The 436509-nt window shown below is 44.7% G+C and overlaps 9 protein-coding genes and 2 non-coding genes across 39 annotated transcripts; 7 read left to right on the top strand and 4 right to left on the bottom strand.

Moving 5' to 3' along the window:
- The first annotated feature begins 25685 nt into the window (after positions 1-25685).
- SCUBE2 (signal peptide, CUB domain and EGF like domain containing 2) lies at positions 25686-93895 on the top strand. 4 transcript variants are annotated; one of them, XM_073808598.1, is made up of 23 exons: positions 25686-25951; positions 27143-27265; positions 33626-33751; positions 38005-38139; positions 43221-43346; positions 45720-45836; positions 46568-46657; positions 51409-51525; positions 52480-52602; positions 55054-55170; positions 56524-56646; positions 57074-57190; positions 57450-57536; positions 59219-59353; positions 61736-61891; positions 62285-62491; positions 76875-77045; positions 79272-79439; positions 80154-80315; positions 83388-83585; positions 85001-85153; positions 89027-89106; positions 89775-93895. In XM_073808598.1, the coding sequence occupies exons 1-23, from the start codon at positions 25831-25833 to the stop codon at positions 89925-89927; spliced, it is 3105 nt and encodes a 1034-aa protein (XP_073664699.1). In that variant the 5' UTR covers positions 25686-25830; the 3' UTR covers positions 89928-93895. The 4 variants fall into 4 exon arrangements, with proteins under 4 accessions (XP_073664699.1, XP_033718401.1, XP_073664700.1 ...); XM_033862510.2 differs by having other exon boundaries at positions 59249-59353; positions 89775-93894; XM_073808599.1 differs by lacking the exon at positions 43221-43346.
- A 15699-nt stretch (positions 93896-109594) lies between these two features.
- NRIP3 (nuclear receptor interacting protein 3) lies at positions 109595-131504 on the top strand. Its single transcript, XM_004320654.2, has 7 exons — positions 109595-109860; positions 124509-124670; positions 125209-125291; positions 127150-127289; positions 127931-127983; positions 128099-128193; positions 128491-131504. Exons 1-7 carry the CDS (start codon positions 109687-109689, stop codon positions 128504-128506), a joined length of 723 nt encoding a protein of 240 aa, XP_004320702.1. The 5' UTR covers positions 109595-109686; the 3' UTR covers positions 128507-131504.
- Positions 131505-141444: 9940 nt separating this feature from the next.
- TMEM9B (TMEM9 domain family member B) lies at positions 141445-159943 on the top strand. 4 transcript variants are annotated; one of them, XM_019948161.3, is made up of 6 exons: positions 141445-142268; positions 144581-144672; positions 147989-148097; positions 150391-150525; positions 154447-154620; positions 155093-155428. In XM_019948161.3, the coding sequence occupies exons 1-5, from the start codon at positions 141903-141905 to the stop codon at positions 154600-154602; spliced, it is 858 nt and encodes a 285-aa protein (XP_019803720.1). In that variant the 5' UTR covers positions 141445-141902; the 3' UTR covers positions 154603-154620; positions 155093-155428. The 4 variants fall into 4 exon arrangements, with proteins under 4 accessions (XP_019803720.1, XP_019803719.1, XP_019803721.1 ...); XM_019948160.3 differs by lacking the exon at positions 155093-155428 and adding an exon at positions 159890-159943 and having other exon boundaries at positions 141450-142268; XM_019948162.3 differs by lacking the exons at positions 144581-144672; positions 155093-155428 and adding an exon at positions 159890-159943 and having other exon boundaries at positions 142122-142268.
- ASCL3 (achaete-scute family bHLH transcription factor 3) lies at positions 159905-160842 on the top strand. Its single transcript, XM_004332411.4, has one exon. The coding sequence runs from the start codon at positions 159905-159907 to the stop codon at positions 160424-160426; it is 522 nt and encodes a 173-aa protein (XP_004332459.2). The 3' UTR covers positions 160427-160842.
- A 2654-nt stretch (positions 160843-163496) lies between these two features.
- C8H11orf16 (chromosome 8 C11orf16 homolog) lies at positions 163497-172912 on the top strand. The gene is made up of 7 exons (XM_073808596.1): positions 163497-163552; positions 164044-164228; positions 165459-165615; positions 167428-167662; positions 168300-168956; positions 171700-171920; positions 172668-172912. Exons 2-6 carry the CDS (start codon positions 164062-164064, stop codon positions 171918-171920), a joined length of 1437 nt encoding a protein of 478 aa, XP_073664697.1. The 5' UTR covers positions 163497-163552; positions 164044-164061; the 3' UTR covers positions 172668-172912.
- Positions 172913-173053: 141 nt separating this feature from the next.
- Positions 173054-181291, bottom strand: AKIP1 (A-kinase interacting protein 1). The gene is made up of 6 exons (XM_004320656.4): positions 181186-181291; positions 180744-180971; positions 180182-180262; positions 177733-177837; positions 176323-176394; positions 173054-173494 (listed from the first exon to the last, which is right to left on the bottom strand). Exons 2-6 carry the CDS (start codon positions 180963-180965, stop codon positions 173351-173353), a joined length of 624 nt encoding a protein of 207 aa, XP_004320704.1. The 5' UTR covers positions 180966-180971; positions 181186-181291; the 3' UTR covers positions 173054-173350.
- A 127-nt stretch (positions 181292-181418) lies between these two features.
- On the top strand, positions 181419-357436 carry DENND2B (DENN domain containing 2B). Of its 19 annotated transcripts, none has more exons than XM_073808581.1 (27): positions 181419-182017; positions 183834-183905; positions 200379-200468; positions 202519-202652; positions 231866-231959; positions 232259-232362; positions 246934-247022; positions 275918-276040; positions 304071-304175; positions 319689-320951; positions 324699-324835; positions 332613-332764; positions 334655-334870; positions 335862-335958; positions 336570-336614; positions 337622-337806; positions 338893-339002; positions 339194-339263; positions 342059-342136; positions 342677-342817; positions 346538-346686; positions 350859-351036; positions 351327-351368; positions 352351-352462; positions 353220-353459; positions 354352-354438; positions 354969-357436. In XM_073808581.1, exons 9-27 carry the CDS (start codon positions 304096-304098, stop codon positions 355001-355003), a joined length of 3417 nt encoding a protein of 1138 aa, XP_073664682.1. In that variant the 5' UTR covers positions 181419-182017; positions 183834-183905; positions 200379-200468; positions 202519-202652; positions 231866-231959; positions 232259-232362; positions 246934-247022; positions 275918-276040; positions 304071-304095; the 3' UTR covers positions 355004-357436. The 19 variants fall into 19 exon arrangements, 18 of the variants coding, with proteins under 18 accessions (XP_073664682.1, XP_073664677.1, XP_033718394.1 ...); XM_073808576.1 differs by lacking the exon at positions 275918-276040 and adding an exon at positions 241407-241571; XM_033862503.2 differs by lacking the exon at positions 275918-276040.
- Positions 357437-362319: 4883 nt separating this feature from the next.
- On the bottom strand, positions 362320-365259 carry RPL27A (ribosomal protein L27a). Its single transcript, XM_019947954.2, has 5 exons — positions 365240-365259; positions 364774-364837; positions 364263-364338; positions 363411-363585; positions 362320-362492 (listed from the first exon to the last, which is right to left on the bottom strand). The coding sequence occupies exons 1-5, from the start codon at positions 365240-365242 to the stop codon at positions 362364-362366; spliced, it is 447 nt and encodes a 148-aa protein (XP_019803513.1). The 5' UTR covers positions 365243-365259; the 3' UTR covers positions 362320-362363.
- Positions 362598-362726, bottom strand: LOC117313435 (small nucleolar RNA SNORA3/SNORA45 family). The gene has a single exon (XR_004527944.1). It is a non-coding gene; the product is annotated as a small nucleolar RNA SNORA3/SNORA45 family (small nucleolar RNA).
- On the bottom strand, positions 363966-364095 carry LOC117313436 (small nucleolar RNA SNORA3/SNORA45 family). The gene has a single exon (XR_004527945.1). It is a non-coding gene; the product is annotated as a small nucleolar RNA SNORA3/SNORA45 family (small nucleolar RNA).
- Positions 365260-365291: 32 nt separating the features above from the next.
- Positions 365292-426436, top strand: TRIM66 (tripartite motif containing 66). Of its 5 annotated transcripts, XM_073808572.1 has the most exons (22): positions 365292-365560; positions 367915-368053; positions 390156-390188; positions 391681-391828; positions 392737-392869; positions 393187-393303; positions 394895-395009; positions 395564-395710; positions 397901-398018; positions 399401-400275; positions 401628-401789; positions 414753-415274; positions 415435-415627; positions 417062-417122; positions 417574-417748; positions 418063-418352; positions 418768-418894; positions 419178-419252; positions 419645-419797; positions 420211-420429; positions 421167-421220; positions 423631-426436. In XM_073808572.1, the coding sequence occupies exons 2-22, from the start codon at positions 368048-368050 to the stop codon at positions 423640-423642; spliced, it is 3735 nt and encodes a 1244-aa protein (XP_073664673.1). In that variant the 5' UTR covers positions 365292-365560; positions 367915-368047; the 3' UTR covers positions 423643-426436. The 5 variants fall into 5 exon arrangements, with proteins under 5 accessions (XP_073664673.1, XP_073664674.1, XP_019803510.2 ...); XM_073808573.1 differs by lacking the exons at positions 365292-365560; positions 367915-368053 and having other exon boundaries at positions 390142-390188; positions 418147-418352; positions 421167-426436; XM_019947951.3 differs by lacking the exons at positions 365292-365560; positions 367915-368053 and having other exon boundaries at positions 390142-390188; positions 421167-426436.
- The last annotated feature ends 10073 nt before the right edge of the window (positions 426437-436509 follow it).

Raw genomic sequence — 436509 nt, 5'->3', positions numbered from 1 at the left:
TTTTATGCTTCCCTGACTTTGCATGTTCTGTTCTCTGCGTGGAATGCCTCCCCTCTTGTCCACTTATGTTCATTGTTCAGGGTTTCCTTTACCACCCCCCACCCCCCACCCCGGGCACGGTTAATCATTCCCTCATTGTGCTCCTGTAGTTTCTTAGATGCTGGGACTTCCTCTCTGGGTTGTTATTACCTGCTTTCATTTTGGGCCCACTCCCTAGACTGAGCTCCTAGAGGGCGGGGAGGGTCTCTTGTTCATCTCCTTCCCTGATGACTGACAGTGCTCAGGTGAGGCTTTTTAAAGAGGTGAGGAAAGCAACTGGAGGCTTCCGGGACAGCTGCAGTGCGCCGTCCTGCCGGCAGAGGGTGTGAGCGGGTGGTGGGAGTCTTCAGGTTCTTTTGGAAGTGGGGCAGGTAGGCAGTGCCTCTGGAGCATGTGTATGTTGTGGGCCGAGATCAGAGATGACCTTAAGCCAGGTGCTTTACGCATACCTCTCCCTTTTACTCACAACTCTGCAAGGCAAGTTTAGATTATTCCCAGTTTATAGGTGAGGAAATCGAAGTTCGGAGAAGGTTAGTCACTTGCCCAAGGCCACACATCATGTAAGTAGTTTGCAGTTACCAGACTGTTTCACTCCAAGCTTGTGGCTTTTCCACTGACAACTACTCCCTTATTGGATTCGGGTCTCTGCTCAGATGTCCTTAGAGAGACCTATTCTGACCACTCTAAAATACCAACGGTCACTTTTTTCCCCTATTCTGCTTTATTTTTCTTCCTAACATCGGCAACCATTATACTAATTATTTGGTAATTCTAAATGTAAGTTTTATGAGGGAGGAACCCAATCCACTTTGTTCATGAAGTAGTAGCTGGCACAGGTTATGTACCTAGTAGGTGTCTGTGGAATACATGAATTCATTGGCACTGGTTAGCATCACAGACTATACTATGGGCCAAAGTCCTTTGGTTGAATTCTTGCTCTGCTACTGGGACTTAGAGCAAGCTATGTAACTTTTCCGAACTTCAGTTTACTTACCATCGATGAAATGGGAATGGTAATAGTGGCTGCCTCATAGGTTTGTTGTGAGGACTAAATGACTCTGCATATATGCCTGGAATAGGTCAGCTGTGTGTAAATGTTGGTCATTGTTATTACCCCATTGTATCAAGCTCTGTCCTGGTTCCTGACTGAGACCCAGACTGTCTGTCCTTGAGGAGCTCAGAGGCAAGTGCTGCAGGAGAATATGACATCAGGGAAGATACTGACCATAGTGAGTTGTGCTTACGGTGGAGGATTGTCCCAAGAGTGGACATTGCATGTAGACTGAACAGCATGTGCAAAGGCATGGCGATGTGAAGGTGCCTGCCGTACTGTGAAGCTTGGGGAAGTCTAGTTCTAGAGTCAAGTCTGAGACAGGGAGGAGAGCGTATGTGTGGGCTCTGCATCCGCAAAGCGGGAGACAAGGAAAAGGCTGACAGGTATCCCAGGGCTTCGAACATTGCTGGTGCTCAGTAGACGTGGACTGAATGAAAGAATGAACCCATGCTGCAGGCACAAAAACCAAAGCCATACCACCAGTATGTGGCATTCCTTGTGCACATTTACACCTGTGAAGAATGTTATTGATGCTCTGGCCCCTCCTTCTCTGACATGAGAAATGGAAACCTGTGGTCAGAGCATAACTGCTGGGCTGAGACATGACAACTGTGTGGCCTGAACAGGTCACTGGCAACATAGGCTCATAACCAACGTGTATGGTCTACTGCCTGGCAGATTCACCCATGACCGGACCACGTCTCAGAGGAGCAAGAGGAGGATACTGTTTAGGTAACCTGGGAGTATTTCTCCTCTGCCTTCAGCCACCGGTCGAGCCGGTTAGAGTTAAGTGACCTTCCTGGATGTGGTTATGGGTCTAACTTGTAAAGTGGTCCAGTGGGTCCTGGCTCTGTGTGATGTGTGCACAGCATCCAGCACTTGATTATGTGCTTTGACGGAGGATGCTGGTGGCCTCAGTCAGCCAAAAGCAGTAGAGAAGCAACACCCTTTCCAGCAGACGCTGCTGAGAAGGTAAGTGTGAATCATGTTTTATAAATCAGGGCTCTCCTGGAACCATCTGTGTTCTGCTCCTTCTAACAGCCGATTGTGCTATGAATATGAATGTCTCACTTTCTACTGCGTTTTGTTTTATAATCTGCAGCAAACCCTTTTCGGAATGATGTGTGATATAAGAGAACAGACATGTTCAGTAGCTCAATGTTTCAAGGACACTCGAGTCAACTGCCTCTCAAGCAGCTCCGGGTAGTTCAAGTGCAGTCAGTGTGCTCAGTAAGCAGCGCTTCCTGCCTCGACTTCTGCACCCGCTCTCACTCAGTGCTTCTCAGACTCTGAGATTTCAGGGACTGGTCAATAAACAAGCAGATGAACTCAGTGAATTGTTACGAAGTGAGCACCCTTGTAACCACTACCCTGGCCAGGAATAGAGCTTTACCAGTCTCCCCAGCGTCCTCCAAGCTCCCCATTCCTGTCCCAGCCGCCTCCCTCCTTCCAACTTCTTGACCTTTACAGTAATGACTTCCTTGAGTTTCTTTTATTGTTTTATCACCCAAGTGTGCATCCCTACACACTATAGTTTAGTTTTACTGTTTTGTTTCTTTTTTAGACTTGATACATCTCTCTTAATCTAATGAGTTTCCTCTACCCCTTTCTTTTCTTTCTTTACAGTTTATCTGTTGAGGAACCTGGGCAGTTTGACCTGTAGTTTTTCCACAGCCTGGATTTTGCTACTTTCACCCTGGGGGTGCAGTTCAATGTGCTCCTTTACTCTCTGCACTTCCTGCAAATCAGCAGCTAGATCCAGAGACCTGATTTGCCTCAGGTTGGATCCCTCTGATGAAGAGACTCTAGGCAGTGTGTGCTTATTTACCAGGAGGCACCTCATGACTGGTGTTCACTTTTATTGGTGTTGGCAGTCACTGATGCTCAACACCTACATCCGGTAAGTAATTCACTGGGGGTTGCAACATGGGGATATTCTAATCTATCATTTTGTTTTCATTTATTAGATGGAATAATTTTATAAGGAGATGCTGCCCCCTCATCTATTTGATTTCTCAGTAGAGTTTGTATAGGAAAGGCAGGATAAGTGCTTAATTCTTTCCTTTTATTTACTCAACTTTTAAGACAATTAATTGGACTGGTTCCCTGCTATCCTCAGAAGGTGGCTATTTAAAAAAATTACTGTGAACTTATGAATAAACATATCTGATGGCTTTCATTTCATTGCAATTATTGTCTTTATTGTCCCGTCTTGGCTGTTGGGAGCCTCTTCAAGTTGGTTGGCTCCTGAGTTGTTTGACAAGACCCTGGTGGTTGCTTTCTGGCATTTCAAGATGTCCCAAGCTCCTCTTGTACATTTTCTGTCCTAAACTTGGAATCAGCTATTTCTCTAAGAAGCCCTGGGTTTCACGTGTGTTTTACCCATCCCCTATGTATAAAGGCAGCCCTACCACCTCCTGCTCTTCAGGCTCAATTATCTCTGCCAAGATGGTGACTCCTTTCTTGTCTGCTGGTCCTCAGACACATGGAATGCAAAGTGCCCTGGTGGCAGCTGGAGCCTATAGTTCAATGCACCGGGACCTAAAGAATGTAGTTCTGTGTCCCCTGGAAAGAGTGTGCTCCCTTTGGAGATCAGTGCTTCCAACCCCACAGAACCCAGAGCTGCAGAAACAGGAAGCACAGTGTCCCACAGTGGGCCCTTGGAAGTGATGGTAAGTGTGGCCACTCCTTCTTCTGCCCCTTGGTTCCTGGAACCATGTATTCTTCCTTAGGGGCGCAGCAGCACATGAAAGTCTCTGATTTAATGAATATACTGGATCCTGAAGGATGGCACCCCACCCTTGACGATTATTGCCTCAGGTTATTGAAGCTAGTGCTTCAGTTGTGCCTTTAGTAGGCCATGTCAGGGCTCTTTGAGGTTGGTAGCGTCTGGATGGTGCAATTAAAAAAAATCTATCTATCTATCTATCTGTCTGTCTCAATCACCAGTGGATCCTAACGTCACGGGCCCACCCCTAACTTGCCTCACTGTGAAGTGGTGCGCTGGTTGAATGCTATGCTGGATGTAATTCCATACCTGAGGATCAGGTACTCTCTAAGCTTCTGGATATTGGTGCTAGCTGAGGTTCTGTGGGCAGGAAAGGCAAACATTTTCAGAATAGATCTCTATCCTTGTGAGGATGAACTGCAGGCTCTCCCAGGATGGAAGGGGCCTGACATAGCTGATTTGCCACCAAGTGGCTGGTTGGTCTCCTCAAGGAATAATGCCATATCTGGGGCTCAGCTTTGGTCTCTTTCGCTGGCAGATTGGACACTCAGGGTCAGCAGTAACTAGATTAGCTTTGGTACATGGGCGTCCATGCTGGTGGGCCTATGCATAGCCTCCATATCTATCTTGTGACCAACTCCATTCATGTGCTTATTGTGCCAGTTCCAGGGTGGCCAGTGACAAAGTGGCTGAGTCATTTAATCTACTTAGTTTACTTCTCTTCTGTGGTGGATGCTGTCTGGTGGGTGGTGATGTGTGACATACTGGCTGTCTACTTCTAAGAGTCCAACCACACCCCTCTACCCCAAACCTTCTTGTCGCTAGTCTTCCAGACCCTTTCCTTCCAGTCCCCTGACTAGCCAGCTAGGCCACGGGCCACTGCCAGGAATGTGTGTCCAGCCTCTTGTATACAGCTCTCCTTCCATAACCAGGGTCACAGTCTGCAGCTCACTGGGAAAATTTTCCCTTGCTTCCCACTGTCTTTCAAGGCAACTCCTGAATGTGACTGTCATGCAGCCACTGTCCTTTTTGGCTTCCACCCACATACCAAGCTGACCTGCCAGCAAACCAAGGTTACCATTTCCATCTTACAATGATCTACTGCTGGCTGCACCTGACTTTATGACTTGGCCAGCTTGACAGGACCCAGTTCATAACCGGAAGTTCTTGATGTCTTTTCACTTGAGCTCATGGATAAGCATTTCATCTAAACCAGGGCCCAGGGCCAGGAGCTGCTTCTCAAAAGGTGTGTAATTCTCTGCTGTAGATGGCATGACTTTGATCCAGAATCCCAGGGGCCTACTTTGTGATTCTTTCCCTGGGGCTTGCAGTGAGCTCTAGATTGCATCTTTACCCATCATTGACACTTCCAACACTATAGAGTCTGCTGGATCGTATGACCCAAATGACAGGCTATTTGCTTAGCAGCTTGGACCTCTTGTAGAGCCCTCTTCTGCTCCAGGCCCCACTCAAAGCTGGCTCTTCCTGTGTCACCAGAGAAGAATTCCTAGTTGTGGAATGTGGGACCTCCAGAGACCAAAGAGGCCTTCCAGGTGCTGAGCTTCCTTCTTTGTGGTAGAGGATGAAAGAGGCATCAATCGGTCTTTTAATTTGAAGGAGATATTCTGGCACACCCACGACCACTGGACACCTAAAAACTTCAGTGAGGTAGCAGGTCCCTGAGTCTTCATAGGGTTTATTACCCACCTACTGGAGCACGTGTCTTAAAGTCTCCAATAAACTAGCCACCTCTTGTTTTTCCCACTCAGTCACTATTTATTTATTCTTTAATAAATTCCTTAGGGACGACTCATAGGAATATTATTTCCAGAGTTCTTACATGTTTTACTTGAAGGTCAGTTTTGCTAGATATTAAATCTTGGCTCACATTTTCTCTCCTTGGATATCTGAAATACATTATTCTGTCTCTGGCATGAGTTATTACTGTCAAAAAGTCCAGTGATAGTGATCACTTTATTTCTTTTTAAAATCACGTGTTTTTTTTTTTTTTTTGGCTAAATACTCAAAATGCTTTTTCTTTAAAGTTACGTAATTTTACTAAAATATAACTTGGTGTTGGTTGTCCTAGGTCAATAATCTCAGGTACATGGTGTGCTCTTCCAAATGTGAGGGGCCTTGGGTGATTTTCCTTTCACTGTGAACAGAACACCCATCTTGGAGGAAGTAAGTGCTCTGACCCAGGTCATGCTTTTTGTGATTTGACTCCAACTTAAAGTTTTAGATACCATCTTGGCATCTTCTCTGCTGATGAGATACTCCCTTAGCTCCATCTGGGCCTGCTGCCACTCTGCACACTGAGAGAATGACCTTGTTCACAGGTGGTCCAGTAGGTCAGTCTTCTGGCCTGACCCTTAAAACACCGAGAGTATTTTCATTCACTTTTTCATTCATTTATCCAACAAATTTATGAGTCCCAGTTATGTGCCAGCCACTGTTCTAGGCACTTAAGCAATTGTGAGCAAATACTAACTATTAGAACTAATAAACGAAAGATTGGCAAGGTTTCAGAATACAAGATCAATATACAAAAATAAATTGTATTTCTCTATAGGAGCAATAAACAAGCTGAAGTTAAATTAATAAAACAATTTATAATAGTATCAAAAAAATAAAATACTTAGGAACCTATAACAAAAGGGTAACACCTATGTATACTCTGAAAACTACCAAACATCACTGAAGGAAATTAAAGGAGATGTAAATAAACAGATATGCATGTTCATGGATCAGAAGACTTAATACTGGTGAGACGGCAATACTCCCTAAATTGATCTATAGTTGAATGCAATTCCTACCAAAATTCCATGTGACTTCACAGAAATTGATAAATTAATCCTAAAATTCATGTGGAAGTTCAAGGGACCCAAAATAGCCAAAGCAAGCTTGAAAAATAAGAACAAAGTTGGAGGATTCACATTTCCTGATTTCAAAGCTTACTGCAAAGCTATAGTAATCAAGACAGTGTTGTACTGGCATAAGGATAGACATATAGATCACTGGAATAGAATTTAATTCAGAAATAAATTCTCACATTTACACTTAACTGGTTTTTTAAAAAAATATTTATTTATTTATTTGGCTGTGCCAGGTTAGTTGCGGCACGCGGGATCTTCTTGTTGCAGCATGTGGGCTCTTAGTTGCGGCATGCATGTGGGATCTAGTTCCTTGACCAGGGATCGAATCTGGGCCCCCTGCACTAGGAGTGTGGAGTCTTAATCACTGGACCACCAGGGAAGTCCCCAGGCAATTGATTTTTGACAGGGTGCCAAAATAAGTCAGTGGGGAAAGAATAGTCTTTTTCAACAGATGTGCTGGGATGACTAGATATCCACATGCAAAAGAATAAAGTTGGACTCCTACCTAGCACCACATACAAAAATGAACTCAAAACGGGTTTCAGGGCAGGTAATGCTCATGTGTGGTTTCTTAGCTGGGCTGTTTCTTCTCTCCAAAGTTTTAATCAAGTAGGCATTGAGCATGAGTTCCATGTTGGTACCTTTGCTGGCTGTGATGAGAACAGAGATAAATCATACCGGGCTCTCCCCCAGGCAGCCTTCCACACATGTCCATGTGCTGTCTTTGTCAAGGGCAAAGTCCATGGACACGGTGACAAGAATAGCGATGACCATGATGGTGATGATCGCTAACGTTATGGAGTACTAACTCTGAGCCAAGCACCATTCCGACCACTTTACAAGTATTTCTCATTTGATTCCTTTTTTTTTTTTAAGTTAATTAATTAATTAATTCTATTTTTGGCTGCGTTGGGTCTTTGTTGTTGCGCGTGGGCTTTCTCTGGCTGCCGCGAACGGGGGCTACTCTTCGTTGTGGTGCGTGGGATTCTCATTGCGATGGTTTCTCTTGTTGCGGAGCACAGGCTCTAGGCTCGCGGGCTTCAGTAGTTGCAGCACACAGGCTCAGTAGTTGTGGCTTGTGGGCTCTAGAGCGCAGCCTCAGTAGTTGTGGCGCCCGGGCTTAGTTGCTCCGCGGCATGTGGGATCTTCCCGGGCCAGTGCTCGAACCTGCGTCCCCTGCATTGGTAGGCAGATTCTTCACCACTGAACCACCAGGGAAGTCCCTCTCATTTGATTCTTACAAATATTATTATCCCTGTTTCACAGGTGAGGAAACTGAGGCACAAGGGAGGTGGACTAACTTGCCACACAGCTGATAAGTAGCAGAGCTTCTGAGAGAGGGGCTCTCAGGGAAGGCTTCCAGGGGAAGGGACTGCACCTGTGCCAGGCCTGGGCTGATGACATTGATAGAGAGGAAAGGGGCAGGCGTCATGGTCAGCTGGGGCAAGGTCCTCACCTTGACTGCACTGGCCACATGTCTCCTTGGAGTCCTGTTGCTGACCTGACCACACTGGGCTCAGCAGCCCCGTGGAACTCTGGGCGTGCCGTGGCCTCCACAACCCACACTGCCCTAATGAGCATCTCCTCAGCCTGGCACAGAGCAGGAGCTTGCGGGTAGTTGCTGGGGTCCTAAGACTTGACATTTACACTTGCTCATGGCCTGAACTCCTAACTTCCATGGCACTGCTCTTACTGAAAATAATTTAATTACGAAAGCAATACAGTCATTATAGAAAATGCACAGCCATTACACATGTAATGGAAAGACAAAATGGAAGAACTGACTCTGGCTACTAATTCAAGCTGGAGGAGGTGACTATTTAAAGGGTTCTTGGTGGTCTTTTGGATATGAAAGGTCAAGATATTCCTGCTGGAAAAAGCATGTTCCACAAGGGAGACCTCACACTCTGCATAAGAAAATGAAGGACTTGAAGGATTTGGTGGTTCGCTGGAAGGTAAGGACCCAGAGTGGGGTCCTGGGCCAGAAGTGAGGGTATCCTGAAGGGACCCAGCCGCTCTGTGAGAGGCAGGGGTCAGAGAAGAAGAATGTCTGGTGAGAATCCCCCAGAAGCAGGGTCAGCCAGGACACACTGGAACAGAGATGCTCCCGCTGATTTTAAGTTGTCTACCACGCCATGCAGAGCTGTAGTCCTTCAGCAGTGCCTCATGTAAGACATCCTTTGGAGAAATCAAGGAAAAAGGACAATGTTCCATGTTTGTGTTAACTAAGGATAGAGAGAAGGAAACAGCTGTAGAAAATGGGATGCCAGGGAAACCGAGGGCGGCAGGAAGAGGAAATCAGAGTAAACACGAGAACTAGGCATCTGGAAATTTGCACCAGTGTTGGGGGAGAGCATTGGAATTTGCATATATATATATATATATACTTGCTTACGTACATTTGCTATATACTTTCCTTAGTATATAAGATGAAGGTTTCAGCCATTTTAATTTAAATGTTAAAAGAAAGGGTGATCCTGCGAGGCTGGAAGACTGGGGGATACAGAGATGGCTTGGGCTACAAGATAAACAAATGGAGGAAAATAAAAATCCCACCACTCCCCACCATGTAAAGAGAGTAACTCTTTGTAAAGAGAGTAACTCCAAATATTTTGGTGTATATACCTTTAGACTTTTTTCTACACACTTATATCGTTCTGTATCTAATTTTAAAAGCTGATTTAATGTGCACATCATTTTGAACTCTGCTTTTTTCCACTTAACATGGTATTAAGAGCATCCTTCCTTTTCAATAGATATTCATCTTGGCATCATTTCTAGGGGCTGTGTAATATCTTGTATGGGGATACCATAATTGACCCACCTGATCGCACTACCAAGGCTTAATGTTTTGATTTTAGCTGTGTTTTTATGAAAGTTAGACATGCTCATAGTTTGAAGAATCAAATAATTCTATAAATCTTGCTATGAAAAATAGCAATCCCTTACACATTCTCCCTCTGCTCAGGAGAAGAAGCAATCACTTTCACGTCCTATTAAGCTAATTACTTTCGTATTTACTCCTGTGCCTCTAAACAACTGCCTCGAATTGCTACTTGTTGATTTTTTATCTTAGGTATTATTTCTTCATTTCTTGCTATGGAAACTGAGGACTCATCTCACTTTCTTCCTATATTCCCGGGACACATCTCCCCATTCTCATGTCCTCCCGATAAAATGATATGGTAGTTTTGGCTAGATCAACATGTAAAGTTTACATTATTATGGTTATGTAAACACTGTTGACTGCTGCATGATGTAGTAAAATATGATGACTTGTCCTTTCCTCCACAAATTTTCTTTTCTCTGGAGTTGTCTTGTGTTGCAGGTTGGTGTTTCCAGAAAGCAAACTCTGAGATGGATCTTAGTGTGTAGGATGTTTCAGACAGCACTGAGGATTTGGGAGAGAAGTCAGACTGCCATGCAGGCCAAGCACAGCCCTGACCGATGCCCTGGGAGCTCTGGAGCCAGAGTGGAACTTTGGAATGGTCCCTTCAGTGCTTGTTTCCTTCCATTAATCACTAATTTAACCCCAGATCCTTGGCCAGTTGTCAGAAGCTCCTCTCAATGCATTAGTTTGTACCAGATAGTCAGTGCATTCCTGTCTTCTTAAAGAAGTCTCTCCTGGACCCTTGGACCTGCTCCAGGCTGGACTGGTGGCTCCTGGGGCTGCTGTCATTCTGGGCTCTCATTTCACCATCACCCTGGGCTTCAGGGCATCACATTGTATAAAGGTTCTGGTCACTGTACTCCCCTGTATTGGATATTCTGTTTTCCTGTGTTCCATGCTGTCTTCCTTCTTAGTTTATTCTCTTGTTTTCGTGGAGCATATCTTCCAGTAACATCCATAGAAAGTAGAATAATGGGCCATACATTTTTTTGAGATCTTACATATATGAAAATGTTGTTATTCTACCCTTACATATTCCTAGTTTGGAAAAAGATAGACTTCTAGCTTGGAAATACTTTTTCTCCATTTTAAATGCATTGCCTCATGCCTCCTAGCTTCCAGCATTGCTACTGAGAAGTCCAAAACCACTCTGATGTCTGACCTTTTGTATGAGACTTTTTTTTACCTTATGGAAGCTTGTGGGATCTTTTCTGTCTCTGATGATAAATTTTGCCTACGTGTGTGCATGTATGTGTTTTCTTTTATCCATTGTAGGCACCTGAGGGGCCCTTTCAATTCATTTGGAAATTCATGGGCTTCATTCCCAGGAAATTTTCGTAAATTATTCCTTGGCTGTTTTCCTCTCCTTTTTCTGTTTTCTTTTTCTGGAATGTCTATTATTGAGGCACTGTATGTTCTATACTTCATCTTACCACTCACTCATTTTTCCATCTTTTTGTTTTTATTTTTGGAAGATTTCCTCAGTTTTATTATCTATCACTTTTCTAGTAAGTTTTTAAAATGAAACCTGACATGTAAACAGCAAAGTGCACAACTCACAAGTATGCATTTAGCTCAGTGACTCATCAGAAACTGGAAACACTTGCATGACTCCAACCCAGGCCAAAAAATAGATGATTATTATTACCTATTATTACCTCTCATGCCCCATTCATCACCACTCCCTTCCTCCCCCCAAATCATCAGGATCCTAACTTCTAACACCATAAATCAATTTTGTTGTTTTCAAGCTTTAGCGTGCATCAGAATCACCTGGAAGATTTGTTAAAACAGATTTCTGGCAATCACTTTCTGAGTTTCTGATTCAGTAGTTCTATGTTGGAGCCTAAGAATTTTCATTTTTAACAAGTTACCAGGTGCTGCCGATGCTGCTGAGAACTACTGGCCCATTCTTTAACTGAAAACAAATGGAATCATACTGTGTGTCCTCTTTGGTGTATGGTTTCTTTTGTTCAAAATTAACTTTGTGAGATTTATCCCTTTTTTTAAAAAAATATAGCTGAAGTTCATTCATTTTAACTACTGAATAGTATGACTGTACCGTATAGTATGAAGTTATTTATCCATTTTGCTGTTGATGGTCATTTGGGCTACTACCGGTGTTGGGTTATTGTGAATAATGGTGCTAAGAACATTCCTTTAGAGTATTTCGGTGAAAATGTGCATACATTTCTGCTGGGTATATACATGTAGGAGAGGAATTGCTGGTAGGCAGCATGTGTCAAGTTCTTTTCCAAAACAGCTGTAGCAATTTTTACTCCCAACAGCAGGTTGTGAGTGCTCTCCTTGCTCTGCATCCTACACAATACTTGATATCGTCAATCTTTTTATTTTTAGCCATTCTGGTAGGAGTGCAGTGTTCTCTCATTGTGGTTTTAATTTGCATTTCCATGATGACTGATGATATTGATTACTTTTCCATAAGCATATTGGCTATTTGGCTATTCTTTTGGATGAAGTACCCATTCAAGTTTATTCCTCATGTTTCCATTGATTTATCTATCTTTTTCTTATTGACTTGTGATGGTTCTTTATATATTCTGGATATGACTATTGGTAATACATATTGCAATAATTTCTTCCATTCTGTGGTTTACCTTTACTCTGTTAATGGTGAATTTTGATAAATATAAATCTTTGAGTTTTGTGTGTGTGTGGTGAGAGCACCTGAAATCTATTTTAAAGTAAATTTCCAGTATATAATACAATATTATTAACGATAATCATCACACTGTACATTAGATCTCTGGGCTTATTCATCCTACATAACTGTAACTTTGTACTCTTTGACTAACATCTCCCCATCTCTCCCACTTCCCTGCCCTTGGTAACCACCATTCTACTCTCTGCTTCTATGTATTCAACCTTTTTAGATTCCACATGTAAGTGAGATCATGCAGTATTTTTCTTTCATTCCTGGTTTATTTCATTTAGTGTAATATCCTCCAGGTTCACCAGTGTTAATCACAAATAGCAGGATCTCCTTGTTTCTTAAGACTGAATAAAATTATATTCATATATTGGGGCTTCCCTGGTGGCACAGTGGTTAAGAATCCGCCTGCCAATGCAGGGGACACGGGTTCGGGTTCGAGCCCTGGTCTGGGAAGATCCAACATGCCACGGAGCAACTAAGCCCGTGCGCCACAACTACGGAGCCTGTGCTGTAGAGGCCGCAAGCCACAACTACTGAGGCCGCATGCCTAGAGCCCGTGCTCTGCAACAAGAGAAACCACAGCAATGAGAAGCCTGCGCACCACAAGGAAGAGCAGCCCCTGCTCACTGCAACTAGAGAAAGCCTGCACACAGCAATGAAGACCCAATGCAGTCAAAAATAAAATAAATTTATTTAAAAAATTATATTCATATATATATATATATATGCGCACACACACACACACACACACACACACAAAGAAGACACAGAGCAAGCCGACAAAGAAACGGATATAGGAATGGATGAAGAACAAGCAATAGCAAAGAAACCTACAGCTGAAAAAGATAAATTGTAAATTATACTCTCACTATTTGGATCCTGTGTGGAGAGGGAATGTGAAATTTAAGTTACTTCTTTTGGGAGAGACTTGCCTTTGTACCAATGACAATGGCCAAGAGGATGGAATGTGCTAATTTATCTAAAACAATGAGGGCTCACTCCTGGAGATGGAATTGGGGTTGGTTTTCCAAAGCACACAGGTAGCTTAGGGGAGAGGTGGTTACTGAATGAAATGAATGAATGAAAATCTATGCATTGTTAGCAGGAGATAGTGGGTGACGGACGCTTGAGAGGCAACAAAACATGTCTACTACATTCTCCAATGAGCACAATGAGTTTAAGCCTTGACTACTCTTGGAGTCTCTGCAGCACAAATAGGTGTTGGCAGGGAAATTAATTCCCAATTTCACGGGAACTAAATAACTCTCTGTGATGGATTTGTTTGTTTGGTAGTCAGTGCTGACTTCCAAGTCCTTCTAGAATGCCTTTCTGCACTGCATAAGCTAACAAGCTAAAAAACTCCAGCATAAACAGCATTTCCAGGCTCTCTTGCAGCTAGGATCCTGGATGTGACTTACATCCTGCCAGTGAAATGTATTCATGTGAGATTTGAAAAGTAGGAACGAGGCAGAAGCTATCTTCCAACTGCTTCTGGTTTTGTTTGTTTGGTTCATGAACAAGGCTTTGGAGATAAGCCTAACAAACAATTTCCAGGTATTGAGAAGCAGTTGCTGTGATGGCAGCCTCCTCCACTTGATTCTTAAGAGTTTAAGTAACTTGTTCAAGGTTACGTAGATAATTAAACAACAGAGTTCAAGCTCAGGTGTCTGAATTCACAGCTATTTGGAGAGTTCTCGAGGTTTGCCCCAGTTGAGCAGAAGTAGTGACAGGTTAGGTCTGGGAATTGTTCCTGAAGGCCCAGCTTAGGGTGCACCCCTTCACTGCTTCAAAACATTTTGTTAAGTGCTTAGTTCTTTCTGTTATATACTTTCAGAGCCATTTCAGTTTCCTGCACTGAAAACTTCTCACTAACGTAATAGTAGGGAAACACCCTTCTGGGATCTGGACAGAGCTAGCTTATCTCCCCAAATCCCAGGTTTCCTAATTATAATCACACCATGGGTATGGATTAATTAATAATTAATTAAATTAAAGTTTCTCCCAACAAGCAAGGGCAAGTACCTGTGCTTTGGCACAGCTGTAGAAGAGCCTGAACAGAGGAAGTCAGGAAATAGGGCACCAGCCGGGCTTGGCTTCCGTGGGTCCTGCCTCCACCGGGTGTGTGGGGAATGAGAATCTCTTTTACTATGTGCCCATTTTTACTATGTGCCAGATCCTGTGCTCTGTACTTCACAAACATCATCACATCCACGACTCAACCCTGCAAAGCAGGTATGATTACCCTCAGTTTACATATGGGGAAACTGAGACTCCGAGAGATTAACGTGACCTGACCAAGATGCTCAGAGTTAACATTCAAGTCTGCCTACACACTCAGCATATACACATTTACATTTTAAAAATTCTTCTCCTTATTATAAAAGTAATATATGTTCATTGTAGAAGCTTTGTCATCATCCCTTTAGTGTCATGGTAGCAGGATGGAAGCAAGGGCTACTTTTTCTACAAATGAATTTACATAATTGTAAAGTCTCTGCTTCTTCTATTACATATGCTGCCCAGTTTTTGATATAGGATATATGAACTCTATTTTCTTTCTTTTTCTCTTTCTTTTCTTTTTAATTGAACACTGGCATGAACAATATTTCAGAAATAAATAATTGACACACTGACTTGTGTTGACACATTAATAAATGAAAGGGCATAGCTAGTTACCTGCAGTAAAATTGCAAAATGGATAATTGAAAGGAATCACAGGTCACATCTTAACTTATAATCTTATTAATAGGCTATATGAGCTAATTTAAAAGGATTACAGCATCTCTGTATCAGTAATCTTATATGATCATTTTAACGACTTACCAAAGTGTGTGTATTTGCATGTGTGTGTGTTTTGGTTGCCCATTCTCTTCCCACAGGCTTTAGGCAATACTTAAAAATGTGGCTACAAGAATTTAGAAGATGTTATCTGTTGCCTGTTTAGCCTAAATTGGTCCAGGATGATAACTCACTGTAATCAGGTCTCAACATTTTGTAGGCAGCAGGAGAAATTCACTTACACTCTGTGGCTGAAAATGAACTATGAACAAACCTCATATTGAAAATTTCCATGATTTTCTTTTTTTTTTTTTTTTTTGCAGTACGCGGGCCTCTCACTGTTGTGGCCTCTCCCGTTGCGGAGCACAGGCTCCGGACGCGCAGGCTCAGCGGCCATGGCTCATGGGCCCAGCCGCTCTGCGGCATGTGGGATCTTCCCGGACCGAGGCACGAACCTGTGTCTCCTGCATCGGCAGGCGGACTCTCAACCACTGCGCCACCAGGGAAGCCCCCATGATATTCACAAATGTTTGGGATCTAGACTTCATTCAATTTTAAGGTACTTTGGTGGTCATGACAATAAAAACCACCTCTACTCCAGTCCTCCTCGTCTTCCTCCGCCTCCTCCTCGTTCTATGGCAATATAGTCAAATGGTTCAACCACTAAAAAGTATAAAGACACAATCACTGAAACCTCCCTCCCATCCTTGACCTCCATCTACCTAGCCATCTTCCTAATTTCTTATATATCTTTCTAGAAATTCTTTATGTATATACAAGAAAATACAAATTCTTGTGTTTTTCTTTTTTACACAAAATGTAGCAGAACATACACATTGTTCTGTACTTTTTTTTTAATTTAAAAGTATATCTTGGAGAGCTTTTCATATTAGAACATATAGAGCTTCCTCCTTCCTTTTTATAGCTATGTAATATTCTATTTTATGGATGTCATATAATTTATATTTCTGCCTGGGGTTTTTCACCATTTTAGTTGCTTCTAATCTTTTGCTGCTACAAACAATGCTGTGATGAATACCTTTGTGCATATGTCATTTTGCACATGGTGAGAGTCAACATATATTAAATATGTTTATTTATTTAATTTAAATAGATGTTTTAAGACTGCTTTTTGTAGAACTTATGTCAATATACACTCCCACCACTAATGTTTGAAATGCCTGTTTCCCTAGACTTGCCATGAAAATGTTATTAAACTTTGGATTTTTTGTTTCATATGTTTAAGATTAATTTATATTTCTTTTAATTCGTGTCCTTTCCCCATTTTCTATTGGGTAACTGGTCTTTACTTATTTATATCTAGAGGCCCTTTACATATGAAAGAGATTACTCCTTTGTAATCTAATATGAAAACATTTCTCCCAATTTATTATTTATTTATTCTTTGACTTTACTTATAATGTTTCTTAAACACTAAAGTATTCTCTTTTGTATGGTTGAACTTATTAATCTTTTATGGCTTCTGGATTTGGGGTGACAGAAAGACTTTCCTTACTACAAGATGAAAGGTATTTTCTCATTTTTCTTTTAGAACTCTTGAGGGTTTTTAAAAAGTTAAAAAAATTTTTTTTGGTCATGCAGCTTGCTGGAGGGATCTCGGTTCCCCAACCAGGGACTGAACCCAGGCCATGGCAGTGAAAGCCTGGAATTCTAACCACTAGGCTGCCAGGGAACTCCCTGAAAGTTAAATTTTTTATTCATTTGAAGTTAACTTAGTGAGGCATGAGGAATGGATTCAACTTCATTGTTGTCTAAGTGGCTACCCATTTGTTCCAATACCGTTTATTTAGTGGTCCATATTTTTTCCAATGACTTGAGATGTCAGCTTTATTATATTGTATCTATGTATGATTTTGTGACTACTTCTGGATATTATATTCAACTCCATTAGCCTATCTGTCTGCATTACACTGTTCTGATTACTGAGGCTTCATAATATCTTTTAATATATGTAGTGCTGATCTACCTCCCCTGCCATTGCTCTTCTTTTTCACACTTTGTATCACTATTGCTCCTTTCTTTGTCTATGTAAATTTAGAATCAATTTATCTAATTAAAAAAAGGTGTATTGGGGGATTTCCCTGGTGGTTGAGTGGCTAAGATTCCATGCTCCCACTGCAGGGGGCCCGGGTTCGATCCCTGGTCAGGGAACTAGATCCCACATGCCACAACTAGGAGTTCGCATGCCTAACTAAAAATCCCACACGCGACAACGAAGATCCTGTGTGCCACAACTAAGACCTGGCGCAGCCAAATAAATAAATAAATATTTTTTAAAAACCTATTGGATCACATTAAAATTTTGAATTAAGTTATGGAGAACTGACATTTTTATGATGTTACATATTTCTGTCCAAGAGCATGTTATATTTCTACTTGTTCAAGTTTTCTCTTGGATAGTGTTTTCCTGTGAAATTATCTGGTCCTGCTGCTTTTTTAAAGAGGTAGGGTAGGGCTTCCCTGGTGGCGCAGTGGTTGAGAGTCCGCCTACCGATGCAGGGGATACGGGTTCGTGCCCCGGTCCGGGAAGATCCCACATGCCGCGGAGCGGCTGGGCCTGTGAGCCATGGCCACTGAGCCTGCGTGTCCGGAGCCTGTGCTCCGCAACGGGAGAGGCCACAACAGTGAGAGGCCACAACAGTGAGAGGCCCGCGTACCGCAAAAAAAAAGAAAAAAAAAATAAAGAGGTAGGGTAGCTCTTTGACAACCTTCTCTATTTTTTCCATACAAATTGTTCTCCATCATTTCTCTCTCTTCTGAAGCCGGTTTTGTGTGCAAGGTTCTTCTGCTATTTAGAAATCTTGGATTTTCTTCTTGTAAGTTACCTTTATAATTAAAACCTTCTATGACGTCCTTCATCCTCCATTTCTTTAGATAGTATCTATGGCTTCCCTACTATGAAAATAGTAAAACTAGCTCATATCCTAATACAGGGCCCAGACTGGCAGCTGAGGCAGCGGCAGCAGCAAGAAGAGAGGAGGGTCTCTGCATGGGGGCACAACTGAGACCCGTGGTGGCCCCTCCATCCACAGAGCATGTTCCTGTGGTGTCTGCACAACTGCTTTGGCCTGAGCACTGGGACAGAAATTGCCAACACTCAGGCAGTAAACTTTGTCGGTAAATTATTACAAAGGCAAGCAAACACATGCACGTGGCAATCAAGCATAGTAGGGAGTTATTAGAATTCTTTGAGGAGTTTAGAGTCTGGTTTTTAAAACTGCTGCAACATTGTGAGGCAAATGTCCACAGGCTTAGAAATAGAAACCAAATATAAAAATCATTCCATTAGATGAAAAAGAACACTATTTACATATGAAGCTTCAGCTTAACCAATTATTAATAAGGGAGACAATTTTAAAATTAATTTTTCCTTTTAATTGAAGATACAGCAGTGAACACTTGAATACATAAACAAGTGTTTTGAATTATACACAAATCATGAAGCCACTTTCGGTTTCTTATATGACGTTCACAAATTACAGGAAATGTCAGGGAAAACATTGAAATGCCATTGTATAAATTTATATTTAAAATTAAATTCAGACTTACCCCAAACTGATTTGTATGAAGAGTTAAATCTTCTAAGAAGAAAATTTCTGCAAGAATCATCAGCTCTAGATGTACTAAAATTTATGTTTCAAAGTAATTTATCAAAAAATTTTCCCCGTGTGTTACAGCCTATAAAATACTTTTAACAGATCCAGTAATAGTTTCACCAGCAGAAAGATCCTTCTCATAACTAAAAATTATCAAAAATTATTTGTGACCTTTCATTTGCCAAGGATGACTGATGTCCCTTCAATTATATTGATTGAAAATGAAGATCCCAAAAGTATAAATTCAATGACCTAATAAATGAGTTTTCAGAAAAGTGACCCAGAAAAAAATCTGATGATCAATCAAGATATCACATTAATAAAGTATTATTGTTTATTGCATTCTATAAAATTATACTAAAATGTTATTTTTGTACTTTGTAAGTTTGTTGTTACTCATATATCACTATTACCCCTATAAAATAGTGTTAAAGGAAAAAACTATTTTTGGTACCTTTAATGAAACTTTTCCCTCGCTTTTTTTTTTTTTTTTTGCAGTATGCTGGCCTCTCACTGTTGTGGCCTCTCCCGTTGCAGAGCACAGGCTCCGGACACGCAGGCCCAGCGGCCATGACTCACGGGCCCAGCCGCTTTGTGGCATGTGGGATCTTCCAGGACTGGGGCACAAACCCGTATCCCCTGCATCGGTAGGTGGACTCTCAACCACTGCGCCACCAGGGAAGCCCCTTCCCTTGCTTTTTGAATAAGGAGCCTTGCATTTTAATTTTGCACTGGGCTCTGCAAATTAAGAGCTGGTCCTGCCCATGAGGTTGGCCTATGTTACAGATAATGCAGGCCAGGGAGCACCAAAGGTTTTTAAACAAGAATTATCATATTTATATTTTGAGGGAGGTACTGAGGATGAATACTAATTAAGTCTCTTTTCTGCTGGACTGTAAGCTCTTTGAGGCAGGGTTTGCCTCTCATTCATCTTTGTATCTCCCATAGTGCCTAGCACAATACCTGGCATACATATGGGCCACAAGGAGCAGTGGTTAAGAAGGAGGATCTGATGCCAGACATCTCGGCACTAAGTCCTGGTCTGTCCCCTCCTAGCAAGTTACTTAACCTCTCTTCACTTCAGTTTCTATATCTGTAAAATATGGATAATGATGATATCTACTTCATAGAGTTTCTATGAGGATTAAATGAGCTAATGCATATGAAGTACTTACAATAATGCCTGACATTTAGTATTCATTCAAATATTAACTATTATCATTTTAAGGAAAAATTTATTGGAAGCATTTTTAATCCTCTGTAAGCAAAAAGGAGTGTTGGTGCAGTTTTCAGAACCATTGAAGAAACAGAGTCCTGGCATTTACACCAAGATAGCATCAACTCTGTGAATAAACAGTTATTTGTTACTTAGGCTCCTGAGAGGATTCAACCCCATCCAACTCTCTTTTTCCCACCTCACTCAGAGGATCACCTGCTACCCAGCTAAAGTTTCCTAATGGAGGCTTATCTGGAGCTGAATAGGAATATTTTTTTGGCTGTAAATAACAGAAAACTTAATGCAGAAAACCACAATGAGCCACCACTTAACATCCATTAAGATGGCTATTGTTTAAAACAAAACAAAACAGTAAGTTTTGGTGAGGATGTGGAGAAACTGGAATCCTTGTGCATTGCTGGTGGGAATGTAAAATGGTGTAGCTGCTGTGGTCATTAGTACTGCAGTTCCTCAAAAAATTAAAAATAGAAATACCATATGATCCAGCAATTCCACTTCTGGATATACACTAAAAAGAATTGAAAGCAGAGACACAGATAGATGTTTGTACACCCACACTCACAGCTGTATTATTCAAAATGTCCGAAAAGCAGAAGCAACCCAAGTGTCCATTGACAGACGAATGGATAAGCAAAGTGTGGTATACACATACAGTGGCATATATTCAGCCTTAAATGAGGAAGGAAATTCCAACACATACTGCAATATGGATGAACCCTGAAGAATTTATGGTACATGAAGTAAGGCAGTCATAAATAGTGTATGATTCTATTCATATAAGGTACTTAGAGTAGTCAAATTCATAGAAACAAAAAGAATGGTGGTTGCCAGGGGCTGGGGCGGGGTGAGAGAATGAACAATTATTGTGTCAGTTTTGCAAGATGAAAAAAGATCTGGGTATAGATGGCAGTGTTGATTGCACAACAACGTAAATGTACTCAATGCCATTAAAGCGTATACTTTAAAATGGTTCAAATGGTAAATTTTATGTTATATATATATATTACTACAATTTTAAAAATAAAAATAAAAATATTTTTACAAAACCAATTCAAATGTTAAGGAAGTGTACTGGCACATATACCTGGAGGTCCCGAGGTGGGGCGTGGCTCAGGTGGGACTTCAATATTCCTCTTGGTTTACCCTTTTTGGGTTGGTATCAAGATGGCTGCCACAGCGTCTCATTCATCACACCCATATCGCAACAGGAAAAGAGAACTCTTCCATTCCAGCCTTTCAAGCAAAGGGACTGCAATTCCTTCTGATTAGAACACGTGAACCAGTGTTAACACGTGAACCAGTGTTTACCCCTGAACCAGTGACTGTTGCAGGGGGAATGGAATGAAAGATATTGATTGTCTTAATCCAACTCCAGAGCCTGAAGTCGAGGGTGGGGCAACTTCCCTCCTAGGAATGTGGGCTGTCTGGGGAAGGGGTGAATATCTGGTAGGAAGGAGGAAGGAGCAGATGGAGATGGGTTAAGCAACTAGAAAAATTTACTACTTCACATCCAGCTCAGATGTGCTGAAAAAGCTTTCCAGGAGATGTGAATGCCATCCATAGAGGAGAAATCAATGTGTGTGCACGAGCAGATGGGCTTTCCTTTCTGCATTAGTTCTCAGAACCTGCTAACTTGCAGACTCTAGTACTTTCATTGCTGTCTGCGGGACATCACAGCACACATCTTTTTCCTTGGGGTATAGTAATATATATTTTTTTTTTCTGGAGGTGATTTTAATAGAAAGCTAGTCTCATTCATTTCTGGTTGATTCTTAATGGTATGTATTTAATTTAATTATTTTTAAACAACTCTGTTGAGTTATAATTGACATTTAGTTAAGTCATACATATTTAAGGTGTACAATTTGATAGTTTTTATATGTACAGTTGGCCCTCTGTTAGTAATACTTATTAATCAAGATGTTGCACTTCATTTACTCAAATATTTATTGAGACCCACTTCATATCTTTTAGGCAAAGGGAAGAGCGTGAGCAAAAGAAAAGATATATCTGGGGGTAAGTGACAAATTCCTGGTACAAGTAGTTCGATGTTGCTGAGTGTAGCTTGTGGGTAAGGGTGTAGTAGGAGAGAAGCTGGAAATGTAGAAGGGAGTCAGATCACAAACGTCTTTGGCTAAGCAGTTCTTGTTTTAACTTACTTTTTGAGGTAAAAAGATACAATAAAGTGCATAAAGTGTTTTAAGTGTAAGCCAACATCTCAATGAATTTTTATATACGTATACATCCATATAATCCCCACCCAGATCAAGATCTAAAACATTTCCAGCATTCCAGAAGGTTCCTTCATGCTTCTTCCCAGTCAATACCTATCCCCAGAGGGAACTACTATTCTGGCCTCTATCACTATTAATTAGTTCTGTCTCTTCCTAACCTTCATAGGAGTGGAAGTACACAATATGTACCCTTTTGTATCTGCCTTGTTTCACTCAATATAATAATCATGAGATGCCTCTGTGTTGTTGAGCGTATTAGAGTTTGTTCATTTTATTGTTCATTTTATTTTTTCATTTATAGTATTCTATTGAATGAATATCCCACAATTTGTTTATGTATCCTCTAGTTGATGGATATTTGGGTTATTTCTAGTTTCGTGTTAGTGTGATAAAGCCATTATGAACATTCTTGTTATGTGTCTTTTGGTGAACATATGCACTCATTTCTCTTGGGTATATACCTAAAAGTGGGTAGTCATGTTTTGCTTGAGTGGTTATATCAAGGGAGTTTGGACTTTAGCCTGAGGAGGACTGAGATCGTTGTGATGAAATTTACATTTTACTCTGGCAGCCACTGTGGAAGATGCACTGAAGCGGGGTGAGATTCTAGACCGGGAAATCGATAAGGAACCACCGACTAGGAGCAACAGACCAGGTGAGGGATGATGAGGCCTGAGTTTTGGAAGCTTGCATGGAGGAAGAGGATGTTTTTGAGAGATGGTAAGAAGGTCGAGTTGACATGAGGGTTTGGCTGTGGTGGGAAGAGAGAAAATGGAGTCTAGGATGACTGCCAGGTCTCTGACCTGGTGTTGGCAGAATGGTGGTGCCCTTCTCTCTAAGAGAGGAAGTACTTGAGAAGGAGCAGGTTTGAGGAAGAAGATGAACTCCGTTTTGAACATCTTGAATCTGAGGGACCTGTGGGAGATCAAGGTGGAGGTATCCAGTAGACAATTGGAGACAATACACAGAACTGAAGCTAAAGGGAGATTTCTATTATGGAAACAAAGGAATGAGTGAACCATCAGGGAGAGGATGTTGAAAGAGGAGGATCCCAAGAAGATGACCGAGAAGGCATTTCCTGAGAGGCTGGAAAATCAGGAGCTTGCCTGTTGCCATGAAAACCCAAGGGAGGGAGAGTTTCTAAAAGGAATTTCCAAAGGCTGCTGAAGAGTCAAAAAAGATGGGCACTGAAAGGTGTCCAGTGAATGCAGAGTCTACCTTAGCCATATGCAGTTCAGGAGCACCCGCAGCTTCCGCTTCCACAGTCTTCTTAGTGCCAGCAGCCCACACCAGTGGCTGGGGCTGGCTGGGCTGTCTCTACCCTCCGGTCTGGTTCATGGCCTCTCAGCCTGAGGGAGGGGAGAGGGAGTTTCAGCCTTAGTCCAGGGACAGTGTGGGGACCTCAGTGGGACAATAGAGGGCAGACGGCAGCTAGTTCAGGGCCCATGAAGTCCCTCCTGACATTGGAACACTGAAAACATTGACATTTGAGCACAAATTTCCCCTGAAGCCTTTCCCCTATGGAAATTCCTGGTTGTAAACCATATTGACTTTAATCTGAAGTGTCAGAAAGGTTGCCGAGGAATCTGGGAGCCGACCAGCTGAAAGCACAGTTGTATGGAAGTTAGGGCAAACAAAATAGGATTCAGAACATTTTTGGAGATCTGTGCCAGTGGTAAACTTTTCCGGGAAACACGGGGAAAACTTACACTCTTAGACAAAAAAGCATTGGGTCTCATAATTAATTTGTATTCTTACTGAAATATAAACTTGGGGAAACAGTTGAGGGGAAGAACAGTGCATCTTATTTCTTACCAGGCACAAGGGGCTGGAGGAGGCTCCTGTAGAGTTTAATGGGCAGCTTTATGTATTTATATGCTTTGACTGGAGCTAACGAGGTCTGTGCCACACAATGGGCAGTTTCCAGTTGGATTTTAAAAGAAAATAACTTTGATCATTTCAAAAGCAATGAAGCCTGATGCAGTGGAGAGAAAAGAAGGCAGTAATTTATGGCTACTATTAAGAACACAAAGGCAAAGGCGGAGAGAACGTTTCACTAAGTGAAGATTTACAAATGTGTAAAAATAACTCTTATTACTAGAAATAGCTGAGTGTCTCTCTCCACACCAAACAAAAGGGAGTGGGAGGGAGGGGTGAAAGACAGAAAAAGGGATGCAACCTGCTTGCCTTTGCTGGGGATGAAAAGGTCAGAAGAAAAACAACCACAGAAAAGTTATTTTCTCAGATTCTCCATTAGACAGCAACACTAGGAATGAAGACCCAAAGAGGCAGTCTCAGCCTGGGTGCCGTGGGGACGGGAGGGGCAGGGGCAGCCGAGGAGTGGTGCAGAGTGGGGAGCTCTGAGAGGGTGCTGGACCCTAGGAAGACATGTTTTTGTGCATGAGCTCGGTGTGGATTTTTTGTGATGTTTATTTTTTTCTGATTATCAAAGGAATGAATATATATACACATACATACATACATATATGTGTGCATATATTCACAGGAGAAAATTTAATAAATACAGAGAAGCTCAAACAATGAACATTAAAATCCCTGAGTATGGTGTTTTGTTGCATCTGAGAACTGCTACTACCTTCGTTCCTGGAGTGATGCTGATGCTGCGTGTGGTTGGCTCCAGTCACCTGTGCCTAGGGTGGTGTGGGAAGGCCCTGTGCAGGTGTGTTCCCTTATAAGGATGTCTTGCTTGGAGGGCCAGGTGACAAGCACTGCCTGTATCTGCAGCTGGCCCTACCTGATGTTTATGAGTTCAGGTGGTCGTAGATACCACCTGTGCCCATGTTGGGCTGTCTTGTCCCTGGTGGCTCACCCTTGACATTCTGGCCCCCTTTTCCTTCACCTTTAAGCTGCTCTGAAGATACATTTAACCGGTTTTCAGTGAAATGAACACTTTGTGCTGTGCTTATGGGCCCAGCACTGTGCCACAGAGGGACAGTCTCAGCGGTGCCCCAGTGGGGGACAAGTGGGCCACTCTCCTCCCAGGACTTGGGGGCAGGGGATCAGAGAAGGCCCGGGTTGGGCAGAACGGAGAAGGGTGTAGACAGTGTGTGCTGAGGTGAGCAGAGAAGCTGGGCTCACCCTCTCCGTTGAGTTCTCCTGAGGATCCGAAGTCTGTGGAATCACTTTCATTCCATCCACATTCCCCCTCCTAAGTGGAGAGACGGGTAAGCCCCATAGGTGGTTTTGGGGTTTGGGGACTATAGGACTCTGAGCTACACAGGACACTTTCTGGGTGCCCCGTGTCCGAGTATTTCAGGCTAGAAGTGCTGTTTGTCTTCACAAGAGGGACCGGGTCAAGTTGGAGGACGCCGCGAACGGGCGGAGCACGAGGCTCTCCGCGGGCCGCAGCGCCGCGGCTGTGCGGGAGCAGCGGGTTTGCGGCGGGGGCCTGCGCGGCGGGGGCCTCGCGGCCCGCCGGGCCCGACCCCGCCAGGCTGACAGCCGTCCTCCGGCCACTGCGGCCGCGCCCCCTCCGCCCCGGCCGGGAGGGGGAAGGGAGGGGGCCGGGAGGGGCGGCCCGGGGAGGACTGTGTGAAAATGAGGCCGGGGCTCGGGGGCCGGGCGGGGCCGGGCCGGGGGTGTCAGAGCGCTGCGGGCAGGGCGCCCGCACACACCTCCCGGAGCCGCCGCCGCGCTCGCCGCCCGCGCTCCGCAGTCTCTGCCCGCAGTCGCCGCGCCTTCCATGGGGGTCGCGGGCCTTGGCTGCCCCTGGGCGGCCCGGGCGCTGCTGCCGCTGCTGCTACCGCTGCTGCTGACGGCGGCTGTCCCGCCCGGTTGGGGCCGCGCCACGGGGCCGCCAGAGGGTGAGTGTCCGGCCGCGGGGGCGCACCTGGCACGGCGGGCAGGGAGGGCGACGAGAAGGGGTCCCGTGACCCTCGCGGGGCGCCCGGGGCAAGTGGGGCCGGGGCTCGGCTGCGGAGCTCCGCGTGGCCCCCCTTCCCCTGGGGCCGCACCCGCAGGCCAGGCAGAGGCGCTGCCACCGCGCGGGCCAGAGGCCCAGGGCCTGAGTGCGCGGCCCGGCCTCGGACCCGGGGCTGATGACAGTTCCCGCCCTGATCCTCGGGGAGCGCCTGCTGGGAAGACTCGCGCGGGCTGAGCGGGGAGCAGGGCTTTGGAGTCTCCTTGCGGAGATGGGGAAACTGAGGGCTCCGGCCGCGTGAGGTTATGGCAGCCGTGCTCCTTTCTTCTGGGGCCGGGAAGCTGTCCTGGGGGCTTCAGGGTCGGCTCCAGGGATTTTTCTGTCTGTGGAACAGCTGCTGCTTGAGAATCTGGGAATACCCGTTGTGCACTAACTGGACTTGGAATACTTTCAAAACTCTTTTGTTTTTAATTAACATCCTGGAAGGAGTATCAGCCAAGGAAAGGCTTCTGCCAAGGCCGGTTTCCAGGTTGAGAGGGTGGGCAGCGGTGAAGGGGTGGAGGGGGGCACCATTACCTCTCTGCATGGTCTGAGGGTTCAGGATGGTGTTCTCAGAGCCCAGGGTGAGCTTTCCCCCCATACCCCAAACCCTGAGAAAGCTGACAGACTCTGCTCGGTTTTCAGAGCATTTTTGCCAACTTGCTCTTTCCTTCAGCAGGCCTTTACCATCACCTACTCATGTGCCAGGTACTGTGCTTTGCCTCCGGGCCACAGGTCCAGTCTGTAATCAAGATACCATCTAGATGGGGAGGCAGGAAAACAGTGACAATGTGATATGTGAGCATATCCTGGGGGACAGCTCACCTACACTCTGGGGTCCTGGCAGGCTTCCTAGAGGAGGTGGGTTTGAGCTGAGTCGTGAAGGCCAGTGGAGAGGGTATCCCAGTCAGAGGGAACAGGCTGTGCCTGGAAACAGGGGCCTGGACATGGTCCACTTCATCCCAGGGGCTCCCAAGCAGTTTAGCTGGCGAGGCGTGAGTGGGATGGGCTGGTGGGAGATGATGCTAGAGAGGGGCCAAGGCCAGGTCACCGGGGCTCGGGGCACCATATCAGGAGCTGCTGTGCTCTTTTGCAGATGTGGACGAGTGTGCCCAGGGGCTAGACGACTGCCACACCAATGCCCTGTGTCAGAACACACCCACCTCCTACAAGTGCTCCTGCAGGCCTGGCTACCAAGGGGAGGGCAGGCAGTGTGAGGGTAAGTGACTTGGGGACCAGCAGTGGGTGGGCCAGCAGGGGAAGCTCCCTACCTCCTCAGCTCTTGTCGTGGCCACTTGTGTTGGTAAAAGTGCTTCAGCAGCCCTCCCACCGCCACCCCGGGTCACATCACCTACTCTCTGAATTGCATGTCAGATCCTTAAAAAACAGGGAACATCAGGTCTTTCCGAGAGCTGATCATACAGTTTTATCTGGCTCTGAAATGTCCTTTTGTCTAGCTTCTGCAAAGGAAAAGCGCTGCTTTAGTATCTTTTGGTCCCACTCAGTTTGGGGGCAGAAAGTCAGCAGCCATGTTGATCAGGAGAGCCATGCTTGCCAGAACAGGGCTGATCTGTGCTGATCCTGTACCTCCCTGGGGCAGCATCCTTGCTCTGAAGTCTGAGTGCCAGAGTCCTGCCCTCCCCTGAGGTTCTGGTGGCTCTATCTTGTCCTTGACTTCGGGTGGTTTGGCATTGTGACCTGCCAAGCTTTAGAGCTGCACCAGGAGCCTGCCTCATTTGGAGCTGCAAGTTGGCCCTGGAAAGATGTGTGGAGGGATATTTTAAGCCCTTAGAGCTCCAGATCTGGGAGGCTGAAGTCTAGACTTTGCCATTTTGTGTTCTGGGCCACGGAGGATCAGCTCAGTGTCAGAAACTCTGCCATTGAGAACTAGCTGCAGACTGGACTCTCATAGGAAGAGGCTGCTTGGGGCATGGAAACTGTGGCATGTTGGAGCTGGCAGGGCTCTTCAGGGAGCTCTGAGCCAATCCTCTCCCTCGTGTTACTGATGGGGACACTGAGGCTCAGGGGAATCGGGAAAGGGGTCGTGGGCATGATCACACAATTAGCCGGCAGGTGAAAAAAAGTCAGATCCCCACTCTAGCTCTGTCCCTGACCCCACGTCTCTGCTGTTCACGCAGCCTCCTAGTGTCCCTCTTTGGTTGGGTGAGAAATCCTAATAAATTTATGGTCTCCTTTGTGCAGGAGGAGCAAAACTCCTGCCTCTCCCATCAAAGGAGACGTGCTCCTGGTCAGGTTCGCAGCAAGTGGAATTGGTGGTCCATCCATAAAGCCCTTCTATTTCTTCAGGCTCATATTTTCCCAGAGACAGACAGCCATCTCTCTCTCTATCTGCCCTGCATCATGGGAGGCCAAAAGAGTACTGTCTCTGAAACATCTCTCTGCCAGTTCCTCCATACCACATCCTCACCATATTAAATATTCTATTAACAGTACTGGAATTCACACATGTTGGTACCCTGTTTGGGGAAAAAAATGTTCACTTTTTCACTGTGACCTTCAGTCACTGTATGCTCTCTGGGGGTAGAAACCATGCCAAGTTTTCTTTTGGATAAAGTACTTATTTAGTAAATAATGTTAAATGACAAGTGGCAAAAGTTTGTTTATTCTTAGCTGTTGGGTTTGGCTTGTCACAAATAAGAAATTGAATTGCTAACAGTTTAGAGTGAAAAGCCTACTATTTAGTTTAAAATAATTAATGATTGACTGGCATCGCTGCTTTTCTACCTTTAAATTGGTTTTAAAATAATATGTGATTATTGTTATAGAAAGTCAATACAAAAAATACAAAAATGTGTAAAATAGAAAAGTAAAGACCTTCCTATTTATCCCCAGGTAATCACTATTAACAGAGAGCATATATTCTCCCTGTTAAGAAGGATTTGATTTTTTGAATACTTGTAGTGTTTATAAACCTAGTGAATAAGGATGACCCTGTTTAGTTTGGATTTCTGGTACAGGGATCCAGAAATGGAAACTTTCTTCCAGGAAGGAAAAGGAAAGAAAATGGGGATTGCAAAGATTCAAAAATACAGATATTCAAAGATGTAACTTTTATGTGTATTTCCTGGCTTAATAGTTTTTAAGCCTCTTGGGTCCAATCTGTGGTATCATTTGTGTTGTGATTATCACTGAAGTCACTTGCCCCTATTTAAGTTCAAGGATGGGAACTGGTTTGCTCAGAGTGAACAGAATTTTATCCTCCACAAATTTCTTCTGCCAAAATGTTGGAAAAATGAAAGTATGGGCCCTGAATAAGTATTTTTAAAATAATGTGCTTCAGAAGTGTCTTTAGGTACATGATGTTTTATGCTAAATGATCTTTGCTTATACCCCAGACTTTGGGGAGGGGATGTTTCAGTGGTCAGTATTAATTATATGGTCCTTATTTCTCAGTTTAAGGAACTGAATCAGGTTTAACAGGGATGAATCTAGACTTGGCCTTTGTATTTTTTTTTTTTTACTTTTTATTTTGAAATAATTTTAGACTTCAGAAAATTTGCAAAACTAGTGCAGAATTCTTCACATATGTCTGTCACTTATCTTACCCTAATGTTAACAATTTATATAACCATAGTACAGTATCAAAACCAGGAAATTAACACTGGCACAATATTATTAACTAAACTATAGACTTACTCAAATGTCACCAGTTTTTCCCTAACAGTTTTTCTATTTTTTTTCTTCCAGAATCCAACTCAAAGTCCCACATTACATTTAACTGTTGTCTCCTTTGTCTCTTCCATTCTGTGACAGTTCCTCAGTCTTTCCTGGTCTTTCATGGCAGTGACACATTGATGAGTACTGTTCAGTTCTTTTGTTGGCCTTATGTTTTCACATGATAAGAAGTAGTATGGTAGGAACTGACGCGACAAGAGAATGTCTTATGTCTTCTCTCGATAAAATTGAGGTTACACATTTGTAGTAATACAAAAGTGAAGCTTTCGGCAAAGCTGCTACAGAAGCGCTATTGTGTGCTTTTCAGTGCATCACATCTGGGGCACATGATGGCAACATTCCCACTACAGGTGATGTTAATCTTGATCATCTGGTTAAAATGGTGTATCCTGGGTTTCTCCACTACAAAGTTACTATTTTTTCCCCTTTCAGTGTGTATGTATATATATATATATATATATATATATATATATATATATATATATATATCGGGGCAGATGCTTTTAGCCTATGCTGATTTTAGCATCCAACTGTGGATCTTGCCTGCAACAATTATTACTGTGATATGTGACTCTCGGTAATTTTGTATTTCTCTAGTTCCTTACACGTCTATTAATTGGGATTCTTCTGTAAGGAAGATCTGTCCCTCCTCCCCCATTTATTTATGTATTGATTTATGTGTTTATGTATTTATGCCAGTATGGACTCAACGGGTGTTTATTTAATTATATGGTTATTTATTTTTGGCTCAAGTTGTTCCAGCTTTAGCCATTGGGAGCTCCTTCACATGGTCTCCTGTGTCCTGTTGACATGCCTCCATCCTTTTTTGAGAAATTCCTAATTTTCTGGTACCACAAAACGCTCCAGCCTCAACCTGTATTTTCCCCTCCCCAGCCCTGGAATCAATTACTTCTCCGGGAGCACTGGTTTTCCTTTTATTGGAAAATGATGTATAGAAACCAAGATCTGGATGCTTGGTGTTTTCATTGTTACTGGGATGTCATTCCTCCTAGGCCCTCTCAGTGGACAGAGCTAGGAAATATATGTATGTATACTAACCCACACATACACACTTATCTATATTTATTCCTTGTATCTATCCATTTCTATATATATATTATAAACAGTGAGTTACACTGATACTTCAGATTCCAAAACAGTATCACAGGATTCATTCTAACCTCCCTCTTGGCTTATTCATAACTTCTTTCTCCAACAGTGAGAAACCTGGCTCTCATTATCTGCACCTATTTGTTCAATCCCAGTATACACATAAAGTATTTACAGAATTATTACTCTATAATTCTGGGAGTAAAACGGATTTAATAATTAGGGTACAGTATTTGTATACAACTATTTTTGAATTTGGCCTTATAACATCCAGTCAAGCTACTATTTTTCAGACATACTTAGGCTAGTACTTTTCTTCCCCATCCCCTCAGTGTGGTGTGTTACTCATTTACAGTACAGTTAGGTTCATTTGTTTCTCTCTGTGTTCCTTTTTTTTTTTTTTTTTTTTTTTTTTTTTGCGGTAAGCGGGCCTCTCACTGTTGTGGCCTCTCCCGTTGCGGAGCACAGGCTCCGGACGCGCAGGCTCAGCGGCCATGGCTCACGGGCCCAGCCGCTCCGCGGCATGTGGGATCTTCCCGGACTGGGGCACGAACCCGTGTCCCCTGCATCGGCAGGCGGACTCTCAACCACTGCGCCGCCAGGGAAGCCCTGTGTTCCATTTTTTAATCCCTCTTGTCACCCTCACTCTTGTTTCCTGGTTGATGTGTGTGTATGTAAAACATCACCATGGTTCTGAGAGTCACAGCTGTTCAAAAACTCAGAGAAGTGTGACTCCTTCCTCCTATTCCTTTCCTGTTCCCGTTCCTCCTTATTTCCACCCCTTCTCCCACACACCATGGGTCACCAATCTCTGTGCTTTCTGGTTTATTCTTCCTGTATTTCTTTTGCACAAATAAGCAGCTAAATATGTATTTTCTTTTTAACTGTTTTATTGAGTTATAATTTACATACCATAAAATTCACCAATTCTAAGTCAGTGTACAAATCAATGATTTTGGGTAAATTAGTTGAGTTGTGCAGTCATCACATAATACAGTTTTCAAGCATTTTCCTCATCACAGTAAGATCCCTGTTCGTAGCCCCAGTTCCAGGCAACCACTAATCTATTTCCTGTCTCTGTAGATTTGCCTTTTCTGGACATTTCATATAAATGAAATCATACATTATGGTCTTTTGTGTTTGGCTTCTTTCACTTAGCATAATGTTTTTGAGGTTCATCCATGTTGCATCCTGTACTGGTATTTCATTCCTTTTTATTGTTAACTAGTATTTCATGGGCATTTGGGTTGTTTCTACTTTTGGGCTATTATAAATAAAAATGCTGCCAAGAATATTCACCTGCAAGTCTTTGTGTAGACATGATTTTGCACATCTCTTGATACATACCTAGGAGTAGAATTTCTGGGTCATACGGTAAGTTTGTGTTTAACCTTTTAAGGAACTGCCAAGGAACTTTCCAAAGTGATTATGTCATCTTATATTACCATCAGCAGTGTATGAAGTTTCCCATTTCTCTACATCCTTGTCAACATTTGTCATTGTCTGTCTTTTTTATTATAACTGTTCTAGGGAGTGTGAAATGGTATCTCATTGTGATTATAATTATAATTTCTCAAAAAATTAATGATGTACATTTTTTTCATGTGCTTATTAGCCATTAGCATACTGTCTCTGGTAAAATGTTGATTCAAATCTCTTGCCCATTCTAAAGTTGGGTTTTTTGTCTTCTTATTGAATTGTAAGAGTTCTTTATAAGCCCTTTATAAGGTATGTGATTTGCAGATATTTTCTACCAATTTGTGACTTCTCTTCATTTTCTTAATGCCTTTTGAAGTACAAAAGTTTTAAATTTTCACAAAGTCTAATTTATTAATTTTTAGATTTATGGATTGTGTGTTTGGTGTTGTATCTGGTGTTGTATCTAAAAAATCTTTACCTAACCCAAGGTCTCAAAGATTTTCTCATGAAAGTTTTATATTTTCTCTTAAAAGCTTTCTAGTTTTAGCTCTTACATTTAGGTCTCTGATGCATTTTGTGATTTTTGTGTATGGTCTGAGTTAAGGGCCTAAATCAACCTTTTTTGCATATGGATATCCAACTGTCTCAGCACCATTTGTTAAAAAGACTATCATTTCTTCCAATAAATTGCCTTAGCACTTTTGTCTAAAATCAAGTGACCATAAATATAAGGGTTTATTTCTGGACTCTGATTCTGTTCCAGTGATCTGTTTGTCTGCCTCTATGCCTGTTACCACACACTGTCTTGATAACTGTAGCTTTATAGTAAGTGAAAATCCTCCAAATCTGTTCTCCTTTTTTCAAAATTGTTTTCCCTCTTCTGAGTCTTTTGCATTTCCATATAAATTGTAAGATAAGCTTGTCAAGTTCTGCAAAAAGAGCGTGCTGGAATTTCGTGTGTGTGTGTGTGTGCGTGTACCTCCTTATTTTTTACATGAAGATAACATACTACAGATACTCTTTTGCATTTTGATTTTTTTTTTACTTACTAGTATATTCTAGAAATCACTCCAAATCAGTTCATAGAGATCTAGCTCATTGTTTCTTTTTAACAGCTGCATAGTATTCCACCAAGTAAATGTACCTTAATTCTTCAGCTGCTTGCTGTGCATGGGCATTTAGGTCATTTCCAATATTTTGTAATTACAAATGCTGCAGCAAATAACCTTATGCATATTTATTTTTCTGTTGTTGGAGATTGCTAGATGTGGGATGGCTGATTAAAAGGTAAATGCATATTTCTCCACACTAAAGAAATAGTGCTTGTGTGGTTTACTTCTCTTTTACTCCTCAGATATTGATGAATGTGAAAATGAACTCAATGGAGGCTGTGTCCATGACTGTTTGAACATTCCCGGCAATTATCGCTGCACTTGTTTTGATGGCTTCATGTTGGCTCATGACGGTCATAATTGTCTTGGTAAGGAAAACAGTTGGCAATGGTAATTCTCCTTTACCTACCCTCCGGCACCTCCACCCCTTTCTTTTCTTTGACAAAAACATACTCATTAAAAGAGAAATGGGATCAGAGACCTTTGTTTTCTGGCTCCCTAGAAATCACACTCGCTGATAGAAAACCAGGTTAAGTATTTTAGTTTTTATGTGATCATTCATAATATAAATCCTCCATTAGTCCAAGGAGGTGGGTGGACATTGACATTACTACTTATTGATTTTCTGGCATTGACTTGTTACCTTTAAGATCTTTGGTCTTGTGTTAAAAGGGTCTTGACTCATAACCATTTCTTCAATGGTAAGTGTCTCTCTTCCAGAATCATGTAAAACTACTTGTCCTGAAGATTCCACATGTGTGCTTGGATCTCAGCCAGGTAGACCCTCCTGTTTTTTCTTAAAAGAGAGAGAAATTCAAGTAGAAACCTTCCATTAACATCCTCCTAGTATTCCACAAACCAGAAACATCTGTTGGAGTTTCAGTGAGTTAGGGACTGCAAAGAGTATTGTTTACATTGGTTCCTTATGCCAGGAATAAAACAGAATTTAAAATTAGCAAGCAGTTGGATAGGGTTGAATGTTGGATGGTCTTAGAAGATGCAGCACACCTGGAAGGCAAGTGTTTGTGGTCTGTTTGCACTTTAAGACTGGTGTTAGCAGTGGTACAGGAGGACATGGGACCCAGATGCCATCAGATTCCTTTGACACTGATGATCCTTCATGTGGTTGACCCACTTATATCCACTTGGCTAACCAAGGAGCAGCTTGAGCCAGGCCCTGGCTCTGTGGGGACAGCTATTCAGATGCTCCCTTGCTGTGCAGTGGGAATGGCCACTTGATCAAATGCTTTGAGATCAGCATAAAAGTCACTAAGTGAGTGCAGGCAGAATTTGTATTTTTCGTGTTGGGGAAGGAGAGTATTTGGGACTAAGCCCTGATATGACCTGTATCATGTCACCTGGAGCCCCATCCTGATGTAGACTCTGTCCCTTCCTGTCTGAGCCCTGTGTGAGAGGTCAAGCACTGGTCAGACCGCTTGGCCTTCTAAGCCTGCAGCTATCAGGAAGAATTGATTGAGGGCTGGGGAGTCACTAACCCCTCTGCAGACTTTCTAGGCCATTAGCACCACAAAAAGACACATTAGAGAGACAATCCTGAGAGCATCAATAAATTGAGATTAATTAAAAACTTTAGAAAAAAAATCACTTTTAGTGTGTAATTTGTTGAGAAGCATACAGTGTGGTTTTTTTTTTTAACCATTTTCTAGGGGAAATCACTCATTTCCCTTTGATTAGCCAATGGCATTTTGAGGATTTGTATTTGATGGAAGACCCAGTCATCACAGTTGTGCCCAAACCCACAGCTTGGAGGAAGTATGAGCTTCCTAAGAACAAAAAGTGGACACTTCCAAGAGTTAAGGACCTGGGCCAGCTTGGGTGGGGGTGGTTTGGAGTAAAGGCCTGAGGCCCCAAGTCCTTCCTGGCCTGGCTGCTAACACAGGTATTTCAGCAGAGTATCTCCGTTTCCCCTCTTTGGGGTCTCTTTGTGGGTTTGGTAGCAAGGGTCTGCCTTGGAGAAAAACCCTGAGTATATCCACCGAGTATATCTGAAGGGGCTGAGGATTCTATGAAAAGGAAGGCATGAGAAAATACAGTGGTACATTGAGAACAGCAGGACCAGCACACATAGAGACGTAGCTGCCATTTGGACTTGAAAGAGCAGAAGCATTTTGTGACAGGAAAGGAGCTCAGGGCCTAAATTTTTTAGGAGGGACAGTTTCCTGTGTTCTTTGGGATGACCCTTACCTCTCCCCCGCCCCCTGACCGCACAATTAGCCGCCGATATATTAGCCAGGATACGCAGAGTACAAACACCACTTAGCTCTGGCACTCGACCCAGAGTGCTCGGAGATCCTGGGTGCCTGTGAGCCTGAAACACAAAATGCAGCTCTTCCACACAGCTCAGCCCACCTGAATTCAGCTTCTATTTATTGAATGTCTGGGAGCACAACATAGCTACTAGGTCCTGTAGCACACTGGCATCACTTGAGAAGTTTAAAATGACACCACTGTCCAGGTCTCATCCAAGGCTAGTTAGATCAGTGTCTTAGGAGGTGGGGTCCGGACATCAGGGTTCTAACATGCAGACAGGGTTGTAAAACACTGTTTTACATTCTGCAGAAACTCACCAGCCTAGTGATACACATTTGTGCACGTGAACTTTTGTATTAATTCAGTCAGAGTGCGTCACCCAACTTGATTCATTTCTAATTGCTTTGGCGAAAGGGAATAGTGGGTTAAACACGGGATGGGGCGGTGCAGCTCAGAGGGGAGCACACCTTTACTTAGAACCAGGCCAGGATTTGGTGTTCAGGGAAACATCTCTCCTGCTCACCCCAGGCCTCGCTGTGGAACAGCGGGGCCAGGTGTGATCCAGCACATCTCACCCTCTGGAATGTGCTCCCTTCACCCTTTGGCACAGAGAAGGGCAAGTCTGTTAGGCTTCAGGGGATGGCTTAAGTCCCATCAGTTTAGCAAGGCATCTGCTGGGTAGTGTGGGCGGACGGATGACTGTAAAATCTGAAGCTCGAAACCAGATAACAGATATCTAAGTGTGAATGTGCTTGTTACGGATGCCCCCAGGAGCCAGTGACAGGCACGTGGGACATCAGGGCTAGAGAAAATAAATTGCTTTTACATCAGCCTTCTCCTTGAGCTTCTGTCATGTCTGAGATTTTTCTAGAAGTTTCCTCTTCTTTAACTCTGGTGATGCTGTGCTCTCCTGCTTGTTTGTTCATGCATTGAAGAGTTAATATGTGCCTGCAGGTTCCAGGGCTATGCTAAATTAAAAAAAAATCTGTCCTCAAGGAGTTTGCAGTCTAGTAGAGATGCATAAGTAAAAGATGTTGAGGAGTCAAAAGGTACAATTTAAAAAAAAAAGATTTTGAAAATGCACGGTGGTAAGTGTATTGATGGAGCCGCGCACAAGGTAGTATGTGACACAGTGGAAGGAAGGTCCCCTAACCTCGCCCTGGGGGCATAGCACTGGGGCAAGGCTCCCTCCCTCCCTGCTGGACACCACAAGTAAGTGGTTTTCAAAGCTGTCTTTACACCAGGCTCAGGCTTCCCACAGCCTGTTGGAGCTAGCCCTGAATGTCAGCATCTCACACTTACTACCTCCCTGCCCTGCTGGGGACCAACCACATCTCCACACCCAATTCTGTACCCAGCACTGGTCTTCCCCATGTTTCTCAGCCACCTCACCCCATGTCCACATGGCAGCTTGTCCACAGTCCCCTTCTATTTCTTCCATCCTAGGCATCCGCACTGCCAGGCCCCAGGTCCGGTCCCCTACTAGCGCCAGCCATGGCTATTTCAGGCAAACGTGTGAAGCTGGACTTCCAGGCTTTCAATTCTTCCCCTTCCCTGTGTCCTTCCCTCAGCTGCTGCCTTATCCTTCCCAACACGAGGGGCTGACCATGTCACCCTGCTCCAGGGGTTCCCAGTTGCCTCTCAAATGAAGCAGGAACTTCTTTGCTATTCAAGGTCCTCTGCAGTGTGACCCAGTCTATCTTCCCAGCTCTGTCTCCTGTAACTTCCCTGCATGTACTGTGCTTCAGCCCAATTGAATAACACTGTGTTATCTGAACATGCTCTGTGTCTCCCAGCCTTCGTACTATGCTCACACCCTTTCTTTTGCCTAGAATCCCTTCTCCTGATTTAAAATTGAAGAAACACTGCAGAGCTCATACCTTCATCAGCTTTTCCATAAAACCCATCCCGATACCCACAACCAGAGGTGACTTCTTTCCTTTGTACCACCATTTACCTTATCTCACAATTACTTGTACAGTTGTCTCTTTCCCTCTGCTGAAGGAGATGCTCCAGGGCAAAGGAATTTGATCTTACGCATCTGTGTTTTATTGTCTCCTCTAGCACTGTGCTTAGGAAAGAGAAGGTGTTCAATAAATACTTACTGAACTGATTATCCAGGTGTCCAGGTGGAAGGCCTGTTTAAGGGAGCTCTAGACCCATGAGGGCTGGGTTAATTACCTGCGGCCCCACTGACTTCAGTTCTGAGAGCTTCTGTGATGCAAGGACCTGACGAGAGACCTCGTCTCTGCTTAGCAAGAGCCCCTGGGCTGCCGGGGCAGGGTGGTGGTGGGTGGGGCGGTGTGTGAAGCAGTCACAAAAGCAAAGGCTAAGCCTTCTCCCCCTCCAGATGTGGACGAGTGCCTGGAGAACAATGGCGGCTGCCAGCACACCTGTGTCAACGTCATGGGAAGCTACGAGTGCCGCTGCAAGGAGGGCTTTTTCCTGAGTGACAATCAGCACACGTGCATTCACCGCTCAGAAGGTAGCTCTGCTCGGCTGGGGGCAGGGGGCAGGGTCACATCTGAGAATCCCCCACCCCCATCCTCAAAGGCTCTAGAGGGAAGCACGGAGTTTAGAAAGCCTGGAGGCCTGAGGACAAGTGGGCAGGTTATTTTAGCTGCACCTTTCTCACCCTGCTAAAAAAGTGGGTTGGACTGGGTGAGCTCTGAGGTCTCTTCAAACTCTCACATTCTCTGATTCTAATCTCTAAATGGAGTACATTTCAAACATGACTAGAAATGCAATGGATGATCTGCCCAGTTTTTCAGAAAGGTGCTGGAAACCACAGCACGTTTTTTGGGGAAGGAGGGGCTGGAGCCTTCCTTGGGAGACTCAGTGAATTGCCCTGTTTTCAGCAAGACCCGGCATTCCCTGTGTTTTGCGTTTTTGAACTCTGAGCTTCTGGGATTCCAGGGGGCAGGTGAACCCCCTCCCCAGACTAGGGGTCTCTATACTATGGTTTTCTTCACCCATGTTGTCATTTACCATTCCTCCATAAATTTGCAGAAAATTCTTCTCCTCCGATGGCTCGTTCTCTCTGCGTTGAGTTTATACCTACTTTATTCTTCTATTAGTTCAGTGGATTCTCAGGAAGGAGAGGAATTAAGTACCTGTGGCCCATCAGCCACTTTGAACTCAGTGATGTGCTTTTAATTCTCTGCTCTTTCTTAAGCCAAAGAACCACATTTTTTTAAAAAATTCTATTTATTTATTTATTTTCGGCTGCATTGGGTCTTTGTTGCTGCGCACAGGCTTTCTCTAGTTGTGGTGAGCAGGGGCTACTCTTTGTTGCGGTGTGCGGGCTTCTCATTGCGGTGGCTTCTCTTGTTGCGGAACATGGGCTCTAGGTGCACAGGCTTCAGTAGTTGTGGCTCGTGGGCTCAGTAGTTGTGGCTCACGGGCTCAGTAGTTGTGGCTCGTGGGCTCTAGAGCACAGGCTCAGTAGCTGTGGCGCACGGGCTTAGTTGCTCCGCAGCATGTGGGATCTTCCCAGACCAGGGCTCGAACCTGTGTCCCCTGCATTGGCAGGTGGATTCTTAACCACTGTGCCACCAGGGAAGTCCCCAGAGAACCACATTTTCTTGGCTTTATGTCTCCCAAGGTTGCCGGTGCCTGTTTTTAAGGGAAGTGCCCCAAATCCTAGACTATTAACTCCTTTTGGCATGTGCTGCGTATTCATCCTCATAACTTAAGAATGTGGTGATTTTCAGTTCTTCTACTATTTGTAGATTTGTAGATTTATTGTTTTAATCGTGGTGGTTTTAGTGATTTTTCAAGGGTTTCTTTGTGGAAGATGATTTTTGCCTCATTTTCCAAGAACGATGGCCCCTTTCTTATCCCTAACCAGAAGGCCTGTCTGGGTACTAAGAAGAAGGGTCAGAGAAATGGGGAGTCGGATGCTTTTATTACCCAAGCCTGCTCATTGTCAGTGTGGAAGCTGGGTGGTCATAGACTCCAACCCTAATCAGGTGGATCTCTTATCCCATGCAGATGTGTGGCCCTTGATTAAGTAGCAGTTAGGTTTCATTTTCACTTTCCTGCCGGGGGTTCTCTGGACTCTTGGGTGAGCTCTGCCTCTGGTCAGAGGCTGAACTAAGATGCCAGCAGCACGAATGATCTGGATCTCAGGGCCTCTCCCTTTTGGTTGCTCAAAGCTGCTTCCTGGAAAGTCACTCTGGCTTTCTCTTCAGGCGGTGGGGAGGGGGGTGGCGCCCTGTAGGTCAAGCCAGGGCTTGAACACCCCCCGTACGGGTCCCACCACTCACGAAGCCACTCTCGGTGATTAAGACCACCTCTTACCCTCGCTCTTCCAGAGCAGTGGCTCAGCCCCTTTCTCCTGTCCCAGACTGGACAAGGCTCCAAGCCCCCCAGACTGATTACAGACACGGGCTCCTCACACCAGGAGTAAATACAAGAGCAGCTCCTTTCCGCAATTTGTGTTTTCTAAATTTTCTACAATTCAGACATTCTTAGAACCCCTGAAGAGTATTTAAAATGAGCATATTTGTCTGGAGCTATAAACCAAAATACAAGAATTTGAGTTGTGGTCTGGAAGCACTCTGTGATTTTCTGTTGTGTTTCAACCCGATTGCTGGGCAAATTCACGGCAGCGTGAGCCAGCAGATTGGAGCGGTCTGCAGCTGCCCCCTTCCATCCTAGGGTTTTAACTCTTCAAATAGAGCCATCTGTAAACAGTGTTCCTGTAGGGTTTCCTCCTTGATGTGCACATTAAACCCTTAGAAACTGTATTAAAATAGATGTTAAAACCCATAGCTGATTCTCTGAAGATGGTTGAAAGAAGGTAAACACTAGAAGGTAAAGCTAGTATTTTCTAGTGTAGCTGTTGTTGTTTTTAATAATTATTTACTAAATGTTCTTTAATATAGGGGATCTTAATAGCTGATTCTGAGAGAAACTCAAGCTATTGTGTTTTTTTCATCCTTAGAGACCCCAAAGCTCTGATAAAGAGACTGTGTGTTTTCACCCATGTAATGAGGGTAGGCTAGAGGGAGACACACCACCCCAGCCTGCCTTTGTGCCTATTCATGGGAGCTCAGGCTCTCAAAATGAGCATTCCTTTTTTGTTTTGTCCGCTCCGAGAGTATTTTTAGATGTTTGCACTGCTGCCTTTTTAGAGTAGTAAGGAAGGTGTCAGGTTAGTGAGGAAGAGGCTGTGCTCTCAGCAGAGGCTGTTTCCCCCTTTTCTTGCCCTATTTGCAAGGCATACTTTTATTTGGTTTCCAGAAATATTCTTCAGTGAGACCCTGAGCCTGGGGACCACCAGAATGGGATATTTCTCACATTTCTGAGCTGTTTCCTTCCTGGTGAACTAACGACCCGAAACAGGACTGCCAGGGCAGTTTCTGGGGGAGCCAGAACCATAGCTGGGCCTCCCAGTTTGGACCAGATCCATCTGCCACCCCTAGCAGTGACCTTGTTTTGAGCCAGGGGACTGTGAAAAGCTTTGGGGTCAACTCTTAAAAAGCCCTTAGCATTTCCAGAGCCATTTAAACCTCCGATGTCTCCTGGTAACTTTAGGTCTTGCTTGATAGGATATGACATCAGGGGGCAACTTCTTTGTATCCCCATGGTATCTGGCACACAGTCAGTTCTTACAAAATATCTCTTGTGTAAATGGATTGCTCTGAGGCAGTAAAGGTCACTTTGCAAATGTCTGAACAGACCTGTAAACAGAAAGAAAAAGAAAAAGAAGAAGAGGAAGAAGCAGCTGACCTGTTTAGGAGTGTACCTCACAGGTGTTACTGCTGCCTTTTCTTGGGCACTGTTACGTTTACCCTTAGGTGCTCCTGGGCCCTATTACTTCAAATGTTCTGCTGATCCAAGAACAAAGGTAATGCTTGCTGGGCCTTCCTAGGGGAACAGGACACTGCTTCTGGAGGCAGCTCTTACCTTCTGTGCCATCTTATTACTGGGAGCAAATAACGCCTTCAGAAGTCACCAGCCAGAGCAAAGAGAGCTTTCCACTGACCCCGTGCAAGCTTCTTTCTGTGTTAATTGACAGCAGCCCTTGGCACGGGTGAATGAATCCCAGCAACTTCCAGCAGATTGAGTGGTGGAGTTCAAACAGCTTGTAACTGTCAGATAAAAAACAAGATAGTTTTAAGAGAATATGGGATGTATTAACTGTTGTTCTGTCTTTTGGAATAGGAATGACATCTGTTTGTATTAAAACAATCATTCCAGTTAAGCACAGATCAACGGCCCCATGGTGAGAACTGGAGAGAAATGACTTTTGACTTCATTAGAACCAATTGGCTAAGGTTTTAGGAGCACAATACGGAACAGTATTGGATCCTAGCGAAGCTGAATGAAAGCTTTTTGTACTCAGTTAAAATAGTGCCACTTCCAGTATTAGAAAATGTCTTGTTAGTGGAGAATCAATAACAAAATCCCTACTCTTAAAGATGTTTTAGAGTTAACATTGCACAAATGCAAAGAAGCATCCCATGAAGACGCACTTATTAATGTTGTACAAACCAAGGAGAGGTTTTGAGATTACTCTTGGGTTTGATAACAGTTCCTTCAGAGTGCTGGGAGGCGGCAGAGCCCCCTAAAGGATTGGTACTGAGAAGAGGCCTGATGGTGGCAAACCACACAGATGTCTACTTTTCTATGACCCCGTCATTTAGATGCATGTTAAACCATCCAGGAAAATAACCCTGTTTCCTACCACAGTTACCACAAGATCGGGCCTAATGAAAATTACAGTATACCTGAGAAGGATTTTACAGCAGCTAAAGGAAACCACATATATGAGGTCTCTCTCTGTTCTCTCTGGTGTTGTGTTCCAAGCCCACTGAGGGAGGGCCCAGGGACTAACTGAAGGTGGTCACATAAGAGAGGTCCCTGGGCAGGTGTCCATGGGGTGATGCTGAGATACAGTAGTCTCAGTCACCTTCAAAGTGTGGATTTGGTGGGGGTAGAGTGGAGGGTTGAAATTTTCTGAAAGTCATCTTCAAGAGTATGTGAAAAGGTTGGGAATCTTCATCAGTCTATCTTCAGATTTTTGTAGAGAGATTCTCCTTTTCTGTTTGTATTCTTGATCAGCATGGGTAACAACATGGCAGAGATAAGAGTCTGAGGACATGTTCCTGGGGTCCACAGGTTCTGATTCCACACCTAACAGAGAGCTCCTGGTGGGTACTTTCTTTCTTTATTTTTTTAAATTTTTTTTTGGCCATGCCATGCGGGATCTTAGTTTCCCGACCAGGGACTCAACCCGGGCCCTCGGCAGTGAAAGCTCAGAGTCCTACCCACTGGACCACCAGGGAATTCCCTCCTGGTGGGTACTTTCTTTTCAGTGTATTGGGAGAGCTCCTACCTCTTTTGGGGAATTGAAACATCCTATCTCTTGGGTGACATAAGAAAGTTTTCATATCTCTGTTGACTTGGCTTGATTTGAGTGATGTATTCTTTTAAAACATGGGACTGATGGACACCCAGGCAGGCAGGTCTGTGGCCCACCCCCCAGACCCTTGCCTCACTCCCGGGGTCAGGATTCTGTTGCAACCTGGTCACTGGCTGCGTGCTGCTGTTTTGCAGAGGGTCTGAGCTGCATGAATAAGAATCACGGCTGTAGTCACATCTGCAAGGAGGCCCCGAGGGGCAGCGTTGCCTGCGAGTGCAGGCCTGGTTTTGAGCTGGCCAAGAACCAGAGAGACTGCACCTGTAAGTACAGACTGGCACACAGCTGTGCTGGGAACCATCCTACCCCAGAGGTTGTCTTGTGCAGCCCAGCATCAGAAACATCAGGGAAGGCAGTCACGTGAGATATTGAGGGTAATCTCCTGTAGGGAAGGGAAATGATGTTTTCTAAAAGAACCAGTCGGAAGGAAATAGCACTCAGGAGTAAGGAGTGTGAATGTTGGGGGCCAGGTCTCTCTGTTCCCATAGAATAGAGTCAAATTTCCTCATCTGGCAGCTCTTTGGTACCTGGTGCCTGCTTCTTATACAAGCCTCGTCAGCCTCCTTTCTCTAGACACCAGACTCCTGGCTTTTGGAGAAAGCCCCCATTCTTTCATGCCTCCAAGGCTTTTCTAAGCCTTCCTTCCTTCCTAGCTTGGTGAATTCTCACTCAATTTTTCATATCCTGCCTAACTTCTAATCATGATAAAGATAATAGCTACTTTGGGGGAGCATTTATTATGTGCAAAGCCTTGTCTAAAGAGGTGCCACGTTGCATTTAATTCTTACAGTCACCGCCTGATGAGCTAAGTGGAGAAAATCGTGGAGAAGGTAAAGCTACAGGGTCACACAGGAAGTAAGTGGCAAATGTAGGATTCACACGTAGGCCTGCCTAACTGTAAGGCTTGTGCTCCTGGTCACCATGATACATAACGTCGGAAGCCTTCCCCGATGGCCTCGGACAAGGCAGCCAGTTTGTATTTTGGCTCCCATAGCGCTGTTTATTCCTTGATGATAGCACGTGGCACTCTGGGGTTGAATCGTGTGTTTGATTCAACCACACGATTGGGTTGAATCTGGAGTTGAATTTATGTGTCTGTCTCCCCACCTACGAGCCCCACCAAGTCAGGGATCTTGTCTTATTTTTGCCTCTCAGTCTTCCCCTGGATGTGCTCAATCCACATTTGTTTAATGGATGAGTCAATGAATGGTGTACACAGTCCAGACGCAGCTGCCACACAATGAGGAAACACAATAATAGCTCCAATGGATAATAGGAAACAACCAGCCATTAAAGGTGCTTCTAAACCACTATTTACGCCAGAGGAGACACGGAGGGTTTCCCTGTAGGAACTCTTCCCAAAGTCATGGACCCTCTAGAAGACGCCTGCAGTTTGCTGGGGATGGTTGTTTACAGTGAGCAGACCTCAGTGGTTAAGAGAAGGAGAGGCAGTTTCGTCGGTGAGAGACTCCTCTCTGTTGTCTCCATCGCCAACCAGAGTGCAACCTCAAAGCCTGACAAACCAGGGCTGATGCCACCGTCACCAACAACAGGTTCTGACAGCCTCACAGGGCCCCTAAAAGTGGGGCTGGCTCCAGCTGTCTTCAAAAGGAGGACCCAGGTCTCCACAGGAGAGCCACCTGTGGAGTGAGACTCAGCATTTTACAGCTTTTTGGGAGCCAGTAGAATACCTGAAAACTTACTTTTAAAAACTTAAAACGTTTTGAAGGTATCACTGCTCAAATAATATTATAAGATTATATTCAGATATTATAAAACTTGAGGATATAATAAAGAAAGAATCCAGAATTCCACCACACAATCAGTTGTTTTGCTTTTTCCTATTCCTATTTTGTTGTTGATATGCGTACACAATTTTTACACAGCTATAGTCACAGAACAGTTTTTTCTCACAGTGCAAATATGTTTTTAGTTCTTTTAAATTAGAAAATTAAAAATGGTTGTGTAAGAATTCAAACAGTCCAAAGAAACATATAACATTTCCCCCTTTTCCTTTGCCATTTCCTTTGCCAGAGGTAACCACTGTTGAGTTTGATGAATAGATAGTTTTGTAGTTGTTTTTTTTTTCCCCCTTGGCTTGCCATCAATGTGTTCATACATAAGCTTTGTAATTATTGGTTAATGTTGCATTAACTGTGTGCAAAGAGTCATCATTTCCTCTGATTACCCTCCCTTTTAACTAATCCACATGGAATCTGATGAGAGAAAGCCTAACATATACATACAAATTAAATATTATCTGTTCCAGATATTAAGTGTTATAGCATTTCCAAATGCCCTAGTACTTCTCGTGATAGAGCAAAGCACTAGTTTGGAATCTTTTGGTATAATTTCCTTTAAATAGTGAAAAATCTCCCCTGACCTTCCCATGTCTATCTTTCTGTATAACGTTGCTCTAAATCTGTCATTAATCATTTCTACAAGTCATATCGTGACTACCTGTTGATATAGACAGGGACGTGGTCTGAGTCAAGGTTCTCTCTTTTATGCACAATTCCTAGCACATGCTAGGTGCTCGAATACTTCCTGAATGAAAATCAGAGTTCTTCGGGAGCAAGCACAGTCCCAGTTGTGGAAACCTCCGTGCTTTATGGTTTGATTCTTTTTCCTCTCAGTGACCTGTAACCATGGAAACGGCGGATGCCATCACTCCTGTGAGGACACTGCTGCAGGCCCAGAGTGTAGCTGCCATCCCCAGTACAAGATGCACACGGATGGAAGGAGCTGCCTTGGTGAATGGTGACCCCAACACTGGGTTAGGGTCTTCCCCAGCCTGCTCGCCCCACCCCAGCCCTAACCCTAACGATTAATATTGTTTAGTACTAGAGGCAGGGTGTTTCCAGTGCACATGCCCTCAAGCATGTCCCATGCTGCCTCACATGTGGCCGTGGAAGTAGTCTAGGCCTGGACCGGGGGCCCCTTTCTCCCTGTGAGACCTTGGAAAGCCCTTTTTCCTCTCCTGGATTAGGCTGCTCCTGAAGCTGGTATTCTGAAGATCGGAACAGCACATCCCAAAAGGCCAGGGCAACGCAAAGTTAAAGCTAGCTGTTCATGATGACAGGTGGCCTTTGCCATCAGCAGGAGCCAGGGTTGCATATTTCTGGTGGGATGCCTGCCTGTCCTGCCCTTCATGGCGTGTCCTTTGCTAGCTCCATTTCAGATGTTCCCCAATCCAAGATTCTCTTTGTCCTGGACTGAGGGTTCTGGAGTGAATCTGAAACTTGCGTTCCCCAAGGTCTCTGGTTAGTACAGTAGAATTAAAAAGTCTTTTCCATATTTAATGTCTATTAAGGCTCTGAGGCCATTTAACACAGAGCCTCATTACAACATATTTTTATTGAATGAACAGAGTCACATTTCTCACATTGTTCTCATGTCTGGGATTTCCACTGAAGTGGTTGTGCAGGGGATGAACAATCTGACTCATTTAGTCTGAGAACTGTGCTGTTTGCATCTCTTGCAGAGCGAGAGGACGCTGCCCTGGAGGTGATGGAGAGCAATGCCACATCCATGGCAGATGGGGATAAACGGGTGAAACGGCGGCTACTCATGGGTAGGCGCCTCATCCACCCTCCCCCGCCAGTGACGTTGTCCCTTTCCCTCCCCAACTTACTGCATCAGGCCTGAGCCTGGGGCCCATGTGCCCTCAGACCAGCTGAATTAGAGTCAGCAGCTCCTGTCCAGCCAGGGTGTGTCTGCTCTCCACTCACTGCTATTGCTTAGTCACCATCCAGGACCCCTGGTATTGTGGGAAGAGCGCCGGCCCAGCCATCAGAATAACTGGGTTAGCGTCATAACGCTGCTGAGACTTGCGCTGAGACTTGGGCAAACTGTCCCGAGCCGCTGTGTCCTGGTCTTCCTCTAAAATGGATGTAATACAGTTGACCTCTTAGGGTTATCAGGAAGCTCAGTTAAGACAATAATATGCAAAAGTGCCCAGAGTCCGCTGTCTGGGACTTAGTGGGTGGTCAGTGCATGTCAGACCACCCACCCTCTGAGTAACTGTGACGAGAGAGGCATTTTGGGCAGCCCCTATTTGGCATATGGCAATTTGGCTGGGTTTTTGTCCACTGAGTCTTCTATTTTGGACTCAGCCCATGTTAATGGCAGAAGAGATGAATGGAGAAGAGTGGCACTTGGCTGGGGGACACAGGAAGGTCTGGCAGCCGGTCTGCTGGAGCTGGAGGTGACTGCAGACGTTCAGCGGTGGCTGTGAGGGTGGGCATCAGATCATTTGACGTTATTATTCTGGAGAAAGCTCAGCCTGGCCTCAACAAAACTGATCTTTCGATAGCTTCTGGATTTAATAGTCAGGTAAGATATTAAGCAGCCATTGGTTACCAGGCAGGTGACATTTCTGAGCTCTTTTCTGCCCTATTAAAATTATTATTTTTAATTGCCTTAAAATAGTGCATATGAATAATATAAAAACCTTAAAAACTTAATTAGCACTATTAAGCTTGTAAAGCAATATATCATTTCCCTGTCTCCTAACTAGCCATTTGCCAGGGGCCACAATTTTCAATTCTAGTTGTTTCTTCTTCTCCTGACTCCCCCTCCCACATGTTTCTGAAAAGGGAAGTGTATACAGTTATTTCTTTTTTTATAAATTTATTTATTTATTTTTGGCTGCGTTGGGTCTTCGTTGCTGTGTGCGGATTTTTCTCTAGTTGCAGCGAGTGGGGGCTGCTCTTCGTTGCGGTGTGCAGGCTTCTCGTTGCGGTGGCTTCTCTTGTTGCAGAGCACAGGCTCTAGGCACACGGGCTTCTGTAGTTGTGGCACACGGGCTCAGTAGTTGTGGCTCACAGGCTCTAGAGTGCAGACTCAGTAGTTGTGGCACACGGGCTTAGTTGCTCTGCGGCATGTGGGATCTTCCCAGACCAGGGCTCGAACCTGTGTCCCCTGCATTGGCAGGCAGATGCTTAACCACTGCACCACCAGGGAAGTCCTACAGTTATTTCTTGATGTGTCAGGTTTTATTTGTTTTGTTTTGTTTTTGTTTTTCTTGGCCGAACCGCACGGCTTGTTGGATCTTAGTTCCCCGACCAGGGATTGAACCTGTGCCCTCGACAATGAGAGTGCGGAGTCTTAATCACCGGACCGCCGGGGAATTCCCTTGATGTGTCAGTTTTAGATATTAGCTTTTGACTTCCTACCACAGAAGAATAAGTTATATCTCCCTTCTGTCCCCTTCCCCCATATCCTTAATATAGTTTCACAATTTACATATTATGAATATCTAAATATGATTCACCCCTGAGTCATGTAATGTGCTATGATTATGTTTTCTTTGTTTGCTTAGTTTTCTTAGTACCTCTTACCAATTTTTTTTGCAAATTTCTGGTGGAGCTCTAAAACCTTTACAATATGTTCAGATACAGCAGATAACTTATCAATTCTATTTTCTTCTTAAAAAGTCCCTTCTGAGGCTTCCACCCTGCTCTAGCAGGGCCTGAATCCTGGGCCAGCTGCACCTCTGTCATCCTGGCCTATCCCTGAGCCACAGCCTGGGAATTCCCTTCCCCATGCTCCTGTTTTGGTGGATCCCATGTCTTCTCTTTTGTTAGTTTACATGGGTAGATATAGATTTTTTAAAAACTTTGCATACCTGAAAATGCCTTTATAGTCTCCCTTCACCCTTTCTTGAGAATTTGCCTCAGGATAGAATTCAAAGTTGGGAAAAATATTCCATCAGAGTTTTAAATAGCGCTCTATCGTTTTGAGCATTCAGTGTTCTTTCAAGAAGTCTAAGTCACTTTTAGTCTTGATTCTTTGTATGGAACCTACGAGAGCTTCTCTCTGGATGTTCTCAGGGTCTCCTTTTTGTCCCTGGTGATCTGAAATTTCACAACGATGTCCACACTGTGGGATTTGTCCCACTTGTTATTCTGAGCACTGAGTAGGCCTTTTCAAGAGGGACATTCGCATCCCCTGGTTCCGAGAAATTTTTCTTTTGATAACTTTCTTCACTTTTCTCTTTCTCTCCGGGACTCCTATTAGCTGGCTGTTGTAATTCCTGGATTGCTCCTCAAATTTTCTTCTTTTTTCTCTTCTTGATATTTTTGTTCTACTTTCTAGGAGATCTTTCGTTTTTTTCTTCTAATCCTTCTATAGGGTTCTTTTTAAATTTCAGCTTTCATATTTTAATTTTTTAAGAATTTTACTTTGGTCTTTTGTTGTAGGAACCTGTTCTTATTTCATGGATGCTTTTCTTACCTCCCTGAGGAAATTAATGATAAGATTTTCTAACTTCTCTGTTGTTCCCTGTATTATCTTTGCTTCCCTCAGGTTCCTTTTCCCTTGTTTGTTTGATTTGGTGTATTTATTTCATACTAGAGGCTTTCCTGAAATGTCTGGTGATCCTTGGCTGACTTTTCTTATTTAATAGTGGAATATTGAAAAGCCAGTTGGATATTCTATCAGCTGGTGGGCTTTATGCTTGGTTGACTAGGCAGTGGCTTAGTCATTTCATTTGGAGATCTTCAAATGCCAGAATCTATAGGTCTTTTCCCTTGGGCCGGTCAGTTTGGCTGGAGAGGAATCCTTCAGTCTCCTGCTGAGGGGATTTAGACTTGGCTGCCAGTGTCCTGGGAACTGGAGTGCAGAGGGGGTGAAAGTTTGAGATCTCTCTTTTCACAGTATAGACTTTCACCTGACAGCACCTCCTCTGCTGTTACTGGTGCCCTTTTCCAGAGAAGAAATTTATCTGCTTTAGTCCAAATAGGGATGTGCTGTGGGCTGTGGAATTAAGATGGGGATCTGGGAGCCTATCTGTTATACAGACTCTCAATCAATCTTCCTATTTTTAACTCCGTCCTCACCTCTGCCTCTAGACTAACTTTAGTACCTCCAGTTCCTGAGCCTCTCTGGGATTCTGTGGCTCAGATGAGCTTACCACTTGGCATCACTCTGCAGACTGCTAGGTTTTTTTTAAAAAATAAATTTAATTATTTTATTTTTATTTATTTTTGGCTATGTTGGGTCTTTGTTGCTGCGTGCAGGCTCTCTCTAGTTGTGGCAAGCAGGAGCTACTCTTTGTTGTGGTGCTCAGGCTACTTGTTGCAGTGGCTTCTCTTGCTGTGGAGCATGGGCTCTAGAGTGCGTGGGCTTCAGCAGTTGTGGCACATGGGCTCAGTAGTTGTGGCTCGCGGGCTCTAGATCTCAGGCTCGGTAGTTGTGGCACACGGGCATAGTTGCTCCGCGGCATGTGGGATCTTCCCAGACCAGGGCTCAAATCCGTGTCCCCAGCATTGGCAGGCAGATTCTTAACCACTGCACCACCAGGGAAGCCCCACTGCTAGGGTTTAACTTTCTGCTATGCCAGTTACTGTTCCTCCATTGACATGCCACTTCCAGAAGATTTGACATCTTTCATCTATTGTCTTTTATTTTTCCTTAAGGATTTATACTTTAAAAAATTTATTTACTCTCATTTTAATGAGTTTTGGTGAGGAAACAGAGATAAACATACATGTTCTATCTGTCATATTTAATCAGAATTAAGTTTACTGCCCCCCCCCCCCCTGCCCCCAAGGCTTTACAGAGGTAGCTATGGATGTAAAATCAGTTTCTGGATGCCTAAGTGCTAACCGTTGAATGAATGTTGAATAGCATTTGTGTATTACTTGGAATTCATGCATAATATACAGAAATAGAAGGCCATTAGCTTGTTATTCTTCATCTCTATAGATATGATTTAACAACTGCGGCTGCTTTTTCATGTAACTATGACAGGTCTTTCTCCTTTCAAGGAAAGGTAAACTTCTAATCTGAGTTACTTGGCAGTTGCCAGGAGGAAGTCATTGGTCTGCGGCAAGGGAATGGGTGGCGTGGGCAACGTTTACCCTCTCTTGCTTTGCCCATTACACATGGTGAATAGAGAAGGTTCAGGATAAAGGAAGGAACATCCCCCTTTGCTGTGTTCTGCATTCACATCTAGGCTGCTAGATGTGGTCATACTTGCAGGTCACTGGCTGTTGATCAACAGGAACTTTTAGTGGCTTCAAATCTGCCACTGAAAAGGCTCAGCAGGTTGGCAGAGGCATCTTTCCCCCTCTCTCACCCTGTCAGGCTTCCTCGGGAGATGTCACTTATTTAGATGGGTGCAGGGAGGAGCTGCCCGTGTTATCCCTCTAACTCACCTGCGGGTGGCAGCGGCTTGGGATATGACCATGAGGACCCCACACGCTTCCTGACTTTCATGAATTTTTGTCAAGTATTAACACTGCACCAATACCCCTTTCTTCCCAGCTGTGTGAGCACTTCTTTAGGAAGCTAACTGCCTTTTTCTTACCTCCTTGGCAGAAACATGTGCTGTCAACAACGGAGGCTGTGATCGCACCTGTAAGGATACTTCGACAGGTGTTCATTGCAGTTGTCCCGTCGGATTCAGTCTCCAGTTGGATGGGAAGACCTGTAAAGGTAGCCTGTGCCTCTCCATGCGGCTAATGTGTGGGAGTAAAGCTCTTCCCCTCCACACCTCCTGAGTGGCTCCAGATTTGCTTATGATTCATATTGATCAAAAGGAAGCTTTTCTTCCCTGGGCTAGTAGAAGGTTGTAACTGAGTAAGCTTAATTAGAACCAGCTTAATTTCACTAACTGTTGAGAAGGTCAGCTTCTACAAACATCAAATGATCCATTTCAGGCAGTGGCCTTATTAGAAGAAAGCAGTTGTTCAAGGGAACGTTCTTTTGCAGGAGATAATATCATCATATCATAAATAACAGTCTAGAGATTATTATATAAATAACAGCCAAGATTGTTATCCAGAGAACAATGAATAACTGTATGATTAACTTGTACTGATGAATAGAGACCCCGATGACCTAGTATTTCATGGGCCCGAGTACAAAGGCTTAGTTCTTTAACGTGATAAAAAAGTAGATAACCAGTTACCAGTTGAAACTGAGAAAAGATAAAATTAATTGAGTGTCAGAAATCACTTAAAAGCATTGAGGCTATTTGATCGTGGTGTAATTTGCCAAAACAAATATTCTAGTTCCTTATAACTTTAATCATTAAACTGGAATGGGAAGTATAGGAAAGGAAGCCATCTTATCTTGAGAGACTTGTGCAAGGATGAGAATATAATAGGACATCACCGTTCTTTCCCATAGCTTGTTTCCTTAATGCTAGTCAAGGGAGGGGCAGTGTAAGTCAGAGTTCTCCAGGGGACCAGGCACTTGTCTTTCAAAATGGGTTAAGCCAGACAAGAGAACATGTGTAAGTTTAAAAACATCAGCAAACATCCTTAAATGCTTTTATGGGTCTGTTTTGTTTCAGAGAATAATGAAGCACACACAATAGCACTTCAGGGATTTGTGGATAACGAGGCAAGTATCGCTGTCTGATTTGCCGATGCTTGACTGTTACAGATATTGATGAGTGCCAGACGCGCAATGGAGGTTGCGATCATTTCTGCAAAAACACCGTGGGCAGTTTTGACTGCAGCTGCAAAAAGGGATTTAAATTATTAACAGATGAGAAGTCTTGCCAAGGTATGTCCTGAAACATAGCTAGCTGTGCTGTGTAATGCCCACTGGTTGGATCGGAGAAGACGAAACCCTGCTCGGGCAGAGACTGGCTCGCTGGGCTTCTCTACGGAGTCATTAATCCAACCTCCACCCTGTGCTTCACTTATTTCATCTGTTAAGTAAAATAGAAACACTGAGGTAGCTCACAGGTATATTTTGGAAATTAAGCTGTTAATGATTAGAGAACACCTCAGTGAACCCATGTGGTGTGATTACAGCGGAGCTCGCTGCTAGAAATGGAATGGATCACAGAATGCAAGCAGGGTTGCATTAGGGTGTTGAAATTATGAATAATTTTCCCTTTCTAAAATTCCCTTTAATGTTATGGATTTTCTAACAAAATTTGGTGACAAAAAGTTGTTGATTTAGTTAACATACCTTTTCTCAGCAAAAAGTTGGGGTCAACCAGTTGGTCCCTTCCTTATAGGCCTTGTTTGAATGACCAGCCTTTGGTGTTTGGGGAAAGGGTAGGGGTGAGGGAGGGAGGGGATTAAGTTGAGGAAAGGCTGGGCAGTTCTTGGGCAGGATTTCAGACCCCTTCTCAGACACATCCTTCCCATATAAGGGGCGCAGCAAGGGAACTTCTCTGGGTAGCAGTTGTTGATATTAATAAGTGTTTTGCACAGTGATAAGCTGTTTTGGGTTGGGGGCATCATTTATATTTTCAGCTGAGCACATTTTATGCCCCACTGATATATAGAAAGAAACTCTCAGGAAAGATGTGCTGTCATTTATTTCTGATCCATTGCTGAGAATAAGAACAGCCTAACTTATTTTGTTAGAAATCCCAGAATTAAATCAAAATCAGAAAATAATATCTGATTTCACTTCATATAATAAAGATGCAACATTACCTTTCTATTATCTTATGGTGTGAATTAGGTTTCTCTCTTGTTTTTTTCTTCTTGGTATGTAATTTGTCAGACACTTCACACCCCTTTAAATTCAGCGAGTTCACTCTAGATGACTACTGCACAGTTTTCTTCTGTTTGACTTGGAAGGAAAATTTGCCGTTCCACATAATGTTTCATAATGTATAGAGCAAGAAATACTATTTAAGCTGTGTCAACACATTAAAAAGGAATTAGAAAGTGATCTGCTTATTTTTGACAAAGCAAAAGCCTGTTGTGAGCAGCCAAAGTCAGCTACTGAATGAGCCCACTTTCTCGGTAACTGGCTGATATTAATAAAAGAATTCATAGAATGATATCAATTACTACAGAAGAAGTGGACTTTTTCTCATTTTTCACTGATCAGTCTTGGTAGAACAAATATTTACACAGAACAAACTTACTAAAGAAATTGTCAGGACTTCTGGGAAAAGTTACGGATGAAGAGGTTTTGTAAGATTTTGCCCTCTTTTATTTCATGTTTTTCATTCCTCCAGTCCCTTCCAAATGTTTGTTTTTTGTTAACATAGTTTCTTGTGGCACGTTTGGTGTTGAAAAGGGATCTAGCAATGGTCTAGTTGGCTTCCACTGAGTCCTGGTTTATCCATTTGGAGATACAAGTCATAACTCTGTTAAAATCTTCCAAAGAGTTGAGGAAGTGAAGCACTGAGATTCTAGTGTACAGGAAAGATGTAAGAACCAGACCAGGGAAGAAGAGATGATTAGACTGACAAATGCAGCCTCCTGAGGCTAGTTTCCATGACCTCAACTGCAGCCAAGGATGCCTTCATGCTGAACCGGGAAGGGAGGGAACCATGGGGGAGGAACTGGAACGGAACCATTGGGGAGGAACTGGGACTGAACCATGGGGGAGGAACAAAGCCAAGGGATTGGCCAAGAGGATCCTGTTTGGTGCTTAAGCACCACATTTCAGTGTCTGCAATAGAAAATTACTGAGGATGTTAATGTTAATGCATTCTTTTAGTGCAGAGGGCATTAAAACCCTGGATCAACTGGCCTCCTGGGGCCAGAAGATGAATTCTGGCAAGACCCAAAAGAGATAGGAGCTAGATTTCTCTCCGGCTCAAGTGTTTTCTCCTTTTAATTGGCCATAGCTTATAAAATTACTATTGCTCCTTTACCAATTAGTAATAGAACAGTAATAATGCACAGGCAGCACCCTAATAGTTTACAAACCCCTTTTGGTTATGTTATCTCATTTGACTTCATTTAAATATTTTAAATTATTCAGCCCTGCAGATAAGCATGGGTGAGAGAGACCAACCGAGCTTTTAGGCAAGTGCAGTGTGCAACAGAATTTGGAAATAAGGGTCCTGGCTGTGAGTATACTTATTGTGGGCTGCTCAACACTTTGTTTAACACAAGTGAGCCGGGAGAACTGATAGATAATTTTCACTTTGTTGTTTTTGTTATTGGTCAGCAACTGGTGTTCTTATAAGTGTATTCTTCTCTCCACTGTCCCTCAGAGTTGGTTTCAGCTCCCCTCTCCCTTTGACAATTACAGATGTGGATGAATGCTCTTTGGATAGGACCTGTGACCACAGCTGCATCAACCACCCTGGCACGTTTGCATGTGCTTGCAACAAAGGGTACACCCTCTATGGCTTTACCCACTGTGGAGGTGAGTGGAATCCCTCTAGAGTCGGATGAGGCTGGGACTTATTCCTAAGGTTTCCCCAGATCAGGGCCAGTTTTTCTACCTTGGGGGCTGAACCGGACATACCAGGCCCTATACAGTAGTAGGGAGTCCATCGACTCGCGGGAAGCAGCTGCTATGGGAAATCGTCCCACATTGATCCCTTTAACTCGTCACGTGTGAAATGGAGTAGAGAGAAGAGCTGAGCTCTTGCAGTTGTGAATTCTTTATGGACTTTATTGATACAGTTGTACTCAGACAGTGGGTGGGTCTCTCAGGAGCTGGTGCCCTGTCCGCTGGAACTTCCCAAGATAGTAAAGTCATGGCCCTCGGAGAGGCTTGGCAGTGCGCCAACTGATTCCACAGCTCTGCTCTGCATAGGAACTGGCTGCGGAGCTTGGTTTGAGCTCTTTGAGCTGGTCTTTGTGCAGGTCTCTGAGCTGGAAGTGGGACCATGGACTCTGTCTCCCTGCTCTGAGCCCTTGCAGCAACATGTTCTGATGTCTCATGACCTTACAGCTTAGTAAACTATGGCTTAAGTCAGATTTGGCATCACTCTGCTGTCTCTAATCATCAGATTCATTCAGCAATCTTTGAGAATACAGATTCTTATTCTAAAAGTCTAGGGCTTCAAGGTGATTTTGGGGATCTGAGGATGTGGGAACCACTGGCTTTAGTACTTCCTGCCCAATCCTTGTTTCCTGTGTCCTTAAGAAGAATGGATAGTAGTGATTTGCTGTAGATAGTGTTGTGTTTCTTCTCCTTTTCAACACATCCCTGGCATGGCTGAACACATGCCCTTCCAGTCCATCAAGAAACCCCGAGGAAATATTCCCTGAATATGGACGTGTATTTGGGTTTTAGTTGGAGTCACCTTCTGACCGGGACTCAGTCTCAAGTTGATGGGGATTAGTGCAAGTCATTTTTCTTATCTATATCCCAACTATATGAACCGCCAAGTGGGGAGTCCTAATTCTCTCTGTCTCTCTTGGGATGTAGCCCAGGAGGATGGTGGAGTTTTAAACTGGAAGCCTGTGCAGTGTCTGAATTTGACACCTGAAAATAGAGTGTGACCCCCTTCTGAGTGTCCTTACTGGCGGAAATGTTTGGTCAAGAATGGAACTTGAGTCCATGCTGGTGAGGCTTGTGCCAGGAAGGCCACTGAGTGGGGAGTGGGTCAGCTCGTGCCAAGTGCACATTCTGAAGGCCGTCAGCACCTTCCCTTAGTTCAGTGAGCTTCAGCCGTGCGACTCACCTCCTGCTCCTTCCTTGATGGAGGGATCGTGTCAGCCAGGTCAGCAAATGGCTGCTGTGACAGGAGAGCGTTTTGCTCCACAGACACGAATGAGTGCAGCGTCAACAACGGAGGCTGTCAGCAGGTCTGCGTGAACACCGTGGGCAGCTACGAATGCCGGTGCCACTCTGCGCACAAGCTCCACTGGAATAAAAAAGACTGTGTGGGTAAGAGGCGCCGAGGCTCGGGCTCAGTGCGCGGGCTCACCGCTGGCCCAGCAGCACTCTCCCATGTCCCCCTGGTCCCACTGGACCTGGAGTGCGGCTGACCAGTCCTCCACTGCATTCTCCTCCCCCGAGCTGCAGCAGCCGTTCTTTAAATCCTTCAAAAACAGGAGATACTTTGCAGGCCCTTGGGGGTTTCCTTCTGTGCTTCTGCGTAGGTTGGAACTCACTTCTGTTTTCCTGGTTGCTTTTCTGCATGAAAAGAATAGAGTACAAGGCGCTCCTTTACCCTGGGGGAAATAAACATGGTGTCCGTGTTATGTGCTGGGTGTCGGCACTACCTTCCCTTCTTGGGGCCTTTGAGCATGGGACTCAGCCGTCCTTGTCACACCTTCTCTCTCTGTAAGTGTCTGTATTTTGTCCTGTCTAGAAGTGGAGGGGGTCCTGCCCACTAGCGTATCACCCCACGTGTCCCTGCAGTGTGGTAAGAGTGGTGGAGGAGACAGGTGCTTCCTCAGATGTCTCTCTGGCATTCACCTCTCTTCAGGTGAGTGGGTCCCAGGCCCTGGGGCAGGTCCTCATGCCAGGGCCAGGCCTTCCTGGCCTTCAGGTGTTAGATGGCTTCAAAGGGCTTCCAGATCTTTGACCAGCTGCCCCCTGACCACTGGAGGCCCATGCTCTGAGACCCTGTATTCTGGGGGCTTTTCTAGTGGTTCACGTGGAGTGGGGTTGCGGGTGACTTGAGCTGCCACCGGGAGAGACTGTAACCTTGCTTACCTGCTGACGATCCACATTCTGTCTGTCAGGACTGCAAGAGGCCTATTCTGTCACCTGCGGCTCTTCCTCTCCTCTCAGGAGCAAACAGCAAAAATCAAATGACTCTGCTTTTGGGGGTAATTACCAAACCTGCGTGTTGTCTCTGGGGCTCACGGTGTTCAATGGGCTTCATTTGTGGGATACTGTTCTTGGGCGTTGGCTTTGTTTTCTTTTCTCCTAATCTCTTTGATGCCGCAAGCACGTTACAGGATGTTCTTACCTGTAGCCGTGGTGCCTGCGATCTGACTCGCCACATAACAGACACTTACTGAGTGTCCATTGTGTGCTGGAAGGCTCCATGCAGCCCTGGTGGGTCATCATATTGGGCAGAGGCCCACGTAGCTCTAGGACCAGGAGACGCAGGTCTTCCCAGCTCCCTGTACCATAGAGCACCTCAGAGGCTTGGCAGGAAATGTGGGCTTGGGGCACATGGCATCAGTGGAGACAGGGACATGACAAGGGGAGCAAGGATTCTGACCAGGGACAGGGGCCCAAACCCTTTATCAAAAGACAAAGAAGGACATTTAAAGCTTTTAAGAGGCCTTGTCCTCCCAGATTTAGACAAGCATCTGTGATGATGTCATGTGAACATCTGAATAAGGAAATGGTTCTTGATGTCCATATTATGTATATAAGCAAAGATAGAGATGCAAAGCATGATAATAACAGCTCGTGTGAATTGATGGAGCAGTTAAAACATGCCAGCCACTGTGTTACATGTATTAGCTGATTTAATCCACACTACAGCCCTCTGGGGCAATTTTACTGTTATCCTCATTAACCAGATGAAGAAACTGAGGTTCAGAGAGGTGAAAGAACATATCCAGAGTGACTCAGATAGGAAATAGTGGAGCCAGGATATTGACCAGGCAGTTTGGGTCCAGAGTCTTAAGCATTATCCTTCACTGCCCGTCTTGTCTGATGTTTGGACCCAGCCAGAGGGGACTTCACAGTCTGTTTCACCAAAACTCATAGTGATGATCACTTGGAGATTAAGGCCACCCTAAGGTGAGCAAGCAAATAGTTAACAGTTATTCAGTTCTTACTATGTACCAGACAGTAGGCTAAACACTTTTTGTTTTGCATTATCTCATTAATCCTCACAGCAGCCCGGTAACGTAAGGACTGTAATTATGTCTATTTTACAGATGAGAAGACTGAGGCTTAGGGAGACTAAGTACCTTGCTCAAGTTCTCATCACAAGTCGAAGGGCTGGAATTTGAATCCTGGTCATTGGCTCCAGAGCCTAACATGATTAAGACTGACCATGGAAGGAGAACAGAATTTTCCATATGAGACCCTCAAAGTAGGGCTTGCTCCCTCACAGACCCTGAAAATCCTAGCCACGTTTAGTGAGTGCCATCCTTGTCTGGAATGGTGGCTCCCTCAGCCCTGTCCTCCCAGGACAGGCTTATTTAGGAGAATCTACCCTTCCATTTCCCTCAGCTGTCTTGCTCAAATTTGAACTGGGGGATTCTGGCCTTCCTTCTTGGAAAGGCACAGAAATGACCTCATTTTTCATCTCACCGTTGAGGCTGTTTTGGGCCCTTCCTTTGTTATGTTTGAGCCCTGGATTCATCTCAGATGGAGCGATAAGTGTAACTCTTAGGAGGCTCCTGGTGCCCCCAGTCCAAGGGAACGGGCGCTCCCCAATCCCAAACTTTCTTGGTCTCAGCATAAGAGAGGGGCTCAGGGTGTACTTCCAGCAATGGACAGCTCTCCATTACCCACTGGTGTTTCCATTCCTTTGCCTCTGAAGGTAACATCTCTCACTTGTTTCTTTCTGAAGATGTCGCCACCGTCAGGACAAGTGTAACCTTTAAGCTAAATGAAGGCAAGTGTAGTTTGAAAAAGGCTGATCTGTTTCCCGAGGGTCTGCGACCAGTACTACCAGGTATGGAATCAGATGGCTGGTGCAGGGAGCTTGCCTGCATTGTGGGAAAGGGGCCTGTAATGAGCCGAGCCATTCAGATGGGATCGAACAGTTCAGAATCTCTGTGGACTCTCTTCACGAGATGAAGAAGAGCCTCACTTGGCACCTCCGTATGCTTCTGGAGTTATTCTTCAGGGTTTCCTTTGCAGGGTACAAAGAGTGAAGCTCTGGGGAAAGCTGTGAGTTAATAGGAATCAATGAGGGCTTAAGATGCATTAGTACCTTGTGATCATACTGGGTTAAATTTTCTAGACCTTAGAGTTTCCTTAAAATAATCCAAAATCCGAATCCAAAGAAATGAAAAAAAGGTTTGGCTCAGAAAGGGTAACCTTTGATGAACAAAGATGTAATATCCAGCTTTCCTGCTGGATTTAGTTTTTGGAGGCAGTGATGCCATTTGGCTTCAGCAGAACAAATACTCTCCAAGTAGACCTGGCCTTATGAAAAGAGCAGAATCCAACATTCCTCTTTCTTCCCCAGCTCACATTTCCAGTATTATTTCATAGAATAATTTTAGAAAAAAAAATCAGGAGTCATGTATTAGGGAGGGTTCTTTCCCCAATCTACCCTCAAATAAACTGTACAAACAAATACATGCAAAATCACTCTAGTCACATATGAGTGCCTATTTTAAGTAACTAACCAAGATTAATTTGGGCACCTCCATTTGATGGAACATTATGCAGCTATTAATTATGGGTTTTCAAAGAATGTTTAATGACATTAGAAAATGTTCTTGTTATAATGCTAAGATGGAAAAAGAGAGAGTAACATTGTGTATATCTAATATGACCTAAATTGTATAAGAAAAAGCGTGAATAGAAGAAAAACAAAGAAAACTCACCATGTCCTTATTAGTGGGTTATATGTGGGTGGAAGGATGATGAGTGATTTTAATTTTTGTCGTGCATTTTCCAAATTCCCCACAGTGAGCATTTATACTTTTAATCAGAGGGGAAAGCATTATTTAAAAATAGATTTGGGGGCTTCCCTGGTGGCACAGTGGTAGAGAGTCTGCCTGCTGATGCAGGGGACACAGGTTCGTGCCCCGGTCCGGGAGGATCCCACATGCCGCGGAGCAGCTGGGCCCGTGAGCCATGGCTGCCGAGCCTGTGTGTCCGGAGCCTGTGCTCCACAAAGGGAGAGGCCACAACAGTGAGAGGTCCGCGTACTGCAAAAAAAAAAAAAAAAAAAGATTTGGTCTTTAGTTCACTTAATGGTATTGTACTAATGTTAATTTCTTAGTTTTGATAAAGATACGTGTAAATGTAGGATGTTAACATTAGGGGACACTGGGTGCAGAGTATATGGGAACTCTGAGTACTCTCTTAGCAACTTTTCTATAACGTCTAAGCTTATTTCAAAATAAAAAGTTTAAAAAATAGATATGGAAAAATGGAAAGGAAAACAGGTTCAGAATGAGCATCTGTTCAGTTTGAGATGTGAAGTTAACCTTTTGAAAAGGTAAGATAGATCTTTAGGGAAAAATTAATTTGCCTTCTCCTTCCTTTGGTCCTGATGACCTGCTGATTTGAACATCCTTATAATGTTAGAGAACACGATACAGATAATTCTTCAGTTCAATAAAGTAAGATTAGTTAATTGTGTGGATGGTATGTGGACCTGCTCTTTGGTTCTGGTTAACAATCATTAGTTAAAAGATTCACTGGAAGCCACGGAGGGAGGAGTGATGGCCAAAGTCAGGAATGAGGATGCACAAAGCCCTGCCTTACATAACACTTTCACTCCCCTCCTACGTGCCTTCATGATATTGTTTGGTTCTGTTGATTCTTTGTGCCATTTATTGCTCCTGGTTATTTCAAACTGAGCCATCATTGTTGACGTGCTTTCCAGCTTTCCCTTCGGGTTGGAATTACTCCAAGGTCAGTTTGCCTGAAAGCAGGAGTTAATTTCCTTGCTACTCCTGTGCTCGTTCCTTACTTGAAGCCCCTCAGCCCCTGCTTGAGACATCATAGTCCAGCTTTAAAGAAACCAACTGTGAGAACATGAACGCACCTTAACAAATTACCAGTCAGGAATGCAAGACGATCTTTGGTCCCCATCTTCCGCAGATGTGGCTGGTCAGTCGGAAACATCCAGCATTTATTCATGAAAATAAGTTTCAAGAGCTAAATTGTAAAGTTATATAGGTGGCAATACTGGTTCTTCAGGATTAAAGTGTCATCGTGCTGCAAGCTGAGGGCTTGCAGCGTCTTGGCATATGGAGTTAATCATCTAGTCCCTTGAGAGTTGTTCTAATGAAATGTTTACAGAGTTGTAGCGAATGTTCAGCTGAGTGCTTTGCCAGGATTTGGCTTCCGATAATTTTGTTTCTTCATACAGAGAAGCACAGCTCAGTAAAAGAGAGCTTCCGCTACGCAAACCTTACATGCAGCTCTGGCAAGCAAGTCCCGGGAGCCCCCGGACGACCGAGCACCCCTAAGGAAATGTTTATCACTGTTGAGTTTGAGCTTGAAACTAACCAAAAGGAGGTGACAGGTTGGTTTGAAAACAGTCTGTGGTGCCAGACTTCTTACGGCTTGCTCCTTATTTCTTTGCCTTTCACTTTTCATCATTCTTGCCGGGGGTGGGGGGGTGGCCGGAAATAGTGCAACCACTGAAGTATCTCCTGTTTTTTTTCACCCCCAAACTAAACTGAATTGTTTTGGAACCTGATGATTTTATCTGCTTCATCAAAACCCAAAGCTACCATTTTGGTCAACAAATTTCTGTTTGAATTGAATGCTGCCCAGCCTGCTAGGTGCCCAGCTCCAAGCCTCTCCCCATGCTGTGCACAGGGAGCTGTGGGTGTTTGTGGGTCCTGCAGTTGGTCTGGACATGCTCACATGCTGCAGCCTGACCCCTCCACTGCTGTCCCTCTCGTTTCTTCAGCCTCTTGTGATCCGAGCTGCATCATAAAGCGAACAGAGAAGCGGCTCCGGAAGGCCATCCGCACGCTCCGGAAGGCTGCCCACAGGGAGCAGTTTCACCTCCAGCTCTCAGGCGTGGACCTCGAAGTGGCTAAAAAGTCTCCCCAAACATCTGAACACTGGGCGGAGTCCTGTGGAGTGGGTCAGGGCCATGTAGGAAACCAATGTGGTGAGTGGCCTGCTGGCCGGGACATTCTTGCTAACAGAACTATCTTGAGCTCCAAAAACACTAAGGGTAACCAAAAGCAAGTCTGTCCCATCCTTTCTCCCCAGGCTTCTTCCAGAGAACACCTGGGACACCCACGCTCATTTAAGAACTACATGTGGGTGTTGGCCTTGCCTACAGGATCAGGAGCCCCCCAGCACCTGGCATAGTGCCTGGCACTTAATAACTCTCTGTTGGGTTGAGGGACAGAATGGAAGAGGCAGGGTTGATGAGAAGAGGGAGTGTTGCCCCTTAAGGATCTGAGGGACCGTGGTCTTCAAAGCACTGTAGTCCCCCAGCTGGGGCAGGACTGCAAGTATAAGGCCTCCATGAGCCTTCTCGACACTCCACTATCACAGTTCCCCTATCATCCCTCTGGTGTGACACATGGTGGCAATGAACAAACTCCTGTCCATAGTTTTATGCAGAGGCAAGGCTGGGGGTCGCTCAGCTGCCTTATGAGATCCCTGAGCTATGGCCCAAGCTTTCTAGTAGTGTCAGTTCCAGTGTATGGTGGTGGTGGTGGTGGTGGTGGTGGTGGTGATGGTGTGTGTATGTATGCGTGTGTGTGCATGTATCAGAATTAAACTTGAGCAATATCAATTCTATTCCTCTGATGAAGTTCCAGGCAAGAGGAATCTGGGCAAGACGTTCCAAGGTGGTCAGTCTTGAGCTTTGTTTGTTGTGAGAGACTGTTCTGGGCAATTATGAGAGATTCTACCTAAAAAGTCTTAGATGGGGGGAAATTAGGGTCTCTCTTTACAGTAATACTGTAACCATTTGTTGAATCCTCATCTGTCACAAGCATAACCCTAAGCATTATATCTGCATGACCTCATTCAGTCCTTCCAGTAATCTTACCAGGTAGGTATTATTATCTCCATTTTACAGATGAGCAAACTGGAGCTCAGGGGGATAAGTGCTCTTGCTCAAGGTCCCATGGATGGTCCCACTCCAAAGCCTGTGCTCTGGTCCCAAGAAAGGTGAATTTCGATAACCAGACCCCTCCAGAGTAAATTGGTGTCCTTTCTGAAGTGTCATTGGAATCATGAGGCCTGAGAAATGGTGCTTGAGCTAAGGAGTGATAAACCAGTGTTTCTGAAGAAGCAAAGCTGAGCCCAGAGGCACTTGTTCAGAAGAATTGTCAGCAATAGGTCCACAGCCCAACTCTGTTGCTTTGCCAAAACATAGTGAAAATCATGTGTAAAATCAGTGTAACTGTCCACCAGGGGCTGGTTCTCAGATAGTCTTGACTTTTATTCCAGCTGACTCTACTAAAAAAAAAAAAAAAAAGGTAAGAACAACCCAGCTGGTTGGTTGGTTCTCACTGAAAATTCTAAGAGTTCCAGTTTCCATACCAAAATGGTGATGAGAGTTGGCTGTTGCCGCCCTGCTTTCCAGGGTGAGTTGCAGAAACTGTCAGGATAGGCGGGCCAGCCTCCTTCTGGCCTCTCAGAGCTGAATTGCACCCCTTCCCCCAGCTTCTGTCCTGTGGGAAGAGGCCCTGCAGTCTCACCAGGGAGGTTTATGGGTCAGTTAAGAGTTCAGGAAAAGCTAGTGTCAAGGGCCCTGTGGAACAACTCCCAGTGAGAGTATTATTAGTACTACCATGGGGATGCTTCTGGGGAATAGAGGCCTCAGGGGGAGGATTAGGAGTTACTTAACAGAGGCCTCATGACCATGACAGCTGGTGAAAGACACTCAGTACAAGGTTTGTGTAGCTGTTGTGTGTGTGAACGTGTCCCTGAGATGCTTATCACGCTGAGTTAAGTTGGATTTGCTTCTAAGGGAGGCCATGTATCCTGTCTCAAGAGCTCCCTCTAGCACTGGATGAATTTTGTAGTCCACAACATCAGGTTCACCCTGCCTGACAGCAGTGTTAAAGATTTTACCATGTCAAAGAAACAGCACAAGGAACTACCAGTGAAACTCCTTTCTCCTGCTGGAGGGAGGAAGTGGGTGTAAAGAGGAGTCAGGTGTGTTAGTTAGAAAGGGTTTTTACCCAGCAGACTCCTGGCATGGGCAAACCATGGTGTCTGTGTGTGTGTGTGTGTGTGTGTGTGTGTGTGTGTGTGTGTGTGTGTGTGTGTGTGTGTGTGTGTGTGTGTGTGTGTGTGTGTATCTTATATTCCTGATCTATTTAATGGTGTTAGAACATCATAAAAAGCAGGCTTACTGGTATTTTCTGAGCTCTGATGGTACATGCAGTGGAGACAAACCTAGGGTAGTTCTTTTTAGAAATTGTTTTGTGTTTCTAGAAAAGAGCCCAAAGACTGCTTTGAGTCACTTGGAAGGAGAGATGGAACCATTATGTTTTTCCTTTAAAATATTTTTTATTCAGTTTTTAATTACCTAAGTGGTGCATATTCCAAATGATACAGAAATGTACACAGTTAGGATGGAAACTTTCCCATCAGCTCCCAATCCCACTCCCCAGAAATAATCACTGTCAATAGTTTGCTGTGTATCTTTCCACATCTGTTTTTATGCATGTATAAAAATGAAATTTTATTGACTCATTCAATAAATATTTATTGAGCACCTACTGTGTGCCAGATACTATTCTAGGTGCTGGGAATCCAATAATGAGACAAAAGAGCAAAAATCTCAGCCCTCATTGAGTTTACATTTCTGGAGGAGGGAGACAGACCACAAACCAATAAAGAAGGAAATATATCCTGTAGCAAATGGTGGTAAGGGGGTGACGAACAGGTAAGCAGAGAAGTAGAATAGAAGATTCTATTTTGGCAAGGGGAGGGGTGAGGAGCAGTGTACTCCCCCAAAACATGGACTGTGTTCAGGGACAGTGGTCATTGGAAAGTGTCATTTGGGCAGAGATGTGAAGGATGGGAGGAACCAGCTATGGGGAGATCTGGGGGAAAGAGTCCCAGCCAAAGGCAACAGCAAGTACAAAACCCCTGAGGGCTGGAGAGAAGGCCAAGATGATGAGAGCTGAGGGAGGGAGGGCAGAGGAAGAAAGTAAGAGCAGTAGCAGAGGGCCAGATCATGTGGGGAGTGGAAATCCTGGTGAGGTCGCTGAATCTGAGTGAGAGAAAAGCCAATGAAGGGATTTGAGTGAAGAGGTAACAAGGTTCTGACTTAACGTTTCAAAAGGATAACTTTGGCTGCTGTATTGAAAATAGGCTGTAGGTTTATGTGTGAAAAAAACCAAAAAATATATCAATGCAGTTTTAATAGTGCTGTGTATTGTTTTTAACTACAGGGTAGATCATGGACATCTTTCCATGCTACCAGAGGAGCTACCATACTTCTTTTAAAGCTTCCTAATCTATATTTGTTTTAAGACACCAGTGTTTATTAGCCATACTCCTATTGGTGGACATTTAATCAAGTTATTCCTGATTTTTCTGTTACAAATAACGCTGCAGTGAATTTTCTTTTTGTGCACATGTCCAGTATTTCTGAAGGATAGACGTGCAGATGTCTAATTGCAGATCAAAGGACATGCATATTTAAAACTGAATAGATGCTGCTAAATTACCCTCCAAAAAACATACTAATATATACTCCCTCCAACATTGTATATGAGTGTTTTTTGCCCTGCCTCATTGCTAACATGGATTATATATTACTGATCTTTTTCTTTTTTAAATTTAATTTAATTTATTTTTGGCTGCGTTGGGTCTTCGTTGCTGTGCACGGGCTTTCTGTCAGTCGCAGCGAGCGGGGGTTGCTCTTCGTTGCAGTGTGCATGTTTCTCATTGCTGTGCCTTCTCTTGTGGTGGAGCACGGGCTCTAGGCGGGCAGGCTTCAGTAGTTGTGGCATGTGGGCTCAGTAGTTGTGGCTCGCGGGCTCTAGAGCACAGGCTCAGTAGTTGTGGCGCATGGGCCCAGTTGCTCTGCGGCATGTGGGATCTTCCCAAACCAGGGCTCAAACTCGTGTCCCCTGCATTGGCAGGCAGATTCTTAACCACTGCACCACCAGGGAAGCCCTACTGATCTTTTAAATTTTTGCAAATCTGATAAGTAAAAATAATAGTCATTTTAACTTGTTTTTCTTTGATTATTAGTAAGACTGAGCATGCCTTCATATGTCTGTGGCGATTTAGATTTCTTCTTCTGAGAATATCCTTATGCTTTGCCTATTTTTCCATTGAATTTTTTGGTTTTCCAATATGATTTTTAAAAAATAAAATTTAAAGTCCCAAGTTATATCAAAGAACATAGTCACTTCTGACCAAACATTTTCTTTCTTATAGTCATTTTTATACAGTAAAGTCTCATTAATTTGACATTTAAGGACTTTGGGGACAGCCTGCTCTGCAGGTGACCTTTGTACCATCTGTGATCAATTTTAGCAAGATGGCAAAAAAGAAAAATAGCTATTATATTCTCCAAGGAACAAATTCCTTAAGCTCACAGTAATTCATAAAGTCCTTCATATATAGAAGAAGAAAGAAAAGAAAAAATTAATGATGAAATGGATTTCTATTTTTCTTTCATAGCTGTTTATCCTTTCATAAAGGATACATTATTTAAGGAGTATACTTGCTAAAGTATAAATTTTTTTTTTTTTTGCGGTACGCGGCCTCTCCTGCTGTGGAGCACAGGCTCCAGACGCACAGGCTCAGCGGCCATGGCTCACGGGCCCAGCCGCTCCGCGACATGTGGGATCCTCCTGGACCAGGGCACGAACCTGTGTCCCCTGCATCGGCAGGTGGACTCTCAACCACTGCGTCACCAGGGAAGCCCTAAAGTATAAATTTTTGTATTTGATTATTTTGAAAACTTGTTGAAATTTTAAAAAGACACAATCCAGGCAACTGGCAAACTGGGAAGTATCCTAGTGCCTGGGTTCTTGAGAGACTAGAAAAGTTTAATTCAACTTTTAATAGTAGTAGTGTTCCTCTGCAGTAGTTGAAAAAACTTAATTAAAACAGAATTTATTGAGATCCCACTCTGTGCCACTCTATGAACTTAGGTTGAAGCAGTGAGAACATAATGGGTGAGAAGCCTGCTTTTATGAAGTTCACATTCTAATGGAAGGAGATGGACAATAAAAAAGTAAAGAGAAAGATAATTTCAGAAATTATAATTGTTATTGAAGATAATAAAACAGAATGGGTCAGAGGGGAGGAGAGATTACTAGTCCCTACAGGGTGTTCAAGGGAGACCGTCAGAGCAGGTGACGTTTGAGCTAAGACCTAATTGAGAAGGAGGAGCTGGCCATGCAAAACTCTGATAGAGGCAAGGGGTGCTCTGATGGAGGGGATAGCAGCAAGTGCAAAGGGCCTGAGGCAGGAAGGAGCCAGGCATTTTCTTCTTAAGTTTTCAAAATTGAGAAATTATTTGGAACTGAACAGGCAGCAAATTTCTTTTCTGTTTTAAATCAAGGAAAATATAAAGTGTATATTAGCAATATAGACCAATATTAGACCAATATTTAGCACATGGACTTGGTAGGAAACGCTTTTAATTTAAAAAACATAATTTAATAAAATGTTGACATGTATTGAGCCCTTAATGTGTTCAGCCCTGTGCTAAGTACTTTACATGTCTCATCTCATTTAGTCTCATCACAAGTCATTCTGCATCATGCCCTTTTTACAGATAAGGAAACTAAGGCATAAGAAGGTAAGCAGTTTTCCCAATGTCACGCAGCAAGTCAGTGGCAGAGCCAGGATTCTCATTCAGATCTGACTCAAGAGCCTATGTTCCTAACCATCTCAAATTGAATGCTCTCACGTCTCCCACATATAGCCTGTGCCCTGTGATTATCTTACTCATGCCGCACTCGTATGGAGTGCCCTGCATGGGCCAGCTCTGTGGTGGGTGCTGAGGAGGTCTGAATAAATATGACAGCATCCCTCAAGTCGTAACCCTCCCAGGGAAGAGTCAGAGAAGCCTTCCCCAAAGAGAGAAAGCCTAAGTGAGTTTTGAAGGGTGCACAGATGAAGCATAAATGGGGAGGAGCATTCAGGCAGAGGAACAGCCTTAGGTAGTGAGGTTGAGCAAGATGTGCACAGGGCATTATTGGCATTTCAGTATTACTAACCCTGGAGTGGAAGGTAGGATGCAGTGAGCAGCTAGGCTAGTGGGCAAAACATGGCCAAGTCATGAGAGACCTTGAATATGTTGCTAAGGAGCCTTGACTTTATCTCTAGGTGACAGGTGTCATTAGAGGCTTTAATCAGGGAGCATAAGGTCATATTTACATTCTAGAAAGATCTCTCTAACTGAATTGGGGGTCAGGACTGGAGGCAGAAAAACCGATCTGGGAGCTTCTGAATGCTTTGCATAAGAGATATTGAGAACATGAAGGCACTAGATGGAGTAGAATAGAAGCAGTGGATTAGAGAAATATTTAGGAGGAAACGTGAGCAGCATTTGATGATAAATTGGGTTGGGGACTGAGACGAGGAAAGAGTTGGGGTGAGCTCAGAGGTTTCTGACTTGGCCTCTGATCCTGCACTTGCTTCCCATATGTCCCTCATCTCACCCAGCCCTGTTTCATATGCAGGAGGCACTGAGAAAAAGCCTGTGGGTTGGTTGAATGGCTAGATGAATGTGATCACTGGGGAAGAAATAATCAGAAAAGATTTATAGGAAAAGCAGAAAAAAATGGGCTCTTGAGAGGGCATGAGAAAGAATGAAAACTCAGATACAGAAAAGGGGACTAAAGCCTGAGTTTGAGAACTGTAGGGAGGCAAGTCAAGGAGGTTTTTGAGCCAGGGAGTGAAGCAGTCAGAGAAGCACTTTAGGAAGGTGAATCTTTTTTTTTTTTTAATTTAAAAAAATTTTTTTTTGCTGCGTTGGGTCTTCATTGCTTTGTGCGGGCTTTCTCTAGCTGCGGCGAGAGGGGGCTCCTCTTTGTTGCGGTGCGCGGGCTTCTCATTGCAGTGGCTTCTCTTGTTGCGGAGCACGGCCTCTAGGCGCATGGGCTTCAGTAGTTGTGGCAGGCAGGCTCTAGAGCGCAGGCTCAGTAGTTGTGGCGCACGGGCTTAGTTGCTCCACGGCATGTGGGATCCTCCCTGGCCAGGGCTTGAACCCATGTCCCCTGCATTGGCAGGCAGATTCGTAACCACTGCGCCACCAGAAGCCCCTAGGAAGGTGAATCTGATGGCAGCATGTAATAACAGAGCTGAGGCCGAGAGGAACACAGGCAAGAGAAATCATTGGAAGGTTATTGGAGTAATCTAGATACGAGATGGTGAGGAGCAAAGGACACTAGTGCCATGGGGATGAAGCATAGGGGATGGACAAAAGGGACACAACTGTAGGATGCTGCAGCAGGGAGGAGAGACGTCTGGGATAACTGTGGTTTGGAGCGTTGGTGACTGGGAATATAGAGGTGCTGTTTAGAAAGAGAGTAAAGCCAGAGGGGTAGGAAGGCTTGGGAAGGGAAGAGAGAAGCATTCCCCTTGGGAAAGTTGAATTTGAGTTGCAACAAGACTCCCAGGCAGAAATGTCCATGGGCAGGTGGGAGTCTAGGAAAACGACTGCACCTCTCCATGTGCGGACTGACCCTTCTATCCTGCGTCTGTCCATACATGCTCTGACTCGCCTGCTGCTGAAATGGATGAACAGCCCACGCTCCTTCCTAAGGGTAACTCCTGCACTGGGGCTCTGGAGCCCATTCCCTCTCATCATCTCAAAAACGATACTCCTGCTGTTGTCCCCACCGACCCCCATCTCAGAATTCTCCTTCTCTACTGGATCATTTCAAACAGCACGCAAACCTACCTCCCGTCTTAAAACCCACACAAATCCTCCTTTGACTTCCTGCTTCTCTCCAGATCCTGCCTTCTTTCTTTGACCCCCTTGTAAAGCAAAACTCCTTGAAGGACTTGTCCAAATTTGCTGTCTTTACTACCTCACCGACCATTTTCTCCTCCACTCTAGCCAATCTGGTTTTCATTCCCAACCTCTCCACTGAAACTGCTTTTCCCAAGATTTCTAGCAACTTCCACATTACCAAATCCAGTTTCCAGCTGTCCCTCAGACTCTGCTGATCACTCCTTCCTCCTGGAAACTCTTGTCATGGGTTTCACACACCACACACCTCCGGTTCTTCTTCTGCTTCACCAGCTGCTCCCTTTTCATTTTCCATACTGGTTCTCCCCTAATTTCTTATCTCTAAACATCAGGGATCCCAGGGCTCAGTCCTCCATGCCCCTCGCCTATCTTCACACTCTCCTCGGTGACCTCATCCAGCGCCATAGCTTTAAATACCACCACATGCTAGTGACTCCCAAACTGCCCTCTCCAGCTCTAACCTCTGTCTGAATCATGGACTTCTCTGTTCTAGAGGTGCTGAACATTTTTGATCACACATATACACACACACAGTGAAATACTTTTGAATTTGTGAATGTTTACTTATTTTAAAATTATATACTCTTACTATTGGCTAATATATTGTGTACAACATAACAAGTAGAAGAATGAGATACAGTTTACATAAACAAAATTTCAAATAGCTGGCTAGTCTCTGAGGGACCATATTGACAACTTGGTAAGGTTCATTGTGAACAGTAGTGGTTGTAAATCATTTTTCAAATAGTCTTTTTGTTCATTACTAGTGTTTTGGCTTAACTCTTGTCAGATCTGATTAAATTGTCACTGTTTCTATCCCGTGATGTGGTTTGACAAGAGCTAGTACCAGGAGAACAAGCTGTATCAGCCCTGCACTTCCCTGTGGTTCACCTGCACTTGCATCACTGGTTCTGCATCATGGGCCCAGGATTTCTACAGGAATTGTTTAAAGCTGCTTTCTACTTTGTGATGGTTCAGTTGGTTGAAACTAGATCATTTTAATCAGGAAATCTATTCAATGAGGCACAACTGAAATTCTTCTCGAGACACTGAAAAGAAGTGAGTCAGTCAGTACCTCCCCACCCACAGGTCTCTTTCTCGGGGACCTTGTGTCTTCACACGTGTCTCTGACTTGTGGAGATGTGGACTGACTAAGGGACTAATTTTTTTTTTGGCTGCATCGGGTCTTAGTTGAGGCACACGGGATCTTTTGTTGCTGTGCGCAGGCTCTTCATTGCGGCGCGTGGGTTTCTCTCTGGTGTGGCGTGTGGGCTCAGTAGCACCGCAGCATGTGGAATCTTAGTTCCCCCACCAGGGATTGAACCCTCATCCCCTGCATTGGAAAGCGGATTCTCAACCACTGGACCACCAGAGTAGTCCCTAATCTTTTTTTCTTTTAAACAAAAGAACTTTAAAAAAATGATTTTTCTTTCAGTTTTATTGAGATATAATGGACAGACAGTACTGTATAAGTTTAAGATGTACAACATAATGATTTGACTTACATGTATCATGAGATGATGACCACAGTAAGTTTAGTGAACCTCCATCATCTCGTATAGATACAACATTGAAGAAATAGAAAAAAAAATGTTTCTCCTTGTGATGAGAACTCTTAGGATTTACTCTTTTAACAATTTTCATATGTAACATACAGCAGTGTCAATTATATTTATCATGTTATACATTGCATCCCTAGTACTTATTTATCTTATACCTGGACGTTTGTATTTTTTGACCGCCTTTATCCAATCTCCCTTTCTCCCACCCCCAAGCCCTGTGCAGCTCTGGTAACCACAAATCTGATCTCTTTTTCTGTGAGTTTGTTTGTTTGTTTGTTTTTGAAATATAATTGATATACAACACTACATTAGTTCCTGGTATGTGACACAGTGATTTGATATTTCTGTACATTTCAAAATGATCACCATGGTAAATCTGGTTTAATTGCTAAACCAGTGAACCTTTCTTTACGTCTTATTTTTTAGATAAAAATTAATACACATAGATGTGAAAATGCTTTGCTCACACTCTGGATCATTTTGTAAATGTAAATGATACCCCTGAGGTGTAGCATTCTACCTTGGAGACCACAGGTATAACCAGTGCCTTCTCAACACCAACACTTGCATGGCCAAAAAATATCTTAAACTTGACATGTCTAAACAAAACATTTTATTCTCCTCTCTCCCTCCAAAATAAAACCCACTTCTCCCTCATCTCCTTCATCCCTCATCTCCGTAACTGGCATCCCTGTTTGCCCAGTTGCTCAAGTTGAAAGCCTCAGTCTTTTTGGCCTCTCTTGCTCTGTCACGCTCCTTACTGAATCCATTAGCAAATCCTGTCAGATCTGCCTTTACATTATATCCTGAGCCTAACTAGTTTTCTCTTCCTCTGTTATTACCACTCTGTTCCAAACCACCACCATCTCCTGCCAGTCTATTGCTATGGGCTCTGAATTGTTCTCCTTAGCCTTGCCTGTCTTCAGGCTGTTCTCCACACGGTAGCTAGAAGATCTTCTAGAAACATAAGTCAGATCATTTCACTGCCCCATTGGAAACCTCCAACACACTTTGAGTAAGGTCTAATTTCCTTACCATGACCTTCAAGAACCTCCGTAAGCTGGCCCTTGCTTGCTTTTAGAGTCCATATCCTATCACCCAGTCCCTTTCACTATGTTCCTGCTACATTGGCTCTTTTGCTGTTAGGCAATACCATCACAAGGCTGTTTCTCTCATTTCACTCTGCCGTCTGCTCAGAGAGGCCTTTCCTGGCTACTCTTCGAAAATAGCATTCATGCAAACTCCATCCCCACCACTCTTTGCCTTACCCTCTCTGCCCGTTTTACTTTTCTTCATTGCACTTACCTCTAGTTAGCATTCTACTATGTATTTATTTGTTTGCTCATTTATTGTTCATATTCTCCACTAGAATGAGAACCCCGTTAGGGCAAGGCCCTGTCTGTCTCCTCTGCTGTATCTCCAGCCCCCAGAACAGTACTCTGCACATAATCAGTGCTAAGTATTTAACTGAATAAATGAGTAGATGAATCTTCACAGGAACAACAGATGAAATCCCAAGGATAGTTGCCGCCAACACTAAGAGAAAAGAGGGCCAAGGGCAAATCTTTGGGGAAATATTTAAATTGAGGGCAAAAGAGGCACTCTAGAGGAAGTGAAATCTCAGTCCCATTAACTAGGCATGAAGAAAACAGCACGCACTGGGGAAACTCAGCAAGGAAGGCGTCAAGTCCGGCTCATCTCTCTGCCTCAACTCTAAGAATGTTTTCAAATAGCAAACTGAGCACACACCAAAAACCTGGACAGACGTGACAAATCAACCTCTCAGCCCAAGGGAGTGCTCTCTCCTGTTATCCTGAAACACTCATTTAAAAGGAGTTCAAACCAGGATCCTGAGGCCACAGCACCGCCTCGAGCGCCATTGCCTCTGAGCCGTGACAAAGCAGCAGCTCCAGGAGACCCTGGGAATCCACGTGGGCTGCCTGTGGCTCTCCTTCAGAAGGCAAGGCGTGATTCTTAAGAAAACAGTCAGATGCTGGAGAGTGACCCCTTTTATTAGGTTCACCATCTTAGCCACAGAGAAACCATAGTGTTTGTCCATAGCCTGAAATACTCAAAGGCCATGGTATTGAAAAGAGGGCCAGCCTTCAGGTCTCTTTGTCACCATTAATCCTGGTCCCCACTGGTCTCTCCCTTTTGCATCAGAAAGGCTTTCTTTTTTTGAAGGGGAGAGAAAACAGCTGTGCGGGATTTGAGAATGGGATTTTAATGGTCACTGAAGACACACAAAAGCTTTGCTGTGATCGCAAAGTGTTCTGGGGGCAATTGACTCCTTTGTCTGGGGCAGCAAAACAAGCTGGCTGCTCAAGGAGAAAAGAGAAGCAACTGGAACTGGCATTGAGGTCTCTTTAGGTCAGATCTTTAGCAGATTTGCAAAGAGCTGTTTTCAGGAGTCTCTTCATGACATTTCAGAATAGCTTTTTAGTGTTTAGCCCATTTTTACCTTGTGAAAGGAACAAATTAATCTGGAAGGTGCTTGCCATGGATTATTTCTGTACGTCTTTCTTTCTGGAAGGAAGATGGAAACTGTGAGTGACAAGATGAGCTTGTTTATGTGGAGCAGGCCTTTCACTGTGAGAAAAAAGAACTGGTGCCCTCTTTTCTGCAGGGCAGCCCAAGGGGCATTTCTCAGTCCTTTGCTCACTTGAGAAATTGCAACAGATGTGGGATATCTTGAGGCTTCACAAAACGTAACCTTGAAAAGGCTTTGCGGGGTTTCAATAGTTCTAAGAAGGAGTGGACAACCAGAGCAGCGGGAGTCCGTCCAGTTACTCTTCGCAGAGAGAACCAGGTCCATTCTTGTCCACCTATATGAAGGGGATCGTTTTCTGCCAGAGGAACAGTGATAAAACAGACCAGACTGATCCGACTCTAAGTTATGATTCATGGGGCTGTTGGAATCTTTGCCATCATATGGGCACTGTCCCTTTAGGTGAATGAGTGTTATGAAAACAGCTGTTCCCAAAATGGACATGGCTTGGGAGAGGAGCTCCTAACAGCCCTGGTTTTATTTTCTTGCTGCCAGTCTTCATGACAGCTGGCTTGTTAGAGCCATGAAGGGGTTAGGCTCTCATTTACTGGCCTGCTATAGGCGCTGGGATAGTCAGGTGGAACACAGGATAAAAAGCCATGAATTCCTACTACATAATTCAGCCCAGCTTTTCATAGGAGGTGAGCTGAAACCAGAGTAATTATGGAAACCATTATCCTGTAGGGCTGCATTTAGAGACTAAGTCTGGAATTATAGGCTCTGTCTGCCAGAGCTCTGTGCATCATACCCACGATAATGTCGTTTGCCAAGAGTTTGGTTCACTTTTAATTTTTTAAAAAATGTCATTAAATGAATTAAAAATGATATGTGAATATTGTAAAAGAAAATCCAAACAATATAAAAAAGTATTAAGATTTAGATTTTAGAGTAGACTTTGACCGATATCATTTAATTGTAAAAATAATATTTGAAATGTGGCATGTTTCATCTTACTATGATTTTTTTAAAAAGCCTCAGTTTTCTTTAAATTATGGGGTAAATAATGAAAAGACATTTTTATTACTGGTAATAGAGAACTTTGCCATGTTTAACCCTAAAAGTACATATGCAAATTGCATTTGTAGGGTAGGATGAAAACCAGTATTCCCCCTTACACACATTCAAGAGCTATAATAGCTAATTTTATCATGTGATATTTTGTTTTCTATTTCTTAGCAGCTTAGGTATAAAAGAAAATGTGTTTTATTCCAGTCAGACTCCCCTAATGCCCCATAGAGAATCCTTGGCAAAGTCTGGAATTGTGATTCAGTCGGCACTTTTATTCAATGACCTTTTTCCTCTTTAAACTCAAAGCTCTTGATCTCATTGTAGGTGTATTTCACAGATTAGCTGTGGGACCTTGGCCAAATTATTTAATGTCCCTAAGTCTCTGTTTCTGTGAAATGGAGCTAATCATAGCGCCCAGCTCCTTTGGGTGTTTCCAGAACTAAATGAGATAAAGTGTGTAAAGCTCGTGGCACAGTATCTAGTAGATGGTACGTACTCAACAAACGTCAGCCATCAGAAAGCCTGCTTTGGTGGTTATGATGATGTTCTTTAAATATTATACTAGGGAACCCACTTCAGTATATTTATATTCATATCCTAAAATAAGATATGAGCCCATGTTTAACTAAGAACACCAAAATATAATCAAAAGCATAGTTTATTAATTTCCTTGTAGTTTATTCTTTCAGGAGACATTTACTAGGCTTTGCTCTTTGTCATGTATCAATTTTATTACAAATATGAAGCATGCTGTTTTGCAGAGGTCATCTGTAAGACCCTTGAGATCACCCTCCCCACAGCCAACAGAGAGTGGGCTTTTTAAAACACAGCTTCTGGTCGTATTCTTCTCCTTTCAATGGTTCCTTTACCTGCAGGATAAAATCCGAAGGCCTGGCATTCAAGGACTTTTTCAGTCTATCCCCAACCTTCCTTTTTTCCCTTTCCTCCCATGTCAGGCGTGAATCTTTACAACCTGCCGCTCGTCCTATCTGGGGAGCTCCTACTCATCCTTCAAGGCCTGACACAAATGTGGCCTCCTCTAGGAAGCCTTCCAGGATGCCACCAGCCAGAATTAATAGCCCCCTCCTCTCTATTCTTCTAGCACCAGTCCTGTGTTCAGTGAATGATTTTCACTTTTATACTCCTCCTGTGAAGTAGGGAATGTCATCAGTGCTTGTGTTCAAAAATAATTAGGACCACTGTGATCCCTGCCCCCGAGGAGCTCATGGTCTAGGGAGAGAGGACCTGTAAATGCCTCTAACAGTGGGTGACAGAGACCATGGCAGAGAGGTGTACACAGGGAACCCAGAGGTGGCACACCTTCTGTATTCAGGGGGTTTGTATGGGGGAGTGTGGGGTCAGTGCCATCTGTTTACCTCCATCTCTAGCACTCACGTCATCCTTCCTTGGCCTCTGTGCCCTCACTGACAAGATCATTTCCCCCTTTGGCTAGTCAGTTGCAGGGCTGGAACATACTACGATGGAGTACAAGAACGCTGCATTTTATGTCCAAATGGAACCTTCCAAAATGAGGAAGGGCAAATCACATGCGAACCATGCCCAAGACCAGAAAATCCTGGGGCCCTGGAGACTCCAGAAGCTTGGAATGCATCTGAATGTGGAGGTGAGAATGCCCTCTGTCCCTTCTTACTCTTCCAATCTCCTGTATTGTTTAGCAGAAGGCATAAGTGCATTTCAGTGCAGACAATGCGTACTGCGCCATGGAATTCCTACCATCAGGGACCGTATTGGGCTCATCATTGGCTCTCCAGTACCTAGCTCAATGCCTGACACATGCTGAACAAATGAATGAAGATCTGATAGAATACACTGACAGGAAAAAAATGTGTAAATGTTGCAATTGCATGTTTAATCACTGTAAATAAATATCCCCTGAGACCTGAGTGATCTCCCAGTGTGTAGGGACTACCTGAAAGTGTCCAAAAATGGAGGAAGTAGCACTGATTCTTTTTCTAGCTTTGGTCTCAAAGTCAGAGCTTATTAATTTTTTTAAAAAAAGTATCCATCTGGTTATTTTGTTAAAACTCTGTGAAGAGTTTGTGCGTGTGTGTTGCATTTTTAGTTTTTATTTGTTTTCTAATTGAAGTATAGTTGATTTATAATGTTGTGTTAATTATTGCTGTACAGCTCAGTTATACATGTATATACATTCTTTTTTAAAATATTCTTTTCCGTTTGGTTTATCACAGGATATTGAATATAGTTCCCTGTGCTGTACAGTAGGACCTTGTTGTTTATCCATTCCATATATACTAGCCTACATCTGCTAACCCTGCACTCCTGCTCCACCCCTCCCCCGACCCCCTTCCCCCTTGGCAACCACCAGTCTGTTCTCTATGTCCGTGATTCTTCTGAAGAGTTTTTAATTGTCTCTTATAAAATGTTAACCCTGGAGCCATGCTTACTTAGGTTCTGTGGGCTTCTTTCCTATTTACTTTGCTAGTAAATGTCTTTATTAAACAGGAGAAGGGCCAGCTGTACTGACACTCTGTGGGCTCAAAGGGAAGGTGTGATTTGATGTGGCGATTTGTAGGTGATGTCCACGGCAGAGTGCGCCGGAGCTCTGGCAGCCCTGCCTCTCCTTCTAGTGATTCCCAGAGCCAGATTTAGTTCCCACCTAAATGACTTCAAACTCAAGTGCAGGACCTTTTCTGGTTTAAAAATCAGATCCTCAGACTGACGGTGTGACTCCTAGCATACTTCGGCCTGTTATGAAATCCTGGGACTAACGGCAAGGTTGATAAGGAGGTACTTCGGGGCATCTGTTCACACTTGTGTGTGACCTTAATAAGATATATTTATAGTACATCAGAATATTAGTAATAATAATAATAATTGCTAACGCTTATTGTATACTTGCCTATACCAGGCATCATGCAGGCATTCATGAATAATTCCATGAGTTGTTCATATGGTTATTGTATCACTACAAAAACTTTATGAGGTTAAAGAGACTCATTCAAGGTCACACAGCCAAAGAGTGGAGGATTTGGAATCAGCAGCCAGGTCTGACAGACGCCAGACTCCTCCCTCAGGTGTGTTTGTTAAACGCCATTATATCTGTACCTTATGGGTAGAAAGAAAACCATGAAAATTAATAGAGGAGAGATGATTAGGAATATAAGAGACGGCAGATTTTTATAGCATCTTGCCGATGCCAGGCCAGTTCCTAAGGAATGTGTGCTTTTAGCAATCCTTTTGTTTATGGCTGTGATACTTGTCATAAACTTAAAAAATATAATAAAGTACGGTGTTTAAAGTAAATAAACGCCTCTGGGTCCCTCTGTCAATGTGGATTGGATCGGTTGCATTTAGTACACTAATTGAGGGAGGCCAGGACACACCTTAGCATAAGGAGATGTAACTTAGTAAATATAATTGGTAAAAAGGGGAGACTCTTCCGTGACCAGAAGAGTCTTTATATCACTAGGATGTAATCAGCTGGGTGAGGGTGTACTTCTGGGTCGAATTATCACATGGACTGCAGGCAGAGAACCCTCTCTCTAGGGGCTCCTGCACTGCAGCAGCTGCCTGGGCCCTGGGTAGTCCTAAGCCTGCAGCCTAGCCATGCCTGCTCCGTAATCCAGAAGGGTCCACACTTGTCTCCATCTTTGCGCTGTGCTGTGTAGCCCTGTGTGTAAACATCAGCACCCACATGCTACCTCGTCAGTGTCCGCAGCAGGGCTGGACAAAGTTTCTCTCGCTGAGGTGGGAGCTGAGGTCCGCATGGGGTGACAGGCCTGACCACATCTCTCTGATCTCATCTGCAGAGAGATGGGAAAGGCTCTGCCCAGGGGCCTTGCTCACCTAAGGTCATTGATCCCCCCAGGTCTGTGCCAACCTGGTGAATATTCCGCGGATGGCTTTGCACCCTGCCAGCTCTGTGCCCTGGGCACATTCCAGCCTGAAGCTGGCCGTACTTCCTGCTTTCCCTGTGGAGGAGGCCTCCTCACCAAACACCTGGGAGCCACTTCCTTCCAGGACTGTGAAACCAGAGGTGAGGACTTGGCAGCTTGCCTCTTCCCGGAATTGAATTTCCCCTTTTGAGAACCGTGGTAAAGCCCCAGTCAAGCTCGGCCGAGGTGCCCTGTGTGGGCCCCAGTGGCAGGGAGGACAGGTCCCCACGGCCATTCGTCCCTGCTGGATGTGCAGGGAGCACAGGAACTCCCTAGATATGGTCCTCCCCTTCGAATGGGGCTGACTGCAAGACAGCCGGGGAGATGGGCAGGTTTAGTCCTCAGGCTCCCTCTGCTCCTTGCTTCCAGGCCTCCTCTAGCTCCTCACCCTTCCCTAGAGTTCCCCACTCCAGAACAGGCCCTACGCCTTCTCCAGAGCCTCACCCCGCTGCCTTCTGCAGGAGCCCAGCCCCAAGCCCAGGGTCAGCTCTGCGCCCCTCCAGGCTCCCAGGCCCGCTGTGCATGAAGACAGAGCTGTGAGCATTCACGCCCGACGACATCACGGACAATGAACTCAGAAGATACACCCATACCTCGTTCCCTTTGTGTTTTTCTCAGTGTCATGAGTCACAAGTCGCACCCAAGCTGGCTATTTAGGGAATTAAATGTTGATTAGCCCCAGAGTAGTAGGAAAGCAGTACTTATTTGGGCATAGACATTTCTGTCCCAAACTGCAAAAGCTTTCGTGTTACATCTGATGAAAATAAGTCTTTTTTTTTTCTTTTCGTTCTCTCCACCTTCCCCCACCCCTACAGTTCAATGTTCACCTGGACATTTCTACAACACCACCACTCACCGATGTATTCGCTGCCCAGCAGGAACATACCAGCCAGAATTTGGAAAGAATAATTGTGTTTCCTGCCCAGGAAATACCACGACTGACTTTGATGGCTCCACAAACATAACCCAGTGTAAAAGTAGGTCTCTCTCTAAGGCTTTTCACAGTCCTTGATTAAGAGGGCAAGCACCTGGGTCCACCTAGGGGGTGCGGGTTGGCAGGGGTCCCTGGTTCATTCAGGACCGCGGAGCCGTTGTTAGCCCTCCTCAGGGCTCTGCAGCTCAGCGCTGGACCTGCAGGCACTCACCTGTATTGGTGCAGGCTACTTCTCCAGGCACATTCACAGGCTGTACTTGCTGATATTTGCTCCCAAGGGTAAAGTGTCAGTTCAGCCCTGTTCAACAAGCACTGTTTGAGGACCTGTTATGTGCCAGGCAATGCAAGCAGAATCAGTACCTGGCCCTGCAGCAGCACAGGCTGCGGGACTGCAGAGGAAAGAGCTACTTCCTCTGTCTGGAGAGACGAGGAAAGGTTTTGATGGGGAGAGTTGGGGGAGAGTGGGAGAAAGAACTTCACGCCCAAGAGAGCAGCTGGGAGGAAGCACAGACTCAGAAAGGTGAAAGGCTTTATGGGAAGAGACCCCTGGACCTGATCATGGAATGTGCTGCAGGGAGTCTGAAGCAGACCAAGAAAGGAAGCCTTGTTGACTGAAAAAAAAAAAAGCACAACCTAAAAGTTGAGAGTTATGTTTTATTCGGCTCACAAAACTGAGAACTTAAGACCGGGACACAGCCTCTCTGATAGCTCTGAGGGACTGCTCCAAAGAGGAAGGGGAGGAACCAGGATATATATGAGTTTTTGCAACAAAGACCAGGTAGTCGGAACATCAAGATTACTGTTAATTAAACAAGACCCAATATCTCAAGGTAAGGAAGTTAGCGCTTTTCTGTGTAAGGGAAGATACAAGAGTCTGGGCTCACTGAAATCGTTCCTTTGATCTGCACCTCAGCTATCTGGGGCCAGCATCCTGTGCTTTCTCATCCTGAGTCTCCTCAGGGTGCATCATTTGGGGTGGCTGCGGTGTGATGGCTTGATGGTCGCAACATCCTTTGTTTACTGACATGGCAGGCAACGTTTTTTCTTTTTTTAAATTTTACTTATTTTTATTTATTTATTATTTTTGGCTGTGTTACGTCTTCGTTGCTGTGCGCGGGCTTTCTCTAGTTGAGGTGAGTGGGGGCTACTCTTCGTTGCAGTGTGTGGGCTTCTCATTGTGGTGGCTTCTCTTGTTGCGGAGCACGGGCTCTAGAGCACGGGGGCTTCAGTAGATGCAGCGCATGGGCTCAGTAGTTGTGGCTTGTGGGCTCTAGAGCGCAGGCTCAGTAGTTGTGGCGCACGGGCTTAGTTGCTCTGCGGCATGTGGGATCTTCCTGGACCAGGGCTCGAACCCGTGTCCCCTGCATTGGCAGGTGGATTCTTAACCACTGCGCCACCAGGGAAGCCCAGCGTTTTTTCATTGACAGTCCTGACTGCCAGACTAGGGAGCTTAGTTTGTATTCTGTAGGAATGGGGAGGTAAATCATTCAAGGACTTGCTATTTGGACTTGGTTTGTTTGCTTCTTTGTTTTTAACTGTTGTGTAAAATTCTCTAGTAAAGGCCAGCTGACAACCTCAGCTGGTTCAGCAATGTAGGGGAGCAAGAGGCCTCCCCAAACTGGAAGAGTAGGGGATTGAAGGGGGCAGTGAATCACTTGAATTTATGACTGGAAGCTTATCTGGTTTTCTCTCTATCCCAACGAAGCCCTTTTAACAACATCCTCACAAGTAGCTGTCTAGTCTCTTTTTTGTTAAATTAAAAAAATTTTTTAACATCTTTATTGGAGTATAATTGCCTTGCAATGGTGTGTTAGTGTCTGCTTTATAACAAAGTGAGTCAGCTATACATATACATATATCCCCATATCTCCTCCCTCTTGCGTCTCCCTCCCACCCTCCCTATCCCACCCCTCTAGGTGGTCACAAAGCACCGAGCTCATCTCCCTGTGTTATGAGGCTGCTTCCCACCAGCTATCTATTTTACATTTGGTAGTATATATAAGTCCATGCGACGCTCTCACTTCGTCCCAGCTTACCCTTCCCCCTCCCCGTGCCTTAACAAGAAGCTTACTGCTGCTCATAATATCCTAGTCTGTTGGTAGATTACACTTGGGAAGTTCACAGTGTAAGAAGATTCTTTTCCCCGTCAAGATGAAATGTTTCCTTGCCTTCCCACCCCTGGTCCTTGGAGCTGCATGGCACAGTTCCTCAGGTAGCCGGTCAGGCTCGGAGACAGTTTTCTTGACTCCATGACTCTCTCCTCTCCCTCTTCTCTTCCAGGAACAAAAAGCTCTTTTTTTGTTTTTTTGTGTGTTTTTTTCCTACTGGGAATAATAAATCCCAGTTACAACTAGAGAGGCCAAAGGTAATCCTTCAACATCTTCTCTTGAACAGGTTCACCTGACAGTTTTAAACATTAAGCTCCTTTAGGGCAAGAATATTTGTTGGATGAATGGAGATTCAGTGAGTGAAGTGTGGCTGAGGTGGTGTGTGTGTGTGTGTGTGTGTGTGTACGCACAAGTGTGTATGCTCCTTGCCTTTGGTGCCAGAGGTGAGTATCCAGCATGCCCTATACTGACTGATAGCTGAATGGCATTCTCTTCCCCACTTAAAAATAAAACATGGTCTTGACCAGAGAGAAAAGTGAAAGAGTATGGCTGTCATGTCTTCATCAAAGATCTGTAGGAAAGGGTCAAATATCCTTTGCTGAGCAGTAAGCTCTATTCTCCCTATTTTGACAGACCTACAAGTTCTGTGCCATGCATTCTCCTGGCACTTGGACTTTGTAAACAAAACAGTAAAAACTAAAGTTATCCTTTTGTTTCACAAACACCTGTCCCTGACCTTGAATGCCTTCAAGTTAATGAGAAAATGATGCCCTGGGAACCCAGAGGGGTGGGCTCTGTGTGGGAAGTTAATGTAGTCGGGCTCCCAGTGGGGGCTGTGGGCACTACAGGGCAGACTCATTCCTGCGATGATGTCATTTCCGGGGGCAATAGGGTTCTCCTCAGCCAAGCGGGGGCTGGCCATGACATCATTGTTATTATTATTTTTTGACCATGACATTATGACAGCTGTGCTGTGCCTTGGTAACTCACGGCATTTCCTCTTCCAGACAGAAGATGTGGAGGGGAGCTAGGTGATTTCACTGGATACATCGAATCCCCAAACTACCCAGGCAATTACCCTGCCAACACAGAATGTACCTGGACCATCAACCCACCCCCCAAGCGCCGCATCTTGATTGTGGTCCCTGAGATCTTCCTGCCCATAGAGGATGACTGTGGAGACTACCTGGTGATGCGGAAAACTGGTGCGTCTCACCTGTCTGCTCCTCTCCCCTTCTGAGGCCAGCTGGAAAGCCTGATGGCACGCTGCCTGGCTTTATTATTTAAAACATTTTTTATGGAAGTATAGTTCATTTACAATATCATGTAAGTTTCAGGTGTACAGCACAGCGATTCAGTCATATATATGTGTGTGTGTATATATATATATATGTATATATATTCTTTTTCAGATTTTTTTCTCTTATAGGTTATTACATAGTATTGAGTATAGTTCCCTGTGCTAAACAGTAGGTCCTTGTTGGTTATGCCTGGCTTTAAATGGGAGAAACAGGCCTAGAATGCCACCTCTTATTAGAACAGAGATGGGACATGAGTTTCTAGAGTTTGCCAAGAAAACAAAATTTAGACAAAAACCACAGGTTGAGGCCTCCTGTTGAACCCTAGAGGAAGCGATCCTGCGGGTCAGTCTTCCCTCTGTGCTCATTGGGAACCCTCTTCCACAAGGACACAGAGTGTCAGTGAAGCTCATGCAGGGCTGGCTTCAGGACCCCAGACACTTGCCTCACCCTGGGAAGCAACTCATGGCTTAGGGACTGACCAAGACAAAGGGCGTGGTCCAGCCAGGAGGGACCCGCCTCCCATCCTGATGCATGACCCAGTGTCCATAAAAGGATACTGTCACCAACGCAGCTTAGAGGCAGTGTCATGAGGGGGCTCTGCCTGGATCTGAATCCCAGCTCCACCTCTTACTAGTTCTATGATCTTGGGAATACGTTCGGGAACTTTCTGTGCCTCAGAGTGCTCATCTGTTAAAATGGGGATAATAATAGTTGCTACCTCATAGGGTTATCATGAGGAATAAATGCATTTTTATTTGTAAAGCACTTAGAATAATAATGACGCATACTACTTAAGTATTCGCCATTCTTATTAGTGGTTACAATGTCTGGAGTCAGGTGTGGGTTTGAATCCTGATCTTTCCACATACTGGCTGTGTGATCCTGGGCAAGTAATTAATTTCTCCGTAAATGAGATAACCACTGCACCAACTTCCTCTGGGTTTGGGGGGTGGGGGCTAAGTGAGATAAAAGTCTATAAAGTGCAGAGCACACTGCCTGGTCTAAGGAACCATGCAGTGAATGGCGGAGATTATTACCAGGTTGCAGCAGGTTGGCCCTGCAATGTGAGAGCCCTGACCTCAGCTCCTGCAGTGAGTGCTGCACCCTGGGCTGCTGCCGTTTGCCAGCCATGGGCCTTGCAGTTAGCCTTCCCTGGGGCCCACAGTCACGACTGTGGCCCTTACGAGGACTCAGCTGGTCCTGAAGAGCCCTTGTACATAACTTGTTTTGTGGTGTGAGGATTTGAAAAGATGAGTGTTTATTATCTGCAGGCTCAGTGATGAGTCTTGAACCCCGTCCCCTCCAACTTCCCTTGGCAGCTTCGTCCAATTCTGTGACAACGTATGAAACCTGCCAGACCTACGAACGCCCCATCGCCTTCACCTCTAGATCCAAGAAGCTGTGGATTCAGTTTAAGTCCAATGAAGGGAACAGCGCCAGAGGGTTCCAGGTCCCGTATGTGACGTACGATGGTAAGCACTGTGAAGCCCAGGCTGCAGCACGTGTAAGAGGGTTCTCTGCTCTGAACAGAATCAACTCCTGGGCCAGCTGGTAGACTGCTGACAAGCACGCATGCTCAGAAAGGCAGGCAGGATACGGAGAAAGGACATCGCTGACTCACAGGTGCCAAGGTTTAAACAGGCATTTGGGGATACTGACTACAAGGATGAACAGATGTTTTAGAAAGTAAATGAACGCGAGCATAGTTTTGTGGGTCAGAACATGGGCGATGGCGTCAGCCAGGTTGGGTTTAATCTCTTCTGCAACGTTGTGGATGTTACTTACCATCTCTAGGCTTCATTTTCTCAGTGTGTAAATAAGGATAATCGTTAGACTTAATGTGAGAGTTCAGTAGGATAATCCATAAAGGACTGGGTGCCATGTGTGGCACATAGTAAATACTCAATAAATATTAACCTACTACAATTGCAGCTTTTTTAATATAGAATCCCAGGGAATGAGGAAAAAGACCTGAGTTCTGGTCTTGTCTCTGCCACTAACTTGCTGTGTAACTTTGGGCAAGTTAGATGACTTCCCTGGTTTCATTTTCTTCTTGTTAAACGAAGGGGTGGCCTGTGTGAGCCCTGGGGCCCTACCAAGCTCTGAGACTTCGGTGACAAACATTGACTAGGAACACAAAATGAACTGGACCTTGTCCTGGAAGACCTCATAACCTAGCAGGGAAGAGTTATCTGTTCATCGTGAACTTATTCATTCATCCATGCCACAAATATTTAATGAGCATCTAGTATGCCAGGTATTGGGTGAGGTGCTGGAGACAACACGGTTAGTGACAGAGATACAAAAAAGAATATGGTGTCATAGATGCTACAACGGGGCATGTACAAGGCTCTGTGTGAGACAGAAAAAGGGGCAGCCATTCATTTTGCATGGGTTTTTGGAAAGAATAGAGCAAAGTCTCAAGAGATTTGGGTCTTGAAAGAATATGTAAGTTTTCTTATAAATGGGAGGAAGAACACTCAGGAAAAGGGAATGACATAGGTCAAAGGATGGAGTACCTGGCATGTTGGGGACTAATGATTTTGCCAGTTGGTAGGGTGCATGGGGCTCAGCAGTGAGAGATGAGATTAGAAGCAGGTGGGGTTAGGCTATGAAGAGTCTCGAGTGCCAAGCTCAGAAGGGTGGACCTAATCTTAAAGGGAGCCACTGAAGGTTTTTAGGCAGACAGGTGTGAAAAGTAGGTGTTTTGGAAAGACGATATTCTATGGAGTTCCTAAAAACACCTCACATAGTTTATTTCTAACATGTGACAAACTCTAGAATCATCATCCTGGTGCCTGAAACCATGTCAAACACTAAGACAAGGGCCCTTAGTCTCAGACTCCTAGGTGGACACACATGGCTCCCAGGTGGCTCTGCTGGGATTCAGAGCATCTTATCTCCCCAAAGGCAGCCAGCCAACAACCTCCTCCATCTAGGATCAGGAAGGAGCCAAAAAGCCACAGAGACTCCAGAACAAATGTCACCAAAGTTCACACATTTCAGTCAGGCTGTTCTCAACTCTGTGACACATGATAACGTCTTGATTTTTTTCTTTAATTCAAACAAAGGGTTGTAGCTTGAACCAGGGGAAATGACATATAACCCTGGTTAGGCCCACAAGAGTGTGTCTGAAATGTATGGACACCAAGGGGAGAAGAGAGGGTGCAGGTGGGATGAACTGGGAGATTGGAATTGACATATATACACTAATATGTATAACATAGATAACTAATGAGAACATGCTGTATAGCACAGGGGACTCCACTTCGCTGTACAGTAGAAACTAACACAACATTGTTAAACAACAATACCCCAATTTAAAAAAAAATTTGTCTGTCACAGCAGAAAATAGTTGAAAACTGCTGTTTTGGCCGTGCAGAAGCCTTTTAGCTCTTCACCAGAGCCTATTTAATTTTTTCTTTCAACCTATATTTCAGACAGTTTTGATATCTGGTTCCAAGCCCAGAAGAATAGCAGTCACATTGAGAAGGGGCAGCTGAGGCTGCTACAGACTAGCCCACTGGCCTGGAGAGCAGGGAGCACCGTAGCTGTGGCTAACATGTGCTGAACTTATGAGGACCAGGCATATGCCAAGTGCCCTTGACACGGCACGTTCCTCACAGCCACCCATGCAGTGGACACGACTCTCCTGATGTTACAGATGCGGCCACTCTGGCTTAGAGATTTAAGTAACTGCCTGAGAGCACAGCAGGACAAAGTTGCAGGGGTCTTTGGGACTCCTGAGTTCTTACCTACAACACTGGAGCGCTTTTCTCATGACAGTTGGAGCAAGTGAGGAGACACAGTAGTTCTTTTTTTTTTAATAAATTTAGTTAGTTAGTTTTGGCTACACTGGGTCTTCGTTGCTGCATGCGGGCTTTTCTCTAGTTGCGGTGAGCCGGGGCTACTCTTCGTTGTGGTGAGCAGGCTTCTCATTGCGGTGGCTTCTCTTGTTGCGGAGCACGGGCTCTAGGCGCACGGGCTTCAGTAGCTGTGGCATGCGGGCTCAGTAGTTGTGGCTCGCGGGCTCTAGAGTGCTGGCTCAGCAGTTGTGGCACACAGGCTTAGTTGCTCCACAGCATGTGGGATCGTCCCGGACCAGGGCTGGAACTCATGTCTCCTGCATTGGCAGGCGGATTCTTAACCACTGTGCCTGACACTGGGAAGCCCAACACTGTAGTTCTTAAAAGCAGAGGAAAGATTTCTTTAAAAGATGGTGGTTTGGAAGCATTTGGGATAGTGGCAAACAGCTCTCTAGAACAGTGACAAGCGTTCCTAATGGTGAACTCCTCATCAAAAGGAGCTAATTCTCTGAGGTAGAGACTCTGCAGTAGAGGAATTCAAGATTAAAAAAAAAGAAAACGTACCCTCATTCATATTTTATAGATTTTGTATTCACGAAAATGAAAGGATAAGAAGAAAGAGACCACAGGAAGAGAGGACCAGCGATATTGTACATGTATTAAATTAGTAATTATGAGTATTATCCTATGAATTTCCATTTCCCATCACTTGAGCAGGAGACACTTTTTCTCCCACACAGTTCCAGTGATGTTCTTATGATTTGTTTGGATTTGTTGCACATAATATGCATACAAAGAGGCATTCTTCTCTGCCTGGAATTTAAAAAAGATTGTGTTTTGCATATGCTTGATTTGAATTATGACTGTAGGAAATAGGCTAGACTTTGAATGCATCAAGGAAGGTGAGGACTAAGAGTTGAGCAGCATGAGGGTCACTGGTGACCCCAACAAGCAGTTTTGGAGGAGTGCTGGGGGCCAGAGTCGACTGGAATGGGTGTGAGAGAGAAAGAAAGGAATCGAATTGGAGATAGTGAGTGCTGACAATTCTTTCAAGGAGTTTTGCTACAAAGGGGAGCGGAGACGTGGGATGGAAGCTGGAGGGAGAAATGAGGTCTAGAGAGGGTTTTTTTAAAAAACATTGGAGACACAACAGCATGTTTGCATGCTGGTGTGAAAGACCAGCAGAGAGAAAATTTCATCACGTAGGAAAGGAAGGGCAGAATTAGTGGAACAACGTCCTTGATTTGGTGAGAGAACATGGAGCTGGTAAGCAAAGTGGAGGGATGGGTCTTGGCTGGATATACAGAGGTTCATCTGAGGGAGGAACAGGAGAGATGGATGCAGATGCTGGTGGGTGAGAGGAGGTAGCGGGTGAGTCTGTGGAAGTTCTCTCTGATTGCCTTCTTAGTATCAGAGAGGTCATTGTTCTGATGGCAGCTACAGAAGGGGCATTTCTCAGAACCTTATTTGAAAAATGAAAGAGTCAGCCTGGAAAGAACTAAAGCATACAAATGCAAAATATGTCCTTTATTCAAACAGAGGACTACCAGGAACTCATTGAAGACATAGTTCGAGATGGCAGGCTCTACGCATCAGAGAACCATCAGGAAATACTGAAGGTGAGTATGCACCCGAGGTGGCCACGGCAGTCACCCCCAGGGCTCGCCAGGCGCCACCGAGGAAGGGTTTCCTCTTGCTACCTTTCAGACACTGAGCCTACTCTGGGCTGAGGTCAGTTTTATATCTTCACCAGACTTAGGTTTTTTTTAAAAAAAACTCAAGGGGCCATTTTTAGTGTTGTCAAATAAAGTAGTATTTTTTAGTTTGGAAATGTGTGGAGGAGCAGAGGGAAACTTGTTTATCAGAAATCCAAGCCAGCGGCAACTCATGTTTCCATGTTCATTCTCCAAATAGTTGAGGATTCTTGGCTCCTTGCTCATCCTTCCAGCCTGAAGTCCACCAAATTTTAGATACTTATAAGTATAAATAAACACTGGCCATATCACTAACGCTACAAATATTCCCCAAATTCCAAAGTTACCACGTGGTTTAGAAAAACAATTTTTTACACATTAAATTTTTAAAATAAAAGTAATATGTGCTCTTTATAGATACTTAGGAAACAAAAATTGGGACTAAAAAAGATAAAAATCAGAGGAGACAATTTTCACAAAGCGTTTTTCAGCTGATCAACCTACCGCCTAACAGTGGGACATTATAGTTCCATTGGCAAAATGTCATAATGTTAAAATATTTTGGCCCAGTAACAAAATTCTGTTCTTTTCAGGATAAGAAACTGATCAAGGCTCTGTTTGACGTTCTGGCCCACCCCCAGAACTATTTCAAGTACACAGCCCAGGAGTCCCGGGAAATGTTTCCAAGATCCTTCATCCGATTGCTCCGTTCCAAAGTGTCCAGGTTTCTGAGACCTTACAAATGAGCCTGCCCACGTGCCACTCAGCACAGCATTGGGCTGTGGGCTGGTGGAACACAGCGATCTGCTTCTGCAGCCAGCATAGCCGGATAACGCTGCCTCTAGTAGCAGTGCCTGGTTAGAGTTCAATTTTTATAGATAATACAGATATTTTGGTAAATTGAACTTGGTTTTTCTTTCCCAGCATTGTGGATGTGGACTGAGAACGGCTTTGAGTCTTACTCGCTTCTCATTGCTGTGGGCACATGTCTTGGATATGTCAAGGGCTGGCTGAGCGGGACTTCAGTCAGCTCAGGTGAGATGCACGTGTCCTTCTTGGTCCTCACTCCTCCTTGAGGGGGCTGCCTTGTCTGAGACTTCAGCTTCTTCCAGCATAGTCCTCCCTAAGGGAGCCCTCTGCATTCAGGTGTCGGCTCCGACCAGGCAGAGCAGGAAAGGGGGGGAGGGAGGGAGGGAGAGTCCTCCAGGCATCATCTACCCACCCGGGACCTGGGAGGACTCGGTGACTCCACAGCCTTCTCCAGCCTGTGTGACCTAAGTTTGATCCCAGAAGCTTGAGTCCTAAGCAGTGATCACTAGAAATTACTTACAGCAGAAAGAATTAGAAATAAAAAGGTAGAAACTAAGCACTTCCACAGACATCGTAATGTAGACCTATCGATGGCCTTCCCTGTTGCCAGTTTCCACCTCAGAGCAAATGCACAGTGCTTGTCTTACACCTTCAGCTGTGCCCTCAGGGCAGCACTCTTCTGGGTGCTGCAGTAGAGCCTGGAGAGTTCAGATAGGATGTGATCTCCTCGATGGATGAGAATCCATCCATCATGAAAAGGAGATTTCACACATCCCGAGTCAATACCGCCAAGGGTTCTCCTTCCTCCGTGGGCTTCCCAGCACAGGGCGTGCGAGGTCCAGGTGCGACGTGGTACAGACCAGCCTGTCATGTTTGCCTTCCTTCCCCTCGCCAAGTTCAGAGCCTGACTGGGGTCCAGGGGCACGGGCTGCACGGCTCAGGGTGGTCTCAGGCCCTTAATGGTCACCCACTGCCGGAAGCACAAAAATCCCGGCCTCTTAGTACCGCAGAATCATCTCATTTTCTCTCGGCACAGTGGGACCTCACAGTCACTTTCTCCCACAGGAATTTGATTTTTCAATATTATTGAATTTTTAAAAATTGAAATCTATAGGCAAAAATCTCATTACAGTGAATAAAAAAGACTTCTATCAAACAAGCTGCCATTTCCCTAATGAATGGGCTGACTACACACAACCATAGTGTTTTATTTCAGTAGCAAACTAACTCTGCACACAATCAATTCTCTACACCAAAGTACCAAAAGAAAAAAAAAGATTAACAAACATTTTTGAAGAAAACAAAGATTATTTCATTTATTGTTGAATTCTCTTTTGACCTCAATGTTTTGTTTTTTAACCTATTAATAACATTGAGTTTTTAAAAGCCCAATCAAACTTCAAAAAATTTATTTGGATGGTCCTAAATACCCATTTCTAAGTCTCTCTTCAAAAATTTGAGCATCTTCGTTTTAAAAAATAATCATTAATACAAGTACTTGGAATTGGTGATGCCGGAACTTGGCTTACATTTCTGAGTCTGACCCTAAGATGAAAATTCAAATGTAATACAATGTGAGTTAATGACCTGACCGATGGCAGCAGAACTGCGCCACCCCGTCCAAGCATGTTAGTAACTTTGTCCTTAGGACTGTCTGATTCTGTATTGCTGGTTTCACAAGAAGGCTAGGGATGGCAGTACACTGGGGGTTGGAAGGAGGCTGCATAAACCTGGTCTCTGTGAAGCATCCTTCAGGAGCTGGGCCATGCATGAGCCACTGAAGCCCTCCTGAAGCTTCCTCTCTATACCCATCAACCACTCTGAGAGACTCTGTGGTCCTGTTGGAAGACTGGATGGCAGGGGCTACTGTTGCTACCTGTTAAATCAGTAAATAGTTATCAAACATCTGCTCTTTGCCAGGCACTGTTCTAGGTCCTAGGGATGCACAGTGACAGGACAGACAAGGTCTTGTCATTTTAGAGTTTACATTTTAGAGGGAGGAGACAATGAACAAATCAACACGGAAAGTATCAACTAGTAGTAAGTGCTATGTTGAAAATTAAAATAGGTTAATATAACAGATGATGGTGTGGCTTCTTTAGGTTTGAGAATTGCGGAGGTTTCTCTAGGTAAACGGTATTTCAACTGAAAAATAAATGGCAAGAAGGAACCAGCCTTGGACAAATCGGGGGAAGAACATTCCAGATAGAGGAAAGCCAGGTGCAAAGGCTATCAGGCAGCAACAAGCGTGTGTGTGGATCATAGACTAGTGAGAAGGCAAGTGGTATGAGATGAGGCCAGGGAACTGGACAGGGGCCAGAGCACACTGGGCTTTGGAATTCAGAATGAGGGTTGTGGGTTTAATTCTAAATATGTCGTGCAGCTTTTGGAGGGGGTTTAAACAGAAGAGTGAGGTGACCTGATTTCTGTTTTTAAAAGATAGCTGTGGTTACTGTATGAAGAATAGGTTTTAGAAAGCAGGCACGGAGGCAGAGAACAGTTAACAAACTACTGCAACCAACCAAGCAGCCATCCAGTGAGAGATGAGGTTGTCTGGGTAAGGCGGGAGTAGTGGAGAGGAGAGAACAGAAGGATTCTGGACATGTTTTGGGAGAGAGTCACCAGAACTTGCTGGTGATTGGGTGGAAGGGGAAGGGAAGGACAGCAACTGAAGGTGACCCCTAGTTGTCTGAATAACTGGTAGATGGAGAAGACTGCAGGAGGAGCAGGTTTGGGACATGTGACAATCTAAAAACCTGTCTACAAATTCTTTGATGCTCCTTCCATGCAAAGTTGGGGGCCTTTTGCCCCTCCCCTTGAACCTGGGATCTGTGACTGATTAACCAATCTTATATGGCAGAAGTAACATTTTACTAGTTCCTGGGCCCAGGACTTAAGATACTGGCAATTTCCACTTCGTCTCCTTGGGAAACTCACTGGGACTTCAGTCACCATGCCTTGAGGAAGCCATAGCAGCTCGTGAAGAGAAACCAAGCCCTCCCCACCTCCCCACCTCCCCACAACCCAGCTGACTCCCAGGTGACAGCTAGTAAAACTTGCCAGCTAACCTTAGAAATGGATTCTCCAGCTGATGCTTCACTGAGCAGTCCCCGTTGAGCCGTACCAAAATGACAGACTTGTGAGCAAAATCAATGATTATTGTTGTTTTAGTCATTAGGCTTTGGGTGCTTTCTTATGCAATGATAAGACACTGGAAAAGAAGAGAAGATCAAGAGTTTAATTTTGGCCATTCTAAGTATGACATGACTATTAGTATCCAAATAAAGATTTCAAATAGGCAACTGGTTCTATGAAGTCCCAGGAGCGCTCAGGGCTGGAATATTAATTTTAATGTCACAGAATAAAGAATGAGACGGCTTGAGGTCACCTGGGAAAAGTAGGTAGATAAAAGAAGACCAGTCAACTCTGAACTCTGGGGGAGCTGTTGATAAAGTAAACAGGAAGAGGTCAGAGCTGAGCTTTGCCTTCCTTCCGCGAGAACAAGTTTTGTGGTAGAACTCTGAGTGGGAGAGGAATCTGTACATGTCCTTCCCTCCAGCTGTGGATATTGTTCTTGAGCCATTTACTGAAGTGCTGCTTTTATGGCTTCAGCCACGTTTCCCTTGAGCTTCCAATGCTAATAAAAGAGTGCTTGCCTTTTCACACTAACGGATGATTATCTTCACTTTGGAAGATTGCTTCCTCTGAATCATTCTCTGAGCTGTTGAGTGTGTCATCTGTAGGCACTCACTGGATTTAGGTTTGCAGGTGATTTTATAATTGTCATGTGGAAACTTGGGAAAGGCAGCAGCTGCACCGCACAGAGCAAGGAATTGTGGATCTTTGCAGGAAGAGGCACCAGGGCTGCTGCATGCTGCCCACCACTGCAGACCACTGCAGCCAGTGGGCCTGTGCACCGGGAAACCCTGGGCTCCCTCCTGCACACCTCGATCTCCTCCTTAACTCAGAAGACATGCCTCTTACTGGGGCTGTCAGTATATCTGCTTCTTTTCACGCGGGAGGATGGATCCCAGGAGCCTTACCCAAGTCTACATTACTCTTAGTCAGTATTTGGGAGGCACGTGGATTAGGTGAGGCTGGAGTAAAGCAGTTCCTCACCAAGTCAAGGGAGCCTTGTTACCTGTGGCCTTCTTGCTAGGCAAGCCATCAGCTGCCTCCAAATCCAGGTCCTGGGTGTTGCCACTAGGAGCCCAACCACAGGAAATTAGAAGCCTCGGAGAGGCTTCCTCCCTGTGTCATCTACTCCAGGGGCTTGTGAACCCAGCTCAGGGGTGTCCTGGATATTTGTGGTAACATGCTTCCTTCTCCGTTCAGGCAGTCCTGATCCGCCTACAGGAGACCAACATCTGGGGCTTGATGGCCCAGCGAGGCTGCTCCTGTGATTGACAGCTATAAAGACATACCTACTCAGCAGGGATCACTTTCCAGGGAACACAGGATTGAAACAGATTTAGAAAGTGAAACCACTCATTCACAGGCAGGTTGCTCTAGCTGAATAAAAGGGATACAAATTAAACCCACCTACTATAAACAATGATCATAACTCAGCATTGCTTGGTTTTCAGAGTATCTCATTAGGGGAATGGACTACAGACCTTAGTTACTAATAATTCTTTGTTAACGTGTTTGCTCATTCATTCATTTATACAACATGTTTACTGAGGGCTTACCAAGTGCTAGGTATTGAGGAACCGGTGATCCTGTAATGAGCAAAATGCTCTTGTGGAGTTTAGATTCTAGTGGAGGGAGACAGAAAATAAACGAACATATAGTAAAGTCAAGTGTGATAACTGCTATAAAGAAAGTTAAAAAGGGTGAAAAGATAAGAGTATGAGGAGGTGGTGGGAGGGAGCGGCTACTCTAGATAGGGTGAGCTCATCATTGGAATCATGAATCCAGCCCCCTCCCAGGGCACTGGCTCCTTAAACCAAGCCTGGCAGCACTGGCCCTGGCAAGTTCCTCTGCCCACCCAGCAGGAACTTGACAGTTTGGCTCAGGCCAGCATGAGGAAAGCTCCAGCTTGTGAACAAGCCATTTTGCAATTCCTAGAACAGATGCCACCTAGTGGTTGTAAATGGAATCCACCTGTGTTTCAGTCATCCCACAGCCTTGGAGCTTAAGTAACCTTGGAGCTTAAATGCTCATAATTCAAGACAAAATGTTACCAATGGGATGTTGGGGACTAGGGCTGTGGTTTGACAACTGATTGCATGTTGCTTCAAACAGCCCTCGGAATGTATCTGTTTAGGTCTTTTCCTTCCCTCTGCCTGGCCTAATGACTAATGACCAGGTGAGAAGTCATTGATCTTCAGGTCCTTTCAAACTATCAACAATTCTCTGAATCACATCCATGTCCAAAGACACACACACACACACCACATTCATTTATTCATTGTTATGGTCTCGGCACCATGCTAGGCTGGATACATATTCCTGAGACAGGAGGAAAAAGGACTTGAAAGAATGAGGGGGGGCAGGGGGGGCTTCCCTGGTGGTGCAGTGGTTAAGAATCTGCCTGCCAATGCAGGGGACACAGGTTCGAGCCCTGGTCCAGGAAGATCCCACATGCCGCGGAGCAACTAAGCCTGTGTGCCACAACTACTGAGCCTGCGCTCTAGAGCCTGCCAGCCACAGCTACTGAAGCCTGCGCACCTAGAGCCCGTGCTCCACAACAAGAGAAGCCACCGCAATGAGAAGCCCATGCACCGCAACAAAAGAGTAGATCCCGCTCGTGGCAACTATAGAAAGCCCACACACAGCAACGAAGACCCAAGACAGCCAAAAATAAATTTAAAAAAAAAGAATGCAGGGGAACAATCAGTCCCAAATTGTAATCTTGTGTGATTTTCACCACGTGTCGTTTAAAGAGCTTACACACCCCACTGACTTGGACTGTCTTATGATCTTATATTTTATCCTACCTAGGATTGAAGGATAACTTTGAGGCATAGTTTGGAGTTTTCTGTCTTTTCCTTGTGCAGCGCAAAAAGCAGAAATACAAACCTACCTCAAATCTGAGCTTTGGTGCTATCTTTGCCTTATTATACACTTTGTGGTTGAAAAATAATTAATAGTTTCTGAGCAGACAATGGAACCAATGCCCCAGGGAGGATAGACCCAGCAATGTGTGACTGACACAGTCATGGCCAGCAGAAGAGTGTGGTGGTAAAGAGTGTGAGCTTGTGGTGAACCCTGGCCGGGCCTGCTGGGCTCAGCCCTCTGCAGCCTTGTGTGTAACTCACTGTGCATGACCACAAACTGGTCATCGTTACACAGTGCCAGTGCAGCTGCAGTAAATGATGCCTGTCCATTGCATAAAACTGTGGACAATATAGCCAGATGGTAATGGTGGCAAAGGAAAAATATGTGCTCAGAATCCCAATGTTAGGTCCAGGTGACTTGGCTTGAGGAAGGCAGCTTTTAGCAGCCACATCAGGCACCAAAGCTGAAGTTTTGAGTGATGTGGGTGCAACTATAAGAGGCTTGGTAAACCCTCACTTGGGATTTCCAACGAGGAACTAAGGGGACTCAAGCAGCATGACTCACCCAATATTCCCCCTCTCAGTATTCCTAATGTACTTTTCTGAGAATGCATTCTTTCTGTTTATCTTAGTGAAAGATTTCTCAAAGATTTATGTTTCATAATGTTCATTTTCTCCAAGACTCCCATTATGTCCTCTGCAGTACCTGGATTTGTATCCCAGCTCTGCCACTTAATAGCTGTGTGACCTTGCACAAGTTACTTGACCTCTCTGTGCCTCAGTTTCCTCATATAGTAAATAAAGAAAAAGATAGTACTTACTGGATAGGGTTGTTGTGAGAATAAATGCATTCACAAATGGAAAACTCTTAGAAAACTACCTGGAATGTAGTATGGGCTCAATAAATGTTAACTATCATCATCATTATCATCTTCCACCACTTCAGACTAGAGAAGTTAAATCCAAGATACACTTAAAAAATGGGTTCGTACTCTGCTAGTTTCTCCCATTTCACTGAAATAGAGAATCCTTTAGTTTCAGGCTTTCTAGTAGGATGTGTTTGTTCTAGAACCAGAAGAATTGGAGCTTGAAGTAGGAATGAAAGGCCATAATGCCTGACTAGGGTTCTTCCACAGGACCTTCTGAAAACCCTTATTCTCCTGAGCTGGAAAGGAGAAATGTGTTCTTCCAATCTCCTAAGACTATCTCTCTCAGATCAGAAACAGCACCCATATACAGAGACCTGTCAATCCATCATCTTTCCTTATTTTCAGTCCTCAGCCTCTGATGTATGAAGATGGCAGTACATCTCCTTGCTGAGCTCAGAATCACACATTCTTCAGAGCTGCTCATCTCAGGTTTGATGTTTCCAGCATGACGAAGTCCAACCTTTGACCCCAGAGAAGCAGTGCCCAGGGCCGTAGGCAAGTAAGGCCGATGAACACACTCACTTTGTCAGGGTGTGAATTCAGGTTCCAAAAATGAGTAATTTGCATGAGGCTTGTGGTCAGTGGGACAAAGTCCCTAATGAGAGAGGAGGACATAGGCCTGGCCAAGGTGGGTCTGACCATCATGTGCCTCAGAGAGCACAGAACTCAAAGTGAAATGTGCTAGTGGAGTGTAGACAGTCTGAAAAGAGAGAATTTCATCCTTTTTTTTTTTTTTTTAACTTAAGACAAAATTTTATTCTGTTATGGTTTTCCTTAGTTTGAAGCGATCTTTATGGTATGTGAAATACCTGCTTGAGAGTCTATCCTGAGTTTATTTTTTTTTTTTTGACATTCCTCATGGATCGCTTATATCACTGACATTTATTTTTTCATATATTTCAACATTTTGATATTCAATAGAAGATGTATGTTTTTTCACAAGTATTCCACATCGATCCTGCCATGCTATTGCACTTTCATGGAGTTTGAAACTGAATGCATTCAGGGACTTCCCTGGTGGTCCAGTGGTTAAGACTCTGTGCTTCCACTGCAGGGGGCATGGGTTTGATCCCTGGTCGGGGAACTAAGATCCAGCATGCTGCACAACCAAAAAAAAAAAAAAAAAAAATTGAATGTGTCTATGGGACTCATTTTGGGCAATGAAATGTGTGTCACTCTTGGTCACCCAAGAGAGACTTGGGTCCCTTCTAGACTGACATTTTGAGAAAACAGCATGTGCTTCACCACACTCTCTTTTCCATATTGAAGATGGAGTAGAGTGGTGCCTCCTGCCCACCTTCAAACAACATGTGGCAGAACCAAAAAGCACGTCTTCATTGCGTCACTGCAGCGTAACTGATAAACTTGAAAATTCTTTTCTTTTCTTCTTTTTTTCTCAGTTATACATATACATGTATGTATTCTTTTCAGATTCTTTTCCCATTTAGGTTATTACAGAGTATTGAGCAGAGTTCCCTGTGCTATACTGTAGGTCCTTATTGGTTATCTATTTTAAATATAGTAATGTATACATGCCAATCCCAAACTTCCAATCCCAGTTATTTTTTTATTTCTCTAAAACTTATTCAAAGTTATTCACCTCACTGTTAATAAGATGTACAGTTAATGCTCTGTGCCAGTATTATTAGGCCTGCTCATTGCCGGCAATGGACTTTGACAAAACCCATTTCCTGACACCCCAAAATTAAATTACTCTTTTCAAAACATACCAAACTTGCAATACTTGCAAAAGTATTACATGCATTTAAACTCTAAAGTAGTTCTGTGTAGAGAATATCACTATAGTTTTGAGTGTATATGTGGGTGCTGGTAATTTTGTATTTTCTTTGGGAGTGGAAAAGGAAAACAATTCAAGCTGAAAAAACTATTCTTAAATATTCATTTTTATAAGTTTTATTAAAGAATTTTGTTACACCATTGGGAAAAGAACTCCCAGTGCTTTTTTAAAGAATATGAATGGGAGAGGAAAAAAACAAAGCCAGTAATTGTACAGTAAAGAAATCAAGCAATACCTTGATGAGATGATCAAAATTAGCATCTTCAATAGAAGACAGATGGACAACATGTGGCTCCAGATGTGATACCCTGAGAGGAACATAACATCACCTACACAGTACTCAGACCAAGATGAATAACCTCAATCCCAATACAAGAAAACTGGATAAACACAAAATGAGAAATACTCCATTTTTTAAAAGGGAAGAGAAATAACTTTCACACCAACGAAATTAAAAACTTTTGTGTTTCGAAGGACACCATCAAGAAAGTGAAAAGGCAGCCCATAGAATGGGGAAAAAATTTGCAAATCATATATCTGATGAGAGACTTATAGCTAGAATATATTAAAACTCTTACAACCCAATAATAGATAACTCAGTTTAGAAGTGAGAAAATGATCTGAATAGATATTTTTCTAAAGAAGATAAACAAATGGCCAATAAGCACATGAAAAAGATGCTCAACATCTTTAGTCATCAGGGAAATGCAAATCAAAACCACAATGAGACATCATTTTACACCCACCCATTATAGGATGGCTATAATCAAAGGGACAAGTGTAGGTGACAATGCGCAGACGTTGGAAGCCTCATACATTGCTGGTAGGGATGTAAAATGGTGCAGCCACTCTGGAAAACAGTTTGTTAGTTCTTCAACAGTTTAAACATAGAATTACCATGTAACCCAGCAATTCCACTCCAAGAGAAATGAAAACGTAAGTCCATACAAAAACACATACACAAAAGTGCACAGCAGCATCAGTCATGATAGCCAAAAGGTGGAAACAACTTAAATGTCCATCATTTGTTGAAAGGATAAACGAAATGTGAGAAATCCATAAAATGGAGTAATATTTGACATAAAAAAATGAAATACTGATGCATGCTATAACATAGATGAACCTTGAAAACATGCTAAGTGAAAGCAGCCAGTCACAAAAGAAAATATATTGTACAATTCTAGTTATATGAAATGTAACAAATCCATACAGACAGAACCTGTAGATGACAGCTTGCCTAGGGCTGGAGAGTTTAGGAGGAAATGGGGAATGACTGCCCAAAAGAAATGGGTACATAGTTTCTTTTGGGATGATCAATATGTTCTAAAATTGATTGTAGTGATGGTTGCCCAGCTCTGTGAATATATTAAAAAACATTGAATTCTACACTTTAAGCGGTAAATTGTATGGTATATGAATTATGTCTCAGTGAAACAGTTATTTAAAAATTAGAAATGGAAAAGAAGAAGTTACGACAGACACCACAGAAATAAAAGCATCCTAAGAGACTACTGCAAGCAACTCTATGCCAATAAAATGGACAACCTGGAAGAAATGGACAAATTCTTAGAAAGTTAAAACCTTCCAAGACTGAACCAGGAAGAAATACAAAATATGAACAGACCAATCACAAGTAACGAAGTTGAAACTGTGATTAAAGATCTTCCAACAAACAAAAGCCCAGGACCAGATGGCTTCGCAGGTGAATTCTATCAAACATTTAGAGAAGAGCTAACACCCATTGTTCTCAAACTCTTCCAAAAATTGCAGAGGAAGGAACACTCCCAAACTTATTCTATGAGGCCATCATCACCCTGATACCAAAACCAGACAAAGATACTACAAAAAAAGAAAATTACAGAGCAATATCACTGATGAATATAGATGCAAAAATCCTCAACAGGATACTAGCAAACAGCATCCAGCAACACATTAAAAGGATCATACACCATGATCAAGTGGGATTTATCCCAGGGATGCAAGGATTCTTCAATATATGCCAATCAATCAATGTGATAAACCATATTGAGAAATTGAAGAATAAAAACCATATGATCAAAAAAAAAACCATATGATCATCTCAATAGATGCAGAAAATTCTTTTGACAAAATCCAACACCCATTTATGATAAAAACTCTCCAGAAAGTAGGCATAGAGGGAACCTACCTCAACATAATAAAGGCCATATACGACAAACCCACAGCAAACATCATTCTCAGTGGTGAAAAACTGAAAGCATTTCCTCTAAGATCAGGAGCAAGACAAGGATGTCCACTCTTGCCACTATTATTCGACATAGTTTTGGAAGTCCTAGCTACGGCAATCAGAGAAGAAAAAGAAATAAAAGGAATACAAATTGGAAAAGAAGAAGTAAAACTGTCACTGTTTGCAGATGACATGATACTATACATAGAGAATCCTAAATGTGCCACCAGAAAACTACTAGAGCTAATCAATGAATTTGGTAAAGTAGCAGGATACAAAATTAATGCACAGAATTCTCTTGCATTCCTATACACTAATGATGAAAAATTTGAGAGAGAAATTAAGGAAACATGCCCATTTACCATTGCAACAAAGAGAATAAAATACCTAGGAATAAATCTACCTAGGGAGACAAAAGACCTGTATGTAAAAAACTATAAGACACTGATGAAAGAAATTAAAGATGATACAAACAGACGGAGAGATATACCATGTTCTTGGATTGGAAGAATCAATATTGTGTAAATGACTATACTACCAAAAGCAATCTACAGATTCAATGCAATCCCTATCAAATTACCAATGGCATTTTCTACAGAACTAGAACAAAAAATCTTAAAATTTGTATGGAGACACAAAAGACCCTGAATAGCCAAAGCAGTCTTGAGAAAGAAAAACAGAGTTGGAGGAATCAGACTCCCTGACTTCAGACCACACTACAAAGCTACAGTAATCAAGACAATATGGTACCGGCACAAAAACAGAAATATAGATCAATGGAACAGGATAGAAAGCCCAGCGATAAACCCACGTACCTATGGTCAACTAATCTATGACAAAGGAGGCAAGGATATACAATGGAGAAAAGACAGCCTCTTCAATAAGTGGTGCTGGGAAAACTGGACAGCTGCATGTAAAAGAATGAAATTAGAACACTTCCTAACACCATACACAAAAATAAACTCAAAATGGATTAGAGACCTAAATGTAAGACTGGACACTATAAAACTCTTAGAGGAAAACATAGGAAGAACACTATTTGACATAAATCACAGCAAGATTTTTTTTTCTTAGTGTAGAACATTTATTTATTTATTCCATGAAACACTTAAAGTTTTGGTCAGTGGGAAATAAAGCAAGATCTTTTTTTTTTTTGCGGTACGCGGGCCTCTCACTGTTGTGGCCTCTCCCGTTGCAGAGCACAGGCTCCAGACACGCAGGCCCAGCGGCCATGGCTCACGGGCCTAGCTGCTCTGCGGCATGTGGGATCTTCCCAGACTGGGGCACGAACCCGTGTTCCCTGCATCGGCAGGCAGACTCTCAACCACTGCACTACCAGGGAAGCCCACAAGATCCTTTTTGATCCACCTCCTAGAGTAATGGAAAGAAAAACAAAAATAAACAAATGGGACCTAATGAAACTTAAAAGCCTTTGCAAAGCAAAGGAAACTACAAACAAGATGAAAAGACAACCCTCAGAATGGGAGAAAATATTTGCAAACGAATCAACGGACAAAGAATTAATCTCCAAAATACATAAACAACTCATGCAGCGCAATATTAAAAAAACAAACAACCCAATCAAAAAATGGGCAGAAGACCTAAATAGATATTTCTCCAAAGAGGACATACAGATGGCCAAGAAGCACTTGAAAAGCTGCTCAACATCACTAGTTATTAGAGAAATGCAAATCAAAACTACAATGAGGTATCACCTCACACCACTCAGAATGGGCATCATCAGAAAATCTACAAACAGTAAATGCTGGAGAGGGTGTGGAGCAAAGGGAACCCTCTTTCACTGTTGGTGGGAATGTAAACTGATAAAGCCACTATGGAGAACAGTATGGAGCTTCCTTAAAAATCTAAAAATAGAATTACCATATGATCCAGCAATCCCACTACTGGGCGTATACCCAGAGAAAACCACAATTCAAAAAGACGCATGCACCCCAATGTTCATTGTAGCACTATTTACAATAGCCAGGACATGGAAGCAACCTAAATGCCCATTGACAGGCGAATGGATAAAGAAGATGTGGTACATATATACAATGGAATATTACTCAGCCATAAAAAGGAGTGAAATTGGGTAATTTGTAGAGATGTGGATGGATCTAGAGACTGTCATACAGTGTGAGGTAAGAGAAAAACAAATATCGTACATTAACACATATATGTGGAACCTAGAAAAATGGTACAGATGAACCAGTTTGCAGGGCAGAAATAGAGACACAGATGTAGAGAACAAACATATGGACACCAAGGGGGGAAAGTGGCGGGGTGAGGGTGTGTGTGTGATGAATTAGGTGATTGGGACTGACATATATACACTAATATGTATAAAATGGCTAACTAATAAGAACCTGCTGTATAAAAAAATAAATAAAATAAAATTAAAAAAAAAAAGATTCAAAAAAGATGGCTGACTATAAAAATAAATAAATAAATAAATAAATAAAGAATAGCATCTCTTTTTTGAAGCGACCCTAAGTAATAGAATTATTGGTACCCAGAATGTCATCCCCCCATATCCTAAAAGATGGAATTCTAGAATAAAATTGCTCATATTTATTAAAAAAAACAGTTATTTAATAAAAAGATGGAGTGCTGTATTCTTCAAAAATGTCAGTGTCATAAAAGACAAAGCAAACTGTGGACATGTTCCAGATTAAACGAGGCTAAAGAGACATGACAGGGGACTTCCCTGGTGGCACAGTGGTTAAGAATCCACCCGTCAATGCAGGGGACACGGGTTTGATCCCTGGTCCAGGAAGATCCCACATGCCGTGGAGCAACTAAGCCTGTGCACCACAGCTACTGAGCCTGCGCTCTAGAGCCCGCGAACCTCAGCTATTGAGCCCACGCACACAACTACTGAAGCCCGAGCGCCTAGAGCCCGTGCTCCGCAACAAGAGAAGCCACGGCAATGAGAAGCCGACTCACGGCCATGAAGAGTAGCCCCCGCTTGCCGCAACTAGAGAAAGCCTGCGCGCAGCAACAAAGACCCAACACAGCCAAAAATAAATAATTAAAACAATCTATAAAAAAAAAGAAAAAGAAAGACACATGACAAATACAACCCCTGACCCTAGCCTGGATCCTGTACTAGAGGAATATGTCATGAAGAACATTATTAGGTCAATTGACAAAACTGAAACACGAACAATAATAAATAAAAGTATTGTATCAATGAAAATTTATGAGGTTTATATCTGCAGTGTTATATACGAGAAAAATTCCTATTCCCAGGAAATATATAATGAAATCTTAGTGGTAAAGGGTCATAATGTATGTAGCTTATCCTCAAATAGTTTAGAAAAAGTGTTTTGCTTGGGTGTGTTTGTTGTGTGTTTGTGTTGAGGGAAAGCAAATGATATAGCCAACGCAGTAAAATGTTAATGATCTGGTTAAAGAATATACAGGTGTTCTTTTATTGCTTTTATTTTTGCAAACTTTGGTAAGTTTGAAATTGTTTCCAAATAAAACCTTTAAAAATAATCACAAGGACTTATCTCCCCAGGCAGTACAGAGCTGTGTGAAAATAGGTCAGTGAATGCTGTGTGAGTGTGAGTGTGTGTGGTGTGTAGATGTCTGCACGCCCAAGCACAGAGCCCTTGGCCTCTCTGCTGCCATTGCCCACAAGCCAGAGCTTGCCCAGTGAGGGCCACTGACCTGTCACTGTCACACACAAGCCACATGCTTAGTTCTTTTGGGGGAAGGCAGTGGAGGCCTCCGTGCTCCTGAGGTAGACAGAGGTAACCAGGTGCGCTGAGCTGCCCTGCAAGCCCTCTTACCTCTGGCTGGGTGTGACAGAAAGGGATTTGGAGCCAGCCTGCCAAGCCAAGGCTGTGCCGCATTCTCAGAAGCTTGCCATCTTCACAGGTCTGTTTCCAGACGGTAGAGCTCTCCCCTGGCCTCTGTTCTCGCCCTTTCTCCAGGTTCTCTACCTATGTTGGACAGAGGAAGGAAAGAGGAACAGGGCTCTTATTTATCGAGGGCTCACTTTGTGCCAGGCCCTTTGCTTTACATGTTATCCTATTTAAACCACACAGAGCCTGGCCAGATGGATAAACTGAGGCTCAGAGATCTGCAGAAACTTGGCCATGGTCCCACAGCAAGCAAGGAGCAGAGCCGGGATTCAGTGCCAAGCCTCTTTCCACCAGACATTCTCGCTTTTGAGATACTGAGATTTCCCCCCCACTTTTCTGTCCTCTTTTGCTATCTTATTTGAGATTACATCCTGTTCTCATGCCAGGAAATGAAACAAAATCACTGCTGACAGGAATGGATCCAAAAGACCCAGCCAACTTTGGAAAACACCAGCGGGGCTGCCATCAGTCTTGTTTTATGAGGCTATGGTGACACTGGCAATTACCCTGAAGGAAGAAGACAGAAGTAACGCTTGTCTTTGCGTTAACCTGCCAAAGTCGACAGTCTTCAGGGCTGGGTGTCAACTTGGGGGCAACGTGTAGCCAGAGATCCTGGTAGACATACAACACCTGCAGGGGACAGCTGTTTGAAGAATCTTCCTGCCAGAGGGATTTGGAGTGGTACTAAGGGCACCAGAGGAAGAAGGGGACTCTGCAACTACAAGGATGGAGATGGTGAGTGAAGGGTGAGCCGGGCAGTGGCCATTACTTCCAGTGTGTGCCCAAGGGCAAAGTCAGAGCAAAATATGCATGGGTAGCAAGGTCAGGGGGATGAAAGTTCCTTGACTATTTCCTCTTTCTCCTCTGATCTTCTCATCTACTTTTCTGGACTCTCACCCCCAGCACTCATCCTGTAGACCATTCTCAAAGGTCTCCCTGTTACCTGAAGACCCAAAAGAGAGTTTCTAGGTGAACAGATTATAAGCCTGGAGCTGCTGACAGCCATCACACTAGAAGAGCCGGCCTACAGTGGCATCAGCTCAGAGTTGAAAGACAGTGTTAATGTTGTTTGAGCCCCTGGATTCAGCCATGCCTGAAACCCCTGCACTTTTAAATTAAGGGGACAGTTTTCCTTTTCTTAAAAAAAATTGAGGTATAGTTGATTTACAATATTGTGTTAGTTTCAGGAGGAAAAAGTTTTCATTTTTGCTTAGGAAATTTTCAACTGGGTTTCCTGTGACTTATAATAAGAACAACATGAATAAAATCCTAACTGAAGCAGCATCAGCTTATCTAGCATAATTTTCCAGGACATACCCTCTATAACAGCCAAGGCAGGATGTTAGGATTTTAGAACAGAATTTAAAACAGAATTTAAAGCAGAATTTACTTCACATGGTAAATTCAGAATCCAGAGACACCACAGAGAGGAAGAGAGGAGGCCAGCTGCTACCCCAGGAGGCCTTGGTTCCAAGGAGGGGGTGAGATGCTCAGGTCTGTAGGGAGGCTTGGAGGAAGCATAGGCCAGGGCCCATTCTGAGGCTCAGCAATCCTGAGACTGTCCCAGGTAATTACGGTAGCTACCTTCTGCTGAGCCCTTACTACATGCCACAATGTGCTATGTGTATTATTATTTCATTTAATCTTCACAGCAGCCCTGAGAGGTAGATACATTACTAGCATCATTTTCTAGATGAGGAGCTAAAACTCAGAGTGGCAAAGTAACTTAGTAGCTTACTAGTTGCATAGCTAGTAAGTAGAAGAGCAGGGATTCAAACCTAGTGTATCAAACTCCAAAACCTGTGCTTTTCACAACTATATTATAGTTTTTTCTAGATGGGTCAGTGGGGCAGGGGAGGTTGGCTATATGGAGAATTAATAATGACCTTTCCTTGGTACAGCCTTCCAGAGTTTACAAAGCCCAATTTTATAAGCAATCTTGCTGCATCCATTTTACAGATGTGGAAACTGAGGCTTAGAGGTAGGAAGTGACTTGCTCAAAGTCATTTGGTCAAACGGGATAAACTGCCCAGAGGTCTGCAGTCTGCAGAAACTCATAGGGTGTTTACAGGGAGTGGGGTTGGCCTCATACCTTGCCCCATGCTTAAGAGCAGTGATGGTATCAGTCTGGCTGAGGAAGATCTCTGAGAGATGAGGGGACCAGTAGGTGTTGGGGCCATAGATCCAATTGCAGAACACAAATCCCACTATAACAAAGAGCTCTGCATTCACAAAAAGACTCTCAGCTCCAGCCAAGGCTCTATTTATTTTCCCATAACACTTGATATGGACAAATTCCAGTTCAATCAGAGACATTCAGCTCCTGGTTTTCTGGGTAGGGGTGTCGGGGGAATCTCACTATGAAAGAAGCCCCTTTCTTCTGTCGGGCCATCCCCAACAAAAAGGCTGCAAGACTGAGCTGAGCTGCCTGCGGATGGGGAGTTGGAATCTGCCTGCCTGGCTTCCTCTCAGAGGAAAGTAGCTGTCCTGGCCGGAGCCCCAGGGGCCCTCACTTTTGGACCTGTCCTGATGTTTTGCTGAGCTCAGAGGCACCTATCCTAGAGAGACAAGGCAAGGCTGTCTTTTACCATTCCCTGGGCGACTCAGGCCTGGAGGAGTGACTAGGCAGGGATCCAGGCGACAGGACAGAAGGGCCCAGGGCAGCCACTGTTGTTCACTGCTGGAAGTGTGCCAGGGAACTGGAAGGTGAGCTGCAATCCCACCCCCACCCCCCTTTGCCCCCCTCCAGGTGGCTGCGCGCTCAATGTGTGCTGGGGGACAAGGAATCCCTGGGGCTTCCTTGAAGCCAGGTGAGCAGCCTTCTGACCTTCTGGATTTATCTCCCCACAGGAATATGTGAGCTCTGAATCTAGGACAAGTGCTGAAGGCAGGAACTGAGGGAAAGAAGCAAGGTCAAACCCAGCCCTTCTAGGTCTGGGAAGTCCAGCACAGGTTCTGGGGGCAGACAGTCTGAGGTTAAAATCCCAGCTCTACCTCTTGCTTTCCTCAGATAAGACCTTAACTTCTTGCTGTACTTATACTAGTATTTACTGAGTGCCTTCTGTGAGCTAGGGATTCAATGGTAAGCAAAAAATGGACTCAGTTGCCTTCTTGGAGCTTACAGTTAATTAAGGAAATAAATATTAACCAAACAACCAATAACGCCCCCACCACTACCACCAAAAAAAGTGGAACATCCAGGAGAGATGCGTAGTTTATAATTAGGAAGAACTCACTCCCTCTGGGAGGTTAGAGAAGGCTTTCCTAAAGACATGACAGTGGAATTGAGGTCTGTTTACTACACAGGTTTGGAGGGGACATTCCACACAGAGGGAACAGGATATTCAAAGGTCAGCCATTTGGAGGGAGAATGGCTTCTCCAAGGAACTGGAGGAAAGAAAGCTCATGAGGCTGAAGTACAGAGTGGAGATGCAGGTGTGGGGCAGACCATGCAAGAATATGGGTCTTTTGAGAGCAATAGGAAGACTTTTGTGGTGCTCTAAGCAGGGAGGTGAGATGATCACATTTGTAGTTTGAAAAGATTATTCTGGCAGCAGGGAACAATGGATTGGAAGGGAACCAAGGCACATTCAGGAGACCAGTTAGGAGGTCTCAGGCATTCGCCTGTAAAATGGGAATAATGATACTATCTCATAAGTTATTGCCATGATTCAATGAAAGACTGCATTTTAAGTATTTATTCTGGTGCCTGGTGCATGGTAAAGGCTCAGTAAATGTCGTTATTCTTACTTTTGTTGGTTCTCTTCAGGGAGCAGATCTTTCTATTTCATGCCTGCTCCTGTGAAATGGGGTGGGAGAGTGCAGTGGTGTTAGTTTCTAGAGTGGAAAACGTGGTTTGTACTAAGTCACAACGTCGAGGCCAGGACCCAGGATGCCTGAAGGCCCGATTGGAATGGCTTGAGAGTATGACAGATTCACAAAGAAAACCGGGTTCCAGTTGCTCCCGGAGTCATGCTGGAGAGAGCCCGAGTGTTGGCTGAGAAAAACGTGCTTTTCTGCCGGGTGTTCCGAAGAGCAGGTGTAGGGCTCGCACTCGTGTGCAGTCGTGCGGAGGCGGGGACCCTTGCCACTCCTCAGCCCCAGGGTGACCCGCAGGCATCCACCAAGCTCTGCTTCCCTGGCTCGGATGTGCGGGTCCTGGGCCCGCGGGCAGAGGGAGCAGGGAGGAGGGAGGGTCCCCGGAAGGCAGATTCCGGCCGGCCCGCAGGGGCTGCCCCCTCCCCAATCACGTGGGCCTGGTGGGTGGGGACCGATCTGAAGTTGGAGAAATCCCTAGCAATCCAACTTCGGAGTGCGCCGCCGGTCCTCGGGAGCCGGGGCTTTGGGCGCTAGGGCTCCAGGAGGGGCGCGAAAGTGGGAACTGGTGAAGCCGAGCAGCGGCGCAGGAGGCAGGACTCGGGGCATGGCCCGGCTGTCGGTGATCCCGGGGTCGGCCACGGCGTGGACAGGTGAGCGGGGACCAGGAGGTGGCGGCGGCTGCCGTGGGAGAGGCCGCTCCTGCGTTGGCCTCCCCACACTTCATCTCGGTCCAGGGGATGCGGGGCACTCACAACGCGAGGGACCGGTTGGGTAAAGCTGCCGCGGTAGACCTTGGCGCTCGGAGTCAGTCTCGCCAGCGCCACTCCTCCTCTCCCGCCCCGTGCCCCAGTGGGGTGGTGCGGGTGTGGGCAGCGGCCCGGGACTCTGGGAAGCAGCGCGCGGGCTGGGGCGGCCCCGCCCCCCGCGTGTACACTGGCTGCTCCCAGTGACGTCACGCTCGGCTATAAAAAGGGCGGCGCGCGGTTCTCGCGGCGCTGGAGAAGCTCGAGGCTGAGGGCTGCCGGGGCTCCGGGAGCGACCGGGACGCTGGGCCGCGGGCGCCTCAGCGATGTTTTACTCAGGACTCCTCACCGAGGGCGGCCGCAAGGAGACGGACAGGCGGGAGGGGGCGTCGCTGCGGCAGCAGCGCCGGATGAAGCAGGCCGTGCAGTTCATCCACAAGGACTCGGCCGACCTGCTGCCCTTGGACGGCCTCAAGAAGCTGGGCTCGTCCAAGGACACGGTGAGCCCCCGCGGCCGCGCCCGCCTCGGGGTCCCCGCGCGCGGCGGCCAGTCACCATCGCGCTGTGAGGTCTCCCGGGGCCCGCCCTTTGCAGCTTTCACTGAGTCAGCGGCCGGGCCCCCGCCGGCCGCCGGCCGCTGTCGGCTGTCTCGCTATTGCTCTGTTTCGGATTCCTCTCCATCCAGCATTCCCCTGCTTTAGTTTCTCTCGGGATTCCGTCGTAGCTTTTCCAGCTCGCCCTCCCTTCAGCGCAGCTTCCTCCCTTCGTGTCTCTCCTCTGGAGCAGAAGAGACCCAGCCCTGCCTTCTTGCCCTCAGGTCCCCTTTCCCTCCCATTTTTCGCAGTACCAAGTTTGATTGCTTGGGGCTTGAGCCTCGCAGCCAGGGTAGCTCCCGCTGCCTCCCAGGCTGCTTGGCCGGGCCCGTGACCCAGACAGAGGTGACTCCTAAGTGGTGTGAGAAGGAGAGAACGAAGTGGGAAGGGGGCTTTCTGGGCAGTCACCACATCCAGATACACTTGACTTTTGTTGAATCCATTTCCCCTCTATGCAAAATCTACTTCTCCGTTTGATTTTGGTCTCACCTACCTTTGACCTTCCAACAGGAGGGCGGGGGGCGGGGAGAGAAACAGTGTGGACCTTGAAGGTTTCCTGAGCCCCAAACCTCTCTTCATCATCTTCCTCTCCTGCTACTCCACCCCCAAAGAGTGGATAGAGGGAGGAGGCCAGGCTGCCCCAGCTGCTCCACCGGCTGATGTGTGGAGCTGGAGCTGGGGCTGGCGCAGTCTTTTTTTCTAGCAGGGTTGTTCTTGGCATTAAGAAGGAGAAACTTCAGGACTGGAGGTCTGAGTTCAAAGACCGTACTGTTCTCTATCTATAGGAGGGATCCTATGGGGGCCTAAGGGTTACTAGTTTAAAGAACTGTATCTGACTCTTATATTTAAGTCACTGGACCAAATTGATGTTTAGCTTTGTAGTTTTATCTGGAATTTTCTTGTAGTTTAACTTGTTTTCTTGAATTTCACAATCACTTTATTCATCTAGGCAATAATTTATGAAGCATTACTTAAATGTCTTAAATGAAGTAGATGCTCTGTTTAATTTTTCCAGTATTTTTTGAGCTTTTGGAATGTTTAATTTGTCAGGGAAGCGGGGTGTCAGCCTGGGCCACTGAAATTGCCATTTCCCACCACAAGATGGGTATGGAGGGCAGAGCTGCTGAATCTACTTCTTCTTCTTCTTGTTTTAATCAACTCTAATGGCACATAGATCCCAAGATCAGATTTGCCCTCCCCCATTGTGATAGAGAATTATTTTTAGTTATTTATTGTACAGGGGATGTCTACTCAATTATCTTGCTCTGTTTTTTAAAAGGTATTTTACCTGCACAAGCCACAGGATAGTTAATCTGATTCATGCTAACTCAGAGTGGTGAGTGACTGAAATGTATTCCTAGAAAAGCGATAACTGTCTTTCTTCCGTCCTTTCACTTTACTACAGTCTAGATTCATTTAGCAAATCAGGTTCAAGTCTTCTTACCTTCAGACCACAATAATCCTAGTTCCTGTCACAATAATCCTAGTTCCTGGAAGCCTCAGCCAATAAACAGTAATAGGAAAATAAGTACAATGTGGCATTTTTTTCCCCTTCATGCTGGATTTAAGATATGATTGACATTTGGTTGTCCTGGGATGTCAAGGAGTTTCCTAGCCCTGAGGAACTGCCTCTCCATTCTTCTGCCTAGCATTCTTTATACTGCTTCATCCTGTGTAGGAAGAACTCCATCTGCTTTTCTGACTCCAGTCTGTCTTAGTTGAGCCACACAGGAGCTGATAGCATAGAACATAGGCACTAGGCTGGAAGGAAGAAGCTTCCTCAAGAAGCAGGTTATTGCTGTGGATGTGACACACAGCAGTTTATTGTGAGACCCTGAACCACGGTTCACAATTTCTCTCCCCTGCCTCCCCCCACTGCCATGAGTTGATGTCCCTCTCTCACTGTTCTCACACCTGTAATGTGCAAGTGATTGCACAGAAGAGCTAGAACAGGTCACAGATGCCAAGGCAGACTGAGGTAGGGCTAGGAGAGCTCTGAGTACTGGGGTGACGTGGCATGCTTAAGCTTTCTTGGAACTTATGCTGCTGGATCAGGATAATCTTAGAAATAACCTTAGAAGTACTATATCACTTCATATATATGGATATATATATGGATAGATCTGGTAGTATAGACCAGTGCTGACTCAGTGTTCTCTCACCAAAGTGAAATTTTTGAGGATACAAAAATTGACTGTATAAATCTATAGTACAAACTCAATAAAAGAGGGACAAGAAAAGGGAAGGGATGGCATCAGAGGGAGATAGCGGGGAAAGGACAAATTAGTTTTCATTGATTCTGGGGTTTGTGCCAGTGAGAAGATTGTGGGTTGTTTTCCTCATACTAGTGACCTATATTAGAATCATACTGCTGAGTTTTCTGAATCATCTACCTTTTACCATGCTGTTTCTATAACATTCACTATTTGAATCCAGCCTGCCAACTTTTTTTGGATTGGCAAAGAGCATCCATGGGCAGTGAAATGTGTTCTTGTTCTCTTGACCCTAGGGAGGTGCCTTTGCCCTTTTCCTGTTTGTGAGTAGTTGGCTGCTACAAAGTCTACTGTGGAAATTAATTTTATTTCTTATGTCTGGCTGTCTTATTTTGTTTGTCCTTTTATCTTGTGCTCTTTTTTGTGTATTAGATTAAGAATCAAAATCAGAGATATGAGTAATATTTTATTTCATTTATTATTATTTTTTAAGTTGATGAGGGTAGAGAAAAAAATCACTCTTGGAGTTTTGCGTATTCTAATTTCTTTTGTTTTAGCTACCAGGTTCATAAATGTTCTTCTCATTGAGGTAAGGACTTTTTAATTTTTAAAAACAGTCATATCATGGGATATTATGCTGTCTTTCCTATATGATAATATTACTGACCATCAGGCTATATCCTTACTTATTCAGCAATAGAAAGACAGTTTTGCTTTCCTATTTATGATTGATTCTGCTTCTAGCCAAATGCTTTAGCAAAACTCACTAGAATTAGGAGAAGGCTGGGGGAAGGATGGTGTAACACAGCAAAGCCAACTGACCATGAAATGACTAGCCCTGTACTCCTAGTATCTGATCTACCTGATCAGAATTTCTGTCAATGAGGGCAGCCCTGGGTGGTATCCTGTAGATAAGTTATTCATAATGCCACAAGACATCCATAATGCTATAGATTTTGGACCAGAGAACTTGGGAGTCTTAGAAGAGGAGCATGAAATACCAGTATAACATCAGGATCTAGTGCAAACTGAAAATTTCCAGAGCCATGATCGAATCCTAATTACAGCAAACATTCTTTGAACACTTGCTATGTTCAGGACACAATGCTAGGTGCTAGGATCACAAAGAAGAAGACAGCAAAGTTTACCTGTACAATGAGTTTATAGATTAGGGGGAAGGATAGGACTGATTAATTAATTTATTCCCCAAATATTTATTGAACACTTATTACATGTCAGGCATGATCTAGGTATTGAAGATATAGTAGTGAACCAAAACGGAGTTCCTGCCCGCATAAAACTTACGTTCTTGTGGTGGGGGGGAGAAGGCAGAAAATAAATCAAGTAAATATATAATATATCAGGGTGTAATCAGTGCTATGGAGAAAATAAACCAGGATAAGGGAATAGGGAGTATAATGGCCAGGGTAGGATGGAGTAGAGCCCTGTTATTTTATCTAGGGTGGTCAGGGAAGGCCTGTCTGATAACATTACATTATACGAGATATTGAAGGAAATGAGAGAGCAAAATATCTTGGAGAAGAATGTTCTAGGCAGAAGGAACAGCAAGTGCAAAGGCCTGAATTGTCAGTGTGCTTGATGTGATTAAAAAACTGTAAGAAGGCCATTGTGGCCAGAGCAAAGTAAGCAACAGGAGGGCGATAGGAGATAACATCAGAGAGATAGTGGGAGGCCAAACTACTTAGGGCCTTATAGATCATTGTACAGATATTTGACTTTTAATCTGATATGGGAAACTGGTGGAAAATTTTATGCAGAGGGGTGACACGACATGACTTATTTCACAAAGTAGACTACTGTGTGGATTTCACTATAGAGGGCAAAAGTAGAAGCAGGGAGACTGGTTAGGAGCTGTTAGATAGTAATCCAGGTGAAAGATGATGGTGGCTCAGAGCAGTGTGCTAGCAGTTAAGGGGACAAGAAAAGATCAGACTCTCAGGTTATTTTGAAGACAGAGCTGACAAGTTTAGTTGAGAGATTGGATTAAAGATCTGAAAGAAAGAGTAGTCAAGAATGACCTCAAGGTTTTTGATCTAGCAATTGGAAGAATAAAGTTTCTCATTTACTGAGATGGCTAAGAATACAAGAGGAGTGGGTTAGGGATAGGGAATAAGAATCAGGGGGCCTCCCTGGTGGCACAGTGGTTGAGAGTCTGCCTGCCGATGCAGGGGACATGGGTTCGTGCCCCGGTCCGGGAAGATCCCCCATGCCGCGGAGCGGCTGGGCCTGTGAGCCATGGCCACGGAGCCTGCGCGTCCGGAGCCTGTGCTTCGCAACAGGAGAGGCCACAACAGTGAGAGGCCCACGTACCGCAAAAAAAAAAAAAAAAAAAAAAATCAGGAATTTGATTCTTGAAGAAGTTAAGTTTGGGATGTCTATTAGCTATTCAATTGTAGATGTTGAATAGATAGTTCCATGAAAATGTAAATAATACCACCAGGAAGCCTATGGTAGTTGTCAAGATATTATAGTCAATAAGCGCTAGAGGAGTTCAGTGGAAGCAGTGATTACTCTGGTCTGGTGTGACAATAGTGATGGTGACCAACATCTGACTAGAGTTTCATCATTCCCTGGTGAGTCAACTGACTATGAGATTATATGGAGAGGGGGCTGCTTCGAGTGTGCCCTATAGAACCTCAGAGTAAGAAGAACTTTACAGGTTATCTGGTTGAAGTCCCTGCAGTTGTGTGAGTCCTTTGTAACAAAAATGCAGTCTGCCATGGGCGGTTGAGAAGCCACCATCTCACACCAGCAGGTAACAATCAGGAATAAGGCTGTTCTCTTTGAAATAACATGTCTATTGGGTCATAAGGTAAAGGCAGAGAGAACACAGAAGTCCTGGGGCAGTGTGACAAGACTGCCTTAGGTAGATTCCATGTGCTTTTGAGCAGCAGTAAACCTAAGGACAATCTGTCTATGATCCTATGGTGATGAAAGGGTCACGTGTTGTATATTCAGCTAGTAAATAAAGAAGAGAAGGCACAGATCTTAGTGCCCTTTTAGACTTCCAAGACCAGACAGAGACATGTATATTGGGCTTGAAGTGAGAGTCAGTCAGGAGCCCATGTCTGTCTACAAACTGTACATGAGGACAAAAGTGGAGTAAGATGATTTCATGCCCTTTTAAGAAAAAAAAAGTGAATGGTAATCAGCTTCAATTTTAAGCCGAGCATGAGAATTTAAAATACATATGTACACATACATATAATTATTAAAATTTAAGTGCTTACTTTATACCTGACATGGTATTAAATGCTTCGTACAAACCATCTCATTTCATCCTCAAAAGCTCTGCAAGGTGGTTACTAACTTGAACTGAGCTCTGTCTGACCCCAAAGCATATATAGTTTAAACAATACTCTAAGTCAAGGGTTGGCAAACTTTTTCTGTAACGGATCAGATAGTTAATTGTTTTTGGCTTTGCAGGCCAGTCTCTGTCTCAACTACTCAATTGTGCTGTTGTAATGCAAAACAGCCATAGGCAATACAAATGGGGCTCATTGTGTTCTTATGAAACTTTATTTACAGAAATGGGCAGCAGGCTGGGTTTGGACTGTGGGCCATATTTGCTGACCCCTATTTCTAAGTGGTTCTAGTTGTAGTTCTATTGGAAGCTAGAAACCTTGGGTTTCTCCTCTGAGAGTAAATGCTACAAAGAAAGCAGACTTCTATAATTTCTCCTATTTTCCAGTCTGACCCATTCTGTGGACCACAGAAATCCATTAGTTTGATTCTGTCTGGATTCAGTACAGCGTAGGTAAAGGGATTGAAAAGGTGGCCTTAGAAGTTCTTGCTCAAATCATGATTCTGTGGTATCCTGCAGTATAGCCTGTTTCCTCTCACCTCACTTTTCTTCCCACTTTATAGCCTGGTTAGAAGAGATATTTAATCAGACTGGCTCCTAGATTGAGGAACCTCAGCTCTGTCTACCTGGAATACAGCATTGCCCACTGTGCCCATTTCTTTCAGAAGCTCCCGATGGTGACAAAGGCAGCACATTTGAGTTTGCCTGCTTAGGATTTAGATGCCTAAATGCTGGTTAGGGTTTAGCAGCCACACTGCAGGAACAGTAGAGAACCTGTGACTGCTTAGTGTTGCCTTGTTGAGCTAAAGCATAAAGCAGGATCCATGTCAGGAAGATGACATAGCTATGTCCAAAAGGCCACCAGAGTACCTGCAGCACCTATCTAACTAATACTGTGTATCTTGAAGTACACCTGGAAAGTAGAAGATAGCCCTTGGAAAGGCAATATTTCAATAAACAAAAACAAACCACTTAAGCATATTTACAAAGCAACAGTCAAGGAATGGGAATGCAAGTAGTACAAACTATGTAATTTATGAGTACTGAAGGGATTCTGAAGGAAAGAACTGGATGATATTAATCAAGAGAGGCTTTTTGAAGAAGTAAAGGGTAGAGATTTATTCATTTGGTATTATGCTAAGAGCTGGGATATAGCTGTGATCAAGACAATGAAGGTCCTTGCCCTTGTGAAATTAACACTCTAGTGGGGGAGTGAAATAATAAACAACTAGAAAAGCAAAATAATTCTGGACTTATAATTACTCTGAAAGGAATAGTGGGATATGTTAGTAACTAAAGAAGTGGAGTGCCTACTTTAAATAGTATGGTCAGAGAAGATGTTTTGGAGGAAGTGATGTTTGAGCTGAGAATTGAAAGATGAGATCAAGCTACCTATTTGAAATATTAGAGGAAAACATTTCAGGCAGAGGGAATGGCAGGTGCAAGGGCATTAGAATGGGAAAGAGTTTTTGAGCAAGGAGGTGTGGATGAATAAAGGGTAGAGTGGTGTGTATATGGTATGTATGTGGAGGTTGGAAAGATAGACAGGGACCAGATGGCACAGAGCCCTAGACCGTGGTAGGAAGTTTGAATTTTGTCTGAAGAACAATGAGAAGCCATTGAAGGGCTTTTTTTTTTTTTTTTTTTTTTTTGTGGTACGTGGGCCTCTCACTGTTGTGGCCTTTCCCGTTGCAGAGCACAGGCGGACTGCATCGGCAGGCGGACTCTGAACCACAGTGCCACCAGGGAAGCCCCACTGAAGGGCTTTTGAGTAAGGGAATGTATTATCTCACTTACATTTTTAAAAGCTTACTCTGGCTGCTGTGTAGAGAATGATTTGGAGAAGGGTGAAGGAAGAGGTGGAAGACAAGTTAGGAGGCTGTTGTAGCACAGATAAGAGATGATGGTGGCTTGTATTAGATTGGAAGTAGTAAAGATGAGGAGAAGTAGATCGATACCAGAAAAGTTTTGGAGGAAGTAGCAACAGTACAGATCTTCCTCGACCTATGACGGAGTTACATCCTGATAAACACACTGTAAGGTGAAAATATTGTTAAGTTGAAAATGCATTTAATATACCTAACCTACTGAACATCGTATTTCAGCCTAGCCTACCTTAAAAGTGCTCAGAACACTTAACATTACCCTGCAGTTGAGCAAAATCATCTGACACAAAGCCTATTTTATAATAAAGTGTTGAATATCTCATCTAATTTATTGAATACCATATAGAAAGTGAAAAAACAGAATGGTTGTATGAGTACAGAATAGTTGTAAGTGTATCAGTCGTTTGCCCTCATGATCATGAGGCTAACTGGGAGCTGCAGCTTGCTGCCTCTGCCAGCATCATGAGAGAGTGTTGTGCTGCGTATCACCAGCCTGGGAAAGGATCAGAATTCGAAGTACAGTTTTTACTGAATGTGTATTACTTTAGCACCGTCACAAAGTCGAAAAATCATAAGTTGAACCATTGTACATTGGGGACTATCTATACTTGGGATGGAAGTTTAGGAAAAGAAAAGAATCAAGAATGGATGGGCGTGTAGTGATGCCATTTTACCAGATTGGTGTAAAGGGAATAATCCAGAATGTTAAAATAGAACAGGACTTTGGAGCTCAAACCTCTTTTATTACTGATGAAGAAGGTGAGACTGAGAGAAAAGTAATGCTTAGAGAGATTAGTGATTTGCCCAAGGTAGTATGTGATAAGTGGTCCTTTTGCTAAAGTAGAACGCCTTCATGGAGGATTAAAGATAAGACTGGCAAGGAGGATGAATTAGTGGAAGATCTTAAATGCTAAATTGAGTATTTTGTGTTTGATACAGCTGGCAAGGGAGCCACTGTAGGGGAAGGAGACCATGAACATAATGTTTTAGGAGATTATTTGAACTTAGCAATAACAGCAGAAATGGAGAGGAAACTACAAGGTGTTAAAGAGGCAGAATTTCACTCACCAAGACGGAGAATACTGGAGAAAGTACAAGTTTTGTGGGAAAGATCAGTGGGACAAGTTAAGTTTGAAAGTGCCTGTGGGGTGTCTAAGTGGAGAAGTTCAAAGAGGCAGTTGGTTCTATGGGTCTGAAACTCAGAAGTGAGGGCTGGGCATGAGATGGAGTCATCATCATAAGGGTACTAATTTATACAATGAAAGCAGATAAGATTGCCCTAAAAGGTTTTGTAGAGTGAGAAAGGGACCTAAGATAGAGCAACAAGGAACACTAACATTTAGGAAATGAGCAGAGGCAAAGGAGCCAATAAATGAGACAGATGCAGAATAGACAGAAAAGTGGTTTTAGAAGCCAGTGGAGGAGAGTTTCAAAAAAATGGAATGTTGAGTTTATTGAAACATTGTTTCTAATGGCAAACATGTAGAAATAATCTACATGTCCATTAGTAGTTAAATAAACTGAGGTATGTTTGTACCACAGACTCATAGGTCTATAGATGATGTGCTATTTTAAAATGCAGAAAGCGGGGCTTCCCCGGTGGCGCAGTGGTTGAGAGGCCGCCTGCCGTTGCAGGGGACACGGGTTCGTGCCCCGGTGCGGGAAGATCCCACATGCCGCGGAGTGGCTGGGCCCGTGAGCCATGGCTGCTGAACCTGCGCGTCCGGAGCCTGCGCTCCGCAATGGGAGAGGCCACAACAGTGAGAGGCCCGCGTACCGCAAAAAAAAAAAAAAAAATGCAGAAAGTAGGGCAGATGTAAAAAAAATAGGTGCTAAGGTGGTTGGTTATAGGGTAACCTGACATTACATCTGCCTAAGTTACATTGTTGGTGTGTGCGTGTATGTGTGTGTGCACACATGTACACACACTTCAGTTTTTGCATGATTTGGCAAACACTGTTAGTTGGCTAAATCATCACCCATTTTCAGCCCTTTTCTATCTACCTGACTCCTCTACGCAGAAGCTAAATACACCCAGACCCCCTTGCAGTTAGAAGTGGCTGTGGGAATTCTGACCAAGAAGATATAGGCAGAAGACTGCTGAGGGAACTTCTGGGAAAGCTTTTGCTTTCCTGATAAAAAGGATAGATGGCACAGAGCTCCTTCCTCCTTCCTTAGATGTGGATGTAATGCCTGGAGCTGGGGCACCCATCATATGACCATGAGGGAATATCCAAGAGAATTACAGAAACAGTAGCCCTGAAATTGTTAAGCTGCTGAATTAATGCCAGCAGCTGCCTACCTCCAGTCTTCTTGTTATGTGAGAAAAAAATACACCTCCATTTAAGCCATCATAAGTTGGCTTTTCTTGTGGCTGTATGCTTTCTTAATGTATAGGGTATATTTTTAAAATTTACTTTTTATCAAAAAGCACATGTATATAATTTAAAACTTAAAAAAAATTTAAACTGTTCCTTAATTCTCTTATACCTTCCCATCATGTCCCCTCTCCTACTATATTAATATTGTAATATATTAGTAACAATTAAATAGCTATCTTGGGTCAAATCAGCATTTACTGCTTACATTATTATGACTATATTCATATTATTCACAGCTGAGTCAAATACTATACCATAATTATGTTTCTTTCTCATACAAATATTTATTTTTATCAAAATTAATAATTGCCTAGTTTTTTCCGTTTGTTTAATTTTCTATCTAAAATTTAAATCTCCTCCAAGTACCTTAAAACTGCAGATGATCTAGCAGGTGTTTTTTTTTTTTTTCTTGGAGACATCCTTCCTGGAGTGCTCTATCCTCGCATTTCATTTTGGACTGGTTGCTCTCACGGCCCACTACACAACCAATATCCTGGACTTTTTCTTCAACACCGTTTTCAGAATTTCTCTTGTTTCTCTTCTCTATTGTATACTCTATTTCTTGGATCCTATGCTTTTTTCTTTGTTTGTTGGTTTCCCTCGCTTTGGTGGAGTATATCCTTCAGAAGCTGCTTAAGGATTCTTGGGAAATAACTTTCCTGAGTCTTAATTGATAGCTTGGCTAGGTTTAGAAATTATGTGCTGTCAGATTTGTTAAAAGTATTATTCCATTGTCTTTTAGCTTCCATTATTACCACTGAATAGTCCTATGTAATTCTGGTTCCTAATCCTTTGTATTTGAAATCATCTTTTTCTCTTTGGAAACTTTTGGAATCTTTGTCATCCATGATATTCCAAAGATTCTTAATGATGTGAAATCTTGGTTTGGGTCTTGTATCTTTCATTATGCAAGGCTCCATGTGAGCCCTTCAACTCATATTCTTCAGTTCTGGTATAGTATGGCACTCCACTCTCATTCTTAGCTGTTGAAGGAATCTGTCCTAAGCCTAGCCAAACTGTCAACCAGCCAGAGTCTTTTGATTTACTCTTACAAAAAGAATAAAGTTTTGGCATTCTTCCCAGTTGTCTGGATCAACTGGGAAGGAGTCTTATGCATAGGAGTCTTATGCAGGCTTTATACTAATCTCTTTCCAACCCTAATCATACCCTCCAATTGTAGAGGTTCTAATACCTCTAATTCCTCAGCTTTTCCAGGGTTTTAGTTTAAGTAGGAAAACTGCTTTTACAGCTAGACCCCCAAGTATAAACTAGTTCAAATATAATAGTTTATTTTTTCTTAGGTAAGAGTTCTAGTGGGAAGGTCAACAAGACAGCCCTCTTCCATGTAGTCATTTAGTGACCCAGGCTGACAGTGAGTGGCTCTTCTGTCTTCAACACGTTACCTCCAGGTAGGTTACCCTAAGGGTCATCTCCATTCCAGCCCGTCAGAAGAGGAAAAGAATATGGAGGAGTGTACACAGGAGAGGTTTACAGGCCAGGCCTAGAAGTGGTATGTGTCACTTCTACTCACATTCTGTTTGCCAAACTCAGTCATATGGCCTTGCCTAACTACAAGGAAGGCTGGGAAACATAATCTAGGTATCTTTCCAGAAAGAAGAGGAGATCATGGATTTTAATTAGTAACTGGCAGTCTCTGCCACTCCAGTGTTCCATGAAGTAAAATGGTGTGAAGCACTTAGCTTTCTCTAGTCTAGGTCAGTTACCAGTTTTTCGTCTGCTATTTAGATTCCAAAATTTTGTCAAAATCTCTTCTTTTGTTATTGTTGTTGCTTACTTTACTATTCTCTTTGTTCTTATAGTTTTAGGCCTTTCTTGTTCCTTGACTATGATTTTAGTGAAATTTTCGTTGGGAGCAAAGGTAAATGTGCAGTTACATTGTCATTTAAAACATGAGGGCAGGGACTTCCCTGGTGGTCCAGTGGTTAAGACTCCACACTTCCGGTGCAGAGGGTGCAGGTTTGATCCTTGGTCAGGGAACTAAGAGCCCATATGCCATGTGGTGCGGCCAAAAAAAAAAAATTTAAACAAACAAACAAACATAAGGGCATAATTAAATGGCTACAGAAGAGCATCTCTGAGGTTCATATGAGTTAATTGGCTGTGAATTTTCAACTCCTGAACTATACTATGAAGACTTGTAGTTATAAAAGTGAATGAAAAGAATTGTATGTACTGATATAGAAAAATGCCTTTCATATATTAAACAAAAATTAAAAATTTAGAAGAGTGTTATAGTATGATCCTGTTTTTATTTATGTTTGTAGATGTATTAAAATTTTTGGAAGGATGTACTTCTAAATTTAATGGTTGTTCTTTGTAGGGAGTAGAACTGAGAAGGTTTGAAGGGTTGCAGAGGCTTTCCCTTTTTTTTTTTTTGCGGTACGCGGGCCTCTCACTGTTGTGGCCTCTCCCGTTGCGGAGCACAGGCTCCGGATGTGCAGGCTCAGCGGCCATGGCTCACGGGCCCAGCTGCTCCGCGGTGTGTGGGATCTTCCCGTACTGGGGCACGAACCCGTGTCCCCTGCATCGGCAGGTGGACTCTCAACCACTGCGCCACCAGGGAAGCCCGAGGCTTTCCCTTTTTAATTGTATATACTTCAGTGACATTTGAATATTTTATATTGAAGATGTATTACGTTTGAACCTTTTTTGGGTTACTAAATAAAGGAATAGTCAGCAGGGCCAAACACCCTAGAGAAGTCAAGTAAAATGAAGGCTGAAATATGTCTGTCAGATTTGGAAATTAGGAGATCGTTATTGGTGTTGTGGGATCAGAAGTGATTTCAGTGAAGAAAATATAGGATATCAGGAAATTGACTAGTGATTTCGACCTTTTTTTAAGACCGTTTAAGGCAGGGTTGTGGTTAGGACGTGGCACTGAGGAGGCAGGGTCTGAGGGTTTGTGGAGGTGTTTTCTTCCCAGTGTGTGAGAACTTTGAGTATGTGTATAGCCTGTGGAGAAAGGGTAGAGTAGGAAAATTCAAAGAGAGATGACTTCAAGGAAAACGATTTCAGAACCTTCCTCGTTTGCCTGATCTGTCCAGTGATGATTAGACTCCTCTCAAGATTCAGAATAACCAGGTAAAGTGGTGTTGGGCAAGACCACTGTAGAAGGAAAGCCTCGAACTTTAGGTTATGAGGGCTTTGTTTAGATGGACTTTGAAGTCCCTTCCAGTCTTCAGTTCTACAAATCCAGCTTATCTGAGTTGGTCATGCTAAGCATGGACCTGACAGAAACAAACACCTGCTTTAGTATGAATCTAGACTTATTAGTGAGAGAGATAAGAATGAAGAATTTCTGTTTCTTTTGAGGAGCAAAGCATTCTCCCAGGGTCCAATCAGGAAATCAGAGTTAGCACTTCCTCCAGCTCCTTGTCAAATTAAGAAGCTCTCATTTTCTTTTAAATGCCCCTCTCACTCCTTTTACCAAGAATACTAATTTAAAATATGCCTTGCCAAGAGTCAGTGTATTTTGGGAATCCATTTCTTCGCCTCACCAGGGTTACAGCGAGTCATGGCTCTGACTCCATTCTTCCTCAGAAATCTGTAATATGGTGGGAATGAAGACCTCCTGCACTTCTACCCACTTCCTGGGGAAGGTTCTAGGCTCTGGGCTTCTAGGAGTAACTCTCTTCCCCCCCTAGAATTGGAATGCCATCTAGTATGTGTCACATAGAAACTTGGGGTTAGACTCCATCCTTTGAGGGATTTTCAATATTATTGTAAACTAGGAATAATATGCTTTTGTATAGAAATTTCTCAGGTCAAATGACTTTAAGAGGTGGCTTACACCTTCTGGAGGCCACTTTGAGTAGAAACAGTAGAGCACAGATATATCTGCCCTAGTAACTCTCCTAAGCTCTATTAAAGAGCAGACTTGATTTCATATTCCTCATTCTTCTTCCTAACCTTAGGTATCCTGGCACAGATATAAGGTCTAATTAAGTCCCCTGCTTCTTGGTCAGTTTCTGTCCCTTTTACACTCCACTTTTGGCCCATTGAAGAGAGCGGGAATGGATGACAAGCACATGGCAGGAGGAGCCTTATGCTCCTTGAGGTCCAGAGAATAACAGTAAGGATGATTCCTCTGGGTTCTGCCAGGTTCTAAAGTGTGTCTTCTAAGAGGGTTATTCAGCAGGTATGAATCCCTGTCTTCCTACCTCATCCACCCATGGATAACTCAGCCCACAGGAGAGCCACGTCATCAAGGCACATGTATTTGGGTCCAAAGGATAATACTGTGAGGGAGTGAGACTTGAAACAGAAGTACACAGAACTCCTGAAAACCAGCGCTAAGAAGGTTTCTTTGGCCTGTGAGAATTAGCTGCCCTTTCTATAAGTCCCCTGGAAAGATACATTTATTCCGCATAGACTATGGCCACTTTCCTCCTGAAATGGCCTTGTAAGGTAAGGGAAAGCAGCAAGCCCACGTAGTACAAATCACAAGGGTCCCTTAGTTCTCTTTAGCCATGGACTATTAGCCCTGTCCACGCTTCCCAGGGTCCCACATTGCTCTTTCATTCACTCAGGGTTGCCTACTGCAAATTGGTTTATAGTTCCTGCTCTGATAATACCCATGAAGTCCCTACTTGAAGGAAGGATAAATAAGAAGCAAAGGTAGAGCTCAGTTATGGGCAGCTCCTTCATTATTTCTGCAGCACCTGGGGGACAATGAGAGAAGGGGGGAAATGACCTGTCATTAAGAAGCCTCTGCTTTCTGTTCCTCAAGCAACCTCATAACATTCTGCAGAGGCGCCTCATGGAAACCAACCTGTCAAAGCTCCGAAGCAGTCGTGTCCCTTGGGCCTCCAAGACCAACAAACTCAATCATGCCAAGTCTGAGGGGCTAAAGAAGTCTGAGGTTGATGACATGATTTTGGTTTCTTGCCAGGTAATGTTCTGAGAATAGCTTTTCCACGTTTTCTGGAGAACAGGATTTGGGCCCATTATCCCAATAATGGGGACCTCTCCTCCAAATTGTATAGAATGTGGGTCTTATCATGGAATTCATAAATGAGTTTTAAGGGGGGCACTCAATGCAACACTGGAAATATATGCAGTAATTTGTATGCATGTGCATCGTTATGGGGAAAAGGACTAAATGTTTCGTCAGATTTGCAAAGGAGTATGTGATACACACACACACACACACACACACACACACACACACACACACAATTAAGAGCCACTTGGTGTATAGAATGAAATACCCAAAGTCCTTTGGGATCCTCTGTAAGCTCTAGCTTCCGCAGGAAAAAGAACCCCTCAAAGGAGACTCAGCAATGGATAAAGATGGGACACTACCAACCCATAATTGTGAGGATGCTCCCCAACCCTGCCTTTCATATGACACCTGCTGCTTGCTCTTTGGATCTCCCTTCCCTTTTGCTTCTCTGGCTCCTATTGAACAGTATGTTTCCTCTCTACAGTGTGCTGGAAAGGATGTGAAAGCCTTGGTTGACACAGGCTGTCAATATAATCTCATCTCTTCAGCCTGTGTGGACAGACTGGGGTAAGTAGTCACTTGTGCTGGAAGTCAGATGCTAATACACTCTTTGCTTGAATTTATTTTGAAGTCCAGGCTTTCCATTAACTCCCACCAATTAAGTTTTGAGCAAAGACTTTTGGGCTCCGGAATGAGAAAGTATGAAATCCTTGGCTCATTGCGTGCCATGCCCTGATCCTGATTTGTGCCCTGCCCAGACAACAAGTTAGAAGGATCTGCCCTGGTGGTGTACCCGAGAGAAGTAAAATCAGGGATGTGGTTGGCCTTAGCTTACTTGGGGTCCTTCTGGAGGCCACACTGCCTGTCCCAAGAAGTATCAGTCAGACCGTGGAATAGAGCTGCTATTGCTGTTGGGCCTGAACCATCACAGGGGTGATGAGTACCTTTCCTCTCTGCAAATAACAGGTAAAATCAGCTCTTACTGCTGCCCCTGCTGGGGCCTGGGTGTGAGGCAGACACCTCATATATTGAATATCTTCAGTTCTCTAACAGCTGGAATTGGGTTCTCCTTCTTTTTTAGTCAGAGAAAGCCATTTTGTATCTTTCCTCCTTTTCACTCAATCTGTACTTTTATTTCCTTTCTTCTTCCTTCTCTTTCCTCCAAAGTACCAGATGGGCCCTGAGGTCTAGCCCAGGATTGGGAGGATCAACCCAATATCCTTTTCCACTTCTCTAGCCCTAAGTACAACAGAGCATTCCCCAGCCTAAATCTCTGTATTGAAACAATCACTAGGGTAGATGTAATGGCCCATTTTAAGCTACTTTCAAAATATCCCTATTAGGCAGGGCTTGCACAAGTCTTGATTTGTATAATCAGTGACCTCTGCCACATGTTCTGTTCCTTCTCATTTCTACCTTCTCCTCACCCCTCACCACAACTGTGACTCTTTGAAGCTGGCTCTATGGGTTTTGTGCATTGCTGTTTAGGGCGGTGGACGGGGTGGGGTAGGGGTGGAGTCCAAGGACACAAGTGCTCCTATGAGAAGAATCCTGAGCATTTTTATGGGGTGAAGAGATGAGCTGTAGTGCAACATGATGTTTCCAGAAAGACTAATAATGTCCTGGTGCATAATTAGGCAGAAGACTGCCATGATTCCAGAGGAATTAATAACCATCTGTAAAATTGCAATTATTTTTCTTTTGGATGGGCTATAACACCAAAAGAGAGGAAATGGAGTAAAGCAGAAGTTTTGGCACAGAAAGTCCGTAATTAAGTATTTATCCACCAACTCATAATAGCTCGGTGCTAGCTGTTCCAATCAGCTTACATAACTGTGTGAAACCTTGGTGCTGTTCTTTCCTTCCTCCCCTAGAGAGACAAGTTAAATTAATTAGGACTTTCTCCGCAATATGCCTTGCTGATGCCACTATCAATGCACTTAACAAATAAGTACCTGCCTCCACCATCCTTATGGCCTCAGACTAAATGATGAGGATAGACTGAAATAGACAAAGAGAAAATTAGACACTGAACAAAGCATCTTCTAAAATTAGGATTTACCTGCCCTCTCTGAGATCTGTTACCCACAGATGGATAAAAGGATATGTTAACTAAATTGCCTTGCACATAGGTGGGGATGTTGAGATGCAGAAAAGGATTCTCTGAGTGTGTCAACTCTCATATTCCACCAGTGCAGATAGTGACATAGCTTTTTGAGAATAGGAGCTGAATCTTTAGTTTTTTATATCTCCTGGCATGTTTAGGATAAAGTGCTGAAACAAGAATTGTAGACTAGCATTTTTTTTTGGTAAATTAACCCAGGAAATCTCTGGAAAATTCCAGCTGTGTGTCAGAAGGTAGGCATTGCCAGATTCCACCAGAAACTTCTGCCAAGGGGATTCTGTTATTTCCTCTCTGGTGCAGACTCAAGGAGCATGTCAGATCTCACAAGCATGAAGGAGAGAAGCTTTCTCTACCCCGACATCTGAAAGTAGTGGGCCAGATTGAGCACCTAGTGATCACTCTGGGCTCCCTCCATCTGGACTGCCCAGCAGCCGTGGTTGGTGAGTAGAATGGGGGACTGGACCTATGGACCCCTAAGTTAAACCCTCTCCCTCCTTCCACCAAACCCTCATGGGATTTTATGCCTGTAAATATTGACTTCTTCAAAATCCCAGGTTTCCACTTTTTTGTACTATAAATCTTGTCCCAGTTTTTGCCTTCTGAAGTACCAGATGGGCCTTGAGCTACATTCAAGACATATTGAGAATCACTCAGAGAATAAAAAAATTCAAGGGGTAAGAAAACAAACATTTCTGTGTGCCCCTGAGAGCTTTCTGTGGGCTAGTTGGAGGTAGAGGGCAAGATCCTCTTACTCCTTTGCCATAAATCCCTTCATAATTTCCCACCAACTCCTATACTTTCCCTCATGTACTCTATTCTAGAGAGTACTCTAAGTTCCTGATTTTTGTCCAAAGGCCTTTGTCCTTTCGAGTTAAAAAGACTTCAGTTTGAATCTTGACTCTATCACTTTTTAACTATAATGATTTGGGAAAATTACTTAATATAATAAATGCTCAACAGATGTTTATTGGATGGATGGAAGGAAGGAAGGAAGGGAGGTCAGGTTGCATAGAACCTAATGGTGATAAGGCTGACTTCTAAACCAACATGAAAATGGTTAAATCTTAATTTTTTTTATTAGAGGACAATGAGAAAAACTTGTCCCTTGGTCTCCAGACTCTCCGATCCCTGAAGGTAGGATTGATTCTATATTCCCATTGGTACTTCTTCTCTGAGGCAAGGGTCCTCTTACATGGAGACCCCATAGTGGGATCATTGAGGGTAACCAGTGATTCTTCTTTGTTTTCAGTGCATCATAAACTTGGATAAGCACCGGCTGATCATGGGGAAGACAGACAAGCAAGAAATCCCTTTTGAGGAGACAGTTTCCTTGAATGAAGACAAGTGAGTGCCCAAATGGGTGTGGTCAAGTAAAATCCATTGGTCATTAACTGGAGGGGTTCTCACACAGGATATTGGGTTGTATCCTGCTTTTGACCGTCAATCATTCCACAAGTATACCCCTCCTCACCCCCAGAGTTCACAATCCCACAAAACTATAGCCCACATTTCAGAATGAGCAGTGATGATACTGCATAGAGTGGTGGGGAAGATGAGTAGCTTTTAAACTAAAATTGTACTTGCGTTCAGTCTAACTTCTTTGAATTTGGTATCATTTCTTTTATTTCTTTCTCATTTCAGCACTTCAGAAGCATAACTACAGCCTGCAGCATGTCTGCACGTGTGCACACATACCAGGTTGACAGATTAAGAAAACTGGGTTTGAACCAAATGCAGTAGCAACTTGCTTTGGACCAAGTCCTCCCCTCTAATAGAAGCTCCAGGGGGTCCTTCCCACCCAGACCTCTCTAGACTTTAGTCTGTGCTTAGAGATCTTGTCTGGTTATAGCCGTTGTTTTTTACTCCTTTGATCACTTAATTTATAGACCTTTTTGACACTGCCAGGTCCCACTTGTGGCCTATTTCTCTGCTTCTTCAAGGAAATTGCTTTTATTAGTCAAGTATAGGGGCTGCTAGGTTCTATTTCTCCATAGATACATTTGCTTCTTTTCCTGTAGTTAAAGTGTATAATAAACAGGAATCTGACCTTTACCTCCTTTCAGCTATTTCAAAGAGATACAGGGTACCTATGGCTCAGAATTCGAATTTCTTCTAATTCTTTCATTGATTTCTCAAGTATGAATTAATCTGAAAGAGCCCAGAGAAATCATCTAGTCCAACCCTTTCATTTAAAGGTCTGGAGAGTCAATTGAATTGTCTAAGCTCATATACTGAGTTGGTGGCAGAGGGGACCTAGAATTCAGAGCTGACAAGCCAAGGCCAAGGCCATGTTCATTCTCATTTGTTGCGTCAAGCCTCGAGAGGAGGATGAAGAGGTGAGGATTTGTAAAAAGGCAGGGTAGGGGAAGGCTATGCTTTGGGGATGGATGCCAGAGGATCTGGGAAGCCCTCCCTCCTGTGTGCTAAGCCCACTAGAAGTCCCCTGACCCAGACTGTCACATTTAGGTGCTTATCTTGGTGCCTAAAAGCCATGGGTATAAAGATGAATGAGGTGGCTTCTCACCTTGAACGTCTTGGAGGGTAGGAGGAGGAAGGACTCACAGACAGAAAAACATTAACCACTCTCTGAGATGGAATTGAAGGCTTCAGTAAATAATCTGGGCATCATTGTCAGGTGTTGATAACCCCAAGATCCAGTCAGTGTTTCTGTCTAGCCTGTTATTTGTCTGCATCAGACTCAAGTAGCTGGGAACAGGAGTGGGGAAAGGAGATGAAAAAACCCAGAGCAGGTCCAAAATAGAAGGATAGAATCAGTTGGTGGGAAAGCCTACCTAGGGAAACATTTCTGGGATGGGGGCGAGGAATGAAACTTCCTGGCAGGGAATTGATGGTTGGGAAGCTCTTCAGTTCTGTCCTGGAATAAGGAAAGAGGCAGGGCAGGAGCCTGCCCAAGAGTTCACAACAATTTTTTCTGACTCCTCAGTATTTCCTGACCCCTCTCAAAAAGGTCCTGGGGTTTCTTGAAGCCTTTCTGTTGGGGTGTCAGTTGGGCACATAGATACCTGTAATGGAATCTCCCCTTCAGTTTGGTCAGAGATGTGCTCAGAGAAGTCAGAAAAATAGCCAGCTGTGGGTGTCCCTTTAAGAGATTCCCAAGTCTACCCTTGGTTCATAGCAGCAGTTCCTCGAGTATTTAATGATCCTACTTCAAACTTTGCCAGATCCCACCAACAATCTTGTCTAGCGTTAAGCTACTGTCTTTATCAAACAGTTTTTTGGAACTCTGTTTTCAGCTTTTCAGAAGCTCCCTAAAGACTAGGAACTTGGTGACGTGACCCCCATTTGAACAGCTAGGCAGCCATACTGTAGCCAGTTGTCACTGCGTCGCCCCCAGGCCCTTCTTATCAGCCTCTACAGAGAAAGCAAGATGGAAAACTAAGCACAGCCACAGTAGGAGAGGCCACATCTGAAGCTCAGCAGAGGTGATCCCATGTTACCAGCCTTCAGTGCCCCCTCAAACTACCCCCATTTTCTTACATGGGGGCACCTGCACCTTTCCATTGAGGCCTCTCCACTCTGCTCCCTTACCTATCATGGAACCACTTTGGCCTGCTTCTCATCCTAGGACTGAGTTGAAATACTTCACCTTTTCCCTAGTTGAAAGTTCCACTCTGAGCCTTGATTCTTGGCCACAAGTGAGGCATGTTAGAAGTTCCTTGGCCTGGTTTATCCTTATTTAGATTCCCTGTGGACCAAGTGAGGCCAGGAATTCTCAGGTGCTAGAAAGATGCCACTGATTTTGACCCTTGGAGTTCAGGATTATATAGCATCAGGGGGTTGATCAGGTGGCCTTTAGTGATCTTTCTGGCCTCTGAAAATCAGTCAGTGACGTCCCAGTTTTGGAATAGAGACAGTTGGGGTGATCTGAGCTTATGGTATCATAATCTCACTCCATGCAGTCAGACCATTTGAATTCACTAACCGAATAATTGTGCTTTAAACCTCAGGCTTGATAGAGGTACCTAAAGTTGTCTAAAGATAATTATAGGAAGTCTTGAGCTTCATTAATTTTCTTTAAATGCTTCCAGGTTGATTACTCTGATAGCCCATATCTCCTTGATATTCATGAGGAAGCACTGGTCCACTTTTCTGAGGCTGGCTAGCTAAGCAGGAAAGGTCATTTCTTCCCAGAATCCTAGAAAATTCTCTCTGGTACCTCTGATTGAGGGTGTGGGAAGAGAGTGTCTACTCAGGTCACCGTTCTGAAGACAGGTGGTAGTAAGAAGTAACCCTGTAGAACTGTATCCCTCTCATTCCTTATTAGATGTCCAAATAAAATACAGGGAGTTTGAAAAATATTGTCTTTGTCGTTTGGTATTTCTGTGCCTGACTTATTTGAGGAAAAAATGTTTTCTGACTTTTCTATTTCCTTGCCCTGCACAGACCCCACCTGTTAAGATTTTCTATTCCTTAGCTCAAAGTGTCTATAGATGGGTTGCTTGGTATGTCAGCTGCCCTTACTCTTGTATAATAGAAATATCTTTCCAGGCTGGGCACATGGAGGAGACGAACTGGATTCCTCCCTCCTTCTGTTGCCAGGCCTCTGCATTGGCACTTTATCTGCTCAGTGTTCGTGACTGTGTTGAGTTTATTTGTGAGATTAATGTAACAATAAAGTGAAATCTTCCCCTCTGTGTGCTTGTCTGACAAAATCTTTGTGTCAGGTCCCCTGGAAGATGGCGGAGCACAGGCATAGCCCAGCTGCATCTGTGTTTCTCTTAAAGGATCTGAACACAAGGCTTTGTGGTCCTCATTTCCTCCATTGCTACTAGCCCTTTTGCTCCCTCTTACTGGCTGTATGTCCTTGGGCAAATTAGTGAACCTCTGTGAGCTTGGCTTTGTAATCTACAAAACAGAAGTGATAATAGTACTTACTTCACAGTATCAAATGAGATAACCTGTGTAAAGTGGTTGGCTTATGGTAGTCCCTCAAAGATTTAACTGTTTGTGAGAACAATCTTTTATGGTGGATCCCCAGTGTGTGAGAGAACATTTACTTCTAGAAATTTTGTTTACGAATTTACTTTTTATAAATATATTTATTTATTTAGAAAGGAAATACTTATTTCGTTCAAACAAATAAGAGGTTTGGGAAGGGGAAGGGTTGAATGAACCTTAATATATAGTTAAAGTTAAGGTCTAAATGATGTTGCAAATAACTGCATTTTACAGATGATAGAAACTTACCTTTTAAGTGTTAATATTTTTAGTATTTAAACAGTGTGGTTATTAGTCAACAAGAAACATTCTATACCTATGACAGTGGTTATCACAATCTAGAATTATGTTTCTACCACTACTCAGATGATATTATCATTCCACCTCAAAAGGTTTTCTGTCTTACTTTTGTCCATTTATTCTAAATATAATAAATGTAAAAAGACTTAACCAATCTGACTCTTAAACAATGAGCAACAGAGCTTCCCTGATGGCGTAGTGGTTGAGAGTCCGCCTGCCGATGCGGGGGATGCGGGTTCGTGCCCCAGTCTGGGAAGATCCCACATGCCGCGGAGCGGCTGGGCCCGTGAGCCATGGCCGCTGAGCCTGTGCGTCTGGAGCCTGTGCCCCGCAACGGGAGAGGCCACAACGGTGAGAGGCCCGCGTACAGAAAAAAAAACAAAAACAAACAAGCAATGAGCAACAGAATCAAGATTCATAATCACCTTAATAGAATGAAGCCAACGAAATTGTTTTAACAGAGTTTAAAAAATATATTCTGACTTCCATTTTTAAAAAATCTATTGCACTTGCATAGTGGGGGAGAACTTGGATTAACAGAAATTCCTGTGAAGATGATATTGGTGTTTAGTTGATTGCGCATTCTCTATGTAGAAGTATCAAGGACTCTGTGTGTAGGAGATGTCATTTGTAAGACAGGGATGTGTATATAATCTGTGGAGCATCCAGAAAAGGGCAATGGTAACCTCATTATGGTCTTCAGAGTTGTCATGTGGAAAGTGTTCTTTCTGGCACCAGAAAGCAAGCATTTCCAATAGGTGGAGGTTGCAGAGAGGCATATCCTGACTCAGTTGGAGGGAAGCATCTACTTTAATCCAGGGACTATACTAATTAATACAAAGAAGGTAGTAGTGTTCACAATTTTGCAGAAGGAAAAGCTAAGGCTCAGAGTAGTATCAAGACACAGTTGCTTAGCACAATTAAATGGACTGTCTCTAAATTCTCTTTCACTGGGAGTGAAAGGTGGGAGATCATTTCCTAGCAGTATTGGAGAGAGATTTCTGCATTGGGTGGAAGGTTAGATAAGGAGACTTCCAAAGTCATTTCTAATGCCAAAATTCTTTGATTCTAGGACATATTTATTAAATGGGATTGTGAATCAAATGTAGTTTATTTTTGACTCATTGCCATCACTACAAACATAGACTCATTAATTTGGACTGAAATTATGAGCTTTTTATGCAGCTTTGAAGAGTTGCAGGCTACTGTTCTCAAGAAATCAGAAAGCAGAGACGTACTAGTCTGTGTGTTATAGCTTGGACTCCTCTGTTAGCCGCTACTTCTTCCTTCCATTATCAGTGCATCCTAAACTATGCTACTATCTTATTTTATGCTTGCTTGTCTGGTCAGTGACCTACTGGCAGCTGTTTCTCACATGGTGTCAAGCATGTGGGCATTGTGACATCTATTTTCTCAGAGACCTTTTTATTCAAGGGTTGTGGTATGTTTCAGAAGACGGGCTGCCAGATGCCTGACCAGAATGGAGAAAAAGCTGGGTCTTTACCTGCTTTTAGGTAGTGACTTGTCCCAAGGTTCTAGCAGCCTGATGACTACAAGCCCTGTTCTTTCTTTTCAGCACCTTTATCACACTCTTTCCTGGACCTATGCCCCTAACGAGCAAACCCCAGCCACCAAAATCAGAGAGGGGAATTCAATCCTGGCATTGTTTTTACTGGAGGCAGAGTAGCCTTCCAGCGTGTAACTAATACAGAAAACCTAACTCTTCAGGGGACCCACATACTCCAGTGCTGACGTACTCAAACCCTTGAACAGGAGAAATAAGCTGGGGAGATGGGGTGTGGCTGATCTAGTAGAGATACTTGTGTTTGCCAGAGGAGAGACTTGGAGGACAAAGGGAGTGGAGACATATTAATCTCCTGTGCTGTGAGCCTGGATAACGGGAATTTAACTTTGCTTTCATCATTTGGCAAACTAATATGGGATATCTTGGGATTCTGTTGTGAAATTCTGAACTCCTTGGATATACTGGATGCCCTTGTACTTGGGGGGCTGCTATAGTGGTTCTCATCTTACTTATTTTGAAAATGGGTAAGGACATGAGAATTTCATTGTTTCTGGGCTGCCCATATGAAGAGTCAACTACTCTGTTTTGAAGGTTCTACAGAAACTATCCCCCACGTGTCTGAGTTCATAACAGTTTCTCTGTGGTAGATAGGAACCGGTTGGAGAATAGAAAGTACATTAAAGTGAATAGATTTCATAAAGATCAGTTCAGTCACAGGGCTGTATGAAGGGGGTCTGTCCTAAGGTCTGAGGAAGGGTAGCCAGAGAGGAGAATCCAACTGGTATGCCCCATGGAGAGTAGAATTTCAGATATAAAGGCTCAGTATCAGCAGGTAAGGGCTAGGAGGAAGGCCAGGACTTGAAAAGAGTGACAATTAAAGGGAAGGGGAAATGGGTGGGAAGCTCAGCATCAGCCTACGTTGATAATCAAATAAGGGGCACGAGTACTGAAGTAGACCTAAATTAACAAACCTTACTGTATAACTCATATTTGACTTATACATCTCATAATAATTTTAATTTGCTCTGTTTCATGGTGGTAAAATACACATCACCAAAGACTCCATTAGCCACTAAAAACAAGATGATTACTCGAAAGACTATAAAGTAAATTAGACCTGAGATCCTCACCCCTTAGTCATTCATTTGTTAATTTGTTTATCCCCTGGAGAAACTGAACTAGTTGGGGCCACCAGGAACAACTGGCAGCTGAGAGGAGGCATCCTACTGAAAATGGGGACTTAAGGTTCAGCATTCTGAAGCGTCAGATACCTCTTAAGCTGAGGATCCCAGAACCCTGAAATGTGGCTGTTCTCTTAGGACAGTGCTTTCACTGCAGCTCTCTCAAGGTGGTTTTTTCTCCCACAGTTCTATTACTGGTCCTAGAGATGGGGTAGATGGTCTCCTTGCTTCTTATTACTTCTTGCAGACATTTCTCCCTCTGCTTTCCCTTAAAACCCCCCAGCTTTGAGCCTCATGCCATCAAATTATATCAATTCTGTCCCTTCATTGTTGCTATCATCTACAAAATCTACAAGCCCCTGGGTCATTCCGCCTCAGTTTTCAATAAGTTTAGCTCTTGGCTCATTTCACTCCCCACAACACTACTCCAGATTTAATTCTTCGTAATTTAATTACATAAATGGATGATCCTTTCAACTCCCTGACATATTGGTTCCTTGAATAAACAGTCTTCCACTGATTTTATCCTTTACCTTTCCCTGCCATTTACTCCAATGGTCATACCTTAGATCTTGTTATTACCAAAACCTATAACCGTTTCATGATCTCAGGCTCATGTATCTGACTGTCTGACCACCAGCTCTGTCTTCCAGATATCTGCTAGCAACTTGATTGCAACACTCCCTTGATTATCACCTTTCATTGTCCCTAACCTGAGTTTCTCTCCTCTCTTCATAAGCAACTTAAATCCCTGGGTCAATGGATATAATGATTCACTTGCATATACTTTTAACTCAGTTTACCTTCTCTTTTTGTCACACTCACTTTGCAAAACCACAATTCCAGTCAGAGCCAGCTCTTTGCCTACCCCTATGCAGCAACCATGCTGACTGGTCTCATTTTAAACTCATGTCCATAACTCCCAGGCCCTTAACACTGCCCAACAATCATATCTCCCTAGTCATTCACCTTTTTATTCTAGATCAGGGGTCTGCAACCTTTTTCTGCAAAGGGCCGGATAGTAAGTATTTTAGGCTTTTCAGGTCATACAGTCTCTTTCACGACTACTATACTCTGCCATTGTAACAAAAAAGTAGCCAAAGGCAATATATAAGCATTGCCTTACATATTGCCATACAACTCATAAAATTTGAATTTTATGTAATTTTTATGTGTCGCAATTTAGTATTCATCTTTAGGTTTTTTTCCCCAACCATTTAAAAGTATAAAAATTATCGTTACCTAGCAGACTGTACAAAAACAGGATTTGGCCACAGGCTCTAGTTTGCTGGGCTGTGTTCCTAAGTTATTTCACACCTTCTCTTTTCTTCTCAAGTCTCTAATACTGCCTTCTAATACTGCCAGATGATGGCCTTGCTTTCTACTTCATTCATGAAATAATCAGAACATTCACCACTCCTACCACATCTAACCTCTTACCAGCATCTCTATGCATGAATTCAGCTTTCCCTTCTGTTGCTGTGTTACCATAGCACAAAACCAAAATATTGTATAACTTACTGTGTTTATTGTCTCCCCGACTAGAATGTTAGTTTCAGGAGGGCAGAAAGTTTTATCTGTTTTACACCCTGCTGTATACCAAGTACCTAGAAGAGTGTTTAGCATGTAGTAAGTGCTCAACAAATGCTTGATTGAACATTGGCTACCAGACCAGCAGGTAGGAGTCTAGAGAATTTTTCTCTAGAGAAACTTACCTCTCCTTCCAAGAGAAAGAAACTATGCATCTTGGCAGTTGATCTTGAGTGCCCTAAGTGGTATTTTTTTCAAACTTCTTCGAGAAAACACCCACAATAAGAAATCCCCATTTTATGGACTTGACCCAGTACATAATATGTACATATGATGTATATGTGTGTATGTGTGTGTATATGAAACCAAAGTTTCACAAAACAATTTCCTTTTTATGTGTGATATATTCTGACATAGTATTTTCTATTCTGTCTTTTGGGAAAAAAAGTTTGTAGCAAGTGATTAAATTGATTTCACAAACCACTAATGGGTTTGCAACCAGAAGTTTGAAAAATACCGCAGTGTGTTCTACTAATCACAAGCCCTGTCTATGTACACAGAGCTTCCAGTCAGTTTTCTAATGCCTAACTCTTACATGTGAATAGATAGCCAAGGATCTCCAGACATTTAAGGAAAGCTTCTGAGAATTCCCTGGCTGTCCAGTGGTTAGGAGTCTGTGTTTTCACTGCCGTGGCCTGGGTTCAATCCCTGGTCGGGGAACTAAGATCCTGCAAGCTTCATGGTGTGGCCATAAAAAAAGCTTCTAACAGAAAAAAACAAAACAAAACACAGCCACGGAACAAAGACTGAAAAACTCATAACATTAGAAATATCATCAGAGAAATAAGATGCTGTATTCCCAGATGGAACAGATTGCTATTTAAAAGGGGGCAGGGCAGTCAAGAAAGTAGTAAATTTAAAACAGGATAACAGAAATGTGAAAATTCAAAAGAAGAGTTGGAAGATAGAAGCCTTTCAGAAAAACAAAAAGAGGTAGAAATGGGGAAGAAATGATAAAATTATTCAATTATTCTAGGGCAAAACCTGTGTAGTGGGCTCAAAGAATAACTAGTCCAGAATGAAGGAGGATGATGAAGCCCTGGAGGGTTGTCTTCAATTTAAAAAAAAAATAACTAAACTGATAGGCTACCTGATGTGTTTGAAAGTATTGAGAGTTTGGGATAAATTAATTATAGATACTTGAATGCTAAGAAACATGGAAAAAGAGGCAATGGCTAACTTCGGTCAAAAAAAGGAAATGAAATCATATTATGCTAATTTATTCAACCGTGAATAAATACGTACACAGTTATAATAATGTAAGGAATAGTGATTTACCTAAGTAAGATGATATAGATATATTGAGGGATGGAGGATGGAGAAATAATACATGTGTTTATGAGAGGACATTGGAGTGTAAGTACATAGCTTATTTCCTATAGCAAGAAGTAAGATAATAGCCCAGACTGAAAAATCAAGAACTAGAGTATAAGCATGCTATTAAGAAATAGGGAGAAAATCCCAGAAGAGATTTATCTTAAAAGATAAGAAAGAAGTTGTCTCTGGGGAGCAGAAATTCAGAATGTAGAGTGCTGGGGTAGGGTCAACTGTGAAGTACCATTTGATATCTTTAAATGCACTATACTGGGGACTTCCCTGGTGGTTCAGTGGTTAAGACTCCGTGCTTCCACTGCAGGGCACACAGGTCTGATCCCTGGTCGGGGAAGTTCCGTGTGATGCGGCCAAAAAAAAAAAAAATACTATATTGGTAAAAATAAAGATGAATACAAGTAGTATAGTTTTTCATTTATTTGAAAATCTTAGCAGTCAGAATGGAGGAACTGTTTCCCTTAGGTATTGTAAGATATAAGACACTGGGAAACCAAGAATACTGATTTAGCACCCTTCTGAAAGAAACTTTAAAAATTCTCCCTGCTTTGGTACTAAACCTTGTGTTGCTTTGTTATTTTACAGTCTCCAGTAACTTGTCAGCTATTGCTGATACCAGCATCTCTAAGAACAGAAAGATGTAATTCTGGCCTCATACATTGTTGTTACCATGGTGGGAGCCAGCAAGTATACTTATGTGGCTTTACAAGTAGCAGGGGGCAGAAAATCTTACTAAAGGGGGCTTGAGTAGGAGTAGGAGGGAGCACCCTGGCAATGCACATGGTAAAGGAGAGGGCTCACATGAGACATTCCCAGGGTATGCTCAGAAGAACTTCTGTGTGTCCTGCTGTAACCACTGGAGACATGATCCAAGGAAACCATCATATTGATGCTGTGCATGACTCCATTTGTTCTCCTGGACTGCTGTGGCCTGGGAAAGTGCTGAGTAGATCAGAAAGGATGAGGTGGAGAAAGAAGACTGGGGCATCCAGAGAACTATTTGAGCTCTGGAGGGAAAAGGGGTGAGGGGACTGCAGACAGAGCTAGCAAAACCTCAGTCCCAGATACATAAATTGTCACTTCTGCTTCCTAACCTTCTGACTTCCACACTTAAATTTAGAGAAGAGTCTTCTTACTCTTCTGACCATCCCCCACCAGGGAATTTTTTAGGCCTTACAAAGAAGTGAGAGGGCGCATACCTGGTAGGAAGGTGCACCTGGACTTATCACTCCTTAAGTGGAATAGAGTAAGGAAACATAGTCACAGGGAAGCAGGGAAAAGAGTGGGTACTAAGGCGAGTCTTGTCTGTAAACAGAACAACTCTGATGTGACCTGAAGGTCTAGGAAGACCCTAGGACAGAAAATCTCCCCTCTCCTGCTTACTGTGGTGCCCAGATCCCATCTGTACTTCTTTGGGCATCTCAGCATTGCCCTCTCATAATAATAAAGGAATAAAGTAGGGATTCAAGTAGGTACCTGATATTTGGAGACTGACCAGAGGAGCCTCTCCCATTCCTTTTCCCTTTTCCAGGTCCCCACAAACATTTATTGGTTTTTACTCTGTCCCAGTCTCCAGGTACAAAGATAATGAACAAGGCCACTGCCCTCAAAGAGTTTGCAAAATTTTGATGGAGGTTGGGAGTATAGAGGCAGATATGAAAACATAATTTTATCCTAATGGGTTAAGTTTGGAAACAGATCTGCACAAATACAGATGGAAGTGCACCTAAGTCAGGGAAGGCTTTCTAGTTGAAGAGACTCCTGACCTAAGGGGAAAGTAAGAGTTATCTAGGCATGAGCAGGGCAGAACAAGAACTGACTCCTCCACTTCCACTGTGTCACCTGGAATTACATTCCTTGTTTAGTGACATATACCCCCCCAACCTCAAACCTTTGGCTCTAGCTGTGCCAGTTCAACTCTGTCACCCCTCTCCTTACCCAGGCCTGAGTCTTCATTCAGACTCTAGCCAGGCAACTAACCATCTTATTACAGTCACTCTACTCAAGGCAGCAACATCCTATATTCTAGAACAGCTATATCTAATATAAATATTAAATTTTCTAGTAGCTACATTTAAGAAGTAAAAAGAAACAAGTGAAATTATTTTAATAACATTTAACCTAATGCATCCAAAATATTTCAACCTTAATATAAAAACATTATTGAGATATTTTGTTTTTCATATTGTCTTTGAAATTCAGTATATATATATATATATATATATATATTTTTTTTTTTTTTGGCTGCACTGGGTCTTCGTTGCTGTGCGTAGGCTTTTCTCTAGCTGCAGCGGGCTACTCTTCGGTGCGCAGGCTTCTCATCACGGTAGCTTCTCTTGTTGCAGAGCATGGGCTCTAGGCGCATGGGCTTCAGTAGTTGTAGCACACGGGCTCAGTAGTTGTGGCTCGCGGGCTCTAGAGTGCAGGCTCAGTAGTTGTGGCACACGGGCTTAGTTGCTCCGTGCATGTGGGATCCTCCCGGACCAGGGCTCGAACCCGTGTCCCCTGCATTGGCAGGCAGATTCTTAACCACTGCGCCACCAGGGAAGCCCAAGATTCAGTATATTTTACACTTACAGCATATCTCAATTCAGTCACACTTCAAGTGCTCAATTGCCACATGTGGTTAGTGACTACAATATCTGACAGTGTAACTCTAAACTTCTGCCCAGACTGAGTGTACTTGGTGAGGCACTATTATATATTTCCTCTAGGTCTCTGTACCCCGAGTCAAGGCCCTGAGAACAATTTTGAAGAACGGGAAGGCCTGTGAGGTTTCAGCCAAAGAGTAATCACTCCCTTCAGATGCTAGACCTAGACAACTAACCCAAAACTGATCTCAAACTTGCTGATAAGACAGCTTTTAGCAATCACAAATCCACAAGTGCATCACAGTCAGACACATTTGACCCCTGGTGTCTCCAGATTGTCCTCTGGCCAGCAGGACACCCGCTAAGAAAACCTGATAATTAACTAACGTAACAGCATCTTCAGAAGGCAGCCTGGAGGGGCCTTGGTGAAAAGTCATCTAGTCCTGCCATTCTGGTTCTGGTTGGGACCGGGAACCACTTGCCATGTGGGACTGAAAGGGGCTAAAAATATTTGGCGTAGCATCAGACACCTTGTGTTAGAGTCTAGCATCAACAAGAATCACATGGGAGAAAAATATTGAGAAAATTCTATCCGTTAATTAAACATTTCCACAAACTAGGAAAAGACCACCTTTTGAGTTTTGCTTAGAGAAAGGAAACACGGGGTATTCCATGAAAGCAGAATTTGAAATCCATAGGTAAGAGTTCAGTCACCTCATACTGAGACCAGAAAAGGGAAGTGTTTGGACCAAGGTCATTCAAAAAATCCGTAGAAGTTATGATGAGCCCCTGCATCCTTTCCACTACAACCCCACTGTCTCTACTAACTGAAAAATATTTTAATTGGAGACACTATGCCATCTCCAAGGTTATCCTAAATTACCCTTCAGGATGACCCGCTCTGGGAAGGATGGGTCAGTGCTCCCCGGCTTCTGACTTAGGGGACCAGCCACCTTGAATAGGATTGTAGCGCCGCGATCCCCCACCTTCTGGAATCGTGGACGGAGGAGGCTACTAGGGCGGTTCTCTCGCCAACTCCACACCTTCCGGAGGCAGGCCTGGCCCAGCCCAGCCCCTCCGCTGTTTCCCAGTTCCTGGCGGCAGGCTGGGCTTAGGCGGTCAGACCCCCAGTGGGAGGCAAGCGGGGAGCCCCAAACGGAGGCCACACCCAAGAAGGCAGCTCACAGACTGTTAGCAACTTCGCGAGGAGTGGGGTCCGGGATGCGAGTGGGCCGCAGGTCAGTACCCAAAGTGCCAGAGAGGACCTCTCGACCCTCTGACTGGGGGTGGGCATCCCGGGAAGCGATGGCTCGGCCAGTCCCATACCTGTCCCCACGCCTCACACCCGCCCCGCCGGCGCCGGCCGGGACGGGCCGCCTCTCAGCAATTCCTGGGGCTTATTAGGCTCACTCTGGGTCCGGCAACGAACTGCTCCGGCCTCGCAGGGGTCGCTCTGGCCCCGCCCCCCCGCTGACAGCCCGGGCTTGCTGGGGGGTGGGGGTGGGGGTCCTCCCTGGGCTGGAGGACCTGCTAGTGCACTGGCGGCCCACAGCCCCGCAGCCTCGGTGCCGGGGAAAGATGGCCTATCACCTCAAAGCTCCGCCGGACCCACGCTGCGCCCCCGAGAGGCCGCCTTTGCTCCTGGGGCACCGCGCAGCCTCCCGGCCTTCGCACCGGGAACCGTTTCCGGGGCGAATGCTTTTCGTAGCTGACCCGGCGCGGCCCGTGACGCGAGGGCCCAGACGGAAGTGCGGGCGGAAGAGCCGGAGCCCGAGCCGGAGCCCGACCGAGAGCAGGTCTCGGGGGCTCCGGCTGTGGGGACTGCTGGGGCTGGCAGCGATGGCGACCCTGTGGGCCGGCCTCCTTCGTCTCGGCTCCATGCTCAGCCTGTCCTGCCTGGCGCTCTCGGTGCTGCTGCTAGTGCAGCTGTCGGACGCCGCCAAGGTGAGTCCCGCCCCGCGCTCGCCCCAGACCGGAGCTCTTCCCCTGCCTCCGGCCTTGTCCACCTGCGTCCCACCCAAGTCCTCTCCCATCCCTGACAGCCCGACCCCTAGCTTCACAGCCCTGACTACCACCCGGAACCCTCCCGACGGCCAGGGAGCAGTCCAGCCTTCCCTGCTCCAGCTGTCTGACGGTCCCCGCCCGCACCCCTCCCACCCGCGGAGCTGACACCCCGCCCCAGCCCCACCCGGCCCTGACGGCGCCCAGAGTCGGGACAGCATCTCCGCCTCCTTGAATTTCCCTTCCCAGCCCCGACAGCACCCCCGCTCCCGCAAACTTGACAGCCTTTCCAACTCTAAGAGCCTTTAACTTAATACACTTGAGCTCTGACAGTCCACCGCCGCCCTCCACCGGCTTCACAGACCACTGCCCCAATTCCCCAGGCCAAAATGATAGGAAGCCCGCATCTCACAGCTGTCTTCCCTCTTAGGAACTAACTCCTCTCAACTCACCCCTGAACTCATCCCTTCCCACTGTGGGAACTTACTTCTCCTGGCAGCCTTCCTTCTCAATACGACCTACAGGAGTCTCTCTCACTGGCCTCATATCCTCACCTGACTCCCTCCAGGACCTCCTGGCCCCTTTCTTGCCTTCTCTCTTCTTGATAATTTAGAGGGTAAGGGAGGATCCAAACTACAGGAGAGGTGAGGTTGTGGCCTTCTCCCCTGCTCCATTTCTTGGCCCTTCTGGTCCCCCTCATGCTGCTATCTAGTCCCCTTCGTGCCCATACCCTCCAGACCTGTCCTTGATGAGCTAGCTCATTACTAGGGAAAACAGATGGCCTGCACATTAATGTGATGGGAAAACAGAATGACATTTTTCTTTTTTAAGTTGGAGCTTTACTCTATAATACCTTTAAATATAGGGGCTGGGAAAGATGGGTGACAAGTATACAGATCGGGGGGTTTTGGTCAGGGGTTCTTTTTTTATTGAAGTATGTAGTTAATTTACAGTGCTATGTTAGTTTCAAGTGTACAGCAAAGTAATTCAGATTCTTTTCCATTATAGGTTATTACAAGATATTGAGTTTAGTTCCCTGTGCTATACAATAGATCCTTGTTGTTTAGGTCAAGGGTTCTTTTTGAAATCTTCCCTATGTCCCTCCAGAAACAGGGGCAGCGGCAAGTCTCCTGACTTTCAAAACACTGCTGGCACCCTCTGCATATCTTCTGTCATCACTCTAAGTGGTATATTGTAACCATGTACTTGTCAGTCTCCTTTACTTGGGCATGTCCTAATTCTGGGCAGGAACCATGTCTCACACTTATCTGAATCCACCTCATTGTACACAAGTTCTGGCACAGGACAGATGCTCACTAAGTAGTTGCTCAATGAGTAAATGAATTAGCAACTCTGCCAGATATACCACCATATATAGGAGTTTTGGACCTGGTCCTCTGGAGACTAATGAGCTGCTGCCTTCTCAGATTAGATTCCCCTTTGTTGGGGAAGCATCTCCTACTCCCTCTATTCATAAATTTAGTCACCCCTTCCTCCACTTCTTGAAACTTGCTTTATCAGTAGTTGTCCTCTCTGTCTCCCAGGGATTAGAAGCAAAGTTTCCTGGGAAGGGTAGACCAAACTGATCTCAGCTACACTCACACTACTTCCCTTATGTATTGGGTTGGCCAAAAAGTTCGTTCGGTTAGTGGACATGTTCAATAAAGTTCTCTGTGAAAATGAAGAAGATGTGTTTTATTTTTACTTTAAACCGAACGAACTTTTTGGCCAACCCAGTACTTCCTTTCTAATTGTAGCTAAGTGCCTCCAAAACTTCATCCGTTCTATAGGACTCTGGCCCAACCCATTTTATCCATAGCAATACCTTTCTACCAAAGGGTGGAAGGATGGTGAGTAGAAGAATTGTGATTTGTTTTGTGAGTAATTTTTAGTTTGATATTTCCCCATCCTTCTGTAATCAGCATTCTTATCTGCAGGCGCAGCTGTCTGTCTACCTCGTCTTTCTACTAGCAGGTAGATGGTGATAACATTAGCACAGTTTGATTGTCATGTGACACAAAAATGTGATTAACAAGTCACAGATACTAGATGTTATTTCAAAATAATTTTATGTAGTATATAATCATTCATTAGCATTACCAATGGCTTTTAAAAACTTGTATATCCCACAGTTATTTAAAATTTTAAATGAATGGTTTTAGAATACTTGGCGGGGATGCTTAGCACAATGTGTAAGTTGCAGTTTTTAAAAATATTGATGATAAACTGTCAACAAGTTTCTATTTTGGTTATAGAATTCTGAGGATGTCCGATGTAAATGTATCTGTCCTCCCTATAAAGATAATTCTGGGCGTATTTATAATAAGAACATATCCCAAAAAGACTGGTAAGTATTCTGGATTACTGAATTACCTGTCAAATTTCTTTCTTTGGTTGCCACTGTTAGCCCTGGATATTCATCCAATGTATTGTTTTCTCTTTAAGCAAAAGTGTTGAATTCCATTTCTATTTGAAAAAGTGAGAGTAAGGCCCTGAGTGCATGATGTAGGCCTAAAAGAATGTAGCCAAAATCCCCAGGCAGGGAGGCTTTTACATTGGGATGGGGCTGAGTTTGTGGCACCCAAACTACCCATAGCTACCCTTCTGTGTCCCCTTAAATTTTGGTCCTCCCTCTTGCTTCTCAGTGGAAGGTAAGCAAGCCTCATTTATCTGGGTCAGAGCTTTTACAATTTGTAGGTTTTGATGATATCTTGTCAGATATAGGAGACTATGTTTAAAAGTGTCAGCAGGCTCAGGAAGGAATGGGAATGAGCCATGAATATCAGAGTTTACCAATTGGTGTGCTATTAATAGGTTATAGGTGTGCCAAGTCATTGATCCCTTCAGCCCTTGGCATATAATCAAGTAGGCCTGTGATGACTGGGATCCTGACTAGCTAGCCACCAGCAGCCTTCTCTGTTTATCCCAGTGGACCTTACAAATAATAGCTTTTTCTACATGTGCCGTAAAATGATTGGGAAGCAGTTATTTTGTAGCAGGATAGGTGGGCTCCTTACTCTGGACTGGGACGTTTTATGGTTTGTAATGGAAGGTTGCCAGGATAGGCCTAGAAGAAAAATAGCTCCAAATGTACTGTACTTTCACATGTGCCCGATTTCACAGCTAAATAGCCCCGAAAGTTTGAAAGCAGAATTAAATTCATTCTGTTACAATATTCCAGGCTGACTTTGAGTAAAAAAAGGCAGGCTTTGAGCATGTTTAGCTTTTCTGATGTCATTGTCTGTTCTTCCCATGATGTGCATTTAGGTTCAATCCGACATTTGGTGAGTATATTCTTGAGAACTTCTTGTGAGCTTTTGTGTTCTACTTTAAATTGTCTCATACTACAGTGATTTAGCTATTCTTCTAGGTTTTATATCAGCAAGTTACTTTATATGAAAAGAAAACTCAAATAAGTTATTCCTATAAATTTTCCAAATATATTGAGCACTTACAATCAGTTTATTGTCAGTAATAGAATATGATGCCTGTTACTTGAGTGGCAAATGAACTCACTATTCAAGTGTTTAGCACTAACCTTTTCACTGACTTTTTGTTTTTCCAGGTTCACAGAGAACCGTATATCATTTATCCCTGGTTATTGGTGAAAATAGGGAGCTTTGAAAGTAAACAGTTGAAAACTAGGCTTGCTTTGGAATTTTTCTTCCCTCTCTCCCTTGCTTCCTTCCTGCAGCTTAGCCTTTTACTAGGGATAGGTTCACAGATGTCACTGAAAGTTTTTTAACTGGCTTTAGAAGGGTAGGCAAGTTATGACTAATCAAGATGTTATGGCTTTGCGAGGCTTCCAATATCTTATCTGACCCTGTATATATTTTTACCTCCTGGCCTCTCCATTTTGTCCAGTTGTTAGCTTTAATTCTTCATTGACCTATACTGTCTAACTTAAGAAAAATTTTGAGTTCTCTGGTTTGTGTTTGAGGCGTGATTTGAAGCTGATAATGTCCTCCTTTTGGCACTAGGGGGAGGTGTCGCCTAGTTCCTGAAGTGGTTGTGTTCTGTATCTGGGTTCTGTGTTTACAATGAGTGGCCAGCCAGAACCAACCTTCCTGCTTCGTCTCCCATCCTGCACAGCACTCAAAATCTCCTTGTTATTAAACTGTATTTGTACTTCCAAAGAAATACTCAACACTTAAATTCCCCAAGTAATTCTTAAGTATTGTTACTAAGGCTTCTGAAGCTGAAATAGAAAACTAAGTAGGAGATAAGTCTCATTTTCCTGAGGTTCAGAGAGATACAGGGGGGCTGTCCTAGGAGGCAGGAGCCCGGGATTCTGGTCCTTTTACCTATTACTTTACTCTGACCTGTACAGGTGACCTCTCCGAGAGTGCTGGGCTGGATGACTTCTATGATTCTGAGCTAGATACCCCTGCAGTGGGATTTAGCTTCCTCTGCCTATTTTATGCCTGCATCCAGCTGGATACGTTCCTGGTCTTCTGTACATTTGGAACAAATATCACACACTTGTATGGTGTGAATTGTGGGACCTTACTCTTATTTGAAAGTCTGCCAGTTGAGACTTATTCTTTCATTACTACCTTTGTTAAAATTAAATTACCTGTTAAGGAAAACTGACTGAACTTTTATCATTTATGCCATTTTGGGTTTTCTTTCTTATGCCACAGCTCAGAGGGAACAGAACACAAAAAAAGTACGTTCTGATAGGGCAAAGGGAAAGAATCAGCCTGGAGCATTGGATGCCCTCAAGAAGGTGGGTGGAGTGAGACAGGATGCTGTGGTAGAGTTCGTGAGGCAGCTAGACATGCCTAAGGGAGAGAGCACAAGAGGGAGGGAAACTGCCCAGCAGCCAGCAGGAGGACAGCAAAGCTTTGCCTGCCTTTGCTGAAGGTGATCAGGGTAGTGGGCTCTTAATAGCTGGGGAGAGTAAGAATTTAATTATTTCCTAGAATTGACAGATTTCTGGGAAAAAGATTTTTTGGTTAGGCTTGCTTATCATAAGCTGTAAATAAGTGACCTGGAAAATGGGGAGAAGATAAACGTCCAACCACAAAAACATTCAGCCTGTTATTATTTTTAGGTACTGTTGCCAGGTAGTGTTTTCATTTTAAAATATTTTTGTTGTCCTAATCCTACTTCTCCATGCTTTTTAAATAGACTTTTGCTCATTAAGAAAAGTAATTGTTTCTTACTCTGGTGTTCAGCTTTTAGAGTTTCATAATTTACCAACTGTTATGTGTGATTAGCCATTCATATACCACACTGTGGCAGTTTAGATGATATTAGTTAATTCATAAAAGAGGTAATCTCATATTTGAATAATGCTTCAGGTCACTTTAAATCATTTAAGGCAGTTTTACTTGCTAAATGAACAAGTCTAAATATGACTTGATCTGCTAAGTAGTTTTCAGTCCCATTTGGGATTTTTCCCATTTTTAACTATAAATAGCACTTTTGAAAATAGCTGCTACATATGTGTCTTTATGGTTTCTTAGACTGTTAAAGCTTACCAAATTGCTAATGTTTAGAGAGGAAATGATTTCCCTTCCTTTACTGATTATTCGTTCCTTATATTCATTCTTTCATTGGGAAAGTTCAGTGATTATTCCGGATTTCAGGAAAGGTTTGATCAGTGCAAGTAGAAAATCCAGCTAGGTTTAGGCAGTATTTTATCTTTGTTTTTCCAGCGATTGCCTTCATGTTGTGGACCCCATGCCTGTGCGGGGGCCTGATGTAGAAGCATACTGTCTACGCTGTGAATGCAAATATGAGGAGAGAAGTTCTGTTACGATCAAGGTAAAAAAACAATAATCCATCTTTTCTGCTTCTGGAACAGTTTTTGTTGGTATCTAGACAAGAAAGAAAATTTTGGACATTTGAAATCTATTTAGTTACCTAAACTATTGCTCTTCCATCCTGTTCCCCAGCACCCTCTTACCCCCTCCTTTCTCATCCCCAGCCCGCACCCTAAAAGGAGCAATGGGCCTGCTCTCCGCCTGCCTCGTTGAGATGCCTTGTGCATTAATTAGGATACCTTAGATAGATGTGATATGTGAAATGGCACAAAAAAAGTCCTAAGTATAATTAGCATTTCCCAGAAAGACATTCCAGCTTCTCTGCGGGCCATGTACGCCAAAGATTAGTGAGAAAGCAGGATGATTAGACCTTCTTCTTCCTGCCCTCTCAACCCTTAGAAAAAATTATATATAGAGTGACTGCTCTATCCTAGAAAACATCACTTCTGGATTTTAAGATTTCCTTTCTTTATCTTTTATAGGAAATGGAATGTAGATCACTCATCACAATTTGGACCTCTAATGAGTTCAGTTACTTTATTATGGTGGCTAATAGTTCTTCTCCCCAATTTTTTTATATGGAGGTCCCCATTCCTGTTGCAAAAAAAAAAAAAAGCCTCAGGGGAATCTGGGGTGCTCAGCTATGCCAGTTACAAAGACTCCTGTTGTGATTGACCCTGTGGAGAGCTCCTGCTCCAGCAGGGTACTGTCCCATAGAGAAACCATCATTGTACTTTTCTATTTTTAAACAAAATTTTTATGTATAATTTCCATACCCCAAATGTCACTCATTATAAGTGTACAATTTTATAAATTTTAGCAAATTTAAAACCAATTTTTAAAATCCAGTTTTAGGGACTTCCCTTGTGGTCCAGTGGTTAAGACTCTGCACTTCCAATGCAGGGGGCACGGGTTCAATCCCTGGTTGGGGAACTAAGATCCCACATGCCCCGCAGCCAAAAAATAAAAATAAATAAATACTTTGGGTATTGGCCCTGATAACTTTCTAAAAAAAAATTATAAAATTAAAATCCAGTCTTGGAACATGCCCATCACCCCAAAAAGATCCCTCATAACCATTTATAGTTAATCCCATTCCTACCCCCAGCCCTAGACAATCACTATTCTGCTTTGTGTGTCTACAGATCTGGACATTTCATATAAATGGAATCATAAAATATGTGGTCTTCTGTGACTGGTTTCTTTCACACAGACCTCAAAAACATGTCTCTTCATGTTGTAGCATGTATCAGTACTTAATTCCTTCTTATTACTGAATAGCATTCTATTACATGAACATACCACATTTTGTTTATCCAGTCATCAGTTGATGGACATTTATTTCCAGATTTTTACTCTTATGAATAATGCTGTCATCAATATCTGCATACATGTCTTTGTGTGGATGTATGTTTTCCTTTCTCTCTGGTAGATTCCTAAGAGAGGTAAGTTGTTTTTTTTTTTTGCGGAACGCGGGCCTCTCACTGTTGTGGCCTCTCCCGTTGCGGAGCACAGGCTCCGGACGTGCAGGCTCAGCGGCCGTGGCTCACGGGCCCAGCCACTCCGCGGCATGTGGGATCTTCCCAGACCGGGGCACGAACCCGTGTCCCCTGAATCAGCAGGTGGACTCTCAACCACTGCGCCACCAGGGAAGCCCTATATTTAATTTTTTAAGAGACTGCCAGGTTGTATTCTAAAGTAGTTGTACCATTTTACATTCTCACCAGTAACATATGAGGGTTAAGTTTCTGTACATCCTCGCTAACATTTGGTATTGACTGTCTTTAACTGTAGCCATTCTAGTGGGAGGTGTCACACTGTACTGCTTGACACCACACGAATTAAGATCTCAAGAAAATCATGTGCCTAAAATGTATTTTTGTATATCTAAATTGATCTAAAGCAGTATGCTCTTGAAATTCATCTGAATTACATTTTCTGTTAGGGATCCTAACAGAAAGTGGTCTTGACTGCAGTGCTGTTGAATCTAGGACACTGTATTCAGGTGAAAAAAGAGAACTGCTGTGCTAGCAGTGGTGCAAATGATTAGCAGTAGGTGAAGATGGAATTTGAAGACTCGTGAAAAGATCCCAAAGGCAAAATGCTTTCTTTCCTTTTTTTCTATAAATAATACTTTGGTGAAGAGTTGAGTTTATTTCTTATGTTGGAATCTGGTTTGTATAGAAATCCTATATGCTTAACAGATCAGTCTTCACTATGGCTTCAGCATTATTATACAAAATTCAGATTTCTTGGCTTGAACAGAGATACAACTTATTTTCAATTTCCTTTAGGTTACCATTATAATTTATCTCTCCATTTTGGGCCTTCTGCTTCTGTACATGGTATATCTTACTCTGGTTGAGCCCATACTGAAGAGACGCCTATTTGGACATTCACAATTGATACAGAGCGATGATGATGTTGGGGTAAGTTCTTAGCATGCCCTAGGTGTTCAAGGCCAGTCTCTGTCATCATCTGATATAAAGTGCATGTAAAGAGTAGTTACATAATAGATGTCCCTATCTGGAGCAGATCCTGCACCAGAGAACCTAAAGACAATTCTAATATTAGTGTATGTCTCTTTATGAGGAAATTGCTCTGTAAAGCCATAAATGTGGTGGTTTGACCGATGATCCTTGGTGAGTGTGCTGTACAAGGCTTTGCCTTTCACTACCAAGGGCACAATTTTCATTGCCTTTTCCTGTTTACATTGAGAAAAGCATCGGAGATAGTCTTCTTCCTAGGCTCCTGCCTGAACACCTTTCCTGTCAACATCACCAAATATTTTAAAAGGCAAAGAGGCTTTAGTGAAGGGAAGCATGAAAACCATAATGTTCTTTACTTAATGAAGTACAGCTTGATAACCTGCTGATGTTTTATATTTCCTATTTTCCTCCTTCTTTAAAAAAATCTGTGATCTTTAACTCTAGAGAAAAATAAAACCATCACTCCTGATTCTCTTCCTATCTTTAAAACACATTCATATTTGTATATATAATAATATTACTTCACTCAAAACCTTTGAGAAATTGACATAGTCCGCAAATTTGTTATTCAGTATGGCTTAGAGAATTATATTGTTTGTTTTGTCATTATCCTGTTTGGGTTTGTTTCCAAATTTTCCACTATTTCATTATTACATATATAATATTCTTTAGAAATTACTTTTTATTTTGGATTACTTTATTGAACTATGTTTCTTAAAGTGAATAAAATTTAGTAGAGTGTCAAGAATCAATTCCAAAAGCCAAAGCCAGGATAAAGCCTCGCCAATCACAGTCAAAAGTCCTTTTACTCTGGAATGGCTTGTGGACCCATTGGTAAAAGATGAGAAAGGGGATCCCGAATGAATGGCTTAAGTTATAATTACAGAGCCTGCTTGTCTCATGAATATCGATATTGAATACTCAACTTAATTTGAGCAAGATTTCATTTTTGTTTTGTGAAGAACTTTCATAGAAATACCTCTCTTTGCCTCTTTCCCTTTGCTTCCTTTAGTAATTCAACCAACACATAACAAGTAACTTTTCCATATCAGGAAGAATTAGAGTCTCAAATACTGTTCCCATGTTAATTTTCATTCACATACAACATTTCCCATTGATATTTTGGGTCAGATGATTGTTTGTTGTAGGGAGCTGTCCTGTTCACTGCATGATATCTAATAGCATCCCTGACCTCTGCCCACTGGAAGCCTCATCCCAATCATGACAATCAAAAATGCCCACAGACATTGCCAAATGTTCCTGGGGGTCAAAATCACCCCCAGTGAGAACTACTAACATATGAAGACGTTATGTATCAAAGGCCACCTAAACCGTTTCATTATAGGCACAGAGACAGAAACTGTGACTTAAACTACATCCCTTATAGCATTAAATATCTGGTTCCTGATTTTAGGGATAGACAATATTAATGTAATACACAGAGCATAAAAGAAATGGATGTACAAATGTATAGATAAAAACATGTAGGAAAGGCATTTGATGGGACCATGTGCTTAGTAACCATTTTGTTCACCAGAGATTGATTCTGTGAGCATGTCGATCATGTGAGAACATTGTCTTGAGAGGCCTGGCTGACTTTTGCATATCAGTTAAATTGATTCTGGGCAGAGAGAGGTTTTCTAAACACAGGTACGAATTTATGGTAACAACTCCGTTCAAAAAGAAGTTCAATTTAAATTCCTACAATTGTTGCTAATCCAAGATGATAGTTCTTCACTCTTTATGTGCCTTTATACATGCTTTTGTTAAATTCTCAGTTAAATTCTGTTTTAATTTTTTCCATTTTTGTTGGGTGTAAAGTACTTTGAATCAAGTGAGAGTTAGCACAAATAGTTAAGAAGCTCACTGCAAGTAGTCACAATAGTTACTGTGTTATATATCCACGACACATCATTGCTATTATCAAAGCATTACATTAAAACATGTTTTGTACTTATTGTAATTTTATCAGGTATAAAAAGTGCAAACATATATAAAGAGTAAATCTCTATTTGCATTCTCCTGGCATCCATGACTATGAGCAGCTAGTTCAGTCTTGTTCTGATGGATGGAGAATAGGCCAGAAGGATTAACTGTGTGTTTAGTCCTTTAAATTTGTTCCTTAAGAAGATGTTTCTCTCCCTACCTTGAAGAGTAGATAACAGGACTATGAAATTGAGAAGCACTCTGCTGGTAAAGTACATCCTTCTTCCCAGTCTTGTTTATGTCAAAACAAACCAATGGTAATAATGTTTTATATACAAGTTCACTGAAGCACCATATTCGGATAGTGTCATTTTAATCTACCTGAACAAAATCAGTGTGGTAAGATATGACACCAAGTCACGTTTAGGGAAGCTAAGACTTGTGCTTGTGCTCATTTGTTAGATGACCTTGGATCGGTTTATTTCCTCATGGGAAATAAAGTAATCTAACAACATTAGCTGCCTTCCTCTTTCCTAATGTTCTTTCTTACATCTTTGAAACATTTGAACTTTGTGGAATTGTTTTTATTATTTTCATTTGTAAGGTTAAAAAAAGAATGGGGTTTGTACAAGATATTACCTAAATTAAGTGAAAAGTTGAAGCAATTTTGGTAAAGAAGGCAGGGATAGATTCTTTACAGAAAACTCTTTGATGTCTTTGAAATGTTGACATTATATAAATATCTTGCTCTAAAAAGAAGACCAGGTGTTAAAACACTGTTTAGTTATAGTTTTATATATATAGTTATGCAGTTATGTATAGCTTTCCATAGACACGCTGACTGCTGCCCTGGGTATATAATAGAGCTTTTGCAAACATGCAAAACAATATTGTTTCTTTCTGAGAGGCGAAGTTTAAGAGGTCTGACTTGTGACTTTTATCCTATGTTGGAACATTTAGGAGCTTTGCTAACCCAGGTTCAGGAAAAAGAGATCAAGGAAAAGGCAAACAAAAGCAATAAATTAGTACTGAATGCCTTTTGTCATTTAGGCAGCTGTGTTTATATCTCATGCATAGATAGATAAGCATGGTGGTTTCCTGTGTAATGACTACAAACATCAGTGGCTTTGGTTTACTTTGACCAGGACAGGTTCGTTTTCTACAGATACCTGGGTGACCCTTCAATGGCCTCTTTCCTAATGCGGCAGCTAACATGGAAGCTACTGTGTGCTTAGCAATGAAAGATTCAAGTCTTTACCAAATAGAAATGCTGAAGTAATAATTCCTTACTGTCCTTAGCACTAGAGGGTAATTGTAGCACTTGAGCTATGTCTCTGTTCATTACAGATTGGGGAAGGGGGGAAATGTAGGTGTTGAGGGCATAAGAAGAGATGGAAACCAACCAAGATAGGATCCAGTCAACTCATCTCCCAGGATGAATGTGGCCCCAAGCTGGCAAGTAAAAATTCTAATATAATGGGAGTCAGGAAATTAAAAGATAGGAGTTTCCTCAGCCACAGATTAGCTATATAGTATTGAATAAAACAAGGAAAAGCCCCACTTTCTGTATCTGTAACATATAGATATTAACATGCAAAATAGATTTTCTTTCCACCACTCATCAAGACGGGCTTCTCTTTAACGTAAATGACCACTGTCTTTGTCTTGATCCCAACTTCTTAAGGGAATGTCTTTGGAAATGGTGACTCATGGGAACTTTGCACAAATACCTCCTCATCGCTTATTTTACTTGAACCAACTATTTCTGTAGTTGAGTTCATCCTGCTTCTGGTAGTTGAGTGCCTAAGAGTGCTTGGCCAAATTAGATGGTCTGTTTGAAAAGGCCAGCTGCTCCTATCTCCGTGGCTGGATAACTGTGTGTGTGTGTTTTACATGGACCATACTGTCTGATGTTCTCCATTCCTGGACTTTCAGGATCACCAGCCTTTTGCAAATGCCCACGATGTGCTGGCCCGCTCCCGCAGTCGAGCCAATGTGCTGAATAAAGTAGAGTATGCCCAGCAGCGTTGGAAGCTTCAAGTTCAAGAGCAGCGAAAATCCGTCTTTGACCGTCATGTTGTCCTCAGCTAATTGGGAATCGAATTCAAGGTGACTAGAAAGAAATAAGGCAGACAATGGGAAAAAATTGACTGAGTTTTCCTGGGTTTTGTGTTAATGCCCTGTTGATTTCACTAACTCTTGCTGGAAAATTCGAAACTGGAAACAAAAACATGCTTGGTATTTTCTTTTCTTGTTAATGTATTAGTGGAGGCATTTTTTAAAGCACATGCCTCAAACAACGTTAGCCTTTTCCTATTTGTGACTTTTACTAATAAAAATATGTCTGCCTGTAAATTATCTTGAAGTCCTTTACCTGGAAAAAGCACTCTCTTTTTTACCACACAGTTTTAATTTGGTTTTCAAGATAATTTTCAGGGGTGGTTTTTGTGTGGTGTTTTTTGTTTTTGTTTTTGTTTTTGGCAGAGTAGGGGAGGGATACGTGGGAAGTGCTTAACATAACTTTTCTCAAGTCACTTTACTAAACAATCGTTGTAAATAGACTTTGCCTTTTATTTTCAAGTTTCATTTATATTTTGAAGTCTGCCAGCCTCATCAAAGCCCTGACTTACCTATTTGAATTTTGCACTGACTATATTATCTGGACATCTGGTTGGCCTGTGGCTGCACTTCATGGTAAATTGGATCTGAAATGCCTGGTGGCTCTTCATAAGATGCAGATTTTCTTCATGTACTGTGATGTCTGATGCAATGCATCCTAGAACAAAGTGGCCATTCACTAGTTTACTCTAATGAATAAACATAGTCTTGGTGTGTGGTCTTTCTCATCTTCTTCTAGTATCTTTAAGGATGAATCCTAAGGACTTGGACACTTGCAATAAAGAAATTTTCTTTTAAACCCAAGCCTCCCTGGATTGATGACGTACACATATTTGTCAGCATCTCCAGTCAGGTTGAGAGGCAGCTGTTTGAGCTGTAGTGTGTACAGCTTTGAACTAGCACTGGAGTTCCAGTTGCCTCCCTCTGAAAGGTATAGCAGTTATTGGATAACTGGCTTTTTTCTTCCTATGTCCTCTTTGAAATGTAACAATAAAAATAATTTTTGAAAAACTTTTTTTCATATTCTTTTCTATTATGGTTTATCACAGGATATTGAATATAGTCCCTTGTGCTATACAGTAGGACTTTGTTGTTTATCCATTCTATATTATAATAGTTTGCATCTGCTAATCCCAAACTCCCAATCCATCCCTCCCTCACTCCCCTCCCCCTTGGCAACAACAAATTTGTTCTCTATGTCTGTGTGTCTGTTTGTTTCATAGATAAGTTCCTTTGTGTCATATTTTAGATTCCACATGTAAGTGATATCATATGGTATTCAGACAATGGAATATTATTCAGTGCTAAAAAGAAATGAGCTATCAAGCCACAAAAATATGTGGAGGAACCTTAAATAAATATTACTAAGTGAAAGAAGCCAATCTGAAAAGGCTATTTACTATACGATTCCAACTATATGACATCCTGAAAAAGGCAAAACTATGGAGTAAAAAAAAAATCAGTATATAATATGTCATTATACATTTGTCAAATTCCATAGAATTGCACAACACCAAGAGTGAACCGTAATGTAAACCATGGGCTTTGAGTGATAATGATGTGTCAGTATTGGTTTATCACTTGTAACAAATATATCATTCTGGGGCTGGCTTATTGGTAGTAGAGGAGAATGTGCATATATGTAAGAGTAGGAGGTAAATGGGAACTATGTACTTTCTGCCCAGTTTGCTGTGCATCTGCAACTGCTCTGAAAAATAGTTTATTTAGAAGGAAAAAAATTTTAATAGATATATAATAAAATGGAGGTTCATACTGAGCTTCCTGGTTATGGCCTTAATCTCTGTTTTAAAAATATTGGCGAATATTTGCACATTATGAGATTATTACTTAAAGATATTTTCCATAAATAATTTTGATATAAGATTATATAACTCAGATAAATGGGGGGGCATTCTTTTTATAAAAGAATTTGTTACAAGAGTCCAATTTTGCAAGCAAAGCTTTCTATTTAGTTTTGTTGTATGTTGTCATATCTACATATTAGGTAGAGAAAACAGATAAACCAGACTGAGCAGTTCTGTTTAACTGTAAGCTATTTTGCATGTTGTTACTAAATGATCACCTATAAATCAGTTTAAGTCTGACTCAGCCCAAAGTACAGCCTCTCGGCAACAAAATTCAGGTAAGAGACTCTTCTCCAGAGTGGCCCATGGGGGAGAATAAAAACATGGTTTTTAAGAAAATCCCTAGGCACGGTTGATAAATGATGAATTTTTTCAGCTATCTGATTATTCCATTATCTTAAACTATCAAATATGCTTATATGTTGAAAGAGTCAGTTTTGCTGATGATTCAGTCATCTGGAGGAGCGGAAAGTGTTTTTGGGTTTGGAAGTCAGGAGATTTAGGTTCTGACCTCTGCTCTGCTACTAGCTCTGCAACAATTATGAGAGATTGGATAAGAGGATTTCTAAGGTTTCTCTAGGCCTAACGTTCAGTAATTCAATTATATGTGCAGTTGTAGCTTTTTGTTTTTTCCATGCTAGATATTTGTAATGTCTCAGAAAGTTGAAGCTTTTATGCTCAGCAGAGCATCCAGAATCTCTTAGGATTTTATCATTAAGACCTCATCATTTATTTCCCAGAAGAGTTCTAAGACAGACACCTGAGATTTTCCCTAAAAGGCAGGTGCATTTGTTAGCTATGCGTGTATCTGGCTTTGGAGCCACAGCACTTAACAGCCTGTGTGGCTCTCTTTTAAAACCTTTACTCAGTGTCTACAAACATGTCCAGCTGCCACTAGACTTCCTATCTTGATCCTCTTCGCTACTGCCTTTTTCATTCTATCACTGTTGTTAAATTTTCTTCTTTGAAAAAAGGATCATTTAAATGCTGCTACATTGATTGGTGAACTTTTTGGAAATGCTCAATAGAAAAGGCTTTCTCATCAGTGTGTCTCCAAAGACACCAGGCTCTTTTTCCAAGAATTATGCAACGTCTTGTTAAAACCTAGAAACTATTAATTACCTGTTGTGTATACAAATTACTCAGATTTCATCTGGGTCAAGGCTTAAGATATTGTTAAAATTATCAGTCAGGATGAACTATACCGAAAGAATTCTGTGTGTAATTAGCTTTGATGACATCTGCTTTACTTTTTGGAACCCTGTTGTATCAGTTCTGGCTCGTTAGCTATAGGCAGAAATAAGGTGCTGATGTTCTCAGAAATGTAGTAATAGGGGCTCCATACCCATTGTGCCATCATCTCCCAACTTCTGCTATACACATCCTTTATCTCTTACCCTCTAGAATTCTTGGCTCGAGAATTTCCCAACTCTTTTTCTCAGCAACTTTTTCTTTTTGACAGAATCTTGGCTAGTTTGTAATCCAGAGATTTTCATTTTATGTTAGTTATTTTAGGCCATTGGATCAGTAATTTGGAATCTTTCATTTCCTCTGTTTTGATTTTTAATTGGACCTATGGCACTTATCTCATTCCCTCACCACCACACTTCTATTAGGAAGAGCTTTTCCTGGCATTTATTCCTTTTTCAGCCTTTTTCACCATGACATTATAACCCTCCCCACCACTCACATTTCCCACCCCTCATCCGCTATCCCCCATCCCCTACCGCTCTTTCTGGTTCCAGAGTCATTTGTCTTTTCTGTAACCATACTTGATAGGTTAGGTTTTTTCACAAGAATTGTAATACACTTTATTGCACTTGACTTCTGGTGCTTAGAGACTGCTCCTGTCATTACATAGTGCAGCCTGCAGAGTTTTGTTTTTCTCAGGTAGAGAAACAAGTGCCAGTGTTTACCTAATCTTGCCCTTAAACATTAGGGCTGGGTTTTTTGTGGAAAAAGAAAGCCACCTTTCCTTCTTTTCTGAAAGCCCAAAATTAGATTTCATGTGGCTTTTCCTTTTCCATTTTGGGTATGTTCTTCATCTCAACAGATGTGCTTTGGATAGATCAATGTTTGATTTTCCAGTGTTAGGGAAAATATAGGCCAGGTTTTCTATAAGGTGCAGGTGAGAAAGGGATGCTGCACAAGTATTCATCTGTTAAGAAACGAAACAGGAAAAGAACTAATACCTAGTGCATTATGTATTTTTTTTTTCATTTAATCCTCACAGCCACCCTGCAGAATAGTTGATATCTCAGTTGGACATAGGAATAAGCCAGAGCTCAGAAAGGTTAAGAAATTTGCCTAAGGACACACAGCTAAGAAGAGGCAAAGCCAAGATTGAAACTTGAGAATGTTAATGACTGAAAGAAAAACGCTCTTTTCCTACAGCACTTCCTTGACTTCCAGTTAACTAGTTACACTGTAATGTTCCTGTGAAATCCGTTGTGACATTATTACAGTCAAAGGCAAAAAGTAATGGTAGTGTAATAAATAAGCTGGATGCAGGCCTATTCAGAAGAAGGGAATGTGTTGATATGAGACATCTTAGAGTATTATACTTTAAGTTCCATGGAAAAAAAACCCTAAATACAGATGCACTTAATATATTTAAAGTTCTAAGTAAAAATATGTTAATTGACCATGTTTTAAATGTGTTAGGGGAGTTTCTCATTAAGGGAATCTTACAGTGAATTTTTAAGAGCAAATGATTCCTTTTTTATTTTTATTTTCAGTTTTGCCCCCGGCATATCAGGTATCGTTTAAGAAGGCTATGCCTGTGAGGTTGCATGATCACTAACTAGTTTGTAATTTCTCCAACACGTATTTGAATATCGTGGTGTTTCAGTGTTTCCCAAACATCAGTATTTGCATACACCTTCACAATCTTCATTATATTAGTGTTCCACCTGTACTGCTATTTACTTACTATTTTTCTGTAAATCAATTTACATTTTTTACTCAAGTAGCTTTATTTTTAAAAGAGACTTTGTATCACTACTGTAAATGTGAAATCAGTATAATTCACAATAAATAGAAATTAATAGTAAAATATTATTAGATTCTACTAGATACTATTCCTGTTGAAGGCTTCCATCTGAGGAGGATTAGAAAGCATTCTAGTAGTATGGAAAACACACTCTCATCAGACTAAAGATATATCCTTGTAATCATAAGGACTGAAAGGAAATAACTTTCTCACAAGGCAAGTCAATGTTATTTCATGCTGTTTCTGTGTACCATCAAAAATCCTACCCAAAGAATGTTGTAACCCCATCAAGTTTTCAGAATGAGCTCAGAAACTATTCATCAAAGCAGAAAAGTCTCTAATCTCTGTCGATATCTGCTCTCTTTTGATCTGGCCAAATTAATAAACTTGGTTCTGTTTCCAGGCTAAAGAGGAAACGATGGACAATAGAAGCTACTCCAATCTACCAGACAAACTGCCTGTCTCCTCTGATTCCACCCACTTGCCACTGACCAGGTCCTTCTATCTGGACCCCATGATCATGTTCCACCTGTACCCTGAGGGCCCAGTGCCATCTCCTTACTCTGAAGACCCGCCATTGCTGCCTTTTTCCAGTGACTCTCTGATCATGGAAGATTATGGGGAACCCTGCGCCTTCTCCTTCCCAATGCCTTATCCAAATTACAGAAGGTGTGAAGACTCCTACAGGCCAGCCTTTATCCAGAAAAGGAATGAGCGGGAAAGGCAGCGTGTGAAATGTGTCAATGAAGGCTATGCCCAGCTCCGACATCATCTGCCAGAGGAGTACTTGGAGACACGACTCAGCAAAGTGGAAACCCTCAGAGCCGCAATCAAGTACATTAATTACCTGCAGTCCCTTCTGTACCTTGATGAGGCTGAGGCCAAGAATAACCCCAGGAAAAGATTCCTCCATAATGGCAGCCACCAGCCGCCACACTGACCCCATTTTCAGAATCATTTGATTTCCTGTTTCTAAATAGAAACAAATAATTTCACAAAATGTGGTCCCTTACATCATGTGATAGTTTTCCTAATGGAATCTCTGGGTGGGCAGATAATAGTTCAAATGCTAAGTTGTGTTGGATATTTCTTACCTGGGTTTCAGATGTACTAAACTATCTTATTGAGAAAACGCTTCTTAACCTTTGGTAATTTCTTTCAAGAACTTTAGGGAAGCAGGAGTCCCTAGAATTCTCTATATCTTTCACCTTGCCCTTCTCGCACACTTTGCCAGAGTCTCAGCTGTGAGAAACTCAACAAAAGTATTGTAAGACTAATGACTATTCAATTCCTGTACTGCACTTTGCAGACGCTTCATGCTAAGCAATCACAATGAACCTCCCTGGATTTGTCAAAGTTTGGTGGGTTTTATTATTTGGAGTTGGCAAGAAATCTATACCTCACTCATAATGTGATGCGGAAGTATCTTGGGGCTAAAGCAAAAGTAGTTAACAAAACCTTGTTGTCATTTGAAATTACTTCAGAGTCATCTTTTTCCTGCATGCAGCAGACATCCTCAGGTAGCTTAGTTTGCGCTTAAGAGTGCAGGCTCCACAGTCACACTGCCTCCGTTTGCATTCTGACTCTGCTGCATCCCCACTGTGTTTTCTCAGTTCTTCATCCACAGAATGAGAATTATAGGAAAAGCAGCTACCCCTTATGTTTATCATCAGTATTAACAGTGCTTGTGAAACATAATGAAAACATTATGTGAAAACATAATGTGAAACATTATGAAAACACATAATGTTTTCATAGCCATTATTTTTAAACTTTACTATCCTCTTTTTTTCCTTTTTTGCCCATGACATCAACATTCTTCAGGTTCTCCAGGCCAGAAAATGTGGGAAGGACAGTGATGTCCCCTATCTTGGAGTCTGCCTTCAAAATGTTTCTATTTCTGTTCCTATGATGAGCTTCAGCTCTTCCTTCTTCCTTAACTCCCACGTCCCCTCTGTCACCAAGCCCAGGCAGGACTTCCAACACGCTGTCACATTCATCTCCATTGTCACCTCTCTGTGAAGTCTTTCCACCACAGCTATTACTTGTTCCTTTATTTTGAACACATATTTCCTTGCCGTTCTTATCCTGCTATCTTTACTCCTGCTATCTTTGCACACCTATCTCTGTCTTCAGTAGAATGTAAGCTCCTTGAAGATAGGGGTCAGTCTTATTCATCCTATATTCCTAGCACCCAGCAAAGTTATTCAAGTCAGGTAGGCATCAGGAAATATTTGGTGGTGTTATTTTCCTATTCCCATCCTGTCACATTGTGTCTGGATAACTCCGAGGCCTCCTGGGCTCTGTTCTCAACTGGCTCTATCATCACTCTGATATTCTTTCTTAAAGTGTTTCATGTCATTTCATTGCTCAAGCCCCATGACAACTTCCTTTCGACTATGACATTGTTGACATTTATCTGCTTAGTTTTCAAAGCTCCCATCAATTTGGCCCCTTCCCAAATATCCACACTTGATTTTCCCATGACACCCCATTCCCTCCACCCCAAAAAGAAAATCACAGTCTTGCAAATGCATCCTTCTGTCTTAGCTCTTGCTTCCTACCAAGACGGAATGGAATATTCTCCTTCTTCCTTTCACCATTGAAATCCCACCTATCTTATTCAGGAAGCCGCCTCTCATAGCCAGAGACTAAATCCCTCAGCCTTTAGGGTAACAGTCGTTCTCCTGGCTGCAAAATTAAGCTCTGTGAGGGTAGACATCAGTTAGGATGCTTTTGGTGGCAACCGATACAAAAATCTGATAAAAATTTGTGTAACCAATAAAGGGAATTTATTGGTTTACATACCTTAACTTCTAGCGGTAGGGCCGCCTTCAGGCAGGGCTCAACACTGTTCCAAGAACCTGTTTTCTTTAGGTCTGTCCTCTCTGGGAATAGCTTCAGTGTCCCAGAAAGATTGTCAGAAGCTCCCAGAACCTCAAGCTTTCTTATTTATGTATAGGAGGAAAAAGAAAGTCTATAACCCAGGATTTCCAACAAAAGTTTTGAGATTCATTCTGATTCCAGAGGCACGGGAACATGCCCATGCCCTAGTGGCCAGGGGATGGAATGTGCTGATGGACACTTATGAATCGGGGGGTACAGTTAGCCTCTCCTAACCACACAGAGCCACAACAGAAACAGGAACTGGTGGAAGGCAGGGATGGATGGGGTAGAGACAACCACAAACGTCCCTACATACTTTTTTGGTCTTCTGCACTGAACACAGTGCTGGGCACACAGCCAGTGCACAATGACTGTCAGATGCCTCAAATACCAGCCTCCTCCTCTGGATGTTCAAATGAGAGCTGAATCTAGACTTCTGTTCCTTTGGTCCCCATTGTCCACTCCCACCACCCCAAGATCATTACACCTCTGCTCCTCAGCAGTCCTGTCTGTTACAGACAAACATGCCCACACTTTTGGTTATTTTTTTTTTTTAAACTAAAGACAAATTCTAGCTTAGAGTCCTTAGGCCACCCAGTGGTTCCCTCCACTCCAGCCTCCTGCCCGCACCGGGTGAAGGCAGGTCAATAGCCTTGAGTCTCTGGGGGACCAGCTCCCCCCATCACGAGACTCTCCTGGGATCCGTGAGGGCTGCACACCGTGACGGACTCTTCCGGCAGAGGGGAAGCCCGAGCTTTTGGGGAATTGAGGTCGCACTGGCCTTTCCCGCCAACACCCCTTCCCCAGAAAGGCGGAGAACTACCCCCTACCCTCTCGCCCCGCGCACGCGGCCTAAGGCCCCAGCCCCCCTCTGCACATGCTCAGTACACGCCCTCGGCCAGCTGGCTCGCATCCATGGCAACCTGCTAGGCAACCAGGAGTCAGTTGGTCTGAGGCCGTGAACTCCAACTGTTGGAAGGGGCTGAGGCTGAGGTGGAGTTTGAGGCTGTGATAAGTCCCTTTGGGGTCAGAGCTGTGGACTTGGGCAGGAGCAGACTCAACAGGGCCGTGGTGGGCTGGGCCAGCGGAGTGGTATCTCGGGCCCTGGGTGGCCCTGTCGCCTCTGAGCACGTCTACGGAGGCCACAGCCTTGGGCTCTCAGCTCGGTCTAGTCCCGCAGGTGACTGGGTTAGGAGGGAAGTCTGTGGCTTGGGTTAGGGGTCAGTTTGTCACCAGGACTACGATTTGCGAAGGGGCGTGTGGTCTTACCCCCGAAGCCCCTACAACTGGGGTGGAGATGGGGGAAAAAAACTAACGTATGTTGAGCTACTTAAATATGCCAGGTGCTTTCCATATCTCATCTCCTGGGCGGTAACTGAAGCACCGAGGTGAAGTGAGCACGCAGCCAGCAGGCTGTGAAGGATTTACTACAGCTAAATCCTTCTCTGAAATCCCAGCTCTTGCTCTTTCAACCCCTCCCCTATTTCCTGAGCTGAGCCTCCCCGGGCAGGTGATTCTGGGGATACCCTGCGCGTCGGTGGGACCGGGTGCGCCCGCAGAGAGGCCGCAAACCGCAGAGCTGAGCCCAGCCCCGGCCAGGCGCCCTCTCCTGGGCTGTGGGCTGCGACTCAGATAAACAGCAACTCAGATAATAGTGCCGCTTGTTCTCAGGTGTTTTCTCCCAAGGAAATGGACTCCTCCCCCGGGCCTGGGATGCCTTTGCCCAAATACTGCAGCGTGGCCACAACCCTGAAGGCCCCTGCCTGGGCCGGCACTGCTCCTCCCTGGGAACTCTCCTTCGCCTGCCCTCTCACCTCCCAAGCACCCTGGCTCACCCGGCAGAGGCCTCTCACCAGGTATCGATCTCGGCTTCCTTTTTCCTCTCTGTTCTTGGTTCTAGATGGTGGGAGAGATGGCCCAGGAGGGAAAGAGCTTGCTTCCTGGGAAGGCTGAAAGGGTTCTTTACCGTGTGGGCTCTGAGTTGCTTGGGGTTTAATATTCCCCTAGTCTAAACTGCACTCCCAGTGACATCAAGGGTTGACCTGGCTTTCATCCCACCTTTTAGCGGAGTGGCAGATGTCAGAGTTGGCATGTGTGAGGGAAGGCAGTCAGGCATCATCAGTTATAAACTTCTAGCTCATTTTACCATCAGCCCTGAGACTGGCCATGGGACTACATGAGCAATTAGGGTTTCTGCTACCAACCGCTAAGGTGAGGTCTCCAGGTCCCTCCTCAAGTTCCCTCAGTTATCCTGGCTTTTTGTGAATGGTATCTTTAGTTGGCTGTCTACAGTGTGAATACAAGAGGGGAAAGGAACCTCAGCCTGTAAGCACATACAGGTTGTGCAAGTCCCAGGGATTCATGTCCAAGCTATTCAAGTCAGTCTGCCCAGGTTAGAGACATGCCAGCTTGAACACTTTAGCCCCTTTCTTGATTCACTTGTGTGGACCATCTCATTCAAAGCCTGTATCCGGGCTTGCCCACAAAGTAAACAGGTTTTTTCGGAAACCCAACCCTGACTCAACAATTCCCTACAGCTTGGTCCTGTCCACAAAATTTCCCAGAACTAGCTTCTCCTTTTTTCTGTCTCACGGCCTCCTAGTCAGCTCCTCTGTGCTTCCTGTGCTCAAACACCTCCTCCTCTCTTATTACCCCACAGTGCTCAGCCTTCTTGCAATTTTGCTCCTTTGGCATCACCATCCACGCCTCCATGCCTCATCGTGGAATCCCACACACCGCCTCAAAATTTCCCTTCCTGGAAGTCTTTCCTGGCCTGCTGTCTAGTCTCAGACCAGCACTCATAACCAGAATACATAAAAGCTAATCCCACCCTGATTACCTTGAAACAATTCCCAATCCTCAAACGACGGTCCCCTTCACTCTCCTCTCCTTCTGCCCCTTCCAGTAGTTTACCTTATCTTACTGGAAGTCACAGATTGCCACTCTTTACATGGATTTCTGTTCCATATTGCCTTATCTGTCATGCACACACCATGGCGCTGCTCAGATCTAACTCTGAAACGTGTTTCTTGATGGTTTTAGGGCTTGGTTTTCTCTACTCCCTAATTCCGTTTGCTTTTTCCCAGATATGCATCTCATGACCCGTGTCTCCACATTGCTGACCCAGCATGGCAGGGGCCTGGCTGGCTGAGAAGAGGTGGAGATGCTGCGGACGCATGGGTCCTGGCAAGAAGGGAAGCAGATGGCTTTTATTACAGGGCTCAGATAAAGGCTGCTCCCGAGGCAAGTCCCTAAGTCCCAGCATCTCCCCATATGCTCCTCTGGATGGCCCTGTCATACCTGATATGCCTCAGCTGTGTGTGCCCAGCAGTTCAGTTTCTTGGATAAGCACAGATCTTCCATGGTCAGGATGCAGAAGTGAAAATGTAATGTCAGTGAGTGCATTAATTTGCTAGGGCTGGGTAACAAAGTGGCACAAGCTGAGTGGCTTAAACAACAGAAATTGTCTCTCGGTTCTGGGGACTGGAAGTCCAGGTGTTGTTAGGGTTGGTGATTCTGAGGGCTGTGAGGGAGGATCTGTTCCATGCGCCTTTCCTAACTTCTGGTGGTTTGCTGGCAATCTTCGGTGTTCCTTGGCTTGTAGAAGCATCCCCTGATCTTGGCCTTCATATTCACATGCTGTTCTCCCTGGGTGCATGTCCGTGTTCAAATTTCCCCTTTTTGTAAGGACACCAGTCATTGGATTAGGGGCCCACCCTACTCAGTTGTACTCAGTGTGACTTTGTCTTAAGTCGTTACATCTGCGATGACCCTATTCCCAAATAAGGTCACGTTCTGAGGTACTAGGGACTAGGACATCAACATATGAATTTGGTGGGGTAAATATTCAATCCATAACAGTGAAGAAAATATACGGTAAAAGCACTTTGTTCAGGAAAATTCAGTGTGTCAAATGATGGGCGCCAGCCTAAGGGAAAGAGGAGCAAGATGTGTGTTCCTCGTGTAAGCCTGTGTCCCTCCACACAGGAGCACGGTGCCTGCGTGCTGGGGCCAGGCCTGGGCTTTACTTTGGTGGTTACTTGCTTCTTTGGGATTTTTCTCTTCCCAAAAAGAGTCAGACTTTGTGAATGTGGATCCATAGAGGGAAAACAAGTGTGATTTCTAAAAATATATATAAATGATAGAATTTCTAATCAAAAGTCATTTTCAAGTAACTAATATGTAATTTCAAATGAAATATTAACAGGGTTTTGCTCAAATATAGATCCTGTCTAGTGGTTTGATAAAAGTCAATTTGTAAGCTTGTTCTTTTAATTAGCTTAGTATTTCTCCTGCCCTCTCTGCCAGGCTGCTCATTTGCTTCCTTTGCCCAGCCTCCCCTCATGGACGTAATGGCAGTGCAGAGGGCTGCTCCAACAGCCCCAGCCTGTCCTCGCCCGAGAGGGCCTGTGGATGATACCCCACCCCTGGCTGGCCGCGGACACAGGGACAACACTTCCTGGGAGTGCTGGGAGGACGGGGTGTGCTTGGGGAAAGATCCAGAGGACCCAGGTTACTCCTGTGAATTGCAGGCCAAATATAAAGATAGGAGAAAAACAAAACAAAACAAAACAGGAGGGCTTCCCTGGTGGCACAGTGGTTGAGAGTCCACCTGCTGATGCAGGGGACACGGGTTCATGCCCCAGTCCGGGAAGATCCCACATGCTGCGAAGCGGCTGGGCCTGTAAGCCATGGCCGCTGAGCCTGTGCTTCCAGAGCCTGTGCTCCACAACGGGAGAGGCCACAACAGTGGGAGGCCCGCGTACCACCAAAAAAACAAAACAGGAAAAGGAAGAGCACGGGACAGGAAAGACAAGAAGTGATAAACAAGAGTTGCCACGGCAAGAAGCAGAAGGAAGAGCGTCCGCCTCACAGCCGGCCTGTCTCTGCCATAGTGGGCTCCCGAGCAGCGCCTGGCCCTGCCCTTTCCCTAACTGGGCCTTGCCGCATGCGAGGGGGACCCTGGGTCTGGCCCTAGGCGTTGTAGGGAACCATGGTGCTCCCTGTAGTACTTCCTAATGCCAGGTCTTATTCTGAGTGTTTTCTTTCCCACAGCTGGAGAGGCAGGGGTTCCTGCTGGTGGAATTTGAGGCTCCCCTTGTCACATGCCCAGGGCTGCCAGCCCAGCGGCAGAGCGTGGTCTTGGAGGAAGATGTCATTCAGTTCTCGCCATCCGTGGAATACTCACTGCGCCTTGGGGACAAGGTGCTGGCACTCTGGGGACCAGACCAACAGTGCTATGGCCCCGGCACCATTCCTTTGGGCTTGGAGGCAAGAGACCCCCAGAGAGGTAAGGGAGCGCTCTGGCCTCCCAGTCCCCAGGAGCCAGGCTGGTGATCAGGCTGAGGAGAGAGCAAAGGGTGTCTCTCCAGCTTAGGGGTCTTAGAGGCTTAAAAAATCCTTACCCTTTCACTTGCAGCTTCGTCCTGAGGGTGGCCACAGAGAGACAAATCATATTTTTCAGATTATAAAATATTCTTTATCAGGGCAAAATAGCCCAAGGCTACTATGTCTATGTTGGTTACTTAACCTATGGTGTGGTGAGGTTATCCTGGGGTCACACCAGTACTCATGACTGGTCCCCCACCAAGTCGTCCAGGGACTGGGACAGTCCCCTTGTGCGAGGCCAGCCAGTCAGCATCGTTGTGTTCAGAGAAGCGACAGAAGGAGGTTTCTCCTTCCCTTCCCCCACCTGCGGATGCATCTTGGTTTTGACGTGAAAACCAAGACATGGCGGCACAGGAAGGGGTAGTAAACATGGGGCAGGTGAGGAATGTCCCTGGCAGGCTCTCCAGGGAGAGGTGCACACAGGCGGAAGCAGAGCAGAGGGGCTGTGATGAGGCTTTGCTTCTGGGGAGAGGAGAACCCTTATCCCATGATATGAAAGAGGCGGCTGTAACAAAATGGTGACCTTTTCTGTTATGTAGCATCCAAAGAAGAAGAAATTACTGTTCACTTCTGGAATGGCAGGACAGCTCCTGTGCCTCTTGGAGGGGTCAGGTGGGTGCCCCCAGCTGTCTGGAAGAAGGCTGTGGACAGGCTGCACAAGCCTTTCACCACGGAGCACCCCAGGCCCCTCCTCTGGGCCCCTTGCTGCTCTCTGGTGGGGCCGGTCGCTGGATGTGTCACCGGCAGGCTTCCTCTGACCGCTCCATTCCTGTGCCCTCCCTGCCACCCGCATGCTTGCTGCCAGCTGCTGGGCCAGGGCTGCCTCTGCTGCCGCCCCTTGGCTGGACCCACCTGGTGGCCTCTAACCAGAACTTCAGGGGTCACAGCCAGAGAGCATCCAGAGACGGAGCTGAAGCCCACGGCACAGCTTTTGCCCCTTGAGGGTCCTAAGGAGGAAGAAGTAGCAGTGCAGGCTCCCATGGCTGTTTCTTCCTCCTCTACCTCCTCTTCTTCTGAAGAGGAGGATCTGGAGAATGAGCTGAAGATGGGCCTTCCCCAGAGGCTGCTGGTGGACAGCACAGGCAACACGGCCCCCGTCCTTCTTGAGGAGTCTCCAAGGAGGCAGGGTGGCCTCTGCCAGCCGGAATGGAGGTACTGGAGGAGAAACGGGTCCGAGCCGCATCCCAGGAAGCCAGGTAGACCTTTTCCTAAGGCAGGGCTGAGGCCCCTGCTCCCTTCCCTCCCATGTGTCTCTCAGGAATCTGATGCACATGTCCGCTGTGCTGGGATTGGAAGTAACACTTCGTCATGTCAAAGGAGGGGCTGTGATAAGAGGGAAACGTGGGTTTTATTGATTAAATGGAAACCTAACAAGAAAGGATGGGCAGATCTTTGTGCTAAGGTTTGCATCCCTATTTGACAACTGTCTTTTCTTTGTTCACTAGTCTCTACCGGCAGGACTCTGCCACTGTCCATTTCTACCCTCCCCTCCCTCATTTTCCTTGGAGGCATTGATTTTTCTCTAGATGTACAGTCAGAATGCCTCCAGGTGTTGACTGGAGTCTTTCAGCACCCTGAGAAGCACAGAAACGGGTCTTTAAACACTGGCCATCAGACCCTACTCTCCAGATGGGCCCCTTAGGAAGTCAGAGCGGGAGGAACCAGGCACAGCCTTATGCGTCTCACTCTACCACTGAGAGGGGAGGCAGTGTCATTGTCATCGGCAACCTGCAGCCATCCCCAAACTTCTCTACCCAAGCAACATGCCCGTGTAGGTTTAGAGCAGTGTATCATTGATATGCCTCATGCCGTGCGGTCTAAATTCCCAGTGGGGCACAGAAAGAGCAGATGCCTAAGGCAGCTGGCAGAGCTTTGTGAAGGAGGTGACTTGGATAAGCCAGCCCTAGACTAGATTCTTGGGGCCCTGTGCTGACTAATTCAACCTCAGTGAACTAAATGAACATCCACTCTGGGGCAGGGATACTGAGGGCTAAAGAATACCACCGCTAAGGGCATAAGGATCTGTAGGCACTGCCCACACTGGGACTCATTGTGGGTCCCCATGGGAAGCCATTGCCCTATTTTCAGGACAGCTGCTCAACCAGAAGGACCTCTTAGCCCACGAGGATTTTAACCTTACACCAGGAGTAAGGCCTTTATTAGTCTTCAGTTCCAGGAGGCTGAGAAATTGTTGCTACACTGAGAAACCTTCTTGGGGGACTCCTCTGGACCCCTGGGCTTCGGAGTGGGCAGGGATGGATGTGTTGGCTGCTGTTGTATTTTAGATGAGTTTCCTCCCTTGGCTTTCGAGGTGTGTGATCTTTCCCCCACCTCTGAGAGGGAAATAAGTAGAGGGACGAGAAGCTATAGCTATGACTAGCTGGGCTCTTCCTCCCCTCCCTGAGAGGACACTTTGTATTGAAAATATAAAGGTAGGAGCAGGGATAGGTGTTCCTGGGCCTCCTTCCTTGCAGTGAAAGGCCTTGGTAGAAGCTGCTTGGAAGCAGCTGTTTCTACAGGGTATGCCCTCCAACAAGTGATAATATAAAGAAAATGGTGCCAAAGTCTAGAGTTTTCAAGCTAAATTCTCCATAGTTTCCACTGCCCTCCTGCTTCAGCACAGACTGGAGAAAGAAAAGCTGTATCTCGGGCTTCCCTGGTGGTGCAGTGGTTGAGAGTCCGCCTGCCGATGCAGGGGACGCGGGTTCGTGTCCCGGTCTGGGAGGATCCCACATGCCGTGGAGCGGCTGGGCCCGTGAGCCATGGCCGCTGAGCCTGCGCGTCCGGAGCCTGTGCTCCGCAACGGGAGAGGCCACAACAGTGAGAGGCCCGCATACCGCAAAAAAAAAAAAAAAAAAAAGAAAGAAAAGAAAAAAAAAGAAAAGCTGTATCTCTCCAACAGGGAGGAGTCTCTGGGGCAGCAACTGAGGTGGCATGAGACCAGTCTCAGGGAGAGGAATGCCAGTGGGGTAACCAGAAGCCATGGCGGTCAGACCTGCCCCAGACTCCAGGCCTGCATTCCCATGGCTGTGGCCTGCTCCATGGCGTTCTATCCAGACTGGTTCTAAACCTGACTGAGGCCAAACAAATCTTCCCTGGCCCCAAGCATACACCGCTCTTATCGCCACTACCCACGCACCCACACCTACATTCAGCCTCTCTCCCCGCATCACCATATTTAAACAGATCCACTCTAAAGTTCCCCCGCACCCAAATACATTCTAATAATTGGCTATAAGGAGAAATATAGTATCTTCAGGTACTTGGCCTGGCTTTCCTCTAGGTACTGGATCATTTGTTATGCTCTGGGCAAAGGTTAATTCTTGGAGCTGAACCATGAGAATCAGTGAGCCTGCCTTCTGCCAGGTCCTATCTCTGCACCCAAAGCTATGGAGAGTATGCCTGCATGGGGCGTGGAGAAAGGGCCAGCTCCAGCCCCCATCCCAGATGGAGTGCTGCACACCACACTAACTAGCGAGGTGAACTGGGGAGGTGAAGCTTGTAAAACGACGTGTGTGCCTGGGCTAGAAACAATGGCAAATACCAGAGCTTTGCTTCTCTCCCCTCCAGATCTTGTATCCTTTTAAGGAAATGTGCTGCTTTGCTTCTCCTAACTGCGCTTGATTACCATCAAGCACTGATGCTTCACAGTCTGGTCTGAGGCTCTACCTCTTAAGGATCCTCTTGTATGGGTCCTCCGCCCTCCACACTTTTGGATCCTTTTAGTTGCAGGCAGTGAGGTTACTGTCTGAGACTAACCTAACAGTCCTAGAGGGCCAGGATTCATGCCAGCAGTCATGCTGCTCTCCACCCTCGTTTATGACTGAAACAGGGTTCAGACAGTTAAGGGATTCTGTGATCCTTGATACACTTCTACATAAGTCAAGTCTAATCCCATCAAAATGGTGGCATATTCAACTAACTGAATTTTGGGTTTAGGAACAAGACTTTGCAACATCGGGAAAGAAGAGAAGGGCAACAAACAACAGAAAGTGAAAACTGCAGCAGCGGGGAGTCCCAGGGAGCTGGTCCTGGAAGCCACTGGCATGAAGCCACTACAGATCTTGCCAGAGGAAGCTGAACACAAAAAACTGAGTCGGGGTACTGCGGCACATCAGGAGACCAGAATTCCCCCTAAACGAAAAGCCCCAAGGATCTAGGTAAAGCAGATGGCTGGGAAGGGGCTTCTGAAGGACTCTTTCCATGGTTGTTTGACCTTCTGGGGTCATACCACTTTTGAGAATGATAAAACCGATGGCCCCTCTTCCCAGAAAACTGCACACACCCACAGTTTTGCATATGATTTCAGAAGGCTTACAGAACCCACGAATTTCATCACTAGGGGTGCAAGGATCCCCAGTTAACTGACCCCTCTACCCTATGGTGGTGGGCATGGGCCTGCTTTACTAGGCCCTCGGTCCGTGAGAGTCTCTTCTTTGCTAGGAATGCGAATACAGCTCTACTTAAACCTTTGTATTCTTTTTTTTAGATATATATATTTTTTGATGTGTACCATTTTTAAAGTCTTTTATTGAATTTTTTGCAATATTGCTTCTGTTTTATGTTTTTTTGGTGCTTTGGCTGTGAGGCATGTGGGATCTTAGCTCCCCGACCAGGGATAGAACCCGCACCCCCTGCATTGGAAGGTGAAGTCTTAACCACTGGACTGCCAGGGAGGTCCCCAAACCTTTGTTTTCATCATATAAAATACTGGCCTTTTTCCTGAGGAAAGACATGTTCAAAATGAGGTGACTCCCTAGGCAACTAAACTGAGAGATGCAACAGTACTGTTGGTGTGGTAGCTTAAAGATGTTTAGGACACATCAATGACTTTGTAATTTTAAGGATAGAAAGTCACTGATTTTAAAGTCAAAATAAGACTCTCAGGATTTTTTTTTCTCTTGTAGGAAGCTAAAGAGTAGATACCTGAGGAGGAGTTAGTTACAAAGTGGCTGACACAAGGCCTTCTTCTACGGAAATGGTACAGTGCAGGCCACAGGTGATAGTCCAATAAGCAGCAGCATCTTCACCCCAGGAAGACATCCCTGCAGATAAGTGGCAGGAAGGCACCTGTCCTAAGGGGCACAGGAGTGTGGCGGCCCTGGCGAGGGCTCCCTTCCAGGGGCCTGGTGCGATCTGCTTGAGGATGCCTCTTCCACAGAAGCTACAGAACATGGTTGGCCTGCTTTGGGCAAATGTGTCCACAGCCTCTCTGCCATCTTTTCATGAAGCCTCAGTCGTACATGAGCAACATTTTGTTTTGACTTCTTAATGCCAATAAAAAGGAATTCTCTTCATTTCCAAATTTCTCACTTTATTATCATAATTAACCTTTACTTGGAAAGCAAGCAGTAAAAACTATTCAGACAGCATCATTACATTATTACTTCAGGCAGAAGAGGGTGAAGGGACTTTCAAGTTAAAATAGGCACTGAAAGAGACAAACTCCAGTTCCTAGGAAGGCTGACCCTCTACAGTCAGCATTAAAAGCAGGATTAATGTGTAAACTTTAAGAGGATATATGGTAGCTTTATTCTTCTTGATACTTAAAAAACAAACAAGAAAAAGGCGATGTCTGTGATGGTCAACATCATATGGGGAAGACCAAGTCCACACTTTGTCCTGAATCAACTGCTACCATGTAAGTCTTCTTGGTCAAGTCATTTACACCCACAGTGATGGAATAGGTCCCTGGATATACTTCTATGTAGAGGTCCTTAGAGATGTTCTCAGCCTGGAAGGAAAAGTGGATATTAGCAGTTTAGAGATTTTATGTACCAGTGCCGTCAGGTCACCTCCACCCGGCTCCCTCTGTGTGTGATGGAGTGAGGTACTAACGTGGGAGAAGGAGGTCCTGCTTTCAAGGCTTGGCTTGGCAACGTAATAGGACTGCCATTTAGGCCAGTCTCAGCCTCTCCTTATGCTTGTTTCCTTATTTCTAAAATTAGCTCACAAATAAGCATGTATGTGAAAACATTAAATTGTTATAGGAACATGAAGGATCATAAAAGGAACACTCTGGTTGGAGCAGAAAGGTTAAGAATCAGGTAGAGGGAAAGGCTAATGACGATTGCTTTGGGGCTCAAAAGTAGGCAGTGGCACTTGTTATCACAGATCAGCAGTAATGGCAAGGCGCTGTGGGATAATGAGAAGTATTCTTTTTAACTGTGCTTTGCTAAGTTCATTATTAGGAGGATGGAACATTTCTTTTCACCTAAAGCTGAGAACACTATGAGTAGATTCCACTTTGTCATGCAGAAAGTCAGCTGGCTGGCTAAAGCCCTCCCTTGGGAGACCGGTTCTCCTATGCAGATGGTCCCCGACTTATAATGGTCAGACTTACGGTTTTTTGATTTTACGATAGTGTGAAAGTGATACGCATTCAGTAGAAACCGTACTTCCAATTTTGAATTCTGATCTTTTCCCGGGCTGGTGATGTGCAGCACGATACTCTCTCGTGATGCTGGGCAGCGGCAGTGAGCGATCTCCCAGTCAGCCACGAGGATCACGAAGGTAAACAACTGATACACTTATAACCATCCTGCACCCATACAACCAGTCTGTTTTTCACTTTCACTACAGCATTCAATAAATTATCAATACATGAACTATTCAAAACTTTATTATAAAGTAGGTTTTGTGTCAGATGATTTTGCCCAACTGCAGGGTATGTAAGTGTTCTGAGCACGTTTAAGGTAGGCTAGGCTAAGCTATGACGTTCAGTAGGTTAGGTGTATTAAATGCACTTTTGGACTTCCCTGGTGGTGCAATGGTTAAGAATCCGGTTAAGAATCAGGGGACACGGGTTTGAGCCCTGGTCCAGGAAGATCCCACATGCCACAGAGCAACTAAGCCTGTGCACCACAACTACTGAGCCTGTGCTCTAGAGCCCCCGAGCCACAACTACTGAGCCTGCATGCCACAACTACTGAGCCTGTGTGCCTAGAGCCCATGCTCTGCAACAAAAGAAGCCACCGCAATAAGAAGCCCATGCACCGCAACAAAGAGTAGCCCCTGCTCACTGCAACTAGAGAAAGCCCGCGTGCAGCAACGAAGACCCAACGCAGCCAAAAATAAATAAATAAAAATTTAAAAAAAATGCACTTTTAATTTATGATATTTTCAACTTACAATGGGTTTATCAGGACGTAAGTCAAAGAAGATCGATACTACAAAACACTGGAAGCTGGAGTTAGTGGAAAGATTTATGTTTAGAGCTGAGCTGAGCACAAGCCATTCTCCAAGGACAGACTTCATGCCCGGCTGGTAAGTGGTCATGGCAGATATGCAGGCAGAGGAAGGGTCTCAGCTCAAATGGCCAAAGAGCAGAGTCACAAACCAGAAAAGAGCCTGTAATTAAGAGCCAAAGCGCCTATCCCACAACTGGGAGACCACTACCAATGCTTACTCAATGCTCAGAAGGAGCCACAGGCAGAAGCTGTCATTTCTACACCACCCCTGGGGGTGGGGGGCAGGTGGACCAAACTACTGCCAGTAAATTCTGCTAGGAGGAATAAATGATAATATTTATACTTTTATGAAACTTCCTCTCTTTCCATCTTGCAAATAGATTTGAAGCCAAGGTTTTCCGAAGCTGCTTTATGCTATATCCTTTCATGCCCAGTTACTGCAAAATTGGAGGCTTATCATCATTTAACTGACGTGAATGTGTATGACAATGCCACAACTATTTATTAGTCATCAACTATGAAAATAAACAAAAGGTTTCAGAAAATACAGCTGTATCAGAATTGCAGAAAGCCAAGGATGCTTCATTTGTCTGCATAAAAGGTGCAAGATTGGCCTCTGTGATTCCTACACTGTGAACATCAGGAAGATTAGCATTACCAAAATACAGTAAGTATTAGAGGCATGTAAGCCTAACAACTTGTACTAAAAGCAGAATAGTCTTAGTTGCTACTAACTCTAGTATATTCTGAATCCTGGCTAGTAGCACACTGTATGCAAACAAAAATTAAGCAAACTATTGCAGCAACACGCCAGAGTTCCATTCCTCAGAATTCCAGCTCTTCCAAGTTCCAAAAGATTCCGTGGGTTCATGAACTAATGAATATTTTATCCTAAAAACATCACTGTATGTTTTCACAGAGAAACATTTGCGGAAAATAGGAACAAATCCCTTCAAATGTTTTGGAACCTGATCTAACCAAATGTATACGTTTCAGAATTTCAGCAATGGTTTTCACTTTGTAAGCAGGAGGGTCAGGCCCCTCCTGCTGCTTGAACAGATGGTGGAATTCCAACAGGACCCAGTGCCAGCCCAGCTGAGCTGTAGGAATGGAGATATGAATACTTTGCATTCTTTCCAACCGCAACTATGAGTTCAGGCACAAAGAGTATCCCTGAAATTTCAAGTGAAGGAAGGATACCAAGAAAACATAATTTTACACTGAACTAAAATGTTGTACACTGTCCCCAAGGGTAAAAATATCCCAACTTAAAAATACTATAGATCCAGTACAAAGAACCCTATAGTAACCAGATCAGTTCATGGAATTGCAGTGGTGGTGGAGCCCAGTACCCTAGAAGTTCTGTACTCACAGGCTGGGATGCCTCTAGCGCACACTCTGACGTCTGACGGATGCCTCCGACACCAAGGGGGGTGTCTTTTCTCTGAACAGTGAGGTAGAAACATTGATTAGGGCCCAAACTTTGACTTCTGGATGGTAGAAAATTTTTCCTACTTAATTAGGAACTAACAGTTGTTCTGTCAGTGTTTTCCAAGTTGTCACCTAAGTTCTTAAGGCTTTTAGTGAATTCTGCAAAGTATTTTTAGTCAGATGTTTACCATGATTACCTTTTATCCTTACATGGGCTTTGGACTCAGATAGACCTGAGTTTGAATCCTATCTCTGTCATTTACTGAGACGGACAGATTAATTTCTCTATGCCTTGGTTTCCTAGTCTATAGCTTCGGCATACTACGCTGTAAGGAAGATCTAAAGTGCAAAAGTGATTGACATTTAACAGGCTCTCAGAAAATAGAATTCTCTTCCAAGGTTCTCCCAGCAGTGGGAGTACTAGAGGGGAAGAGGCTGAACTGAGAAAGTCAATTTCCCTTAGAGGCACCAATTTACGTCTTATAGGAAGGGATGGGAGGGATACGAATGACTCTTGCCCACATGTAACTCCCTTAGGGTCAAGCACTCTTAAGAGGGCCTAGGCCAGGGCAGAAGAGGAAGCCCAGGATCCAGGCTCTGGTGCTACCCCTTGTACCCCAGGCCAGGGAAACAGGATGGCTCACATCCCTGCAGCCACTCTCCCGTCCCTTCCCTAAACCCACAGGCCAGAGAAGTCAGGAATCCAACCTGTGGATTAGACTCTGAACTTAAGTTTGCTATCTTTGAGTACAACCAGGGGAGTTTAAAAAGAAAAACAAAAGCAAAAAAAGCCTACTCTCCCCAGAAACAACAACAAAGGACTCCTGTTGAATCAGTTCAACAAGTAGAGTCTTTGGCTTCCCAGAGTGACATGTGGTAAAATACAGGTAATTTGCAGTGAGAGGCTTGTAATTGTTATCTTTAGGAAAAGCATTTTGTTAAAAGAAACCCCCACCTTGCATTTCCTTTTTTAAAATTACCAAAGACATGATACTTATCACTACCTTAGAGTGAAATATGTGATTATTAAAAATCTCTTTCATATCCCTAGATGCAGAAGAGGATATTTGAAAGGCCTTTTGTTAAGCCTGTCCAAGAATCCCTTGGCCCAGGACTGCAGGTTCAACTGAAGATACGACAGTGGCATTAATATCTTATTTTGGACAAAAACTCCTATTTCATGTTCATTGCTGTAAGTTCTCTAAGGCTGGGAGGTGATAGATTTCTGTGGAGCGCTGTAATGCTGAGTCACCCAGGCATCCAATAATACAATCCAGCAGGAGCTCCAAGATGTAAGGCCTCCTATCTTGGGAAGCTGAGGGCACAGCACAGCACAGCTGAGGATACATACCTGACCATTCCCAGTGTCCGAGCACAAGTGCAGCTTCGACTTCCCTCTGTGATAACGATAGACATGGGTTGCCCCTCCTTCCTCTGGCACAGATGAATAATATTTCTAGAGAAGTAATGTGAAAGATGCTGGGTAACCAAATAGACTGGTCAAATTTTCAAAAAACTCCTTGTTACTTGGGCAAATGTGGTTAAGGAGGGAGGCAAGAGAGCAAAGGTAAATTACCTGCCCTCTTGAGAGGCCTTTGAAGTCATATAACAAATCTTAGCCCATGTAAAGTGGCTGCAGAGAAGGAAACTGCACTTCGCCTTACTTTGCTGCCATCTGCTGCCTCTGTAGGGCAAGAACTCTGGCAACTCAAGCTGGGTAGGACCATGCTCTCTGCCAGGTTAAATAATTTTCACAACATCCTCACCCCGAGGTCAAATACACAAGCCCTTTCATCTCCTCTCATGACAAGTTCTGACAAACAGGTCTGGGTTTACTAAGTCTCAGACAAGGACAAGAGAAGAGAGAGGTGCATCTCCTTGAGATTTAGAAATGCAACAGGAAATATAACATAAACCCAACAGCTATGCAGCCGTTCTCCCCATGCGGAGGAGGGGAGGGAGAAGACTCCGATTTAAGCAAAAATAATCCAAAGGATCAGAATGCAGTTTTTTTCTTGTCTACTTCCTTCCTCCCCCTCAAAGTTAACCTTAGACTTGCCCCTGATTGTGACTAATGATGAGGACAACATAAGCCTGCTTGCTTTGAACAGAGGGTAGGGACAATGTTTAAGGCAAGAGACCAAAAGAATGAGAAGCTGGGGAAAGCATGTCAGGACATGACTCTAATGATGTAATTTAGGGGATGCTCCAAAATTCTGAAAGCAAACTCAAACACTGTTCTTAATTCTATTTCTAGAAAGCTGAGAGGTTCTGAGCCTCCATTCCTTAATGGAGATTTGAAATAAAGCATGAACTGAAAACCAAAACGAAGAACATCAATTTGCTAAACCTCAAACCAAAGACAAATATTATTCCTTTTACTGAACCATGAACCAAAGTGTTTAACTTGATCACTTTATAGTAGAGCCAAAGTTATGGATTTTTCTAAAACCATTTAACAAAATAATAACATAAAAATACTCTCTGAACTGTATCTCACTGGTTGGAATCCTATTTTTGGAGTCACAAGGATTTTATAAAAGATGTAGAAATATTAGAGATTTTTTGAAACTTAATATTCATTATGAAATTGAAAAGCAGGACAGAAACAAGGTATTCTCTTCCTTCTGCCGTACAGACCAAGCACCCTTACAAACACATAAGAATCATAAAATGTTAAGGCTGGAAGAGACCACAGAGTCTGTTTTAATTCCTAGAAGACAGAGAGTACCTTCCATACAGGTGATTTTCTTGAATGTTGGCTGCCTGCCTTCAACATTCCCTGAAAGTACTTAAAGATGACCTTAGTGTATGGTTTTGAGAAGAGGGCCTTTAAAACCTTTGTTCACCCACTTCAATGAATGGGACCAAAAATCTCACATAAGTACCCTGTGCTACAGTTTATGACAATTTTCTGGTGTTCATCTCTCAGTGGAAACCAAAGAAACAGACTATAAGGGCTGGAAAGGACTTGAAACATCATCATTGTACCATGTGGGAAGGTAAGGCTGAGAGAGACTAACTAGCCTAAGGCATTATAGCCAGAAAGTGGCAGAACACAGGTCTGATTCCTGGGAGGCTGCTCCTGCCATTAAGCCACACTACCTCTGATGAGGGCACTGCATCTGTGCCACATAACCACCTCTGTGGCCAACAAGTGATATGGACCCAAAGGGGCATACTTAAAAACTACATTACCAGGGGGACTTCCCTGGTGGTCAGTGGTTAAGACTCCGTGCTTCCAATGCAGGGGGTGCAAGTTGGTTGGGGAACTAGGATCCCACATGCTGTGTGGCCACACACACACACACACACACACACACACACACACAAAAGCACTCTACCTTACCAGGGACTTGGAACAGAGATTAAGATCTAATGGAGGGATTCTGTTTCAGTTTTTGCTTTGAAAACAGAGAGGCTCGGTTCCAGTTTAGAACGATCGTACTGATTAAAAAAAAATTTTCAGTTCAAAGTTTTAAATACCGCTAATATTCGGACTTGTTTTGGAATTCAGCAAATAAGCCCCGCCCCCCGAAACAATAGTGAGGGCAGATCTTTTCTGGCTTGTGCATTGCTTTATCCTCATAACAGTTAAAGTTAGGCATCCAATATTTGTTGAATGAATTCTAACCTGGATTTATCACCTGGTTTAAACCCTTGGCTGATTACAACCTGCCCACGAAGGCAGGGCAGGGTGAACAGGCAGTCTCCAGATTCTCCCTAAATTCCACAAAAATCCACTTTGTGATCCATCAGCAGGCAGATCAGGGGCATGACTTTGGCTTACACCAACTTACCCCACACTGACTTGAGGTATAGTCCATGAATTCAGCCATTGTTCTGAAGGAAGCACTGAGGGTTGGGTGTCTTTCTTCTCTCTATGTGAATAAACGGCAAGTCACAGGTGAGATCTGTATTCCCTACTGGAGAAGGAAGTCATTTTGGGAATACCTTCCTTTTTACTTTTTGAAAGGCCACGGCTCGTTTAAGTCAGTAAAAGGCTCTTACTGAGAAAGAATTCCAACTCTAAAAGGAATACACAGACATGCAATTTTTCCAGGACAAAGACAGGTTTGTTGGCTTTCCTCTAATATCAAACGGTAGCCTGTAAGAATTGTTGTAAAAAGTAACCAACCAGGGCCGAGCACTAGCGGTCTCCAGCGGTATCCTAAAGCTAGCCGATAGGAATCTGTCAAACGTCAAGAGTTTTCAAAAGGCTTTCCGGTTCACTGTCCTGATACTTAACAGCTTCCGCCAAGGACAGGATCCCTCGGGTGCTGCTGTGTGGCGTGCCCTGGTTCTCAGCAAGCCGCTGCTGAGCGAATGAATGGGCTGGTCCCGCAGCACTGGGGCCCTCACCTCTCCTGGGAGAAGGCGATGGGGGCCGGCTGCCAGCCCTCTTTCTCTGTAGGGCCGCTCCCGGGAAATGACCCCCACGCTGCCTTTGGGAAGCTCCACCGAATGCCAGTCCACCGCCCTCCTTTTAGCCCGCTCCAGCACTTCTTGACCCAGCCTAGCCGAGCGTTGCAGGGAACGTCGGTCTACCCCGTTCAGCGCCGCGGCCGCCAAACAGTTCTCCATGTCTCCCTGCGAGGGCACATAGACACAAACACCGGCGGGTTAGCGGGCCTCCGGCACCCCGCTCCAGCTCGGGGTCGGACCCAGGGCCTTGATCTCCCCGGCGACCGCCGCCCCCGGCTCCGCCCAACGCGCTCGCTAGCGGGCTTGATGTCAGGGGCGAAGGCATGCGCGCGGAGACCCTCCATTTCCGTCTCCCCCTCCCTCGCTAAGAATCCCTCACCCAACCGGCCTCTCAAGGCGCATGCGCTCAGCGCACGGTCGTCGAGGGAGGGCTGGGCCTGGAGCATGCTGCGCCGGCGCAGCAGGCCATTGGCGGTGCGGGGTCGAGGGGCGTGGCGGGGGCGGTGAAGCGTGCGGCCCTCACAGGACAAGCCTACTGTGTCCCGGCCGCTGCTCCTGTGAGCGGGTTGCCCGCCTAACTGCCAGAGCGTAGGGGGCGGGGCGGGGCCTGCCAGCTGGCGGGTCGCGGGAACCGGAGTCGACCCAGTGGCGGAGGCTGTCTGTCCACGCTGTCGCAGGAGACCCTGGGTCAGGATCTGGCCCTTAGAGGTCGTCTCCGCCGCCCAACGCGGAGAACCTGGTGTAAAGTCAGGTGGTCTGTTGGGCTAAGAAATCGTGGGGAGTAAGACGCGTGCCTCCAGGTGCCTATTAATGCCTGGGCTGTGGGATGTCCGCCCACAGGGCCAGGGGTGCCTGCGTTGTTTGTTGGGTCTCTCGTAATCCCCTCGTGGTTGCTTCCTCACTCCTCCGGTGAGAAGTATAGACACACCTTTTTTGGAGGCCGCTTCTCTCGGGGGCGGGGGTTCACCTTTCGAGAATAGTTGCCCCACGTTTAAATAAGGAGCCGTGCGTCTTTACCTTCCATTCCACGCCACCGGTTATCTGGTAGGAGATACAGGGTCTCATTGAGAATTAGTGACTTCGCTACACCATCCTGGCGCGCAGCGAGGCCTTGTTGCTCAGGAGGGACCACTTTAAGGGACACGAGGAAATCCTCAGTGCTGAGCAGGTCTCCTCAGCAGATGGCTTGATTAGCAGTTCTGAGCTATCAGGTGTGTATGAGGATACTACTACAACCTCCATCTGCGCTGTTGCTCATTTCCTGCTTTCCTCTCAGAGCGAAATTGAATGGAAGTCTTCATTATCCTCGGGATAGTTTTCATTGTAGGAGTTTTCTAAAACTTTTCCTTCAATAAGTGTTTCTTAGGTGCCTCCTTTAGACCATAGTGGTTTTATGCACAGGGTTCCAAATATCCAGTCTGGAGAGCTGAGTTTGAATTCAGACTCTGCCACTTTTTTGCTGTGTGATTCTGGGCAAACAAATTAATTTCTTTGAGTCTCACTTTTCCTCATCTCTATTCTAGAGGATACCAATAGTACTTCTTCATAGACTGTGAGCTTCTTGAGGACATGGACCATATCTGCCTTGTTTACTGAGTTTAAGAGTCATCTAGTATTTTATTTGCCACAGAAGGGACTGAAAATAGCGATTGAATGCTTGAATAGGGTTGCTGTAAGGATTTTGTGAGAGAGTTCCTGTAAAATACTCAGCACAATGCCTTGCCAAGAATAAGTGCTCCATAGATATAGCTACCATTAAGTGCCAGGCACTGCCCTAGGAGGGGTGGAGAATACAAAGTGTAAAGGAGAACTTAAAAGAGGGAATGATGCACATAAAATCCGTAATGCTAGGAATGAAATATTAAGATTTTGTTCATATGCTGTTTGCTGTAAGATTGATCCAGGTAAGTGCTACAAAGCTTAGAGGAGAAATATATATTGTTCAGCTGGGGGATCAAGAAAGGTTTTGTAGGAAGGAAACATTGGAGCTGGGCCTTGAAGGATGGCTTAGGAATTAATGGGAGAAGGGGTAGTTAAGATACCTGTTAATTGCTCTTATAATGAATGTAGTTAGGGGTGAGATAGAATTTGTTCTTCTTTTATTATTTATGGATTTCAAGATCCTGGCTCCATAACTGTTATCTGTGTCTGTGTAACCATGAGCAGACTACTTAACTGTTCTATACCTCAGTTTTGCCATCTATAAAATGGGAATAATAACAGTACGTTCCTCATAGGGTAGTTGTGAGGATCAAATAAGTTAATATATGTAAAGTGCTTTAAATAGTACTTGGCACATAGTAAATGCTCAATAAATATTAGCTAGTATTATTATCTTCATCAGACTTCAGCCTTCTCTCCCAATATGCCCTCACTCATCTGAGACTACATCTACACTGCACCCCACTTGACTCTCTTCCCCAGGATTCTGTTACTACTCTCCACTCCCAATTCCATTCCAGCTGAAGCATTATCTTTTTGTCAAGGGAAGTTTTTGAAATCTTGCATGATTCCCAAGTACAACCTGTGTTTTCATGGCTTTTTTTTTTTTAATATTGTGGTACTTATCCCAATCTGATTTAAATTATATGTAGTTCTGATTAGTTCTCTCCTATCAGCTTATAAACTTCTTGAAGGTGGAAACTGTTCCTTATTTGTCCCTAAGTATCCAGGGACTGTTGAGCAGTAGGTGTTCAATAGATATTTGTTGAATTTACTGATTGAATTTTTAGTTTAAATAGATTCCTTTTAGGCCAGATAAGAATTGGCTTCTTAAAAAAATCCACATACATACACTTTAATGAATTCAATGAATATTCAGTTGTAACTAATTTTTCCAGAATTTAACATTTAGAAATATATGGGAAAGAAGTTGCTTGGAATGAAACTGAAGCCTGAAGACTGACATGAAATTAAATCTTTGTGTTTGTCTTTATGTTTATAAATATATATATATATATTTAAAAATAATTTCAACGTTCGTACTGTAAGCCACAGATTGAGCGAATCCTTTTTCTCTTTTTTAAGATTGGATGGAAAAAAGTGATGGAACATGACCTGCCATCAGGACCCTTGTGAATCAAACACAGCCCAAGCCAGGTACTCCTGAAAGCCACTGGTAGAGACTTAGAAATAGACCGAAAAATAGAGGGAGGGCATATAATCAGGAATGTATCTGATCATTGATGGAGAAAGAAACCATTGGTATAAGTCTTCCATGATTTCTTTCTTCATAAGGGTAAATTCATTACAGAGAACACATAGAAGTTATTTGTCTATGTTTGGGGGAATAGATGACTGGAGGAAGTGTTTATTCCTGAGATCTGAGGAAAGAGATTGATGCCGTATTTGGGACTTTTTGAGGACAAAAAACAAATCTAGTGAAGAGCAGTGTAAATTCTGTTTCTCTATGTGGAGGGGGCAAAAAGGGTTAAAAACGTAGGATGCAAAAGTGGGTGTCATGCCAGTTAGACAATGATTTATACTGCACATACTGAAGAATGTATAAATCATTTTATCTGACAGGTGGTATTTTTATTTCTTCAGGAGACTTAGAGAGCTTTAGAATCATTATAGCTTTGTAAAGTAGTATTACAGTCGTTATATCATGACTGAGTGAGTCATTAGATCATTCATTTTGCCTGATTACATCAACTCATTGGGTTATTGGGGAATGAAAGAAACTCATCAAAATTGTCATCTCAATTATATAGATTAAAGAAAATGAATCCAACTTCTGAGAATTAGCTTTCACAAAATGTTAAAAATTGACTGGAAGTTAAAAAATTGATTGCAGAGCAGGAATGATTAGTGAAAAGTTTTGTCATTTTAAAAACATCAGAGATTAAAGGAATAGTAATTTTGGAAGATATAAATAGTTGGAATCCATGTAGAGTTTTTTAAAAACTACTTTGAGGCATAATTTATATATAAAATTCACCTGATCGAAGTATACAATTCAGTTAATTTATTTTAATTTTAGTTAATTTATGCAATCATCACCACAATCAAGTCTTGGAACATTTTCATGACCTAAAAAAGAACCCTAGTGTCCACCATGTGCAGTCAGTCTTAGCTCCCACCCCTAGACCCAGACGAACACTATTTTGCTTGCCATTTCTATAAATTTGCCTTTTCTGTCCAGTTCCTATAAATGCATCATATAATATGTGACCTTTTTGTCTGGCTTCTTTCACTTAGCATGATGTTTTTGAGGTTCATCCATATTGTAGCATGTATCAGTACTTCATTCCTTTTTATGGCTGAATAATATTGCATCACTATATTAATATACTACATTTTGTTTATCCATTTACCAGTTGTTCCAGCTTGGGGCTGTTATGAATAAGGCTGCTATAAAAGATTGGGTATAAGACTTTGTGTGGATACAGGTTTTCATTTCTCTTGGGGAGATACTTAGGAGTTAAATTGCTGGGTGCTACAGTAAATTTATGTTTAACATTTTAAGAGACTGCCAAACTGTTTTCCAGAGTGGCTGTACCATTTTACATTTCCACAAGCAATGTATGAAGGTTCCAATTTTTCTACATCCTCCTCAGTGCTTGTTTTTGTCTTTTTTTTTTTAATTTGGCTGCGTCGGGTCTTAGTTGTGGCATGCGGGATCTCTCGTTGCAGTATGTGGTTCAGTAGTTGCGGCTCACAGGCTCTCTACTTGTGGCATGCAGCCTCAGTAGTTGCAGCACGTGGGCTCTCTAGTTGTGACGCATGGGCTCCAGAGTGCACAGGCTCAGTAGTTGCAGTGCATGGGCTCAGTAGTTGTGGAGCGTTAGCTTAGTTGCCCAACGGCATGTGGGATCTTAGTTCCCCAACCAGGGATTGAACCTGTGTTCCTTGCATTGGAAGGCAGATTCTTAACCACTGGACCACCAGGGAAGTCCCTGTTATTGTCTTTATGATTATAGTCATTCTAATGGGTGTGAAGTAGTATCTCATTGTGATTTTAATTTTCATTTCCTTAATGGCTAATGATGTTGAACATGTTTTCTTGCGGTTATTAGCTATTCCTATTTCTTCTTTCATGAAATGTCTATTCAAATCTTCTCCATTTTTAAATTTTTTTTTTTAATTGAGTTATAAGAGTTCTTATTTTTTTTTATTTTTCAGTACGTGGGCCTCTTACTGTTGTGGCCTCTCCCGTTGCGGAGCACAGGCTCCGGACGTGCAGGCTCAGCGGCCATGGCTCACGGGCCCAGCTGCTCCGCGGCATGTGGGATCTTCCCAGACCCAGGCACGAACCCGTGTCCCCTGCATCGGCAGGCGGACTCTCAACCACTGCGCCACCAGGGAAGCCCAAGAGTTCTTATTTTTAACAAGAATTCTTTATCAGTCATATGATTTATAAGTATTTTCTCCCAGTCTGTGTCATGGCTTTCATTTTCACAATAGTGTCTTTTGAAGCACAAACATCTTAAATTTTGATGGAAGTCCAACTTATTAATTTTTTTTTTATGGATTGTACAATATTTTTGGTGTCATATCTAAATATATCTTTCCCTAACCCAAGGTCTTGAAAATTTTTTCCCTATGTTTTCTTCTAAAAGCTTTATATTTTAGTTTTTACATTTAGGTTTATGCCATTTTGCATTCATTTGTATGTGTTATGAGGTAAGGGTCTTTATTCTTCTCTTCACATGCAGATATCCAATTATCTTAGTACCATTTTTTGAAAAGACTATCCTTTTCTCATTAAATTGCTTTGGCACTTTTGTTAAATATCAATTATTTAACAAATTAAATATAAGGATCAGCTTTTGGATTTTTAATTCTGTTCCATTGATCTGTGTTTGTCCTTATGTCAGTATCACACTGTCTTGATTATTATAGCTTTCTAGTAAGTTTGGAAATTGGCAGCTATGAATCCATCAACTATGTTCTTAATTTTCAAAATTGTTTTGGTATTCTAGGTCATTTGTATTTCCATAAAATTTAAATTCAGCTTATCAGCTTATGCATAATTATTAGGATTTTGATAGAGATTGTACTGAATCTATACATCAATTTAGGAAGAATTGTAATCTTAACATTAGGTTTTTGAATTCATGAAAACGGAACATCTGTGTATTTCAGGTTTTTTTTTTTAGGTTTTTCTCAGCAATGTTGTATAGCTATTACTGTACTCTTGCACTTCTTTTAACAAATGTATTAAATACTTATTTTTTTATGTCATTGGGAATAGAATTGTTTTCCTGATTTTATTTGCAGATTATGTACTAGTATATAGAAATATAGTTGATTTTTACATATTGATATTGTGTCCTGTGACCTTGCTGAATTCATTTGCTGGTACTAGTAGGTTTTTTGTGGATTCTTGTGTTCATTGCACTTGGAGTTCATTACACTTCTTGAATGGGTAGATTGTTTTTCCTCATATTTGGGAAGTTTTGGGCCTTTTTTTCCTGCCCTTCTCTCTCTCTCTCCTCCTTCTGGGGCTCCCCTTACACATATGTTAGTATGTGTTTATTTTTCTTCATCGTTTTTCCCTTCTTTTCTTTAGATTGGATAATCTCTATTGATATATCTTCAAGGTCACTAATTCTTTTTTTCTGCAATCTCAAATCTGCTGTTGAATCCCTTGGTGAATTTTCATTTCATATCTTTTCAACTCTGGCATTTGTTTTGTTTTATAATCTCTATCTTTTGATTGATATTCTCTATTGAGTTGTTGTCATACTTTAATTAAAAAACTTGTCTATTTTTTCAGTTCTTTGAACATATTTATAACAGCTGCCTTGAAATCTTTGTTAAGTCTAACATTTAGGCCCCCTCAGAGCCAGTTTCTATTAAGTGTGTCCTCTTTCTGTATATAGGCCTCCCTTTCCTATTTATTTGTATGTCTCATAATTTTTTGTTGAAAACTGAACATCTTAGATCAGGGACCAACAAATGTTTTCTATAAAGGACCATACAGTAAATATTTTAGGCTTTGCAAGCTATGTGGTCTCTGTTGTAACTAACTAACTCTGCTGTTGTAGTGGGAAAGCAGACATAGGCAATATGTAAATGAATGAGCATAGATGTCTTCCAAAAAAACCTTTATATAAAAAAAACAGGCAATGGGCCATAATTGGGCTGTGGACTATAGTTTTCTGACCTCTGTTTTAGATAATATAGCAACTCTCGATTCTGATCTTCCCCCTCACCAGGGGTTGTTGCTGCTACTGTTGTTTGTTGGCTGTTTGGTAACTTGCCTGGACTAAGTATGTAGAGTCTGTTTCCCCTGCAATGTGTGGCCACTGATGTGTCTCCTCAGTTTTTTTTTTTTCTTTTAATTCTTGTTTTTATTTTTAAGCCTGACTTCCTAGGGATTGTCAGCATAGTTTAGTGGTCAGCTAATGATTGGTAACAGGTTGTACTTAAATATCTTGAGCCTAGTTTGGCTTTACCCTTTGCTGAGTATCTGTGTATGACTTGAGCAACACATGTAAAGTTCAGTCAAGTCTGCTGTGACTTTTATTTTCTGTATATACAAGGCCTCACATTCAGCCAGTGCATAACCTTGGACATGGGCACACCTTCCAGACCACCACGGATATGTGAGAGCTTATCAAGGTCTACTACGACTGTTCCCTGGGTCTCACTTAAATTTCTGGCTGCTCTATTGCTTGCCCCAACCAGTGCTGCAGTCTCAGCCAGCTGTAATATTAATTTTTTTTTTTTTTTTGTAATATTAATTTTTGGTGATCATTTACCACTTATTTTCTAAGATCATTTGTTTCCAACAATACTCTGGACACCAAATTAAGCCATCACTCTCCAAGCAGCAGAGCTGCTGGTTTTCATGGCTTGTCCTGTCCTGATAGAATCATCATGTTGGAGTTGGGGGTAGGGAATAGGGAATGAGAACAGCCTCTGATGCCCCAGATCCCTACTTTTCTTAACAGAGGTTCGGTTGTTGTTGTTCTTTTAAATAATGCTTTTCAATTTGTTGTGTACCTCTGGTTAATTTCCCCCCCAAAATCTTGAAATGATTGTTTTGATAATTTTGTATTATTTTAATGTGACTTTTTGAATAGATGATTTGTCAATCTCCTCAGTCCATCATTCTGGAAGTGTTCCCAATGTGGAGGTTTTTTTTTTTTTTTTAATGTTCTAGTCTTTTATTGGATGAATGTTGATAACAGTAATTTAAAGAATTGTAAGCCCTTTCTAAATACATTGAATAGACATTTACAGTTTGCTGTGAGGAGAAGAAGAAATGAGTAAGAAAGTCATTGTTTTTGAGAAGTTTATAATCTAAGAGTGGAGGTACGTACTATGTAAACATGAGGACTGAGTAACGGTGATGTACAGTGGAACTTGATAAGTAGCATAGAACAATGTCTGGGGAGTTGAGAGTGGCAGAGGTTACTTCCAGTTTGGCGACCTTGAGAGGTACCTGTACCAGGCTGGAAATCTAGGTATGATTCCAGAAAAAAAGTGCATCATGGAAAAAATCCCATGAAAGGGAAAAATTCTTTGCATTTGGGGCAAATGAAAAATACATGCCAATGTGGAGTTTTAATGTCCTAAAAACTGACACAGTATATATTCACAGACCCAACTGCTTTTTAAAAATTAATATATTGATCTTCCTGTTCCCTTCCAATTTTATAACCCTCCTAACCTTTTAAAAGATAACTCTTTTAACTCTCTCTCTTTTTTAAATTGAAGTATAGTTGATTTACAAGGTTGTGTTAGTTTCAGATATACAGAAAAGTGATTCAGTTATACATACCTATATATCTATTTTTTTGAGATTCTTTTCCCTTATAGATTATTAAAAAATATTAAGTGTAGTTCCCTGTGCTATATAGTAGGTCCTTGTTGGTTATCTATTTTTTTTGTTTGTTTGTTTGGTTTTTGCAGTACACGGGCCTCTCACTGTTGTGGCCTGTCCCGTTGCGGAGCACAGGCTCTGGACGCACAGGCTCAGCAGCCATGGCGCACGGGCCCAGCCGCTCCGCGGCATGTGGGATCTTCCCGGACCGGGGCACAAACCCGTGTCCCCTGCATCGGCAGGCGGACTCTCAACCACTGCACCACCAGGGAAGCCCGGTTATCTATTTTTAAAAAATACAGTTATTTATTTATTTGGTTGCACCAGCTCCTAGTTGTGGCAGGTGGGCTCCTTAGTCACGTCATGGGGGCTCCTTAGTTGTGGCATGAGAACTCTGAGTTGCGGCATGCATGTGGGATGTGGTTCCCTGACCAGGGATCAAACCCGGGCCCCCTGCATTGGAAGTGTAGAGTCTTATCCACTGTGCCACCAGGCAAGTCCCAGTTATCTATTTTATATGTAGTAGTGTGTTTATGTTAATCCCAAACTCCTAATAACTCTTAACTCTCTTAAGATTTACTTTTACATATTCTTTAGGATGAAATTTATGTTTATTCTTTCCATCAATATTTCTTTATTTGTTCAGTGGTCATTTATTAAGCCTCTGTTCTGTATTGATGTTTGGATGTATTTCCATTCCCGGAAGCTCTAACAAGTGGAGTAGGAAACCAAATTTCTAGGGTTAGTTTTATACCAGTCCTAGAGAAAACTTTACTTATATTTCCTGGTCTGTACTAAGTTTACCTAATTATAATTATAGGTATACTCTATTTTAAGAAATAATAGAAATAAATTAAGATTTTAAAGAAATAATAGGGTGACTATATCATTTAAAATGTACTATTTACACTCAAATATTTGTATCTTTCAGTTTTGTGACTCTTTCGTCCAGTCACATACCATCCCCTTCACATTTTGTGGAGAGTGCCTAAAATGGTTTACACACAAAGTTTTGTTTTGTCTTGTTTTTTCCCATGAGGCCCAATAGTAACTAAGGTAAAGATGTTCTGTTTGGGAGGGAAGGAGCAGATTGGGTGGATATTGGAAGTCATGGCTGGTGGCTGTGGAATATGGAGAAGGACCTCATAGTTGCAGTGGCTTAAATTGTTATCTGAGGCGCCCTGACTACAGGATAAGGCAGGCAGGTGGAGAGGTATGCCACATTTCATATTACTTTGTTACTTGGGCCAGGGAAATTTTGCTCTAGGTTGTGGACTGGGTAAGATTTGGCATAAGATGAGTGGGGCATAGGATGCTTTCAGTGTGAGAAAAGGGGAAGAGAATATGGGTGATGGGATTGTAGCAGAACTGAACAGGTAGGCTGGTGGAGAGAGGAGGTACAAAAAAGCTGACTAGGCTGTATACAAGGCAGGAGGTTTCTCTAGCTGATAGTAGGTGTTCTGAGTCAACACCTAGATCCTCATCATGCTTTTTGCAGTTTAAGAAAGTGAGGTGAGGTCAAAGGTTTATTTTAGTAGATATGACAGTAGGATTTTTGGATCCATTATCTGGTACATAGTGGGGACAGAAGGAAATGTACTAGAAAATATTTCAGACAAATAGGTTAGGTCTGGTCCTCTAACTTAATCTTTGATTTAATTTTTGTACTGACATCTCACGAGATGTTAGTTAGATGCTAGCTTAGCATCAATGCTAGCACTTGTAAAATAAAATGTTAGAACAAAAATTAAGATAATGGATGCAAAATATTTTGAAAAATTAATTGCTATATAAATGCAAGAAAATCTTATCATTGTATAATGCTAAAGTATTTAGAGCTGCTGCTAAATGAAAATTTCTTGTAAGATAAAGCTTCACCAAAATCATGATGAAAATTAATAGAAAGATAAGATTTAATTTACCAGCAAATTTCAACAACCATGTACTGAGTATATGCTTGTTGAGCAGTGAGGTCCATGTATGTTAAAAGTGAAGGACAGATCACTTGTTAGAGATTCTAAAGATACCATCATTTAAAAATCCTCTGTGCCCTTTTCTGCTTATTGTGTTCATGATGCTAGTTAGACTCAGTACATTTGCTTTGTAAGAAGTCAAAGAAGAAGATTTTTCCAAAAAAAGATGATAGTCTGTTTATCTAGGCCCTCCAAAAGCATTTCCTGCCAGGCAGTTGACATGTAGCCTTGGCACAATTTCAGGAAACTATTTGCTTCTGTTTACCCTTTCCAGATACAGCATCTCCTAGGAATTGAGATGAGGAATCTCCTTTAACTCTTTTAAATTTTAGAAGCATACTTTATATAACACTTTAGAATCTACTCTTTATACTAGCACAATGAGAATTCTTGTGCCTTTAAAAGAAAAATGCGTCTGTTTTAGTAATTCCCTGCTAGGAAAATCAAAGCCTTTAACTGAGTTAACCCAATAAAATGTACTTAGAATATTCCTTTCCCCTAAGATTGTTAAGATAAATCTCTTTCAGAAAACTCAATGCAATTATATCTGAATATGTAAAACTTATTAAATTATGGGACAACTGATAACATTTCCAAAATCTTTCCTCACTAAGAAAAAGAACCCACCATTGAATTTCTTCTGAATAATATGTTCTACTTAATTCATTTATAATATTTTTCTTTTTATGTAACATTTCAGAAATATTTTGTTAAGTGGGCTGTACTATATTTAAAATAAATTACTCAAAATTTTTATTCCTTTTAGGGAGCCAATTTGTTTCTAAATGTTCTTAATACTCATTTTACAGTTAGGAATGCAAGAGCATACTATATATAGCTTTATTATAACCTCAGAAGACATGTTATTTTAATTAAGTATAAATATATCTTTGAGGGAATGTGATGGCAAATGTATTAATTTAAAGAGAGAAATTTGAGATACAGAAAGGTATAATTACGTGATGTACATACTACAGTTAAATGTGAGCAAATTTAGGTCTTCTCTGTACACTGTTGTTAAATAAACTAATTATTACTTACCTCCTTTGTCCTGCCAGAATGAGCTAGAAAGGATTCTAAAATTCTAGGCAGCCCCAAACTATAGGCAACAATGTATGCGGAAGGAGGACAAGAAACTGTGGTGAGACTGAAATAAGTGGCATGAGCATAGGTGGCAAGAGAATAAAGTTTGTGATCAGGCCTGGGCTAGGGATCCAGAGCCAGATAAGTGTTTGAGATTGGGCATATCCATGATCCAAGATCAGAACAAGGCCATGGATCAGAATCAGATAGCCTCTGAATGGCAAGGCTCAGGGCAAGCAACAGATCAAAGACAGAGTATAAGAGATTGACATACAAACACCAGTGGCATGGGTAGATGGGGAATAATGAGCACATGTCCAGGGTCTGGAGTCTCAAACTTAAGGTCTACCATTAGAATCTGACCCCTTATACATCTGGACGACATAGGTCTCTCACTTCCCACCCTCCTTTCTCTCTGTCATTTACAAGATTTCAGACTTAGTTGGAAGTCATGACCCTGCTTTCGCACACTGATACTGAAGGCTTAGGTGCTGAGATGAATGGCTCCCTGCTTTAAGGGAATCAGAAATCTACATAGCTTGCTGAGGTCCACAGAGTTCTGCCTTAGAGGCTGGAGTTGTAAGGGCAAAAGATTAAGCAAACCTAGGGTCATCACTGGTACCACAAACAAAGAGTTATCTTGGCCTTGTGAATTGGTGGCTTTGGTCCCTTCCGTGACTTCTTAATCTGTGTCTTGAAACCATATTGACTTCCGGACTGTGTGGCCCTATAACCATCTGATCACCGAGTGACTGCCTTAACCCGATACTCAGAATTTATACTACCTTGATTTTTAGGACTTCCAGCTACATATTCCAGAGGAAGTAAAGAATAGGAAATCCAGAATCAGGATGAAACAAGCAAAATGACTGAGACATCCATTCTATTAGTCAGGAAACTAGCATCACTGTTCTTTGTGGACTGAACTCATCCCCACCCTCACTGCATTGCTTGTCCTGGATTAAGCCCTTAATAAATATTGGTTGAGTATTGAATTATGGGGTCTGCAAGTGATGGAAGTAACTGAATGGGAGAAGGAGTGAGGGCATAACTCCTGACATAGGCACAGAGCCTGAATACAGCTTTCAGATGTGAGAAAGATGGAACTGTATTGCTATATAGAAATGTCCTAGAAAAGAACTAAGGCACAAAGAAATTATTGACCTATCCAAGGTTATAGAACCATTCAGGGAAATTAACTGGAAATTAACAGTGTCTTTGTTCCTAGATTTTTGCTGTGCACACTAAACAAATGGGTTATAAATATTCAAAACAGTGCTTAGGCCAGCAAAAAAAGTTTTTTTAATTAATGTAAAATTTGAGTAAGTGAAATTTTGAAGATGGTGGAATCTAACTGATAACTTCCTTACTCTTTAACCTGTAAATAATCTCCCTTTTCAAAGTGCTCATTATGTATAGTAGTGATTATGCAGAGAAAAAGCCTGTGATGAAAATGTGGTATAAAATTGTGTTCTTTGTTCAGCAAGTTAAAACAAGCTGGTCTGTAAGCAATTATTATCTTCATCAAAATTCCTAGCTCTAATGTTTTGGCTTCTTTGGCCCAGCACGTATGCCTTCTCAAACAATTGGATGGATTTAAAACACTTAGGAGATGTTTGTGCCTATATCTTAATGTAGCATCAGTTCAACAGGAAAAAGAAAAAAATGTAAGATTTGGCATTGTGGCATGGTTTTAAAAAGAAAAATCAAACCAAAACTAAACTAAACAAAAAGCCCCGAAAGCTTAAATCCCTGCATACCAAATGAACGTTCTTTATTCAGCTCTTAGTAGCAATATACAAATGTTAATGTGAGTAACCTTTCAATAACTTAGTATTTTAACAGAAACTCCCTAAACATTTATCATTCCATTTGTCAAGAAAATAATTATTTTGTTATACTGTTTATTTGAAATCACTAAACGTGTAAACTTGGTCATTTTAGGATTAGACATCTCCTCCTTGACTCTAACCTGTAGTCTAGAATTTCCCATAGAGTTTTTTTCAGTTATAGGTGCCTAGACCCTACCTCTAGCGATTCTGGTTCAGAATATCTAGAGACACCCTGGACCAGAGCATTGCATTTTGAAAGCCTCCTCGGATGATTTTTTTCCCCAGAGGACAAATATTTTATTCTTTACAGAAATATAAAGAAATTAGAAGATGACTATAGTTCTCCTCAGGTGATTTCTGATGTGCACCAGAGGTTGAGGATTGCTTTTGTTCATACTTTACTCAGCACATTGCATCCAGAATTATTTTCCTCAAGTACACATCATGTCACTTTTCTCCTCAAAAATATTGTTTCTCTACGCCCTTCAGAATAAGATTAAAATTTCTTAATATTGTTCTCATGGTCTTCCTGGATCTGACCCTCTATTAGTCAGAGTAGGATTAGTTTACACTGCAGTAACAACCCCTAAAATTTCAGTGATTTAAGATAGCAAAAGCATATTTCTTACTCATACGACAAGTCCAGCGTGGGCCAATAGGGAGGCCCTCATTTATTCAGGGACACAGTCTTCTCCATTGTCTCACAGGGCTTTGCAGGGGAGACAGGCATGGCCTCTCTTCTCTTACCCATTCTTCAGTACTTTGGCCAGGAAGTGACATGTGTTGCTTCTGCTCACAGCCTGTTTGCTAAAACAGCCCCATGGCCCTGCGTAACTGTAGGGTGACTGGATGATATAAACTTCTGGGGATTGGGAAGAATATTAGTAAGCACTAGTAGTTTGTACCACCGACCTTTAATCTACCATTTAAAAAAAAATTGAGGTGGAATTCATACAACATAAAAGTTAATCATTTTAAAATGTGCAATTCAGTGGCATTAATTACATTCACAGTGTTGTGCAACCATCACTTCTAGTTTTCTTTCTGTCTCTATACATTTACCTGTTTTGGATAGTTCAGAGAAATCATACAATATAGTGACCTTTGTGTCTGGCTTCTTTCACTTATATGGTGTTTTAAATGTTCATCCACATTGTAGCATGTATTAATACCTCATTCCTTTCTGTGGCCAAATAATATTCCATTATATGAATATACTACATTTTGTTTGTCCATTCATTTGTTGATGGACAGTTGGGTTATTTCTACCTTTTGGTTATTATGAATAGTGCTGCTGTGAACATTCGTGTACAAGTATTAATTTGAACATCTGTTTTTAATCTTTGGGGTATATACCTAGGAGTGGAATTGCTGGGTCATATGGTAATTCTGTGTTTAACTTTCTGAGGAACTGCCAAACTGTTTTCCACTGAATCTACATTTTTAGTCTGTGTTACCGTAGTCAAATGAGGACCGGTCATTGTTCCTAAAGCTACTATTTCACAGCTCAGGCAATTCCTTTGGTTTTGAATTATCTTCCCTTCTTTTCTATTTATTGAAATGGAAATTCTAACAATCATTTAAGGTTCAGTTCCAGCCCTCTCTCCCTCAGTTCTCAGTAAGAATCTCTACTACTTATGCAAATTTCTATATTTCCTCCTCATTGTCTCTTTTATACCACTTATTTTATTCTGACTAGTTGTTTATATATAGATTATAAACTTGCTTGTACAATTTATTTCTCTTTTATTCCCCATGATCAAAATCAGTTTATTGCAGGTGTTTAATAAACACTTGTTGAGTGAATAAATAGCTATATTTATATAATCATTTTTTCTTATTTATTATAGGTTCTTTTTTTGCAAGTAATATGGACTAGAAGATATTACATTCTTATAATTCTTATTTCGGGGATGCTTGTTGGGCAAAATTCAGTGAACTTAGTGACAAGGGCAAGTCATTCTTTAATGTAGAGATATTTCTTCGATATAAGGCTGACTAAGCCAGCCTTTCTGAGCTTGTTCTTGTCTCTAATCCATCTAATGAGCACCTGGCATCTCATCTTATTCTCTGTCAGGTTCAGCCCACCCAGCATCATCAGTCAAGCTATCCTAATACTTTCTTTAAATAAATACTAAATAGCCTAGTATTTGGAATAAAACCCCAAACAACATTATAGAACAAGAAAAGAAATGAACTTAGGTCTGACCGAACCTTTTTGTAAACTGATTATAGAAAAAAAACCTTGCTCTTAGGTACTATATCTTTCATGTACTTTGGAAGGAGAGAGTGAAAGGCACTATTTAGGCAAGGAAAATAGATTCTACTATGAAAAAGGAGATAAGTGAAGTAGTTCAGTTCCATTATCCCTTAAATACTTTAACAAACTAATAACTTATTTGTAATTTTATGTTAAAATCCCAGTTAAAACACTTAAGAAAGTAATAATCACTGAAATCCAAAGGAGATTTACTATCTTGACAAAATTAATTTGTATCTTAAAGGATAGGTTCTTAAGATCTTTATTAATAACCCCAAACATATGTTAATTATATCTACCAGCAATACTGTTAATTTTCCCCTTTAAATTCTGTGTAGATATAAATAAAATCTTTATTTTATCCCAATAGAAAAATTTCAGGTTGTGAGAGAAAAATAGCTACTGTCTTTGTGTATGTATATGCCAGAAATTTCTTACAGATTTTCATTGTCAGTCAGTCAACAGGAGGAACTATTTATTGGAGGGATTGTTTGAGAAAAACATAAAATTAGGAGGTTATTTACAAACAGATGTGGTATTTTTGAACATATCTGTACGTTAACCAACATTGCTTGCTGAAGCTATTTTGTAGTCTGGAATTGTGCATAGTAATATTCACAAGCAAACTGAAAGTTGAATCCTGCTAATCCTACCAATACACTGGGGTAGAACTTGAACCCTTAGCCTTGCTGGTGATTTTTACCTTTTTTGAGATTATGAACCTCTTTGAAAATCTGTTACAGTATATGGACCTCTCCTCTCAAAAATGTATTATGCACACATAAATAATTTTGCATTCCCTTTGAAAATTTCTGAAAAAATATACAAGAAACTCCAGTGATTGCCTGAAGAGAGAGGAACTGGAGGACAAGAGTGGGAAGGAAGACTTTTTTATATTTTCTTTTATACTGTTTTTGAAGTTTTTAAACCAGGTATATATCTTACATATATATATATATATATATATATATATATATATATATATATATATATAATTTTTTTTTTTTTGCGGTATGCGGGCCTCTCACTGTTGTGGCCTCTCCCGTTGTGGAGCACAGGCTCCAGACGTGCAGGCTCAGCAGCCATGGCTCACAGGCCCAGCTGCTCCACGGCATGTGGGATCTTCCCGGACCAGGGCACGAACCTGTGTCCCCTGCATCGGCAGGCGGACTCTCAACCACTGTGCCACCAGGGAAGCCCTATATATATATTTTAATGTGTTTTCTTAAGTCACAATGTTAAAAATTTTTGTACACAATTTTGGGTTCTGTAATTCTTCCCCCTACAATCAATTCCTCAATTTTAAAATCTTAAACTTTTGTAAACAATGTGTAGTAGGAATAATTTTTTAAAGCATTCAGTTTAAGGATTTTTTTTTTTTTTTCAAAGTTAGGCTGTAAAGGTAACTGTGCTCCAGTATGTTGCTTACTGTGAAGGAAAGAACTATATTCTATTTCAATTCATATGATATCTTGCTTGATTCCTTTAGGAAAGCCTCTATGAATGTATGGTGATAGAGGGGCTTTCTTCTAAGGGAAAATTGCCATACATACAACTGACAAAGATCTTAGAATTAGTTTAGTCTAGTGTTTTTTAAATTTGGAGATTCTAATTCTGTAGATCTGGGACTGGAGCCAGAATCTGTATTTCTGACAAGCTTCTTATGTGATTCTGAAGGGTTAGGAGATGTAGGAATTAGTAATCTAGTACACACTATTACGCTTTACTGACTGCAAAAACTAGTTGCTAGGATTCATACTACTGACTTAGTTAACATCTGTGTGAATATAAGTAAGCCCCATTCGCCTTTTGAGGGGCTTGGAAAAGAGGAAAGTAAAAAGCCAAAGGGAGTGACAAGGTCATCCCTTTGCACTCTTGATAGCTATTTCTGAGGTGTGCTGGGCCCTGGAGATTACAGATCAGAGGTTGTTTTATGTCAAAACTGGCCCAAAGTCTTAAAGCTTATGGAAAAACTCCAAGGGTAAATAATGGGGTGCTTTAGAAATGAGGCTCTACTTACATTTAGGGAGAATGGAAAGCAGGATTGGATTAAATAGTACTTGTTGAGGTTATGGATTAGTGATTAGTAATTATTTTCTTTAAAAAATGTTTTAGGATGATTTCAGTCTTTAGCATTTAAGTGTAGCTGTTTCAACAAAACATACTATTTTTATTAAAAACAAAAATTTTTGAAAAAAGGAAGTGATATGTGGAAGAGCATGACCTAGAAAACTTAAAGGTCATCTGGGCCGACCATCTTTTCCAGTTGCCCGCCTTAGAGAAACCTGGTTATTTGGATCATGTGGCATAAGTAAGCCACCATTGCCCTTTTAATGACCACATATAATATTATGGGCAGAGTACCTAGGAGGAAATAACTGCTTCATGAGTACTAGACCTGTACACCTGAAAGACTTCCTTGAAAATCTTAAGCCCTTTGTTCCTCAAAGGAAAAAAAAATGCCAAAGCAAAATCCATGAACCAGAAAACCCAAACTACTCACCATGCTCAAGCACAGAGTTTAAAATAGCAAAAGGAAGTAAAGCCCATCTCTGTGACATCAAGTGCTATTTTGGTATACGGCAAAATAGTTGAATTATAAGTCCTTCAAAGTTAAAATATTAAACAGACCCTTAGCTATAAGATGTGTTGCCAGGCATCTGTATGGAATATAACCATGTAATCAGAGTGTATTGTACTTCTCCACACAAAGAGAACCAAAGCTACTGCTTCTAAAGATTAGGAAACTTTCATTAGACTGACAGAAGACAGTACAGAGGAAATGGCTTGGGGGTGGAGGAGATGTATGAGAGAGGATGAAAGGAACAGCATTCATACTATCCAAATTAGAGCCAGGATGTTTATGCTCAAATCTTGTCTTGGCTCTGTGTTGAGGGGACTGAATAATGGGGACATGGGAAAGTGTATCTCTGAGATCCCTAAATTAGGCACGAAATACACCAAATTCTTCTTATAAACGCTTCTTATTTGCAGCAGTCTCTGCACATTTCTGAATATATATTGTGATTAAAATCCAAACCCAGCTAATGCTAATGATTCCTTCCTCTCTTTCTGTTGCTGGTATCCTTTCTAAAGATGTTATTTCATTCTGTTGTTTACAAGTCACATGCCTCTACTGAATTGTAACCTTATGAGGAGTGTTTATATTTATCTTTCATTTATTCAAATAGCATATATTTATTGTGCACCTCTTTCATGCTGGGCACTGTGTTAGGCACATAGGCTACAGTTTTTAGCAAGATAGGCCTAGTCCGTGTCCTCATAGAGCTTATACCTCCCTTAGCACCTTATACATAGTTGGCTTTTTTTGTCAAGTGATGTGGACATTAGGTTAATGCAAATCACTAAATTAATACCATTTAAAATAGCTTTAAAAACATTTCAGATGTCAGTGTCTCTAATAAATCTTTGGCTAGTATTAAGATGAACTAACACTGACATCAGTGGAGTTTAGACTCAAGACTATATTTAGAAAAGCTAAGGGATGTTACTTTTATTTCTGAAAGAGAATATCTAATTAAGGTTTTTCTTAGGAATTAAAAAAGTTTGACGCATAGTTTGCAAAGCATTGGCAAACAAAAAGAACAACTATTTGTATGTCATTATTGCTCTTTTACTTTTCTTTAGCACATGTAAGAGACAGCAGCAGCAGTAGCTGCCAGAGATGAAAACCGTTACTATCCTGGGTCTGAAGAGAGAACATCTTGATGCTTTCCAGTGAGTTGGCTTTCTTTACAGGTGTCACGCACAAGAAGAACAAGACTTTAATAGAAGTTTTAATAGTTTTGGAAGTGGGAAACTTAAGTACCTCTGTACAGAGCTTGGGAGCTGCAGGTGGAATTTGCCTGGAGCATTGTTAAGTTTTGTGGCTTGTGTTCCCTGAGGATTCTTCTACATGACTTCTCTTGTTGCTTGTGGAGGGTAGAACCACCCTAATTTGAGATTGGAGAAGACTGGAGAAGGCTCAGTCCATCCAGATAGCCCAAGTCTCCTGAAGGGTTCAAGCATGTCAGTGAACTTTTTGAGTTTGGAGTAAAGTTTGTTTTGATTTCCCTAGTTTCAGGTTTTCTCCTGTGTTTACCAGTAGAGAAATGAAAATCTTGGGTTTTCCTTATGTAGAACCAATTCACTTTACCAAAGACTGACATATTTTTCACACATAGACAACTATGTAAGGCCTTCTGCTAGAAAGGCCAAACATATGCTCTGGCACCAATTTTATTGAGATAAAGCATTAATACTAGTAATTCATGTTAATATCCTTTTTTGGCAAAGGAACAATAGACTATCAGTTTGGTTCTTGCCACTTTTTCTGTTGGATCAAGAACAAGTTAAATTATCTTCAAGATGTATCAATATCTTAAACTCCCCATTTTTTTCCCCCCATTATTTTTGACGCTTGCCCTGCAACTGAGTAAGTACTTCTTTAGGGTATGTGACAGTTGAATTGGCTTGGGCTTTGGAAACATGTCTTGGCCTTAGAATCTGTTTATGGTCATTCTTTTTTTAAAAAAAACAAATTTTATTTATTTATTTAGTATATTTATTTATTTATTTATTTTTGGCAGTGTGGGCTTTCTCTAGCTGTGGCAAGTGGGGGTTACTCTTCGTTGTGGTGCGCAGACTTCTCATTGCAGTGGCTTCTCTTGTTGAGGAGCACAGGGTCTAGGGTGGGCAGGCTTCAGTAGTTGTAGCACACAGGTTCCGTAGTTGTGGCTCGCGGGCTCTAGAGCGCAGGCTCAGTAGTTGTGGTGCACGGGCTTAGTTGCTCTGAGGCATGTGGGATCTTCCCGAATCAGGTATGGTCATTCATATACGTTTGCTCCTACAAAATGTAACTAGGTTTGTGAAAGTCAATTTTGTGCATTTCAACATTAAGTTCTATTTATAGTGACTTATGGGATGAGAAATTGGGCTACATGGCTTCCTAACATCCCACCAAGTATGTATGGGTTTCGATTTTAAGTGATTTGCATTATTCTTTTACAAGTGGATAGTCATACTGAGTTAACAATTTCTTTAAGAATTCCGCTAATAAATCACAGATTCTCACTGCTAGTATTACATTGCTTTTTCTTTAATGACACCCTTTTCCAGTTTTTGGTCTTGCAAGCTAATGGAGTATTTAAAACAAATTCTCAGAATGCCCTTAGAACTTTCGGTTCAGACCAGACGCCTTGGAACCCTAGTGCTTTCAGAGTTCTTCCGCTACTCCTGCAATACCAAATGTAGCTTCTTTTAGCGTCTTTTTGGGTTTTGCAGGGCTCCCCTAGCCTAGGGCTGGGAGAGCGGAAAGAGCTCATCGGTTAGTTTGAAGGCAGGCGGGCTGTACAGGCAGCTTTTCCCAGACTCTCCCAGCTCCGGCTTTTCATGCATACCAGCAGAGCCGCTTTTTTCCTCCAGTGATTGAAACCATCTGGACTGCAGGGGGGTCACGTGTGTATGAGAAAATGACATAAAGTTTCAGACCCCCTTGTGCTTTGCTCCAGACCCAGACAATTCTTGGTCGGATGGTCCGAGGTGAGGGCCGGTCCAGTTTGAGGACCAACTCCTCACCCTGCCCCCGCGCCCTGTCTTCCCATCCCCAGCGCCCTCCCTTCCCCCTTTGCGCACTCTCAGCGCGGTTTTCTTGTTCCCTCCAGAGCCTCCGAGCACAACCCCTCCGCCAGGCTCCAGCAGCCCACCCTTTCTGTCTCGGGTGGAGGCACACCTCCTCCACGCCCCGCTCCGCTCAAATCTGTGCTCCCTCCCTTCCCTCTCCCTCCAGCCCGGCCGCAGCCCTGGGCGCGGATGCCCGCCCGACGACCGCCCTCTCTCCCGGAGCGGCTCCTCCTCCGGGCTGCGCGGCTGCAGTCAAGCCCCCATCCGTGCGAGCGCCCAGCCTGGCTGGGAAGCGCAGAGGTAAGTGCGTCCGGGCCGCCGCCCCGGCTTTCCCTGCCCGTCTTCTCGCCGGGAGGTTGCTTGCTTGTCCCAGTGCCCTTGCTCCAGGCCGGGTGGCGGGCAGGAGGGCCGCCGGTTCCGGCTCTGCGTCTGCCGCGCCCTGCCCTGCCGCTGCAGTCCTAGCCCTTTTCCCGCTATTCACCACTCCTCGCCCCGGAGGTGTTCCAGCTCTGGGAGTGTTTGCGTTCGGGGGCCTCTGAAGGCGCAGACGAGTTGGGCTGGTGGGGGCTGCCCTCCGGACGGTCGTGGCTAGCCCTACTTCCCGGCTCCGCTGGGGCGCGCAGTTAGGGGTGGGGAACATGGAGCCGAGGGTCTGGGGAAGTGCAGAGCTGCGGTGTGCGACGAGGAGCCCGAAGTCCGAGCGGTCCTGGGAGTAGGCTCTGTGCGAGCCCCTGGACGCGCCCGGGCTGCTCTACAGCTCTTACCTGGAGCTGTGGTAGTTTCTGTGCAGGCTCCTTCAAGAACACACACACACAACTCAAACAAAGGAAAATGAACTTCGCACTCTATTACTTTGATTACCTTTCCTTTCTCGCCCTTGTTCTGAAGTGCACTAAGTATTAAAAGTGTAGTGTTAAGTGACCCAAGACTAAAGGACCACACTTCAGCCAACATTTTATGCCACCTTATTAAAGAATTCAGTAGTTTGTAGAGTTCAAGAGACTGAACGTTTTCAAGTGTTTCTAAAGAGAGATTATTGCATTTTCCTGTGGTCTTTATGAGACTGTGGTTTATAATTACTTGAACCTGAGTAAAACAACTAAGTGAGAGAATTGGCCTTAATGCTGCCTTAGTCCAGCTCTTATCCCCATGCAGGTGTTTCTGCTGTTTGGACCACAGGGTCTTGGGAATGGTGAAGGGGTCATTATCCCATCTCCAGGGCTGCTTTGAGCTATCCCTTATGTGCACATACGTCAATTGGCCATCTTAGGACGGGCCACAAGGTTAAAACCCAAGTGACTGTATTACTGTTTGTTTGTTTTTTTCTCCAAGTAATATTTTCAGAAAGTGAATCCCTTCACTGATGAGATTTTTCAGAAATAGGGGTTTCTAATGGATCAGAAATAGTCTAGGTTCCAGAAAGCTAATCAAAGGTAGAGACCAGATTGCTCTTAATCTGTCTCCCATGGTGAATTAAGGGCAGCACAAAGCAAGGGCTCAAAAAGAACCTGTTGAATGCATGGAGTGAATTAAAGCTTCTTGGACTCTGCCAGCTTGGCTGAGAGTCCCCCTGTGACTACATAGATGAAGGCTTCATTTTCATTTACCCCATAAGTATTACCCTTGGAAAAACTCTCCAAGATACGGGCGAGATTTGGTCAAGTGTATGTGGGAAGTGGTATTATCCCCTAATTGGGCCAGAAGGGCAACCATTATTGGTAGACAACCCCAAGGCAACTGAATCTTCAAAGTATTTTTCATTGAACACTTACATTGTTATTGGCTTGACAATTGATAAAAACTTTGCTCTTGTGTTGGTGGACTCATCGGGGAAAGAGGAGTGACACATAAGAGAACAATAAAAATTTTAGATCCATTGGCTTAGACTATAAGAACTATAGAAGCTCAGAGGAGAAAATGATTATGAGCCAGGGTAGTTTCATAGAAGAGAAAAGATTTCAATTAGGCGTTGAAACAAAGCATGGTTCTGAAATTAGTGGAAAGTTGATGGGGAGAATTTTCAAGAGAAGAGAGAGTCGACCTTTTGGATTGGAGCTAGGGAAAGAAGTGATGCTTACTGAGCATCTACTCTGTGCCATATGCCATGTTCTCTCTTCCATCTTCTAGTGCTATGAAGTAGGTATTGCTGTTCTTGTTTTAAAGAGAAATGATCAAAAAGATAAGCAACCTGTTCAAGATCACACAAATAGTAAGAGGTAAAGCTGGAATTGCAGCTCCCTGAGGTCTGATTCTAAAGCTTGTGCTTCCCCAGCTGCCTTCCACAATGGCAGTGGCAGGTTCAGTGGAAGCAGACTGGTCAGCTTGAATTCTGGCTCAGGAGCTGGAACTTTATCCTGTAACGTTGTCTAGCTTCTAAAGATTTTTGAGAAAAGAAGTGATGGGCAATGTTTTTAGATTAATGTGACGTCTGTGTACAGGAAGGTGACACACTCATCTTAGGTAAAGTGCAAGATGTAGTTCTTAATTAGCAGGTTAAAGAAAGTGAGTGTAGTCAGGATATCTGGGTGTGTAAATTCCTGCCCCGTTTCCCGTATCCTTCGATGGCTTTGTTCACTAGGTAAGAATGGGTTGCACAGACCACAGGGCTGCCAGGGATCAGAGAAGAGCTGGGTCCGAGCAGGTGAGCGTTGACATGGAACGTGTATGTGAAGCAGCACGACTGCCGGTTTGTCATTTATGTTCCCCATGTGTTTTTCAATGCTTTGGTTAAAAATTGTTTTCTTTCCTGACTACCCTGGGATGTAGATCAATGTTGTAATTGGTTTAAAAGCCTTTCCTAAGTGGCAAAGTTGAGCTCCCAAACTAGGGCCTCTGCCCTAAAGATGTTTAAGTTGAGATGCCCTTTTCCCCCCAACATTCTGTTGCTTCTTATAAATGCTGAATTTTTTTTTTTTTTTTTTTTTTTCGGTACGCGGGCCTCTCACTGTTGTGGCTTCTCCCGTTGCGGAGCACAGGCTCCGGACACGCAGGCTCAGCGGCCATGGCTCACGGGCCCAGCCGCTCCGCGGCATGTGGGATCTTCCCGGACCGGGGCACGAACCCGTGTCCCCTGCATCGGCAGGCGGACTCTCAACCACTGCGCCACCAGGGAAGCCCATAAATGCTGAATTTTAAAACTTGGCACTAGCAAGGGAAAAATGAATTGAGATTACCTTTCTTATTAATAAGACCAATTAAGAGAAAATGTACATTTATTTCACTTTTTGTTATGGAGGAGCAATAGAATGCCTTGGGGTAGTTACTGTGTGGGAATTTAGAAGGGATAGGAAAGCCAGGATTTAGAGATGTGCAAAGCTCTTTCTACCTGGCCACATTTCTTACCAGTTAATTGTGTTATTCATGTGTACAGCTAGGGAGCTTACAGGGCCATAGACTATCCAAGTTTATAGGCAGGCCCTTTGATTCTCTGCAGATAATGGGCTCAGGAAGGGCAGCAGTGGGTGGAGCCATTTTGTTGGAATTGTCTCCCACTTTGAATGAATACAATCTAGATTTCTTGCTCTTCCTTGTGCAACCTCTAGGCCTTTTCCTCCTCTGAATGTGTCAGTGCTCTGAAGACTTGGTTCTTAGGCCAAGGAATATCAGGTAACAGGAGGCTGCACAAAAAAGGGCAGCTGACGGAAAAATCAAGTTTGTCAACTAGAGAAGTTTTAACTAATGTTAGAGTCAACCATTTTTTTTGTAAAATAAAAAAATGCAAAACCAAAATTTGATCTCAGTTCTCCAAATCCATTTTTACCTTTAGGAGCCTCTAACTGGAGAGCTTGCCCTATTGAATGAGGCTTTGGCGTGTAAAATTCTCACCAGCTCCTCTAAATGTGTCAGGACATGACTCAGTTTGGGTTTTGGACCTCTGAGGAATGTGACCTCTTGGTGTAGGGGATTTAGAGTCCAAAGATATGGGTTAAGGTTCCAGCTTTGCTATTTATTTAGAAGTGTCTGGAATTCGATGTTGGAGGGATTTCTTAGCTCAGTTTATCTATTTCTTCTAGATCAGGGTAATCTCCCAGGATGAACTGTAGTTCATGCCCTGATAAATCCCTTGGTTCCTTCTCCCATTTTGTATCTTGTATCACCTGAAAGCCATTTTGTTTTATCTGTAGCCTGTGGTTATAGATGAGAAAGGAAAACCATCTAGGATTCTCTCCAGAGAATGGCAGATCTCATTGTCAGTTTACTGGTGATCTTTTGGTATGGATTTCTGTGAGAATGCCCTTGAGGTTAGTTTTGAGAGTTGGGGTCTCAGAAAGAGACTTTGGCAGTGCTCTTGTTTAAATGTCAGAGATGTTTGGTTGCATTTTTGGCTCATTGCTTACACAGTTGTTAATGTTTTTATATTTCGTAAGCATCTGTCATTTTTATAATTTATTAAAGGAGTGATTTAGATTTTCTAAGATAGCTAAAAGCTTAGAAAAATAAGACTAGAATATCCTTTTGATACTCAGATGTAATCTCCTAGTATAGTAGAACCACTTGACTATTTTAACCCACTCCATCTCCAAATATCCTTAAATCTCCACCTCCAAATATCCTTAAATTTTTCTCAAGAGATTTGCTCTCTCTCAAGAGACTTCGCAGCCTCTCCAGGAAATGTTTTCTGATCTTTCCAGACTGATGATCACAGATTATCTCCTTGTCGTTAGCCTGAGTTTTCTTTTAGTGTTTCTTACTTTTACTGTTTTCCCATCCCTCTTCAATGCATAGTTGTTCACAGAGTGGACAAATGGTCTTTCCTGGACCCTAACGTCAGCTACCAAAAGTGCAGATTGTTCCTTCTGTACCCATCCTTCCCTTCCCTTTCTCTGGCTAAACAAGCTGAGCTTTCTCCGTTTAAGTCTTGCTTTTTAGACCGATGATTATACTTGTTGTTTTGTGTGTTGTTTTATGCAGGAAGTCAATATCAGATATGTTGGCAATTAGAGCTTTCAGATTGAAGGGAGCCTTTTGGAAATAAAATGTGCTTTTTTTCTCCCCTATCAGCATGAGTAATTGTGGAACATATGTAAACTCTGGAGATGATCTTTTTAAAAAAAATTATCAACAAAAGAATTTTGCCCAAGTCCTTTAAGGACTTAAAAAGAATCCAGCCTTTGCAAGATTGCACTAGAAGTACCAGAGTAACCCAATTAAGGCCTTTTTAGAAGTGTGGGAATCATTTGTTCAAACCGGAATTTAGGACCCCCAAGCAAATATGATAGAAATAATCTGCTTAACCCTTTATTAATAGCATAAGAAAGAAAACCCTTTTTAATGGACCTCTTGTGATAAAGGGCCATAGTGATTAGAACATGCTGAGAGTCCTGATTGTCAGTGTTCTGGAAACTGCTTTGAGTGGACAAGTGTCAATGTTGGTGGCTTTTTGTCTTCCTTTGACATGTAGTTGGGATCTTGGTGTTAATTTAGCTAAGGACAAGTTTGAATATAGATATTTGTAGGGTTTTTTTTCCCCTTCTCCCTACTCTTCCCTTTCTCGAAGGCTAGATTGGAGTAGATATAGCCTCTAGTGAAGGAGTCAGTGTCTTGGGACATTTTGTCAGACACTGGTCTTCAAGGAAGCACTCTGTATTGCTACCATTTGTACACTCTGGTGTTCAACTGATGTTATTTGAATATCTGCTATGGACAAAGCACTGGCTAGTGCTTTCAAGCATCTGTTTGTTCTCTTATTGCTTTTCTTCAGTGAACATGCTTAATATTAGGTGTTTGATGAATTGATTCGTGGGTAGAGTTAAGAAGTTAGATGGGAAGTAATTTTTGGATACCCCCGATTGGATTACTGCTATGGGTAAGTGGCTGTTTGTACATCACTCTGGCTTCTGCTCTAGATGCTGAGATGACCCCTGATAAAGAGGCTTAGCATGTGGGCATGTATTTTCTAGTGAGTGAACGGGGTGCTGTCAGTTATTTTTGCTATTAGTCACGTTAGGTTACGTATACTGTTGCTGGGAACTCCACTTAGTGTAATATCTCCTGCATTAGAAAGTGCCCAGTGCGTTAGTAGTAAGGATTGCCTGGAGAAGTTTTTCCTGAAAGTCTGGCCTTGCCTCTTGAGCCAGGGATGGATTCTAGGTGCTTAGACCCGAAGGGCTTCTACACAAACCAGAGTGATCCTAACACTGGGATCCAAAGGGAATGGAAGTTCTCCTGAAATTTTGTACAGCTATGGGAGAGGAATCAAAGCTTTTGCTTCTCAGTGGACATTAGATTCTATACACAGAGACCTAGGGATGAAGAAAACCAGCTTACAAATGAATATTTAGTGCTGTATAGGGTTAGGAAGAGCATGGAAAAATGGGATTTAAGGTCAGCGTGTTCATTTGAGTCCTTAATGTACAATTAATCAGGGATAACAGCAGTGACGTTTTGTTTTGCTGTTTTTTTCCCTCCACATCTGTGTTTTGACAGGTCATTGCCTTGAATTAGAATAGAATTTAGTACCAAAGTGTTTATAAGGAAAGTGATAGCAGAGTCATGGGAGATGGGCAGAGGACACTTTGTATCTTATTTCAGATGGACCATTTTTACAACCCCCATAAGTAGCTCAGTGGTCCAAATTAGTTAGAAATAGCTTTGCTGAAATGTATTGGTAAAATAACATTTAGCAGCCTTTTGTCTGTTCCAGGTTTAGATATGAGTGAGAAAGCCAATTTGGAAGCAGTTTCATGTGCTCAGCTCTGCCCACATTCAAATCGCCGACATAGTTCCCATATCCTTGTCACTGTTACTGGTCCCTGGGGGCCCAGGGGCAGATCTCAGGATCTGAGGCGCAGATGTGGTTGAAGCCACATCAAGAGTTGGTCCTGGTGGGTCAGCATTATTTTCTGTGATTATCACCAGCGCTGGGGGCGTGGGGAGGAAGGTGGGTGGGACAATGAAGAAAAATGGAAGGGCAGGGCTTCCCTGGTGGCGCAGTGGTTGAGAGTCCGCCTGCCGATGCAGGGGACGTGGGTTCGTGCCCCAGTCCGGGAGGATGGGCCCGTGAGCCATGGCCGCTGAGCCTGCGCGTCGGGAGCCTGTGCTCCACAACGGGAGAGGCCACAACAGTGAGAGGCCCGCGTACAGCAAAAAAACAAACAAACAAACAAAAAACCAAAAAAAAACCCGAGAAGGGCATATAGTTCTGTGGAAATTGAGTAAAGAAATAAACTCTTAGAACTTCTTTTCCCCCCTCATTGACTTTTACCGTTGTTCTGTTGGAAACTCGTATCACTTGAGGTCATTTTATAAATACTCAGAGTCACTAGCCAGAGGCATTGTGACACCTGTGCATTGGTGGAAGGAGCCCTCCTAGATGATTCTCTGGATGTGTATTTGGCTTCTGCCCATTTTCTTTCCCTCTTTTCACCTAAGTTTTGATGCTGTTGTTTTCTTAAGGAATAATTTGGCTTCAGTGTCCAGAATTCTTTAGGGCTATAGGGACTGGGGACCAGGGGCCTGAGTGTGACATGTTGCCAGATAGGAGAGACTTTTACACCTAGACAAATCTCCAGGAAAGAGGAGACAGAAAAGTTTATACACAAAGCATAAGGATTGGGAGTCAGAAGGGAAAATGGCGTGGCAGGTGCTTTGGCCATTGTGACTATCTCTAGCAAGATGGGCCTGATGGTTGGATGATGGTGTGATACTAAAGATATCTTATAATCCACATCATTCCTTGAAGAAGATGAAGAAGTTTTTTTGCTTAAGAGAAAAATATAATAATATATTGACTTTAAAATTTTTAACTTATGTGATGTGTCCACAAGTGTCTGACTCTGTGCCAAGCATGGTAGTGGGTATACAAGTATGTGAAAAAAACAAAAAAAAACAACCCTGAACTTAGAACATATAATTGTTGCCTAAAGAACTCTATAAAGTATTAAGTTATCAAGTTTTAAATTGTGAGTTACATACAGGGCCTTTGGGGCCCCAGACAAGGCTTAGGACATTGCAGGTTTATGGAAAAGCCTTGGGTTGAATGGAGGCCTTTGGAGATGTTGGAGTGCCCCAGGGCTCAGGCTCCAGCCCCCTTTTCTTCTCTATCCGCACTTTTCTTAGGTGATCCCATGGCTTTAAAGTACTAGCGTTCATGGAATGTTTACTTTGTGCCAGACTCTGTTCTAGGGGCTTTACATGCATTAGTTTAATCTTCAGACAACTTGGTGATGTAGGTACTATTACCCTCACTTAAAGATGTGGAAACTGAGGTCAGAGAAATGAACTTTTTTGAGATCACACAGTTCATAAACTGGAGAGTCAAGATGTGAACTTAGTTGGAGACTGGATGCCAAGCCCTTAACTGGTTCTGTTTAGCCTTCTAGCTGGTCCTGAACTCCTCTACCCCTGTCCCTTCTTCCCATAGCAACCTAAGTATTATGTTCGTCCCCTTCTTTAGCCCTTATAAGGAATCCTGCCCATCACACTCAGAAATAGAATTCACATTTACTACCAAGTCCTTATGTGCTCTAACTCGTAGCCCTCCCACCGGCTCTTCACCTTCCCCCATCTCTTCTGTCTCAGAGCCTTGGCCCTGCACCTGGGATGCGCTTCTTGAATATTGCTCATCTGCACCCTCACTTCATTCAAGTGTCGGCTCAAATGCACCTCCTCGGGGAGGCTTTCCCTGACCATCCGATGTAAACTACTCTTAGTCAATCTTTAATGCTTGCTTTGTTTTTCTTCCTAAAATTACATTACATATTTGTGTGTTTTTCCTGTCTGCTTTTACAAAAATAAACAAACGCCATGAGGTTAGGGAGTTGGTCCATCTGTTTCCTGGTATCTTTACTTTTTAGAACAGGACATGGAAAGTTTTCCTTAAATATTTGTTAAATGAATAAATGGTGTCATATGCATTTTATGTTCATGTTTAACATTACTTGGATAAAAAATAGTGGAGAGGAAAGGGATATACAGGTGATACATACAGGTCTGGGTCTTACTTGGCTTTATGTTTATTACCAAGGCTTTGCCATAATATCTGGCCAAGAAAATGCTCAGAAAATCTTAGTTGAATGAATACATTGTTTGATTTATTTTGAATTCCAGACATAGGAGTTCAGAGAAGAGAGAGTATTGTGGACTGGAGTGCTTAGAGAAAATTCACAGAGGACTTGCAGACTTTGAAGGAGAGATGGATTTAGTTAGTCATATAGGAATCATAGAGTAGTTTTTAAAAATTAATTAATTAATTAATTAATTTCTGGCTTTGTTGGGTCTTCATTGTTGCATGTGGTCTTCCTCTAGTTGCGGCGAATGGGGGCTACTCTTCGTTGCGGTGTGCGGGCCTCTCATTGCAGTGACTTCTCTTTGTTGTGGAGCACGGGCTCTAGGTGCGTGGGCTTCAGTAGTTGTGGCACGTGGGCTTCAGTAGTTGTAGCTCGTGGGCTCTAGAGCACAGGCTCAGTAGTTGTGGCGCATGGGCTTAGTTGCTCTGGGGCATGTGGGATCTTCCTGGACCAGGGCTTGAACCCATGTCCCCTGCGTTGGCAGGCAGATTCTTAACCACTGTGCCACCAGGGAAGTACCATAGTGTAATTTTTTTAACCTGGGAGGATTATTAAGATGATCTGGCTCAATCTTTCTATTTATAGACAGGGAAACTGAGCCCAGAGACGCAAAGGACTTATCCAAAGGTACACAACTAGTGTATGTCAGAAATGTCTCTGGAATCCAGGTATTAAATTTCCTAGGTCAACTCTCTTTCCTCTATACAGTGATGTTGGCTTGTGTGGGATAGAAATTGGCATGGAAATTAGGCCATCCTAACTGAATCAGAAGGTTTATACAAGAGATACATGGGAGATATCGGAAGCTGAATAAAGTAAAGACGAGATCCTGGAGGATCTTGAATGTTATTGTGAAGACTTTAAATTCAGAATGACAGGGAGGCATGTGAAAATGCTTTAAGTCTTGCCCTGTCTTTTTTCTCCAATGAAGGTGACATAATTGGTAGTATAGAAAATGGATTGGAATTAAGAAAGAAAAGTGGAGCCTTGAGGAGTTAGGAGGCCCTTGTAACGATCCAGGTATTAGTGTAGTTAGGGGCCTACTAGCATTTCAGTTTTTTTTCTTGTTTTTGGAAATTCGTGGTTTTTGAAGATGACATGTAATCCTTTGGTAAGATGTGTGTACCTAGGTTTTTAAGAGAGTTTGGGAGTAAAACCCTGGAGAACTGGTATTTTACTTTAATTCTGTACATGGTTGTAAATGACATTTTAGTATCTAAATGATAATTCCTCTTAAAGAAGCCAAGCCAGGTTAGCAAAGTAGGGATAGAAGATAACACTATACCAGTGTGAAAACAGTGATGGAGGGGATGGGGAAGGGCAGGAGGAACAGACGGACAATGAATGGGAGCAGCTTCTAAGAGAGGGCCTGGACCTCTCTGTCAGAGGAGCTGTGCTGTGTCTGGGGAGTCAGGCCTCCAGGGACCCCAACTTTGCACTGTTTTTTTAGAACTCAGGAGGCCGATGGAAGTAAGACCTGCCTCCTGGGCCCACAAATGCTTTGGGTGGATGGGTTGCAATAAAGCCCAGGCCCATACATGTAGTCCACATAAATTTTCCACCAGAGCTGATGAGAACAGATTGATACAGTCCTTACCAGGCCAGTGAATTGGCACAGGGTATGATATTTTATTTATTTATTTATTTATGGCATCAAAAAATCTGAGAGGTTTTTTTTATTTTAATTTTTTATGTTGTAACAAGATTTTGGACCAGAAAGGAACATTCCTTTTTAGACATTTTCAAAGAAAAGAGTTAATACAAATTCTTCTAAGGGAGGTATTATAAAATTAACTGTAGTTTCAGTGAGCATTTATTATTAGTTGAGGAATGACAGACTCTTCCAGCAAGTCAGGTTTATTCACATATGAATCACAGATGTTTGTATTTCAAAGTGTCAGTGGGTAAATTATTTTCTGAGCATTATAAAAAGCAATTCATTAACATTAGATGAAGATACGAGGTTATTACTGATTGTAACAGTGTTGAGCCAGGCTGAAAAGCTTGCTCAGGTTTTGCATGCCTCTATCCATCCTACCGAGCATCTGAGCACTGATTTCATATTAGGCACCGTGTTAAGTGCTTTGGGGAATTCAGAGATGAAGGAGATTACAATCCCTTTATATTTCAGAGCCAATCTTTCTAGCTGTATCTCCTGCCACTTCTGATAATGTCTACACCTGAACCACAGCACACTCACTGCACACTGTTTTCCAATCATAGCTACAAGTTTTGGCTCAGGTATTCTTTCTTTGAGAATGCCTTTCCTTTCCTTTTTTGCCTAGCAAAAAGCTTTCAGGGTGTGATACTTTAAAAGTTTTTTCCATCCTCAGGAATCTTTTTCCATCTCTAAGGAAAAACTTTAAAAGTCAGCAAGAAGTGAGAACACAGACCTTCAAATAATATCTCATACTGGATCTGAGAGTTTGGGTTGCAGAAAAAATCCTAGGGTATTCAGCATTCAACAGATACTTATTGAGCAGGGCCTATTAAACACCAGATACTGTGCTGAGCATTGGAGCTTTAATCTTTTGATCATATTGCATCAAATGTTATTAATATAGAATATTAACATTTGGTTCTATTTTTCATTAACGTCTTTAAGCCCCCAAGGTTATATGGCTCGGTCCATAAGATCTCAGTTAGTTCAGACTGTTCACTTATGCTTGCATTCACTTGTTGGATGTGTACTGTGTAACAGCCAATATGCTGAATGCTGAGACAGTTTTGAAGAAAAGTAAGAACTGGTGAGGGTCCTCAACTGGTTGACTGGAATTTGCCAGGTAGATCTGGTAGCTTCCAGTTTGCTGGGATTCCTGGCCAAGAGGGGAGTGTTGTCAGCAGTACTGTACCTCCTTCATTTGTTCTACCCACACTGGGCACACCCCTCTCTCCCTTACCTCTGTCCCTGGCCCTGTCTTTAAATTTAAGAGAAATGAAAATTAGCTTCTTTGCATTAAGTTTGGGAAATTCCATTAAGGGCAGCACTTCCTGATGAAACCTGTAAGTTTGCAGTCTTTCCAGAAGAATTTCTTTTGCCCATGTGATCCCTAAGAAGAGCCTTTTCCATGGGAACTTTTTTCCTTCCTCTGAAAGTTGCTTTGCCTGTGTTGTAGACACTGGGCACGCAGAGTTTGGTATTTCTCTGACCCTTCACTTCTGCCTGCTTCATTGGCTCTTTGGGGTTGCTGAGAGGGGCATGGTGTCTTGTTTTCGTAGAATGAATGACACAAATGAGAGGGAGGCAATCATGCTAAATTTTCCCATCGTTTGGAAAAAGCAGCTGCTCAGAACAAAAGAAGACAGTTGCAAAAGAGGAGTGTTTTATTGAATCTTTGGATTGCCATCTGGAGTGAGGTTGTTTTCTCTTCCTTTGCTTGGCATCTGGAGCTAGCTTGTGTACAGTCTGAGGTTTGCTCTGCTTTCTTCGTGTCTGTGGGCTTCTTTAATAGAGAACTACAAAATATAAAATTATCTTTATCTTCAACTTTAAATTGGTTCTTTTAAAAATATAATATGTGGGACTTCCCTGGTGGTCCAGTGGATAAGACTCAGTGCTCCCAACGCAGGGGGCCCAGGTTTGATCTCTGGTAAGGGAACTAGATCCCACGTGCCACAACTAAGAGCCTGCATGCTGCAAGTGAAAGATTACGCATGCCGCAACTAAAGATCCCGCATGCCGCACTGAAGATCCTGCACGCCACAAGTAAAACCCAGAGCAGCCAAATAAATAAATGAATAAATAAATATTAAAAAAAAGTATATATATACACATATATATAAATATGTGTATTGTAGTAAATTATAAAAAAAATTAAAACCTTCACTTTCCCAACACCCAGAGATCACCACTGTTAACATCTTTGTGCACCCTCTTCTAGACCTTTCTCTAAGCATATCTATGTACATATTTGTATTCTTTGTTTTTCACCAAAGCAAGATCACGCTATACATACTGTATTTCATTCTATCTTATTTTTTAATTATCTCCACTTTTCCTGTTCAGTGAATTTATATTTTAACTAATTCCCAGGCCATGTTTCAGATTTCCCCATTGATCCTCAAGCATCCTGTCATTTTTTCTGTACCAACGTTGAACCTATAACCACATGCTATATCTGGTTGTTATGTCCCTTAAACTTCTTTTATTCTAACCCAGTCAGTCCCTTTTGTATGATATTATCTTGTTGAAGAATTATCCTTGGGCTTCCCTGGTGGCGCAGCGGTTGAGAGTCCGCCTGCCGATGCAGGGGACGTGGGTTCGTGCCCTGGTCCGGGAAGATCCCACATGCCGCGGAGCGGCTGGACCCGTGAGCCATGGCTGCTGAGTCTGCATGTTCGCAGCCTGTGCTCCGCAACGGGAGAGGCCACAACAGTGAGAGGCCCGTGTACTGCAGAAAAAAAAAAAAAAAAAAAAAAGAATTATCCTTAATAGACTCCTTTGACTGAGTGCTGACTCTGTGACCTGTGTATCACTAAGAGTTTTACAAATGTCATCTCATATAACCCTTGTGACAACACTAAGAAGCATGTTATTCTGTATTTTTGCATACTCTCTTCCTGTGAGATCTCAGCTATCCCCAGGGATTCAACTCTTTCCTTTATGTGAGAGACTATATCACCTATATCTCAGTGGTCACCTTAAGAGCCTGAACTCTTGAGCCAGATGGCCTAGGTTCAAATCCTTTTTCCACCACTTATATCTGGTCCTGGACAAGTCATTTAACCTCTCTGTGCCTCAGTTTCCTCATCCGTAAAATGGAGTAATAATAGTGGGTACCTCATAAGGTTTTTGTGAGGTTAAATGAATTAATATAATATAAGTAAAGTACTCAGAACTACCTGGCATGTAGTTAGTGTATATAATTATTGCTATTGGACAGCTGGATGATCCACAAGCACCTCAGACTGCCCGATTCAATACTTATCTGTGGAAAGCTGCTCTTTTTTCTCCTGTATTCACCAGCTCCTTTACAGACTCATCTCTGATTTTTCCTTCTCTCTCAGTAATCACACTCATAAAGTCTTGTCACGCCATTTCTCAAAAGTCCTCCTTGCTCTCTTGCTGCCTCTAACCCATTTAAAGTCTTAACCATCTTCTTCCTGGAATGCAGCTTTAATGTCTCAGAATGCCTGCCCCTGGATTTTCTTAAGTCAATCTCCCAGGCTGCTCCCAGAGTGAGCTTTCTAAAATACAAGTCACTTACCATACTTCCTTGCTAAAAACTTTCCTTTTTATGAGAAATAACATACAGTAAAGTGCACAAATATTAAGCATATAGCTTAATGGGCTTTAACATTTGTGTTTGCCCATATAACTACCACTCAGATCAAGGACATTTTCAGTGCCCCAGAAGGTTGCTTTCTGTCTCTTCCCAGCGAGTATATGCATCCTTATCCCTAACCACTCTTCTGTTACCATTTGTTTTGCCTTTTCTTGATCTTCATGTAAGTGAATCACAAAAGCTCTTTATTGAATCTTCTTTGACAGGATAATTCCAAACTCATTTAACATGACATTAAAAAATCTTTGTCATCTGGCTTTTACTTCAAGTCCTTCACACATGGCCTCCCCTTCCTGCCATGCTGAAATGGCCTGTGGTTTGCCAACACAGGCTCTTATTCCCTTTCATTTTTTGTGCTTGATATTCTCTTGGCCTTCTGACTTCATTCCCTGGCAAATTCATCCTTTAAAACTCAGCTCCAGACAGAATCCAGTGCAGAAAGCACTCTGGAGGCATGATTATTATAGGTAGTTACTTATTTACACGTCTTTCTCTCTATTCATCATTTAAGAGCCCATGGATGGGGCATTCCCCCCCTAATTAGTTTTATACAAGTAATTCATATTCTTTCTTGAAAAATTAGAAAACAGAGACAAAAAAATCACCTACAGTTCTACTATACAGAGATGACCATTGCTTACATATATACCAAAATCTGTACCAACACTTTAAAACAAATAAATAAATATGCACTCATAAAATACTACTTATCCACTTTAACCTATTATTTAAATTTAATTTTTTCCCTATTTTTTCTATTATAAAAACACTGTGATGAACATCCTGATGCCTGTATTTTAGTGCAGTTCCCTGATTGTTTTTGGAGGATTCATTCAGAGGTAAAATGGATAGATGAAAGAGATGAACATTTTCAAGGGCTTTTGATGCATTTAGCCAAATCACCCTCCAGAAAGTCTTTAAGGTGTGTACACTTCTGCTAGGGTGAGTGAGTGTCTGTTTATAGCCATCCTTGCCAAGAATGAAAGAATGAAAGTATGAAAAGAATGAAAGTAATATTTGCAAATCTGATATGATAAAAATGGTATTGCATTGTTGTTTAATTTGCATTGCTACTGAGGTTGAATATTTTCTCATATGTTTAATGCCATTTAATTGTATTTCTTTTGTGATTTACATGTTCATGATTTTTATATTTTATTTTTACTGATTTTACCAACCCTTAATATTAGGGATATTGACTCAACACACACACACATATATATATATATATATATATATATGTATTTATATATATATATTTATATATTTATATTTCCCCCAGTTTAACTTTTGACTTTATTGCTTTCCACATATAAACAATTAAAGTAACTTAATGTAGTGAAATATATTAATCTTTTAACAAAAATTTTTTACCTGTAGTGTCATTCTTAGAAAGATCTTCCCTCAGAAAGATTAAGTAAATATCCATTATATATTCTTCTACCTCTTTTATGGTATCATTTTTTTAATTTTAATATTTACTCAATCTGGAATTTATTCTGTTATAATAGTAATAGCTAATATTTTTGAGTGCATATTATACACCAGGTACTAATGCCAGGCACATGCTTTACATGTAATGACTCATTTAATACATTCAACAAACCTGTGATGTCGGCACTGTTATTTTCTCTGTTGGTATCACTGTGAAATTGACCTGTTGACTGTTGCCTGGCTAGTAAATGGCAAAGACAGAATTCAGGTTCAAGTATTTGAACCACAGAGCCCATGCTTTAACTACTCTGCTAACTTTATTTTTGCCAAAGAATTGTCCTAATGTTATTTGTTAAAGAATCCATTCTTTCCCCACTGTTTTGAAAATGCCAATTTTAATCATATGGTAAATTCATATATATAACAAAAGTCTAGAAACACACCTAAGTGTGTTTCTAGACTTTTGTTCCATTGGGCTGTCAGTCTGTTATGGTGATAATGCAAAACTGTTTTAATTTGTGTAGCTTAAAGACTATATTCTCCTCACCTTTGCACCCCCAGTGCCTAGTAGTGACTGTCACCTTGTAGATGTTTAATGAATATTTGCAGAATGTTGTAATCCTTGGAGGTTCATGGATAGAATTCAGAGGGTCTGCAACTTGGGTAGAAAAATTACATCATCATTTTCACTGACCCCTTACTGAGATTTAGTATTTCTTTTAATTATGAGTATAGGCGATAGAGCACAGTAGTAATAGTACTACCTGTGACTTTGTCACTGATAGAAATGATAGATATTTGCCTAGGTGAACCCTAGGTTAAGAACACTTACTTTACTGTGTTTCTTTCTTGAGGCCGTTTTATCACTGTGTCTAATACCAAGGCAGAGCATGATACTTAGTACATGCCCAATAAATATGTTAATTAAAAAAACTTTAAATTTTCCCATATATCCTTATCCAGCATCAAATATTATCAACATTTTGCCAACTTTGTTTTATTTATTTAACTCTCTCATCATTTCTGGAATTTTGAGTTATTTTACCCAATAATATTTCAGAAAGCATATCTAACTGATAAGGACTTTAAAAATATATAACCACCAGAAGTATTGTTTGATATCGCTTATATGTGGAATCTAAAAAAAAAATGATACAAATGAACTTATTTACAAAACGGAAACAGACTCACAGACTTAGAGCTAATGAATTTATGGTTACCACGGGGGAAGGGTTAGGGGGGAGGGATAGTTAGGGAGGTTGGGATTGACATGGACGCACTGCTATATTTAAAATGGATAACCAGCAAGGACCTGCTGTACAGCACAGGGAACTCTGCCCAATATTCTGTAACAACCTAATTGGGAAAAGAATTTGAAAAAGAAAAAAAAAATTTTGTGCAAGTTAAAAAAAAAAAAAAATATATATATATATATATAACCACTGTCATCACATTTAACAAAATTAGCAACAATTCCTTAATATCATCTATTACCCAGGCCACATTCAAATGTCCTCAGTTGTCTCAAAGATGTCTTTTACTTGAATTGGATGTTTGCATGGGGATCTACACAATGCCCACACTTTGCATTTGGTTGGTATGCCTCTTCTGTAAATGTCACTGACATTGTATAAATTACTTGTTAATTTATCTTCATGTTCTGATACTGCTTCTCCTCTTGTCTGTTGCTTCTTACTTTTTGTATATTTTTACTAATGACTTATTCTTGACAATTGTTATTTCCCTATTTAGCATTTTATTTATCTTTTTAATAAGAAATTGTTGATTGTGGCTATTTGATCTTATTTTTTAAACTTAAAACATTTAAGTCTCACTTAAAGTTGTTCTTTGATCTGTATTTTGGACTTGAGGTATGTGATGGGTATATTTCTTAATTTGTTTTCATTTTCTCAAGGCATCTTCTCATCTTGTTAAAAAATTTGAGGTGAAATACTTTCTCAGAGCTTTTCATACATATCTGGGCGTTAATTATATCCTCTGCAAAACTGGAAGAAAGTCAAATTTGGGTCTTCTCCATACATAGAGTTTTTTCTTCTCTTCATACTTAAAAGGTATGAGAATGTCATACATAGTGTTAGTTCCTCATTGTTGATTTTGTTTAGGATTCTGTAATCTTATTTTCGGACCAAACTCTTTAATCACTTCTGGACAGTTTGCTTCTGTTAAAATTCTGATTACAGATTTGAGGTCATTTGTTCAAAGATTTCTGTTATTTGCAGGTGGTTCTCTGAGCTGCATCCCTTCTCATGATTGTGATTTTTTGCATTCTTTGAATCTATTTCTTTCATTAAAATTTTTTTCTGTATATTATATCTTTTTCTGATTAGCTTTTTCTGTAGCATCATTTCTATTTTTATTACATTCATCTATTCATTGATTTAGTATGGACCTCATGTTTTTACTATTTCTTTTGCAGCCTGTACTATTTATATAGTCAGTATGATAGTCTGTTTTATACCTCGAGAATCAATATCAGCCATTCTGTAAATCTGATTGATTGTTTACTGTGAGGAAGGCATCCAGTTAAAGGGATTGGCTTTGTTCTTCTTTTCTACCGTAAGGCTTTTTTTTTTTTCTTTGACTCATATCTTTTTCCTATTTATTCATTTTTGTAAGTTTACTTGTTGATCCTCCTTTCATAGCTTCAGACTATTTTGTTTGTACTGTATTTACTGAGATTTGTGAGAAGTCCTTTTCAATATATCGAGATTTCATTTCAGGCTCATTATAAAGGTTAAGGAATTGGGCCATTTAAAATTTTGTGATGTTGAATTTAATTAATGGTCACTTAATTACAAACCCCTCATTTTGGAAAATGACTTTGTATAAGAGAAATGGAATTCTGAATTCCCATTTCATCTTTGTTAGGATTAACTTGAAGGAAGAGCCCTCCAGTGATAAGAGAAAGCTTTTGATGGACGTGGTTTGTACCTGAGAGACACACCGTTTGGTCCTGTTTCTGGAGCGCTGGCTGCTTGGTTCTACAGCCTCCAGGTCTGTGAATACAGTTGTACTCAAGATGTCCCCTTTCTCAGTCACTCTTCTCTCACTTTACAAAAAGAAGACATAGCATTTCTCATCCTGAATCTTGCTGTTTGTGTGCTGACTGTGTGAAAACTTCCCAGTTGGCTAGCAAAGGAGCAATTAAAAATACTTTTAGAGAAAGTGAGTGACTCTGAGTAACAAATCCTTTTCTAAATCAGATGGTTTTTAGTTTTTGCTTTCAACAAAATTGAAAGAATTGTCAGTTGGTAGATCATTAAAAATTTTTGATGATAGACCACTGTCTAATTTTGGCATTTAGCTCAGGAGTGCAAAGGTTGACTGATATTACTGTAAAAAAAACTTCCTTCATTCCTGTCTAGTTATTTATGTAAACAGTTTCTTGGCACTTGCAACTATAAAAATGGAAAATTAATGTATTTGCAATACAATTTTACTTTTTATATTTAATAATACAAATTTGTAATATGTTTTGATCAATTGTATATTAATAACAAAGGTAATGAAAGCCCAATCCAGAAGAAAAAAATTTTTTTTAACGTTTAGAGCTTACTGTTATAGGAGAATTAAAAAATTTATATATATCAATTTATATATAATACTTATAATGCAGAGAACTATCATAGGCTTACCAGTAAAATATTTTCAAGCGTAAAATATTAGGGTAAAATTCTGAGGAGGAAGTAAAAATGATAAGTGTATATGGAAAAAAAAGAATGGCATAAAATTTCATGTTTTTTTTTAAATGAATGATGGTAGATTTCAAATCACTGTGGTATTTAGATTTCATTGGATTCATTTAAGAGAGTAACGTAGTAATTTTATTTTAAAATGTCAATGTTTATTACGTGCCAGAAGGTATATCTCTTAAATGTTGATTTAAATATATGGAAGGAGTACTTGTTTTGCAAAATTCACTTAGGGCATCTTTGAAAAATGAACATTTACAATAGAGTATGATAGCGAGGAAAGGGAAGAATAATAAGGAAAAATGCAAAGGAAGCCCCAGGGTCAGAGAAAGCAGCTAGAAGCGGTGCTGTGGGGACTGAATCTTGAGGGACTCTTGGAGCTGGCTAGCATAATAGAGGTGGGAAGACATTCCAGGAAGAGGGAACAGTTTATGCAAAAGGCTCAGAGGTATAAAAGAACATGAAAACTTTGTGGGAGATGGCAGGAGTGGCATGAACCAGATGGTGCCTTAAAGCCAGCCCAGAAGTACACTTTGATGGCCCAAAAGGGAGATGCAGTGGGGTTGGAGGTATGGGGAGGGAGCTCTCGGCCAGGCATGAGGTAGTGAGGGCAAGAGCGATCCATTAATGGTGCTTCCTTCCCAGTGACTGTTTTCCTTATTGGTAATCTTCTGTTCCTTGTTTACATTTTGCTAGGGGAGTAAAATGAGGCCCACCCAGGGTTATTCCTCTTACAGGTTTTGTTACCTTAGTAGCAATGGGCAGACTGAGACTAGTGCTAGAGTCCAAGGGCTCTTACCCGCTTTGGCCACCTGCTTGGTTGAGGTCATCTGCTTGTCATTTAAAAGGGTGACTCTAATTTTGGAATTGAAATTTGAGATCTTTGGACCAATAAATACTTTTTTTTCCGATTTTTGAATTTGTTTACATGAAAAACTTTTACAAATTTCTGCAAATTAAATCAAGCTTAACATTTCCATTTACTAAATAACGCTTGTTATAAAGAATTCAACTGTGTAAAATTCTATGGTCCTGGAAAAGGTAGTATGTGAGGTCACTCTTCTGGCCCATCTCGTACTGGGAATTCTTTTGCTTTCCTGATGGAGAGGCTGCCATTAATAGGGATCAAAATAGGAGTACTATAACATGAGGCTGTATGTAGTCTTGAAAAAATTGATTATGGTTTTTTTGTTGCCTGTTTGGAACATTTGTTCAGCAAAGTACAAGAGACCTGATTCAGTATTTGCTCAGAGCAGATTGAAGGAACTCCAGAAGGGTTGATTCGATACTACACAGAAACATGAGGTGGTGAGCTGAGTGGTTTTTCCACATTTTAATAGTTTCCAGGATGACACTGAAAGCCCTGCCCTTAGAGAACCCTGAGCCACCTAATTATTTATTCTTCTAGGCTCTTAAGAAGGAGAAGAGGGAGATTTATACCATAAAATAGGTGCCCCGGCCTTTCCAAAAGAGGCTGGAAAGGAATTGTGGACAGCTATGGAATGTAACTAGCAAGGCAAGGTAAGGAAAGCCGCATGACTTTGAGTTCTTGTGGGAAAAGGTTGTACTTGGCTTCATTATTTCCAGATCTCTGTTTTCAAAGAACTCTCTGAAGAGCCTGGCTCTTGGGGGACAGTAGGAGGGAATGCTGACAAGCAAGAACTGAGTCAGTGCAGGAGACCTACTCTGTGCTAGTCACTGCTTGATACGCTCCTAAATTCCACTGATTGTCTTGAAGAGGAGGAAATCATGACTCAGCGAAATCAAGTAACTTTCCCAAGATCCCACATTTGAACCCAGGTTCATTTGATTCCAAAGCCCTTTCCACTACATTGTGATGATGCTTTGTGCTGAAATCATGGAAAATGAGCGATCTTCTGGATTGAATTAGGGAACTCATGGTATCCAGCTAACTTTTCTGAAAAACTCTGAGTACGCTTTATTTGGAGGCTTTTGGGGAGAGGAGTAATGCTGGTGAGGAGAGAGGTCTTGAGGAGGAAGATACTAGGAATTCTTCAGACTGTCTCTGTTTCATGTGAAGGGATTTTGTGCTGTGGCATCTAGTCCTTGGTGGTTTGAAAGAAATGGCTCCTCAATTCATTTGCCACCAGCTGTCTCTGTGGAGGAAGATGGGAAAAGACTAGCATACTATAGGATATTGAATTTCATAAAACACAGTTGTTTGTTTGTTTATTTTTTGAGGCCAATATAGAATTCCTAGATTTTAAGATATTTTTCCCAGGAAAAGAGGCCAAAAATAAACAAAAACCCCAAACCTGTCATCATCACATCATATAAGAAAGGACATTTGAAAACCAGAATAATAAATTAAAAACAATAACTAAAATAGGATAATAGGGCAGCTCTTTGCAAGAAAGCACCTAATTCTCCTCTTTTACAAAATTAGGTTAGATTTAAACTATTTTGAATCAAGAAAAATTACAACATAAAATTTATTGATGTGTTTGTCAGTTTGGGGAATTTTTATTTGTTAGTACCTCAGGAGAAGCTTGACTCTCCAGCTTGTTTCACACTTTGTTTTATCACAGTTACTGTTGATAGTGCATTTCAACAGGTATGTTGATGAAAACAGCATCAACCGTCAGAGTAATTCACACAACATGGAATATTCTGGTGAATGGAGAGAAGTGGGTAAGTTGTTCGGCTTTTAATTCTGTGGCCAGGCCAAGGAGAAAGCAGAAGTCATAGCTCTGGTGTCTGACTGGTGAGGGCTCCAGGAAGAGTGCTGCCAGAACCTGTCTGGGACTAGTTCATGTACCAGGCCAGGGCTGCACAGGACCCTTACTGCCCACTGTGGATCAGGTAGGAATTTGAGAGGGATGCTGTACATGATAAAAACTTTAATCATGGCCTGGGCCAGTATTTAAGAGAACCACTCCTCTAAAGGAATTATCCTGTTTGGTTCTCCAAGATAATCTAAAGGCAGAGGCACAGACAAAGGCCCATTGTTTTCTCCAGGGCAGCTGTTTATTGCATCGGAGCTAAGGAGGACTGTGGGAAGCCCGCAGGCCTGTGGCCTAGGTGCTCAGATTTGGAGGTTGTCCTGCTGTTCCTCCTGGTTATTTTCTTCTGATTCTCTCTTGTGGGAACTTTGGGCAAACTGCATTTTCCTCCAAGCAGTAAAGTCTTAGCTTTACCTTCTACTTGGTCTCTGTGCCCGGGAGTTTTTGTGAACTCTCTGAGTGCCTGGGAACTCGGAGGAAAAAAATGCCCAAGAGCAGCCTGGGAATTCCCCAACTCCCCCAGGCTGCCTGCCTCATCTAAGGGAACACCTAACTTCTGCATTTCCAGGGCCATGCTGGGGAAGTGTGTGTTTTGGCCTCTCTGGAGAAGGGCACATTAGCTTCCCTTGGCCTGTTTACATTAGTTTGGTCCTTTCTGCCTTTGATTACACATGAAGCTTTGGGGTGGGGGGTTTCCCTGTTTCCATGGAGTTCACTCCTTCCTTTTGTCTGCCTTCTCAATTTTTCCACCTGGGGAAGAGCTGCCCTCTCCATTCCCCCTATCCTTTTAAAATACTTTCCTTGGCTTAGCTCCTTGTCTCATAGACTTTGCCTAGTGAGTGAATCAGTTCACAATCAGGAAGCAATTCCTCTGTCTCCTAAAATTCCCTTTTGCTATGTTCTGTGACTATTAGACCATTTCTCATTTGCTCATCACTGTCTTAGTTGCCAGTACTCTCCTTTTTTTTTTAAAGGTTTTTTTTTTTTTTAATTTATTTATTTATAATTTTGGCTGCCTTAGGTCTTTGTTGCTGCACGCGGGCTTTTCTCTAGTTGGGGTGAGTGGGGGCTACTTTTTGTTGTGGTGCACGGGTTTCTCATTGTGGTGGCTTCTTTTGTGGCAGAGCACGGGCTCTAGGCATGTGGGCTTCAGTAGTTGTGGCTCGCAGGCTCATAGGTGTGGCTCGCGGGCTCTAGAGCACAGGTTCAGTAGTTGTGGCGCACGGGCTTAGTTGCTCCACAGCATGTGGGATCTTCCCGGACCAGGGCTCGAACCCATGTCCCCTGCATTGGCAGGCAGATTCTTAACCACTGCACCACCAGGGAAGCCCGGTACTCTTCTTTAAGAAAGGGAATAGTCTTCCAAGCCCAGAGGCTGGATGGCTTATGGGAGCTTGTTGAGCTAAAGTGTTGATGCAGGATTTCTTAGTTCTTTGGGGGTTTTTTGTTTGTTTTTTTGTGTGTGTGGTAGTGGGCCACTCCGGACGCGCAGGCTCAGCGGCCATGACTCACGGTCCCAGCCGCTCCGCGGCATGTGGGATTTTCCCGAACCGGGGCACGAACCGCATCCCCTGCGTCGGCAGGCAGACTCTCAACCACTGCGCCACCAGGGAAGCCCTCTTAGTTCTTTGGGATGTGTGTCTTGGCTGCTCAAATAGAACGTAAACCTGTTGAGGGTAAGAGCTCCAGGTTCTTTCTTTCTCTTTCCTCCAGCCCGAGGGTGACCACCAGTGGCCACGTTTGCTGGTGAGGTTACCTCATGCTTGCTCCCAATCAGCCTGCCTACGAGAATGCAGGCACAGCAAACAGCCTCTCTGAGGCTGACCTCACTGTGTGCTCTCTAAGATAACTGGTCACAGGAGTGCTAGAGAAAACCCTTTTGCCCCCAGGGGCAGTGGTAGAAGGCCTGCCTCAGATCTCTTTGTTCTGTTGTGGAAGCCTCCCTTTTCTTTTTGTTCATTTAACACAATTGAGGAGTCCTATGCCCTTTGAAGCCTTTTCTTTTTTAAAGGTGCCGGGAAAGCTCAAGTGGCATTTCCTTGGTGGTAAGAACTTTCCCATTCCACAGCTTTCGAACTCTTTGGAGAGTTTCTCTCTTGCATCATCAGGTAGATTTCTTTTTTCTTTCTTTTTTTTTTTTTTAAACCAGGGGACCTAGTTTTGTACAGTGACGACTTCTGTTCCCCCAGCCTTCTTTCAGCTGAATGATCTTGGTGCTTTTTCTCCTTTTGGAAGAACCTTGTCTAGGTCCCTTGAGTTCCCTTCCAGTTCTACTAGTGATGCCCCGCGGTAGTGCTTCTCTGCCTCTAGCCTTGAGTTCCTAGGCACCCCCATCTCACTCCCATAGATTCCTGTCTTTATGACTTGATATTGTGATACATTTTCTTCTGGCTTCTCTTTAGTCAGTTCTTAGATGACAGTCTGTTTACATTCACGTTTAGGTCTGGAATCCTAATTTTAAATCTCAACATTAAAGAAAAAATCTGATTCCTGTGCCCCTAGCTTGTCCTCAGTTTAAGATTGCATTTTCCCTCTTTTGTCGCCCATCTGCTGGCTTTGCAGTGGTTTTCTCTTCAGTTTCCCTGTGTCCTGTGCCTACCTCACTCCCACAGTCTTCCCCTCCGGCGTAGATCACAGAGGAAATATTTAGTTAGTCTCTGCCAAACATTCTGGCTGTGTTGTTTTGCTTAAGAAGACATGCAGATAAACTGTTTTGATTCTTGGTCTTGGTGCTCCAGAGCAGATGTTTCTCCTATAACAGAGGTATTGTGGTCAGTTGGAAAGAGTGCTGGACTAGAGTTCAGAGAATTGGATTCTAATCCCTGCTGTGCTACTAATTTGTAGTGTGATCTTGTGCAAGTCACATTTCTATGTCTCAATTTCATTTTGTCAAAAGGGGCCTTATGATAAAGAAGACAGGAATCTATGGAGTTAGGAACCCAGAGAGTAAGCCTGGGGGATCAAGGAGAGTAGATGGGCTAGAGGCAGAGAACCGTGACCATGACTATCATTAGTGGAGCCAGAAGGAAACTCACATCCAAATATAGATAAAATGAATATGTCTAGTCACTTTGAAAAAGTATAAACTGTGATAACAAAGTGGTGGAAATTCTCTGACAAGGATGACTTCAAGAGATAACTGCCTTGTCCACCACTGGGGCTGCTCTAGGTCCACACCTGTTTGCTGTCACCCTTGAGGTGTGGGAGGCTTGGCCTTTTGTGGGTTCAGTTCCAGAATTCTGCCTCCCACCTTCCACCTCCTTCATAAACCCAGAAATATTTGAAACTCAGCCCAGATCTTCACCTGGCTTTGATTTCCTCATCATGTGGAGAATGGTCCTTGGAAGTAGTAGTTTCCAGAAACCTTAAATGTTTGCTAACATGTCCAACTTCTGCATTTGTTGATCACTCCTTCTGTGCATGGCTGCGTTCCAGTTCTTGTGCCCTGAAGGTGGTATGGTTTGGTTCCAGCAAGGAAGGGGGTGATATTTGGGGGATCCTATCACCAGGAACTAGGAACTAAAAGTAGACAAAAGAACTGAGAGATGCCCCGTTGGTGTTCATGAGAGGCAAGTCTTTGAAGAAGAACAAAGTAGTTTAACGTCTGCCTATGTAAACCATAGCTCTCACACACATACTCAGATAGGCAGAGGTACATTTCTTCCTGATCTCTCCCTGTCCCCTTCTGAAATGATTCTGGGATTTAATCAGGTCTTGCCTAGTTTATACTTTTTCTTTCCAGTTAAAGATTTGTGTTGGTTTCCTCCAGTGCAGATTTGGAAGACATCTCCACAGTCTTTTGCTGCCCTGTGATCCTGTGTCAGGCATAATCAGCAGAAACTTTGGTAAATGAGTTCAGAGGGATATTTGTCCCTGCAGGGTTAGTGATAAGGACCTGCACTCACTCTTGCTACACCCAACCTCAGGAGGCTCTCAGGCTGCTGCACCTTGCTAGGGAAAGTCATGGAACTGAGTAGAGTAGTTCTGGGGAGAAGAGTTACATAATTGACTCTGTATGTGTTCAACTGGGCCTTCTTTGCTATTCTGCAATCCTTTAATTTATCTTAAGTCCCTGTGACATACACCACAGTGCTCCTTTCTCTCTCTTTCTTCCTTTCTTCCTTCCTCCTTCCCTCCCTTCCTTTCTTCCTTCCTCTCTCTCTTTCTTTCTCTCTCTTTTGTTTTTGTTTTTGTTTTTGTTTTTTTAACATCTTTATTGGGGTATAATTGCTTGTTTTTGTTTTTTTAACGTACTCCATATGCTCTGACTCCATCCTGACCCTACATCACCAGTGAGGATGCCTTCTACTTTACTGGGACTGTTAGAGCTAGATGACGTGGAGCTCTGGGATAGTTCCTTTCCTTTAGATAGCTAGGTACTCCAACTCATCCAGCTCTAAGAGAACAGGCATAAACATTTCCTATAGGCTCTATAGATGTGTTTGTTGTGAATGCCAGCATCGTCTGGGCGAAATAATGGTTTGATTTGGGGCTTGATAAGAGTTGTGAGCCCATGTCTGGCTATTTGGTACTTTCCCCCGTCTCACTTGTTCTTAAACCAACTTGTCCTAGGAAGATGGCCCAACTGATAGCTGTCACGTAATGCCCGATGTGTTCTCCCTGCCACTCCAGCCCTGGATACTCACAAACCCTCTGCCTTCTGTGTTTCTCAGGAGTCATAGCTCATAGTTCCCCTTCAGGTGGTGTTTTTCAAATCCTACTCACATCTTCTTTAACCTTCTTCCTCCACTCTCTTTCTCTTCTACCTATTTTGCGTAGTTACCTCAAGAAATACTCTCCTTGTCCCCTTCCCTCTTTGATTGTGGAGTGAAAGCTAGCCCCAGTCATAGCTGATAAGCATGATACCAAGAATACTTTGGAAAGGAAAGTCACACATTTGGGAGTGAAATGAGATGATGTGAAGAATGAGTGCTGTCAGTCTTGTCCTTGTGAATACCTTTTGGAATCCTTAAAAATACCTATCTTTCAATTAATCTGTCCTTCTTCCAGGACCACAATTTTGGGATATGTAAAAATTATTTACTTTTATTTCTCTTATGTTTTGTTTTGTTGCAAGTATTTATTTACACAGGTAATTTTTCTTGTATCTTTATATAAACAGTATTTTAGCCATGTTCAGTAATGAGCCTATTTGGGCATGCAGCTACCATATCTAATATTGTTTCTTTGGGAAAATTTCTTCAACTTGTAAAGATGACTGACTGACAAAGGAGTGTTCAGTGCAAAACCAGTCTTCATCCTCTGGCCCCTAAGGGTGATATTGCTGTGGAAGGGGCCAACTCCATTCCTGTCATATGGAGAGGAAGAAAAGTGCTTCCAAAGGAGGCCTGGTGCTCCATCAGGAAAGCTGGGTCCTTCCTTTGGTCTGAGTCTCTGCGTGGCAGCTGGAGGTACTAGAGTGTGCCATGCCTGACTAAGCTCTTCTCTCTCCCTCTCCCTCTTTATTTTTATTTATTTATTTTTTTGCTATGTGTAACTTCAGGAAATACTTTAGCTTAAAGCCTGAAGACGTCCCCCTACTTTGAATATCATGATCCAATTATGACAGGACCACATTCTTGAAACAAATTGTTTAGTGGAGTTAATTGAATTATCTGCTCCTATTCTTGAGTAGGAAATAATACATTCTTGTTGTGTTGCTGTGTCAGGTCTTAAATGGAAAGCTTCTAGTTTGAAGCTGTGTCTATTTCCAGTGGGATACATCTGCTGCCAATTTATGAAAACTGATGATGTCCCTGTGCTCTGTGTGTAAACTGTAGCATCTCTTTGTGGAATGAAGAATTCAGGAAAATGGAACAATTTTTTGAATAAAATTCCAAGCTCTACTAGGTTCCAAGTGACTGAGAATTTCCTGTTAGAGTGGGAAAGTTTATCCATATGTTTTTGCCTGGGGATAGTATATGTCATGTAGTTCTAAAGAAGTAGGTCCGTAACTGATTACCTCTTCCTTTGTCTTTCTTTCTGTGGTGCCCAGAGATGGTTTGAGCTCATCTTTGGTCTCATCTCTGCAAAAAGCAGCATGCATTTTGATCAAGGGACGGGAGTAAAACCTATGGCCACAGGGCAGGGTGAAACTAATGATTTGTATAAGGAGCAAACCTTTCACCTTTGTCTCACTGGTACCAGGCTGTAAGTAACTGAACTAACTAGCTCCAGACACTTATTTTGCAATCTTGAGGTGAGGATGGGCAAAATCCCAGAGGCTGGGAGGCAGACATGTGGCTACCAGAGAGATGACGTCAGCTGGTTTACTGGTGCTGTGGAGGAAGGGGGGATTCCAGGTGCTCAGCCTCCTTCCTGCACTTGGGGGTGTCTAAAGCCACCCCCAATCCTATTGGGAGACAAGGCCTTTGCTTGGGAAAAGCCTTCGTCTAATTCTTGCCTCCTGCTGTCCCCACAGGGACCTGAAGTTGGAAAGGGTCTTGTAACCTTGGCTGTGGGAACAAGGCTTTGAGGAGTGAACAGACGTGTGTGTCTCTGTGTGTCTGTGTGTATTTTGTTTTAATGCTGACAACTGATGAGGGTTTCCAAACTGGGGTTAGATATGAGAGGAGAAGGAGAAACGTTGTCTGGGTTTTTGGGAATCTGTATTAGGAATTGCCCTTTTCTTGGAAGGGAAAGCAGTTTATGATTTAACTCATTTTTCAATTAAAATTATTTGATTATTTTTGTTTGGTATGTTTAATGTGGCTGCTTAGTATACAACAGGAGGTGTTCCGAATCACCTCCTTTCTACGTTCTGCCCCTTCCCCTATGCTTATCCTAGAACAGAGCCTCACAAAGCCATAATATGTGACAAATTGGAGAAAGCACGTCTGCAAGGAAGATCTTCCTCTTTGCTCAGCCTTGCCTCTGTATGGGTTTCTGGGAACTGTGGTGGGGCTCCTTGGGAAGCCTACAACTCACAGTAGGAATGGAAGAAGCTTTGTGTCCTCTGGAGCATGACAAAGAGAACAGAGCTGGGAGGCACTGGAGCCTATGAAGCCCATCTGCTGAGTAGCTTTGTGTTCCTGTCAGATGTTGGGTACCTGCTCTCGTTCCATCCTCCTCCCCCAAGATGTGGAAAAAAATGAAGCCCCTGCATGGAAAGCAGGTGGTAAAGCCACCAGCAAAAGCTTATACTAGGTGGTTCAGACATCCCCATCCCAGGCCTGCCTTGGGTTCCTTTGGGGCCATCAATAGCTTCGGGTTTCTGTAAGACTCTTGCTCACGTTCAGCATAGCCACTGCTTACTGAAAGCCATCTGGGGCCAGCCCAGGCTTGTTCTGTCCAGGCGTATTCCCACCACGGTACTTTTCTCGTCTTTAGGGCTTTCAGATATGAGGACCTTCAAGGTCTCTGAGCTGCTGAAGTCTTTCTTCTGAGAGCCTAGTTCCTCCCCTTCTGGGCCCAGGAAGCTGTGGTAAGCTCTTCGTTTTCTTCTCTGCTGGGCACTTCTGGGAAGCCGTCTGCATTCCTTTCTGCCTAACTCTCTGCCTCTGGGGCTCTGTGGGGTGCGGTTGCTTCGTGCCTCTGTGATGCAGAATGCGAGGGCAGTTCCATGGAGATCAGCCCCTGGAGATAACCAGGAGTTTGAATGTGGAGTTGCCCTTTCTTGCAGTCCTGGGACCAGGAGCTAGCTTTTCATGGGGTGCCGTGTGGTATTGATTCTCCTTAAAACTTTCTCTGACTTGCTTCCCTGTCTCCTTGCCACTCTGGAAGGAAGGGTCCGAGGAGGAAGATTAGTGCTCGGTTTCCTGTGATCTTTGGCTCTGGAGATGGGTGCAGCAGATGCCTTTTGTGAGGAAGGAGCTTAGAGGCGGCAGGTAAGAGCATGTGTCTTCTGGGTGTCTTTCCAGTCTGGTTACGTTGACGCTCTGGGTGGTGACAGCACATGTTAGCATCCCTTGGCAGGGATGGCCAGTCAGAGTCCCCACCTCCAGTTTGTTGGCTCCCTAAGGATGAGAAGCATTTTTGCAGTCCTCAGTGGCATGGCCTGTAGAGGTGTCTATGTGCTGACAGGTTACAGAGCCTTCCCATGGATGTCCTGCCTCTTTGGCGCTTGAGAACAGATGGGGCTTAATTTGAAGCAGACCTCCCTCAAGGGCCCAAATCTGAAATGTATACTACAAAATCCCTGCTAGTTTTTGGCTCTTCCTCCTTCTGCATTTCTCTCTTGCCTTTACCTTCCCATCACTGTCAGGGGTTGTAAGCAGCTGCTGCTATCATGCGGACTGATCAAGACTGATCAGGATTAAGAATGGAGCTAAATATAACTGCCTAAATATAACTAAATATTACAGAGCATACTGCTCTGATGTGCTGAGACTCATCCTTAGGGAAGAAGTTGATTTGAACCTGTGATAGAGGGTTCAAACAGCATAGGTGAAAGTTGGGAGGAAATGGTGGGAAGGTACTTCAGGAGTTGGGGGAGTATTGATTCCACCCCTTCCCTTCCCCACTCCCCGCACCCCCAACGTTTCCTGCGAAAGGTCAAGGGCAAAAGATCTTGCTTTTCAGCCATCAAACAGTCAATAATACTAGCTGAATTTTTCAGCTTAACCAACATTGTGATTCAAATATTATACAAAGCTTTTTTAATCACCGAGGGAATTTATCGTCTATTGGGAGAGACAAAATTTGTTAAACAAATAGAGAATATAGAGATCTTAACTGTGTTTGGTTACTAACTGGGAATGTGTTTATAGTTCAGAAATACGAAGGTTCTTAAAACTATAGGAAAACTTTCTTGGCGGAGGCAGGATCTTTTCTGATCTTTGAAGTTTGGATCGACTTTATATAATCAAAGGAGAGGTGTTCTGGTTGTGGAGAACAGCAGGGACATAGAAAGGGTGTGGCTTTCCAGGGTCCCTGCAACGACGATCTGCCTTGGTGCTCAGGGGATGAGAAGGGATGCAGCGAAAGTGGAATTTCGTGGGAAGCAGTCTTGTGGAAGAGAGTAGGCTAATTTTGGAGAGGACAGAGATTGGCAGTAAGGAGACCCACCAAAGAGTATGGGTCGTCCGCAACCGGAATAGAGAGGAAGGGGGTGAATCCTAGAGAATATTCAAAAGTAGAATAAGTAGGACCTGGATATGGGATATTAAGGGTAAAATTGAGGGGAAAGACGTAGGATGCCAACATTTCTGCCCTGTGAGAGTTGACCATTACGATATCTTATGTTTATGAAGTGCTTTTCAAAGCACTTTTTCATTCAGTACGTATCTCAGAGTTGTCTGGGCTCTTAGAGTTCATCTAATCTGGCTTCATTGTCCAGATGGGGAGATTAGAGCCAAGAAAGGAGAGGGTACTATTCCCAACTCGCACAACTATTTAGTGGTATAGTGGGACCTCCAATCTTGGCCTTCTATCTCCTAGGGGAAATTTAAGACGAGAAGCATGGAGGAAGGAGTCTGGGGTCAGAGAAAAGTCCTGTCTAGTTAGGTGACATTAGGTGATTACCAGTCTCTCTGAGCAAAATGAAGCTTATTCAAGAAGCTTCAGACTAAATCAGTGGTTCTGCTACTAGGAACTCTTTTTGAGAACCACTATATAAGGAGGACGGACTCCTCGGGTCCTTCTAGTTCTGAGATTCTTAAGAGTGCATGAAAATAATGTATATGAAAAGTATTGAATTGGGTTTCCTCAGAGGCTGTGGCTGGTTTCCAGGGTGGTGCCTTTTGAAGGGAATTTCAAGAGTAATTTGTTTCCACATGATTTTCATGTTATATGCTGACCCCAGAACCTAACTACCGAAGAGGACACACTCTGCTGTTAGTAGGCTGTGGCCGATATTTGAACTCAGTATTTGCAGAGTTATGGCTGTTTGTGTTATCCCTGTCCTCTCCCCACCTCCTCTTAAAATACACACACACACACACACACACACACACACACACACACACACACGCATGCATGCACTTCTCTCCATTCCCCTTTTCCTCTTTCCTTCCTTTCCTTTTTTATTTTTTCTCCTTAACTGTTTTTCTAGTCTGATTCCTCTTCCTCCATCTCTGTTCTCTCCACTCTTGTCTGTCTTGTCTAGATAACTTCCTGTGTTGGAGCAACTTCCTCTCTTGGTTAAACTCAGACATGACTACAGCATAGCACCCTGGAATATTCTGTTTTGTCTCTATTCCCTGCTGTGGTGGCTGGTGCTCAGCGATCAAGCCGGAACCTGGGAGTCATTCTGGACCCTCCTTCACCTCCACAGTCAATTACCCTTCAAGTTCTTGCTTTCTATTCAAAGAGCTCTTGATCTCCCTCCTTGTGTTCATTCTCACCGCCCCATACAGCAGGAGACAGAGCAGAGAGAGATCACGGTTGAAGAAAGAAAAATAGAGTTGGGGTCACCCTCACTGTCCTCAAAATCATTTTGCAAACCTCCACAGCCCAATTTAGTCTCCTCTTCGCCTCTCACAGCTCTCACAGCTGTCTCTGGGTCTCTGACCCTTCGTGATTGGCTGGTGGCTATGTTTCTGCGGGCTGTGTTTGGAGAAATCCTGAGTCTGAAGAGGAACACTAATTTAATAAGCAGTGGTTACTCTCTTGGAAGCACATAGACACAGTCATGCCTCATTTTCTTGGTGGATTTTTCCTGAGTAAACTTCCCCTCCTCAGCTCCTGTGGGCCTTTTCCTTGGAAGAGGAGTGTCCCCGCATCACTGACTGCAGATGTTATCTGTGTCGATGATGAGTGGCTGCAGTCTTTCATCACCTTGAGGTCTCTTAACGTGGTTGACTTCCTTTGCTTGCTTGGGTATGAGGAGAGCCAGTGTCTCCCAGTTATAGCTTCTGGAGTCCCACAGCTTGTGAGAAAGAAGTCTTCTGCTGGCAACTGCTGTGCTGGGGACAGTAGTCCTTGACCTTTTGTGTGTTTTTTTGTTTGTTTGTTTTACTCTGCCCTCTTCCTAATAATGCTGTCATTAGCAGCGTCAGCTAACCCGTTACATGGGCTATAGACAATCATGTTCACCCAGGTAAGGAATATAGGCTTTCTGAATTTTTTTCTTTCCTTCAAAGGCTAAGTGCTACTCAGATATGTTCTTTGACATCCCAGGGAGTAATGCTCAGGAATTCCCCCAGATATGCTATTCTCAGACTTCCAAACAAGCTTCCTCCTGTTTCTGTCCTTCAGGATCTTGAATTGCACTCTTCTCTCCCTCCACGTTCCTCTGTTTTTCCTCTCATCATCTCACCTGTTCTCTGAGTTGATCTCTAAGTAAATGAATGTTTATAAGCACCTCTTTTTATACAAAAGGCAGACTAGCTCTATTTTACATAAAAATGGGATACACCTAGTGTATGTATTGTTAAGGAAGGAGCTAATCATTGCATAAATTAGAAACTTCTAGGTTCCTATCCTTGGGGGAAAAGAGAGAAGGGTTTAAAAAATGGCATCTTCTACCATAGGACATTGAAGTTTATTTAGTAGGACACTCATCTGTAGACCAGGGCCACCATCCATGTCCCTAGGATAAGCACCGAATTTTGAGGGGCCACTGCTCTTCTCTCCTCCTGATTCTTCTTAAGTCCTTAGAAGCACTGTAGTTTCTCATTACGGGAGATACACTGGTATGTATACGTCCCAGCAATGCCTGATGGAGCTGAACTGCTGCATTCCTACTGTCTAATGTTTCAGTTACAACAGTCAAAGCCGAGTCCTTGCTCACAAGAGCTATCAGATGACAGCTTAGTATAGAAGGTTAAAGATCCACAAGAATTCACTCTGATGGTTAAAAACATCACTTTGTAATTCTGATCATGATGAACCATGGTTTGGGGAGATGACGGGTAAGAATTGTTTGCATTCCTGAGCTTCTCAGCATCCTCACTAGAACTTGGATGGTCAGAGCCCCAAATGAGAGGCTCTCATGTAAGTAGTGGAAGGCACAAAGGGCAGATCAGGCAGGGCTCAGCTGTCTCTTCTTTCTGTGAGCTTTCTTTATCGCATCTAGCCACTAGTTCCCAGAGATGACTCCATGGGGAGTAAGTCATGGGGTAGTTTTTTATCTTCCTGTTCTGTAGGGGGTCTTAAGAGCTTCATGAACCAGAGATGTTATCTTATTTCTCAATTTAAGGGACTCCACAGACTTGATTTTCTTTTTCTCTTCAGCATACTTGCCTGGGATATTATTAGGGCTTCTGTTACCCTTGGGTCTGCAAATATAGTGTGTGTCCCCTGGATACACTATTGTTCTAACCAGAATGGAGCAAAGTAAGACATGGACCTCATTTGATCTGGACTCTGTATGTCGGTCAGTAAACTCAAAATCACAGGGACTCATCAGTTGACTCATATTGAACCATTCCTCAAGTATCTTTCACTTATACCATTCTTTTTTTTTTATTCAAACAGAAAGTCACAAAAATTTACTTCTACCATTTTCGTCCTGTTGTCATGCAGTTTTTTTTAATAAACTTAAGTGTAAAATGATATCTTTTGTCCTTTTAAAATTTAATCTTGTTATACTTAACCTATGGTTCTAAGTTTTTGGAGGCCCTTTTTTTGGAATTATCTCTAATATGTTAATTTTCCCTCCCAATTAATTTGTTATGTGCATTTTTGATAAGCGTGCCTTACCCGAGTCATTGATAAAAAAGGGTGACCAGGCTAGGATTAGAACAGATGGGAATGTCCAGACTTCTAGGAGTTCCAGAGTACTCCTTCGTAGTTGATACTGATCCATTTTGCGCTTCCATTTGGACCCAGCTGTCCTGAGTTACCAGATGGTGCTACTGCCAGTGCCTTCCTGTTTTATCCATAAGATCAAGAGAGATTTTTCTGAAGTGCAGATAAATTGTGTCCTGGAATTCTTTGATATATGTGTGTGCATATGTTTATTTATGTGACACATAATATATATCATATGTAAATATATATTATGTAAATATGTGTGCATATTATTTTTAAACCCCCAGACTATTATTTATAGACCACTTACTATCTATTGCTGAGTGTGTTACATATATTATCTCCTTTATTCTCTACTATAATTCCATGTTAACTGTATTAAATAAAAGTAATGAGTTTTTTAGCATGACTTTATTTAATCTCCAGTGATCAGTGCTTCCTTCTTTATGTCCTTGCTACTTTTTGTGTTTCATATACTCTGTTCTGGAGTTTTGCCTATGATATCGCCTATTTAATAAATACTTATTGAGCATTTGCTGTGTGTAAAGAAAACACTGCATTATAGCCTGTTGGAAGTTCAAAGATGAATAAGAAATGGTCCTTTTGCTCAGAAGAGCTTATATGTGATTTAAAGTATGAAGGCATAAACAATGGCTTAGTGGGAGAGGGGGGAAAGGGAAATCAAGGAAACACACTAAAAGAGAGTCCTGAGTGTGAATGGAACGCTGAAACTAGCCCACCTACAAAGTTCTAAATGGAAATCTTTAGGAGACAGGTTCTAACATGTTACAACCTGTTTACAAAAATGGAAGGTATCCATTTGACTGATGGTTTTAAATCCTATCCCACACTTTGTTGGAGTGTCTGCTTGAGTTTGAGGGTGAGGAGAGGCAGACCTGAAAAAATGGTCCACTTTTGCAATCTTTCATTTTAAAAATATTATTAAAATATAGAGTATATGTTTTTTATATGTACAGTTTAAATGTGAGTATTCATGTATCTACCACCCAGCTTAATACAGAAAACATTACCATTAGCTTTGAAATCTCCTATGTACCCTTGCCAATAATTGCATTAATTTTAGAAAATAAATACATGTTAAATTGTAGAAGTAAAACAGTAACCGTGTGGCATATGTAGAACTTAGTAAGAAGGGAAAAATTGCTAATGTGGTTATTGTTTTGGTATAATTTCCTTTTTCGCTTGTATGTGTTTTCTACATTTTAATGTAGTTATAACTTTGTTATGCAAAATTAGCATTGTCTGATACTGTTAAAGTCTTCACAGTCACTTTTTAAATAAATAATACATGTATGTATTGCAAATTCAAAAGGTACAAAAAGATGTACGGTGAAAAGCAAATCTTCCTCCTACGTTCTTTCTCTTTTTTTTCCCTAGAGCCAATCACTGTTACCAGTTTGTGGATTGTAGTCATTTCTTTTAATGGCTGCACAATTGTCCATCTAGTGCAGTGTTTCTCAGACTGCAGGTCATCATTAGTGGGATGGGGAATCAATCTAGTGGGGCTCTACAAGCTTTGTTTGCTTCCTTAATGAAATAGATTAGGGTAGAAAATGGCAGAGAGCATCACACATAGGAAAGATAAGTATTGTTTGCAGAAACTTTTTGGTTCAGTTTTGTATACATACACACGTGCACACACGCTCTCTCATACATGCACATTCTGTATTACTATATAAAATTTATTTTTTAGTATGGGTAGTGGTCAAAAAACACTTGACATTTACCAATTTAGTAATGACTCACATGGAGTTTGTTTCTAATTTTCATTATTATAAATAATGCTGGGAACATGCATTTTTTTCCCTCATACTTGGGCATTTTATTCTTAGGACAGCTTCCCAGAAATGAGGCCACTGAGTCACAGGATATGAGCATTTTAATTGATCTAGCCAAGATGCTTTCCAAAAGCTATATCCCATTTACTATTTAATAAATGCCATCTGTACTTGGTTCAGGATAGGTTATCTTTATTTCAATACAGACATTTTTTCTATGCATTATATATGTGGCATATATATATATATATTTAACAAAATGGGATAATTACTTTTTCTCCAAGTAATATAAACTGAACACTGCCCATTTTACTAAATATTCTTCTACAGCTGTTCTTCTTATTCTGGGGAAGCTTTCCTTGGAGGTAGGGTTTGAAGGGTGGCCACTCTTGCTTCTCAAACTTGAGTCATTCTCACCCATGTTTATGATATGTACCATATATACTTTTATTTATTTATCTTTAAATTAGCTTTTACAAGACTTTTTATTTTTAAATAATTTTAGACTTGCAGAAAGTCTGCAAAGACAGTACAAAGTCCCCTAATCTAACATAACTATGGTATACTTATCAACTAAGAAATTAACGTTGGTATAATGTGAACTATAGCCTTAATTGTATTTCATTAGTCTTTCCCATTAAGGTCCTTTTTCTGTTCCAGGGTGGAATCCAGGATCCCACATTACATTTAGGTGTTGTGTCTTAGTCTCCTCCAGTCTATGGCAATTATTCCGTCTGTCCTTACCTTTTATGACCTTGAGACTTTTGAGGAGTACTGGGAAGGTATTTTATACAATGTCCCTCAAGTTGGTTTGTTTGATGTTTTCTCATAATTAGATTAAGGTTATGGATTTTTGGGAAGAACACCACAGAAGTGCAGTGCCCTTCTCATTGCTTCATGTCAGGGGTACATGATGTCAGTGTATCTTATTACTAATAATGTTAACTTTGATCACTTGGTGAAGGTAATGTCTGCCAAGTTTCTCCACTGACAAGTTTCCTGTTTCTTCCTTTGTAATTAATATATATTCTGAGAGAGATACTTTGAGGTTATGTAAGTATCCCATTTCTCTTTAAATGTTTACCCACTAATTTTAGCAAAACAAAACTAAACGCAAACAAAAAACATATATACCTTCTTTAGCATTGGTCTACTCAATGACTTCAGTGGAAATGGAGTTAATAGCTGGTTATCTTTTTAAAAAAATACACATTAAGATAAATACAAGAGCATTAAAATTTTTTTAAATGTTCTTATACCACTTGTAATCATCTTGTATATAGGTACCACACCTTGAAAACCTTGGACCACCCTGAGGTGCTAAGCACCAAATGGTTTAGGTTCTGTGGTGATATTGTTGATCCCTTATTTGTTAGATCGATTAGTTGGTTGGTTTCTTTAGTTCATATGTTAAAAATTTATTAATTGTACTCGGTACAGAACCCTAAACTAGGCTTCAGAGTTAAGACATAGGCTAGTAGGAGAAATGAGCTGGGTAAGCCTTGGTGCACTAAAATATGAAAATATGAGCTAAATATCACTAAAATATGAACACGGCAGATGCAGGAGTAGTAGACTGTCCCAGGGAGTACAGGGGGTGGAGGTAGAGAATCCAGTCCAACCTGGGAAAATAAGGGGAGACAGTATGGAGGAGGTGATATGGCTGGACCCACATTTCCCACAGCTTTGCCCAGATCTTATTCTAAGGGATACTCCTTTCTGAGGCTCAAGGTGTTTTCATGGAAGCTGTTTGCGTGCACATTCCTCTTATTCCTCCATCTCCTTTTCCTTCACTTTGTACCCTACCTGAAGCTTTAGTCATGACGGGTAAGATCTTGGTTGAGCTTGGAGTTCTGAGCCAAGTAAACATGAGAAGCCCATTCTGGAAGGGTAAATGGGGCCTCTAGAGGGCGTCTGGGATACTGCCTCCTTGGTCCAGTTGTTCCTGGCCCCAAGACTGTGTTTATGTGGCCCAGTGTTAAAATGCTTGGACTTAACAAGGGGCAGTGGTCAGGGGCCTGTGGATTTGAGAGAGTCCAGAAATTAGCCCATATATACACTCTGTGACGGATACTCTGAGGGACTGGATCAAGGCACTGAGTACCTTGTGTCCTGGGGTTCTGAACTTTGAGCCTCATATTGAGGGTTGTGAGCCGAGTGGAGGTGGACTGGGGCCGGAAGGCTGGCGCACAGAAGGAGAGTGTGCTCAACCCAGCATGAAGATGTCCAGTAGCCGCTTCACCACAGGGCAGTGGGATCTAGGATAATTATAGGCTGAGCCCACACTTTCTGAGTTCAGAGCCTCAGGGTCGGAGGGGAGTAGGTGGGAAAAGGGTCGGAGGCAGGCGGGATTAGGTCAGGAATAAGGACCTGGAAGAATTTCCTACCATAAAATGCCAGGACTTGAGCAAAGAATCGGTATTTCTCTGTTTTCCCAGGAAGGCTGTGAAGCAAAGTATGTGTAGCAGTGGCCAGCGCACTGGAGGTCCTGCCAGCTGTGGCTCCCAGGCAGAGGAGGGCTGGAATTGCCATCTGGAGGAACGCGTTTGTTTTGTTGATGCAAAGGCCCTGGTAGAGCCCATGAAGAGACTGCTTGATTGGCAGTAAGCAGATTGTCTTCCAAGAGAACTTCGTTAGATATTGCCAGTGCTTCTGCTTTGTAAAGGCTGCTTTGTCTCAGACTGATGGCTAGGAGTGAGTCCCTGGCAGAGCTGCAGTCTTCTTCCAGGCACTTCCCAGGCCATTTCCTAATTTCCCCACCCTGTGTTTGGTGCCTTTCTTCTCTTAGGCCAGCTGCTTTTAGGCAGGGAGTCTGAATCTCCCATCTTTTCCTCTAGGAAAGGTTGCCTTATGTGGTGATGGTCTTCTTCTATCTGATCCCGAGCAGATGACTCCAGAGCCCCATGGGGTTCTGCTGAAAGGATTAGATGGAGGCTCTGTAGCTCCTGAAACAAGATGCCTTTCTGCTGCTTTGGATTCATTCAGAAAGCAAGGGGACTAGGTGACTAGGTTAGAACCACAGATCTGGGTGACTGCCAAAGAACAATGCAGTAGAACATTGAAGCTAGAAGGGACCATTGGAGAACAGCTAGTTCCAGCAGCCCAATACCCCTCTCATTATATGCAGGAAAAAGCGGAGGCCCTGTGGGGGACAGGGACTTGCTCAGGATCTCACCGCCCTGTAACCAGGACCTGGACTCCAGTCTGATGACTCTTTTCTCTACTCCTGAATTTTTAGTTTTTCCCTTCTTAACCACATTGCCACTCAGAGGTAGAAAAGGAAAATTGTAAAGTCCTAAAGAGCTCTTGTGTAAACCTGCCTACTCACATGGCAACCAGAGCCCAGTGTAGGAAAATGGGCAGGACACATGGGTAGAACTGGGTGTCTTCAGTGGACATGCTGCTGGACCCCAGCCTGGTGGGCACTGGGAGCTAGGCTCTCTAGAGGCATCTGAAGTTATACTGCATCTCTTAGGCATTCCAGGATCCAGCCAGTAATATTGAGATAACAGCTTTCTTTTCTTGAATTCCAATGATCCCAAAGTAAGGAGTGACTTTAAAAGATTTATTCTGCTCCTGTGTTTTCAGATTTGGCATTTCAGTTTTTAAAGAAAAGTTTTTTAAAGAAAAGACTATAATTTCTTCTAGTGATCAAATCTAGAACCTAATGATCATATACACACATATATATTAAAATATATATATATATATATATAATTTTTTTTCTTCTCTTGAATCTGAGTGGATAGACTATGTAAGGCTATCCACTCAAATTCCCTCATCTAATGGAGGGGGCAGCTGTTTCTGTGGGGTTTTTTTTTAAAGAGTCTTTTTAAGTGTTTCATTTATTGAACACATTAATTGGTTGCCCACTCTGAATGAAATATGAAAGTAGATAGACTTCAAGGGGCTCACAACTGTGGGGGAGAGGGAGTGCAAGTAGCAGTGATAAAATGATATAAATACCATGATAAAGGCATCCTAAACTGCTGTGGGCTTGCAGAGTAGACAAACAGATCCTGCCAGGAGATCAAGAAATATTTCACAGAGGAGGTGATGACTGAGTTGGGCCTTGAAGGCCATTTGGTTTTGCTAGTTAGGGAAGGGGAGGCACTCAGAAAAAGGTAACAGTGTGGGCAGCTGGGGAGGGAGAGGAGAAATGCAGTTTTCAGAGCACCAGCTGGTGTGTGATGGTTGTGCCTGTAATGGAGTGGTGGTCGTGGGGGAGTGTGGCAGGAGAGGAAGCCGGAAGGGATTTCAGATTTTGGTGGCCATGTCTGTCACGGGAGGGGTTTGGGCTTAGGCGCACTGCTGTTGCTATTATTTAGGCCTTCATTATTTTTCCCCCAGACAGTAGTTTTCAGTTTCTTTTCAGTAATGGAAAAACATTTTTTCAAACAATATTTACACCCATCTCCTAATTATAAAACATAAGATGACTTTTTAAAGTAAAAGTGTATTTTCTGTAAGCACAGTGACCTGCACAGTGGAGGTGAGAGAAAACATTTTTGTCCTTGAATGGAGCTGACCCGGGAGAGCCTTCCCATCTGTGGGCGTTGAGCCATTCCTGCATCCCACTTGGTTTGGCAGTGATACTTGTGCTGGAGTGCCTGTGAGTAGGCACTCTGGGACTGGGAAAGGCTGTAAAACCCTGGAGCGCGTCCCCGGAAGAGTGACCTTACGAGGAAAGTTCTGGGAAACAAACCACAGGGAGACTTTACAGGAATTTTTGGTTGAGCCCACAGGCAAGGCACATGAGGAAAAGACATGTAATTATAGTTTGTAAGTCTATGAAAAGATACAATGAGTGACGTGAAATGGCTGTTCTAAGTTTCTTCTTCCTGTTGGACAGGAAGAAAGGGGGTTTTATGCATTCATTCAGCAGATTTTTATTGTGTGCCAGCTATGAGCTGGGCCCTATCCTAAATGCAGAGAATATGGTGGTTAGCAAAACTTTCAAGGTTCCTGCTCCTAAGGAACTCAGGGGGGAAGCAAGTAATCACACAAATGAGCAATTGCAGGTTATGGTAAGTGCCATGGAGGGTGAGTCCTCATTTACACTGGAGGATCGTGAAAGACTTCTCTGCAGAGGTGAGAGGCAAGTTGAGGCTAGGCGAGTAAGATTCAGCTGGGTGAAGACTAGGGTGTGGGGGAGTGTCCCAGGCAAGGGGAGCAGCCTGGAGAAGATCTGACACTTTGGGAAACTAAAAGGTGGCCTGTGTAGCTGGCACCCAGAGTGGGAGGGTAGGAAATGTGCTGAGAGGAGAGGAGGTTGGAGAAAGATCATGCTGGGCCTTATAGGTCCTGGTAAGAATTCAGATTTTATCCTAAATGCAGTGGGAAGCCATTGAAGTGTGCTAAGCAGGAAATGACATGATTTGGTGTAAAAGGGTGATTCAGACAGCTCTGTGGAGAACGGAGGTGTGAGGGCAAGAGTGAAAGCTGGGGCGATTAGGAGGTTGGTGCAGTGGTTAAGGGGAAAGACTGGGGTGGCAATGGAGGTGCAGAAAAACGGACAGATAAAAGATAAATCTTGGAAGTAGAATTATTTGGAGTCGGTAAGTGGATTGGCTGCGGGGAGTGTGAGGTAGGGATGTGCAAGGATATCTCCTGGGTTTCTGGCTGAAGTCTGCATGTGGGCCTCCCAGCAGGTACTAGACCACATACGGCTGTAAAAGCCCTATCCTTCCGGAAAGGTCAGGTAGGATTGATCTGAATCCAGCATTGCAGAGGCAGCAGAAGGATTCAGCTGTCCTTTCGCTCTGCCCAGTTCAAGGAGCTTATACACAATAGCAGCACCCAAGCAGCGATTTCAGTTCTCCCACTAATGCGGCCCTTACTATGTCCCTACCTGGTCCCCCCAGGGGAGGGCCCTAAGGAACCGCTGTAACCCCGGTGTGCCACTAGGGGGAGCATGGCCTGCATTCTGTGTCTGGTCTGGAGGGCTTTTTGAAGTTTGCATTACTTTAAAGACTGACTTGTATCAGCTTTAGTACTCAACCTTGTCCCTTCATGCTGCTTAGAAGAATGCCTGACATATGGTAGGTGCTCAATAAACATTAGTTGGTATTAATATTATAACTGTGACTATTGTCTTATTGTAAAAATGAATGGGCATCACCTCTGCTTTCTCATCATGGAGACTGGGCAAGTGGAATGTGCATTTTGGGCATCAGGAGCAGAGCAGAGGGCTGCCTGTTGGGAATGGGATGGGGGAGAAGTTTAGTGATTTGATGGTATTGCCCTTGCCGTTTCATCTTGTCTTCCTTTGCAGATGGGGGTGGGGGACACTAGGGCCTATGAGGAATTCCTGAGTTGGTACTCGGGTCAGGGTATTGGGTTGGGTATTTCTAGTAGGTGGTTGAGGATACCCTCTTTGAAGCTCTGATTGCTTCACTGAAGCAAAAGTGCCCCCCACTTAGGGTTTGTGCCATTCTGTTATTTCCTGTTGTATTTTGTGACACACCTCCTACCTTATCTCCTGACATATATTTACCTTTTAAACTTGACTGAATTAAAATCTTGTTTTAAGAAATTTGTGGTATATTGGACATTAGTGAAAAACACAGAAATTCTGCAAGGGATCTCAGCCTTAAAGATTCCATCAGAATCTCTCTAGCACGGTTTTAGGAAGCAACGTTGAAAAAAGTCTTCCTTGAGCCTCAGGGGCCTCTTCTTGGGGGCAAACCAACTGCCCCAGGTTTTGTTTGTTTGTGGTGAAGAGCAGCTGAGATGAAGTTCTTAGCTCAGTGCCTGGTTGAAGGAGAATGCTTTCACACACATCTTTTCATGCTCATCCCAGCCCTGTCACTTGCCCAGGGGACAGGTTTTATATGGAAACTGGGAGGCTAGGTGATCTGCCCGGAGGCACATGGCTGCTGTGGAGCCGGCGCTACCTGATCTTCTGACCCCTGCTCTGTCTGGTGCTCTTGGAACTACTCTGCTTAATATACGGAAGAGGGTTGAAAGGCTTGGCTACTATTTCTAGATCTGTTATCTTCTGGTTCTGTGACCTGGGCCAAGTTATTTGGCCTCTCTTTTAGATTTTTGAAAAAATCTGTTAAATTAGTATGATAGTACCATCCTAACTGTGGGTCTCTTGGGTTGAACAGATGAGCCAAGATTTGTAAGAGTACTTTGGAGAAGTGTAAGGTAATTTATAGCTATAGGGCAGGACTTTTTTTCTCTCATCTGTGCACCTGTATGTTTCACATCTCATAGAGGCTATCGTAGAGCCTTCAGGCTAATAGATGATAGTAGGGCCTATTTGATCACGACTCAGAAGGAGTCTCTATCTTCCCCAGGGAACCCAGCCTTGTATCTCATAACTGGCTGTCAAAAAAACTGTTAGTTTGTAAGATCAGATGGCAGTGTACCTTAGAGGAAAGTACCAGACTAGGGGGCAGCGGACTGGTCTCTACTGTTAGTTCTTCGACTGCCAAACTGGCTTTGTAACTGTGGACTAGATATTTGATCCCTCTGAGCCTTAGTTTTCCCATCTATAAAATGGTGATAATGATATCTATCCAGTATACTTCAAAAGGTTTTGGGGATCGAACAAAATAGTGCATGTAAAAGAATATTACAAAGCAGAGGACTTCCCTGGTGGTCCAGTGGATAAGACTCCGTGCTCCCAATTTAGGGGGCCCGGGTTTGATCCCTGGTCAGGGAACTAGATCCCACATGCCACAACTAAGACCCGGCACAGCCAAATAAATAAATATTTTAAAAAATATATTACAAAGCAGAAATATGCATCGGGGGATTACGCTTAGAGGGCCTGCTGTGTCCCAGGCACTGTGCTAGCTCTTTAACAGCACTGGTATTACTTCTGGCCATGACGACAGCTCACAGAAAGCCTGGGCTTTAGGCTGTATTTGTATCACATTTGTTGCTTGGGCTGTGACTCTGACTTGCCCAGGACACTTACTGGACCTGACCTGGTGTCTTTCCTCTCCATTGCAGGAAGATGAGAGACTGCTTTGGCACCAGCACTAGTACCATGAGTCCCTGCACTGGTTAAAGCCATCACCACGGCCTGGGCAGGCAGCAAGGTAAGAAGAGAGGCCAGTCCAGGCGAGCTCCAGGGAGGTGAATGCATTTCCGCCTCAGCTGCTGCCGGGGAAAATCCCAAGCGCACAAACAAGTCGAGGCAGTGCATCTGGGTCCTCCTACCCTCCCCTCACTCCAGGACCCAGAGGAAGGGCTTGCTTCCCCTCCAAGTGTTCCAGCTAGCTCCCTCCCCCCCTGACCAGGACTCTTCCAAGTTATAAAAAAAATGAGACACTGGTGGGGAGCAGAACAAGTCCACTCACTGTCTTCTCCCTTCTCCCCTCTGAGCTGTTGAAGCGAGTTCTCAGGAGCAGCCCAGAGCCCTTGTCTGACTGGGAGGGAGGTAGGAGGAGTGGAATGCGTGCAGAGACCGAGCTGATCAAAAGACAGTGCTGTTTCGTGAAAGCCTCCCAGAACTGAGGGAGAGAGAGGGAGACAGCGAGGGAGGGGTCGGGGGAGAGAAAGGGAGGGAGAGAGAGAAAGGGAGGGAGGGAGGGAGAGATCGGGAGCGAGCGCTGGCGAGAACAGGGTCTCCATGACGACTGGCCTGGCCGGCCAGCAGTGCTCCGCTCATTTGGCTGGAAGGAGCGCCACGAAAGGTCAGAGGAAGGAGCCGTGGGAAGCTCGCAGCAGGTATCCGAGCCGGAGCGAGTGGATTTGGGGGCCCTGGGCTCCCTAACAGACTGTGGTGTGAGCCAAACTGCTGAGAATGGAGTGGGCAGGAAAGCACCGGGACTTTCAGGTAAGGTCAGCTCCAGGCTTGGATTGTTTTTCCTCCTTTCCTGGCCAGTCTTGGGCTGTTTTCTGGGAGGCAGGCAAGTGTCTGTACTCTGTGCTCGGGGTTTGGGGCTCAGGAATGATGTCATGCTCCAACAGTTGGATTCTATTAGCTTAAGGAGGAGGGAAACAGCCAATTTTCTTGACTTTGCAGATCTAGCTGATCTCACTCTTACTGAACCTGAGGTGTTTAGACTTCACTATAGGAATCATCATCTTACTTTTATTTAGCACAAAGTCTCAGGATATTTTACAGGAAGGGTCTTTTATGTAGAAAAATGAGTTATCATCACTCCAGCATTGTGTTTGTAGTTCTTACGTGGAAACTCCAGTGTCTTTTGAGTGGCTTGGTTTGTTCTAGTGAACACTGTCTGTTTTGTCTCTTGGTGCTGCTATGTCTGACCTAATGAAAAAAAAAAAAAAAGCTAATTAACTCAGCTGGGAGCCTGTGGTGAGCTCCAAGTCTCTCCGGAGTAGTTATTAGGACAGAGGGACTGTCCTAGGGATATCTGAACCGGGGTTGGTCTCTCTCTCTGGCCCCCAGGTAGCTTGGTAAGAAGCAAGCTGTCCTCCTTCATTAATAAAGTCCATCACAGGCTTTCCTTAGAAAATACATGGGGTGGAGGCAGGTGGTGTCTGGGGGCTGGGGGACCTGCAAAGAGGTTTTTCTTATCCAGATATCTCAGAGTGAGCTGCTGCTAAGAGCTAGGTTACCTGAGGAGACATGAAGTGCTGTGGTTGTGCTGAATGGATTCCTTGGTTAATATTTTAACCAACTCTCAGGGCATGCAGTGTCCATGCCGCACGCCCCTTCTACACTGTCCTATGTTTCGGTAAAACTTGTTCTGACCTAGAGGACTAGTGTGTGGTGAACTCATTGTGGCCTAGGAGAGGAGACTGTTCCAGAAAGGCACTTTCATAGGTGATGAGGTAGCTACGGTTGTCAGTGATCTTATCAGGAGGGTTAACGCAGTGGACACTCCCTGCAGTGGAGACCCATTGGGATGTGCTTCCGCTTCAGCCATGTTATATCTTAAACTTACTGCTGGGCCTCAGGAAACTTGGTGGGTGCCTTTGGTTTCTCTGTGGGATGAGGGAACAGCTGCCATCCTGGCTCTTTGGTTTTTCTTCTTGAACTTTCTGAACAGAATGTCTTTTGTACTCTGGCAAACAATGAGGGGGGCCTTCTGATTAACTTCGGGTCAGCTTGCCAATGAAAGCACTGGCCATGTCCCCAAGCGGGCTCCCTGAATGTGGACATGTGTACATCATTGTTGTGGCCTGAGGCTCCATAAGGGTGAACTCCATGGCCCTGGACCTCAGACGGGCCGCTTCTAAAGTGATGCCTCCTTTCACTGCACTCCAGGGCTCCTCTGCTTGGTTGACACCTCGGTTAACTGGGGGGATGTGGCATGGCGCTGTTGGCTGGGACTCAGTTTGGGGGATGTGAAGAGGAGGCCTCTCTGAGTCAGTGGCCCCTTCGGTGGACAACGCAAATCCAGGATCTCAGTTCTCCTCTACTCGTGTGGATGTGTTTGGGCAGCTCCTCCAATTTTATGGTCCCCACACGTGTGAAGAGGGCTAGCAGATGATCTTTCTTTTGGTGTAGCAGAATGAATAATGGATTTGGGTTTAGGAGACGTGAACCGTGGCCAGGTTCTGCTACTTACCATAAAGGTAGCCATGGGCAAGACCCTCAACCTCTACGACCTTCAGATTTATTGGCTGTGAAATGGGGATAATGATAATAGCTCCTTCATAGGACTGTTGCGGGGAGCAAATGAAATAATTTCCATGAACGTAGTTTTAAACAAGTCAAGTCCTATATGATGTAAGATGTTATAAATTGACACTTGATGGATGGTCCCTCTTTCTTCTGGAAAGTCACTTTGTTCTGGTTTTCCCATTTATAAAGTCCCTTCTTCTCTTTTGCATTTATAAATAAAAATGAGAAAATCCTTTTAAAACTTCTTCAAGATGTGAAAAGAAACAAATAGTGCTTTCTTTGGGTTGGGAAGTTTAGTGATGTTCACTGTAGACTTTGAGCCATAAATGATCCTTCAGAGATGAAGCTTTCCTTGGGTCACCTGACTCACATGTTTTAGTATGGAGGAGAGGGATTCCAAGAGACCCTTTGCTTTTCCCACAGCTGCCTGGCGCTTACGGAGTCATAGATTTTAGAAGCTGGAAGAGAGGCTACTGGTTGCCAGGGCTGGTTCCCTCATCCTGTTAGGTTCTGCTGGGGAAACTGTTGCGAGTGAGCAGGGAGGCCTTTCTCCTCCGTTTTGGGTTTGAAAGGCAGGGTTCTAACTGGCAGGAAGTGTTATTGCTCTGAAAGGTCCTTGGGGGCTAGGCAGCTCTTTTAGGAACCTGTGGCTACAGCTTAGAGGGAAATAAGAAAGAAACAAGGAATTGGGAATTCCAAGGGCAGAGATACTCGATATGCCGTGGGACTGTGCAAGGAACAGAATAGCAGGGGAGTGGAGCCTCTGGGCAAGGGCGTCCCAGCTCTGTCCTCAGAGACTCAGGGAGGCTCCTGGCATACTAGGTGGGAACACGGGAAAGGGCCGGCACCCCACCTGCAGCCGCAGCTTTTGTTGTAGGGCAAGGGCACACCTGCCAGCCAGGCCCTGGAGTAGTGCCTTGGAAGAAGCCCTTGAACAGACAGATTTTTTTTTTTTTTTTTTTTTTTTTTAAATAACGGAGCCTTTTTTCCAGGTGAATCTTGTCACAGCAGCCTCTCCAGCCTGAGGGGAAGCTGTCCACAGCTTAGCTTGGGGCTGCAGCTGTTCCCCACTCCTTGTCAGTCCAGTTTCCCAGAGCTGAGTCACAAATCGGATCCCTCCCTGTTCCTTAAGGATGAAAAAGTAACATTCCTGTTCTTACTCCCTCTCTCCCCCTTCCTTTACGCCTCTTCCTGCACTCTCTGCCCCTGGGCTCCTTCTCTCTGTAAAATTAGAATAATCAGTTACCCAGGGAAGTTGCAATTCTGAAATACTTTGGAGGACAGGCCAAGGCCGTCCTCAGTTCTGCTGGCTCTGCCCCTGTCCCTGGAATGCAGGGCTTGGGTGTACCATTTGGACGGGCACCACAACTCCAGATATCACAGCCACACTGCTGGCCCGGGACTAAGAGAGGCTGCGTCCCGTCCCCGCCTCACCTGATTCTAATGACTACTTCCGGGAGGTAGGAACCTGAGACAGGTAGAGGGTCTGAGTCCTGGGCTGTCCAAAGCACCTTCCTGCAGGCTGGCAGGACTGAGAGGCTGAGAGCATGTCATCCTGTTGCTTCTCTTAGCTGTTACCTGTCACTGCCCTGGAGACTCCTGATTTCTCATGTTGGGCCCAAGAGAGTTTGCTGAGGCAGCCAAGCAAAGGGAACGTGTGTGGAGCCTGGGGGAGGCCGGGCAGCAGCCCTGCACGGCTTTGGCTTGTCTTCCTTCTGTCCCTCCACCTTAGCTTGGGAGAGCAGGCTGTAGGGAGGGGGCCTCGCAGGAACCATGCGAAAGTGGAAAAGGGGCCAGGAGGGCATGAAAGAAAAAAAAAAGACCACCTGGCATGGTCTGCAGAGAGTTCTCTTTCTGTGGGAAAACTTGCACTAGTGAGTGACTTCTTCTGGGGGTGGGGAGGGAGACTGTGCATCTCTTTTATGCTGGGGAGAAGCTGCTCTGTGCACCTGTCCCAATAGGTGGGTGGGGTGAAATGCGGGTGTATCCATCTGAGGGGAACATGCCACGTGATATATCGTCTGATAGAAAAAATCCAGGGTCTCTGTTTCTAGCCATGGGCCCTAGAAAACTGGCCTGCACGTGTGTATGTGTGTATGTGTGTTTTGAGGGGCGAGGAAGATGCTGAATGAGTCTAGACTACCTTATTGAAGGATTTCTCCAAAGATCCCTTCTCATTTTTTTTTGGCTCAGGTATACTGCTGTTGAGGGGCTGTTGAAATGATCACAAGACTCTTCTCTGAAAACTGCCTGAATCTTAGATTGCACTGTCTCTATAAAGGGTGAATTATATGCAATCAGGATATGAAGCCTTCTTAACCAAAGCTGACCTGTTCCTAAGAGTTTGTCATGAAACCACCTGTTTCTCAAAGATCCAGACTCTTTTTCTGTGTGACTTGTCACTGAAGGGATTTGTATGTGAGCTGGAGATTGGCCAATAGGAAGCGTCACAGTGGATGAAGGACTATTTGAACCTGGGAAAAAGGAGATAAACATAGGGTTATGGGAGATAAGATCTGAAGCAGTAGGAAGATTACTAGAAGGAACAGGAGAGAAGCCCTGGGAGGGGGATTGAGGAGAGGGTAGTTGTCAGGGACAGGAAGGGTGATAGAGGGTGTACCTGGGCTGACCTAGGAGGCCTTCGTGATACAGCAGAATGCTGGCCCGCCCCCAGGGGCTCAAAGAAACAGTGTTGTGTAGATCCTAACAAGCACTGGGAGGGCAGGAGTGGGTGGGAGCGGCTGGCACTGCGGTCAACACCCCTGTTCATTTGCTCTTTGGGCCCAGAGACATCTCTGGTGCCCATATGTTCTCTTGGTCTGTTTACCCATTTAGTCAGTGAATACAGAGGGTCTGGGCCAAGAGCTGGGGAGGATCTAAAAAAGTATCAAGTGTGGGATTTATCCCATATATATATTGTATTACTTGTTGTAGTATAGTTATTTCCTCCCCAGTGTGAGCCTCTGTCCGTGTGACTGAGAAGAAACACAGACCTACTGAAGTTTTAGGTTTTGGTGGTAGGGTTAATGGCTATCTCATGCATTAGCCTGGGAAAAAGGAAGAGGGTCCAACTCTTAGACTCTGATTTGAAGCACTGTTTGAGTAATGGGAGAGAGCCCACTAAAGGACTGGAAATAGGAGGAGGGTGTTTGAGGCTTCTCTGACAGTGTCTGACCCTGGTGCGTGTGTGCAGGGGGTGGGGAACGGGAAAAGGGAAATGGGAAAATTGGAAAGAAAACTATAAAGTCAGCTAGTTTCTAGAACTCTTTAGATTTGTTTGAGGAACTGATTTTGGTATGTTCATTCATGTCTTGGAACACAGGCTCCCTTATGGAGTTCTGACAACTGAGTTTTATAGATTGCTTTTAAGTGAGTCAACCTGTAATGTGTTTGTTCAACTCTCAGTGACTATTAGATATTCAGTGAGTGTATGGTGCTGCCTTAGAGCAGCTCTGATGGAATTATTTGCACATAATGAGAGTATCTTACATGCAGTGTAGTGAAGTGATTAAGGGCTGGAACTCAGGGGTCATATAAACACAGGTTTAGAATCTGACATTACTCTTTACTAGCTGTGTGACCTTGGGTAATTTATCTAATCTCTCTGAGTCCCAGTTTTCTGTAAGGCATCTGTAAAATGGATATAATAATAACTCTTAGCTTGTTACAGTTGTGGTGAGGATTGAATGAAATGATACATGTAAAGCTCTCAGCCCAGTGCCTGGCACACAGTAAATGTTCAGTGCTTTCCATTATTATTATCAACTTGGAGCAGCTCTTTGAAGAGAGTAAGGCTGGAATCTCTTAATCAGGTTGGGGTTACTAGGCTAGGAAAGTCAAATCATATTCTTCTTTTAGAAGGAGTGTATACTTTGTACTTTATTCATCTCTCTGTCAAGACCCCAGGAGAGTTTCTGACGTGGTCCTTCTCAACCCAGCTTCATAGGCTCAGCTGTACCCTCTTGTAGGATGCTTACCCTTCATAGTCATGGGAGTCTAGAACTGCTTCTTGCTTGCCCCTTTCCTACAGGCTGGCCCAGGTAGGACCTTGAGGTCCCCCTTAACGCAGCATTGGAGGCCCTTCCCAAGCTGCTCTCAGTGCTCTGGACACTGGCTACCCTAGCACTCCTCAGCTCTGCTTCCATGAATTCTATCCTGTATCCTTCAAGACCCAGCTTAGAACATAGGCTTTGCAGCCAGCTCTGGAGGTTCATAGTCTGGCACTTCGTCTTACTATCTGTGGACCTCTGGAGTTAACCTTTGTAAACCTTAGTGTCTTTATCTGTAAATTGGGAGTAATATTACCCATCTTAAAGATCTGTTGCAGGGGTTAAATGAGATAATTTACATAAAGCACTTATCTTAGTTTCTGGCACACATATGCTCTCAAAAAATGCTAGCTGCTGGGGCTTCCCTGGTGGCGCAGTGGTTGGGAGTCCGCCTGCCGATGCAGGGGACACGGGTTCGTGCCCCGGTCCAGGAAGATCCCACATGCCGTGGAGCGGCTGGGCCCGTGAGCCATGGCCGCTGAGCCTGCGTGTCCGGGGCCTGTGCTCCGCAACGGGAGAGACCACAACAGTGAGAGACCCGTGTACCGCAAAAAAAAAAAAAAAATGGTAGCTGCTTCTGCTGTTAGAGATCTCTCCCTCCTAAGAACTTCTCTGCCCGCACACAGGAGTAGAAAGAGCCCTGGCCAGGTAGTAAGCAGATCTGAGCTTTAGTCCTGGCTCTAGCTACGACTTGCTGGGTGACCTTGGGGAAGTAACTTGGCTTCTCTAGGCTTCAGTTTCCTCTTCCAGGAAGTGGGAGGTTTGGATTGAGTGTTTTCATTGACATTCTGACTTGACTCTTGATATGCATTATCTTATCTTTCCAACTAGATTTCCCTAAAGTCCAATGAAGCTAAGTAAAATATTTGATACATTTTATTTCCTCAGACTGACCAACATACTTAATTTATGCTTAAAAACATATTTGGGTAACTTTTTTTTTTAACCCCATCAGCTGGAGTCTAAGAAGCATTTTGCCTTGGTTCGTATAACTTGGAGACTGGGAACTTGTTCTCAGCTGCATAGGGCTCGGTTGCAACAACTTGCAGAGAGGCTCTAGCCCTTAGTAAGTTAGAAGGTCTCCCAGGTCATTAAGAAAGGAGGTGGTGGTTTCACTTAGTGCCTCTGGAAAAATTTTGGTCAACACATGTTTGGAGTACTCATTTGTTCTGCTGTAAAGACTTAGACCAGCTCTGTGAATAAATGCGGCCAACATTGTTTCCTTCTCTCAGTGGAGAAAACTGGCAGTGTTTTTTGACAGACCCTCTCTCCTTTAGAGTCTGGAGTGAGCCAGTTGTGCTCAGAGACAAACCTGTGTGTTAAGGGAAGAGCCATCCAATGAAAGAGTGATGTTTAGAGCCTGGTCGGGCTGTCGGGGTTCACATTCTGGCTCTGCCACGTCCAGCTCTGTTGCCTTGGGGAAGGTACTTAGCCTCCCATGCCCCAGTCCCTCTTCTATAGAATGGAGGTGGTAATAGTACTATTTCATAGGGTCGTGGTGAGGCCTAAATGTCAAGTGCTGAGAATAGCACCTCGTATCTAGCACTTCATGCAATGTGAGCCACTATAGTTATATTTATTATTCCCTTGTAAGCCAAGCACGCTTTATTTCTGAGTGGCTAGTCTGTCTGTCCAGTGTGTTCTGCTGAGAAATGTGAGGCGCTATCCCCTTCCTCCATGTCTTGGACAGATATCTAGTATCGGCAGGGCAGTAGTAAGTGTCCCCTGTCAGTTCAGAGGTCATAGCTCTTGTACCTTGCTTTTGTAAAGAATTATGTAAACCAGAGGGGGAATCTGGCGGAACAAAGGAGCATCTAGGTTGAAAGGACCCTCTCTGATGAGTAATGCATGTTCTGTGGCAGAGCCCTGGGCAAAAGAAGAAGAAGGGAAGTGGGCTGAGGGAGAGTGTAAATTCAGGGGCAGAGAGAGCTAGGGAACGAAGAGTGGTGACTATCCCCAGGCAAATGGTTGTGGCTAAGACAGTGAGCTGTATAAGAAGCTCCTGGCACTTTATCTTCCAGGAGACACGTTGTCTCCACAGCCCCAGGTGAGACTTGCCCCCGACAGTGAACACTGAGACGAGTCTCGGAGGAGCGGTGGATTGGGACGGGGAGGTTCTAACCTGTTCCTCACAAGAAGGAGTAGTACCAAGTAGCTTGGTGCATCTTATCTACAAGTGTAATTATAAAGAGATTTCCTTGTTCAACTGCAAGAAACAGGAACTTTTGCTGCCGTATTTAGCAGCATGTTTTAAGTCCCTCAAATCTCCTTTGAGTGCTACCAAAGCTCTCAGCTTTGTTGTTATCTCTTGTTGAGCTAGAGTCTGGGAAGGTCATATCAACAGTGCCAATTTATGGGCCTGCTGAACCCAGGCTGGCCTAGGGCAGAATGGGGAGTTCCTGGGAGTAGGTGCTTCACAGATTTTCCCTTTGAATGAGGCTGTTTATAATTTAAGGTTCCTTTTGCTTTAGAAGACCAAACTCTGTGGATTAGGGTCAAACATTTTATTTCTTCCGCAGTTTTGCTTCTGTAGGCTCCCAGAGGCAGGAGCTCAGTCTCTACAGTAGCTCCCTGTACAGTCAGGAGACGCTCAGCCTTGATGGTACTTTCAGCTACCAACACTATGCCTCACACTCCTTACTGGAGGTAAGTTTTCTTGGCACAGAGTTATGTCAGACTCCCCTACCTCATTTAGTTTATTAGCAATTTTTGACCTATTGTGTGTTCTGAAGGAGTGATTAAAAGAAGTGAAGGGCTTCCCTAGTGGCGCAGTGGTTAGGAATCCGCCTGCCAATGCAGGGGACACGAGTTCAAGCCCTGGGCCGGGAAGATCCCACATGCCGCGGAGCAACTGAGCCCGTGCGCCACAACTACTGAGGTCCTCGTGCCTAGAGCCCGTGCTCCACAACGAGAGAAGCCACCGCAATGAGAAGCCCGCGCACCACAATGAAGACCCAATACAGCCAAAAAAAAAAAAAAAAAAAAGAAGTGAAGACCACAGTGTGTAGAAACCACACGTGGGGACTTGTACTCATTTGTAGGGATCTAAGAATAAGAAGGTCAGACCCATGTGTACCTATACTTTGTCACTTGGCAAATGGATGCAAATAGGGAAAGGAAACTAAAGAACCTGACTGACCCTGACACCTATAAAGAAGTGTGGTATTTGAATGCAAAAGGAAAGTACCTGGGGTAGCTGAGTTGAACTTGGCAATGTCAGTCTGCGGTCTGTGACTTCACTAACTCAGAGAACTGAGGCTTTGGAATCTAGAAAGAGAGCACTGAAGTTTATTTTCTTTGCCCCCCTCTAACCCCCAGATTTACTCACCCCTTAGGGTTCCAACATAAGTGGAAATGCCAGATAAATTGCTGTTTTTGAAATGGAGTGGGCAGCACTGTCCTCTGTGGGACCCGGTCTCTCTGGGCTGTGAGTCATCACTGCTGCTCAGGATTGGGTTACCGCTCAACTGTGCTGGGAGAGCCAGCTGTGAGGATACTGGTGGTAAGAAGGGCGGTGGGTTTTCTTAACGCTGAGTAAGTGCCCAAAGGGAAGTGGCAGGGGTCAAATTAAAAAGAAAACAATGAGGAACAACTGGAAAATTTTGTTGTATTTAAATCTCATTAAATGGAAGTAGAAAAGCTTCTTTTTTTTTTTTTTTTTTTTTTTAAATCTCAAAACCCACATCTGTTTGGTAAACCCAGGTGGATTTCAAAAGCAATGCTATCCAGACTCCTTTTCATCTGAAAAATACCCAAGGTCACATGTCTCCATAGCTTTGCTGGAAGAATTTGAGCCCTGGGAAGCTGTAGAAACTAAAGGAGAAAACCATGGAGTTACGTGTATTTTACCACAATAAGAAAAGTTAGTGGGGAGAAAAAGAAAGCTGTGGAGATTGCAACACTTATGACATCGTCCTGGCCCCGATAGCAGTTATTGTCAGTGGGGGAGTTGGGATGATTTATCCATTTGTGTTCCCTAAGGGTTTATTTCTCCCTAGCCCTTTCTCTTAATTTACATTCTTTCCTTGAGATCCCACTGAGGGGGCAGGGAGGGTGTCCAACTCTGCCTCTCTTGTTTAGAAACTTTTTATTTATTCATTCATTCAGTACATCTTTATTGAATAGCCATCCTGTTCTAGGCACAGTTCTCTATGCTGGGGGTGTAGAGGTAACTAACACAGCAAAGTCCTTGTGTCATGGCGGGGCAGTAAGTAAAAAATCACACAAATCAATAAATGAGATAAAGATAGTGATATGAGCCATGAAGGAAATAATGGTGATATAAAGGAGACAGAAACAGGAACTTAAAAAAAAAATTATTTATTTATTTATTTATTTTGTGTGTGTATTTTTGGCTGCGTTGGGTGTTTGTTGCTGCACCCAGGCTTTCTCTAGTTGCAGCGAGTGGGGGCTGCTGTTCGTTGTGGTGTGCTGGCTTCTCCTTGCAGTGGCTTCTCTTGTTGCGGAGCACGTGCTCCAGTAGCTGTGGCATGCGGGTTCAGTAGTTGTGACTCGTAGGCTCTAGAGCGCAGGCTCAATAGTTGTGGTGCACGGGCTTAGTTGCTCTGCGGCATGTGGGATCTTCCTAGACCAGGGTTTGAACCTGTGTCCCCTGTGTTGGTAGGTGGATTCTTAACCACTGTGGCACCAGGGAAGCCCGAGAAACAGAAACTTGATAGCTATTTTCAAAAGAGAAGTTAGAGGAGACCTCTCTGAGAAGATGACATTTGAGCTGCAAGTTCAAGGATGAGAAGAAGCTGTGAATGTGAAGATTTGGGGAAAGTACATTCCTGGAAGAGGGAACAGCAAGGCAAAGCCCCTGAGGTAGGAAAGAGCTTGGCATGTTGAGAGAACAGAAAGTCATCATTGTTAGAATATAGGGGGCAGGTGGATGTAGGGGGGTATAAGATGGTAGAGGCTAGTTCAGGTAGAGCCTTTTGGCCATGGTAAGGAGTTTGGAAAACCAGTATGAGGGGTCTGTATTCTAGGTATGGCACAACTAGGGATAAAGTGTCAAAATATGGGGAAATAGAAGGGAGCTGGAGTGGGGATAGACACATAAATGATTAGCTAAAGGAAGTTGAATAAATATAATTCAATTCTGTATAATTCTTGGGATCAATATGTGTTTTAAAAATTTCTGTAGATTTTAGATTTGTGGTATATCATTAGTAGAATGAATGCTTACTCTATTCTAGACATTGTGTTTTACTAGGCGTTTTCACTTGCATCATTTTAGCAAATTCTCACAACAATCCATGAACGAATTTGTTGATATTCTGCTGTCTACAGCTGAGGAACTCAGACTGGCTAACTTGGTTAAAATCCAAATCTAAGTCTGTATGATTCCAAAGCATGTGCTCTTTCTATATCCCCACTCTGATGCCACCTCCTCTTAGTTATACAAAATAGTTAATGAGCATTTTTTTCCTGAATTGTTAAGTGTTGTTTACTGTCATGTTCTCCTTTCTGTCCATTGGAAGCTAGGATAGATTTTGGATGTTTGTGGGGTTGAGTGAGGTTTTTTTTTTTGTTTTTTTTTTCCATCTTTTTCTGAAAGGAGTACCAGGTTAAATATTGAGACTACCAGTGCATATCAAAACCTGGAGAGGGTGGGGTGTGTGACAAGACTTGGAAACAGCCTGAATCACCTCTCTTTACCTGGGTAGGAAGAGTGATCTTTCTGATCAGTACTCCACAAGTAGCTTATTAGATGTCCTATTATGATCCCCCCTATTTTGTAGTAAGAAGATGGAATTTGGTTTTGGAAAATTTAAGTAATTTGTCAGTAAACTAGCATTTGTAAGTAAACTCTGATTTTCTAGTTCACAGGTCTCTTTTTTTTTTTTTTGCGGTACGCGGGCCTCTCACTGCCGTGGCCTCTCCCGTCGCGGAGCACAGGCCCCAGACGCACAGGCCCAGCGGCCACGGCTCACGGGCCCAGCCGCTCCGTGGCACGCGGGATCCTCCTGGACCGGGGCACGAACCCGCGTCCCCTGCATCGGCCGCATCGGACCCTCAACCACTGCGCCGCCAGGGAAGCCCCACAGGTCTCTTTTAGAGTCTTCCAGTTTGCTGGCAATGTTTGAGGAAAGAAATTTGTTAGGCCATAACTTTCACTTGCTGGGAATTGAACATTGACTAGTTTCTGTTGGTAGACACTTCTATTTCAAGGGACTGATCCTGTTTTGGATTCTATAAATCAAGAGTGAGGATTCTGAAATGAAAATGTATAGGGTGTTTATAAACTTTCAGTCCTTGGTGTTCATGAGATCTGTGTTCAGCCTGGTTCACCGGCTAGATGGAATAGTTTGTGAAGGGCAGAGCAGGGTGAGATTGAATTTCAGATTTAACATGGATTCCTGACACACAGAGGAATTTCTTTTTTAAGTAATGGGATTCTGCTTTCCTGTTTCCCCTATCCCTGTCTGTTTTAGTAACTACTTTGCTTCTGAAGGAAAAGCTCTGTGGTTAGGAAAGACTCCTTGAGAGAATGCTTTTATCTCCAGCACTTCTTCACTGAGCCCGCACCTACCATGAGCAGCGACACACAGATGAGCTAGCGGGAGGCCGAAAAGATTGGTGGAGGTCAGAACTTGAAGTGTTTGAACCCTCCAGGAATTGGGGAATCGTTGTTCTTCTGAAAGCAGGAAAGGAACACAACTGGGTTTAGTTGGTAGAAAAGAAACCTATGAGACCATGTGGAAGATAGAATTGGAGTGGGAAGAAACTTGTCTGTCTTATTGGGTGTAACTAGAGAGGTAATATTCCAGTTCCCCAAAATTCATTTAAAGCAGACTGTAAGGGAAGGCTGGATGGTGGGGAGGGAGGGTCTGTGCTCCAGATGACAGAGCTCTCTAGGGCCTTAGAGCAGTGGTGTTCAGACGTGAGTTGCCCCCAGCTCACCTGGAAATCTTGTTTCTAGTTCAGTAGGTCTGAAGTGGGGCCTGAGAATTTGCATTTTCAACAGGTTTCTAAGTTGCTGCTGCTGCTGCTGGAGGTTAGGAACCACTGCTTAACAGGCTCAGCAGCTGAGATTCAAGTGAGGGTGAGAGTGCCAGATGTTAACTGGTGTGCCTTCTTCATTCACTTAGAATTTCATGTCTACACTTTAGAATCTCTTGGGTCACTAACCCCATAACATCAACAAAGCCTGGTCAAGGTTCGTGCCCTCTGTCCCTAGGACTCTTCTCACAATATTCCTGTCACCTCTGCATGAGGTTTTCAGCTGTGTGCTTGTCTCTAAACAGCTGTTGACTGATTTTTGGAAAATGCCTGTCCTGGGCACGTGATTCTTTTCGGATAGGTGACCTTAATGGCAGGATAAGCTCTCCCCTGCCCTTCACAACTACCTGGTTGGCAGGACTGTTTCGGGGACTGCAGGCAGGCTCAGCGTTGAGTGTGTTCTGTTGATTAGCCAGGTTTACACAGGACATGCCTGGGAGATTATCTCTCTAGCCCGGGAGTTGAATTTCAAGGGCAAAGTCCACAGTTGCCAGCTGATAGGCTGAGAACACCTGGACAGGGGGTTTCACTTGGCTTTCACTTAGCCAGGCCTCAGTGCCTCTTCCCACAGAGGTCAGGTTTTTTGCTTGTCTGCTGCCCAAGCAGGTAACTTCGGGATGCTTCTCCCAGAGCAGCATGGCTCCAGGCACTGCCCCTGGCTATCTCCTCAAGGACCTGTGACTTCAGGTGAGACATTAGACTTATTAGACACAAGCTGCCTTCTCTTCCGTGGAGTTCTCATTTCTTGATTCCCTGTGCTTGCTTCTCCCCTTGAGGGAGGATCTTCATCTCTCCTTTGTGGTCAGTGACGCTTAGATTTGTCCCAGGGCTCTTCTTTTCTTAGTTACCGTCGTTAGTCCAGAATTCTGCTTCAGTGTGGGAAGGGATATTAAAGGTTACCTGATTTACCTCTGCCCAACCTTTTTCATATCCCTGCACCCACAGAAAATGATGATTTTTGTAAGGTGCACTGGGATAAAAGGAGGAGGCTGCTGGTAACCCTGAGCTCTGGTGCTACCCCAGGGGTTGATGGAGTCTGCACAGCTGTAACCCATCCTTGGCATACTGATTGGGAACTCTGATCCGGTCCTAGGTGCATTAGAGCATAGCGGTGAGAAAACTGAGTGCCCAGGGTGGCAGAGCTAAGACTGGACTCAGATCTTTTCACTGCTGCCGATTCAGGACATTGCTGTATACACAACACAAGAACTGTGAGGTGTTACAGTTTCAGACTAGCAAGCACGCATGAAACTGTCTCAGGCTAATTTTTGTTTAAGAGTGTTTTCCTTTTTTTTTGTAACAAAAGCAATACATTTGTCCTAAAAACTTTTACAAAATAGAAAAATAAATAAGTCTGAATAGGAACCTATCCTGTAAACCCATGCCCCAGAAATATAATCATTGTTAACAGCTGTGTAACAATGGATTTTTTTCTTACAATACATTTGTATATACATTGACTTTATTTTTACAAAAAATGATTATACTCTAATAAAAGAAAAGAAAAGGAAAAAAAAGCATTGGCGACAGTGTGGAGGAATTTAGAACCCTTATACATTGCTGGTGGGAATGTAAGTGGTGCAGTTGTTGAGGGACTGAATTCTTTTGGTTTCTCAAAAAGCTAAAACTTGCCATATGACCCAGCAATTCCACTCCCAGGTGTAAACCCAACAGAAGTGAAAACAGGAACTCAGGTACTTTATGCCAGTGTTCATAGCAGCATTATTCACTGTCCCATTATTCACAGTGTTCATAGCAGCATTATTCACTGTCCCATTATTCACTGTTCCACAGGTGGAAACAACCCAAGTGTTCATCCATGAATGAATGAACGAAAATGTGGTGTATACGTACAGTGGAATATTAGCCGTAAAAGGGATGAAATTCTGATACATGCTACAACAGGGATGAACCTTTAAAACATTGTGCTAAGTGAAATAAATCAGATATGATAGGACAAATATTGTATGATTCTGCTTACATGAAATGTCTATAATAGGCAAATTGATAGAGACAGAAAGTAGAGTAGAGGTTATCAGGAGCCTGGGGAGAGGGGAGAATTGGGAGCTCTTGCTTAGTGGTTACAGTGTTTCTGTTTGGGAGAGTGAAAGAGGTTTGGAAATAGTGGTGATGGTCACACAACATTGTGAATGTAATTAATGCCACTGAATTTTAAACTTAAAAATGCTTAAAATGTCAACTTTTATATATATTTTAACACAGTAAAAAAAATGGTTGAAATTTCTTCTCTTGATAATTTACCTAGGCTGTTTTTCCATGTCAGTACATTAGTTTTAACAGCAGCACTCTGTTTCTTCAGGTGGATGTATCATAATTTATTTAACCAAACCTCTATTGATGGACATTTGAGTTATTTCCAGTTTTTCCTATTATAAACAGTGCTGCAATAAACAGCGGTATATAGCTGTCTTTGCCCAAGCGTTTGAGTACTTGTATTACCTTAGGCAAAATTCCTAGAAGGGAAGATCTGCTGATTAAAGCTTATGCTCCTTTAAAATGTTAGTAAATATTGTCAAACTTCTTTCCAAAGAAGTAGCATCAATTTAGTTCTCATCAAAAGTATATTATGGAAGGGCTTCCCTGGTGGCGCAGTGGTTAAGAATCCGCCTGCCAATGCAGGGGACACGGGTTCGAGCCCTGGCCTGGGAAGATCCCACATGTCGTGGGGCAACTAAGCCTGTGCGCCACAACTACTGAGCCTGTGCTCTAGAGCCCGCAAGCCACAACTGCTGAGCCCATGTGCTACAACTACTGAAACCTGCGGGCCTAGAGCTTGTGCTCCACAACAAGAGAAGCCACTGCAAGCCCGCATGCAACAAACACCCAAAAATAAATTAAAAAAAAAAAAAAGTATATTATGATGCCTGTTTCCACCACACCTTTGCCAACATGAGTGTTACAGAGTGTTTCAATCTTTGCCAATCTGATAGGTGAAAAAGGCTTTCTTATTGTTGCTTTATTTAGGATTTCTTTAATTATTAGTGAAATTGAATACCTTTTATGCTCGCTGGCAATTGTGCTTATTCTTATGTGAATTTTCTGTTCAAATACTTTGTTCAGTTTTGTATTTGGTCATTATTTTTTCTTGTAGATTTGTAAGAGCTTTTACATACGTATTACATTAGAACTCTTTGCCATATGTATTGCTGGTATTTTTCCCCTCAGTTTGTTTTATTTTAATTTTTGACTTTGTGCTAATTATTTGCCTTTCACATGTTTTAAATTTTTATGTAGGTCAATGTATGATATTTTCCTTCATGGCTTTTTTTCCCCCCTTCATGGCTTTTGAGTTGAATTTTGTGTCATGCTTTGAAAAATTTTCTTCACTCATTAGAATTATAAAAATCATTCATTAATTTTTTCTAGTGTTTTTATGGTTCCAGTTTTTACATTTAGACTGTAATTAAGTTTGTCGTAGGGTGAAGTAGGAATTAACTTTTATTGATAAAAAACCAAAAATAACCTTTTTTCCTATTTGTAAATTTCTGTTCACTTTAGTGTTTTTAGTGACTGAGGCTACCTATATTCAAATTCTTATATTTCTTATTTATTATGTTCCATAACCATTGAAAACATTTTCTGCAACTTTTATAGAGGAACATTTCTGATTCAGTTTACAAAAAAAAAAAAAAAAAAAAGCCTTTAATGAGAGATTCAGATCAAGAAATTGTACCCAGGTCTTCTGATTCCCAATCCTGTTTTTTTGTTTGTTTGTTTTCTATTATTCTTACGCAACACAGCCAGATTCCTTTTCATAATGTTTTGGAATAATTGCATCACTCTCCTTCTGAAAATTTGACAGTGAATCCTATATGCGATTGAATTTGACACACTAGACCTAGATGGTGACATAAAAGCCTCTCTCTTAAATTATACCTGGTGTGATGAGCTCAGCCTAGCTGAGGTGGGAGCAGGGTGGCAATTGCCTGTTAAATAAGTGCAGTTTGGTGCTGAGGAGATTCAGGGGCCAAGTCTGAAGGGATTTTAAGACCCAGGGAGGGTGTGACTGTGGGAGGGGAGCTGCTGGAAAAAGTATGAAGAAACTTGGCTGCTAGAAGACAGATTAAGGAAGATTTTTGAAGTGAGAGAAGGAAGAGGAATAATGTTTATTGAGGACCCACTTATGTCCCAGGTACTCAACTAATAGGTCCCCCCAATTGTATTTTAAAAGTCAGCTTTTAGCAGCCTAGGCTTGCTGCTTCTAAGGGTCGTGAACCCAGAAAAGAAAGCCTTATTCAAGGTCAGAGTAAGTAAAATCCTGGAACCGGAAGTCAGTGTGTGAGAGACCAAGGAGAGAACAGCATTGACCTGGGGTCATCTCTGCTCTTGTCAGCCAGAAGCTTAGATGGAAGTGTTTTTAGTGGAAGTAGACAAATACGGAAGCAGAAGGAGAGACTACTTCAGATCAGCAAAACACTCATTAGACCCTGGAGGACCAGCTGTATACAGACGTACAATCCCTACCCCTAAGGAACTAAATAACTGTTTACTGGACAAGACATATACAAGGTCAGTACACTACTGTGAGAATTATGCCACTATCCCAGTGGCACGGGGAGGAAAGGATTAATTCAATCACTGGTGGGAAGACAGTGAGAAAGATAAGGGCAAAGTTGCACAGAGGGAATAGTGCTGGTTCAGATTTTGAAGTATGAATGGATTTTTTTTTTTTTTAGTTTGTACCTTTTGGCCACTATGAATCGTTGTTTTTGAAATGGACAAGGCAAGGAGGGGCATTCCAGGTAGAGGGATTAGCATATGCAGAGACAGAGAAGAGTGAAGCAGTGTGTGCAAAGTTATGTGCACATAACTACTAATTGGTCATTTTTTCTGTGCATAGTAGGACAGAGAGAGCAGCATTAAGATGAGACTGTAGAGATGGGTGTCGGAATAGCTCTTGTAAGGCAGGATCTACCATTGTTCTGCGTACCAAGTCACCCCAAAACATTGTGCATGTTTAAGCAATAATTTTATTATCATCTCTCATGGTTTTGGGGGTCTTGCTTGGGCTCTTCTCACGTACTTTTTTTCAGAAGGTGGCTGGGCTGGACTCATCAGAAGAATCAGTCACTCCCATGTGTGGTGCCTGAGCAGGGGAAACTCAAGCAGCTGGGGCCCCTCAGCTCTCTGGCTCCTACTACCCCCCTTCCCATCATTGCTCCCTGTGGCCCCTCCAGCATGGTGGCTCAGGACTGGGAAGCCGGCGCCTCTAGAGACTGGCAGAGGTTGCTGGCCCCATCTAACCTAGCCTGGGAAGGTAAGCACCTTCATATAGGCCACATTCTGTTCCTTGAGGTACTTACAGAGGCCCTTCCAGTTCAAGGAGAGAAATATCAAACAATCTGTAAGCTTGTTTTGAAATCACCACAATCACACAGATTAATTTAAATTTTAAAACTGTAGGGCAGTTTTCCGCAGACTAAATTTTCATTGCCTACCATCTTCACAATATCATCATGGCCTCTCTGAACTATTATTTACATATTTAAGTCAGCTAACTTTCAAACTTAAATTTATTTTAAAAGGAAACATTGTCTCACTTTCTTAAAGTGGAAAATCAATATAACTTGCTATACACAGAAGATAAGTTTTAAAGTAAATACAAGGAAAGCAAAAAATGTTGAAAAAATTTTGCCAGATACTGCTGCCTATGAATGTCTCCTCTCCCTCCCTCCCCTTCTCCCTCTCCCTTCCCCCTCCCCTTTCCCCTCCCTCTCCCTCAGCAAGTGGAGACTTTCTTCTTAATCTAGTGAGAAGGTTTGAAAGACTTACAAAGTGAATGGCTCCATCACCTTGTGATTTCATGCCATTTAATTTTGTGTAATATGATGTTGAGTTCCTGCCATTCAATTCCTTACCACATTTTGAGAAGCACTACTGTGGGCGGTGGAGCCGCTAAAAGAATTTGAGCACTGGAGCACTATGGTTAAATCTGCTGGCAAGATCACTTTGGCTGAATTGCAGAGAGTAGATTTGAAGAAAGTAAAACTGGGAATAAGGAGATGGTTTTTAGGAGATTATTGCGGTAAGTCCAGCAATCAGTAATAAAGTCTGGGTCAGAGTGGCAGGGGAATGGAGGAGGTGCATATATGACATTAAGAAGGTAGCATTTGCAGCTTGGTGACAGATTGGACGAGAGTAGGAAGGAGAATGAAAAGTCAGGGATGACTTGGAGAAACGTGGGTAACATTGTGGAAAAAGCACAGGAGGGAATGTGTTTTATTAGAGGTGGAGTGGGAAATGATGAGTTCAGTTTTAGTCATTCCTTTTTCTTAAGTTTTTTAACATCTTCTTGCCACTTTATGGATTTGTCTGATTGTTTCTTTGGGGTGTTATTTAGGTTCTTCCTCTTTCCCCTGTATTTTCTGTAAACTGCAGATTAGATATAGAGGCTTGATTGATTTAGGTTAAGCATTTTTGGGGAAAAAACTATAAATGGTGCAGCAGATCAGAGGCATGTAATGTCTGGTTTCCTCACTATTATTGATGCTAAATTTGGTCACTACTTGAGGTAGGGGAAGCCAAATTTCTTCATTGTGAAATTATAGCTTTTATTTTATAACTAACAGATAATCTGTGGGTGACCTTTGGCACTACTCCCCATCAATCTTCAACTTAAGTGGTTATTTATTTTTTGAACTTTTTATTATGGAAAATGTCAAACATACACAAAAGTAGAGAAAATAGAAGATGAATCCCCATATATCCATCATCCAGCTTCAGCTGTCATCAACACTTGGACTAGCTTCTTTTTTCTCTGTCCTTGTCCACTACCCCTCCTTTTTCTCCTGTGGATTTTTGCAAGTGAATTCCAGGCATCATACCATTTCATCCATAAACACTTCAGAATGTACCTGTAAAAGGCCTTTCAAACATGTTGAGACATATTGATTTTTTTTTAATTTATTTTTTTATTATTTATTTTTGGCTGTGTTGGGTCTTTGTTGCTGCATGCGGGCTCTCTCTAGCTGCGGCGAACGAGGGCTACTCTTTGTTGCGGTGCATGGGCTTTTCATTGTGGTGCCTTCTCTTGTTGAGGAGCACGGGCTCTAAGTGAGTGGGCTTCAGTAGTTGTGGCACACGGGCTCAGTAGTTGTGGCTCGTGGGCTCTAGAGTGCAGGCTCAGTAGTTGTGGCGCACGGGCTTAGCTGCCCCGCAGCATGTGGGGCCTTCCCAGACCAGGGCTCGAAGCCGTGTCCCCTGCATTGGCAGGCGGATTCTTAACCACTGCGCCACCAGGGAAGTCCCAACATACTGATTCCTAACGAGCAATTTTTAGTGGCCCTCAAGAAAGAACAGAGATTACTGATGATTGAATTGATCCAGAGTTAGGCTTTCATTTGGTCCTTTGTATCCATGGGTTCTGCCTCCACGGATTCAACCAACCACAGATGGAAAATATTAGGGAAAAAACTTCCAGAAAGTTTCAAAAAGCAAAACTTGAATTTGCCACAGACATTTGCTATGTAAACAGACAACTGTTTACATAACATTCACATTGTATTTACAACTATTTACATATCACTTACATAGTATTAGGTATAAGTAATCTAGAGATGATTTAAAGTACATGAGAGGGTATGCATAGGTTATATGCAAGTACTACGCCATGTAAGAGACTTGAGCATCCGTGGATTTTGGTATCTGTGGTGGGTCCCTCTCGTCCCAAGGGACAACTGTACAGTGAAAGGAGACCGGGGCCAGGGATTTGAGGGTGTGATGGATCATGGATTCTTGCCTGGAAGGACAGAAAGGTGGGCTGATATAAGCTAGGAAAAAGAAGGAGGGCTCAAGGGATGAGTGACTTGACGAAGGTCAAAGAGCAGCTGTTGGATAGTAAAAAGACCAAGAGATAGGCAGGAAGGGAAATTGTGGTCAGGGTGTAGGATTTTGGAGGACAAGATTGAGATGTGTTGTCTCAGGCAATGACAAGGTCCAAGATTTGTCCATAGGCATGGGTGACAAAAGTAAACTTGAAGTCAGGGAGTCAGTTGTGAGACAGGGGTTTTGAGTGGGTCCATTCACATAGGTATTGAAGTTGCCAGGGTGAAGAAAGGGCTGTCAGGGAGAGCTGGTGTGTGTTAGGGTAGGAGATGGTGCGTACATCTGTGAAGAGTTGGAAGATGGGGAGTAGTTGCTTTATGGCAGAGCAGCAGCACTATGAAATAGATTGGAAGCACAGTCAGTGGTGGCAGAAGGCAAGGTGGGAAAAAAAGCACAACATTTTTTTTTTCCAATTGTGGTAAATTTTATTAATTTTTATTGGAGTATAGTTGCTTTACAATGTGATGTTAGTTTCTACTGTACAGCAAAGTGAATCAGTTATATGTATACATACATCCACTCTTTCTTAGACTGCCTTCCCATTTAGGTCACCACAGATCACTGAGTAGAGTTCCCTGTGCTATACAGCAGGTTCTCATTAGTTACCTATTTTATACATAGTACTGTATATATGTCAATCCCAATCTCCCAATTCATCCCACCCCCCACTTTCCCCCCTCGGTAACCATAAGTTTGTTCTCTACATCTGTGTCTCTATTTCTGCTTTGCAAATAAGTTCATCTGTACCATTTTCCTAGATTCCACATATAAGCGATATTATATGATATTGCAAAGTATCATTTTAAGAAGGTTTTAAGCCTGTGTACTCTAGTAGAGATTGCTGTCCACTGGTTGAGGTGGGGGAAAACTAATGGGGTAGGGGATTAAAAATGAACAGGGAAAGGGCTTCCCTGGTGGCGCAGTGGTTGAGAGTCCGCCTGCCGATGCAGGGGACACGGGTTTGTGCCCCGGTCCGGGAAGATCCCACATGCCACGGAGCGGCTGGGCCCGTGAGCCATGGCCGCTGAGCCTGCGCGTCCGGAGCCTGTGCTCCGCAACGGGAGAGGCCATAACAGTGAGAGGCCCCTGAACCACCAAAAAAAAAAAGAACAGGGACAGAGTTGTGATATGTGGGTGGGGGTTGAAGCAGGACGCCTCCAGAGAAGACATACTTGATCACCTAAGTAGCGCTGGTATTAGGGAGATGGCCTAGTGAGTCCCTGCTCGCTGTTTTATCCCTAAGGGATCCCTTTGTGAAGTAGCCCCTGGTGCCATTTGATTGAGTGTTATTTTGTTAGCCAGTCTCTGTGAAGATTTGTGTTGCATTCTTTACATTTTGTTTATAGACTTTGGGTGGGGGCAGGTAGAGTGGGTGCCTGTCCCTGGATGAAGCACTGGTCCAGAGAACTCCTGGCATTTTCTTGCTGCTGGTGACCACTAGCCTCTTAAACTTCTAAAAAGCCATTCATGCCTGAGGACTAGAGGTGGAGTGTCCCCTTTTCTGACTTTGGCTATTCTGATCCTTGTCTCTGAAATACCAGGGAAGGCATATATATATCTCCCCTGGGGTGTGGCCATCAAACTTATAGGAAAGAAGCCTATCGTGAGTTTCAGAGTTTTGAAGAACTTTGAGCTAAAGTTGTGGACTTGTGGGTGAGTCAGAAATGAAAACTCGAAACAATGATTCCTCCTCCTAAAGATAGTACCTCTTGAAATAGTGCTTTTAGGAAGGTCATCATGGAAGGAGAGGAGATTAAGGGGAATTGGGAGAAAAGAGGGCCTAGCTGACTTAATACCAGCATCTTCTTGATTCTGAAGCAAGTGGAGTCTGTGCCCAGGGGAGGCTACAACTGGGATGATTTCTCACTATCTTGCCAAACACCTATGTTTAAGGGAGTGTCTGGACCACACGCATTTATGGTTTAATGAGTTTTAATGTTGAGAGAAATGTTTTCCTGTTGGGCTGTACTTGGAGCTCATTTCCTGCCGACTGCTGGTGTGCACGCGTGTGTGCGTGTAAGCAGAGACGTCAGCCCAGCTTTCTGCATCTTCTCCTGGAGGATGATGATAGTTATTTACATTTGAATAATAACTTACAGTATATAAAATATTTTCACATACTCTCTTTCATTGGTTTTATATTCTTTCACAAAAGGAATTGAGGTGGCTGGCTACAGAAGGCATAATAAAAACAGCACCTGACTGTACTTTCCATGGGATAGTGGAAGGAACAGGAACTTTAGTCAGACCTCGTCTGAATTCTGGCTTTTCCTTTTACCAGCTATATGACCTTGGGCTTTAGTTTTCTTAGAATTGATAAAATAGAATTGATAACATTTACCTCCTAGGATTGTTTTGGAGTGTTAAATTAATTAACACAGTTAACACATGGGGACAGTGCTTGGCACACAGCGGGTGATTGATAAAGGGAGATTTCTATAACATGGAAACAGATCATCAACATCAAAGAAGAGCATACAAGTGTCCTAGTCTTGTTAATTAAGATTGTTGCTATGAATGGCCTTTGACTTTGAGTCCTTTGGCAGTCTGCGAAACTGACCTTCTGACACCTTACCATTAAGAAAGAGGAAACATACCATTTTCTCAAGGTGGACAAAGTCTTATATATTAGTGGAGTTTTTTATATGGCTATCTTTGTTGGAGATATTGAATGATACAATAGATAGTAATCCTTACTATTTTTTAAATCGAGAGTTATGTTTTCATTTTTTTCTTGTTATTACAACCACAGGATATTTCTTTACCATTTTTACAACAAATGCTTATGTGATTTCAATTTCCAGTAGTTCTCATATAGTGATTGCTGGTAAAATACAAATGTGTTACATGAAATTGCAACTCAGTGAAAACCACCCTATAAGGAGCTGAGCTAATGGTGTATCTATGTAGCTTTCCAGTGATCTGATAGAAAAATGGAGCTTAAAATACTCAGGATATTCATCATGCCCCATTAGATGGTCTTTAAATATCACTTTTTAAAGTTGGGATTTTCTAAGAGTTGGACAGCAATCAATTCAAGGCCCTGAGTTCTATATTCTTTGCTTATTTCCAAATAAAAGCAGATCCATGGACTTTGGAAAACAGATGGAAGGGTTGACTTCCTACATGACAGAGCCACGCAACTTGTACTCTTGCCTGCATTAAAACATTATTTTGTTTAATCTTTACAATAGCCCTGGGGTAGAAGGGGACTGACCAAACGTTTAATTCCCTCTGAAATACCAGGTATCGGGCTTTTCCTCCAATTACAAATGGGAGGCTGACTCAGTGTTGAGAGATCAGGTGAACAAGCCCATTGCCTTCCTCCCTTCTCTTCTCCATCTCTTGGGTCATAAATGCTTGGCAGGGATTGTCCTTTGCTTTATCTCTGTGACTGTTTCTGATCTGGAAATGACTGTCATCACTTCTAGATAACACCAGTCCTGGGCAATTGCTGAATGAAGCTCACATCACAACAAATCATGGAATTATAGTGACAAGGGAGAGATTCTAGGTGGGAGTGGGTGACTTTTCCAGATGAAAAACAACAACAGGGCAGACAGGTGACTGCCTTCAACATCAGGAAGTACCCCTAGCTCTGTGTCATCCTTGTTGGTCAGAGGTAGAAAGAGGAGAAATTGAGCCACAGAAGAATTTGCCTGTGTGTTCTTTTTTTTTTTTTTAATTTATTTATTTTTGGCTGCATTGATGTTCGTTGCTGCGTGTGGGCTTTCTCTAGTTGTGGTGCACAGGCTTCTCATTGCAATGGCTTCTCTTGCTACAGAGCACAGGCTCTAAGGCTCTAGGGCTCCCGGGCTTCAATAGTTGTGGCATGTGGGCTCAGTAGTTGTGGCGCATGGGCTTACTTGCTCCATGGCATGTGGGTCTTCCTGGACCAGGGTTTGAACCCAAGTCCCCTGCATTGGCAGGCGGGTTCTTAACCACTGCGCCACCAGGGAAGTCCCATGCCTGTGTGTTCTTTTATACTCTTGTACCTTTTCCTCTTTGCAGCAGTGATCCTGGAAAACAGGAAAAACTGCTATGATTACAGTCTATTTTTTAATTTTTAATTTTTATTTATTTATTTATTTATGGTACGTGGGCCTCTCACTATTGTGGCCTCTCCCGTTGCGGAGCACAGGCTCCGGATGCGCAGGCTCAGCGGCCATGGCTCATGGGCCCAGCCGCTCCGCGGCATGTGGAATCTTCCCAGACCGGGGCACGAACCCGTCTCCCCTGCATCGGCAGGCGGACTCTCAACCACTGTGCCACCAGGGAAGCCCCAATTTTTTATTTTATTAATTTTTTTATTGAAGTATAGTTGATTTACAATGTTGTGTTAGTTTCTGGTGTACAGCAGAGTGATTCAGTTATATGTATATTATATAGTCTTTTTCATATTCTTTTCCATTATGATTTATTATAGGATATTGAATACAGTTCTCTGTACTATACAGTAGAACTTTGTTGTTTAGCCATCCTATGTATAATAGTTTGTCTCTGCTAATCCCAAACTCCCAATCCTTCCCTCCCCACCTCCCATCCCCCTTGGCAACCACAAGCCTGTTCTCTGTATCTGTGAGTCTGTTTCTGTTTTGTAGATATATTGATTTGTGTCATATTTTAGATTCTACATAAAAGTGATATCACACAGTATTTGTCTTTCTCTGACTGACTTCACTTAGCATGATAATCTCTAGATCCATCCATGTTGCTGCAAATGGCATCATTTCATTCTTTTTTATGGCTGAATAATATTCCATTGTATATATACCACATCTTCTTTATCCATTCATCTGTCGATGGACATTTAGGTTGCTTCTGTGTCTTGTCTATTGTAAATACTGCTGTTGTGAACATTGGGGTGCATGTATCTTTTTGAATTATAGTTTTCTCTCGCCATATGCCCAGGAGTAGGATTGTGGGATCATATGGCAACTCTATTTTTAGTTTTCTAAGGAACCCCCATACTGTTCTCCACAGTGGCTGCACTAACTTACATTTCCACCAACAGTGTAGGAGGATTTCCTTTTCTCCGCACCCTTTCCAGCATTTGTAATTTGTAGACTTTTAAGTGATGGCCATTCTGACCGGTGTGAGGTGGTAGCTCATTGTAGTTTTACACAGTCAGTTTTTAATGTAAAGAAAAGCTGATGATGGGTTTTCACTGGCATAGCGCAAATTAAGGATTTGGGGCCTGGGAGTAAAGCTTGGCTGCTATGGAAATGCAGGCAGCTGGCTCCTTGTATGAAACCCACAGTTAGTGAAAGCACAGAGTGGCTTCATTTCAGTGGATACTCTTGGAGCCTCAGATGTTGTACCTTCCTGTGCTTTCTTAACAACTACTTGACCCTCTGGGGGCTTATGTGATAGGGGGTACTGTACCCAGAAAGAAGATATACTTGCCAAGAGAACATCTATGTCGGTTCGTAGATGCTGTACAGCCTTGATTGGTTTTAGGTTTTAGATGTTTCACGTTTGCCTAAATGCAAGACTGGCTTGTGATTACCACCTTGCTCACTAGCCCACTTTTCTCATTCCGTTCCTTGAGTCTCCTTTGCCTTTCTCACTAATTCTAGAGAAACAGAATTGCTGGTTGTGCAGACTAGACCAAGGTCACTGTGAGGCCATTGCTTCTGTTGCCTCAGTCACCTTCCTCATCACAGATAATTCAGTCATGACTGGCATTTCCTTAAAGCTTCTGAGGGTGCATGAGGGGTGTGGGTGCGGGGTGAGTTGAATAAAGGAAAGATAGTTTGGGCTGAAAAGTCCACTCTTCTGGAGTCTGTTCTTATGACAGACGTTATACCCAGAAAGCTTAGCCAAGAGTCTTCTTTCCATCACTCAAGCTACACCAAAAGAAGCTGGTCTCCACGGCAGATTCAGAATCTGTGAAATGGAGGATAAATTATTATTAACATTTTGTGTGGAATTTGGGAACTGTGTAGTTCTCTCTGACCCACACTCTCTGCCCTTCAGTTACAAAGAGTTATCCCCAGCTGACCTCCTCCCTCTTGCTTTCTTCCTCTTGTTACTGAAGATTCTTACCCTGGGTGAAAACGTCTGAGCCCTGCTCTCCCAACCCTTTCATTTTTGTAGAGCCTTTGTTACACTTCTGTCTGCAACATCTCCCTCTTTTTCTGCTAACCTCTTGAATTATTCCAGGTAAAACCCCCCCCTCCTGTTGGCAGACCAGCTCCTCCTATTTCCTTTTCCTTTTTCTATTCCTTTGTTGATTTTTTAAAATAATAAAAGAAATGCATGCTCATTGCAGAATATTTGTACATAACAAAAAATATTAAGAAGAAAGTAAAAATCATGTGTCATCACTTTACCAGAGATAGCATAATTACTGTTAATTTTTTGGTATATATCCTTTTGGATCTTTTTTTCTTACATGTTCTAGATATGCTCTTTTTTTTTTCTTTCTTTCTTTTTTGGCTGTGTTGGGTCTTAGTTGCGGCATGCAGGATCTTTTACTGTGGTGCGCGGGCTTCTCTCTAGTTGTGGCATGCAGGTTTTCTCTCTAGTTGTGGTGTGTGGATTTTCTCTCTAGTTGTGGCGCATGGGCTCTGTAGTTTGTGGCTCAGTAGTTGTGTTCAGGCTCAGTAATTGTGGTGTGTGGACTTAGTTGCCCCGCATGGCATGTGGGAGCTTAGTCCCCGACCAGGGATCAAACCCGCATCCCCTGCATTGGAAGGCGGATTCTTTACCACTGGACCACCAGGGAAGTCCCCTAGATATGCTTTTTTTAAATACAAACATAGCATTGTTTTGTAACTTCCTTCTTTGACTAATATTCTTACATGGGTATCTTCCAGGGACATATATAGAGCTACTTTGTAATGTTTAATGCTGCATAGAGAATTCCATTGTATGGATGAATCAATACTTACTTAATTAATCTCCTGACAGTGGACTTTGGGTTATTTCCATTATTTTGCTATTAAAAGCTATGTGGTAGTAAATATCTATCCCTAATTTTATGAGTATAACTTCAGGATAAATTTCTAGAAATGGAATTGCTGTATCAAATGGTATATAATATACACAAATTATTTAATAATATCTTTTAAATTTTAAGCAAAAGAAAAAATAGATATAATAAAAACCTGTGTACCCATCACCCAGATTTAATAAATATTAACATTTACCATATTTGCTTCAGATCTCTTATTTAAAAAAAAAATTAATATGACAGGTATGACTAAGCTTTCCCTGTCCTTTCCTTTCAGAAATTGATATGCATATCATCCCATGCATATCTTATCCTCTCTATATATGTGTCCATAAGTAATGTATTGTTGTGTGTTTTAAAATTTTATACACATGACACCATTCCTGCATGCAGCCTTTTGCAGCTTGGTTTGTTTCACTCAGTGTCATTTTTGAAAAGTCTGCATGTATAAAATCATTCAGTTTAATTGGTATATGATGTACCATTGTATGATAGTGAGAGATGATTAAAGTCTTTCCACTTTTTGTGTGTTACAAGCAATGCTGTGGTGAGCATCCTTATACGAGGAACGCACAAGAGTTTGTGTACACCAGCCGCCTGGAGTGGGTATGGGATTCTTCAGCTTTGTTAGGTCATACCAGATTGCTGTTGAGAGTGATTGTAAGTATTTTGAGCAATGTATACAAGTTTTCATTTCCCTAAATTTTTGCTAACACTTGAAGACTCTACACTTCTCAGTATTTCCCCATCTGATGAATATGAAATAGCATCTCATTGCTTTAATTTGTGTTTTCCTGATTTCAGAGAGATTGAGCATTGTTTCATATTTTATTGATTATTTGAGTTTCCTTTTCTTTGAATTGTCTCTTCATATCTTTTACCTATTTTTCAACTGGGTTGTCTTTTTCCTATTGATTTTCTAAGTTCTTAACATGTTCTTATATTTAATCATTTGTCAGTTGTGTGCTTTGCAGTATTTTCTTCCTGGCTGTGGCTTGTCTTTTAACTTTGTATAGGGTATCATTGTGAGCGTGTATTTTTCAGAGCTTACGTATTCCTAAATTGTCCTCTAGAAAAGTTGTGCTGGTTTCCAGTACCTCCACCAGTGTCTGAGAGTGCTCCATTCACCACACCCTGCCTCACTCTGGGATTAGTTTTATCATTTGATTGCCTAATCTGATAGACAAAAAGTGGTATTGCCTCTTGTTTGCTACCTTCTCCTTGAGCATTCCTACCTGAAACCTGGCTTTTCCCTGAAGATCTCACTTCCCTTGGGACCCTCTCTAATGAAGCAACTTCCTCTCCTCCCCTGACTTTCACTCTCTACTCCCTGACCTTGCTTCCCGCCCTGCCTGGCAACCTGTCCTATTTGAAGTCAGTCTCTCCCTTCACATATATCTCCTTTCCTCATTCTTGATGCTGACTCCCCCTTGCCTTCCATGTTAGTTGCTTACAGCCTTCTTCGTAGGTCTCCTGTCTGGCCCAGTAGGACTTGGGACTTCATGCCGAGAATCCTTCAGCGCTCTGGCCTCAAGGTCCCTCAATCTTTTCAACTCTAAAGACTTTATCCTCATTCCAGTTAAGGTACTCATAGCTTTGGCCTCATCACTTGGAGCTATTCCACTTTCAGGATGCTAAACTCTGAAATTCTGCTCCCTCCCCAAGCCCCTGAATGATTACACCCCCTGACTCTTTCATGGCTCCCTCTGGACGGCTGGTTCTCCAGCCTTGCCCTGCCCTCAGGACTGCCCACTTATTGTCCCATCCGCCTGAACCTCAAAGACAAGAATTCCAGGCATATACTTGATTACTTGAGTTCCCTCCCTCTCTTATCCTAACTATAATCTTCAGTCCTGGTAGACCACAAAAACAGACTTTTCTGCTGTAGCCCCTAGATTTCTGAGTATGGCTTCATCTTGCAGAAGCACAGTTCCTGACCCATTATTCCTTTCTCAGAAAATTTCCTTGATTTCCCAGAGAAAAGACAGATCCTTAATTTGTTTCTCAAAGGCCTCTAAGATCTGACATTTCTCTGTCTTTCCAGCTCTCCTTCTCCCTGGTCTACTTCCAGTTAAACTTCCATCAGACTGAACATCTTACTGTCCTTCATATGTTTTCTACTTTCCTGCCTCTAAGACTCTGCTTATATAGTTCCATCTGCCCAGGATTTCCCCTCTATTCTTTTGCCATTTGATCTTCCAGGACCAGTGCAAGGGCCGTCCTCTCTATGAACCCTTCCTGCTTCTTCAGTTGGAAATAATTCCCCTCTAACCAAATCCACAGCCTTTTATCTCCCTAATGGCACCTAAAATAGTCTTCCTGGCATTTGTTATATTTATGTGTCTTTTGTATCCACCTTACTGGAATGTAAGCTCTTTGAGGATGGACCCATGTCTTTGGTATTTCGGTGTCCCAACCAGCACTAAGCACATTAGTTTACACGTGGTTGGTGTTCAATATATATTAGTTGAATATACATATGATGGTAAGTGTGAATGGAAGGAGGAGAGCCTGTTGCCCTGGCTAACTGGAGACTGTATTTAAATTTCATACCCCTTCTCCTGCTGTGGTGAGTGAAAAATCGGACTTAGCTTGACCTGACCCAGCAGAAGAATAGACCCAACTCCTGACCCGCTTTGCAGCTGTGGGAGCATGCAGGAGCCTAGAGTACCAGGAGTTCCCTCGGGGTGTTCTCAGGGCTAGGGAGCTGGGCCAGCTGCGCTCTGTGTACTCTATGGGAGAGGATTTCACAGTCGTGCAGCAAAAGGAGGCACTGAGCATGCTCTTGGCAGAGGCAGGAGCAGAGGGACTACAGAGCATGGTGACCCTGAGGGGAGGGTTTTATTTTTGTCATCAGGCCACTCTCTTTCCTTCTTACCTCCCAGGGCTGCCATTCTTCCTGCCTTGGGACCTTGAGTCTAACTCTAAATCTTACAACAGCCTTTTGTGTCATTCTGTCCAACTACTGTTTGTCCTTTAAAACTTGTCTCATGTTTCCTCTCCCACAGAAATCCTGTCGTGAGCCCCTCCACTCCCACCCACTGTACTTTAGAGCACTTTTAGTCTGTGTCTCACGTTTGGATTATTTCCTATTGTGTCTTGTTTCCCTGAGTTAGCCTGTGAGCTCCTTGAGCGCAGTGCTAAAAACAAAGCAGTGATCAGTAGTTACTGTTGATTTTATTGAGGAGCCTGATACTAGAACTTGCAAGATTATCAGTAGCAGAAAAACTGAAGATGGGAAAGGACATGAAGGTAAAACTTAGCCTTGGGCTGCTTCTCTATAGAGTCTGGGTCTGGGGAGGCAATGCCTGTTCATCTTTACGGTCTCCTAGTGTACAAGGGAGGAGAGTGGGTTTCCTGAATTCTGGCGTTTGAAGCTCTGCCTTCCAGCAGTAGTCAGCATCTAGGCAGGTGAGAGAACGAGGTGTTCAGAGTGTGGCCTCCAGGGAAGAAGGGGGAGGGCCAGTGGTTGGGGCCCCAAACAGCTGTGTTTGACTTGGGGTGACCTGGCTCCATGCCAGCTCCCCTAGTACATGGGAGCTGTCAGCCCACATGGTCACTTGGAGCCCAAAGGATCCCTTACAGCCTCTTCCCTGAGCTGGAAGCAGGACAGGGAGCAGCAGGCCAGTTGGCCGCTTGCCTTTTCTGCCTTAAAGTACTTTGTTTCTGTTGCTAACAACAGACATGGGTAGTGTAAATAAAACGCAGACACACATATGTGGAGACTGAAAATTTGAGTTGGCAGGGGCAGGGGGAGGGGCTGAGATGGAAGGAGACTGAATGTGTAGCTACGTCTCTGAAGATGCTTAGTGGGCCCTGGGCCCTCCCTCCAGCCTTTGGCGACGGGCCGCCCTCAGGGTAGCTGAGTGGGGGCAGCCTGCACGGTCGAGTACGAGGTGATACTGTCTGGACGCCACGGGTTTCAGAGACTGGGTGCTTGTTACGGTTGGGTGCATAGCTTCGCTCAGGCACACACTCCTCTGAGCTAGGTGCTAGTGATCTGAGGGCTGACGGCAGCTTCTTCCTTCCGTGCTGCCTTTTCTGTAAGGCTTTCCTCACTGATCCCTTGTATTGCTCACATGTGGTGTACATTGATCAGCAGCAGCTGTGGCCTTTCTGGCAGCCCTGACCTATCAGAGCCCCTTGAGGTCTGCACACCTAAACACACGACTGGCGTTTTGGGCGAGCTCCTGAACGCTGTGAGCTTCCATTCCTTAGAATGGTTCCTGAGACCAATTCAGCCTTGCTAGGAAGGGTGATCTTTACTAGCAGGAGGCTGAATCGTTAACTGTAATAAGAAGTAATGGTTGAGTCTCACGTGGCATGAGCTTATTCAGAGACTTGAGGTTCAGATAGGTTGTGATGAGGAAGACTGTGAGCCTCCACTGCTGGAAATATAAATTGGGATGGGTTAGGTGTTCTCTCCTCCTTCCTCCCTGAGTCTAAAAGGTATCTAAGATTACTTCTGGAGGGCCTCTTCTGTTTCTGATTCAGGGGGAAAGAGCAACTGCGTTGATATGATATGACATGTAGAGTTATTACATCTGTTACTACAGGAGTTAAAGGACCGAGGTACATGTGAATAGGTTATCTATTTTTACAATTTAGAAGGTATGCAGGATTATTCCTGTAATAATAGCAATCTGACTCCTATCCCAGTAACCCTTCTTGAATAGGAGAGAGAGAAGTGAAGTTATTATTAGGGTCTGAGAATTGTCTACCACCCTGGAGAGGCCTAAGGGAGTTGCCTCCCATGTGGCCTCCAATAGCTATGCAGTCACGGTGACACAAAGTCTGGGAACTCCTGAGGAAAGGGTTGGTTGTTTTCTTTCTTTTCCCGGGCTTAGGGTGGGGATGTGAAGCTGTGTATCTGGTCCTTAGGAGGGGTATTGGCTAGGGTTATTATTGAATGGAATTGGACCCAGCCGACCTCTGAAGCTGATAAACTCCAAAGCAGGGCAGGAGACAAGGTGGTCAGAGAGAACGATGATTCTTGTAATAGAATACATTCTAAACCACCAAGCCTAGGGGGCTTCGTAGAAAGGCTGAAGGAGAGGCAAGAAGACCTCACCCAACTGGGGCTTCATCTCCCGCCTCCACCTTTGCCCCTACAAGTGTCACAACAAGCTGCCTCTGAGGTCTGGTTGTTGACTCTCTTACTTGCACAGTTCAGGTGAGCAGGGAGGTTCTTTTTTGAAAAAAAATAAATTTATTTATTTATTTATTTTTGGCTGCGTTGGGTCTTTGTTGCTGTGTACGGGCTTTCTCTAGTTGCGGCGAGCGGGGGCTACTCTTCGTTGCAGCGCACAAGCTTCTCATTGCAGTGGCTTCTCTTGTTGCGGAGCATGGGCTCTAGGCGCACGGGCTTCAGTAGTTGTGGCACGAGGGCCCAGTAGTTGTGGCTCGCGGGCTCTAGCACGCAGGTTCAGTAGTTGTGGCACACGGGCTTAGTTGCTCCGCGGCATGTGGGATCTTCCCGGACCAGGGCTCGAACCCGTGTCCCCTGCATTGGCAGGCGGATTCTTAACCGCTGTGTCACCAAGGAGGCCCCCAGGGAGGTTCTTGTTGAAGCCGCTCCCACCAGTTAGGAGCATGGAGGACTGTGTTGTTTTCCTTACTGTGTCCTTAGTGAGTGGCGTAGTGCCTGGCACAGGGGAAGTGCTCGGTCATTGTTTGTGGATCTGATGGTTTCCCAACTTCAGTTTAAGAGGGCCCTTAGACTGGGCCATGGAGCATGGATAGGATTTGGATAGCAGGGAGGAAAGGGAGTACTCCAGGCTGGAAATGGTTTGCACATAAAAAGATGGGCGCAGAAATGGATATGTATGGAGCAGGGAGGCATCCTGCCTGGAGAGAGAAGTTCAGTGCATTTGTGTGTGTGTGTGTGTGTGTGTGTGTGTCTATGCAAGTCTGTGTGGCTTTGTGTGAAGGGGAATGGAGGATGGTAGGGGAATGGTGGTGGTAAGGTGAGGGATGGTGGAACGAGGAGGAAGGAAGAAGAGGGAAGCCAGATTGGTTGGTAGCATTTGACAAGGTTCTGGAGGAACCGGAAGAATCTGGACTTGGCAGTTAAGGAGCCCAGAGGAATGACATGATGATATTGAGATTCGAGGATACTTAGTCTGTCATTTACGAGAAGGAGGACTAGAGATGGAAGAAGAAAGGAGAACTAGTAATGATAATAGTAACACTTCACATTTATTTACTGCCTCCATGGGCTGGCACTCGATAAAGAGCTCTATGTAATCAGAGACCATCGTAGTAAGCTTGATAAGAGGTGATTAGCTGGAGAAAAATTGCACAGAAGATGACATAGTTAGCTTCTTCATATTTGGCTGTATTTGGCTCTTATTTGGTTAAATAAGAAATAGCTCCAAGGACATCTTCTTCCTGAACTCTGCTTCCCAAAACGTGTCCTTGAAGCCGCTGGAGCTGGGGCTGTTATCTGGCTCGGCTGGGCTGCTGAGCTTTTGCATACTCCTTGCCAGGAACTAATGTCCTTGGGCCTCAGCTGGGGTGTGTCCCCAGTACAGCCATCTGGAAGGTCAGAGAAATTAGCCACTAGAATGTACCCATTAGTGCTTCGAGGGGTTACAACCTGTCAGTGGAATCTCAAGCCTGGGAACTGCTTCTCTCACAGGGCTTTTCAAAGTTGGAGCAAGCTAACAGTTCTAGCACTGACTGCTCCCTTATTTGGACACTAAAATTTCAGGGTGAGATTAGCCTTCTCCTTTGTTTTAGGAGACTTTTTAAGGACCTGATATCCTTGTGAGTGATTTTTAAAGAGATAATGTGACATCAGAGCCATACCTTTCTTCACCTGATTCTTTCCTTGGCCTCCAGCCCATCCACTTATGAGACCAGGATGGGGCCTCTGTCCACTCACCGCAGTCTTGCTGGGGGAAAGTGGACAGCACATCATGGAGCCAAGAGTCAGGGTGGCTGAGGCTTGAGAACCTGGCTCCAGGGCTTGGGCGCAACTTCACGCCTGACCTGGGGGCTTATCTCTTGGCTTTGGGGAACTTGCTGTGCCCATTAACTTGGCGGATTTGTAGTTTATCAACCCAGCTTCATGTGGAGCCTAGTGGGGAGCACGGGGCAGGGAGGGTGTGGGAGCTGTTGGGGGTAGTGGTGCTGCTGAGGGGTGCAGAGTCTTTTGTGGCAACTTGGAGAGCATACTTCTTCCCCTGCCCACCCTCTGCCAAGGATGGCTGATTGAACTGGGAGCCCAGCTCTGTCACCATCTGCCTTTCCTTCTGGTTGACCCCTGTGAACCGCAGGAAAGTAGTTCAGCTCCTGGCAGTGACATTGGATCCTACTGGAGGAAGGGAAAGCAGGAAGGAGAACATGTTTCTGTCAACAAAGGGGAGCTTTCACTAGTTGGAACTCGCTGTAAGGTGGCTTTCAGCCCTTTGGGTGATTACTGTGGGCTTAAAGTGTGATGCCATGTGTGGAAGAGGCTGTAAATCATAAAGACCACAGGGCCGTGGAGTGGAGGTAGGGCCTCCTACTGCAGTCGCCGAGAACCCACGGTGAAGGCTGACTGAACTGAGGAACTGCTACTGCCCAGGAAGAAAGCATTTTGGGCAGTGGTAAGGCCTTTGCAGGCCTTATTGAACCTGCACGAGAACGCTGTCATCTCCACCTCATCCTTAAGGAAACTGAGGCCTAGAACGCTCATCCACAGCTTCGTAGCTGGTGGAGGTAGAGTTGGAATTTATACCCGGCGCTTCTCTTCTCCCATTGTTCCTTACAGAGGAAAGCATGACAAACCATTAATTTTAATCAACTTTCTATATTAGAAGAGTTATAGATTTACAGAAAAGTTGCAAAAATAGTACATAGAGTTCCTGTAGACCCTGCAAGCCATTCATTTTTTTCCTCTTCTTCTGGTCCATTTTATGAGGATTCATTGGGGGTGAGGTACAGATTTGGAGTAAGGACATTTTTTCCAAAGACTCCAACTTAGTGATTTTTCAGCTAGAGTTTTTGAAAGTCCGTCAGAGTATATTATTTCTTCCCCAGTTCTACCCTGTCTCAGCCTGCCGGACTGGGCTAGACCTGGCTTTGCCATCTGGTTCCAGAGTCAAATGCCCTACTTTCTTGACTGTCTCCATAGAGTTGGATAGCAGCTGAGTTTCAGAGAGGTAGGGAAGACAGATAGCTGTGGAGAGGATCCTTACCAGCTTGGCTTCTGGGCCTTCTTCTGCCTGGCATGGATGTGATGGGGAGTGGGGGTCTTAATAGTTTTAGCTGGTGTCTCCTGGCCTGGAGCCAGAGCCCTCCCAAGGGGGCATGGGGAACGTCTGTGCAGTAAGGCCCGTTTGCTTGGATGCTCTCCTGGGTCTGTCCTTGTACGGTGCAGAATGGTTTGTGGTGGTCACTGCTGTGGGCCCAGGCCTTGGTCTGCCAGCAGGCAGGCTGGCTGTGGGCAGAATAATATCCGTGGGCAGCTGGTGTGCTTTGCTTGGGCCCCAGGCACATTGTCCATTTAAGGGAAAGGGGTCTGCAATCTCCTTGGCTCTGGGTGTGAATGGGCTGGCCTGAAGTTTGCTCATGGCCTTTGCTGGGTGTGCTTTTTCAATGAGATCATTCCAGAATTACATTCCTATGAAATTATATTTCACTCAGGATGTGAAGCTGGATTTGTGTAAAAGCACTGGCACTAAAAGTCAGGCTCAGAGCGGGGCAGAAATGAGAATTGGGATAAACAGATCTTTAGAAGGAGGGAAGACAGAAGGAAAGAGAAAACAGTTGTTAGAGGATTTTGCATTTAAGACTGGTGCACTGTAAGCATACCAGGGAGTTGAGATTGCCACTCAGACTATGGAAAGGCAGACGTGACGCTTGTTGTCCCGGCTGCCTGCCACCCCCAGGCAGTATGGGTTCACCCACCTACATCTAATTTTTCTCTCTTCGCTTTTTCTGTCTCTCTCTGTCTCTGTTTCTGTCTCTTTTTCTGTTTCCCTCTCTCTGTCTTCCTCTCTCTCTCTCTCTCTCTCTTTCTCACACACACACACACACACACACACACACACACACACACACACACACACAGGAGGGCACACACATACAGCCCCTGCATGGTGGCAGTGTGAGATTATCATATTCTGTATGATTCTGCCTTGTAACCCTGTGTAAATGCTGTTCTCTTAGCTCTGAATGTCCTTCTCTCCCTTTGCCCAGAAAACTCTAGTCACTCTCTAAAACGCATTTCAAGCATTGCTGTTCTGAAATCTATTGTGCTGCCCTCAGAGTTATTTTCTGGCACCTCTGTGCTGTCACTCCCCTTGTGCACCCCACTCTTCCCGCACTTTTCATTTGGTGTGTTTGGAGGGCAAGGTATATTCCCCTCAGTGCTTGGTAGAGAGTCGGGTTCTCGTTATTGATTATTGAAGGGAGGAACCAAGTGAATGAAAAGTTGGGTACTGCAGGCAGGGTGAGCCACAGAATGGTGGCTAACATAGCATACGTGACATCGGAGGCCAGGAGACTAGAGAGTCAGATTTGCAGAAAGGTGGTATATGTGTGTATGCGTATGCACCCAAAAGCATGGAGAAGTTTGTGGAGTGGTAAGATAGAGGGCCCGGTGAGTTCCAGATTCCATAGGCAAATTGCAGGGACTGGGTCTGGACTCACTCAAGGTTAGATGAAACTGCCTCCTGAGTAATCCTTGCAAAGTTGCAGAAGGAGGGAGAGGAAAGAGCTTTAGGTTTTGAACTGGGGGTTCTGGGTGGTGGTGGTAATAGTACTCTTAAAAATAACAACAACAGCAACAGTAATAACGTAGTCCTCACGGTGGACCAGACACCATTCCAAGCACCTTTCGTATTTGAGCCCTTTCATTCTTACAGTAAGCCCTATGAGTTTGCCGCTATTAATTGTTGACATATGAAGAACTGAGGTCGCACAGCTACAAAGTAGTTCTAGACCTGGTTCTGCACTTACTAGCTGAGTGACCTTGGGGCAAGACAGCCTCCCTGAGCCTGTCTTCTTTGTAAAAAGGAGAGAAAATACCTATTGCATTTAACTTCTGGGGTTTGTTTGGCAGACTCAAATGAGGTGGCATGTGAAAGTATTTTTGAAAAGTATAAAGCACGCTGAAGGACTTGGAGCCAGCGCTGTGGAAGAAGGGTAACTTGCATAGGAATTGTGGTTGAGCTATTGGGCTCATACTTAACGTGCATGCCGCTCTGAGCGTGGGCCATAGTCGTACTTCACAGCGCACTGGGCTGGCTAGTGGCAGTATCTTTGGTTATATTTAGAATCGGGATTTGAGCTTCCATTAAAGAATCAAGAAACCAGTTCTTAATGGAGCTAAATATATATCTGAAATATCACTAGAGACAGATCTTGAGGGCTAACCAGGCCTTCCCTTCTAGCCAGGGAAGCAGTGGGGAAGCATGGTGGTAGGCGTTTGCAAGGGGGAGAATTATTCTGTTGGGCTCTTGGGAGCAGTGAGGCCACTGCAACGGGTGGCAGAGAGTTTGGCTCAGAGAGGTGGCCCATGTCAGCTGCCACAGCCCAGCTGCACAGCAGTGGACGGCAGGATTCTGTGGCCTGGTGGGTGTGACCCGTTTTTCCTCAGGTGAGAGATTTGTAGGGAGTTTGAGAAATTGCTTTAAATTGCTATTGCCTTGGTAATGGAGATTGTGTCTGGCAAAGCGGTACATTTTTGTGGCACAATTTTGTGCCATTCCTTGGGCTTGGGGTTGAGCTGTGCTGAGCCAGGCAGTGGATGAGGAAGACTGGTGTAGGGGACAGAGAGGACAGTGTATCTGTGTATAGCCAAGGAAGAGCAATGTGGCCCCCTGAGGCCCGTCACTAACCAGTGTTCTCTGGGCCTCCTTAGAGCTGAGCAGCCTCTTCCGTGAGGTCTGAGCTCAGAGTGCCTTCCTTCAGCCTGATAGTTGCCTGGATTGGCCGTGATGCCTGTGTGAATAATTACAGGTCACTGAACAGAACTGTAGTTAGCTACATCCCTCAAAAATGCCTAATTGTAGGCTACAAATCTGAAAATATACAAGAGCTTTAGATACATGTCATACCTCATTACAGAGAGCAATGGCATGAGCCAGATGTGACTTGGGTGGCTTTTAGTGTGTCGGGAGCTGCTTGGTAGGCATGCTGGCCGGCCCAGAAGAAGGCAGGAGGCATATTCCCTGTGCTTCACAGGGAGACTGGGGACTTAGGGAAGGGGAGAAAATCTGTGCTGTGACCATAGCTTGCTCTTCATATGTGCACTTACACGGCTAAACACCTGTGGTTACCATAGGTAGATTTGATTCCTCTTTGGGAATTGTCTTCAGCACCAGTTTACAAACCACGTTAGAAAATGTCACATTTGAGTCTCAGGATCTTTGGCATTTGTAAGTCTGATATTTTTGGATTTAACTATTTCTAACACTCCTGAAGGCCTGTGATGTGTAGTAGTTTGTAAATTGCTGACATCCAGGTTTGAAAAAATGATGCAAGGACTCATGGAAGCAGGGTGCCTTTTTGCCACTCTCTCAGTGCCCAGTGTTGGCATACCTGCTGAGCTCTGTAGGCCTCCATTCAGAATTACCTGTGCACTTATGGGGCAGGTAAAATTGGTTAGGACAAGGATTCTTTTTTTTTTTTTTTTTTTTTTGTGGTACGCGGGCCTCTCACTGTTGTGGCCTCTCCCATTGCGGAGCACAGGCTCTGGACGCACAGGCTCAGTGGCCATGGCTCACGGGCCCGGCCGCTCCGTGGCATGTGGGATCCTCCCAGACCAGGGCACAAACCCGTGTCCCTTGCATCGGCAGGTGGACTCGCAACCACTTGCGCCACCAGGGAAGCCCAGGACAAGGATTCTTACAGTGAGTCTATGGAGGAACTTTGGGAGCTTGTGAACATCCTAAAAGGGTAGACAGAAGTTCATGTTCTTAGAAGTTTTCTATGGATGTTCTTGGGGTTTATTAGATACTCAGAGAGCCCTGTGAACTCATACAGCTGTACTCTAAAAAGTGGAGATTTGGGACAGTGTCGGTATGCATCCCCTTTGAGATCAGTATACAGTATGCTCCACAGTATACTTGACAGATACTGCTTATTCTGACCCAAGATGCTTTTCTCTCGTTTGCACCCTTTTTGCCACATGGCTCTGAATGAGTTAGCACCCTTGAAGGATGCAGATTTTCCTTCAGAGAAAATTCAGATAATGTTCCAAAGTCTCTGAGGGCAATTTCCAAACAGGAATTTCAGGAATGTTTTGAGAATGTATTGGAATAAACATTCAGGCCTCTAAGGACTACCCTGAAGAGGATAATGTCTGTGTGTATTGTGTCTCTGGTATATTGTATATCGTTATTGTCAAATCATCTGTTTCATTACCTTTAGTTGTACTCTTATGCCCTCAGAAGTTGGAACCAAGCCTGTATCCCTAGCACAGCCTAGAAGATCTTGGAATTATCTCCTTGAAAATTGTTCTGTAGTGACTATGTTGTCATTCAGATGGCCCCTAGAAGGATAATTGCCCTGAGGCTGTTGGGGAAACTTTAAGTTCCTTAGAGAAGTGAGGGTATCTGAAATACCTCATATTACCTAACTGGACTATACGTACTTATTGCTGGGCTGAGGGAGCCCAGGTTCACATGAGAGCCTACTGTGTCTTGTCTAGGGTGCTTGGGAGGCTTTGATAAAACGCCCAGTCTGGTTGGTCTGGTCTGGCCCAGCACAGGGCTGTCTCAACATCAGGCCCCTCCCCAGTCGAGAAGGCAACCTTAGCTTGGTCTAGATTTCCAGGCTTGTGAATAACAGCAGCGGTGGTAGGTAGGGTTTATCTATGGCCTTTGGGGTCCTCTTTGCTCTCAGTTTAAAATATTTTAGTCATCTCTAAAAATCAAGGAGTCTCAATATTGGAAGGGACCTTACATGCCATCTGTGCTAATCTACAAAGCAGGGGGAGAGGGAAGACTAACCTTATCCGCTTCTTTCACCCTTGTATCCCCAGCATCTTAACTGAGTGAGTGGCATGTGGTAGGGATTCAAAACTACTTATTGAATGAGTAAGCACCAACTTCAGCAGACCATTGTCCTTGCTTCGTTTGTTCATTTATTTCACAAATATTAATAAGCTCTTACTATGTGCCACTTATTCTAAATTCTGGGGTATACACTAAAGTGACCAAGACAGTCTTGTCCTCAAGAGCCTCGCCTGTAAGTAAGAAGTTAAGAATTTAAAAAAACTTATAGTCTCTAACTGGAATTTAAGAATAAAAAGTTCTCTCTCATATTGGCCATTCTGGATCTTCTCATTGTCTGAGGTCTCTTTGGGGGACCATAAATAGCATATGTAGTCCCTTCTTCACATGGGAGCCTTTCAGAATTCTCAAGGCAATTATCCGCCTCCCCCATCCGCAGCCTTCTCTTCTCCAGGGTAAACACTCTCAGTTCCTGTAGTCATTTCTCCTGTGACATGCCTCTGAGTGCCCTCTCCATTCTGGTCACTGTCCTCAGGATGCAGTCCAAACAGAGCCTATCCCTTGGACAGTGTAGAGTCCAGAACCCAATGCAGTATCCCAAACATTAATTTCCAGGGAACATTCCAGCCTGGAGCCTTTCCTGCAGTTCAGCTTTTCTCTGCTTACCCTGGGCTCAGATGATGGATAATGGAAAGAGAAAGTCCTGAACTTGGCCAGACTGAGAACATCTTCATATTTGGCTAATCCTGGAATTGAAAACTTTTGTCTCCTTTCTGCCCTAGCCCCCCTAACGCCATCCCTCTCCCCTTGGTGTAGATGAATCTACACACAGCCTTGCTGCCAGTGGCTTGCTTGCCTTTCATTTTCTGAGTCACTGCCCTTCGCTACCAGGGAAATTAGCATGAAAAAGCAAATTCCAATTCTATAACCTTATTCAATTCCAGCCCTTTGTCACATTCTCTAACCCCACTCCCCACTGAAAATGACAAAAGTTGAGTCTTGTGACATCATAACAGTTGGCTATTGTATCAACAGCTGTGATGTCACCAACAGAGGATTATGACTTCAGGGAAGAATGGAGGGAGGGAGTATATAGGGCCAGAAACCCCTGGGGAACAAAGGCGTTATTTTCATGTAAATCTTCACCCAAAAAACCCAGTTGGCCTTTTAGTGGATGGGCTGTCAGTGGAAGCCGTCTCCCAGATTCCCATCCCTCCCTCCCTCAGTGGATTAATGGTTTGGTTTGTGGACTTTGCCCAAGTCTGAGTGTGTGTGGAAGTCCCCTGCTGGCTTCTGGGCTGGCTTGGGTTTTATTCATGAGGTCCATACTGAATAGAGCTTTTCAGGGAGGGAGTTCAGAGGGGAGCCCGGGAGCCTGGGGTACAGCTGAGGCAGATGTGCACAGCCTCTGGGCTGAGAGGGAGCTACTGTGCAGCCTCATCTCTTCAGGCAGAGGGGCAGCTCTTCTGTCAGCTGCAGTGAAAGCCTGGGTGTGCCGTCCATAGGCCTGAGTGCTAGCTGCCCGCCGGCTTCTGGGGCAGGGTTGGGCCTGCCCTGGGAGCTCCTCCTTGACTCCTTGACACAGAGACTTAAAAAAACACCTGCTACCAGAGGTTCCCAAACTTTCTCAGTTCGTGGGCCTTTAGTGTTTTAGTAATTTTTCACAGTGCCCAGAGGCCAAAAGAGATACCTTATTTTTATTAAGTGTTTAGGTGTAAACAATTTAGTAAGTGCTTATATCCTGATAACTGAGTAGCCATTTGAAAAATATATGTATATAAATTGAAAGGAAAAATATTTTTAGAGGAGGGTTGGGGGAATGGGTGAAATAGGTGAAGGGGATTAAGAGGTATAGACCTCTAGTTATATATTAAATAAGTCACGAGGATGTAATATTCAGCATAAGGAATATGGTCAATAATATTGTAATAACTTTGTATGGGGACGGGTGGTTACTAGACTTATCATGGTGATCATTTCATAATATATGCAAATATCAAATCACTATGTAGTACACCTGAAACTAACATAATATTGTGCATCAATTTCAATTACAAACATTTTTTATTTCATTCTTAAAATAACCACAGTTACTAACTTATGGGATGTACTGGGCACTGCACAACATCTCACATCTTGGAATCAGATTGAATACTGCCATCCCATTTCCTGTTCCACATTGCTTTTCACACGGTTATTGCTTTTTAATCACAGCAGCTGCTGAAAACCCAGCTTCACAAAGAAATGACATCATCGAAAAGAATGTAGTGCAATCTAATGTTAAAACTGAACTCGCGGGGTGTCCAAACAAATGTTGGATATTGGTCTTGTTTCCCTCAAAAATTTAAAATATCGTCTAACACAACTTGTAAAACAACTATACCCCAATAAAAAAAGAAATTAATTTAAAAAATATATATCTTGCGGCACCCCTGTGAGTTCACTGCGGTGCTCTAGGGCACCTCAGCACACAGTTTGAGAACCACAGAAGCCAAGTAACACTTGCTTTATTTAAAGAAGGAAAAAGGCAAATTCTGTCCCCATCATAACCCTTAAAGAAGTTGGATAGATGGACAGACAGATGCCCCTTACCTTCAGTCTCAGCTCCAGCTGGACTGCATTGTTAGGGGAAGGCCTTTCTTTGACCAGGGTCCCCTAGGTGGGGAAGAATGATAAGGAGAAAAGACTTGAAGAACAGCAAGAGAGGAGCATCTCTTACGTTTATTTTTAATTGATTCAGGGCCCTCTGAACTAGATGGCTTAAAGAAAAATGGGATTTTAACACCAAGCATTTGGGGGCCGGGCATGAGACTACTGCCAATATCCGTTTCTAACTCTTTACAGACAGAGCTGGGCTGCAGGGGCACGCTTGGGTTGGAGGATGGCTTCCTGTCACAAGATATGACAGAGACCGGAGGACTTATGTGCTCTGGTGTCAATTAGAGGGCTCAGTGCCAACCTCTCTAGACTCTGAGGTCTGCCACTTACTGTGAAACCCTGAGCAAATTACTTAGCCTAAGCCTCAGTTTCCTTCTTTTTTAAAAATTAATTAATTTTTGGCCGCACTGGGTCTTCGTTGTTGCGTGCGGGCTTTTCTCTAGTTGCGGTGAGCGGGGGCTACTCTTTGTTGCGGTGAGCGGGCTTTTCATTGCGGTGGCTTCTCTTGTTGCGGAGCACGGGCTTTAGGTGCGTGGGCTTCAGTAGTTGTGGTGCACGGGCTCAGTAGTTGTGGCTCTGGGATCTTCCCAGACCAGGGCTTGAACCTGTGTCCCCTGCATTGGCAGGTGGATTCTTAACCATTGCGCCACCAGGGAAGTCCGAGCCTCAGTTTCTTCATCCGTAAAATAGAGATAATGACAGCTAGATTAAATGAGATAAATGCATACTTAGAACTAGCAGAGCCTGGCTGTGTATGTGCACTTTCTTCTACTCCCTTCCAAAACTGAGACTTTTATCCAAAGGGAAATTCAGCCCTAATGATCTGGCCAAGATCTGCAGTTTGAGAGTTACTCTACTTCTTGATAAGTTTCCTCTGTGTATCTAATGTTCCTAATCTGCTGAGTTCTGTAACCTGTGTACCCACTCCAAAGGTTCTTTTTTCACTCTCTAAGTGGCATTTTTTAATGAACAGAGTTCTTATTTAGTGTAGTCTGATTTATCAATGTTTTCCACTATGGTTATTGCCTTTTGTGTCCTGTTCTTGCTCTAAGATCTCCTTGGCTTTTGTTCATGGTTTTTCTTCTGCTTGCAGCAGTGTTCTTCTGCCTTCTTTATCTTCCACAAGTCCTGCAAGACTCAGCCCAGTGTTACTTCTTGTCTCCTCCAGAAGCCCTCCCCTACATCCGTCCTGTCCATCTGATTAGGTGTTTTTTCTCCTTGCTCTCAGAATTCTGTGTTCATACATCTATCACAGCTCTTGTTACAATGTGCCAGAATCTTTTCTTTACTTGTCTGTCTCAGGCAGGATGGGGAGCTGCTCAAGGGCAAGGACCAGAGTATAGCACAGTAGCATGGGGGCCTGGCTGGGAAGATGCCCTCAGAGGCTTCAAGTACGTAAACAAATAAAAGTCTTAGGTGCCACACCTGTCTCTCTCTACTTCTCTGACAATATTCCCCCAACCTTTCTTAACCTGTGCCCTCTTTTGATGAGCGTGAGGATCCTCCAGGCAGATGGTAAAATGCTACCCCCAGAGACCGTACTCCAGATTGAGAGTTAACTACATTACAGTGCTTCAGAGAGGGCTGATCAGTAGTGTCCCAAACAGTAGACACGAGGAAAGGAAGGTCCTCTGATTCATTAAGCCCCAGAGAAAGGATCTTTGCATTTTATAATAGGAAAATCATTGCAATCTTTGCAGAGAGCAACTTCAGTTGTTCTGGGGCTGCAGCCACCCCTGCCCTGAATCTTTTGGGTGTTCATAGGATGTGGCCCACTTTTCAATTTTCTGAGTGGGTGTGCTTGCTGAGGGTAGGTCAGACTCTGAACTGGGAAGGCTGGTGGGCTTGGAAGATGGGCCTGGACAGTGAAGCCCCCAGCCTGCTCACTCTGTCCGGGTAGAGCCACTCTGAAATGGTGGCAAATGTTTTTTCATTAAAAATTTTTTCTTTTAAAAAAAAGATTTATTTATTATTTATTTAATTTATTTTTGGCTGCGGCACACGGGGTCCTCGTTGAGGCATGCAGGCTCTTTTGTTGTGGTGTGCAGGCTTCTCTCTAGTTGTGGTGTGTGGGTTTTCTCTCTCTAGTTGTGGCACGCAGGTTCCAGAGTGCGTGGGCTCTGTAGTTTTGCGGCACGCGGTCTCTCTAGTTGAGGAGCACAAGCTCAGTAGTTGTGGCGCATGGGCTTAGCTGCCCCGCGGCATGTGGGATCTTAGTTCCCTGACCAGGGATCGAACCTGCGTCCCCCGCATTGGAAGACGGATTCTTAACCACTGAGCCACCAGGGAAGTCCCTAGTAGTAATTTCTTAACACTAAATTTTAGTGTGATCTAGGGAAGGCCTCACTAAGATGATGATGTCTGACCAAAGACCTGGGAGATGAGGGAGCAGGCTCTCTTGGGGGAGTATGTTCAAGTTACAGGGGACAGCAGGTTTGGAGGCCCGGAGTTGGAATGTGCCTGGTGTATTTGAAGAAATGATAAGGAGATAGTGTGGCTGGTGGGGAAAACGTAAAGGGAAAGAGTAGTTGAAATGAGGTCAGAGATCTCATAGAGACCTAGATGATGAAGACCTTGTAGGTCATGGTGAAGATTTTGGCTCTTACTTTTAGTGATTGGGATCCATGTTAGGGTTTTGAGCAGAAGCAGTGACAAGATCTGCCCTGTTGCTGGTGGTGGGTAAATGTGATGGTGGTAGTTTATTGAGGGTCTGTTCTGACTGTTTCTATTTTCTCAGTGAAATAGGAAACAGAGTAAGAGCTAAGAGAGTGAGGACAAGAAAAGAAGTCCTGAGGCTGAGAGTTGGGGGAAAGCCAGAGACTTCAAGTATGTTCCCTCTTGGTTCTGAGTATCCTCTGTTTTTTATACATGGCTTCTCATTGGTCTTCAAGTTCTCATTATAGAGGTAGAGTATTCTTCCTATACTACAGGTAGGAAAACGGAGGCATTCAGACTTGCCCAGTCCCTTTAGCCCTTACTATTTCCTAGTCCTCTTCTGAGAAAGTTGGCTTGTGGGTGGTGTGTTTTTCTGGAGCAGGGCAGGCATCTTGCCATCAGTCAGGTTGAGTTCAGCTAGGCTGGAGAGCATGGGAAGGGTGAGAATGAGGTCAAGACGTAGGATTGGGAAAGGCTTCAGAAAGAAGTCAACATTTGAACTGGATATTTAAGAAAGAATGGTGGTGGAGGACTTGATGATGGAAGGAATTGGTTGAATAAAAGCTTGGAGGCATGAACACTCCTGGCATGTGTAGGAAATGGCAGTTAGTCTGCTGTGACTGGCAGAGGGAAGGCACTGGTGTGAGATAGGTCTGTGGCCTTGGAATCATCACCATGTGTACAGGACCCACCAGGTTCTTCTTGCCAAGGGTGAAAGAGGGCAGGGCTCTTTGTGGGGCAGGCCTCCGTTCTATGGACAGAGCGGGCTCCATCGTCCTGGCAGAGCTGGGTTAAGCCGCTCGCTGAGAGGCTGAGTTTCCAGACTGGCAGAAACAGCCATGTCTAGGTTTTTAAACTTGGAAGCAACCAGGATTCCTTTGGCCTCGAATTGCCTAACAAGCCCTCACCCCATTTTAGGCTTTCAGGAAACATTTAAACCCAACTTCAAACCTCCACAGAATCTGTACTGAACTGGAGAAGGACCATCTGGCAGGAAAAGGGATTGAAAATGGTTGAGGTTGAAAACCCAAACTTAAAGACCTCTTTGGGGAGGAGAGTTGGGAAAGAGGATGTGGGAGTGATAAGTGGACAGTCAGGAGATGGAAAGAGAGCTTAATTTTTTTCTGGTTGTTATTCAACAACAACAACAAAAATCATCTTTTTTGTGACTGGTTGAGACAGATTTCAGCCTCACAGGGACCTGTAAAAACCCCCAGCAATTCTTCTGATCTCCCAGCAAAACAAATCTTGGTTCCTCTCCACTTGACCAGGCTCATAATCCCCTCAACATTTTTGCTCAAAGGGCTTTCTGGACCTAGAGCCCCAGAGCTTGGGGCTGGAATGGAAAAGATCCAAGGTACCAGGTATGTAGAAGTGCCGACGGAGAAAAGGGGTCTGGAACTTTGGAGGGAATTAGGGGACAGACTTGAGAAAAACCTTCCTGGCTCCCTTTCTACAGCTTTTGATACCCACCCACCCAACCTCTGAGCCCACTTTCTCCCCTTTCCCTTGTGTAACCCCTTGATTTTAGGCACAGCAGAACCAAAGACAAGGTTGTGGGCAGATAACCAGTGAGAAATGAGTCAGGAAAGGAAGCGGGGAAAAGAGGGGTGGGGGAGGAGAAAGCCAGCGTGGAGGTGAAGGCAGGTTTCCCAGGAGCAGCCTTTCTTCATGGGTGTGTTGGATGAGAACTGTTACCGCAGGAGGACCCTGGAAGATAATAGGGGCATTTGTGAGGAAATTGAAACTCCTGAGGTAGACAGGATTGGCTGAGGGCTGGGAGGAAAAGGCCTGCTGGTGACAGTCCAACTGGGTGGCACCTACAGCTGGAAACCTCCCTTTCACTGGATTTATTGCAGCCGTGACTTCAGGGAGCGGAAGAGTGCACCTTAAAGGATATGGCCAGTGCTAGAATTTCTAGGGCCCTGTGTCTTCCTGGCCTTTGACTCCTTGGGGGCCCTCTTTTGCCATCAGTTAACGTTTATTTGCCTGTCTTTTATGTGCAGAAGTCTCTGCCAGGTACTGAGGATTGTTCAAAACATGGAGAAGAACTAGCTAGCACTGCCCTACAGCTTTCTCAGCCGCGTGGGGCAGAGCGGGCCAGGATGTCAGGGGACCTGTGGGATGGCTGAATTTCCTAGGAAGGCTGTGCAGGTGAGCCGCGACAGCAGAGCCTGAGCTGTCAGTCCAGGCAGAGCTATGAAAGGTAAATGAGGCGCCTCCCGCCTTGGCCCAGTCCAAGGACACCTGCAGGAGAGAAAGGGAGAATCAAACGCTCCCGCTTTCGAGAACTCTCGTTTGGGTACTTAAAAGGAACTCTCTCTAATGATGACCCTCCCTGAAACTTGCGGTGCCAGTGCTGGTTGCCGAGACTCTTGGAGGAAGAAATGAGAGACGTAGGCCCTCCTCTGGGGGAGCTGCCAGTCTGATCCTTTTCTGCTCGGCCTGCCGCAGGGCCTAGATGACCAAGGGCAGCAGGAGGGAGTCAGTGAGGGGGTGAGGACAGTCTGGTAGGTGTTCCCTGGGCAGGGTGAGTAGCAGGTTGACTCCAGGGCAGTCAGACCACAGCTGTACGGAGCCGGACTGGGCTGAAGCCAGGTTCTCGGGGCACACAGAGTTCCGTTCCCTTTCTCACCTTCTCCTTCCCTCTGGGCTGCTTCCTAAGCTATTACTTCCGCACCAGAGATTGCTTAAGAGATCAGTGGAATGTCGACGTGGGCAGAAATTCTCTCATGTGCTTTAGAGGTTTCCTTTGCCGGCGGCGGGTGGGGGGGGTGGCTCCTGACTTCTTACCTAGACCAGACAAGTAGGGTGCTGGGCAGTGTTTGTGTTTCCTCTCAGTGGCGACCTTATTAACCCCAGCAGAACGGGAGGCTTCCCTCCAAACACTTGCATCTGTTCTTCAGCGCTCTCAGGGCTCAAATGTCTCCTCCTCAGGGGCGAGGCATACTGTCACGTCCGAAATTAGGCCTGTGGAAAAGTACCATACAGACGTTTAGAAATATCACTTAACGAGGGGAAACAGTTTTTTGCTCTAGGATAGGAAGGTCCATTCTTAGAGGCTGGGCACCCCTCAGAAGGAGCTCCCTTCAGAGACTGACCTCTAAGGGATCCCTTCTCAGACCCGGGCAGAGCATCTGTGGATTGGGTGATGAGACTGGATGGTAGGGAGAGGGAGCACTGAGGGAGCTGGAGAGACAGCTGCAAGGTGCAGGCTGGCCTGAGTGACAGCAGGGAGCCTTCCAGAGGGTCTTTCCTCCAGTGGCAGCGAGGGCAGTAGATGGAGGGTTTCAAGCGGCCGGCATAGGCTCCTCCCTGCACTGCTCAAGCCCAGCCCTCCAGGAGGCTTTGTGTGGCTGCTCCCAGGGCAGTGCCCCCTACCCCTTCCTTGCCGGGACGTGGGACGCAGCACTCACCTGCTGACTGGGAGAGTCAGGCCACAGAGCTGAGCAAAGCTGGCCGCCTGTAGGCGTTGGGTGGGGAGGGACAGTGGTAAATCGGAGAGAGCTTGCTACATCTAACTGGACTGCCAACTGCTGCCATATAGAAATGCAGACGGTGATGGCAGGTTTTCTAATTTTTCAAGAGAAGCCAGAATCTGAATTTTTATTTGCATTTCATTTATACTCACCCAATGTTTAAAACGTTTGATAACCAATTCAACTTTTTTTAAAAAAATGAAGGGAAAACCAAATGGAACATATTTTTGCTCTTGCAAACCACCAGTTAATATCTTCGGGTATAAACTCTTTTTTCCCAGGAGTTTGGAAGTGAGGGGAAAGTGAGGAAAGCGGTTGTTAGCTACCAGGGGTGGGTGGCAGGAAGAGCTGTTCTGAGATACAAGAACTCAGAGTACAACAAAGACTGAGGGAACTGTTTAGAGCAGACATTGATAATGCTTTCACTGGATCCTGTGACATGCCTTCTCCTTTGTTGAGGGTCGGTGGGTCTGTGCAGGTGGAAGAAGCTGGGGGGGTGGGAGGAGGAAGAGGACCGAGTGTCCATCTTGTATTTGCTCACAGCTGGGCAGACTCTTGGGAGGATGGTCAGTAGTGACCCTTCATACCTTTACAAGTCCTCAGCACATTGTGGTACTCAAGTTTTCACACTTACAGGCGTGTAACACTAGCCTGAAGTGCTTCCTGAACATACAAATTCCTAGGCTCCGTTCAAGAGGGGGAGGTGGGACCTGGGATTCTGCATTTTTAACAAGCAGCCCCATCAATGTTAAGAAAAGTAAGTGGACAGTGGAGTCAGAGCTGAGTCCACTGTCCTGCCCTATTCCTTCACTAGGTGAGTGATCTTGGGCCAATCATTTAATCTCTCTCAATCTCAATTTCCTGATTGGAAAATTGGGCCTGTATTATCACTACGTCATGGGATGGTGAGAGCTGAAATGCAAGATGATTGGAGGCCATGCAGAGTGCTGACTCAGAGCCGCAAGGGCGCTGGTGCAGGCCACCTGGGCTCAAATTCCTGCCTTGCCACTTTCTAGCTGTGTGACTTGGGACAAGCGATTTAACTGCTCTGTACCTTGGTTTCCTTGGTAACGTGTAAATAATAATAGTACCCACTTCGTAGGGTTGTCACAAGGATTAAATGATTTAATCCTTTAAAATGCTTATAACTTTAGCTATTATAATTTTATAAAGAATCTAGCAGCACCTTTGATAATAAATGTGCCTTTGCTTTTTTTCTTAAGTCCTCTTTACCATGGGTAACAAACAGGTGAAGGCTTACTTTCAAATGTCACCTCTCTATAAGGCCTTCATAGAGTCCACTTTTTCCTTCACTTTTCTCCCTTTACAGTTAGCTTTTCCAGGGCAGGGACTGTATCTGTCCATTTTCATATCCTAGTACCTTGCACAGTGCCTAGCGTAGAGTAAATGGATTGGATGGCAGTGCCGGGGAGTCTGAAAAATGAATCTAGCTTGGGAATGGAGAGGGTGCCTTCCAAATACGTAGAGAAGCATGATCTGGAAGAAAAATGGTTTATTAAGCTTCAGTGTGCCAGAATAAGAATCACGTGAGGTAGGTCATGTCATTATTATTGCTCTTATAGAGAGAATGTTGAGTCCTCGAAACCCACGTGTACGATGACCCTTGGCCAGCAGTTGCTAGAGGCAGGGTTGGGCTGACTCCAGGCTGGGTGTCCTTCTCACTGCACCTTGAGAACCTGGGACTGTGGTCTCTGTCTCGATGCAGAGTTTGTAGAGAAGTTCTAGTGGTACCTTATTCTGTTCCTTTCTCTGGGTTGTAACTCTTCAGATAGTTGCCTGTAATTTGTCAGAGCTGGGGTTTTGAGCAATTCGTGATCGGTGGTAGATGCTAATTGAACAATTTCATTTTCCAAACATGTAGTTTTTGCCGTTGATGGGCCTGGGAGCTAGCAAAACACCTCTCATCCTCTTGGCTTCTCTGCTCTATTCCGGGTGGGTGTTTCTTTTCCTTGGGAGTGTCTCTCTCTTTGCAGCCAGACTAGCCAAGCAATCAAGCTGAAAGCACAGATGGGAGCCTGGGGCGGCGCTTAGGGCCTTGGGAGAAGCAGTGTTCCCCAGGAAGCCTGCCATGCGGAGTGCTCAAGTCTGCGCTTCAGGTGTAAAGGGTTAGCCTGGTCCTTAGTTCCTCAGGCCGCTGGATTATTCCCTGAACCTGGTAGACCTGGCTAGAGAGAGCAGGTGGGAGGGAGCACAGCAAGTAAGCATCTCTGACTTAGTAGGCTCTCCTGGGGTTCTCAGCAGTGCCTGCCCAAGATGCCTCAACTCCTGGGCCACTGCTGAGAATAGCAGCTGTGTTCTTGCAGAAGTGTGACGAAGGGCTAATGCCGTGGGCCTGGTAGTTTTGACCCACTCCTCTCTTGGTTGCATCTTCACAGGATTTTTCTTCTTGGCCTAAGCAAAAATCACAGCTATCTACATTCTTCCTTCTGACTAAGTTGGCTCTGTGTTCTCATATTCAAGTATATGATTGCATTTCAGAGCATTTTAGATCAGAAATTCAGGGAAGGAAAGAATATATTTTTCATCATGTTCTTTTAATATATTTCAGTTTCTGGTCTTTCCACAAATCTTCTCTCCTTTCCCTGAGGGCCTGCCCCGGAGCTGGTAGAGCATGTCCAGTGTTGTTATGATGGGTTCTGATGATTATTGTGACCGTTGTTACCATGGGCACAGTTGAAAGCTGATGCTTAGCAAGTTGATTCCTTGTAGCACTGTGCTCCCTAAGGACCCTGAGAACTGGTCTGGGAAAGCTTCCAGAGGCTGCCTCTCCTTTCCCTTCTTTCTGTTTAACACACACAGCCATACGCCAAGCACTTAACTTGGCCCTTGGCTGGTGCAGGTAAAGAATATCTCACCAGAGCCGGTGTGCACAGGTGCTCTGGTGGCAGGATTGACTCCCCTTCTTCCTTCTCCTCATACTAACATTATGCTATATACTTAAGTTTATAAAGATTTTTTCCTCAATAGGTAGGGAAGGCTTTTCTTTGTTTTTGTTTTAAATTTATTTATTGTATTTTTGGCTGCATTGGGTCTTTGCGTGCTGCGAGCGGGAGCTACTCCTCGTTGAGGTGCGCGGGCTTCTCACTGCGGTGGCTTCTCGTTGTGGAGCACAGGCTGTAGGTGCGTGGGCTTCCTTAGTTGCAGCACACTGGCTCAGTAGTTGTGGCTCACGGGCTCTAGAGCGCAGACTCAGTAGTTGTGGCGCACGGGCTTAGTTGCTCCGCGGCATGTGGGATCTTCCTGGACCAGGGCTCGAACCCGTGTCCCCTGCATTGGCAGGCGGATTCTCAACACTGCGCCACCAGGGAAGCCCGGGAAGGCTTTTCATGAAGGATAAAAATGAGGCTCAGGGTTTGTTTTCTTTCTCTAAAAGCATCGTGGGGGATGTTTCATTGCTATCACCATTGCTAGCACCTACGGGCTTCTTCCTCCCTTCCAGCTCCCGCTTCACTCACCACTACCATCACCAAAACGACAACCTTGAGAGATTGTATAAAGGTAAGGAAATTAGAGAGAGTGCATTTCATGTTGAAATTAGGAAAGAATTATAAATGATATCAAGAATTAGGGTCTGGCTTATTTTTTATCATCGAAACCAATCACTTATTTGCACCAAGATAATAAGTAAGATGGCCTCCAGGATTAAGGTCATTAGTGGCCATAAATAAATATGTTTAACTTCCACATCCAAACACACTTCATTTTGGTCAGGGTGATGAGAATGCCAATCAGAGTGAGAGAACTATTGTTCCTGAACTGTTCAGCGTCTGTGAAGGTGCTGTTGGCCCAGAACAGAGTCCACATTCACATTAGAGATACTGTGAATTACTGTTGTCTCTCACATCTATTCTCCAAGGGACTTAAAATTTTTTTTAAGTTTTTTTTAACATCTAAATTGAGATATAATTCACATACCATAAAATTCACTTGTGTTATGTGTACAATTCATTTTTAAAATATATTCACAGTTATGCAACCATCACCACTGTTTATCTAATTTCAGAACTTTTTTTCACTCCCCCAAAAGAAAACCCATACTCATTGCAGCCACTCCCCATTCTCCTACCCTCAACTCAACCCTAAGCAGCCATTAATTTATTTTCTGTCTCTGCAGATTTGCCTATTCTGTACATTTCATAAAAATGGCATGAGAGTTCATGCATGTTGTGGAATGTCTCCTTTTTATGTCTGAATAATATTCCATTTTATGGATATACGACACTTTGTTAATGCATTCGTCCACTGATGGACATTTGAGTTGTTTCCACTTTCTGGCTATTATGAACATTGGTATGAGTATTTGTGTGGACATGTTTTCATGTCTCTTGGCTGTATACCCAGGGGTGAATCATGCTGGGTCTTATGGTAACTCTATGTATCCCTTTTTGAGGAACTGCCAAAGTATTTTCCAAAGTGGCTGCACAATTTTACATTTCCACCAGCAGTGAATGAAGGTTTTCGTTTCTCCACAGTCTCACTAGCACTTGTTTTTATCTTTTTGACTGGAGTCATCCTGGTGGTGTGAAGTAATACCTCACTGTGGTTTTGATTTGTATTTCCCTAATGACTAGTGATGTTGAACATTGTTTCATGTGCTTCTTAGCCAACTTTATATCTTTGGAGAAATGTCTGTTTAAATTCTTTGTCTACTTTTTTTTAACATCTTTATTGGAGTATCATTGCTTTACAATGGTGTGTTCTGTTTGTCTACTTTTAAATTAGATTATGTCTTTTTATTATTGAGTTGGAAGAGTTCTTTATGTATTCTAGATACAAGTTGCTTAGCAGATATATATGATTTGCAAATAATTCTCCCATTCTGTGGGAGTCTTTTTACTTTCTTGTGGTATTTTTTACAGCACAAAAGTTTTTTATTTAGTATAATACAGTTTATATCTTTTTTCTTTTGTTGCTTGTGTCATATCTAAGAAACTGTTGCCTAATCCAGTGTTACAAAGCTTTACCTCTATGTTGTATTCCAGGCTTCGCTTTTGTCATTTGAACTCTTAAATTTAGGTCTATAATCCATTTTTACTTTTTTTTGTATAGTATAAGGATAAGGGTCCTGCTTTATTCTTTTGTATATGAATGTCCAGTTGTCTGAAAAGACTATTCTGGGCTTTCCTGGTGGCTCAGTGGTTGAGAGTCCGCCTGCCAATGCAGGGGACACGGGTTCGTGCCCCGGTCTGGGAAGATCCCACATGCCGCGGAGTGGCTGGGCCCGTGAGCCATGGCCGTTGAGCCTGCGTGTCCGAAGCCTGTGCTCCGCAATGGGAGAGGCCACAACAGTGAGAGGCCCACATACCACAAAAAAAAAAAACCAGACTCTTCTTTCCCTCTTGAATTGTCTTAGCATCCTTGTTGAAAATCAATTAACCGTAAATGTATGGGTTTATTTCTCAACTCTCAATTCTATTCTGTTGATTTCTATTTCTGTTCTTACATCTGTGCACACTGTCTTGATTACCATGGCTTTGTAGTATGCTTTGAAATTGGTGAGTGCGAGTCCTCCAACTTTATTCTTCTTTTTCAAGATGGTTTTGACTGCTCTGGGTCCCTTGCACTGCCACAAAATTTTAGGATCAGCTTGTCAATTTCTGCAGTTGATGAGTATTCTGTTCAGTCTGTAGATCAATTCGGGGAATCTTGCCATCTTAACAACTTGGAGTTCTCCGATCATGAACCTGGGATGCCTTTCTATTTATTTATATCTTCTTTAATTTCTTTCCGTGATGTTTTGTAGTTTGTAGTGCATACGTCTTGCACTTCTTTTGTTAAGTTTATTCCTAAGTATTTTATTCTTTTTGCTGCTATTATTAATGGAATTTTTAAAATTTCATTTTCAGATTGTTCATTGCTGGTATGTAGAAAGAAAATTGATTTTTTAAATATTACTTTGTATCCTGCAAACTTGCTTGACTTTATACGTTAGTTTAAGAGTGTTTTAGTGGAATTGTTATGATTTTCTACATGGAGGATAATACCATCTGCAAATAGGAGACAATTTCCAGTCTGGATGTACCCTTAAGTTTTAACATTTTTCTTCCTTTTATTATTTTAGCATAAAATAATGTTACTATATTAGCTAACTGTATATGGTACATGTACAGACATTTTTCACTTTGTAAATACTTAAATACCTTAAAGTATATTAATTTTATCATATTTTAATGTTAAAAATATGATAACTCATAACTGTGGTTTCTGGCTCAGATGTCACTTTATCAGGATGTTCTTCCCTGAACATCCTATTTTAAAAAACAAATCTTCTTCACTTTCCCTCTACCTTGCTTCATGTTTTCTTCCTACCACTTATCACTATACATATTATACACAAATGTACACTTATGTATCACACACATGACTTGTGCCTGCTTATTGTCTGTTTCCCTCCATAAGGATGTAAGCTTCATGAGAGCAGAGACTTTGTTTCATTCTTTGCTGGATGGCAGTGCCTAGGACATGGGTGCTCACTCAGTAAATATTTGTCAATGATTAATTGTTTAGAACAAGATTAACTATTTTAAGAAAAGTAAGTCAGTTTCAAGTTGATTAAAGAAAAACATTGAATAAATGATTGTTCAGGAGGTAAGCAAATATGGTAAAATTCATAAAGGCTGTATGGCATGCCAGAAGTTTGGGAAACTCTAACTTAAGAAATGAGACGAAGCAGGATGGAAATGGAGTTTTTAAAATCATTTTCTGTGAAGTGATAAGTTATCTGTTAGCTCACAGACTCTTCCCCAACCCAGATCAGGGATCCCTTGAGGCTCTTAATCTGTAACACATGAAATTAAATATATGTGGGAAAGTGGTTCCTGCTAACCACCACAGAAACCCTGTTGGCAGTTTTGGAGGTCATCTGGAAATGTTTGAGGTGCTTTTCGCTGCCCATGGAAACTTGGCTTATAGGTCTTGTCTTCTTTGCAGGGCTCTGTGTTTGCAGAGAGCAGAAATGACCATGACTGCCAACAAGAATTCCAGTATCACCCACGGAGCTGGAGGCACTAAGGCCCCTCGAGGGACCCTGAGCAGGTGAGTCGGGGAGCACTGCTAAGGGAATGGGGCTCACTGGAAGGTAACATCAAAGGACACCTAGTGACCTGTGTCCTGGATAGGATTCCTGCCAAATGTCAATGATTATCATGATGATTCTGACAGTCATAGAGGTGCACAATCTGGGCCAAACTTTAACTGCTTACCAAATAGTGAGATCTCAGGGCATTTTCTTATGCCCTCTAACATTTTGGTTACTCATCTGTAAAATAATAATAGTACTTATCTCACAGAGTTTCTGTGAGGATTAAATGAGATAATATATGTCAGTGCTTAGCATAGTGCCTGGCAAAAAGCCACTCAGTAAATGTTAGCTTCCTCCCGGTGGTGGGGTAGAAGCTTCCAGAGCTGGCAGATAGCTGTACAACCCTCACCAGGGCTTCTCAGGTCTTGGCCAAGGCTGGATGCTGATGTCCTAGAAGAACCTCTTTTATTAAAGCCATGTACCCTTCATAGCCCCTCCTGCTGAATCTCAGTTGGGCGGATTTGGCCTTTGGAACCTCAGCCGCTAGAATGGATAGTGATGAGAAGGATGCTCATCTTACCCTGGGATCGGGCTAGTTCCTTCCTGGAGGTCTGGGCTGTGCGTTACCAGGCTGAGTCCAGTGGAGTGTGGCACACAGTCACGTCTGGCCAGAGGTAGTGGTAGATGTTTGGTTCACTCAGAGCTAATATCCAGGTATGGTTGATAGAATGGGGCATAGGATGTGGCCCCTGGGGAGTGACTGGCGTGAATGAGGCAAGAGGAATTCTGTACACCATATGTGCAGTTTGGTCCCAGTGGAAATGGTCTGGATTGACTGTGCCAACCGAACAGAAATTGGTAGATTATGACTTGTTAGAGCTTGGGGCTTAGACAAACAAATTGAATATCTACTCTGTGGCAGCAAGACCAGTGAGAACACCCCCTGCGCACGCACCTCGTCTAACCTGGACTAGAGTTGCTTGCATACTTGCTTCCCTGAACTGGGTGAGGCTGAGGATGGCAGGCACCAACAAACTCTTGGGTAAAGCAGATAGAAAAACTGACCTATCCCAGGGTGTGTCGGTGGCCAAGGCAGAAACAGGTCTAGATCTCAGAGTCTTTGTCTCCCATTATCTACTTTTCAGGAACCATTTTGCTGGGCTCCCCCCTCCCCCCCGAGTCTGGTGGCATTTCTTACTCTGCAGTCTGCCTCTGAGTTGGCAGATAGAGACTGGGAATTAAGGTTCCCAACTTTTTTTATATGAGACTGTATGGGTGAAATAAGCATTGTGTGTGATTTTACCATTTTATTCTTAAATTAAAAGAAATAGTATATTTAGAACCTGAATTAGAAATTACTGTACCCAGCAGCCCTCAGCTCCTTCAAGTATTCTTTTTTCTTCTAATTTCCGCTTTGTGGGGACCGGGATGGGAGATGCAGTGTTTACATAAAGTCACAAAGCAGAATCAGAACTGCTGACAGGCACCCTAGTTTCTATTTGGAGTATATACCTACATGTTTTAAACATTTTTAGAAATTGCTCTTCCTTTAGCTTCCCAGCCTGCTTGCCATCATAACATGACGGATGGTATTTGTAAATATCTGAGCCTCTGATGTGCCTAAAAAAAGGCATTTTTCCCTGCCAAGTCTTCACTTCCCTTCCTTCCTGCCACCTTTCCGCTTCCCTCCCTCCTCTCCTGGGCTTTTGGCATGGAGTCACAGGCCTCTGGCTAGCTACAGTCTTCTCTCAGAGGCTACTGCTGGACTGTAGTTGTTATTATTTCAAAATTGTCATCTGGTGGTTTCTCTGGCTGCTTTCACCCCCAGCCAAATCTGGGACTGTTCTTAGGAAGTTGTCAGTGAACTCTGAGGGCTCTCCTCCGAGGTGCTGGGCTCTTTGGTGGACAGAGAAACTACCAGATGACAATTTTGAAAAACAAAAAGGGGAAAAGGGGGGGGATGATCCATTCTCTTTTTTCAAGGCTTTTACAGTTTGGATTGATGACCTTGGCACTCAGATTTCTTAGTCTGACCTTTCGATAGACATTTGCCTGTGACCTGGGGCCCTTTAATCATTGCCAGCCCAGGAGTTCCAGTGAGAAAAGACTCCCAGGTATGACCGGAACTTTGGTTGGGAAGTGCAGGGGTGCTAGGACCTTGGAAAGCTGGGCCTTTGAACCCTGGCTGCTTTGGGGACCTCCACATCATCCACATGGAGGCAGAGGAAGCTGATGATACTGAGAGGCATTTGTATCTAGCTTTGGGGGCAGGGGTACTTTGGGGCATGGAAAACTGGTGGGGACGGGCAAATGGGACCCTGTGGAACTGCCAAGATATGTATTTGCAAGGCCATATCCTTAATTTGAATAAGACTTCACCTGGTGCCACCACTAAGCTAGTTTGGGGTAAAGATCCTAGATTCCATTCCATTATTAGGTTCTTAGGAGTGTTTTGCTAGTTTATTCTCTTCCTTTTCCTTTATAGCCCATTCTTGATTTGGCAGGATATGCAGGAGGAGGAAACGTGAACCTCTCGTTTTACCACCAAAGTTTTGTTCTTTGCTATATTTTGGTCTCCTGGAGCAGGCTTCCCTTTCTCTCTGTTAGTGAGGACAAAGGGTCACGTTGCTTCACCCTTAGCTGCTTCACCTCCCCACAGGCTGTTCCCACTCCAGCTCGTTAGATTTGGCTGCATCCATTTCTGGGGGTGGGAGGTGAGATTCTCAAAGCTCCTCTGAATTCCAGAGGTCAGGCTTTATGATGTTGGTGTTGATGACCTGGGTGGGACCAGAAGCAGCTTAGTGACTTGCTTGCTAAGAAATGGTCATGCTGGGCTTCCTTGGTGGCACAGTGGTTAAGAATCCACCTGCCAATGCAGGGGACACGGGTTCGATTCCTGATCTGGGAAGATCCCACATGCCGCAAAGCAACTGAGCCCGTGCGCCACAATTCCTGAGCCTGTGCTCTAGAGCCCGCGAGCCACAACTACGGAAGCCCGCATGCCACAACTACTGAAGCCCGTGCACCTAGAGCCCGTGCTCCGCTACAAGAGAAGCCACCGCAATGAGAAGCCCGCACACTTCAACCAAGAGTAGCCCCCGCTCACCGCAACTAGAGAAAGCCTGCATGCAGCAACGAAAAACCCAACGCAGCCAAAAAAAAAAAGAAATGGTCATGCTAATGGTTGCTAAGAAAGTGTTATGTTGAGAGCTAGTTCGGCCATCTAGATGGGGTAAACTTTGCCACTTGTTGCTCTCAGGAGATTTCACTTGTACTGTGAGACTTGGCAGGCAGCAGGGGCTGTTCTCAGAAGACTTGTCATGTCTGCTTATTTCCTCAACAGCTTCTTCACTGTGAAACTCCAGCATCTGGATCATTGTGACTTGCAAATATAGGCTGTCTGTATTGTGTTTTGGAAACCTTACCTCTGGATGTATGTGTGGGAAACTTGGGTGCCTGTAAAAGTGTAGACTTCTTGGGGTCAAGGACTTTGACTGCTTTCTGTTTCCTCTGAGCCTGGAACTGTGCCTGGTACCTAGAAGACTAACTGTTGGTTGACCAGTTGTTTAGATGGCTGGGAGATCAGCCTCTTAGAGCATAGGCTACTTGTACTATTTGACTCTTTATAGTATCTTCCATGATAGGTCTTGTTAACTTTGGATTCCCTTTCCATTCAGTCCATAGACTCTGAGAAAGGCAGAGCTGAAGAGGAACCTTGGAGCTCATTTGGTCTCACCCACTTGTTTGACAGTTTGGCTAACAGACACAGAGAAGAGGAGGTACTCCCCAAGGATACAAAGCTAATGGGGGGAAGAACGCAAGCGTAGCTCTCCTGTTCCTTCTGTTATTTTATTGTACCTCTACATTCACCTCCCTATAAACATGACTGGGATTTCCCTGCTCAAAAACTACTGTCATCTATGATACAGTCAAACTTGGCTTGCTTTGTAAGGCTTCCATAAAAAACCCTGGTTTTTCTTTCTGTCTTAATCTTGCACTGCTCTCTAATGCAAACCTTACATTTCTGCCAGTCTGGATGCAGATGTTACTTCCCTCCCAGTCCTTTTCTTGACCACTCAGCTAGGAAGGATTCCCCTCCCCTCTCTGTATTCACTCTTAGAGCCCTTGGTTTAGAGCCTCCACATGGCACTTGTAGTACCTCAGAAGGTGGATAAGTGGATTTTTCCCTGTGAGATTGCTATGGGACACTGGTTGTTAAGAGTCTTAGAGGCCTTATTATTTACAGAGGATCTTCAGGGCTCACCCTTAAGGTCCTTAGAAGGCCTTTTGTCTGTCTGTGTGTACGAGTCTGTGAGGCAGTACTTTAAATCTTCCTTAGGTCTTGGCAAAGGATCTTTCAGTCCCACTCTAGATTTTTTTAAAAAGATTTATTGAGGGATAATTAAAGTACCATAAATGCAATTTAAAGTTTTCAGTTTGAAACTAACACACCATTGTGAAGCAGTTATACTCCAATAAAGATGTTAAAACAAAACAAAACAAAAAACCAAAAGAATAAAGTTTTCAATTTGATGAGTTCATATACACACATACACACACCCACGGAGTGTAACTGTCACCACAATCTGGAAACCGTTTTTTTTGTTTTGTTTTGTTTTGTTTTGTTTTCGGTACGCAGGCCTCTCACTGTTGCGACTTCTCCCGTTGCGGAGCACACGCTCCGGACACGCAGGCTCAGCAGCCATGGCTCACGGGCCCAGCCGCTCCGCGGCATGTGGGATCTTCCCGGACCGGGGCACAAACCCGTGTCCCCTGCATCGGTAGGCGGACTCTCAACCACTGCGCCACCAGGGAAGCCCTGGAAACCATTTTTTAATTTGAGAATTTTTTCTTGTCTAGAGAGACAGAGACTGAAACAAGTTTTATTTTCTAACTCAGAAAGCCCTTTCTCGTTTATGTTTCCTTTAAATTTTGTTTGAAAACGGTTCCCTGTTTGGCTCATCTCTTTTTCCTTTCACTAGAGACAGCGAGGAGTCAGAGGGCACCTTTGGCACTCTGCCTGGAAATGTCTTTGGCTAGTTCATCTAATATATTAGATATACTTCCTATTTTCCATGTTACCACAGGTGACAGAGTTGCCAAACTTTTCAACATTATGAGGGTCCCCTTTCCTCTAGCTTCTAACGTTTTCCTTATTTTTGCCTTAAGCACCCCCAACAACCATCACCCAGTCCCACGGTCAATGTTTTAGGACTTTGTGTCAATAGCATTCCACTTCTAGGTACCCAAATCTGTGTCAGGTATCTACCATTATAAAACTATCCCAAATTTTATAGTGTGAAACAACCATTTGATTCTGCTCACAGACTCTGTAGTTTAGGATTTCAGACAGAGACCACAGGGATGGCTGCTCCCTGCTCATGATGTCTGGGACCTCAGCTGGAAAGACTTCAAGGCTTAGGGTGACTCAGTGGCTAGGGGCTTGTGTTTCCTGGAGGCGTCTTACCTCACCTGTCTGGGGGTTGATGCTGGCTGTTGCTGGGACCCCAGCTGAGACTGTCCGTCAGAACACCTACCCTCTCCACATGCCCTGGGCTCTCTCACAGCCTGAGAGACAGGAAGTAGAAGCTGTTGGTTTCCTGAGGCCTGGGCCTGAAAAGTAGCACAGATTCATCTCTACCATATTCTATTGGTCAAGCAATCACAGAGCCCAGATTCAAGAGAAGTGGTCATGTTGGCAGCAGGCATGTCAAAGAGTTTGGGGACCATGTTTTGAAACCATCACAAATGTCTTTAGCATGGTTTCCTGCAGCTACCTTTCTCTCCCTCTTGGCTTTGCGTAGCGCCTGGTTCTGCTTTATACAGCAGTTCCATTTTTGCTGGACCTAGGGCATTGGGGACGTTCCCATAAGGCGTCATTTTTTTACCTGTCTCAGAGAAGGCGTCTGTCTTATAAATGCTCTCTTTATGTTCATTGCCATTACTTCCTAGAGGACTTGGGGTTCCTTCCCAGAGAAGAGCTCACCAATTCTCCTTGTGCTTCCCTAGAAATCAGCTAGATGACAGGCAGGTAGATGTGCTTTCTGGAGGTGACAAGGTGACTCAGTTTCTGCTCTGACCCTAGCTACTGTTCTACTTACCCTGACAAGCTGTGATTGACTTTGAGTCTCTGTAGGTAGTGGTCCAGATGTAGCCCCACTTGGAGGATGAGGCTGTCCTGGACCCTACTGAGGGCTTCCAGCCATTTGGGAGCAAGATGGTCAAGTTGTGAGTGTCACCCTCTTTTTGACTTTTTGACTTTTGTCCCAGAGTGGGGTGTCCGTTACTGAACTGAGCCCCTGCTCTGGCCTGGGGAACAAACTTCTGGACTTGCTGATAGGACTCAGGCAGACTTCCTCCCTTTTCTCCTTCTGGATGCCTCAGAATATGGCCTTGGGGGAGTGCAGTGAGCATGCCATCTCCAGACTTGGGGCGGTCACATAGTGATGGGAGGATGCTGCTGCCCACTGAGCCACCAGGACCTGCTTTAGTTGAGCAGCCCTGGGATGGTGGTTGGCCAACTCCCAGGCAGTTTCATTTGGAAGCAGGTTAGACACCGACTCAGTAGGGACTAGGCATGTTGGAAGCTGGGCCCTGTGTAACCTTAATCTGTGGACAGGCTCACTTCATGGAGCCCACAGCCCATCTTGGTGCCTCTGGGGCTGTTTCCTGGACTCCCAGGAGCCTTCTCCAACTGGCCCCAATTTGGTTTGCTTCCTGATACTGACACTTCAGGAGCTCTGTGGCCAGAGCATGCTGAGCTCAGAACTGTCGTGTCATCAAGGACTAAAGACAGCCTTCCCTCCCAAAAGGTCCCTAGGTGACCTTGACAATATATGGGGTGTCCCTTGGCATGCATGCTTCCTGCTGTGTTACTGGAGGATGGCCCAGGTCACTAACCCAAGGGTTAGGTTGTATTCTTGTGAAACAGTACGGGAGGGAAGGGCACGTATTTTGCACTTTAACTCTCACTTTCTGTCTGTACATGCGCACGGGCATGAGCACACACACGTTGCCCTCTCTTTAAGTTTGTTTCTCATTCTACCTTAGTTCATGGCCTTTCTGTCCTACTCACTTGTCTTATACGTTTGTCTGTGTGTGTGCATGTGCATGTGTGTGTGTGTGTGTGCTTATGCTCCTCTGTTAAATTTCCTTTGCATTCTCCCCCGCCCCCTTTCTCTCTTTCTCCTTCTATCTGTTTATCTTACTCCCTCTCTTGTAAATGTTGGATTTGGCCAGTCATGTGCTGCAGCGTTGGCATCCACGCCTTTGCTGAGGAGCAGAGCTGGCTGCCTGCTGACAAGGTGGTGGCACAAGGGCCCAGTTTCACAGTGTCTGCCTCCCCAGGGGCAAGCTCTGAGATTTTAGAATAAAGAGCAGTAAAGAGGTGATAAGAGCAGCATATTAAGTGTCTTAGCTGCTGTGTATTTACTTTTCTTTTATATTTCTCCTGTCTTCACGGAACTTTTAACGGTGTTCAAACATTTTTAAAATTTACATCATTTTAGTCACACAGCTAGTATGTGAGGATACTCAGAGCAAGTGTTTTCCTCCTGTTTTGTAGATAAAGAACCTGAGGGAACTTCCCTGGCGGTCCAGTCGTTAAGACTCCATGTTTCCAAGGCAGGGGGCACGGGTTTGATCCCTGGTCGGGGAACTAAGATCCCACAAGCCACGTGGTGTGGTAAAAAATAAATGCATACATACATACATATGTACATACATACGTACATACATGTATTTAACCATTCTTTAAAAAAAAAAAAAAAAAAAGAACCTGAGGCTCAGAGAATTCAGGTGACTTTGCTTATGAACCCATCCAGGAAGTGATGGAACCAGGACCAGAGCAGAACCCAGGTCTCTAGACTCTTGGTCTAGGGTACGATTTTTGCCTTATGGGAGAGGGCTTTAGGGACTGACAGCCATGCTGGGCTGCACTAAGTGCTTTATGTACCTTTCTGTGTTGTTCTTCAGGTCATATGGCACAAAGAGAGAGGCAGTGAAGTCTGTAAACAGTGCCCTGAGGAGTAATAAGGAGACCTAGGTTTTAATCATTTATTTTTGTATTCATTCATTTAGTCACTCAGCACAAATGCATTAATTCCTACTAAATTCTAGATGCAGTACAAAGAGCAGGTTATATCAAGATTAATAAGACCCTGTCACCACCTTCAAGTACTTCACTCATAGTCTAGTAAGGGAGGCAGGTGAGGAAAAATATAGTCCAGTAAAGTGTTACAAGTACCGTAGTAGACATTTTTCCAGGCACAGTGGAGGCATCAAAAATCAGACATCTCCACCTGGGTGAGGGGGTAGGGTGAAGAGAGATCCCATAGAGGAGTTACAGAGACATGTAAGTGGACACAAGGCAGCACTGCAGGCAAAGGGAATATTGAATGCATGAAGGCCTAAAGTTGTGAAAAGCAAGGAGTTTGATGTGACTAAGAGTGGGATGCAGATTTGTTTGGAGGAAAAGACAGTATGAAATGATAAAGGAAAAATAGGGACCACATCATGGGGGCCTTGTGATCCATTCCAATGAATTTGCATTTCATTCTGTATATAGTGGGGAGTTTGAAGCATGATGAGTTTTGTATTTTTGAAAGATGTCAGGAGACGAGAGGATGGACTTGGAACTGGGTTAAGACGGAAGACAGAGAGAGAAGTTGAGAGCTTGTGTGAATGGTCCCGGTAGATAAGATCTGAATCAAGGCAGCAGCAGTAGCAGTGGGAATGGCACAGGAGGGACAGATCTGAGAGATATGAAGGACGTAGAATTGATAGGACTTAGGCATTGAGTAGATCATTGAGGTTGGGGAGGAAGCTGGATCCAGATGCTTGAAGGACAGGAAGAAAGAACATCTCTGGATCTTTTCTTCCCTCTGTGGAATGAATTGGAAATATATGCAGGAGTCAAAGCCATGGTGAAGGAAGCATAAAGCAACATAGGAATGAGATCGTGTGAGAAAACGCTCAGCCTGGGTACATGGGAATGAGAGCAAATGGGGTTCTTCAGTCTAAGGCGCCCCTTGTAGATGGGCATTGGGTCCCCAGCCCTTCACTGCCTGCTCACTTTGCTCACTGCCTGCACTTATACTCTTGTCCTGCATTAACGGCTTTTTCCCTCTCTACTGGATTATTCCAGTCATCATTTAAGCATGCTCTAATAACTCAGCTCAAACCCACCAACAAAACGCTCTGTACCCCACGTTCCCCTCGAACTGCCACCTCGTTGCCTTGTTCCTCCTTTAGGGAAACCCTTTGAAAGAGCTGTCTGAGCTCTTTATCTCCACTTTCTCTCTTCCATTTCTTGAATTCCTTCCAGTCAGCCTTCCCTCCCTACCTTGCCAGCAGAACCTCTCTTCTCAAGGTCACAGTGACTACCTAAATCTAGGGATCACTCTGCAGTCTTCCCCTTGCTCAGTTGTTAGCAGATCTGGCTCAGCTGATCACTCCCTATTTCTCGAAGGTCTCAGGATATCCCTCCTCGTGGTTTCCTTCCTTCCTCACTACGTGCTCTTCCAGTCAGTTTCCTTTGCTAGTTGTTCCTCCTCTACATAAGCCGGAAATGCTGGAGTGCCCCAGGGTTCAACCCTTGGACTTCTCTAGATAGGCTGACTCCCTTGATGGTTCATCTAGCCATATAGTTTTACATAGTATCTATATACTACTGATGAATCCGAAATGGAAAGCTGTAACCTTGACTCCTTTCTACCAGGTGCTCAGGCCAGAAACTGTGATTCATCCTTGACTTCCCTTTGTCTCTCATACCTCTCATCCGCTTCGTCTGCAACTCTGATTGGCACAAGCCTCAAGATAGATGTTGATAGACCTGCCGTTCTAATCCAAGCAGTTGTAACCTCTTGCCTGGATTGTTACAGTAGCCTTTAAGTAATCTCCTTGTGGCCACCCCTGCATTCATGCACACTTCATTCTCTCATATGGAGTCAGAGCATGTCATTCTTCTGCTCGTATCCCTTCAAGAGCTTCCTTTCTCTCTCAGAGTAAAAGCCCAAGCCTCGTTGTCGGTCCATGGGATTCTCTGGTGCTTCTGACTGATCTCCAGCCCACTCCTCCTCTTCTTACTCCACGCTGGCCACGCTGGCCCCTTTGTTGCCCCCAGAGTACAGTAAGTTTGCAGTTGCCTCGAGCCTCTGCCCTACTGCTGCTCTTGTCTGGAACATTCCCGCTGCCCCCCTCCCCCGCCCTGGATATACACATTGCTTACTTCCTCAAGGTTCTGTTCCCATGTTCCCTGGCAGAGGGGTCTCCCCTGATCTGCTTCACTGTTAAGCTCTACCCCTTTACCCTGCTTTATTCTTCTTCACTGGCCCCACAACCATCTCACAGGGTTGGTTTCTTTATTGTCTGTTCACTCGAGACAACTAAAGCCATACCGTCTCCCTCCACCAGAATGTAACCTGTAGAGGGACTTCCCTGGTGGCGCAGTGGTTAAGAATCCGCCTGCCATTGCAGGGGACATGGGTTCAATCCCTGGCCTGGGAAGATCCCACATGCTGCGAAGCAACTAAGCCTGTGTGCCACAACTACTGAGCCTGTGCTCTAGAGCCCACACGTCACAACTACTGAGCCTGCGTGCTGCAACTACTGAAGCCCACGCATGCGCCTAGAGCCCGTGCTCCACAACAAGAGAAGCCACCGTAATGAGAAGCCCACGCACTGCAACAAAGAGTAGCCCCTGCTTTCCACAACTAGAGAAAGCCTGCGTGCAGCAATGAAGACCCAACGCAGCCAATAAATAAATAAATAATAATAAATTAAAAAAAAAAAAAGAATGTAACCTGTAGAGAGAGACTGTCTATTTTTAGTCTCTGCCAGTCCTTAATGCCTAAAATAGTACCTGGTATATAGTTGGTGCTCAGTAAATACTGGTTGAATGGAGAACCAAGGTGTGTCTTAAGCCTGGTACAGTTAGCATACTGTGGCCTGGGGAGTAGGTGGCTTCCTTTGTTCCCTTGTTCAGGGTTCAGGGAAGGGTGGCAAGGAGCTGTCCAAGAGCCCTGAAGAAGTGAAGCTGGAGACGGTCAGTGGCAGAATGGGAGACCAGACCCAAAAGAAGGCTTTGCTCAGGTGCTTGGCTTCCTAAGGCAGCCCGGGTCCCAGCACTGTCATTGTCTTGGCCGTAGCCTTTCCTTGTCCAACAGGGGGAGAATTGCTTTCACTTCCAACCTCAGTTTGAGGAACCGGGAAACAACTAGAGAGTGAAACTGAAGCCCAAGAGCGAGCACCCTCTCCCATCCATGCCAAGGACGTGCCACCTGTTGTGTAAACTCACTGTCACAAGGACACATGCATCCTGACTGCTAGCCCCCAGTGTGTTCCTCCTTAAGCCTCCCTGTTCTTAGGTAACAGATTCTCCTGAGCCCTCCCTCAACCTGGGAGCAAGGACTGATGGAAGCTGACTCTTGGGATTGCAGGACTAGCTTCATTTCTAGGGAGTGTTCAGGGGAGACTCCCAAAAGAGTGCCAGAGCCTCTAGTAGGGTGAGAGAGAGCCGGGGAGAGGGATGCAGTCCAAACATTCAGACCTTGGCAGCTGGTCTGTAGGGAAGTGGAGGAAGAGAGAGGCACGGGGTTGGAAGGCCCAGGGCCCTGGTCCTGCACTGGGGTGGGGAGGGCCAGTTACACACAGTGCCTCTCCCACAACATCATTTTACTATTGCATTGTAGCAAACCACCCTAAGACTTAGTGGGCTAGAACAATCTATGATTTCTCGTGTTTCTGTGCGTTCACTGAGAAGTTCCTCTACTGGCTTCCCCTGGGCTCGCTCATGTAACTGGTTCAGTTGGGTCCAAGATGACCTCACCATGTGTCAGGCCCATGTGGTGGCTGGCTGTCGGCTGAGGGACTGCAGTGATGCTGCGCATGGCCTCTCTTCCTCTGAAACACTAGACTGGCTTTCTTACGTGACAGTCTCAGGGCAGCGTTCCAAGCGCGTGAAGCGGAAACTGCAAGGCTTCTTGAGGCCTCAAGTTTGGAACTGAGACAACTTATTTTCCACCATATTCTATTCATCAAAGCAAATCACAAGGTCAGCCTAGATTCAAGGGGCAGAAGAATAGACTCAACCTTTTGATAGCATGAGCTGCAAAGAATTTATGGCCATATTTAATTTACTCCTTTCCCCTCGCACCCCAAATGTTTAGAATCCAAGGACAGAGGTAAACTGTTTTAAAAAGTTTGCCAAGTGATTATTCTGATTAGGCAGCTCCTTGTTAATATTAGTAATTATTAAGCTAAGATTGAGTACTAGTGTGAGCCGCTGAGCGCAACACTTGATGCGTATTGTCTCTATTCCTTACAACAATCCTCTGAGATATGTGTCCTTTTAACCTCCATTTTACAGATAAGGAAACTGAGGCTTAGAGAAAGTTATTTGCTCAAAGTCATGTAACTTGTTAGTGGCTGTGCTGGAACTTAAACCCAGCAACTGTGATGTTCTTACCCTCTACTGAGAACAACTGGCCTAGATAACCTGATGAAAAACTTACTACTAATAATTAACAGTAATAATGAGTTACAATGTATGACATCATTTCATATCCATAGTCACATGTGCCCGTTATGACAACCCTGTGATACAGTTGGAACAATTCTGAGGAATTGAAACTGGCAGCTCAAAGGGAGTGTGTGGCTTTGCCCACGGTCACATTCCTGATAACAGGTAGCATCAGAAACATGTAGAGAGATGCCTTGAGTTCTACCCTCAGGTGAGCATCCGGAGCCCCATGAGGGCAGGGCCTTAATCTATGATCGTGGAGTGAGCAAACATTGCCTTCTCTGTGATGAATCAGTGGATGCCTGGGCTCCAGGTCAGCATAGGCAGGCCCGCTTTTCACCCCGAGTTGCTGGAGCACATTGGGCCTGGCCTGTGTGGGGTGGCTGGGCGAGGAGCGCTTGCAGCTCTGGGCCTCAGATCAGCAAAGATCCGAAGACCAGGACCTTTAAAGGAAAGGACCAGTCTCTTCTCTGTTTTATCCTTCACGAGAGGAGAAAAACTAAACCTCGGTTAAAGTGGACTAGGCATTGAGAGAATGTCTTAACTTGCGGGAATTTCTGCATGTTTGAACTACTGAGGGAAGTTACAGAATTATCCTTTCTGAAATCATTGGAAGCATGCTGGAATCAAACAGACCAGAGGTTCTCACTGTTTTTCTGTCCCCCTATGGGAGCCACCCCCCGCCCCTCCACCCCACCATAGGTGGCTTCATGGACCGGTGAATTCTCACCTTGAGGGTTAAAGAGATACATCGCTAGGGGAGCATTTATCACAATGTCTGGAGAAATGAGGCATATGTAGTTTGAAAAGGCTTCCTAAAAGATTCTGCATCTCATTGGGTACTGGCCATCACCGACTAGAATTCAAGCTTCATGAGGACATGAATTTTTGTCTCTTGTTTATTCTTGTATCTAGCATGTAGAACAGGGCCTGGCACATAGTAGGTGCTCACTAAGTATTTATTAAATGAATAAACACATGATAAGGTCATCCTCTATAAAAGGCATCTTCTCCCGCCTCCAACTGAGAATAACTGAAACGTAGAGTCCTTTGTGTAGCCCAGACACTTGTTGGCTTACAGGGCTGGACTGATGACCTTTTGCATCCATGGTTCTGTGAAAAAAGTGAGGGGCCTGGGCTTTTCTCGACTGTGAGTAGGTTGGGCTCTCCCCAGGCTCAAGCTTGGCTCGTTGCCCTACCACTGCCTACCCTAGGGAGTACCGAGGCTTACTCTTTTCACACCTCCTTGCCGAGCAGAGTGTCTTTGGTCATCGGCTTGGCTGGGCACCGAATTTCTCTCATCTGTGCCCATGTACACGTGGGAGGGCTCTTGTTTGACTTGCCCTTTTAAAAACAACTTAAGCATGTTGAGGTTTCCTGTTGATCGGGGGCAGCCAGAGGCTATGACCCAACAGGGAATTGCTGGCCAATCCCTGACTCACCCGAGCTGCAGTTTTCTGTGTGTGATGGAGCAGTGACTGCAGCCTGGCTCAGGGGCAGCTGGCTGCGTTCCGTGGATGGCGTGGCGCTCTGGAGCCTGCGAGGCTGACCGCTTGGCTTTGAGGGCCACAGCATTAGGGTCAGGTAGGCCTTGGTAGCATGCAGTGTTGGCAGAGCCCTGCTGTCTTTGAACTAAAACGGTTTGGGAAAAATTCTGAAAGTTGACAGGGATGACCCTAGTAGACAACTAGAAAAGTGTGCTGAAGAGGACGTATGCCCATGGTTCTCTTCGGTAAGCTCACCTTTACCTTTTCTTGTCTTTATTTGTTCATCATTTACTGAGCACCTTCTAGACACTGAATATGTGTCCCTCTACCTGGAAGAAATCGTGGTCTAGTAGCGAAGACTAAAAGGTTCCCTGATACTTACAAACGCTACATTGGAGACAGGGCTGTGCTCAGTGCTGTAGGGATTTCTGCTGACCTATGTCTGGGGGCCAGGCAGTTCACAAAGATGACAGAGGCCACTGCTTCCTCTTCAGAGCAGCAATATAGTGTAGTCCTGGCTTCACCACGTACCAGCTAGAGACCTTGAATGAGATATTTAATCTTTGTATGCCTCAGTGTTTTTCATTTGCAAAATGAAGATAATAATAAAGTATAATAATATGACAGAGTTTTTGTGAAGATTCAGTGAGTAAATATAGGTAAAAACATTGATTTAGAACTGTTCCCGATAGTTGCTAAGACCAGGGTGTTGATTTGGAGCTGGGGAATGGCTGATGCTTGTTTGATGTGATGCCACTGCTAGAGGCTAGAGCTGCGAAGGAGCTGGTCTCCCCTCCCTGTTAGCCTTCTCATTGAGAGCGTGGAAAGGATTCTTTCTTCAAGGGCCCTCCTGATCCTTTTGAGACCTTCAAGAATCTGAGTTCTGATCAAGACCCGAGCTGAGGTGCGGTATCTCGCGTCTAGTAGCAGAAGCCTCGGGGGAGATGGGGCTTGTCAAGGAGATAGATCAAAGGGCTTGAGTGCATATTTGGGGCCCCTCTGGGAAGTGGCATGCTGGAGATGCTTTGTAACAGTTCATGAGAGTTGATCATTAGTGTTTCTTCCCAAGTCCACATCCAATGAGGTCACATTGCTGGTTTGAAATCAGCCATAGTAGGAATATTTATGCTGTGGAAGTTGGCAGATGCTACATATCTATGCTTTCTCGCCCAAGGAGCCGATTGTTAAACATTTAGCAGCACACCACTGATCTTACTGTTCTCTGATTGGCAGATGTGGACTTTGGGGATACCCTGGCCTGTCGTAGAACTGGCTTCTGTTGCGGACAGTACTCAGGGTCTCTAGGGATGAATTGGGCAGAGAGGACCATTGAGTTTAGCCTGCTGTGGATAAGGAGCTGTTTCTTTCCTTGAGGACAGCCTTGGAAGGTCCGTTACTTGCATACAGTACTTTGAGCTTGCGAGTCCTATAGGAAAGGGATGCTGAGCTCTTTAAGAATGAAACAGTGTTGTCAGGCCACTCACTGCCATTTCTCTTCTTCTTTTTTTTTTTCCTCTTAGGTCTCAGTCAGTCTCTCCACCTCCAGTTCTCTCCCCACCGAGGAGTCCCATCTACCCGCTCAGTGACAGTGAAACGTCAGCCTGCAGGTACCCAAGCCGCTGCAGTTCCCGGCTGCTCCTCAAGGACTGGCATCCCCGTGATCCTTCACCCCAAAATCCTCAAGCCCCCTCCCCAGACACTTCACCACCCATCTGTCCCCTCAAGGCCACCAGCTTCGGTTATTTGGACAGAAGCCCTTCAGTGTGCAAGATAGAGGAGCAGAAGGAGAATGTCCAGGGGGCAGCCCAGGATGTAGAGGGAGTAGCTGCTTGCCTCCCCCTCGCCCAGAGCACTCCGTCCCTGGGGTCAGCAGCAGGCCCACGGAGCATCTTTCTGAACCGCAGCGGCCCCCGTGCCCACAGCCTGGGCATCCGGGAGAAGATTTCAGCATGGGAGGGTCGCCGAGAGGCTTCGCCCAGGATGAGCGTTTGTGGAGAGAAGCGGGAGGGCTCTGGGGGCGAGTGGGTGGCCAGTGAGGGCTGCCCCAGTGTGGGCTGTCCCAGTGTGGTGCCGTCCCCCTGCAGCTCAGAAAAGACCTTCGACTTCAAGGGCCTCCGGAGGATGAGCAGGACCTTCTCCGAGTGTTCCTACCCTGAGACCGAGGAGGAGGGAGAGGCACTCCCCGTCCGGGACTCTTTCTACCGTCTGGAGAAACGGCCAGGCCGGAGTGAGCCCAGTGCCTTCCTCAGGGGGCACGGCAGCAGGAAGGAGAGCTCAGCGGTGCTGAGTCGGATCCAGAAAATTGAACAGGCCCTGAAGGAGCAGCCGGGTGGGGGGCTTCCCCAGCTCCCCAGCAGCTGCTACAGTGTAGACCGAGGGAGAAGGAAGACTGAGATCTTGGGCACCTTGGAGGAACCGACAGGGAGCGCGAGTGTGAGCGCTGGCAGCCGGGCAGGAGGAGTGGCTGGAGTTGGGGGGGAGGTGGGCTCACCCCCGGAGAGGGAAGGTAGTGGCTCCACTAAGCCGGGGACCCCTGGAAATAATAACCCGACCTCCCAGCTGCTGCCATCGAAGAGCTCCCCTGATCCCGCTGTGAACCCTGTCCCCAAACCCAAGCGCACCTTTGAATATGAGGCTGACAAGAACCCCAAGAGTAAGCCAAGCAATGGTCTACCTCCTTCACCCACACCTGCTGCTCCACCCCCCCTGCCCTCCACCCCAGCCCCACCCGTCACCCGGAGACCCAAGAAGGACATGCGTGGTCACCGCAAGTCCCAGAGCAGGTAACGAATGCCCCTCCGGTGACGTAGAGCTGGGCACAGCGGCTTTCTTGTCAGTGGAGGATGCAGAAGCAGACTCTAGTTGTGGGTCACAGTCAGTAGTGCTTTATAAGTTCTGGAGCACCAAATAATGTTAGGTGAAGCATGAGCTAGGTGAGAAAGATTGATTGTTCTTCTGCTCTTGCAGGGTAAGGATACTTAAACGTGAGTGGGAGGGTGAAAGTGCTTCTTCCAAATGCTGTGTACTGAACATGCTGGCTGGGTTTGGCCTTTGGAGTAGAGCCCTGATGGAACTTCCTCTGTGGGAAGGGTAGGGCCACCTTACTTTTAGATAGAATTGGCAGTCCCTTGAGGACTAGTAAGATCTTAGCCTCGTAACTACCTGAAATGCCAGCTAGAGTTTTATTTCTTTGACTGAAGCATCATCTAAATATTGCATGTTACCATTAACACAGAAGTGTTGACACATTTAACATGATTTCCTCTTTCCTGAGGGCTTCCTGGCCATACAGGAACTCTGGGCTTATATGAAGAGGGGATCTTTGGATCCTGAAAGGGGAGACTGATGGAATAAGGAGAGAGAGAACATTTCATCTGCTTCTTGGCCATGTCCAAGAAGGACCTGGTCACATTGGTTTCCTGGTCAGTCTCCTGACACGGGAGTACCCGGGCCACCTCCACAATTATAGTGACTTGGGAGCTGGAGCAGCTGGAGTTGGTGCAAGATGACAGGCATCTTGTTCTCTGAACTGGAGTAGGCTGGGAGCCAGCTTCCTTTGGAAGGCCTGTCCTCCTGCCCCTCACTGCCTTTCTCTTCTAACCCAGAGTCAGGTGGGCATTCAGGTTTGTTTGGCTTCTGGGGATTCTTCAATCTGACCCCATACTTCAGGCTTCCATCCAGCATATCACATCTCATGTAGAAACTTTCCTGCCATGTGCAGAGAGGAAGACATCACAAAGGTTCAGACTCATGAGCCAGAAGAGCCCTTGGCTAAAGGTAATCCCACGTTTTGGCCCACCTCAGCATGCTCACGGACTCTTCATGTCAAGCCTGCCAAGAGTGTTTGCTTTGTCTTTAGTCATCCATTTCTAGAAATACCTGTCTAGAGCGTGCTGTGCACCAAGGCTTTGTGCTGGTCAAGGGGACACAGGGGCACATAAGATGTGGCTCTTCCATTCAAGGAGTTGGTGATCTGGTGCAGGAGATGTATAAATAAATCGTAGATGCTGTGCTGCGTGCCCTGATCCACGTCTGGGTGGGATGCTGCAGAAACCCAGAGGAAGAGGCATCTGAGTGGGGAGTGGGGGAAGCCTCTTCAGAGAGGGAGTTGCTGAGCTAAATTTTTTTTTTTTAATATATTTATTTATTTATTTTTGGCTGCATTGGGTCTTTGTTGCTGCGCACAGGCTTTCTCTAGCTGCGGAGAGCGGGGCTACTCTTTGTTGCGGTGTGTGGGCTTCTCATTGCGGTGGCTTCTCTTGTTGCGGAGCACGGGCTCTAGGCTCACAGGCTTCAGTAGTTGTGGCACTTGGGCTCAGTAGTTGTGGCTCACGGGCTCTAGAGCACAGGCTCAGTAGTTGTGGCGCACAGGCTTAGTTGCTCCGCGGCATGTGGGATCTTCCCAGACCAAGACTCAAACCCGTGTTCCCTGCACTGGCAGGCGGATTCTCAACCACTGCGCCACTAGGGAAGTCCGCTGAGCTAAATTTAGAAGAGCAAGAAGCATTTAGCTAGGTGAAAAAAAGGGGATGGGAGGAGGTTACATCAACCTGAAGGTTCTACACATACACACACATTACATTTATAATATATACACACACATATACCATATATGGAGTCACTTCCAGTAAGAATTAACAGCAAATTTAAATCTGTGCTCTTGGGGAAAAAAAAAAAAACAGATAAAGAAAAACAGTTCAAAAAGCACAGGCTGTTTTATTTGCCTTTCCACACAGTGAGCATATTCCCCTGAGGAGCATGAAATAGTAAGTTTGTATCTGTTGTGCCAGGTATGATTCTTGTATTTAATATACTTTTTTACTTAAGAAAAAAATACAAGTCATATATTTCTGCTATTCAACCAAAGAGAAAGAAATCTGTTTTTAACTGACTATATCAGTTATAATGAAAGACAGTGTGTTGGTCCTCGACATGGAACCTTTCTGAGGGATTTTCAAGGATAATTTGCCTGAACGTGATTTGTATCATTTGCTGATTTGAGAACTGCCTGCATAAGATGTTGACTCCACTGTATACATCAGTGAAAGCTTTTGCTCTCATACCAGCAGTGGTCTGCGGGCCAACATTCAGGAACCACTGTGCTCAGCCATTGGGTATTTAGCTGGTTGAAAAGTCTGGGCCAGTGACAGAGAGATCTGGGAGTCATCGTGGTAGAAATGGTAGATATGGTGATGGTTGTCAATATTGGGGCCCCAGAAAGTGCAGGGTGAGAAAGTCCTGAAGACAGGACTCTGAGACCGTGGCATTGAAAAGGCCAGCGGAAAAGGGGATCCCTCACAGGAGCTTGAGACGCGGTTGAAAACCAGGAGGGACCGTGTCACAGAGAGGAGGGAGGAGAGGGCCAACGTGAGGTGTTTGGCTGTGTCGAGGACTGCACAGTAGCTGGGCAAGCTGAGAACAAGATGTAGCCTTTAGGACACTTTTAGTCCTTGACTTGCACCCCAGGGCCCTTGGGGTGTTGTTCGTTAGAGAGAGAAAGGACTGCATCAGCTGAAAGATCTGATGGTTCCCAAAGATGAGGGAGGTGTTAATGGGTGAGAGGAGGGATTCAGTCAGTGCACTTCCTTCTCTCCCTCCCTGGGAGGGACCTGCCTTGGAGAGGGAGAGGATGCAGCTGGGACCAAGCCTTAGACGTTGAAGGGAAGAACCTCCCTGATGAAGGGGAGGAGTAGCAGGTACTGTGGGCTCAGGGTGTCTGAGAAGCTAACCAGCTGTGGTTTTGAAGTTCTGCAGTAGAAGGGAAGGTTATTTGGGGGATGGAAAGGAGCAGGTGACGAGCTGAAGGGAAGCTGGGTCAGGGAAGTAGCTGCTGGCTGCAACTGCCCCCTCCTAGTTCTACCTCAGAAGTGGTATGATTTGTTTTGAGGGCTCAGCGCCTTCATGTTTCAACAAACCACCCACCACCAGCTGCTTCCCCAACCCCCAAACAGCCGTGAGCATCACCCATCCAATGTTGAGCCCTTGCTGCCTACTCAGTGCCAGAGACCTTGCTCGGATACCGGCAGGATGTGAGACTCTTAAGAGCAGGTGAGGCACTCAATTCCTCTGGTAATGGCAGGTACTTCTCAAAAATGATGTTCTCCGGGGCTTGGAGGCCCAAGTCAAAAGCTCAGACCCTGGAGTCAGACGTCCTGGGCAAGTCTACCTCTATCAGTTCATCTCCCTGAGCCTCCAGCTAATCAGTCTTAAAGTGGCACGATACCTGGTAGCAGCATTGTGAAGATTAATGGGCCAACATGTGTAGAGCATATGACACAGCATCTGACACATAACATCCCTTTCGGCTGTGGTAGTTGTTATTGGTATTATTTGCAGGCACCAGGGCTGGGGCCTTTCAGACCATCTGTCTCTTCATCTGGATGGCAAGTTTGGACCCATCTTGATGCTTTGCTTGGTAGCTGGTTTTGTGAGGAGGACCTCCGGTCTTTGCTCTTGCCCTCAGCCATTCCCCACCAGGGCAGCAGGAGTCGGGTTCCGCCGGAATGACTCAAACTCTTTGTTATCCACAGAAAATCCTTTGAGTTTGAGGATGCATCCAGTCTCCAGTCCCTGTACCCCTCTTCTCCCACTGAGAATGGTACTGAGAGCCAACCCAAGTTTGGATCCAAAAGCACTTTAGAAGAGAATGCCTATGAAGATATTGTGGGTAAGCAGGGGTAGAGTGGGGGGCTGGCTCGTCTGTGGTGCTGCAAAAGAATGGCTACAGGAGGGGCACTTCCAGGTTCCACTTCATTCGCCGTGGGCAGACCTGGCCCAGCTTCTGGAACTTCTTCAGGAAACGGGCATCAGAGAAAGCAGCTTAAAAGACTGAGCAGCTAAGAGATTAAAGCCTGGCCTTGAATGAATTGGAACCCAAAGGGCTTCTGGGACCACAAGAAGGGGGAAACCACATCATCCCTTCCTTTTATTTTCGAAAGGCTTTGGAGTCCAACAGGTGCCCTTTCTTAGCTTGTGTATCCTTAGGCAAATCACTTAACTTTTTTGAAACCTTTTCTCTTATGAAATGGTGATGATGATATTTTGATGGTAACAACAACAATAATAATAGTAATAACACTTCACAGGATTATTGTTAGGATTAAATGAGATAAAATATATATCAAAGTACCTAGCACAATGCCTGGTCCTTAATATGTATCTCTCCTACTCTTCCCTTAAAGTAAGTGGTGTCAAGAACTGTGAAAGTATCTGAGATTTCACTCTGCTTGCAAGCTAACAAGTCTAGCCTGCCCCAGTTCACAGATGCTGGCAGAAGACACAGACGCTTAGATCACAGACAAAGGACTTTGTTACTCATGGCACAGCAGGCCATGTGACCTTGATGTTCACATGGGTTCCCCTTGCTCCCCAGTCCCATGCGGCAGTGGGGAGGAGGTCCAGGTAGAGGCTGCACACGTGGTGGGTCTGCAGCCCAGCTGAGGAACCTCAAGCTTAAGAAACCCCAAGCTTTTCAAGGGGCTGCTAGCAAACCTTTGCCCCATGAGGAGACTTATCCTTTTCATTCTGGTCAGCAAACAAATCTGCCTCTGCCCTGCAAGGAGACATGTCTTCCAAGGCTGTTTGCTCTATAAACATCTTTGAAAAGATAGTCTGGAACCATTAATTCCTCTTGCTCAGAAGGTCAGAAATGTAGGACACTGTGGAGAACGGCCCTCCAACAACTGGGAGGATGTTGCGTTGGCAAATTTGTGTTTGAGCAACAGCAAAAGGCCAGTTGTCTAGGCTGGGTTGGGTTTATTTTTGGCTTTTATTTTAATTCTGGCCTCATTCTCTTCAGTGGGGGCTTCAGTTTTGTTCAAGTAAAGCGTGTGTCTCAGCGTAGGTCTCTGAAGAGAAAGGAAGGTCAAGTGCCCTTGCCCTTGACCGCTCCTGCCGTTGTCTCTGTCTCTGTGTTATCTCTGCCTTAGGCCGGGGTGGGGGGCTGAAGGACATAGTCTTAGTGAGTGAACGTGATACAGAGAGGAGTGGCCCTAGTGGAGAACCCTCCAGATAAGACTGTGGGATCTTCGGAAGAGAGGGTCCTCTATTCCCTCATTTGATGGGAGCCATCGGTTTCCCAGTTTTCTCCGTACAACTTGCTGGGCCAGGATTTCTGGGAAGCCAGCAGCAGTGCTCAGGTCCACACAGGCACTGCTTTCCCAGAATGGGAGTGTATAGCATGTAGCCGTCCGAAATTCGGTCATATCAGAAGGACTGTGGGAACGAGATTCTCCAGAACAGCAAACGGGTTTGGGGAGGGAGGCCTCTTCCTTTACTACTGGGAAAAAGCTTTGTACACACGGTCGCCCAGAGCTGTGGGGATCAGGGGCACAGCCCCATCTGCCTCCCGGCCCTGAGCAGGGTACAAGTCTGTTTCCTCTAGTTTGAGAGGAATTGTCATGTGTCGTTGCTGCCCAGGGCCCTTGGGAGCACCCAGTGTGGCTGCCGCAGGGGACAGGGCAGACTCCAGTTTTCAGCTGCCCCCCTGCTCAGGATCCAGGCGCTGCCAACGCTGGGGCCTCGCTGGCCTCTCTTCTCTGAGGAGGCTTTGCAGCCTTTCTGTGCTGCCCGGGGATCTCATGTAGGGGAATGTTCTTGCATCAGCTGAGCTGGAATAGAGAAAGGGCTGCTTCAACCATTTCTCCCTGTCCAGAGGAACGGGGAGGCAAGTGTGTCTGAGCCTCACTCAGTGGAGGGGGCTTGCGGCCACTGCGAGATGTTGCTCAAGGAGGCAAGAAGATAGAGGAGCAGCTTGCATGCTTCTTAGCTGGACGAGCCAGAAGCTAGGGGCGAGGGCTGGTATGAGGTGAGGTTGGGACTGGGGCATGTTCCTTAGCTGTTCCACTAGCTTCTGGGTCTTTGGAGCGTTGTGTAGAGAGTGGGGGAAGAGGGATGGGGAGGAGGGAGGAGGGAGGGCACCTGGGTGTTTTGCGTCGCCCTTGTGGTGTGAGGGTAGGGTGGGTTTCAGCGTCTCCGGTTGTTCAGTGCCCTGGGCACGTTTTCCTCCTTCAGTATCCCCATAGCAGCCCCGCCTGAACTTCTCGACCTGACCAGGGAGGCCAGAGGGAAATACAAGGGAGAATCTCTCTCTTTCTCTCAGATTCTGGTTGACTTACCCTTTCTCCTTCCCTGGCGACAGGCCTAAGAATTTGGACCCACACCCTTAAAGGCTTTGGTGGGGGGCCCTTGTTGCTGAACTCTGAATGTCACTTTCACTTTTGCCTTCCACTGACCAGTGCCTGACTTCTTGGGAGCCTTCTCTGTCTTCTTGGCCCAGCCTGTGCTCTGCGAGGCTGAGGTGTTCGGGTTTGGACTATCCAGCTCTTTCTTGTGCTGCCTCCCTTGCCCAGGACCAGACGGAGCTTTGTTCTGGGGGTGTGATAATCGGGTTGTGGCGGGAGGTGGGCACGGGCCAGAGCTCCCGTGCTGAGTCTTTGTCTCGGGGACCAGCCCATTGGTCTGGAGTTCCGTGTCTGTAAGAGGCTGAGGGCCAGCTGGCCCAGAGACTAACACGTCTTCTCCGTGAGCCCTGGACCTGAACGAGGGGCCCTGGGGAGTGTGCTAGCCTCTTGCCCATACCAGGCATGACACCTTGGGAACTGGGGTGAAATACTCCAAAACAGGCTGAGGTTATCTTGCTAATTTGCAATAGAGTGGTTCAGAAATAAAGTTACTGCCATGTTGCTTCGTGGGGCTGGTTAATTCTCGCCTGTCCAATTTGACGTCTGCCTCTGGAAGACGCTGCTATCCTACAAAGCCTTATAATCGTTTGCGTTCTGAGCCTGACAGTTAAAAATGCACCCAAGGAAGCAGCTTATTAGAGAGTTATGCGGAGTGGCCTCGGCGCCTGACCAAGGAGCCTGGGCTGCATTCCTGCAGAGATTCCCACTCCCCTCAGCTAGCTGGGGCTGAGGGAGAGTTTCCAGGAACTTGAGCGGGGTGGGAGCTGGGGACAGAGCCAGTCAGCCTTACTGCAAAGCTTTTTGAGCCTCTGCTCTTTCTGCCTTCTTCTCTCATTTGTCCCAAGGCTGGGAAACAGAGACATCTAACAGCATAGAGGCTGCCGCCCAGAGGTGCGGTCCAGGGAATGGTGCCTGGGCAGTTGGTAAATGTTGTCCAGCCTCGGAGGGTGGTAACAACTGGCCCCTTAGAGCTCCCCATCTGATGTGCTATGTATTGTCGCGGGAGTTGGGCCCCTAATCTGGCCCTGTCTCCACTGTGCGAGGGAGGGGAGGAGGCTGAGAACCAGGAGAAACAGCTGGTTGGAAGCAGGAGGGGGCTGGGGAGGGAATCTGCAGACCCACGGCCCTAGCCATGGGTGTGGTCTGGGAAGCTTAAGATTCCGTTTGGGGAAATTCTCAGTGCTTGTGCACAGACACACCCCTTCTCTAACTGGTTCTTCCAGTTGTGCATTTGTTGGGGGGTGGGGTGCTTGGCACCTGTGGTTAGTGACCAAAGGAGACGTGGGGAGGAGTGGGGGCAGGGCTAGGTGGGACTGGGTTCTTCCTTCAAGAGGATCCATGTGATAAGTCTGGGCTCTGACCAGTGCCTTTAAAAGAGTGCAAAGCAGAAATTCTTGGCGATGCCCCTGTCCCTTGTCTCATCAGCAAAGCTGGGAAAGGTTGAGACCTCTGGCTTCCACAGCTGGGCTTGATGAGATGGAGCTGCTCAGGCCAGGCCTCGGGGGGAGGAGGGCCTACCTCTTCTCTCTCTCCAAGGGCAGCGTGGAGCACCTCGAGGAAGCTGCGTGGGCAAGAATGCAGGTGAAAGCCTTGAGGTCTGCCAGGCTTCCGGTCTCCCATCCATGTCCCTGCCAAAGCTTCCCCAGGTTTCTCCCCTCGGCTCCAGCTTCTTCTGCTTCGCTGTGGCTCTGCTCCTCCAGAGAAGGTTCCGAGCCCGGCTCTCCAGCCCTCCTCCTCTCCCAGCTCTGAGCCATTGCTTTGGGGTTGATTTGCTCTCAGCAGATTCCGTTTAGTGGTTCTAGGCCTCGGGGACTGGTTGGTCTCTGCACATCCCCATCCCCTGGGCACCCTTACTCCCTGGACAGATGGCTGGGAGTGTCTCCATGAGGCAGCTCCAGAAGGGTAGTCAGAACAGTCCAGGAAGCTGAGAGTAATAGGTGAACGGGGGCTGTGAAGGGCCCAAGCTAAGGCTGGGAGGCAGGGCTTGGGCCAGGGCCAGCCGTCATTTCCTGGAGAAATGATTAGTGGCCTGGTTATATCAGAGAGGATGTTAACCTTGCTGGAGAAGAAAGAGGCTGACGTTAGGGCTGAACAGTCGGGAGGAGCAGGCGTTTAAGGCTTTCCTGAAATTTAGTTTCCAGAGGCAATACTGGGCTTGAGACCCTGGTGTTCCCAACTGCTTTCAGTTCCCAGGTTATCACTGATGTGCATCTATTACTTCCCTGGGCCTCAGTCTCCTACCTCTATTTCTTGGAGCTTTGGATTTTTTTTTTTTAACTTTAAAAAAAAAATTCTTATTTATTTTTTGGCTGTGTTGGATGTTTGCTGCTGCGCACGGGCTTTCTCTAGTTGCGACAAGCGGGGGCTACTCTTTGTTCCGGTGCTCAGGCTTCTCATCGTGGTGGCTTCTCTGGTTGCGGAGCACAGGTTCTAGGCGTGCGGGCTTCAGCAGTTGTGGCACGCAGGCTCCGTAGTTGTGGCTCGCGGGCTCTAGAGCGCAGGCTCAGTAGTTGTAGCGCACGGGCTTAGTTGCTCCGTGGCGTGTGGGATCTTTCCGGACCAGGGATCGAACCCGGGTCGCCTGCATTGGCAGGTGGACTCCTAACCACTGCTCCACCAGGGAAGTCCGGAGCTTTGGATTTTATATTAATGTTCACAGCTTTGATTGTGGGGAAAGAAAGAAGGGAGAGAAGAGAAGGAGTGAAGGAGGGAGGAAAAGAGGGTTTGCCTTGGGACTCACGTCATGGCACTCAGAAGCTAGGAAGTTTAGAAACATCTATCTAAAGCAGTGGTTCTTAATGGGGTGAGTGGGAATGGGGGCACAGTTTCATCCACCCATCCACTCATCCACCTTTCCTTTCTTCCTCCCTTCCTTTCCTTTCCTCCTTCCTTCCTTCCTTCCTTCCATCGTCCATCTGTCCACCCATCCACCCATCATCCATTTATCCACCCATCTGCTCAGGGGACATTTGACAGTGTCTGGAGACATTTTTTTGTTTTTAACAACTGAGGGGATGCTACTGTCATCTGTCTAGTGGATTGAGGCCAGGGTTGTTACTAAACATCCTACAGATGCACAGGATAGTCCACCACCACAAGAATTATCCAGCACCAAGTGTCAGTAGTTTGGAGCAACTCTTCTAAAGGAGTTGAGACAGAGTCATCCTGTAGGTTGGGGCATGATGATAAGGACTCTGGCTGGTCATCCAGCCCAAAGCAGTTTAGATTTGATGAGCCTGGAATAAATGTTCTTCCTGACCCCTTCAGCTCTGTCCTGCTTCACAGGATCAGGAAGACTGTGTCCTGGCTTTCTCCAGTCCTTGGTCCCCCAACCTCACTGCTGTAGGATATATGTTGGAGAGGGACCAAGACATACAGAGTCTATCCTGATTCCTCCCAAAGTGCCCACAGTGGGGTAGACTGGAGAAAACATGCAGGGGATGCCAGGTTTCATATTTGGCTTCTGGAGGCAGGGTTGCTGGGCCAGCTCTGCTTAGTCAGGGCTCTGGAATGGAGACAAGTCATTTTCATAGCATGACTGTGTTACAGGAAAACGTCTGTTCAATTGCTGGGGACTCTGCTGATGTTGGGAATCACTTAATTCAGTCCCAAATCCTTCCTTGACCCATCTTTGACTCATAAGTTTACAGAGATTTGTATTGCTCCCATGGCAGTCTAATTAGCTGTGACCGAAATCCCCCCTTCACAGCCCCCCCCCATCCCTCCCCCTACACCTCTGTAAAGGCATTTTCTAAGTTCATGGTGGTTTTCCATGATAGTAATAAGTAGATACCACAACGGGGGGAGATCTTGGTTTTGGAAATGGAAAAATCTGAAAGAAGCATGTAGGGATTTGGTTTTTCTCCTGTGTCCTATCCTAGGAAAGCTTACACACCCAGTGGCCTTTGTGTCTAGTCTATGGCTCTTTCTTCTGTCTGCTCCCTGAGAAGTGACGTCTGAACTCCTCTATGGTGGGAGGCACGGGCAGGCATCCCTGGGGCTCAGTGATCACCCAAGCTCAATCCCGCTGCTGATTGGAGAAGCTGGAGTGAGCCCTGCTAGCAGCTTCCTGTGTGCCACCTCCAGCAAAGCCGCATTCTGGCCACTAGTACCTGCATCCCAAACAGTGGCCTTGATACCGAGGGGAGGCTAAGGAAAGACAAGACAAAGGGCAGTAGAGGGCAGTATTTCCTCACAGTCCCCGTGGACCTTGTCACCACTGTGATTCTGCTGCACGACTGTGATTCTAGGACTGACCCTGCTCATGATATTATTATATTTTAGAAAAGTCCAGGTATGTGTTGGCAGGAAAGGAGCAGGAGGACATGGCTTGTGGGAAGGGGTTTCTCTTCAAGGGCAGGGACTATGCTTTGGACTTTGAGTGCCAATACAGTGCCTACTGCCAGGGGTTTTAGAATTGAGTCCTGAGAAGAGAAACAAGAACTCCCCACCAACCCCACCCCTCCAGCCCAAACTCCTTTCAAGCCTTTCACATCTCCCATGTGTCATAGCAGGAGAGTTTATTCCAAAAGGGGATTGCTGACCATTGTCTTCTTGCTGAGGTCTGTGGTGGAGGAAGTGGAGTGACGCTGTAGTCAGAGCGGTTCATTGAACAAATAATACTGAGCGCTCACCACTTCGGTGTACCAGGCAAAAGCCCTGTCCTGAGAGAGCTGTGGCACAGCGTACAGGCAGGAGGGAGGGCTGGTGAAGCCCGGCACCCTAGAGTTCGCAGCGCCCTTCCATGCCCATCTCCAGAAGTGGTCCTCAGGGAGCAGTGGGTGAAGGGACAGCCGTGTGACCTCTGAAAGCCTTTTCTACCTTGAACTGTATATCTCTGGGGCTTTTGCAGCAAAGGGACTGGAGCCAAGGAGAGACGCCTGGTGTTGGCTTTGTCCTCTGGCTGGGCACAGGCATGGGTGGCTGAGCCAGTCTTGTGCAGTCCCTGAATTTACAAAGCAGAGGCCAGGCAAGGCTGAGCTGAACTGGAGGTGGGGGGTTCAGCTTCTGGACTTGGAGCCAGCATCTGTTTGTAGCCTCCCCACTGCAGACGGGCAGCTGCATGACTCATGAGCTGAAGGGCCAGGCAGAAGCCACTCTCTTTGGCTCACAGGAATTCTGCTTGTTTATTTGTGTGTGTGTGTGTGTGTGTGTGTGTGTGTGTGTGTGTGTGTGTGTGTGTGTGTGTGTGTGTGTGTGTGTGTGTGTGTGTGTGTTTCCTTCTTGCCTTCTCCCCCTTCTCTAACTTTTCCTCCTCTGCAGGAGATCTGCCCAAGGAGAATCCGTATGAGGATGTGGACTTAAAGAGCCGAAGAGCAGGACGAAAATCCCAGCAACTGTCTGAGAACTCCTTGGACTCTTTGCACAGGATGTGGAGTCCTCAGGACAGGAAGTACAACAACCCACCCGCTCAGGTAACAGCAGCCCTGACTTGGGCCTGGAGGGTCAGCACGAGGCGTGGGCCAGCTTCCACTCAGGCTTTTTGCCTCAATAGTGCTAGGCGAAGGTGACGTCAGGGAAGAGCTCTGCACTCAGGGACTTCTGCCGTGTCGATATGCTTGTGGCCAATCGAGATGTGCTCTTAGGGGCACCCTGTCCCACCTTCTTCCCCTCACTGCTTGAGCTCTGAGCTGCAAAACTAAGGCAGGAGCCCCTGTCATCTCCTGTCTAATCATTATTTCTCCTCCCCTTCCTGGAAACAGGAAGACAGGGCCCAGGTTGGAGTCTTGGTATTCTGCAGCTCTGGCAGAACTGATCTCAGCACTGGCATTTAGGGGCCAGGCGTAGGCCCAAGAACCTGATTTGGAGAACTAGACAGGTGTCTCCAGGACCTGGAACCACTCCCACTGAATAAATGGTTGAATGGATGAATCTCCGAGGAATGGACTGATAGAGGCAGAATGAGAAGAAAGGTGAAGAGTTGAAGGAAGCTCTTAGACTATAGCTCATTCTGGCCTTGTCCACGGTGGACAGGAGGCAGGAGAATAGAGATCCTATCTTGGACCTACCCAAGCAACTCTAACTCTCCTAGACTTTTTTTTTTTTTTAATAAATTTTATTTATTTATTTATTCATCTATCTATCTATTTATTTATTTTTGGCTGTGTTAGGTCTTCATTGCTACGCGCAGGCTTTCTCTAGTTGCGGCGAGTGGGGGCTACTCTCTGTCGCAGTGCGCAGGCTTCTCATCGCAGTGGCTTTTCTTGTTGCAGAGCACGGGCTCTAGGTGCACGGGCTTCAGTAGTTGTGGCACATGGGCTCAGCAGTTGTGGCGCACGGGCTTAATTGCTCCACGGCATGTGGAATCTTCCCGGACCAGGGCTCGAACTCGTGTCCCCTGCATTGGCAGGCGGATTCTTAACCACTGCGCCACTAAGGGAAGCCCCTCTCCTAGATATTTTATAACACTGGCTAGAGAATATAAAAATTATTTCTTCTGGCTTTGGAATGATGTGACTTTTTATAAAAGACTTACCTCTCTAATGTGCTCTGTTCAAATAAGCTTCCATTGAATTTGTATTTCCAGACTGATTGGGTGGGAAGGGGAAATTGGGGGATGGGAGGGAAGGAGGACTTGCTGAAGAGTGATGAGAGGCAATGCCACATCCAGACGGCAGGTGGAAGGCATGCCAAGTTTGCGGGGGTGCTGGCTTTTTGGTGGTGAGCCGGATCCGCCAAGAGTAAGGTGCCCTGTGCTGAAGGGTGTCAGTCTAGACAGAGGGAGGCAGAAAGTAGATCCAGGCAGGGATGGAAGCAGTCCAGGACCATGTAGGTGAGGGAGCCACTGGCTCCGAGGCCTGCCTTGCCAGGCTTTGGTGGTCAGAGCCCTGTATTCTCCCTGGAAGAAGTGAGCAGGGCTGGGTTGACATGTATTCTGGCCTCTGCTAGAGAAGCCTTTTAGGACTAACTCAGGGGCTGAGTGGGGGAGACTGGCTCCGTCGACCACACCCAGTAATGAGCAGAGTCTAAGCCGTGTCCCAGAGCTCAGGAGGGGCCCGCAGATTTCTCACTTGGTCTTCTTTTTCCACTCAGATAGACAGCCCAGTTTTCTTAGTCTCTGCTTTCTTTTTTCTGGAAGAAGTAGTTAAGCTTCCTTTGTGGAAGCAAGTATCGAATCTAGCCCTGAGCTGCTGATCAGCAGCTGAGCTCTTAAAAGAGGAAACCCTGGTAGATGGAAATTCCAGGTGGGATTTGGAGGAGTCTGGGATGCCAGCCTGTGGCTTCTCTGTCCAGGTCCCAGCAGACAGGTGCCAGCCAAGGCATCTGTGCTGAGTCCTTCTCCCATGTCCCCTCTCCCATGCCAGCTCTCCCTGAAACCCGGCAGCCAGTCCCTACGCAGTGGGAACTGGTCAGAAAGGAAGAGCCACCGGCTGCCACGATTACCCAAGAGGCACAGCCATGACGACATGCTGCTGCTGGCTCAGTTGAGCCTGCCATCTTCACCCTCCAGCCTCAATGAGGACAGCCTCAGCACCACGAGTGAACTGCTGTCCAGCCGCCGGGCCCGCCGCATTCCCAAGGTAGCTTCCCCAGCTGGAGCTGGCTGGGGCTGGGCAGGTGGGCAGGCAGGCAGTGGCTCTTTTCTCCTCCCCCCTCCCCCCCTCCCTCCCTCCCTCCCTTCCTCCCTTCCTCCCTTCCTTCCTTCCTTCCCTCCCTCCCTCCCTCCCTAATCTGGGCCTGCTTCCTCAATTCTCCTGAAATCAATTTCAGGTCCAGGCACTGGCCTTTCTTTTTCATCTGGCTAATTTCCTTTTCTTATCAATAAAGATGCCCTAAGTGATTAATGCTGTGCAGATGTTAAGGGAAAACAGGCTAGCCTGGCCCCCAGGGAGTACTCTACGCCACTGGGTGGATGGAAACAGTCCTTAAGAAGCTCCCCATTAGTGAGTGTGGGGTGCACGAAGTCTCTGTGTATGCAGAGACATCTCCAGGCTTTGAAAGACATAGGACCCAAACATGGGTCTTCCTTTCTATAACTCTCAGAATTGAGAGTTTTCAGCAATGATTTGCACACATAGATAGCCAGGCCCAAATCCCCAGCCCAAAGCAGCAGGATTTAGCCAAGTGGTATTTTTAGCCTGCAAACAATGCTTGGGTATATTGGGAATTTAGCTCCTTCCTGCCAGGGCCCCAGGTTGTAGCCCAGAGGAGAAAGGCTCAATCCTTGTTCCTGTTATTGCCTCTGAGCAGCTCTTTGTCTCACTTGGTTCAGGGACTCTTGAGACCCAGGAGCTCCCATCCTGTCTAGCTTGATCACAGTTCCTTCCTCTGGGGAGCTAAGTGTAAAGTCCTTGTCTTGGGGGCAGGAGACCACTAAGGGGACAAGTAGATGGGGAGCCACCAGTCTGCCCTTGGGGCCAGTGCAGGAGGGAGACCAGTACTGGGCCCATTGCGGAGAGGGCAGAAGGCTTGTACCAGTAAGGGAATGGACGGCCTCTGTAAATCAGCCTTCTGAGGAGCCGGGGCAGTTGGTGTTAGGGTTGCCTCACCCTCCCTGCTTTTCTCACCCAGCTTGTCCAAAGAATTAACTCCATCTACAATGCCAAGCGGGGAAAGAAGAGGTTAAAAAAGCTGTCCATGTCCAGCATTGAGACATCATCACTGAGAGGTAGGCCTGGATGCCTGAGCTGGCTCAGGTTTCTGGGGCCCTTGGGCATTAGAAGTGGGGAGAGGCATGGACTAGCCTCAGTTTACCCTTCCATGGGGCAATCGTGGGATCCTCCTGTCTTCTAGGAGGGTAGAGCCTTGTGAAAAAGTGGCCACATAGGAGGGGAGGGCCAAAGAGGGAAGAAAGCCTTGGGAAGGGTTAGTGCAGACTTTGGGCTGTGAGGCCCTGAATAGGAAAGTGGGTGTGGGAATCTGCATCTGGCAAAAGGAAAGGCCAGACTTACTGAGCACTGTGGTCTGTTTCCCATTTCAAATCTTGGCCTCCTGGAGGCAAGACCCTTGTGTTCCAGGCTGATAGGCCTCTCTGCTGGCTCAGCCTCCAACTTCGGCCCTCAGCTTGCCCCGAACCAGGACTGGGTGGATAGGGGTTTGGATATAGATTAGCACCTGCAGTTTGAGCTCTGAGGGACCCTGGCGCCGGGCCACGCAGCACCTGGCCAGGGGCCCACTGGAGCCCAGACGAGGTACATCCCTCATGGGTGGGGGGCACAGAAAACATTTGCTGTGGGGCAATGGCTCAGCAAGCATGCACTCTGCTCTTAACTTTTCTAGATGAGAATAGTGAGAGCGAGAGCGACTCCGACGACAGGTTCAAAGGTGAGGCATGGCTCCCCAAGAGCATGGACCCCTTTCCTGCCCTGGCTGTGGGGAATCAGCCTTCCCTTATCTGCACATGCAGTTCCAATATCCCAGAGTGGCCCCATTTGGAGAGGCGATGGCAGGCAGGATACGAGGCCAACAGAGCAAGGAGCTCTAGGGGAGTCCATTCCTACAGTCATGGAGCTCGACCCTGAGAGATTAAATGCAACCATCTCCTTTTCCCAAATTTAAGGCTGGTGACCCTGCCTTACTTTCCCAAGCTGTTGTCCATGAAAATTGGGTGCTAGGTTTGCCTGGTAAGTTTTGTGAATCTGGAGAGTCAGAGATGGGTTCAATAGGTTACAAGTACCTCTTCTGGTTGTAAGAAGTGTGCCAAAGTCTGAGGAAACTGGTACTCTGGAGGCCCTGAGGCCACTCATCTTCCCTCTCCCTAGAGAGGAGAGCTACCACCTCCCTGGAAAGGTTCTGGGACCTTCATGTTCCAGGGGGCCTTGGGCAAACCTCTGTTCCTTCTCTACTGGGAAGCCCTGCCTAGACCTTCCTGGATGATTAAAGTATGTGGGAACTAGCTCCCTCCTTCCCTCCTCTGCTGGTCCCCCAGGCAAGTGGGCAAGTGGACTTTGTGCCTGGGGACAGGGAAAAAGGGTCCAAGTCCAAGGACTGATAGGGGCCCTAGGGTGAAGGCTTCGTGGATGTTCATATCTTCTAGTCCTGTTGGCACAGGGGCAGGGGTGGCTGGGTGCCATTGATGCATCCCTGGATGTGCCTGGCTCAGGCAGTCTGTTGGCCCCAGCTCAGCCTCCAGAGGCTCCAGGACGCCCTGACTGTGTCAGGGCAGACAGGCTACACACCTTGCTCCTGCCACTTCTCCCCCAGACCTCGTTGTGTCAGGCCGTCAGACTAGGCTCCTGCACTTAGAGGTGACCCCTGGGGATGGAGCCCTGAGCGTGGGGTGGAGGGGGCTAACGTGGGGGTCTCGTCCCTGACGTGTGACCTGCCCCCAGCCCACACGCAGCGCCTGGTCCACATCCAGTCCATGCTGAAGCGCGCACCCAGCTACCGGACCCTGGAGCTGGAGCTGCTCGAGTGGCAGGAACGGGAGCTGTTCGAGTGCTTCGTGGTGGTGTCGCTCAAGAGGAAGCCATCCCGAAACACGTACCTCCCTGAGGTCTCCTACCAGTTTCCCAAGGTGAGGCCGCCTCCCTCCTTCCCTGCCCCTTCCTCTGCCTCCTCCTTTCTGCCTGGCCCATCTGGGGAAGAAGAGAGATCCTGTTCCTGCCTTAGCAACTCACCTCGCTGCACTAGCCCTGAGCGTGTCTGCCTGTAGCCGGGAGGGAGGAGAGGGGGTGGGTTTGGGCCAGTGAGTATTCGGAGGATGAGGGCGGAGAGAACACCCCCCAGCGTGCCTAGAATGAGATCCACGTTGTTTCCAGGACTTCAAGTGTCCTGAGGAAGGGCCCCCAGCTACTTCTCCTACCTTATTACTTTTCTTTTCTCTTTTTTAACCACTTTATTGAGATACAATTCACATACTATATAATTCACCTGTTTAAAGCATACAATTCAATAACTTTTAGTATAGTCACAGTTATGTGATCAATTTTAGAACATTTTCATCACCCTCAAAAGAAACCCTGTACCCATTAGCACTCACTCCCCATTTCCCCCACGTACCTGAGCTCTTACCACTCCTTCCCTGCTTGCCCCCAGCCAGCCCGCCTGGCCTCCTTTCTCTTCCTGTAACACTCGGGCCCTTTCTCTCTGCCATTGCCTCTGCCGGGAATCTTCTTTCCCCAGCTCTTCACTTGGCTGCTGGCTCTTTCTCATTCTTCATTCTCCGATCAAATAGGAGATCTTTCTAGACACTCTAAAGTAGCCCCACCCACCCACTTATCTCTGTCATATCGCCCTGTGTATTTCCTTTGTGGCACCCTCTGAAATTTTGTTGTCGATTGTCTCACTCTGCTGACCAGAATGCACAGGGACAGGGACCTTGTCCGCTTGGTTTCCTATTGGTAGCCCAGCACATGCCAGGTGCCACACAGAAAGTGCTAGTTTGGCATATACTGAATGAATAAATGATGACTCAGCCCACACCCGGACCTCTCTGTGAGAAATGGGAGTGGGGTCAGGGTAGGGTTGCTGAGAAGCATGCCAGTTGGGCAAGTGCCACCTAGGACTCTCGGGGGAGGAGATATTTGTCAGCTACCCCCCACCAGTCCCAAGTTCCACGTCTTCTCTTATCTCTCTCTCCCCATATTCCTCTTCCTTGCAGCTGGACCGACCCACCAAGCAGATGCGGGAGGCAGAAGAGAGGCTCAAGGCCATTCCCCAGTTTTGCTTCCCTGATGCCAAGGACTGGCTTCCTGTGTCAGAGTACAGCAGGTGAGGCCTGGTCTAGCATAGCCTCCTTTACCCCCATAACAGTGGGCAGCTGACTCTGGCCCACCCTAGTCCCAGCCTCCTCTCCTACCGCAGCCTGGTCTTTCACCCCCTTCCTGGGCGGTCCCTCTTCTTGGGGGCTGTTTCCTGGGTCCTCTGATATTTCCCTGATGCCAGACTTCTCCCTGTTCCAGTGAGACGTTCTCTTTCATGCTGACTGGGGAGGATGGCAGCAGACGCTTTGGCTACTGCAGGCGCTTACTAGTAAGTAGGGCCATTCGGTCCTCAGGGACTGGGCCACAGTGTTTGTATGTGTGTACGCTCTTCTTTAACTTGAGCTGGTAGAAACTCAAGTTGTTCTATGTTCTGCTTCCTTGTATGCTGCCTGAGGACGGACACACACACACACACACACACACACAGACGCACACACACTCCACGAAGCACTCCCTGGGATGGCAGGACTTAAAGTTCCCCTCTGATTGGGCCCCAGGATCTAAGATAATCTACAATAAGGGAAGAGATTGGATCACTTTCTACTGGGCTGTCATATGTTTTTAGCTCTTCTATACTTTTTCTTTTTGTTCATTTACTTTGGGCTTACAGGCTCAGATTGCTGATCCTGATTGCAGGATCACATCAACCCAGCAGTATGTGTGTGTGCATCAGATTGGGGTGGAGGACAACCTTCCTCACCCCCATACCTGGACAACCTCATGTGCATCCTGTCCATGGTCTGGTAGGGCTGGAGGCTGAGCAGGGACAGAGCAGTACCTTCTGTGGGATTCTGGGAGAGATGCCTTGAACTCAAGGGAAAGGGAGGGTTTTGAAAATATAAGCCATGTTGTAGAGAGAGAAGCACTACACCATCCCTCTTCTCATTAGTCCTGGGAAATAGATTGAGGTAAAGGTAAAGAGAGTCCTGTCACACACTCCCCTGGGGCTCACCAGGGGTATTGTTGACAGAGTTTCAGGGTTCCCAGGCCTTAGTGGGAGAAGGGGCAGATGAGGGGGATCTTCGGCAAAGGTGATGCATAGCAGGGACTCCAGGTGAAGGGTTCTGGGCTGTTCATTCATTCATTCAGAAACATGTAGCATACACCTGCTGAGGGTTAGGCAGCATGCGCTAAAGGCACATAAAGATGAGCTAGACATGGCACCTATCTTCAAGGAACGTTAGATAGTCCAGTAGAGGAGGTAGGACTTTCAATGTAGAAGGCAGGGCAAAGGGAATGAACTGTGATTTGGGATCTGTTTATGTTCCAGGCTAGATGCTTTAAGTATGTCATTTTCTTTATTACTCATAATAGCCCATGAGGCATTGGGTTGGCCAAAAAGTTGGTTTGGGTTTTTCCATATGATGCTATGGAAAAACCCAAACCAACTTTTTGGCCAACCCAGTATTATTATATATGTTCTTTAGATTAAGAAACCGAGACTCAGAGGTAGAATGACTTGCCTAGGGTCATACAGCCAATCAGGGCCAGAGCCAGGTTGACCCCAAGTCCTTTAACACCAAGTCTGGTATCCTGGATCACCCCAAAGGGTAGTCTGGGGAGAAGGAGTACTTGGAGATAGAATGCCTGGTGAGTGGGGCTAAGGGAAGGTAGAGCAGTACAGATGCCAGGTGGGGAGCCAGGCAGCTTTACCTGGGCCTGGGGGGGGGGGTAGCGTTCCAAAGGCTGCCTTTGCAGGAGCAGAGATGGAGCAGAGCTGCTCCTTTGCAGTGGGCCTGCTGCCCCCAGGGAAGAGCATGTTTGTCCTGGCGTGCTCAGAGAGGGCCTGGGCTGGGTCCCTGCCAAGGGGGCTGGCACTAGCTCGGCATTCCTGCAGATTGGACACAATGATTCTAACCCAAATCCCACATACTTGTTTTAATCACTTGGGGCTTTAGGGGAGGCGGGGGAGAGAGAAGAAGAGAGGAGTGAGTTTCAGGCCTAATATGGACAAAAACAGATTCTGCCTTCTCTTTAGATCTGTGACGTGTGGCCAGCAGGTTTGGAGACTGAAATAGCCCATCTGCATTTGCTTAGCAGCCTGCATGAGGGGCCAGCACCTGCTGCTCTGCTCCCTCCCCGCTCGGCCTTGCTGGGCACTCCAGGCCTCTGAGCCAGAGGCAGCCACAGAGCCCTGCCAGCCCCTGGCTGGAGAAGTCGACTCCTGTGGACTCACTCCAGCCTGCATTTGGGGGCTCCAGGCCTGGGGAGCTCTCAGTGCACATCTCCTTCAGCTGCCTACCTTTTAAATCCCCCTTTTACTTTGTTCTCCTCTACTCTGTACATGCCTCTGCCCAGTCTCTTTGTGTTTCTTTCCCTTCCTTTCTGTCAGAAGGCAGCATACTTTAGAGGTAATACAGCAAATCAGAGGCAGAAACAGACTCCTGGTTCCATGACTTCTATACATGACCTTGGACAATGGCTTAATAATTTTGAGCTCAGTTTCCTCATCAATAAAAGGGGGATAATAATGCCTATCTAACAAGTTTTTGGAAAGTTCCAAGCCCAGGACTCAGATACGGTAAATATTCAATAAATAGTAGTTTGCTTCTCTTATCTGGTGTCAGTTTGCTTTCCTAGAATGGGGATGGATCAAGGAAGGGAGAAAAGAGCAACTGAGAACAGGAATGTTTTGCAGAATGTCCCCTCTGGGAGGCAGAAGACCGCCTGGCTTGCTCCTAAGGATGTACACAAGTCCCTCCCTTACCACTGGGGGCCTGGGGATTTAGGGATATAAATCCACAATCACCCTATAGCCTCTGCCCAACCGCTTTGTCCTTTGCCAGCCCCCATCAGTGTCTTCCTGGGGGGGAAGGGCGGAGCCTGTGTAGAGCTTGGCAGGAGTCTGGTACCTTGGGCTGGAAGGCCCAGCAGAGGCTAAAGCCTGCCCCCAAAGAGTGACAGCCCTTTCCTTGGGGGCCTGGTTGAGTAGAGGTTTAGAAGAGGCCCAGAGTCTTCACTAGAAGACTGGTGCTTCGTCCTCAGTTCCCAAGGAAAAGGAGTCAGATATAGTAACCATGCGTCCTCTGTGTCTGTGTCTCTCTCCTCCTTGTCCTGGCCCAGCCAAGTGGGAAGGGGCCTCGGTTGCCAGAGGTGTACTGTGTCATCAGCCGCCTTGGCTGCTTCGGCTTGTTTTCCAAGGTAAGAGGGCTCTGGCTTACTTCCCTCCCCCTTCCCCCAGCTGACAGCTCCCATAGGAGTATCTGCATGTGGCTTAGATGAGAAAACCACCTGTCTGTGTGTGAGAGGGTGAGAGAAGGCGAGAATGCAAGGGCAAGTGCAAGCGAGCTCTCCGACTCCCTCCCCATATACCAGCTCCTGCACCGGCAGTGTCTGCTAATGTCACAGCTCACCCTGGGCCGTGGGCAGAGCTGAGTCCTTGGGGACAGAGACCCTGCGGGAAGCCAAGTGCCCAGGAACCCGACCTCAAGTGGTATTTCCTTTGCCCAGCTACTCAGATCTTGGAGTCTGAGGCAAGGACTAGTTAGGGAGTAGAGCCGACACCGAGTGGCCAGGGAGACGGGAAGGGTAGGGTATGAAGCTCCTGGCGAGACAGTCCATCATCTCCCAGCTTTCGGCCCGGGCTGGTCAGATGCCGGGCTGCCCTCTTCTCTGCCCAGGAGGTAGGGGAGGGTGGCGCCCTGACACCCTTCCTCTTTGGGCTGCTGGCGGTGGGCACAGGTCCTAGATGAGGTGGAGCGCCGGCGTGGGATCTCCGCCGCTTTGGTCTATCCCTTCATGAGAAGTCTCATGGAATCACCCTTCCCTGCCCCAGGGAAGACCATCAAAGTGAAGACATTCCTGCCGGGGGCTGGCAATGAGGTAGGGATTTCTGCTGCCTCTTCTCTCAGACCATGGACTGGGGCTGGCGTGGGACCTGCTGGGCCAAGGCTCAGTCTCTGGGGCGCCGAGCACGGCCCCTTCCTTGCTCAGCACATTTGCACACCTCACCAACAGGGACTAAAAAGAGTGAATGACAGAACTGTAATCGTTGCTCAACTCTCTGCAGCTTCTAGGGGCCTTCCCTGACCTGTTTGGACTAAACTGCAGGCCACCTTTTATTCATTCATCAAATGTTGACAGAATATGTGCTCTCTCACAGTCAGGGCTCCTGCAGACCTTGAGGCAGAGTCATATAGTTAAAGAGGGGCACAGCTTGGTCCTTGTGGAGTTCATAGTCTAGTGGGAGAGACGGACACTAAATAAATACTTGTACATAGAAACAGATAACCCCTAAAAGTGTTAGGTGCCAAGTGAAAGCACAGAGTGAGAGTGTGTAACGGGATGTGCTTTAGATTAGGGGCCAGGAAAGCCCTCCTCTGAGGAAATGACATTTTACTGGGGACCCAAGGTGAGTAGAGTCAACCAGATGAAGTGGGAGGAGGGAGACTAAAAGAGAAGGGTATGGGCGGGAGAGGATTATTCCAGGTAGAGGGACAGCATGTAAAAGCAAAAGTTGGGAAAGTGTGGACGCTTGCCAAGGAACGGGGTAAAAAGGCCAGGATGGTTGAAAAAGGGAGTGAGCAGGGTGGATAGACAGCAGGGCCAAATCACAAGGTACCTGTAGGCCAAGTTCAGGGTTTGGAATGTCTCTAAAGCAGGGTTATGAGATCCGAGATGTGATTTTAAAAGCTCACTCTGGCTGCTGTGTAGATTATGGACTGGAGTGAAAACAGGGAGACCAGCTAGGATATGTTGCAGTAGTACAGGCAAGAGATGATCGGAGTTTGGATTAAGGTGTGGACGAAAAGGTGAAGAGAATAGATGGACTGGAGATGTGCCTTAGAATTAGGGTCAATAGCACATTGTGTTTGATTGGAAATAGGGAATAGTGTTGGGGAGATTTGAAGGCGAATTCCCAGTTTTCTGGCTTGAGCAACAGGTCAGCGGATGGAGCACCTGAGGGAGGTTTGTGAGGAGGAAGAGCTTGACTCCGTGCACGTTACATTCACGATGCCTGCGAGACACCCCGGAGAAGATGTTTAGTAGCAAACAGTGTAGACAGGGAAGAGAAGATAGTCCCGAGGGCCTCCAGCATTTAGAGGGCCTGCAGCAGAGGAGCAGCAGACCTGAAAACTAAGACAGGAGGAGTCCCAGGAAGCCAAGGAAGGGGCCCTCTCAAGAAAGGAAGGAGGGCTCAGGCGAGGTCAGGATGAGATGTGGCGGGACGCCTTGAGTTTCAGAAACGGGGGCGGTCAGGGGACCGAGAAGCTTGAGTAGAGAGAGTTGAGAAGTGAATGGGGTTGAGAAGGGGGACTAGCCTGTAGAGACAGCTTTTAAGAGGTTTGGCTGTGGGGAGAAATGGGGAAGGGGCAGTGGTTGAAGGGTAACGTGGAGCCAGGGGAGAGTCTGTTGAAGGTGGTTGTCTGGGTGCTGGTGGGAGTGGCCCATTGGAGGAAGAGGTTAAAGCAGCAGCAGAGGGAAGGGACAGTCAGACTGTCAGTGAGAAGGCAGGGCGGTGGGATCCAGGGAGAGACTGGCTTTTCAGGAGAGAAGGGCACTTCCTTGTGTAACAGCAAGGAAGGGCCATGGCTTGTAGATTCTGGATTCTCATCTGATGGCTGCAGTTTTCTCACAATGGAAAAGAAGGTCATCCTCCGAGAGTGAGAGGTGGATGTTGGGTTTGAGGAGAGGGAAGAAGAAATAACTTAGTTGCTGCAGGGAGTGGAGACGGTCTGACTAAAGAAACATTGGGTTTGCTGGGAGTGGCGAATGCCATTTAAGGCCTTTCTTGTAGCATCTTTTCTCCCACGCTCTTTTGGAGGGACTTCCTACTTCATGCATGACCTGGGGGCAGGACCACCGACCCTACCCTGAGAGCCCAGTAGCATGCCTGGGAGTCAGTCCTTCAGGATGGGGCCCAGCCCGCGCACCAGCCTCGTCTCAACGCTCTGACTTGACTCGCTTACTGTCCCTGAACCCTGCTTCCTTTTGCCTAGTAGACACTTCCCTTCTTCTCTCCTTGGACAACCAAGTTAAGCATCTTGTGCTCTGAGCTGCTGCCCTGACCTCTCAGCCCTCTCAGCGCCCTGTGCAGATGTTAATGATGCCTTTCCCCTATCCTGACACGTAGCTGGTGGGCTGTGATGGTTTAGGCTCATTCAGCCTCACTGGACTGTGATCTCCTTGAGGGCAGGTGAATGAAGAGAGGCCCAGGTCCTGTGAGCTTCCTGTGTGAACCCTCACTCCCTGGAGGAGCCCGGACCCTCGGGGTAGTAGGAGTGGGGCGCTGACCGCATGCAGGCTCTCAGGAGGGAGGCTTGGGGGAGCTTCACTGTGACTTCTTCCAGGTGGGGCAAGGGCAGGAGGGGTGCAGAGGCCTCTGGCGTGATTGTGGTAAGGGATCCCTTCAGCGCACGTTCACTGAGCGCTTTGGGTGTACCCCACATCCTGCTAATCACTGGGCCTTCTGGGGCTTCGCCATCCGGTGGGAGAGACAGAGTGTAAACAGAACCCTATAAAAGAGACATCCTTAGGGCAACTTGTGCCCATGTTGCTGCTTCCCTTGGGCCCAGAGGGATGACTACTGAACTAGGAGTTAGAGCTTCACTTGTTTAGACTCTGAGGAACAAATGAGATAAGGCAGGGTGAAGCCTCTTGAGGAGGGCTCTGATACCATAGGGCTAAAAGAGGGCATGCGTCTTCCCTCCTGGCTCTCAGGAGACCTACACATCTGTGCTGCCCACATACGCTGAGGAAGCGAGGGGAAGCCTAGGCAGGCCCGGGTGAGAGCTGCTTTGGCCTGGCCTGAGCGTCAGCACTTCCTGTTGCTCTCATTGCCAGGGTCAGTTGCCACCCTCCACCCTCATGACTGCCCCCAGGGAAGTGGTCCCTGCGCCACAGCACCAACCTTCAGAGTGGCCTTGCAACCTCTCCGGAGGGAAGATTGCTAGGTCTGGCCCTGATAAAGACAGTCCTGCTTCCTGGCAAGGTTGTGGAATGGCCAGCTTGTGTTTCCCTTGTCCCTGGCACAGGGATTAGACAAGCCAATAGAGATAGAGGCCAGGACAGAGCCTCTGGAAGGAAACTCTTCCTAGCAGGAAAGGGAGGGGGCATGGCAACAAGGACACTGGCACTGTCTGTCCAGAGATGGGTGAGCAGAGCCGCGCGGAGGGGCAGCGATCAGCTGTGGAGCTGGGCAGCGCAGAGCCAAGTCCTTTCCTTGGGGAGACGGGCAGGAGGGCAGGGAGGGCAGTGCAGATGAAGCTGTGTGGCTCCCTGCCTCCCTCATCTGTAAGAGCAGCCAGCTCTCCTTCCCCCTTTCCTGAGAGCCTGGCACATGGCTCTCCAGCTCCTTCCTTCCAGAGCCTCCCCCATGTTCAGTTAGCCCTGTTGCCCACAGGCTGGGCGTCTGAGTACTGTGGGGGCAGAGCTGTGGTCTGAGTGGAGGAGGAGACTGGGTCTTACTACACAGTGGGGTGGGTTAGAGGCCTTGGGAAAGCAGGTGGGAAGGGGAGCCAGCTTCCGGTCGCTTTGTGTATGACCCAGGAGTGGCACCCACCTGATCTGGCTTGCCCCACTTGCCCCACTGTTCTCCTGCAGGTGTTAGAGCTGCGGCGGCCCATGGATTCCCGGCTGGAGCATGTGGACTTCGAGTGCCTTTTTACCTGCCTCAGTGTGCGCCAGCTTATCCGAATCTTTGCCTCACTGCTGCTGGAGCGCCGCGTCATTTTTGTAGCAGATAAGCTCAGGTAGGGCCCAGCAGGTGAGGTGAAGAAGGGGGGGAGGCACATCCACTAATTGATCCAATGTGATTTACGAGCCCTAGTATATGCCAGCCAGTCGTATTTGTGCATAGAGTGTGTGTGTATGTGTATGTGTGCGTCTGTGTGTGGTGAGAAAAAGATCAAATGGAGAGGAAAGGTTAGCAGACCCGGGCAGAGAGGATGACTGAGGGAGCAGGGCTTGCGAGCACACAAGATGGCAGGGTTGAGAACCCAATGGAGGACTTGGCTGGAGGGAAAAAGACAGACGCTGCTGCTTTTGCAACGGCCAAGATTGTAGAGGTACAAATCTATTTATGTGGAGGAAGGAAGTAAGAAAGTAAGATTTCTAGCTGATGGCCACATTTCCTCTGGAGGGGGAGGCAAGGCCACCTCTGTGGGATGCTGAATTATAAGAGAGTGATGAACTTTAGGAAGAGCCACAGTGAGGAAGGGGCAAGGGCATGACTAGGGATAGTATGAGGGGTGCTGAGCCATCCAGTGAGGGGGCCAGTGAGGGTGTCACCTGGAGAAGGCAACTGGATGGAGTGACCCAGGGCCAGGCATGTGGGGATTTGCAGAGAAGGACCAGGTGAGGGTCTTGAGAGTGCTGGGGAGGAGAGTGGTTGTAGGGAGGTTGGCCAAACTAGGAAAGGGAGAAAGAAGCCCAGGGACTGGAGAGGTCATTGAGGCAGGGGAGCTGGATTAAGAAGAATAAGAAAAGAGCTGAACAGATCACAAGTCTTAGTCTGAAATGTTGGCATTTATGATTTTAGAGGCAGAGGAGGTCCAGATGGTTGTGGCCATGGGAGGGGGCGGCAGAAACGTCACTGGACATGAGGTGTTCTGGAAGAGGCCGAGCTCTTCTAGGCAGCCAAGGTTTTTTTTTCCTCTTTAAAAGAGCGTCTTAGGGCTACCCTGGTGGCTCAGTGGTTGAGAGTCCACCTGCCGATGCAGGGAACACGGGTTCGTGCCCCCGTCCGGGAAGATCCCACATGCTGCAGAGCGGCTGGGCCCGTGAGCCATGGCCACTGAGCCTGCGCGTCCGGAGCCTGTGGTCCGCAACAGGAGAGGCCACAACAGTGAGAGGCCCGCGTACCGCCAAAAAAAAAAAAAAAAAAAAAAAAAAAAGAGCGTCTTAGTCCATTCAGGCTGCTATAACAAAATACCACAGACTGGGTAGCTTATAAACAACAGAAATTTATTTCTCACAGTTCTGGAGGCTGGAAGTCCAAGATCAGGGTGCCAGCCTGGTCACGTTCTGGTCAGGGCCTTCTTCCTAGTTCATAGCTGTTGGCGTCTCTCTGTGTCCTCACATGCTGGAAGGGGGGTTCTTTTTTTATAAGAACACTGATCCCATTCATGAGGTCTCTCATGACCTAAGCACCTCCCAAAGGCCCTATGTCCTAATATCATCATATTTGGGGGTTAGGATTTCAACAAAGAATTTGGGGGGACACAAACATTCAGACCATAGCAAAGGGTATATGTAGGGGATGGGACAGGCAGGGAAAGGATGAGATCTCGGCAACACATTGTATAATTTTTCGTCAAAGAACCCATCACGGGGGGCAATAGTTTCTTTAGAGTGGTGGAATTAATTTAGCCATTTAGACGTTTATTAAGCTATGTGCCATAACGTACGCTAGGCGCTGATATGAGAGGTAGAAAAGAAGAATCCTCGTCCTGGTTTGTCCCCAATAAGCCCAGGATCCCTGGGGTCTTTCTTTTGTGTGCATGAGAGGGTCATGAGGAAATGGACTCCCAAATGCCCTCACAGGGCATTGGCGCAGGAACTCAGGGCCACCCTCAGCCCAGAAGAAGTAAAGAGGAGGAAAACCCAGAACTTCTGGCTTTTCCAGAGAGAGCCAGGTTTAGAAAAGAAGATTGCTCTCCACTTCCCGTCACAGCCTCGGTGTTTCTGTACACCACAGTTCTGTGTGTGTCATGGGCCCATCAGGCCTTGTGAAGGGACCGAGCCGGCAACCGGAACTAGCCAGCTATGGCAGCTCCCTGGGGCCCCGTCTGTGCCTTTCTGCCATCCGTGTTCACTGTCTGCCAGCAAAGCCCCCGCTACCCAGCTGTGAGGCTCTGGTCTGGTCAGACCTTGATGCCCCTAGCAGAGCCTGGACCCCGAGGTTTCTTTTCTTGAAAGTTCCACTCCCTTACCCAGGACAGAGCCTCCTCTTGGCCACCCCCGTGGCCCTCAGCCTGGCTCCAACAGGGCTGTGAATACAGTGATTGTTTCCTGTGGCTTCAGCTGCCTCTGAACACACTCCTGGACCATCTGGGGAGGAAAATACCCCAGGGCCCTGATGTGGCCTGGCTCAGCATTCAAGTCCTGCCAATCTTGGGTCTTAGAAAAGATGTCTTCCCTGCTTGGGGTCTGCCTCTGACTGAAAAGGGGCAGAATAGGCAGCCCAGTGAGGGCACACAGGCCTGGACTGGGGTCAAGACTCAGTAAGTCCAGCCAGCTCTTGTTCCGTTGCTCACCTTTTGGGTTTTCCACAAGTCCTTGGTCCCTCTGGCCTGGGGGGGGGGGGGGGTGGGGTGTGTGTGTGTGTGTGTGTGTGTGTGTGTGTGTGTGTGTGTGTGTGTGTGTGTGTGTGTGTGTGTGTAGGTGTGTGTGTGTAGGTGTGTGTGTGTAGGTGTGTGTGTGGGTGTGTGTGTGTGTAGGTGTGTGTGTGTGTAGGTGTGTGTGTGTAGGTGTGTGTGTAGGTGTGTGTGTGTGTGTGTGTGTGTAGGTGCGTGCCCTAAGGGTTGTACAAGCCTTCTGCCTCCCAAGTCCCAGGCCCACTGTAAGGCATTGTGGAGCTGTGTTTCCTTTGACCCTGGACAGCCCCTTTCCAGATCTTTTTCAGATGGCTGTCCTTGGGGTGTGGGGAGCTGCTGTCCTTAGGGGAAGGACTCTCAGGGCCAGGATACCTGTGTCTCTGCCTCAAGGCCCAGCAGTATTTTAGTCGTCCATGGGGTGGTAGGACAGCCAAGCAAGGCACTGGCTGCCAAAACGCTTGTGAACGTCCCCCGAGGTCCTTGTGGAAAGGAGGGGTTGTTTCTGTCATGGATTGGAACCATGTTCTCTGACTGGTGGGCATTAGTCATGAAAGGGTGAGAATCCCTGTTGGAGCTGATCAAGTGGAGCCCAGGGCTTTCATAGCTAATAGGTGGGGCCAATAGATGCGGAGAGACAGGGCGGGAAAGGCAGGCTTGAGAAGGAACTTGACTCTGGGCCTCTGTCTCCTCATATGTAATATGGCCCTTAGGGGAGTGCTTTCGACTCCTTTCCTGACGGGTGGATGGTTAAAGCCGGGTGTGTCTCCTGTGTTGACTGGTGACCCATACTGTCCCTCAGCACTCACTTCTGTGCCTTCTAGTTAGCATCGGGGAGATCCTCCTTCCAGTCTCCCACTGGTCATTCTGCCTGGCCACCCAGCCCTGTGGTGCTGGAGGCCTGGAGCCCCCCTCTAGGCCAAGAGAAGGATGGCCCCACTGAGGCCTCTGGCTATGTCCTGGAGCATGAGAGGACAGATGGGAGTGGTTAAGAATGGTGCCAGCCTCACCTCAGTCAGTGGCCCTCAGTCAGACCACTTTTTCCAATTAGGAGAAGGAGGAATGGATAGAGAAGAAGAATGGTAGAAGTAACACTGGGCTGGGAGACAGGAGAACTGGTTGTGTCCCAGGTGTGCCACTTATGACCAGACTGACCCTGGGTATCAATGGCCCCAGCTGTAAAATGTGGACTTGATAAGATGACCTTCCAGCTCTTACTATGAATTTGTGATCAGCCCTTGCTCAGGTTACCTTTGTACTCCCTGGCCTGAGCTGATACTCCCACACTAAGGCAGACCCACCTGTGCATTTGGGTGGCTCTTGGGGGTGTGTATGTGTGTTCAAGTGTTGCTGTGTACCTTTATGACTGTTCCTAGGTAGAGCCACCAAAGAGGGTAGCGCCATTGTCCCTGAGGTCCCGAGCAGTGGCGAGGTGGGAGCTTTACCAGTCCGCAAGGTCAGACCCAGGCCCAAGACTCCTTAGCATTTTTGTGGCACTGGGAGGTTTAACATGAAAGGATGTCCTGAGCCTGGCCCAGCAGGCTGTAACGCCCCTTCCCCGAAGGTGCTGGGCCTGGGCTCAGTGCTTTGTCTGTCTGTCTGTCTGCCAGTACCCTATCCAGCTGCTCCCATGCGGTGGTGGCCTTGCTCTACCCCTTCTCCTGGCAGCACACCTTCATTCCTGTCCTCCCGGCCTCCATGATTGACATCGTCTGCTGTCCCACCCCCTTCCTGGTTGGCCTGCTCTCCAGCTCCCTCCCCAAACTGAAGGAGCTGCCTGTGGAGGAGGTGGGCCACCTGGGGAGCCAGTGGCGGGGGGTGGTGGGGGGGCGGTTGGTGTGGAGGAAGGAAGGGACAGAAGGAACAGAAACCCCCAGGAGGGGTGGGGGTGGGGGCCCGAGGCTGCTGGGATCTTCTCCTTTGTGTACCCAGCTCTTATCCTTTCTCCTTGGGAGGTCTTTCCCTGGCTGGAGTTATTCCTGTTATCTGACCCTGGGAATCCAGGAGGGCTGGAGGCCTGGGAAGGGCACTACAGGGATTCATATCGTGAATCACTGTCCCTCGTGACTCTTTCTCAGGCACTGATGGTGAATCTGGGGTCTGACCGATTCATCCGACAGGTAAGAGTGGGATGCTGCAGAGCATGGCCTGACCCAGGGTGGGTGCTTGTTTGATGCAGAGCACCCAACACTGTCACACACACGACTCCACCTTCACAGCCTGATTGTTGAGCCCTCTGGGTTCCACATTCACAGAACAGACAAGGGTAGAAAGAAGCTGGTCTGAGAAGTCTTGACCTCAGCAGGATCTGCTGTTCTGGTCGGCATCGTCAGCTTCTGGAAGGCAGTGTGAGTGTGTGAAGAACATGGCCTGGATCCAAAGGCTTGACCTCTGCCCTCTGCCCCCTCTGAGACACATGATCTTGAACAGGCCTCTGAACGTCTCTGAACCAGAATTCTCATCTCTAAAACACGCATGGTGATAACACCTGCCTTGAAATGTTGCTGGAGGATTATACATGACACACAGAATGCAGTGGAATGTAAAGGTTTGCAATCATTGTCAACTTCAAAAAGCCTCTGTTGGTGGTGGAAATCCTCCTAGCTCTCTATAAAGGAACACAACCCAATGCCATAGCCTTTGGGAATGTAGTCTGTTACACACCACTGACAGAGCTACGACTCCTGGGTACGAACGTCACGATGCAGACACTGAACCAGAATACAGAGACAGGCACAACAGCCTCGCCTCACGCCTGAGACACAGGCTGGGCCACAATCTCCCCTCCCCCAGCCAACCGTGCTTCCCCCCTGGAGCCGAAGATGGAGGAACTGGGGAGACTTCATCGTGGTGCTGGGGTAGGAAGCCCTGTTGGTCCTGGGCAGTGAATGCCACCTGCTCCACCACTTTTTATCTTTGTGACCCTGGCCAAGTTTCTTAACCTCTCTCTGAGCCTCAGCTTCTCATCTTAAAATGAGGTTGATAATAGTATCAGGGTTCTTGGGAGAATGAAACGAGATTATATATTCAGGCTCTTCAAACAGGGCTGGCACGAAGTTAAGTGCTCAGTCAGTGTCACTGTGTGGTTTCCTTCTCCTGCAGATGGATGACGAGGACACGTTGTTACCTAGGAAGTTGCAGGCGGCTCTGGAGCAGGCTCTAGAGAGGAAGAATGAACTGATCTCCCAGGACTCTGACAGCGACTCCGATGATGGTGAGTGAGGCTTGCCCCAGTTAGAATCAGTTCTGGTCCCAGACTCCCTCTGCTCTGGGCCTGGGCCTGGGCCTCATGGGGCTTGGACCCTGATTCTATGCACCAGACCCTTCTGGCTAGTGAAGCTCAGGTATAGGACCTTGGTCTCGCTTTAGCCTAGAATTCTCTAGCCCCACTAGTGTGGCTCTAGGAGTTGTGGCTTGACTGGGTCTCAGGGGAGAGAAATAGTGTGGTATTTTATCAGAGGGAGTTCAGAAACTTAAACATTGGGGCTGCTTCTAGGGTGGCCCAGGCTACAGAGCTACCTCTTGCCTCTAATTCTCTACCTCAGGAAGTTTGGGGAGAAAAACCCTGAAGACAGTTGGCAACCGCAGAGACTCTTCTCGCTGACCGGACACTAGTTATTCCTCCCTCTCAGGCCCTGCCTCGAGCCACTGCAGGAGATGGAGGGAGCTTCCTCTTCCTGTGAAGCCAGGGAAACCACTGAGGGTGAGGGTGTGTGGGGAGTGGCGCTCTGGTCCCTAATCTCCATCTTCATTCATCCAGCAAGTATTCCCCAGCTTCCGTGTTCAGAGCACAGTTTCCGACCTCCTGGCTCAGGAACGAGTTACAAGCCTGGGAGCACAAGAGCTAAGGTTTCAAAAACAGAGAAGTGGTTCTGGCTGGAGTTCCGTCGAGGAGAGGGAGACACCACCAGCTGGAGGCTGGGGATGCAGGCTCTTGACCTGAACCTCAAAGATTTTCTCTTCTCTTCCAGAATGTAATACCCTCAATGGGCTGGTGTCAGAGGTGTTTATCCGGTTCTTTGTGGAGACTGTTGGGCACTACTCCCTCTTCCTGACCCAGAGTGAGAAGGGGGAGCGGGCCTTTCAGCGAGAGGCCTTCCGCAAGTCTGTGGCCTCCAAAAGCATCCGCCGTTTTCTTGAAGTTTTTATGGAGTCTCAGATGTTTGCTGGCTTCATCCAAGACAGGGAGCTAAGAAAGTGTCGGGCAAAGGGTAAGGCCAGAAGAGCCTGGGGTAGGGTGTTCTGGGGGGATGTCAGGAGTCCTCCAACTTTTCTGCTACCCACAGGGCTGAGTAGCCAGGCACTGGTGAGCTTCCATCAGGAAGCTCTTGAGTTATTAGCCAGGGCAGGCCTCCTAACATCCCTTTTCTTCTGAGAGAGACTGCCAAGGGCACCTTCTCCTCCTGCCCCAGTACGTGCATTCACAAGCCTGGGCACAGGCTGGAGCCACATGGCAAGAGTGGGGCTTATCTCCATCTATCCCCGCAGCATTCACAGGTCCTTCCTTACTCAGAGAAAAAGACCAGACTGTGCAGTTTAGGGAGTCCTGAGAATCCAGGGTTGAGAAAGCCCCTGAAGAGAACTGAGCTAGCTCACTGTCTTAGGTTGGTGACAGTCTGCCCTCAGAGCACAAAGGTTATCTTATCTCTGTTATTTTATCAGCTCTGCCCACCTTAGGGCTTTTTCATCTCATCAAGACCTTTCTAACCTCAGGGTTATTATTTATTCTGCCCACTAATACTGTCCATTTAGTGTAACAAACCTTTTGAAACAACATGGTAGTGTGGTCTAAAAGGAGCTGGAGAAGGTGTCCACTTGGGGGCAGCTCTGTTACGAGGAGTGGCATCCTCACCATAATGCAGCTCAGGAACGTGCACTGGGAGGCAAGGGGCTCTTGCCATCAGCAGTGAACATGGGCCAGTCTGATAAGCCCAGTCTGAATGGATGAGCCAGTCTGAATTTTGGTAGGATGCTCTTATAATTGCAGATCTTCGGTTTCCCCCTTTTTGGGATCTGTGCCCTTTGGTCTCCCTCCAGGAGGCCTCCCCTTCCCTTCCTCCAATGACTGTTCTCTTCTCTGTTCCTGTTTCTCCTCTTCCCCAGGCCTCTTTGAGCAGCGAGTGGAGCAGTATTTAGAGGAACTGCCAGACACTGAGCAGAGTGGAATGAACAAGTTTCTCCGCGGTTTGGGTAAGTAGCTTTGTCACTAATGAGACATATTCAGCAAGAAGGGAGGGTCTGGGGGAATCTGTACCCCAAACTACTCTAAACCCATGCCAGTATTTATATCGGGGCTGTAGACAGAACAGGAAGAGATCTCATAGAGCCTCACCTAGGTCAGGTCTTCCTGGGTGCACTCCTTCCTGAGTGAGCACAAGGGCCATTAGGATCAGTGAGCTTTCCTCGAGGCTATAAGGGGTCTAACTACAAAAGTGGCAGCACCAGAGTGCCCTTCAAAGAGCTGAGCCAACTAAATCACAGCATCATAGCATGTCTCACTTTAAAAGGAAAATTGAGACTGAAGAAGTTAAATGGCTTGCCCAAATCCATACATGATTAATACCAGTGCTCTGATTAGAGCTCTAGAGTGTTTTCACCATCCTGGATCATACCTAGCTGTAATCCAGTCTTTCTAATCCTTCTCTCCCACTGAGAGGGTTAGGGCTGTTGGAAGAGATGATACTGAAACATTCTCACTCTCGCCCTCCTCTGGCCCACAGGCAACAAAATGAAGTTCCTCCACAAGAAGAATTAAGCCCCCTTTCCCAGTAACAGAGTCCAGTGCCTTGCAGAGCCTGGAGCCTGGGGAGGGGGCCCAGCCTTGGACCCTCTGGGCTGCTATGGCTGCTCTGCCCCCACAGACCCCACCCTCCAAGCCAGCCCACCTCTGCCTTCACAATATCCCAGGATACTGTTTGTAAATAATCTGCTGTAAGCTTTCTTATCTGTTTCTGTAACGAGCAGAGAATCCGGTAAATATTTGTGTATTCCCAAGAGGCCGGGTGCTTTCCTGCCCTGCCCGAGCACGGATGAAGTTTTGCTGGGTGCTGGCGACTGGCCAATTATGTGCAGCTGACTGTCTCAGCCGAACCACTGATCTTCCCCTGGAGGCTCCTGGCCTGCCTGCCTAAGGCCCCTGCTGCCAGTCTCGGGCCCTGGAGAGCAGATGCTGTCTTGTTATGTACAGGACTATTTTTTTTTAATCTTAGAGTTTCTATTTTTTTCTAGTAGTCCTCCTCCCCTAATCCTCTGTTTCTGAAAAGCAAAGACCAATCAACCCCCGTTTGCAGCATGGTACCAGGCTCTTGGGCCTGGCCTTCTCCTATTCCTCCCACCTTTGTGATGGTCAGTGAGTCATGGGAAGCCCACCCCCCAGCTCTGCTAGTGTTCTCTGGGCCCGGCTCCCACTCAGTGGTAGCCATGATGCGGTACAGGGCATCCCTCCTTCCCGTCATCTACGGGTGTTCTCAATAAACAGTGTATAGTTGTTTGGGCCCAGAGCCCCATGTGTTTCTTGGCTTTATTATCTAGAGTTCTCTCTCCAGGGGAATGGGCTGAGGCAGGCCCATCAGGGATGAAACACCTTCATGCAGGGAACTGAGTACTTGATTTAAGAGTTTACCTTTAGTGTGGGTCACTGACCTCCCCTGAAATTGAGTTCTCTGGCCCGAGCTGTATGACTGCTCTTAGAAGATACCTAATCATTGCTCTAGCTCAGCTTCCCTCTCCAACAGCTAACTGTTCAGATCCTATGTGTTTCCAGTGATGGAAAGAATGTTCATTGCCCCTTGGCTCCACTATTAGGTGAATCTTGACATTTTCCTATTCAGTATGAAGCCCTTAAGACATCATTGGGTATCTTAACATTGGTGGAGTCAAGCCCAGCTAAAGCCAATCCAGGGCTGGCTTATAGCCCTGGCCCATTGTCTACGGCTCTTCCATGTCACTCTGTGAAGTTTTTTTTCCATTGGAAGTCTAGGTGTGCATATAGAAAATTCTGCTATATTCCTTGGAAAAGCAAGGAGAGAAGCAAGGTGGGGAATATGGGTGGCTTAGGCTTTCCACTCACCCAAGGCCTTCACAGAGCTGAGACCTTGAAAATTCCCAGGATGAGGCATTAAGCTGGAAGTCTCTTCATTGGTATTGGCTTTGAGTCTGGTGGATTTGAATCATAGAGTGAAGTTTTCCTGTCCTTCCACCTTAGCCTGCTTGTTAAACAGGAGATGATCCCTTCCTGAATCCCCTTTCCTTCTTTTCCCCATCTCCACTGAGCCCTGCACAGGTCCCAACCTGTCCATAGTTTGGGGTTGCTGTCTGCCTCATAAAGCAAAGTAGAGGGTTTGTCTTCTGGGAAGACAAATTCGTCTTCTCCTCTGAGAAAGCCTCTTACATAGTTGGCTTTGGCATCTTCCAGGAATAGGAGGGCAGGGATTGAGGCCTCATGAGTCTGGGTTTTCAGCTGAGGTAGAGAGAGAAGACAGTGGTTATAACTGGAAAGTCCAGAGTAGGGTGTTGTTACCTCCAGAACTTGTCACTGTTAACTCATCCTGGGCTTCGTGAGTCATAGAAGTGGATTCCTTAATAAAATAAGTTTACAAAAGGTGCTATTTCTTTCTCCTTTCCTCTCCCTCTCTTTTTTAATGTGGCTCCACAGAATCCTCGACATGTGATCAGATCACAAGGTATATAGGTGTAAATTATTATTTTTAAAAATCTGTAACTTGTATGTAGCTTTAAAGTACAGTGCATTTTAACCCTAGGGGTTCCCGCCTCCTCCCATGGCCACAGCTCTCATCCCAATCTAGAAAACCGATATTGGTACACAGTGGCTTGGAATGGGCTGCAAGGGCCCGTACAGTGACTGCTCTGTGCCTCGCCCAGAAGTCTCATCTGGAAGGTAGAGGAGGGTGTGTCCAGGGGGCCTGGTTTGGGGTTGACAAAAAGTATGTAGGGCTTCTTTCCAAGTTCTGCTTTCACGTGATCTCTGGACACCTAAACTGATGGTTCTCAATCCTAGCAGATGCAACACTCTTTCTCTATAGCAAATACTGTTAACTCTCCCTTTTACTATCCTGAAATGAAATTCATAGATAATGTAACCTACCTAAACACATCTTAACTGTAATATAGTCTTAACCATAATATAAAAGGGGAGAAATAAAAGGAAAAGTATTTTGTCATAAAATAACATGTACTTAAAATATGTGAATGCTTGGGCACAACTGTATTATAAGTCATAAGTCAGATGCTTACGCCCGTACACAGAATTACTGTGAATGCAACAGCTACACATGCAGAAAAAGTGTTGAATTAGCAACTCAGATTCTACTAAGTGGGTGTTAACCACTTAGTAAGAGAGTTTTCTGAAATGAACAATTTTTGGCAATATTTTAAACAAAACACATTTTGAGCTTCCCCTGATTTAAACAATAGTTGGAATCCTGGAAAACCGAGAAGTATATGAAACCTGCAAAAAACAAAAACAAAACAAACACAAAAAACCAATAACACATCTTTTTGATTCTGATTGTGTGTAAAATGAAGGTAGGTTCTAAGCTAGGTTTTCCTTCGCTGTTTAGAGCAGCAGTCCCCAGCCTTTTTGGCACCAGGGACCAGTGTCACGGAAGACAGTTCTTCCAGGTAAGGGGTGGGGCTGGGGGGTGGCTCGGGCAGTAACGTGAGCGATGGGGAGCAGCAGAGGCGGCTTTGCTCACTTGCCCACTGCTCCCCTCCTGCTGTGCAGCCCAGTTCCTAACAGACCGCGGACCCCTGGTTTAGAATCAACCCATACATTGCAGGACATCAAGCATCTCTGGTTGCTTCCCTTCCATAATTGTGACCAAAAATGCTCCCGTACCTTTACAAAATGCGCCCCCCCCCCCCCCCGAGGATGGTGTCCACACTACTGAAAATAACAGTGCTTAGACAGTGCCTTTCTGGGAAATTGCTCAGGGGCAGCGCAATGCTGTCTCCTCTACCAGAAGTCCCAGTGCCTATGAACTGTCAGCCCTCCTCCATTCTGGAGTTAAGAAAGGCCCTGGGGTTTTCTCCAGTAATCGGTCTGCTAACTTTTAGAGCAGGGCAGGTTGCGCTATTAGATCTTTCTGAATGCTCTTTTCAGTAAATTACCATGCTCTGGTAAACACAATGTTGAAATGAGAAGTATGGGCTTTTTAAAGGCAATATTTTGGAATGCTCTTGGAAAGCAACTGTGGTTCACGCTGGATGGTATGTGGAATTAGGACCCCAAGAAAATTATTCTAATTATATCACAGATCAGTTTAAATTGTGTTAAAAATAATACCCTTTGTTTTGCAAATAAGACTTATAACTCACCTTGTACCCCAAAGGACTGATTTATAAGGATACATAAATTGGGGTTTTTTTTTTTTTAAACCAACTTTAAGTAGAAATGAAAGTAAAACAAAAACTGGGCTGCAAAACAGAGCCAGAAATGAAACATACACTTAACCTATATTCTTCCTAGGGGCGACGCACAAAATTAGTTTCTAGAGCCACACAGTATGGCATTCCAAAACATCTTGAATTTACTTGCCTATGGGCTGTGGGGGTGGGTGTAATTTAAAAGGTCATGAAGTTCTAGAATAAGAGAAAATATTACTTTTCAGCACTGACAAGCTACCATAACTTGTAGTTCAAGCTGTCTATTTATATTGCTTTTTAACGTGAAAGTAATATGCATTTGGTTAAGGAAGAAACAAACTACCAAAGCATACATCATCTTCCTCACCTCCCAAAACTCATGAGGAAAAAAATCCCTTCTGCATTGTTCTTCCAGAACCTTCCCATGCACGTACAAGTTTTTCTTTTGTTTTGTTTTTTTTTAATCCCAAAGTACGTCGAACTCTCATTATCTTTTAACGGCAACGTAATCTGAGAGATATGGAAATTCCCATCTTGAAAGTGCATCAAAAGGCCACAGCTTCTCTTCTTCCGCGCAGCCAAAGCGGAAATTGAGTGCGGCGAGGCAGGCGACATAGGCTGTGCGCCCACGACGCCGCACTTGGACACTGGCCGGGTTAAACCTCCCGCCTCGTCCGCGCGCCACGGGCCAGCCCCGCCCCCTGCCGGAAATGGCGGATCGGCGCCTATCATGCTTCCGGCCCTGGGGTGGGATGGGACAGAGATCAAAGTGACGCCGGAACCAGAACCTCACACCCTCAGGAAGTGGCTCAGCGGCAAGGGAGAGGAGAGCGGCTGTGCGGTGCGGACGGTTTGAGTGCGCCAAGGACGTCGGGCGGTAGGGACCAACGAGAGCGGCTGCTAGGGCGCCAGCCTCCACAGGGCTCCAGCCGCTGGCATCCCGGTAACTTCCCACCCCGCAGCGCAGGTACGCGAGCGCTGCCTGCCTCTCGCCGGTGGTGCACGCCTTTGGCTGCTTTTCATCCCGGGCTGGCTGCTACTGGGCTAGCTAGCCATCGCATAGTAATATTTATTTGAATTGAAAAGTTAAAATCCTATTTAGCTGGTTTTGACAATGAGGGCTTTTGCAAATTATGTGGCGGACATTTCCCATAAATTGGAAGTCACAGTGGCAGCTCCGAGGTTTGAATAACAATGTATTTAAAGCACATTCATTAATTATTAGGCTAGAAATATACTTAGCAATTCAAGCTGATAGAGAATTTAGCCGTTAACCTGAGTTAGGGGGCACCTGTTAAGTTATGGGGCATCTGCTCCCCCTACATGGGAGAATCTCATCAACACCGTGCACTTATCATCGGCCACTAAAGAGGCAGTGGCAGTATGGGTCTCTGTGCCTACCGGACAGGCTAATCAAAGCTCGACAATCTAATGCATGAACTTTTCCTATGCATCGGCTATATTATGTATCTCAGCATTGGCACGTTTCACTCTCAGATATAAAACCAAAGCGTAAGGTTTGCCTTTGGTCCTATGAAAGATAAGCACTTGCTCTAGGTCCGTGTCCTCCATTATCTTGAACATGTTTGGCTTTTCACCAGTAACCCAGCTTCCTTTGGCAACAGTATTACCTGGGAGTAATCAGAGCATCTCCCCAGTTATTACCTGTAGATAATGGTGAGTGAGCAAGCCAGAACATGGCAGCTCACACAGATCAGCAGCTATACTCTTGAGGCATCCTCCCTATTCAGAATGGCTGTACTAGTGACTGACTTTCATACTTAGCATCCATGTCCAACAGCAGCACCTCCATATAGGATTGGGATGAGCATTATCCCACCCAGTTTCAGGACAGTTATACTGCAAGGTTCTAGCAATGAAACCTTGGAGGAAGCTAGCCATAAAGGGACTACTGACCACCTATCCTCCCCCTAAACCATATTTTGCTGCCAGCCCCACCCCAATTCAGTCACCAAGTCCTGTCTGTCCCTTATGTCTTCTGAATCCTGTCTTCCATCCTCATGGTCCCGCCTCCAGCCTTCCACTGTAGCCTTGTGCCCTTAAACTACAGCCGGGCCAGAATAACTGTTCGCTCCATGTTCCTCTCCCATATAACACCTCCCAACTTGCCTAACCTTTCCAAACTGGGTTTCCTAAATGCATGTTTGCTCTTTCCTGTGTTTAGACCACTTTCCCATTGACTGAATCACACCAAGGTTAACTGACTTGTCTGCTCGGGTAATAATGGTTCACTTACATGCTGGTTACTAAGAGCGAAACACAAAAATTTAGTAAATGCTTTCCATCTTACTTAATCCACACAATCCTCAAGTAGGTACGTTTACCTAAATTTAAAGATGAGAAAACTGGACTAAGCCTAAGTCACACAGCTATTAGGTTTAGATATAAATTTCAAATCCGGCCTGAATCTTAAGACACTGTATTTACACATTTATGTATCTTCAGTGTCTAGAAGGCATTGAAGCTTCCCTATTGTAAGTCCTCCAAAAGACATTAAGGGAAACCCGATTTTTACCTTTCTCCACCAGTACCAACAGAAGATGTTAATGATCGTTATTAGCTTATCCAGCTGAGTGCCTTCCTGACACCTTTAACTCTCCATTATACAAATCAATTACATTTCCTCCCCTGTCTTTCCTTACATTTGACCATCCCCAATATCTTCTGAAGGCTGTCATGACAAATTAGTCTCACAGAAAGTCATAGTTCCCAGTCTATTTATGATCCCACAAAACAATACAGAAACCACCCTCTACCAAACTAAACATGTAAGTAGAGTTTTAGGGGGCTTAAGTGCCATCTTAACTATTCTTTGGTCAGGGTTCTAGACTGCAAGTTCTATTATGGGCCAAAAAACTTTCAAAATCTTGGAAAACTATACCAAATTATAATTTACCAGGATCTAAGAGGGTCCTATCTGCACACAAGCATTGCTCATCTTCTTGGTTTTGCAGGAGGTAACAAACCCTAGGAAACCTGATTCTGGTTTCTGGCCTTTTAGCATTCCCCAAATTTCTCTATTAGATACATTTCACGCTGGAAGGAAAATCATTAGCATTTCATGATGTTATTTTTTTGAACATGAAGACTCCTATGCACAAGGACCCATAAATCCTGACAACTGCTTTCTAGAATCTAAACCACTCTGATGTGTAAAAGCCCTGGTGTGTTTAAAATTCAGACTGTTGGGCCCCATTCCAACATTTTGATTAACAGAATGGTTTGGTCTGAGATGAGGAAGCCAAGTGTAAGAACCTTAAACTGACGAAGTAAGTCCCAAAGAACCACTTCTATCCTACCACTGACCCATCTTTCCAACATGACTCATCAAAATCTTGTAAAGATCATGAGTTTTCCCCCTTGACATGGAACAATTAAGGGCACATTGTCCCACTCATTTATAAAGTCAGAGCACACAATGCCAACAGGCCTTTCAATGGTATGACGGCACCAACAGGTATCATTCTCGCTTTGTAAGTGAGAAGCCTCAAATTAGGTAACCAGCCAAGGCCTTATTCTCAGTGTTGGTGCCATCTCTTCCATACTTTGAGGGGAGCTGGTGGAAGAGCCCAGGTCCTCAAACCCTTACTCCTAGAACCTGTTAGGTGGGTTTCTGTACAGGTAGGGAGGTAGAAGTGCCAAAGAACCCTCACTCAGACCAGAAGAGAAAAGCACTTGTTATCATTTAATGAATCTCCCACCACGTGGCTTCAAGCTACCAGGACACAAGCCCCACCAACACCCTTAATCTTCTCCTCAGCTCTTCTGCTGAAGAATTTGGCCTTCACGATGACAGGCTGCTTTGGGAGCTTTCCCTTCCCCAGAACTTTGTAGTAACCCTAGAACAGAGAAAAGGGTTTATAATGCACCGTGGCAGTCACCAACTCTGTGATGGGTACGAAGAAAAATGCCTACCAATCCACTCCATCTAGGGGCCAGGGAGGGCATGTTTCTGATCTGGGCACTCCCGGGGGCACTGACTGCCCTCGCCAGTGAATCAAGACCAGCAGATTCTCTCCGAGGACTCTAGCACACCAGGACAAGAGCTGTCAGGATGTGACTCTAGTCTCGGGCAGAGCTCAAACCCTTTCTCCTATTCAATTACGACTTGATAAGCAAAAAAGGAAAATCACATTTCCAGCAATGCTCCAAGTCATGGTCATCAGAATTGCTCAAAGAAAAGGCTGAGAAAGGGAAATTTAAAACTTTACTGAAAGCCCCCTCAGGATTCCCACCACCTCCATACCCACAGTGGGTAAGACTGACACAAGGACCAGAACTCCTAATGATATACAAAAATGCTTTTTTTTGGGGAGGGGGGCGGGGGTTCTCTTCAGATAATGTCGGGCCTTAAATAACAATTGAACATACTAGGATTTTATTCTGTAAGAAACATAAAGAGCCAAGGGCTGTGCCTCATGCAGTCTTGTGTAAAACAGACCAGAGCCAGCTGACCTAAATTACTACCAATAGTTCAGGTGAGAAACCCGTACAAATCAGGGCACTGACACTAGGAATAAGATAACCGATCGGAAAACGTTCAAGTGAAAAATGAAGTAAATGAATGAGGGAGTGGAAGAACTACTCTTCAAATGTTTTGCATGAATCACAATTGAACAAGAGTTCAATTTTGATCAGTAAGTACCCGTGGAAATGCTACGGAAAGTGTAACTGTCTAGTAGGTATCTGGGTATAGACTTTAGGTGCAAGTATATTATCCAGAATTTTGAAAGGCAAAAAATATTCAATTCACTCACCGATCGCACCACATCAATGATAGGAGCAGCTCCAGTCTTGTTCTTGGCAGCATTTACCCGTGTCTGCTCACTGACCAAGGTCCACAATTTATCAAGGTTGACAGTTGGGCAGAAGCTCTGGTTCCTCTTTAAGTGGTAATGCCTCATACCAACTTTCCCAAAGTATCCTGGGTGACTGAGAAAAGAAGGCAACCATTTCCATTACCTCACTCCAACTAAAAAGCTATGTTTACCATCTCCACAGTCCATCTCCCCCCATTACAGTGTAAGGTGTGCACTCATGCAGAAGAGTGACAAAGCAGGTACTCCACTTCTTGAATAAAACAAATCTTTAAAAAGCCACCAAAGACTATCGGGTGGAAAAGACTAGCCTTATTTCACGGAACCAAAGTAAGTCACTGAGAAAGTGAGAGGCAGTGCCAAGACTAGGATTCAGGTCACTTGACAGCTTCCCCACACTCCTGTAACACAGGTCTCCTAAACAAGTAGTTAAAACACAACCCCGCTAATTTGTGGGTGTTAAACGGATCTAACAGTTGTGTAAGTCAATCTGATGCATGTCACTAACCCGGTGACTGACTATGCCACGAGGGCCACAGCCAGTGAATAAGGTCAGCAGTTTCTCTTCGAGGACTCTAGCACACTAAGGCAATAGCCGATACCCAAGCGTGACTCTAGCCTCGGTGACAAGTTCTCAGTTCACATCAAATATTAACTTGACGAAACCCAGCCACAAGCAAGGTTTCTGAGTGGTAAGAGCCTTGCTTCCCGTTGAAGATGTTCTTAACTACCCTCTACCCCTAAGTCCAAAGCTGTCAGTGTCAGGAAAGGCAGAGTCCGAAAAACACTCACTATTTGTCGAAGTTGATCCTGTGGTGATGCATGCCACCAGCATTACCGCGGCCTCCCGGGTGCTTCCGGTGTTTGCCTGCAGAAACACAAAGCTACATGGCTAAAATAGCCTTCTCCAACCCCTCGATATTACTTCTCGCAAAAGCATTTCCCCATACCTCTGTGCCTTTGCTTAATACCCCTCTTCCAGCAATGCTGTTCCTTCAAGACTCTGGGATGATCATCACTTTGCAGTGTTCCACCTCACAACACTAGCACAGTAGTCCATACCTTCAACCAATTCAATACTGGACCCCGCTCAATTTCCAACCCCCCAACTGACGTGAAATTCTCTAAAACTGGAGTACTAGAGAATTCTCAAAGATAAAGCCAACAGCTAATGATCAAATTCAATCCGACTCGACCGCCAAGAGCTCTAACTAACCCACTTCTCTAAGTTACCTACTTCCTGACAAGCTAGCACCATGCAGAGATAGCCCAAGGCCGACCAGGATGTGGAGACAGTACTTACCGATGCGGCCGTGGCCGTGGCTCACGTGCCCCCTAAGTTTCCGGGTCTTCCTTAGTCTGGATGGCTGTGTGGGAAAAGGTGCTTGGTGATAAGGCCTAAGGGAAGAGGGGCAGGGGGCGAAGCTTGCCAGTCTGTGAGAGGCCTATAGGCCTGGGGATCAAGGATCTGCTTTGTTGCGCCTTCAGCAAAGTCGAGGTTACGGCTTGGCCCGGGGCCGTGCGGCCTCATCAGGGAGGCGCCCGGGAACCCCGGACCGCGTGTCTCGAGAAACCGAACCGCAGGATGAACACGCGGCCCCAGGCTCCCCGCCCCGCCCCGGACCCACGCCGGCTACCCCGCCCTGCGGCTGGCCATGCGCGGCCTGGAGGACCGGGCCAAGCTCGGGAGTAGGTGGCTGGGGTGCAAGGTGAGTAAAGATCGCGGCCTAGGCCAGCAACTATGCGGACGCATCAGAAAAATCACCTACCATGTCAGCGACCGAGACGAAAAAGGAAGGGCTCTGCAAAGTCTCGCGAGCTATCGAGCTCGGGGGCGGAGCCAACGCCTCACTTCCGGTCCGGAGGCCGGGCCGAGGGCGGAGCTTTTTTGGCGTCGCGGGTCTTGAGCTGCTGCGGGTTTTGCTGTTTCCACTTCCTGTGGGGTGAACTCTCCGTCATAGAGTTGTTCCGGAGGCTTCGGGGGCCGAGAGCCTTCTCCGTGCTGTCACGCGTGCGCTCGGGCTCAGAGGCGGAGCGCTGGCGCGGAAGGCGGGGCTTGGGACGCAGTAGTGCACGCAGCTGGGGTCCAGGTGGGCCGGGCGCTTTTCCCAGGGACACGGCCCAGGAACCTGCTGGGGCCACTGTATTTCTCTGCTGCTCACCAACCGCCCCATCCTGAGCAGCCCCATGCGTCTCGCTGTTTTTGGTGGTCGGCTCGGCTCGGGCGGTAGCGGTTGCTTGCTTGTCCCCTGGCCGCAGTGAGAAATCGCAAGGTCCTGTTTGACCCTGTGTGCCCACCCGATGTCTCTTCCTGCTCCCTTTATTCCTGCTCCCTTTAAAGTCTTTCTAGATGTCTCTACCACCCTCCGGGACCTTCTCGCCCACACTACTGAGTGGGCTCAAGGTCTTCCTTTCTCCTTTGCCCTTGTGCTATCGTCCCGGTCGTCCTCAGTTGGAACAACCTGAGTTCAGGGACCTCTACGCCTGGTCGCTTTAGGGTTCTTTATTCTCCAGACCCTGTAAATCTTCTACCCGCCACATTTTAATTTTCACTGCAACCTACTTGGCATGCCCGTGACCCCCTCCTCTCCTGGACCAGAGAACCCCTGCTCATTCTGGACCCTATGCAAGGGTCTCCTCTTGTAATACTTCTCTGACCCATTCAGCCATAGTTGCTCACCTCCCCCCACTGTGCCACCTCAAAATCTAGTACAGAGCTCTTATGTAATTGTTGATCCACATTTGTCTTTCCTACTAGACCAAATTTCTTAAAGGCTGGAGGATTACTTTCTTTTATCCATGGACTCCTAGCTCCTGGCATGTAGTACATGTTCAACAAATGATCGTTAAGTGAATGAATGCACCTACCCTCACCACCCTTTCTAAACTAAAGTGCAAGAGACATCCTTTCCGTCTTAAGTCTCAGCCAATGTTCAAGATCACGTTCCCTCAGTCACTCAGTGTGTGTTTGGGTGTATTTTCTGTGCCTTGTTCCCTTCAGCTAAAATACATTTTAGCTAAAATATCCTAAATTCTCCTTGTTTCTATTTATTACCCTTGCTCTTTCCTTTTCAGCCAAGCTCCCCAAAAGAATAGTCAACAAATCCTGTCCATTTGCTAGCTTCCCATTCATTGTTTAATCCACTGCAGTCTAGCTCTCAGCCCCATTATTTCAATGAAATTGCTCTTATGGAGGTCATCAATTAACCAAACACTGACCTGAATGTACTCTTCCTCATACCACTTATTCTTCGTTGTACTTTACCCATTTGACTTCTTTTTCTAACTAATCTCTTGCCTTCCTCCTATCTTTTTGGCTACTTCTCTGTCTTCCTTTCAGGTTCTTCTATATTTGTCCACCATTTAAGTATTGGTGTCTTCAGCCTTCTGTCCTTGCCTCTCTTAACTTTTCATAGTACACAGTGTTCTTGGGTGAACTCATCTTGGGTGGCTTCAATTCACATCTCTGTTGCTGAGCTCCAGACTCATATATTCACTTAATTTCTGGTTAGTATCCCTTGGACATTCTAAGACATCCTAGATAGACATATCCAAATACTTTGATCTTCCCGGTTCTCTGGTGTCTTCTTTATTCTGTAGCTTGGTGAGCAGCCTTGTCCACCCAGATAGTGATGTCAGGGAGACTTGAAAATTGTCCCCAAGCATTCTTTTCCTCTAATACGCTGTCACCGTGTCTTTTTTTCTATACCTGTCTCTCAAATCTGCTTTCTCCTCTTTAGCCCTCGTGCCATGGCCTTCATTAAGTCCCTCATCTTCTGTCTTATCTGGAGTTCGGCACCCTCCTGTGATCACCCTGCCTGTATTCTAACCCTCCTCCAATCGTCCATCCTTCACACCTCTGTCAGTTTGATCTTCCTAAAACGTGACTCTCATCCTTTCACTTACTTGATCAAAAAGTGTGATAGCTCCCTATTACCAGCAGAATACAGCCCACTTGCCTTTCCAAACTAACTTCGGCTTCTTCCCTGCACAAGCTTTCTACTGCAGCCAAACTTGGTACATCCCTTCTACCTTTTTTCCTGTACTAGTGCCATTTCTCATGCCTGGAGTACTCATCTTCTTTCTGACCAGATGTCCTGAAGCTTCCTCAACCTTTAAGCCCTACCTTACATTCTGCTCTTCCCAGAACACTCCAGCCCACAGTGAGAATAACCAAATACACCTTGCAGTTTACAAAATGTGTCTGCCTGAGAGGTCAACTCTACTAGTCCCATTTTATGAATGAGAGAGTTGAGGCACAGAAGGTTGACTGACTTGCCAGAGGCTATAGAGCTGCTAAGATATAGAGCCTGGGCCTAGCCTTTAGTCTTTTTTCTCCAAATCTCCTGCTTTTACCTTAGCATCTCCTCCCTCTCTGACCTCACAGCATTATGGGCTTCATCACTCTTTCAGTCCTTAATCACATACTGTCTGTTACCAGCAGAAAGAGAGGCCTTGAGAGTTGGCGGCAAGGCCTAAGAAGAGATCGTCCTCTATTTGACATCAAAACTGGCCAGTAAGTGCACAAGTGATGAGCTGAGCTACCTAGAAACTACCCTTGGGAAGATGGTCTGTGAATGGAGGTAAGCTGGGCAGAGTTTTGGGAATGAAAGGTTACCTTCAGGTGTCTAGTAAATAGGGACTGAAGTAAGGACCAAGACTGCCCAGGGCATGGAGGTAGAGTCTGGTTGATGGGACACTGCTTCTGGATAGTTTTGTCAGGTTCCTTGGTTACAGAGGGGCTGCATCCTATCCTTCAGGCCATCCTTCTGAATGGAAGGCCTCCCTGAGCAGACTAGTACTCTGTGTTGGGTTCTGTGCTCACCTAACATTCTCCTCATTGGTGGTTTGATCTCCAGGGTAGGGGGAGTGCCCTGGACAGTTGTCTGGTTTTGGTTTTCTAGCCAGCTCCCTCTTCTTCCCAAGGAAATCATGTAGCTTTAACATAAGGCTCCTGTGGGATTTGTCATTGTGGGTCGGCCAGCTCTGAGAGAGCAAACAAAGCTGAATTCTGTATATAGCAGCCAGACATGAGGCACTAGGTGATCTGTCCCTCCTCACCAGGCACACGGGGCGTGATGGTGGACCTGACCCGTAAGAGGCCTCTTTCTCTGTGGCATCTCTTCTGAAGTAAAACATGGCCTTGTGACATCTCAGACATCTGGGCTCCCCCAGAGGGTCAGGGCCTCAGAAAATGCCTGTGAAATGAGCAGAAGGGAGAGGATGCCAGACAGCAGCCTGATGAGGCAGGTATATGCAATGCTGACCTTTTTGCTCCCTCAGCCCTCTCTCCAGGTGGCCTTGTAAACATACTGCCACCCTGAAGAGGGCCCTGTGGTCCCTCTCTTCCTCTCCTCTCTGGGAGCCTGATTTCATCAGCAGTCCTTCAGACAGCAACAACGGCATGGGTGCATCCAGCCTTGTTTTCTTGCTCTCCACCTTTAGACTTGGACATTTGGAAATATTATGTTGCTTTCCTTTTTCAAGTAGAAGATTGTCAATTTAAGATGGGAAGAGTCAGGATGTCGTTTCTAAGTGAGAATTTGAGAAAAACTCAGAAATCCAAATTTACTTCAGAAAGAATTTTAAAACTTATATGTAATAGAAAAAACAGTAAAACATGAAAGAAAATTTTTTTTAAAAAAAAGTGTAAACATCTCAAATTATAATACCTTACAATGCTGTTTTCATGTCTGAATATTACCTTTCAGTTTTTATTTACATCTAGACATAGCTATCTGCAAAGCTGATGATCATAGTATGCAAATCCTTTTGTCTTCTGCTTCTCGTTTAATACTATTACATTTTTTCTGTATCACTACCCAGTATCCATGATTATTATTTTTAACAGCTGAAGAGTAATTTATCTTCAGCACATACTGTAATTTACTAAGCCATTTTCTCATGTATTTTGTTTCCTTGTTCTCATTGTGTTTTTTGCTATTGGAGAAAATGATGCAGTGAACATTTGTGTATATGTGGCTTTTTTCTTCTTCTGTTGAATAACTTGTCTAAGATAAATTCCCAGGAGTGAGATTGCTGTATTATAGGGTATAAACATTTTTATGATTCATTTTATGTTGCTATATGTGTGTATATATATATATATATTTTTTTTTTTTTTTTTTCCCAAATGGATTGTACCTGTACGAATTTATGCACCAGCAGCATGTATAGTTTCCAATTTAAACTACACCAGGTTCAGGGTTTTTGTTTGTTTTGTTTTGTTTTTGCTTTTATCAGTAGTTTTTGATATACGGCAATATGGCATTTAGGGGAAAATTCATAGGACCACACAAGGTTTTCTTCATTACAAAGTAAAAATAAATATAACTCGAGGACTAAGTGTCCTTCCTTTCTGTGCTGGATAGATTTTCAAAAGTCTCATTATACTACGTGGCAAATGCTTTCCTAACAGCTTTGTTGGAAGCTAGGATGGAAAACCCCGCTGCCATTAAACTCAGAATAGCAGAATGTGAAGGGAGGAATGCCAGGATCTTTGAGGGCAGTTCATCCAATAGCACAACAAATTCAACTGCTCCTCGGTTTTAATTTAATTTTAGATGATAAAATTCATGGAAAGAACACAAAAATTTTGGTTCATTTCCTACCTCTGTTTTCACTAGCTGAATGATTTTGAACAAGTAGCATATTCTCTTTGAGTCTTAGTTTTCTTGTCTGTGTAGTGAAAAAATACTGAGATTCATTTGTTTATTTTAGAAATATTTATTGAGTGTGTGCTATGTTCAGGCACTATATATAGGTGCCAGGCAAAGAGGGGAAGGTACCATGGTGAACAAGAAAGACAAAGTCCTGCCCTAGGACTGTGTCTAAAACAAACAGTGAACAAGAAAACAAACAAATAAATAATATATCACATTCAACACAATCTAGCATTAGAGTAGGTGCTCTCTCATTACTTGGTGTTTCTCCCTCCCATTTTTTCCCGGAAAATGTATACTATTTTGATGATAATTTGTTCTATACTACCCATGCAAACAATCTTTGAAATTCTGACTCCCAATGTGGCATGCAATGACCTGCTCTGTTATTCCTTGGCAAGGTTACAGAAACCCAGTTAATATCTCCCTTCTCTCACATCTGGGTGTGGGATATTAAAGGAGGTGGTTTGTAAACAAGGTAATATAGGTGCGGTTTCCTGTGCGTCCTTCCAGTCTTTCACCTGATGTTTCATTTAGTTCAGGTCTCTTCATGACTTAAAGCAGAGCTGATTGCTGGTATATTTTGTTTGACTCACGCTGTTTTCTTATGTTTTTTTTAAATTTAATTGGTTGCCAACGTTTAAAAATTTAAATAAAAATCCGGATTTCTGGTGTTTTGAAAAAACTAAGATTTGGCAACACTGAGCCCACAGTCTTTATATGGCTGGCCCCTGGAGGCATTTGAATTGGCTACTCCTGGCTTAAGTACATTCTGCCGAACTATCCCCTTCGCTTTCCCAGGTCAGGGGAGATAGGAAGGAGAGGGAAGAGGTAAGTTATGGTGAGAAGGAGGAAGGGGATAAAAAAGAGATCATTTGACCTTCCCCCCTTCTCCTTAAGTCAGAGACCCATTGCTGTGCCTTTAATTTAACCTTTACCCTCATAGAGTTAATTCAATTGCTCTTCTAAGACAGAAATGAAATACTTATTTCTTTATATTCTTACCCTGGGTAGTGCCCACTGGTTTGGAAAGCTATGCCACGCCCCCAAAGGCCCAGAATTGTTTTTCAGAGTCTAGTGCAGCAGTTCTCAAAGTGTGGTCTAAAGGCCCATCAGGGGTCCCTGAGACCCTTTCAGGGGTTCCACAAGGTCAAACAATTTTCATAGTAATACTAAGATGTTATTTGCCCTTTTCACTGGGTTGACATTTGCACTGATGGTGCCAAAGCTAAAGCCAAAGACGAGTCAGTGTGTTCTTCACTGCCAGGCATTTGCTTGTAAAGAAAAGAAAAGAAAAAGAAAAGAGCGAGTTTCACTGAAGAATGTCCATTTTTATTAAATTTCAATTCTTGAACACAAGTCTTTTTAATATTCTATATGAAGAAATTAGAAGTATGCAAAAAGCACCTGTGCTACTTAGTGAGGAACTAAGTAGGAACTTAAGTGAGGAACTGCACTTGTGCTACTATTTGAGTTGCACGCTGCACTAGCCTTATTATTATTATTATTATATTATTATATTATATTATTATTATTATTATTGTAGAACAATAGTTTTATTTGAAAGAACAACTGACAGACAAACTGTGATTATTCAGGCTTGAGAATTTGGCAGATATTTTCTCAAAGAATGAAGTGAGCCTGTCACCTCAAGGAAGAAAACTGACAGTATTTGTTGCCCATGATAAAATTTGAGTTTGCAAGCAAAAATTAGAATTCGGGTAAAGTTATAGCTGCCTCCATGAGTTTGACAACTTCATAATAGTTACAGAATTTTCTGATGCAATTAGAGGTGATATTAAAGAGTGTGATTTTTTTTCTATAATGAAACATGTCAATATTTGGAGCATCTGTGTAAATCATTGAACCAATATTTTCCAAATCACCAGTGCTTGGTGTTATAAAAATTATGCCTGAGTAAAAGAGCAGTTCCAAGTGTAAGACAGACCAGTGGATGTTAATATAACAGAGTAAGAAAAGTTCATTGATGTAGTTTCAGATTCCACATTACAACTAACCTTTAAGAAACTACCGCTTGTTAAATTTTGCAGTAGTATCAAAGAATATCCACAATTATCTGATAAGGCTACTAAAATACTCCTATCTTTTCCAACTGTATAGCTGTGTGAGGCTGGATTTTCTTCATATACTGTAAACAAAACAACGTAACTGCAGAAGCAGGTATGGAAAGCCAGCTTCTATTAAGTCTTCTGTTAAGCCAGACATTAATGCAATTTGCAAAAAGGGAAAAACAATGTCACTCTTCTCACTAAATTTATTTGAAAGTAGTTAATTTTTCCTGAAAAGTATGTTATTCATGTTGACTTGTAATAGGTTTATTGTTTTTTAATGAATTAATATTTTTAAATTATCTCAGTTTTACTTTATAATACAGTAAATGGCAGTAGCTATAACCACATATACAAAATCTCTTTGGGGTGCTCAATAATTAAAATATGTAAAGCAGTTCTAAGACTAAAAGGTCTGGTATTCTCAAAGTCTAATGAAATAAACTCTACCACATTTAAACCTTCTAAGAGAGATTGCCCTCACCTCGCCTACTATGGCTGCTGTCTGGGGAATAACTGCCCTTAGAGCCTCAGAATGAACTAGAGGGGAGAGCCCCCCCATTGCTTTATTTAGTGCAAGAAGCCTGGTCTCCCCCAACCCCGTCGTCCTTTGTCCTTAATGGGCTTGGCTCTGAAAGACTGTGGATTGAAGTGAAAGTTCTCTCAAATTTGCATAATTCAGAGCTCCGGATTTGAATTAAATGATCTTTGGTTTTTTTCTTAAATAAGTACAAATATAAAACTAGGTGCACTCTTTCTGCTCTTATACAATTACAAAACCTAATACAGTTTATAAATTATAAAAAACCAAAACAATCAAATTAACAATGTTAGTTTCATTTGCAGATGATGTGTTGCTAAACGAAACTGTCACTACAGCTTAAGTGTGGTGCACCCTGATGTGGCTAAGTTTAGCAAACTTGTGCCACAGTGATGGTGCCCCACTTTCCCTCCCACCTTTGTCTATTCCAGGTACTGTGAAACATTCATCATTGTGTGCCATGATCTCATTTTAGCTTCATGGGGCAGGAGGGCATCATTTACATATTGTCTGCTCCTTTCTCTTCTCATTAGCCTGAGACAAAGTAATACTGCTTGGTAAGAACTAGATCCTAACTCTCAACACTGCCTCTAAAATCTCATCATGATGAATATATAGATGATCCAGAATATTTATACTTTAAAAAACTCATCAGAATGAAACACTAATTTAAAAATGTTGGTGGAGAGAGCTCCTGAGGACATGTGTGTGGACCTCAGCTTGAGAAACATTTCAGTTAAGAGTATGGGGTCTGAAATCAGACTGACCTGGATTTGAATTTGAATTTGAATTCTGCTGTTTACTGTCTGTCTTTGTGCAATTACCCAACCTCTCTGAACCTCAGTTTCCTCATCCTGTCTCTGATGGTTTTATTTAATTTTTTAAAATATCATAGTCCCTATCTCCAAGGGTAATTGTGAGGATGGAGATAAAGTATATGAAGCACCTGGTATAAACTTGGCATTTAATACATTTCCTTCTCTTTTCCAAAATGAACTCTTGGATCAAGCTTGTCCACTAATAAAGAGAGGCACAGGTAGATCTGGGACACTTGAAGGCAAACAAACCCTGTAATAAACACACAACCTGGCAGACCCCTCCAGGCTTTGTTTTCCACAGCAGAGATGCTGGACTGTCTTTTGGGCCCAAGTGAGAGGTTGAATCTGTGCCCTGTTGTAGGGCATGAGCCTCCAGTTCTGGAGAGGGACGTAGCCTGGACTTCTGAGGCCTTGGTCTCTGAGTCCTTTCTGGCCTGTCCAGGAGTATCTGTCTCCCCAAAGAAGCAAATCACTCTGCTTTGTGCTTCACTTACAGGGAGTGGAGCTTGCTCACTCTACACACTGCTTCACGCTTGAGGATACTAATGGAAAAGCCCCGGTTCTGGGCACATGCATGGGCATGGTTATAGGTGTGAGCTTTACGGGGCGACCTCTAGTTGACCAGAAACACAGAAGTGGACAGATAGAGGCGGTACTGATCTGCTCATTATGCCAACAGGACGTGCAAGATATAGGTGCCTGGCTCCTACCCTGTCAGCATTTGCTCTGTAAGGACTGCTTCCAGGGCTTGATCCAGGAGCTAGGGCAGGTTGCTGGGCTTCATGGGACTGTCCCAGATGGTAAGTACAAAAATACCACAGGTTCACCTCCTTCTATATAACAGGTCTCTTCCCATTTCATAGGTACTGAATTTCAGGTGTAGAAAGAATCAGAATGTAAGAGCCCAGGGATACTCATTGCTGAAAGCAACTCTTTGGGGAATCTGTGAGACAAAGCAAATCCTCCTGATGCTTAATATATGTTTTGTAAACTGGGATTTTTCATGTTTGGGATTTCCTTAAATTGGTGGCAGGCTAAGAAACCTGGGAAGATTTTGATTCAAGGTTTGGCTGACTCCCCAGAAGGAGAGGACATGTCCTGACCCACTGAACTTCCAAGGCGGGGGGAGAATGGCTGGGCTCCTAGGGTCAGTCAGGAACAGATTTTGAACAGACTCACACTGACTAATGAACCATTCACCATCTAAGCTGCTCCCTCCTCCAGCAGGGAGGAGCTTCTGTCTTTCTTCTGAAGGTCAGGTTTCCTAGGAAACAATCTCATTGAGAACTGTGAAGTCCTTGGAGACAAGAGCCAAGTCCCTTCGTTTCAGTATTCTAGCACAGGGCATGTAACAGAGATGCAGTGAGTGTCTGCTGAATGAACTCGTGGGATGAAAAAGCCAAATAAGTTGACAGCATTTAGAAGCATCATCATTGTTGTTTGTTTTGTTGTCTGCAGTTTTTTCAAAGTGATTTGTAGCACAAGTCTAGGCTATTTTTGAGGCATTATAGCATTGCAGTTGTCTTTAGATCTGAATTTCAAGGCCTCTAAACCCTTGGGCAAGCTACCTAAGCTCTCTGAGTCTCTGTTGAGAGTTCAGAGTACAGAAAAGGTATTGTATACTTTGATTTTTTAAATTAATACATGATTTTTAAACTTACTACTTAGACTTTGTTCTTCCTTAAGCTTTTAATTTTAACTTACAAATCTTGTTCTATTTATAAATATAGCAAATTTAACAATCACTTTTAAAGGGCCTTTCATTAATATTTAAACATATTTACAGTTAATATTTGCTTTTATAAACTAAATTTTTAAAAATAATTCAATTGTCCAGCAAATAAGCATTCTAAATTACTTAAAGAACTCTTGGAAATACAGTAAGTTAAATGTATAAATAAGGTGAATCTTAAATATGTCTTAAAAGTTCTAGCACTGTTGGGTTATTATCCAGAATATGTAAAGAACTCTTACAACTCAAGAATAAAAACAAACAAACAACCCAAATAAAAACTGGGCAAAGAACTTGGAATAGACATTTCTCCAAACAAGATATCCAAACGCCCAGCAAGCACATGAAAAAATGTTTACTATCACTAATATTCAGGGAAATACAAATCAAAACCATAATGAGGTACCACCTCACATGTGTTAGGATGGCTAGTATTAAAAAAAAGAACAGAAAATAAGTGTTTGCGAGGATGTGGAGAAATTGGAATCCTGTGCACTGTTGGTGGGAATATAAAATGGTGCAGACTCCACGGAGAACAGTAAAGTGATTCCTCAAAAAATTTAAATATACAATTACCAGCAATTCCACTTCTGGATATATACCCAAAGTAATTAAAAGCAGGGACTAGAAGAGATATTTTTATGCCTGTGTTAATAGCAGCCTTATTTGCAATAGCCAAAAGGTAGAAGGAACCTAAGAATCCGTGGAAAGATGAATGGATAAATAATTGTGGTATACACATATAATGAAATATTATTCAGCCTTAATAAGGAAGGAAATTCTGACACATGCTACAACATGAATGACCTTTGAGAACAGTATGTTAAATGAAATAAGCCAGCCATAAAAAGACAAATACTCTATGATTCTACTTACATGAGGTACCTAAAGTAGCCAGATTTATAGAGATAGAAAGTAGAACGGTGGTTGCCAAGGGGTGGGGGAAGGAGGGAACGGGGAGTTGTTTAATGATATAGAGTTTCAGTTTTGCCTTTTTTTTAATTTTAATTTTTCTATTGGAGTATAGTTGATTTACAGTGTTGTTAGTTTCAAGTTTTTCCCATTTTTTAATCAGGTTTTTGTTGTTGCTGTTGTTGTTCTTTATGTATTCTCAATACTAGACCCTTATCAGATAAATGATTTGCAGATATTTTCTCCCATTCCATGGGTTGCCTTTTGTTTTGTTGATAGTGTCCTGTTAACATAGTGAAAGTTTTAAATCTTAAAGAAGTCCAACGTACCTATTTTTTCCAAAAGCCTGTGCTTTTGGTGTCATATCCAGGAAATTATTGCCAAATCCACTGTCATAAAGCTTTTCCCCTATGTTTTCTTCTAAGAGTTTTATAGTTTTGATTCTTACGTTTAGGTCTTTAATCTCATTTTAGATTTTTTTTTTAAATGTTTTAAAATTTTATTTATTTATTTATTTATTTTTGGCTGTGTTGGGTGTTCGTTTCTGTGCGTGGGCTTTCTCTAGTTGCGGTGAGCGGGGGCCACTCTTCATCGCGGTGCGCAGGCCTCTCACTGTCGCGGCCTCTCTTGTTGCGGAGCACAAGCTCCAGACGCGCAGGCTCAGTAGTTGTGGCTCACGGGCCTCGTTGCTCCGCAGCATGTGGGATCTTCCCAGACCAGGGCTCGAACCCCTGTCCCCTACATTGGCAGGCAGATTCTCAACCACTGCGCCACCAGGGAAGCCCCTCACTTAAGATTTTTACCATGAACTAGGGACTTCTCTGGTGGTCCAGTGGGTGAGACTCGGTGCTCCCAATGCAGGGGGCCTGGGTTTGATCCCTGGTCTGGGAACTAGATCCCGCGTGCATGCCGCAACTAAGACCTGGTGTGGCCTAAACAAATAAATAAACAAAATACATTAAAAAAAAAAAACAACAGAATGCCTTAAAAAAATAAAAGATTTTTAACATGAACTAATTATGCATGTTTCAAGGATATGTTTGACTCTAAAGTCAGAAAACTAAATTCATACTAGTGACAATTTTTAGAATCATAGTGTTTGTTGCCAGGTTATTCTAAGTGCAAGGGAGAATGAAACCGTAAGCTTTGGTGTCAGTATATCTGGGCATCAGAGTGTGAGTCCTAATCTACCTGCCACTTAATACAGCAGTTGTATAGCTTGGTAAGTTTTCCTCCCTGTAAAATGGGGATGATGATGGTAGTAATTAACTTATAGGATTGTTATGAAGATTAAATGAGAACATACACATAAAACATTCTGTACGGTGCTTAGGATATAGTAAGAGACCAAGAAATGTGAAAAAATACCATTATTTAGAACTTGTGAAACTGAAGTGGAAAAAAATCTGTTAGATGCAAACATGCTTGACTTGGAACCAGAGAGGCAATTTCTTGAATATGTGGCATCTTACATTATTTAGTATGTCCTGCAGTCTGGCCAGGCTATTGCTACCTTCCATATTTGCATTTGTGGATCAGAGTGGAATAAGCTTCCTCTGCTACTTGGAGGTTTTAGGATTCTATGCTGTGTGGTATTTGTTGGTTTGTATGTCAGTCTCCTTCACAGGTAGTTATTGACTTTTATGTACCAGGCCCTATGGCGTTTAGGGTGCAGAGATGAAAAGACAGGGCCCTTGCCTTCAAGGAACTCATATTTTATTGAAGGGCAGATAACTAAACAGATGACAATAATACAGTGTGGTAAGAATGTGAAGAGAAGACTGTTTAAAGTTTAGGCAAAGGAGCAATACCTCTGGGAGATTTTCCATGCACAAGGACTGGTGGATATCAGTTGCTCACTGAATGTTTTCTGAAGGACTAAAAGAATGGCACTCAAATGCCACGCTGATGAAAAGCAGAGATGTCACCTATCTCTGGGAAGTCCAGTGAGATACCCAGTACCTGAACTTAGATTCCTGTTGTAATTTGAGAAGCCATGCTTTGGGAGTTTGGTTCTTTGGAAAGAGCTTTTAGCACTGCCACTTTATCCAGCAGAGTAGGAGTACAGACTTGCTAAAAGGCTTATCCTATTTCTGCCAATCTGGGGCTTTCAAAAGTTAAATATGGGAATAGGTAGAGGGTTGGCAGGGGAGATGGATAGAGGCTGACGAATTAAATAGGTCCTTAGCATCAACGCTTCCAGCCAGTTGCGGCCACATTGCATGGGGATGAGTCCATTTCCATAAATCTATTCCTGCTGGTTGCTGGGCAGAACTGAGAAGTTGCTGAGTTGAGTGGAAGAGGGGCTGTGCCTGGGCTCAGTGTCTGTCCAGCTGGTTTTCAACTCTGATCCCTCAGTGGAGCCTCACCAGGCCTGCATGTTTGCAGTGGGGCTCAGCACTGGGGGAGGGAGTGAGGTGGGCATCTCATTCAACTGGGCTGTGCCTTTCATCTCTACAATGCCACAGCCCAACATAGAACCTGACACAGGACGAGGGCCTAAGTGAATATTTGTTGAACAAATAATTTAATCAGTGGATCCACAAAGATCTCCCATGGCTCTTGCCTGGAAGGAAAACTTTTTTCACTTAAGACACTGCCCCTTTCTAGTCCTCAAGTTGTGAGGTGCAAATCACATTTATCAAGCACCTTCTGGCTGGCAGATGCTGTACCGAGTGCTTATGCCTGTATTATCTTTTCTAAACTTCACAACAACCCTATAAGGTAGCTGATGATGGGGACCAAAGCAAAGGCAGTAGTATGCTGAACACACAATGTCTTAGCTGTGCTGTGGGATGACTGGAGTGGAAGGCTCCAGAAAGGCTGGATACTGGAAATGGATCTACTCAGCCAATGAGAATATCTTCTTGGGACTGTTTGCTTTTAAGCCTATTTGAAAATGGTCCCAGGTCAAATTCTACGTGGAAAGTTGGCCATTGAGTCCCCAAGTGATACTTTAAATAAGTGTAGCAAGCTCTGAAGGAAGCTGGCATGCCTGAAACTGTTTACTATGTGCTGGATCTGTCTTCAGAATTCTCAGGTCGCCTATGGTTTTATGTGTTGTTTTAGGGGAGGAAGGCCATTACTTGAATATTTCCTTCCCCATGTGAATAAAAGGAACATTATTCTTTCTCTTCAAATCTACTAAAAGACATATCCTAGATGGGAGACCTTGATTCCGAGGTCCAGATTCCAGAATCTCTTTGTTTAGTATCTTAATTTTCCCAATCTCAGTGTGGATGATGCAGTCTACATATGGGCAGAGCCCTGGTCTGGAAGTCAGGGGCCCTGGAGCTCGGTCTGGACTCTAGCACTAACTGACTAGGTGATCCTGGGTATTCTCTGGGACTGGACTTGAAGAGCTCTAAGAACACCAAATAACCACCATAGCCTCCTGCTTCCTGAAGCTAGTGATGGGTAACAGCATATCCCTTGAAAAGTACAAATGCTGAAATGGGGAGCAATCTCTGTTCCTCAGTGGGCAGGCCTTGGGGATTTGGGAAGATCCAAAGAGAGGGACCCGATGCAAGATGCTACAACCTCAGAGTCAGAGAGGGAAATGATATTTATCTTAATGAGCAGCTCCGCTGGATGGGCTCTAATGGCCTGGGGTGAGAGTGGGAGGTAGAGGGGATGAGATCTCAGCACCAGGAGCTTGGCAGGCGAGGTGCCTGCTATTTGCTCACTCCAGGTGAGGAACAGTGTGTGCAACTATTTGGGATCTGTTGTGGGCAGTGCCCCAAGTTTCCCAGGTGGAGGGCAGGTTGCTGAGCTGGGCTGAGCTGGGTGTGCAGCAGGTGCAGAAGCTGGAGCTCCAGAGCCTATCAGCAGGATGGTTTTTCAGTTCATGAACAGTTTCCCCACCTTAATTGGCTCTCTAGGGCCCTGGGAGTAGCACTGGTACCTCAGAGCCGTTCCTGGGAGAGCAATTCCCCTGGTGAAGGGAAGGAGGCAGGCAGTGTTTTGGGGGATGTGCTTGCTGCCGCTGGCACTACTTGGAAAGCTATAGCTAGGGAGGGAGTTCAAGGTAGATGTGATTGATGGACAGGGTCTTGGAGGGGCCTCTTGTCTGCGGGAACTCTCACTCAAGAGGGACCAGTCATTGGTTAACTGCTATGACGGCTGGAGAGCAGGAAAGGCCCTTAAGAGTATATCTCTGACCCCTCATTGAATAAATGGGACATCAGGATTCCAGAAAGTTCTAGAATTCTGCTGAATGTCACGTAATTGGTCACTTACAGAGAGCCAGAAAAAAAATCCGGCTCCCTTGCCTGCCAATCTGGAGCTTGTCTGGGCTTCAGGGACAGTAGGAACCACAGACCTAGAATAGGGTGCTGCCCTTGGTTCCCCCACTGGTCCTCTGTCCAGGCCCAGTTGGAAATGGAGACAGTGGCTTTGCATGGAGTATGTCAATGCATCAGCCCTTGGATTGACTCTTGAGATAGGAAGTGAAAAGAGATAAAGGTGCCACTCTATCAGAAGAGATGAATCCAGGGTCATCCTACCCATACCTTCTGCATTCCACTATGGGTACTTTCTTGACACAGAAAGCTTACTTCACAGTCAGGTGGTTCCTAGGAGCATGGACTCTGAAGGCTGTGGATAACCCATCTCCAGCTTCAATCTGTCACCTGGCTCTTATGCCCAGATTCTGACTCTTGGCTCAGATCTGCTACCTGGCCCTGCCCCACAGTCCCTGGATCCCCCTGCCTGACCTTACTTCACCTGTTGCCTTTGTGGATTATGCTCCCAAATCCTCTAGCTTCAACTCTGATCACTCTCTCCTATCCTGAGCTTGAATTTCTAGCTACCTAAAGGGCTCCTAATTGCTTGCAGTTCAGAACAGAAGCTTAGCATGGCCTTTAGGGCTCTTCCCAGTCTGACCCCGTGCTAACTTTAGAGCCTCATCTGTCATTCCTCTGCATGGGCTAGCTTCATCACTCATTCCCTGAGGGGCCTTGTATTTTGTCATCTGTAATCCTCTGTTTATGGTGTTCCCGCCTTCTGAAATGTCCTTTCCTTGTTTGTTACATCCTACCCCAAACTGAAGTTCTAGCTCAAATGTGACCCAGTTAGCAGAACTAGAGCACACAGGGATGGGAGTTGACTTGGGAATAAGCAGGATCCCCATTACCAGAAGGGAACCTCAAAGGGAGAGACTAAACAAAGTAGCTGTTGCTTTAGTTCGGGGGTCAGCAAACCTTTTCTGTAAAGGACTAGATAGAAAGTATTTTGGGCTCTGCAGGTCATAGAGGCTCTGTTACGACTACTCAACTCTGCCACTGCAGCACAAAAGCAGTCATAGACAATATGGAAATGAATGGGCATGACTGTGTTCTAATAAAAGTTTATTTACAAAAACAGGTGAGCTATAGTTTTCTGACCCCTGTTTTAGGCTCTGCCTGGGGAAATTGGGTGGATTTGAACCTGTGGGTGGCATCAAGTAGGAATAGCTGTGTAGGAGCCAGGCAGGGCCAGAAAAATATGGAAGGGAATCACAGGTAGGGGATAGTGTTAGCATGAGGCACAGGGAGGAGAGGGCAGGAGGAACAGAAGGGCGTGAACTTTGGTTGGAATATAGGATTGCTTGAAGGAGAGAAGTAGGAACTCTGTTTGGAAAGGAAATTTTGAGCCAAATTTCCTTTCCAAACAGAAGGGTCTTGACCAATTTAGGCTACTCAGTAGACCGTGGGGAGCCATTGAAAGTTTTGGGTCAGTGGAATATAATCAAATCTGTATTTTTGAAAAGTCTTTCTGGCTTCCTGAGAAGAATGAATGGAGGAGACAAGACTGGATGCAGTAAGAACTGCTAGGAAGCTACTGTAGTTGTCCAGGCCACTGGTTCCTGATTACTGGTCCTTGAACCAGTGCTGGTCTGGATGCCTAAGAATTATTTGGGAAACTTGCTAAAAACATAGATTCCTGGTCCTGTACCCACACCCAAGAGATTTGGATTTGGTAGATTTGGGATTTCTAACAAACCCTACAGATTTGTGAATCATTGGTCCAGCAAGGCAGAATGAGGCCTGATCCTTTTAAGAAGGAACGGATGCCAGAGAAAGTAGGATACAGGTACGATAAGATTTGGCAACTGCCCTCTTCCTCCTCCTGTTACCTATCTCTGTTCATGGCAGCCCATCCATGTGACCCTTTTTCCTTCACACACCACCACTCCCTTCAGCATCCTACTTTGGTCATGTCCTCTTGGTTCTCTTTGAAACAACTCTTCTGTCCCTTTTTTTTCCACTTCTACCCTCATTCAGGATCCCATTAATCCTTAACTGGACAAGCCTTCTCCCTGCCCTACCCCCACCCCCAATCTCCAGTCCATCAAGATAGTCATAAAGCCAGAACCTTTTTGGGTGGCCTTTGCTTTTAGGATAAATGTCAAGCCAAGCCTCTTGGCTTAGAATCCAGGGCTCTTCAGGCACTTACTCTACTGCCAGTCTTTCCAAGTTCATTCCCTGTCACTTCCCCTCTGTGCTCTTGAAATTTGCCTGTACTCTGGGCTTTAGCAATTATACTGGACTCGTAGTCTTGCCCCATCCTAATATCTTTCCTCTAACCTGACCCTGTTTTTCCTTCCTCTTTCTCTCCCAGCTTGTGTGTGACTGTATCTCCCTGGGGGGAGGGGTAGAGTTAGCTGCCGAGGGACACCTCTCAGGACCGTTGTGCATTATAAATGTGTCTTCTCCATCTGAAGTCCTAATCCTCCGCTGTGACGGACAATTGGTCACTATGGCAACTGACTGTGACATCACAGGATAAGGACTTCAGGTGAAGTGGCAGGAGCAGGTGAGTATGTAGGAGACAGACTTTAATGTCTGTCGAAGCCCCCTCACCCCCACCCTCCTTTAGTGCCGGGGGCATGGAGGGCTCTCTCGGGCTCCTGCTGATTTTTAAAATGCTGTGGTGAGAGTGTGTGCCTGGCATCTGCGTGCTGCAGTAGTGTGGGGCTGACAGAGTGTGTCAAGTTGAGCTCTGGCTGTGCAGGCACCGCTGCTGCGTGAGCCTGTTATTCCATTCTGGATTGCTATTTTGATACCCAGATTGCATCATTCTTCCTACGTATAAACAGGGGGTCCCCAGGGCCCTGCAGCTACTCACTTCTCTACCAACACTGTTGTTGTGATGAGCTCTATTTAAATGAGCTGCCGGATCGGGGCAGGTTCCAGCCACACATGAGCACTGTCATTTTGGGGAACATGGAGGGCTGAAGGATTTTTGGATCGAGTCCTAAAAGGCTGAGAGTGATGGCCTCCTGAGCTATGCAGAGGGCGACAGAGCTAGTTCCTGAAAGTTGAAAATCTCGTTTTCTTCCTCCTGAGCTTCTGTTCCAAGGCACCCAGAGGATTAGGAAGGAGATGCAGCTAGGAAGAGTCGCCTCTTTTGAGGTCTCCCTCTTGCTGTTCAGTTTGGGAAAAATACTGCAGAGCCTTCGAGATAAACAGGAACAGGAGGAGTCAACCAAGCCCTTTCTTGCAGAAGCGTCTCAGGTGAGCTGGAGAAATGCAGCCCTGGCTGAGGATGCATCAGGGACAGGAGGAGAGGACCCAGGCTGCTCCCCCTTCCCCACCCCGCACCCAGCTCCCTGAGGCTTAGGCCCTGCAGCCCAGCTGGCTGCAGAGTGCAGGGTGGGTGTTCCTGGGCACTTGGTAAGCACCATCCTCTGGGACCTGTGGTGATCTCACCTGTCGCTCTTCTGACTTCTCCCCCAGGTGTTGCTCTAGTCACAGGGCAGCAGGCCCCACAGGTAAGCCTGCTGGCAGCCAGGGGCAGGAGCAGAATCACCTTAGGATCGAAATCTGTCTTTCTAGCAGGGTCTGGGCATCTGGGGAGTGGGTGCAACGTGTTTCTCAAAGGTGGTGCTGCTCTGAGCTATGGGCTAGAGGAAGGCTTCGGGGGCTTGTGTGGTGGGGGCCTTAGCTGATGCCCAGTACCCTGGGGCTGCCTTGGGTGGGAGGGCAGGAATGGTTAGTGAGGATGGCCAGCCTGCCAGAGAATATAACTGGAGTGTTTTTTCTCCTTGCATAGTGTCTGATAGAGGCATACCCCTGACAGAGGTAATCAGGGACTGCTCAGTGTTTCAAGGTGCCACCTATGATTTACAAGGATCTGTGGTTTTTAGCTATGTCTCTCCCTCTTTCTGGGCCTCTGTGTCACCATCTTTATGATGAGGGAACTGGGTAGATGAACAGTGGAAAAAGCTAGGTCTGGAAGCTGGGTTTGTCCAGCTTTGGTTCTACAGGTGGGAGCTGGCAGTGGAGCATCAGTCTTCTCCAGATGATGCCACTGCTCTACTGGAGTCAGAGCTTGGGCCCCAGCAGCAAAGTTTCACGGAGCCCTGGACAAGAGCTCTAGAATGAAGGGCTTTTTAACCCTCAGAGTGTTGCTTAGTACTGAGCTCGGGCTTATGTGCATGTGTCCCGACCTGGTGTGCTGAGCTGACCCATGCTAGTTTTCTGAGACCTCCTTGGGATTTCTCTCCCACCCCAGCCCCATGCCCAGGTTGCCTTGGCACTGCCGTTCATGTCTAAGGGTGGACTACCTAGTCTTGGCCCACCTCCCTTGCTGCCTCACTAAGTCCTGGGCTAAGCACACTCTCTAGGCCCCAGCAGCAGTCGTTGTAGTGCCGAACCTCAGGCTGCACCCTAAGCCTGCTCATGGGTCCTTCCGTGAAGCTGGGAGTTAGGGGACGCAAAAGGTGTCCTCCAATTCCCCACCAACCCCCAGGGTACCTAGGTATCAGGACACCCTTCTGTCTGTTGGGCATCTGCCCTTTTCTCTTCTCTGCCAGAGGGGAAATACATGACGGCTGCATTCAGAGTCTTCCTTAACTTGTTGGAGCCTCTTTAAAACTGGGTGAGCTTGCCTTTCTCAGCTGCATGATACAGGGAGCAGGTCTATCCGGCTCAGCCACAGGGGAAAGGGGTACTCTCTCTTTGGCACTGGTCCTCAAACTTGGTTGTACATTTGTAATCACCTGGGGAATTTTTTTAAAAATAAATTTATTTATTTATTTATGGCTGCGTTGGGTCCTCATTGCTGGGTGTGGGCTTTCTCTAGTGGCAGCGAACAGGTACGGGGGCCCCTCATTGCGGTGGCTTCTCTTGTAAAGCCTGGGCTCTACGCGTGTGGGCTCAGCAGCTGCGGCGCATGGGCTCAGCCGCTCCGCAGCAAGTGGGGTACTCCCAGGCCAGGGCCCGAACCCGTGTCCCCTGCACTGGCAGGTGGACTCTCAACCACTGTGCCACCAGGGAGTCCCCTCACCTGGGGAATTTTAAAAAATACTGATGCCTGGCTCCTACCTCCTGAAACTCTGATTTAATTGATATGGGGTGTGGACTGGACATCAGGATGTTTAAAAGTACCTCATATGATTCAAATATGTAACAAAGTTTGAGAACCACTGATCTGTAGAATGAAACTGCCCCCAGATTTATTTTTTCTAGGCAGAAAAACTCTGCTTCATTTGCCTTTTCTCAAAGATCATATTTCTTAAAACTTTAAGCATAGCTGGGGCTGGCTTCCAGCTCCTTCTCGATTCCAAGTTCAAAGCTGGGTCCAGGTTTGATCATTATTATGGAATATTTTACTTAAAATCAAATCATTTAGTTAATTAAAATAAAATTACCTTGTTTATTTACACTTGAATTAGAGAAGAGTATAGCATAGTGGACAGGGCTGAGTTTTAGAGGTGGACAGACTTGGGGCTCCAATTGTAGCTCTGCCTCTGCTTTCTATGATCTTTGGTAGGTGACAACTTCTTGGAGCCTCAGTCTATCCAACTATGAAATGGGGACAATGCCTACCTCTAAGAGACGGTTTGACGATTATATAAGACATGTAAAGTGCCTAATATAGGGAGTGGTGGTAAAAGAATAATTTGTCCCATACCTCCCAGGGACCAGAAGTGCTCACTCTTGTGACAGATGGATTGAACATCTTCAGTTTTCAGAGAACCTCTGGTGCCTGTGTGTTCTTCATTCTGGAAACAGAAGCCCACCCCCTTTGGGGATGGTTGTGGGGCCCCTGGGCCCTGGTCCTGCATTTCTCAGAATTGATGTTCTTCTGTATGAAATAAAAGCTCAATGCTGTTGCTTGAATAATTCAAGTAGAAAGAAAAACGCAATATATCTAAATAATATTTTATGTAATATGTGATTTAAATATGTATTAAAAACTAAATTAATGTTAAATATTGTAAGCTGATGTTAGGTCATTTTATATATATCCACAGCCCTAAGAGTTCATGTATTCCAATTGTCTAAAAAAAACTTTGTTTTGGTATCCTCATTGAAAAATGGGGAATCCTCTTTAAAAAACAAAGAGCTCAAGGTTGACACAGCTCTATGGGGGTTAGGGACCTTCTGAGGGAAGATAAGAATTTCTGGGCAAAAGTTGTGACACAAAGAGAGCCCATGTCCTCTGTGTCCACTCTGGTCCCCACAGTCACCCTGGTACCTGTGTGTATCACTGCCACGGTTCTCCAGCCCTGCTGTCTGCTGCAGCAGCCCCTGTTCAGACTGGAGGAGGTCTTAGATCCAGGCCTCCCTCAGCCACAAGCCTGTCCCTGACTTGCTGACAAGGGTGGCTGGCTGTCCCTTCCCATCTTGCCCAGGGGAATATTTCTGAAGCCTGGTTGCAGTAGGCAGAGGAGGAGGGTTGGATAATCCATACTTCCCTTCTATTCCCATTCCCCTCATCTAAGGGTGTAGAAAGTACAGTTCAGAGAAAAGGGGTCGCTTACCTAAGGTTGCACAGTTAGTGACAGTCCTGGGCCTGGAACCCACATCTCCCAGTTCACAGCCTTTCCCAAGCCCCACACCTCTGCTCTGGATCAGACCTGATTCCTTTATTTTCCTGGGCTGGTTTTTTCCACCACCCCGAAAACTTCCAAATGGCTTTTGACTACTTTCTTTGGCTGTGAGTGCAAGGAACACACCTGGAATACTCAAACCCACAAGAAACATAAAAATCATGCAATATCTTTTAGTATCAAATTGTGGATTATTTTTGTATGTAGACATATGAACAGATAGTTAAAATGCAATGTGATATTTGTTGTACTAGAAGGATGTTCAGGATGCTGTGGGAACCCTGAAGAGGGAATAATTAACTCTTCCTAAGGGAAATCAACACTGCTTCTCAAAGGTAGAACATTTGAACAAGTTTGGAAGGTTGAATAGGAGTTTATCTGAAAAGGAGTGGGGCAGCAAGAAAGAGTGTTTTAGGGAGAGGGAACATTCACTTTCACAAACATAGAGTTATGCAAAGGTTTGGTGCATTAAGGGATAGCAGAGGTATTTGGCATGGCAAGGACATAGGGTGTGTGGCAGGTGAAGCTAGAGATGAGACTAGAGAGAGTTAAGGCCAACTCAGAAATGGCCTTGAGTTACAAGCTGAGGATTTCGGTCTTTAAGGCCAGGGGAGGTACAGGATGTGTGATGAGGCCTTGTCTGATCTATTCAGTTATTTCTCTCTTTCTCATGCTGATAATGAGGCTGTATGACTATGACAAATGTTTAAGCATCTGGTACCAGGGAGTCGGAAACCTTGTGGAAATTATTCCCAACAATTAGAACAGCATTTCTGACCTGGGAGTAGATGAGGAGGATCTTCCCTGGGCAGCCAGGTGGTAGGGAGGGACAGTCACGTGATTCCCCTGGATGACGTCACCTGTAGAGAGCATCCTTCTCCACCACGGGCCACTGTTCTTGACAGGCAGGAGAGTATCTAGGAGATTGCAGATCCAGTTCTGTCATTAAAGTCCATGGCTCTGTGGAGGCTAGGGGAGGGGTTTTTTGCGGGGCGGGGGAGCGGAGTGGTAGGTGGGGGAAAGAAGAGTACTAAAATATTATTTTGCATGATTTTGTAGGTTTTGATTTCTCCAGAATATATCAGTTATCTTTTGCTGCATAAAAAACCACTCCAGGGCTTCCCTGGTGGCGCAGCGGTTGAGAGTCCGCCTGCCGATGCAGGGGACGCGCGTTCGTGCCCCGGTCCGGGAGGATCCCACGTGCCGCGGAGCGGCTGGGCCCGTGAGCAATGGCCGCTGAGCCTGCGCGTCCGGAGCCTGTGCCCCGCAATGGGAGAGGCCACGACGGTGGGAGGCCCGTGTACCGCAAAAAAAAAAAAAAAAAAAAAAAAACCACTCCAAAACTTAGTGGTTAAAACAACAACCAAGCTTTATTTATGATTCTACAGGTTGAGGGTTTGGGCTGGGATGCTCTGGGTAGTTCTTCTGGGCTGGGCTGGGCTTGGCTAATCTCTGCTGTGCTTACCCATGTCTGTGTTCAGCTTGTGGGTCAGTTGGGGCTACCTGGTTTCTGACGGCTGCAGGTGGGATACCTGAGACAACCGAGGCCTCTCTCCACATGGTTTCTCATCTTCCAGCAGTCTAACCTGGGGTTGTTCACGTGGCAGTCTTAGAGTTTTGAGAGCGAGAGCAGAGTCATATAAAGCCACTTGAGGCCTGGGCTTAGAACTTAATGTCATTTTTGCTGCATTCTGTTGGGCAAAGCGGGTCATGAGGGCAGCCTAGCTTCAAAGGATAGAGAAGACTCCACTTTTAATGGATAGGATTGCAAGGCATGGACACAGGGAGGAGGAGAATTTGTGACCACTTTTTCAGTCTCCCTCTCAGACTATCTGACTTTCATCACCTGGGAGAGTTGATAATTGAGGTTATTGCCCTACCATGAATGGGATATGAGAAATCTTTTGAATTCAAAGTCAACATTCATGGAGGATCATGTGAATTCTCAAGTATTGTTTAATTCAGTCCTCATAGCAACTCCTGTTTTTCCTTTCTATTTTACATCTGGGGCACAGAGGAGTTAAGTGAGACTAAGTGACTTGCCCAACCAAGGTCGCTGAGTGGTAGACCTGGTGTTTGGGCTTAAGTCTGTCTGCCTGCAAGTCTAGAGCAACTGCCATTGTATCATTTTGGTGATATGGGGCAGAGAAGACTGTGGTGATATTGCTGCATGCACTGGCATAGCCAGCCGCTTTTCAGGTTGTCCTCATCCCTGGGCGCGGGCACCTGGCCCTCCTCAGGAAGCTCATCTCCTTGTACCCAGTGGACTGAGTGCCAGTGGGGTGGACCTGAAGTACTACAATCTCCAGGGTGGCAGTGTCATGCTGCTTATATAGTTCAGGAGTCCACCATGCTGATGAATGTGTTGGAGACTGCTGCATTTCTCTGGGGAGAGGGGAGTAGGACAAGATGTTCATGTTCACAGGTGAAACACACATATATGTGGTGCACCCAACATGGACTGGGTGGAGAAGGCCCAGCAAAACCTCTTTGAGCCCCAGAGGCAGACCAACTGGTATTGGTTGTAACAAGAGAAGAATACTCCTAGATGAGCAGGCAGGGAGTCCTTGCCTTTCTCTGGCTAGAACCTTCTTGGAAGCTCTAGCTTTGAGATCTTTAAAGTAATTCTACTACACAGGAATGTAAATGGCTGGAGCTGTGCCCTGGGCTAAACTGACCCCTTTGAACTTAGCCAGTAGTGGGAACCAGGCTCTCAGGACTGTGGAATGCAGAGTGGGAGCAGCAGGAAGGCACCTGATTATCCGAAGTGGAGCAGGGTTGGGCCTCTAGTAACATGGCTTGTAGGGAGGAAAGGAATGTAGGATCAGGCAAAGATGAGGATGTGGGAAGTTCTGTAGGGCAGGCCGCTAATTGGATGGTCATGTCCGGAGCACCTAGATGGTAAGTGCAGGCTATGGCATCAAACATATTTCATTTTGGCGCAAGTGGTATTGGTACATACCTTGGTGTTGTGTATTAGAAGGCCTTGTGTCTAGGTCCTATGTTATGTATAATCTGCAGTGTTGCCCTGACTTTGCTATCTTTCCCACCTTCTCCCAGAGCTCATCTCCTGTCCTGGGTGTAAGCGAGTATACCTTACCAGGGATGTAACTGAACATTTTTTTGCTGCAGTGCTTTCCTTCTGAGCAATCCAAGATGGCCAGGGTAAGTCAGGACAAGCAAAGAAACAGCTGATCCTGTTCAGAAATCTATGGGACCCCTGTCCATAAGCCTGTCTGTCCACCCATCACTCCATCTGACTTGTTACCCTTCCACCAGTTTGCCTAATCATCCATCCATCCATCCATACATCCATCCATCCATCCATCTATCCATCCATCCATCCGTCTATCCATCCATCCATCCATCTATCCATCCATCCATACTTCTATTCAGAAGAGAACCAAAATGTTTCAGTTGGGGAAGCAAAATTGGGGTGTTTTCTCTCTCTTATAGCTCTTACTGAAAACTATGGGTACTAAGCTTTTATTCCCCACCCTCCACCCACCCCGGCGCACTGAGTTTAAACTCATGCACCAGCCTGGGTTAAATGGGTTCATCAGTTATGCTTATATTTAACAACTAATGCCTGAGTTTCTGAAATTTCACATCACTTACTGACTGGTATCCCTTCTGTTCCTTTCTCCACTGGGGTGTCCTTGCCCACTACATTTTATTCATTTGCCGTTTTACTTACTTGCACCTGTATTAAATTCTTACTGAATGTCTGATATGCCAGGGCCTGGGTGCTAGGAAGACAGAGACCCATGTCTCTACCCTCAAAGAATTCATAGTTTGGTCAGTAAAACTTGTATTTCTCCTCTTTTTTCTTTTTCTTGCTGTGGGTTTGTCAGATCCCAGTGTGAGGACAAAGCTGTCAGGATCCACATCAGTTTGGTGGCCTGTATTATTCAGGCACAGACAGACTAATTTTTCTTCTTCTCCACCTTTTATATCAGCCCTGCATGATATTTGCTGACCAATGAATGAACATTTGTACTAGAAGAAGGCTAGGGACTCTTGGTCCTGGCAAGCCGCAGCAGTGGAAACACAGCTCTGAGAGTTGGTCCATCTCACTTTTTCCTGGCTGTGTACGATCATCTTTTTGTGTACTCATACAGCTGCAGCTTCTTCCTCTCCGTAGGCACATTACAGCTTTCGCTTTCGCCTGTGCTTTCCATTTTCCTCCCTTGTCTGCCTGGTGAACTTCTACTTGTCATTCAGTATCCAACTCAAATGTCACCTCTCTATGGAACCTTTCCTGGCTGCTCCTGGATGGAACTCCTGGAAACCTCTCTTTGCTTCCTTAGCACTTTGTGCATCCTTTCATCACAGCATTACCCTCTGAATGTCTGCCACCCCGTCCAGGCTGTGTGTACCTTGAGAGCAGACCCTTGCCTTATTCATCTGCGTATCCTCAGCTGCAGCACGGGACTTGTGTGAATAGCTCCTGAGGGCAGTACTCTTAGTCACAAAGGGCGCTATGCCTCACACGCCCCTGCATGTCACTCCCAGGCAGCTCTCCAGAATTGACTGCACTCCAAAACAGTGGAGGAACAGCCCTGCAGGACCCCAGTGCCTAGAGTATTTACCACTCATAAAAGCAGGCCCAAGTGATGAAGATACTGTCAGTAATTCCAGAACTCTCTACCTCTAGAACTGCTCCGAGTGCAAGGAGAAGAGGGCGGCACACATCCTCTGTACCTACTGCAACCGCTGGCTGTGCAGCTCCTGCACGGAGGAGCACCGGCACGGCCCTGCCCCTGGGGGCCCACTCTTTCCCCGGACCCAGAAGGGATCTCCAGGTATCACTCCTCACCCTCTCCACTAGCTCACATGCACTTAAGTAGTAGCAAACCATAGAATCTTTGGAGAATAGCTCTCTGACCTCGTTTCCCTGCTGGGGGTGAGAGTAGGGGTGGTCTCAGAGCCTTTCCTGAAGGAAAGCTGTCCCCTGCAGAGTCACATCACAGTGTAAACTCACTCTAGGCTCTCCCTGCTGTGGGGGGCAGCGGGGGCGTGGGTGAGGGTGGGTGAGGCAGTGCAGGGAGGAATAGTCTCCAATTACCACAGAAGGTAATTGAGTTCCCTATCTTTCACCTCTGTTTCAAGCAAACGGCCCTCACTTCTGTTTAGTTACTTGATTAATTCAGCAGACTGGATCAGGGTTTGTCCATTTATCCATCCAGCACCATCTGTTTTAAGTGGCAGTCTTCTTGAAAGTCTTTTCTCAAGGCCCTCGAACTCTGAGAAGGGTTTTACCTTCGTCAGACAGGAACCAAAGTTCATGACCCATGTGATCTGGTCTGGAGCCTGGCAAGGCTGGGTAGCTTGTTTCAGCCTCACCATAACAGAATCCTGGTTAATGAGGAGATTTAGGTTGAGTTTTAGAGGACTCACTATTCTGCAGGAGATCCATGTGCAGCAGGTAGCAAGCCCCTTCCTCAGGCTCACCAGGTGGTGGGGTGCCTGGGGCTTGATGGCCAGTTATTTCTGGACAGATGGGCAAATCCAGCCAGTCTAAGCCTGCCTTCCTCCTTGTGTTCCTGGAACCTCACTGGTCCAGAGAGAGGCCTCTCTTACTTTGTACCACCTTCCCTCCAAGCTCTGTGTCTTCCCTGTGTCCATAGAGGGCTGAGGGATGCTCAGCGGAACTTAAACTAAGAGGTCTTCCTGAGCAAGAGAATCCCACTTTCTCCATCTTCTCTGGCAGGAGTGAATGGTGGTTCTGGAGACTTCGCCTTGTACTGTCCTCTACACACACAGGAAGTGCTCAAGCTATTCTGCGAGACCTGTGATGTGCTCACATGCCATAGCTGCCTCATGGTGGAACACAAAGAGCACAGGTGGGGCCGGCGGGCTGCCCAAAGGGGAACTGGGAGGGCTCTGGACTCTCTACCTATGAGAGCGCTGGGCTCCCAGTACTTCAGAATCCTCTCCCTGCTCAAGCCAACCTTCAGCCCCTGGGCTGAAGTTTTTCCCTGTTCCTGTTGTGGGCTTTCTCTGGAGAAGGCCTGAAGGGCCAAGAGTCTCTGACTCACTACATGTAACCCCAGCCTCCATGGACCTGGCTGAGACAATGCACTGTGGGGATTCTCTCTTGGCTGGCGTGCTCAGAATAAGACTCAGTCCTCCTCAGCTTTTTCTCTGCCTCCTGCTCTAGGTGTAGACATCTTGAAGAAGTTTTGCAAAACCAGAGGATGCTTCTGGAAAGTGTGACTACACAGGTGGCACATAAGAAATCTAGTCTACAGACATCTGCAAAGCAAATTGAGGACAGGTAACATCGGCTAGCCCCTTGTCAGCACTGGAAATGCTCTGTTCCTCTCATCCTGGGTCACAGTACTAGGATGGAGTACTTATAAGGAAGACATGCAGACATTGGCATATGTCCTGGCCTTAGAGGTGTCAGGGCCAGGGAGGGGGTTTTGGGTCATCACTTGGTGCATGGGGCCAAGCTAGGTCAGGATGATCACAGTGAGCCTGGGCTAAAGTACATGCCTTCTGAAAGTGGCCATGAAGTAGCCAAAGGTAGGTGCTTAAGGACAAGGGCACAGAGTAGATATTGGGGAAGAGTGCTGCTTATCATGTGGGTACAAGTCAGTGGCAATCTACCCTTTATCACCCCTTTCCCAGTGTTTTCCATATAGACCTACACATGACGTGAAATCATCTGTATTTTCTGTGGAAAGAGAAACAAGTATGTACTGAGAGATCATCACGACAGGCACTGGGTTGGGCATCATGCATGCATCATTTTGATCAGTTCTTATAATTCTTTGAGTTGGGGTTATCTCCATTCTACTGATGAGGAGGCTAAGGTTCAGATAGGTTAGGTGACTTGTCTGAGATCACACAGCTAGTCAGAGACTGAGCTGGGTTTGGAAGCTAGATCTATGTGGCTTCAAAGCCCATGTTTGTTTTTTTTTAATGGCTTTTTTAAGTGGCTTTAATGACTTTATATATAATTTATATACCATAAAATTGCCCTTTTAAAATGTACAATTCAGTGAGTTTTTTTGCATATTCATAGAGTTATATAACCGTTATTACTGTCTATGTTTTTTTTTAATATATGAATATATTTATTTATTTTTAGCTGTGTTGGGTCTTCATTGCTGCTCATGGGCTTTCTCTAGTTGCAGCTAGCAGGGGCTACTCTTTGTTGTGGTGTGTGGGCTTCTCATTGTGGTGGCTTCTCTTGTTGCAGAGCACAGACTCTAGGCGCACGGTCTCAGTAGTTGTGGCACACAGGCTTAGTTGCTCCACGGCATGTGGGATCTTCCTGGGCCAGGGCTCAAACCCTTGTCCCCTGCATTGGCAGGTGGATTCTTAACAACTGCACCACTAGGGAAGTCCCCTACTGTCTACTTTTGAAAGACCCTTTTTATCACCCTAAAAAGAGACCCCATACACATTAGTAGTCACTCCCCATTCACCGTGCAACATCCCCAGCCCTTGGCAACCACTAGTCTACTTTCTGTCTCTACCTGTGCTCTTTTTACTGCATGACGGTGTTTAGTGACGCTGTTTACATGAAGTCATAACTGTACTCACTCTCTCTGTCCTGCCTCTAGTGCTGTGTGAACTGGTGAGCTACTGGGTTGACCTGGGCGTGGCCCTGCAGTTTACCTAGAGAAAACTGCGTTGAACTTTGGGCCATTGTCCCACTTAGATCAAGTGGGCTGGGTTGTACAAAGAGTGGGATGGATGGTGGAGGAAGGTTCTTGTTTCTTCACATTTGGTACCTGGTCGGCCCTGATCTCAGTAGGCAGCCTCCACACTGTAGGCTCTTACGTTTGCTGTCTGTAGGCTCTCGTAGGCCTGGGGGGAAGGTCTCACCATGCTCTGTCTCATCCTGTTGTTTACAGGATTTTTGAGGTGAAGCATCAGCACAGGAAGGTGGAAAACCAGATCAAAATGGCCAAGATGGTTCTGATGAACGAGCTGAACAAACAGGCCAGTGGGCTTATAGAGGAGCTGGAGGTATATGTGAGCAGATGGATGGGTTCTGTTCTCTCCCTGGGGCAGAAACCAGGCACATATCAACCTTGTCTCAGGGCTCAGAGATGCCTGGGCTAGAATTCAGATGTGTAGTTTCCATAGCTCTCTGCTGCTCCCTGTATCTTAAAATGTCCAGTCTAATTTTGGGAAGTTGGCTCATTAAGGGCTAGAGAATCAGATCAAACTCCCATTAATGCTGTGGCAGTAAGGCAACTGCCTTCCTGGACTATGCAGGGTTATAGCGTTGAAAGAGATATGAAACAAGCTATGCCCAAGAGATGCAGACATTCATTCATTTTCTCATTCATTTATTAGCCATTCCATGTTTGTACTATAAAATCTACCTACCCTGTCTCCCTCCCTCCCTCCCTCCCTCCATCCATCCCTCAGCAGCCTATGTCCTCCTCTCAGGGGTGCAGTTTCATCTGATTCCATCTGTGTTTACACTGATACACACAGACCACCAGACTTCCCAAGCATGTGGCCTGCAGTCCAAGAACAGGATCAGGGACTCTGTCTTCTCTCTTCGTAACCAGGGCATTACTAATGAAAGGAAGCGGAAGCTGGAGCAGCAGTTGCAGAGCATCATGGTTCTCAACCGTCAATTTGAGCATGTGCAGAATTTCATTAATTGGGCTGTCTGCAGCAAAACCAGCATCCCTTTCCTTTTCAGCAAAGAGCTGGTAAGAAGAACTCCCACTCCTCAATCACTGACTTTGGGTTAGTAAGTGAAAACCATCTTTGACCAAACCCCACAGTGCAAAGGACCCAGGTGCTGGAATAGACCTGCCTTCCTCCAAGCAGCTCAGCTGGGAAGTTCTGTAGTTCTGTCTTAGGTCATGGATCCAGGCATTAATACTAGCAGTGTGCTGAACATTCCATAGCAAGTTATTTGGGTTTAAATGGGACCTAAGAGGAAAGGAGGGGTTGAGGATGACATTGAAGTGTTGGGCTTGGGAGGGTGATGATCCCCAGGAAAAGAAGCAAGAATTTTGAAGGATGTTGATGGGGTTTATATTTGGATATGTTGAAGCAAAGGTGCCTATAGGGCATCTAAAGGGAGCTGTCCCAAATCTGCTTTGATAGATGGGTCCGGAAGTCAGAAGAAAAGTCAGGGTTAGAGAGAGAGAGATGTGGGAGTCACTGGGATATCAGTGATTTGGAAGAGTGTGTGAAGGAAGAAGAGAAGAACAAACCTGGAGCCCAGGGAAATGCCGTCATTTTCACATAGACAGAGGAAGAAGATGAGTGAAAGACATGAGAAGCAAGCATCAGAGGTGAGAGGAGAAATAGGAGAGTGTGGTGCACAGAAATTAACAGAGTTTCACATTTTAAGTAATCAATGTTATCATTGCTACATAGGTGAAGGGGCATGAGTAGTGAAGCGAAGCCTTGAGGTCTGGGAATCAGGAGGTCCCTGGTAATCTTTTGGAAGACATTCCCACAAAGTAGAAGGGTCAAAAGCTAGAATGAGGAAGCTGAGGATGGGAAGTGAGGAAGTAGAGACAGAAGTGAAAAGAAGGGAAATAAGAAGGTAGCTTGAGAAGGAGACAGGGTTGGAATACTTTTTTAAAGTAAGGAAGACATTTGCACATCTTTATTTGGGAGAAGTGGTTGAAGGTAGAAGAGATGTGTGGTAGAGGAAGCATACTGGAAGGGCAGAAAGAAGTGGGATCTAGAGTGAACTGGTTGACCTTAAACAAGAGGCACTCCTTTCCTCTGAGATCAGAGGACAGGAAGGTGTCAATATAATGTAGTTAAGTTTGGAGATAGGAGGGATACAAGTTTGAGGGAAATTGTCTTTTATGGGTTTTTTCACCCTCTGTGAAGTTGGAGGTGATAATGAGAGGGTTAGGCATTGGGTAAATGACATTGAGGAGAGAAGTAAAAATTTTGGGTAGTCATTAAGGACCATGGTAGAGGAAGCTGACAAGACAGGAAGTGACAAGAAGAAGGACTGAAGTGTACCCCTGAGGGTAATGATCAGTGTAGCGACCCCAGATAACATGGCTTTGGGATGGCTGGATTGACCCAAGGTCAGACATTGGGGATGGGAAGGGAACTAGGGCACTAGTGACATTGTTACTGAAAATGATGGAAAGCTGGGACGACCCTATGGACTGAGGGAGCAGGGCTTGGGGAGTCCAATGAGACTGAAGAGCATGCTCAGAAAGAGTGAGAGCTGGTTATGATCAGGGGGTAGGTTGTTGGAGTTTAAGGTCTCATAGGTAGAATGGTTCTAGATGATGAAAATGGTCTAGATATGGTGAGTGAACTGAAAAGAGAGGTGAAGGTGATTTACATTAAAGAGATCAAGGAAGTAAGAGGCCAAGATGCTGATTAGGACATTGGTTAACTAGATGTTGTCAGGGCAGTTGGATACTTGCCAAAGTCCTAGATAAATGGGAGAGTTAGCGATAGGAGATAGATGAAAGGAATGAGGGAGGAAGAGGGCAGTTGAGTAGGATGTAATGGAGTTTTACAAGTGGATGGAAGGACAGCTATGGGGAACTCAGAGAATGTCTGCCCCCATTGGCTTTTCATGTGAGATTATGGTAGAATGAAAGGAACGCTCTTGAGAGGCTTCCAGCCAAGTGATATTCTGAGGGAGAATTAAAATCATTTGAGGCCTGGAAGAGATAAGAATGTAGGCTTTCCATAAGCCTCAGTAAGAAGAAGGGGATCAGTAGGGGTGGGGGAAAGCGGAGGAATGTGAAGATACTAAGATGTAAGGAAATAAGCAAGCATATGGGGGAGGACCACAGGCTAAACAGCCAGGACTTTGGCCTTCAACTTGTCCAAAGAGTGAGGGAGAGGGCATTGTCATTCAGGCGCAAGATGCCCAAAGAAATGACCTTTGGTGCTGTTGTCAGATTGTGTTTCAGATGCAGCGATTGCTGGAGACCAATTGTAACACAGACCCTGGTTCCCCTTGGAGTATCAGATTCACCTGGGAGCCTAACTTCTGGACCAAGCAGCTGGCTTCCCTTGGTGAGCCCAGGGCCTACTCTGTGGGCCTGTGCATGATTGCTAAGAACACATATAGACCAACTGCTTAGCTTACTGGCTAGATCAGCATATGCCCAAGAGAAAGCACTCCCTGAGACTGCCAGAGCAAACCTGAATGACTGGGGGTGATGAGGGTAGGGTTGGGGTGGGGGTGGGGAGAGTTGATAGCGTAAATAGCAATGGCAGTACAGGACTTTTGTAACAGGACCCGCTGAGATCTGAGCTTCCTATTCTGCATGAATGTCCCTCTTCCCTTGTTTTCATTGCTAGAAGAGGAGACAAGACAGTGGCCCTACTCTCCAGAATGCTGTATGGCAGTGCACATGTGTGTGGGCACAAACAGAGATATTTCAGCGACACAGAGAGGAGACAGACAGACAGTGTCACACATGTCCTTTGGAGTTGAGATATGAGCAGATAATTCATGACCTTGTGCGTTTTTCTTCCCTGCTGCAATAACTTGCTGGCATTCAGTCTTTAGGCAGAATGTAGACAACTTGAAGTTGTGCCTGTGTTGACAACCTAATGGTAGGTTTGTTAAACTAATGGCCAACTGCTACCTTCGTCCGGGCTGTTATTCTCAGTGAAAGTGTTTTGAACTTAACAGAGCGATAAATGATATATTTAGGTTTATTTTTGCTTCCCTTACCCTTTTGATTTAATTCAACAGACCTTTGGTGAGCACCTGCTCTGAGTCAGGCCCCACCCTGGCCACCAAGTGACCAAAGGTGAATAAAACACACCTCCTGCCCTCAAGACACTTGGTCTTCCCCAAATAAGCCTCAGATGAGCTGAAGGGGCCGTTAGCCTGAAACAGCAATGGATATCATCTACTCATGTATGAGGGCCCAGGGGCCTCAGTCCGCAGCACTGGCGCCTGGCATTGGCCCTGGTGTTAGAGCTTCCCCACTCTCTTCCATCCTACTTGCCCAACACACAGTTCCCCAGAACCGTATTTGAAGACTTGCTCGTTTGTCCTGGGGATGAATCTCCTTTGCCACTCCTTCTTTCCCCCAGTGTTGATTTTTTTTGGTCTGAGTCTCTCTTGGGCTATTCTGTTAAAAAAGAAGTAGGTGCTCTTTGAGGGAGCCCGTGGTTTCTCTAGTGATATAGAGTCAGGACTGAGCATCTGGTAAAAGCTGAGCTAATTTCTAAGTGTCCCAGGCCCCAAAAGCAGGTCTATATAGGTCCAATTGCTGGAAGCATTCTAGACTGAGTCTTGGGGATCAGGGGTTGAATTTCTTAATCTCTGCATCTGGTACAAGTTTTTTTGAATGCTATCCTTTGGTCCCAGGAGTGGGAGGTAGCAGAGGGGGAACAACTGCAGATTACCTTTGGAAACACTCTCTATTTTGAATTCTTAGGCTGTATAACTACTGAGGGTGGACAACTGTCCCCAGCAGATACTCCTGCGTATGGAAGCTTACAGGGACCGTCATCTTTTTATCAAAGCCACCAGTCCCCAGGGGCTCAGCAGGAGACTCTCAGCCATCCCTCACGCAAGTTCCAGCCTCCAGCACTGTGTTCCTCCTCTGTGTGCTGCTCCCACTGCTCCCCAGTCTCGCCCTCCCTCAAAGGCCAGGTCCCGCCGCCCAGCATACACCCAGCCCACAGCTTTAGGCAGCCCTCCGAGACGGTGCCCCAACAGCTGAGGTCACTGCAGTGCTCCCCGCTGCTGCCCAGGGAAAAAGAACTGCCTTGCCGTCCTCATCCACCAAAGCTACTTCAACCCTGGCTGGAAACCCAGCCCCCTGCGGAGCAAGAGCGCACATCCCAGCGGCTGGGGCAGCAGCTGACTTCCCAGCCCGTGTGCATCGTCCCCCCGCAGGATGTTCAGCAAGGAACCCACGCCCCACCCACCTTTCAGACACCGTCTGTCCAGGTGCAGTTGGGCCACCACCAGAAGCTGAAGCTCAGCCACTTTCAGCAGCAGCCGCCGCCTCCGCCCCAACAGCAGCCACCCCCACCTCTCCCTCCATCCCAGCATCTGGCTTCTAGTCAGCACGAGAGCCCTCCTGGGCCTGCCTGTTCCCAGAATGTGGACATAATGCACCACAAGTTTGAGCTGGAGGAAATGCAGAAGGACCTGGAGCTTCTCCTTCAGGCTCAACAGCCCAGCCTGCAGCTGAGTCAGGCCAAATCGCCTCAGCATCTTCAGCAAACCATCGTGGGGCAGATCAACTACATTGTGAGGCAGCCGGCACCCGTCCAGTCCCAGAGCCAGGAGGACACAGTGCAGGTGAGCCTCAGGGTGGCATGAACACATATTCTCCCTAGGACAGTGCAGGAAACACAGCCTCCCAGTCACAGGGTGGCACAAGAGCACAGTTTCTTCATTTTAGGGTGGCCTTGAACTCAGCCCTCACAATTCAAGACTGCGCCGGGCTCCACCTCGCATCTCAGGAAACCTCCAGAGAACGGAGTACTTAGCCCCAACATAGATCTGGGTTTCATACTGTCCAGAGTGGCCTGGCTTAGCCCTGTCCTCCTGGGTGACACTAGGGACCTTGTCCATGAATGGAACTTCCTGAGCTGTGCTGGATTCTAGCTAGCGCCAGGGCAGAAGGGAGGCTGTCTCTTGCCTTTGTAACCTCACTTGCCTTGCTGTAACTTGTGTATCCCAGACAGGGGGAAGGGCAGTGAAGGTGTGCCCTACATGCTAGTGGACAGCAACTTCATAACACTTCATAACACTAAGACAGAGACTTAGAGTTTATTCCAAGCCTACTAAGCTAGGAATGTTTTATATACACTATGTCATTTGTCCTATCAACAATGTTGTTATGCAGGCATTACCATCTGTTTTTCTAGGTGCAGAAGTGGAGGTCAGAGCAGGCAAGCAGCTTGCCTAGAGATCCTAAAACGTTGAGTGGTAGAGCCAAGACTTGGATCCGGGGCTGCTGACTCTGAAATGCCACAGAGGAGGCCCTGTTCTCTCCCTAGGGGGATTATGAAGGCTGCTCCTCTCTCTTCTCAGCTAAGAGACAATTGAAGAGGCGCACTTTGCGCCTCTGGGATTTTTGCAGCACTCCACATCTTCATCCTTAACTCCTGCTTTTCTTTGTCCCCAGAGCTTCCTGTTCCAGCCCCTTCCTCCTCCCCTCTCACTTTTTTCATAGTGGTGTCTCCTTTAAACATGTAACCACATTTATATCTTCAAAGCAGCTCTACAGACTTTTACTTTATTACAAAATATAAGGCCTCACATTTATGCTTCAGCACTGACAGCTTCAGATCATGCTTCAGATGTCTTCCTCTGAGGCTCAGTTCCTTTGAGGGGATATGGAATAATCCTTATGATGGCAGAGAAGGGTCTAGGGTTTATAGAGGACCATAAACTCTTTAAATGTAAGTCAAAAGTGTTATGATTGCTAAGGTGAATATGACAGAGTTAGCTCATAATTCTTGGTTTGGGTTCTGTCCTAAGATTGTCATATTAGGAAGAATTTAGATAAGACTATCTTTCTTTCTGAAAAAATTTCAAGCAGTTCACAATGTGTAGGTGGTAACAACGGACAGTGCAGGGTGGGCATTGCTGCTGCTGCTACTCTTTGCGGTAAAACCCACCCAAGTTCTTATTTTCTTCTCCAGGCTACAGATGAGTCCCCAGCATCTGAAGGCCCAAAGCCAATTCTCCCTCTTGACAAGAATACTACTGCTAACTTGCCCCAGGCATCTGGGGAAGAAACTCCTCACAGTGTTCCCCCACTGGACAGCGCCATCCAGCACTCCTCTCCGAATGTGGTGAGAAAGGTACTAACAGAGCCTGCTTTCGCTGACCATACGGGACCCACTGCCTGTCAAGACCCCAGGGACCTGGATGAGGATGATTGGGTGGGGGGAGGAGTGTCCCTGTTCCATCCCTGGATGTTACACAACCCTGACTCATGCCTTCTGTCCTAATGAGTCTGCAAGGTCCTCCTCTGCCCCATTTCCACCCACATACAGTAAAAATGGGAGCAACTGAGCTTCATTTAGAGAGGAAGGGGAAAGGGAAAGAAAGCCAACTTATTGAACCCTCACTCTGTACCTAGAACTGTGCATGGTGCTTCACAGGGTGGTTTCACTTAACCTTCCCAACAGTACTGTGAGGTGGGCACCCCAATTTTATGGCTAAGGAAACTGAGATCCAGGGTCCTACAGCTAGTACATAAGAGGGCTAAGGTTTATTTAAAATGAGAATCCAAAGCCTGAACTTTCTTCTGTCTGCAATGAATGAAAATGGGGAAAATGTTTTATGTGGTCCCACAATCCAAAGTTCGTTGGCCTTAGAATTTGGATTAATGGAATTTATTGGGTGAGTGCTCTACAGGGATATCCTGCAGAGGTAGCTGAGCATCTAGGGGCACTGGGATCTCTTGGAGATAAGCTATTGGAGCCCTTCCTGTCCATCTACCTACCTGCTGGTGGAAGCGTTCATGGCAATAACCCAGAATCCCATGACTCCTCACCTGTCCTACTCTAACCCCTGCCCTTCATCCCTACCCTGGTCATCCTCCTAGCTGGAACCTCAGTGCTGTGCCATGCCTTCCCATCAGCACTCCGTGTGTTCCTTGGCCCTGCTCCACTTATCCAATTGCCTTTTCTGGTCTAGTCCCCTCAACCTTCCTGGTACTTCCACTCAGCCCTGTACCTGAAGCTCTGTCAGCTATTCTGTATCCTTCCAGCCTGCACCCTCGGTCCTGCAGCATCCCTTAGGCTATACAACTCCAGTTCCACTAGTTGTTCTGTGTACCTACCCTTCATCATGTTTCTCCCAGTAGCACCATTGCCATATATGTTTTAGATCAGTCTAACTCAATGATACTTGAGAAGAGAATTTTAAAAAGTAAGAGATGGCAAAAATGAAGTGTTAACTTGGAAATCCCTTGAAGTCTGGGCAGGCCTCTTGTACTAATGGCTTTTTGTCTATGCCCATCCTGCCCTATCCTTTTGAAAATTGTCTGGCCTAGAGGCCATAGAGATGCTGTAAATTGGACCTTTGTGGCTCTTAGTGGTTTACATTCTTACACCTGGGGTAGATACCTATCCATCCAACCATCCATCTATCCACCCATTTGTGTATTCACTCAATGTTCAAAAAATATAGGTTAATCTCCTATTATATGCCAAATAGTTTTCTACGTGTCAGACACACACTGGTGAATAAGAGTCTCACACTGGAGCTTATATTCTAGTGGGAAAGATAGTTAAACAAGCAACAACAATAAAGCATGATAAAGTGCTGTGATAGTCATTGGGTTGTATAGAAGAAGCACCTAACTCTGGGAGAAGGGACTGTTCACAGACTTCCTAGAGGACATGATTTTAAGCTGAGATTTGAAGGAGGAGAAGTTAGGCTGGTAAAGGAAGGAAGGGGGAAAGTATAGAATAAATAGTCAAAGGGAATGGCAAATAGGAAGGTCCAGAAGTGAGAGAAAGCCTGGGGTACTTAGGGGGTTTCAGATGATTTGGCTCAGTAGGAACATGAGATGTACTGGAGAATGGGCGTGATTGAAACCAGAGTGGTTGGAAGGCCTTGTAAATTATGCTCTGGAGTTGGGATTCAGTCTTGGGGGTTGCGAGGCGTGAATGAAGGATTTCTAGCAAGGAGGGACATGGTTTGAATTAAATTTTAGAAAGGTCACTTTAGTTGTAGTAAGAGAGACCAAAATAGTACAGAGGAGAAATAGGAGAAGTTGAATGAAATCAGGTAATGATGGGAATGATGAGGCAGCAAGAACTTCAAGAGATCAGATCACAGGAGCTTTTGGGCTTGGAGTCTGACTGGCAATGGGAAGTGAGGGAAAGACAGTCCGAGGTGTGTCTTAGCTCACTGAGTTGCCATTCACCTGAGCTGGGAGCATGGGAAGAAAAGCATATTTGGGGGGGAGGAAAACGTTAAGTCTTGAATTGTTGGTGCTCTCCTGTGGAAGTTACATTATAAGATGAATTTAAGATGAATGGAAGGCAGCTAGCTTTAGAGGTCAGTAGGAAGCATGGGCACTGCCAGTGCTCATCTGGTAGTGGGAGCCATGCTAAAAATGCTTCTGCTTATTTAATGAGTCTCAGTTCTGCTCCTCCACCCAGTACAGAGGAAAGGAGGTGAGCCACATGCAAGCATGGAGTCCGTGCTGCCTGTGTGGGTGGCCCACAGGGTGCTCTGAGCAGTGAGGGGAGGGGGATGCTGCCCTCCTGTGTGGCTGCAGGGTGGCAGTGGGGTTAAAGAAGATCCTAAGAACTCTAACTTCTCGTTTTGAGCTGCCCCTGGCCGTTAACCTGGGTTCGTGCAGAGGTGTGGAGGGGCAAGTGGCCTGACATTTTTCAGATGCTTTGTAGGCTTCTTTGTGGCTTGGACTCCCAGAAAAAGGAACCTCAAGGTTGCCATCCTGGCCCAGAGGAACCTTTGGGTCTACTTGACTGAGAGGGGTACTGCTTATACACAAAGCTCCTGAAATAAGAAGAAGGGCTTTCTTTTTGAGGGAATTCATTGCCTTGAATCTGGGATCGGGCAGGGTGGGGGTATGAAGGTCAAGGTTACCAAACAACATTTTGAGCATCTTATCATTGATTGATAATACTTTGTATAGCACTTTCTACTTTTTTCATAGGTTTTTACAAGGATTATTCCATTGTATCTCTTTGTTTATCCTAGCAGTACTATGAGGAAGCCACTTTCTTACTCCCCTTTGAAAGATGTGGAAACTGAGACACAGAGAGGTTCAGTGATCACCTAAGAGTTACACAGCCAACGATTGGCAGTGTTAGGACCAGAGCACAGGTTCCTGCCTCAGCCCTGTGTTCAATGATTAGGTTAAATTGCCTCTCTCTGTGCACTGCAGTGGGAGAAGTAGGACTCCATGGGGTCTCTCACCTGCTGGATTTTCCTATCTTTATACTCTCTGAAGTAGCCTGAGGCCTTGCTGGGGAGAGGTCTTAGGACCCAGCCTAGTTTGGTCTTGGCTATCTTTATCTGGTAAAGGCATTTAGCCCCCAGCCGACTCCTCAGCCTGTACTGGCCTGTGAGTGCCGGGGGATGTCAGAAGTCTATCTGAGGCCACAGATGAGAGGAACCTGTGGCTCCAGGCACCACTCTGTGTGTTCCACAGGGACCTAGTCATGCTCAGAGCTGCTTTGTGTCACCACATGGAGGACTTCTGTTACAGCTGAGCAGCTGTGCACAAGTACCTAGGAGCTGGTACTAAATAAGCTGATGGTGAAAACAGATTGCTGCTGAAAATGAGAAGTGAAAGTTCTAGAATGGGTTTTCTAGCGGCTTGAGCTCTGCAGTCTCGGGAACATTTTATCCCACCACCTTCCCTGCCTCCAGCAGGATGTTTTTGTATGAACTTGGACATTTGTTTGGCACTAGCTGTTGCCTATGCTTCTTAATCTTGGTTCAGCCACTCTGAAGAAAGATGATGAAGAAAGACAACTCTGCAACAGAACCCCTTTAAATTCCAAGTGAAACTGGAAGCCGTTTTGATGGCTTCATTTCAAACTTAACTAGTCAACTGCTGAAAAATACACACATTCCTTTCCTCAAAACACTCATGGAGTCAAGGCTGTGCACGTCACAGAGAGCCCTATCTGAACCCCAGTTCACTTGCAAGAGGGACCTCTTTTCTGCTCATAATGTGGCCCCAGATCTTCAACAAAGGACTTTGAGGCCACCAAGATGCTGCTTAAGGCTTGAGAGGAGTCTTTGATGTATTTTCAGCAAATGATACAGAAGTAGTAGGCATTCCTGTGGTCCAGATTATTAAGAGTGATGCAGAAGAGTCAAGGATAATGACTCAGATGAATAGCGTTTATGCCATTATCAAAGCATTTTGATGCCTGAGCTCTTGATTTGATTCTTAAAACTCAGTGAGATTTACATTAACCTCTAGAGGAGGAAATTAAAGCCCAGAGATGGAAAATGATTTGCTTAAATACATACTCTAAACCTTGACATAAGTGAATACTAGGCATCCCGCCTTCACAGTCTCCAAATACACTGCTACGGACCAGGTCATGGGTTCTCAGCCTTAGCAACCTTCTTTTCCTCATAGTCTGCCACTGACAGCAGCGTTTCTCAGAATGTTCCCAGGGCCTGGTGTGGCTTTCTTAGGGCATAGCCTGTGTCCACTTAACATGTGCCGAACTGTACAGAGATGTGCTCTGTCCAACAGAGCTAACACTCCCCAGGTCTGGCTCCCTGAATTTTGTACTCTCTAGGAAGCCTGTCTCCTTCATTCTAACCTGATTTTATTCACAGACCAAACCCAAGATCTTTGTCTGTCTCTTGGTTCATGTGAAAACAGGTTCTTGTTCCTAGGCCGTAAATTTCCTTAACCGCGCCTGGGAAAAATACCTCTGGCCTAAATTTTCCTAGTCTCCAAAATTTGGGTTTTGACAATTCTACTCATTCTGGCTTTTACTTCAGATTTACTGGAATCCACTTATTCTTTTCCTCTTCCTTCCACCTCAGACTCTGGGATCCTCTTTGCTTTTTCCATCTTCTTGTATCATCAGGGCACTGGGCAGTCTTCATTTCTTCTCTCTTCACCAGCCATGATTGTTTTCCCTTTTGACTTTGGTCAGTTAGCAGATATCAACATAGTTACATCTATAGCAATAGCCTTACTTCATACAAGAGTATTTTGTTGAGCTGGAGGGGCACTCACCATCAGCAAGAGCAACTTTCCTATTGAAAATCAACTTGTGAAACCACTTGCAAGAAAAGTTAGTTAGCTCCCCCCTCAGCTGTCTGATTCAGCTGTGTCAAGATCTCCTGCTGTTAAACCAGTCTACTTTATCTGAAGCTGTTGAAATTCTCAAATATCTCAAGGATTTAATTCACAAATCGATTTACCTCCATCCTTGTCTCCTTATCTGTTTCTTCAGCCAGGGTGAAGGCCTTCAGTATGTTTCCAAAACATGACACATTGGTCTCTTCTTCTACTGTACATTTACATGGTGATGAGTTTTTGACGAGTTTAACTTCTAGAACAAAAACCTGAAAGCAGAAGTGAGCAGGCAAAGCTTCAGAGCAGCAACAAGAACAGATGTCACTAACCTCACTCGTTATATTCTATATGCGACTATAAGCCTGATCTAGTCAGCATTCTTTTTTTTTCTTTTTTTTTTGGCGGTTCGCGGGCCTCTCACTGTTGTGGCCTCTCCCGTTGCGGAGCACAGGCTCCAGACGCACAGGCTCAGTGGCCATGGCTCACGGGCCCAGCCGCTCCGCGGCATGTGGGATCTTCCCAGACCAGGGCACGAACCTGCGTCCCCTGCATCGGCAGGCGGACTCTTAACCACTGCGCCACCAGGGAAGCCCCTAGTCATCATTCTTGATCTAGCAAGCTTAGTTATATGGTTTTCTTTGGAAATTTTTAGTTTTCCTATATTATAGCAGTAAGCAGAGTAAAAGCAGGAAGGCAGAACTTCTATAATGGCAGCTAACAACAGGGGAGAAGACAAGAAACTTCACCTGGAAATGTGCCACGATGTGAAGTCATTCACTGAAAGGACAAGCTAAGCCCTACATTCCTAGAAGTTCCCTAAAGCACCAATGAACTGCAGAACACCCCAGCAATAGAGGTTCATCAAAGTTCTTTTACATCACTAAGAATTGGTCTCATTAGGCATCATGTGCTCTGTTTAGTAAGACAGGGTAGGGTGCAAAGCATTTGAAAAATACTCCCCTTCAAAATAATATTTTAAAGCTAACTGCATTTTGTTATCGAAAGAGATATGTTTCAGATATCTGGAAAATTGACTTCTGTGGAACACCACCCTATCTGTGCCACTTTATCCTCAGCAATATTATCTTTCTGTAACAACCTGAAATTTGTATTAAATTCAGGGTATGTGCACCAAGTGTCTGTTTACTGACTTCTTAATCACATCATACTAGGGCACTAGCTTTCTACCTAATGGCACAAAATCAAGACCAGCCAGCGGATTTCTAAGGCTGGGCCCAGTCTTGGATTCCTTTATAAGCTTGGAAAATTTGGGTAATCACTCTGTGTCTCAATTTCCCTTCCTGTTAAAATGAAAGAACAATGTTTTCTCTGAATTTTGACAACATCTTGTGGCAGTCATTAGAATGGCAATATTAGGCACATTGAACTCCGGAAAAAGATCTGGGTGGTGAGAATGGGGAGAGGAAAGGCAGCAGGTAACAGAGCACAGATCAACAGGATTAGATGGGTAAAGGACTACATAGGTGACTAGGAGAAAAGGTTGAAAGTCATACAATTCAGACAGGTCACAGGTCAGGCAGGTGGCAAACAGAGATAAAGAGATAAGAGACAAGGAGAACAAAGGGACAGGGACATACAATTTGGGAGGAGAGAAAATTAGGGGCAAGTAAGGAGATACTAGGTCATGGAGGTAAGAGGGAGCTCCAATCATACGTCAAAGATGACCTGAGCTGATGACCAGTGTATGTTTTTTGCATTTTGGACTTTTCTTCCTCCCTGAACTAGAAAATAATTTATTTTCACTTGCAAACCTCAAAATACTTATTTTCCCTCATGAAATCTGAAGGTTTTATATGTGAAGATGAAGTCAAGGTGCCAGTTAAGCTTGGAGGTGTCAGTGATTGCCCTATACAGACTTTCCAGCTGGCCATACGCTTTCACCTTCTCTCATTTGACCTCTGAACAATCCTGGGTGTTGGAGAGGGCAGGTGGCATCATCTCCATTGACATATGAGCTCCTCCTGTGTGTGAGGCACCAAATGTCAGACAACTTGGTCACATTCCCAAGTCCTTCTCCAACCCTAGTATGGTCTCAAGAAGACTCTTCCTTACAGGCCCTAGAGACTCAGCCTGCTTTCCTGGCCCTGAAAGTTGGCCCTCCCCTTGCCCCTACTCACCTTGTAGCAGGGTAGGATGGAGGGTCTCAACTCGTCTCTTTCTTCCTGTACATGAAATAAGGACCTTTTGTTTTAGTATTTTGTAGCTCTTCACTCCAGAGAGCCAGATGAAGTATCCGAAATAACTAACACACAGCATAATGGGTTCCAGAAATGCCACTGTATTTGCATAGCCTATAGATATGGGACTGGGGCCGGCTTCCTCATAGCAGTCTCTCTGAGTCCCTTCTCAGAATTTCCCTATAGATGTTTCCCAGGTTCTTGTTACTGTTACCAGAGCTTTCTTTACACCACTTACTGATAGCCTTGGCCTCCTTGAGATTGGCTGTAGATATGGACAGGAAAGAGACCAGTCTAGTCTTCAGTATCTTAGGACATGTTACCGACCTCATGCCGTCTGCTAGGTGTTGTGGGAGCAGGTCCAGCAGGCGCAACTCAAAATAAGCTGCAACAGAGTTTCTACAATTCTTCCATGGCTCAATCTGCATGCCCTCTCTTCTCTATCACTGTATTAACTCACATTTCATGATGTGCAATAAGTGATCAGGAAAGGGGAGTCGGTATCATACAAATGTGATCTCTACCCCTAATCTGGAAAGTTTTGTGTTTGGGGATTTAATCTTGTGCATGTCTTGTGACATACAGCATCTGACTATTATTACTCAGAATGGTCCCAGAGGGATTTTGGTGCTCTTACTGCTTGGCACCAAGGACCTCACTGAGAGTCATCTATGTAGATGAGATGACTGCATTAAATATACATGTCAGATAGGGACAAGGTGAAAGAGTCCAGCTCAAAGGATTAGACAGTCCTATATTACAAAAGGGAATACAATGATCGTTGGTTATTCTTATCCAAAGATAAGGAAATACAGTATATTAGAGAGCTATGTTAGTGCATTACCAGGACAACAAGACGACGCCAAGGGATGCAGGCCAGGGCATGTTTGAGATGGCCCTTGGCCTCTGGCCTCAGTCCCTTAAGCTGGGCTCTATGCCTACTTTATTCCATTTGGTTTGAGCATTCCCCCCCATTGCTTTTTCTCCTCACCTTTCTTATCTTGGGACTTAGACTATACAGCAAATTGAAGGCTTTTTATTGAAGACCATTGAAATACCAAGAAGCATATAAAAAGCAAACTTTTCTTTGGAGAAATAAAGGGTATTTAGCTCATCTACTTTTAAAACTAAAAATTAAGAATAGAAAATATAAGCGTTATTAAAGCAGTTAAACAAATAATAAGGGGAAAGCGTTGGGGGAGAAGAAAAAGAGATGAGAAGAAAGAAAAAGAGAGGAGAAGAAGAGAGAAAAGGTCAAGAGAGACAAAGGGCAGGTGAAGGAAGGACAAAGAGATGGAAGAACAGAATGTGGGAGAGATCAGGGAAGGGGGTGAGCACAGAGAGGGGGCAGAGGCAAGCAGACCAGAATGAAGAGTGTGGCTTTGGTGCCAGAGATCTGGATTCTAAATCTATAAAATCCTATGTCAAATATCGTACTTAGTGGCGAATAGTGAAAGGATCCCCCTGAGATTAAGAATGAGAGTAGGATGGCTACTGTCACTACTTCTATTCAACCTCATACTGGAAGTCTTAGCTAGTGGAGTAAGGCAAGAAAACCAAATGTAAGCAAAGGGAGAAATAAAACTCAGTAGTCACAGGCGACATAATTTATATGCACAGAAAATGCCAGAGTGACTTTAGTAAGGTCCCTGGATGCAAGTTCATGAACACAAACAAAGAGAAATGGAGATTTATAAAATTATGTTTTCAATAACATAAAAAACTGCAGATGCCCTTCTGAGCTTCATTTTTTCTCAGGTATAAAATTAGGGCTACGACAATAATAGCAATAACAATAATAGCAGCAACAGCAGCTGGGATTTATTGAGTACCTACTGCCTCTAAATGTTTACATGGATTATTTCTTTTAACCTTCACAACCCTTTAATGTTTGTTGTGAGGATTAAGTGAGGAAATATATGTAAAACACTTAGCAAATTGCCTTGTGTATAATAAATTCTCAATAAATTTTAGCTATATAAAAATAGGCAGGTACTTCCCTGGTGGCGCAGTGGTTGGGAGTCCGCCTGCCAATGCAGGGGACACAGGTTCCAGCCCTGGTCCCGGAGGACCACACATGCCGCGGAGCAGCTGACCCTGTGCGCTACAACTACTGAACCTGTGTTCTAGAGCCTGCGCACCACAACTACTGAAGCCCACGTGCCTAGAGCCCGTGCTCTGCAACAAGAGAAGCCACTGCAATGAGAAGCCCATGCACCACAACAAAGGGTAGCCCCCACTCGCTGCAACTAGAGAAAGCCCGTGTGCAGCAACGAAGACCCAACACAGCCAAAAATAAATAAATAAATTAATTAACTAATTATTTTAAAAATAGGTATTATTTTAGAGAAACTTATAGACTTAGTTGTTAGTAGGACTAAGCTGCTATTCATTTGGCTTACAATTTGTGGAATAAACAGTCATGCATTGTTGTTTTAAAAAAATTGTGAATAGCTCATTTTTTTTTTAACATCTTTATTGGAGTATAATTGCTTTACAATGGTGTGTTAGTTTCTGCTTTATAACAAAGTGAATCAGTTATACATATGTTCCCATATCTCTTCCCTCTTGTGTCTCCTTCCCTCCCACCCTCCCTATTCCACCCCTCTAGGTGGTCACAAAGCACCAAGCTGATCTCCCTGTGCTATGCGGCTGCTTCCCACTAGCTATCTACCTTACGTTTGGTAGTGTCTATATGTCCATGCCACTCTCTCACTTTGTCACAGCTTACCCTTCGCCCTCCCCATATCCTCAAGTCCATGCTGTAGTAGGTCTGTGTCTTTATTCCCGTCTTACCCCTAGGTTCTTCATGACATTTTTTTTTTCTTAGATTCCATATATATGTGTTAGCATACGGTATTTGTCTTTCTCTTTCTGACTTACTTCACTCTGTATGACAGACTCTAGGTCCATCCACCTCACTACAAATAACCCAATTTTGTTTCTTTATATGGCTGAGTAATATTCCATTGTATATATGTGCCACATCTTCTTTATCCATTCATCCGATGATGGACACTTAGGTTACTTCCATCTCCTGGCTATTGTAAATAGAGCTGCAATGAACACTGGGGTACATGACTCTTTTTGAATTATGGTTTTCTCAGGGTATATGCCCAGTAGTAGGATTGCCGGGTCATATGGTAGTTCTATTTTTAGTTTTTTAAGGAACCTCCATACTGTCCTCCATAGTGGCTGTACCAATTTACATTCCCACCAGCAGTGCAAGAGGGTTCCCTTTTCTCCACACCCTCTCCAGCATTTACTGTTTCTAGATTTTTTGATGATGGCCGTTCTGACCGGTGTGAGATGATATCTCATTGTAGTTTTGATTTGCATTTCTCTAATGATTAGTGATGTTGAGTATCCTTTCATGTGTTTGTTGTCAATCTGTATATCTTCTTTGGAGAAATGTCTATTTAGGTCTTCTGCCCATTTTTGGATTGGATTGTTTGTTTTTTTGTTATTGAGCTGCATGAGCTGCTTGTAAAGTTTGGAGATTAATCCTTTGTCAGTTGCTTCATTTGCAAATAGTTTCTCTCATTCTGAGGGTTGTCTTTTGGTCTTGTTTATGGTTTCCTTTGCTGTGCAAAAGCTCCTTTGCTGTGCAAAAGCTCATTAGGTCCCATTTGTTTATTTTTGTTTTTATTTCCATTTCTCTAGGAGGTGGGTCAAAAAGGATCTTGCTGTGATTTATGTCATAGAGTGTTCTGCCTATGTTTTCCTCTAAGAGTTTGATAGTTTCTGGCCTTACATTTAGGTCTTTAATCCATTTTGAGCTTAGTGAATAGCTCATTAATTCATTTATTCAGCCAAGCACTGCTCTTGCGTCTAGAAATACAGTGGATAAGCAAAACAGACAAAGTCCACACTCTAATGGAGTTTACAGTTTAGTAGGAGAAATAGATATTAACCAAATGGTATCACAGATTGGGCTATGAGAATAAGGTCCAGGAGTTATGAGAGCATAAAATGGGGAGCTGGTCTGGGTTAGAGCGAAAATTCACGGGTGAGCTGAATTCAGAAGGTAAGTGGAACAGGGGCAGGGCTAGGAGAATGTTCCATGCAGAAGAAGCGGTCTGTCTGAAGAGAGAGGTTGCATGTTTCAGGAACTGAAAAATTGTCTGAGTGGCTGGAGTTCAGAGAATGAGGAGAGAGCTGTTGTATGGACTGTGGCTGCAAAGCAGGACAGGGAAGAGGTCATCAAGGCCTTAGGAGCCTTGTTGAGCACTTTCTCAGTGGAGTGCAGTACAGTTTTATGCAGAGCACTGATGTGCTCAGATTTGTGTTTTGAAACTATTTCTCCACTGAGGAGACCACTACTGTAGTCTGGAAAAATATGAATGTGCAACCCAGGCTAGGACACCAACAGCAGAGAGGAATAGTGGGAATATTTGAGAGATGTTTAAGGGGTGGAATTGATGAGGTCTGGTATTAGCTTGGGTGAGGGAGGAAGGATGCTCTACTGTTGTCTTCCTCCTAGGATTCAGCTTGAAGAACTGGGTGACTAGGGTGACATTCACTGATGTGAGGACAGTCTTTTCTTCACTGTTAATTAGCTTTACTAACTTAATATGGAAACTTGAGAGGGTATTTGAAGTATTTCTTTTCCTGTGGAAATCTGAATGTCTTATTCATGGGAAAAAGAATGACAGGTTTATGACACTGATTTTGGAAACTTAGAGATATTTACTCCTTGTTTCCCCTTCGATTTTCAAAAGATGTCAAATTATTATATCTTTTGTCTTAAAAAAAGGCAAAGATATCAAACTTTTAAATTCCTGAATGTTGCATTTAGAACAGGTCTTCCCACCGTCTCCCCTCCATCAAATCTCTTTCTCCAACATGAAAAACTGAAATGGATTCAGTGCAGTATCTATGTCTTTAACTTCTTTTTATCAAGCTTTTAAGTCTCTTCTGCCTAGGTCACCAAGCAGTTAGAAACGAGAAAGGAATTATGGGGGTTGGAATATTATTGCCTCATCCAATGATTGTCCAGATCGTCCATATTAAGATTTAGCTGCTCTGATGTTCTTTGCATCTGGTTTAGAATGTCTTTGGCAGGTATAGCAGGGCTAGAAAAGACCTTCACATCTCTTGGTCAAAGTCTTCAATCTGATGCTGGTGGTGCTGGAGTTGATCTGAACAAGGCTGTGAGAAGGCTCTGGAGTTTGACCCAGGTTACCCAGGACTGACTGGGGCTCCCCAAGCCTTGGCACTATCTCAGAGAATGTCTGCAGCAGATCAGGGTTTGAGCCTTCTGAACTTCCTCCCATTTTTATGTAGCAGAAACTATCCTGTAGGACCCCGAGAAGGGAAGAGAGGCCACTAGTGCTGTAGTCAGAGGGGAATGTGAAGTGGGAGGGTAGTCCTACAGTCTGACCCTTTGCTTAGGTACTGGAAAGGGGGTGAAGGATGTGGCTGATAGTGTGTGTGTGTACGTGTGAGTGTGTACCACCCTCAGGTCAGGTGGTAGGCTGTCCCTCTCTCTCTCCCTCTCTTTGTCTGTCAGTCTGTCTCTCTCTCTTTCTCACACACACACACACACACACACACACACACACATGCACACATGCATGCACACTAGTGTCCTCAGCCGTGCCTGCCTCTGTGTCATAGCCCACCAACCTCCTTGGTGTAGGGCAATGGAAATAGGACTTCTTGTGCTGTCTGCGTTCCCTGCAGCTATGAGACTCTGAGGCAGAGTGAGATCTGAGCATGGAACTCTTGTGGGCTGCATCTGTCCTCTCCCTCCCACCATTCCTAGCTAACAGCCTGACTGTCCCCTGTCTTCTTCGCTCCTGCAGCACTCCACTTCTGTGAGCATCATGGGCTTTTCCAACACACTGGAGATGGAACTGTCATCTACCAGGCTGGCGAGGACCTTAGAGCCACAGATCCAGAGTGCGAGCAGCCTGACAGCTGCCCCACCCCAGGTGGTACCAAGCCTGCTGAGTGGCCCCTCACCAACAGTGTCCAGCCTGGTGGGCGGTCAGAACCAGGCTATGCCCAGCCTGACAGCCAGTCACCTGCCGACCATGCCCAACCTTGTGTGTGGCACACCCCACTGCATGCCCAACCTGATGAGTGATCCCTCCCAGGCCATCACAAGCCTGGCAAATGATCACTCTCAGACTGGGCCCAGCCTGATGTCTGGTCCCACCCACACTGTACCAAGCCTGGCAACTTGTCCTTTGCAGAGCGTGCCTCCGGCTTCTAACATGCAGTCGGAAACCGGATCCAGCTGCAGTCCTGGCTCTGGCCGAAATGCAGGGAGCCTGCGCCCTGGGGATGGGGCTGACCCCTCCCTGGGGAATGCCTTGTGTAAGGTAGGTCTTGGGGAGATGCCATTCAACTTCCTCTGCTCATCGCTGGGCAAAAGGGTAGCCCCTGAAGGCTTTATTCTGGCCTTAGCTTAACAGCTCTGTGACCACCAACAGGAAAAACGTCTGATTTCTTTGATTCTTGTTGGCCTTTCACTTTTGAAAGATGGAAAGTGAGGATTCTACCCGCTTCACTGACTCTCTGGGACAAGGCCCCACAGCCCCTGGTCCGGACACTTCCAAGGATTTGGCTATCCCCTCAGAACTGGAGGAGCCAATTAACCTCTCTGTGAAAAAACCTGCACTGGTCCCAGTGGTCAGCAAATCCGTGGCCCTGCAGCAGTACCGGAGCCCAGAAGGTGAGACTCAGCAGCCTGCCTTTCGTGCTGACCACACGCTTGAGCAGATGGGCTCAGCACTGCCGTGAGACAGAGGTCAGCAGAGCTGCTCTGAGCCTGAGGGAGCAGTGTTTCTCTCGGGCTAAATTCACTTCTCCCCCAGAACTGACTTATTGATGTCTGTTCTGTTTCCCTCACTGTAGCCATGACTGATCCAGGCATGGCCAGAAATCAGCCTCCTTGTAAAATTCCCCATGCAGAATTTCGGGGGTCTGGGTTATAGGTAAAGGGAAGCAGGAAAAGCACATTCCAGAAGGGCTAGCCTTGGCAAAATATTTTAGGGGAAAGAGCATGTTGGACTTTGGAGTGTGATAGATCTAAGTTAGCAGACCTGCTCTATCTCTTTATGTTTGAACCTGGGCAAGGTTTGAACCTAACCTTTCTGAGTTAGTTTCTTTCTCTGTAAATGGGGCTAATCATAGCTACTTCATAGGCTATTGGGACAAATAACTACAGTGAAATCATTTGATGACTTACTCTGTAGTAACAAGAATTTGCCTTGCACCTGGCATTAATGTAGATTTGTGCCTCACAGTAAAGGGAATGTGGACTGGTGGAGGTTGGCTCTGATTCTCTTCTGAGCTACCCACACCCCTTCTCAAATGCGGCTAGGCTAAGGCTCCTTCCTTCTGGAGAAAGTGAGGGAGTTGGGAAGTAGCAACTGCCTAGTGAGCATTGGGGGCCTTCTCATTTCAGTGTATGATTCATAAATGTTTAGTCTGTAATGATCAGTCTATTTCCTACATAATTAATAGATGAAAATGAAGCAATCTTTCTGTTTTTTTCCTCATACTGGTTCTTCTTAACTACACAATAATGTAACCCCGAATTTTAAGCACTTAAATTTTTGAACCCTGCTTGCCCGTGGAAAGTGCTCAGGACAGTGCCTGGTGCCGAGTGGGCGCTCAGTAAATGCTAGTGTCCTCCTCTTTCCCCACACTGCTCCCTGCCCATCGCCACAGACTGCACTTCTCAGGGGAGGGTTCCTGGGAGCCTCTTGCCCCTGGAGGGTGAGCTGGATTCTCAGGCTGTGCTGAAAAGGCAGGGGTTGGACAGAATGACTCCTTAGAGCAGGTGACACCAGTGTATGTATGGGGAACAAGTGATTCCTGAGCTCATTTTGAAGGTGAGAAGCTGGCCCCTTGGCACCTGACCGAGCCCTCACCCCCAGGCAGCCTCTGAGTGTTACCTGTGTTTATCTTTTTAAAAGAAAGTGGCCTTCTTGCCCTCTCAGGAGGGGGAGATATGGTAGGATTGTCACCACTATCAGTGATTACAGTGTTGGTAACAATGGTGTGACAGGTGTGTGGCCAAAGCATGAGTAGCAGATATGAGTAGAAGGTGTGGGTGACAGGGTGTGTTATCATACGTGTATTTGTTTGTCTTTTGCCTTAGAGTGTGAGAATTTTGAACAAGGAGCCCTAGACCTGGGTACAAAAGGGAACCAGAGCATCAGGTAACAGACGCTGGGCCCACCCTCCCTCTCTCACCCTCCAACCTCATGTCCTGGGAGGTTGGCACAGGAAGTGAGCATCCTTGATGACTTAACTAGAAGCAGACGTTTGCCTGCAGCTGTCTTCTTCAACCCCCAGACCCTGGGGTCGGGTGTGTGGTTGGGCGTCTGGGATGGTTGTGGGAGGATGTCCTGGCTCCTGCGGCGTGAGGCACACAGTCTGTGTGCAGTCCTCCCTCTTCGGGGACCCCCCTTCTTTGATCAAAGGGCTCCCAGAGGTTGGCAGGACCCGGCCAGGCAGAGCTGGTAGCAGGGTGGAATAGGGGCCTGTAGAGGGTTGGACTGAGGAGATCTTGAGCAGCAATTCAGTTGTAGGATCATGGATGAGCCTGACTTAGAGGTTGGGGCCAGAGGAGGCTCCCACCGAGACCCAGGGATGTCGTTCTTGCCCTAGACCCTTCAATAGTGAGCCCAAGATTCCCTATGTGCGACTGGAGCGGCTCAAGATCTGTGCTGCCTCCTCAGGAGAGATGCCTGTGTTCAAGCTGAAGCCACAGAAGAATGAGCAGGATGGGAGCTTCCTGCTGATCATTGAATGTGGTACTGAGTCCTCCAGCATGTCCATTAAGGTACCACTTTTCTCTGCCTTCTCCTTGAACCTTGCCCCAGCCTAGGAGCCTCTCTTTCCTCTCTGCTACTGGGAGAATTCTGGCTCTGGCATTGTTCTGAGTCTCTGAATGGGGCTGTAGCTTGGCCAGACCTTGTACCCTGCTACAAGTGGTCTGTGAGCTGCGCACTAGGAGTGAGCTGTCCTGGTGTTCCAGGGGCTTGGCTGTCTTGGGGTCCTGGAATAAGTTGGTACCCAGGGCTTGTCATCTTTCCTCTCCCTCCCTCCACAACTTGGTGCCGTGCCCTGACTGCTCAGACTCACTTCTTCCCCAAGGTCAGCCAGGACCACCTGTCTGATGCCATCCAGGCCCCAAACCTGGGGGGTAGAAAGGTCACTGTCACATCTCTGGCTGGGCAGCGGCCACCAGAAGTGGAGAGTGCATCTCCTGAAGAACACAGGCTCATTCCTCGACCCCCTGGAGCCAAGAAGGGACCCCCAGTACCAATAGAGAATGAGGATTTCTGTGCTGTGTGCCTCAACGGGGGAGAGTTGCTGTGCTGTGACCGCTGCCCCAAAGTGTACCACCTTTCCTGCCACTTGCCAGCCTTGCTCAGCTTCCCAGGGTGAGTCATGCCAACTGCAGGCCAGGCCCACAGAGCTCCCTCAGGTGGGCTTCCTCCCTTCTCTGGGCCTGCATGAATTACGGGTCTGTGACTTCGTGGCGCTATAGCTGTGTGTCTTCTGCACACAGACAGGTGGATGCTTCCCTTCCTCCTCTGTTCCCAGCTTCCTCCTGTCCAGATTTGTCCCTCTACCCCTCTCCCAGCCTCTTGTAACTCCTAGTTTTCTGGATTCACTAAATCCTGAGTTACTAAATTTCTTTCAAGCTTGTGGCTAGGAAGCCGTTCTCTACAGGGCAGGGCTAGGGACTCAGTTTCTCATGTCACCACCCCCCAAGCTTGTCTTGGGGTAGTGGGACAAGGGAGGGGGCTCTGGGCGATGTGCTGAGGGCTAACTTGGCCTCACTTGCCTCTTCAGGGGAGATTGGGTGTGTACCTTGTGCCGCAGCCTGAGCCAGCCTGAGATGGAGTACGACTGCGAGAACGCCCGCTATAACCAGCCTGGAGTGCGGGCCCCTCCTGGCCTGAGCGCGTATGACCAGAAGGTAGGGAGGGGTCTCTGGGGCAGCCTGCCTGTGCCCATGGGAGCTGAGTCTTTTCTGGGGAGGCGAGAGGCCTCTCTGGATACCTGTCTTTTGGGCTGTGCCTATGGGGGCTCACTACGATTTTTCTTCTGCCAGCTGTTTTCCTCTGGCCTGGGAGGCTGAACTGTGCCTTAGTATAGCGACTCGTACCCTGTGGGACAGAGCCATCAGGGTCGCTATCGTTAGTCCTTACTGAGGTGGGGCCAGAACAAAGTAACACGGTTGCCAACTCTGCTTTCTGCAGAAGTGTGAGAAGCTGGTACTGTCCTTGTGCTGCAACAGCCTCAGCCTGCCCTTCCACGAGCCTGTCAGCCCGCTGGTAAGGAAAGCCTCGCTGCTTCTGCCGGCTACTGGACTTGCTGCTCAGAGCGCCCTGGGCCTGGAGCAGATCATGGCGGTGCCCAGGGTGGGCTCAGAGCGTGGCCACTGGAAGCAGGAGTAATTTGTGCATGGCGTAGGGGACCCGGGGGCCATGGCCACTACAGCCCCCCAACCAACAGCTGCTGCTGCGTCAGACCTGACTTGACATGTAAACCACTCCTCCTTTTCCCTCTCTCTTTGTCTTTTCCCTCCACACGTTTCTTCTTGCTGCCTTTGTCTTATGTTCTATTATTTCCATTCCAACTCATTCTCTATCTCTCCTTCCTTCTTATCCTTCGCTTTTTCCTCTACTTCTCTCTTCCTATTTGCTTCCCCTTCTCCTCCTGCAAGGCCCGGCATTACTACCAGATTATCAAGAGACCCATGGACCTGTCGATCATCCGGAGGAAGCTGCAAAAGAAGGACCCAGCCCACTACACCACCCCGGAGGAGGTGGTATCAGACGTCCGCCTCATGTTCTGGAACTGTGCTAAGTTCAATTATGTATGTCTTCCCTGTTTTCCCTCTCCCCTATTTCCAGTGACCCCAAGACTGTCATGGCTGGACAGAAGTGTCTGGTTCGGGCCTGGGCTGCCAGGAGGAGCTGGGAGCAGACCTCCTGGGGCCTACTGCAGTGAATGTTTATAAGCTCTTTCCCACATCGGGGCCTCAGCGTGGACTCAGGAGGAATATGGGGGCTGCTAGTGACTGGCCATCTGTGGGTAACTGTCAGGGTCACGTCTGCTTTAAGAGCTGATACTAAACTGGTTATCCTGGGCCCTGAGGAGAAAATGTAAAGTTCCAGACATCCCAGAGACCCAGCCAGGCTTTGCGCTCTCTGTATAGCTCTTGAGGGGCCAGGAAGAGATGGGCTGGTGGAAGGGGGCCAGACCATCACTGCTCTCCTCCCCCTTCAGCCCGACTCAGAGGTTGCAGAGGCAGGCCGCTGCCTGGAAGTGTTCTTTGAGGGCTGGTTGAAGGAGATCTACCCGGAGAAACGGTTTGCTCAGCCAAGGCAGGAGGACTCAGACTCTGAAGAGGTGTCTAGTGAGAGTGGGTATTCCACTCCCCAGGGCTTTCCATGGCCCCACTGCATGCAGGAGGGCATCCAGCCCAAGAGGCGGCGGCGACATATGGTAAGGAGGTGCTACCAGCTGGCAGGCAGGTGGGTGGGTGATTGGGCTGGCAGGGGGCACCCACGCAGCATGTACAGAGTAACCTGAAGTGAAGCTGCTCGTGTGGCACAAGAGAGTGGTGACAATGAGCCCTCATTTCCAACCCCTAAGCCTCAGACAAAGGCAAGGCAGTGCAGGGCTCATCAGCTCCAAGGACCACTGAGGCTCAGAACCCTGAGACATGGGGGTACCTGCCCAGGGTCACCCAGAAAATTAGCAGCAGGACCAGTGCAGCAGGACCAGCTCAGTGCAGTGATTACCCCACACTGTGATGCCCATAAGAAGAGAAGGACCTGGTCTCAGTGCCTGATCTCAACTTGGGTTTGGGAGAAAGGGAGAGTCTTTTCAGCCCCTTGGTGTAGAGAAGGAAGGAGAGGTTTTGCTTGCAGGAAAGACATCTAATCTGACCTTTTGTCTGGTCTCACCTGTGCAGACCTGAAACGTCGATTCAGTGCTATTTAATTCTGCTGAAACGTATTGCCTTCCCACTGTGTGCCAGGATCTGACTAGCCATCCCCGGTGGTTTGCAGCACTTGGCGCACAGTGTTTAGTGGCTTCAGTGAGTTTTGCTGTTGCATTCCTGGGGTGGAATAAAACACTTTGGCTCTGGGGAATCCCCGTCTGGACAGTTGGTCTTTTCACATTGATAAACCCTACACTGGGCCATTCTGATGCCAAATATTTTTTTCTTCTTTCAGGAGAATGAAAGAGCAAAAAGAGTGTCGTTCCGCCTGGCCAACAGCATCTCCCAGGTGTGAGGGCTGGAAGGAGACCAAGTACTCCGGCAGCTGGCGCCCCGTCCTGTTGACCACTCCTCCCCACCTTTCAGCTCATTCTCTTTGGATTGTGGATGTGAGACAAGTCTTGTTGAGCTTGTAGTGCCCTTCTTTGCCGTTTGCATCTTACAGCGTTTATTTGGGAGCCGTAGTGCATCCACTACAGAGAGTAAACAGCAAAGAGGGGGGTGTTCCCTATTACTAGAACGATCAGTCGTGTAGGGTCCACTTGACAAGACCAAGCCCAGTTAGGCTCGGAAGGACCAAACTTCCTTGGTGAATTCTTTCTGCTGAGGAAGGCCGACATTTCTCACCTTTCAGTGTGCAGGGCTCAGGAGCAATGTATATATCTGAACTCCTCCTGGGCCCAGAAGAGGGTAAAAGAAGGGAGAGAGGTTCTGACATATGGCAGGCCTGTGATCCCTGGCCCAGCACAGCCAAAGACTGTCACTGTTTGCCTTTGTTTGGCCTGCTCGGACAGAGGCACCTGCCCTGCACAGGGCAATGAGGCTTCTAGAGGCCATAGGTCTCAACTGGTGCCTATTCGGGTTCTAACGGTTTTCAGGGTATTTGTTTTTCATGCCCCCTTTCCTGATGCTGACTTAGGTGGCCGCTGTGAAGCTCTGGATGGTGTGGCATTCTTGATGGGGCTGGGTGGCTGTGCAGAGACCACTTACATCTTTAGGCTCCGATTTCACTGGCAGGCTTAAGAAGATGTTGACTTCAGAGCCTGCCATCTGTGCCACTGCTTTGGTGTCAGAACCTGCTTCTTAGAAGTGATTGTTGGCGGCCACCCCTTCATTATGTCCATTCAGAGGTCCAGACCCTGAGTTCTGCTTGGGAAAACTAGAGGAAGCTGCTGTCTGCTTCACATACAGAGGTTCCAGGCCAAGGAGAATGACCCACAACCAGCTCTCTCTGCTGGGTCTCTCCTCCTGCGTAGAGATCCTAATTCTCAGCTTCTCCACTTCACAGAGCCAAAGATCAGAAGTGAGTCCTCTGACTCGCCTGCCCTCAGGCTGTCCACTGCCCAAAAAAAAACCAAGACTCTGCTGGCAGCCCTTTTTTTGCTGGAGGTTGGAGAAGGCCAGAGGGACCAGCAGGAGCCAGACCTAAGCATTCGTGGAAGTTCTATCTGGCGTGGAAAAGGGGAAAACTGAGAGGCGAGAAGGCTCTTTGGTGTCCTTTGGTGACCCTGAAGCAACTTCAGGCCTTTATTTCTCCTAGAATGCAGAGAGAAGTGTTCTGGAGGTCACAGGCATGGGAGTGGAGCTCCAGGCTGCATCTCGGATGGATTGGTGTGGTCTGTGCAAGGTGTTTGGGAGGAAAAGGCATAGGCAGGTGCTGGGGGTCAGGCCACTTCACGAGCAAGGGCTTGGTTGAGAGGGAACCTATTGCTGATGTTGGCTTGGCCTGGGGACGGCTCTCCCTGGTCCTGTCATGGCTTAGCTAATTTCAAGGGAGCCATAGGTCATGGCTTTACTTTTGCTAAGAGATGCAGTTTATTTGTAGCGCCCTTGTTAATGGGATAATTTTGATCAGAGAAAACATTTCTTCTCTCCTTGTGAGTGGATGGAACTGCTCGTTTCTTTTCCACCCAGGCTGAGAGAGCATCTTCACTTCAAAGCAGACTGTGCCCACTGACTTGCCATTCTTTCACCAGCACATGCCAAGCTCTCCTAAGCAGATGAACTTCCATAATCCTGTTTTCTAGTTTGAGGTAACTAGGTCTTGAATAATCCAGTAGCCAGGCGATCTTTGCATGTAACCCTCTACTCTTTGGAGCTCACATGACTTTACGGTTTGGGCTCTGACCACTTCCTTTTCAATTTTCAAATCTTTTTCTCTGTTTAGTTGGCTTGGCAAGGTTCTCTCTGTAATTACCTCATTAATTCCTCCTCTTGGTCATCTTTCCTTTGTGTGGCCCACCTTCGCACCTTCTTTGAATGAGCTTCACCAGTGTTTTGTGTTGGGCAGCTGGGTGAGGGCTATGACAGGCTCAAACCCAACTGACATCTTTCCCCAAGACCAGCTAGAAACCACAAATATGAAGGAAAATACGTAGTTAAGTGCTTGGCTTCACTTCTATCAGTGAAGTTCCCAGCTTGAGTGTAGCCTGCTGGGCCAGGGGACCTTAGTAATGTGGTAGAGAGTCACATATTCCCTTCCCACTGCAGAGACCCTGCATGCTGAGAAGCTCCCTTTAGGCACCTGAGCAGTGGGGGAGGGGTGGGAGGTAGGGTGTCCTTTCCTCCAAGGGTGTGAAGCCCCGGCCCACCATCCATCCCTACGTTGGTTACCCCACAACAGTGCTCTCTCCCTGGCTTTTCCTGTGTACTTAGCACCAGTGTTTTAACTGCTGGTTTGGTTTTGTTTTTGCATGCAGAAAACAACATGATGTTTCAGAAGTTGAACAAAAGGCTACTAGCTGAGTGACTGACTTCACTGGCTCTTTGCTAACATTTGAGCTAATCCCGTTTTTGACTTATTCCCATAATGGCCCCATTGTGGAGTCAGTTAAGTCCTTTGGTCATTGACAAAGTCATGAAATGGAAATACAATGAATTCTGGATTCTTATGGTACAGAATGCAGTCCTAGAAGAGGAATTGGGTTTCTTGGGTATACTGAGAAACAGAAGAATGGAGTGGCTTCAGTTGATGCAAAGGAGATTTTAGTGCACTCTTCTAGAAAACGGGTAGGTTGGCCTTGCCTAACTTCCAGCAATTGCCAACTACACACCCTGCCTGTCTTTGCAGGTACCCCCTCCCTAACAGCAGCCACCAGATCCTCTGTAGGCTCTGCTCCACAGAAGACCCTACCATCAACCCTGGCGGACTCTGGCTCTCTGTACCCATTTCTGGCAACAGGTCTTTGCCTTGCCTCTAAGACCTACACGTCTCCTTGTTTGTTCCTGGGCTCTGCTCTGCTTTCTGTCTCACTCCATGGTGTCACCTATAGTCTTCTCTTCTGAACTCCTGAACTGAGACTTTGCTCTTTTTGGATTACCATCCCCTATGCTTCCTCTTCTCCCACTCCTCCACTGCTATTAAATAAATTGCTTGCTCCTTTAGCCCAGTTCCAAGACCTTAGCTTTCTGTTCTCCCAGTCTTTCAGCTTTCTACTGGACTTCTTCCTCTCCTGAGCCTAAACCCATGGCCCAGGACACACTGATGGTTTTGTCAGCATCCTGAACTTCCTCATCTCCTCCAACTCTTGCTGAAACTATCAACCATTCTCCATTTTCTGCATCAACCTATTTTTTGCTCCCTTTTTCTGGGCTCCTAAGCATGAAAAATTCAGAGTTGACAGTCTCAGTTGGGCTCTCAGTATTGATTGGTGTGTCTCTGACTTGTTACTACTCTGCTTTCTATCCATGCCCTTCATCTTTGCTGTCAGCAAATGACTGGCCTCATTGCCCGCTTCACAGAAGAGAGGCCCTAAAGCAAAAACTTGGCTGTCCGTATGCTCCTCTCCCCCTCCCATCCCTCTGTGTCTGTATCCCTCCTCAGCGCCTTTCCAGTTGCTCCTGTTTGGTGCTCTATTCTTGAATCCTGCTCTATGTCTTCCGAGACTTTGCTCCATTGCATATCCCACAGCTCCCATTTTCCAGGGTCTTCAAACTCCCTCTCCATTGGTTACCTCCACGTAGCTTACAAACAAACAAAGTTCTCCCCAAGATTAAAACAGAATTTCTTAGAGTCTGTTGCACTTACAGTTTTTTCCTCAATAGCCAAGTTTCTTTAAAAAAAAAAATCTGTTCATTGATTTCTTCTTCATCACTTTCCAATCCTCTATAGATTTTCATAAAAGTCACCAGTGACCACCCAGTTGCCAAATCAAATGAATACCTTTCTGTCCTCAACTGTCTTGAACTCTCTACAGCATTTCACATCGTCTGCCACTTGCTGTTTGAAAAACCCTCTTCACCTGGCTTTCATGACTCCACAATTCTCTGGATTCCTCTTACCTTTCAGCCACACAGGCTGAGCCTTCCTTGAAATACTGACAGGGGGACACATCTGCAGCTTTCTGTGGTCTCTCCTCTTCAGGAGTAGGATAGGCAGGAGGGAGCACAGCTGCCCCTGCTCCCTGCCCTCTGTGTCTGCCTGTTCTCTTTGAGTTCATTTCTTCTCCTGGACTCAGTTCTCCTCATGCCAAGCATGTGTATGAGCTCTGCTGGGAGGACACCATCTGTGATTCTTTCTGTCCGTCTCTCCCAGTGCAGCACAGAGACAGATTTTAGCCATGTTTGCTAAGAGGCCCTATATAAATCAGCCCAAGAATGTGGATTGGATCTTACCAAGAAGGAATTTGGTAAGCTGGATTACCCAGCTGGTGGGCAGCTCATCACCAGGATCCTCATGCCAGTTAGAGCCTGCCTTGGTCGCTAAGGTCTTGGAATCTCGGTAAGCATGTTTCCATGCATGGTTCAGTTCTGCTAGCCAGGAGGAGAATCCTGGCAGGAGTGGGTGTCTGCCACTGATAACATTCTGACGGAGGGAAACTGGGCAGTGCTGTGATTCATCACTTGCTTGGGGTTCAGCTGGGGTCAGCCTGGCCCCTTTAGCCGGGTCTTTCCCGTCTGTTCTGGTCACCACCACCTGCTTGCTCCAGTTGTTCCTGGAGCTAGAAGCAGATGCCGGTTGTTTTCTTGGAGGCAGGAGGGTATGGTAGAAAGATATCTGATTTGAGATGCTGAACATCAAAATTTTGGCTCTGACAGTTGTGGACCGTGTGACCTTGGGTACAGTTTCCCCATCTATAAAGTTGTGGGGAGGAAGGATGGTGAAAACAGTGCTCTCTCAGAGGCTCTACAGCTCTAAAGATGGTAATGGTGATTCTAATTCTAAAGCTCAGGCCACACAGGGAACAAGGGAACACTGGAGCAGTTCACAGCTAGGGAGTCTTGACCAAGGCAGGGCAAAGGGACTCACAGGCCAAAATGAGCTGCTTTGAGGAAAGTCTTTAGTAGCTGGTGCTGCTTCTGGAGCCATATACCCATTCCTCAAACTGCACCCCTTCGTTGGCTATGTAGGGTGAGTTCCTCCTAGGCCTTTTCTAGAAGTGGCCATTGGATCGAAAGTGGTTGGGGGCATGAGGGAGGAACATGATAAGGGGAAGTGTCACTGATCTTAATAGGACCTACACATTCTAGAACAAATTAAAAGATAGCACTTTTCTTTACCAGTAATTGTGTCCTGGAGTGTTTTTTGAGTGGAGATGGTTGAACATGCTTCATGGTCTTCTCACCCCCAGACTCCAACATCGTTAAGACACAGGGTGGGGAAGAGTAGATTGGGGAGCTTTCTCTCTAGGGAAGAACTCAGCTCTCTGCTTCTTATTGCATGAACACATCCTGTTCTTTAAAATACAGGCAGCAAGTCTGAAGGAGAGGTAGGGGGAAAAGCATCTTAAGAATGCTGTGGCTGATAGCTTAATCCTTGTCCAACTGGGTGGTGAGCAATGCTCTTTGTTCTTCTTTGTTTGCAAGGGGAAGTATCTCTTTCAGAAGTTTTCAAGCTAATAATGGAAGGATTGGTAAACTGGAATATCACCATTTTCCAACCCCCAGTGAATGAATGGATCTAGGCAGTGACCATCCAAGGTTACCCATATCACAGAGACATCCAGACATTACATGTCTCCTGATACACAACATCATCTATGAAGTGTTTCCAAACAAATAGAATCTGAATCTAATCAAGTCTCTAGATTTAACTACCAATTTACAGATGTAGTTCCCAATTGAGAGGAAAAGCAAAGAACAGGGGAACATTTAAAATGACATCACAAGGATACAATCAGTAAAATCCAGTCTGTGAGCAATGACAGAACAAATGACCTGGTTTCTTCAACAAATGTATTCCAAGGAAAAAAAAAAAAGAGATGGGGGGGAAACCTACAGACTAAAGAGACTTAAAAAAGCATATAAAACAATTGCAAAGTATGGAACTTATTTGCATCCTGGTTTAAAGAATATTATGAGATGATTGGGAAAAGATGAAAACTCAGGATATTTGATGATATTAGGATTTATTATTTTTAGTATTATTATTACTTTTTATCTTTAATTTTTATGTTACTTTTTAGGTGTGATCAAGATTTGTAATGGTAGAATATTAGAAACAATGAAAAGCCTATAGAAGATGGTTAAATAATTAATATGATATAATTAAAAATGATATTTAAAGAGTCTATAGGCATACTTGAGCCGAGACAAAGACTCTCAAAGCCTTTGTTTGAATTAGGAATCCAACAGAGTCAGAAGATACATAAAGGGAGAAAGAAGTTCTAAACTTCTTCTGGCTTGAGAAACCTCTCAAGTATTTCAGAAAGCAGAGATATCAGTTAAAATAATTATCGAGCTCATTTGAAAAGACATTACTGGGACAAGTGGGGAGATTTTAATATGGGCTGATAATTTGTATTAATATTAAGCTTCCTGAGAGCGATACTTTGAGCTGTGGTTACAGAGGAAAAAGGCCTTGTTTTTAGGTGGTACGTGCTAAAGTGTTTAGGGGCAAAGGATCATGATGTCTGCAACTAACTCTCAGGGGTAGAAAAACTACATATTACATTATTAGAGAGAAGTGAAACAGATGTGGCAAAAAGTTAACAATTGGTAAATCTAGATGAAGGGGACATGGATGTTTATTGAACTGTTCTTGGGAGGGAAAAAGAGCAAATAATTTTAACAAATGGAATATGAGGCATGCAATGTTTGCATCTAGAATAACAACATGGAAAATAATTAGGAGATGATGCTAAATTGAAAAAAGCAAAACAGAATTATATGTAAAATAAAAGAAAAAAGATACAAATATATAAAATGTTATTATCCTAAAATATATTAGGGTGGTAGCATTATGCATAATTTTTCTTTTTCCCAAACTTTGGTGTTAAAATGCTGTACTGCTTTTATACTTATACAAATACTTTTATATGTATTTTTAAACTTTTATCATGGTATATTTCAAATATCATCTTTTATGTCTTAGCCAAAACCCCTCTTCCGAGAGTTTTTCCTAACTACCCAATCTAAAGTGGACCCCAGGCACTCGCTCTCACAATCTTGTTTTATTGTCAGCATAGCACTTACTACTATGTGTATTTATCCATTTCCTTAATTTGTTTTCTTACATTGTCTAGGTCACCCCTCATATGGCGTAAGCTCCCTGAAAGCAGAAATCTTGCCCAGATCCTAGAACAGTGCCTGTAGTTGCTCAACAAATATTTGTTGAATGAATGAATGAAATCAGGTCTTTGTCATCCAACTTCCCATTTTACTGGGAACACTGAAGTCTTGAGAAGGGGAAGGACTTGTCCCAGTTTCCTCATGAGTTGGTGGCGATGTCAGAGCTAGAACTCAAGCCTTGTGACTCAAGTCTCAAAAAGCTCTTCTTTCAAAATGTCTAAGGCCAAAAAAGCTCCTGGGCACCAGACAAGTGGCAGGAGTGAGGGAGGATCCACAGCCCATTCCCTTTGTTGCAGTGTGCCAGAAGCCCCATAGGTGGCGCCAGCGATGCTCATTTAGCTCTCTGGCAAAGTCAGGAAAGTGTGCTAGGGAGACATTTTGATGAGGAGCGGGATATTTGCACAGCCTTAAATTGCCTTTCTACCGATGGCTCATTAGTTGTGAGGGAGAAAAAAATGCACAGTAATTAAACAGAGGAGAAATAAGACAACTCCTTGACTGTGTGATCAAAATAACGTCACCAGTGAGGCACAGGTGGACACGTGCATCCGGAAGTGATACCCTGAGAAGGACACAACATCACCCATCCAATATCGCAGCCTAGAATGCATACTCTGAACCTAATTATGGAGAAACATCAGACAAACCCCAAATGAGGAACGTTATGTTAAAGTCAGGGGATAGGGGGCTGGATTTTAAAAAAATGTCTATGTCACTAAGACAAAGAAAAGCTATGAAAATGTTCCACATTAAAAAAGGCTAAAGACACATGACAACTAAATGCAATATCCAGGACTAAACTGGGTCCTGTAGTGGAAGGGGGGAAGTGCTTAAAGGACATCATTGGGTCCACTGACAAAATTGGAATATGGACAGTAGATTACAGTATTTTATCAATGCTAAATATACTACAGTTGATAACTGTGCTGTGGTTATATAATAAATTACCCTTTTTTTAGGGAGTATGCACTGGAGTATTTAGGAGTAAAAGGCCATAGTGTATGTAACTTACATTCAAATGGTGCAAAAAATATTTTTTTTATAATTTAAATATGTAAATATATATTTTAATATAATTTATCTACATTGTATTTTTTCAACATATTTATATATTTAATTAGAAAAATATCTAATTAGAAAAAATAGAAAAAATATATACAGGATACAAATAAAGCAAATGGGGTAAAATATTAATAGGTGAATCTGGGTTTAGAGGGTATATGGGTATTCTTTCTATTTTTATTTTCACAACTTTTCTGTAAGTTTGAAATTTTTACCAAATGAAAATTTAAGAAGAGAAAACAATGAATTAAAGGATGGTGATTCCAGGCACCTCCTCTGCCCACCCATTCCTCTTTCCATTATGCAACAGTTCAGAGCTGGTACCCTGCCTTATTTGGGCGTGTCTTCTGTTGTCCTCTTTGCTTCCGTCTTTTCTCTACTGAAAGGATTGTGTTTGGCTTCCGGACTCTGAGGCCGAGGCCTAAGCTGGAGGAGGTGAAATTACTTCATGGCTGGAAAATGCTACTGCTAGCCTCTGTAAGGGGATGTGGAGTGGCAGTGAAGGGCGTTGAGTTTAGTCTCCATCCTCACTCTGGCCTCCAGGAACTGAGTGTGTCTGTGGGGTCAGCTTGTTGGAAGCAATCTGGCTTCGGCTAGGTTTCCCCAGTCATCTTAAAGAGGCATCTGGTATCCAAGGGGCTCAGCTGGGGTGGGTGTGGCAAGAGCCTTGGCAGAATGGGGACAGGGAGGGCTTAGCTATCCTTTCTTTCTGCCTATAGTTTCTTGGAAGTGATACAATCCATTTTCTCTCCTGAGCCTGGAATGCTATACACCCTTGAATCCTCAGGAGTCCTTCCAATCTTCCAACGATTGACTTTGCATTAAATCAGCAAGGTTGGATGTCAGGTAATAGGGAGGTGGAATATTTGCCTCAGGTTTGATCCTGCACTTCTTCCTGAGATGGCTTCTGGTGGTGTTTCCTCTGGCTCCACATCCTTCGCACATGAGTTAGAGACTTCATCCCTCCATCCCCGTGCTGGGACCTGGTCTGCCCTGTCCCTTACCCAGTCAGGCTCATAGGAGAAGGAGGTCAGTCTCTGCAGTCAGCTGGGAAAAATGAGGAGGGTCTGGACTAAAGCTCCAGCTCCCTTTACTCACCTTGTAAGTCAAGCAGGAAGCGGTTACTCCCTCTTATCTGAGCTCTGTAAATGAAGTTCCAGGCTGTGAACTCCCTTAGACATAGCCAAAAGATGTTTGAATGAACCAGTCAAACTTCCAAATGAATGGTGTTTTTAATCACTGAAGCACTGCAAGACTCAGTATTAGCTTTCGTTACTCTTTTGGCCAACTTTGGTAGGAATCCTTGAAGACCATTGACAGTAATGGCTGTCTTGCACTCACAGGTAAGTGAGGCAGTGAAGCCTAATGGTTAGGAGCACAGACTCTGGACCAGAACAGCCTGGATGGGACTCACACGAACCAGCTGTGTGATCTTGGACAAATCACTCCAGCACACTGTACTTTTGCTTCTTTGTCTGTAAAATAAGGATAATAACAGTACTTATCTCATGGAGCTGTTGTGAGGGTTGAATAAGTTAAAATACAGAAAGCATTTGGAACAGTGCCTGGAACAGAGTTGATGACATTAGGTGAGTGAATATCACCTGTATTTTGTGAAAACTAAGACACCAAGATGCTGGCACTCTCTTGGTCCTTCAGGAAGACTTTTACACGTCAGGACTGCTACCTGGCTGACAGCAATAGTAATATGTAATCAATTATGCAACCCAATTTCAAAGAAGTTTAAAAAGTGAAAACAGTGTGGGTTTTAGAATCCATGAAATATAAAGTATTATTTAGTTTTTTTTACTTTACTCTTTAAGTTGAGACATAATTCATATACCTAATATTCACTTTTTAAAAGTGTAAAATTCAATGGTTTTTAGTATATTCACAGGGTTGTTCAACCATCACCACTGTCTAATTTTAGAATATTTTTATCACCTCCAAAAGAAATTCTCTACCTGTTAACAGTCTTTCCCCATTCCCTCTTCCCAGTCCCTGGCAACCACTAATTTACTTTTTCTCTATACAGACTTGCCTATTTGGGACATTTCATATAAATGGAATCATACAAGATATGGCTTTTTGCATCTGGCTTCTTTCACTTAGCATAATGTTTTCAAGGTTTATCCATGTTGTAGCATGTACCTGTTTGTAGCCAAATACAATTCCATTGTATGGATATACCATTTTTTGTTTATCTATTCATCATTTAATGGCCATTTTGGGTTTCCATTTTTGGCTATTATGAATAATGCTTCTATGAACATTTGTATATAAGTTTTTTGTGTGGACATGTAATTCCAATTCTCTTGGGTAGTGGTCATATGGTAATCTATGCTTAATTTTTTTTTAAATTTTATTATTATTTATTTTTGGCTGCGTTGGGTCTTTGTTGCTGTGCGTGGGCTTCCTCTAGTTGCGGTGAGCGGGGGCTACTCTTCGTTGTGGTGCGCGGGCTTCTCTTTGCGGTGGCTTCTCTTGTTGCAGAGTACGGGCTTCAGGCGCCGGGCTTCAGGAGTTGTGGCACATGGGCTCTGGAGCACAGGCTCAGTAGTTGTGGCACACGGGCTTAGTTGCTCTGCAGCATGTGGGGTCTTCCCGGACCAGGGCTCGAACCCGTGTCCCCTGCATTGGCAGGCGGATTCTTAACCACTGCGCCACAAGGGAAGCCCTGTGCTTAATTGTTTAATAAACTGCCAGACTATTTTCCAAAGCAGCTCTACCATTTTATATTCCCACCAGCAATGTATGAAGGTTCCAATTGTTCCACATCATCACCAGCTTATATTATTGCCTGTCTTTTTGATTCTAGCCATCCTAGTGGGTATTAATTGGTACCCCATTATGGTTTTGATTTGCATTTCCCCAATGAAAAATGATATTGAGCATCTTTTTATGTGCTTATTGGCTTTATGTATATCTTCTTTGGAAAAATGTCTTCAAATTCTCTGCCCACTTTTACATTGAGTTATTTGTTTTTTTACTGTTGAGTTGTAGGAATTCTTAATATATTTTAGATACTAGACTGTTGTCACTTATAAGACTTGCACATATTTTTGTCCCATTTTGTGGGTGTCTTTTATTTTCTTGATAGTCTTTTGAAGCACAAGTTTTAATTTGATGAAGTCCAATTTATCTATTTTTTCTTTGGTTGCTTTTGCTTTAGATGCCATATCTAAGAAACCATTGCCTAATCCAAGGTCTTGAAGACTTATAACTGTGTTTTTTCTAAGAGTTTTATTGTTTTAGCTCCTATGTTTAGGTCTTTGATCCATTTTGAGTTAACTTTTGTATATGGTGTGAGGTACAGGTTCAAATATACTCTCTTGCAGTTTCCCTAGCATCATTTGTTGAAGATTATCCTGTCACCCATTGAATTGCCATGGCACCCTTATCAGTTGTTCAATGATGCATGGATTTATTTCTGGACTCTCAATTCTATTCTGTTGTTTTATATGTCTATCCTTATGCCAATATGACAGTCTTGATTACTAAAGCTTTGTAGTAAGTTTTGAAATCAGGAAGTGTGAGTCCTCCAACTTTGTTCTTCTTTTTAACACTGTTTTGCCTCCTCTGAGTTTCTTGCATCTCCATATGAATTTTAGGATCAGATGGTGAATTTCTACAAAAAAGGCAGCTGAAATTTAGATAAGGATTGCATTGAATTTGTAGATCAATGTGGGGAGTATTTCCATCTAAACAATATCAAGTCTTCCACTCTATGAACCATTAATTTAGTTTTGGCATGTACTAACCTGAACTCTATTAGTTTTACCTGAAAAGGGGGCTGGGTCAGACATCCACAGTTGATCAGAAAAACTGAGTTAATTGCTAAATATTTATTTCTTTTTGAGCTGTGGGGATAAGGTACAGTTTTACTTTTGTCAAGGTAGGAGAAGAGAAAAGTGGAAAGACTTTGTATAAATTGGTAGAGCCTACCAATAATCAAAGAGCTATCATTAGGATAAAGTTACATTTTGCATTATACACTTTTCAAAGACATGTCCCCCAATTTAAGAAATCTTAATATAACACATAATGATTTAAAAATATCATAACTTATCTTATAGAACAGAAAAAATATGGAGTGATGTTTTTGTGATATAGAGTCTTTTAAAAGTCTTTTGAATAACAGATAAATTGTAATTAATGTGTAAATCAACTGCTTCTTGACTTATGAAAACTGAAGTCCATCTCTTCCCTCCAAGACTTTGGTATTTTTACTAACAGGGTCAACAAACCCTGGAACAAACTATCTAATTGCTTCTATGTTTTGTTATATTGACAGACTTCGATTCTGATCTCTCTTCAATGTCAAGCAATTTGATATTGCATTGTAACAACGACGTTACCATAGAGTGTTTAAGTAAACAGCATATAACACTTGTTGCCAGTGGTGACGTTGATAATTACTGGACTAGAATGAGAGCCGATTGCTGTGCAGTAATGAGCCCTGGAATAGACTGAGCTCCCTTGGCAGTGTCAAGAGTTTGTTATTCTTAGGAGTCATGGTATTGCAATCCATCACCTCACTGAGAACTGATGACTTCAGACATGGTAACCAGCCGGGATATTTAAGGTAGCTGCCTTGAGCCACTGGAAAACTTCAAGAAACTTTCTGTCTAAGGCATTTACATAAAGGGTTCCCCAAGAAAACCCAGTAGCTCTATGAACATATTGTAGGGAGTTATGTTTTACTTCCTTGTGTAATTTCTCTGATTCTTCCCTATAAATATTGGTGACATTTGCACATCAGAAATGAATATTTGTCTATCTGTCAACCTATCTACCTATTTATCTATCCGTCTATATATCAACATGTTCTACAAAATCTCTTCTTTCCTTCTTTCTGTGCTTCCTTTATTCATTCTTTCATTTACTAATGCCATGTTTTTTTTACTAAATAGCTACTAACTGTCAGCCACTGTTCCAGGTACTGGGAGCAAAGCAATAAACAAAGAGGCTGGGTCCCTACTGTCTTGAAGCTTAACTTCCAGTGAGGGAAGAAAGAAAATAAATCAGCTTGTCTTAGATGGTGTTCAGTGCTCTAGGACAACAAAGTAAAGTAATGTGATAGACTGTGGGAGGGACTACTTTAGATAGGGGGATCAGGGAAGGCTTCTCTGAGGAGGTGGCATGTGAGCTGAGATATAGATGATGAAAAGGAACCAGCCTTGTGGAGGTATGGGGGCAGAGCCTTATAGGCAGAGGAAACAACAAGTCAAAATATCTGAAGCAGCTTAAAATAATACAGTCAATACAATGAAGAAAAAAGGTAGAAATGAGGGAAGAGAGAGAGAACAGAAGAAAGTTGTAACACTGATATGCAAGCAGTAGAGTTTGACAAAATTATTAATGTTGAGCTGCAAATTTGGTTCCTGTCTTCCTAGAAGCGAAGGTGAAAAGGGAAAAGTGATCAATTTCATGGTTTTCTTTCTTTATAAGGAAATCAGTTTTTCAAGGAGCAAAAGATTTTTTTCCCTGACACTCAGGATTGAAATACATTAAGGCATAGAGTGATTGTATGTTAGTGTGGATTCACCCCCACATTTCCCCCAGATGTCCATGTCCTAATTCCTGGAACCTGTGAACGTTACTTTCTGTGCAAAAAGCACTTTGCAGAGGTGATTAAGCTAAGGACCTTGGGATGGGGAGATTATTCTGGAATTTCTGGGTGGACCCAATCTAATCATTTGGGTCCTTAAAAGCTAAGAACTTTGGGCTTCCCTGGTGGCGCAGTGGTTGAGAGTCCGCCTGCCGATGCAGGGGACACGGGTTCGTGCCCCGGTCCGGGAAGATCCCACATGCTGCAGAGTGGCTGGGCCCGTGAGCCATGGCCGCTGAGCCTGCGCGTCCGGAGCCTGTGCTCCACAACGGGAGAGGCCACGACAGTGAGAGGCCCGTGTACTGCAAAAAAAAAAAAAAAAAAAAAAAAAAAAAAGCTAAGAACCTTTCTAGCTAGAATCAGAGGGAGATGTAACCTCAGAAGCACGGTCAGAAAGATGCAATATTGCTGCCTTTGAAGATGGAGGAAAAGGGCCATGAACCCAAGGGATGTAGGTAACCTCTAGAAACTGGAAAAGGCAAGGAAACAGATTCTCCTCTACTGACACTGATTTTAGTCCAGTGAGTCCTGTGTCAGACTTCTGACTTATAGAACTGCCAGATAATACACTTACATTGTTTAATCACCAAGTTTGTGGTAATTTGTTACAAAAGCCATATAAAACCAATATAATTAGGTTCATCTTGGTTGCAATAACAGAAACAACCATTTGAACCAGCATAAGCAAAAGAGTGCATCTTATTGTAAAGATTTGGAATATTACATGGAATTCAAAGGTAGGAATGCAGCTCATTTCAAGAAATAAAATGATCAGGGATGGAAAGCTGTCACAACACTTTTGGTCTCTTCTCTCCTCTTTGTGAATCTCTTTCATCCTTCCTGTTCTTTTCACATTTTTCCTGCAACTTGGTTTTCTGCATTTCTCCAGGCCACATGATGGGAAGGCATGTCTGTGGATAGCTTCTGACTTTCAATATTACAGCATTCTATGTTTCTATGTTAGCTACCTAGATTTAGAAAAACTAAAATCTCTCAGTCCTAATTCCAAATTCCTGGGAGAAAGATGTGATTGCGTTGGCTCTGGTACTGCTATTGGAGCAATAGACTGTGGACAGGTGGCCTAGTTTGTCTGAGGATTAGGGCTAGTTTCCAGAAAAAGATACCTGGCTATACTGCTGATTTTATATTTTTATTTTAATTTTTTAGATTTTTTTTTGATGTGGACCATTTTTAAAATCTTTATTGACTTTGTTACAATATTGCTTCTGTTTTATGTTTTGGTCTTTTTGGCCGCGAGGCATGTGGGATCTTACCTCCCCGACCAGGGAGCAAACCCGCACCCCCTGCACTGGAAGGTGAAGTCTTAACCACTGGATCTCCAGGGAAGTCCCTATACTGCTGATTTTTAAAATGCAACTTGCAACTCATCAATAAA

Source organism: Tursiops truncatus, chromosome 8 (genome assembly GCF_011762595.2).
Source record: "Tursiops truncatus isolate mTurTru1 chromosome 8, mTurTru1.mat.Y, whole genome shotgun sequence".
Lineage (NCBI taxonomy): Eukaryota > Metazoa > Chordata > Mammalia > Artiodactyla > Delphinidae > Tursiops > Tursiops truncatus.
The sequence above is the reverse complement of the archived record's forward strand: the minus strand, read 5'-3'. Positions and strand labels throughout refer to the sequence as shown.

Bases quoted from the DNA above. Each gene is read 5' to 3' on its own strand.
- AKIP1 (XM_004320656.4), bottom strand. From the start codon at position 180,965: ATGGAGAACTGTTTGGCGGCCGCGGCGCTGAACGGGGTAGACCGACGT. The intron at 180,263-180,743 runs GTGAGGGCCCCA...TTATTCACATAG, and splicing joins ATCGCCTTCTCCCAGGAGAG to AGAGAAGAAAGACACCCAAC. The intron at 177,838-180,181 runs GTAAGTTGGTGT...TTACTTCTCTAG, and splicing joins ATACCTCAAGTCAGTGTGGG to AAATATTATTCATCTGTGCC.
- RPL27A (XM_019947954.2), bottom strand. The intron at 364,339-364,773 runs GTAAGTACTGTC...GTGTTTCTGCAG, and splicing joins CCACGGCCACGGCCGCATCG to GCAAACACCGGAAGCACCCG. The intron at 362,493-363,410 runs GTGAGTGAATTG...TCTCTGTTCTAG, and splicing joins TCATTGATGTGGTGCGATCG to GGTTACTACAAAGTTCTGGG.
- TRIM66 (XM_073808572.1), top strand. The intron at 393,304-394,894 runs GTAACATCGGCT...TGTTGTTTACAG, and splicing joins GCAAAGCAAATTGAGGACAG to GATTTTTGAGGTGAAGCATC. The intron at 420,430-421,166 runs GTAAGGAGGTGC...TTCTTCTTTCAG, and splicing joins AGAGGCGGCGGCGACATATG to GAGAATGAAAGAGCAAAAAG.
- C8H11orf16 (XM_073808596.1), top strand. From the start codon at position 164,062: ATGGACTCCTCCCCCGGGCCTGGGATGCCTTTGCCCAAATACTGCAGC. The intron at 164,229-165,458 runs GTATCGATCTCG...GCTTTTTCCCAG, and splicing joins CGGCAGAGGCCTCTCACCAG to ATATGCATCTCATGACCCGT. The intron at 165,616-167,427 runs GCAAGTCCCTAA...TCTTTCCCACAG, and splicing joins AGATAAAGGCTGCTCCCGAG to CTGGAGAGGCAGGGGTTCCT.
- ASCL3 (XM_004332411.4), top strand. From the start codon at position 159,905: ATGGACAATAGAAGCTACTCCAATCTACCAGACAAACTGCCTGTCTCC.
- DENND2B (XM_073808580.1), top strand. From the start codon at position 304,096: ATGACCATGACTGCCAACAAGAATTCCAGTATCACCCACGGAGCTGGA. The intron at 320,952-324,698 runs GTAACGAATGCC...TGTTATCCACAG, and splicing joins CACCGCAAGTCCCAGAGCAG to AAAATCCTTTGAGTTTGAGG. The intron at 332,765-334,654 runs GTAACAGCAGCC...CTCCCATGCCAG, and splicing joins ACAACAACCCACCCGCTCAG to CTCTCCCTGAAACCCGGCAG.
- TMEM9B (XM_019948160.3), top strand. From the start codon at position 141,903: ATGGCCTATCACCTCAAAGCTCCGCCGGACCCACGCTGCGCCCCCGAG. The intron at 144,673-147,988 runs GTAAGTATTCTG...TTGTTTTTCCAG, and splicing joins AACATATCCCAAAAAGACTG to CGATTGCCTTCATGTTGTGG. The intron at 148,098-150,390 runs GTAAAAAAACAA...AATTTCCTTTAG, and splicing joins GAAGTTCTGTTACGATCAAG to GTTACCATTATAATTTATCT.
- SCUBE2 (XM_073808598.1), top strand. From the start codon at position 25,831: ATGGGGGTCGCGGGCCTTGGCTGCCCCTGGGCGGCCCGGGCGCTGCTG. The intron at 57,537-59,218 runs GTAATTACCAAA...TTGCCTCTGAAG, and splicing joins AAATGACTCTGCTTTTGGGG to GTAACATCTCTCACTTGTTT. The intron at 79,440-80,153 runs GTGAGGACTTGG...CCACCCCTACAG, and splicing joins CCAGGACTGTGAAACCAGAG to TTCAATGTTCACCTGGACAT.
- NRIP3 (XM_004320654.2), top strand. From the start codon at position 109,687: ATGTTTTACTCAGGACTCCTCACCGAGGGCGGCCGCAAGGAGACGGAC. The intron at 124,671-125,208 runs GTAATGTTCTGA...TCCTCTCTACAG, and splicing joins TGATTTTGGTTTCTTGCCAG to TGTGCTGGAAAGGATGTGAA. The intron at 127,984-128,098 runs GTAGGATTGATT...CTTTGTTTTCAG, and splicing joins AGACTCTCCGATCCCTGAAG to TGCATCATAAACTTGGATAA.